This window comes from Rhinolophus sinicus, linkage group LG10 (genome assembly GCF_036562045.2).
Source record: "Rhinolophus sinicus isolate RSC01 linkage group LG10, ASM3656204v1, whole genome shotgun sequence".
Classification (NCBI taxonomy): Eukaryota; Metazoa; Chordata; class Mammalia; order Chiroptera; family Rhinolophidae; genus Rhinolophus; species Rhinolophus sinicus.
In genome coordinates, this window is record NC_133759.1 from 40,595,693 (window position 1) to 41,082,931 (window position 487,239).

The window sequence follows — 487,239 nt, forward strand, 5'->3', positions numbered from 1 at the left end:
TCTTCTATGCCAAGATAACAGAAATTGGTCACAATTCCTTACTTCTGCCTAAATTTTTAAGTGTGGTATAAATTACATGCAGTAAAGCACACGAATCTTAAGAATATCTGTCTACATACATGCTCACTGTGTAACTACCACCCAGATCAAGATACCAAACATTTCTAGCACCCAGGAAGGCTGCTGTGTACCCCTTCCCAGTCAATATGGTGGCCCCCAACCCCTCTTCTTGTGATCTATCTCTGTTATCATAGGTTAGTTTTGCCTGTCTTTGAACTTCCTGTAACGGAATCACATAGTATGTGGTCTTCTGTAACTGGTTTCTTTTTCACGCAAGATCATATTGCGGGTGCCTAATCTTTCATGTTGGCCCCAACACTCTTGATCTTCACGGTACTCCTGTAATAGCTAACATTTGTTAAGTGGCAAGCACTGGTCCTAGAGCTTATGTGTACATACAATTGACCCTTGAACAACACAGGTTTGAACTGCACAGATCCACTTATACGTGGATTTTTAAACATAAATATACAGTCGGCCCTCTGTATCTCAGGTTTCGCATCTATGGGTTCCCAACTGTGGATTGAAAATACTATTTTTGATCTGTGGTTTGTTGATTCCACGGATGTGGAGTGCCAGCTCTATGTATTGTTCTAGGCCATTTCATATAAGGAACTTGAGCATCCACGGATTTGGGTATCTGCTGGGGGTCCTGGGACCAATCCCCCTTGGATACCAAGGGGTGACTGTAAAGTGTTTGGGGAGTCAAAAGTTATACATGGATTTTCTTTTTTCTTTTTTTAATACATGGATTTTCTATTTCACAGGGGTCAGCACTTCAAACGCCCACGTTGTTCAAGGGTCAACTGTGTTTGTTTACTCTCACAGTGTACCTATGAGGTAAGTACAAATAAGGGAACTGGGGCACAGAGAGGTGAGGTAAGTTGCCCAAGACACAGGTCTGAAGTGGCAGAATTAGGACGAGAAGGCAGGCAATCCATCTGTAGCCCATGCTTTTATCTAAGAGGTAGAAGTGACAGAAGCTAACTAGGTAGATCTAGGTCTTTGGAAGCTCAAATGGGATAACGGAAGTTAAAGTGTGCTGAAAAGAATAAAGCGTTGTACAGATATAAGGCAGGGTCATGGTTCATTTAATATGAATATGAATTTATTCATTTATTAATCCAATAAACATTTACAGACACACCTCATTTTATTGCACTCCACAGATGTTGCACCATGGATCCTCCACCAGCAAAAACATTATGATTCGTTCTATTGTGGTGGTCTGGAACCAAACCGCGGTATCTCTGAGGTATATGCCAGTACCGATCACCCGAAGACACGTGGAGGCTCAGTGAGTTCAGAACGACAGAGACAAAGTCCTTGTACCATGACGCTCACAGTCTAGAGAGGAAAGCAGATGTTTAAGGGGGAAGTTACATGTATGTCGGGCTAAGAAAGGGAAACCTCAGGATGCTTTGAGTGTTTGATGGGAGAAGCTGACCTTATTTGTGGGGTCAGGGAAGGCCTCTCTGAGGAAATTGCATTTCAGCTGAGACAGAAAGGTCAGCTGTTGGTGAGGCAAGTGTACCAGGCACCAGAAATAGCAGAAGCAAAGGCCCTGAGGTGAGAGAGAGAAATTAGCACGATAACTGGAAATTCAAAGTCACTAGCATGTGACAGTTTGCTATACAACAATGACTTATCTTGCTTTCACGGAAATAAAATTCCCTATGACAGTTTCCATGCTTACTTGCTCCAGTATGTCCTGGTCGTTACATGACAGTCTTTATTTCTCACTCTATACCTTAACCAGTTTTTACTAAATTTTAATCCTGTGAAGCTACATTCTTTAATGTAGAATTCTACATTCTACATTCTTAACTACATTCTTATAATCTTTGTTAGCAAAGTTAAACATATACTGAGAGACATGAGGAAATACATTATTGCTGCAAAGATATTGCAATAATTCAACAGAAATTATGCTAGATTTTACCAAATAACTTAAGGTTTTTTAGTTCCTCTGCATTCATTTCCCATCAATATTACCACTAATATTCATTAGTCAATTTCAACTCTAAATTTTTAATAGTTGTTGCAGTTCGTGTTCATTGTAATTCTTCAAATGACGTATGTTATCTAGTCCATTGCTTTTCGAATTGTAATATGCATATGACTCAACTGTGAGTTGCGTTAAAATGAAGTCTTTGAATATGGTGCTCTGGAGCAGGGCTGAGATTTCCCATTTTTACGGTAATAAGCTCCCAGGTGATGCTGACGCTGCTGGTCCAGAGACCATGTTTTGAATAGTAAGGATGTAGATTAGACCGACAAAAATAATTATTTTCTTTCAGCATTATAAACTTCAATTCTAAAAATGAAATTGCAGTTTCCAATGTAGGATAGAAAATAACTTGATTTAAAATTTAGTTTTGGATCATAGATGGGTTGTGGGATTTGCAACTGAAATCTCATTTTTCTAGTATTTCCTATGTTGGAGAAATTGAAACCTATGTCAAGAAGCTCTCCAACTTATTTCATACATTAATTTCTTTTTATGAATTACAGTTGACGTGCAATATTATATTAGTTTCAGGGGTACAACATAGTGATTCAATATTTTTATACATTATAAAATGATCACCATGATAAATCTAGTTATATCTTGTCACACACAAATTTATTACACTATTATTGACTATATTCCCTATGCTGTACATTACATCCCTGTGACTTATTTATTTTACAACTGGAAGTTTGTACTTCTTAATCCTCTTCCCCTATTTTGCCTATTTCCCCAACCCCCTCTCCTCTGGTAACCATTAGATTGTTCTCTGTATCTAGGAGTGTTTCTGTTTTATTTTGTTTGTTCATTTGTTGTTTTTTAGATTCCACATATAAGTGAGATTATGCAGTATTTGTTTTTCTCTGTCTGACTTATTTCACTTAGCATGATACCCTCTATGTCCATCCATGTTGTTGCAAACGGCAAGATTTTATTCTTTTTTTATGGCTGAGTAATATTTCATTGTATATATATATATACACATATATATGTATATATGTGTATATATATATATTCCGCAACTTATTTCAAAAATCAATAATTTATTTTTCATAAGCATCATATAATTTTACTTCAAAGAATTTTTTAATCCCTTTGAGGTTTTTGAGCATTATGTATATCAAAATTTCTTTTGTACATTGAATTTTCTGTATCATTTTGTTTTGCTTAAGCCATTAATTTTATTCAAAGCATCATGCCAAGTCAGTACTAAGCTAATAAATTTAGACATGGATATGTTTGAAAGTATAACTTTGTCTGGTATTTTAGAGCCTATGTTCTTTATTAATATCATCATTAAAAAGATCATTGCAGGGGGCAGCTGGATGGCTCAGTTGGTTAGAACAGGAGCTCTGAGCAACAGGGTTGCTTGTTCAATTACTGCTTGGGGTGGTGGGCTGCGTCCCCTGCAACTAAGATTGAAAAACGGTGACTGGACTTGGAGCTGAGCTGCACCCTCCACAACTAGACTGAAGGACAATGACTTGGAGCTGATGGGCCTTGGAAAAACACACTGTTCCCCAATATTCCCTCCAAAAAAAATTAATTAATTAGAAAAAAAATCATTGCATACTCTTTGTAATTTAGTTTTTACTGGCATGATAGTACCAACTCAATTTTCCCATCACATATTTAACAGTGGTTTCAAATTTATATTCAGTTTTTCAATACACCCAGATGTTTAACTGAAGCCAAAAAGAACCCATATAGTTCTAGGAAGATATATCTTAAGTTAGATAATGCCAAAGGAGACTTTGACTGCCTTGTTCACTATGAAGTTTAAGGAATGCTTAAAGAAGAAATATAGAATGGTGGATAATTTTTTTAAAAAGATCTTCTATTGCCGTGTTAAAATTTCCACGTGTATTTACACCATTGTCATATTTCTGGCTTTTCAAATTATTTTTGTCAAATTCAATGTTTGTAAATATTTTATTAAAATTTTAAAAGTCTTTCTCCAGTGTACAAAAAAATTCCCCAAAATGTTCACATACAGAAGTATTTAAGTTTAGAAATCTACAAATCTAATTATAATTATTATCTGTACTACATATATATATATATATATATATTAGGTATTGAACCTAAATTAATGAATAATATTTAGTAGTTCTTCCTTTATACCAAAACATTTCTTTTATAGCACCTCCTAATATTTTAATAAGTGGGTTTTGTATTTAATCCCGAGTAATATGTAATAGTGGTTTTTTGGTGTTGATATTTGATTTCTGCATAAATATTCTGCCATGATGTTACCAAATTTTGCCAAATGAATAGTGTCCCAATTTTTATACTTTTTTTTTTTTTTTTTTTTTAGAAAACACTTTAAAAAAAATTTTATTGGGGAATATTGGGAAACAGTGTGTTTCTCCAGGGCCCATCAGCTCCAAGTTGTTGTCTTTCAATCTAGTTGTGGAGGGCGCAGCTCAGCTCCAAGTCCAGTCACCGTTTTCAATCTTTAGTTGCAGGGGGCACAGCCCATCATCCCATGTGGGAATTGAACCAGCAACCTTGTTATTGAGAGCTCGCGCGCTAACCAACTGAGCCATCCGGCTGCCCCCAATTTTTATACTCTTAAAATTAATTGGGTAAGTGTCTAAATGCTAGATACTGCCTCACCAAGAGTAAAATCATTTATATGATATTTTTAATAACTCACCAATATTGTTTCCCATTGTATATAGCCTCTGTTCTGCAGCACTATCTTTCACTGTGTCCCATGTATCTCTGATGCTCTTTTCTATGTTTTGAGTCTTTTTCTCTTTCTATGCTTTAATATGAATACTTTCTGCTGTCTGTCTTTCAGTTCACTAATCCTCTGTTTTGCTGTTTCTAATCTGCTATGAATCCTATCAAGTGAATTATTTTTTAACAACTTTACTAAGCTAGATAGACTGTATATTCAATAATAAATTGCGCCTATTTAAAGTATACAATTTGATAAGTTTTGAAGTACCTGTTTCCCCAAAAATAAGACCTAGCCAGACCATCAGTTCTAATGCGTCTTTTGGAGCAAAAATTAATATAAGACCCTGTATTATATTATTATATTGCACCTAGTATTATATTATGTTATATTATATTATACCCGGTCTTATAGTAAAATAAGACCGGATCTTATATTAATTTTTGCTCCAAAAGACGCATTAGAGCTGATGGTCTGGCTAGATCTTATTTTCGGAGAAACATGGTATGTATACACCCATGAAACCACCACCATAATCAAGATTCAGGTCATTCTCATCACCCTTAAAAGTTTCTTTGTACCTTTTTACCTCTCACCTCTTCTCCACATCTGGTCCCAGGCAACCACTGATCTGCTGTCACTAGAGATTGGTTCGGATTTTCTAGAATTTTGTGTAGACTTATAACAACATGTATTCTTCTCTTTCTAGCTTCTGTTGCTCAGTATAATTATTTTGAGATTCATCCAATGTTAAGTATATAGATAATTTGTTTCTTTTAATTGATGTGTAGTATTTCATTGTATGGATTTAACACATTTTGCTCAACTAGTCATCTGTTGATGACTGTTTGAGTTGTTTCCAATATTTTGATACTGTGAATAAAGCTGCTATAAATATTTTTTACAATGCTTGGTGTGGATGGATATATTTTACCATTTCTCTTGGGTAAACACTCATGTGATAGTCTTTTTTGAGGTGTCAACTTGGTTAGACTACAGTCCCCCGTTATTCTACAATATTCAACACTAATCTAAGTGTGGCTATGAAGGCACTTTTTATTTTATTTTATTTTTTTTTAGATATGATTAAAGTCCATAATCAGTTGACTTTAAGTAAGGGAGATTATCCTAGATAATCTGGTTGGGCCTAATTCAATCAGTGGAAAGTACTTAAAAGCAGAGTTGAGGCCCTCTTGAAGAAACTCTGCCTTGGGATGACAGCATCAGCCCTTGCCTGAGAGTTCCATTCTGCCCTTCCTACAGCCTGCCCTCTGGATTTCACTTTGCTTAACCAGTCTTCCTCCCCACCCCCAACTGCATAAATCAATTCCTGAAATAAATCTTTTACTATAGGAGGTGTGATCACAAAATACAATGAATGTTTAAATTTAAAAAATGTATTACAGTAAAGACATTTTAGGGGGATTGCCATTAATCCCCCTTAAAATACTTCCTCTAGCTTCAAACACACTTATCCCATGATTCTTGCCACTTTCTGAAGCAGTTCTGGAAGTCCTCTTTCATGAGTGTCTTTCTTTCATCCTCCATCATGACAACACTCCATGTCACATATTGCTTCTGGTATATGGCAATTTCTGTCAAATAAACACATTACGGTGTGTCCTCATCCACCTTATTCACTGGAATTGGTACCGTGTGACTCTGACTCTTCCCCTAAGTCAAAATGACCATGAAAGGTAAACATTTTGAATCGATTTAGGACATCAAGGCAGCCACGACAGTGCAATTAAAGACACTCAGGAAAGAGGACTTCTAGAACTTCTTCAGAAAGTGGCAAGAATGATGGAGTATGTGTTTTCAAAGCGAGGGGTAGTATATTATGGGGGATTAATGGTAATGTCTTTTACTGTGATAATTTTTTAAATTTAAATATTCACAGTATTTTGTCATCATATAGCTCCTACTGGTGCTGCTTCTCTGTTTGAACCCTGACTAATAACAGATTTTGGTACTGAAAGTGGTTCTAAAGGAACAGAATCTTAAGGATGTTTTTAAATTAGTTCTGGGTTTTCTTGAATTGGTTCTCTAACCTGGTTAGATTTAATGGCACTAATGACTCTATTTCCAGTGATAAAGAGGGCACTGGTCGTCCATGGCATGATGAGTCATTGGATACCCCTAATCAAATGCCTAATAGGAAGCGAGATGCTGAGTGACCACGTATTTGTTACTTTAGAACATTTTAGTCCAACTAAGGGCTATAGTGGGATTGGTTGGTTGCTCCTAAGTTCACTGAAGAAAGTGGGGAACGAAAAGGATGAGCTCAGGGCTTCAAATTCCCAGCTCAAGCTACGCATAAATGACCTGAAAGCTCCTATTTCTGTCTTGAAAGAAACTCTTAGGGCCAAGGTTTCTGAAAACCAAACCCAGAGCCTCATTCTGCCAGTGGCTGATAGAGATTCTGTTTCAAGTCTTTGGCAGGCTCCTATAGGTGAATCACAGTGTAGACACTTAAGATTTTGGAGCAAAGCCCTGCCAGCCTCTGCAGATAAGTACTGTCCTTTTGAGAAACAGCTTTTGGCTTGCTACTGAGCCTTAGTAGACACGTAGACACTGAACTCTTAACCATGGACCATCAAGTTACCATGTGAGCTACCCATCATGCACAGTGTGTTGTCTGATCCACTGAGCTATAAAGTTGTACACACGCAGCAACACTCCGTTATCAATGAAATGGTATATGTGAGATTGGGCTTGAATGGTGGGCTCTGAAGGCATAAGTAAATTGTATAAGGAAGTGGCCCAAATGCCCATGGCCTCTACTCCCGCTACATTATCTTCTCTCTCTCAGTCCACACTTACCATCTCGTGGGTCATTCCCTATGACCAGTTGACTGGGGAAAAGAAAATCCAGGTTTGGTTAACAGCCTGGTTTATGATGATTCTACACAATATGCGGGCATTTAATGAAAACGGACTGTGGCAGCACAATAGTCCCTTTCTGGGATATCCTTGAAGAAAAACAGTGAAGGAAGTCTTCCTGTTGGCAGAACTTCAAGCAGTACACCTGGTTGCTCATTTTGCCTGGAAGGAGAAGTGCTCAGAAGCTCTGCTGCTCTAGAGGTCTTAGTTCCAAGGGAAGAATGCTTCCACCAGGATACATAACAGTGTTTCTGCTGAACTGGAGATTGAAACTGTCAGCTGGTCACTCTGGGCATTTCATGCCTTTGAATGAACAGGCAAAGAAGGAAGTTCCTGTGCTGGCTGGGTTGACTGATCCTGATTACCAATGGTAAAATTTGATTGCCACTACACAACAGGGATGTATTAGTGATAGTTAACTTTATAGCACAGTGTTAAGTTACAGAATATCAAAAGCGGAAAGGAAACATCCAAGGACTTTGCATCTTATTTTGGGGAAAGTATTAAGCATTTTTGGTTGTGTGAAGGTTAGTTGTATCACGTTAGGTGGAAGTATGACTTTGTTATTGTCTATTTGGAGCTTAAGTATAGTTAAGGAGATGTCTAGGAATGGGATTACTGGGTCATCAGTCTTTTTAACTTCAGCTGTCCCAATGAGGGTGTAGTGGTATATCATTGTGGTTTTCATTTGCAAATCTTTGGATTACTACAATGTTGAACATCTTTTTGCAGCTTATTGACCATTTTTACATTTTATTTTTGGTGAGACATTTACTAAAACTTTTTGCCCGTTGTTTTATTGGGTTGTTTTCTTATTATTCTGTTACAATAGTTCTTTACATATTCTGGCTACAAGTCTTTTGTCAGATATATTATGTTGCAAATTCCCCCCTCCCATTTGCGCCTTGCCTTTTTATTTTCTTAATGGTGTCTTTCAAAGAACAAAAATTTTAAATTTTGATGAAGTTAAACTTAGAATCATTTATGCTTTTTTTAATTTTATTTTAAAATCAAAACATTTATTGTGCAACTAATCGTTGAAATCACTAAGAGGAACTGGATGCTGCAACAGCTGCCCTCTTGGGTTTAGGTGTTGTTCCTTCACGGAATCCATGCCTGAATCTGCGGTATACAATTTTTAGGTGCCTCATTCGACCAGTCCCAGTGGTATCTCGTCTTTTCGCCTTAGCACTCCAGTTATACTTTCTCTTCCGCTTGGCAGGGTAGCCACACTTGCCACAGGTGGACTTCTGAAGGTGGTAGGCCTTAGAGCCACAGCCGCGGCATAACGTGTGCGTCTTATTGCGACGCTTTCCGAACGATGACGTGCCCTTCGTCATCGCGCTTCTGCCACTGAGACCAAAAAGCCATTTATGCTTTTTGAGTCCTAAGAAATCTTTGTCTATCTCAAGGTCACAAAATTTTTTTTGTTTTCTTTTAGAAATTTACTTACAGTTTTAACTTTTAAGTTTATTATCCAGTTTTAGTTACTTTCCTCAGGGGCCTCCTTCAGTGTTCCTGAGATCTATAACTGCATCCCCCACCAACCTCAAATCTAAGAGTCAAATTTGCCACCTCCCTGGCCTTCACTCTTCATCGAATAGATTATCAAGTCTGGCCCATTTTACTCCCTAAAAAGTGCTCTTCTCTACCACCACCACCAGTTGACCTTGCCTTGACTGTGTAGTCTCAAAATCCTTACCTCAATTATTGCCGTTCTCTCCTCACTCCCACACTTTACTCCACATTCAGTGGTCTTCCAGTGTTCCATTCTGGTCCTGCTACTCTCTCACCCTTTGGACCTAGTTAATTCCTTCCAACTTAGCCTTTAGCTTCCAGCCTGAAAATACTTGACTAAATCAATCTCTGCGTCCCACCCCGCCTCCCATATAGGTTCTCTTAGCACCATGTACCTCTAAGAAGAGATTTTACTAATTGCAAATTTTAATTTTGTGTAACTCTCCCTTTAACGTTTTCCTTCTCCACCAGATCTACGTTCATGAGTCCAGGGACTCTGTATTACGTATCCCCACATTGTATTCCCATCAACTTGAACAGGGCCTAACACACGGGAGAAGCCTCAATAGATAAGTGATGAACAGATAAATGAATTAGGAAAAAAGGAATAATAAAGGGATTGGCACTTGGTTGCTTGTGATCCTTTCAGTGGTAATATCAGACGCGAAATAGTAATAGCCTCTGCCCTTTTCCCAACAGCCGACGAAAACCTGCTAGATCAGAGAAGGAAGGCCTTTCCATTCAAGGCAGGGAGAACAGGTGTGTGATCCAGAGCAGCGGCCAGAAATCCGCTTAAACCTGCATTGCTTCAGGTCCTCGCTCCCCAGAAAGAGGGGCCAGACTAAAGGAGCTCGGTTCCTACAGATTTCCCGGGAGGCGTCCACTTGCAGCAGCCCACCGCCACTTGCGTGGGGCAGCTCAGTTGCCCCGCGACCGCGTGGGTGGGCGGGCGGACCGGGGGCGGGGCTGGGCCTGCGCGTCCTGTTCCCGCCCCTTGCGGCGCGCGCGCGCCCGCCACCGCCTCGCGCGTACGCTGCCGGCCGGGGGCGGAGGTTGTGGGCGGTGGCGGCGGCGGGCGCACGCGCTTTTCAGTCCTCGAGCCGGTTCGCGCTCCCGCGCAGGGGCTTAGGTGGCCGTGGCGGCTGCAGCGGCGGCTGCAGCGGCTGAGGAGGCGCGGGGGCAGGGCCGGGAGGGGTGTGTGTGTGTGGGGGATGGACCGGGCGCGGCGGCCGCAGCGGCAGGAGCCGGCGCTTGAGCTCGAGCTACGGCGCTGGCGGAGACGCCGGCTGCTCCTTCCCTCCCCGCCGGTGAGTGAGTACCCCTGCCCCGGTCTCTGGCTGCGGCCCTTCACGGCTCCTCCACCCCGGGTGGGGAGAGTATTGAGGGGAGCGTAGCCCCGCGGCACCGCTGACTCGGGCCCGACCTTCCGCCCGCGGCCTGGCGCGGTTGGACCCCCGGTCGCACCCGGTCGGGGCTAAAGCCCCGGGCCTAGGACTCGACCCCCAGCATCCCACCGGGCCTTTTTCCTTCCTGGCTGGATCCGCTGTCATTTTGACCCTGGGGTTTCTCTCCCAAACTCCGTCCCCTCACCCCCTTCCCACGACCCATCTTTAGGACCGAGGGAAGGGAGTGCCGTGTGAGGAGTTGGGCCGAAGCCCGGAGGACTGTTTGGGAGCTGGCTCTGGTGGGGGTCTGAGGTCCTGTGATCCCTTGCTTGCCCTGGCGTCCCCAGAAGTTGGCCACTAGGGTTCACCCATTGCCACCTGAAACCAGTTTTGCACCTTTTGTTTTGATTTTCAACTTGTTTAAAGAGTGGAGGGAACCGGCTGTGCCGGAATCGGGGCGCTTAGGTGGTGTAAGGTGGGAGTCGAAGCTGTCTGGGTTAGGTCTCAGAGGTCCTTTTATTAGGCCTTCTAGGAAGGGAGAAAGGACGCACCTTCCCTAAAGGGCCAGAGATCCGTTTATATCTTGCAAATTTCCCTTTTTTTAGTACAAGCAGAGGTGTGTGTAGTATTAGTCCAGCGGTTGGTTGGGTTCATTTCCTCAACAACATTGATAGTGAGGATCCCCCAGGTGAATCTGCAGCAGAGTTTCTTAAAGCACTCACTTTAGCTGTTGGCCAATTTTCCCCCTTTGCTTTGGTGACACCTTACACGTTAGTCTTGGTAGATCTTAGCCCAATGCTTTTGCAGGCTGCCTTTTCAACCTTACTTGTCATAGAGGAAAGGAGGATGAACATATACACACTAATTCAAAATGGATGCTGTAAGTCTGACATACTCATCAGAAGCACCTGTACATAAGCATTTCTGTTAAAGGTCCGAATTCATAAATTAGCTAATTCTCGAAACAAAACAAGAAACAAAAAAAACTCGGGCATAAAAAGCTTTAAAGTAAAACAAAACTTTGTATGCCTTATGACCAGTGGCTTGACTTTTGGAAGTGATTGGTTAACTAAACCCTTGTCTTTGAAGTCACCTGTGTATAGAAATTATTGAAAAGCCTGGAGAAAAGAACCTTACGGAAATATTAATGTGTTAAGGACAAGATTCTTCCAGAAGGTAGATACATTTTTTTCCTCCACTTGTATATTAGAAGAGTGAGACTCCAATTGTGAGTAGGTGGTAGTTTTACTAACGTCATGTAACAAATGATGGTTATAGGTAGGATCTTAACTCAACAATATCTTGTCCTTTACCAACAGAGTTGGCTTGTATTTTTTTGAAATCACACACCCACTCTCTGGCTAGTATAGAAAGATTAAAAAGCTGCTTCTGGCCTGTGGGTGGTAACCTTTTAATTTCTAAAGAGTTTTCAGCTGCTTACAGAATAGATCGCTGATCAGCAGCATAGGAAAATTTTAGATACTAGAAAATTGATTAGCACATGATCTAGATCTGTTATGAGTATTAAGATTTGGCATGGTGCAGGTGCTGGGTACTATGTATAGGAAGAGAGATTTCTCAAGAGTACTTGCATCTTAAGATAAACAGAAGTACAGTCACCTGACAATGTTGTGACACCTTGCAGTAGTTGAGAATCTTTTATGAGTACAAAAATACCTGTACAGTTTGATGAAGAAAATCAATGATCTGGACTAGTCGGTGACAACCATTACTTTAAGCTGTTTACTCCGTTTCTCTAGTTGAATATTTCCCCTTTTCTGCAAGAGTTTTTATGCCTGTCTTATATGTACAAATCCTGTCACGGCTGAGGGTCTAAGTTTAAACTCCTCAGTGTGGCATTTATGAATCCCTCATTAATTATTCATCAAATATTTATTGAGCCTTTATTTTGTTCCAGGATTTTTTCTAAGTACTGGGCTACAGTGGGGGAACAAAACAGACAATGTCCCTGCCCTCATTGAGTTTTATTCTGTGTGTGAAAGAATGAGGATAACAAGCAAGCAAACAGACAAGGTAATTACAGGTAATGCTAAAAAATGAGCGATTAGCAAACTTTCTCAGTAAAGGACCAGAAAGTAAATATTTAAACTTTGAACACTGAAATTTGAATTTCATGTAATTTACCCATCACAAAATATTCTTTTTTTAATTAAATTTATTGGGACGACACTGATTAGTAAAATTATACAGGTTTCAAGTGTACATTTCTATAATACATCACCATATATTTGACCCCCCCCTTTCCCTCTTCTACCACCCCAAAAATATTCTTTTTGATAGTTTTTTCAACCATTTAAAAATGTAAAAACCGTTCTTAGCTCATAGTCTATACAGAAACATGGAGCAAGCCAGATTTGGACTGCAGGGTGTAGTCTGATCCTTTGTAGAAAAAGTTTGCTAAACTATGATATGAACTATGAAAAAAATAAAACTAGCTGATGTGACAAGTGAGTGACTGGTGGGGGTGGTGGGAAGTCCTCACTAAAGAGAAAATATTTGAGTCGTGGCCTAAAAGATGGAAGAGCTTTCCTGGCACATGAAACAGCATATGTGAGGATCAGTAGGTGGAAATGAGCTTCTATGTTCCCCAACATTGAACTTCCCCACATACCATGTCATTCTTGCCTTTGTGTCATTTTTCATTGTGTTGTTCTTAACTAGGTTGTCCTCCATCTGTTGGGTTTTAAAAGTGTACCCATTCTAGAATCTAAGACTTAGAAGAGAACTTCTTATCCAGTTGCTCTCCTAAAATGTTCTCAGAGATTGTTCGTCCTCTGTTTGAACACCTTTGATGACAGAAAATTCATTACTTTGAGGTAGCCTATGCCATTTTTAGATAGCTCTAATTGTTAGAATATTCTTCTTCATGTTGTAATAGGATTCAGCCTCTCCACCTTCTTTCTGTGATGCGGCCTCACAGTGCCCACAGAATACGCCTGCAGTGGGGTTGCACCTCATCCCCAGGAGTCGTTCTAAAGTTGGTACATGAGACAAAAATCACATTAAGATGATAACTGTACTTGAAAATCCCTTGAATTGCTTAAAAAGTATAGTGTACATGTTTTTGTATATATAATCATGCATAATTCTTATGCACTTAACTGAGAGCCACTGAGCTTAACTGAAGGAAGGAGCAAGAGGAAATAAATTATTATGTAGATATGTAGGTCTTCAAACAATTTTGTTTTTTAAAACAGCTGTCAAATTCCTATCAGACAGTGGGTGATGGGAGAGAGTTTTAATGTGTTCCTGCTTCCTGGCATTTATTTTTTTGTATTTTTACATTAAGCCTCTATTACATTAATAAATATTTATAGATGTGTTGTGAATATTAAATAAGATAATGTATATGGAAGCACCTGGCACACGATTAAGTGGTCAGTCAATGCAGGATTCAAATCTGAACTTTTACTTCATTGGGTTCACATGCACACTGTCCTTCGAAAAGTTGTAGAGAAGAACTAGGCCACCTGCTTCCTGTCTTTCCAAATTGCCATTTCCTGTTGGGGCTCGACTGAACAGCTGTCATTCTCTTTGTCCTTGAGTATTGGTCACATTTTACTAGAGGTCAGCTAGTGAGTTCAATGGGTATATGAGGTAACTCTTTTAGTTCTACCACGTAATCCTTCAAGTATTTGAACACTGCTGTTAGGTCTCCCATTTATGTCTTCACTTTTCAGGGCTAAATATTTTCATTTCTTTTAGTTTTTTCTTGTTTATTTACCCTTCTAGTTCTTGTAAGTGTACCAGTTTATCATTGTAGTTTTTTACTTTGGTACCCTGAAGTACATTTAAGGTTACACTAAAGTTTTATCTCCTTGATGAAGTCTTCCTTCAAAATTCTAGACCGTCTCTATATTTCTAATGTACTTTTATCTGTACTTCTCAATGTTTTCTTATTTTTGTGTTTTATATTTGTTTCATGAGCATTTGTCTTACCTCACAATGAGACAACAAACTTCTTGAGGGCCAAGACCATGTTTTAGGCAACTTTTGTGTCCCAGATACACTGAGTAAAATTTAGGTATGCACTAAATCATAAATATTTACAATTAAAAAAAAAACTTTTAGAATAAACTTTTCATTTTAGCACCGTTTAGATTTGCTGAATTATTGTGAAGACAGTACAGAGAGTTTCTGTCTGTCTCACAGCGCTTGCCCTTATTATTAACGTCTTCCGTTAGTGTGGTACGTTTGTCATAATTAGTGTTCCAATGTTGATATGTTATTACTAAGTCTATACTTGATAGACTTATCAGAGTTCCACAGGTTTTTCCTTAAAGTTCTTTTCTGTGTTCCAGGATCTCATTCAGGATGCCACATTGCATTTAATAGTCATTTCTCCTTAGCTCCTTTTGGTTATGACAATTTCTCAGACTTTTCCCTGTTTCTAATGATGGCGATTTTGAAAATAACTGATCGGGTGTTTTTGTAGTATGTCCTTCCTTCAATTGGGATTTGTCTGATGTTTTTCTAAGGATTAGACTGATGTAATGTGATTTTGGAAGGAAGACCACAGAGGTAAAGTGTCCTTCTCATCACATATCGAGAGTATGTATTATTGTTAGGACTTAGTGTTAATATTAACCCCGATCCCCTAGCTTGGGGTAGTATTTGTTTTTTTCACTGTAAAGTTACCCTTTTGTTCTTCCCTTTCTGTACTCTGGAAGAAAGTCACTATGTGTCACCCCCGTTTAACTATGCTCCACTTCCTTAAGGGTGGAGTGTCACATAAATTTCTTTGCTCAACTTGTTCCAGCTTTGGTCACTGGGAGCTCTTTCAGTTGGCTTCTGTATCCTTTCCCTTTGACATACTCCCATGATTATGTGTGTGTGCGCACTTTCTTTCTGACAACACAAAGTGCTTCAGACTCATCTTTAATATATCATGCTCCAGTCCTATAATTGGTCATTTTCCCTAGGAAAATGGGATTAGAAACTAAGATCTTAATGCTAAATGTGCTAGTTGCTACTAGAGTATTGCTGCTTACAGGCCCTCTAACTGAACAAGGAGTTATGTGTGTGTATATTGAGCTATTTGTATACACATCTATAAATATTTCTGTATGTAATCATTTGTCTCTATATTAAGCTAAACATGAATTTGTATTGATGTCTCCAACTGTAATTTCTTACCACATTGTTCATTCTAACCTCCTCCACTTCACCAGTCAGAAATCTGGCTTCTGTCCTCTGCCATCCATTTACTTAATTCTTTAATTCTAGTAAACATGGGCAGTGGTTTTAGAATGCTTAGTCTGTGACCTGTGGGAAAACGGTATCAACTAGAGCACAGTGCTCGTGGATGATTCCTTTGCCTTTAGTCTTACAGATTCCTCATTTCCACCATTACTTAAGTCAGCACCTTATTCCGTCTCGTTTGTGAGGTGGTTTCATATTTGTCATAGATATAAATTGTTTTGTCACATTCTGCATTCCATGCTGAGATCCCTTTATCTCCTAAATAATTATTTTAAAATTTGCATACATTGTTTATTCTTTGTGCTTTAAAGTTATGTGGGTTTTGACAAACTTTTAATATCTTATGTTCACCATGACGGTATTATATAGAATAGTTTCACTGCCCTAAAAAATTTGTGCCTCACCTATTTAACTCCCCCCACACCAGCCCCTGGCAACCACTGATCTGTTTACTGTCTCTACAGTTTTGCTTTTTCCAGAATATTAAATTTTAAAAAGTATTTTTGAATGATTTTTATGAACACAGCATTTTGTTAAGTAGTGAGAGATATGGGTGCTTGATAACTAAACTTTCTTTTTTTTTCTGTTGAGATAAAATTCATATAACACAAAATTCATTTTAACCATTTAAAATGTACAGATCAGAAGCTTTTAGAATATTCATAATGTTGTGCAACCACCCCCACTATCTAATTCCAGAATATTTTTATTACTCAAAAAAGAAGCCCCATATCCATTAAGCAGTTGTGCTCATCCTCTAGTCTGATTTTTGTCTGTATGGATTTGCCTGTTCTGGACATTTCATTCAAATGGAGCCATATAATATATGGCCTTTTGTTTCTGATTTTTTTTACTTCATGTTTTTAAGGTTCATCCATGTTGTAGCATGTTTCAATACTTAATGACTTTCTTATGACTGAATAAAAATGCACTATATGGCTGTACCACGTTTTGTTTATCCATCAATTGATGGTCATTTGAGTTGTTTTCACTTTTTGGCCATTATGAATAATGAACATTCATGTATAAGTTTTTGTTGAACCTATGTTTTAAATTCTCTTGAGTATATAAAGTATTTCTTTGATAAATTTTGTTTTCATATTAAAGGAAAGTTACCCAATGACTTACTTGAGGTAAAGTGCTGAAAGAATGCTACTTTCTCATGGCATGGTATTCATCAGTGAGTACTGAAATCCCATAATTTTCATTACAGAGTAAAGAATTTTGGTGCAGATGGGGTAACAGTAGGTACCCCAGAATTCTGTTAGAGGAACATGCTGAATTATACCATTTAGCTACCTTTCTGAGAACAGCAAGTAGTCTCTCACTGTGAGGTTGGATTGTAAGACCTGATTGTGGTCTTGAGGAGTCTCTGAGTGTGTGAATTGTGTTTAACATTATGTATTCAGAGGGATAGTAGGCAGGATTCCCATTCTGTAATCTATTTGGCATCAATGACATTACAGAGATTTTATTCTTACTAACCACATTCCCTCTGAGGTTTGGGCTATGATAGAGTGGCATTAAGTATTAGTGTTTTCTTTTTCCTGTTTGAGCACCCAACCCTGAAGCTTTGTTTTGCAGTTATTGCTTTGACACTTTTGCTTTGATAAATTCACTTTCCTCAGGAAGACTTGGTAAAAGTTTTCTTTTGCCAGATTGGGGTAACCTGACCCAATTCGTTGAAATCAGATGTTGTTTTTCAGACTTCTTGAAAGCAAGGAACGTTCTTTGCTGTCTTTGTAGCTTACTTCTAAGTAACTTCAGGGTTCCCTGAAGGCAATGGTAAATAGATAAATTATATATTAACCATCATACATTATCCCAAGTAACTTCACTGTAGGCAAACCCTTTAAAAGGGTTTGTGTAACAGAACACTGGTCTGGAACCAAGATTTTAATTTTACTTTTAAAGGATTCACTTTCTATTATTGGACAAATAGGTTATGCCTTGGGACTTCTTTTTGTAAGAAGATAATGTTGATTCTCTATAGGAATGTTGTGATGGGGATGAATTCTATTAAGATACTTTATTATTATTTTTCATAATACAGGTATTATGAAAATTCTTGTTAGTGCTCTTTTCCCTTATTTTAATAATGTAGATGAATCTGCTATCATAATAAAAGCCTTTGTCAAGTACCGTATGTGTATTCTATTTACCATTTCCAGCGCTCTTCATTTTTCTCTGTAGTTCCAGAATTCTACCTGGTACATTTTCCTTCTGAATGAAGGACTTTTAACGTTTCTTTTGGTGCAGATTTGCTGGTAATGAATACTTTGAGCTTTTGTATGTCTGAAGAACTCTTTAATTTACCTTGATTTATAGATGCCATTTTCACTGGTTGTTCAATTCTAAGTTGACGTCTTTTTTTCCCCAGTACTTGAAAGATGTTGCGTCACTGTCTTCTGGCCTGCATTGTTTCCAGTGAGAAGTTGGCACTCATCTTTATCCCCTGCATATAATGTGTGGTTGTTTCCTTCTGGCTGCCTTTTATTTTTCTTTCAATTTTTAAAAATTCAGATATACACACAACATAAAATTTACCATGTTAACCATTTTAAGTGTACTGTTCAGTGCTATTAAGTACATTCATATACTTAGAACTCTTCGTATTCATAGAACTGTTTTCATCTTGCAGAACTGAAACTCTATACCTGTTAAACAATAACTCAACATCCCACTTTTCACCAGCCTCTGGCTACCACTATTCTTTCTGTCTCTGAATTTGACTACTTTAAGTACCTCATATAACTGGAATCACACAATATTTGTCTTTTAGTGACTGGCTTATTTCACTTAGCATAATGTTGTCAAGGTTCATCCATGTTGTATCATATGTCAGAATTTCCTTCCTTTTCAAGGCCAAATAATATTCCATTGTAGGTATATATGACATTTTGTGTATCCGTTCATCTATTGATGGACACGTTGGGTATTTTTCATGTTTTAACTGTTGTGAATAATGCTGCTATGAACATAGCTGCACAAATATCTTTTCAATATTCTGCTTATACTGCTTTTGGCTGTATAACCAGAATTGCTGTATCATATGGTGATACTGTGTTTAAATTTTGAGGAACTACCATACTGTTTTCCACAGCAGCTGTACCGTTTTACATTCCTACCAGCAGTGCATAAGGGTTTCAGTTTTTCCACAGCCTTGCCAACATTGTTATTTTCTGTTATTCTTTATTTATTTATTTTTTAGTAGCCATCTTAATGAGTATGAGGTTGATATCTCTGGGTTTTGACGTGCATTTCCCTAATAGCTATATTGAGCATCTTCCACATGCTTTTTGGCCTTTCATAGGTCTTCTTTGGACAAATGTCTCCTCAAGTCTTTTGCACATTTTTGAATTGAGCTGTTCGTTTTTTTGTGGTTGAATTATAGGCACTCTTTCTATATTCTGGATATTAATTACTTATCAAATATATGATTTGCAAATATTTTCTCTCGCTCTGTATTCCGCTGGCTGCTTTTAAGATTTTTTTTAATCTCTGGTTTTAAGCAATTTGGTTTTGATTATTCCTTGGTGGAGTTTTAATTTTCTTCATGTTTCTTGTGCTTGGTGTTTGTTGAGCTTCTTGGATCCGTGGATTTATAGTTTTCATCAAATTTGGAAAAATTTTGGATATTATTTCTTCAGATCCTGCCCTCCCTTCCACCCTCCCCCCGACCCACTCCCCAAGATGCCAATTACACATATATTAGGTTCCTTGAGTTTGTCCCATAGCTTGCTGATGCTCTGCTCTTTTTTCTTGGTCTTGTAGCCCAGGTTTCATTTTGTATAGTTTCTATTGTGATGTCTTTACTTTCACTTTTTTCCTTGCATTATCTTACCTGCTGTTAATCCCATTCCTTGTATTTCATTTCAGCCTACTATATATTCTGTAATTTGTAATTTGACAGGTATTAAGAAATACTGCCTTAATTTGCTGTCAAAATAACAGATTCCTAATTCTGTAAGATATCTAACAAGGGTACACAAAACCACCGTATGTGTCAAATTAACTTTGATGTCACTCAGTGTCCACATTAACTATGTTTATCTGCCAGACCTACTTACATTTTTTTGCGTGATTATTCTATGTTTTCTGCTGACATAGACATCTTCATTAGTAGTTCTACAAAATTTGTTTTATAAGGTACCAGAGAGCTTGGTCTGTTTGCCACATTACCTAATATTATTTGTGTTTGGTTGTATGATATGACCATCATCTTGCTATAAAAAACATGAAATAGGTTTTTATATTTTGTTTATTATACTGCTTATTTATTATTAATCAGAGAGCTGGATCACCTGCTGAAGTCTATCTTTGATTGCTGCCGTCATTGATAACCCCAGTGTAAGTTGGGCTTGCCCACTTGTGTTACCTCCACTTGATCTTTTAATGTTCACTAATATCAACTTGAAAAATTTTGTGGACTGGTGACTGGTTTGCCAGCCAGTCATTTGCATTCAGTAGTATTTCTTTCTCCTTCTCTTGCTCCTCTGTCCCAGCAGGTATTACTCTCTCGAGAAGACACACCCACAATTAGCATTTTCTTCAGATGCTGACACTTGGTCAACAGCTGCTCTTGATCACAAGATTTAGAAGACAGTCTCCATCCTCCCAGATTGGATCTCTTTACACATGGATCTTCTATTTCTATGTCTTTTAAAAAAATAACTTTTTGGGAGACATTTTGGATTACAACTTTTCATTCTCATCTATGCAAAGAAAAGAAAGCTGTTGTGCTGGGATTTTGAGGAGGTATGTTCTTTTTCTTCTATTGCAAAATTCCATCACTTAGGCACTCAGAGCAGTATAAAATGATATAATCATGACTTTCCTCAGTAGAACTCAGTTCTCATTCATTCACTTCTTCCATCTTCTTTTATCCTATTCTCTTTTTTTCTAGAAGTTGTCATAACTCAATAAGAACTTTCTTGATGTGCAATGTAACAGCTAATTTCTTACATTCTTCCTAAATGTCATTGGACTCTGGGTTAGACTTATAAGTGATAGGAAGCAGTTTGAATTCTTATTCCTCATGTTGAGATTGTGACTTTATTGAACTGAGTTTGTTCCCATTCTGCACAGACATTGGATGGTTTGGGAACGCTTAGTATCTTTAGTATAACATATGGCTATATGCTTTTGTAATCTGTTGCAAGAAGAGGTGTGAAACAGAGTTTTGAACTCAAAATCAAGAGACTTCAGTCCCAGTTTTACATTATTACTGCCATGCTTTGAGAGATAAAGTATGTGTTTTCTCATCTCTAAAATGGGTGTATTATTATTATTACTTTTATTTATTTTTTAAGGAGGGCGCAGCTCACAGTGGCCCATACGGGGATCAAACCTGCAACCTTGGTGTTATTAGCACCACGCTTTCTCCAACTGAGCTAACCGGCCACCCCCATATCATTATTTGTTTTACACAAACCTCATGGGATTGTTGATGATCAGATGAGAAAAGCTGTGTGGAAGGCTATTTTGTTGATACAAAGGATTGTTACTGCATTGTGGAGGACTGTAGGCATCTGTCTTCTTTTCACTCAAAGACTCAGTTTTTTTATTTCTGCAAACTTTTTGATGATACAGTCCTATCATGAATCATGAATAAGATTTTTAAATCTCTATGCTTAATTATGGATAAACAGTAGTGTTTACAGTGCCTAATTACATTGTAGGGCTCAGTATATTTTAGAAGTGGATTTGTTGAATGTGATGCTGAGAAAACATTAGTTTGTGTGGTAAGGGACCATTTTATATGATTTATTGGATAGTGCTTTGTAACAAACCTTATTTGTTTATTCTGTGCATTTCAAATATTTATTGAATGCTTACTGTGTTCTGGGGAAGAAAATGTGACAAATATCTCTGCCTTCTTAGATCTTATTTTATACATTGTATGTAATAACAAAATAAATAAGATAAATAAAAATGCAGTTTTTTAACCTGTGGTGACAAGTTCTAATGAGTAAAGTAAAAGTGGGAAAGAGGAATAGGACATATTGAGGGGAAGGATTGAGTGTTCACAGCCTCACAAATAAGTTGACATTTGAGTAAAGGATTGAAAGAGGTGAGAGCATTTAAGAGCATTCCAGGTATAGCAAATGGCAAGTGCAAATATCCTGAGACAGAAGCTTGCCTGAGGAGTGGCAAGGATTGGGTAGGGTGGTGCTTATATCGTCGTACCTTATATAAGTGCTTTTCAGACTTCCATGTGCACATGAATTGTTAAAATTCAGGTTCCAGCTTTGCAGTTCTGAGGTGGGGCCCTTTCCTAATAAGCTCTCAGTTGCTGCTAGTCCCATTGTTCTTTGTAGGACTTTAGCTTTTACACTGAGTGAAATGAGCAGTGGTATGACATGATCTGATTTCCATTTTGACATTGTCATTCCTCTGGCTGGTTTGTTGGTAATATACTGATGGTGAGTTGGGCAAGGGCAAAAGCAGGAATACCATTTCAGAGGCTGTTGCTATAACCCAAGTGAGAGAAGATGCCAGTTTGCACTGGGGGTAGCGGTGAATATGGTGACACATAGTCTGATTCTGGATATTCTTTTCAAGTAAAGTCAACTAGCTTTGCCGATAGATTGGATGTGTCCTGAGAAAGAAAGGAAGAAGTTAAGGCTGACTCCAGGGTTTTTGCTCTGAGTTCTGGGAAGGATGGCATTGCCATTTATTGACATGAGGCCTGAAAGAGAAACAAGTTTGGAGGGGAAGAACGGAGCTCAGTTTTGGACATACGACACTACAGACGCCTGTTAGACTTAGTAGAGATGTTGACTAGGTAGTTGGGTTTGTGAATCTGAAATTCAGGAGCGAGATCTGCTGGAGGTGTACCGCTGGGTGTTGACAAATAGGTTGTATTGAGTCAGGAGCCTGTATGAGGTCACCAAGGGAGTGAGCAGCGACAGAAGAAAGACGAGGTTGAAGAACTTAGTTAACTCTGGAGTAGAACCGTTTAGAGGTCCTGGAGGAGGTGAGGAAAAACGATCAAAGGAGACTTGGTAACACCAGCCAGAAGAAAACCCGGTGGAGGGTGTCGTGAAGCCAAATGAAGAAAATGATTCAAGGAATAGGGAGTGATCAACTGTGTCAAATACTACAGTTAAGATGAAGGCTGAAAACCATTTGATTTAGCTGTGGTAGTTACTGGTAAACTCGGTAAGAATAGTTCGAAATGGAGGCCAACTGAGGCCTACGCTGCTCAGCCAATAAAGGAGTACACAGGAGTTGGGCTGTTAGAACAAGCGTTTATTATCAGAACACCGGTGGTCTGAGAAGGCAGGGGGTTAACACCTCCAAAAACTGCCTTAACATTCTCAGACCAGCTTGGGGTATTTAAGAGAAAATCTGGCCACTCCTCCAGAGGTGCCGGGGGTCTGCTGGAGCCTTTCCTCTGGCCATGTGATTCTCTGGTGGAGTCAGCAACCCAGGATGGGAGTAGCCTGGAAAGAATGCTAGATCATAGAGATTGTGATCAGTAAGCCTAAGGGTATTATAAGTTTCAAGGTAATTTTCTAAAACGGGGGAATTGGGTGGGACAAGGGACATTCCGAGCTCTAGCCACAGGGGGATGATCTATCCTTGAGCTATAGGTCAAGGAAAGGGGAGCCCAGCGGACTTTGTGAGGAGCCCTGCTTTAGTTTCAGTGGGTCAGCGGAGGTAAAAGTCTGTTTGGAGATGCTGCCTTTCCAATAGCAAAACATTTCTAAACGCTGATGAGATTGGGCACTTAGGTAACAATCTATAAGTCTAAGTAATGGCCCTGACAGGAGAAGATTTAAAATATTTAACTAATATTATTAGCAACTGGCTTGATTAATTGTTCATTTACAATAATATTGGAAAATATACTTTGAGATCTTTAGGGTATTCTAAACCACTGGTTCTTAGTTCCTAATTTTTTGTTTAATGCCTTCAGAGTTTTCAAATCATCCTTAGTAGTTATTATGAAAAAGAAGAAATATGGGGATTGTCTAGGAACCAATTGGCTGTCCGCTAGCTACTTTTCTTTCCTAGGTTATAGGGCTGTAAGACACATTAAATACTAATATTTGGGTTTTCAGAGGGGCTTGTGAGAATCTCCTCACACTCCTGTCCTTTTTTTAAAAAAAGAAAGAGAATAGATTCACTTTATTTACTTTTCAAATAAGTTTAAATCTTTGAGGAGTACAACATTACATGGATTCTGTGGCTTTAGCAGGAAGGTTGCTTCGGAATTTGGCACAAACCATGCCACTGTTTCCATGAGCATGAGTTCCCTTTCCCCAGATTACTCTGGTTTTGTTCGGTTTGCCACCAGGAGTCAACAGTATTGTTCTTTGCCTTGTACACGTAAGCACATCTCTTGCCTAGATAGAATTCAGTTTCTTCTCAAGCATAAACACCTTCAATTTTAAGAAGAGCTGTGTGCTCTCTTCGGTTCTGGAGACCCTGCATATAGCTAGCAAAAATGGCCTTGGACCACAGCCTTCCAGACATATTTGACGTTTTAGAAGTCCTGTTCCCACAGTCCTCCACAGGCCCCGAGATGGCCGAAAAAGGCAGGAGAGCCACTCCTATGTATTCTTTAGAAGAAGTATCCAGTCTACGGAGCATCCTCAGCCAGATGAACTTGTACAAATAACCAAAGTAGATAGGTTATGGTTAGATGTAACTTAGTCTTGGCATTTATGGAAGATCTCTTTTTCTTCATTGGTTTATTTAAAATATATTCATTGAGTACTTTCATATATGTTGTATGTTCTGGAGATACAATGGATGAAAGTTTCTGTCTGAATGGAGCATACGTTCTAGTGGAAGTGAAGTAGCAGATTGGGGCCAAAATTTGTTAGTGGTCTCAGACTACTTACTGATTGTCCTAACGTTGTGTGTGCACATGGAAAACCCAGAGAGGGCTATTGTGAGCTGCTTTCCTTTTGATGGTTAGGTCAGTGCTCAAATATTATAGAGAAGACAGAAAACAGAGTTAAGCAATTATCTGACCAACCTTGACTGTGAAGAGAGAGGTTCAAATATGTGAAGTTTAGTATTTTCTTTTTAGATTCTTAGACTCCGTAAGTGGCAGTGTCAGGGATAGATTCTATAGCAATTCATGTCGCAAATATTTGAGTACTGATTATAGGCCGGAGGGCACTGTGCCAGAAACGATTTTTAGGGATTTTGTAGAAATATCAGCTTTGACCAGTTTTCACATTATCTTTTGCATAATGTAAGTCTAAAAGCAATTTTTATTTTTATTTCAAACATTTTTTGAATAGAAATACACAAATTTGAAACAATTAAGAAGTGAAAAAATATCTCCCTTTTAATCTCTGATGTCCAGACCCACTTAGAATCAACAATTTTACCAGTTTTTTGTGTATCCTTCCAGAGATATTTTACATGCATATATGTGTACAGGTATTTATTTATATCCCACCTTTGAAAAACTCACTTGGAAGCCTACTATTCAAACAGTTCCTTTGAATACACCTTGCTTTTTTTCCTTATAAAATATATCACTACTTACAAACTTGTGTCATTTTTTTTAATAGCTGCATAGTATTACATTTTATGTATTTAACATAATTGTATTTCTTTGGGTTTCCCATATGCCCACACAGCATTAAGACAACCCAGTACATTTTATATAACATTTCTTACATTTTAGTGAGGGTCACCTTGCTGCCCCTGAGCCCAAGCTTGTCTGGGAGAGTGATCATTATCTGGCAAAGAGAATGTGATAACCATATTTGGCCTCAACCAATCATGAGAAATCTCTAGGGGTTAGGTACATTACTACCCTGAACAAAACATGAGTTCTGATTAATGAGGAAGAAGGGAGAAATGGCTGTTGGGTTTAAAACTGTCTAGCACTTTTGCTATTACAAATAATGCTTCATTGAATATCCATGCTCCAGAGAAAAGGTGGGTATAATTAAATTTTTTACAGTATTTCCAAATTGTGCTCTCAAGAGTTGGAATCAATTTACATTCCCATCAGCAATCTACGAGAGCGCTTATTTCCCCCACACTCCTTACAAATTAGATGTGTTATCAAACATTTTGATCTTTGCCACTTCGATATCTAAAATATGGTATCACATTTAGATTTAATTTACATTGCTCTTTATGAGTGTGGTTGAAGATCTTTTTATCTATATGAAAAGTCATTTATCTTTCCTTTTCAGTGAATTGGCTGTTCATGTTAGACTTTGGTTCTTTTTCACTGATTTTTCTTTTTTCCCCCTTATGAATGTGTAGGAGCCATTTATGTAATGAAATCAGCTTATTACTAGATGTGTTGCAAATACCTTTTCCCAATTTATTAGTGTTTTAAATTTGGTTTGCTTACTTGTTTTGTTATAAAGAACAGTGTGATTATAGGATTTGTGAGTTCTGCTTTTGCTAAGCTATATGGATCTAGATCTTGAATAATGGTATAATAATAGGCATGCTTACCCAAAATTTTGTAAATGATGCTAAAACTGGGAGGGTTGTCTAATATGTTACATCAAAGAAAATCAAGGTGATCTAAGACAGGATGAAGTATGAAAGTGGCAGGATAGGTGTGATAAAAATGTAAGGTCCTACTCTTTGGGCCAGAAATGATCTGGCCCAAAATAGTTTGTTTTTCATTTAAAAGCCACCATAACGTAAGGTAATTGTATGATGTGGCTTTGAGAAGAGACTAAAATTGATGAACATTTACAGTAGACAGTGCTAGATTAAGAGAATAGTCCCTTTGTTCTTGTACTGTCAGATTATATCTGCATTATTGTGTCCACTTAGGGATTTTACATTTCAGTGAGACAATGATCATCTAAATTGTCCGATGAATGTGACCAGAATACTGAGAGCTGTAACCACTATATCTAATGAAGAACAGTTGAAGAATTAGGAGCTGTTTTGGTATAGAAGATAATATTTAAAACTTAGCTATCTAACTGTATTTGAAGAGTTGTTTTAAGCAAGAGGGAGCAGACTCCACATCTGTATTGCTCCAGAGGACAGCAATAGGTAGAAGTTACCTCAGAAGTGAATTTCATCCCGGTAGGGGAGACCTTTTGCCCAGTAAGATTTGTCCAACCGTGGAATCAACTAATTTGTGAGGTCGCTGTCATTAGAGATAGCCTGGATGATTGTCTTCTGGAGATATTATAAAAGTGTCCCTGCAAGAGTTTGGACGACATGAGCTTTCTTGTCCTTTCCAACTCTTAAGATTTTCTGATTTCGAGTACCCTCTCTCCTTAGTGCTAATGTTGGGAACGATGAGAAAGTGATGAAGTCTTGTTGACTTTAGTTCCTTAATAACTGGGGAAGACAAAAATTAAATGTTTGCCAACCAGCAAGAGAATACAATCCTGAAAAGACAGTTTTTAAAAATGTATAAAGTAGAAAAATAGAATACTAGATCTATACATGGAATTTCATTTTTATTTTATTTATATTATTTTTTTCAGCAGAAGGCTTTCCATCTCTTAAGTCTTTCAAGGGCATAATTGGGGACATGTTATCCTCGAGGATTGTTAGATAGAGTTTATAATTTATACTACATAACAAGAAGTAAAGCTTGCTATAGTGTAGAAGAAGGCATTGATTTGTATGTTGAAAGTAGGTTTAGTCTTCAGCTCTGCCACTTGCCTTGTGCAGTGGGAAATTTAACGATGAGATTTAATTTTCTCATCTGCTACTGGGGGCAGTATCTACCTTTCAGAGTTGTGTACAATGGAAATAATTTATCCTAAGCTTAATGCCTGGCACAGTCATGGTACATAGATGGCATACAATTAATGCTAATTATTAGTAATAACTATTCTGACAACACTGCTTACATTTTTGGGTCTTCATATGTGGCAAGGTAAACTAGGAGAGATAATATTAACAAATCCATTTGTATTTCCAAGCTTTACAAATACAGACTAAGAATTAACTACTGGTATGTTTTTTCCCCCCACCACAACTAATTGCCTAGTTCTGTAACACCAACAGTGTCCAACAATTCATTTCAATTCTGACACTATCTACCTGTAGTTAGTGTCAGATCCTACAAATTAAAGGGCTCAGTTCCACAAGACTTGCCACCATCGTAGATGCCAGTTGCAAGTCCTGGGCCACCTATATTTTGCAACAAATTTGGGGGTTCTTAAGACCCCCCCCCATTTGAAAATTGGCTGGCATAACTCACAGAACTTGGGAAAAATACTTTAATTACACTTATAGGTGTGTGTTTTTTTTTAAATAAAAGATACAACTCAGAAACAGCCAAATAGAAGAGATGCATAGGGCAAGGTATGGGAAGTTTTCTTGTCCTCTCTGGGCCCAGCACCTTCCCAGTACCTCCATGTGTTCGTCATCCAGAAGCTCGCCAAACCTCTTTGTTTAGGGGTCTCTGTGGAGGTTCCATTACCTAGGAATGAATTGGTTAAATCATTGGCATTGGTTGGAGGCAGAGCATGAAATGTGTTTCAACCTTCTCATCACATGCTTGGCTCCTCTGGCAACCTGTTCCCATTCTGAAGCTGTCTGGAGCCCACCTCATTAGCATAAGCTCAGGTATGGTTGAAAGGAATTTGTTATGAATAGCAAAAGACACTCTTATCACTCAGGAAATTCTAAGGCTTTAGGAGCTCTGTGCCAGGGACAAATACCAAATATATATTTCCTATCATACCACACTGTTATTACATAAAACCGGATCTTGTTTTTAGAGCAGAGAGTTGAATTCAGAACATCAGTATTGAATTCCTTCTAGGTCATTGATATGTTTCTTTATTGGGTCACAGTGCCACTGCTTTGATTCTTGCTAATGTAAATAACATTTGTTTTGAGATCGTTAGATGAAACACGCCATTGAAACAGCTAAATGCCATATTCCTGAGGGGTGTTTATCAAATTTCAGTACTGTTTCTTTCTCTGCCTAGACTTCTGTGCTCAGATGGCTGTAGTTTAATCCTGTGACAGAGCTAATTCTTCAGTGTGATGTGACAAAAACAGATCATTTTTCCAACAGGATGGGCTCATTTTTCTTAAAGTATTGGGTCATGGGTAGAGATGCCTTTTGAAGGTCATAATCTTTTTAATGGTAAACAACAGCATGTGAATTTTCATAGCCAGGACAGGACGGGTAAATTGTTTGGAATTCCAAATTCTTTCCAACTTTAAAGCTTTTTTCTTTGCCTGCTTATTTTAACATGCTTGTTCAAGATGTGGACACTGTCTTGCCCTAATAACAGAAATTTCCTTGGAGAGAATGTAAGTTTTAAATTAATGTTTTAAATGTTTTTAAACATCTGTGGGAAGTATCTTGGTATACAAGAGGGGGCACTGGCCTAGCCGAGTTCTCCACACACATTAGGCTCTCAGTAAATGCCTGTTGCAGGAATTAGAAGCCTAGTTCTAGCCTTTGCTACCAACTACCTGTGTGACCTAATTAGAATCTAATTTCTCATCTTTAAAATCATTAGAGTCCCTTCTAGTTCTGATTCAGTGATTCAGTTCATTCTTAGCCTTATTTTTTAAAATTTTGTTTCAGTATGGCCTTGAAGTCAGCTTTTTGAAAACAGTCACCAAATAGGCTGAATTAGCAACTGTTGTGAAATAACCCACTCTCTGTGGCTTCAGTTATTTACTTGGCCCTGTGTTCTTTCTTTACTCTGATAGAGTAGATTTTCTGTTCACACTAGGTTGGGACTAGATACTTATCAACAAGTACATTTCTTAGCACTTATCCAAAGAGGATGGAGTGATATATAGATGATAGGAAATATATATTTGGTCTTCATGGAATGACTGGTCATTTTTCCGGCCATATATATATTCCTAAATGGTACCAGGTGCAGTATAGTTCAGGTTCTGAAAAATACTATTGAAGCTGTTTTATTTAAGAAAATAGTTTTGTTGAGATAGGTTTAGAAAATTCTGGTCAGTTGACCCAATTTTTCAACATTTTCATATATTTTCCTCATGTTTTAAGTATGTCATGCTTCGACAATGAATGTCAAGTGTACTGAAGAAGTGTGATATGACCGTCAAATTTCTAATCTGATTTTATTTAGGGTTTGCTTAGTTTCTTTGTGTAGCTAGAGAATTTGCATTACTTATTCAAGTATTCTGCAAGAACAATTGCCGTTTTCTCTTCTACTTTGCAAAAATAACTTTCTTTTCCAGTGTTTTAATAATTAGGCTTTTTTTTCTTATGGTCCTGACATGAGATGATAGATTTGGCCATGAATTTCAGTTTAAGACTGATGTCAGTGTTTACTGGCCCCCACATTAGCATTCTTCTAGATGGTCTAATATTTGCTAGTAAAATTAAAAACAAAATAATATTTTTTTCCCTGGTACATGACAATGTGGAGGCTAAGGAGGATCAGGAAGCCACAGGTCTAAGCTGCAGAGTTAGTGAGTGTTTGTTGGATGCCAGCTGTGTGCTCACTATTGTTAGGGACTTGGAATTTGATGTGACACCTTTCTTCTGGAAGCCTACTTTCCAACATGAGGAAACACAGTTTACTTTTGAAGGACACTCAATTTATATTATTGAAATTCAAATAAGGGAAAGACTAGGTGACTGAAGTGGTTAGAGGAGGATTTGATTTGAGGCCTCTATTTGGATAAATGTTGGAAAAAAGCGATAACATTGCAGGGATGAAAATAACATGAATGAAAGCATGAAGACAAATTAGTCTTACATTGTATGTTTCTGTATTTATGAGACTAGCCTACCCATTTGTTGACGTTTCAAGCTTAGTTTTAAGTAAGGTTCTTTTAAGATGCGAAGGATGAATATTGAGAGGTAGAGTTGAAACAAAGGAAATGGGGAGGTGTACCCCTTCCCCAATTCATAGGCAGAATGAATTGGAGGGGGAAGAGACTTGCATGGGTGAAGATAGTTGGAAGTGTGTTGTAATCCTGGAATAAGATGAAAAAAGAATCCAAAAAACCTTTTTTCTGTCTTCTTATGAGATAAACATCTGTAAAAAATATTGTCTACTGATAAAGAGTGCTCTCTCAAAGCATTTGTTTTATCAAGAGTATTTCAAGCTACAAACTGAAACTTTATGAAGTCAGTAGAATGGGACAAACCATTATTTTATGACAGTTTGCCAGTGAATAATATTAAATTAAACCAGTATATGAATTTTGTATGTTTATGATAAATAATACCAAGTGTATTGAATTTCTGATCTTCCCTGGATCTGTGAGCCCAGAATTGTCTGTAGCAAATAGTGAAAATATAAAATGCAGCTGTGGGGCCTTCGTATCCTATTAAAGCACATGAGAATGAATGACTCTAAATCATAAAGTGTATTTATTTCATAATCTCAGTTTAAACATTAGTGGGGTGAAGATCAGGTTAAGGTATCAGGGCACCAGAATAGTGGTTATATTCTATTTTGATCTGCATATCCTATTCTGCTATTGATGAAGAGCGGTAGAGTCCAGAAACTGTGGTGTGCGGTAGCTCTGATCTCTGGTATAAGCTTCATATGGGTGATTCTCAAATCTGTACCTTCAGCCTAAACTCCCTACTGGTTCCTGAAATTCAACATCTTCCACCAAATTCATTGGCATTTTGCTATGATCTATTTGCATTCCCATACAACTATACTTCCTCTAATTTTACTTATATTGATTAATGGCTTATGATTCACTTAGCCAACTAATCCATGAAACTTGTGGTTATCTTTGATTTCTTCATGTTCCTGGCCTTGATGTTGATCAAAGAGTGTATATTTTACTTTTGAAATGTTTTTTCTTCATTGAGCCTTTAGGATATTCATTTGTTCACTCATTCACTTACTTATTCTGACATGTTTATTGAGCACTTAATATGTGCTAGGCACTGTACAAAGTACTAGGGATATAGTGGTAAATAAGACAAACTGGTTTCCTGCCCTTACAGAGTTTATAATCCAAGCTTTCATCATTTCCCCTGCCTCCCCTTTGAGTTATTGTGATAGCCTTCTTATTTTTCCTGGTTATAATTATAATACTTACCGTGTTTCCCTGAAAATAAGACCTATCCGGACAATCAGCTCTAATGAGTCTTTTGGAGCAAAAAGTATTGGTATTGTATTATATTATACCTTGTCTTATGTTATATCAGACCCGGTCTTATTTTACTATAATAATTTTTGCTCCAAAAGATGCATTACAGCTGATTGGCTAGGCCTTATTTTCTGGGAAACATGGTATTTTAAGAAGTACAAGGATTATTGATATGTATAACACTGAAAGTGGGAGACACCCTATATTCTCATCCACCAGACATACCACTGATGAAAATTCGATATCATTTCTCTAGATTAAAAAAAAAAACAGCCAAAACTTTCTAACACATCACTTTGCCTCTAAGCCTTTTTCTATCTTTTACAAATGTTACCAGACGTATCCTGACTATTGAAATCTGTAGTCTTAGCGTTGTGAAACTTGTCCGCATTTAGAGAGGCAGCGGTGGTAGAGCAATAGGGAGATTTAAGTTCCAGCCCTTTCACTTGCTGTCTGTGTGACCTTCAGAATGTCACTTAAGAGCCTCATTTCCCTCATCTATAAAATGTGAGATAACAGCAAGGATCTCATAGGATTGTTCTGAGGATCAAATGAGATGATGTATTAAGAAGTACTTTGAAACTACAATATGCTGTACAAATGTGAGCTCTCTAAATCTATAACGAACAGTAGTTTCATATTAGTATTAGTTTTTGTCTTCAATTTACTGGCTCTTCCTGCTTCCTATAACTTTGTTTCTATTTAGGCTTGATTGGTAATTTTCTTACCAGACTGAGCAAAAAACTGAGTGGCAAGAACCTCCCACAAAGAAGTTAAGGTTGTACCTGGGTAATGAGAACCGCCTGCTGCAGCATACTGAGTGAGAACCCGAATGCTGCCACCAGTGTCTACATAGATGCCTGTCATTTCCTAAGGCTTTTCTTTCTTTCTTTTTTAAAGCTAATACTTATGTTGTGCTTATTGCATACCAGGTTCTAAGTGTTTTCTATTTAATCTTTACAATGACACTAAGCATAGATTCTATTATAACTCAAGGGAAATGAAGGTTAGCAAATTACTTTCATGGTGGTTGGTGCTGCAATGCTTTGAAGCCTTCTTCTGGGTAGAGCTCAGGCTTGTTATAGCTGCACTTCACACATTTGCTTTCTAACCACATATTTGCAAAAGATTACTTCTGTTTGCTTTCATCAATAGGTTATTGTAAATTTTATCTTGAAGGCACAATAGATTTTGGGATAAATAAAGGTCCAGGAGTAGTGTTTTGGTCCAACTTTGAGTTAGAAAAATTTGGAACAAATGATAGGTGTTGGTTAGGCACACTGGTAGTATTTCATAAATCCCTGATTTTGTCAATTCTAAGAGGAATGTTTTTTGTATTTTTATGTTTTGAAATTATGTTCATTTAATATGGTAGTATTTCCCCTCAAAAAGCTGTTATGCAAGTAAAGGTGTGTCTTTTAATCAATTGATGAGCTCTAGAATCAAGAAAATACAGTAATGTTTAGTCCATTTGACTGTAATATTTTTGAGCTAACACTCACTTGCAGTGTGCCATTCTTGGCCCCTGTACGTAGTCTGCATTTTCTGTACTGATAGTTAGATTCTCTTTTAGGCAGCTAAGATTGGAGTTGCTATGGGTTCTGAGACTCAACTTTGTACACTTACTCTACTTTTTAGAGCTCTTGTTAGAATATCTTTATGACTCAGAGACGGAAGTACCTCATCTGAATATTTTCCCTTACTAGCTAGCGACTATCAATTTAGTGAATTGCTAGCTGAGGGGGGAAGTTAGATAATTTCACTGGAGACAGGGCCAGAGTTAAAACTCAGAAGGGCAGTTAATGTTTATTGGATAAATTAAAAACATTGTTTTATTTTGGGAAACCACCTCCACCCCTGTCCTTGTCCCTGTTCCCTGGCAACCAGTAATCAGTTCTGCATCTCTAGTTTTGTCATTTTTGAGGATGCTACGTAAATAGAATCTTACATAACCTTGTGAGATTGGTTTATTTTCATTCACTAATAAATACAATGCTCTTGAGATCTATCCATATTGTTACATGTATCAGTATCAATAGTTCCTTCCCTTTTATTGCTGAGTAGTAGTCCGTGGTATGGATGTACCAGAATTTGTTCCAACATTCACCTATTGAGGGACATTTGTATTGTTTCCCATTTGGGGTATTACCAGTAATGCTGCCATAGACATCTGTGTACAAGTTTTTATGTGAATATATGTTTTCATTTCTTTGGGATAAATGCCAAGGAATGCGATCGCTGGGATGTATCGTAACTGTATGTTTAATTTTGTAAGAAACTGCCAAACTTTTCCATTTTGCTGTACCGTTTTGTATTCCTACCAGTGGTGTAATGAGACCACTAATATTATTTTCTTATTGCTTGTTTATTCTTTTTTTCTGTCATATAAGTGGTGGCAGATGCCAGAATTTTAAGAAAAATGTATGTGAGAAAAATTGTAAAATGAGAGGTTTATGTATTGATACAGTTATTTTAGGAGAATATAGATTTTCAAGAGAATAGAATTATAATTGTTATACATTGTTTGCTTTGGTAGGCTATTGTTGACCTTGTTTGAAGAGATTAATAACTTTGAAGAATGAGTTAGGTTTATTACTAAATTTTCATTCTAAGTCATTTGGCCATTTTGGAATCTGAAGAACCGCTGTTTCTCTTTAATTCTCATAATTTCTCAAGGAATGTTTATTTTTTTATAAATTGTTAATTTCTGATAATCTAGCCTCTATATAATAGGATGTTACATTTTTTTCAGTCATTTGTCTTTTTATTTTGTCATGAATTATAATACCCACTGTTTTTATGACTTAGAATTGTTGAAACACCATTCAGAACTGTTTGCTTACCGTCAAAATGGGCAATTCCTCTAAGTAACCATATCCATATCCAGGCTTTACTCAGTCACTGTGAAATAGTGTGGGTTTTTTTTTTTTAGGCCAAGGAAGCTATCCAAGAATTTTGTGAATAAGGCTGAGACTTGACCTTGCCAGAATTCATGAGGAAGATGTCTTTCTTCTTGTTTTGTATGGTGGAAGAGGGTTTTTCATCCAAACATTGCCCTGATTTCTTCTTTTCCCACTGAGCTCTTTTTTTTTTTTTTAATGTTTAGAGATTTTAACTTCTTTAAATGTTATTATTTGATAGACTTTTTTTTCAATAATTTACCTTGAGATAAGTTGAGTAACAGGTTCAGATTTCAAGATAAACCAGAGATTTGTCATTGTTTTAGCTTTGGGACTTGAAAATGAAAAGCAAAAAAAAAAAAAAAAAATACTAGTAATTTCATTATGAAAACTATAATCAAATAGATTTAGATTGCTTTATTTTCAAGTATTCGTTGGAGTTTGACTTTTTGATGGCTACCTTATATAATAGGAAGCCATCAGAACACAGCCTATGGGTGAATAAACTTCATTATCCCTGTTAAAGTAACCTTGCTAAAGGAAATTAAATATAGTAAGGATCATGATGATGGGAGCTTGACTTGGTATTGAACATTTTGTGTTTGCTGGCAACTGGACTTGTAGGCAGTCGGTGGCGGTATAAGAGATATTAGTGAAATTTGACCAGGTTAGAAAATGCATCCTAAAAAAAATGGTACTTATGATTTGAAGGAAGAGTAGGTGTTAACTTGGCAAAGAGGTGGGATGTCCAGGCAGAAGAAACAGCAGGTACAAAGGCCCCGTGTTAGAAGGGGAAAGGGTGAAATGAGAGACCTAATTATGGCTAATATGGCCTGGGAAGTGAGAGCTAGAGGGAGAAGGAACGAGGTTTGCGGTGGAGAGATAGGCCTGCCCTTTGCAGCTTTTTATAGGTCATGTTAAGAAGTTTTTGCCTTTATTCTAGGTGGAATGAGGAACCACCAGAGGATTGTAAGCAAGAAAGGGGAGGGTCAGATTTGCTTTCTTACTGTAAGGAGGAGAATGGATTGAAGGGGTATGGATTGAAGGGTTACCAGAGTGAATGCAGGGGTACTGGTTAGGAAGCTAGTTTAGTTCAGATGCTGGTGGCTTGCTTAGACTAAAGTGGTCTTGGTAGAGAGGAATGGAAAGGAATCAATTCAAGAATATTTAGGAGGCATAGTCAGCAGAATTTGGTGATGGGTGAAATAAGAAGAGGGAGAGAGGGAGGACTCCTAGGTTTCTGGCTTAAGCAACTTAGTGCGCCTCACTGAGAAAAGGAATATTGAAAGAAAAGTTTTTTGTTTTTTTGTGTGTGTTTTTTTTCAGGTGAAGATCATGAATTAGGTGTTAGATATATAAGACTTGAAGTACCTTCTGGTGATAGCCGAAAGGAGATGTCGGTGAAGGAGAAAACTTATTGCATAGATTTAGATATACCCTCTTGTATTTAGTTTAATATTATTTTATTCTTAATATTTAAATAAAAATACATGTGGGAATTGCTTTTCCATATGCTTATAGGTACTTTTCCTATTTTTTAGGTTTTTACATGTGTTGGTGTATACTGCAGTTTTAACCAAAGAGTAGGTATGGGGTAATACTTGCTAAATGAATGATTGAATCATTAATTTTAATGTTTTCCAGAAATACTGTTCTCCTGCTTATATTTCCTGTGTGTTGGAAATAATTAAGGCTGCATTGTTAATTGATATTTGCAATTAATTAATAGTATACTACCCCATCCAACAATCTATAAACCTTCCCCGTCCATAAACCTTCTATTCTTATTCTAGAATTTTTTAAAATGTTAAGACAAAAATGACTTCATTGTTCAGAAGCATGTTACCTAATAGAATCAGCATAGACAGAAAATTAAAAGTAGCCCTCTGCATGGTGCTGTTTGGCTTTGAGCCATATTGTTCTCTATTTATGCTAGCTGGTTTATAATGTGATGAAAGTTGCATATCTGAATAATTTCTTATTCTTTTGATCTTTAAAAACATTAAAATTTGTTGAATTTTGTTGTATTGTCTTTTATAACTAAGTTGCATTCATTTCTATTGAACAGATGTTTCTTTGAAGGGATTTATATGACAGTCTTTTTAAATTTACCCTGCTGGAAGTTTGATCCACTCAATCGAGAGCTTTATTTTTCTTTCCTCAAAAGCCAGAACTAGAACTACAGGAAGGAAAGGGACATATGCTGGAGCCAAAGGCTGGTGCTGTATAGGCGGTGGGGGTGCATATTCAGAAGCTTTGCAATTGGTTGGCCTGGATCTGTCAAAACATGTTTGGTTGGTTCTGGCTGTGCAATGGTTTATTTATGTGCTTCTGAGTAGTGATTCTGGGGATGAATATATTATGAATATAGTTTGGAAAATTGTTGTATAGATTACTTGGGGAGAGGAAAAAAACACCCCAAGAAGCCCCACTGTTGAACATTTCTTACTTAGGTCCACTGGTTTAATTTTCTGTGATTAAACCTTTGCTTCACCTCAGCAGCAAATGCCAGTACTTTGGATGCAGATTATTTCACGGGAGGTACTTTGTGTGATAGTATGACCAAATGTGAAATTATATGTCTACATCTTAACTCTGGCCTAAGTAGATATATATTTCCCCTAAGTAGATACTGTTAACAACAGTTTGTTAAGTATATGAGTAAAATAAGCTCGCCTGGTTTCAGGAAAGCATAGGGGGAAAAAAGCAGAATTCTTTTCTAATTTTTGTTGATCCAGCTAGGATATTACAATGTCTTGCATTTTGAAGGCATTTATTTAGTTGAATTGTGGGAAAGGATAGACAAAAGAATAGGACATTCCATATTTGAACAGTGGAAGTAGAAGAACATGAATTGATGAGGTAGTAGTATCCTTCCACAGTTTATTCTATCAGGATTTAGACTTCTCACTGATTTTACATCTATCTTTAAGAAAGGTATGAGGACATTTCCGTAAAGTACTAACAGTTTTCAAATAATGTCTAATCTGACATTAGATTAACTAGTGTTAATTAGAATAGAATTTACAATTTTGCATTAAATGTAATCCTTTCTAATGGATGCACATGAATGTTGTGTGGGTGTATATATATTAAATATAATCCTTCTAAATCTTAGTGTTAAATTTACTTCATGATCATTATGTGATGCATGTTTAACAGTAGTAAAAAAAGAATAGCAGCTAACACTTATTGAGTGTTTGCTTACTTTGTGCCAAGCACTATATAAAGTGGTTTCTATGCATTCATTGTCTCATTTATTCTTTACAGTAACCCTATGGGATGAGAAATATTTTTATCCACACTTGAGAGATCAAGTTAAGTGCAGTAAACTCTCAATGTCATGGATAGATTCTTGGAAACTGTAACTTTGACTTTAAGTGAAATTATGTATAGTGAAACCAATTTTATCATACACTAATTGATATAAATAAGAGTTAACTTCCTGTGGTATATTTCTGGTCACAAAAACGTGACCAAACTTAAATAAAGACTCAAAACACTTCTAATATTAAACATTGAAATAAATGTGAGCTATACATACATCTAAGAAAGCTGAATAAAAACAAGATGATTATTTTCCAAACCGCTCATTACAGTTCAGGTTCTTGAGTAGCCGGAGCCTATCCTGGGTGCAAGGCTGAAACCCACCCTGGACAGAATGCCCTTTTATCGCAGGATGCATTCACACACACCCACTCACTCTCAAATTGGGACAATTTAGACGTGCACATCTTTGGGATGTGGGAGGAAACCAGAGTACATGGGGAGAATGTGCAAATTCCACACACAATGCCCTTGGCTGGGAATTGATTTTTTTCCCCCCTCATCAATGGTATAGTGAATCAACGTTGGACAAAACCACGTTATTTGAGGACCTGCTGTAATTTGCTTAAAGGCCAACAATTAGTAGGCAAGTGAGCCGTAATAGCAAAATGTACTGCTATTTCATACACCATTTTGTTTCAGTTTTGAAGGAATTTATATCTTCAGGATTATTGAGAATCATCCAAAGTAAATTATTTAGAGTTACAGGAAATTTACTTTGTCTTATATAGTAATGTTTCATTTGTTCAATGTTGAAAGGGATTAGAGAGTTACAAGTGTTTCCAGATTAGTAAAGTTTACCTCTTGAAGAAGTAAAACTTTCAAAGAAATTAAGTACTTTAGAATAATATTTTTTCTGAAATGTGTGTTCGTTTTCAGCCTTGTAAGAAAAAAAAAATTTCACCCTTTTAAAGATAGTAAAGATAGTATTCCAAGTATAATGAAGTTTGTTCTTGATAATGTAAGAGTTTCAGTAGGACCATCAGTCAATTTATTCTACTATAATGTACTTTTTCCTTCTCCCTTGCTTTCCAAGTTCTTTTATTTGTATACACTGCTTCTTATAGTCTTCCCTTTGTTTAAATAATTAAACTTGTCACAGTTGTATGTAAATCAAGAATTAAGTAGGCCTCACCTATAAAGAAACATGCAGTCCACCAGATTTAGAAAAAGAGAGATATTATTATAGCTGTCATTAATTGTGTACTTCCTAAATGGCAGACGTATTTGTCATATATTATTTCTTTTAATCCTTACATCAGCCATATGAGGTATATATTATTATCCCATTGTTATAGAAAATGAGACTGAAGCTTAGAGAGCCAAAACTGCCTTTGCTAATAATTATTGAAACATATTCAAATTTAGGACTGTTTGATTCTTATCAGCAATTCTATACTGCTTTCCTTTTTTCCCCGTTTGTCTCACAGATTGTGGCTCAGTGTTGACTAGGTTTTAAAACTAATGTTCATTTCTTTATCACTTTATTAAATTTTTAAAAACAATTTTAATGAAGTATAATTAACATGCAATAAATATCACATATTTAAAGTGTTTAACTTAATGAGTTTTGACATAAATAAAGTCATCCGTCAGTATCCAAGGGAGGTTGGTTCCAGATCCCCCTGCGGGCACCAAAATCTGAGGATGCTCAAGTCCCTTATAGAAAATGATGTGGTATTTGCATATAACATATGTACATCCTCCTGTATATTTTAAATCAATTCTAGATTTACTTATGATGCCTAAAACAATGTAAATGCTCTGTAAATCGTTATACTGTATCATTTAGGGAATAACAACAAGAAAAAAGTCTGCATGTTCAGTACAAAAGCATCCATAGTAGGCCTAACTACATAGTACACATCAGCCACAGTGTAACATTTTCCAACCCCAATAATTTTGATCTGGTATTGGTTATATCTTTCCTTTCATGCTTTCAAATATAATGCTTATCACATAAATCATTTGTTGAGGACTAACATTTATTTTGTTCTTATTTATTACCATTGTTCTTTTCATGTTAGATTTTTCAGTTTCTTTAAGGGCAGATGCTATGTTTTATTGGATTTTATGAATCCTAGCAAAGTTGGTAAGAACTTGGTACTTTTTGGTGATGTTGAAACCTAATAGAATAAAAAGGCTGTACTTTAGTGATACCTATAGTCTTGGGCTAGAATTCTGACTTTTCTTTTTATATACTTACTTAATCTAAAGCAATAACGTTTTGAACATTTAGAATGTACTACACTCACCACTGAAAATGTTCCGGATTTGCCTGAATGTTCTTGAGTACTTGTTCTACATTTCACTGAATATGTAAATACTAGGTTTAGATTAAAAAGAGAATTGAATCACCTGAATTGAATTTTATCTGGTTAAGGTCTTAGTGAGAAGTAAAATGATACAAAAATTATGGGAATATAATTGGTGTGTCGTGGGTCAAAAACTTAAAATATTTAATTGGCTTGTAACTTTGGTTATCATATCTAGGTATTTCTAATGCACTTGGATAGTTTCCTATGGTTGGGTTGAGGGCAGAAAGAGGTGCTGGGGAGGGGGTGAGGGCAATCGAATTATTACTAAAAAGGGAGAGAGCTTAAATTGGTTCTGAGACCTAGTTTCAGTGTATGTGTGTGTGGGGTCCCACATCACACCAAGCAATTCTCAGACACCAGCAGGATGTCCAAGAATTCAGCTCAATTCTGACACTATACCCAGAGATAGCATCAGATTCCACAGGTTAAAGGCTCGGTCCTCCAAGACTGTCCCCTACTGCCCTTCAGACACCAGTTGCAAGCCCAGGTGATTTACCTGTGTGTCTGACAGACTGGATACAGATTGGAGGTTCCCCCCTCCTTGGGTTCCATTAATTTGCTAAAGCAGTTCGCAAAACTCACGAAACATTTTATGTACTAGATCACCAGTTTATTATAAAAGGATCTAACTTAACTCAGGGGCAGCCAGATGGAAGGGAGGCACAGGATAGGGTATGGGGAAAGGACATGGCGCTTCCATGCCCTCTCTAGGTTGCCAGCACCTCCGTGTGTTCACCAATCTGGGAGCTGTCTGAATGCTAATCTGTTTGGTTTTTATGGAGGCTTTATTACATAGGCATGATGCCTTAAATCTTTGGCTATTGGTGATTGACTCAACCTCTAGCTCCTCTCCCCTCCTGGGAGGTCTGGGAGTGGCACTGAAAGTTCCAAACTTCTAATCATGTTGTTGGCTCCGTTGGCAACCGGGCCCCCATCCTTAGGTGTTTTCCAAAAGTCACTCTATTAACCATAACAAAAGACACTGTTATCACTCTCAACACTTAGGAAATTCCAAGGGTTTTGGGAGCTGTGAACCAAGAACTGGACATCTGAGTGACCAAATATTGTGCAGCAACATGCTTTCATTTTCTCTTCTCTTTTTCCCTTCCAGTTACTATTACTAGATACCATTTAGGGAGACATTATTGGTTTCAGAAATAGAAAAATATGGTCTGTGCATTATCTTATTTAATTCTCACATCTTAGGAAGTAGGTCTCATTGCCATTCTATCAGTGAGGAAATTGTGACTTGATATATAAGACTTTACCCAAAGATACATAGATAAAAAGTGGCTTTAAAACACTGGCTCACTCCAAAGCCCAGGCTCTTAAATCACTGTGCTAAATTAAATTGTTTCTTTGTGAATTAGGTAGCCATCTCCAGGATTAAAAAAAAAAAAAAAAAGTCCTTCTGAATGTCCATTAGCCTTGGAGAATCAATTTTATAACATACAGACATACAAACACACCTGACCCCTTATTGGACAATTACTATATAACATTTTATTCTTTGTGAAGTATTCTTCGTTAGGAGAAACAATTGCTTAGAATTGGAAGTACTAGAGAACACAATAGATTTCTAAGCAGTTTTGTGAGCATATAACTTAGTTTTTTAGTCAGGCAGTAAATAGAACACTTAAATATAATACAACCTATGAAAGGATCCTGGAATTATTATCAACTACTTACCAGACAGTCTCACTTTGACTTAGTATTACACTGTGTCTTAGTATTTCAATATTCTCATACTTGAGAATATTAAATATTCAGAATATTCATCCATTCACAAAATTCATCCATTCACAATATTCACAAATATTGAGAATACTCATCCATTCACAAAACAGTTTTAGCCAAGGAGCCTTAGCTGCCTGTTCTTTGTGGTCACTGTGTTTTAGTAACATCTTCTTTCTTTGGCCATATTTAATGAGTAAACACAAGGAAGTTTGATAAAACTATTTGTGACTGAGGAGAGGACATGCTTCAAAGTAGTAAATGTCTACTGAACTTAATCATGTCTTTTGCATTTTGCTCTCAACTCTTGGGTTTGTGCATTTGGTCAGTGGTGTATAAAACGAGGTCGAGAAAGATTTGACTGTGAATGGGCTGGGAAAAGATGTTGCTAAATCATGAATTCCCTTAGGAGGTAGCTGGAAAAATGTTACCCTTTATAATATAGAAGCACGAGAAGAAATAATGACTTCGAGAATAGAACTGTTGAATAAAATTTCAGTGTAACAAAGCATAAAGTATGTGTGTTACCATTGAAACCATCTCAAATGACCTACAGTGAAGGAAAAAGCATAAATTGGTGACTTCTTTTAAAATCTGAAAAACATGGCCAAATTTTATTGGTAAACTTTGCATTCATCCATTTACTCCAGGGAGACCTAAGATTGGCTTTGGGACAGCTAAACAGGTTGTACAGCACAGGAAATACTGAGGTATGTATCAGTATTTGACGTGCTTGGAGAAGACTGCAAGTTTCCTTCTCTAGTCCTTTAGGGTAGAATTTGTGTTAATCTGGTAGAGGTTGGGCTGTGTTTGAAATTTATTATTGCTATGGTTATCAGAGTTGACATTTGTAGTTGCCATGGGAACCAGAGACTTCAAATTGCCCTAATGTTTCTTATCTCCCTGCCTGGCTTTGGGTTTTCCCTTTGCTGTTTCTCAGAGTGAATCTGTCTCTTGCAGCTGTATTCCACTGTGATTTTTGCTCAAAGCTTGTTAGCATGGTAATGGAGAATGAGGGAGTTCTATGATGATCTATTAAGCCTCAGATTTAGGCAGGTGCTAGAACCTGTGTCTTGGAAGTGAAGCCTTTACAAGACTTTCCACTCCACTTCCAGGGATGGAGCTTCTACCCTTTTTTCTTTTTCCCCATTTGTTGTGTCTAGCATACGTTTGTTTCAACCATCCCTTCCGTTTTTTAGCTAAGGTTTTTAAAGCCCTTGCCCCCTCTGCATAAAGGTTATTGTTACTTTAGAGAGTCAAGAGTGGGTATGTCAGTCTCCTTTACTTTCCTCCACAGGTACAGTGGAATTCAACCAGTGTTTTCAGGGTACAGGCCTTGATTAATTGTTCCTTGCATACAAAGTCTTTTGTTCCATAGGGAGCTAGGGGAAGTAAGTCTGGGTTGATTGGTATTGGCTGCTGGTTCCACTCTCCAAGCTCCACAGGGGTGAGTAAGGGCAAGGATGAGGAGCTTTCTTTGCATTCTCTCAGTTCCCCCCCCTGCTTTAGAAAGCCTTTTGAAGTTCCTGGAGGAAAAGTCTGTAATACAGGGTGGAAACTCTCCTGTGATTGCAGCCCCCAGGGTCTTAGAGACTTTACACTCTCATATTTAGTCTTCAGCAATTGGTCAAAATTTGTGGTTTAATCTTCATAACTGCTGTGGGGATTCATCCATGTTCTTGTGACTGTATTTCCTTTAGTCAGAGAGAAGGCTTTTCCTCCCTCAGGGTATTAGGTGCTTGAGGGTGGGAAGAGTGATTCCCTCCACCCTCTCTAAACTTTAGGAACCCACATTGTGGTCAGAGAATAACTTGTGAGACTTGATTTAGGACTCAGCGTATGATCAATTTTTGTAAATGATCTCTTTGTGCTTGATAAATTATTTATTCTGCGGTTATTGGGTGCTGTGTTATATAAATGTCTATTTAGCAGTTTGTTAATCATGCTATTCAGATCTGTCTTTTATCTTTTTACTCCTTTTTGTTCTATCAGCTACCAAGAGAGATGTTAAACATTTCCCCATTATGATTATGGGTATTTTTCACTTCTTATAGTTCTGCTAAGTTTTGCTTCATATATTTGGAGGCTGTGTTATTACATGCATACAAATTTTAATTTGTTACATCTTCCTGATGAATTATACATTTCATCCTATGAATTATATCTCTATTAATGTTTTTTGCACTAAAGTCTACTTTGAGTTCTATTAATATAGTTAGAACAACTTTCTTTTAGTTTATGTTTGTATCACCTTTTTCTCCCCCTTCATCCACCTCCCCCCCCCCCACTCTGGTTCAAGCCGTTGTTTCTCAGGCTAGTTGTGTAGGACACAGCTCCCTGGCCCGTGCTGGTATTATGAGCCTTGCGCTCCGCCCCGGCTGGGGCAGTTGGTCGTTTGTTGGCTGCTCACAGCAGCTCTCGTGGGCTGCTGGCCACTCATGGCAGCACACGGTAGCCCACTGCAGCTCACGTTGACCTCTGGCTGCTCACGGCTGCTCACGGCTGCTCACGGCTGCTCACGGCTGCTCACGGCAGCCCAGCTCCAGGGAGAGCTGTTGTTCACAATCTTAGCTGTAGAGGGCTCAGCTCACTGGCCCATATGGGAATTGAACCGGTGACCTCGGCGTTAGGAGCTCGGCACTCCAAACACCTGAGCCACTGGGCCGGCCCAGTATCACCTTTTCTATACTTTTTATTTTTAACTGTCCTTTTTATATTTTAGGTGTGATTCTTGTAAGCACCATAATAGTTGAATTTTGTTTTTTATTTAATAACAATTTTTGTCTTTTGATCCAGTTGCATTTAATGTAATTACTGGAATATTTAGATTTACATTTGGCATCTTACATTTTGCTTTTTGTATGTTCTCTTGTTTGTGATCTTGCTTTCCCTCTTTTTTTGCATTTATTTGGGTCTTTCAATTCTGTTTTTTCTTTCTATTAGCATAGTAGTTATAAACTCTGTTACTGTTTTTTAAATGTTTACCCTAGAGATTAAAACATGTATTTTCTGTTTTGAAATATGTTTATTTTTTTAATACATAATATAGTCATAAGGTACAAAATTCAAAAGATACAAAAGGTTATATGATAGAAAGTCCTCTCGTTGGGAGAGGGGAGTTATCACTTTGTGAGGGGTGTAAGTGTCTAACTTACATTGTTTTGTACACCTGAAACTAAAAAAAAAAAAAAAAAAAAGTCCTCTCTTACATCTGCCCACCAGCCACCCAGTTCTCCAGATGACTCAGAGATGTGTATCCACCAATACAGTCATCTGGCCTCTTTACTAGCCCCCAAATATGCTGTATTTACTGTTCTTTAAGCTGGAAGTCTTGGCTTATATCTTCCTGCTTATCCATCTACTCATACCTTAAAGCTCAGTTAAAGCCTCTTTCTCCTTCATGAAAATGTCCCAAACACATCTAACTGATCTTCCTGACTTCTGATGGTAATTGCAGTTTTCCTCACACATTTTAGCCTTTAATTATGTTGTTTTGTGCTATTTTCTTTAAGTTTTAAGTATATAAATCTTACTTTCTGTCTTAGATGGTGAGTTCCTTGAGGGCAGGATAATATGCTTTACTTGGTCTATATAATGCTGAGCATATAGCAGGTGCCCCCAAAATACTAGTCTAATTAAATTGCTTCTCTGATAATGGCTATCAGAAGCTAGTTTTCCAAGAAAATTTCAGTTTTGGTGCATCTTGATTCTCAATTGTACATGGTAGGTGTAGTTTTTAGAGTTGCTTTTGAATGCAAAATTACAGATACAGAATTGTAAGCTACTTGAAAAAACATTTTCTTATAAGATTGTGTGATTTTCATGTACTTGTTTTGCGTTTCATGTTACTTTAAGAGAAGAATTAATGAAATATACATTTCTAATTCCATATCATAGTGTAAAAATATTTATTGCTACTCATGATATGTACCACTTTCTTTTTTAAGTGCTGACAAGTTAACATTCTTTTTTCTAAAATACCTTCTTCCTTGATTACAATTTTTTAAATCACATTTTTGAAAATGCAGAAAATACTGAAAAATACTATTTCTACCAGTGAGAGATAACATTTTATATATATATATATATATATATATATATATATATATATATACTCAGTTTTTTCTTTGTATATAATAGATAAGTTATACCATATATATATGTGTGTATATATATATATATACACACATATATATATACACACACACACACACACACCCTCTTAAGTTTCTTACTTTGTATTTTTTATGTTTGCTTTTCAGCATTTCCTAAAAGGATTCCTGTGTACCTTAAAAGTGCTTGAGGAAGAGTGATACAGGCAAGTATCCAGCTCTTTGTAGTCACTGAAATAACTTGGTTCATAGCCAAACCAAAAATCTTTGATGACCATATCTATCAAAAAAAGCCAAAAAATTGGAAAGAAAAACTTAAAGGAAAAAAATAATAATTGTATATAATTTGGAATTTTTTTTAGCATATCCTTCTAAACATTTGACAGATTTTTAAAAACATAATTTTAAAACTTATTCTTGATATTAATTCAGAACTACTTATTTCTTGAATGTGAACTACCGTGTTTCCCTGAAAGTAAGACCTGGCCGGACAATCAGCTCTAATACGTCTTTTGGAGCAAAAATTAATATAAGACCCTGTTTTATATAAGATCCGGTATTGTATTGTATTGTATTGTATTGTATTGTATTGTATTGTATTGTATTATATTAAATTATATTAAAGACATGGTCTTATAGTATAATAAGACCGGGTCTTGTATTAATTTTTGCTCCAAAAGACACATTAGAGCTGATTGTCTGGCTAGGTCTTATTTTCGGGGAAACACGGTAACGGCATATTTTGTCTTTGGCAAAACTGTTGTATAAAAATTGTTAAAAATTCTGAGAATTTAACAAAATTAACTGAAATGCCTGGTCTGTAGGCGGCTATCTTTTCCTCATCTCTTTCCCACTTTTCACACCTTCTCTCTGCCCCCTTTCTGCCATGTCCTTCTGTTCCCTTTTTTCTTTCCCCACTTCCTCTGATTTACTTATAAGAACTTCACTTTTCAGAGAAGCTGAGTGAACAGAAGAGAAGCTAACATTTCCTTCTTACAAAAGCACACTTAGCTTTGCAGTTGAACTTGTTTGTGTTAAACCAGGGATCTTGATATATTTATTTGGGGAATTTTATAAACCGAGGAACAGTTATTATTTATTTGAATTTTACTGTCTTACAGAAGAAAATAGAGGAGTCCTAAAAAAACTTTGCCATTATTGAATTCCTTTAGTGCTTGCATTCTTACTGTCAGCAATTTTATAGAGTTAATTGTTATAGCATTACTGTCTTTGGTATTTTTGGCACAGGATTTTACCTGCCTTAATATTTGGCTTATATTGAATGGTGGTCTTAAAGATTTTCTAGCTAGCTTCAAAATTTTGACCATATTTCTTGTTTTTGTTGAAATCACAGCAGTAATGCAGATGATAGCTACAAGTGTAAGTACCAGATTAACGTATTTTGCAATGTTTAATGCGCTCCAGTATATAATGCATGTTTTTGGCCCAAACTTTCAGGGGGAAAAAATCTTTCATTTTAATTCAAATTTTTATTTGTTTACATATAGGTATTTGTTTTTTGTATTATAAAGAAATTTTAGCATTTATTTTTTCACATATTATGGTACAAGAAATTTTATGTAACAAATAATTATATAGCACAAGAACAGCTACAAGGTAGAAGAAATTTTATGTACCGGTAACAAATTTACGATATTTACGCATCATAGAAGGCCAGGAACTCTTCCTCGTTGCAAGTTTGTCGTAAGTTCAACAAAACTGATGATCGTATCCCAGAGCATTTTGCATACCGACATTGTTATTGATTTCTAGAGTTACACTTTTAACCCGTAAGCATAAATAAAAGAATTAAAAACATTTATATAGATAAGGAATTAATACTACCCATGTATAATGTGCATCTTTATTTTTCCCTCACAAATTTGGGCAAAAAAGCCACATTACACACGGCAAAATACAGTACATTTTATTGTTAATGCAATAGGTTGTTTTTAAAAATTCTTATCTTACCATTTGATGTTTAAAGCACGACTTAGGGTACTGTGTTAGATAAGCCTCTGCTAGTTAGTATGGTTATGTCTTGCCTTTAGAAATCGCAGAATTCATTACTGTTCTATTACGTAATCTTCGCAGCTGTGTGGATAGATAGCCTCTGCAAGCTTTGGCTTGGAAATTGACACCATTTCTAGGTTTTCTTAGGAATGCCAGCATTTCCTTGTAATCAATCGTCATTTCAAATTATATGAACATAAATGATGTCCAAATGTTAGTGAAATCTCAAATGAAGTTGCTGACATAAAATGTACCATATTTTTCATTTTAAAAATGAGAAGCAGATGGCCATTTGATTGATTTATGACACTGCCCAAAGAAACAGATTTGCTGAGTAATAAATTCTTAATATCTTTACATAAGAGACAAGTAGATCATTTGGTTTTCCAACTTACCTTAACACTGTTCCTTTATTCATGGTAGCTTTTACTCTCGTGGGAGAAACTTACTTTATATATTTTACTTCAAAAAACAAGAAAATCAGTTGTATTATTTAGGTAATGAAATATAAGTAAGGAAATAAGTAAATTACTTCCACATTATCAGACTGCTGCTTTCATATCCTCCCATCTTCTCAGGGTCTAAATAGCCCAGTGCAAGAGATTAGTTGATGTATTAGTTGGATTATTTTGGAAATTTTTCTCTGAGGAGCTCAGTGCTTTGCAGAGTGGGAATAATTCAATTAACTAATAGTCTGCCCTACAAGCTCATGAGGGAAGGTGAGGATAATTAAATACATATACTATGGCAACATTTTTGCCCACAAGGAGCTCCAGAAAACTCCAGTAGAGGCCAAGACAATCATTAACTAGTAAGAATTAAGAGTTTCTTTCTTGGCTTTCCCAAAGGGAAAAGGAAAAACAAAAGCAGTGCAGTCTGGAAAAGGGTAAGACGCCCCAATGGTGTGGCAAGATTTCATTGTGACCACAAAGAATTTGAGTGAAAGGCAGTGAAATTTCCTATTCTTAGGGCTGCTACTTTTTTGCCTAGTTTGGGAGCAAAGAATTTTGTGGTGTTTAGAAAGAGGAACGATAAATGTCTTTCACCCTGTCACACTGTGTATGCTTCTGACTCATGAAGAGGTCAGGAGATGGGGAAATATGCGTACACTTGAAAGAACATGGACAGCAGAGCCCTAATGACAGCGCCCATATACATGGTAAGAAGGTCTTCTGAAAGTAGTTACCAGGAAGAGAACTAGTGGGTTTGCATTCCTGTCCCTCTGAATTCTAGTGGCCTTGAGTTATCAAGAACTCTTACATCAGGCTAATTTATGCCTTCTAGATTGCTACTTGGCGGCAAGGAGTCCTCATTTCCGCAGAACAGGCCACCATAGTGTTTCATTGATAGTAACTTAGACTGTTCAGTGTACGTGCTAGGGTAGGGGGTTTTAAAGCCCTTTGAACAAAAAATAGAGGGAAAATAGGAAATAAAGAACTTCTTCCTACACCATATTTTGTCCTCTTTAGTAAGTTCTGTGCATTAATGCAATTTTGTTTTATATATTTGCAGAAACTCAATATAAAAATAAACACTTTCTATTATGAAAAAATCTCACGCCTACCATTTCCCCTCCTCTTTTTTTGCATGTGATTTCCATAACCATGGCGATTGTGCTGACCTTACATTTCTTAGTTTCAGCTGCCTTTTAATTTCCTGCATTTAATATTGGTGTGTGGTTGTTATTTGACCTTTCTTTTTCTTTCCTCTTTTATTATACACCAGTTACTGTGTTACTTTGCTTTTGAATTTGTGTGAATATATATGGGAAACTTCTGTCAGGGATGATACTATTCAGAGAAAGGGATTTCTTAGAATCTCTTTTCTTGATAACTGGTACTAAGCAACGCTCTAGTCTCTCTGAAGACAGACTCTGTCTGGATCATTCACTCATATGGTACCAGAAGGTCATTTGTGCTTCAGCAGAGAATTCAATTTACAAGATTTTTATTTCAATTTTCTTCTTAAAAAGCAAACTTGTTACCCCAGTTACCAGTGACCTTGATGAATATGAATGGTAACAAGAAATTCCTCTTTTCCATTAAAATCCACATATAGTTAGGTTAGGATGTCCACTTCTCATTACTGTTTGAGTTTACTGAGTTTCAGCATATGGATAACTAACTATGGTTATGAATGACAGGAATTAAATTGCCTCAGCAAGACTATACATATTGAATGGTCTATTCTTTTGATTTCCCAAGCAATGGCTATTTGTCAAGTATTATGGTTTCCATTCCAAGACGACCCCTTTAGTATTCAATTCTTCATATATTGAAACTTGTATGGGTTTTTTTTTAATTGCTGTTTTCATTTTCTGTGTACTTGGGTCTGAGCTTTTTCTCCTATTCTAGCAAATAATCATTACCCACTATCTAGAAAACTGTCTTTTAATCTTCTGATTAAAGATTGCTTAATGATAGTGCTTATTTGTTTGGCTAGTTGCATGTTTTTCTTTGTTTTTAACACTAGAGTTTCTGCATGGATTTATAATATGAGGTTCTTTTTTTTTTTCTTTCTTTTTTTTTAAACATTAGATAGGCATGGAGCCTCCGTCTCACTGCTGCATGTGTAGTTGCTATTGAAGCAAATGCCTACCTAACTTGACAGTGCTGGTGTGTTTAAAATTTTTTGAGTTTGCAAATAAGCATATTAAGTCTACTGATGGAGCCTTCGGGCAGTGAACAGTTATGTGAGGACCCTGATCCTGGAGGCAAATCCCAAGATGCAGAGGCCAGAAAGCAAACAGAATCAGAACAAAAGTTGTCTAAAATGACTCACAATGCTTTGGAGAACATTAATGTGATTGGCCAAGGCTTGAAGCATCTCTTCCAGCACCAGCGCAGGAGGTCATCAGTGTCTCCACACGATGTGCAACAAATTCAGGCAGATCCAGAACCTGACATGGATCTGGAAAGCCAGAATGCATGTGCTGAGATTGATGGTGTCCCCACCCACCCCACAGCTCTGAATCGTGTCCTGCAACAGATCCGAGTGCCACCCAAGATGAAGAGAGGGACGAGCTTGCATAGTAGGCGGGGCAAGCCAGAGGCCCCAAAGGGAAGTCCCCAAATCAACAGGAAATCTGGCCAGGAGATGGCAGCTGTTACGCAGTCTGGACGACCCAGGTCTTCATCCACTACTGATGCTCCTTCCAGCTCTGCTGTGATGGAAATAGCTTGTGCTGCTGCTGCTGCCGCCGCTGCATGTCTGCCAGGGGATGAGGCGCCTGCAGAGCGGGTAAGTCTGCTCGAGTTGTTGTTTCTGTTACTTCTTGTTCTTTGTATCTAGGATTTTCCAAACTTTTCTTTGGTAACTAAAAAGAGGTATCTCAGCAAGAGTTATCTCAAAGTTGTGGTAAAGATAGTTTCCGTTTACATTAAACAAAGGAGATGAATAATTACTGCAGCTAACGAATGCATGCTTATAATTCCTTTTTGCTGAAACCTTCAGTATTCTTGACGTATGTGCTCTTAATGTATTAAAAGTCTCAGTTTTATGGTAGAAGAACAAGGAGACTTTGTTTTAGCTTTGGTTTTGCACATGAATTGACTTTCTTACATTAAGGAAGATAATGAATAAAGTTCTAGAATCTGGATTTGTGCTTAGCGTGGAAATATACTAAATTGCTTAAAATTTTCGAATATACTGTGCCACATCAGCATTCAATATACGTTTTGCTTTCAGCAGTAGAGCATATGTTTTCTTATAATTTACTCTTAATAAACAGTTTTTTGGGGGTCTGCTGGATGGCAGAACTTTATTGACATATATTTACAATAAAACTCACCAATTTTAAATGTGCAATTTGATTCGTTTTAGAAAATGTATAGTCATGTAATAACAGTCATGATATAGAACATTTCCATCACCCCAGAATGATTTCTCATGACCCTTTGCTGCAGTCAGTCCTCTTTTCTCCAACCCTTGACCCCTGGCAACCACTTATCTGCTTTCTTAGCACTATTGTTTTACCTTTTCTAGAATTTAATATATTTATGGGATCATACGGTGTAGTCTTTTGTGTTTGGATTCTTACTTAGCATGATGCTTTGGAGATTCACTTGTGTTGTTGCACTGGTCCTTTTCATTGCTGAGTAGTGTTCTACTATGTAACTATTTGTTTATCCATTTGGTGGATGTTTGAATCATTTTTGTTTTCTGGCTATTATGAATTGAATTGCTATGAAGTTTTGTTTACAGGTATTACAGATATGTTTTCATTTCTGTGAATTATATGGTAAATGTATCTGCACTGTTTTTTACTCAGAATACTTTGGCATCAAATGTGTGTTTTTTCCCCACACTGACAGCCAGTTGTGACACCAGCTCAGTGTCCTATAATTCAATTCAGTTCTGACAATAACTCCTTGGGCATAACATAAACCTCATAGGTGAAGGACTCAGTCCTATAAGAGTGCCCCCACTTCAGACATCAGTTACAAGTTCCAGGTTGCCACATGTACTTCTGACTAACCAGCTATAAATCAGGTGTTCCCATGACTCCCTCCTCAGGTTCAGTAATTTGCTAGAATGGCTCACGCTCACAGAACCCAGGAACGCACTTTGCTTACATTTACTGGTTTATTATAAAGGATACAACTCAGGACAAATGGAAGAGATGCACAGGGCAAGGAATGGGCGGGGGGAGGTTTGGTGGTACAGAGCTTCCATGTGTTCTCTAGGTACCCCCCCCAGCCGTGTGTGCACTAACCTGGAAGCTCTCCCACCCCTGCCATTTAGTTTTTTTGTGGCAGCTTCATTATATAGGTATGGTTGATTAAATCATTGACCATTGGTGATGAACTCAAATCTCCAAAACTTCTCCCTTCCCAGAAGTTTGGGAGGTGGGGATGAAAGTTTCACCCCTTAATCATGCCTTGGTCTTTCTGGGGACTAGCACCTATCCTGAAGCTATCTAGAGGGTCACCAGTCATCTCATTAGCATATAAAAGATACTCTTATACTCCTGTGATTCCAAGGGTTTTAGGAGCTCTTTGTCAGGGGTCTGAACAAAGACCAAATATATATTATCACAGTATTATGTTTACCTTTCAAAGTGACTGTACCATTTTGCATTTCTACCAGGAGTGTATGAAAATTTCAGTTTCTTCGTATCCTCACCAGTATTTGGTGGTATCATTATTTTTAAACATAGCCATTCTAATGTGTGTGTAGTGGTATTATTGCATTGGGGTTTTTAATTTATGTTTCTCTAATGACATGAAAAAATTATTGGCAGCATTTTTTATAAAGTTTATAAAGATTGGCTAATGATTTTAAAAAGGTTATTTCTAAGTATTGAAGTGAATTCTTCTTAGACATTTAAGTGATATGACAGAGCGCTTCACAAGTAGAATAGTCATTCACCCAAAGTTTGTTTTTTGTTTAATTATATGAAATCTGAGTATGTGACTTCTTATATTTTAATAAATAATTTTTATTTATAATCACCTGTCTGGGAGATAAAGTTAGTTATTCATGTGTAAAATCAGAATGCAATAACATCAATTCTGATGTTATTGTCTAGAGATAGAAGGCACTAGGTTTTCGTTTGCTTTTTAGAAACATGTAGGTTATGTTCTCTTTGTTAGGTTAGGTTCATTTCTAGAACCTAAGAACTGTACTTCCCTTCTTAGCCAACATAATTGGGATCAGATAGTTTATCAATTAGTCAAAAAGTCAAAGTTTTTACTATCAAAATATTATCAAAAACTGAAACATACATACTTTGAATATTTTATTTAACTTAAAACCAAGGTCTTACATTTTAAGATATAAATATAAATCTACTGATTGGACTTCTGCTTCTTTCTTGTAATCATTGCATGAACTACAGTTTTCTAGTTTTACTTTTTATAAAGTGGAGTGATAATCTGATGATATTTGTGAAGCAGTTTAAAACAGAATCTTAGGTTTTAATAATCTCTTGATATGCCTTGACCACCTTAAATTTATTTTTTAAAAAGCAACCTGCCTTTATTGAGTCTTTCCAAAGCATGTCACAGTTTTCATAGAAATTCATATCTGATATTATTATATTTATTTAAACTAATTGTAATGAGTATAACTAACAAACTGATGTGGGAGCAATATGGATGTGGAAGTACTAGCCATGAACACTGAGTATCCTGTGGGCATGGAATCTGCGTGTCTTCAGAGAAAACTGAGCTTAAGAATAATATGGCAAGTTAAGTGGAGATGAGTCTGGAAAGCTTCTACTCTGCTGTTTCTTAACGTGTGAGATAGTTTCGGATTCTAAATATTGACTCCTTTGTTTTTATAGCTTTATTTTCTTTATTAACTCAAAGGTCTGAGGAATGAAAATATTTGAATACTGGTGATAAACATTTAAGTATGCTGATATTTCTGTCCTGTGTAAGTGAAATAGCATTCTTACAGACTTGAGTGAAACCATGCACACACACAACAGTAAGGCAAATGTGGAGTTGATGTTTTTTCAGTGTATCCATTGTGTTTGAAAGCCACCTGGTTCTGCGTTAGCCATCTGCCACATAACCAGTCTGGTTTTCAAAGTATGTTCTTGATCCTCAATTTAGATTCCATTTTTAAAGAAAATTCAAATTTGGCAAGTATTTATTTGTGCCTACTATATGCAAAGCATAGCTTTGACCTAATGATGGAAATGGAACCTGGTTGGAACAGTCATGACATGTTGAACTCAAAGGTTCTGTATTTCCTTCCTTTTCAGGTTTACTAATGTCAGTCTTTTTCCTGGGAAAATCTTATTGACACATCAGTCTGCTCCAGTACTTGTATTGAAATATTTTCATTTCTTATAGTAAATATATTTGTACTTATAAACAGATGCCATATGTATGTGGTTAAAATAACGTCATTTTAAGGATCATCTTTAAATGCACAAAGGCAGATTGATACAGTTATAAACAATTTTTTATATGGAAGTTAAAAGGTTAAATTTTTAAATTTGAAAGAATAAACATGCTCAGTGTAGAACACTTTAAAAATTCAGAAAAGCGAAAGAAGAAAAAATAGAAACTACTATTGCCAGTATTTTTCATTTTCTATTAAATATGCTACTTACGTATGAAAAAATATATGAAATAAAATTTAAATTTATTTTTATTAAGATTAATATTTTTAAATAAAACCAGAATCTTATTAAATGCACCATTTTGTATTCTTTTTTATTAAAATTCTATTATAAGCATTTTTAGATATCCATAAATATTCTTTACAGAATTTTACTGATTGCATAATATTACAACATATTTTATTGTAATACCATAATTTGTATTAACCATTTTTATATAATTGAGTTGGAGATGGAGAAATGAAAATATTTAAATTTCTAATGTAATTTCTTTTACATAAAATAATATATGAAATAATAACCAAGAAATATTTAGGAGTCCCTAGTTGGTAGTGATAATAATGATAGTTGCTATTCATTGTGTGCTTATTATATGTCAAGCAATGTGTTTAAACACATTATACATATATTTTTAATTCTAAAACTGCTCTATTTTTTCTATTTTCTTTTTTTTTTAACTGATGAAATAGCAGAGCCATAAAGAAGTTAAGTCTGCCCATGGTTTCCCAGCTGGCATGTTTCACAACTAGAGTGTTTCAGAACTGAAATAATAAATCTAGGCCACTTATATTTTGATTAGCTAGGTTTTAGTAACAATGGTGTGCTAGGCACTATCTGATTTAAAAACTGCTTTTACCTCCCATAGCAAAGTGTTTCTCCATTTTTATGTATTGGACATTGGTCTAAGTACTTGGGAGATACAAAGAATGTACAGGAAGTAGTATATGTTTTTCTTTCTGTACTTTAAAATGTTAGCAGTTTTATTTGTACGTATAATTTGATAGAAACAATCAGCTATTCACATTAATTCATGAAGATTCAGGTTAGCATTTCATATATAAGGTGGTCTTATTTCAGGGCCTTCTGTCAGATTTTTAAAAATGGCCACAGCGGCCGGCTGGTGGCTCAGGCGGTTAGAGCTCCGTGCTCCTAACTCTGAAGGTTGCCGGTTCGATTCCACATGGGCCAGTGGGTTCTCAACCATAAGGTTGCTGGTTCCATTCCTCGAGTCCCCCAAGGGATGGTGGGCAGCGCCCCCTGCAACTGAGATTGAACACGGCACCTTGAGCTAAGCTGCCGCTGAGCTCCCAGATGGCTCAGTTGGTTGGAGCGCGTCCTCTCAACCACAAGGTTGCCGGTTCAACTCCCGCAAGGGATGGTGGGCTGTCCCCCTGCAACTAGAAACGGCAACCAGAAACGGCAACTGGAGCTGAGCTGCACCCTCCACAAACTAAGACTGAAAGGACAACAACTTGAAGCTGAACAGCACTGTCCACAACTAAGATCGAAAGGACAACAACTTGACTTGGAAAAAAGGCCTGGAAGTGCACACTGTCCCCCAATAAAGTCCTGTTCCCCTTCCCCAATAAAATCTTAAAAAAAAAAAAAATGGCCACCGCGTAAGATTGTTTCTTTTATACCTACTATTTATTTTTAAAGTTCTCTAGAGTAGCTCTGAAAACTTTCTGATCCTACAGTTTAGTTAGTGATATAGCAAACAATACAAAACAGTATCTATATGATAAATGGTATGGACGAGTTGAGAAGAGAAAGATCGTTCTGGGTTGAAGTGAATAAAAAGCTAAGAGGAGGAGGTGGATGTTTTGATTTGGGTCTTGTAGGAGAAATAGGATTTAGATATGTGAGTACATGAGGATAGGAGAAAGGGTTATTTCAGAAAGGGAAATGATATGAGCAAGGAAAACAAAATTTATTGGTGGGATACTTAGTTAATTACAGTGGTCAAAGAAGCATGCATGTCAGTTGCTTCGGATCATTTTTGGAATGAGATAGGGTATAAATTTGTCTCTCTTTTTCATCTTATAGCTGTTCAACATATTTGATCAAACTTATCACTGCCTGCTATATGTAAGATATTCTGAAAAATGCTGTGCTGGACATATAGATGCATAACACTTGATCCTAGCTCTTAAGGATTTTTAAAACTAGCAAGAAAGATAAGATGTACATTGAGAAAGTAACTTGTGCATTTTAATAAAGCACTTTAACATGAATCATCTCACTTGATATTCTTAAAATTCTGTGAGATGGTAATGAAAGTTCCTATTGTCGTTATTTCACAAGCTAGAAAACAGAAGTGATTTTAAGGTCACAGTAAGGGGTGAAAATTCTGATTTCTGTAGGTTAGTTGTTTTTCTGCAGCTCCATGCTGCCTCCACAATATCATACAAGGTAGAATGTGATACGTGCCACAAGCAGTATAAAAAAACGTGTTTATGAAAGGAGTAATTAGTTCTGAGGAATCCTTGAAAGTTTTGAAGGAGGAGGGGCTTCAGGATGTTGATGGGTAATAGGGAGTAAGGATATCCTCTAAGTTAAAGACTTTTGAGAATAAAACTAGTTAGTGTTTTCTTAGTAAACTTAAAACTTTCAAAGTATACAATGGACTTGAATTTAAGGCCTTTGACATTTTCGCTGATACATTGAGAGGCCCTGAACTGTCTGCAGGGCTTGCAAGACAGGTGTCATGTATTAGCTTTGTATCCCTCCTAACACCTAGCAGGACTTTTTTCACATAAATACCTCATGCAAAATAGCATTTTAGAGTATTTATTGAATAATAAGCAATCTTAAGTGTTGTGTCCTTTAGAGTTTTAACCATAGCCTATACCACTCTGTTCACTCCCTTGTGAGCTTAAATGTTGTCATACTTTCAGTTTCCACCAAAGTTTGGTCTCCAGCCTGACCAGTCCTATAAGCTTCAGAATTGGTTATCTAACTGTCCGTTGTCTGCATAGGCAATTCAAACTCATCATTTCCAAATTTGAACTCATCATCATATCTCATAAAGCTTTTTATCTTCTAATACGTTTTCAAACAGATGTTTGCAGATGTTTTCAAACTTGAGTGAATACAGTAGAAATCATTTAGGACACTAGTTGAAAATAAGATTTCCATGCCCCACTCATAGAATTTCTGATTTAGAAGGTCTGGTATGGAGCCTAGAAATATGTATTTTTAATCAAGGCCTCAAATGACTCTAATGCAGTCAGCCCATGAGTTTGATAATCATTTGAATCTGACTTTCTGGAGCCATAAGTCACCCACGTTGGCAACCTTGGAGTTCTCTTCACTTTACAGTCACATGATCCTCAAGATTACCCCTATTCTCCATTTTTAAATCAGCGCCCTAGTTTGGGCCTTCATCCATCTCATTGCCATTTCAAATCCTTTTTCCATGCTACATGCACCTTGTGAGAACTATCTAAAATGCAAAACGAATTGTGTCATTTTCATGGCTTAAAAACCCTTCACTGGCTCCACCATTACCTGAGGGGTAAAGAAAGTTTTTTAAATGACATGCAAGGCCTTCCATGATTTAGCCTATGTGGACTTCTTTACCTTGTGCCACTCCCTGCCTCATAGCAACTAGCACTTCTTTCGCCCACTTTTTATTCTTCCTCTGAAGTTTTTAATATTTTCATATTTTGGTTTATGCTTTCATTCAGTCATTCATTCAGCAAGTATACCTTGAGTATCTGATAATGCTAGACCTGCTGATACCTGATGGACAAAACCAGATGTGATCCTTACTCTCATGGAGTTTATAATCAGATGGGGACACGTATTAAAGAAATAACCATTTGAACAAATCTAAAATTTCCAAATGTGACAAGTGCTACTAGAGCCTTTATAGGGACATTTGATCTCATTAAGGAAGTGACAGAAATCTAAAGGACAAGCTGCGGGAATTAGGTGATGGAAAGGGAACTGAGGTTCGAAGGCCCTGAGATGGGAGGAAGTTTCTTGCTTATGAGGGATAGAATGGCAGGTGTGCATGTTTGTGTGTGTGCACGGGAAAGTGCATGCTGGTAAAGCCTGGAGAGAGAGACAGGAAGCGTATCAGGTTTGCAGGCGATGGCAAGGAGTTTTGTCTACCTGTGAGGCATGAGTACCATCAAAGCATTTTAAGCAAGGTGGGCAATACCATCTTGTGATTAGAAAATATCACTTTACAGCATGGAGAAGGGATTGGAGTAGGTTCAGACTGAATGCAGGTAGTTGAGTAAGAAGGCTATCATAGCAGTCCAGGTGAGATGAAGTCCTAGTTTGGATCAAGGAAGTGATGGTGGAAATGCTGAAAAGAGTTGCCTGAGGGCAGGGGTTGTCTTATTGAATTCCTCATGCCCAATCTTCTGCCCTTGGTTTATTTGTTCAATGTATTAGTGAGTAGTAAATAGGCATAGGGAGCAAGAAAGGATGTGTAATCAGTGAGTTTGAGAATGTACATGGATACATTTTTGAAATGGAGTAGCATTCATTCAGTCATTCATCAATATTTATTAGATACTATGTACTAGGCAATGTTCTAGATAGTTAAGAGACATCAGAAAAAACAAAACAGACAAAAATTTCTGCTCTTAAGAAGCTTACTCTATTAAAGGAGATAGCGTACAATAGATAATAAATATGTTGGAAGATAAGCATTATGGAAAAAAAGGAAAAAATAGTGAGGTAAGAGAGATGAGGAATGTAAGTCTCATTGAGGTGACATTTGAGTGAAGACTTAAGATGAAAGAGTTAGTCATATGGCTGGCTCTCTGGGGGATACGTGTTTTTATGACAATAGGTTTGAGATAGGCCATGTTTTAAAGCAATGGTGAGATTCATAGTGGTCCAGAATTCAAGTATTTCATGGTGTTAATTGAGAGTATTTAAGTAAATGCTTTGAAATTTCAATGCAGTGTGTAAATACACAACAGTATTTGGATAGTGTTAATGTTTAAAAATAAAGTGATAACATCAAGGGGAGAAATGGACAGTGGAATTAGAAGAGAAAGGAGGCCTGTGAATTCAGAGTAGTTTTGGTTCCCTAAAGTTTTTGTGTTATTACAATTGTTGTTTTATGGTAAATCAAGTTTTTAATACTCAGATTACTTGTAACATTATGAAGTCAAATTTTATGCCTCATCTTCAAAGAGTGAAAAAGAATTGTTTTATTAAAATTTGCTTGATTATAATAGAAAAGAGTTTTTTGTTTTTTTTTTAAAGGCTTCTGTCCTGGATTTGCCATTTACTAGCTGAAAGATTTTAGGCAAGTCACTTAAGTACCTGATCTTTAGTGCTTCTGCCAACTTTGTTCTTTGAGTCTGTGATGTGGAATATGAAAAAAATTGTACAGACGAAAATGCGAACCTGGTGAAGTGTTCTGAAAGCTTTCATGGTGGTGTTTCCGTTTACATGATCTTGTTTTATCTTTTATAAAGCATCATAGGATCAGAAATGTTTTACCCCAGTGTTTGTTCACAGATTTGTTCAGTAATGTTTATTGAGTGTTTGACCTAGCATTGTTTTAGGTCAGGGATCTGCAAACCTTTTCTGTAAATACCGTGTTTCCCCGAAAATAAGACCTAACTGAACAATCAGCTCTAAATTAATATAAAATCCAGTCTTATTTTATTATAAGACCGGGTATAACAGGGTAGTAATAGTAAATATTTTCGGCCACGTGATCTCTCTTGCAACTTCTCAACTCTGCGTGGAAGCATGAAAGCAGCTACCCACAATGTGTAAATGATTTGGCATTCCTGAGTTTGGCTGTGGCGGACAGTATCTGGGCTGTGGCCTATACTTTGCCCACCTCCATTTTAGGTGAGAGCTACATATAAATCATGTTACAGTCTTATTCTTAAAGACTTTACAGTCTTGTAGGGGTGGCAAGATTTACATAAGTGGCAGTTAAAGAAGCAATGTGGTATAATCAAGCCCAGAAGCCAGGAGCCTGTGGCTTTAGATGCTAAGAATGTCTTATTTCTGTTATTAATTATCTGTGTGACCTTAAACAAATTAAATTCTCTAGGTTTCATCTCCTTCCATTTTAAGATGAGGTCATGGTACTAAATAATATTTAATGTTACTTCTAACATTAAATTTAATGTTACTTCTAATTTGAAAATGCCTCAAATTAAACTTGCTGTACTTCTACTCTTTTTCGTGGCTCACATAGAAAATTAAAATACCTGTACAGCACAGCAGGGTAAAGTGCTGAGATGTCCACAGTGAGGTATTTGATCCCATCACCCCAGGCCCTGCTGGACCACCTGGAGGGTTGAGGTGGTCAATACCTACAGCATATTTACAACCCATTCTTAGTAGTTTAAAGCTTTGATAGAGAACAACATATAATCAGATGTTACTGAAATTAAGGGCAGTAGAAGTTCAGGAAAAGGAGAGCTAAGTATAGGGTCAAGTTATTGACGGGCTTTTTAAAGACTGTGCTCCTTGGAGGATGTCTTAGGAGTGTGAGGCACAGTCAGTGTAGATCTCCACCCTAGGACAACACAATACATGCAAATTTCAAGGTTCAGAATAGCTGAGATTTGCATAGAAAAAGCCGGAGAAAAAAGAAAATCCCAATTGTGAGCTCCTGGAGAGCTAGGACCATGGTTAGTTTTCTTTATTAGGTTGGTACAAAAGTAATTGCAGTTTTTGCAATTGTTTTTAACCTTTTAAACCGCAATTACTTTTGCACCAATGTAGTATATCCCACATAGAACCCTGCAGCCTAACCCGTATGAGGACTAGTAAGACATTTGGAGGAACTAATGAGAGATAAGATTGGAGTAATGTATGATGATATATAGCTGATTTTTAAAATTTAAATTTAGGGGCGATGTCCTTGATTTAGCATTATGAATGTGAAACTGAATAATTTTGATAATGTGATTGGATGTAGGGAGCCCTCATTACAGATTTTTAGAAAGGATTTGCGTGTTGAGAATACCATATTTGATTTTTTTGGAATAGATTTATGTTCAAGATTGAATAAAATAGGAAGAATACAGCTAAGGTATTAGGGAGCTGAGCTAAGAAGTTACTGTCATGTAGTATAAGAATCCACGAACTTACAAAACAACATTCAATTGTTCGTTTCTATGGGACAAGCCGATTTGAATTTCAGTGTTAGAAATGGTTTGTAGATTCCCAGGCTAGCCCCCAGATTCCATTCCTCCAGAATCTAGATGAAATATTATACGCTATTTCACAATTACAGTGGTAACTAGTGAAATAATACCAATTAATACTATTTAAATATCCTTACATTATAAACATTAATAATGAATGAAATTTTTTTGCCGTAAATTCTTAATTAGAGAGAAATGAGAAGGTAGATGTAAACTTTGGAAGCTTAAGGGAAAGTTTGAGGTTAGTGATCCTGGTTCTCTGTTAAGGAAGGTTATTATCAACTCAAAGCTCACTACATCATTTTCCTGTTTATAGGTGAATTTAGAAAAAGCAATATACCTTTATTAGGCTGTAATTGGGGAAGTTGTGTGGGGTCACTTGCAGTATAGACAGAGGGAGTTTTTTGTAGTGCCCGGCGAAATCTGGAAATTAGAGGAAGGGTTGAGGTTGAGGCAGGCAGGTAGGGTGGAACGGGAGTAGGATTATTCTTCCTGGTAATTCCCATTCTTTGGTGGCTGAACCACACTTGACAGAATCATGGTTTCCAGGTCTACATATGGTTTTCCATGCAACAGAATTGGATAGCTGTGGGCAGGGAACGGAAAGGCACCAGCTGTCACCTTTCTCCTGCGCTGGAGGTCCCATGCGCCACTGCCTCAGCTGCTTTCTCTGCCTGCAGACTGGCTCCTCAGAAGTAGAAGGATCAGCAGGAACTTGAGACTGCTTTCCCGATGGCGCATATCTCCACAGAGTGGAATTGGGGCTGGGCTTACCTGGAAGGACTTCCCTACCAAGGCCAACATCAGAAAAGGCACACAGCTCAGTGCTGCTGCTGCTTGGAGTTCATGTTTGAAGTAGCTCTCAAAATCCATTTTTTCTATTCTTAAGCAGTAACAAAGAATTTGTTGTCTTTAGTTTGTGGATTACCAAGGGTTTATAGGTGAGGGACTCTGCCCTCCATGGTAAATCACAGCAAGATGATGTCCTGCTTTTTTCAAATGAAAGGGAGAGTTCTAAGATTGAATTGGTTGAACTGTGAGCAAAACCAGAAATCGCAGGTGTACTGTTCTCTCAAGGGGGGAGAAACAAGGTGTTGGAAAGGGTAGTTCCTGTTGCTGACCACAAGGTGGTGCCCCTAGGCCAGGATCAGTAGGGGGGAGTGAATTTGAGTGTCCTACTGACAGGATAAATAGGGGATTATAACTTGAGAAGTAACTAGTTCAGGAGATCATTAGGAGATAGAGTTGACTGCAGTGACTGATATAGTAGTAGATCCGCTTTGTAAATATTGAACTGAAATGATAACGATGGAAATGGAACAGACAATAAAAGAGTAGGTAGGATTTAACAACATTGGAATAAAAAATAAAGGTAACATTTAAAACCTAAACATTTGCTTAGGAGAGCTAGTAAGATAATGTCCATTTTCCCACAAAACGTTTGAAAAATTGTATTTTTCTGGTGAAAACTAATAGAGATCTTTAATTTCTGTATGTTTAGTGTCAGGTAGCTGACACTGTCAAAAGGAACATTTTATTCCGTCAAGGGACTAATACGGGACTGGAAAGGTGGGAATAAGTTAAATATGAGATGTATTTTGGCTTTTTAGTTACTCTCTATTAAAGAGTATTTGGCAACTTGGTTGCCAAAGCATGTAACTTACAGGTTTATTGACCCCACCTGAGGTTCAGAATGTGTTTCCTTTAATAGAGTATATTTATGTCATGGCCCAAAAGATATTATGATTATCCTTAATGATCTTATGTTGACATTTAATATGGTTGTCCTAACAGTGAAATTGGAGGTATAAATAGGGTGTTCTTGACCTTGGTAAAAGTGTCATGCAAAGTGTATCATCATAGGGATGGTTCTTAAAGTTTTGGGGTTGTTTTTTTTTAATCTGAGTTACATTCCTTCTGTTCCAAGCAGCAGCTTTTATGATGAAGGCTCAACGCAATACAAAGTCAAGTTCTCTCTTTAAGTGAAGTTTAACCTTCTTTTCCTTTATGTTGTAAAATAGATACAGATGTTAGAATAATTAGACTTCTAAAGAAATGTAGTGGGGCCAACCCAGTGACTCAGGTGGTTGGAGCGCTGAGCTCCTAAAGCTGAGGTCGCTGGTCCGATTCCCACATGGGCCAGTGAGCAGCGCCCTCTACAGCTATGATTGTGAACAGCAGCTCTCCCTGGAGCTGGGCTGCTGTGTGCTGTTGTGGGCTACCGTGTGCTGCCATGAGCCACCAGTGGCCAGTGTGAGTGGTCTGCAGCCATCGTGAGTGACTGGAGGCCGGCGAGAGCTGCCGTCATGACTGGCTACCGACTGCCTGAGCCCGGGGGAGCGCAAGGCTCGTAATACGAGCATGGGCCAGGGAGCTGTGTCCTACCCAACTAGACTGAGAAACAATGGCTTGAACTGGACGGATGGTGGGGGAGGTGGAAGAAGGGGGGGGGAAGAAATATAGTATGTGATCTAACTTCTGCTTTCCTCTTCTATTTACGAGAGATTTGGGTACTTTATCAGTAGCCTTGAATGTTAGGAGCGAGGAGGAAAATTTCGGCATCCAACGTCTACTATTTTGTTTATCCACAACACTGTCACAAGGTCTTGTCTTATGAGTGTTAGCTTCCAAAGACTCATAGGTAGGTAGATACACAGACAGACAGAAGGACAGACCAGGATCATATATTATATGAGGTAATCATTAGAACAGGCTGATTTTTCTTCAGAGATCATAGTACAGCATTTATCTCAGGAAAAGTGACTTTCGCCAAGTTAGCACAGTGTTGGACTTAGTATTTGTGAACAATTGACTTTTTTCGATGTTACATCATCATGACCTATGATCTGGTCAATCAATGGGAGCAGACTAGATTTCACTTTCAAGCTTTTATACTTCAAATGACTGTGTGTGTGTACATAGATGCATATATATTGTGCATTAATTTGTATCTCATTTTCTATATAGAGATTTTAAAATATATTTTATTAATAGAATCATTTTACATATATAAGAGATATTTGATGTTTAACTATTGTTATTATGACAAATCTCTTTGTGAAAAGAATTAAGAATTTGTTGGTTTATAGATTATAAAAATATAGTTCAGCAAAGAGCAAGTCAAATATGTATTAAGAACTGATAAGTACATTTTATCATAGTAACATCTTACTGGGATAAGGAGCCCTGACACAGATTTCAAAATTGTAATAATGAGGAAGCTTAGCATTAAGAAACCTTGGGTTACAAAATGAGTCCCTTGCAACACAAATGATTTTTAGCCAGTAGATCACCGGTTGTTGCCAAGTGATTAGCAAAGACTCATAGGGATAATCCTGATCAAAGTCCTCAGTTTACAGTTCCAAAGACGTTAAAACCTGCCTGAGGTTATACATCTAATTATGAGTGATACCACAGGTTTCTGGGTTACCTCTGATTTTGTGTTCAGTATTCTTGCCTCTTTACACCCTTGACTGTGTTAGAGAATCAAAGAACACCAGTTCTGTCAAGCAGGGGACAAGAACGGGATAAGATACTTTTTCCTTTTTTCAGATATTGGTAACTAGATCAGTTTTTTTGAATGAGGGCAGAAATCTAAGAGCAGTGACAAAGGCTCATTTCATCACTACTTGTTTGGTTTTTTTGTTTGTTTGTTTTTTGTTTATTACTTTTAAATAGTTTGTCATCTTTTTCAGATGAGTAGCAGTGGAAATAAAATACTATAATGATTCCCTAGATTTATTTTAATACTGTTCATTAAAACATAAGCAATGACATTCTGGATTCTCAGATATTGAAACAAAATAATAAGAAAAAAGAGTAATTGTTTACACAGTATGTAAGATAAGACCTCTTCTATTTAGTGAGATAGCCAGTTAAATAAACAGTTTCCATGGAGCTATTTCTGCATTGTGAGGTTGAGGGTAAGGTGGAAAAGAGAGCTCACATTAAAGCCTCACAATAACCACAACATAATGTTGCAGAATTACAGTTAAGAAAGGGGGATGAAGGTGAGACCCTCTGTCATCTTTCTTATTGCAATAAAACACCAAGAAACCTGCCCTGAGAATACTGAATTTTAATGACTCATTTGATAATTGAGAATCTTTTCCATGTAGTTGGTAGTAATCTTTGCAACAATGTTTTATGGAAATGAATTTCTTTTAATATCATTATATGGTATCATACTCAGTTTGTAGAATATATAATATATGCAAGACCTTTTCGTGTGTGTGTGTGTGTGTGTGTGTGTGTGTAGTGTAGTGTAGTGTAGTGTAATTTAAGTTACATGTCAGCTTTTTGAAGTAGGTCTGATCTCCATTTTTACAGATGAGGTAATTAGGGCTTAGGGAAATTTTTTAATTTGCCTAAAAGCAGAGAGCTAGTACACGGCTGTGTCTACGTTCTTTGCTCATTCTGCTACAGCTCAGATGCCTCAGTATTGTAAATTTTTATTATGTACTTAGTGTGAAAAGTGCAATATAAAAGTAGAGAGTGTAGAAGATCTTAGAAGGATCTGGACTGCCAAAAATTTGGTAGCCTGCCAACTAGTTGGAAGATACATCTAAATAGATTAATTTTCCTAAAACACCTAAGGAAAAAAATTAAACAATTTATCTTAACAATTAAAGCAAGATTTGAAGCCCAGTAACTAACTCTTGTAATAGAAATGAAGCTATTTTCAAGGGTAACAATATCATTTTATAATTAAAGAGAAATTTTTTTTTTATTGGGAATATTGGGGAACAATGTGTTTCTCTAGGGCCCATCAGCTCCAAGTCGTCCTTCAATGTAGTTGTGGAGGGCGCAGCTCAGCTCCAAGTTGAGTCACCATTTTAAATCTTTAGTTGCAGGGGGCACAGCCCACCATCCCATGCGGGAATTGAACCAGCAACCTTGTTGTTGAGAACTCGCGCTCTAACCAACTGAGCCATCCGGCTGCCTCTCCAGCAGCTCAGCAGCAGCTCATTGTCTTCAGTCTAGTTGTGGAGGGAGCAGCTCACTGGCCCATTTGGGAATCGAACCGGCAGCCCTGTTGTTCAGAGCTCGCGCTCCAATCAACTGAGCCATCCCACCGCCCCAACAATATCACATTAAATATTAATTGAAATACATTTGATATCTTCTTGGGATCACTTCCAGTGTTACTATTCTGAGGAATCCAGCTTATGCCTTTAAATGTAAATTCAATCAAATTAGAATTAAGTTTTAGAGTTAGGTTGGAGGGATAGTGAAAGATAGATATCCTCATTGGTCTTTGCCTCTGGGTGTGTGTGTGTGTGTGTGTGTGTGTGTGTGTGTGTGTGTACGCACAGTTGCATGCATATTGTAAGCTTGATGGAGAGTAGGATGATCCATTTCTCTGCCACTAGTTCTGTACTTTATTGGTGAGAAAATCACTTTATTATTTTGATGTTTTAAAAGATTATTTGGTCCCTTTAAGTTCTGATGCTAAATAATTATACATGGTTGATGGTACACTGATTATGAGTATTTAATATCTGTTGAAGATCCATAATTATATAGGTAGGCCCCCTATGACCTAATATTTCTTTAAAAAATAAAGGGCATTAACTATCTAGTATAGTGGCCTCCAAATAATTTTGCTTACCCACACCTTTTAGCATCTCTAACATTTTTATATTTAGTTATAAATTATACACATTTAATTGCTCGTATATATTATGTACATCATATAACAAAAAAAAATTTAAAAGGATGCAATACAAACTATAAGTGGAAGTGGTAATGTTTTCTTTCCACAACCTATTGGATTGTCTTGTATACACACTGGGGTGCATATATCCTGTATTTAGACCAAGATTAAACATTAGAGTAATTCCCCTCTAAAGAATTTTTGGACAGTATGAAAATCACTTATACTTGCCTTTGGAATGTGACAATAGAACAATATAAGATGATTTTACAATATAACTGTTCAGCTTTGAGGTAGTTTGTCTTGGGGTGATCAGGCAAAGGCTAGAAAACCGCGCATCATGCATTTGGTTGAAAATATCCATGGCTTCAGTCAAGAGTTGGACTAAATTTCCTCTGATATTCCTCCTAAGATTCTGTGACTTTTGCTAGGAATTCACAGTTTGAGCACTTAAATTTAAAACACTGCAGAAAAGTTAGGTTGTGGATGAAAAACTGGCTCAGTAATACACTGGGAGATTGTTCAACTTATTCATTCGAATCTTCTGCTCAGAACTTTTCCCGCGGTCTTCTTTAGAAATTTGATGGTTTCTGATTCTCAAGCCATCTCCACATAGGAAAAAATTTCAAGTCCTCTTTCCAAGTGTATAGCCTGATTATATGGGAGAGTAAATATTAAGCAGTAAAGAGTATCAACCGATGGACTGTATCTTACTCTGCTTCATTATACCAAAAAAAAGAGAGAACATGAAAATAAGTTTAGAAGGATGAACAATTATTTTAAAGTGTATAATATCACAGATGACTTAGTAAATATATTTTCAATTTGTTAAATTTCCTGTAACATATAAAATTATTTTAGTAAGAATAATTATTCTGCAGTAGAAATTGAACAGCTTCACCTTTTTAAGCTCAAAATTGTATCACCTTAAAAACAAAAAAACCTTAGCCTCCCCACCCCCTTCCTTTTTCTTTTTTCTTTTCGGTGAGGGAATAGTTGTTCAGTGAAATCCAGCTAGCAGAGATAAGTCGGCAATAAACTCAGAGCTTCTTCACATCCTTATCTTGGTTTGAGCATTGTGACTGGCTGCAGTGCTATAGAGTACGTGCTTAAGTTTCTGTTGTGGTGGTGGCTTTCTTCCCTGGTTTATGTAATACCCTGTTCTCTCTCATTGTTAACACAGAGGCAAAAGCCCTTCTGCACCAATGAATTTAAGAGTCTCAAATACTAGAATCACCAAAACTTGTGATTTGTTTTTTAAGGCTAATCCTGCATCTATTGAGAAGATTTCCATCTCAGCAGCACTTTTTAAAAAAAAAATATATACACAAAATGAATGGCCATAGAAGTGAAAGACGTTCAGCATTCTGATCTGTTTACTTCTGAGCATTTCTTTACAAGAAGCTTAACGCAGTAGTACATCAGAGGAAGTGGAGATCGGTGTAACCTCTCCCATATGGGTGCTCTGTGGAAAATGTTTTCTAGAATGTGAGTGAAATGGAAGCTTATTAGAACATAATCGTAGGGAGCATTCTCGTGGTTTATTAATAAAAGTCATGTTAAATATGTATGCAAATAGCCATTTAAATAACCACCTTAAAGTGTAGGACTAGAATATCTTAAATATTGTTTTCTGGCTTAAACTCACGAGAGGCTTTCCAACAATATTAGACTGTTTCTGATGATTATAGATTGTTCAGGGCACAACTATACGTTTTTCTGTGCAAAAGAACAGTGTCCAGGTTTTTTATTCTTTGGAACTGTTGTCTGCTACAAGGATGCAAAATAGCTGAAGAAAACAATCTACCCAATTTTGTCATTGTTAAGAGTGATTGTTTATGACTTGAAACATTTGTTTGATAAGCTGTCTTCCATTTTCCATATTCCTTGGGTGTCATATATTGTCTTTACATAATTTGTGATGAATTATACCAAAGAATCAAATGAAGTTTAAGGCAGATAAATATTTGTTAGTGTTCGGAATGTTTGTCTAGACAGCCTTAGGGTATAAGGTGAACTTTCTTAAGTTTCTCTGCATAAAGATGGAATTCAGGCTATTTCTGTTGTCAGACATTTAACTTTGAACAGGAATAAAGGCTTTATGATGCGATTGTAGCTCAGGAGAATTTAAATTGCAGTATAAATTACCTGCCGTGGGTCTATCTACATACTAGTTTGTGATATGTATCCTTTGTTTTTTGCTCATCGTTCTATGTCATCATCTTTTATGGATTACTGCAGAAATCAAGACTAGCTTGACTTTTACATCTTGTTTTCATCCTGGTGAGGATTTGTAGCTCTAGTGTTTTACTAAATAAAATCAATTGAATAAATAAATTGTCTCATTTAGATGAGTCATACTTTGGCGCACCTAGACTAACTTTACTGAGTAGTTATTTTTTACTCTTTTAGTGGGATTTATCTAAAAATGAGGTAAAATAAGAACTAGTTGCCATTGAAACTGGCAAAAAAAAAAATCTTCCTTAAAATGTATTGCAATTCTGATGCTATCTGAAGATAGTGTCAGGTCCCACCGTTTAAGGGCTCAGTCCCATAAGAGTGCCCCTCCCCCCCTTCGGCCAGCGGGACTTCAGCAAGTCCAGGTTGTCACCTGTGCTTCTGACCAACGAACTGGCCGGAGATCAGAGGTCCCCCCACAACCCACTCCTCGGGTTTGATTAATTTGCTAGTGTGGCTCACAGAGCTCCAGAAAATATTTTACTTACTAGATTACAGGTTTATTACAGAAGGATATAACTCAGGAACAGCCAGATGGAAGAGCTACACGGGCAGGTCTGTGGGAAGAGGTGCAAGCTTAACATGCTCTCTCCCAGGACATCCGTGTGTTCACTGACTTGGAAGCTCGCAGAACCCAGTAGTTCAGGGCTTTTTATGGAAGCTTCATTACATGGGCATGATTGAATCATTGGCCTAGGGTGATTTGAACGCAATCTCTAGTCTTTCTGTCCTTTCCTGGGAGTGGGACTAAAAGTTCCAACCCTCAAATCATCTGGTTGGTTCCTCTGGCAACCATCTCCCATTCTTAGGTGACTTAGGGTTTTCAAAAAGTCACCTCATTATTATAAATTCAGGTGTGGTTGAAAGGGGCTTGTTATGAATGAGACACCCATTTCACCTTTATGCTCTGAAGCTGTTTCAGGAACTGAGGGCAAAGACCAAATATTATAACAAAAGATGATCCCATTCCTCTTCCCGTTAGGAAATTCCCAGTCTTAGGACTATTTCATAGGAACCTGGACAGAAGACCAAAATATGTATATATTATAAATCATAATATCACATGTTCAGTGTGAAAAATATCAAAAGCCCTTCTTTTTTGGGTATAATTTGAGTGTTTTAAGTGTATGTTTTTCTGTAGATACTGTCTTTATCTTTCTCCTTAAAGATTTGTACCTTTGTGATTTTTTTTCCCTTCCTATTTGTATTGCTTGTCATTCACTGTCTGTGGCTTCACAATTCAATACAGAATTGTGTATTGTCCTAGTACCATTTTTGAAATCCCAGCTGGAAGCTCTGAAAAACATTCTGACAAAGGAAGACTGAATTGTGACTTAAGGCCAACAATAAGCTACAGGAAGAAAGAAGTTAAGAAATTAATATTATTTCAGATATATGTCTGTATCCTTAGTCCTTCAGAGAATTGTTGAAACCAAGAATTAAAAGTCATCTCTTTTCTTTTCAACACAATTAGAAGTGTAAAACATTCTACTTGCTTGTGATTCTATTATTTTAAATTTTTGTGTGAAATTTTCATAGACTTATTTACCACCTACCATCTTTCAGGTTCTCAGCTCTCACAAACAAGTATTTTCTTCAGCATATCTAACCCAAGGAAAATTTATTTTAATTTTTATGTTTATCACATAGTTTAAAACTTTTTTAAAAAAGCTTAAAGGGTTCTAATAACCTGAACTCTCTGTCTTATTTCCTACTTCCCTCAAGCAACCGTATTTAAACTTTTAACTTTTTATTCTGGAGTTTATCGAAATGTTTTCTAAATAAATCCCTTATGCTATTTTTAATGTTTTAAATATCTATTTATTTCTTACAATGAAGATGATGATTTAGGTGTCTTATCTCTCATGCTCACATCTTACTAAAATTTTAGTTAAATTTCAATAGACTGTTTACAGTATGCTGATGTAGATTCTTTACAAGTTATGATTTATAGTGTATTGTGATTACATTTCCCTTTTTTATACATTTTTTTCCTTTGTGTCTCTGGAGTTAATTGTTTCAATTTTTACTGTTCTTTATAACTACAGTTGAGTCATCTCCAAATTCTGAAAGAACTGTAAATCTTCTCTCAGTACTTTCAAAAACATCATGTACTCGTCTCGGTTTCATTTTTTTCTTAGTGGTGTGTCTTCTGGAACCCTCACTTTTCCTCTGGTCTGAATTGATTGCTCTGCAAGACTATTGCGCACCGTTTGTCTTGGGACTCCTTCATCTGTTAATAAATAACAGATCCCGTTTCCTTGATTTCATGTCATCTTTATTGGTTTATTCCTTTCTTTTCATGAAGCACATTCATTCTCCAGGAGCCTTAACAGTATAGTCTACAGACCCTCCTGCACAACGTAAGAGTTCGTTCTATAGCATTCTTGGAAACAATCCAGTAGGAGGAAAGGATGACACAAAGTGCCAGTGTCCTGCTAAGTAAGGAGGAGAGTTGACGCCCCTATTTAGTATAACCACTAGGTCCTAGAGCTGCATGAGGGTTCCTGGGATGTTTTAGAAGCTACACACTACTGAGGCTGTAGGCTGTCAATTCCGTGGACATACATGATGCCTGTGAATTTGGACACTAGTACACTGAGCACCGGGCTGCCAGGGTATGTACATCTGTGGAGGATTCCAGCAAATACCAGTTTAGCTGGAATAGTATTAGTTTTGTTTACTCTGTCTACAGAGTTACATTTTCATATGTATTTCCTTAGGTTAGTTAATAGTTGAGCTTTAAAATGATAATATGACTTCCCTGTGGTTTAAAACATTGTAGAAATGAAATATATAACAATAGAAAGAGGAAGTGGGGAGGGTTAATGGAGTTCACTTGTTAAGGTCTTGGTTTGTTTGGAATGTGGCTGAGGTAGACTGTAATAAGTTAACGATGTATATTATAATTTGCAGGGTAAGCACCAAAAGAATAACAGAAAAATGTATAACAAACTAATACAAGAGATAAAATGGAATATTAAAAATAGAAAAGAAACAAGAAAAGAATAAAGGAATAAAGAAAACATGGGACAAAAGAAACACATCTTCCAGCACAGCACTCAAGATGAAAGTAAAAACATTGGAAAAGATAATACCATGAAAATACTAACCAAAAGAAAGATGTAAAGCTATGTTAATATCACGATAAGGCAAGAAGTATTACTAAAGATAAAGAATGATATTTCATAATGCTAAATGGTTCTCTAAATAGGAAGGCATGACAATCCTAAATAACCCTCGCTTGTTGCTTGGTTTGCTAACCATTCATATGTGTGGTCTTTGCGTCTTTTCTTTTGACCAGTGTTATCATTTGATGTCATTTTTCACTGCCAGGGATATTTCTGTAGTCTGTGAGGAAAGAGTTGTTCCTTTGTCTCTCTGACTGGGCTAATGTTCATGTTCAACATACTCTGGGCATTGTAAACAATTGCATGGGGTACCACTCGAGAGAACAAAACCCCAGACTTACAATTATTTCATTTAGTGTTGTAGTTATTTTTAATGTAATTATTGTCCTTTTAAAAATGCCAAGTATGAGAAATAAAATTTAGATGAGGACTAAAGTTGATTATATTGTAAAGGATTATTTTTTGACATTGTGTTATTATGAGTAACAAGTTAGTGTGAAGAACAAATCAAAAAGGAGCAGCTAGTTGTTAATTTATAAGGATTCTTGGCACCAAGCCAAATTTTTTTGGTACTAGGTCTTGAAAGCTCTGCAGTGATGTGTCATTGTCAAAACTCTTCATTTCTATCTGGAGAGAATGTTCTATTATTTAGAGAATATTTCATCTTTCTGGAAAAAGGCATCTGTTGGTTGATCTCCATGCCTAAATGCAAGAAAAGGAAAGAGTGAGTTAAGGAAACAAAAGTGCCAAAGCAGGGGGCATACTTGGAAATAGAAATATGGTTAGTTTAATTTTTGTAAAAATTGTGGTAAAATACACATAACATAAAATTTACCGTTTAACCATATTTAAATGTACAAATTTATTGTTAAGTATATTCACTGTTGTGAAACAGATCTCCAGACTTTTTCATCTTGCAGATCTGAAATTCTGTACCCATTAAAAATCTTTCCTTTTCCCCGCTCCCTCCAGCCACTGGTAACCATCATTCTACTTGCTGTTTCCATGAGTTTGACTACCCTAGTTACCTCATATAAGTGGAATCTTACAGTATTTGTCTTTTTTCTGACTGGCATAATGTCCTCAAGATTCGTCCGTTTTGTAGCAAGGATTTCCTTCCTTTTTATGACTGAATAATATTCCCTTGTATGTTTGTATACCACATGTTGTTTATCCATTCATCTATTGATGGATACTGGGTTTGCTTCCACCTATTGTGAATAGTGCTGCTACGAATATGGGTGTGCAAATACCTCTTTGAGACCCTGCTTTCAATTCTTTTGGAAATAAACCTAAAGTGGGATTGCTGGATCATATGGTACTTCTATTTTTAATTTTAAGAAAAACTACCACACCATTTTCCCACAGCATTTGTACCATTTTGCAATCCCATCAACAGTATGCAAGGATTGCAACTTCTCCATATCCCTGCCAACACTTGTTTTCTGCGTTTTTAAAGTAGCCATCCTATTGGGTATGAGGTGATACCGCGTTGTGATTTTCATTTGCATTCCTCTCATGATTAGTGATGTCGAGCATCCTTCCCTATTGTTTGTTGATCATTTATACATCATCTTTGGAGAAATGTCTCTTTGAGTCCTTTGCCCGTTTTAAAAATGGTTGGTTTTTGTTGTTGAATTGTAGTTGCTCCATATATATTTTGGACATTAACCCCTTATCAGATACATGATTTGCAAATATTTTCTTCCATTAGGTTGCCTTGTTGGTCCTTTACCATACTGATCTGTGTAGTAAACTGTGTCCTTTGCCACACTGTTTTGATGACTGTAGCTATGTACTCATAATATATTTTGAAATCAGGAAGTGTGATTCCTCCAACTAGTTCTTTTTCAAAATTGTCTTGGCTACTTGGAGTCCCTTGAGATTCCATATGAATTTCAGGATGAATTTCTATTTTTGCAAAAAGTGCTGTTGGAATTTTAATAGGGAGTTTGTTGAATCTCTGGAATACTTTGAATGGTATGGACATGTTAATATTAAGTCCTCCAACCCATGAACACAGGATATCTTTCCTTTTACTTGTCTGTTCTTTAATTTCTTTCAGCAATGTTTTGTAGTTTTCAGTGTACAAGTATTTCTGCTTGGTTAGGTTTATCCTTAATATTTTATTGTTTTTGATGCTATTTTAAGTGGAATTATTTTCTTAATTTCCTTTTTGGGTAATTCATTGTTTTTAATCCACGCAAGTCTTTTGATTGAGGAATTAAATACATTTATATTTTTTAAAACATTTCTTTTTTAGAGCTATTTCAGGTTTACAGCAAATTTGAGAGGAAGGTACAGAGAATTCCCATATACTACCTGCCCCAACACATGTGTAGCCTCCCCCGTTATCATCATCCCCCACCAGAGTGCTGAATTTGTTTCAGTTGATGAACCTACGATGACACATCATAATCACCCAAAGTCCATTATTTACATTAGTGTTGTACATTCTGTGGGTTTAGACAAATGTATAATGACGTGTCCGCCATTGTAGTATCCTTCAGCGTGTTTCACTGCCCTAAGAATCCTGGATGCTCTGCTTATTCATCCCTCCCCCCTATACCCAGTCCGTGGCAACCACTGATCTTTTTACTGTCTTCATTGTTTTGCCTTTTCCAGAATGTCGTATGGTTAGAATTGTACAGTATTCAGCCTTTTCACATTGGCTTATTTTACTTAATAATGCGCATGTATGGTTCCTCCGTGTGTCTTCATAGCGTGATAGCTCATTTCATTTTAACGCTGAATAATATTTTATTGTTTGGATATCCACATTTTATCCATTATCCAAATGCTGTTCACTTACTGAACAACATTTTGGTTGCTTCCAAATTTTGGCAATTATGAATAAAGCTGTTGGATGCATCTGTATTCAGGTTTTTTTGTTAATTATTTCTGTATATCTTATAGCTTTTTTTGTTCCTCCTTTTTTTTCTCTCACTGCTTTCCTTTGTGTTTTCTTGATATTTTGGTAGTGCTATGTTTTGAAATACTTTTTACTTCCTTTACTGTATGAGGTTGGACAATTCAGTTTGCGAACTTGTTGCAATGCTGTTGCTAACCCTTTTTTTGATATCAGAGGGATTATTCATTATGAATTTGTACCAACTGGACAAACAGTTAGCCAAGTTTTATTATTTGGAAGTGCTGAAAAGGCTGTGTGAAAAAGTTAGACCTGAATTTTTTGGCAACAATTCATGGCTCTTGCATCATGACTATACACCAGCTCACACGGCACTGCCTGTGAGGGAGCTTTTAGCCAGTAAACAAATAACTGTGTTGGAACACCTTTCCTGCCCTCCTTATCTGGACCCAATGACTTCTTTCTTTACCCAAAAATAAAGGAAATATTGAAAAGAAGACATTTTGATGACATTCAGGACATCAAGGGTAATATGATGACAGCTCTGATGGCCATTCCAGAAAAAGAGTTCCAAAATTGCTTTGAAGGGTGGTCTCGGCACTGGCGTCGGTGCATAGCTTCCCAAGGGGAGTACTTGGACGGTGACCGTAGTGACATTCAGCAATGAGGTATGAGCACTTTTTGTAGGTCGAGTTCGCGAACTTAATTGTGTGACCTCATATAGTCTGTACTCTCTTTGTGGTTACTTCCCTGTCCACACTGGCCTCCCCCACTGCTGCAGCATGAGTGGGTGCACCAAAGTCACACAGTTTCCTGCTCCTTTCCCTGGAATGCGGTCTTGAGTTTACAGTGTCCCAGGTGCTGTAGCTTCTCAACTGTTCTGAGTTTTCACAGTGGTATTCTGGTCTAGATATTGTTGTTCACTCTGTCAACGTGGGAGAAGAATGGCCTGTATTTTCCTAATCTGCCATTTTACTGATGTCACTCTCCCTAGTATCCTTTCATAAGATGTAGGTAAAAGGGAATCATAGATGTAATACTGTTTTTAAATTTTTTTTAAAAAAGATTTTATTGGGGAAGGGGAACAGGACTTTATTGGGGAACAGTGTGTACCTCCAGGCCTTTTTTCCAAGTCAAGTTGTTGTCCTTTCAATCTTAGTTGTGGATGGTGCTGTTCAGCTTCAAGTTGTTGCCCTTTCAGTCTTGGTTGTGGAAGGTACAGCTCAGCTCCAGGTCCAGTTGCCGTTTTTAGTTGCAGGGGCGCTGCCCACCATCCCTTGTGGGACTCGAGGAATTGAACTGGCAACCTTGTGGTTGAGAGCCCACTGGCTCATGTGGGAATTGAACCGGCAGCCTTCGGAATTAGGAGCATGGAGCTCTAACCGCCTGAGCCACCGGGCCAGCCCTAGGTGTAATATTTTGAACTTCAGTGAGACATTTAGTTTTGTTCTTTGGTGAGGTTCATGTCTACAGAGAAAATGAAATCTAAAGTTGTGATAGCCCAATGTTAGAGTTTACGTAATATTTTATATTGGAATAAATAAATAAGGTAATAGAATAGTTACATATCAATCCTATCAGGTGAGACCATGTTTTCTTTTAAGGTTTTCGGGCATTTCTCAAATATTTATTAAATGTCTACTATGTGTAAGGTACTAGGCAATTGGGATACACAAAGTATAAGATGTAATCCTCCAAGGTACTCATTTATAATTTGATCAAAGACAACCTTAATGCATAAAAAACTGAAAAACAGTACAGGACCTAATAGCAAATGCAGAAGTATAAGACCTATCAGTATGAGTTAAACAGAAATAGAAATGACAGTGAACTGAAGTGGACGAGGCGGGCTTCTAAAATAAGTGAATTTGGGCTAGACCTTGAGTGGGCAGTAGGATCATATCTTAGTATCCTGAAAAAAAAAAATCACACATCCCAAAGTAGACATGTACAGATAGTATTGTTTGTACTAGCAAATATGTAGAAATAATCTTAATAGTCAGTAAGAAAATGGCAAAATCTGTTCTACCTATACCGTGGAATACTGTGCAACAATTAAATAGTGGAGATCCATATGTACTGACAAAATTTTCTAAACAAATTGTTGAAATTTTTAAAAAAGGGTATCTTAGTTTATTTGGGCTTCTACAACAAAATACCATAGCCTGGGTAGTTTATAAAGAGCAGAATTTATTTCTCACAGCTCTGGAGGCTGGAAGTCTGAGATCAGGGTGCCAGCGTGGTTGGGTGAGGGCTCTCCTTGGGGCTGGCTGTAGAGTTCTCCTTGTATCCTCACATGGAAAGAGATAGGGGGTTCTGTGGGTTCTCTTTAACCAAGAGCACTAATCCCATCACAGTGGGCTTTAGGATTTCAACATACAAATTTTGGGAGGACACAAACATTCAAACCATAACAAAAGTTTTAAATAATTTGTATATGAGTTGGGTTAGAAAGCAAAGCAAGCTAGCCTACAGATAATACTGCATACTTTTATAAGTAAATAATACATAAATCCTTGGTAAAGGAAGGATAAACTGGTAACAGGTGGTTACAGTAATTAAGCAGTCATAAATTACTTATATAATTAAAAATAAAAATCTCAAATGAAAATTTATCAAAACACTTGTAGTGGTTACTTCTGTATGGTGATGTTATTAACAAATTTTCTTATTTATATTTTACTGTATTTTCTAAGTTTTTATAGGAAATATTTTATTGGAAAATGTTAAGTTATAAGGAGTCATTTATAAATGGGAGATAAATAACTGACAAATAGTAAAATTAATTCCTTCAAAATGACATAGAAGAACAGGTAGAATTTAATTAGGTGGAAAGATCAAGGCGTTTTGGGGGATGGGAGATGGTTGAGGGAGAGAGAAGGAAATCCAAAATGTCTTAGGAACTTAAAGTTGTATAGAGCCATCAAGCCACTGCCTTATATTTTAAGTGATTCATTCAATAACGATTTAAGGGCCTCGTAAGTAGGTGCCAGAATACCACTATGGGCATATTAGGTCCCCGTCCTTAAGGAACGTATGTTTTGATGAGGGGGACGCAGACAAGGAAAAGCAATCCAGTACGGTAAGGAAGAGTCAGTTGGTACAGTGGAGAAAGGAATTGGTGAGGGTTGATAGAGAAGGTTTTCCTGAAGGAACAGAAGTCTAAGCTGAGATTTGGAGTTAAGTTGAAAGTAGTGTAAGAGGGAAAGCAGGGACCAGCACATGAAACACCTTGTCAATTATTTTAAGGACTTGATTTTCTAGTGTTTAAATATTTTGTATATTACATTAGTTGTTAGGCACTTAGTAGGCATGAAATAAACTCTGTCCCCATCTCTCTTCTCCCTTTTCTTCTCTCCCATGTATGTATTCACTGCAGGTGATGGATGGCATGCGTTTTTTTGGAGGAAATTAATTCAAACCCTAAAACATTGCTGGTATAAAAGGAGGCAACCTTAATTTAGCATATTTCAAAGAGTCATGTCCAGTTTACCAAAATAAAAATGTTATTTGACATAATTGGCTGCTGTTTAAATCAGCCATCACGATGAGTTAGTTATGGAATTGAATACGATCAAGTATTCAAATTATTTGATCATCAACAACTGTGAACTTCTTACTACTTAATAAATTATACTACTTTCAGGGTTATTTGTATTGACAGTGGCTTGGAGTTTTGTAAATAACTACACAAGTTACTTCATCTTAGGTAGATAAAATGTGGTATCTGTTGTGGGATTCCCAAAAGAAATTTGTTTCTGCAAGACAGAAATCTCATATCATTTAAGGGGCCTGAATTGCCACAGGGAATCCTGAAACTGGCAGCACTATTTACGAAACTTTTTGAAAATAGATTTCCTCCCTCTTTGTTTTGAAGGTAGACAAGAATGAAAAAAGAATCATAACTTCTGTAAAGAGAGAATTTATCACATTATTATTTATAAATGATGGGCTATTCCAATTTGGGCAGTTTAAAGAAAAATAGTTAACAAACAGGTGAAATTTAGAAAGGAGGAATGAATGAATTTTGTTACAATCTACATTCCCATTCCACAAGCAAAATAATATTCTGAACACTCCAGGCTTGTAAGATGTTGCCTTATAACATGCGTTAGCGTGGGAAAACAATTTTACTTACCACTTGATTCACACCTCTGTGTCTTTAATTTGTGTTTTTTTCCACTGCATGGAATGCCTTTCCCCTTTTTTTGTTCATTTGCAGTATTCCTATTCGACTTTAAAGACTCCAATTGTAAGACTTTTCTTCTACCCCAGAAAGTTCATCACTCCCTCCTTTGTGCCGCTGCTGTCCCCGCTATGATAGCACTTGCCACATTATATTATCACTGCTATTATAGCATTTGCCACATTTATGACAATTGTTTTAAGTTTTCTATTTCCTTACTAGATTGTGATGTCCTTACATAAGGGAAATGTATCATTCCATGTCAAGTGTCTGGTGTCATAAATGCTTGTTTAGCATGAATGAAAAGGGGCTTTCTGAAATGACATGGTATTGCATAATGAAAGCCTATTAAAGGTTAAAGGCTTGTAGTTTTGTGGATTGGTAGCTGGCACTGCGCAGTTATTTCTGGGTTATCACAGAAAGCTGGTTAAAACACACAGTGGTGTTTGAATAATAAGATTTATTTAATATAACTCTTAGAAGACTGGATATCACAGAGATAAAGGAGGAACTGTAAACATATTACTACTTCAGATGTGCCAGGCTGTAGGAAACTCACTCATAACTTAAAGTATAAAAGTTCATGTTTTTAAAATGGGATAATTACTCAGCTTACAGAAAAAATTGCTACCTGAGTATCTTAAGTAGTGTTCTTTTTTAGAGCATTTTAGATTATGAAAAATAGGAAGAAGCATGATGTAATAGAAAGAAAAAGCAATGTAGTGAAATCTGGGTATTTGGGGTTCTAGTCCTGACTCTAATACCAACTCTGTGATTTGGAGCAAGTTTGAAAACCTCTTTGAACTTTATTTTCTTCTCTGTAAAAATGTAGTTTGTGGTACATGATATTCAATAATATAAAACTTTAATATCAACTTATTTTAAAAATGTGTTTATAGAGAATTTTAAGAATGAAGCTGGTGCAAAGGGAGTTTTGAATATAGAAACCATCTAAATTGGGATGATTGTTTAAATTTTATAAGTATTCATCTAAGGTATTTGTGGTATATTTTTTTAGTGACAAAACAAACCAGAAAACAGATCAGAGTTTTGTAAAACAAACAAACATGTATATGTTTATACATGTTCAGGAAAACATACAGTAAGATAAAATATTACTGTTATCTCTAGTGTGGGGTTATATATGATGGGTAAAACAAAGAGAATAAAATAACATTTTCTTTTTTTTCCCCTACATGATGAAGAAAAACTTAAAAGACCATTTCATAAAGGCCCTTTGTGGCTTTGGAAATAGATTATTATTTTACATACAAGTAAAGAAAATGTGTTGGGGAATGGGGCCAACATGTCAAAGACAGGATTTTTTTTCTGATTCCCAGTTTTACTAAGAACTGTTAACCTATGGTGGAAACAAGACAAGACCGCTTAGTGATTGATGTTCAGCTCTTAGTTATAATAGGGGCACAGTTCTTAATGTGGGGTCTACGGATGAGCTTTAGGGGAATCCATGAATGGTCTGAAATTGTATAAAAAATACTGTGTATGTCTGTTCATTTCATGTATGTCACTCCAGTGACTGAGTCCATAGCTTTTAACAGATTCACGAAGAGTGCAAGAAAGGATTGAGAATTCCCTGGACAGTTTTTGTTTGTCTCCACATAGAGTATAAGATGTGGATTTTCAGTCACAGACTACTGAAAATGACATTGTTTATTTGGGTCCTAGAGTAATAAGGGAATGATTATAGAGCTGTTAATTTTTCTCTAGTTATGCGTTTCTATCTTTTCTGCTATTCTTTTGTAACCTTTGATTTTGATCTCCTATTTTCATCCAAAAATCTGTCAGACTCCTCAAAACAGAGTAAAGTGGATCATTTCAGTTTTTTAGTTTTTTATCAAGGAATGAATTTCAATCATGCACTCAGATGATTTTTAACAAGTTTTGTATCATTTAAACAATTAGAGTTTTATTTTTATTTTAATAGACAAAAATGAGTTCCATCCTTTTAAGTTCCATCCTTTTGATGACACTGTCCTTTTAATCCATGTCTTTTTTTATGAATATCTGGAACTTTGAAGATTTATGATTGATATTTAATGTGTACCCTGGTCTGTAGACGTGACATTTTTTTCTAATTCCTTTTATCATCCTCTCCTTTTTTGGGGGGTGATGTGGGATTAGAAGTAATTTTACAACAATGATCTGGGATTCTTGTTGCTTATATCAGAAATACCTCATGTTTATATTTAAAGACAGTATGTCTTTCTATAAGGAATTTCATTATTTCCACTGACATGTTGTCATTAATTCTTCCTGTATTCTCAGGAAAAGTTTTCTGAGTACTTGGTTTCATTCTGTGTAGGAGAAAACTGGAGGTATTGGTACTCTTACCATTTAAAAAACAAAGAAAGCACAGAATTCAGGTTCTCAGTCAACCTACTTTTCACCTGGAATTAAGTTTCGATCAGTTAATTTAAATATTAGGTTACATTGCATAGTCTGAACCTAGATTGAAGGAGTCTTCACTTTCAGTCATAGTTGTTGATCTAAAAGTTTTTTTAGCTTAAGAATTTCACAAAGAGTTCGATTAAATATGTTCAATCATTTTTCATTTAAGGTTTTTGGAATAAAAATTTTATATGTACATTTTGGTTAGAGTAATTTTTTACCTTGGCATTTTGTTGTTTATTTGAATTTGGTATATCTTTTCTACTCTTCCCTAAGGTAGTGTGAAGTGTGTGTGTGTGTGTGTGTGTGTGTCATTTTAAGTGAATTGTTAAAAATTGTACATCATATTTGGTGATAATTGAAAACCAGTAATATGTGATATTAGCATAGTTGAGAATAACCGTTGCATAAAGACCTATTTTTTTCTTTTTAAATTCCCTTTTCACTTTTCTTGCCTGGTAAAAAGAATTAGTAACACTATATGGTTCACTCATATTATGAGAGAAGATTCCTGCTTTACTTATCTGAACAGTTGGGCTATTAATACAGATTTCAGAGGGTTACTTGAGAAATCACTGGGATAATAGATGTGAAATGCTTAACACAGAGACTGCACATAGTAGGATCATCCCACCAAAGGCTGTATGCAGCGTAAAACGTGTAACCGTGCTTACATGGAATTGAGAATCACTGGAGCAGGGAAAGATTAATAAATGCCAACAAGTTCTGCCCTGGTCAGTTATTAAACTCATTCAGAAGTAGTGGACAATTCAGAGAGGAGCATGTAGAGTAGCAAGTTTCATTAAATGAAGCTTTGTCCTTATATTGGTTGTCTGGAAACAGAATCAAATAGATAGGAAGAAACTGGCAAATGATAGCAAAGTATTTTTTATCTTTGGAATTGCCCTCGTATTGCCATTTTTCATAACCTCTTTACCTGCATTAATTTACTCTAAGTTGTTCCTTTTGTTTTGTGTGTAGATTTTTAAAAATTACATTGTTCTAATGAGTGAGGGCGATCACCCCAGGAGGCAGCTTTAATTTGTCGAACTTCCTAACGAAGTTGAAGTCACCCTCAGAGCTCGCCTCTGCACCTGACATTCCTTCCCAGGGCGGGACCCCACCCTGTGAATAAGAGGAAAGGCTTGGCCAATGACGGGAGACAAAGCCGGACAGCTGCCGAGCTCGGTTGGGAGGAGTTTTTCCTTCTCTGAGCGGAGCTGGTACAGTCGGGGGCTTTTTGCCACGTCTCTTTATTCCCACCATCTCCCCCAGTGTGTTACCTGAGGTGGAGGTTGAGAAGGGGTGTTACAATTTGCAGGGGACCCTCTTCCCTGGGAGGAATTGTTGCGAGTGTCAGTTTTCTACCGGAGGCAGCAGCTTTCTGACCCCGGCGCGCCACCTCTCCTCCCACACAGACCAGAACATCAGGTTTGTCGTCCCAGAGTCTCAGGTGGCACCACCGCGGCATCCTGGGCTCATGGTGTGGTGGGAAGGGAAGGGGTGGTCCTTCTGTCTGGACCCCTCACGGCTGACTCACAGGAAGTGCTAGCAGCGCTTGGCACTGGGCGAAGCCGCTCCAGGATTCAGCCCCTCCCAGCCGCGGTCCACCCGCCCGCTCCAGCTTAGGCTTTGCAGTAGCTCCCGATAGAACAATGAAGTGGTTCCAAGTTGGCTAAGACTCCCCGGGAAATTCTTTGGACTTCTGTGACAGTCTTCAAAATGTTTTGCCACCGACTTTTCCAAGAGGCTGTTTTTTAAAAACCCTGCCCCTTCGTGGATTGCTTTGTCTGAAGATTACTCAGGGTGACCATGGTCCAGCGCTTTAGCCTGAGGAGGCAGCTATCCAAGGTGGGTAGCGTTGAGTAGCCCTGTGTGTGTGTTTAGGGAAAACTCTCCCTCGCCTTGGCATGGCTTCCTTTTTCTCTAGCACTGTTCTGTCAAGCCTGCCTTCCTCTAGCGCTAAGGAGGGGTTGGGGGAGGAAGCGCTGCCTTTTGTTCTTTTCTCTGACAGACACAAAGGTTTAAGGCTGACTGCCCTGGCAACCCCAGATTTTGTTCCCTTAAAACTAGAGCTGTCATCTGTGAATATGGAGAAAGTTGTAGTTTGCTTCTCAGATACAATTTCCAGAGGGTGTGCATGAAAGAGAGAATAGTGGGTAAAAAGTGCATATTTAATTAGCAGTTAATCTAGCAGCTTGTTGACCAAGATGAGAAAACCTTGTTGGTCTGTGGAATCAGTGCTTTCATACAAAATTTAGTATTAAACTGGAGAAAACTACCATAAAATAGTTCAATCAGCAAGACCCGCATGAAAATGTTAAAATGAGCGATCGTGTTAAGAAACTCGCATACTTAATGAAGGAGTGTGTAGAAAGCAGTAACCAGAGGCTCAAATAAATTTTTACAGAGTTCTGTTTGATAAACAGGTTTCCTGTGTATAGCTTTGGTGGGAAAGTTCTTTTAATCTAAGAAAATCATACATAAATTTCTTAAAAAAGAGCAAAGCCCCTTTTGAACAGGGGCTGCTGATTTTATGAATCAGTCCTGGCAGTGGCCAGCTTTCTCTTGACCACCCGGTCTTTGAGCTCTCTTTTTAGCAAGTGCAGAAACTAGTTTGGAAAGAGGTGTGCTGAGAATTGAGCTTGATTTCAAAAACCAGTTTGTTCTTTGAAAGCTCTTTTAAAAATATAGCAGTTGGTGGTTAAATTGTGTCACAGTTCATTCCCTGCAGACAGTAGCTTAAACAAATAGTAAATCAGTAGGCATTCTTCATTTCCTTGATTGTTAGAATTGTTAAATCTTAAAATGTGTTATTATCAGAAGGCCTTTATTTAGTTCCTCATAGGTGACCTCAGTGTAGAAAGTGTGTATTCAAGCAAAAATGAACAAAGCTCTTGCCTCCATCTCCATGTCAAATTTCATCTTTTATCTTGGGTCTCCAAGCTTAACAGGAACTTCTTAGGTGTATTCAAATAAAGCTCCCTTGCTTTCCTTCCTTTTCCAGGTGGGGAGGGAAGGTGATAGGAAGCCCCCAAATTTCTCCTAAACAATAAAAAATCATTTTTGTTTCTACTTCAACAACCTCTAGTTCATGTATTTTTAAATATGTAGTACATTTCAAAAGCAGAAGATGTGTGGCTTGTTAGGGCAGTGACATTTCTACACAAGATTATCTAAAACAGTTGAGAGCCAGGTGATAATTTTCTAAATAGAAAAGAACTGCATTCTAGGTATTTTGCTACCAATATTTCTCTCCCAATTATTTTTTTAACTTAAACTACTCTTCGCTACATGTATGACTTAAACTACATACATGCTTAGAAAGGCACATACATAGAAAAGGCACTTTGGGGGGACTTAGAAGCACATCTTCTCTATAACATAAAGAAATAAAAGGAACATTATAAAAACACTCAAAGACGTAACCTCTTTTAATTTCTAATGTCCTTCCTTCATTTTAACGTGGTTTCTGGGTACTATACGAGATGGTCAGGATCTAATCTAAGGAAATTTGTTTTCTATCAAATGCCCTTAATTTAGTATCTGTTTCAGTAATGAATTGAAAAAATAATATTCTTAATTGTTTCAGTCGGTATGGCCCTAAATATGGAGAAGCTGAATAGTTATGTCCGTAAGTTTTTTTTTTTTAATTGCATTGAATGCACGGTCTCTATTCTGTTCTTTTCAGCTAAATCCATGTTAACCTGAGAACAGAGGACCTGTGTCGTACCCTAATGTATGGTATTTCTGACACACGTTGAACACTTCAAGTGAAATGGGTATTTTGTAGGTCAAGAACAGTTGAGCAATGGCAGTTTTAAGTATTTAGTAACAAGTATTTTTGCAAATAAATAATCTTCCACAAGAGTGAGCTTGAGATCTCGTATTTCAAACAATTGCCTATTTTGACAAAAAGAAGTACTCGTGATCATCTTTAAATTCTGTTGGAAATTTTCTGAAACTATTTATAAGCGTTTCCAGTGATTTTAGACCTAGTATCTAATTTAGATGCTTTTTATCCTGAGTTTGATACAGTCATGTTTCCTTGCACTGGATATTTTCCTTAGAATATTCAAATGATTCTTCTAGGCTAATGGATGTTCACATTTGAACTAAGTGAAAAGGAGGAAGAAAATTAAGAAATAGATGAAGTAAAAATTTTCATTTTTTTAGAGAGAAACGCTTATTCTCTTTGACAAGATCCTAGTTACCTGACTCCCAGAGAAGTTCTCTGTTTTCCTTGCCATTTTAGATTATTTACTTCCTATATTTTCTCACGTGACTTCAGAAATATTAACTAAGGAAAGCTTTTTTTCCCTGCCCTAACTAAGTGCTCTGCATGAGCCAGCCAAAATAGTCTGAAACCTGACAATGTGGACATTTCATTTAATTTTCTTAATGATCCTTTAAGTTAGGTGGTATTGGCTTCATTTTGTCATTAAAGAAACTGGTTCAGAGGAGTTAAGTCTTTTGCCCAAGATCAGCAGGAGACTGATCTTTGGACCAAGAGTCAGGTCCAAACTTAGGTCTAACTCTAAATCCATTTTGTGTCCCCACACCAACTGCCTCTATAAACTTTTGATGTGTCAGTCATTCTACTATCATGGTCTCTGATATTGCTCCATATGTTTATCCATGCTTATAGAAAACAGTATAGTAAATAACTTTGGTAACTTCCTTTGAACAGCCCTTTACCAGAGAGCTGAAATTAGTATCTAATAGAGTTTAAATTTATCAGTAAAATTTAATGTTTCCCACAGTTAAAGTTGTTTTCTTTGGCCAGAGAATCATCAGTTGGAATAAGATGACTGATTTAATAAAGCCATATTACATTTAGTTGAAGATTAACTGCATGCATTTATATGAAACTTGAAACTGTACTGCCTTTTAAAATTTTTCTGTTAGGAGAAAAATTTATTCTTGAGTTTCTATAATAATTTTTAAGGGATGGAATACAATGAGTTAGACATTCAGAAAGTCTTGTCTTGACTCACTCCAGCTCTACCCGCACCACACACATTTTTTAAATGGGTAATAGGAAGTCCGTTTTTTCCTTCTTTTCCAGGAACTTTAGTTTTTTAGAAGGTATGATTAAAAACTGAGGAGTCTTTGAAAAATGGTTTTAAGATTGATTATTTCATTAAAATATTATACCCTTTTATTTTACTTTTGAATGGTAATCATTTCCATTGTTCAAAAATTAAAAATTACCGAACTGAAATCTTGCTTCCAACCATGTGTTTTCAGTTAGTTCATATCCTTCCCTCCGTAGGTAACCAGTTTCTTGTTTATCCTTCCATTGTTGGTTTACATATGTGTAAGAAAATGTGAACATATATTTTGACCTTTTTGAAACGAAAGATAAGTGCTATACAGGTTGCTCTCAGGAAATAGCTTGAACTTTAATTTTCCAGGTAGGAATCTGAATAGTATCTCAGTTTGGGGTTCACATTTTCATGGGAGGCTTACTTTCTTTAGGATAGCCACACAGAATCCAGTTTCTATAAAAGATAATTAACAGCAAATCAATGATGACTTGATTCTTTTTCAGTCATCCACATTTTCTTTCCTACTCAGTTTTGCTATATTAAAATGTTTCATATGGTGGAAAAAAATAATAGAAGATAAAAATCATGCCCATATGTCCTGGGTTGGCCTGTGAAGAGATTAATGTCTAAAAAATAGGAGTTGTGGTTTTTTTCCCCCAGTTCTGTTTATTTATTTAAATCATTTAATCCAGACTTGTAGAGCAGTTGAAAATATTTTTATCTAAAACTATTATTCTTGCATAACCTTTATACAATGTAAGGCAAGGCTGCTTCCGTCGCTTGGGTCAGCCCACCTCATGTCTTGGAGAGTACTCTCTTTTACTGGTAAACTTCTTCATGTCCTATGCTGCACACACACACGCACACACACACACACACACTATTCTTGCCCTTTCTATGTTTGATAGTGTCCTGTTATTTGGTAGCAGGTTGGTATCAGCTTAAGAAACTTGAGATTTAGAGAAGTGTTCATCATAATTTGAATTCTTAATATAAACTGTTATTTTTTCAAAAGTAGTTTCCTTTGAATTTCTACCTGATTTCTTTTGGATTTGTGACCTGTGATAATATACATGACCGATTTGATCTTTTTGTGAATATATTCATATTTGTAAGAGGAATAGGGATCTCTCATTTCCATCTTAAGTAAATTAAATAGGGTCTTTTTAAAGTGTTTTGATGGCTACAATGGTAAATTTTATGTATATTTTACCACAATTTTTAAAAAGCATTTTGAACCCTCTTAATGATAAGTATTATATGGGTACAGGGAAGTGCTACTCTACGTAATTAATTCAAATACATAGGCAAGGGAGTCAGTACTGGATGGATTCTTCTAAGTAATAAAAATGTATACATCTCTTTTTTCATGCTGTTTTTATTTCATTAATTTTCTCTAAGTTACCTCAGACATTGACTTGCTTCATATTTGGAAATGCAATGTTTTATATTTCTATTTTGCTAGCAGTTAAATGTTATATCTTCCAGTCAATCATTAACCCACTTTTAGGAGGCTTAAATCATGTAGTGGTGTCATCAGCATTATAGGATCATTGTGACGTGTCACATAACCAAAATAGGGAGACTGCCGATGCTCTGATGTTACATGAAATGAGACCCTGAGTAAGATCAAATTCCATACATTGTAGGTGTGGTGAGAATAGGTAAGGAAGGACTAGAGAATGGCATTCCTACTCAAATTTATTGGCAATAATAGGTTAAAATAGAGAAACTAATTTAGAAATATGTGTCTTACCACTGAAATATTTTTGTGATATGGATGCCAGCTTACATTTTAAAAATAGCAATATTGACTAGATCTGAGCGAGTGGAATGTGCTACTGAGAAGATATTTAAATCTCCTTGGAAGTGTGGTTGCCTTTTGGTTTTTGAAGTACACAACTATCATTTGTTTTGATTTGAGCATCATTTTCTTGAGAGAGATGATTTTATTAAATGATTCAATTAGATGATTCTTTGAAGTTGAAATATGTTTACCAAGGGCTGTTAGTTTTGAAGATTAATGAACTTACATATTTGAAAGTGCCTTGAACACTATAAAGCACTATATTAATTTAAGAATTTGAGGTGATGGTATTTTCATTATTCTGTCATTCTGTAAGTATTTTTGGAAAAAAAGTGATTGTGTTTTGAAACTGTACTTTGAAACACACACGTTCCCCCACCCCCCACCCCTTTTTTATATACATAGGCTACCTTTGCATAGGTAAAAGTGACTGCCTCTGGGAAGAGGACGTGGGAGACTTGGTGTGGGGGTGGGAGGGAGACTTGCGTTTGAAAACTATTTACCATGTATGTACACTTTCTTAAATAATAGCCCTCGTCAGATATGTTAAAGTTCACAGTGTAGAAGTAAATTTCAGGCTCATTATTCTTCGGTGGAAACTACTGCCAATAGTTGACTTAAAGGTTGATGATTGAAAGATGATATTCTTCTGAGCTTGGTATTTTAATCGCAGTCACCCTTGTTATTTACAGATTGAGGATAACCTTTTTGTGTAACACGTGAGTTTGTAGTGTAGAATTACCAACACTTTAAAAATTCTTTAAAATGAACCTCTTTGGAGCAAGCTAATAATACTACTTTGAAAGCACATTTTGGGAATGGTGTATAAAGGCAGGAACACATTTCACTTGTTATAGTTATACATGTAAGCTGCATGTAATACTTCATATGAAACATTCTGATTTACTTTTAATCATTTTGGCCTACATGAGGAAATGAAACTAATTTGCTCCTTTGGACACCCTAGGTTTAATTAGGACTTAACCTCTGCTGTATACTTGGACCTGTGACAGAATTCTGCAAAACATGTTGAGTAAGAAGAAAACAATGCAAATGGAACTTGCCTGTGGTAGCACAGGACATCTCCATTAAATCTCAATCTGTTCCATCAAATATTTTGTGAGAAGCAGATAATTTTGTCTATCTTTATTGGAAATTTAATGTTTGAGAAGAATCCATCTTAAAGCCAGCGATATCTAAAATCCAGAGGTAGTACATACAATAAACATTTATTTCATAGATTTCCTTTTCATTTAATAAAATTTATCTCAAAGGTGTATTGTCACTGAAGAAAGTAAGTAAACCATGCTGGCTGTGTGACTTTGGATAAGTAATTTGACCTCTCTGAAGCTTTCTCTGCATCTGAAAGGTGTTATCTAGGATCCCTTTGAAATGTAAAATTATGCAATGGTCTGTTTGGGTCCAGGTTATAGTACTAAGAAAAATTACTTTAGATAACAAAACACCAGAGAAAACTTCCCATTTTATACCCGGAGGGATCTCATTTTAAGCAGTGTTCTGAGCATAAGTAAATAAATATGTTCTAATGGATAGGCGTAGAGTTTGGTTCCTAGCCAGCTCTGGATATTTCAAATTTGAGAATAGCAAGTAAACTTAGTGAGTTAAGTCATACACTTACGCGTTAGAGTCCAGGCACTGAGAAGATAAACCTTTCTCTTACCTCCTCCTTTTCAGTAGAAAATTTGAAATTTCTTTATGAAAACACATTCCTCTCAATGGAAATTTATACACAACAAATTTTTCTTCATGTGATGGTGTATTGGAACTCAAGTCCATTTTCTTAGACAAAAAAAAAAAAACTAGAGGAAAAGTTCATCATAACTGGGGAGACAAGACATGTGAAAAACTAAAACTTTTCAGTTTTATGAAATTAATAATAAGTTATATGCATTTCGTAGAGGGAATTGACTCTTTTGAACCTGAGATAGACTTGAAAAGCCATGTAGAGAAGTGGGATTTTAGTGGGACCTAGAGGATTTGGATCAGTGGTTCTCAACTTTCCCTTCCCCTGATATCCCCAACATACTTCAAGAATGTGACTTAAGCTCAAGGTAGAAGTAATTTGGGGAGGTGATTTGAAAAATCCCTCACTAGTCTGCTACATACTCCTGGAGGAAACCCTTCCTTTGCAAATCATTGAGGTAGATGGAGGACAGGAGGAAAGTATTCAGGAAGGGGGCAGGATCACCAGATAGGATTTTGTTGAGAGGGAGAGAGAGGCATGGCACATTCAATATCTGTTATTTTCAGGGAATTCTAACATGAACATCCTTTCAAAAATCTAATGTAAGAGTTAGCTTATATTTTCTATGGGGAAATTTAACTGGGTAATTGGGTTCCCAAATTAAATTTCTTAGCTTCTGTGGAGTGAATAGAGGGGTAAATCCAGGAAATGTTCTTCTAGATAATATATGTGGATTGTTTTAATATTACTGTTTAGTATATGAAATTTTGACTGCAAGTCTTAACATACTCGTCTAACATTTTTTCTCTGTCTTCTAATTATTTGAAGGTAGACAATGAAATGATTCAAACAACACTTGAGTGTAACTGTCCATTCTCTTTTTGGAGTCGTATATGCTGAGACTTAGGTTGGTCTCAGTTACAAATTCTCTTTGGATACAATCGGAAATTTGACCCAGTGTAGTCTATTCAGTATCTAGTGGTGAATGATTATTTGAGTTTTGTATCTTATGAAATGATGTTGTCGATCACTTATTCAGATAACACCCAGCTATTGGGACTTCAGGATTTTTAGAGCATACGATATAAATTGTATGTATACTCTCACTTGGAGAGAAGTTGGAACATAGTGAATGTAGATAGTATTAGGTTGGTGTAAAAGTAATTGCAGTTTAAAAAATTCTTTTAAACTTTAAAACCGCAGTTACTTTTGCACCAACCTAATAGATTGTGTATAAAGATAGATACCTACTTCATTTCTTACTATTACCAATTGAGCTGTACCCCTTTCTTGCTGTTTTTCAAATGCACCACAGTTTTGCTCAGGTCTTTTGTACTTGTTCTTCCTTTTGCCCATAAGGCTTTTATTCCAAATATCTGCATGGAATGCTCTCATATATCCTTGAGGTCTCAGCTCAGAGGTCACCTTTTCATCAAGGCTTTGACTGACTGTTTTCTTTAAAATAGCGAAACCACTCACTGCACACACACACACACTTTCCCCCAGCATTCCTTATTTCCCTTCTCATTTCTTTTCTTTGTACCCTCCAGTATGTTTATCACCATCTAATACACTATATATTTTTCTTACTTTTTTGTCCCTCCCACCCACCCTGTGTAAACCTTATGATAAGAGTGTTTATCTGTTTTGTTAACTTCTATATCCAGGAACAGTGTCTGGTACCTGATAAGTGCTAAATAAATATTTGTTTCATGAATGAATTTGAGTATAAAGAATGATAAAAAATGGCTAGTCTCCTTTTCTACTTTCTTCCATCTGTTCCCATACTACTGCTACCATCCCCACCTCAGTCTGCTTCTATTCTAATCCAGCCTCCCTTCTGCTGCAGAGTAATTTCTTGTCCGATAAAACTTGCCACTCAATAGACAACAAATAAATATTTGTTTAATCTCTGCTAACATTATCTTCTGTGCCAGTTATCAGACAAGTCTGAAAATCAGAAATGACAATAAATCGGCAGCCTCATTCTGGTTCTTGAATTATAGGTATCCACATTTCTAAAATCATCTTTTTGATGTAATAAGAAAAGCCCAGAAGGAGAAACCCAGAGTTTTTCTAGTTCGTGTGATTTTAGACAAATATTCTCTCTGTGCTTCAGTTCCTGAATCTTAAAATGGCATAATGATATTTACCTTACTTATCTCATAGAAACAAGTAAACAATGAATGTGAATACATTTGGAATGGTATTTAAAACTCTTAAATATAAGGTAATGTCCCAGACCACATTTTACAACTATCAAGTACTTTTAAATAGTCAAGGCCACTAAAGTGATTTTCAGTCCTTTTTTTCCTGTTTGGATGCATATTGGAAAGTAGAGCTCCCACCCCAATAAATAAAGCTCTGTGTCAAGGGATGATAGCCTACCACCTTTAATGGTACTGTATTATGTGAAAACAATAATCACACAAAAAATGCGAGAGCTGTAGTAACTATTGGAGAGTTTTCTGTGTTCTGACTGTATTTTTTGTAGACTTTTTGAGATGTAGGAAATTGTTCCTCTATTGATTTTGTCATTTAGACTCCTACATAAATAAACATTATTACTTAGAAACATCTTAATGAAATTTCCTTTTTCTGTTATTCAGTGAGAAAATACATTTAGATATTTAGGGAATATGGAGACTCTTAGGGATCTAACATCTTTCAGAATCTTGCTAAACTGAGAAAAAGGACTCATACTTCATTCACCTGAAGAGAGTAGTGACACAGTACTGTCACCAGGTTTGACAAACATAACCTAGCTGTTAGGATAACAAAAACGCATTTGTGTTTGACTTGGTAAAGTTTTGAATATATATAGTGGCTTTAAGAGCCGCCTTGCCTATTTTTCAAGTTGAGGGAAAGCGCAAAAGGCTGCTATAAAAATAGCTTATCTTAAGGGACAGTCTCAATGGAATTCCCCATTCTGGTTTCTAAATTAGCTGCGTGTTTAAACAACTTTTTGTCTGCTACTATTTAAGTTGTTAGGATTTAAGTTGTTAGGAATAGTGCTTTAGCTGATAAATGGAAGCTGTTTCTACCACTAGCTTCCAAATATTTCCTGTGTCTACCCTCAAATAAAACAACAAAAAGGAAATAACATACCACAACTCATACGACAAACAAATGGTATTCAGCAACCACCTGAAAAGTCATGGAAGAGATAATGGCACACGTGCCCAAGAGATGCCCCTCTCCCTTTTTTCCAATTTCTTCTACTCCAGTAAAAGTAGTTCCCCTTAAAAGAAGTAAGCAGTGAGAGAGACTGTTACTCTTTGAGTACCACCACTCTAACTCTACAGCTTCGACGGCTTGAAAATATAGACCTTTGGTATTGTTGTTGCTAATTTCACCTGTGCTGCTCCCCTGCCTGTGCTTTGCCAAAGTCTCCAGTGTCCTCTATCGCTAAATCCAATGCTGAGTTGTTAGTTCTTGATTTTCAGCAACATTTGGCATGTTAGTCACTGTATCCTCAGTGAACACTTTCTGTACTTGCCTCTCAGGATACCACACTCAGGGGTTTCCCACCACTTCACTAGTCACTTAATCTTTCCTGATCTTTAATTAATATTGCAGTAGCCTAAGCTCAGTCCAATTTACTACTTTCTTGGTGATTTCATCCAGTCTTACGGTGTTAAATACCATCTATATGTTGACAGTTCTCAAATACATGTTCCCAGTCCTAATCTTTCTTTGAACTCTAGACCTGTATATTCTGCTGCCTATTTGATATCTCCGTTAGGCTGTCTAATAGACACTTCAAATCTCATAAGTCCAAAACTAAGTTTCTGATATCCTTTCTCCTCCCTGGTTCTCTAGGTGTTCCCCGCTCGGTTAAAGGGACTTCCATTCTTTGAGTCATCCTTGATGCCTCTTTCTACTCCCAATATACCAGCAGATCCTCTTGTCCACTTTTAAATATATCTGAAATTTGCCTGTTTCTGATCTCTGCTACCATCCTTGTTCACCTGGAATACTACATCACCCTCCTACCTAGTCTCCCAGCACCCACTCTTGCCCCACCAGAGTTTATGCTTATCACAAAACACAGAGTGATACTGTTGAAACTGAAACCAATGATGCCATTCCTATGATCAAACCTGGAGTCTTCCTTTTCTGCTCACTTTTACATGGGCTTTAGGGCTCTACACAATCTGTGTCTCCGTGAACTTTTCTGACCTCATATTCTGTTCTCCCCTTTGCTGATTGTCCTCCAGCCGTACTGGCTGCCTTGCTATTCCTGTAACATACCAAGCATATTCCTCCCTCAGAACCTTTGCCCTCTGCCTGGGCTGCTCTTCTTCCAAATGCTTCTTTCATTTGCTCATTGCTTTCAAGCCTTTGCTTAAATGTCATCTTCTCAGTGAGACCTTCGCTGTGCACTCTAAAATATAAAATTACAGTATGGTTTTATGATTTTTTATCCCCAGCATTTATTACCTTCTAATATCCTATAACTCTAATATACTATATAGTTTACTAATTTATTTTGTCTGTTGCTCCTTTCCCCCACCCCAAGAAAGTAAACCCTTGGAGAGTTTTTGTTTGTTTATTAATGTATCCCCAGAACCTAGAATACAGTGGATGCTTAGTTCCTGTTTATTGAATATGTGAATGAATCATTTATCTGAAAAAAAATGCAAGGAAGGAGTTATCCCGAATTAAGAACACAGTATTCCATGGAACATTGTATTTTGTTATCAAACAGGAAATTTAGTATTTAAGTATTTTGAAGTGCTTTCCTCGTTTCCCTTGTATGTAGTAATAACAACAACAAAACCGTAATCTTTTGCCCAGTTGTTATTGTTAGCTTTTTTATAAATAATAAATCCCTGGAGATTTCTTATTGCTATCAAGAAAAATCAAAGTTATTCACATCTCTCATTCAGTTGATCCTATAAAGTAGGACAAAGGTTATTGTCCCAGTTTGTAGAGATATAAAATAACATTCCAGTGTTTCTTATAACTCTTTGATTTTAGTTAAATTCAGTGGACATTAACACTGTTTTGATAGTAAATGCCCAATTCCTTAAGTAGCTTAAATTTCAGTTGGGAAGACAAAGCACAAAAGAAGCCAAAACTAAGTTCTATTTAATTGTGTCCAAATGTAGGCCATATGCTGGTGCTCAGAGAACTTGTAAGATAGATGGACAGAGAGCTAGTGAAGGGAGAGGAAACAAAGAATCAGTCCAAAACTGTTTGTGTCCTTTGCTGCAGTGTACCTGAAACCTGGAAGTGTCTCACACATTGTTTATCGAATGAATGAATGTAATAATGGGAGCATAGTGCGCTACGAGATCAGTGAAAGCAGCTTGGCCAACACGGTATGTGTTGTTGGCAAAGAAAATAGACGAAGTAGTTTGACGAAGCTAAGTCTGGAGGGTTTAGGTGCCAGGATAAAGATTCCGGACTGGCTTGGTTAAGTGTTTGCAATCCAGCCCATGTTCTTAAATAGAAGAAAACCCATGATGTAACATAGTGTGCTAAGAAGTTTTGTTGAAGATTACAAATGCTCCTTCCAGTAGAACTTTACGTGAGGATGGGAATGTATCTCTATCTGTGCTTTCCTGTATAATAATCACTAGCCACATGTGGCTGTTGAGCACTTCAACTGCAGCTAGTGTGACTGAGGAACTGAATTTTAGATTTTAATTTTAATTTGAATAGCCAGCCATCTGTGGTTAGTGGCTACTATATTGAACAGTACAAGAGAATATTGGATGGTTTGGAGAGTGAACAGACTAGGATTGAGAGAATAAGCAGTAAGTGGGCTGTGAGAGTAATCTAGCCATGAATGATGAAATTAAAAAAGTAAAAACATTTGTTATTTAGAAGGAGGGATCAACAGAATTTAATAAAAATAAGATGAAAGATTTGCATTTTAAACCAAGACTCTGGGTGATAAGGAATAAAATTGTTAAGGAAATAGAATTTGGGGGCAAGCAGAAGAGTGGTTAGTTGGTTTGGGTATAAGTTCAAGTTCATGTCTTTGGCGAAGATAGAATGGCAAAGTAGAGAGATTTTATATTTGGAAATAGAGAATTTGGGGTTAGGAAATAGTGGTGATAGTAGCTTAGAGAGAATACTTGAAGTCATGAGTAGAAGTTTTGAGCAAGTAGTAGAAGTGGTGATTAGTGTTAAATACAGAGAAATTAAAGATGAAGACTGAATTTAGTTTTACAGCTATAAATTTACCGTGTTTCCTCGAAAATAAGACCTAACCAGACAGTCAGTTCTAATGTGTCTTTTGGAGCAAAAATTAATGTAAGACCAGTCTTACTTTACTATAAGACCGGGTATAATATAATATAAAGCGGTCTTATATTAATTCTATGACCATTCTTACTTGATTTACTGCTGCTAGGTAGGCTGGATATTATGATGTAAAATGTTGTGCTTCTGTTGTAAGTCATTAAATTCCAAATGATTTGCCAAATCAAGATACAATTATTTAATGCTAGATTCTCAGAAGAAAACACCCACAAGTTACAAAACGAAACCCTGTTAGGATGGAGTTAGGCTGTTTAATAATTTTTTAAAAGGGAATATATTACCTTCAGAAAGTAGTATACTTCTTGCAATTACGCTGTTCTACAGAAAGATCAGATATTATGAAATTCAACCTATACCGAAGGCAGAAAGGGGAAAAGTATCTGTAGCCTTATTTCATCAACGAGTAAACAAAGGCACAACAAGCACGATTTCATAGTGATAAAATCATGATTAGGATATCTGTCTGTTAGTTTTCTATTTCATGTTCTTTTGGCCTTAAAATGAAATAAAAACGTCACTCCATGTTTAAATTTTGAATTAGTTTGTTTTCATTCCAGACCTCAGTCTATCCATATACTCTGCTAATAGACTATTTACCTGAGAATATTCAGAAACTTAATGCTGTAGTTTGCTTTTAGAATATTTCAGCTTAGAAGAATGTGTCTTGTTTACTTTTTGCTTGCTAAGCATGTACAACTGGCAGAGGCCTTTAGCCCTGCTGCCCACATGGTCTGGACAAAAGAACTAGCAGTCTGTTAGAGAAGAACAAAAGAAGCAAGAAAAATAATTTTCCTTTGGCCAGAAGATACCACTGGAGCCTTGATCACTGGAATTTAGGCAACGAGGAAAGTAAAGGGAAATCAATGCAAAGTAGTGTGTGCTGGTAGGAAGGAGACATTTTGGTTGGGGGTTGGATTGCATGGCATGCAAAATTCAGGTTCCTATTGGTTAATGGTATTTCAGCCTCCTGCTCCCAATTGGAATTTAAGTGAGAAAGATTCTGGCATTTTTCTCATTGAGTGTTTCTGAGAAATCGGTGTTCAGCTCATTTTATTTTTGTTCTTTATTTAAAAACAGACAAACCTCTTGACTCTCATGGAGATAACCAAAAATATCTGACAAAATAAAAGCACAAAAAATGAGATATAATTGGCCTGTGATAGTTCTTTTTCTTCTAATCTGTCTAGTTTTAGAAAAGTTGGGAAGTCTTGTTCTGGAATAAGATAAACCAAGGTGCTTGTGTTTTGAGGGGGAAGGCAGGTATGTGGTCTTCCCTGAGTTATCTCTGGGGGGTGGGTCACTAAATAAATAGCTGTGCACTGAAGTGAGTCTGTTGAGCTGCTTTTAAGTCAGTTAAATGCTGCTTCTGTGTCTGTGCTGAAACCAAACTGGAATCTTAGGAAAAAACCTTGAGATGACACCTCTCAGTAGTTTCTCCATAATGAATCTTGTCCCTTTGCTTGTGTTAGTAGTCTCAGAATAGATAGGGATTTAAAAAATCAGATTATTCCCATAGGAAGATTGCTATAAATTGCTATAGTGTGCTATTATTTTGGTACATTTTTTTCATCCGTGAGGGGAAGATCATTTTATACCGTGTTTCCCCGAAAATAAGACCTAGCCAGATAGTCAGCTCTAATGCATCTTTTGGAGCAAAATAGTGAAAAATAAGACTGGATCTTATATTAATTTAGAGCTGATTGTCCAGCTAGGTCTTATTTTCGGGGAAACACAGTAGTAGCTGTGATTTATTGGGTGCCTATTGTGTTAAAGATATTATACTCAGCACTTTATGAACAAGATCTCATTTAATCCTCTCAGCAGTTGTGACATTAAGATTCAGATTGAGGGCGGACAGGTGACTCAGTTGGTTAGTGCGCGAGTTCTGGGCAACAGGGCTGCCGGTTCGATTCCCAGATGGGCTAGTGAGTTGCGCCCTCCACCACTAGAATGAAGTCAAGGAGCTGCCGCTCAGTTCATGGGTAGCCAGCTGGCTCAGTTGGTTGGAGCGCAGGCTCTCAACCATAAGGCTGCCGGTTCCACTCCCGCAATCCAAGGGATGGTGGGCTCCGCCCCCAGCAACTAACAACGGCAACTGGACCTGGGGCTGAGCTGCACCTTCCCACAACTAAGACCGAAAGGACAACAACTTGACTTGGAAAAGTCCCGGAAGTACACACTGTTCCCCAATAAAGTCCTGTTCCAAGAAAAAAAGAAAAGAAAGATCCAGATTGAGACTTGCTCATAGCACACTTAGAGAAGATTGTACCCATCTTTGAACAGGCATTAAATAGTGATTAATCTGTTTTCTTATTTAATTTTTTTGTTCTAGTATAGTTCCTGGCACATGGTGGGTACTTTAAAAATGTTTGTTGACTATATATGTGACTTCTTTGACTATATACTTTTCCTTAATGCCAAGCTGCCTTTCTAGTAAAGAATGCTCTTCTACAGCATCCAGTACTTTGGGAATATTTTCTGGTTTTCCTCCTTTTTCTCTGGCCCTTCCTTTTTACTCCTTTTTGGGTGCCCCTCTTCTTCTGCTCGTTCTTTAAATGTTGAAGTTCCTCTGGGCTCTGTGTTAAGCTCTCTTTTATTTTCTCTCTATACCTCCCATGGGTAATATCTGTTTCCTTGGCATCATTTGTTATTCACGTGTGGAAGACGCCCAAATCAATATCTCCAGCTGAGATTTTCATTCTGAGCTGAGCTTCAGTTCCATTTATTTTATTCATTTACTTATTTGTTAATTCAGTAAACATTTATTGAAGATCAACTCTGTACCATCTACACAAAATATAGCAGTGAGAAAGATAAAGTTTCAATTCTCGTGGCGCTTATATTGTAGGGGATAAACAAGATTACGGATTCTAGTAAGTGCTATGAAGACGGTAAATCCAGGCAATACAATAAAAGTGGTTAGAAAGGATTCTCTGAGGTGATATTTGAGATGAGATATAAAGGCAAAGAACAGACTTGTATGTTGAGGGAGGATAAGGGAATAAAGGGAAGTGGGCAGTTCCCTAGTCCAAAAGTCCTAAAAGCAGGGGAGAACTTGGCCAAGGTAGGTAAGGATTAATGAATGAGAATGATTGATAAAGATGAAGAAGGGTGCATATCATGGAGGAATTTTTTGGCTATGATAAGGAGTTGGATTTAATTCTAAAATTCAATAGGTAGCCCCCTTTGAGGGTTAAAATAGGGAGCAACATGATCTGATACATATTTTTAAAAGATCAGTCAAGGGTTACAGTATGGAGACTAGGCAATTGAAGATACACGTACATGGAGACCATGGAGGAACACAATAATGGTAGTTTGCAATAGGGTGGTTAACAATGGAGATGAAGAGAGGGGCTGATTTGTGCTACCGTGTTTCCCCAAAAATAAGACCTAGCCAGACCATCGGCTCAAATGTGTCTTTCGCAGCAAAAATTAATATAAGACCAGGTATTATATTATATTATATTATATTATATTATATTATATTATATTATATTATATTAATTATATCTCATACCATATACCCGGTCTTATAGTAAAATAAGACCAGGTCTTATATTAATTTTTGCTCCAAAAGATGCATTAGAGCTGATTGTGCAGCTAGGTTTTATTTTTGGTGAAACACAGTATTTCCTACCATCTCCAACTTTGCCTTCCCCAAATCTGTTTTGCCTGTACACCACATAAATCTTTCTAAACTGTGTCTCTTACTCGTATGTCTTTCTCTTGCGGTACAGCCTTCAGTTGCTCCTTCTGTACTCAGAGTGAAATTCATATTCCTCAGCTTATTATTGGAGCCCGTTCATGACTTAGCACCAGTTGGCCTAACTTCATCATCCAGTGAGCCTAAGTTCAGCCAAATCAAAGTGTTCATTGTTTCCTATATAGGCTCCATTTTCGTTCACTCTGTTTTTCACTCAGGTTTTTCCTACAGCCTAGATCACTTTATCTTCCCCTTCCCAGCTCACTTCCAATTATCTTATCCAATCTTTAAGCCAAAATCAGATGCTTCCTTCCCATAATACCTCTCTTTTACTATTCCCATGATTCTCACTATGGTCAAGTTGATTTCTGAGAGTATTCTAGTTGGGGACCATTAGAATTAAGAAAGTATTAAGAGAGATGGCCATCGTAGATCCAGAGATTTTGATAAATTGTATTCTGACAGAAAAATAGCACACACATTTCTTAATTGATTCATCTGATCTCCCAAGGACAGTGCTATTTCTGCTGTCCACATCTCTTCATTTTTATTAAAGTGGTAATTATGACTGCTTAGGGGACAAGAAATTTAATTTTGGTTTTGACCTAATTATACTCTGTCTTTTTCTTCAAGTGTACGAATTGCATTTGCAAATTCAATTTTACTATAGTATCCCTGAACCCAAATTCAGAGTGTGTTTCCTATGGATGTGGGAAAATTTTCAGTTTAGATTCTCTATAAATTGGTGAGATTTTTAAATTAAAATCTGTAGCTTAGGAGTATTTTGGTTGTATTTTCAAATACAGATGACCCTTGAACACCATGGGTTTGAACTGCTTGGATCCACTTATAACCATATTTTTTTCAATAAATACTATAAAATGTATTTTCTCTTCCTTATGATTTTCTTAACAACATCTCCTTTTCTCTAGCTTACTTTATTGTAAGAATACAGTATATAATACATATAACATTTAAAAAAATGTGTGTTATCTCGACTCTTTATGTTATTAGTAAAGCTTCCAGTCAGCAATAAGCTGTTAGTAATTAAGTTTTTGGGGAGTCAAAAAGTTACATGTGGATTTTTATTTTTAAAGATTTATTTTATTGGGGAAGGGGAACAGGACTTTATTGGGGAACAGTGTGTACTTCCAGGACTTTTTTCCAAGTCAAGTTGTTGTCCTTTCAATCTTAGTTGTGGAGGGCGCAGCTCAGCTCCAGGTCCAGTTGCCATTGCTAGTTGCAGGGAGCGCAGCCCACCATCTCTTGCAGGACTTGAGGAGTTGAACCGGCAGCCTCGTGGTTGAGAGCCCACTGGCCCATGTGGGAATCGAACCGGCAGCCTTCGGAGTTAGGAGAACTGGCTGAGCCACTGGGCCGGCCCTACATGTGGATTTTTAACTTTATGGGGGTCCGTGTCCCTACTGTGTTGTTCAAGGGTCAACTGTATTGTATCAAACCTATGTTCTTAATGCCTCAAAAAATACATCTACAGTTTTATTTATTTATTTTTTTGCTCCTTCATTTAATTGGACCTGAGATAATTACAGAATTCTTTAGAGCCCCAAATAGTTATAACCTCAGACAAAAATGTGTGCTTGTCAATGACAGAATGTTCCTTTTTAATAATATAAGGGAAATAAAAGTTCCATTTGTACTAAAAATGCAATGCAGGGTAGACCCATTTGAATTTATGACAAACATAATAAAATGAGAAAGTAAAGAGTATGTTGGCTAAAATAACCCTTTGGTAATTATCACTTTAGAAAGACCTTTAATTGTTAAAGGAAAAGGTAGAAAAAAATATTCTTCATTGCTTCTGATCCAGGGAGAGTTTGTAATTAATAATGAAGAGCATTTTAAAAATAAATTTTACAGTTTTTACCTCCTTTTAAATCATTGTAGCTTATGTGCCATAAGAAGTGTGATTTAATTATTCTTGGTTCATTTTTACTCCTGGTCAAGAATAAAAATGTAGAACTATATATAATTTTCAGATGTTAATGTAAGAGCATAGCTGTATGAAGGCTAACCCAGATTGCTTTGTAAAATAATCTGGTTTGGCAGAGAGATGTGGACTTGGAAGAAGAAAGGACAAAATTCCCGGCTCTTACTCTCTTACCGTCCCTTGGCTCTGTATCTAAAACTCTGTCACGTCCATTACCATTCACGTGTCCTTCCTCCCCTACTAGATTGTGAACTCTGTGAGGTCAGAGCTGAGTCTGACATATTTCTATATCCCCAGTGAACGCAGGGATAAATCAGGAGTCTAACCCTAGCCACGCTGACAAGCTTCTCTGTTAGCCTCAGGCAAGTCATAGTACAGCTTTTTATGCCGGTTTTCAAAAGGATTAAAGAGTAAGTCATAGTCTCTTAAAGAGGGAGGAGACCTTAAAAATTACATAATACAACCCCTTATTTTACGGATGAAGAAACACTGCTTTCCTGGCTCTCCTAAATGTGAGACTAGAAATACTTTGAACTAAATAAATAGTAGTGTTATATTTTATCTTGATTTTCTCCTGTGGGATAGATTAATTTCACTTGGGACTGTGGTGTAAAGTATTAAACCAGATCTATGTTATTCTTTGCAATTTAGTTCTCAAATCTTATTCATGAGTTAGAAAAAGAATGGGTGGTGTAAGTTTCTCAGGGCAGATGACAATAGGAGGGGGGAAAGAAACATCTAATCAGTGGGATTTATCATAAATGGAAACAAAATACCTAGATCAAGTTGCTTAAATCATTTCTCGCTAAGCACTTCTCACTAAACTTGTTTTTGTTTTATAATAAACTGATGGACACATTAAAGTCCTTATGTCTAAATATGAAGGCATTTTTTAAAATGATTTTCAGAAGTTTTTTTTATTTGAGGACTTTTAAATTTTATTTTATAATAAAATATATTCAAACTGGTTTAGGAGGGAGAGCTGTGTCATGGCATCTATTATAACATACCTCAAGCAAATGGAAATACTTATTTTTAAAATTAGGGATACATCATTTGCTTTTTAAAAGACAGCCTCACTTTAAAAGAGCATTCAAATGAAGTAGTTATACATGCTACAACAAGAATGAACCTTAAAAGTATGTTAAATGAAAAAGCCAGTCACAAAAGACTTCATATTATATGATTCCATTTGTATAAAATATCTAGAATAGGCAAGTCTATAGAGGCAGAAAGTAGATTAGTGGTTACTTAGGTCCAGGAAGGACGAGGGAATAGGAGGGTGATGGCTGAGGAGTGCAGGGTTCCTGTTTGAGATGTTGAAAATGTTCTAAAATTGATTGTAGTGATGGTTACAACCATTTCTGTGAATATACTAAAAACCATTGAATTGCACACTTTAAAACTCTGTGATATGTGAACTATATCTCAATAAAGCTGTTTTTAAAAAGCATTTATCACAAGAATTGTTTAGTGAACATTGTTATATCATCTAAATTACTATTTAATTTTTTGGTAACAATGGCTAACATTTGTTGATTGCTTATTATGTGCCAAGTCTTTTCAAGCCTATATTTTCTCCCATTAGGCATTAGTTTCCATACAGCTTTTCAGCAACACAGTCAGCTTTGTATTCTACATGCATGCCAGCACAGAGTCTTACAAATGCCATAAACTCAAAATATGTAATGAATGACTGTGGATATGAATGTGTGAATGAATGAATAAATGAATGAATGAATGAATGAATGGCATTCTGGCATGGCATCCCACACATCAGGGCATTACTTTTTCCTTATCTTTGTGCCAGTCTACTCTCAGATCTACTGAACAGTTCTAGCTCACATAGGGATTAATGGTTGTATCAAGCAGCAGAATTTTTTTGACTTGGTTTTGGCACTTCCACAGAAGTAAGGAAAGAGTTCGAGGAAGTGGAAGGTGTTTATTGTATTGTCCACTTTCTCTTTGCTCCTTACTTATTTCAAATAGTCAGTAGCTCATCTTTAGCTTTCAGTCTTTATATTTACTCCTGGTAGAAGTGGTTTAATATTCCTGCAGGTCCTCTAAAGAGAACACTAACCCAACAAAATTGGCTTAGAGTAATAGTCACAATAGCCAAGTGGTAGAAGCAAACCAAGTGTCCATGATGGATGAATGGTAAACAAAACGTGATCTACAGATACAAGGGAATAATAATATTCAGCCTTTAAAAAGAAGGAAATTCTGACACACGTGACGACATAGATGAACCTTGAGGACATTATGTTAAGTGAAAAAGCCAGTCACAATAAGAAAAATACTGTATGATTCCACTTATATGAGGATCCTAGAGCAGTCAAATTCATAGAAACAGAAAGTAGAATGGTGGTTGCCAGGACCTGGTGGGGAGGGGAAAATGGGGAGTTTAATGGGTACAGAGTTTCAGTTTTGCAAGATGAAAAAGGTCTAGAGATCTATTGCACAACAATGTGAATATACTTAACCCTACTGAACTGTACACTTAGAAATGATTAAGAGGGCAATTTTTAAAAAATTTTTATGAGTTTATTTGAGCCAAACAAAGGACACGCCTGGAAGCACATCTCAACAGATTGAGAAAAATGTTCCCTAAGATGGTAAATTTTATGTTATGAGTTTTTACAATTTTCAAAAACTGGAAAAAACCTCACACAAACTTGTTCATTTGAAAGCACACGACATGAAATCATTTGGAAACTAATAGATGAACTCAGCTGAGTTAAAAACAATAGAATAAACTGTAAAAAGACTAATTACATTTCAAAGAGGCTAAGATAAAATAAGCCATTGTTTTTTTAGTGAGTCTAGTTTATAGCCATGATTTTATTCTAAAGGTACTGAGAAATCATTGTAGGTTTTTAAGAGAGGAAGAATTATGAAAATTACTGTTTGAAGATGTTTATTAGGGGTCAGTAAGAAGGAAGGATTAGAGAGAGTTCATAGGAATGAGAAGCACCCTGAGCTGGAGTCTGGGGAAGGCAGCTTTGGTAAGGAGGCATTTGTAGTGGTTCTGAAAAGACAGGTAGGACTTAGATGGAGATGAGGGGATTATATAGGTGGTTGGTGAGGAGCGACAGAGAGATAAGTGAGATACAGCTAGTTAAGGAAAAGTTTCAATGCCAAGATAAAAGGTTTAACTTTGATTTGGTAAGCCTGAGAGATTCAAAATAATCATAATGAACATTTACAGAATACTGTCATGTTCATTATCCCATGTGAGCCTCACAACCATGTGAGGAAAGCACCCCCCTTTAGAGATAAGGAACCTGAAGCTCTCAGGCCTAGACACCAGATCACATTATGCTCATAGAGCTGCTTGAGCAGTGGAATGAGGAACGTTCATTTTTAGTGGCTGTACGTAGGGTGGGTTGCAGGGAGAGAGGGGCTGGAAGCAGGGAGACCAGCTGGGCATCTGTTGCAGTTGTCTAGGTAGATCTAGAGCGGGGACTTCAAAAACAGAAACAAAATATTAGATTTGAACATTTACCAGAACCACAGGTATTGCACACTACAAGGCGTCTTCAAGGTCTTTTGATACAAGTTGCTAACCTCAGTCTGGGTACATTCTTGCTGATTTTATTTTATATAGGACACAACAGAAGGGCAGAGGTTAAGTGAATTGGTTAAAGTACTACCGTCGTCATCCTTGTGTTGCTCATAACTTTTAATATCTGTACTTCCTCTTGTAATTAGTTACAGCCTTGCTAACCTGAGAGGATCCTTCCCATTATAAGACACAAACAAAAAGTGCCCTATTACTCGACCACTTCTATACCTTACAAGTATTAGGCTAGGGCAAAAGTAATTGCGGTTTTCACAATTTTTTTAACCTTTTAAACCAAAATTACTTTTGCACCAGCCTAATACTATCCATTTTTCTTTCTATCACAAGTACCTAACACAGTTTTAAATTTTGATGAAATCTAATTTATCAAGTTTTTTCTTTAATGGATCGTGCTTTTGGTGCTGCATGTAAAACCTTACTGCCAAACCCATGGTCATGTACATTTTTTTCCTATATGTTTTTTAGAAATTTTATAGTATTACATTTAATATTTAGGCCTACACAGATAAGCCATTTGGAGTTAATTTTTATGTAAGATATAAAGTATGTGTTAAGGTTCTTTAAAAAAAATTTCCAGCACCATTTGTTTAAAAGACCATCCTTTCTCCATTGACTTCCTTTGCACCTTTGTAAAAATAGAGTTGACTATATTTGTGAGATCCTATTTTTAGCTCCTTCTTCTATCCCATTGATCTATGTGTCTATCCTTTTACCTGTACCATACTACCTTGATTATGGTAGTAAGTCTTAAAGTCAAGTAATCCTCAATTCTAGCTTCTTGTTTTTTCATATAAATTTTAGAATAAGCTTGATGATGTCTACAAAAAGCTGGCAGGGACTTTGATTGGGATTGTGTTCATCAAACTGGGGAGAATTGATATCTTAACAATATTGTCTTCCAATATGTGACATGGCATATCTCTCCATTTTCTTAACTCTTCTTTGCTTTATCAGTGTTTTGTAGTTTTTCACATAGAGATCCTGCACATACTTTGTTAGATTTATATCTAAGTACTTCTGGGGGTTTTTTGGTGTTATTGTAAGTGGTATTGTTTTTTTAACTTTGAGATTCCAGTTGCTCTTTGCTGGTACATAGGAATACAGCTAGCTTCTGTATGTTGACCTTGTATCCTGTGACCTTGCTAAACTTACTTACTTTTTAGTTCAAGGAGGTTGTATTATTTTTATTGTGTGCACTGGCTTTGTTGTTTGGGTTTTTGTTTTTTGTTTTGGTAGATATTTTGGGGTTTTCTAAATAGGCAGTCATGTCACTTATGAATAGAGACGGGTTTTTTTCCCAATCTGTATGCCTTTTATTTCTTTTTCTTGCCTTATTGCTAGCTGAGACTTTTAGTACAATGTTGAATAAGAGTTGTGAGAAAAGACGTCCTTATCCTGTTTCAGATCTTGGGGAGGGAAAGCATTTATTCTCTCACATTAAGTATGATGTCATCTATAGGTTTTTCATAGATACCCTTCTCTAGGGAAGTTCCCTTCTATTCTTAGTTTGCTGAGAGGTTTATCATTAATAGATGTTGAATTTTAATGAAGGCTTTTTCTGCATCTATTCATATAACATCTAGTTTTTTTATTTAGTCTATTGGTATGCTGAATTACATTGATTGATTTTCATACGTGGAACTAGCCTCGCATTCCTGGATGGAATCCCACTTGGTTGTAGTGTATTTATTATTTACTTTATACTGAGGTTGCCAAAAAAATGTATACAAGTGGACACTTTGGTCAATGTTGTTCAAATAATAGGTTGTTCAAGAAGTGTCTGGACACTGACGGTAACCACTTTGAGCACCTCTTGTAATTGCAGGAGTCAAATGTGACTTGTATTCATCTTTTGTTATCGGTATATATTGAGTATTACAATTTTAATAGTTTTCCTTTCTTAAAATGTGTATACATTTTTTTAGCACCTTCTGTATATATGTCACTAGATTTAATTTGCTAAGGACTTTTTCCATCTATATTGCTTTTTAAAAGTAAAAATTGACTTCCAGAATATCTCATTTTGATGTCAATTATGGAACATAAAATGTACCTTAGAGATAGTGATTTCTTTGTTTACTGCCTTTTTAAACTCTACTCTTTTAGTACATCTTATAATTTGGAAGTTTGGCTGTATATAGTTAGCACTTTAGATAAAAACCTGAGTCATTTGGAAGATCGTACATTTTTAGGTAATTATTTAACAAAATACGTTAGACTATGTCCCCTCTTTTAAGAGATGGTATTTGGCTACTTATTTTATAGTGTGTTTTAGGTACTTTTTTCTTTTAAATTGGTTTTTTTCTCATTTAGATGTTTGGGGCTTACTGTTTCAATGGACTAAATTAGCCTTATTAATATACCTTTTGAGCATTCATTGATGATTTTCAAATGGCTGTAGAATTGGGATACATCAATCCAGATTGGAAGCTTTAAAGACTGACCTCCCAAGAATATAACGTGTAGTTCTGGGATTGATTCTGGTGATGAATGACTGTATTGTTTTTTGTTTTTTCAAACCTCTACAGGGATCTATGTAATGAGCCACCAACAATTCTGTACTAGTGAATATGGGAATATTAATGTCATGAATGATGGGTTTCACAACCCAAATCCAAGTATGAGGGGAAGAGAGAAGGTTACACGGCTCAGAGAATGATGGAAAGCATTCCTGCTGATAGGATCATTTCTCCTTCCAGAATGGTACCTAGAGAACTGGCATAGTTTTACTGCTGACAGCTGGGTAATAGAGGATTGTTATATTGTGGGTCAGGATTCAGATGGTCCTTTTGTAATGTAAACATTCACTTCTGTCTAAATTTGTCCAAACTTTTATATTATGCATAAGTTAAATAAATATCTTATACTAACCCCTCCCATACGTGCAAAGGCAGTTAGGTTCCAGGAACAGGGGTTTTAAAGCCTCATTCTCCTAAGGGTAAGTGGAAGAAGGTGGGCAGGCAGCTTAGAGTCTTACAGAGAATTCAACTTGAAAATTGAAGATGGGAAAGACATCACAGTGGTTTGGATTTTTTTTTCTGTTTTTTATGTAAAATTTTAAAACATTTAGATCTGTTTCCATAGAAAGCTTCTAAAAAAGTAGACTCTCTGGTTCAAAGGGTATGAATATTTTGAAAGATTTTGAGACATGTGAAATGTTCTCCTTCTACCCAAAAGAAAACAATCTGACCTAGAGTAGGTATAGTTTCTTGGATGCGGCTACCTGATGAAGTTAAATAACAGTTTGGGTCCTGGGCTTCGTGGTATCCAAAGTAAAAAATTACATATGGGTATGTATTTTAATCTTGGGTCCATGGATTTCTTAGGATTATATGTCAGCCTGTGTGTGTGTACATTTTTTCCTAGAGAAAGAATGCATAGTTTGCATCAAATTTTCAAAGGGGTATGTGATTCAAAAAAGGTCGAGCCATTGTATTTATTTTTTAAAAGAAGGTGGGTAATTTATAGAGGGTGGGGGGCCTCTATGAATTCATTTTTAGGAATCGTTTTGCATCCTACATTAATGGAGGACGTGTTACAGAGTTAAATTTAGGTTTTAGATTCAAATATGTGGGGAAGTAACATTTATTGAATGCCTTTTATGTGCTTAGAAAAAAAGCTCTCATACATTAATTCATCTCATTCTCACATTTATACAAAGTAAATATTATTTCTGTTTTACTGGTTGAGGAACCTGAGACACAGATTGAAAAGCTTGCCCAAGGTTGCAAAGCTAATAAGAGGCCACGTAGGTGTTCTTCCTGCTGTTCCACGCTGTTATCTTCAACTGAATGCCTACTATGTACTGGGCATGCACAGCTGCTGGTGCTGTCACACTGAGCATAGCAGACCTGGCCCCATTCCCCTTTCGCTCTCAAAAGGAAGGTAAGGGGGGCAAGTGTACAGAATAATAAAACTGGTCTGATTTCCTTGAATTTTAAAACTAAAATTATTTCAGATATTCCCTATATTGGTCCGTTTTTCTCTTTTAAGAATGCTAGAAATGCTGTATTGAATTTCCTTAGCCTCCCAATATTCTTATGGAAAAACACCTATTATACAAATGCATAAAAGAAGCTGATTGGTTCATTATCATTGAGTCTGTTGGTGGAATGAATTTATTTAGGACCAGGTTTTCTAATACTTGATATTACACAATAGTTATCAGTCTGCATGTTATAAAAAATTAAATTAGTTTTAAAGCTATTTATTAAATCTTTTCTAAAAGTACTTAATTTCTTTTCCTTCCTTTCAGGGACTTAAAAAAAATAGACAAAAAGAAAAGAGATCCAGTCGTGTCTCTCTCCTTTCGTAGCAAGGACATGCTTTGTGCTGCTGAAATGGAGAGAGAGAGAGAGCAAAACCCTTAGGATGCAGAATGTCTGGCAGCGCTCCCCTAGAGGCTGTACACCCCAACTCTAAAGATACAGGGTTTCCCATCAGGGCATTTGCTCTGAAGGGGAGGATTCTTGTAGAAACAACTAGGCTTAGAGAAATGTGAAGCTGCTCTTGGCAGAGGTTGAGCTGTGCAGGAAAGCACTCTGCTTTTAGGACTGTGGCTGAGAAGCTGTTGGGAATAGGTTCTGACTATGGGAATCACAAAAGAAGGTAAGGAGTTGGTGCAGGACATGACAACAAAATGTTTTACAATTTCGTTATACAAGTCAAAGAGAAGAGTGAGTTTCAAATAATGTGGATGCATGTTTAAAATGTTCGGGGAAATATTTTCATTTTTTTGTTTTTGTACTCCTGAATAAAAAAACTTTCCTACTAGGTTGCAGTGCCTCCAGATTTCAGTGGTAGCTGGTACCTTAATTTGATTTATCACATGACAGTGATGTGCATGTTTTCTAAGAAATTTTATTCTCTTCATTATTGTGTGATAATGGGGGAAGTCTCTTGAAGAGTTTTGTTGCACTCTAAATGATTAACAAAAATAATCATAAAAGTAGTTAAAACCACAGATAAGCTTATAGGCTAAAAAACCTGGTTTCAAAACCCTTCTTTTATTAGCTTTCAGTTCTGTTCTCTTGAGCAAGTTTCATACTAATACACTAATAGTAATAACTTCCTCCTAAGGCTGTTATGAGGATTATATTGAGTATACGTAAAACTATATATAGTAATATACTAAGGTTACATATGTATGCTATTTTCACTTTCTTTAGAAAGTGGTGAAGATAAATGGGTTCTCTCAACTTAAGAATACTTGGTTTTCTAAAAACTCCCACAACAAACCAACCTCTATGCCACCCTCCTACATCTTCCTCTGAAATTGCTACAAGAGCTCTCTGACCTCTAGGCACCTAATTAGTACCAGTGTTAAAGTTATAAGGAGAAATTTAAGACTTAAATATCTTATCAATGTGAGCATCCATTTGTCATCTAACTTCATGCATAGAGCACAATGTTAGTCAAATTAACTAATCTAGAAATTTGGATAATTCCAAAGAAATTCTTTTAAAATCATACCCTTTGGTGTCACTAGAATTAAAGAGGCTTTTCACTATGTACAGTTTCATTAGATGCTGTTATGACTGTAATTGTTTTTTAAAACAAATGAAACCTACCAAGTCAAGATTTTTTTTTCTTTAGCAGCGCTGGGCATTTTACAGACAGATTAGCCTATTTGCCAGTTCTTATACACTGACTGAAATATACATACAATTAATTTACTTGGTCTGCAACATATAATAAAAGAGTAAATTTTTATAACTAACTCAAATGCCCATCAGGATATCTAGACCAGTGTAGGTATTTTATTATTTACTCATGAGATGCTATGAGAGTTGGGAATAGGAAGACATTTTACACAAAGGGAACTTCGAGAAAGCTTCAGTTGGGCAATGGCATTTGGGCCTCTAGATCACAGTGATCTTGGATCTGTAGAGAAGTAGAAGGGCATTCTAGGGTGAGAGAGCTGCAGGAGCCAAGGCCCAGAGGTGGTATGTGGATGTTATACATGTAGTGCACAAGCCACCCAATTCTGTTGAGCTGTCACAATGTGATTTTAAAGACATTGGAAGAAAATGAAGCTAGCAAGTTTCCTTTAAGATAAGTTGAATAAAATGAAGCATCTCCCTGGGGATTTGGTTTGCCACTTGAGGTAGGTCAAGCTATAAGAATATCAAAGATAGGTTGTATAGCGAAGGTAAGCAAAGTGCTGACCTTTTTTGAACCTTCATTTCCTCATCTTTAAAAACAAGTCAGTAGGAGCAGCCCGATGTCAGTAGGGGCGGCCTGATGACTCACTTGGTTAGAACACGAGCTCTTAACAACAGGGTTGCGGGTTTGATTCCCACATGGGCCAGTGAGCTGCACCCTCCACAACTAGATTGAAGACAACAAGCTGCCGGTGAGCGGCCGGATGGTTCAGTTGGTTAGAGCACCCGAGCTCTTAACAACAAGGTTGCTGGTTCAATTCCCGCATGGGATGGTGGGCTGTGCCCCCTGCAACTAGATTGAAAACGGCAACTAGATTGAAAACGGCGACTGGATTTGGAGCTGAGCTGTGTGCTCCAAAACTACCCTGTTTCCCCAAAAATAAGACCTAGCTGGACAATCAGCTCTAATGCGTCTTTTGGAGCAAAAATTAATGTAAGACCCGGTCTTATTTTACATTAGAGCTGATAGTCCGGCTAGGTCTTACTTTCGGGGAAACGGTAGATTGAAGGACAATGACTTAACTTGTAGCTGATGGGTCCTGGAAAAACACACCGTTCCCAAATATTCACCAATAAAAATTTTTTTAAAAAATGAAGTCAATAAATAACAAGATTGCAGGGTATTTTGGGGATTGAATGAAGTAATGTATATGACTTCATAAAAGATCACTATTCTTTTGGTGATTACTGATAGTAGTATTTGTAATGAAAATAATAATAATATTGTTTAAGATGAGGAGATGTTTTGTTATCCAAAAGAATCCATGGCGCATTGCAGCCTAACAGCTGTATAAGTATTTTTAATTCTGGTATCAATCTCTCATATTCTACAGTGCCATTTGTGTAATGTGACTACAACTTTTCTCATTTCATGATTGATTTTTTGGCTCTGAATATTTCACATAAACATATAGAGGAGTAGCTGCTTATTCCACAGATTCACCATGGCAGATACCATGAAGTACAGATGACACTTTTCTACAGAAGTCTTTTGATAGGAATGTTTAATTCCTTCCATATCCCTTATCCCAGCCCCCCTATATAAGTTCAAATTTGTACAAATTACAAGAAGATCTTTCTAAGAGAGTTGATTTAGACAAGAATTTTATCATAAGAGGCTTTAAAGATGAGGAAACTGGGGCTTGGTGAGACTTGTATCCACAGGTAGTTGGTGCCAAAACTAGAATTCAGTCTATGTTTTCTTCTCTCCTTGGCTAGGACCTTTCTTTAATATATACCATTCCGTCCCTTACCAAATACATCTGTGTAGTAAACCTATATTGGTCCTAAGAGTTGGGGTGGCTGAGGAGAGAACAATTTGTTAGAAATATTACATAGAGGAGTGATTTTTAAGTTTTAATAACTTCTTAACAAATTTAACAAGTTTTAACAGCTTCTTACAATATAATTCATACAGCATACAATTTACCCATTGAAATTATACAATTCTATGACTTCTACTGTATTCAGTTTTGCAACCATCACCACAATTGATTTTAGAACACTTTTATTACCCCCAAAAGAAACTCCACACATCTTAGCCATCACTGCCCAATCTCCCTGTTACTTCAGCCTTAGACAACAACTAATCTAGTTTCGGTCTTTCTTGATTTTGTACGTTCTGGATATTTTATGTAAATGGAATCATACAAGATTTGGTACTTGTGACTAGCTTCTTTTATTTAGCACACTGTTTTCAAGATTCATCTGTGTTGTCATATGTATCCGTATTTCCTTCTTATTGCCAAATAATATTCCATTGTGTGGATATGTCACATTTATCCATTCATCAGTTGATGGATATTTGAATTGTTTCCACTTTTTGATATTATGAATAAAGCTGTTGTGAATATCTATTTATCAGTTTTTGTGTGAACATATGTCTTCATTTCTCTTGGGTATGTACCTAGGTCATATGGTAACTCTATGTTTAATCATTTGAGGAACTGCCAGACTGTTTACCAAAGGGACTGTATCATTTTACATTCCACCAGCAGTCCAAGAAGTTTGCGTTTTTCTTCACATTCTCACCAACTCTTGTTATTATCTGTCTTTTTTATTGTGGGTATCCTAGTGGTTGTGAAATGGTATCTCATTCTGGTTTTGGTTTGCATTTCTGTAATGGCGAATGACATTGAGCATCCTCTCATGTGCTTACTGGCCATTTATACATCTTCTTTTGAGAAATGTCTATTCAGGTCCTTTACCCAATTTTAAATTGGGTTTTCTTTTTAATATTGAGTTGTAACACTTCTTTATACGTTCTTGATACAATCCCTTATAAGATAAATGATTTGCAATTTTTTTTTCTCATTCTGTGGGTTGTCTTTTCACTTTCTTAATGGTGTTCTTTGAAGTTTGCCTATTTTTTTGTTGTTGTTTATGCTGTTGGTGTCATATGTAGGAAACCATTGACTAAATCCAAGGTCACAAAGATTTAGCTTTTACATTTAGATCTTTGATTGATTTTGAGTTAATTTTTGTGTATGGTATGAGGTAGGGTCAGCTTTATTCTTTTGCATGTTAATAGCCACTTGTCTCAGTACCACTGTTGAAAAGACTGTCTTTTCTCCTCTGAGTTGTCTTGGCAAAGGAAATGATTCTTAACCCTTTTTTCAAAGGAGAGGTAAATGGCAGAAATGAAAGCATTGTAGGTAAATTATGTAAGGAGTGTGAGGTTGATATTTAGGTCAGAGAGTTCTTTGCCTAAAGCTGACATTTGGAAACCAGAAGTAATAGATGAGACATCTGCCAAGGAGAAGTTACAATATGGAATTAGAGAGTGAAGTTGTGCTGGTACAAGTCTATGGAATCTACAGTTAATCAGATGAGTGCATAGAGAAATTTTGAGAGAAGTTTAAGTATGCAAAAATTACTTCAAATTTATAAGATAAAGAAAGCCAATATAGAAAAAAAAAGTGGTTGAGATAGAGCATGAGAAATGTATGATTTTCATCCAGGTGTGTGAAGTGGGTGGGGATAGGGATAGCACCAATGAGATTTAACTTATTAGACGTGTAAGTTTAAGATATAATTGCAAAGGGTTGATGAGTCCTAAGATTGGTGATCTCAGAGGTGAGGTGGAACAGTGTCGGATGTTAAGGTCAAAGTGTATCCCATTTGATTAACTTGCAAGTCCCAGAAGAGCTAGATGTTATGAAGCACAGATCTATAAAGGTTTATCCATGTATCCAGTGGAATCTTGGAAATTTTTGTTCAGGGAACGGGGAAGACAGAATACGAGTGAAGTAATGAAGTCGCGATGGAAAGCAGAGGTAAGTGCAAAAGGCCAAAATAATGCTACAGCTTGTGGAGAAGAGTAGACTTTGCCTTGAATCATGAGGTGGTCACTTCTTAGAATTACTTCTCATGTTCATACCCTTTGAGGACCCTTCTCATCCCACCAGTAAGGGGCCTGCAGTTAATTCCTAAATGTCACGGAACTGAGCATCTCTTGAGTACTTCATAGTCCTGACCTCTCCGCTGCTTGCACACTTCTTATCCTTCCCGTGGTGGAGTTGATAAACATTATTTGGAATTATAAAACTAATAGACCAGGAAAAGAGTACATGAAAAGAATACAAGAAAAGAGCAGAACAGTTTTTATTCCTTGATTTATCCTGTGCCATTATCTTCTTGAGGACAAGTACAAAGTTCGAGCTTTAGTTGTTACCCTGCTGTCGCTATTCCATTATCAAGCAGTAGACATGCTTCTCTTTGATAGAGTTCAGCTGTTGGGGTTGTCGTCAGCTGGCACAGGGGAAGCAGAGAACTTTGAACTCTAACTCTGATTTGCAAACTTTCAATTTCTGCATAGAAATCTGTGATGATTGGTGTCTATGAGAACAGATCTGTGATGGAAATCGGTCTAGGAAAGGTAACTATTAGGTTGGTACAAAAGTAACTGCAAAAGTAACCGCAGTTACTTGTGCACCAAGCTAATAATGCACATTGAGCCCGTGCTGTATGTGAGGCAGTCTGAAGCGCTTGAAGATGAGGTAAGAGTCTCAGAGATCACAAAGGCCTGAGCCATTCTTGTTTATTGTTCTGCTTCTCAGAAATGACAGAACTGGGATTCAGAAGAAAGGGCAGTTGATTGAGAAACATTATTTGAGAGAAAGGTAATGCTGTGAGCTAATTTGGTGTGCACATGTGTGTACATACGTATTTAATAAATGATGGGTAGTAGGAAAAGGGAACCAAACGTATGATTTTTAAAACCTAGTTCACCCCTCTCCTATGTAGTGTTTAAAAGCAGGAAATCTGAAATTCAACTACCTAGGTTTCCAGCATCTTTCTTCCTTTCATATATGACCCCTTCCCACCAGGTCGTATTAGAGCTAGCAGAATAGGGTATAGAATGAGTTAAACTCCCGTTTCTGCTCTGGCCATGATACACCACTTGAGATCTACAGACTCTAGAGCAAGACTGCTGAGTTGAGTCTTATCCTTCTCAGATTTCTCACCCCTTGTGAACACAGGGCATTGAACCTGTTTGGTGTAAAGGGAAACTGGGATTGGGGGGAAAATTCTTAGGCTGTTACTACATGGAGATTATAAATTACCAGACCAATGACCTCAGCCTTGTACTGTATGCTGACCAACTTTTGTCAAAAACCCAGATTAGATCCGATATTTTGCAACAATATACTCAAGAAAATGCTACCCATCTGTTCCTTAGACTATCCCAGCTCTCTTCCAATTATCAAGTCAGATTTCCACTTGTCTCTTATAGAAACTCACTCACTGAACTGATTTTATAATAAGCCCTTGATTTTTGTTATAGATGGATATAAGCATTCCCCATAAAGAATGTTTTTACATCTTTTGTAGAAATCATTGTTAAAGATTTGAACTTGTAGTCAATTTTTGCTATATAAAAGTCCACATGCAAGATTTTTCTCCAGTTAAGTGTGCTGATAAATTCTTAAGCACTTTTTAAACAGCTAATGAAAAAATGCAGAGTATTTTCAGTTGTGCTTTGGTTCCAGAAAATTCAAAAGTATTCAATTGTAGTAACTAGCCTTAGTTTATGGTTCTGACTCAATTATCTGTCTTTCTGTCCCCCGATATATCTTTTGTTCTTTAATTATAATTTTCATTGAGTTTATAAATAATATGTAAATTTTGTAAGTTCTTTTTTGGAAGTTAGGTAGATTATTAATTGGTAAGTGGTATTACAACAGAATTGAGTAGTAATAGATCCATTCCAAGCCTCAGTATTTCTAATGAATTTAGCACCTGAGCAGAGATGCGCCTTTTGAAACGTATAATATTAGAACTGAGGAACCAGATGTGAAAATAAAAACTTTCTTTTGAGAAAAAAGTACAGTTCTGGAGTTTATATGTTATAGATAATATTTTTTTCTTGGTGTAAGATACATGAATCATAGACCTATGGTTTCAAGCCTATGGGCTTAGACGTTTGGTGACAGTGGACCTGTTGTCAGTAGTCCATATGTCCCATATGTATTTTTCAAAAAGGGTTTATTAAAACTATATTCTCTATAATTGGAAGTTTGTACATTTTTTAACCTTTTAATATCACTGGTTATTACATGGTATTAGGAAATTAAGGTAAATTTAGTAGGTGTGGTGATGGTATTGTAGTTATTTAGGAGAATGGTCTCAAATTTAGGAGATATGTGCTGAATATTTGGGTGTGGAGTATCATGTAATATACTTTAGTGGTGTAAGCGTTGTGTGTGTGAGTGTGTGTGCGTGTGTGTGTGTAGATGAAGCAAATACGTTAGAGGGCTAACAGTTTTTGGATCTATGGATCTAGGTGGTGGCTGTGTGATGTTTATTATAACATTCTGTTTTTTTCTGTATATTTGAAGTTTTTTATATTTGAAAGAAAAAAAGGTGCTCATACTTGAAAATAATTGTTATCAGTACTTAGTCCAACCTTCGTTTTTTTAAATGAGAAGTTTCGTCACAATGATTCAACTCCATAGACTTGTTTTTGCCTAACGCTATACTACTAGCGTAAGGGGATAACTAAAGTATCAGGCAACTGCGTGCTGCAATGACTGCGGCATCCTTTCTGCCCTGAGTGACTCTGTAGGCTACCTAGGCGATGCAGACTGTCCTGCCAGTTACAGATGTGGAGGAGTCAGTAGAATTGATGGTTTGGCATCCATGTTTGTAAGTACCACGTGAACTTGGTGATCCTGGAGCCCGTTACCTGCTCACTCTTCCTTGTAAGAGATCCACAGCCTCAATCGAGGTGACCTGCAGACTTCTGGGTCATTTATAAGGTTAGAAAGACAGATTCCCCACCCCCTTCCCACCAGGTCATATTAGAGCTAGCAGAATAGGGCATAGAATGAATTAAACCCCGGCTTCTGCTCTGGCCATAGTATACCACTTGAGGTCTACAGACTCTAGAGCAAGACTGCTGAGTTGAGTCTTATCCTTCTCAGAGGTTCCAAGAGCACTTCCACATGGTACACAGTTCGCACTGTTGAGTAGAATCACTGCCAGACTACATGTGCCAAATAACCTGCTGTACTGTCTTGTAGCAGATGATTTTGGGCAGAGCAGGGCTCACTGACAGCTACAGCCCTCCTTACTTAGGAGATCCTTACTTAGGATTTGACAGGAGCTAGCCTGCTCATCAGCTTTCTCACATGTGCTCACATTCACTCTCTCATGTGCATACTTTCGAAATGTACTTGAACCTTCACAACCCCTAGTTCTCCTTAAACAGTTTTTTTTTTTGTGTGTGTGTATATGTTTAGATAATACATCATCAGATTAGTGTTCTTTCATCTTTAACATTTGAGTGTTCACAGTGTAACTGATATTTATGTTCTCATAATTTTTCCTTTTTTTGTGTGTGTTATAAAATATTTTAAACAAACAGAAAAACACCCAAGACCATTACCAGGCTTTTTCAAACTTATTATTTTGAAGTATTTGCTTCAGATAGAGTTTATTTTTGTGTACCACTCCTCAATCCATTCCCCCTTCTTCAGAGATAACTGCTATTCTGAATTTAGTGCATTTCATCAACATATATGCTTATGTACTTGTATTGCATATGCATGTATCCATAAATAATATATAGTGTTGTTTTACATGGTTTTAAATGTTATGTAAATGGTTCTCTGTGTGTAATTTTTATAACTTCCTTTTTTCACTCAATATCTAGATTTTGAAATGTATTCACATTGATGCATATAATTCTGATTTATTTTAATTGTAATATTCTATTGTATGAATATATCACAATTTAGATAGATTCTCTTGTTAATGGATATAGAGGATGTTTTCAGTATTTTATTGCTTCATAAACAGTGCTTCAGTGAATATTCTTGAACATATCTTCTGCAGACATGAGTTTCTCCAGTATATACACCTGGGAATGGAATTACTGGGTTGTGCGGTATATTTACCTTCAATTTAAGAAGACATTGCCAGATTGCTTCCAGAGTGATTCCAAAAATTTAAACTCCCATCAACAGTGCCTGAAAGTTTCCATTGCTCCACAACCTCTAATCAGTGGCGCTTTGGTCCCAAAAAGGTGGAATGAACCCCAATTGCTTTTTTTTCTTTCTCCTTCATCTTTTTGGCAATGAAGTAAAAAGCCCCAGCTTCTGGCTAGATGACAGGAAAGGGGGACTCTAGAGAACTAGAAAATTCTAGGGAGATTATCAGAGGGAGGAGCGTGGGAAATAAACTCTTTAAATTTTACTGTGAACTTCTGGACTTACCCATGTGATGTGCATGCAGAAAGTGGACCGCACACACCATACCTACTCTTTGAAAAATGAAGTTTAGGTTAGATCACTGCCCACATACCAGACTGGCGCACATGTGGGACAGATCTAAATAACACTGCAAAGACTTTGAAAACTTAACTGAATTTCAGGAACCACAGTGCACCAAAGGCTGGTCAGAAATTATGGCCTGAAGAAAACTGGATTGATTGCCTGCTAAAAGAAAAATTCTCCATAGAATTTTAAAATTACCTACAACCTCATAACAGTGTTTAAAATGTCCAGGATACAATAAAAAATTACTTGGCATTTGGTAAAAAAAGAAAATCAAGCACATGGAAAAAAATCAGTCAAAAGATGCCAGTGCCAAGGAAACACAGACATAAGTATTCTATGACAAAGAATGTAAAGGAGCTATTATAAAAATGTTCCAACAATTAAAGGCAAACACTCTTGAAATGAAGAGAAAGATAGAAATTCTCTACAAAGGAATAAAAGAGATAACCAATGGGAATTTTAGATCTGAAAAATACAGTAACTGAAAAAGAATCCACTGAAAAGAATGATTGCAGAGATTTCCCCTCAGAAATCTTGGAGGACAGAAGGAAGTGGAATTACATTTTTAAAGTTCTGGGGGATGACAGGTGGGGGGAAGGCAGGATATCAACTTAGGTTTTATATCCAGCAAAAATATTCTTCATAGACAAGGATAAAATAAAGACATTCTCAGATGAAGGAGAACTAAAATAATTTGTGGCCAGTAGACCCTGCTGTAAATTTCTAAAGGAAGTTCTTAGGACAGAAGGAAACTACTTGGAGCATCAGCAGTGAAGGGAGAGCAACAGAAATGGTTAATATCTGAGTAAATGTTTATACTTCTCTTGAATTATTCAACTGACAGTTGAAAGCAAAACATTATAACATTGTGTGATAGGACATGTATGTATATAGATATAATACATAAGGAAGGAAGGTTAAAGAACCCTGATGATAAGGTTTGTACCTTCTCCTTGAAGTGGTAAAATATTGATTCTAAGTAGTCCATGAATATTGTGATCCGTAGAGCAACCACTTACAAAAAAAACTTTACCAAAAAATATAGTCAAAAGAACAATATTTTTTGTGTTATAAAATATTTTAAACAAACAGAAAAACACCCAAGACCATTACCAGGCTTTTTCAAACTTATTAGTTTGAAGTATTTGCTTCAGATAGAGTTTATTTTTGTGTACCACTCCTCAATCCATTCCCCCTTCTTCAGAGATAACTACTATTCTGAATTTAGTGCATTTCATCAACATATATGCTTATGTACATATATGCTTATGTATATTTTAAACAGAAAAACACCCAACACCCATTACTGTTAGTATTTTTAAGTGAAATACTTAAAAAATGTTCAAATAACCCAAAAGAAAGCAGCAAAGGAGAAAAGAATGGAATGAAAAACAGAACAAATAAAAAACAAATGAAACAGGAGATCTGAATCCAAACATATCAGTAATTTACGTTAAATGTAAATAGTGTAAACATGCCAATTAAATGACAGATTATCAGACTGGATTTTTATAGCACAATCTGATTATCTCCTGTTTATTAAAAAGACTCATTTCAAATATAAATGATATAAGTAAATTACAAGAAAAAGGATGGAAAAAGAATACCATGAAAAACATAAACCAAAAGAAGTCTAGAGTGGCTATGTATTAATATCAGACAAAACAGACTTTAAAGAAAATTACCAGGAATAAAGATAATGCATAAGGATTAAAAAAAAAATCAGTTTACTAAGAAAACAGTCCTAACATTGCTAAAATATGACAAATACTTTCTTAACAACAGAGCTTCAGGATACTGGAAGAAAAATGGACAGAACTATAATCCATGATTATAATTGGAGACTTCAGCACTCCTCTTTGTGATCTATAGAACCTAGTAGGCAGAAAATTAGGGAGGATGTAGAACTAAATAGTACTTTCCACCAATGGGATCTTTTGTCATGTATGGCACACTTCAGACAATAACAGAATTCATATTTTTTTCAGATCCAATGAAACATTCATCAAGATAAGCCATATCGTGGGTCATAAAATTAACCTGAAATAAATTTAGCTGCAGTTCACTTCATACTTAATGGTATAAGCTTGAATCTCTTCATTTTAAGATTGGGAAGAAGGAAATAATGTCATCCCAGTTCACTCCTTTTTAACATTGTACTTAAGTCCCAACCAGTACAATTAGGCAAGAAAAAGAAATAAAAGGTGTATAGATGAGAAAGGAAGAAATAAAATGGACCCTACTCACAACTACGTGACTATCTACATAGGAAATCCTGAGGAATCCACAAAAAATTCCTAGAAGTAATAAGTGAGTTTAGCAAGGTTGAAAGACCCAGTGTCAACCCACACAAACCAATTGAGCTTTTATGTACTTGCACTGAACAGTTGCAGGGGGTGGGGGAGGGTACTGTTTATAAAAGCAGCAAGAGAGAGAGACTTAAGTGTAATTTGAAAACCATATACAGGATCTCTGTGTTGAAATGCTGAAACATTGATGAAAGAAATTAAAGAAGACGCAAATACAGAGATATGTCATTCAGGGACTAGAAGACTCAGTAGAGTAAGATGTCATTTTTCTCCAGTTGACCCATAGATTTAATAAAATTCCAATAAAAAAATCTCAGCAAGATATTTTGTAATTATAGACAAGTTTATATGGAAAAGCAAAGGAACTAGAATACCAAACCAATCTTAGAAAAGAAGAATAAAGTTGAGTGAAGTATTCTACCCAGTTTTAAGACTTACTGTAAAGCTACAGTAATCAAGATGGTATCATATTGGCAAAAGGATAGATACATAGATTAATGGAACAGAATACAAAGTTCAGAAGTAGAACCATGTAAATATTTCCAATTCATTTTTGATAAAAATGCAGACAATTCAAGGGAGAAAGGATAGTGTTTTCCCAAAAAAGATGTTGGAAAAATTCAACATGCACATGCAAAAACATGAACCTCTACCTAGACCTCAAAAATTAACGCAAAGTAGACAATAAATCTATATGTAAAACATACAACTTTTAGAAGAGCACATAGAAAATCTTTGACCTTGGATTAGGTCAAAAGTTCTTAGGTATGACACCACAAGTGCGATTTATTAGAGAAAAATATGACAAACAGGAATTCAAAATTTAAAAAATTTTAATCAATGATAGACACTCTTAAGAGAATGAAAAGGCATGCTACAGCCTGGGAGAAACATTTGCAAATCACATACCTGACAAAGCTTGTATATTTAGAATATATACATATTTTTAAAAACTGTCAAAACTGACCAGTAAAGAAACAACCCAATTAAAAAATGGTCAAATTTTCTAAAAGAGGATGTACAGTGGCAAATAAATACATGAAAAGTTGTTAAGCATTATAAGCCATTAGGGAAATGCAAATTAAAACTATGATGAGATACCATTAGTCAAATGACTAAAATAAAAACTGACAATTCCAAATGCTGTCAAGAATACAGAGAATAACTGGAGCTCTCAAGCTTACTTATAGGAAAGGGAGAATGGTACAACTACTCTGGAAAACAGTTTGGTGATTTTGTTTTTAAGGTAAACATACATTGACCATGTGACCCAACATTGTGATCCCAAGTTTTTAACTTATAGAAATGAAAGCTTACATTTCCAGAAACCCTTTACACTAATGTTTAGAGCAGCTCTATTTACTCATAATTGCCCCCAAGTGGAAGCCATTCAGATGTCTTTCGGCCAGTGAATGAATAAACAAACCGGTACATCCATACAGTGAATTACTACTCAGCAATTAAAAGAAGTGAACCATTAATACATACAACATCCTGGCTACATCTCAGAGGAGGCATTGTGCTGAGTAAAAAAGAAAAAAATCATCTCAAAAAGTTATATACTGTATGATTCTGTTTATATCACATTCTCAAAATGACAAAACTGGTGAAAAGAATGGATTATGGATTAGCAGTGGCATTAGGTACAACTACACAAGGGATTCTTTTAGAGCAATAGAACTGCTCTGATTGCGCTGGTGGTTGTATGAATCTCTGCTTGTTTTCAAATTCATAGACCTGTGCACATTGCTAAGAAGTCATTTTTGTGGTGTTAATTTAAAACATTTTTTTTAACATAGTGGCATAAAATGACTATTATTTGTCATGGACTGACCAGATTGTTCTTCTGCTTTACATTGTGTTGGCTGGCCCGTTGGGATGTTGGGAAGGCCCAAATGGCCTCACTCACATGGCTAGCAGTTTATGTTAGCCCTTAACGCAGAGTTCAGCTGTGGCTCTTGGCCGAGGACCTTGATTCTCTTACTCTTAGTACTTGGTTGATTGGAGACTGTGCCACTGGGCCCCACAGGACAACTACTACATAAGGCCACTCTGCTAAGACTGGGAGGCATAGCAGCTTTACCTAATATATAAAAACAAAACACAGGGAGGCAGCCAAAATGTGCAAAGAAACATGTTCTAAATGAACAGAACAAAGCTCCAGAAAAAGAACTAAACAAAATGGAGACAAGCAATCTACCAGCCGCAGAGTTCCAAACACTGGTTATAAGGATGCTCAGTGATCTCAGGGAGAACTTAAAAAAAGAGATAGGAAACATAAAAATAGCAATAGAAACCATAAAAAAGAACGAGTCAGAAATAAAGAATAACTGAAATGAAGAATACATTAAAGGGAATCAGCATTAGATTAGCTGAAGCAGAGGATCCAGTCAGTGTTTAGTAGATAACTAAGCAGAAAACACCTAATCGGAACAGCAAAAAGAAAAAAGAATCCATCAAATATATGGTGATGGAAAGAGAACTGACTCTGGGTGATGAACACACAATATGATAATGTATAGATGATATATTACAGAATTGTGCACCTGAAATCTATGTAACTTTACTAACAATTGTCACCCCAATAAACTTTAATTAAAAAAAAAAAAGAATCCAAAATAATGAGGATAGTTTAATGGACCTCTGGGACAACATCAAGCAAGCCAACATTTGCATCATTGGGGTACCAGAAGGAAAAGAGAGAGCAAGGAATTGAAAATCTATTTGCAAAAATAATGACAGAAAGCTTCCCTAACCTGGTGAAGGAAATATACAAGTCCAGGAAGCACAAAGAGTACCAAACAAGATGAACCCAAACAGGCCTACACCAAGACACATCATACTAGGTTGGTGCAAAAGTAATTGTGGTTTAAAAGGTTTAAAAAAAAAAATTTGCAAAAACCGCAATTACTTTTGCACCAACCTAATAAAATGCCTAAGGTTCAAGACAAAGAATCTTAAAAGCAGGAAGAGAGAAGTAGTTAGTTACCTACAAGAGAGCTCCTATAAAACTGTCCACTGATTTCTCAACAGAAACTTTGCAGGCCAGAAGGGATTGGCAAGAAATATTCAAAGTGACAAACAGCAAAAACCTACAACCAAGATTAGTCTACCCAGCAAAACTATCATTTAGAATCGAAGGACAGATAAAGAGCTTCCCAAACAAGAAAAAACTAAAGAGTTCATCACCACCAAACCAGAATTACAAGGAATCTTAGAGGTACTTCTTTAAAATGAATGAATGAATGAATGAATAAAATGAATAATAAAATGGCAATTACTGTACATCAACAATTACTTTAAATGTAAATGCATTAAATGCTCCAATCAAAAGATAGCATGGCTGAATGGATAAGAAAACAAGATCCTTATATATGCTACCTACAAGAGAATCACTTCAGATTGAAAGATACACACAGGCTGGAAAGTAAAAGGATAGGAAAAAGATATTTCATGAAAATGGAAACAAAAAAATGAAAAAAGCTAGGGTAGCAATGCTTATACTAGACAAATTAGACTTTAAAACAAAGGCTATAACAAGACAAAGAAGGACCCAGTAATTCCACTTCTGGGTATTTATCCAAAGAAACCCAAACGCTACTTGGAGGGGATGTGTGCATCCATATGTTCATTGCAGCATTATTTGCAATACCAGAGATACAGAGGCAACCTGAGTGTCCATGAATAAATGAATGGATAAAGAGTAGGTGATACATACACACAGTGGAATATTTTCAGCCATGGAGGGGAATGGGTTCTTGCCATCTGTGGCAGCATTGAGGGACCTGGAGGGTATTGTGCTGAGTGAAGTATGCCAGAGAAAGACAGATGCAATGTGATTTCGCTTATATCAGAATCCAAAGAACAAAATATGTGAACAAAACAAAACAGAAACATACTCATAGATACAGAGAACATTTTGATGGTTGCCAGATGGGGTGTGGGTGAAAAAGAGGAAGGGATTAAAAAGTACAGTTGGTTATTACAAAGTAGTCATGGGGATGTAGGGTATATAGCATAAGGAATATAGTCAATAATATTATAATAACTATGTATGGTGTCAGATGGGTACTAGATTTATCAGCGTGATAGATGGAAGGGGTGTTGGGGGGCAGAGTGGAAAAGGTGAAGGCATTAAGAAGTACAAATTGGTAGTTACAAAATAGTCTTGGAGATGTAAAGTAAAGCATAGGGAATATAGTCAATAATGTGGTAATAACTGAACTATGTGTAGCACCGGGTGGGTAGTAGACTAGTCATGGGGATCACTTCTTAAATTATATGAATGTCCACCACTATACTGTACACCTGAAATTAATATAAAAGAATATTGAACGTCAACTGTAATTGAAAAATTCTAAAAGGAGGGGAGAAGGTGAAGGGGGAATAAGAGATTCAAATTTCCAGGTATAAAACAAATAATGTAATGTACAGCATAGGGAATATAGTCAGTAATACTATGATAGTGTGGTACAGTGTCAGATGGCTGCTGGACTTACTATCGCGGTGATCACTTCTTTAGGTATATAAATGTTGAGCAACTATGGTATACCCCTGAGACTGATATATTGTATGTTAGCTGTATTTTAATAAAAATCTTTAAAAGAAAGAAAACTTTTTTTAACTATGTGTGGTGATGTATGTTTACTAAACTTATTGTGGTAATAATTTCAAAATACATGTTGTATTCCTAAAACTACAGTGTTACACGTCAGTTATATCTCAATTAAAAAAAAAATACACAAAAGAGCTCATATAGCACTGCCGGCCCCCTCAGAATTAATTCTGGATCTGGAAAGGAATCTTGTTGATCATCTTGTCACACAGCATCCAAAGAAGTAATTTGTCCCCAAAAAGCCCCTCGCAGAGGATTTGTATAGTGGAGGTAGAAGGCAGAAATACCAAACCAGCAATATCCTACAAAATGAGTACATTGCAAAAATTGAGGATGTTTGTGGTTTTGTTTTTGTTTTTTGCTCATTTCTTTGTTCCTTTGTTTTTAACCAGTAGTAAGCAAGAGAAACCAAATTGCTGTAACATGAATAAATGAATGCATGAAGTGGGAAAAAAGATGTTTGATGGGCAACAGCATGGTGTAGTATAAAGAACACAAATGGAGAATCAGAAAACATGGATTCTAGACCGGATGTGGCCACAACTGCGTCATTCACTTCTCCTTTGAATGCCTTGAGTTTCACACTACAAAATGATGTGTTTGATCTGAATAGTACTTCTTAATATCCCTAGGAGGCTCTAGATATCAGAATCTCTGATGAGATGTATAATTGTAAAAAAAAAAAGTATAATTCTTATTTTCAAAATACAAACTACAGAAAGCAAAGCATAATAAAAGATTCCTGGCTGGTGAGAGTACATAGAATATAGAATAAGAATATACTGAAGAGGATGTGAGGTTTTTTTACATGTTGAGAAATAGTAGTCTAGAAAATACAGATAGTCTCTAAAATCAGTAGAGTGCAGGATCTATTTATGTTTTTTGTCCCTAAATGCCAAAAACAGTGCCTGGCACATATAACACTTATTTAATAAATTAATATAGGCTCCCTCCACTAGAAAATTTTATCTTGGACTTTGAAGAGAATAATTCAGAGGTGTAAAAATTTTATCCCTTTCCCTTATTGATGAGGTATGACTAACTCTTTTTGTCCCCTACTAATGCCTGTTCACTTTTGGCCTAAAGTCTGTAGCTATAGAGTGTTATATCTACCTGTGTAGGTTTATATAATTTACCAGATGCCCACTTTTGTTCCTATTGTGATTCATAGAAGAAAACATTACTTTGTCTCCTAGCTTTGGCACTGGACTAAAACTCATACACCAAAGGAATGTCTTACTTCTTCCCTCACAAATTTATCTTCTGTGATATTGTGTTAAGATTATAAGAAAGACTCTCAGAACTCAAAAATGTAATACAGTTAATTATTCCTTTTCGATGGATGATAATGACCTCTCTGGGCACTGTTCCCTGTGTATTTTAATACAGGAATCAAAATTTCTTTTGATAGTCTAGATACCAACATAAAATTTTGTGTTTAAAGTAAATTGTTTTTTCAGAGATCCTTATGAAATGACCCAAAGCAAAACTTACTAAACATAAGGGAGACTGCATATCCAATATTTAAAAACTACCTGTTTTGAAACTACTCTTTTTTTTTCTATTTGGTGATATTTTTATTTCCTAGAGTTAATAAATAAGATGCTGGATTGTATCTTTATTTAAGTAAGTTTCTTAAAGAATGGGAAAATAGTATTAGAAATTGTAAGATATTTGTCAGGTGTTTGGGTACAAATATAGATCCCAAAAAACTTGGAAATCTGTAAATAGTAAGAATATATATATCTCCTTTTTAAATGTGAGATTAGTGAACTAATATTTATAAAATTAAAGCTAGTGTATCTTGCAGTAAAATAAAAGCCTTTCTTTTTTTTCCTTTATTTGTTTCTTCCTTATCCCCCTCCCCACCCCACTTATGTATTAACAGACCTTTTTTTGCTCCCTCAATATGTCAGATATGTAACATGTACTATCTCAGGACCCGCGAACTTCACATCTCTCCCTGGAATAGCCTTCCCCAGATATCCACATGGTTTTATTCAGATCTCTGGTCAGATATCATTTTATCAGAGAGGTCCCATTATCGTTTATCCCCTTTATTTTGGTTTATTTTTCTTCATAGCATTTTATCACCAGTGAATATATTATGTATTTATTACATTTGTTTATTGGCTGTCTTCCCCAGCTAGAATATAGGCATAATCTGTTTGTTCTCTGACGTTTCTCCAGAGCCCAAACAGTGCCTCAAATATTTGAATGACTAGCTCAGCTCAAGTTCCGCCTGTAACTTTGAATCTTTTCTCCAGCACATAGTGATACACTTTCCTCGCTTCCTCTGAACATCCCTGTAGGTGCTCATGTTCTGCCTCCACTGATTCCTTAAAGATAGAGCTCTTATCGTAAACATAAACTGCATAGTAGGTGAGAACGTGGAGTCACAACTGTGTGATGTGGCTTTAAGTCCCAGCCCTGCCACTTAGCCCTGTAACCATGGGCAAGTAACTAACCTCTATTATTCCATTCTCTGCATGTAAAATGGCAATAATGACTGTTCAATAACGGGAGAGATGGAATGAGAACAGTGGGTGGGGACCTGATCGTCATGTTCTTTGTGTAACATACCTAAGTGTTTGGACTTTTTCCTATAAGTAACAGTGAGCTTTGACAGACTTTTTTTTTTTAAGTGATAGTATGACATAGGATAAAATTTCAATTTATTTAAAATTTCAACTTCATTCAATCTGTGCTAACACTAAACTATTGAAGAACTTCTAACAAATTGACCTTCCTGTTGGTGCTATCACGCAGTTTTTATTTCATCACCATACCCTGTGTTTACTACTGTTTCCTGGCTCCATTTTATTTGTGAAAAAGATTGGATCACTTTGGTCTATAGTAGAACTTCCATAATGTAAGGGAGACCACAGATGTCAAGGACTATGTCTGTTGCCCTATGTTTTCTCTTGACAGAAATTCTGTGTTCTGGCTCCTTTTCATATCTAAGACCTTTTTTAGTGTTTCCCTTATTTCTAACAGTGCACTTGTATACATTCTTGGTGTCCTGAAAAGAAACAAGAATGTGCGTTAGGTTTGTAGCAAAGTTTGCCTTTTGGGTAAATGTGAGAAATGAGGTTATTTACCATATCTTTGGTTGTGGCATACATCTGTTACCAGAAATATTTTTTCAGAATATCCTCCATGCTCCATTGTAAAGTCACGGAGAAAGTTTGGGGTTCTGCAGCTGGATCACACTGCTCAGCGCACGGTCTTGTCTCACATTAGAGTCCATATATTATTTGTGATAGAAATCAAATAACCAGTAGTTCTTCAATGTTTTATTTCCTGTGTGTTTCCTCCAGGCACAAAATAGGTTCAAGGAGAAAAGTTCTTTCCTACCTTTTAATATTTTGAGCTGCTTATGTTTGGGATTCAAAGTATTTTTGGTGCGTATTGCTTAACTGGGCTGAAAATTCTCTCATGTGACAGCAGAGATCTCTTGTTTTGGAATTGCCATTACTTTCTAGAACAGCCACTCTGTACAGCAGCCAACATGCCCTGGATCCTCCTGTTTCATATTACAGTGATACTGCTTTGTCAGGGTAGAATTCAGCCTCACAGGGCTGGAGTCAGTCTCTGCTGACCTCATGGCACAGTACAGCATGTTCAAATCTGGGAGAAACCCGAGGGTTATTCGGCATATTCCTCCACCTTCTCCCTCACAAGCATGGAACCCTCACTCTCCTCAGAAACCGTATGTTGTGTATGTGTGTGTATCTGTCTTTTTTTATTGAATTTTCTTCCTTAATTCTATAATTCTACAGCTTTAAGTGGGGGCTGGTTGAATAGACAGGCACAGGAAATGCTTTGAGCTGTTGAAACTTAGCATTTTTCAGCAATAGATTTCAGCCACGGGCATTTGCTATTTTTAAACTGACTCATGTGAGGTTGCAATAATCGAGAAACATGTTACGTGTTTCCTTAGTTGTACATTTTACCCTCAGCTATTTGGGCAGAATGCAGGGAGCTCTTTGGCCGTGTGGGCATGCTCAGAGCACACTGGAATGTTCTGACTCTCCTGTATGGTGGGCTGCTTCAGTGTAGAATCAGTGTCATCCTCACTCTCTTAGGCAAAATAGTTAGCAAAAGTAAGTGCGTCCTTCAGTGAACAAAAGAGTTTGGGTTGCCGTGGCAGCTTGGGAAAAGCTTGGGTTAAATTTGAAGATGCCAGGCGTTCATAACAAATAAGAATTTGGATTAGAGCCATTTGAAACATTTCTCACATTAAAAAAAAAGGTTCTTACCACTCAGCTACTTGTTTTCAGTGTGTTTTTCCCAAAGACTTGTTTTCTGAATTGTAAAGCAGTGAGCACATATCTCAGTGCTAAGTTCATATCTCCAGATAAGCAGAACAGGTCCCTGAGATGCAACTGGATCGGAAGATGATCTGCTTTATGCAACACAACCACCATTTTCACATTTCATCCATATTCTTACGTAGAAAATGGCCTAAAGTTTGATTTTTACCATACTTTTTGAGTTGGTTTTATAAATGATACAGACATTTTCTAAGAAATGCTAAAGCAAAGCAGATTCTTTATAGTTTTACCTGATTCTAAAGTTAATGTACATTATTAATAGTTTGCAGTTGAGCCATTGGATTTAAGATCTGAACAGATTTTTCACTCTGAAGTTTGATATTGAATTACTCTCTTATGCCTGTGGTTGATAATTTAAATGCCAACTTTGTCAACAGATTTGTGCATCTGGTCTGTACCCCTTTTTTCTGTTGTTTGTTCTGTATCTTGGATTTTAAAACCCTGGCACATCTCTGCTTATTCTAAGGTTACAAAAGGTCAGTTTACATATCTATGTTTTATGAAAAATGCTAGCCCAGGTTGAATGGGGTGGTCAGAAGGAAAGAATTTTAAGAGAGCCCTAAAAGGACAGAGGGTAGAGACCAATAGTAAAACAGAAGTTAACTACTTTTTCTCCATTATTGACAGTCTAGAGGAAGGAGAGAAATGTAGAACATTCTTTAAATATTCTTGATTTGATTTGATTTTCTCCATTGACTGCATTAATTCATGAGAAGAGAAAGTTTGCATACATATATAAAATACACACACACACACACACACACACTTAGTACCTGAGTAAATGATTGTAGATTAAACCGTTTCCTTCCTTATCTACCCACCTCTCTCTCTCACTTACTCATACTGTTCACCAACTCTGATGTACTAAAATACTCTTAATGAAACAAAGATTAAAATGTTCAGAAATGAGGTACTTGCTCCAGTATCTGGAATTTTTAATATGACTCTCTGGGTATACCAACCCAGATAGCAAGAACACAAACTACTGTGCTTTGTGAAGAGGTCATTCTAAACTGTAGAATGAACATTTTGAAGGAAGACTCAAGAGGGACAAATGTATCTGATTCTAAGAAATAAATGGAGAGTTTTAGAAAAGTGGGACATTATAAAACCCATTCTATAAATGTTGAACATATCTATATTTTAAATACATAAAATTATAATACTGTGGATGTTGACCAGTTCTAAAGATTAATAATTCTCTTTTCCTTTCTTAATAACCCTGCAACACTACACATCTGTATGTTTATGTTAAAAGCATATATGTAATGCAAACATTACAGACAATTCTTTGGCCTAAGGAATAGGCCAAGTTTATTGTACAAATGATATTGCCTAAGTTTATTGTTCAAATGCCCAGAATTTACAGTGGCAATTTAGAACATAATGTGTAATCACTTGGTCACATATAGATGCTGTACCTTTTAAACAAGTGTTATTTACATTGGGCTGTCGTTATATTAAACAGTGAACTTTTGAAAGAAAAAATAAAACTCCCCTCATATCTAAACCTTCATACTGCTTCTTGACCTCAATCTCATTATCCCATAGGGCTCAGTGCCACATAAAGGTCACATTCCAAGAGAATAATACAAAAGTCTGCCCACATTATTTGGCAATTGTAGGCTTTCTTTTTAATTGAATTCCATTAAAAAGAAATAGCTAGAGCAGTGATTTGATGAGAAGTATACAACACTGCACCAAAAGGAGATTGTTTCAAGTTGTGTTTCCCTATTCCCAGTGCTCAAAATACCTTCGTCTCTTTAAAATTAGTGAACTCATGTGAATGTATTATATCCCTTAAGACTACTGGAGGGAAAGAGGTCAAGAACTCTGACTTAAAGCTTAAAAACATTTGTCATAGATTATTTTAATTCATACCAGAAATGATTAAATGACACCTCCAGTATATCCCGTCTGGAACAGAGGGTGGTGTAAACAAATCATTTCTTCATTGAACAGTTATTGAGTCTATACATCAGGGTTTAGACTTTGAGATAGACTTGGGGTAACAGTGAAAAGTGCAGACAAATCCTTTGCCCTTATGCAGCTAACATTCTAGTTGGGGAAGACGACAATAAATATAAGCCTAATTAAACTGTAGAATATGTTAGAGAGGGATGGGCTATAAAAATAACAAAGTTGGGTAAGGAAGTTGGAAGTGCTAGGGATAGACTGCCATTTTTAATGGGATAGTAAGTAGAAGCCTCATTTAAAAAGAGACATTTGAGGAAGGGCTTGAAAGAGGTGAGTAGATTAGCCATACAACTGTCTGAGGAATGAGCATTCCCGGTAGAGGGTACAGGGAGAAAAAAGCCGGAGTGTTCTTGATGGGTACAAGGAATAGGAAAAAGGCTGGTATAACTAGAGAATGAGGGAGAGGATAGTAATAGCAATAGGGATATCAAAGATATAGTAGAATGTCTAAGTTATCTTTTGTTGTGTAACAAACTACCCCAAAGAGCTGGCAGGTCATTCACCTGCACTGTTGATAGTACTGTAAATTGTTGTCATTTCTGGAGGACAATTTGCTAATTGTTAGGCACGGCGGGAGGAATGGGTTGCGGGAGACCAAGATTGGTCTACGTATCAGAATTGATTTGGCGCATTTGAGCAGCAGGAGGTCAGGCGAGAGCAGAGGGAAAAGATCATAACCTCCCCGAGCAAAGAGGGGTGTGGAGTTTTATAGGAGGGGGTGAACGAGGCTGTTCCCCCTTCAACAACAAAGGGTTTCAGGCCATGACCAAGCCCACCAGCTCCATATCCTGGTCCCAGGTCGCCGTCCAGACCATTCAGGCGTGCTGATCACAGGCCCCTAGGAGATAACGGCAAGACAGGATCAAGACAAGATGGCTTTTGAGGCAGCCGGATGGTTCAGTGGGTTAGAGCGCAAGGTCTTAACAACAAGGTTACTGGTTCAATTCCCACATGGGATGGTGGGCTGCACCCCCTGCAACTAAGATTGAGATTGGCGACTGGACTTGGAGCTGAGCTGCGCCCTCCACAACTAGATTGAAGGACAATTACTTGACTTGGAGTTGATGGGCCCTGGAAAAATACACTGTTCCCCAATATTCCCCAATTAAAAAAAAAAAAAGTAGATAAATAGTTATAAAAACAAAAAAGGGCCAGATGGCTTTTAAGATAAGGTTTCTGCTCCTGGCTTAAATATGGCTTAACAGTAATCTCTGTCAAAGTGTAAAACATATGCTGTAATTTCTGGAGGACAATTTGGTAATCTCTGTCAAAGTGTAAAACCGTGTATACTTTCTGATACACTGCTAGGAATTTACATCATCAGTATATTCACAGACGTTCACAGAGATATATATAAATGTATTATAACATTGTTTGTAATTTAAAAACGAGAAGAATTTGTTTTGTTGCCCAGTTGAAGTTCAACGTTAAATATCTTTGGCATCCCCCTGTCCCCAAAGATAGTGCAACCTTCCTCCTTGTTGAGGAACTGGAGCCCATATTATCCTCTCTTATTGGTTATCAGGTGGGTTCACAGGAATTTTTTTAGGTTTCCTAGAGATAAAGGCTTTTCATTTATTCTGTTTATGGCTGTCCCTGGAGATGAGGTGTTCAGAATGAAAGCTCTAATACTCTAAGATGATACTCACGAAAGAGCAATTAGGAACAGAGTGGGCAACAGTAGGAAGTTGTTAATTTGAAAACAAATCTTTAAGAAGTAAAGACTACATGGGTTGGTATGTGAAAATGAAATAGGGGGGTGGGTAGTCTAGAGGAAGTTTACCAAAACTCTGCATTTTCAGGTAATTCTTTTCATTTCTAAAAGCTCCATTTTTATTTTGAAGCACAAAACTGCCAACCAGGTCACAAAATTTAAGAGAACAGCAGAGGAAGATGGAACTTTTATTACATACTTCTTCCTAAACTATGCTGCTTTTACATTCTACATCATTGCATTTAAATTTATCATACATTTTAATGCACATATTTTATCAAATAGAGGTTATTTTATGAAACGATCCAATTTTTGCCTCTTTATTTTATGTTGTATTAAATTGTGTGCATCATTTGACTCAGTCTTATTCTCTGCTGAATTAATTATATGCCAGATTATCTCTAAATTTTGGAGCTTGATAAGGAGAAATAGCAAGTAAAGCCAAGTGCAGGACATCCAGAGTCGCTGTTTATACCTCAAACAATGAGCAAAACCTAAAGAACTACATTCAATTAATTACTTCATTTGGGGCCTGAAAGCAGGATTAGAATAAGCACAAAGGTTATTGGTTCTCAGATGGCTGTGGTTCTCAGATGACTGATCAAAGTGAACATTTTCACCTTGGAGGGAGGCAAGGGCTCTAGACTGCTTTGCCACTAGGGCCTTAGTGGTCTCTAAAAGGGAGAGTAATACTCATGAGAGACTGAGGCTCAAGAGACCTGGTTTATCGCCCCAGCCCTATCACAACTAGGTAGGAACTTGGGGAATTCAGTTAACATGCCGGACCTTTGGTTTCTCATCTACTAAATAAGGCTGTTTCACAATATAACCTCTCAAGATCTTTAGATTTTAGGAGGCTCAGGTGAATATCATGTATATGAATATACATGAACAGACATGTATAGATTGGTTTTAAAAATAAAATACATTTTTCCAGGGGGGAATCACTTCATAAGTTATATAAATGTCTAACCACTATGCTGTACACCTGAAACTAATATAATATTGAATGTCAACTGTAATTGAAATTTTTTTTTAAGACTTTGGAAAAAAAAAAACAGATCGCAGAGTCACCTTAGAAAGTCTGATTTAGAAGGTTTGGGACGGCGCCTGTGCATTTCTCTCTTGGAAAGTCTCCTGCTCAGACAGCTTGAGGAATCACTGGTGTGCATGTCTCCGTCTTTCTTCACTTCTGAGCATTGCCTCCCTCTGTTCTCATGACTAACTGTACATCTGCTGCTCTCCTGGATTAGATAATGTGTAAGACACTTACTCACTTCTGAGCACCTCCCACTTCTAGCACTCAAGAAATGTGTGTTGACTTGGGTCCATCTTCAGAGACTTGATTTCCCCTGGAGATAGGATTTTGCAATCAATTCTCGAGGCTGATACCAATCAGTAGGGAACTCCTTCACTGCTCAACTTAAATGTTTTACTCTAGGTTAAGTCTGGCTCATTCATCCAGCATATGTTTATGAGCACCTATTAATGTGCTTAGGAATTTAAAAGTGAACTAAACAAAAAAAAATTCCCGCCCTTCGAATCTACATTTGATCATCCCATCCTGTCACCCACCATTCGGAAAGGCTCACTAAAGGTGTTGACCATTGTGCCTCAGATTTCTCCTCTCAAGGATAAGGCAATCTTATCCACCCTTTTCTTCTGGTCATCTTCTCGTCCACCCTGACCCCAGTCCACTTACCAGCCTATGGCTCTTCTCTGCATCCCCTTCTTCCTACCTGAGTGGATGGAGCTCAGAGGATGTTTAGGGAAGTGAACCTGCTCTGTATGATACATCCTATAATAGGGGATACATGTCATCATGCATTTGTCAAAACTGTAAACGCTGATGTAGCCTATGGACTTTGATGATAAGGAGTCAGGGTTGATTCATCAGTTATAACAAATGCACCCCCCTGGTGGGGAGGTTGACAGTGGCGGAGACTGCATGTGGCAGGTCAGGGAGTAATGGGAACTCTGTACTTTGTGCTCAGTTTTGTTGTGAACCTAAAACTGCTCTGAAAAAATAAAATACATTTTTCTAAGGCTCTCAGAAATGGGCAGAGACTCAGGTCTCAAACTTTGCATATATTCTGTTTCTTGTCAGTTTATTAGATTTAAAAAGCAATTTCTTAACTGATTACAATTCTTCAATTACAAACTATGTACAGAAAATAAACGAGGGATTTTACTTAAACTGGAATTACTAGTAGTGTGTAAGAAAATCTGGATTTAGACAGTCACAACTTTGGGTAGAGTGTGTTAAACAAAAGATTTTTAACTTCCATGCTAAGTCTTTTTAAAAGAAAGGAGGAAAAAGACCGGTCTTGGACATGAAGTCTAAACCACCAGCCCCATGGCTAGTTAGGAAAGATAACATGTTTGTGTAACTGGAGTTTTGCAAGCATTTTTATAAATCAAGTAGCGGGGAGAAAGATGTAAGCCTTTCTGAAAGGATTTACATTAGCTATAGACAAAGGGGATGGGAGAGGTGAAGCAGGGCTAGTTCTGGGATAGGCCCATCAGGCATCAGACTCCCCAAGGCAGAAGAGTCCACTCCTGTGGATTAGCTGTGGGTAGCAGACTGGAAAGTTTATGTGTAAATAAGAAGTGGAGGTCTGTGGAATTCTGTGGTGCCTGGCTATTCTCTCTTTGGGTAATCATGGAAATAGACACCTGGAAATTAATCCTAAATTCCAACAGATATACAAGAATGTGAGCAGTCTTTTGTCAGAGCTGGTTCACAGCTATTAACAGGCCAACTGTTCTGTCTCTGACTCTCACTCTCCAGCTGGTATAATTTTAATTGGAAACATCTCAGAATTGTTTTCTTGTCAGGTGATTATTTGCTTTCAAAAGAATTCATTCTAGAATTCCTTTAAGTAGCCGTTTTAAGTCCAGTGTCGTATCATTAAATATAATCAATATTATTCCACATGTAAAGCTTTAATTTACATATTATTTTGCAGGAACAAAACCTGCCTTAGGTGAGAGTAGCATATCTTAATTTACATGAGCTTAATCTCTATGGCCTACCAATTAATAAGTTGGAATTTGAAATCAGTAAAAAATGTACAGTGAAATGGGTATTGCTGTATGGTGTATAGGTGTACTTTTAACATTTACTCGATAGTCTAAAGTTTTAAAAACACTGAGTCTTAAGGTAAAACTGTAATGCTTGAGTTTTTTTATTGATGTTAAAATTAGGTATAAAAAGGTATTTTCTAGGTACTGTTAATTCTTTGGAAAATAGACACATTTTCAGTCTCACTAAATTGTTACCATTAAAGACCAGTTGTGTTGTGTTAGGAGTACATAAATAAGTGCTTTATAAAAGAAGCCCTAATTACTAAAGTATTAAACAGATTTTCTAAGTTATCCCAGACTAAACTCATTTCCTTTTTTAATAGGATTATACGAGTGGATGAGAGGTACTCTGAAGACATACGGTATCTAGATTTCAGCGACGCACTTAACAGTTTTTCATTATATCTTTGGGGGAAATTATAACTGATTATTCATAACTGAGTGAGTGAATGAATGAGTGAAAAGAGTACTAACTCAGATAAATATCAGCCTAGGAAAGGTCTCTCTCTGATGGTTTGCTGCAAGATACTTCCTGTCCTGTTCAACCTCTTCAATCAGAATTGAAGGTGTCAAACAGTAGAAAAGAGTAATTAAAATTTTGAGCCATAGAATTAGAATCCAGTGGTATTCTCAAATAAGAAGCAGAAGTCATCACATTATATGATTCAGCTATACTACATTTATGTGATTTATGGAAAGGGCAACTTCTTTTTTATTTTATTTTATTTTTCAATACAGTTGACATTCAACATTATATTAGTTTCAGGTATACAGCATAGTGATTAGACATTTATATAACTTACAAAATGATCCCTCCAATAAGTGTGGTACCCACCTGGCACCATACATAGTTATTACAGTATTATTGGCTATATTCCCTATGCTGTACTTTACATCCCTGTATCTATTTTGTAACTACCATTTGTACTTCTTAATCCCTTCACCTTTATCTCTGAATGCACCAACTCCCCTCCATTCTGCCAACCATCAGTTTGTTCTCTATGAGTCTATTTCTGTTTTGTTTGTTCAGTTGTTTTTTAGATTCCACATATAAGTAAAATAATGTGGTATTTGTGTTTCTCTGTTTGACTTCTTTTCACTTAGCATAATACCTTCTAGGTCCATCCATGTTGTAGCAAATGGTAGGATTTCATCCTTTTTAATGGCTGAGTAATATTCCATTGTATATATGTGCCACATTTTGTTTATCCAATCATCTATTGATGGACACTTAAGTTGCTTCCATATCTTGGCTATTGTAAATAATACTGCAGTGAATACAGGGGTGCATATATCTTTTCAAATTAGTGTTTTGGATTTCTTCAGATAAATACCCAGAGGAAGAATTACTGGGTCATATGGCAGCTCTGTTTTTAATTTTTTGAGGAACCTCCAAAACTGTTTTCCATAGTGGTTGTACCAATTTGATTTGCAATCACACCAACAGTGTATGAGGGTTCCCTTTTCTCCACATCCTCGCCAAAACTTGTTGTTTGTTGATTTATTGATGGTAGCCATTCTGGTAGGTGTGAGGTGATACCCTGTTTCCGTGAAAATATGATCTAGCCGGACAATCAGCTCTAATGCGTCTTTTGGAGCAAAAATTAGTAGAAGAACCGGTATTATATATTATATTATATTATATTATATTATATTATATTATATTATATTATATTATATTATATTATACCGGGTTTTCTATGAATTTTTGCTCCAAAAGACACATTAGAGTTGATTGTCTGGCTATGTCTTATTTTCGGGGAAACACAGTGTCTCATTGTGGTTTTAATTTGCATTTCTCTGATGGTGAGTGACATTGAACTTTTGTTCATGTGTCTATTGGCCATCTCTGTGTCCTCTTTGGAGAAATGTCTCTTCAGGTCCTCTGCCCATTTTTTAATTGGATTGTTTGGGGTGTTTTGGTGTTAAGTTGTATGAGTTCTTTATATATTTTGGATGTTATCCCTTTATCAAATATATCATTGGCGAATATATTCTCCCATTCGGTAGGTTTCCTTTTCGTTTTTTTGATGGTTTCTTTTGCTGTGCAAAACCTTTTAGTTTGACATAGTCCCATTTGTTCATTTTTTCTTTTATTTCCCTTGAATGGCAACTATCTTAACGCCATTTTTTTTTTTTTTGAAAGAGAAAGCAAACACAGGAGCTATAAATTAAATGCTGCTTAATTTGCGAGGTTCTCTAGCAAATTTCTAACTGTTAATAAAGTGATTTAGATAACTGCATTAAAAAGAGTTTGCCTAGTGGGGTCTTTTTAAACCTTTATCAGATATAGCTCTTGTTACATTGCAATACATTTTAAAAATTAGGGTGTCTTAGTCATTTTTTTATTTTAAAATTCTAGAAAGGAAGCATTACTAATATTACCTTAATATTAGTATATTATACCAGAAACAATGTAATTACAAGTTAAAACACCCTGAGAGAAAACGATTGTATAGTAATTGAAAAGAGTAAATGAAATGCCTAACAATATCCCTATCTCAATTTTGTTTACAAAGAGACACTGAAATAATATTTGTTATCATGAAAGAATATTTGTTATCAATTAATCATGGACAAATTTGTCTTATTAAACTTTTACCCTCAATGTGAAAGAGAAAGCATTAAGTTATTAGAAATTTTAATTGGGACTTCTGTTTTCCAACCCTCTAGCTTAGTGGTCTACAAATTGTCAATTTTAACTTTAAAATGTTTTGCAAATTAATTTTTATCAAGTCATAAGGACATAAAAATAATTTTGTCAGAACATGTTTGTGGGAAAATAGAAAATGTTTATTTCTTGAACAGCTGCTGAAGTCAGGAACAAATGAGAGTTTCGTAGGGATTTTGTAAATAATGGCTTGTAAACTGAGGTCTTTCGTATTTATTGCTTCTTAGTCCTAGTTTTAATTGTGATGATTTTTTTCCCTCAGACATTTCTAGTTTTACTGAATCATAGGGTACACTACACTTTAAGGTCTTTTGCAACTGTAATTTGGAATTCCGTGAAATTTTTTTTTCTAACTCTACTTTTTACGTGGCCGTAGAATCTCAGAAACTAACTCAATCCTTAGAGAATTAATATTAATTCATAAACAAACACTGTCTAGCAATCAGAGGTAGCCCTGTAAAACATGGAATCCAAAAAAATGGAAGGTTCCAATTCAGAACAACAACAACTAGCTATAGACTTAAACAAAATAAGCATATATTTGAGGAGATCCAATTTTGTTTTTATTTCTTAATAATTCATTCAACAGACATTCATTGAGCCTTCACTGTATACGTGGTTCTGGGAGCAGCAGTGAATGTAGGGCCCTCCATGTGTGTCTCTCCTCCCTCCCCTTTTTAAAATAATTATAATGAATTGGTCTTATATTACTTTTAGGGAGCTTTATTTTATGAGTGGTTTCACTAGGTCGACAGATTGTTGACCTGTGGCCATAGGTCCTTGTTTCACAGTTAAGAGTTTAAGCAATCGCCTGTGCTAATTTACCCATTTAAATACTGTGACAAGTCTGTATACTCTAGGGCAGGGGTGTCCCAACTTTTTTCAACGTTTTTCACCAAGGGCCATATGAGGTAAAATACACAAACAGCTGGGCCACTCACTCGAGGTGAAGTACATATTGCCTCACCTGGTTTATTTAAGTAAACTATATATATATTTGGAATTTGCTGCGGGCCAATTAAAAATGGATTGCAGGCCGCAGTTGTCCCGTGGGCCGCAGTTTGGACACCCCTGCTCTAGTGGAATACTGAAACCTCAGAACAATATTTCCCTCTCTCTTCTATTTTGGAACAAGTCATTTTATGTTAGACTTTTTAAAAAGTATTTTAAGTAGATTGAGCCTAAGAAAATCAGACCAGTGAACATGATGGCATCTATTACTGGATTCTGACAAGTGAAATCAAGATCGAAGGCCTAGAGATATTTAAAGAATACATCATGCTTTGTGAAAACTCTTAAATTGTAAAAATCGGATGTCCAGGAATTTATCAGCCTACCCACCTCCCACCTTCTAGTTTTTAATCTCTAACCTCAACCCTGCAATTTCCAGCCCTATTTCTTAGGTACTAAACATTGATTCATTTTAAGCTCCATAAATTACACAAGTCCCACGACCAAAGGGTGGCAAATCCATGTCCTCTGCTAGCAGCAGCCTTCCAGCCCCATCTTACTAACAGAATATGGCACATTGTCCAAGCATAATGATGTGAAACAATAGAAGACTGTAATATGATGGTATCTCAAAAGAAAGGGTAAAGGAATGAAAAACGGGCCGTTTGCTTGTTTTTTGATGGTAAATTTAAAGAAGTTTGGAAAGAGTTACATTTCTTTAAGTAGCCAGTTAATACCTATAGTATCAGTCTTCACTTTGCTTTTCTACTCTTTTTTGGTTGTATCTCTATATTGAGTCATATGGCTGTTCCTAAAGAATATTTGGAGCCATTAGGGCTCTATGCAGTTTAGTGGAAAATTAAATAGTAAAGAATAATAAAGCCAGGTTATTTTCAATTGTAATAGCTTCATATCTGTCCAGCCTGTCCCTCTTCCCCCACCCCACCTCCAAGACATTTATGGCTGGTAATGCTTTGGATAGAATAAATTGAGGTAAATCCTTTTTCTTCTCACATGGGCTTAAAATAGCCCACCGAATGTCATTTTTCTTCATTTTAGCAATTTTCATATTTTCTGGGATGTGGAAAATTGTGTTTATTTTTTATTCCTGAGAGCCTCAAGTATAGTAACAGAGCACTACCTATTAACCTCCAGGTGGTAGTTTTCCAGACATAGAATATGTTTGGGCATATTCTAATGATTTACTTTATACTTTCGAAATTTGAGTGTTTTAACATTGAAGGTGTGACATCACTTAGAAAATAAAACTTAAATCAACCTTGTCCACCAAAAACTCTTTATATTTTTTTTTCCTCATGAGCCTGCTATTTTGAAAATATTTGTTTACAAATACCATATATTATTTTCCTTAAAAAAAAAAAGTCGGGGGGCCGGCCCAGTGGCTCAAGCGGTTAGAGCTCCATGCTCCTAACTCCAAAGACTGCCGGTTCGATTCCCACATGGGCCAGTGGGCTCTCAACCACAAGGTGGCCAGTTCAATTCCTCGAGTCCCGCAAGGGATGGTGGGCAGCGCCTCCTGCCACTAAAATTGAACACGGGCACCTTGAGCTGAGCTGCCACTGAGCTCCCAGATGGTTCAGTTGGTTGGAGCGCATTCTCTCAACCACAAGGTTGCCAGTTCAACTCCCGCAAGGGATGGTGGGCTGTGCCCCCTGCAACTAGAAAATGGCAACTGGACCTGGAGCTGAGCTGCGCCCTCCACAACTAAGATGAAAGGACAACTTGAAGCTGAACAGCACCCTCCACAACTAAGATTGAAAGGACAACAACTTGACTTGGAATAAAGTCCTGGAAGTACACACTGTTCCCTGATAAAGTCCTGTTCCCCTTCCCCAGTACAATCTTAAAAAAAAAAAAAAAAAAAAAAACCACTCAGAACGAAGAGCCAGTCAGCATTTCTGAATAGCACTAATACAGCGGTACCATCTGGAGTAGTTTTAATTCCAGACAAAGTTAAATATTTGTCATTTTGATCTGCCCATACAACTTTATTGTGAGGAAATGTACAGTTTCCACTGGGCCTTTGGAAATCCTGAAAACAACTTGACCCTTTTGTGGACCTGATGTTGGAGACCACTATTCTATACTCTGCTTCATGACATCAAAAAGACTATTTTATTATATACCATTTCAATTTATGAAATAAATCATGGCTTTGTGGTACTTTGCAATTGTGAAACAGCCCCTGCAGCCCCTTTGAGCCCCTTAGGTGGTGGATGACATTGTGGGCATGATTCCTTTGAGGTAGGCAGAGCCTAAATAAGCGACCTTCGCTGCTTATTGCACTTCTTCAGGTAAGTGTCTCGGATAGCAGGACAGGCTGTTTAGCTCGTTTCTAAAGAAGGTCAGTGCCTACACTCTTCCTTCCTAAAACCTCCTAACTCTGATCTGGCACTAAGCAAAAGCCTGTGTTGCTCTCCTTCCTGAAAGAATTGGTTCTAAGCAGTAAAAAGAAAGTACTTGCCTTACTTAGAGGTTCATATGACCATACTAATCTCAAAAGATTTTAAACTCTTTCCAGTTCCTTGCTTTGTCATTTTTCTGCTCCCCCACCCACTGGCTGGTTATGGGGATTTGCTTATGCATAAAGAGAGCTGCTGAAGTCAAAACAAAACCTACCTCTTATTGAATCCCAGTGGGAGATTAATGTAGTTAGGGACTTTTTAGCTGAAGTGGTTTCAAGGTGGAGGAGAGCAGGAGAAGAGTTACTCCTTGAGGATGCCCAACCAACTGATACAACACTTTTTTTTTTTTTTTTTTTTTTGATACGACGTATTTTAATGTTAGTGCCTTCCTTGCAAATCTATTCTCTGTCATCTAGGACTGCAGATAGTAATTGATTTATTAGATTTATTATTGTTCGTCCTTGACTCTACTTTTCCCATCTTTTGCCATTTTGGGAAAAACTTATCCAGTCAGTCAGGAAGGTCACTCTATAGGAACAGAACAAGCTCCATTGTCTTCGGACATTTTCCCCCAGTGGATCCTTTATTAATGTAATATAATAAAGGATGGAAGAGAAGGAGAACATTAGGCATTTTATCCGAAAAATAAAGTGGTATTCATGAAGTCTGACAGCTGAAATAGGCTTTAATAATATGGGAAAGCCTCTGGAATTAGCCTTGGTTTTATAAAGAACATCTTTTGTCTGGGATTTGCTTCCAAATAATTGCAGGGAAGGGGGGGACGCGGGCCATGAGTTAATAATTAAAGCTGAATGAAGACTGCACAGAATTCATTATCTTCTCTGCTTTTATATATGTTAATAAGTTTTTAAAAGACATCTTTCCCCAGGAATTTTGGAAGGATAAAATCTATTTCCTTATGAAATTTTCAACATCCCCCATACTTGACAGTGTTGAACACAATGAAGAAACTATTGGTTCCCTCCGGTTTGTATTACTGAGGGAAAAAATACCTTCTTGTCAGAGATAATTCTGAACTTAGTAGGTCATTTTTTTGTGTTGCTGCCCAGATTATGTTGTATTTATTCAGCAATATATAAATTTATTTCATAAATTAGATTCTCACGAAACTTGTATTCAGTTTTGTTTCTGCCCAAGGGTATATTCAGTAAACTTTAATCAGTGTTGAGATGTCTAAAACATACTCAATGAAAGAATAGTATTAAACAGTTTCTTTATAAAGTAACAAACACTTAAATGGTTTTAGATTTTTTTTAAGGAAACCTTTTGTGTCATCAAATAAAGTATCTCTGATACATCTCTGGGTAGCTCCTTAATTCTGGGGTGCCTGTTTTCCCAGTCTGGGTCCTAACTGGACTTTCCTGATAAAATGCTGATTTAATCCTCAGTCTCTTCTATATTGTCAGGGTAATCACTCATATTAAGATTATCAATGCCAACTGAGATGCTAGAACTTTAAAGCAAGTATTGGCAAACTTTTTTTTTGTAAATGGCCTGATGATATTTTAGGCATTGAGGTCCACGTAGGATCTCTCATCCATAGTCTTCTTTGGTTTTTTGTTCTTTACAACTCTTTTAAAAATAGTTCTTAGCTCTTTTGTAAGAGCCTTTTAAAATAGGCAGAAGGCTACAGCTGGCTAACTCCACCTACAGAATTGCTTTTTAATTAGATGCTTTGAGAAATAAAAGGTAAGGATATAAATGTTAAAGGTTATTTTTAAAGGTAAAATTATGACTCATACAAAATGAACATGTGTCAAAGATTTTATTTAACTCACTAATTAACTAGTTATTGGGAACCAGTATGATGTTAAAATCAGTCCAAATGAGAATTGGACATAAGGAAATCTATATTCTCTACTAGACATAATTTATTTGCATTGCATCACCAACACTGTCCACAAGGTAATTTCCATCTCTACAGAGCTGCAAAATAACCTAGCCAAAGACAGATGCACACCTTTACACAATCAGATAACCCCCAGAGAATCCAGGAAAACACTGGGCATTCCCCTGAAAGGACACTTAAAACCTTCCATCATTTTAGTTTTTCACAATTTCTGCCGACAATCTCCCATCCTTCTAGTGATCATGAATACTTTCCGAAGATTATTCTCAGTCTCATTAGGTTTGACCTGATTATTTATGTAAGTGCAGTAAGAGTGCTATTCAGTCATATAGACATCCTTAAAATTTCTTTGCAAGTCCAGAGCCATACAGTTTTGGGCAACTACTAAGGCTATAATATTTGTTTCTATATGGAATTTTTCATAAAAAATCTTAGATTGGATTTTTAAAAACCTGTTATTATTCCAAGGTTAGAAAACCACACCTAAGAAACTCTCTCACTAGATTTCACCCTCAGTGCTGATAAATTTGGGTGAGTTAATCTCATCTTCAAGTCCACAATATTTGCTAAGGCTTACAAGGAAGCAAGTAAACGTCCTTACCACCTATAAACCAGGGACCTTGTAAATCAGGCATCAGTCAGTTTTCCTGGGAGGGCTTCTTTATAGGCATTGGCTCCATATATAAAGCCAATGTTGTTCTTTAAAGTGGTTCTCTTTTTGTTTCACACCCTTCAACAGAGACTACCAAATGGTCAACCATAAAAATCAAATTCTCAACCAGTGCTGCCATCAGTGAGCAGTAACTTATCAACTGTGCATAAATAGGGAACAAAAACAAAATCAGCAAGAGAAAAACAAATTTTTTTGAGAGAACCAGAAAGTCAGCAAAATTAAAGTTCTATTGCCATGTGAGATTTACTTTGGGAGCCAAGAAGAGCTGTACCTGGGCGAACGCAGCCAGTGAGGGGCACTTACCTGGCAACTCACGTAGATTCGCTGGCATCTCAGTGGAACCTCAAAAACTGTGTAAGGATCATTTTTTAAAAGTAAAATCATGACTCTCATACAAATATACAATGAACATTTCTCATACACAAGGTTTGCTTTAGACCCTGGCAACTCTTCAGGGCCTCTGTCTTCCATATGGTAGCTCATCCCATCAAGACAGTTTTGATTTTATGGCACCTTGTCTCAAGGTGCTTCATTGATCTCCATGGTAGGGACGAGGATAAAAGAGCCTCATAACAGTATCTAGTTTGCTTTTGTCTGAGCGGTGAGATTACATATAATTTTTGCTTTCTTTTATGCCCATTCATGTTTTCAAAGTTTTCTACAATGAGTATGATTATCTTAAAAGAAGATATATTAAAAATCCTAGTAAACAGAATTAAGCAAACGTCAGTATTTGATGCTAGTGGTGGAAGATTGGGTATTTTGCCATTGTTTTTGTAGAAACATATTTACCCTTTTGAAACCTTATAAGCTAATTTTTAAGCAAGGACAAAACTTGTATTACGTCATAAAATTCTTCATTAATTTGTTCTGGAGAGTTAATTTCAGAGTTCTGTCCCTCTAGAGATAGAAGAGAAATTTCTGGAGCCATGGTTTCAACTCAGAATTTTCTTCAAATTCATTCAAGGTGCTTTGGATTCAATTTAGAGGGCTTTATCTGATTTAAATGAAAAAATGCTATATGAAACTAGTGAATGCTGTTTGGAAAAACCTTTGCCCTCTTACTGCTGTGCTGGCCTGAGCTTCCAGCTCCATACTGTAAAAGAACAGAAATTATCACAGTTGTAGTTTCATAGAATGACTGCACTGCATTATATCAATCTGTCTTCATATCTGATTTCTTTCCATATTAACCGAAGAGGAATGTTACTAGGTATTATACATTGTACATGCTACACTGTATTTTATAATCATTAAAATTCTTCCTGAGTGCATTCCCCGACACTACTCTTACAAATGAAGAAATAAAGCTCAGATCTCATAGCTTGCCTAAATCCCCAAGTGACATTTTCAGAGCAGGAATAGTATCTTTAAGATGTTTTGTTCTTTAATGCAGTATCATGAGTATTCAGTAAGTAGTATATAATGGTCAAGGACTGAGCCTGGGCTTACAATTGTGGTGTTTTAATCTGTTGCTTAAACTTTGGAGAACTCCAGTGCCTTTCATTCAGACACGGTTTTTCTCTTTGTCCATAGTAAATAAGACTTTAACGTCTCATGCTCAATTTTCTTTTTCTTGCTCAATTTTCGTTTAAATGACTTTGTGAACCTCAAGTGAAAAATAAGAGAAGAAACATTAGGAAAGCATGGAAATCTGTTCTGGCAATCTTTTAGTCTTTTATCAAAACATGGGGAGATTGTTTTTTCTTCATATTTATTAATTAAACCAAGCTACCGAAACAGTGTTACTTTATTTAGAATGTTTTTAACCTTCTTTAAGCTATTCTCTAAACCTTACCTGGTTTTTAAATGAGAAGACAAATGTGAATATTGAATTAAGGCCCTGTAGCTTTAAATTCAACCAGTTGGATGCTTTTGTCTTCTGTAAAAAATGCTCACAGCTTGAGAAGAGAGGCAGAGACTGTCTGTGATCTCCATCCTCAGAGTCAAACTTCATTTGCATTAGCAGCTCTAGCAAACTACACACACACACACACACACACACACACACACACACACACACACACACACAGATGTTTGTTTGGCAGCAGCTTTCTGTTTATTCAGCGCAGAGTCCTCCCAGGCTCCCAGATGTAGAAAGGTCTACGAGTTGCTGCAGGAGACAGTGCCGGCACTGGATGCAGGCCGAGGTCGGCACTGCCACTGCGGAGGGCGGGCTGTGCAGGGATGTTGATGTGGTGCGGCTGTGCCTGCCTGCTCTGTGAAAGGCCCTTCTCTGAGGCTGTGAAGGTGAGAAGCCCAGGAATCCACTAGAAGCTTCATTTCAGCTGGCTCTTCGGGAGGGCCATGCATTCCCAGTGGTAGCTGTCCTCATTTACAGCGTTATTCTCGGAAACCAAGTATGTGCAGCCGTGACAGACTGTGCCACAGCTCCTCTGCAGCTTGGAAGCTGGGACAAATGGAAAGAGCTTACGGCCAAAAGAGGTTGTGATTTGTTTTCACAATCCAAGCTTGCTCTGGCCAATTTACAAATGAAGGATGAGCTTTGTGGCAAGCAAAATCAGCAGACTGCCTGACAGGGGGTTTTGGTAAGATAAATGTGTTGCTTGTGTTTGTTGGATTTGTTTTTTCTTGTGTGTTTTTTTGTTGTTTGTTTGTTTGTTTCTGTATCAGCTACATAGAACTGCCTCTTGGCAGTAACTAAAACATTTTGCAGATTCACATTTGATTGAAAGGGATGGCCAAGGGAGCCAGAAAGTAAAACATTATTTCTGGTCATTCAGTTGTGACCTTCAGAGATAATTATCAAGTTTTCTCAGATATCCATGAACAGGCAGAAGCCAAGAATTTACAGAGCCAAGGATGCTGTCTGACGGATATTCTTTCCCTTCTTTGAACAGTCATACTTACCTCCCTTTCCCCCCCCCAGCTTTTCCTATGGCCTCTGGTGGAGAAGAAAAAAAATAAAGGCTTTCTGCTCTGAATTGTTGCCACTGGAACAGTAATAGTAATAGGCTGAGAACATAACTATGGAGGTGGAGGAAGACGGGATGGAGGAATCTGCTCTTTTCATAGTTGTGCGTTGGTGGGTGTTTGTCTTGGATTCGTTATCACTGCTCTTCAATATCAAGTGGTTATTAGTGCTGTATTCTGCCTATTCTGTGATTTAATCTCTTTTATGTTCTATTTGTATATTTTCATTTGCCAGACCCCAGTTCTATCATTGTGAAGCCCTTTTCTGTTATTATTAATACATAGTAGCGTTTATTAGAGTAAAGATAGTTGTAGAAAATAGCCCTGAAATATTTATGGACCCCCAAGAAAGACAGACATTTTCCCTTTGAAATCTAGGTTTTGCTTTGAGCACATTTTAGAGTCTTGATTTTGGAATCTTTAATAAGCGTTTTATTATAAGTTAAAGAAATAGGTCACATTAGATCCATAGAATCTTACTGGAATCACCTTGCTCTAATTTGCTTTAAGTTAGACCCTCTTTTTTATGTTTTTCTAAGCATTAAGGTTTCCTTTTCCTTAGCTTAACTTAGGCAAGGATTGTTGGAAGATATGGTAACTGTTTTGTTTAGTCTCCCTCAGATCTTGTTCTTGGACCCCACTTCTCACCAGTAGAGAGAGCCAAGTTTCCTAGCTGCCTGTAGTGGGCACAGAAGAGACCCATTGACACCTGACATTTTGCTGACTCATTTGGTTATGTAAGCCGTATAAATACAGCTATCCATATACTCCGTTAGGTTACTGGGCAGGTAGGTACTGGTTACTGACCTTTTCCTCTCTCGCCATCCTTCTGGCCTTCCTTAAGCTTTTTTGGTAACACAACCAAAGGTCTCAACCTTTACCAAGTGAATTCTCAGAAGCAGTGAACAGATAAATCCTTTTTCTTTCATCTTTTTTTTTTGACTTGCCGTGTTAACTGTGTATTTTCATCTTGATGATGATAAAATTCCAAATTCTGTATTCTCTTGACTCATGTAACCTACAGTAATAATACTTTTCTTCATTCATGACCTGGCTAAAGTAACAACTTCCTTTTCTGTCTTCGAGAGCTCAGTTCAATTCCCCCTGTTCAAAAAATTCTTCTGTGACCTCCCAATCTAAAGTAGGTTTCCCTCCCTTACTTCATTCCTTTTATCACAGCACTTCGTTCTTTTTCTTCATACATCAGGAAAACAAATTGCAAGGATAATTGCAAAATAAATTGTAGTAAAAGTTTCGGTCTTTTCCACAACCTGCTTCTTAATATCATAGCACTAGAATGTCCTTCCCCCTCTGCTTCTAGTTTTCTGTAGGCTGCCCTACATTTTTACCCTGCAGATAACCTAGATACATAGTAGAAATGTTCTTCCTTTCATATGCAAAATCCCTGAAGTAGTCATTTTCATCATCTACCATTATTTTATTTGTAATTTATCCGAAAAATTGAAATCTTGCTGTTGCTCATCACATGTGAAAGAATTGGCCAAGATATTATGGACCTGCATCCATAGCCGGTCTTGTTCTCTGTGTCTCCTCTTTTGCCATTCTCTGGAATAATTCCAGAATCCATGAGGAGGTTGCTACTGGCATTTAAGACTGGATAATTGTTAAGACTGGATAAGACTGTGGATTGCAAGAGGAATGCCGCAAGTATTTTTTAGTGTTCCCTGATAGAATAGTACTGCCACTGCTGGAGCCTCTATTTTACCCCCACCACCCCCCCCCACAGCCGAGTACAGAAATGCAGAAACAAGTTGGGAAGGTTAGTTCCTTCTCATTTAAGTAATTTTTTCACAAAGGCTTAAGTATTCAGTTTGCCTTTTCAGAAGTCTGAATAGTTGAATTTCCTTCTTATTATCTCATGCAGTGGAGCCTGAATTTCAGTGATTTCTTAACCCCTTTTAAGGGTTATACTTCCACTTAAAAACCTGAGAAACAATTGGACTATCATCTCAAGTCCATACCAGTCACATATTTATGTCAATTATTCATAGATGTGTTTAGTTCTTTTTTAAGTCACAAGTTCTTCTGTTGTAACTTGGAAGTATAAACTAGATTATATTCTTCATGTTCTATTTAAGAAAGTTGGTTTATATATCATGGTTTGTCATCATAGATCCTGAATGGGAAAAATCTGAGCAATTCTAAATATTATGTTGCAAAAGAATGACTAGTTCTAACATTACTTGGCTACCTGCAACTGAATAAAAATTATTTTAAGAGAAATTTATGTAAACAGGAGACAGATCATTATTGTACTCTTCATAAACTCTTCTCAATAGATCAAGTTTCAGTTCATTAAAAAAAATACAAAACCTTTGACAAGTGCTACTCTGGGCTATTTTTTTCCTTAGAATCTGTAATTTTGAGAACATAGGTGCTTTTTTGTACAATAGAATAAAATAGATATACCTATAAAGTTAATGTAAATGCCTATGTATACGCTCTCTCTAATACCTGAAGAGTCTAAGTTTTTAAAGACCCTGGAAATGTTGAATGACTTTTTATCTATACTTCCCATTATATAAGCTGCTTTTGGACAGTGCCATACTGCTACCACCTTCACATCACCCGTAGTACCCCACTTCATGCTCCATATATACATATATGGACGGAGGGTGTAATCCTAAATACGAAATTCCCATCCAGAGTGTAACTCTGTAGAAATCATCAGTGCCTCCTTTTTCTGTTGGTCTCGGTGGTAGCGATCACGGCTGTTTTGAAAAGTATTGTAGTGAAGTAGTTAAGAGCAAGGGCTCTGAAGCCAAATCTTCTGAGTTTAAATCTTGGCCCTGCCACTTCCTGATTGTATGACTTGGGGCAATTCCCTTTATGTCTCCTGAATCAATTTCCTCAGCTGTACAATGGGGATTATAATAGTGTATTTCCGAAGGTTGTTTTGAGGATTAACTAAAAAATACAAGCAAAGCACTTACAGTAGTAGTACCAGGTATATGGTAAACACTCAATTACTGCTACTTTTGCTACTCCCAGCCTAATCAGCACCATCAGATTTACATATAAACCAGATTGAACTTTGAGCTTTCATAGCCTCAAAAGATGTCTGAGGAGTAAGCCTAGTGAGACAATCCTACAAGTATCCAAACAGTTCACATAGGAAAGTAATGATGTTGGGCATTTAACTCATGTTTTGAATAAAACAAGAGAGAGGATACTAACGTGTATTAGTGCGATGCATATAAAAGTGTAAACCAACTCTCTGCTTTTTTAAATTAAGAAATACCTGATTTTTGAGCCAAATGTTTTTAATGTGTGAAGGTACAATATTTAAAGGATCATTAGAAGTCAAGCTCTGATTTATTAAGATTCTGTGCTATGAAAGTATTTCCTATTCACTTACCTGTGAATATGTGCTATGCACGGTTTCAGGTATTAGAGAAATAGAAGTGGACAAAACAAAAATCAGTACCTTCATGGACCTCACATTCTAGTTTTTGGTGATAGATACGAGTACAAGAATATATGTCAGAAGATAATAAAAAGTTCTATGTGGAAAATAAAACCAGGAGAGAGAATAAGGAATTCATAATGGAAGTGGAGGTCGCAGTTTTAAATAGGGTATCAGAGAAATCCTCATTCTAAGGTGACTTTGGAACAAAGATTTAATGGAGATGATGGTGTAAACCATGACGTCAGGGAAAGAGCATTCCCGGCAGAAAGAACCCTAAGTGGAAAAGCCTTGAAATGGGGCATAGCTGGCACATGCCAGGAACAGCACGGAGGCCGTTGTAGCTGGTGGCAGTGGAATAAAGGGATGAGTAGTAGGAGATACAGTCAGGGAGGTAATGCATGTCATGCCGGTGCCAGATCATGGTCATTCAGGCCATTGAAAGGGCTTTGGCTTTTACTCTGCCTGAGATAGGGAGCCACTGGGAAGTTTTGGAGGTAAAAGACTTGTGGGGGCAGTTGGGTAGCCTAGTTGGTTAGAGCGCGAGCTCTAACAGCAAGGTTGCTGGTTCGATCCCCACATGGGCCACTGTGAGCTGCGCTCTCCACAACTAGATTGAAAGAACTACTTGACTTGGAGCTGATGGGTCCTGGAAAAATACACTTAAGTAAATTTTTTAAAGTTAAAAAAAAAAAAGGACTATTGTGATCTGACATATTTTAAAAGGACCACTCTGGCTGTTCTGCAGATAATTGACTATTAAAATATTATTGCAGTAATAGGAGACTATTGCAGTAGTCTAGGTGAGAGCTGGTAGTGGCTTAGACCAGGGTGGCAGCAGTGGAGATTCACTGAGAAGTGGTCAGATTCTGCTTTCTGTTTAGCAAGTAGAGCCCACAACATCTGCCACGGCAACATAGTGTGTGTACATAAGGGATAACAACGCAGACTTTGTAGCCAGACTGTCTGGGTTAAACCATTGTCTTTTTGCCACTTCTTTACTTTATGATTTTAACAATTTAATTCTTTATGCTTCAGTTTTCTTAGCTATAAAATAAATATGATAATAATACCCACTTTGTAGTGTCGTTGTAAGAATTAAACAAGTTAGTATACATACAAAGGATTTAGAACAGTGCCTGGCACACAGTAAGTACTACACTATATGTTTTAACAGCTACGGGTTAATATTGTTCTTAATTGGGTAGGTATGGGAGAGACAGAGGAGTCAAAGCTGACCGCAAGGCTTTGTATCTGAGCACGGGGGTTAGTGAAATAGCCATTAGCTGAAATGGGAAAGACCGCAGGAGCAGCAGGTTTGGGGATATCAGGAACTCGGTTCTGTACATAGTAAGTTTGAAATGGCTGTTAGACGTTCATGTAGCAATAGTGAGTAGATAATTGGACATACAAGTTTAGAGTTAAGGGAAGTGTGGGCTGGAGGTTTACATTTGGAAGTTGTTAGCAAATAAGTGGTATTTAAGACCATTTTGAGAGAAAGGATTAATTAGGCCCTAAAATGGGATGGGGCCGTATAGTTTGGACAGCCCCTCCTTAGAGCCTCTGCTCTTCCTAAACTACCTAACGAGCCCGACAATATCCAGGTCAGGGAGAGCCAGGTTATCACAGACTCCATGGAGCTTTCCAAATTCTTCCATTGCTTTAGAATTTTGTTTTATCAAAATTGCTTGAAATAAATAGGATTAAGTTGAGTCTTAGCAATCTTTTGTTTTAATGAGACTTGTCATAAAAGTATTTGTAAGGAATTAACTTGTAAAGGGGTACCCATTGGTGGCAGTTTCACAAATTGGCTTATCTGCATATGGATTTTGTATGTATTTTTAAATTCTCAGCAATGAAAACATTTTTCTGTGTCACCTCCTTTTACTGGTTAGCTCATGCTCAGAAAATAGAAACTAATTTTAGCATTAGCAGATTTGTGTGCTTCAAACTATCATTCTTCATTCTGAAGTCGGGTAAGAATGATTTTTAAATAATCCATAGCCGGAGTTGCTTTTTTTTTTTTTAACAGTTAAAATTTTAGAATTAGAAGGAAACTTGGATCATATGTTCTAACTGTCAATCAGTATATCTTCATATAACATTCTTAACATGCAGGTGTGAAGTCTCTGCTTGGATACTTTCAGTGGCATACAGAACCTCATCTCCTTATTTTCAGTATATGTCACTTATTTTTTTCTTTTAGGTATTGGGGAGAAATCTTTCTCTTAAAATCTGTTATTCATCTGTAAAATAAATTTTCTTAACTGGATGACCCTTTAGGTTCCTTCCTAGCTCAAAGACTCTGCTTATAAAAATAACACTTAACCATGACAAAGCAGCACGTTCTTGTCTGCTTAACACCATCACTACCAGGGTTAGAGGCTCCTGAAGAGCTTGCTTTTTTATTTTATTTTTTTTGTAGTACCTCCCATGCCTAACATAGGTTGTGTACATAAGAGGCATTTTGCAAAGTTCTGTTAAAAGAAGCATAAATCCTCTGGCCAGGCTCACATGAAATCCACACGTCAGGCCTGAAGTACATCTGGCAATGGTAATCCCCAAGGATGTCTTTCAGATAAACCAGGAAGTCAGTCTTCCCGTGTGACAGAGCAATTCTGAGCAGCAGATTGCGATCCCTTAATGGATATTTTGCAGTTGGGCTGGTGCAGGGTGGGCCAGATAGGATGTTAATAATCTAAACTGATATTCAACCCAGTCAGTAGTTTTTACTCAACAGCCTCGGAGGGATAAGGATCACCTATTGGAAGCTAGTTTCCTTACAAAAACTCTGGTGTTTGTTCCATTTATAGTAACATAGGCTCAGTCACTGCCTGGCATCTAAGATCCAGAAGGATCATGTTAGGGAGATGCTGGTGAGCGCGTATAATAAAGACATTCACTGGGTATTTTCTTTGTACAAGGCATGTGCTAGCATCTTGCGGTACAAAGATGAATGTGACATGATCCCTGCCCTCAGGAACTGTCAGGGGAGGCAAGACACCTCAACAGTCATTTCAACATAATGTGATGAGGTCAGTGATAGAAATGTGTGTATATAGCTATATGGGAATATGAAGGAAGAGCCACCAATCCACCTGGGAGAGGAGGTTGTCAGGAAAGATTTCCTGGAGGAGGTTGTACCTGAACTGGGTCTGGATGCATAGTAGTTAGCCAGACAAGGGAAGGAGAACATGCCCTGGACTGGTGGTCAAGATTATGAATCTCTACAGATTACCATTGTGTGGGATTTGGGGAGTGGTCTCCCCCACTAAGTGCACTTGAATTGCCTCCACTAAGTGCGCTTAAATTGAACTACGCACTCCAATTTTGGTTCAAAAACATGGTCACTATAGCTCTGAGATAAAATTTTAGCAGAACAATGGAACTGAGTATACAGGTGCCCCAGCATTAAGTTTACACAGGCCACTGCACAACCTGTTCTATGAAATTGGCCCTGGAAAAGACCCACTTTCAGAAAAACCAAAATAGTCAAACTTCTGTTTGTTTTCAGATTCATTATTGTACAAAGATTTCCCCACTCACCACCCACTTCTTCTTTTGCCCTAAAATGCCTTCTTCATTTTCTCAGAAATTATGTGGATTATTTAGTGTGCAGAATATGAAATTTCCCGAAAGAGATCCAGTACTCTATAAAGCATAGATAAGATGACTTCATGTTGTCTTGTACTGAAGATACCAGTGTCAGGTCTGGGATTTCTGAATCTTTTCTGGTTACAAATTTGGGTGTTGAGTAATGAACCATATTATAAGGAATAGGAAAAGGTAACTTCTTGAATGTACCATGTTTGGAGGAATAATCTGATTTAACATACATTTAACATGTTTTCATGTTTCATGAGAAAATGTTAATAACTTTATTGTGTAGATAAGAAAACTTGGGCTCAAAGAGAACAAGTATATGGCCCAAAACACGAAGCCAGTAAGGTAGCAAAGGCAGGTTTGAAGCCAGGTGCTTTTGCTCTTGTCCATGCCCTTTCCACCGTATTGCCTTTATACATCATCATTCTCAAAGCTGGGTACTGCCATGTCATGTTCTGACACTTTCATTCCCAAATGAAAATTGTAAACCATTATAAAGCTTATCAAATACTCTGCTCTAAATGGCTCTTATTTGCTCCTGATTAATTGGTGTTTTGAGGAATCTCTGCTTAAATGTTCTCTTGGGCTGTTTTCTGATCAATTAATTTAGATCAGTTAATAGATAATTTACGCCTGGCAAATGAATTCTTAACAGTACGAGACAAAATGCAAGCAAAGCAGTATAGTCTGCTGATTGTAGCCACAGTTAGATATGAGTCGCGGCTTTGAACACATCTCTAGCTTTGTAGCACATTGCCTAACCTATACGGAGTCAAAATACATTTGACCAATTTGTGGTCCTAGCATTTTTCTACACAAATAATTGTAACCTCAGCCATAAGTGGCTAGGATTTGCTATCCTGGTGGGTGTGATCAGACTGGTAGGTCCCTTCAGGATCTAGCACTGGGTGGCCCTGTTGAGTAGGCAATACGGCTGCTGTCAGCCTGCCTTATGAGGAGGTGGGAGGAGGCACCTCAGCTGGCAGGTCATTTGTAAATTAGTCATAACAATTTCTGCTGTAGATGGTTATTGTGAGGATGGGAGATGAGCTAGCCAGCTGCCCAGCCACAAGACCAACTCTCCAGAAAGGTGACTGTTACTATTTTACTGTAGTGTTGAATTACATTATTTCTTTGGTTCAAACTCTCTACGTGTCCCCTGTTTGTACCTGAAAAGTGAAAGATCTTGGAAGGAAGTATATTCTCTTAATAGTTGAATCTTCTAATATTGAATTTTTAAAAAGAACCAGTTACATGGTACAAAAATAATAGCCAGTAATAACCGCTTACTCTGTGCCTGGTATGTTTTGAGCACTTTTATGTTTATTGACTCATTTCTTCCTTACAGCCATCTTCTAAAGTGGACATTAGTATTACCTCCATTTTACAGTTGATAAAATGGATACAGAGTTTAAGTAACTTGCCCAAGGTCACATGGCTGGTAAGTGGCAAAGCCAGATTTGAACCCAAGCAGTTTATGCCAGAATCCACGCTTCACTACTACCCTAAATGTAGCCAGATTCAGTAATCTTGTTGTTCTGATCTGTGCCCTTTTGTGTATGTTTAAGAAAATCGTTCTCTATTTTCCAATACTGCCTTCTAAAAGGTTTAAAATTTGCTTTTCACATTTGCAATTTAGTTGTTTGGAGTGAGATAGGAATCTAATTTTTAATTGTTATATGTTGAAGGGCTTTGGTTCATAGCTAACCTGTAATTCTGTAGGTCAATGTATCTTCCTTTCTTCTATCTTTCCCTCCACTCCCCTGTTGGAATTTCTCCTCTTTCTTCTCTCCTTCCTTTTTGAGGACAGTGCCTGCCAAAATTGGGAGTAGTGACTGAGTAATCCAGTGACTCATGGTTTCAGATGTTAAACTACTCTCCCACTGAAGCTGTAGGTTAGTTTTCTTTGGAAGCTCAAGACAGTGGTTCTGTCAGCTGGATTCTTGCAGGGGAACCATGCATTGGAAGGACATAGCCCAGGTAGGAGAGAAGTCAGATTAAAGACAATATGGTTTATTTCTTTAGTTACTGTGTAGAGAAATAAGATCACATCAAACTGTGGTCATTTGTAAATAATTGTTATTGGTGGTTTTTTTTTTTCAATTTTAGAGATATAATCAAACCTTGATTCTAGTCTCAAAACCATCTTTTCACCAGTATGATCCATTTTTATCCTCCAAGAGTAATAATTAAATTTGATTTCCAGATCTATACTTCTTTAGACAACAGATTGCATGTAAGTTGATATTCAAATTAATAACAAAGAATCTAAGTAAACTAGACAATCCAGGCATATTTAAGCTTAAGCTGGCAATATTGGAGCTAATAGTATTTCACATCTCTTTCCTTTTATACTGTGGTAGATTTTGAGCTATTAAACATAAATAAACAGTCAGAGTCATGTTACATACTGTAGTTATGGCATCTGAAATCCCATTCAGAAAGAAAATCACATAGTGGGAACCCTGTACAACAAGAGAGTGAACGTAACGCACTGAAGAGAGTGGGTTTCCAGGAGCTCTTGTTACAACTCTTGGCAACTTGACTATCTGGAACTCTGACTCATCCTCCCTTTCTGCCTTCCTCGGGCCCTTGCACTGCTTGTTAACATGTACTTAAAGATGAATGGGGCAGATGGAGGATGTGATGCAAAAGAGTTGCTGTGCTAGTCCCTAACTATTCTGGATATTCTTTTGTATTAGTGGAGCATAATATCATCCTCTTACTCATTTTGGTTTTAAATTACCTTTTGATTTTACTTAAATGCACAATATTTCTTATGTGTTCATCTAGAAAGAAATATTGTTTTTATTCACATCAATAGTAATATATTGAATCCAATAATGAACTAAATGTGTTTTAGAGTTAGAGATCAGCATGATTTCTGCTCAGATGGAAAACTGAGGAGATACAACCAAGATGAAAATAAGAGAATGCATCTCTAGACTGACAAGTTAATTATTAGCATTTCATAAATATTTCAGAATTGGTGTATTACTGTCATCACAAAAATGTAATTCAACTTTTTTTAATATGAGGGTAACCTATATCTAGCAAATTGTTGCTGGTGACAGATTAGGGACTGTAAGCAAGGAAAAGAGTGTGCTCTTAACCGCCAGGATGGTAAGTGTGTGATTAGACATCCTTACTGGGAACTTTTATTACCCTGAGATGGTTATTTTATTATTTATTTCTGTTACTGCTCGACAGAGAGTTTCTAAAGCCTTTTGGCATAAGCCCTACTCTAATTTACCACCACGAGCCACCAGGGGCGCCTTCTTGAATGTTTTTTTTTCCCTCCTGAGTTAGGAAAACTAACCTCTTTCCAGCTTTGGCTAACGGCTTTGAAATGTAATACCCTGTTTGACTTAGCCGGACAGTCAGTTCTAATGCGTCTTTTGGAGCAAAAATTAATATAATAAAATTAATATATTATATAAGACCCGATCTTATGTAAGACCTGGTCTTATTTTAATATATTATATCATTATATTAATATATTATATTTATTATACTATACTATATTATATTATATATTATATAAGACCCAGTCTTATATCATAGTAAAATAAGACCCGGTCTTATATTAATTTTTGCTCCAAAAGACGCATTAGAGCTGATTGTCTGGCTAGGTCTTATTTTGGGGGAAACATGGTCGTTTAAGTTTTAAAATTTGAGCAGCTTGTCTTTTTCTTCAAGTCTTTTAAATCGTTGCTCACTCATATGAAAGGAAAAGTCATTGTCTATGTTTTAGAGTCCATTGCCTAATAAAAATTGTTTATTAGATAGAACTCACAAAATTTGAGCTCTAAAAGGCCTGAACTTTGTCACTGACTTGTTCTTACTGCCCCTTTCAAGTCTTCATGTTATCTTTCCCAAGTTTATCAGTTACTTGTGATGTGGGATTTTAACTCTCAAGAGTGTACCATGTTCATCCCTGTCCCTTTTAGCAGTGCCTTCCCATCTTACCTCCACCTGTCTCCAGCTACCAATGAGTGTCCCGGTTAGAATAGAAAGAATGATCCCATCACCCCTGACATGCTTTGGGAAAAAAACACTGATAAAAATTGAATTTTTTAACCTAGACAGTAAAATATCTATTCGTCCCTGCTTTTTCGGGTGACCATAATCTGGATTGGAATTACAGCGACGTCTTAATACTAAAATGATAATAATAATTAAATTGAAATGCAGATATACCTTGTTTTTCACAGATATGCTTCTAAACAAAAGTATGTGCGCAAAATGTGAATTCATGCTTTAAACCCACTAGAGGAGCTTTGTTATTTAAAGAAATACTATACTAAATCCTCTAGCAAAGGAAAACTACCCCACTTTACATTTTTGTGCAAATCTTTTCATATGTGTTTTGCTTAAAGCCAAGTATACTTCCTTAAATGAGGACAATATACAAGAGGGAGACAGGGCGTGGACAGGACAGAAGGAATTAGGTCAGCTCTCTGTACTAAGGTCTGAGTCGAGGTCAATTTTCAGTACGTTGTGGCCCATTGATTCTGGAGCAGTAGTCTCCTTGGGCTCCTTCTAACATCCACCTCTTGCTTTTGCGCTAGATCGAGCGGTTGGAAGTAAGCAGCCTCGCCCAGACATCCAGTGCAGTGGCCTCCAGCACCGATGGCAGCATCCACACAGACTCTGTGGATGGGACCCCAGACCCTCAGCGCACCAAGGCTGCTATTGCTCACCTGCAGCAGAAGATCCTGAAGCTCACAGAACAGATCAAGATTGCACAGACAGCCCGGGACGACAATGTTGCCGAGTACTTGAAGCTTGCCAACAGTGCAGACAAGCAGCAGGCCGCCCGCATCAAGCAGGTCTTTGAGAAGAAGAACCAGAAATCTGCCCAAACTATCCTCCAGCTACAGAAGAAACTTGAGCACTATCACAGGAAGCTTCGAGAGGTGGAGCAGAATGGGATCCCCCGGCAGCCAAAGGATGTCTTCAGGGACATGCACCAAGGTCTGAAGGACGTGGGAGCCAAGGTGACTGGCTTCAGTGAGGGCGTGGTGGACAGTGTCAAAGGGGGACTCTCCAGCTTCTCCCAGGCCACCCATTCAGCCGCAGGCGCCGTGGTCTCAAAGCCCAGAGAGATCGCCTCACTAATTCGGAATAAATTTGGCAGTGCAGACAACATACCTAACCTGAAGGACTCTTTAGAGGAAGGGCCCGTGGATGATGCAGGGAAGGCTTTGGGGGTGATTTCAAACTTTCAGTCAAGCCCAAAATATGGTAGCGAGGAAGATTGTTCCAGTGCCACTTCAGGCTCCGTGGGAGCCAACAGCACCACTGGAGGCATTGCTGTAGGAGCGTCCAGCTCCAAAACCAACACCCTGGACATGCAGAGCTCAGGATTTGATGCACTATTACACGAGATCCAAGAGATCCGGGAAACCCAGGCCCGACTAGAGGAATCTTTTGAGACCCTCAAGGAACATTATCAGAGGGACTATTCACTAATAATGCAGGCCTTACAGGAAGAGCGGTATAGGTAAGTCATGTGGAATTAAAATGCTAAATTATTTATGTTTGGGGTTCGCCTCCCTTTGGATATGGGGGAGTGGCTTTTAAAGATTTTGTAGAATGTCTTTCTCTGGAATGTCCAGAGCACTTGAGATATGTCATATGACATCTGCATGAGTTCCTATCATAGAGTGCAAAAGACAGGCCCAGCGAAGTTAAATGACTCCCAAGGTCACATACTAATGAAGTGTTGTAGTCACATAGCTCTCCAGTCTTCCATTCCAGTTTAGTACTTTAAAATGAAGCCCAAGCATTCTAAGCATTCCACCTATTTATTTGTAATCACAGATTCACAAGTCATTGCTACCTATAGCTATACTACATTGAATTCAAAAGATCTATTATAACCCTCTAAACTCTGTAGAAATCAAAGATACAGCCCAGCCAAAACGTAAGGAACCCTGTAGATATTTGGCCTTAAACACGCTATCTGGGCAGTTGATGTAGAAAGATTAGACTGGAAATAAATCCAGATAAACATGTCTATTACCTTTATTATGAATTGGCAACATTTGAATGGGAGTGGATTTAAATGTGACATGGTTATACAGTAGTTAGAGGATTCTCAAAAGGCTAAAGGCTTTGAGTGGTCATCTGTACTAAGGTAGAAGCTAATATCTTTTTTGTGTTTCATATACTCCATGTTCATATTAGACCACTCTCAGTTGATCTCCTTCTGTGTGTGTCTTTTCCCCTTGTTTCAGTCGCACACAGGGAGAGCTAGTATCTCCCGTGGAGTACTCATTGAGATCCAAACTGTGTTAGCCAGAGACAGGCTCCTCACTGGCACGGATTAAGGGCTAGTCTTATGGGAGCCAGAGGTCGGGTTAGGTCTTAAAAGGTGTGGGTTCTGGTCTGGTTCCAATTGCAATACTTCTATGATATCAATGGTTGAACAGACAGTCTTTTAAGGTCCCTTCCATCTCTTTTTTTAAAAAGTGATTCTTTTTTAGAGTTTGCTTTTGTGAGATAATCTCAGGGCCCAAAATAAATTATTCACGTATATCAATAAGCTCTGAGAGGAGTTACAGCAGCAAGCTCTTTTCATGTGGTGAAAATGCTAATCAGTAATTCCGCCCTGCCTCTGCATGCTTCTGTCCTTCAATTCTAACTTAAGACTTTCCAGGAGGAAAAAAGAAAAGTGAGTGTGGGAGAGAGAAGTGAAGTTCCAAAAGCAATTACATTACTATTCTTCTTTCAGTGTTTTATATATTCTTTAATATACTTCGAAGACAATATCTAATGCAGTGAACAATCTAACAAAGATTCAAATGGACTCCAAAAATAAAACACCTGGTCCTTTGTACCATCTTACACCTAACTCCCAAGTTCAAATTCTAGTTCTGCCACTTACTCATCTTGAAGTTCCTGAACTTCTCTAAATCTTGGTTCCCACATCTCTAACAGGAATAATAATAGTCCTTCCTAAGGTTACTGTGACATTTAAATGAAGTAATTTATGTAGAGCACAGAGCACATATGTGCCTGGCCCTCTAAGTGCTTGATTGATGTTAGATAGCAGCTGCTACTGTTGCTATTAAAATACACCCCTCTAAACACGGAGACCTGGGCGTTCCACAGTCAGTTGCTCAAAAAAACACAACTGCCTGCTTTGACCCCTAAATGGATAGCAAAACATCATATGAATTCTTCCAGAGTTTACAATTCATGTAGAGTTTATTATGTCTTCAAGTCAGATATAGATCAGTGTGAGACCATCAGAGGGAAAACAGGTCTCCCAAGGCCAACCTTTGTATCCACTTAAAATCATTCAGAGACTGGCCAGAACTGGCTCCTCCTTATCACCTCATTAGAAGAATCAAGTCCAAGCCACTTACAAGCTAATGAGAAGTGCATTTCTTTCGTTGTACTTTGGGTTCTCTGTAGTAGGTATGGAATGAAGAGAGAATAAAGAAAACCTTTGAATTTTCAAAAACAGAGATAAAACCTGGGGGGCAAGGGAAAACATAATATATAACATGTAATCTGTTTTTTGTTAAAACAGAATTTTGAAGAAAGAAAGCCTTTTTCCCCCTCAAGAAAGGCAGTGGGAAAGTCACAACTATTTTACTAAACTATTTTGTTGCACCAATATTTCCAAGTATAGAGCAGCTAGATTTCTCCTTTGTTACATATGTCTTTACATAGTAAATCTATTTAATTTTTGTTGGTCTTTGAACTGTTTCACATAAGTGAAAATTTCCCCACAGATTGAATCTTACTCTTTTAGGCACTAAAACTTTTTACGTTTTAAGAATTTTCGGAGGGTTTATCTTGTTTTAACAGAGTAGTACACTGAACCTAACTTGATTAGAAATAGTTTAAAACGGTAGTGTTCTAACTGAGAGTGATACTTTCAGGTCAGTGGGTATGTAAGGATACCCACGTACTTTACAGTAAATGATCCTAGACAGCTTGCTTTTTAAAGTTCTTTTGTCTGCTTTTTATGGCTCCTTTTTTTTCTCCTTTCCATATCTCCTTCACACTGTTAATAAGCTGCCTGCAGAAAGCCTCTCTTTACTAATTTCTGTATCTACTCTCTTTTAGGCTTGGCGTTTCGCGTAGGGAGGAAGTGGGCTAGGGTTGGACTTGAGGGACCCTTCTCTGACCAAGAACCAATTAGTGCGTACATGATGGCTGCTTTAGCTACAGTCCTGGTTATTTCCTCTGCGTTGGTTTAATTTAGTATTATCTCCGTTGACAGAGGGAGGCCCTCACTGTGTTTCGCTTGTTACTGAAATGATACGGAGGACACCACCACTCACAGCATTTACCAAACTCCTGTGATGTGCATAAAGCCGGGTGCCTTACATATATTTGCAAATCCTCACAGTAGCCTGGCAGGTAGATTATATTATCCTTACTTTACAGTTTAAGGAAATTAAGACCTAGTGGGTTCTAAAATTTGCCAAAGGTACCTCAGTAAGTGGTAAAGCCAGGAATCAAACCCAGTTTTATCTGACTCCAAAGCCAGTGTTCTTTTCATACCAGGACAGGTTTTTCTTCCCCAAGCTCAACCCTGAAATCTATGTGGTTGAAAGACTATATGACATCTCTAAGACGCCTTAACTGCATTGGCGGTGGGTGTCGGGCCTTTTCCAGGTCAAAGCATGTGTTTCACTAAAAGTTGAGTCACTATTTTTATAAACATATTTTATAAAATTCCGTGAATGCACAAGCTCTGGAAAGCTTTCTCAAGCAAGTACAACAGTGTATGTAAGCAATAGGGGAAAACTACTTAAGGAAACCCCCATTCCCATTTTTATTTCCCACTTTTCAGATTCCCTTCTCAATCATGAGAAGGGAATCCTTATCACCTCATTAGAAGGTCATGTCACCCCAGTTGAGTAACACGAGGTCAAGATTTTTGCCCAAGACCATCTCCTTACGCTGGAATAAGCAGAAGCATTCAGGAGCCTGTGGAGCGCACGCTCTCTTCACCACGTAATTGTGCCGGGACTGAATAGTACTTCTTCAGCTCCCATATGCACTTAGCTCCAAAGCCATGGTCGCAGAGCTGGGATCTGAGCTCCGCCCCAACGTTTGACTAGGAGTTTAGACTTTGCGCTTTACATTGAGCCTTCGGATATGAGTGAGATCGTATATTTTGGGAAAGTAGGAGGCAAGGTTCAGAATTTTTTTTAGTGATGAGATCTGTACTGACTTCAAATTCTTCTTGTCCTGCTCGTTTCTTCATCCCATTAAAGGATTATTGCAGCTTTGTTAGTGGCAATGGGGTTCGCTTAGTACTTCAGAGATAGAGGGGCCCCTTAGATACCTAGTTTAATCTTGTTCTACAAACAAGTACACTGAGGCCCAGAAAGACAAAGTAACTTTTGCCAGGTCACACAGTAAAATGATTTAACCTGTATTTAATTTGCTGCTTAAAAACTAGAAAATGACTCCTGTTCCCATAGTGAGTATAATGTATTCATGAGTTTCTGTAGGATAAAGTTCAGCCGTGCAAAATGCATTGAAATTAGGAGACAACTAGGAAAACAATTCATTGCCAGTATTGTAAGTTCCCTTTGTCATTTCCCCCTGGGTGGTCTGGCCCAGGGTCTGACTCAGCTACTGCCGTGGACAGCAGTGTCGTGTAGGGCCGGCTGGAAACCCGCCTGGTGCTGATGAGCAGTAGTGCCACTCGGAAAGCTTCTATTTTAAGGGCATTACTGTCCTTTGGAAATTGGCTTCTGAGATTGTATTAAGCCCTGACATATTTTAAATTGAACTGAGTCATAAGAGCAAAAATACAGAAGGAGGCAGTCGTCATGAGCAGTCATCACATGAAGTAGAACAGTCAGTAACAAGGTAACCCCTTAGCACAGGCCATTGGCATTCTAACTAAACAAACTGTTGTTTAAATATTTGACTGTCACTGGACGTAAGATAGATATATGGTCAGATATAGCTGTTTTAGCCCCTTTACCAGGTGTTAGCTCTGATTGTCATCTGTAAATTGATCAGAGAATCTCCAGTGGATATGTAGACTAAGTTTGGCAAACAAGATAGAAAAACAAATTGAAAATATTGGATCAGATTAGCTCTTTGTTTATGAGAGAAAAAAGCCCAATTAGAGAATCTCTTAGGAAGGGTAAGACCTTCCATAAAAGAGATTTTTCAGATGAGCTCCTCCCAGTTTAGCCACTGAAGAGGTAAGTAATGGAGGGAATATGAGAAGGAAGGAGAGAGGAAGCTTGGAGGGGGGAACAGAAGGAGAGAAAATAAATGACTTCATTCATGAATTGAGGTCAGACAAGCCTAATTTTGCTCGTCAGTTCTGACACTAGCTGTGTGACCTTACGTAACTCATCTGAGCCTCAGTTTCCTCTATAAAGACAAGGTAATGATTTCTGTTGTACAGGTTTGTTGTGATTATTAAATGAGGTAATGTTTGTGGAAGCACCTCCTGTGGTCTGGGGTGTGTCAGGACGTTAGAAAGCTGTCATTACCGAGTTCCCCAAAGCCCCTCCAGCTTTGATTTCATCCCTATCTGCTCTAGGCATCTGCTGCTCCTTGTCTTTAAGATAATGCACTGCCCTGAAGGTTTGGGGGACTGTACTTGTTCCTTTTCAACGGAAGGCTAGTTCAGTGTCCTGAGCGTCTTTTCGGGCTTCAACACAAATAAGGTAACAGAAGGTGAGGCAAACTCCACTTTCCCCAATTCAGCCAAGAATGTAGTCAAGCTGCCTCGCATGTCAGAGATCCCCCCACCCCACCTATGTCTCTCTATTCTGGCCAAATACTGGCAGAAGCTGCCTCAGGTCCCTGGCAAGCATTTGGGAAACAGTACAGTCGTCGGCTCCCATAGCTGCCTGTCTGTGTCAGCCCAGGGACCTCGTTCTTCCTGTTTCTCTCAGTACCTGCTCTACAAGATTCTTCAGCCATCCTGTCCTAGTGACCTATTGCCCAACTAGGGAGGCACAACTGGCTCTCAGAGATGACTCCAAGCTTTTGACCACACCCAAAGAGGGGTGCATGAGGTGAAGCATTCCCAGCCCGTACACTCACCCAGTTTCTCATTGGTCAGGAATTTGACCCAAAAGAGCCCTGACTTATCTTTGATCTAGGAAGGTGACTACTGTTTTGACTAATTCAGTGGATGAAACACTTTTCCAAAATCACTATTCGTTTATGAATTGTTCACCTACAACAAAATCTGGATGTGCTGTAGTACTTTGTAGGTAGAGCAGATTTTGCTCCCGGGGTTGGGGGAGGAAGTTCACCTGCCCAAATATGATGTCACCTCCTTTTTAAAAAAAAGGATCTTACAACGTTAAGGCTTTCTGTTTGCTAATAGTTATGCTCAAACCAAATTTAGGTGTCTATGTTCCCTTTGAGTTGTAATGATTTACAAAGGACCTTTGAGTCGAAAAGTCTCGGAATGAGATGATTAATCTCATGCTACTTTGTGTTCCAGATGGAGTCACATGAAAAGCATGTGCCAGTCAAAGTCATATATAGTATTATCCAGGACCCCCGTCCCCCCAGAGAGCTTTAATTAGTGTTAGATGAAGGGATTAAAAGTCCCTACAGGGCGTTCTTGGTTTTAAGGAATCCTATAAAAAAGACTGTATGAAATGACCTTCCCTTCCCCCCCAGTCTTTGGTTTGGTGTTAATATTTAATGACAAAACAGAGGTGTTCTGTCTGTGGATTCCCTAGGCATCTGGCTTCTCGCTTCAGGATTCAGACTGGAAGTAAACGCTAGCCAGTAAATTAAGCGAAAGAGATTACAATATTAATAATGGGAGTAGTGGGAAGTCAGTGGGAACTGGAGTATAGGTGTTTTCTTCCCTTTGTTCTCCAGTTTTTGCATTTGAATAGTACAGGAGAAAGGTTTTTTAAAAGACAACAACAAAAAATCTAAAAACAAGGTACAAACCAAGTGGTTCAGATCCTAACTACACTTCGCTAACTAACAGGAAAGTTACTGCATCTTCCTCAGCTTCCCATTTCTTAATTATAAATTGAAGGTACCTCCCAGGAAGGAAGGAGGTGAGAATTAATGTAGATATGTCCTCATGAATCTGAGTTCCTTCCTCGGAGGCAGACGCGACTCATAAAAATATGGGGGAGGGCACTTATAATTGTTCTTGTTATTAGTGGTGCTAGTGTTTTGATGCTTATGGTGATTAAGTAGATTAGCTTGAACCCTAAATTCCTCCCCTACATGCACTCCTCCACCCAAAATAACACCACATCATTTTTTACGGGGTTCTTTGTGGTAGCCTGTTTTTAGACCATAATTTCACATGTGTGTTAAGCCACTTAGAGGCTGATGGCACTGAAAAAATGTTTGGTGGAATTGCTAAGCGTGATCAGTTTGTGAGGTTGTGGAAAGAGCTGAGGAACAAACCTCCATAACCGGGGTAAACAGATTAAGAAAAGTGTTTTAATAATGACAGAGCAGTAACGTTCTTTCAAGGTACTGAGGCGACCCAGAAGATCTGCATTCCAAGACACCAGGGCATCTTGCCAACTTCTTTGTTCATCACATTTTGCAAAAGCCTCAAAGTTTATGGCTTTATCAGTTTCCTCCCTGATGTTTCCTGCAGATTGGTGGTGCTTACCAAACATAACTATTTGTGTAAGTGTAAGAGGATTTCAGTTACACAATAACAGCTGCAACTTTTGTTCTTTCAGAAAGTCATCATTCTCCAGGTAATTCTTATTACTTGAAGAGGTAAACAAATGCTCGTAGTTATTAATGAATTACTGGGGCTGTTGCAGCTGGACCCATTGTGGGTCTTGCTTCACCCCTGAGTTCTGCAGCTTATGAGCAGGAACTGGGACTCAAACCCAATGTTCCTGGCTATAACACCGATAGTCATTTTTTCCCTTTTTTTTTTTACTTTCAAACACACTGCAAACTTGAAAAAAATTGTACAGTGTATGCCCATATACTTACCTCTTAGATTCTACATTTTACTATGTTGTTTTATCACATATCTTTCCATCTACCCATCCCTATTCTGTTTCATTTTTTAATGCATTTCGAAGTAAATTGCAGACATCCCTAATCTTTTTGAACAGCTTTATTGAGACATAATTCATATGCAATACATTTCACCCATTTAAATCATACAAATCAGTGGTTTTTAGTATATTCACAGATATATGCAACCATCACCATATTCACTGTTAGGACATTTTCATCAACCTCCAATCTTCCCAGCCCTGTCCCAGCCCCTAGGCAACCATTTATCTTTCTGTCTCTGTAGATTTCCCTATTCTGAACATTTCATATATGTGGACTCATACAATTTGGGGTCCTTTCTGACTGGTATCTTTTACTAGCCGAGTATTTTCAAAGCTCAGCCATGTTATAGCATGTGTCATTCATGTCTTTTTCTTTCCAAATAATATTCCATTGTATGAACACACCGCATTTTGTTGATCCATTCATCAGTTGATGGGCATTGAGTTGTTTCCGCTCTTTTGCTGTTGTGAACATTCATGTACAAGTTTTTGTGTGGAAATAAGTTTTCATTTCTCTTTGGTGTATGGTAGGTAATTCTATGGTTAGCTTTTTGAGGAACTGCCAAACTGTTTTTCAAAGCAGTTGCACCATATTACGTGTCCACCAACAATACACCAAGGTTTGAATTTCCTCACATCTTTACCAACACTTGTTATTATCTCCTTTTTTATTGTAGGTCCATAATCTTTTTTTTTAATTAAATATTACTTAATAGTGGCTGGAACAATACCAGTATACCAGTGTGGCTAAGAATCTTTTTTTTTTTTTTTTAAGATTTTATTGGGGAAGGGAAACTGTGTTTCTCCAGGGCCCATCAACTCCAAGTCAAGTCGTGGTCCTTCAATCTAGCTGTGGAGGGCGCAGCTCAGCTCCAAGTCCAGTCACCATTTTCAATCTTTTGTTGCAGGGGGCGCACCCCTCCATCCCATGCGGGAGTCAAACCGGCAACCTTGTTGGTAAGAGCACGCCCTCTAACCAACTGAGCTATTCTGCCCCTCGGCAGCTCAGCTCAAGGTGCCATATTCAATCTTAGTTGCAGAGGGCGCAGCTCACTGGCCCATGTAGGAATTGAACCGGCAACCCTGTTGCCCAGAGCTTGCACTTTAACCAACTGAGCCATCGGCCGCCCCAGGTCCATAATCTTTTTATTACACGCCTCCTCCCACTGACTCTACCTTGACATCAAAATCTAAACCATCGTATCAGTGCAGTATTGTCCAACTCCCTTTGTAGTTAAGTGATTTGGATCAACTATAGATCTGACTCTTACGCATACAAGGAGTTAGCTTCTCTGGGCTTCTTGCGTAGTTTCAAAATGGTGTCACAGTGTAGAGATTAACAATTTGGGTTTTAAAGTCAAACAACCTAGATTCAGATTTTTGCTGTGTGCCTTGGGCAAGTCACTTTACCTCTCTGAGCTTCAGTTTCCTCATCTGTAAAGTGCAGACAATACCGACTACCTCCTTGCGGTTGTGGAAATGAATTTGCATGGTAGGCATTGAATAAATGGTAGCTCTGCTGCTGCTGCTGTTACTTTTTAATCTGTTCTAATTTGAGCCATGTTTAACATCAAATAAGATTCCCCAACAGTCCTGAAAGACTATACACTTTGTAGGCCAAGAGGTTGGGGCAGTAGCCTGTGGAAGCCAAAGATGTCACCTGGGTCTGCTGTCATTAGCATGCAGTCCGGTTGCGACCACCCTGCCACCAACATCAATCTTTAGCTTAGGAGAGTTCTTTGCTGCCAGACCCAGCCTTTCCCTTAACCCAAGGGACTGACATATTGGGACACATTCTTGAAAATGCCTCTCTAGTGAGGAGAGCGAATGATAAAAATCACCAAACACTAAAAGCACCACAAAACAGTGGACTTAAATTCATAAAAACACAATATATTACCATAATATTGAGGCATTTGGTAGAAAATCAATTCCAGAGGTGGCAGCTGTTTCCGAGCACATGCCCTGGGCAGCAGATGATTGAAAAGGTAGAATCACAGATAATATCTGCCTTAGTTACAGACAAAAGGAGGAAACACTTTCTGATCACTCTGTTCAGTCATTTTAGTAACAGTTTCATCACGAAAGAAAGCAGTACAGATTCCTATCAAAGATAAAGGAGAACGAAATTGGATTCAGTAACATAGTTAAAAGGATCAGACTGTGCCTTTTAAAAAGAAAATCCTTGTTTCTTAGAGAAGGAATGAAGTTTAAGGATCTAGTTATTTATCACATAATTATTGGAAGGGAGAATGTTGGTAATGCTGCAACATAAAAATTACCTTAAACTTCCATGTATTTCTTAAAAGTTTTGTGTACTATAGATGTTAAAAACAAGGGGAAGGGGAGGACAGTTTTAAATGTTTGAGTTCTAGCGTTTCTATTTTTTTTAATACAAAGCCCTCGGAGGCTCGTGTGCTAGCGTTAGGTGTGTGCTCGCCGAGTGGGGCTCTGGTTGCATCTTCTGTTGGGATGAGCCCTCTGTCTGACAGAGAGGCTTCCATTCTAGTCACCGTAAGGTGGGGACGTGTTTATTCTTTCCTTTCTAGTCTTTCTCCTACCTGTGTAGCTAGCTCTGCTTGACTCCTGGGTCTCCACACACAGCCTCTCCCGCTCTGCCCTCCTCACCTCTACCTGATAACCCATTTTCCTAACACTGTTCCTCATGTCACCCTCTCCCCTCAGCAGTCTGCTTTGAGCCCGTGTATTGTCTATTCCAGAACCTCCACTCCCCTGTCTACCTTTTAAGACCAGATTTCCTTTTTTCGCCCTCCAACCTAGAGCCACCATTTCACTTATCCTGTACATTCCTACCTCCTGCCCTTTACCCATGTTCTTTTCCACCTGGAATCTCTGATCTCATCCTTTAAACTTGTTCCAATCCTGATGGTCCTTAGATGCCCTGCCCAGGTTCCATCTTTATGTAAACTTTCTTATATGTAGTCCTAGGTGCGAGAGATACAAGGTAATTAAAATGAATTAAAATCCCTGCTCCCAGAGAATCTCATCTCCCTTCTTTTTCCCTCTTTTTTACTTAGTTACAGCCACACTGGCCTACTTTCTGTCCTTGAAACCTGCCAAGCTAGTTCCCATCTTGAGAACTTCGTGCTCGCTATTCCTTGTGCTCTGAGATGCCCCTCCATCTTCCCCAGGCTGGTTCATGTCATCCTTCAAGTTCCAGCTCTCTTTGTTGAAGAGCGTTGAACAGGGACGAGGCCTTACCTGACAATTCCAGCTTAACCAGCCTCCGGGCACTCTGCTGTACACCCCTAGGGGTCTTATTTGCTTTACTTACCCACATCTGCAGTCATCTTGTTTTTTCTGCCTCCTTCCTCCTCTCCCCCACCTCCCACTTTAGAACGTAAACTCCTGAGGACAAGGTTTTCCTGTTTATTTATCATAGTTTCCTAGTATTTTGAACATATCAGGCACACAGCAGGCTTTCAGTAAATATTTGTGGACTGAGATGTCCCAGACCCTGTGCTTCGCCATGGGAATGATGGGCTGTGATCATGAACACCCAGGTGAGTGACCTGTCCAGTGTCAGAATAAGCTACTGGTGACTGCTGGGTCACTTTCCATTTACATGCTGTTTATCTTTTGATGAGACCTGCTAAAGTATACTCCAGTTTTTGCCTCTCCCATATGCTACTCAGAACAGAGTAAGAACTGCCTCATTTATTATTCAGGTTTGCTCAAAGCTAACTGTGGCTGCTTGCATCACTGCAAATACTATGTGTTGAAAAGAGTGTGGAAGAGCCACGTTGCTGCTACGATATGGCCCTGTGATCAGCTCTCCATTCCAGAGACACGCTGTAGCCACCAGCATGCCCTCTTAGCCCCGGCCACTCCGTTTCTTTGTGCTTTTGTTTTCTTCCTTTGCAGAAGGAGTTTTGGGGATTGGATGTGAGTAATACCAGGAAAAATACAGAATGCCTACAATTTTAACTTTTCCCCCTTCTTAGATGTGAACGATTAGAAGAACAACTAAATGACCTAACAGAGCTCCATCAGAATGAAATCTTGAACTTGAAACAGGAATTGGCCAGCATGGAAGAGAAAATTGCATATCAGTCCTATGAACGGGCCCGGGACATCCAGGTTAGTATGAAGGATCGGGTGTAAAAACAAAATATTAACAGAAAATAGAATGGTGGTTGCCTGGGGCTGGGGAGTTGGGGGGATTATTGCTTAATGGATACAGTTTCAGTTTTACAAGAGGAAAAGAGCTATGAGACGGATGGTAGTGATGATTGCACAACAGTATGAATGTATTTCATACCACTGAACTGTACACTTAAAAATGGTTAAAATGATAAATTTTATGTTATGTATTTTACCACAATAAAGAAAAAGGAGGGCGGATGGGTAGCTCAGTTGGTTGGAATGCATCCTCTCAACCACAAGTTGCCGGTTCGACTCCGGCAAGGGATGGTGGGCAGCACCCCCTGCAACTAGCAATGGCAACTGGACCTGGAGCGGAGCTGCGCCCTCCACAACTAAGTCTGAAAGGACAAACAATTTGACTTGGAAAAAGTCCTGAAAGTCACACTGTTCCCCCAATAAAGTCCTGTTCCCCTTCCCCAATTAAAAAAAAAATCTTTAAAAGAGAAAAAGGAATGAAGTACTGATACATTCTATATAACATGTATGAATCTGGAAAACATGCTCAGTGAAAGAAACCACTCACAAAATGTCATATATTGTATGATTCCATTTATATGAAGTGTCTAGAATAAGCGAATCTATGGAGACAGAAAGTAGGTTGCCAGTGGGTGTGAGAAGAGGTAGTAGGGAGTAATAGCTAAGGGGTAGGGGGCTTCTTTTTCGGGTGACAAGAATGTTCTGGAATTTTGATAGTAGTGATGGTTGCACAACATTGTGAATTTACTAAATGTCACTGAATTGTACACTTTAAAATGGTAAGTTTTATGTTACGTGTATTTTACCACAATGAAAAGAAGTTTAGAAAAAGAAGATGGGAAGGATAGCGTATCAAAAGAAGTGAATACCAATTGTAATTCACCTGCTCTTCAAGTGAGGTGCATTTCTCAAATATCTATCCCATTTGGAGGCGGTATGTTTGCTTGCAATCTTGGGAAATGTTTGTCAGAATCACAGTGGTCTCAGTCTACGGAAAACCACATGCATCACCTCTGTTAGTTCCTGCTTCAAATCTGCTCTGACAAGTCTCATGGCTGTCTCGTCTATATCTTCTCCTTCTATAGCAAAGGGGGCTTTTGTCCTAGCTTCCAAATCCAAACCTTTTACAGGCATATTGCCAGGTAGCTTGTGAGAAATACAAGAGACAGTAATATTTAGAGGGCTGGTGGCCCTCTAGTTTGTTCTGTGGGAAAATAGAATATTTAACTTTTTCTCATTCCAATTGGGAGGTGTTTCTAAGGGAACAGTTGATGGTTTCATATGAAGGCATCTTGAAATTAGTCTTAGAGAAGGGAAGCAGTCCAGGAAAGCTGTATTACAGTAGCCTAAAAGAATCGAGAATGTCTACATCAGTTGCCCAGCTGCCATCTTCTCCAGGCCCCTGAATTCTGTTTTAGTTTTTTTTCCCCAAGATCATAGTGAGCTGAGAAGTATCCGTTGTCTGTCCATTCTCTAGCTAGCTTCAGTCTAAAGTTGCCTGTCCTTCACTTCAAATCCTAGGAAACCAGGACCCACTGAAACCAAGACAAGAAAAACCCAGGGCTTGAATTTTGGAGGGTATCTGGCCATAGCTAAGGAAATAGGTTATGGCCTCTGAGTGTTACAGTGAATTTCACACAAACTCACGGGTGAAGGTCATGGTCTTGAAGGGAGCCAATCACTTGTAATGTTTGGTTATATTTGGGCATAATGTCCTCTTTACAGAGATCAACCTTAAAAAGAGGAGCATGCTTAAAAAGAGAGCAGGGAGCCCTTTACACTGACGTGTCAGGGATTCACTCGCCTTGAAAAGCACCAGGCAGTGTGTGTGAGGATGTCCAAAGGATACTCACCTCTCCATTGTTACAGTGGAATAGTGGGAGCTGAATCTCTCCAGTGGGGAACTGGCTGACTAAACTGTGACATTCATACTATGATGATAGTGTGTAGCAGTTAAAAAGAATGAGGTGAATCTCTATGTATTGACATACATATACAGTTCCTATAGTGTGATACTATTTATATTAAAATAGACAGTCAAAAACAATTCCGTGCATTTCCCTAGGCACACATATGTGTACACTTACACACAGGTGAAAGGATGAGCACACACCACACTGACAGTATTACTTCAAGGGCAGGGACTAGAATTGAGGAAGATATCAAGAGAGATTATGTGTCCTATTTGAAATTTTTTTAATGTTGTGCAAGTATGTGTGTCCTGTGCAACTTAATAATTTTTAAATGAAAACGAGAAACAAAATAATATATTTGAGGTTTTGTCGTCAAAATGTTCAAGACCAAACCTAACTGAGACCGCTGCTTCCTCTGTGAACTGCCCCACAGGAATGCAATGGAGGGCAGTTGAGGTGAATAATAATTACTGGAATAGTGAGTTATGCATTTGGCCTCTCACAGTCAAGACTCTAGCTTACTTGCTTGCTTGTTTGTTTGTTTGTAACAAAAATTAGATTCTATTTGAAATCATGTATCACAGAGTAGATTACTGGCCTAAAGGTTACCACACCTTCAGAAAATATTTGCAGAAAAGACAGTGGTGTGACAATGCTGATCCATCTAAGCATTCATTTTATAAAAATTAAAATGTATTGGGGTAAAATGTATTGGTTAATAGCATTATATAAATTTCAGGTTATAAATTGCCTACAACATTATAATACATCATCTGTATAATCTTATTTTGTGTGCTCACCACCAGAAGTCTAGTCTCCTTCCCTCACCTTGTATTTTACCCCCGTTACCCTATTCTTCCTCCCCCACGCCCCCTACTTTGGACAACCACCCGTTGTCTGGATCTGTGAGTGTTTGCTTGTTTGTTATATTCATTTGTTGTTTTTTGTTTTGTGTCCCACATATGAATGAAATTATATGGTTCCTATCCTTTTGCATCTGACTTTCACTTAGCATAATACTCTCAAGATCCATCCATGTTGTCATAAATGGAAATAGTTCATATTTCTTATGGCTGAGTAATATTCCATTGTATGTAGGTATCACATCTTTATCCAATCATCCGTCAAAGGATACTTGGGTTGTTTGCATGTCTTTGGTATAATAATAATACTGCAACTAACATAGGGGTACATACAGCTTTACAAATAAGTGTTTTCAAAATTTTCAGGTACATATTCCAGAAGAGGGATTGTTGGGTCAGTCCCTTAATTTTTTGAGGCACCTTGATTTTTTTGAGTAACCTCCACACTATTTTCCATAGTGGCCGACCAGTTTACTCTCCCACCAGCTGTGTACGAGGGTTTCCTTTTCTCCACATCCTTCCCAGCACTTGTTATTTCTTGTCTTACTGATAATAGCCAATTCTAATGGGTGTGAGGTTGTTACCGCTTTGTAGTTTTGATTTGCATTTCTGTTATAGCTAGTGACACTGGGCATTTTTTCGTGTATCTGTTGGCCATCTGTATTCTTTCTTGGAAAAGTGCCTATTCAGGTCTTCTGCCCATTTTTTAATCAGGTAGTTTATTTTTTTCTTGTTGAGTTTTATGAGTTCTTTGGAGTCAAGTTCACAAGCACCCCTCTGATACCCAGGTCCCTAAGATTAGTGCCTATGTTTTCTTCTATATGTCTTATTGTTTCAGGTCTTATATTCAAGCTTTTTATCTATTTTGAGTTAATTTTATGTATGGTGTCAGATAGCTGTCTAGTTTCATTCATTTGCATGCGGCTTTTAGTTGTCCTAACACCATTTATTGATGACTTTCCTTTCTCCATTGTATGTATTTGTCTCCTTTGTTGAAAATTAGTTGCATACATATGTGTGGGTTTATCTCTGGGCTCTCAATTCTGTTCCATTGGTCTGTATGTCTGTTTCTCTGCCACTACCATAGTGTTTTGATAACTGTAGCTTTGTAGTATATTTGGAAGAGTGTTATATCTCCAGCTTTGTTCTTTTTTCTCAGGATTGCTTTGGCTATTTGGTGTCTTTTTGTGGTTCCATACAAATTTGAGGATTTTTTTGGTTCTATTTTTGTGAGACATAACTCGTGGGATTTTGGTAGGGATTGCATTAAGTCTATATATTTCTTTAGGTAATGTGTTTTTTTAACAATGTTAATTGTTCCAATCCATGAACACTGAATATCTTTCCATTTCTTTGTCTCCTTCAGTTTCTTTCAACAATGTCTTGTGGTTTTCAGTGTACAGGTCCTTCACCTCTTTTAAGTTTATTCCCAGGGATTTTATCCTTCTTGTTGCGAAAGTAAATGGAATTGTTTTCTTTATTTCTGTTTCTGATACTTCGTTGCTAGTATAAAGGAGTACAACAGATTTTTGTATGTTGATTTTGTATCCTGCACCTTTACTATATCTATTGTTTCCCGTAGTTTTTTCATGGAGTCTTTAGGGTTTTCTATACAGAGAATCTTGCCAGCTCTAAATAATGACAGTTTTACTTCTTCATTCTCAATTTGGATGCCTTTTATTCCTTCCTCTTACCTGACCGCTCTAGCCAGGACTTTGAATACTGTGTTGAACAGCAGTGGTGAGAGTGGGCGTCCTGGTCTTATTCCTTCCTGATCTTAGAGGAAAAGCTTTCAGTTTTTCACAATTGAGTATATTAGCTGAGGGTTTGTCATATATGGCCTTACGTGTTGAGGCACTTTCCTTCTGTACCCATTTTATTGAGTGTCTTTATCATAAGTGGGTGTTGTATCTTGTCAGATGCTTTTCTGTATCTATGATCATAGGATCTTTATTTTTTTGTTGTTAATGTGGTGTATTGATTGATTTGCATATGTTGAACCATCCTTGCATCCCTGCAATGAACCTCACTTGATCATGATGTGTATTTTTAATGTAGCGTATTCTATTTGGTAGTATTTTGTTTAGGATTTTTGCATTTATGTTTATCAGAGACATTGGTCTGTAATTTCCTTTTGTAGTGTGTTCTTGCCTGGTTTTGATAGCAGAGTAATGTTTCCTTTTAAAACGAGTTAAGTATTCCCTCCTTTGAATTTTTTGGAAGAGTTTGAGAATTACAGGTATTGAATCTTCTTTAAATATTTGGTAGAATTCACCAGTGAAGTCATCTGGTCTTAAGCTTTTGTGTTTGGAGGAGGCTTTTGATTGCTATTTCAATTTCCTTACTAGTTATCAGTCTATTTAGGTTTTCCAGTTTTTCATGTTTCAGTGTAGGAAGGTTATATATTTCTAAGAATTTGTCCATTTCTTCTAGGTTATTGAATTTGATGGCATATAGCCTTTCATAGTATTCTTGTATAATCCTTTGTATTTCTGTAGTGTCCATTGTAACTTCTCTTTCATTTCTGATTTTATTTATTTGAGTCTTGTCTCTTATTTCCTTAGTGAATCTTGCCAGAGGTTTGTCAATTTTATTTCCTTTCAAAGAACCAGCTCTTTATTTTATTAATTTTTTCTCCTATTTCCTTTATTTATAATAAAAGGGAAATTTTATTTCCTTCCTTCTACTGACTTTGGGCTTTGTTTGTTCTTCTTTTTCTAGTTCTTTAAGGTGTAATGTTAGATTATTTGAGGTTTTTCTTGTTTCTTGAGGTAGGCCTGTGATGCTGTAAACTTCCCTCTTAGTTCCACTTTTTGCTGCATACCAAAAATTTTGTTATATTTTCATTTGTTTCTGTGTATCTCTTGATCTCTTCTTTTATTTTTCTCCTTTGACCCAGTATTTTCAGTAGCATGTTGTTTAATCTCCACATATTCATGTTGTTTCCAGCTTTCTTCTTAATTTCCAGTTTAATACCGTTGTGATATACTTGGTATGATTTCATTCTACTTAAATTTACTGATACTAGTTTTATGCCCCAACACCTGGTCTGTCCTTGAGAATGTTCCATGTGTACTTGAGAAAAATGTCGTTTTGGAATGGAAAGTTCTATAAATATTAAATATATCCTTTGCTCTAATATGTCATTAAAGACTGATATTTCCTTGTTGACTTTCTGTTTGGATGATCTGTCCATTGCTGTCAATGGGATATTCAGGTCCCCTACTGTAATTGTGTTTTGTCAGTTTCTCCCTTTAAGTCTGCTAGTAATTGCTAAGTGTTGTGTTTTCTTGATGAATTGTCCCCTTTATCATTATAAAATGTCCATCTTTATCTTTTGTTACCTTTTTCATCTTGAAATCTATTTTATCTAAGAATGGCTACACCCACTTTTCTCTAGCTGCCATATGCTTGGACTGTCACCTTCCACTCCGTCACTTTGAGCCTATGTTTGTCATTGTAGCTGAGACGGGTCTCCTGAAGGCAACATATAGTTGGGTCTCGTTTTTCTAATCCATCCCGCTACTCTGTGCCTTTTGATTGGTAAGTTCCGTCCATTTACATTTAGGGTGATTATTGATATATGAGGACTTAACTACAGCCATTTTATCTTTTGTTTTCTGGTTGTCCTGTCTCTCCATTGTTTCTTTTCCCTTGTGTTTCTGTCTGCTATTTTAGTTTGGTAGTTTTCTATGATTTTTCTTCTGTTTCCTTTTTTCCCCCAAATATGTTATGTGTGTCACAGCTCTAGCTTTTTTTTGTGTGTAGTTACCATTAGGTTTATGTAAAAGAATAAATAAAGTTTCATACATACAGTAGTCGTTTTTCTTCTGATTGTATCTTATCTTCATTCACCTGTGCAAATTCAGTCCTTTTCCTCTTCCCCTTATATGTTTTTGTTGTCAGAAATTATCCCTTTTTATCCTGTGCATTCATTTTCAAATTGCAGAACTTATAGTCTTTTTTAAGTTAAGCTTTTTTTCTCCTTTAACCTTTATTCTATAATTGTTTAATACTCTATTCTTAAACAGAGTTGCAAATTCCTGCTTTTGTCTGTTTGTCATCTTACCCAAAGTTTTATGTACTTTGTCTTTTTGTTTCAGATAGAAGAGTTCCTTTCAACATTTCTCGTAATGCAAGTCTTATGGTAAAGTCCTTCAGCTTTTGTTTGTCTGGGAAAGCCTTTGTTTGTCTTTCATATCTAAAGGATACCTTTGCTGGATATTTTATTCTTGACTGGTGGCTTCTCTCTTTCAGTATTTTGAGTATTTCATTCCACTCTCTCCTAGCTTGAGGGTTTCTGAAAAAAGAAAAAAAAGAAAAAAAGTCTGATGGTAATCTAATGGAGTTTCCTTTGTAAGTTACAGTCTTTTTCCCCTGGCTGCCTTGCAAATCCTTTGTCTTTAAATTTTATTTTATTGGGGTGACAATTGTTAGTGAAATTACATAGATTTCAGGTGTACAATTCTGTATTACATCATTTATAAATCCCATTGTGTGTTCACCATCCAGAGTCAGTTCTCCTTCCATCACCATATATTTGTCATTAACTTTTGACAGCTTTAATATATTGTGTCTTGGAAACAATCTTTTTGAATTAAGATAATTAGGTGTTCTGTTAGCTTCTTGAATTTGAAAGTCCAACTATCTCCACAGGTTTGGGAAGTTCCCGATTATTTGTTTGAATAGACTTTCTGTTCCCTTCACCCTCTCTTCTCCTTCTGGCATGCCTATTATCCACGTGTTGCTCTTTCTAATGGAGTCAGATAATTCTCAAAGAATTCTTTCATTTTTAAAAAATTCTTAGTTCTCTCTCTTCTTCCTCCTGGGTCATTTCTAGGTTTAGGTTTCTGTCTGTGAGCTCGCTAATTCTTTCTTCCATCTGGTCTGCTCTGTTTCCAGTGCTCTCTAACACATTCTGCATCATTTATTGAGTTCTTCAGCTCCAGGAGTACTTTACTTAGGAGTACTTTTAAAGTATTCCTAAGTAAAGTACTCCTTTTGTTCATTAATTTTCTTCCTGAGTTTATTGAGCTACCTTTCTCAGTTCTCTTGTTGTCTTGTTGAGCTTCTTCATACCTGCAAACTTAAATTCTCTATCATTAAATCACAGTCTTCTGTGACTTTGAGTTTGGTTCCCAGTAGACTTTTCATTTCCTTTCTGTGCTCCCATGTTACGTTGGTTGTTCATGGAATTTGATGGATTATTTCTCTGTGCATTTGAGGTAATAGGCTCTTTTCTTGTTTAAATACTGTTTTGCTTTCAACAATTCAGGTTGGTAGGTAGGATACTTTCTTTTGTTTTCCAGTAGATGGTGTTACAGCACAAGTTTTTGTTTTCTCTTACTATTTGTGCCTCTGGGATCGCAGGTGAAGTGGCATCACTTCAGTTAATGAAAATGTTACATACCCACTGGGGTGGTGGGTGTCCCCTCTGTGACCGGCTTGCTTCGGTTACAGGGCACCACTGGTGGGGGGACATGTGGCAGGTGGTGGAAAACTGGTTTTGTGAGCTCCCAGAGCCACCTCCCTTTTACTAGTGATCGCTGGTCCCACTATTTTTGGAGGCATCTCCACTGCCTCTACCAGGCTCAGCGAGGATGGTTGGGGCGGGGGATGATTTCATAATTTTGTGGCCCCACTGTACTGTTTAAGATGTCTCAGTCTCCTCTTCCTGGCTTTGTCGGGTTGGTTGGGGACAAGGGAGGCAAGTTCATGATCTTGTAGCTCCTCTTCCCTGGCTGGTAGGTACCTCTCCTTTGCCCTGGGCTCAGCTTTCTTTGCTGGGCTCTTCAGATGTTCAAATGCATGCATCTTTCAGGTGTGTTTGTGTGTTGAGCAGGGGATCCTTTGTTGAGTTATAGTTGTCCAATTTATTGTAAATTTAAGGGGAGAAACAAAGGAGTCTTCTCACTCTGCTGTGATGCTGTCATCACACTCTAGCATATTTAAAATCGTTGTCATAGCTCAAGATGCCTCTGGCTTGCCCACAGGGCATGTCAGCCACTCAGAGCACTTGTGAGCAGAAGGCTTACCTGTTCCCTGTTCTGGCCCACAGGAGGCCCTCGAGGCGTGCCAGACCCGCATCTCCAAGATGGAGCTACAGCAGCAGCAGCAGCAGGTGGTGCAGCTGGAAGGGTTGGAGAATGCCACTGCCCGGAACCTTCTGGGGAAACTCATCAACATTCTTCTGGCCGTCATGGCAGTCCTTTTGGTCTTTGTCTCCACAGTAGCCAACTGCGTAGTTCCTCTCATGAAGACTCGCAACAGGACGTTCAGCACTTTATTCCTTGTGGTTTTCATTGCCTTTCTCTGGAAGCACTGGGATGCCCTCTTCAGCTATGTGGAGCGGTTCTTTTCCTCCCCCAGATGATGCTGGTAACAGAAGGCAGTGCTCCCCTACCCTCTGGCGAGTGCATGCAGTGAAGAATTAGACAGCAACTTACCTACTCTGACATTTTCTACAACAAAAGAGTTGAGTGAATCTGTTTACATTTAGAATAATGTTTTTTTCTTCAAGAGACGCAATTGCAATAGTATTTTTTAGATTTTTATCCAAGAAGTTTTTTGGGCAAAAATCTTGGATCATTTTTATGTAGCATGATTTTCCTTGGGATGCAAATCTGAAACAGTCCTTTAACATGAACCAATAATCTGGAGCATACTGAAGGGCATCTAAATTGTGGCTGGAAGGACTTCACTAAAACCCACTAAAAAGATGCGAAAACCTGATGAGGGAAACCAGTTAAACCTAACACCCTGCCTCGTCTGGGCTCACCACCTCTCCCCCTCCCAGACTAACTTTACTGTGAAATCCTACCACATTCCATGTCTGAATTTTTGGATTCAGGGTGGATTTTTCTTGTCCGTGGAAGAACACATGGATCTCCCTGGCTTTCTCATTCAAGTTGGCCACTCATGCTAACCCTGGAAGTGTGATCACTTTTGAACCTGGTCCCTTAACCTTTGCTAGAATACAGAAGTGAGAGTGGCGTAACGGGATCACTGCACAGTCCTACTGCAGTATTTTGAAGTAGCCCTCCAAATACTTAGTTTTAAGCAAAATCCCGCACTTTTAAGGTTTTTTAAAAAATACGTGTATAGTCACCAATTTAAAAAACAAAAAATCTGAACAGCATACTTGAAGAATGTAATACTCAATCTCTCAGTGCTTCCTTATGGTTTCTAATAGGATTTTTTATTGTTATTATTATTATTGGGTTTTTTTTGAAAAGGGTTGGGAGGGTCTTTTATTTTCTCCTTTGAAATAAAGAAGTGATGTTTTTAAATGAAGAAATGTGTGGATATTTAAGTGTGCTGTTCCCTCTTGTCTTGAAACAGTTTGAGTAAGGAAGACTTGCTGTAATTGCTGCCCTCTGACGCCCTTGTTTTGTGATTCAGCTTAAACTCCCTCCTCTGGCTGCTGCTGCTGCTGCTGCTTTTTGGTGTTTGCCGCCCCCACACCACCACTTTATGGGCTTGGCTTGGTTGGAGAGGAAAGGGGTGTGCAGGGAAGAGGGGGAGGCTGTTTCCACAAACCAGCAAGATAGGATAGGTTTTTTGCCCCAAGAAAACGTTCACCCAGTGACCTTGGGCTGGGGTTGTGTTCAGGAAAAATTGAGACTATATTATGAAAGTCATAAATAATTCTTTGTGTTTCCTTAATTTATTTTTAACACCCCCTAATTACTGAAACCAAAGTGATGTGGAATCTTCTGTCTGCATTTTGGCCCCAGCATCCTTAATTTCAAAGCTTTATTTTGTCTGCCTGTGAGAATCGACTATAGGTGATTCTCACTAAAGAGCAGAGAAGGAAATGTCAGGTTAGAAGGACCCAGATTTGGGGTATAAAATGTTGTCAGCTTCCTAGTCAGATAGACTGAACTATTAACATAACTATGCTCAGTGGACTTTTATAGACAATTTAGAAAAACGGACTGAGACTTCTTCCCCATCCTATAACCAACCAGTTCCACCATCCTGGTGAAACTTGGGTTTTTAGAGCTTATCTAGAAAGTTTGGCTAATCTTCATAGTCGTAGTATTGAATCACAAATGCTGTTTCCCTCTTGGCCTCAGCTCTGGGCAACCAAGTAATGAGCAAGGGGCACATAATGTGCCCCAAAAAGAGTAGCGGAGCATGCGTTGCCTGTTTCCCCCTTCCCGGGAAATTCCTTTGAAAGCAGAGTAGCGTTGCCTTGTCTGAGACCGTGGTTTACATGACAGCTCCAGCCTCCTTTGGCTTTGGCAGGCTGGCCTTCTCAGAGTTAGCATGCTGTTTCCATAATCATTTTGATATTTTAACTCAGGTACCCCACTCTCCACTCTGTCCCCCGATGATTGTAGTGCACCTATTAGCTCTGTTGATCTCTCAGAATTAGTGCCCAGAGCAGGGACCACAGGGGTGATTTTTCTTTTAAAAAGTAATTGGAACCAATTCACGTTCAGGCCAAAAACAAATTGTTCCCAAGCCTGTGTATTTAAAATGTTAACTTTGCCTAAAAATATTGCAGTGACTTGAGGCAGGAGTGCCAAAGGACATCGTGACCTTACCACACTAGCCTAGTGTCCCCTTCCTGCTTTAGCTTGATGGCTCAGAGAAGATAGCCACACGAAGTCACTGAAAAGGTACTCTAGCCACAGTCCTCCAGTTTTTCTAAGATGGAACCTTTGAGTCCCCTAAATTCAGTAGAGGCTACTAAGTTTTGTCAGCACTAGAAGTCACTATGATAGATGGATTGAAGTTATTCCATTTGCCTTGTGACAGTTTCTATCAAAGGAAAGTTTTCACCTCTGGAAAGCCCCCTGAGCTCCCAGCCAAACACGCCCTTGCTAACTTTCCATCCTCCTCTCTCAAACTGTCTTAGGAAGGACCTTCAGGCTAGCTCAGGCACAGTAATGGCCTCCCAGCTCTCTTCTCCCTTGATTGTTCACCAGGCCCAACAGTCGTCTACATTTAATGCTATCTGTAACCATGAGTCTGTTTTGATGCCTTTCCCCATTTTCTGCTGCCCATACCTGTTGCCTTTGAGTTTCTTTCGTGGCTGTTCTTGGACTCTCGTCTATTCAAAGCAAAGCTCCTCTATAACCTCGCTCTATGGTTTAACAATTGTTTGTGAGTGGAAACTTCCCTTACTTTAATGCTTCTTCTCTTTTAAAGACTACATGCATTCCCTTTCAAATGAAACATTCCTGGATAACTTGTTAGTGGATGCGTGAGGCTGGCTGTGGTAACCTGGGTGATTCTGTTCAGATTGTAGAATGACTAACATTTTACCATTTTTATAATTGAAGGGTACTTCTCTGTCTGCTCCAATTTCGATTCCTTGGCATATACTCAGTGCACCCTAGCAAGGAAGGCTTTCTTTTCCACTGGCTCCTTAAAAAGCAAAAGTAGGTTAAATTTTACATTTCAATGACTGGGGTCTTTTCTCCCCCTTGTAACCCCTCTACCCAGTTGAAAATCTGATACCAAGAAAAGCACTGGGATCAAGCCTTCCTTGCTAGCCACGTCCTGATGACGAGCATATTCTCATGTGGTTTTCACTGCATTTGGGTTTGTTTCTGATTTTATGAGGTACAGTCAGTTGGAACGCTGAATTCCGAGCGAGTTCCAATGAGGAGCTGCCTTTGAGCTTTGGAAAATATGCATCCAAAAGAAAACCAAATATTATCAACAAATTGACAAAGGCAAAATTAATGGTTCCCTCCCCCAAATGGAACTGGGGATTTTGAATGTGGCTCTAAGAGTTAACGTTTCTGTCTGTGTGTTGTGTATGCTAGGCGATAACCTCAAGTAGGATTGACTACTAGATTGTAAGTGTGTTTTATCAAAGTGTGTAAGAATAAAAACTCACTTGCACGAATTGAAAAGTACAGAAATGACACTTGTGAACGTGTGAACGTTAACACTGTAGTTGATAGATCTTAAGCTGCTAATTGTTGAGAGAGAATTACATTTATGTTTTGTCTGGTTGCTGCAGATTCTCAGCAGCACTTTTACTGTACATACAAATTGAAATAAAGACCTCAGCTATTAACGAGGTGGTTGGACTCGGGTTTGTTTTGCTCTCTATTTTTGCACATTCAGTTTCCAATGAAAAGTCTGTCAGTCTGAAAACTTTCCACTAGTTTGTGCATTAGAAACTGTGTGTTGCATGTGCGTGCGTGTGTGTGTGTCTAGCCTGTGTGTATGTGTGTGTGTGTGTGTCTTTAGCCAGTATCTTGAAACCGTAACTCATAACTGTGTGGCTGTCACTGTCTCCCTGGATTCTCTACACGTCATTTTAGACTGGCACTTCACCACAATTCCATTCGACTGGTAGGTAAGACTACATTTTAGTCCTTTGGAGGGAGTATTTTAGATGCAGGACCCCAAATTCAGTATCAGAAGACCCCCAACATGGGTATAATAATCCCTGTCCATTCTTACAAGGCTTTGTTAATAAATATTATAATAGGTGTATAAATATACTTTGTAAAATACTTAACATTTGACATTCTGTATATATGCAAGGGGTTATTATCTATGGTTTTGTTATCAAGGTAGAAATGTATTACAACTTTTCCTTGATGATCTCTGGGAGGCCTCTGGAAATCTAGAGGTTAATCTTGCCTTTGACAGGGTACCAAGCAGTGACCTGCTGACTTAGTCCTTCACAGCCCTGATCTATATGTTGAACTATTTGGGCCACACTTCTGGCTTACTAGTTCTGTGCCTCCTACCACATCTGTAAATTAGAGAGATCACACCCATCTTGATCCGACCTAGCAGATGTTGTGAACATAAGAGAGGCCTCTTGGGAAAGCTTTGAAATTGCTGTGAGAATGTCCTTAAGCTTCTAGAAACAGTAGTGCAGGTTGTACATTGCCCAGTCCCAAGGGGCCCTGTAAAAGCAACACTGTGAAGGATTCATTGTAGTGTTGGGTAGTGCATACTGAGCACGCACAGCTGCCCTGATTACAGGTGATACGTAATTTCAAAGCTTTATTTTCATCCATTAAAAACGGGAGAGTGGAAGGCTGGTAACAATCCTGAGAGGCCGTGGTGTAGAAAACGGATTGGGGAGGCAGAGGAGGGTATGGCCAGCTAGAAAATGTATGCCTCACCTAAATGATTCCAATGTGTTTTTGTTAAACTCTATGAGCTAAACTAAACACCTAGCCAACTTGTGACCCAAGTCTTAGGTAAAGAAGAGTAGTTAACATTTATTGAGTACTTACCGAATGCCAGGCATAATGTTTGGTACTTGACATTCAGTTCTCACGTAATTCTCCCACCGTCGTACACTGTGTCATTCTCATTGGCAGGTAAAGACACTGAAGCTTAAGTTAAATGGCTTGCTCAAAGTTACACTGGTAGGAAATGGTAAATTAATGTGATGGAAAATAGGTCTGTGCAACATATGTAACAAAAGATAGGTGTCCATAATGTGTCAGTATAAGAGTTAATAAAAACCAAGAAGAAAACTCAGTAGAAACTAGGCAAAAGTTATGAAGGAATAGTTCACATAAAAAGAAATAAATCACCAATAAAGCTTTCAAAAGGAAATGTTCGGTCTCGTGTAAATCAGTGCATGAAATGGGGAAAATCAGTTGTGGAATAGTATATTATCTCCTATTTATGTTGAAAATATTTTTGTATAAATACATGTATGTAAATGTATAGAAACTAAGCTGCACATTGGACTGTCCCCAGTAATTACTTCTGGGAAGGGGAGTTGGAGGAACGGTGGTAGAATAGGACTTCCATGCCTGACTCCTGTAAAATGTGAACTTCTTAATACGAATGTATTTGGGTATTTTTTAATTAAAAATATCAAAACTTTTTTAAAAAAAGTAATAGGTCCATTGACGAGAGATGAAAAAAGGGTTGATAGTGTCCCTAAAGCCAGATTGTAATAGGCCATCTTTTGCTTCAGGATTGTCTAACAGGGGGCTCTGGATCAAGTCTGGACCAACCCATTGGCCTCTCTTCCAGGCCTGGATTTCTAGGCTTGGTGGTCAAATGGACGTGCCACTGCCAGAGGGCACATGTGAGGAGGTTCTTGCAGCGCTGGTACAGCCTATGCGGTTCAGCCTTCATTCATCCAACAGCATTTGAGAGCCATTCTGTGGACAAGACTGTGCTAAACCAAGTAAAAAGGAACTTGGTAAGAGATACATGTAATGGAGTCAAGCCACATGTGGGAGTGAAGAGGAGGAAGCAGTTCTGACAGGGCAATTGGGAAAGGCTCCATGGAGGACAGAGGGGTATCTGGGCTGAAGATGATGGGTTTCACATGAGTGGAGATGAGAGAGGAGGGCGTTCCAAGTTAAAGGAACAGTATTAGCAAAATCACGGAAGTGAAAAAGGTCAAGGTGAGTGGTTGGAGCAATGGATGGGAGCCTGGATGTGAATCAGTAACACAGTTAAAAATGGTAGGTTGAAGGGGCCAGGATGCAAGAAATTTGAATGTGCTGCAAAGGTTTACCCTGTGGCTACAAGACAAGCCATTAAAGCTACTGGGAGGTGTAGTGACCCAGCCTTGTGTTTAAAGATAATTATAGTCCTTTCAAAAGGAAACTAGCTTCTTTTTCATGTCATTTGAGTCAGTTGGCTGGTTGAGAAATACTGTGCAAAGTATTTGGTCTTTTGCCTTTTGATCTATAATGGGAGCTTAAATTTTTTATTTGAGATCAGGGAAGTGAGGATATAGGAAGCTCAGAGTTCAATTCTTATTACAAAAAACAAAAAAATCCCTGTCACCTTTGGCATTAGAATCCTTAAATGCTACAGCAAGAGGACTTGACAAAATTCAAAATCATTTCAGGCTTCTGCCCTAAAGCTCAAGCTGTCCAAAGAAATATTCTTTCAGAAGACTTCATTTCAATCGTTATTGAGACTCCTAGTAAATGTACAGCAAACCATGATGAAAATGAATTCCAACCACTATACCTTAAAGAGAAAGTATTGAGGGTTAAATGAAATAATTGTACAGTGTCTTACTGACCTAGAGTAAGTGCTTCATAAATATTCTCAATTATTAGTAGTATTAGTAGACAGAGAATTCCTTGAAGACAGAGACCTGTCATATTCATCTGGATCTCTAGAATACATGATGTCTCCCATTCTTACCTGACAAAGGGCCAGTAGCCAGAATTTAGCCTGTCCCTGGTCACCCCTGGCTCCTGAGTTGGTTTGGGAAACCAGAAAATCAGTATGTGTCAAGAATACCCTGACCATAGAAACAACAAAAGAGAGCATTACAGCCATAGAGAACAAAAATTTGTGAATGGATGCACACACAATTTGCTAATGATAGATTTTACTGGTGATTTCTTATCACAGGCAAGGAGATCGTTCTGTTCCTGGCTGTGTCCTCAGTACCTGGAGTGGTGCCCGCCACCTAACAGGTGCTGTTTAAAAGGGGGAATTTAAAAATTGCTGTTTATTGAATCTCTATCCTGTGCCAGGCACAGTGCCACTTGTTTTACTTCTAATTCTTACAGCTGCTCTGAAGAGAGGCTTTTCACATTGCAGATGAAAATGGAAGCTCAGATAGGTGCTTAGATTTTGTCTTAAGAAGTCATTACACTAGTAAATGGCAAAGTCAGCTTTTGAACTCAGCTGACTTTGCCTTAAGGCCCATGCTACTTCTACTCTTCCGTTTTGCTGGACAAAGAATCAGGTTTGTGGATTTCGGACTTTGTGTGACCTTGAGAAGACAGATCACTTTTTCTGGGCCTCCCTGACCTTACTATAAAGTCACCTTAGTTCTCTTCCAGCACTAAAATGATATTCTTAGCACTTGGTTCCCATCTCATGATCTCCTTAGAAGCATAAGCCATAACCACTGAGAGGGTTAAATGTCAGAACAGGACAAAATGGGAATTTGTAGCTGAGGTCTAGGTATGACCAAAATGGGATTGGGGGTGGGGGGAGGGGGACGAGCTGGAAGCCAAGGGAGAGAGTTTGAAGTAAATATAACAAAATGTCTGCATGATGGTGGGTACATGGGTGTTCTGTTACTAAAAAAAAACAAGGTATCAAGGCAATGACAGCACATTAATGGGAGCATTGAAATGATGATAATTGGGCAAATCCCCCTCAATATGTTCTTCATGAAATCTGTGAGTTATGTTCATCTTGTCAGAATTCTTACAGAGCACGTCAGCACGCCTGTGGTATTTCAAAAACCAGTGTTCCAAAAAACACATAGTATCAGTTTTATCCCATTTAATTCCTCATTTGCTGTAATTATTAAAGGTTCATGGGTTATATGAAAAGTAGTTGCAAGCAGCTTAAAATTTTCTCATGTCCTTTAAAAAAATAAGTGTTATTTTTAATAGTTGATTTTTCAAGCACTAAAAAGAATTTCAAATACCAAGCCACAAAGTTTTTGTCCATTTTAAATGCCCTATCACATATTTTTCTTCATTTCAAGAACTCTTTGTTTGGTTCCCCAAATATACTGTGTTTCCCCGAAAATAAGACCTAGCTGGACCATCAGCTCTCATGCATCTTTTGGAGCAAAAATTAATATAAGACCCGGTCTTATTTTAATATAAGAGTGAGTCTCTAATATAATATGATATAATACCGGGTCTTATATTAATTTTTGCTTCAAAAGACTAATTAGAGCTGATGGTCCGGCTAGGTCTTATTTTCGGGGAAACATGTATATAAATTTTGAATTTCTTAATGTTTTCCTTAATAAAACTAAGGAGTAGGTGTAATTCCTGAACGTGAAAACTACCTCACAAGCGTTATAAGGGGACAGCTGGCTGAATCCCTGAAGTATCATTCTGCCTGCCCAGGTGGTCCTTCAGGACTTCCTTTTAATAGAGACCCTGAATCACTTTGCCTTAAGCACTGATGTAAGCATTTTTTTCCTCTTACTCATTTTCAGTAGGTTTCTTCCAAAACATATGATTCACTTCCTGCTGAAATTCATTTAATCATCATGACCAGGTTGTCAGCCCCAAGACGCTAACCTGGACGACTGGAAGGTAATGCTCTTCGCCCCTGCACTAAAACAACCCCGCCAACTGTGCTTTTATTCTTTTTTAAACATAGCTTAACTGGTATAATTCACATACCATACAATTCACCCATTTAAAGTGTTCTTATTCAGTGGCTTTTCATATACTTACAAGAGTTGTGCATCCAGCATCACTAATTCCAGAATATTTTCCCACCCCAAAAAGGAACCCTGCAGCCCTTATCTTTCACCCTGCTCTTTTCCCATCCCTCCCAGCCCCAAGAAACCACTCATCTTTCTGTCTATAGCTTTGCCTGTTCTGGACATTCGATATAAATGGAATCATATAACACGTGGTCCTTTGTGACTGGCTGCTTTTACTTAGAATGTTTTCAAGGTTCATTCATGTGGTAGCACGTTGCAGTATTTCACTCCTCTTTATTGCTGAGTAATACAGCATTGCATGGACAGACCACACCTTTATGCATTCATCCCATGGTGGATATTTGGGTTTTCACTTTTTTGGCTATTATGAATAGTGTTGCTGTGAACATTCATGTACAAATTTTTGAATGAATATGTTTCATTTCTCTTGGGTATATACCTAGGAGTGGAATTGCCAGGTCACATAGTAACTATGTTGAACATTTTGAGAAACTATCAGACTGTTTCCAACGTGGCTCACCCATGTTATATTCCCACCAGTATTCATCATTATCAAATTTCTTAATTATACCCATCCTCTGGATATGAAGTGCTATCTCCTTGTAATTTTGATTTGCATTTCCTTGATGATTATGTATTTTTACTCTAATCTCGCTTTTAATCAGCTTTCCTGTCTATGTCCTCCCAACCCCGTCTGTGGCTGTCACATTTCGTTATTGCCAATGTGATTACCTTACCTAAAAGTTTTTCATTTCCACTCTAAAAACTGCTTTACATTTTCTATGGGCTGGGATTCCATATAACCCAACTTGTCAGATTTATGTCCAAAGTCAGGTTAAATAGGCTCTGAATGAGGCGCCACCAATAAGTAAGATATGTGCTTGGACTTTGTGACTGCTGACCTAGCAGCTCTGAGACTTATTTCTGCTTAAAACCAAGATTTTATTAAAAAAGAAAAGAAAAGAAAAAGAATGAAAAAGGAAGGAAAGCAGAAAGGAAAGAAGGAAGAGAGACAGTGAGAAAGAGAAAGTGAGAAAGAGAGAAGGAAAGAAGGATGGAAGGAAGCAAGCAAGCAAGCAAGCTTGGCTTTTCACTAGTAGTGTGACCTTGGACTTGGTTGGCCCCAGTCTTCATTGCAGGTAGATGTCCCGTCTCTCCTTACTTCATTCATGCCTGGTACCACTTTACTCTCTTCACCTTTACATGTGCTGTTCCCTCTTCTTGCAATGGCCCCCCCACACACACACCCTATTTGTCTGCCTGGCAAGCTTTTAATTCATTCTTTTGTTTAACTCTTTTTAAAGGAATTTTTCAAACATAGGCAAAAAATAAATATAATGAACTCCAATCAACAGTTACCAGCTGGTGGTCAGTCTTGCTTCATCTATACCTGCCCTCTCTCCCCACTGCTCTCCATGCTGGATCCTTTTGAAGCAAATACTAGACAGCATACATTATTTGTCGTCTTTGAGTCTTTTATTTTTCTGGTCAAATATTATTTTTTATGAAATTCATATAACAAAATCAGTCACATTCACAATGTTGTGTAACCACTACTTCTATCTAGTTTGAAAAACAGTTTCATCACCCAAAAGGAAACCCATTATCTGTTAAGCAGTAGCTCCCCCTTCCCTCCTTCCACCACCCCGACCACCATTCTGGACTCTGACTTGATGGATTTACCTATTCGTGGTGTTTTATATAAATGGAAACATCTAATATGTGACCTTTTGTACCCGGCCACCCCTGGGAACCCAGTCCGCGTGGAGAACAGAACTTGCTAGGGGCCCGGTTTGCCCTGCAAAGCCCTGGCGGTCAGGGTAGAGAAGGATAATGGGGTCTCAGAGGAAATGTGTCTGTGAATCCCTCAGAGCGGTCAGAGCAGGAGTCCGGCCTTCTGCCCAAGTTTGATGCTTTGTGATCTCAGGCAAATCACTTCACCTCTTCACTGCCTCTTTCATTCGGCTGAAAAATGAAAATAACAATAGCACCAGCCTCATGGGATTCTTATGAGGGTTTCATGAGTGAATCCATGGAAAGTATCTAGGACAGTACCTGACACACAGTAAATGCTCAATTAGCATAAACTAGTGTCGCTATTATTTGGAAGCCCTGCTCCCATGTATGTCTTTTGCTACAGCTGGGACAAATGTCACCGTTTCCATGCTTACTGTCACCTCTGTACCTTTGCACATGCTGTTCCCACGGCCCCTCTGTTCCTCTGTCTACTTCGTAAATTTCTGTTCTTCCTTCAGAGACCCTGTCTTCTCAGAAGTCTTCCTGAACCAACCCTTCTCCCCTCAGACCAGCAAAGCAGCTCCACTCCCTTCTCTGAGTACGCATTCTAGCACCAGCTATGCTGGGCCTTTGTAACAACTGCACAGTGAGTTGTGGTGTAGCCCTGCTGGACCGTGATGGGAGCTCAGGGAGGGCCGGGTTCCTCTCAGGGACCCCACAGTCTCAATGGATAGGCAGTGGCTGGGGCCCTGGCACCCTCGGACAGTTGTCCCACAAGGGCACTTCAGGATGCTTTCAGCTTTGGAAAGGTAGATACCAAGTATGAAATAATCAGTGATTGAGGTAGAAATCTCCTGGTTTATGGGCCAAGTACCCAGAAGAAGCTGAGTCTGGAGGGTAGCCGCCAGCATGCGATGGGTTCTCACACTTCAGACCCAGCTCTCTGGTGCCACCCAGTGGAGAACTGCACACTTTTACTGGTAGTCCCCCCAAAAGAATTTGGGAGCACTGTGCACCCTCTCACACATTTTAAAATTGACACCCACAATGTGAAAGTTTAAATATATGTAAAGGATGTACTTTGCAGGATATTTTAAATATTGACATCATAAAGTTAAACTGTCTCACCACTCTGTAGTACATGTAGCAATTGGATACCTACCATCACCCATACGAAAAGTACACGAACACGGTCTTTCATGAGGTTTTACCTCATTGTTTTCTCTTTGAAACTTATGTTCAATTCTGTCCGCACAAAGTTTTAGCCTAATGTAATATGTTCTTATGCCTAAAAGACTCTTATTCAGCATACTGCCCTACTTGTCTGTAGCAAAAACTCGGGATATAAACTGAAATTTAAACTGTTTTCAGTTTTCTGTGACTAAGTCACTAAGTGTTTTAAAAAGGTTGTTCTGGAGATTTTTAACTACAAATATTAGTATGCAATTGATCAAAACAACATAAATATATTACAAATGTTGACAGATACTTAACCAAATATGATTAGAATACATTTTTCTTGATTTGATCTGCCCATTTTTGTGTGCCAGTGGATAAATATTTATTTCTATGATGAGTGTGTGACTTAATCTCTTCCTAGTTCTCATGTTTTACAGTCATATGTCACATAAATAAGCTATGGAAAAGAAAGGGGGGAGTATGGGGCCATGTCCCCCAAGTATTTTAACTTCCTTTTGAGTTTTATGCCAAAAATCAGTAGTAATCCATCATCAAGAATTTTGTTGTTGTTGCAACTGGGTGATAGGTAAATGAGGGTTATTAAACCAGTTCCTCTGCTTTTGTGTTTGTTTCCATTTTGCATAGTAAAGGTTAAAGAAATTAAGATTAATTTCTATTAGTTGGCAAGAGGATTGGGCCCTCCTACAATTTTGTTGCAAGCAAAAAATGGAAACTGCTTGGCTGGCAAATGGATTTATCTCCCAGGCTTTGGAGCCCTGAGAGCCTTTCTTCCTCTCCAGACCCAGAGCAGGACTTCCAACTGGCCTTTCTTTCATCCTCCTTTGGTCGGGGGTTTGCCTTTCTTTCCCAAAGCAAGAAGCTGCTTCCTCAAGGAGTTGTGCCCTATTTGAAGACTATGGTGGGTGACTGTGATGGACCTCTTGGCCAAGGGCCTGGGGCAATGGGACAGGCCAAGAAGGAACAAAAGACTCCATCTCAGAATGCGAGGGCACTCTCTGCCCCCTCTAGCCTCTCTCACGAGCCACCCAGAACCTGGTACCTCTTGGTGGAGAGGACCTGGAAACTGCCCAGAGTCATGCGGTTAAGAAGAGTGAAGCTGGAACTCTTTACATCCATCTTTTCCAAGTTACTTCAGCCCAGGAAAGCTTAGTGGGTAGATTTCAATTAAAATTAAAATGAACAACTAAATATGATCTGGAGTGGATCCTGGGATTTAGGGTGGGTGGGGTGGGGGTGGGAGAACACTATAAAAGACCTCCTTGGGACAATTGGCAATATTTGCATAAGGTTTTGCAGATTATGTAACATTATTGCATCATGATTAAATCACATGATCTTGAAAATTCTGCTGTGGTTGCCAGTAGAATGCCCTTGTTCTTGGGAAATATATACACTGAAGGGTTTAGGGTTCGAGGGACATCACGTCAGCAACTTACTCACCGATACTTGGAGGGGGACTTAAATATGCAAAGAGGGGGTCAAAATGCTAAAACTTGGTGAATCGCAGGTAAGAAGAGGGCACAAGAGTTCTCTACTATTCTCACAACTTTTCTGCAACTGAAATTATTTTATAACAAACTGACGCAGCAAACCTGGTCTTTGTCGCCGCCTAGTGGCTACTGCGCGGAGCGCATCCTCACTGTCCGAGACCTTTAAACTCCCTGCCTCGGGGAGTGGCTCCCGACTTTCCCTCTGTCCTGCCGAGGCTAGAGGACAGACTCCGCCCAGGGAGTCCCAAATTAATCTTGCTTTGAGAGATGTAAGAATTTCAGGGCTTCCAACCCAGATGCTTTCTACAACGAGGGGAAGTGAGGCCCAGAGAGGGCCAGTGCTCTAGCGACTAGAACCAATCTTCCTGCCTCCCTTTGTTTCTCACCAAGCTGCTAGTTGGAGACTCTCAAATCCGCGTCCTCCCAACGCCCCCAAGTCTGGGCCCCCACCCCAGGCCGCTCTCTGACCTCACCTTCCACTCTCCATACACCTGCACCCACCAGGCACATATCAGTCTCTGACGTCTTGCTCTGCTCCCTCTTCCTCTGTGGGAATGGGGCTCCTGTAGACAGGACCTGTCTGTCTGTCTGTCTGGTTTCCCGGGTGTCCACAGTGCCTGGGGGGGGGGGGAGGGGGGGGACTTTGGCAAGGGCGGGAATGTTTGTCCCTGCTTCCTTCATTCCCCAGGTTTGCACCCAGGCGATCACCCACGAGGGAGTGTCCCCCTCCCCGGGCATCAGTGGTTTCTGAGGGGCTCAAGGCCCCAAGGGGGGAAATGGGTATGTGTTGGGGTGCTCACGGTGGCCCTGCTCTCTGGGGACAGCGTGCTGAATGAGTCATACACCGCCAGAGAGAGAAGTGCGATCCTGCGGAGGCGCGCAGCGGGGCTGGCGGGGCGGGGGGGGGGGGGGGCGTCCTTACAACCCGGACGCCGAGGCGCGCAACGACCCCAGGCAGGAGGGCCCTGTCCACTGCGCTGGTCTCGCCCTTCCAAGCGAGAAGGGATGGCAGGGTCTGGACGCTCTCCGCTGCGCAACCTAGGGACCCTTTCCCCCACCTCCCTTCCTGCCCTAACAGGTGGACCCCGGCTCGGGCAGCGGGTCCCACCCTGGGGACAATAGAAGGGGAGGAGCTGGAGCGGACGTTGGAACAATGGCCTCCCACCTACCCTGCCCAACCCGCTTCCGGCCTTTCTCTGCTGGGGTAGTGGGGCGCTGGAGCGGCGCTAGAACGTGGAGGGGACCAGAGCCAGAGCCACCTAGAGGAGCCCAAGCCTCCCCTCTCCTGCGGCTCTCCTAGAGTCTAGGGGTCCACTCCTAGCCCACTCTGGCCACTGCGCTGCCCACCTTGAGGTCAGGCACAGGTGGCGTGGCAAGGGTAGTGGTTGCTTTTAAAAACTTTTTTTTAAATTGAGGTATACTTTACATGGAGGGAAATGGACAGATCGCAAATGTGAAGTTTGATGAGGTTTTACACGTTTACACCCTGCAACCAACTCCCCGAATAAGGCAAAACATCCCCAGCTCCCCAGAATTCCCTGGGGCCCCTTCCCACTCAATCCACGCCCCCAACCCCAGCTCCGACAACCACTGAACTCTTTTTTTTTTTTTTTTGTCCCTACAGTTTTGCCTTCTCCAGAACGTCAGTTAACTGGAATCATAAAGTATGGAGACTTCTGATTCTGGCTTTCAGAGCCATCCAAGTTGTATGTATCAATAGTTCATTCTTTTTTTATTCCATTGTATGGTTGTACCTCCATTTGTTTATCTATTCACCAGCTGTGCGGGTTGGGTTGTTTCCAGTTTAGGGCAACTATTAATAGAGCTACTGTAAACATATGTGTGTAGATATTTGTGTGGACATGTTTTCATTTCATTTCAATATTTAGGAGTGGGATTGCTGGGTTGCAAAAGTCTACATTTGACTTTTTAAGAAACTACTAAATGGTTTCCCAGAATGGCTGCACTATTTCATACACACAAACACCCCCCAACAGTGTATGAGAGTTCCCATGGCTTCACAACCTTGCTATTAAGTTGATGCAAAAGTAATTGTAGTTTTTGCATTGTTGAAATTTGCCTTTGATATTGGAATACATTCTTAAATAAATGTGGTTATGTTATACATCATCTTAATGTGCATTTCTCACTTTATGTTTTTTTGCTAATTACTTATTATTTGTGGTTCATTTTATATTTATTTTAGACAATGGAAATGATGTTAGCCAAAAAGCAAATTCAAGTGATTTTCTTATTCGAGTTCAAAAGGGGTCGTGAAGCAGCGGAGACAACTCGCAACATCAACAACACATTTGGCCCAGGAACTGCTAACAAACGTACAGGGCAGTGGTGGTTCAAGAAGTTTTGCAAAGGAGAGAAGAGCCTTGAAGACGAGGAGCGTAGTGGCCGGCCATCGGAAGTTGACAACGACCAAATGAGAGCAGTCATCGAGCTGATCCTCTTACAGCTACGCGAGAAGTTGCCGAAGAGCTCAACGTCGGCCATTCTACGGGCATGCAACATTTGAAGCAAACTGCAAAGGTGAAAAAACTCCTGGGTGCCTGATGAGCTGACTGAAAATAAAAAAAGTCGTTGTTGTGAAGTGTCATCTTCTCTTATTCTGCGCAACAATGAACCATTGCTCGATAGGATTGTGACTTGTGACGAAAAGTGGATTTTATATGACAACTGGCGGCAACCACCTGAGCAGTTGGACCCAGAAGAAGCTCCAAAGCACTTCCCAAAGCCAAACTTGCACCAAACAATAAGGTCATGGCCACTGTTTGGTGGCCTGCTGCCGGTCTGACCCACTACAGCTTTCTGAATCCTGGCGAAACCATGACATCTGAGAAGTGTGCTCAGCAAATGGATGAGATGCACCAAAAACTGCAATGCCTGCAGCCAGCATTGGAAAAGCGCACAGCAGAAAGGGCCCAATTCTCCCTGACAATGCCCAACCACTCACCGCACAACCAATGCTTCAAAAGTTGAACGAATTGGGCTACGAAGCTTTGCCTCATCCGCCATATTCACCTGAAGTCTTGCCAACCAATCACTACTTCCTCAAGCATCTTGACAACTTTTTGCAGGGAAAACGCTTCCACAATCAGCAGGATGCAGAAAATGCTTTCCAAGAGTTCGTCGAATCCTGAAGCACAGAGTTTTTACGCTACAGGAATAAATGAACTTATTTCTCGTTGGCAAAAATGTGTTGATTGTAATGGTTCCTATTTTGATTAATAAAGATGTGTTTGAACCTAGTTATAATGATTTAAAATTCACGGTCTGAAACCACAATTACGTTTGCATCAACCTAATAACACTTGGTGTTGTCAGTCTTTTAAATTTCAGCCAATCGAGTGGGTGTGAAGTTGTCTCAAGAGAATGTTTATTGACTAAACAAGTAAGTAAATGCTTACTGGGTCCCCACATCAAAAGTGATGGAGCTGGGGTTCAATTTGGGTCCTATCTGCTCTGTTGTGAAGGGCCTCTTTGAAGGGGTACATTTGAGCAAGAACTCAGGTGATGAGAAGGGGCAGCCCTGGAAAGAGGTGGGGAAAGGGCATAACAGGCAGAGGGCACAGCAAAGGCCTGGAGGTGGGAGCATGCCTAGTGCACACAGGCAGCAGTGAGGAAGCTCGAGTTGCTGCAGCAGAGAGCAAAGGAGCCAACGTTGGTGAGGTCATGGGGTCAGATGGTGTCTTAGTCAGCTTCGGCTCCCATAACAAAGTGCCACAGCTTAACCACAGACATTTCTTTCCTCACAGCTCTGGATGCCAGAAATCCAAAATCAAGGTGTCAGCAGGTTTGGTTTCTTCCGAGGTCTCTCTCCTTGGCCTGCAGATGGCTATCTTCTCGCTCTGTCCTCACATGTTCTTTCCCTCTGTGTGTATACATGTCTGTCGTAATCTTTTCTTATACGAACACTAGTCCTATTGGACTAGGGCCCGTCCATATGACTTCATTTAACTTAAATCACCTCTTTAGGGACCCTATCTCCAAATACAGTCAATTCTGACGGACTGGGGGGTTAGGAGTTCAATATATGAATTTGGGGGGAACACAGTTTGACCCAGAACAGATGGCTTTTGCTCTCAGGGAGGTAGGGCCTGGGGGAGTATTGAGCAAGAAGAGACAAGATCTGATTTGCATGGTAATAGGATCCCTCTGGTACCAAGGCTGGGAGAAGGCTAGACGCAGGGGGCAAGAGGGAGCCCAGTGAGGAACCTACTGCAATATCCAGGCTGGAAGCTGGTGGCTGGACCTGGGTAGTGAGTAGGTAGAGAGCAGGGAGCAGACTCTTACCATGTTTGGGACGTGGAGTCATCAGGTTTCCCCAAAGGAAGAATTGATGGAGGAGTGGGAAAAGGAAGAGGAAATGAGGGGAATTGGGGTTGGGGCTGAGGGAGGTGCCAGCTTCTCCTTCCTTTTGGCCTGATTCCTTATCCACTAAGTGCCTACTGTGTGCAGCTACCCTGTGGGTGAGGAAGGCGAGGCCTGGAGCAAGAATCCAGGCCACAAGGCATGCTGACTCGGGCCTTCTGCTCCTCCGGGCCTTCCTCCTTCCTCCTGGCGTTGGAGCCTGACCCCCTCTTGGACAAACATCTTGCGGCCGTTTCCGCCTCGCCTGCCCGGAGCCCCAGCCTGACCTGAACAAACACTCGGGACCTGTGCTTCCGGCCTCAGCTCTGGGAAAAGCCCAACCAGGGGCTGTTCAGGTCAACCCTGGAGGGGAGTGGGAAGGAGGGGGCACCCAGGCCTCTGCACAGGGGTCTGCCCAGCCTGCCCTGGGGGCCTCCTGCTGCTTCTGGAGCCATCAGTCCAGTGCTCAGGCTTCAGCTTCTCCATCCATAAAATGGACCTACTTATACCCACCTCAGAGGACTAGGGAAACGGGAAGCACTGCCCTGGCCTGGCACCATGAGGGGGTAATGCTGCCCTACAGGGCTGAGAGGCTTGGGGAAGTGAGGTCCTAAGGGACCCCCTTAAGGGACCCTAGTGCTAGAAGGGGCCAGATTTTACTTTCTCTCCGGTGGCCTCCCCATTCTTGTTCCCATTTTCTGATATGTCCTATGAGGTTGCACCTTCTGTCCTGTTCCTGTCAGTTCAGAGCCTCCAGTGTCCCTGTCAGAGGTTAGGAACCAGGCTGGGAGTGGCAGCAGAAGTGGACATTCCTGACGATGTGAAATATGTGAAAATCGTTGACTGTGAGCAGTGAGTTCCCTGTCCCTGGAAGTGTGAACAGAGGCAGCTGGATGTGTGGGAGGTGACCTCGCCAACATTTCCTCATTGACTGCTCGGACAGCCCTGTGAAGTGGGCAAGCTAGTGGGCTCTGGGGTCAGAAAGACCCAGGTTCAAATCCCAGTTCCTCTGTGTGACTAGGTGCTCAGTTCTATGACTGTGGAGGGGAAGTGGCTCCTTCCTCTGCTGGTTGGAGACTAAGTGAAGTGACGGTGGAAAAGCACCAGCACCCACAGCTCTCGGTCACTGTGAAACTATGTGGGGGTGCACAGAGGTATTTGCCCCCTCCATGGCCGAGAGAGACGGGGTTTCCTTTCTCCACCTTGCTGGGGGTTCTGGCTAATCCACCATGCAAGCCCCCTAACTGAAAATGTTGCCAGATAAAGCCTCCCCAGCTGGGGTTGGATTTTGTTTTTGTTTTTCAGGCAGGATCTGGGAGCGGAAAAAATGGAATATTTTTTCCTTCAGAGCAGTTTCTCCTCATCTGAGAGCTGTAGGGCTGGATTCCCACCTCGCCTTCCGGTCTTGGTGTTCCAAGGAGTGGCCAGGAGAGGATGGGCGTGGGTGGGAGAGGTCAGGGTGGGGCAATCTGGGAGCGGAGGGTGAAGGAAGGGCTAGCAGCAGGGAAAGACCTGCTGTGCTCCTTCCTACCTCTGGATTGTTGCTTGTACTGTTCCCCCCACCCCCACCCCACATCTGCCCCAGTTGTTAGTTCCTGTGTCTCTCTGAGATCAGGCATCACCTCCTCCAAGAAGCCCTCCTTGACCACCTCCACCAAGGTATCAGCACCTTCACGCTCTTATTAAGCTACAATCCATCTTCCACTGTGGGCTGGTTGTGTTGGTATAGGGTTCTCTCCTCTGCATGAGACTCTGAGCTCAGCACAGGGCCTAAAGATGGCCCTCAGTGGACACCAGCAGAGTAGAGCATGGAAACAGGGACCCAGTCTCTGCCCGGTTGTCCTGTCAGTTCAAAGATCTTGATCTGGGAAAGGAAAGCCAGGAGGGGAGAGTCAGATTCACAGAGGAGGGCCAGGGCATCGTGACTGGGGGTATAGGCACAGAGAGGGTGTGGATGGGACACCACACAAGGGTTGCACTCAACCACCCTGGGTGTGTGACTTTGGGCAGTGAGTTCTCCCTGGGTTTTCAGTTTCCTTCTCAGTAAAATGGGGATAACAGCACCCCCTGGCGAAACTAACTTGAAAGGCACCCGCACAAGGCCTAGGGGGTACCTTGCAGGCCCTTTAACCAGTTTAGCAAGGGCAGGACCTGGGGTTGGTGCCAAGGTGGTGGGGTCTCTTAGCTGGATAAGCCCAGGGCATGGAGGCAAAAATAGAGCCCTAGACCCATAAATTACCCGAGCCACTCAGCTACTAATGCTAAAATTAGTGCGACCACCCCCCTCCTGCCTTCTTCCAGCATCCTCTGCAAGGAGGCCAAGGGTCCTGCAAATGGAAGTGAATTATAGGCAGGGGGGACTCAAACCTGCTGTAAATCATGCTGTGGCTGCAGCATTTAAGAGCCTTTTCTGAGGCTCCTCACTTAACCTCTTGGCCCCTCACCAATCAGGCGGGGACCAGCATTGGGTGGGCACACGAGTCAAGGCTCCAGCTTAGGCTCCCCATGCCCAAGTCCCATTGGTGGCCTTGAGGGCTGTGAGGAGAGAGGGACTGGAACCAGGGAAGAGGAGGCAGAGGGAGGCACCTCCTGGACAAACACCTGCACCCTTCCGGCTGGGTAATACGTAGGAGGGCTTGCCTGCAGATACTAACACTAACCGGGTATCCCACCGTAGGCACATGGCAGGCAGCCCGTGTCCTTCAAATAGCAGCCCACGTTTACACAGTGCTCCTCGTGTGCCCGGCTCTGCCCCGAGTTAATGCTCCACGACAACCAGGAGAAACTGAGGCACCGAGCAGGGCAGTGACTTGTTGGGAAATTGCAGAGCTGGAGTTCCACCAATGCTGCCTTTCAAAGGAGGAGGGCCTGCAGTTCACCCAGGTGAGTCCAGCCATGGAAGTTGCGATGGGTGGGAGGGTCTGGGGTGGGTAACTCTTCTTGAGTGGGCGACCCTGGACAGGTAACCAGCTGCTCTGCGCCTCTGTCTCCCGTTAGCAGAATGGAGCTGTAGGGAGGCAAAAGGTTCTGGGCCGGGCAGCCAGCAGTCTGAGTGTCCTCATGAAAGCCCTTGGGCCCCACCACTTCCCCTGGCAGGTGCAGCTGTGAGCTAATTCCCTTTGGCCTCTTGATTCCCTATAAAAATCCACCAGAACTCACATCCCCTAACCCATGGCTTCTGTCCCATGTTTATTTTTAACACAAATAATATACATTATTTGAGGAAACTTAGAAAATTCAGACACAAAGAAAAACTTCAAACACCCCTCCCCACCCAGAAGTCATAACCTGGCAAGTCAAGGGATCGGGGGTGCATTTCTGCCTCATTCTGCCTCTCCTTGACCTCATGACCCAGGATGCACACCCTCGGTGGCCGGGTCTCACCCATCTGTAGCTGCATGGCCCATCCAAGCCCAGGACCTGGGGCTGGGGCTCAGGCCACCGAAGCCCTTGGTTCCTTTTGGAGCAGGGGGTGCCCAACGCTGCCCATGGACACCAAAGGGGAAGTAGGAATGGAGGGGCAGGGATGGGGTGACTCAGGTCCAGTAGAAGAAGTGAAAGTACCCCAAGTCCTCCCAGCTCTGACAGGCCTGCCTGCAGTGGGCCAACATGGCCCCTTGCTTGGGATAGAGGGTCCCAGGGTGCTACACTTACTACCCAGCCAATACCATCCTTGGGGTCCCCGGAGCCCCAGGCCGTGATACAGTAAGGAACGGGGTTCCCCAGCTCCCTGTCCGGGCCCCAACTTAGGAGCACCTTCTGAGTCTCAGACCCCTGGCTTTGCCCCCAGCCTGGCCAGCCGCACCTTTTGAGTGAGTTCAGGGATATTGAGGCCGGCGGGAGGGCACTAGATTGGCTCTGGTTTCACGTAGAGACTGACCTAGGATGAGGTCAGACAGGCCTGCTCCATCCAGGGCCTCAGACACCTCCCCCCAACTTTCTCGGTGGCTGCCTCTGGGCCAGCTGTGGAGTCTCCTGTATCCCCCGAGCGGTCTCCACGGTCACACAGAGCTGGGTTCAAGTACTGTGCTATCCTCTACGGACATGGCAAACTCCTGCTTCTTTTGGGCCTTCTGTAAAATGGGGCCAGTGAGACCCTGGGTTCGTGTGGGGAGTAAATGAAATAAGTGTAGGCCCAGCCTGGAGGGGCTCAGGATGGGTTGGGAGGTTTGGGCATGTGGCCAGCGACTCTTGCCCACTGGCCAGGCCCAGGTGTGGCCAATAATGGGCTGGGTGACCGAATCTGCTGACCTCATCGTCTTCCGCTGGGGCCCCACAGGCTGTCTGTCTTGCTGGGGAGAGGGTCTCCCCTCCTATCCTTTTCCTCCAGGCCTCCTTCCTGCTTCCCGGGGCTGAGGCTGGGCCCTTCCGTCCAGGCGCTCATCAATCGCACCCGAGGTGCCAAGCGTCCGGCCTGCCTTCTCAGGCCATGATTCACTTCCTGTTTCCTGGAGCTGGAAATAGCTTCCCCTGGATGCTGGGGGCTCCCCCCCACAGACAGCTGCTGCAAGCCCCCACCCAGGCCTGCACATGTACCATGGATTACCCAAGTCTGTGTTCTGCTGGACACTGAACCATCCCCAGAATCCACCTGTTGCTCATGTAAGGATGTAGGAGCACCTATTGGGGGTCTGGCCTTGGGGCCACAGCAGTGAACGAGAGGACCTGTCCTCAAGGCATCTGCAAATAATCACATTAACCAAATAATCACATCACTGGTGTGCCTGGTGCAAGGATGTCTGACCACAGAGCCGGGCCGGGAAGCAAGAGGGACAGCCAACAGGGGGGTGGGTCCAGCAGGAGTGCCTGTGTACCTGGAGTGGGGCCCCCCGCCACCCAGAGACTGTGGGAAAGGAAAAAGGAACGCGGCTTTATCCCAAGAGCTTGTGCAGGGTTTCAAGTTGGAGAAAAACAGCATAAACAGATTTGCGATTTGAAAATATTCCTGTCGGCTTCATGAATAAATGATTCAGGAGAGGCAGGAGGAAGGCAGCAGGAGAGGGAGCAGGAGGAGGTGTCCAGGCAGGAGGGGGTGGGGCTCAGACCTAAGCAGTAGTCTCAGGCTGATGGGGGGTGATTAGGGGGTGACTTCTGGATGGGTGGGAGGAAGGCACAGGGCACTCGGTGCCTCCCAGGTTCTGCCTTGAGCACACTGCAGTGGGGGCCTGGGGTTGAGTCCAGGCTGTGTCACTCATTCATTTGTGGCAGGTCACTTGACTTTACCATGCCTCACCTTGCCTTTCTGTGAAAAGGGTATAATAAAAGCACCCCCCTTCTCAGGTGGTTGCTGTGAGGGATAAATATAAAAATCCATGTGAAGCTCTCAGAAGGGTGCCCGCTCCTGGGACGCCTCAATAAACATTAGCTGCTTTTATTCCCAAAGTATTTTTCTACCTCAGGCCTTGACCTTCTATGTCTTGACCTTCTGCCACGTGCCACGGGCTGTGTAAAGACTGACGAGGTGCCAATGAGTTGGGGAGATGCAGCCTCACCCCCGTTTTGCACATGGGGAAACAGAGGCTGGGAGAGGCTCTATCCAAGGTTCCACAGTTGGGAAGTGGTGAAGCAGGATGTGAACCTGGGTCCCACTGGCCCCATAGTCTCTCATGCTGCAGGGCACCCAAAAGTACTCTTCCTGTGCCCTGGTCCTGACCTGGGGAAATAGAGGGGAGGCTGATATGGTGGCCCTGTAAATTTCAACCCAGCTAAACCATGTCCTCATAAGAAAACCTACATTTTAGGTGCATACACCTCCCCAGGCTAGGGCAGGGGGTGTTGACCTTCTCTGGCAGGTGGGGACATCTGTAGGAGGCAGGGGTGAGATGGAGGGGAAGAGGGTCAAGGCTTCCCTGAACTGTATAGAGAGGACAGCAGCCAAGAAAATGATGGAGAACATTCGCTCATCTCCTCTTTCATTCATTCATTCATTCATTCATTCACCCATCCTTGTAAGCCTGGTTTGAGTCTAACCTTCTACCTGGTGGTGCAGAGGATAGAGGTATGCCCTCAACAAAAGCCAGCTTCTGAGATGCCTCCTGGCTGGTGAGGGAGCCAGAGCAACAGACACATTGCCACCTGGTGTGGGTGCTCCGATGGCATTATGGGTGCCCTGGGAGTCCAGGGGAAGAGGTCTAACCCAGCATGGGAAGTCTGGGAAGGCTGCCTGGAAGAAGAGAAGCCAGAGCTGAGTCCTGGAGCCATCGCTAGGGGGACAGGGCAGGGAGGGAAGTTTGGGGTTGTAGTGGGACTTAGTCTGCACACCAGCGACTCAGGGGCTGCTGGGCCTTTGGGACTCAGATTCTAAGTAGGCCTGGGGAAGTCCCGGGAGAAGTACAGGCAAAGGAAGGCGCCTCGTCCTGTGGTCAGTGAAGACTGCTCTTGAGTAAGATGAGTGATGGCGTCACCCAAAAGTCCCTAAAGAACAAGTTCCTAGTTCCTCAATGGAGGGGACTTTGGCCAGGCTAAGTCATCACTGGGCTGGGCTGTCCAAGGCTAAAGCTGGACCATCCAAGGCCAGAGGTGGGACCATCCAAGGCCAGAGGTTAGCCACACGAGACCAGGCTGAACCCTACAAAGCAGAGAGAGGGATATTGAAGGTTGATCATAAAAATCATGGAATTTCATGAGGAAACCCACGACCAATGCTGGGGGCAGCAGGGTCAGGTCCGATGGCCTTGACAGAGAAGGTCTTGCTGGCCTTTAAGTGGCCGAATCCCCAGTGTGAACCACAGACTGTGGGCCCACAGCAGCCCTTGCGTATATCCCCTCACATCAGCCTGACACACGTGGAGACCTTTGCTTGTACACTCATCCTCCACATGTAACCGGATCCCCATCCATGTACACAAGTACCCTGACGTCACTCCACACACAGGAACAGTCACGCCTCTGCCCACACACACATCTCCTCACATCTGTGCCCATCTCTCCCTACCCCACCTGGCCCACATGCACACACCAGCAACAGCTCCCAGACGGGGTTCCTACAGGTTGGTGCTTTGGGGGAAGCTCATTACCAGGGCAGCCCCATGGGGCCCCCGATGACTCCTTCCTGGCAGCTGGCAGCTGGGCCAGCAGGCTTAGCCCCACCCTCGCTGGCAGCTGTCTGTGAGAAGGCCCTCCTTTAGGGCCCTCGGCCTGGGGTGTGCAAGCAGGATAGAGTCTATGGGGCAGAGTCTGCACACAGTGACCGTGGGGGCCCCTCAAACAACACCCACAAAATGAGTTCTGGTTCCCCTACCAACCTGCTTGTCCTCCAGGCCTCTGTGACTCAGAAAGAGGACCCCCCATGTTGGTGAAGCCCAAGACCTGGGAATTTCCCACCTGGAGACTCCCTCTCCTCACCCTCACCCCAACATCCCAACACCCCAGTTCTGGTGAGCCCACCTCCTAACTAGCCCTCGGCCCGTCTTCTTTCTCCTCTGCCTCTGCCACCACCTGACCAGGCCCCTGTCATTGCCTGGACGTCTACAGAAGCCTCCTCCCTGGCCTCCCTCAGTCTATTCTGATCCTGCCCCTTCCCTCTGAAAGCCATTTACAATATCCTGAGCTCACAGCGTGGTCAGAGGGCTCTCCCTGGCCCTGCCCTGCCCTCTAATTTCTCGCTACCCTGCAGATCTCAGCTCAAGGGTCACTGCCTCAGGGAAGCCCGTGCCGACCCCAAGATGGGTTCAAGTTCCCCTACAAGAAACTCATTGAACCACCTGGCATCGCCCCTTCATAGGACTGCTGGCCCTTTGCAGTTATGGAATTATTTATTTGGTTAAAGACTGTCTCCCCCATGAGGCTGGGCTAAGAACAGGGACCATGCTTGTGGGGACCCCATAATATCCCCAGTGTCTGGCACATAGTTGGTGCTTAGTCAATGGTTGTTGAGTGAATAAATGAATGACCCTGTTCTAGTGTTTTATTCCTCCCAGGGTTTTGTCTGGAGGGGGCAGGACCCTCAAAACAGCTCTAAGAATCAGGTGTGAGGGGTCACCTTGAGGGCCAGTGGGTCTCTCAAGCTGAAACAGAGCAGGATGGCCTGATGTGGCCTGGTCTTGTGAATGTGGACGGTCCGTGTGGCTTCATAGACAAAATGGGGATCAAGGCGGCAGCTTTGGCAGAGGCTGTCTGGCAATGCCATGGTAGGGGGTCTCTGGCAGCCAACATGACAATCCTGTCTGCTTGGCAGATATCCTGGGGTGGTGATACATCCATTCATCCCAACATTTATTGGTAGGGAATACTTGTCCCACCCTGGAAGATCTCCCAGTCCATTGGGGAAGACATGTCCTCATACTGTGTAATAAACAATTTGATGGGAGGAGCTTCTAATATTGTTTCAGGGCTCAAGGAAAACTTCTTAGAAGAAGGGCCATTTAGACTGGGCTTTGAAGTTTGCCTAGGAGTTTATTAGGCAGGAGGTGACATTTGGGCTGGATCCTGACGGCTGCATACAAGTTTACCAAGAAAACAAGGGAGGAAACATCTTCTCTGGACACTGTGTTTTCTTTAGGGACTTGTGTAGGCCATGGGCAAGTAAGGCCTGGGCCCTGCTCATCCATGCCAGCCTCTCCCATACGCCCTGGGTGCAACTGAATGGCAGGAACGTCTCAGTTGCCCTGAGGATTGACCCAATTCATGAGTGTGCTCAATACCTAGCAAGTACTCAGCCAGAGTCGGGGCAGTCTCAGCATCGCTTCAGTTTCAGGCTGTGCCTGGAGAAGGACTTCCCTCTTTTGGGCCTCCTGTTTGCATACCTCCGGTGATGGGCACTCACTCCCTTGCAGGGCAAGCCTTTCCCTTTTCTGACCCAGCAATGTTTTCAGAAGACAAGCATTCAGGTCAACCAAGTGGTGAGGTTTGGGGTCAGCTGGAAGGGAGAGGGGTCTGATGGGGTAACAGGCTCACCTGGATTTCAGCCCTTAGCTGCCTGTCCCTCAGCAGCTCTGATGCTTCCAGGAATGGTTTCATCCCCACCATGGTCTCCCAGGGCTCATCACAGGTGGGAACCAAGTTCTTAGAAGTTTATTGGGGCATAAAGGGGGTCAGGATTTTGCAAGGATTGGCTGGGGAGGGTCTAGGGCACAGTGGGTACTCAGCCTATATGACTCCCCATATTCCTCAGCTCTGGGTTTTCCGGCCTCCCTGTGGCTCACCTCATTGGGGACGCATTCATGGAGCACCTACGGTCTGCTTAGGGGTTGCCTGCCCCCAGCCCGCCCCAGGCGCTGTCCCCTGGAGATGGTGGCAGCCTGGGAATGTGGGTGGGGGCCCCTGGGGCGGTGGCTGCTGGACAGAAGCCTTAGTGTGGAGCTGCTGGGGTCCTTTCCCGGGCCCAGACCCATGACTGGATGTCTGAGAATGCTGCCCATTATCCGACTCACAGAGCACAAAGGGGCCACGCTGGGGCTCAGCAGGCCAGACGCCTGGGATGGGTGCACGGGGGCTCTGGGTCCCCACCACAGAGGGCAAGGACACACTGGAGTCGAAAGGGCTGCTCTCACACGCAGGAATGAGAACCATTTCCTCCAGCCCCACAGGAGACAAAGACAGAGAAAAACGACCAGGGGCTCATCCCCTCAGGCAAGGGCAGGCCACCCCTCCTGAGCCCAGAAACCAGACCTAGAAGGCCACGACGCCCTCCCCGCTGCCAGCAGTGGAGGGGATCCAACAGAGGTGGGGGGAACATTCTAGAACTCTGGAGGGGGGCAAAACCCCTAGCCTCCCGCAGCATCTTCAGTGGGGAAACGCCAACAGCCATGCCAGCAGCACCAACTGTCTGCAATTGAAACACATTAGCATGGTGGGTGCTGTCTCCTCAGTGCTGCCATTTGAGGGTCACCCTGGTTCCTCCTGGGCCACTCAGTGGGACACGGTGGCCATGACAGGAGATCTGGTGTGGAGGGAGTAGGGGTCATTTCAGGCTACTTATTTGCTGTGTAACCTCAGGCAGGCCTCTAGGCCTCTCTGAGCCTTGGTTTATGAGAAGAGGGGAGGGAGACCCAGTGGAGGGTTAATTAAATGAGGTGATCTTGTGCATCTGAGCCCTTAATGGGGCCGGCACCAACAATGCACCTCAGTGGCAGTTGCCATGAGGATTATACCATTATTGGGGTCTGGTGAGCTCTCCTGAGTGGGGTACAGTTGATTGGTTTGAGGATTCTGGGGGAAGGAGCCCCATGTTTCAGAGCTGGAAAGTCAGTGGATACCACACTTCCTGACATGCTGGGCGCTGTGACACTTGTATGTTTTTTCATCCTCATAGCAGCCTTGTGAGGTGGATTATATTCCCCTTTTACAGATAAGGAAACTGAGGTTCAAAGAGAGGTGGTGCCACCAACGCCACATAAGTGGCTAGGGGCAGAGCTGGGCCTGGAAATCAGGTCTCAACTTCAAGGCAAGAGTTAGAGGAACGCAGTAGTCAAGAGCAGGGTTTGGAGGCTGGCAAGCTGTGCCATGTAGGCAAGTGGTGACACCTCCCTGACCCTCAGTGTCCCATCTGTGAAATGGGGCTGATAAAACCCACCTCTCAGGCTGCTCCGGGAGGAAATGAGATGGATAAAGCCCGAGAGAAGCCTCAGTGATGGTTTCTGGCACTATCAAGACTCAGGCTGGGGGTGCTGAGCTGTACCAGAGGATTTTGTTTCCAGCACCTTTCTATCACCAAGGCAGTGCTCTGAGCAGTCAGTGTGTCAGGAGCATTTCCTGCAGGGAAAGTGTTCTCTGAGCCCAGGCCCAAGGGACAGGAGGGCAGGAGCCCCCCTCCTCCCAGTGCAGCCCTGGCCCCACTGTTATTTTTTCCAATTGTAGAAGACAAACATTTCCTCCTCACAGTTCTGCTCTGCGTAGCCAGAGAGCTGAGGATGGACAGGGCGGGCTGGGGAGTCCCCACCCAGGCCCGGCCTGCTGTCTCTGGGCCAGCCTGGCCACTGACCCCGAGGGTAAGGACCAGGCCAGGACCTGCCCCACCAGAGCCACCCTGTCCTCGTCTACAAAGGCGCTGGGTTACATCCACGTTTCCCAACTGTCAGGTGTTTTGTACCACCTGGATTATGACCTACTTCATATTTGTCTTTAAGTTAATTTACATTTTAAAAACTTCAATAAATGCATATACCAAGCAAGCTTTACATCATTATAGTACTTGGAAAACCAGTATCATTTGCCAAAACCTGAAAATATTACAAAGAAAACAAGGAGCTGTAAGTAAATTCTAGAATGCTGATGTCAACAGTGCTGAGCTTGAGACCTTCTCTGTATTAAAAATGGACAATGACAAATGTTAGAGAGGCATTAAAGACATTAGCTCCAAACAGAGAACTCTCCTTGATATAATCAGAAGGCTTGAACAAAAACTGTAAAGGGCCTGAATCACAATGATATGGGGTTAGCTAGTAGTTAATCCAGGGTTGGTTAATCTGAGTTCGTTAATTCAGAGTTAGCTCATGTTGGGTGCCACCTAACCCCATTTCCCAGGTAGTGTCCATCTCCCCTTGGTTCCCTCTTAAATCTCTTCTGAGAGGACACCCCACTGCATCTCAGCAAGGCCGGGGAAATGTGGGTTCATTCGGTCCTTCCTTCCTTCCTTCCTTCATTCATTCATCCAAGAGTTATCAGCACCTCCTCTGCCCAGCCAGGAGTATAGGGTGGCTGCCACCATGACCCATTTTGGCCTGAAGAAGTTCCCAGCTAATGGGCAGAAAGGAGAAAGCACAGGATCTGGAGACAGGTCTGAGTTTAAATCCTAACCTTCCTAATGCCCCTCAGTTTCTCCATCTGTGAAATGAGTTCAATGATCCCAGCTTTTGTCAGCTGGCTGTGAGGATGGCATGAGATCGTGCAGGGCAGTGCTGGACTCCACCAGCTGCTGTGGGACTCATGACAGGAAGTGAGGCGCTGATGGGCCATTGCTCAATGCAAGGAGAGAGAACTGGTGTTTGCCCAGTACCTGTGATTTGCCAGCACTGTGTTTTCTGGTATGTTATGTTCTTCACATCTCACAACCTCCCGGGAGCCAGTGTGCTATTATGATTGTCCTTGTTTTACAATGAGGAAACTGAGGCTCAGAGAAGGCAAGTGCCTTGCCCTGGGCCACACAGCATTTTGATTTCCAGCTTGTCAGGACACAGACCCTGGCCAAGCCCTCTGCAGTCTAAACTGGCCCTGCATTCCCCCAGCCCAGGGCAGCTCCTGCCCAGCACCCAGCTTGGCAGGTAGTTTTGTGTCCAAAGCGCCCAGAACCATCTTGCACTGTGCACCAGGTTGAGCAGCAAGAACAGAGCATTATCCTCAGGGCTCGGTGGGGGGAGCTGCAGGATGCAGCAAGATGAGCTGGAGACAGGAAGGAAGCTAGGAGGGGTAAGAGAGAGGGAGAGGGGTGGGGATAGGGAGGGAGACAGAGAGAGACAGACACAGAGAGAGACAGAGAGATACCACACAAAGAGACAGACAGTGTGGAAGGAGAGGGAGATGGGAAGAGACTGGGAGAGAGAGAGACAAAGAGAGAGAAAAACTGGGAGGAGCAAGAAGACAGAAACAGAGATGGCGTGGGGAAGGCTAGAGAAAAATAAGACTGAAGGGAGACAGACAGATGGACTGATGGGGGAGGGCTCCGCGGAGGGGTGGGGTGAGGTGCACTAGGGCAGGCAGCCTCCTGCACAACTGCTAGGCGCCCAGTCTGCTCTCCTGGGTGGCACAACACAAGCACTCCTTACCGGAGATGGAGGTGGGGTTATCATTCCTACAGGGCTGTCCCGAGTGGCCTCGAGCCCAGGAGGACGGAGTGCCAGAAGCAGAGCCTCCGATTTCCTGCAGCTGAACACTGCTGGTTATCAAAAGTGACCAGACCTGGGGATGGTGGGTGTGGGTTGGGGGGTGGGAGAGGCAGGCGTGCTGGGCAAATGCTGATGGCAGGAAGGCAGGGTGTTGGGCTAGGGAAGCGGGGGAAGGCTGTAGGCCTGGCTTTTCCTGCCTACCCTGTGGGGCACAGAGAAGCCCCCTGTCCTTCCTTCCTGGCCAGGTGGGAACAAGTGAGGGGAGGCCAGGCTACCCTCAGAGAAAGGGTCCGGGGGAACCATGTGACAGCCAGGAGTCTGATGGGAGTTCCCCCTCCAGTTCTGAGAGGCCAGAGTTGGCTTGGGGGGGGTGTGTTGGGGTGGTTTCACAGCCAACAGAGTCTGTCTTTCACACATTATAGTTCTGCTCCTTGTGAGCTGTGCCTCTCTGGCCAGACCCTTTTCTGCAGCCTCAGGTGCTACATCTATAAGGTGGGATCATAACAGTACCAGCCTCGAAGGGTGTCTGTGAGGAGGACGGGAGTCAACTCAGGTAGAGTGCTTGGCACAGAGCCTGGCACGCAAGCCCTGTTTGAGCACCCGCCATGGCCAGATGCGGTGGGGGCTCCTTACATGGGCTCTGTGACCTTGAGGTCATCACTGCTTGCCTCCCATCCCATTGCCTACCCACTCCTTCCAGGTGAAAGACTCAGCCCAGTGCCAGCTCATGTGGCTGATTTTCCACTAAATCTGAGAGGATGTTAGGTCCTTCCAGAGTCCCCACAAAGGGGAAGTGCCTCCTGGTGAACAGCGGTGACAGGAGAGCAGCAGCCTACAGGGCCCAGGCCTCACTCTGGGTGTGGCCAGCCCAGGCTGCCCCGCAGCCGCACATGCTCCAACATGGTTCTCTCTCCATTTTCCTGATTTATATGCCTGACCCTTGAGCTCTGTCCTTCTGTCCCACCACTTATAAAACTCCTTTTATGGGGCTGGGGTTTGGGGGGACAGATCATGCGGACTGAGGGGGTGGTGCCACCAGCCTTGCTGGCCCTGGGGGTGCCCAGGCCTGGGGCCTAAGGCCTGGACAGTGCCCCGCAAAAGGGAGTTAAAGGGGAGACAGTGTGAGATGGAGAGGGCAGTGGACCAGGAAAGCAGACAGGCAGCGAAGGGGGGACAGGCAGGGATGGAGGAGAGAGGGGTCCGAGGGAGGGGAGACAGGCAGGGGGTTCTAAGGGGAGGGGGCCGAGGAAGCCACGGAGAGTAAGCCAGAGACAGAAAAACAGAGAAGGGAGAGCGAATGCAAGGGGAGAAATAAGAAGGAGAACCAGAGACTGAGAAAAAGAGACAACACGTACGGGGAAGGGAGGAGGGGTGAGACAGAGACAGAGACCCGGAGACACGCAGAGACAGAATCAGGGGCGGGTGGGATAGAAAGAGAGGAAGAAAAACAGAAAACCAGCCCGAGAGAGACGGGCCGAGCGGCCAGGAGGGAGGAAGAGAGGAACAAGCGACGGAGGCGGAGGCTGCGCCGGGGAAGAGAGCCACACCGCGCGGTTGGGTCCTGGAGGGCGCGGGGCGGCCAGACCCACTGTCAGCGGAGCAGAGGCCCGTCGGCCGGAGGGCCGGGCGCGGCCAGCGGGCCCCCGGGGGAGCGGGACCGGGCTCTAGGGGAGGTGGGCGGGAGGCGGGAGGGGGTCCGGGGGCGGGGCGCGGCCGGGCGGGGCGCGGCGCGAGGGCGTGTCCGCAACGGAGCCGCCCCCGCCCCGCCCCCGGCTTGCGCGGCGCGGCTCAGCCGGGCCGGGGCGCCGGGGCCGGGGCGGCTGGCGCGGGCAGGAAGCGCCTCGCGGCCCGGGCCCGCCCCCCGCCTCCTGCCGCCTCCGGGCTCCGGGCTCCCGGCCTCGCCGCGCCCCATGCACTCGCCGTGCAGCGCAGCCCGCGCACGCCCGGATGGCTCGTCGCGCCGCGGGCGGCGCACCCCTTAGCGCCCCGGCCGCCGCGGCCAGCCCCCTGCCGCCGCGCCCGCCATTCCGGGCCCCACCGCCTTGCCCGCTGCTGCTGCTGCTGCTGCTCCTGGGGGCGGCGCGGGCGAGCGCCCTGGAGATCCAGCGCCGCTTCCCTTCGCCCACGCCCACCAACAACTTCGCCCTGGACGGCGCGGCAGGAACCGTGTACCTGGCGGCCGTCAACCGCCTCTACCAGCTGTCGGGCGCCAACTTGAGCCTGGAGGCCGAGGCGGCGGTGGGGCCGGTGGCCGACAGCCCGCTGTGTCACGCCCCGCAGCTACCGCAGACCTCGTGCGAACACCCGCGGCGCCTCACCGACAACTACAACAAGATCCTGCAACTGGACCCCGGCCAGGGCCTGGTGGTCGTGTGCGGTTCCATCTACCAGGGCTTCTGCCAGCTACGGCGCCGGGGCAACATCTCGGCGGTGGCCGTGCTCTTCCCGCCCGCCGCGCCGCCCGCCGAGCCCGTCACAGTGTTCCCCAGCATGCTGAACGTGGCGGCCAACCACCCGAACGCGTCCACCGTGGGGCTGGTGCTGCCTCCGGCCGCTGACGCGGGTGGCAGCCGCCTGCTGGTGGGCGCCACGTACACCGGCTACGGCAGCGCCTTCTTCCCGCGCAACCGCAGCCTGGAGGACCACCGCTTCGAGAACACGCCCGAGATCGCCATCCGCTCCCTGGATGCGCGCGGCGACTTGGCCAAGCTCTTCACCTTCGACCTCAACCCTTCCGACGACAACATTCTCAAAATCAAGCAGGGCGCCAAGGAGCAACACAAGCTGGGCTTCGTGCGCGCCTTCCTGCACCCGCCGGACCCGCCGCCGGGCGCCCGGTCCTACGCATACCTGGCACTCAACAGCGAGGCGCGCGCGGGTGACAAGGAGAGTCAGGCGCGGAGCCTGCTGGCACGCATCTGCCTGCCCCGCGGCGCCGGCGGCGACGCCAAGAAGCTCACTGAGTCCTACATCCAGCTGGGCTTGCAGTGCTCGGGCGGCGCGGGCCGCGGCGACCTCTATAGCCGCCTGGTGTCGGTCTTCCCCGCGCGTGAGCTGCTCTTTGCTGTCTTCGAGCGGCCCCAGGGGTCCCCCGCGACTCGCGCGGCTCCAGCCGCGCTCTGCGCCTTCCGCTTTGCGGACGTGCAAGCTGCCATCCGCGCCGCGCGCACCGCCTGCTTCGTGGAGCCCGCACCCGACGTGGTGGCTGTGCTCGACAGCGTGGTTCAGGGCACCGGGCCGGCCTGCGAGCGCAAGCGCAACATCCAGGTACGCCCAAGCAATGCGGGTGCGGGGGACCAACCGAGGGCTCCCGAGGGAGAGCGTGCGGGTAACTCGGCGGGTTGTGCGCTGAGCGGGTCACTGGTGCGAGCGTGCTGGGACCCACATGTGCGTGTGTGGGGACACAGGTGTGTACTCTGGGCCACAGGTGCATTTGCGGGGACCTAGGTGTACTTCCGAGGGTACATGTGTCAGCTGATGTGGGCGCTGGGGCGAATATGGTCCAAGTGTGCGCGTACTCAAGTGAGTGCTAGGTTACAGGTGGGCATACCTAGGTGTGTGGGAGGGGCCCAGGTTGCCGATGGGTACTCAGGTGAGAGCGCTGAAGACAGCCAAAGGTACATATACAGCTCAGGTGTGCATCTGGGGCCTCAAAGGCAGCAGCACAGAACGCACAGCAAGTGAGTGTGTGTCTGACCAAGGGCTAGGGTGGGCGGGTGCCCGGGCCAGGAGGGTGGAGGGAAGTGAACAGCTCTATGTGCAACATGGGTATGCACGGGGCAGGAGGGCAGTGGTCTCAGGAGGGAATGAGGAGGGGGGCCAGGTGTGAGGGCACACCAGCTGGGTGGCAAGGGGGCCCAGGTGCCCGCCTGGGTTGGGGAGTGTCAAGGAGTCAAGTTGGAGTAACTGTTTTGGCATTGTGGGTACATGACAAGGGTGCAGGAGGAAACTGTGGTTCCCTTTAAGGAAGCCCACCTGCAAACGGTCACTTCTCCAGGGGTCCTGGGAGGTGGAGCCCTGCGCCTTTTCCATACTCTACTTTCCTGGTCTGAGTATTCCATTTGAACCCCAGGCTTCGCCCTAGGAAGCCCCAGCCTCTCCTTCTGCAAATGCCAAACTCAGACCTCTCCTGGTGACTAGGGAAGCCCTGCCTTATCCCTTTTCGGTGGTCCTCAGGCTGTGGCAAGAATCTCATGAGCTTAATTATTCTCCTGTGGGTGTGCCCAACACTGGGGCTTTGAGAAAACCCAGATTCCTTCTCCTATAGTCGGGCTCCCACAGCTACCCACCACCCGGCTGGCTGGCTGCCCCGAAAATAAAGGTCACGGTGGGTGAGCAGAGCAGACTGTCCCAGGGAGCAGCTCTGCCACCCGCAGGGGCCAGCCAGGTCAGGGCAGGCTGCCCAGTGCTGTGGTTGGGACATCTACTATTCCCCTCACCAGAGCCATATCCCCCAATGGGCTGTGTTTGAGAGGGTGAGTTTTGTTTCAGGACTAAAGGAGGTGAGTGGGGAGTCAGCCCTCCTCTACGGAACTGTTGGAACTAGAGACTTCCTTGGCCTTTCCAGGCCCCGTGTGTCCATCCATACTGTCAGCGTGAGTCTGTCCTCTTGGGCGGCTGTAGTCTCCTCCTCCCCCTCTGGCAGGAGCCGTCCTGGTTCCCACGGTCCCTTATTCTCAGCCTGGCCTGGTGCAGTGACTCACTCTGCTGAAGGGGGCTGGGGCTTCCTTCTCCTTACTGGGACAGGGCCTCTCCAGGGACACAGCCCCAGGGACAGAGTGGCCAAGGGCCTCCTCCTGAACCCACGGCTGGGCAAATTCTCAGCCCTCCTCAGCCACTTTCCTGTGTTCCCCCCCTTTTCCTATACCCAGCTGTGGGCCCAGGTCGGTACCACTGGGCAGGATCTCCCAGATGTGTCCAAGCCCCCGGGATCTGAGCCTCCAGCACAGCTGAGGGTGGGGTGGGGAGGGTGGTCGTTATGCTTGCTCCAGGCTATTGCCAGCTCCCAGTTACAGGCTTGGACTTTGCACCCCAGGATCAAACCCTACTCTGTCACTTCCCAGCTGTGTGACCTTGGCAAGGGACTTAACCTCTTTGAGCCTCAGTTTCCTCATCTATAAAGTGGGAATAGTAAAAATAAATCTCTAAGGATTGTTTTAAGGACTAAATGGACTAATTGATATAAAGCCCTTTGTATCTGGCACATAGTAAGCACCTGATAGAGGTCTGCTGTTCTTGTTATTATTACAGGAGACATTATTAGCACAGGTATCTGGGTTTGGTCCTGAATAGCAAACAGTGACCTGTTTTGGCTTGTTCTGCAGCAGTGAAGACTCCACCATCTCCCACTTCTAGCCCCAGATAGAAGCCTCAATAAACATTTCCTAAGCCCCTACTGTGTGCCTACCCCTGTGCTGTGTACTGCAGACCAATGGTGATTCAGTCTCTGCTCTTGTGGACCCTGCAGGCAAGCAGAGGACAGACAGTCCTGACCAGTGGTCAGGCTGTTACAGCCCAGGGCAATGAGTACTGTAATGAGAGAACCTGGGCAGAGGGAGCCGGGAGAGGGCCAACAAGGCTTCCTGGGGAGTGCTATCAAAGTGGAGGTGGATCGATGGGCAGGAGTTGGCCACCTTAGGTCAGCAGGAGAAGATGAAAGGGTCCAGGCAGAGGAAACAGTCTGTGCAAAGGCCTGGAGGTAGGGTACAGCAAGACAGGCTAGAGCAACTGAACAATGGTCAGATTCAGCATGGCTGGGGGAGTGGGGAATGCATGAAAGAAAGGCTAGGGGAGGTGGATGGGGCCTGTGGGGTGTAGGCTGGCTGTATTGGGAATTGGGAATGTATCCTGGGGACATGGGGAGCCATGAAGGGTTTTAGCCAAAGGAGTGATATGATCTGAACAAGCACCTTCGTGCCCTCCTCTGTGGAATGGGGATGGTAATAAAATGCCTACCTCCCAGGACTGTTGTGGGGGTTCAGTGAGATAATACATTTGAAGCTCTTGGTAGTGTGCCCGGCGCACTTGTTTGCAATTACTATGATTATTTTTAATATAATTATTTTAGAAAGTCCCTAGGTGGCTAGTAAGAAGGAAAGATGAGAGGCAGGGAGAGTAGTTGGGAGGCTGGTGCCATCTCCAAGGCAGGAGATTCACTCATTCATTCAAAAATATTTCTTGAGCATTTAGTGTGTGCCAGGCCCACAGGGTGCTGGGTGCAGCGGTGGAGGCAGCAGGCCAGGTCTTGTTCTTGGGACACGATGGCCCATGGGGGGGGGCATGAAGGGAAGCAGGGGGCTTGGGACAGATGTGGCTGCCTGAACGTAGCTCCAGATTCAGACAGGACGGAGGGGAGGGACGCTGCCCAGTCTGGCCTGGCATGTTAGTGCCATTGGGCTAAGGGACAGCACCCCATTCTTCCCTGTGTTCTCCAGGGACATCTGACCTCCAAGATGAGGTGGCTTGGCCAGACCTCTGGAAACTCCGAGGATGGCTTTCAGGGTCTCTCCAGCCCATAGCTCCAGCGCCTTGGTTGGGTGATTTAGTCATCCCAGCTTCTCACTTGGCAGGCGTTGTCCTCTGCTCTCCACCCTTAAGGCAATGCAGCCTCTGCTGCCACCTTCCATTTGGGAATCTGTAGAGAAGGGATGAGCTGCTAAAGTGTGAGGTCAAAGGTAGGGAACCTTGGTTTTCCCCAGCCTTTGAGGGCTCCAATTGTGTCCCTGATGACTTTTGGCATATTTGGGGCTGTTGGACTATTTTGAGAGAAAAAGTAAGTGAGGAAATTAGTCTCCATTGTGTGTAGCATGGATCCCTTTCCTCACCTCATGTTTGAGGTGAAAGCAAGTTGGGAAGTTGCCACAGCTATTGAGGAGGAAAACTGCGATACAGGGTCACCCAGCAAGACAAGGGCAGGCTGTCTTACTCTCTTCACCCCAGCCTTTGAATGACCATAATATTTGTGTTTTTAAATAAAAAAGAAAACCAACAGGGATATGTCAGTGCCACATTTTCAAGGTGTCTTTTTATAGTAAAGGTGGAAAAAAACCCTCAGGCGGTTTTAAACTGGCATGTGGTGGGTGGGTGCTCGTCGTCAAGAAGGCGTTTTCTGAACCAATTTAGGGGCTGAAATACTGGGTGGAGGTGGAGGGAGACAGAGCTTCCAAGATGGGCTTTATATTTGGAATGGGGCTGGGGGCTGGGAGTGAGCTCCCCATGGCCAAGGGTACAAGTAGAGATACTTGGCAGGACTTAGGAGAAGGGGTTCCCATAAGGTTGGCCAGGATGACCTTCTAACCTAGAGAAAGACAGGGCTTGGACCAGAAGACTGTTAATATCCCTCCCCACTTAGGCAACGTCATCTGTGTGGACTGCGAGGTACCTAAGGGTAAAGCTGATGTTGAGTCCCGCTCTCCTGCCTGTATGTTGTGTGACCCAGGGTAAGTTATTTACCCTCTCTGGGCCTCATACTTGCTCATTATAAAATAGGTCAGTGTCTTCTTCTGAGGATGTGGGCAGGTTCAAATCTCACATGCAGTGCCCAGGAAATGGCAGATAGAGGTATTAGTACCAGGAGGGAAAAAATACATCTGAGAAAAGTGTGTTCAGTGTGTGGAACAGCCATGGGGCACGGAGCGCTCAGAGGAGGGGAGGATTCTATAGAGGATCAAACCAGGCCCTGAAGGTGAGCAGGGGTGGGCGAGACACAGATGAGGCGAGTGTGTGTCTGGTGCTTTTGGGGCCCCAGCGAACTCAGAGGCAGGAGCATAGGCTGCGAAGGGGAGAGTGGGCCTGTTGTCACTGCTGTTGATGGGGCAGAGGCGGAGTTTCTGGTGGTCGTGAGGGGTGTGCAGAGAGGGTAGGTGCTGGCTCAGCTCTGTGGGGCCGAATAATAACCAACGCTGAGCCCCCAGTTCTGAGCAGGGACACTGTGCCAACCCTTCACAAACACCAGTGCCTTTTATCTCATACCCGTCCTCCCCTTGAGGCAGGAAGTGCTGTTATCCCCAGTTTACACATAGGGAAACTGAGACCCAGGGTCACACAACTGGTTAGCAGGGATCTGCAGACTGGTTGTCTCGTTCCAGAGTCCACTCTGGGTGATGGCTGGTGTTAACTGTGAGCTCTCTGCTGGGGGTTCTCCAGTTACTTCCTCCCCCTCCCCACCTCCCTAAGATTTGGGTGGAGCCCTTTGTACAAGATCCCCTTCTGTGATAGTAGCTTCAAGCGGGCCCAAGATGGAGCTGATGCTACAGTGAGTCAGAGCCAGAGTGGGGTGAGGCTGGCTGGGGCATCTGCAGAGGCCGGGCCCCAAGTTGGGGGCTGGGGCTGATGGGGCCTCCTGTGGAAGTTGGAGAGGCAGGGCAGCACCTGGTTGCATTCATCTCAGAAAACGGGATCGTTTGGACTCTGGAAGGAGTGAATCCCCTGGCCCTTTGGGGGTGTGAATAAGTGATATGGTCAGTTTGAATGAGGACTTGACATATCCCTTTAACACTGACCTCAGCCCTCTGGGGTACAGACCGTACTGGGGTGGGGGGCTCGGCAGGCTTCCCCCTCCCGTCCTCGGCAGCACCGCACTGTCTGGCATTTGCTAGGAGGGTGAATGGAGGATCTGTCACAGCCCTGGCCAGGCCTACAGGTGAAACTTGCCCAGAGTGGTGGGTGAGTGTCGGACCCTGACTCCAACATCCTGGTTTCCAACCCTGGCTCTGCACTTTCCTTGCTGTGGTCTTGGGCAAGTCACTAACTTTCTCTGGGCCTCCATTTCTCCATCTGTAAAGAGGGAGTGGCGTAGGGAAGAACACAGAGGCCATGTGTGAGTTGGCTTCAGGCCCTGCAGAAATACCCTCTCTAAGAGTTCATTTTGCCCGCCCACAGCTGCTGGTTTTCATGGAGGTTAAGGAAACAGGATGGTTCTGTGTTGTTGCTGCAGGGAGAACAGACGCCGTGGTGATGGAAGGAGCATGAGGGCCTGAGTCCCCCGGGATGAGGGAGTCCCTTCCCCTTTCTGGGCTTCAGCTTCCTGATCTGAGTTGGGCCATGATAGCAAGGAAATCCTCACTTTGTCACCAGAATTGCTCCTATCAGCTCAGCGTCATTATTGTTGCTATTGTTGTTTCTTGGCAACTTATTCTGTGTTGGGCACTTTGTAAGGTGGTTACACATGATATATCTTTTAATACCCCCAGAAGCAGAATAGATGAGTGTTATCCCCAATCTACAGAGTCCCAGAGAGGCTAAGTGACTTGCCTGAGGTCACACAGCAGGTAAAAGGGGGGGCAGGTGTCTGGCTGCAGAACCTGTATGTGTTCATCACCTTTATTTCCTCCTCTGAAAACACCAAAGAGGTACAAGCCAAAGGGGCCCTGAGGTCACAGTGGGAAGGGGTGAATGGGTCCATTTTTAAAGATGAAAACATGGAGGCCCAGGGAAGTTCTGCCCCTGCTGGGGCTGCTGTGGGAAGTAGTGAGAGCTCCTCAGTGAGGACTGAGAGCTGCTGAGCCCAGAGCCCAGCACGGCCCCAGGACTGCAGCTGTCTCCTCCTTTGCTCACCAGAGCCCAGCACCTCCTGGGCAACATCTCCTGCCTGTCTGGGCTCCTGGTGGAGAGTGCTCTGAAGTGTGGCAGTACAGGAGGGGGCTCAGCTTTGTTACATGGCCGCCCCCCATAGGGATGAATCAGACCCTATCCCTACCCCCCAGTCAGGATGGAGATCATGACAGAAGACGTGCTGTAGTGAGCCGCACACTGACCCAGCCTCATCTGAGAGAATCAAGGAAGGGTTCCTGGAAGAGGGGGACATTAGAGCAGGACTTTGACAGATGTGGCAGGGGAAGGCATTCCAGGCAGAGGACACAGCAGGACAGAGGCCTAGAGATGTGGTAGAACATGGCTTGGGCAGAAGACAGAGACGAAGCTGAGAGTGTGTGGGGTCTGGGGTACAGGCCAAGGATTTGAATGCTGTTCTGCGGGCGGTGGGGAGCCAGCAGGGCTTTGGGGGAAGAGTGAGACCTAGTTAATCTGGTTCTAGAAGGGACCCGTGGCTGCTGGCCCCACATTAGTCCTGCCAGGTGCTGGTGGAAGCAGGAGGCGCTCTCCCAGAGCCCCCACAGTGGCTGGACCAGGTGACTCCCCAAGGTCTCTCTAGCTCTGACAACAGTGTGGGTATTGCCATGGAAACCGGCAGGTCCCTACTTGGGGACAGGCCTGGAAAGTCTCTTGGCACCAGCCACATGGATTTGGATCCTGGCTACCCCCAGAGTACAGCCGTTTTCTTCCTTCCAAAGCCTGTGTTTGGGCCAGGACCGAACTCTACAGGCCGCCAGGACGGGCCCTGCGCTGCCCGCTCTGCCGCTGATACCCGATGCCACCAGGATCTGCCCGTCTCCCGGCCAGCTTGGCTCACCCCGCCCAGTCCACTGTCCTTTACCCTGAAACACGATAAATCACGTGCTGGAGGAGGGAGGAAGCTCTAAGCTCCATTACGAGTTCCAGCGAGGCCCCAGTGGGGCATTAATCATGGAGCGCTTTCTGCTCTGATCGGTAAATAATGGGGGGGAGGCAGTGGCAGAGGCCTTAAAGTGGAGGCCAGGCCCAGGAAAGGAGCTAAATGGAGATCCATGTCCACCCCTGCCCCCGTGCCCCTCTCAGGGCATGTCCACCATCTGAGTTTGAGGTGATTGAGCTCTCTAACAGTGGCCATTACCTTGATGGGCCTCAGTTTCCCCAGCTTGCAACCCAGGGCCTTTCTAGCTCCAGGGGTCCACTCTCCCAGCAGCTGTTGGCAATGCCTGACAGAGCAGCAGGTGGGCTGTGGTGAAAGGTGAGGACTCTGGAGCCAGCCTGCCTAGGTTTGAGGCTACCATCTGAATGTAGTGGCTGTGTGACCCTGGGCAAGTCACTTCACCTCTCTGTGCCCCACATATTTGCTATAAAGGACCATCAACTTGTTAGGGTGTGGTGAGGGTAAATGAGGTTATACAGGCAGAGATCGCTGCACAAAGTAAACAGCTGCTTATTATTGTTGTGTTGTTGATTATACTGTATTGTTATTATTATGAAGTTGTCACTTCCCAACTTGGGGTGGTCTCTGAACTGGGATGTGGACAGCTAGAGTGAGGGGCCCACATGTCATCTTCATGTCCTCAGCACATGGGACCTGGCCCAGAAATGTTTGCTGGGGGCCCCAAGCCAGCCCTGTTCCCTCCATTGCACCCACAAGCAGTTGTATGACAACTCTGGGACGGAGGCCAGCACCCCCAGAGGATGGGGAGGAGGGTGTGAGTTCCAGTCTTCAGGGCCCCTCAGCCCCAGGAGGAGAAAGGCCGCCTGTGCCCGGGAGAGGCAGCTGCGGCTCTCAGCTTCTCCTGGCCTGCATCTCCTTCAGGGAAGAAGCTGGGACAGAAACTTCTCTGGGGGAGGAGGGGCTGGAGCTGCAGCACTCTGTCCCCCCCGCCCCCCAGTGGAGCTGGTAGGAGGGAGTGACTTTTCACTCGGGCCAGGGAAGAGTCGCTGGCTGCCCATCCCACACTGTGCTCCTCTGGGACCCAGGGGGAGGGCTGGAAATGGGGCCAGGCTGAGCCGGAATGAGAAACAGCTTCAAGAAGGGGGAGCTGTGTATCTGGGGGGCCGCGTCCAGCTAACAAAACAATGGCTGCTTGAGTCAGCGACTGTGGCCGTAGTTCCCAGGCAGGCCCTGAGTGGAGCAGGCCTCGGCCTAGCTCCCAACATCCTGTTCTGGGGGAGGGCAGCGCTGTGGATCCAACCTCAGAGGCTCGACTCTGGGAAGCAATAGAGTGGCTTGTTCATCCAGGGGGCTCCCCTGGCCTCAGGCACCCCTGAGCTTCTGCTCAGTGGCCTGCAGAGTTAATTGGGAGCATTTGTTATAGGGGTTGCTGTTACCGTCCCCATTTTACGGATGAGAAGACTGAGGCTCAGAGAGGATGGGGCAACCTACCTTGAGTGCAGAGCCAGGAGACTTGGCACATCAGAAGCCTCAGCTTCTGTCTGTAAAATGGGGACACAACAAGAGTGTATGTGCCCCTGGATGGCTGTGAGGTAACTGCTTGGTGCCTACACAGCAGGTCTTCCGTCGAGCCAGGCCTCTGACCTCAGCCTGGGGGCTGTCCCTTTAATCTGTGTCCAGCTTGGCGGCACGGCCAGGAGTGTTCATTGTGGGTGAGCAGACATCTTGTGCTCAGGGCTGTTTCACACGGCCCTTCCAGATGGTGCCCAGCTGGCCTGGATGGCATCAGTGTCCTAGGGCTGAGTGACCCACCTCCTCCATGAGAGGGTCAGGGAAACCAAGGCAGGCGTCTCTGAAGCTCTGGAAGTGTCCACCTGAAGCGCTGCACCCATTGCCATTTGCCGGTTCATCCTGCCAGACTCAGGCAGCCTGGGGCCAGGTGGGGAATTACTGCTCTGTGTGTCCTGGGAAAGCATCTGCCCTTCTCTGTGCATTGGTGCATCTGCTTTTCTCCTCCAGCTCAGGGCGAGACCTCCTGACTGTTGTTTTCTGTCCCGTTGGCCATCCTCTCTCGCCCGGCCCCTCCAGGAAGTAAGCTTGATTATCCACAAGGAGGTACTGATATTTCCTCTCTCAGTAGCAGGCGGCTTCCTCCTTGTTGTTGGGCCATTGGCCAGAGGCCACCCACCCAGAATCAAGCCCAACCTGACCCCTCCCGGGGCCGGCACACAGCAGGCCCATGGTTCTTTGCATGCCTCAGTTTACCCTCAGTGGAGGTGCCAGCTCAGTGGACCCAGAGCCCACTAGCTGTGGTGTTCCAAGAGGCCACACAGGCTGAACTGGGAAGGTGGAATTTGGGTTTAGGAGTCACAGGTTTGCCCTTGGGTGACCTTGAGAACATTCCCCCTTTAACCCAGAGCTTCTGAAGAAGTGTGTGTGAGGGGCAGAGTTCTCAATTGGGGTTTTCAGGAAGCAGCAATTCAGAAGAGTTTGGTGGCCTTTTTGTCTAGGCCTCCTGCCTGTCAGACGCCAATTACATTGTACCCTGCCTAGTCCCAGCTTGCTCCCTCTTCTTTAGTCCTGTCTTTGGGGCATCTCCTTGCCCCTCTTCAGCTATACAAGCTAAGGGAGCAACAGTTGGGCCAGACAGGGATTGAAGGAAGCCACAGCGGGGCAGGCTAGATCGGGCAGGGCCTTGAGGGCCCAAGAGCAAAGTCTGGGTTTATATTGAGGGCACTGGGGACCCATTGAAGGCCGTTGAGCTGATACCATCTGCTTTGTATGTTTTTTTTAAATAAACTTTTATTTTGGAATAATTTTAGATTTACAGGAAAGTTACAAAGATAGTTGCTGCATACCCATGGGACATTTGTCTAAACTAAGAAACCAACATTGATACTTTACTTTCAACTCCAGACTTTACTCCATGAACGTCCTTTTACTTCAATAGAGTCTCCCTTTGCATTTAGTGTTTCGAAGTTTTAAAAGCTCGCTTTGGCTACTGTGGAGGGTGAGTGGGAAGGGGCCCTTCCAGCCCCCGGTCTGGGAGTAGTAAGCGTCGGGCTGCTTGTAGTCGGCCACTTAATTAACCAAAAGTGTGCTTACCACTCCTGGCAGTGAAACCTCACTTGCCTGGGATCATGGTTCAATAACAATAAAAAACTTGAGGCAGGAAAATGCACAAGGCCCCAATAGCCGGTGTAGTCTCTACCTGGGACCGAACCACAGAGTTCTGCAACCTGCCACGGGCCCACCATCGACGCCTCATCCTCCTCGCAGAGCCACCTGTGGTGGGACTAAGGTTTGGTGGGCTCTGTGGGCAGGATGTGGAAGGCCTGAGAAGGTCTTTTGATGCTCTTGCCCCATCTGACTTCCTGGGGAGAGAAAGTCAACACAATTACGGCTGGTAGTGAAATCAATATGTCAGAGTTTTAATGGGAGAGTGGGCAGAGCTGAGCTTTGGCCCTAGGAGGCAGCCAGCTGGAGTGGGCAAGGGGTGTCCTCTCAGAAAGAGTTGAGGCCAGAGGCTATTGCTCATCCCTTTATAAGAGGGATAAACTGAACTTCTTAGAGGAACCAAAACTAGCAGCCAGGTGTTGTCCAGACCTGAACCCCTGCCTCCCCTGTGTTGCCACACGTAGAGTAGGCATCCAGCTGACCCATACTTTTCCCTTAGTTCTCTAGCACCCAGCATGGCAGTGTTGCTCTCAGTCCCTTGGCTTGAAAAGGAAGCCACCGAATACAGTCATTCACACTGTAGTCAAAATTAGTTTTCTTTCTTTAGTAAACACTCACCCCGAGCACAGGGTCTGCCCTGGAGAAGCTCATGCGTGTGCTGTCAGGATACATGGAGGTGGTGACTGCACGGTGCCCTCACAGAAAAGGGGAGATTTTTTTTTTTTGAGCCACGCCTTGAAGGCTGGCTAAAAACATGCCACCCTGGCAAAGGGAACACCATGGGGTAAGGCAAGGGGACGGAAGGCTTAGAAGTGTGGGACGGGCACCAGCTGCTGAGGAAGCAACATTATGAAGATCCAGGAGCCCTGGCGGGAAAGTGGCCACACTTGAGGAACTGCAGAGATTGGTGGGGTCGGAGCAGAGAGGGGGACAGAGGAAAGAAGTGAGGTTGAGGCCTGCCCAGTTGGCAGGAGTCAGATCGCAAAGGCCTTGAATGCCAGGCTTGATCCTGAGGAGAGCTGGCACAGGGAGCCAGAGAAAAACTTTAGTGGGGGGGCTCACTGGTTTTGTGCTTGGAAAGGCGGCTCTCGTGGACTAGAGGGGACTGTGTGGAAGTCCAGCCCTCCTCGTGCTCTCCGGGGAATTTGTGTTTTTGAAAGACCTACGCTGACTGAGACTTGAAGACAGGCCAGTGCTAATGGAGGAATTTCAAGCGGTGTCATTCGGTCAGGGTAGTATTTTGGGCCTGTGGAGCTGTGACTGCCCCAGGAGACTAAGTTCGGCTGAGGCCACTCTCCAGGACCTGACAGCTGCCTGGTCCCCAAGCCCACGGTCCCCCTTCCTGGGGCCTCCAAGCCCCTCCCCCAACAGGGGAGGCATTTCCCGAGCCTGCCAGCTTCCATTTTTTGAGCCAGTCCGAAGCCTTGTGATTTCCCTTGGTGGTTGGGGAGTCAGCTTCCCCCTCAGAGCACAGATCATTCGGAGCAGACGACGGGTTACTTCTCCTTTAGAAAAATTTTTTTTAATTTTATTTTTAGGATAAGAAAAAAAGTTGGAGGAAAGTCTTTTTAGAAAATTCCTTTGGTGTAGAATTAATGACTTGTGAACGTCAGGGCGTGCAGGCGAGAGATGGATTCTCCGCGTGCTTCCCCTTCATCCTCTCTGCTGCCCTGGCCAACAGATCACCCAGAGCTGGGTGCCTGTCTGGCTTTTCCCAGGACCCGCCACCCTGGCTGGCTGGCACCCCGCATCGCAGGGCCCATGGCAGAAAACCCCCAAAGGTGTCATGGGGCTTCCCAGGTCTCCCTTCCTTCCCACGCTTCCTAGAGCTCAGGGAGGAAAGTCATGTCCCCTGGGCAAGGTTTACAATTTTAATTTTAAAACAACTTATTGTTTACTGACACAAGTAATCCATATTCAGTGAAGAAGAATTATATAACCCCTAGGAAAAGCGTCTCCCCCACCCCAGGAAAGGCGGGACTTGGGCCTGACACATGAGGTTGTGTCCCCGTCTACTCTTCTAAACTATGCTTGTCTCTGCATCCTTGTGGATTTGCCCAATTGTCTTCTCAAAGGCACTCCCTGGAGGTCTGTTTTTAATTTTTGTGCAAATTGCAGAAGGAAATTTTGATCAGTAAGGCCCCGAGAAATGTGGGAAAGGTGGGAGCAAGTCCAGGAAGTGCCTGGGGACTAGGGTCACCAGGCACAGTTGCCCTGCTTCTCTGAGGTGGGGCTGATTTGCCACCAGAGATGGCACTGGGCTAATGTGGATGGTGGGACTATGCATTTGGACACACCTAGCCTTGCTTTGTCCACCTGTAACATGGGTAGATGAGGAGATGTGTGTTGGGGGAAGGCCTCAGTTTAGGAAGTCCTTAACCTGAAGTCGGGGGAGCTGCTGGAAATTTGGGGGTGGTAGTGCTGGGGTCAAAGCAGGGGGTCTGGGAGGAGAAAGCCCTATGCTTGCTGTGGAGACATAGCTGTGGCAGGAAGGACACCCCTTGGGTGTCAGCAGGTAAGTTGAAGCAGAGGATGGCCTCTGGTGGTCTGGCGTGGGCTCCTCTGCTTTGCCTGACTGTGACCAGCCAGGAGGGGCAGCTCTAAGGGTGTGAGGGTGTGTAGGCCTCACCCTGTCCTGAGCTCCCTGACCCCCTGCACACTTAACTGTATTCCTTCGCCAACCCTTCTGACCCCACCCCCCTGCCCCAGCTCCTCCTCTATGGTTCCCAGGTACCTGAAATGTCGTCTTGGGGCAGCTCTGAGGCTAAAGCCAAGGTCAAAGGTCAGTGTGGGGTTGGGGATGGGACCCTGCTTGTGTTTGGGTCTCAGCCCAGAGCTGGGCGTATAAAGCAGGAGCAAGATTTTAAAGCTCTGATGCTGAGGACTGAGATCCGTACAGTGTGGCCAGGGAGCGGAAGAAGGTTCTGGAGCTGAGGTCTGATGTCCTGTTTCTCTTCCAGCTGCAGCCGGAGCAGTTGGACTGCGGGGCTGCCCACCTACAGCACCCACTGTCCATCCTGCAGCCCCTGAAGGCCACGCCCGTGTTCCGAGCCCCGGGCCTCTCCTCTGTGGCCGTGGCCAGTGTCAGCAACTACACGGTGGTCTTCCTGGGCACAGTCAGCGGGCGGCTGCTCAAGGTAGGGCTTGGGCAGGAGGCTGAAGGGGTTGGGGGATGAAGCAGCAGGCCCACCCCAGGCCAGAGCCTCTGCAGGTCCAGTATTACCCTTTATTTTATCCTATTTGCCTAGCACTTTACAGTTTACAAAGCTTTCTCACATCTGTTTCTTCCCCTCTTGCTCATAACAATAAGTGCCTCATCATGCTGAGAAAGGAACCAGCAGCTGAGGGCTGGCTCTTCTCTCAGGGTCTCTGGGGTTAGGGCTTTGAGGCAGATGGGTCTGAGTTCAAGTGTCTGGGCTCTGCCACTTGCAGGCTATTTGACCTTGGGCAACGCACTTTCTCTTTCTGGGCCTCAGTTTTCCCATCTGTGAAGGGCTGTATGCCCTGCCTTTCGAGACTATTGTGGGGCTTTGATGGGGGAAGGCCACAGCCTGAAAATGGGGGCTGTCATCCCATCTCCTCCTCCACCCCACCTGCCACCCTCTGAAAAAGCCCACCTCCCCTAATCAAGGTGACTGGTTTCTGGAGATAATAATACCTGGCCCAGGATTCTTGGAGCTGGGAAGGATGAGAGGAATCCAGTTGCCACTATGGAGCAGAGTGGACTTGGCAGGTCCTGTATTGGGCCCCCAGGTGAGGGCCTGGGCCTGCCCCCCAGCCACCTCCCACTCCTTGCCTGCTGGGAAAGTCAGCTGCTTGGCACGGCTCCAGTGTGCACCAGACCCTGGCCTAATTGACTCAGATCTGATAATCCGATTCTCTCAGCTGCCCAGGCAGACGCCATGGGCCAGGGCTGTGGTGAGGGTCCGAGCCTGGCCCCAGGGCCCTTGCTGAACCATGAGTGGCTGTGGCAGAAATACCAGGCCGGGGGTCGGGGAGAAGGGCGGGGGCGCATCCTCCTCAACCTTCCACGTCCCCATTGAAGGTCCTTAGACAGTGGGATTTGAATCCTGGCTCCACTGCTCACAGCTGTGTGACCTGTGGGTGGTTGTGTCTCACCCTGAATGAGCCTCAGTTTCCTTGTCTGTCATGGGGAAAATGAGCTGGACTGTCCAGGACTGTGGTCAGAGTTTACTGTGACGATGCCTGTGCATGTGGAAAGCAAGGAGTTTCCCCGCCCCTCACACATGAAGCTGTCGTAATGGGACACCCAGTGTCTACCCAGCCTCAAAGGCACATCATGAGCGTCATCTCATTTAATTCTTACACCCCTGCAAGGGAGGCAGAACTGTGATTCCTATTTCACAGATCGGGACACTGAGACTCTGGGAGGGAAAACAACACAGTCACACAGCGAGAGCTATGGTTGACTTCAGCTGCAGCTGACCCCAGCTGGCCCAAAGTTCACACTATCCCTAAACCCAACCTTTTCACTTGCCATCCTGCTCTGTGCAGACTTTTATCTCCTGCCAACTCTTCACCTGCTCAGGGATGAGAGCACAACACCCAGCCCTGGCCCTGGAGCACAGTAGATGCTCAACACACATTTGAAGGAGGGTAGAAATGAATTGAGTGTCTTCTGGATGCATGGGGCTGGGGCTGAGGGCAGCAGACGGAACCTGGACCGCTTGGGACAGAATCTGCCGAGACGTCTCCTGGGATCAGGAGTGTCTCATGGGCTGGGACAGCCTGTGGGAGCCTGGAGAGAAATTTCAATTTAGTGTGTGGAGGACACGTGGGAAGCTTTTTTGAAGGAGACGTTGGGAGGACAGAGCTTGGCCTTGTTTGCATATGGGGCGAAAGGGGAGGAGGAGAGATATTCCACAAGGAAGAACCAGGGCAAAGGCCTGGAGGTGGAATCGGTGAGTTGAGTTGAGTGGGTGGAGATGAGGCTGGCAGAGTAAGTTGGGGTCAGATCATCAGGGCCTTGAATGCCAGCACAGGTTTATTACATGAGCAGGAGGAAGCCACTAAAGGTTTGGGAGCCCATAGAGGAGGGCTGGGAAGTAGGTGGCTCCAGGGAAGCATTGACCACTGGTCCCAGCTCAGAGCCTGGTGGGGCCTTGACAAAGCAGCATGTTGAGAATGTGTGAGGCCAGTCGAAAAAGCAGTTTGATGGGACTCTGAAGGGCACTGTTGGTTCTCAGGAGAACATGCAGAGGGGCCATCAGAGCCAGAGAAACTTCCAGACACCAGCTAGCCCTGGCTCTCCTCCTTCCTGGACGTTGGACCCCAAATCTCAGCTGTGCCTTGGACTCTGGGATTACACAGGCCAAGGCTTATATTGTGACCCTGAGTGTCTTCATTTTATGACTCTTGCCAAGTCTCTCAGCCTCAGTTTCCGCATCTGTGAAATGGATGTGAGAGGGGAGGCATGAGAAATGTGGCTCCATCAGCACTTTGCGTTCACCTTCTCATTAGTCCTCGTTCCCCACAGTCCTGCAGGGCAGGTACCATCAGGAGTCCTCTTAAACTCAGGAAACTGAGGTTCAGTGAGGGGAAGTGCCTTGGACAACTTACTTGTCCTTTTGTACAGCTTGCAAAGGTCAAAGCCAGAATTCAGAATTCAAACCCAAGCCCCTGCTCTTAGGCATGATGCCAAACAGCCTCCCAGAGAATGTTTGTAAACTGTAAAGCCTGTATGTATTCACAGGGTAGGGTGTGCTGGTGGGAGCACAGCAGAGGCTAAGCATAGAGGCTGGATCCACTGCCCCTATATGTCTGTGATTTCCCACCAGCCCTGGAAGGGCCCAAGAGAGGATGGGGAGGCTGAGCTCTCAAGCCTGAGTCAGCCTCCCACTCCTTCCGGGGGCAGCTCCCCAGTGTTTGGCCCTCCCCTGCCATGGGCACCCTCCCAGTGCACCATCACCCTGACAGCCACCCCCCCACCCCCACAGATCAACCTGAATGAGAGCATGCAGGTGGTCAGCAGGCGGGTGGTGACAGTGGCCTACGGGGAGCCTGTGCACCACGTCATGCAGTTTGACCCAGCAGACCCTGGTTACCTTTATCTGATGACGTCCCACCAGGTAAGGCCAGAGCCCGGGCCTGACAAGGTCCCAGGATGACCCGAGCTCTCTTGCTTGCCTGGCCTTTGCACATGGTGTTCCTTCCGCCCGGAGCATGCTGTTTCCCTACCTGCTTGGCCTGCTCCCCCTTCACCTCTCAGTACAGATGTCACCTGTGCAGAAAAGCCTTGTTTCCATGTTTCCCCCTTTATAGTACCAAGCCTGTTTCCCCAGCCTCTCATGGCTCTTGCCAGCCAGGCTGGGTCCCTGGGGGAGGGGCCGGCAGCTTCACTGAGCTGCGCCCCTGCCTCTGCCTTCAGATGGCCAGGGTGAAAGTCGCTGCGTGCTCCGCGCACACTACCTGTGAGGAGTGCGTGGGGGCGGCCGACGCCTACTGTGGCTGGTGCGCCCTGGAGACACGGTGAGGCCCCCAGCAGGGGCAGGGCTGGGAGGCTGCGGCGGGGAGAGCCCCCCTGGGTCCTGACCTGTGTCTCGCCACTCCAGGTGCACCCTGCAGCAGGACTGCACCAACTCTAGCCAGCAGCACTTCTGGACCAGCGCCAGTGAGGGCCCCGGCCGCTGTCCCACCATGACTGTCCTGCCTGCTGAGATTGATGTGCGCCAGGAGTACCCAGTGAGTTGCGGGGCCAGGATCCAGCTTGGGGGATACCGGGTGGGGCTCTTCACCTAGCCCACAGAGGTGGGGGCTCCTGTCCATAGTGTCCCAGGGACCTGCAGACAAAAACAGTAATACAGTGGGAATGACTGGGCTTTCCTGAGCATTTACCAAGTGCCAGAACATGCTGTGTGCATGATGTTCACCTCCATCAGGCCTCAGATAACTTTAAAGTGGATGCTCTTAGCATCCCCATTTTATAGATGAGGAAACTGAGGCACAGAGAGGTAAACTGACTTGTTCCAGGTCATTGAGCTAGGGTGTAGCAGAGATGGGATTTGAACTCAAGGGGGCAGGCTCCAGAGTCCCAGGAAGGAAGAACCCCCCACCCACATCTGACCTTCCTGCCTTTTCCCAACCCCAGAACAAGGGAGGGAGGGGATGGAGGGGCCACCAAGTACCAGGCTGCTGTTTCTCTTTCTCAGAAACAGATGAATCTGCAGCGTGGGGGCAAGTGGCTCCCCCCCTTGCTTGTGACCAGGAGGGCCTAGAGCTGCCACTGCCCCCTCCCCACCCATAGCAGGCGGCATCAGGGCAGGGATGTTTCTGCCAAGTGGCTAGACTGAGGGACAGGCGGCCTGGGGCTCACCCAGCCCTGCCCTCAGTGACTGCTCTGAGGCTGGGTGTCCTCATCTATCACCTGTGGGGCAATGATGGTTCTGATAGGCCAGGTGGGGCCTGCGCCTCCTCTGTGCCCCCTCCCCATTATTACATATCACAGAGTCCTTCACACACCTGATGTCAGCAAGCAGGGCGTAGGTTTATCCATCCATCCATCCATTCATCTAGTATGTTGTTGAGTACTTTGTGCCAAGAGCAGTTCTAGACTTGGGGTACATCAGTGAACAAGACAGACAAACCCTTGGCCCTTGAGGGGCTGACGTGCTCCGGAGGGAGAGAGAATAAGCAAGATAAAATGTCAAGATGGTGATAAGTACAATGGAGAAAAAGAAAGCAGAACCGAGAGGGGTGGGAATCGAGTGGGGGTGTTTTGACATTTTAGACCGGGTCAGCATGGGAGGCTCACTGCAAAGGTGGCATTTGAGCAAAGATATGAAGTGCGTGAGCCAAATTGAGTATCTGGGCAGAGGGTACTGCCAGTGCAAAGGCCCTGAGGTGAGAACAAAATTGGTAGATTTGAGAGCGTCTTAGGGGTTGGGGTCAGAGAGGTCACGGGCCAGATCACGCAGCACCTCCTTGGCTCCTATAAGATCAGTTTCATTTTGCAGATGGGGAAACTGAGGCCCGGGGGGGGTCACATGTAGGCTGCAGTCCGGAATCCTAGCCACCTGTTCTCCCGGGGTTGCTAGGCTGGGGGCAGGGCTGTGAGGGAAGGGCCGGCCCCCAGCTAAGGGTCCCTTGCCTCTAGGGCATGATCCTCCAGATTTCCGGCAGCCTGCCCAGCCTCAGTGGCATGGAGATGGCCTGTGACTATGGCAACAACATCCGCACTGTGGCCCGGGTGCCAGGCCCTGCCTTTGGCCACCAGATCGCCTACTGCAACCTCCTGCCGAAGGACCAGTTCCCACCCTTCCCACCCCACCAAGGTAGGCTCTCCACGCAATGGGCTGTGGGGACAGCCATGTGGGGGCCCTCAGATGCCCGGCCCTGACGGGGTATAATGGTGGATCTCAGGCCTCCTATGTCAGTGGAGATCCCCTGCCCCCTCATCTTTCTTTCCCTGGCTCCCCTCATCCATTGCAGACCATGTAACCGTGGAGATGTCCGTGAGGGTCAACAGGCAGAACATTGTCAAGGCCAATTTCACCATCTACGACTGCAGCCGCGTCGGCCAAGTGTACCCCCACACAGCGTGAGTGGGTCGGGGGCCTTGCTTCCGGGTGGTGGGAGGAGGTCTTCGCTCCTGGGGAGGCCTTTGGGAGAAAGATGATAGTGTCCTAGGAGCAGACAAGACCCGCAGTTGTTCACTCGCCAACTCATGTATTTAGGCAGCAAACTCTTCATCACTTAAGTGCCTGTCCTCTGTGAGCACCTAGGCTGGTAGGGGCAGAGAGAAGTGCTTTCATTGTACTTAATTTAGTATCCTAAAGGCCCCACTTGCCTGTTTCCTCCTTGCATACCTCTTGCAGTGTGGAGCTCACTACCCTACAAAGTGCCCAACCCCTCCTGTCAGCTCTGATAATGAGAAAGACTTTCTTCCCCAGTGCTAGGGTCTGCCCCCTGGGTTGCAGTTACTGGGGGCAGGGATGAAGTGGGAGGTAGGGAGCTGAGTATCTGAGGGGCCTCCTGTCTTCCAGGTGCACCAGCTGCCTGTCGGCACAGTGGTCCTGTTTTTGGTGCATCCAGCAGCACACCTGTGTCTCCAATCAGTCTCGCTGTGCGGCCTCACCAAATCCCACGGTAAGCCGGGCCTGGGGAATGCCCTCTGCTTCCACTGTTTCATTACCTTTTTTTTTTCCCATTTAATATGTTGAGAACATTTCCATGTCATTTAATTTTCTTTTTTGGCACCAGATTTCAAAGCTGTGCTGGGCTCATCACATAATAGTGCATTTCACTAATTCCCTGTTATTGGACGTAGTGATCACTTCCTATTTCTTTTTTGTGTTCTAGTGCAGCCAGGGCACTATGCACAGCCTTGGTTATTCGCCGGAGACCAATTCTTAGAAATGGCATTTTGGGGTGATAGTGTGGCCAATTTATTTTTTGCGCCTTTAGCTCAGCTGTGCTCCAGGCAGCCCGAGTCAGTTTGTACTTCCACCTTTGCACTCACCAGGACAATGCTGGCTAGGTTTCAATTTTACCTTCAACATCTTCAGCAGCCCTGGGGGGTCAGGAAGTATCAGGCTTGGGCCTTGAATCCAAGCCTCTCTATTTGGACCACATGTTCTCCCCTTTTCCCAAAATCAGGAGCTGGGCTGAAAAGGCCCCTCTTGGCACTGGGGACCCTGGGGCAGGGAACGCCGGGCTCTCCTTGTGTGAAGAGGGCAAGCTAGTCTCAGGAACCACACGTTCCCAGATCCTTTTGCTCATTCTAGGCCTTAGGCTCCACAGGGTGATTCTGCACTGGCTGGGGGCGGCCCTCCCTAGTGCTCCGGGATGACTGGATTTAAGCAATTACACCAGGTGCAGTGAGGTGAGAGAGGAGGGAATAGGAAGAAAAACACAAATGGAAATACCACATACCTTACTGCTGGTTGTTTCTAGGATGTGTGTTCTTGCAGGGTGGCCCCTCGCCTTTGCCCAAAGAGCCTCTAAACCCAGCCTAGCCTTGTGTCAGGGATGACCAAACAGGATTCGTAAGACTTTGCCTGGGGTGGTAATGTCCAACCAGGTGGGATGGCTAGACCGGGGCGGGTGCTAGGATCCTGCTGAGCTCCTCCCCTGTCAGCTGGCTGCTGGGCTGTCTAGCTCGTAGCAGGGCTGCGAGGCGTCAGGTCAGGTACTGAGTTCCTGCCTTCAGCTCATCTCTCTAGGAAAGGGATGTTCCCACCCATTTTCCAGATAGCACAACTGAGGGAGTCAATATGACCCAGGTGCCCTGGCTCCCAGCAGAAGGAGGTCACTGGGGCCCCACTCTGCACATGCATCCCAGGAAGCAGCCCCAGCCTCTTGGCACTGGGCTTAAGAGAACCTAGTCAGGAATGTTTGAAGCCTTGTCTCCCCACGGCAGGTACCATGTCATGGCCTGCACCTGGAGTCCTCCGGTCTCAGGCTCTCCTGTTTGAGCCTCAGAAGTGCTTTGAGAATGGGGAATTTAGCAGGATCAATGTTTAACTCAAAGCAGTGAGGCAATAAATGTGGGTTTCTTCACTGGGAAAGAGGCCCAGTGGAGGCTCTGTGGCCAAACCACAGAGGAGGCTCCAAGCCTTTGTGCTGAACGCTGGGATTTCCAGTCTGGGCCAACCAGGTCTCATGCTCTTGTCCTGAGTCCTGTCCTGGGTCCACATCTTCTAGCCCCCAGCCCAACGTTGTGAGCTGGTAGGGACTCAATGAATGTCAGCGGGAAGCATTTGCGCTGGCAGTCTGCCTCCTGCACTCTAAGCTAGAAGGGTGGCAGGGCAAGGGGGACCCAGCCTCAACACAGTGTGTTCACCATTTATTGAGTACCTGTTGTATGCCTGAATCTGTACTGGGCACTGGGAAAAAACCCAGTTAGACATAGTTCTGTCCTTCCCATCATGAGCCAAGACCTGAGGTGTGACTTGTGGCTGTATGATCCTGGGTAAGCTACTAAACTTCCCTGCCTGTTTCCCCATCTGTAAAATGGGGCCTATTTCAAAGGCTGTGGTGGGGATCTGGAATTAGACCTGTAAGGCACTGACTTCATACTTGGCACATAGTAGGTGCTCATTAAAGTTTATGTAGGACAGAGAGAATTTCTCTGGGGGAGGGGACCTTTGTGCCTGGTTCTGACAGGCATAGCTTACCAGCCTGGAGGTATTGCTTTGGCTGTGCTCCCATAACCTGCTCCCCTCTAGGTCTGTGGTTCTGTGGGTCAAGAGTTGGGGTGGGGGCACAGAAAGGGCCTGTCTTAGAGGATTATGGTGCTCTAGAAGGAGAAGAGGCAACCCCCTCCCTAGGCCTTTGCAAGACTCAGAACTGATGCTTAATTTGCCATTTAATTTGCCTCTGGTCAGACAGCAGGCAGCGGGTCTGTACCTCCTCCTGGACCCCTCAAAAGCTGGGAGGAGGTGATGGGCTTGGGCTCGGCCCAAGGACTGTCCCTGGGAAGGCAGGACCTAGGGCCTGAGTCTTGCGTCACTTCCCTATTTCCTTGTGGGCCCCAGAGGAAGGAAGTGAGGGCATAGAGGATATTGGGAGCAGGGTTCCAGCTTTCCTGAGGAGGCAAGGGGAGTGAGGAAGCTGGCCACATCCTCCACTTTCAGTTGTGCAAGTGTGGTGTGGCCTCCCCAGTGGTGGCTTCCCTAAGGAGTATGACTTTAGGCCTTAGAAGTGGGAGGGTTTGGCAGGTGGGAAGGCGGGCTCCCTTGTTGGGGAGCCTGGCATGGACACCTCCATGAAGCTCAGCTTCATTAGGAGCCAGTGTGGAGAGTGGTTTTGTAGGAACGTGGGGGCAGTTTAGGGGGGCTGGGGGGTGTGGGAAGTAGGAAGGGAACAGGTCAGGTGGGATCACGTTCCCATTGGATGGGAACACCAGTTCTTGAGCGTTGAACTTAGTAGAAAATGTGGGAGAGTCTGTGAGTTCCAGTGTGGGACAGGTGAGGCCCTCGGAACTGGCACGTGCTGGGCTCACATTCGGGTTTGTTGTGGCTCCCGGCATTGCTGCCCTCACGTCTGTCGCCACTCCTGGTTCCCTGAGCCTGAAGGCTGTGCTCCAGCAAAGGGAGAAGCTACTCAGCCTCTTTTTGAGGCATTGATGGCTTGGCTTGGAATAGGACAGGGAGGCCTTCATCCTTTGGTAGCAAGTAGGGAAGCCCTAGTTCAGACTGGCTCGGTCCTAACAGAATTCATTGGCTCAGATGAGTGAAAAAATCTTGGGGGTTGGCATCATCTTCAGGCACAGCTGGATCCAGGGGTTCCAACAATGTGGTTAGGGACCTCCCTACCCCTTTGGGGGGGTTCGATGCTCAGTCAGGCCCTCCCTCCTGGTAGCAAGATGGGCCCAGCCAATCCAGGCCATTCCTGATCCCCCGGCAGCCCTGGGAAACAGCAAGAGCTTCTTCTCATTGGTTCTGCAGAAGTCCCATAGTTAAGTCTCACTGGCTGAACTGCGGTCACATACACTCCCAGAACCAATTGCTGAGGCCAGAGTGTCTGGGGCACCCACCCATCCCTGGGTCTAAGGAATAAGGTCTTCCCAAACCACAGTCCTAGGGGTGGGAGAGGTTCCCCAAAGGACAAACCAGGCTTGGAGGCAGATACACCAGCTGTCCCTATGGAGAGGCATCAGAGGGCAAAGCTGTGCCAGCACTCTAGCCTTGGTTCCACTCTGTAAAATGGGTACAAGTATCCAAGTGGCCATGGGGTATAAGGATCAGAGGGGAGTCACGGGGCCTTCAGAGATGGTCTCCCATCATTCCTTCTGGGGGCCTCTTGTGGGAGCTCCCCCTCCCTTGACCTTCACCCCCAGCCCCTCCTGTTGGCTACATACCCACAGGTGGAGAGGAGTTGGGGGGACAGAGCCACTGGCTCTCCAGCCAGCTGCAAAGCAGAACTGGCAGCAACCGTGAAACCTGATTGAAAACCTGTGGGTTCCATTTTCTGAAATTCCATGGGGTGTACAGATGAGGCAGCACAGGACAGCAGCTCAGAGAGGAACAGCAACACCGGGGGGCTGGAACCAGCTCCTACCTCCCAGCCCCACCATGTAGTCAGCTCCCCAGGCCTGGCATGTCGCTTCTTCTGCCAAAGCCCCCATGCTCTGCAGGCACTGCTCCCAGGGAAACACCTGTCTGGGCAGTATTTCTGGACTGGTGGTCAGCAAGTGGTCTGGACAACTAGAGCCCTCTTGTGTTGTCTATCCCATCTTAGGCAAACTACTTGGCTTCTCTTTGCCTCAATTTCCTACTCTGTAAACTGGGTGTAATGATAGTACCTATCTCATAGGGTTGCTTGGAGGAAGATTTGGTGAATTGATACAGGGCCAAGTGCTAAGAACCGTCCAGGTATAGTGAGGGCCGTGTGTCAAGCAGCTGCCACTGTCATCAGCATGACCATTAGTTATTGGCATTGATGTCCCTTTAAGGTCTGGTTTGATGCTGGGCCCTTGAGCTTCTCCTTAAGGAGCTCCCTGCCTGACTGACAGTAAGGAGAAGAGACCCCCGGAAGGAAGGCCTCTAAATTCCATGCCTACAGGCCTTTGGCCCTGGCTGGTGACCTCAAAGTGACAGACACATGGATCATCCCCGACCCAATTTGGGCAGCAGGAGAGCAGAGCAGGAAGCTCCTAGGCTGGAGGGTGCTGGCCCCTTGGTAAGGCTGTGGCTGCTCCAGGGTCCCCAATATGCCCCTCTCTCGGTCCCAGTACGTCTGGCTCTTGGGGTGTGAGGAAGCAGGACAGAGCCCACTGGGAACTCAGGGCAAGATGGGGGCTCCAAACTTCCTAGCTCAGGCCACCTGGTCCCTGCCCCTGGTCTCTGCCCCTCACCCTGGCCGGGGAGTCAGACAGATGGGAGCTCAAAAACCAGCTCTGCCCTCTGACCTCAGGCAGCCTCCACCTCTCTGAACCTCAGGTTACCGCCCTCCCTCTCTCCCTTCCTTTTTTGAAGTAGTCCATGCGCCACAGCCTCAGTGGCTCCACCTTTGCCGTGGGACTCTGGGAGCTGGCCCCTCTGCCCAGGGGCTGTGACTTGTGTCCAGGCGGTGGGAAGGGCTGTCCACTGGAGCCTGGTGGCACCAAGGCCCTCACAGCCCATTTTTCATGGGCCATTCAGAAGTCGGGGTTTCTTTTTTCTAAATCATTTTACATGCGTCATCTGAAAACCGGCATTCCAGAGCTGGATGGCGTCTCGGAGAGTGCAGCCCCCCATTTTACAGTTGAGAAAGGTGGGGCCCAGAGATGGGGTGTGGGGCCAGCCCTCTACCTCAGCTTCCTGGCTTCCTCTGAGAGGCATGCAGTTGAACAGCCACAGAGGGATCTGGTTCCATCACTGGGCAGGTTATTTAATCTCTCTGTGCCTCAGTTTCCTCATCTGTAAAATGGAGCCAGTAGACCCTCCTGCCCATGGGTCACCACGAGGATCAAATAAGATGGTGTGTGGGAGGCGCTGACATGTTGCTTGGTGCTGGTGGCTCTTATGATTTTGTTACTAGTGTTTTCTCATAACACCGTCTAACTGGCGCCTCCCCAGGGAGGCAAAATTGCATGGGCAGGCTGGGGTGGCCATGAAGCTTATCTTTTCTGAAATGCCCTGGTCACCCCCATCCCTGTGTGTTTTGACTGCAGAGCCCTCAGGACTGCCCCCAGATCCTGCCTTCACCCCTGGCACCTATGCCCACGGGTGGCTCCCAGACCATCCCAGTGCGTCTGGCCAACGCTGCGTTCTTCCAGGTAAGTGGAGGCCAGGCCCTGGTGGGGGAGGGGCTGGGAGAGTGCAGTCCCACGTGGGGCCCCCTGCTCTGGACCCACCACCCATGCTTGGTTTCCTTACTCTGAATTTCCATGTTCTGTTGGAGAAAGCCCCGCTCTAGTTGCATGGGGCTAAGGGAAAGGGAAGTGGGTGGTGAGGGCCAGGCCAAGGGGACAGACAGCAGGGCACCAGCAGCCTGAGGGAAACCCTGGCCAGGACCCACTGGGTTTCAAAACGCTTTGTCCAGGATCCCCAGACTCCCCTACCCGCTGAAATTCCCTTGGCAGAGCCGGGCCCCAGCCCATGGTAGTCACTGCCCATGCTATCCCCCACCCCACCCCCAGGCTGAACTGTGACCCCTGGACACATGTCTCCATTTTCCCTGGAGAATGGCCAGAGAACCCCTTTGCCAACCCATGCCCCACTGTCCAGATGGGGAAAATGAAGCCCAGAAAGGGGAAGTTGATGCCCCTGGGCCACATGACATTGGACTAGACTTGCAGCCTAGCCCTGGACTCCCAATTGAGTGCTCTTCCCTGCAGCCAGCCTTCCCTTCCCCCACTGCCCATCTGGGCTGGGGGAGGGGATGCCGCCCCTTTCTGGGTCCCTCCTGGAGGAGTATCCTGGGTGGGAAGCGTTGATGAGTCCTGGAAGCATGCCAGCCACCCCCCTCCCCAGCTCCTGGGGACTCGCCATCTGTCACTTCCACAGGGAAGCGGGGGCCTGCTGTCACACGTGGAGGCCACGTGCCGGGCATCTGGGACGTGTCGGGCAGCCTTGTGGTTGGGCTGGAGCTCTGTGAGGGGCAGGCAGGGACTGCCCTTGGCCCTCAAGCTCTGCCCTGCAGTGGTTAGGGCCGAGCCTCCAGGGGTCTTGGGATGTTTTGGGGGGTAGTGCTGCTCCCCTGGACTATAGGAACCTGGCATGGGGAGGCCCAACCCCTGGGTTTGGCTCCTGGCTACTTCTTTTGGGGGGCACATGTCTATCCTCACTGGGCCTCAGTGATCCCTGCCCTCCTGTCCCTGGGTCTGCTTCTAGAACACTGAGGACAGCCGGCAGGGGAAGAGCCCCCTGTATGCACTCTGCAGCAGCCCTGTTTGCTGAGCCTACACCCTGGGGGTCCCCAGGACAGGCTGGCCCTACAGTCCCTACGGTGGCCGTGTCCTGAGCTCAGGGACTCAGAGGACAGACCAACCTGCCAGGACAAATGAGCTTTGAGCCCTGTCAACAGCCACTTTCCTGTGTTAGCTTCAGAGCAAAGGGGGAGAGGGGGCAGGGTAGGGGGGAGGTTACTGAATCTGCTTTCTCCTCGGAGTGTCACATCGCCAATGACAGGGACATAAACAGGAAGTCCTGCCACGTGGCTGGCCTAACACTCATGAAACCTGAGTTTGTTCACTCAGCAAAAATTTACTGATATTACTCCCTGGAAGCTCTGTGCTGGGCCAAGGACAAGATGAGACTGGAGAATTGGACCCTGTTTATTCGCTCAAGAAACATTTATTGAGCACCTCCTGCATGCTAATAACAACATATATTAGGCACCCACAGTATGCCACCCACTAAAGATACGCGAGCTCCAGTTTTCTCAGCAACCCTGCGGAGTAGGGAAGCCTATTTCATTGCAGTTTAGAAAACCAAGGCTCAGAGAGGAGGACCACATGCACAGGGTTGCACAGCTAGGAAGCAGCAGAGATGGGATTCGAACGCGGGCCTGTATGAAGTAGAACCTGAGCTTTTTTTTTTTTTTTTAATTAAATTTAAATTTATTGAGGTGACAATTGTTAGTAAAATTACATAGATTTCAGGTGTACAATTCTGGGGGTGGGGGGTGGGAGATGAGGGTAAGGGGGATCGAATATATGGTGATGGAAGGAGAACTGACTCTGGGTGATGAACACACAATGAGAACCTGAGCTTTTTAAACTGCCATCTGCTGTCCTTGGAGGTGTCAGAGGGGCTAAGACCCAGCCCCAAACCTCACCAGTGGGTGAGGGGACAGGTGGAAACAGAGCCTGGGCAGCGGGATAAGGGTAGTTCTTGACATACGGGGGGTGGGGGACAGGCTTTAGGAGCTTAATAGCGCCCCCAGCACACACCCAAATATTTATTGCTAAATGAGTGATTGGGTGAACGATCAAATGAGGAGTGCTGGATCTGAGGGGCACCTGGGAAAACTTTGAATGTGGGATATTTGAGCAGGATTTTGAAGGTTGTGTGGAGTTTCGCTCGGTGACAAAAGGGGAGGCAAGCCTTTCAGGTGAAGAACAGACTTGGTGCAAGGCCTGAGGGCAGAATAGTCTGCCATGTCCAGGAGTGTCCTGGTGTGGCCGGAGTATGGACCTTGAGGACCACAGGTGGGGGGGGGCTGTTAGGTTCAAGGAGTGGGTGGGATCACTGGGATGAACCTTGAATGTTGGTCTTGCTAAGGAGTTAGCACTTTATGAGCTGAGTAAGACCCTTGGGTTGGCCATTAAGGGATGTTGGAGAGGCTTTTAGTGGCGTGGAGAGCACAAAGCCAAAGTTCTCCTTGCATCCCTCAAACATTGGACATGGAGGCCAGGAAGGACATTCTGGAGGAGGGTACAGCCCTGGAATAGGCCTGATAGTAGGATGGAGCCCACTCTTCAGGGCAGCAGTTCACGATGTCATGATGGAGGTGGAGGGCAGTGGGCACTGACCCAACTCCCCCCACGCCACCCCCTTGTTTCCCACAGAGTGCAGCTCTTGAATGTAGTTTTGGGCAGGAGGAGATCTTTGAAGCTGTGTGGGTGAATGAATCAGCTGTACGCTGCAACCAAGTGGTGGTGAGTGGTGTGGCCTCAGAGGGGGCAGGAGAAGACCTGCACAAGTCCAGATACTGCACTGCCTTCTTCCCATCTTCCCTCTTTCCTCCTTTTGGTTCCCGCATTCCCAGTAGCCCTGTCCTCATCTGTCTCCATGACATCCCCTCCCCAGCAGAGACTTGGACACCATCCACACCCCTCATACTTTTTCCCGTCCTTTTTGCAGCTACACACGACCCAGAAGAGCCAGGTGTTTCCACTCAGCCTACAACTAAAGGGACAGTCAGCCAGATTCCTGGACAGCCCTGACCCCATGACAGGTTGGAGCCCCCATCCACCCCGTATGGCCACCAGGAACTCAGCCGCAATGGGTGGGGCTAAGCCTGGGAGTGCTCACTGCATAGATGCCCCACATCGCCACCCCCCAACACGCATGGACACTCAGATCCCAGCCCTGCCATTCAGTGTCTGGTCACTCAGTACTTACTGATGGAGCAGCTGCTCTGGGCCAGGCATCATGCCCTCGGTGCATCTCTATGCCAGTGGCTATGCAACCTTGGGCATATACTTACCCTTCCCTTTCTGAGCCTCATTGTCCCCATGTGAAAGGAGGGCACAGGCCCTTTGGCAGAGGGCTTGGTGAGGATTTGCTAATATGATGCTCTCAAAGCCTTATAAGTGTGTCTGGGGCGGCCAGCACCCCGAAGTGGTGGTGGTTGTCCTTACTGTAATCATATGTTTGAGTCAACTCTCCAAGGGCTGTCTGTTCATGAGGAGACTCAGACATCTCCCTCCGTGCCCACATGAAGGCCTTAGAACCGGCCTGCACACTGGGTTTCTGGAGAGTGTGCCCCACGTGCCTCCTTGGATCACTCAAGTGTCTGCGGCCTGTAGAGCCCACATTGCTCAGTGTTCCTCAGCGTCCTGGAGCGTTGCTGTGGGGTAAAGACACCCACTGACACATACTCAGGCCTGGGTATGAATCCCAGCTCTGCCACGCACAGGCTGTGTGACCTTGGGCACGTCACTTTACCTCTCTGAGCCTCATCTCTTATCTGTCAAATAGGGCTAATAAACAGCTCCCATCTAATAGAATCACAGCGAGCATGAATGATATTAATGAGGCTGTAGCTGCACTGTGCTTAGCACAGGCCCTGAGGGTGTGGGGGGCGTGTTGGAGAAAGTACTAAGAACCTCACTGGGTCCTGACCCTCAGAACCAGGACCTGCCTCTGGGTGGACCCACAGTGCGAGGTGGAGGGGAGAGCAGTAATGGGGGTGCTGGCCCATGTTGCCTCTGTGTCTTTCCCAGTGGAGGTCTATAACTGCGCCATGGGCAGCCCCGACTGTTCCCAGTGCCTGGGCCGGGAGGACCTAGGCCACCTGTGTGTGTGGAGTGATGGCTGCCGCCTTCGGGGGCCCCTGCAGCCCCTGCCTGGCACCTGTCCTGCCCCTGAGATCCGAACGGTAAGCACACTCCCCCAACCATGGAAGCCTGTGGTACATACATCCCTGTACGTGTACCTGCACCACCGCCCCACCTGGGCTCATGGACCCCTAACACATGTGCTTATTCATGCCTAGGCACACGCATGCAGTGTTACCTATTGAACACCTGCTGGGTGCCAGGCCCCTGCTCAGTGCTGGAGACATAGCAGTGAACAAAAGAAAATACTTTCCCTCATGGAGCTAATGTTTTTGTTGTGGGTAGGCAGGGGGCACAGGCAATAATGCATAAGGAAATCATTTATGTATACAAGTTGGTAACTGCTAGGAAGAAAAATAGCAGGACAGGGCATTGGGAGTTGGGTGGAGGAGATACTGGGCTGAGTGTGTGTAGTTTTATAGCCAGGGCAGGAAAACCTTGCTAATATGGTGATAATTGAGATTGCCAATTACTCCCAAGCCTCTGTTTTAAATATGAAAAGTCTCAGGGAAGGATTCTGATTGGCTTAGCCTGGATCAGGTGCCCTCCCAGGCTCAGTCAGCTCTGGCTGGAATGCAGGATTGTGTGGTCAGATGTGACCACTGGGAGTGGACCTCGGTGTCCTCAGGAGACCCCACTCCCCCAGGTAGCATTGACTCTGTCCGCACGTTCTGTGTCCCCAGACCCTAGTGGGCTCAGTAACACACACACATACTCATTGGCAGCCTCAGTGACCTCCCAAGTGATGGTAGCCCCAGTGCTCTCCCCTAAGTGGTGGGTCTGTAGGGCCCGGCCTTCCCCTGGGTGCCTGCGACAGTGGCGAAGAAGCCTCCAGCATCCCTACCTCAGGTCCCCATTTGCCCCTCTCTCTGGTCACCTGGCAGATTGAACCCCTGAGTGGCCCCTTGGACGGCGGGACCTTGCTGACCATCCGTGGCAGGAACCTGGGCCGGCGGCTCAGCGACGTGGCCCATGGAGTGTGGATTGGCAGTGTGGCCTGTGAGCCACTGGCCGACAGATACACGGTGTCAGAGGAGTAAGGAGTGGGCAACCCCTGGGGCCGTTCACGTGACCTCCAGGCCCTACCCAACCTGGCAGTGCCAACCATCTCTCTGTCCCCAGAAGTAGCTCCTCCTAGGTCTCTTGGATTTTGCTCAAGCCATTCCCACCTTTCTGCTCAGGACACTACTCCTTATCCTTCAAGTGCCTGCTCCTTTGGGAAGCCCTCCCGTGTTCGCTTTGACCAGCCCAACTTCCACAGAAGCCTTGCTCTGGTGGAAAAAACGCAGTTGAGAAAGTATGGGGGCTGCTGGTGGCGTGCAAAGATCTGGGCCTGCAGCTGTGGGGCCTGGCCCAGGGGGCTCTAGGAAACAGGAGTGGAGAGTGAATAAATTGGATTTCCTTTCGGGAGCCCATAAGTCAGGCGTCCATCCAGAAAATGTCCTCATGGTCAGAGAATTTTCAAGTGTCCTAAGAGACCATCTTGTCTAACCCCTTGTCTTATAGTTGCAGAATTGTGGGAAAGTTGTAAGGTAGGGGGTGGTCCCCAGAAAGAGCCAGGGTGAAACTTAGGAGACTCAGTGGCTGTTTTCCAACTGATAGGGAACCAAGGGGGTAATGCCCTTGGGTGTGTACCAGCTGAATGCCAACCTTAGCTGTGCGTGGGAGGAGTGGGTGGCTGAGTGCAAGCATGGGGAACTCACACACCCTGGGGTACAGTAGGGGGCATTGTTCAAAGGAAAAATAGGGCAGTGCCTGCCTGGCCCCCGGGATCTGCTGGCTGCTCCCCTGACCAAAGATGCCTCCCCCAGGATTGTGTGCGCCACAGGGCCAGCCCCAGGGGCATTCTCCGACGTGGTGACGGTGAACGCCTCCAAGGAGGGCAAGTCACGGGAGCGCTTCTCCTATGTGGTAAGGGAGGCGTCTGCCCACCGTCCCGCCCACCCCACCAGGTGCACGCCTAAGGGGTTGGCCCGAGGCCTGACCACCTACCTTCCCCTCCACAGCTGCCCCTGGTCCACTCCCTGGAGCCTGCCATGGGCCCCAAGGCCGGGGGCACCAGGGTCACCATCCACGGGAGCGACCTCCACGTGGGCTCCGAGCTCCAGGTTCTGCTGAATGACACAGAGCCCTGCACAGAGCTTGTGTAAGCCCCTTGAGCCCAGCCATCCTCCTCCAGCCCATAGAAACCAGGGGGCTGGAGGGGTGGGGGTGATATCCCAGCACTACCCCTTGGCCAAGGCGTTTCTGCTCTCCGAGCCTCAAGTTTTCTCACTTGGTAAGACCAGTACCAGTGAGTCGTGGGAAGTCCTCTGTGCCCAGCAAATAGTAGTCGGTGCCCCTTCAGTGACCACTGCAGTGAAAATGGTGATGATTGTGCATACTCTGAGAGCCTCGGCTCTTGGTGAAGTAGCTCTGTCTATATTATGCACTTACTGTGTACCAGGCCCCACCGATGGACATTTCTGGGGACACCAAGATGAACCCAACACATCTCAGCCCTCAGCATAGCAGATACTCCCACCGGAAATAAGAATTCCACTGGGCTTGGGATTGGGAGAAAAGTCTGGGCTTTCAAGGCCTCGGACAGGGTCCTTACCAGGGGCACCAGTTGGGACAGGCGCTCTGGGAAGGCTTCTTGGAGGAGGTGGGACTGGGCAATTGGGAAGAACAGGCAGGGTCAGAGAGAAGGGGTGTTCGCAGTGGGGAGGACAGCCCCTGCAAAGTGTGGCAGTGGGAATACAGAAACAACAGACTTACGTACAAGGGGGCAGAAGACCAGGTGGAGGCCGATTGAAAAGGCCTTAAACCCAGGCCGAGTGCACAGGCCTGTGCCCCTGGGTGATAGGGGGGCAAGTAGTGAGAGGTGGGGACCCTGATGATCATGTCTGCTGCCCTCCCACAGGCGCACGGACACCAGCATTGCCTGCACGGTGCCTGGGGGTGTGCTGCCAGCCCCAGTGCCCGTGTGTGTGCGTTTTGAGCACCGGGGCTGCGTGCGTGGCAACCTCACCTTCTGGTACATGCAGAACCCAGTCATCACAGCCATCAGTCCCCGCCGCAGCCCTGTCAGGTGAGACCCAGCCCCCAGCCCCCAGGTGGGTCTCGCTCTCTGGGGCTGCAGCTGGGCTGATGGGACTTGCTGTCCCCACAGCGGTGGCAGGACCATCACGGTGGCTGGTGAGCGTTTCCACATGGTGCAGAATGTATCCATGGCTGTGCACCACATTGGCCGGCAGCCCACGGTGAGGGGGGCAAGGCACTGAGGCAGGCGGGGGAGTGGGGGTGGCCCGCAGCCCGGACTGACCAGGCCTCACGCTGCTGTGTCTCCCCGTCTCTGTCTCTCCTTATTTCTTTGCCTCTCTGTCTGTCTCTGTCTCCTGTCTGTCTCCCCATCCCTTCTTATCTTTCCGTCTCTCCCTGTCTCCATCTCTCCCTCTCTGTCTCTCTGTGTCTCCTTAAACATCAATCTCTCCCCATTTCTCCATGTCTGTCTGTCCATCACCTGGCCTATGACCCTCTCCCACCAGCTCTGCAAGGTTCTCAACTCCACCCTCATCACCTGCCCATCCCCTGGGGCCCTGAGCAATGCCTCGGCACCAGTGGACTTTTTCATCAATGGGCGGGCCTACGCCGATGAGGTGGCAGTGGCTGAGGAGCTGCTAGACCCCGAGGAGACCCAGCGTGGCAGCCGGTTCCGCCTGGACTACCTCCCCGACCCACAGTTCTCCACGGCCAAGAGGGAGAAGTGGATCAAGCACCACCCTGGGGAGCCCCTCACCCTGGTCATCCATGTGAGTGCCAGCAGGTGCCAGGTAGGAGGAGTAAGAGGGACAGGCTCAGCCACGGGCCTCAGTGAGCACCCACCTCCTTTCCCGCAGAAGGAGCAGGACAGCCTAGGGCTCGAGAGCCACGAGTACCGTGTCAAGATAGGCCAAGTGGCCTGCGACATCCAGATCATCTCAGAGAGAGTCATCCATTGCTCGGTCAACGAGTCCCTAGGCACAGCCGAGGGGCAGCTGCCCATCACGGTGAGTGGACGGGGCACTGGAGGCAGAAGTGGACCTGAACCCCAGCCCCATCTACCCGAGCAGCTGCCCCTCGCCCCCGCACATGGGAGCGGAACATTTTCATACTCAGTAGCTCAGGCAAATAGAACAAAGCAGCTTTACAACCTCACTTGACAGATGAGGAAACTGAGGGGCAAGAATTTAGTGACCTGCTCAAGGTCAGTGATCAGCCCCAGCGAGGCATGATGGGGCTGGACCCTGAGAGGCCATAAGTGGACCCCTGTTCCACTAGGTGCTCCACCCTGAGTCTGGGCTGCTGGCCACCACACAGAGTCACAGAGGGGAGGGAAGCAGGAGTGGAGAGAGAACCCAGAAAGTGGGATCTTTTCTGCACTGTACCTGCTTGCATGCCAGCTGAGATGGGGAGGTCATTTCCTCATGGGGAGTACTTGCCACCCCAGGACAGCTTGATTGGGAAAGCTCCCTTTCACCCACACCCCAGCTCCAATTCTGCCCTTTGAGTCCTCAGACACCACCTGCTCTCCTGGTCCCAGAACAAACCAACAGATACTTGGGGACAGCAGCCAGGCCCTGTGAACTGCCCTGCCTCTGGCTCCTCTGCTGCTCCTCCCAGGCTATAATAATAGTCACAGCCCCCTGTACTCAGTTTCCCTTCTGTGCCAGGCCCAGGACTAAGGGATGACAAGCATCATCTCATTTAGCCCTCACAGTATCCCCAGGCGCTGGGTGTGGTTATCTCTGTATTATAGATGTGGCATCTGAGGCCCAGAGAAGTTAGGTGACTTGCCCCAGGCCACACAGCTAATGAGGAGAAGAGCCAAGGCATAAGCCCAGGGAAGCTATAACGCCTTCCCCCAACCTTTGTGCAGATCCAGGTAGGGAACTTCAACCAGACCATTGCTACACTACAGCTGGGTGGCAGTGAGACCGCCATCATCGTGTCCATCGTCATCTGCAGCGTCCTGCTGCTGCTTTCTGTAGTCGGTAAGGAGCCCACCCTTGTGACACCTTGGATGGAGGACCTGCCTCTGAAGATGGGCAGAGAAAGGCATAATGGGCGGGCGTCCAGCTTGAGCAAGGCCTGGGGGTGGAAGTAAGTCCCACACCCAGAGGTGGGGGGAGAGGTGTGCTTGGCTGTAGCCCACATGGGTGGAAGATGATGGATGTTGGGAGGATGTGCTGGGCCGAGGGCTCGAGTGCCAGGCAGAAGAGCTTCGAACCTTGCTTTCCAGTCAGTAGGGAGCTACTGAAGGTATTCAAGAGAAGGTTGTTCAGGGCAGTTAACCTAGGCTATACCACTATTAAAACAATGGTTATAAATGTAATACATTCAACGTAGCAGAGAAATTGAAACGCTCGTACACTGGTGGTGGGTTGGAAAACGGTGCAGCCGCTTTGGAAAATACTTGGGCAGTTCCTTAAAATGTTAAAGAGCTGTCATGTGACCCAGCAGTTCCACTCTCTACCTAAGAGACGTGAAAACACGTTCACACAAAAACTTGTACATGAAAATGCTTAGCAGCACTGGTCATAACAGTCAAAAAGCAGAATAATCCAGTGTCCATCAACTGATGAATGAACAGAATGCAGTATATCCATACAACGGAATATTATTCAGGCACAAAAAGGAATGAAGTACTGGCTCATGCTACAGCGTGGATGAACCGTAACAACATGTGAAATGAAAGAAGCCAGTCACAAAAGACCACATATTCTAGGATTCCATTTATATGAAATATCCAGAATAGGTAAATCCGTAGAGATAGGAAGCGGATTATTGGTTGCCAGAGTCTGGGAAAGGAGGGGTAGGGAGCGACTGCTAGTGGTTATGAGTCTTGAGGCAGTAACAAATGTTCTAAAAGTAGGTGCTGGTGGATGCATAACCCTGCGAATATACTAAAAGCCATTGACTTGTATACTTTAAATGGATGGTTATATGGCATGTGCGTTGTTATCTTTACGAAGCTGTTTTTAAAAAGTAAATATTCAATATAGAAATTTTTAGAGAAAACTGGATAAAGCTAAAAGGAAAAAAAATACCCGTCATTAACACCCTATATATGTTGGTATGTTTCCTACTAGTCTCTTTTCTTAAAAATTTATATATGTGTGTAGTATATATGAATGTATATTATGTATAAAAATATGAAATATTTCAATATTATATATAGTCCCTTCCCCACCCCAGAAAGTGATTATAATATACTGCTTTGTAATCTGCTTTTAAATATTTCTTAATTCACAAATAGCATCTGGTTATTGTAGAAAGAATTGAAAATGCTAAAAAAAACAGAGAACAGCAATCACCCATAATTCTCTCACCTAGGGAAAGCCACTAAAAATAGTTTATCACTACCTCTCTCTCTCTCTCTCTCTCTCTCTCTCTCTCTCTCTCTCTCTCTCTCTGTCTCTCTCTCGCTCTGCTTTTTATAAGAATGGGACATTGAGCTTTATTTTACTGGCTGTTCCCCAAGCCCTTTGCCCCAGAAGAGTTTGTCAGCCCCCTCAGGAGTGGAGGACTGAGCGCCACCTTCCCACACCCTCCCCAGAGGAGGTGGAGCTGAGACCCCAGGCAGGACCTCTCCCTCCAGGCCCAGGCTCTGTACATAGCAGGTGCCAAAAAATGCTGTCCAAAGGGCTTTCAAGGCCTGACTCCCCTCTGCTGCCCACAGCCCTGTTCGTCTTCTGCACCAAGAGCCGCCGTGCCGAGCGCTACTGGCAGAAGACGCTGCTGCAGATGGAGGAGATGGAATCTCAGATCCGAGAGGAAATCCGTAAAGGTAGCCGGTGGGGACCATGCAGGAGTGTGGGCCTCGGCTTTCCCAACTGGGGAATGAATTTGAGATCCACTCACTGCCCCCTGCCTGTCGCCAGGCTTTGCTGAGCTGCAGACGGACATGACGGATCTGACCAAGGAGCTGAACCGCAGCCAGGGCATTCCTTTCCTGGAATATAAGCACTTTGTGACCCGCACCTTCTTCCCTAAGGTCAGCCTGTGCCCTCACCAGCCACCGCAGCGGCTCCTGGGCCTGTCGAGGCTGTGCAGCTCTGGAGGGCACTTATGCATCTGGGAAAACTTGGCTAGTGCAGTGTGGGCTCCTTAAGCGATGCAAACCCTCCACGCCCACTCACAGGGCCTGTCAGGGGAGGCCCTTTCTCCCCCACTTTCCTTCTCTACTCACTTGATGTTTAACTGTCCGTATGGAAGCCAGCTGCCAGCCTCACTGCTCCTAGGCTGCCAAGCCTACCTCTCCCCTCACTGAGGGGGCAGTAGAGGCAGCCCAGGTGCTCCCAGGCCCCATGTGCCCTGCCAGCATCTCATCTCTGGGTCCTTTCCTAGCCGGGCTTCCTTGGTCTACATGTCCCCTCTTCCCGCTGGACTCTGCTCCATCCTTTCCATGCCTCTTTCTGTTCCAGGGGCTGCGGCCCTGTCCCCACCTTCCCTGACCTGTCCAGAGCATTTGTGTCAGTGGCCAGTGCCCTCTTGCACTGTCCACACTGTTCTCCATACAGCAGCCAAACAAGCCCATGTCGTGGTTCCTTTCTGCCAGCCTCTCTGCCTCAGTTTCCCTTAATCTACACTGCGCTACTTTTGCTTCCTTTTAAGCCTTGTGCCCTCTTGTATTAGCACACCTTGGCTCCGCTGGTTCTACGCCTCCTTTTCCTCCAGGAAGCCCCCTGGGACACCCCTCCCCACTCCTCTGGAATCCTGTGGCTCCCTGGGCACGGCCCACTGTCTCTTCTTCCTTTATAAGATGTCCCTTTGCCTTTGTTGAGTGGCCCTTGCATGCCAGTCAAGAGAGTCTGCAGCCCCACTGAGATGCTGGGGGGTCTGCCTCCACAGTGTTCCTCCCTCTACGAAGAGCGTTACATACTGCCCTCCCAGACCCTCAACTCCCAGGGCAGCTCCCCAGTGCAGGAGACCCACCCGCTGCTGGGAGAGTGGAAGGTAAGTACCCACAACTCCCCGTGCACGTGCACACTGGGCTGCCTCAGGGCCACCCTGCCCCTTTCTGGCCCCACTGCTCCATTGATCCCAATCACTGGGGGCTGGGAGACACCTGCCATGGGATAGTAGTGAGCCCTCCATCCCAGGAGGCATTGAAGCAGCCCTTCAGGGTGTTATTATAAATGCTGACCCCCAGGCCAGGTAGAGAGGGGAGAGGATTGGGCCTCCCTGGACATCCCACTCTACCTGCGGCTTAGAGCCTAGAAGGTGAGACAGTCCCACACATGGGGACACTAGGTTAACTCCAGGCATCCTTGCTCTTCTCTGTGCCCCACTTTTCAATTCAACTGAGCCATTGTTCCAATCACAGGGAATTAGGAAGCATCCACTATTAAAAGGTAGTGAGCTCCCCATCCCTGGAATCATTCAAGGAGCCATTCATGGCATTATAAGTGCTAACTCCTAGACCAGGTAGAGGCACTGGGCCCCTGAGCCCCTGTGAAAACTGCATCACCAGTCGCGTCCACAGATCCCTGAGAGCTGCCGGCCCAACATGGAAGAGGGGATCGGCCTGTTTTCCTCGCTTCTGAACAACAAGCACTTCCTCATTGTCTTCGTCCACGCACTGGAGCAGCAGAAAGACTTCGCTGTACGCGACAGGTCAGGCTGCCAGGCTCTGGGAGCGGGACAGGGGCCCATCTGAGGCCACAACGCCGGTCCTGGCTGGGGCAGTTTACAAATCATCACATTCTCTGGGCAGTTGTCTGGCCCCCAACCTCAGGTCCTGGGGGTCCACCACTTCCTGGGCTGGGGTTCCTCCTGCACAGGCACACCAGTGACGTAGTGGCCCCAGGGCCCCACTTTGTGGTCCCCACATCCCAAAGCCATGAGAAACGGCAGGAGCTGACGCCCCGTGACCACCCACAGGTGCAGCCTGGCCTCCCTGCTGACCATCGCGCTCCATAGCAAGCTCGAGTATTACACGAGCATCATGAAGGAGCTGCTGGTGGACCTCATCGACGCCTCGGCCGCCAAGAACCCTAAGCTCATGCTGCGGCGCACGGAGTCCGTGGTCGAGAAGATGCTCACCAACTGGATGTCCATCTGCATGTACAGCTGTCTGCGGGTGAGGCGGGTGCAGCGGTGCACCCATACTGCAGGGGCCACCCCCTCTGAGCCTTCCTGTAATAGGTCGGACTTTGTTTTATCCTCCCACTAGCATTTCCAGGAGGTTTATCATGTCCTTTGTGCAGATGTGGACAGAGGGACTCTGAGGAGGGTGGGTACAGGCCCAGAGGATCCATTATACAGATGAGGAACTGAGGCTCAGAGGAGGCTGGCTTCCTGCAAGGGCCCAGAGCCAGCTCAGGGAGGAACAGAGGCCATGCCAGGGCCTTGTTATGGAAGATTGTTTTCTCAGTCATCAAACCTTCCCTGGTGTGGCTTTGGGCCGCCGCTCCTGGTGTGGGAGTATTAGACCTGGGCCTGGCCCTTCAGGCTCTTCCAGCATTAGGGGAGATAGACGTGGAAACAAATTAAAATACTGCGAAGCTCAGCCATTGAGGCCTCAGACCCGACTGGAGGGTTCAAGGTGGCTTCCTGGAGTGGGTGACTCCAAACGGAGGCCTGAGGGCTTAGTGGAATGAGCCAGGTAAGAAGTTGGGTGGGGAGGGTGTTCTAATGACAGCATGGACAAAGGCCAGGAGAAAGGGTTGTTTATAAAAGGAACTGAAGGAAGTCTGGCGACTTTCTGATGAGACATGAGGCTAGAAAGGCCAGTGGGGCTATATAGTCAAGGCCTTCTGCACTCTGCCAAAGGGACCCGATTAGGGCTTTTCTGCAGAACAAGTTGCTCAGCCCCTGGTCCTGTCCCAGTGTCCAGCTGCCCTGCAGTGGTAGAGGCCAGGGAGTCATCTGGGATCGTGCAAGAAAGGCACAGGCCTGGGTGGAGCCCAGAACCAGGGCCTCAGATGTCCTGGGTTTGAGTCCTGTCTTTGGCATAAACCAGCTGTGTGACCCTGAACAAGGCATTGCTTTTCTGGACCTTGGTTTCTGTCTGTCAGGTGGGGCCTCTGTCCCTGGCCTTGGGGCTTATTAGGGCCAGGTAGTCTAGAGGAGCCCTGTGGGTCCTCTCGGGGTGAGTGGGGGAGTGGGATGGAATAGGGGAGGCTGGTCCTAGGGAGGGATCACCAGGACGCCCCAGTATTGGTCTCCACTGTCTGCCTTCTGAGTCATCAGCAAAGACCCAGCTGCAACAGGAACCAGAGGGGTGACAGTGGACTCTGGACCCAGCTCCCTTGGCCTCTTTGTGTGGCCTCAGCCAGGTCTTCCCTCTGAGCCTCTGTTTCCTCCAGAAAATGGGGCATCACGGCTCCCCCCTGCCCCCAGAACTGGAGAACTAGATCAGGAATAAGATCTGGCATGTTGCCTTAATAATCTTTGCCAAATTTGCCTAATACTATTATATGCTTATTTTTTCCCTTAAATCAGCCTTCTGTGTTTACCTAAATATCCACTATCAATGGAACACGTGGGTCACTTGCTATAAAGTGACCATGAAAGTCAGCTCATGGCTATGGATGGCAGCAGAGTCCCTTTCTGGCTGTGTGCACTTTATGAAAGGGAAATTGTCGAGGGCTGGGGTATCTGAGGCCCCAGTCAAGTCCAAGACTCTCCATGCTCACCAGGCTGTGATTTGGACTATTGGAGGCCGTGTCTGTGTTCTGGTTCCACTTGAACTCACCTTGTGAGGCTTAGCCGAAAGAGTCATAGGCTTGGGAGTGAGCTGATCCAGGATTTGAGTCCAGCGCTGCCACTTCCCAGCTGGGCGACCCTAGGCTGGTGGCTTGCCTCTCTGAGCCTCGGCAGTATGTGGAAGGGTTGTTGGGAAGATGAAATGAATGTGCCCAGCCACAGTTGGCAGTGTTAGACCTTAGAGTCCATGGAGACACCCAGGGAATTGGGACGACGATGGCACCAGATCCAAAAGGAGGATATTAGACAGCAATGGAGGCATTGGTGGAAAGGGGTAGTGAAAGTGTTCCAGGTGGGGGCTGCAGCATGGCCACAGGCTTGGGCGTTAAAATATGGAGGGTGAGCAGGGAGGTGGTAAGGGCTGGGATGGGCAGGTGGGGCCTCAGCCCCTGACAGCCTGTGTCCACCCCAGGAGACCGTGGGGGAGCCATTCTTCCTGCTCCTGTGCGCCATCAAGCAGCAGATCAACAAGGGCTCTATAGACGCCATCACGGGCAAGGCCCGCTACACACTCAACGAGGAGTGGCTGCTGCGGGAGAACATTGAGGCCAAGCCCCGGGTGAGCTGGGTGGGGCGAGGGCAGCTGGGCAGCAAGGTGGCACCATCTCCTGGGCTGGCTGGGAGGGGGTCCTCGCATGCCTGGAGGCTCCCACCTTGCCCCGGCCTCCCCAAGCAGGTTGTCACCCCACCTGGGCCCCAGGTAGTGATGTGGGGACTTGCTGACCCTTCGCCCCCTCTCGTGCAGAACCTGAACGTGTCCTTCCAGGGCTGTGGCATGGACTCGCTGAGCGTGCGGGCCATGGACACTGACACGCTGACGCAGGTGAAGGAGAAGATCCTGGAGGCCTTCTGCAAGAATGTGCCCTACTCCCAGTGGCCTCGCGCCGAGGACGTCGACCTCGGTGGGCAGGGGTGGGGTGGCACAACTTGGCATGGGGCTGCTTTGATGGAACCAGCCCCCATCTTGGTCATACACTCTTTTTGTTCAGCAAATGTGCATTCATTTTGGCACCGGGGACACGGCTGGTCAGACAAGGTGCCCATCGGCAAGGAGCTCCTCTCTAGTAGAGAGTCAGGCCCTGCAGCGTAAGCAGGCACGGGCAACAGCAAGCAGTGCTCAGGAAAGGCTTTTCCAAGAAGGGGATGTTGGAGTGAGGTTTGAAGGGTGCACAGGATTCTGGTTTGGTCAAGAAGCGAGGGCCGTTCACCTTATGATCACCGGCCTTTCCTGAGTGCTTGGTCTGTGCCAGGCCTCATTGTAAGCACGAGGCTACGATGGTGAACAGGCTGGCACAGCGACTGTCCATTCAGAGCAGGGAACTTCAGGTGGCTCTCCAGGGCTGGCATGCAGGAGAGAGTGGGCTGTGAGAGGAGGCTGGGCAGGCACTCAGTCACCCCGATCCTGGAAGGGCAGAGTTGGCCCTTGTGCTTTACGTGGAGGACAGCGGGGAGCCCCTTAAGAGGTGTGAGCCTTTCACAGGTGGCACCTTTTCTTTAATCAGCAATAGTAACAGAGCCCCGAGGACGAGGACATTTCCAGAACTCCTGCTCTGTGCTTACGACTGGGACACCCTGTTCCCCAGTTATCTCTCCATCTCCTTTTATAGAGGCTCAGGGAGAGGCGTGGCATTCCCCAGGTTCCACAGAGGTAGCAAGTGGCCTCTCCCTGTGTGGCCAGGCTGGTGCTGCCCCCCGGGCTGGCTCCCTTCCCCTGGCCCTGACACCCTGCTCCCTGTCTCCAGAATGGTTCGCTTCGAGCACACAGAGCTACATCCTCCGGGACCTGGATGACACCTCCGTGATGGAGGATGGCCGCAAGAAACTCAACACTCTGGCCCACTACAAGGTGGGGTCCCCAGCCCCACCAAACCCCATTCCCAGCCTCCCTAACCTGACCTCTGACCTCAGCTTCTCCCCTCCTATCAGATCCCTGAAGGTGCCTCCCTGGCCATGAGCCTCACAGACAAGAAGGACAACACATTGGGCCGAGGTAGTGCCGGTGGACGTGGGGAGGGTGTCTAGGGCCCCTTTTGAGCAATCCTAGTGGGGAAACTGAGGCTTCAAGAGGCAAGGCTGGGCTGGGCTATGGCCTCCTTGGTGGGGGCAGGGGCCAGGCCAGGCCCCTCTGCCCCAATACTGCTTGGGCAGAGCCTTTGGGCTGGCCCTGTGGCCAGGCTTCAGGCTGATTTCCTTCGGGCAGCAGCCCCAGGAGGGCGGGATGTGGTTCCAGTAGGTTTGGGCAGCTGCCAGGGCAGAGGGGAAGGCTGGCATGCCCATCTAGGATTTGGGGCTGTGCCCCTGCCTCAAGTCCCACGATCCACACCCTCAGATGCCCCAGGCCTGGCTGGCTAACTGCCAGGCCTGGGGTCCTTGGCTCCTGTGGGTTTCAGGGTCCCCTCCTGAGGTCAGGAGCAGGATCTTGGGTCTCTCCCAGCAGCTTGTGAGGTCGGGGTTGGCAGAGGCTCTGGCTGGAGGGTAGGGTGAGTGAGGACAGCCACCCCGGGGGCCTTTCCCATCTCCATGTGTGACCATCTCTGTTTCTCCATCACTCTCCCCATTTCTCTTAAAACCTTGTGTATCTTTCTGTCTCTCAATGCCTCTACCTTTATCTTTGTCTCATTTTCTGTGTCTCTCTGGGTCTCTCTCTCTTATCTCTGTATTTTTCTCTTTGCTTCTCTCTCTATCTCCTTTTCTCCATGTGTCTCTTTGGAACTCTATTTCTATTGGTTTCTCTTTCTCTTCCCACCTCCTCTCTGTTTATTTATTGTGTGTGTTTTTCCTCTCTCAGTAAAAGACTTGGACACCGAGAAGTATTTCCATTTGGTGAGTGCCCAGCCTCCAGCCCTGGGGGTTCCCGCCCATCACGGGGTGTGGACTTGGCTTCCTATCACACTGGGCCTCTGGGGACACTCCCAGTCCCTGGGAAAGACTAGGGGTGGGGGAGCGGGGATGGGACCCAGAATCAGAGGGAGCCTGGGCATCTGTACACACAAAGTGTATGCAGACCCAGTGCCTGTAGGAAAAGGACAGGACTGCCCCCAGGACGGCCAGGGATGGTGCCCGGTGCTGGCACTGACCACCACCCCCGTCTCCCAGGTACTGCCCACGGACGAGCTGGCAGAGCCCAAGAAGTCCCATCGGCAGAGCCACCGCAAGAAGGTGCTACCAGAGATCTACTTGACTCGCCTGCTGTCCACCAAGGTAGGCCGGGCCTCATCTCCACATCTTGGGAGGGTCAGCTGTGTACACTCACCTGGGTAGGGGTGAGAGCTCTTCCTCTGTGGGGCCAGATGGGCTCCCAGGGCAAGCGGTGAGGGCTTAGGGTCCTGCCCAAGGGGGGTTTTGCTCACAACCATGAAAGGTGCTGGACAGACGACTTCTATGTTACCCAGTGTAACCGAGAGGGCAGCAGAAGCCCCAGAGGAGTCAGTGATGTCCCCAAGGTCACACGGTTCAGGTGGCAATTGGCACCTTAAAGACCACACCCTGGCCCCACCAATTTCCCCCTCTCTGCCCTAGTCCTTTCAACACCCCTGTAAGATAGGTTTCACTAACCCGTTGCACAGATGGAAAAACAGGCTCAGAGAGGTTAGGAGACCAGTCTCATGCCACATGGCTTCCACATTCACCAGCCCCAGCACTGTGGGCTCCTTGGAGCCACCAGAGGTGCCCACTTACCCTCTATACACGGTCTGGACTGACAGCAGCCACCCTGCTCCCCTGTAGGGCACGCTGCAGAAATTTCTGGATGACCTGTTCAAGGCCATTCTGAGTATCCGTGAAGACAAGCCCCCGCTGGCCGTCAAGTACTTCTTTGACTTCCTGGAGGAGCAGGCTGAGAAGAGGGGGATCTCGGATCCCGACACCCTTCACATCTGGAAGACCAACAGGTGGGTGGTGCATAGGTGGGGAGGGCTGTGCAGCTTCCATGTATCATTAGGGGCAGCAGTAGTGTGGGGGTTCAGAGCTCAGTCTCTCAGTCCACCTGCCTGGATTCAGTCCCTACTCTGCTGTGTGATCATAGGTAAGTAACTTAACCTCTCTGTGCTTTAAGTGTCCCACAGCTGTACAATCAGAGCAATAAAAGTAATCCAAAGTATAAGAATTAACTAGAATACATCCATGCCATCTGGGGTGGCAGAGCGGCTAGAAGCCAGGTTTTCTGCGTGGAGTGGGGCAGGAATGTTGCTCTACCATCATTCTCCCTCCACCCTCCTCAGGAAGCCACTGTCAGCTTCATGTTACAAATGAGAAAACTGAGGCTCACAGAGAAGCGCCTGCTCGAGGTCACGCAGCCCTCGCAATGGCAGAGCCAGGCTCAAAGCCGTGTGGTCTGATTTTCATACCCAGTTTGTAGCCTTCCTTTGAGGCATGTCTTAGTTTTTTGGGGTCATAGATTCCAACAAGACGTTGTTGAAAACCTCAGCCTGACCCTCAGAAACAATACCACGGGTCCAGAAGTTTCTGTGCAGTTACAAGGGCTTCTCCGGACTCTGAGGGTTCCATAAGCTCTGGGCTGCTGAGTCACTGGAAGGCCGCAGAGTGGGGTTGTTACCAACCCTCTGGCCTCCTGAAGCCAACGCTTAGGATCCAGACCCCACCCTCCTTGCCGACTCAGTAGTCCAGCTAATGGCAGACTTCCTGCTGCCGTGCAAAGCTGAGGGAGGATCTGTGGACTGCCAGGCGGGGTGGGGGTGCTTCTAATGAGAACCAGGACCTGGCTTGAGGCTCCTGCAAGAGGCTCTGTCTGTGAGGGGTGAGGGTAGGGATGGGCAGTGAGGATGGACTCAGGTCCCCATGCCCCCGCTAGGCCTGCAACTCTGCCTCCACCTTCTGCCCTTCTCTACACAGGAAACCTTGCTCCTAGCCGCTCTGCCACCCTGGTCAGCAGGGGTGGTTATCAGCCCCATTTATGGAGGAGCAAACAGGTTTCCAGAGGTTCCATCTCATGACAAGATTCAACTGGCCTCGAAGGGTAAAGCCAGCCTGTCTTCTGGTCCTGGCCACCCCACCTTTGAGCTGGGCTCAGTTTCTCTGTTGCCTCCATCCCACAGCCTTCCTCTTCGGTTTTGGGTGAACATCCTGAAAAACCCCCAGTTTGTCTTTGACATCGACAAGACGGACCATATCGACGCCTGCCTGTCGGTCATCGCACAGGCCTTCATTGACGCCTGCTCCATCTCTGACCTTCAGCTAGGCAAGGTCAGCTGCTCTCGGGGCCAGGCTGCCAGTGGTGGCACTGAGATCTTTCTGGGAGGGGAACTGCAAGAGCTCAGGGCTGGGGGACGTGGGATGAGTGGGGACATTCTGACAAGGAGAGAGACTCACACGCTGGCCCCTATAGTCAGAAACTCTGCATCACTGCAGATAAGCTGCACCTGTCTCAGGAGTGCCCAGCACCAGCTCAGGACATTTAGGTCATAGCGCCAGGCCCGAGAAGCCAGTGTGAGTGTGGATAACCTGCTGGTGAGGCATCGTGTCATCCGAGAGTCAGCCAGGCTCCAAGCAGCATTCCTGATGGTCAAGAGCCATCTGAGTGGGCTCTGAGTGAAGAAGGGGTGGGCAGAGGGCCGACCAAGACCTCTGAGATAGACCCAGGAGGGAGCTCTCCGAAGCATCTTTCTGCAGGGAGAGGAGCCAGCAGGCTTCAGAGGGTCGAGAGGAGAGAGAGCGCTGGTTGCTGTGAGCATTGAGATGGCAGGGCAGGATGGTGGGTACAGGGCCCTGCATTTAGCCCATGACTTTCAGCGACAGGCCACGAGAGGTAGAGAATGCCCACCCTTTTCCTCACTATCTCAGAAGGCAGGATGCCTGTGACAAAGAATTGGGAGTGTACTTGGCATGTTTCACTTTTGGGCGTTGGAAACATGGGGTGGGAAATATTCCACTGAGCCAGCAATCAGGCTTCCAGAAATCTTCGCCACCAAGACCCATAACCCTAAGCAAGGATGTAAACAAAACAGCCTGCGTGTGACAAAGAGCTGGCACAAAGCCCATGCACTTTTCCCCCTAAGAGAAGTAGGTCCCCTTTCAGGTCATCACCGTGACAGTGCCATAGAAAACAGGACAGGGGTGAGGGGGTGAGGAGCCCCTGGTCACTGATGGGACCATTAGTGTGGCAGTAGGGACCAGGGCTTATCCAGGAAAAGACTTATTCCCTCACTCCTCTCTCCCCAGGATTCGCCAACCAACAAGCTCCTCTACGCCAAGGAGATCCCTGAGTACCGGAAAATCGTGCAGCGTTACTACAAGCAGATCCATGACATGACTCCACTCAGCGAGCAGGAGATGAACGCGCACCTGGCTGAGGAGTCGCGGGTGCGGCCGGGTGCAGGGAGGCCGGGACCACCTGTGACGGGCGGGGCCCAAGTCTGATCGTGGGATTAACCACTGCTCCCCACTCCTTCCTTCTCTGTCCTTGTAGAAATACCAGAACGAGTTCAATACCAATGTGGCCATGGCAGAGATTTATAAATATGCCAAGAGGTATCGCCCGCAGGTGGGTACCCCTGGTGTGAGGCACCCCCATTTCAGCCCTGCTCACCTCCACTCTGCTCAGGAAAACCCAGGAAGAGGTTTCTGCTTCAGTATTCACATCCCAGGACGTTTTTACTTTAGCGGCAGGTTGCCAGTGGTGGAAACCCAGGCAGGGTGTTCTCCCCAAGATCTGTGGGGGGAACCCACTGGGGCCCAGGGCTGTGATGAAACTGCTCGTCTGCTTCACCCTCAGATTATGACTGCCCTGGAGGCAAACCCCACAGCCCGGAGGACCCAGCTGCAGCACAAGTTCGAGCAGGTGGTGGCTCTGATGGAGGACAATATCTACGAGTGCTACAGCGAGGCCTGAGCCTGCGGACGCGGTGCTGGGGCGCAACAGGGCGCCCGGCCCCTCAGCTTCATTTGGTCCCCAGTGCCTGTCACCCCGGCTGGGTAATGACTAAGCAAAGTCAGCTTTGGAAGGGGGAACGAGGGGCCTCTCTGAGCCAGGCAGAGGAACCCTGGCCCCTTGGCATTCTGTCCCCTCCCGCCGGCCCCTAGACCCAGCCTCTGGGACAGAGACTTGAATGGCACAGCCAGTCTCTGGTAAGGCTCCCAGCGTCCACCAGCGCGGCCTGGATGGTGCCCCCACTCGCTCTGTCACAGCCCGCTGCTGAGAGCCCGGCCCAATGCGGCCCACCAAACGAAGAAAGAGGCCGCCTGGCTGCAGCCGGAAACACTACCTCATCCATTCTGACAGAGGGGACGCCTCCTTGAACCAGCCCTTGATTGGGTTCTGCTTCAACCACCAAAACATTGTCTCCATTTCCCCTCACCCAGAGAGGACCCTGGGCACACAACAGTCAAGCAGTGTCAGAGTTTTGTTGCTTAAGCAGCTAGTGGTGGAGTGGGCAGCGCCCACGGCCCGTGGGAGTCTCCGTGGGCTTTGGCCAGAGCCAGGGAGGAGGGTGGAGACAGGGACACGGGGACAGGTATGGGCCGTCCTGGTCTTGAGGCGGGGAGAGGGGTAAATTGCACCAAGGCTGTAGCTGGGCTACTTGATCTTGCTGGAAGTGTTCCTAACGATAGCACCACTTTTTGTTTTTTTAAGAAAGCTTTTATATATTAAACTTATCACACGCCAACTGTGAATAGCTGCCGCTTGTGCAGAGGACCTGGGGAGGGGAACCGAGGGGCTCCCAACACAACACTGGAAATGACTGTTCCAGAGGACAGCCAGACCTGGCAGAGACCCCCCCTCCAACCCCCTGAGAAAATCACCCATTCTGTTCCCGTCACAAGCGCCCCTCTGGCTGACCTGGCCCCCTGCAGCAGACCTAGCCAGCGCAGGGCCTGGCTCGGAGCCTCAGGGGCTGGAAGGGGGTGGCCGGGATGCTCTGGAATCTTCTTTATAATAAAAGCCTGATGGGAAAACCTGCTGTGGGCTCCAGCCTTTATTCTGAGATGGACAAGGAGGAAAAGAAGTGCTGTAGCAGGAGGCAGGGGAGCCTAGCTCAGAACCTGCCTCAGCCTTCAGAGGCTATCGGCGATGGGAGGGTTTAAAGGGACAACGCAGCTGCCTGCTGGCCGTGAGCCTGGCTTACACCTGCCATTCTCAGGGCTCTGAGGGCACCCATGTGACCTCCAGGAAGAAATCATATCTCCCAACCCACTTACCTTTATTTAACAAGCCTGTGCGGAACATAATACTGTCCCCATTTTACAGATGTAGAAATAGCAGCAGGAGGAATTTCCCCGGGTCACAGCCAGGAAACGGCAGAGTGGGGGCATAAACCAGGTTGTGTGGGCCTTCATTGCTGTTTCCTGCTTCCTCCAGGCCAGAGCCTCCACAGCAGCCCCCAAAGTGTGTGGAGAAGTCAAAGATAACCACCCTGGAAAGAGAGATTACATTTACACACCCTGAATTTTTTACCTCAAAAAATATGTATCATTAACCCCATTTTTCAGATGAGGAAACGGGCAGTTTCCCCAAGGTCAGTGTAACCCTGAACTATTTCTAGTAAGGCAGGCTGTTCCCCACTACAGCCCATGAAGGTGGTTAACCTAACCTGACGTCAGCAAATGCCCAGAGACCCCCAGCCCTCCCAGTAGACTCTGGGCCTGAGCTGGAGGTAAAGTGCATCCCCGACGCTCCAGAAAAGGTCATTAGTAAGCAAAGCCACATCCAAATTAGTAGCAACTCAGGTTAGTTTTGTCCCTTTATGAAGGAAAAACAAGCACACACATTTATCAAGGGTAAGAACTAGGACAGAAAAATTCATACAATTTAAACAAAATCCCACAAATGCCAGTTTTAGAATTGATGAGAACAGAAAAGTGAGAAAAGTAAACAATATTTAACTTTAAAAATAGCCTTTTGCTGTAGTGGCTTCTGGGTGGAAAAATTCATCTTCAAATTTTCTATTCTGAGCACTGGTTCCTGCTTATTAAGCAGCAGATTTTCTAATTTAAGTTATTGACACGTTTGATAGGGATATTTTTTTTTTTTTTTTGGTGTGATTCTAGATTGAATACGTTTCCTGCAGAAATGTCAGGAAGTACAAGAAGCATAAAGAAAATAAAAGCTACCCTAACGTACCTATGGCTAGTATCTCAGAGAATGCTATTCCAAATCCTGTGCTTGCCTGGTCTGGGGGCTAAGGAGTCAAATCAGGACCAGGGTCTACACACCATTTTGTAACCTGCCTTTTCCCTCATATAACAATCTGTGAGGAACATCTTTCTATGTCGTTAAATATTCCACAGCCTGTTTTAATGCCTGATTAACATGCAGTTCCTTCTTGAAGTTTAGAAATGCTTTGCCAATGGAGGAAATCTCTAGTTTCTGGGGTCATTTCTCAGCACAGACGTGGCCAACCTCTGTGAACCACCCCCAGTCTTTGTCTGAGGCCCTGAAGACTTGCCTTGCAGTTATGGGTGTTTCTTCATTCTGTGAGGGTCACGGGAAGTGGGGGCCTTTGGCAAAGTGTCCTCACACAGCAGAGGAGACTTGCCCGAGTCTTATGGGTGCCAGATGCGGTCCAGTCTCTGCCAGACCAGGGATCCTGGACTGCCCCCATCTCCTGGAGGTGAGATGCTCAGTGATGCCATCCCAGACCCAGCCTGGGTGCCTCCCACAGTCCCTGGCCAAGTCCTGAAAGGAGCAGACACTGAACCAGACACCGCCCCCGACCCGGGGAAGAACCAGCCCATCTCCTGGTGTCTGCTCACAGTGCCCCTTGGAACCCTGCTGGCAGCCACGTTACAGACACGCCAAGGAAGCTGTTGGCACAGCTCGACAAAGCCTCAGGTGGGATTCGGGGAGAAGAGGGTGGGGTAGAGGGAGCAGGGGAAGGAATGGAACAGTCTGATGCCCCGTGCTGGGCTGCCTCAGTTGCCCTTTGTGCCCTGTCAGCTTCCTTCTTAAGTCCCGTACAGTTTATCTCTGACTTCCTTCAAATTCACCCTGTCCTCTGCCCCATCTGGCTTAGTCATCACCCTCATCTGGACCATCTCTTGGCAGCTTCCTGACCAAGCTGAGTCTTCACCCTGGGAAATGGTTGCCGTGCAGTCACCTATCTGTGAAGACCTCAAACATGTGGATTCATCATTCTACATCCAGCCCTTCAGCAATTTCATCTACCCTGCTTCAACAGCTACCCAGATTCCACTACTTCTAACCCCTTGCCCCACAGTCACCCTCCTGCATTGAGGACAACCGTTGCAGGGGCCTCCTCGCTGGCCTGCTGCGGCCCTGCACTCACTCTGCCAAGCACTGTCATCTGGTGGCTTCTTATCACAATTCAAACAAAACCCAAAGTTCTTACCCTGGCTCCTCGGGCCCTTCAGGATGTAGCCCTTGTCTGCCCTGCAGCCCTTGTTATGGTTGTCTACTGCTGCGTACCAAACCACCCCAATACTCAGTGGCTTAAAACAACAGCAATTATTTATGTGGCTCATGCACCTGTGAGTGAGATAGGGCTTGGCAGGGAAGGCTTGTCCCTGTTCCACAGGGTTGTCAACTGGGGCAGCTCATCTAGAGCTAGAAGATCCAAGTCTAAGATGGTGTGCTCCCATGGTTGGTAATTTGGTGCTGGCTGGTCAGGGAGCAGAGCAGGGGCTGAAAACTGGGGTGCCTTGGTTTCTCTCCACCAGCTGTTTAGGCCTCACCACAGCATGGTAGCTGAATTCTAAGAGCAAGTATAAAAACATCTCACTCATTCAAGGAGGTCCAAGATGTCAGCGCCATAAGAGGATGCTGAACTCATCCCTTCCCCTGAGCAAACTCTAATATACATGTATTAACATAGAACAGTTACACCTGTGAGACAACTGAATGAACAGCATCTAAACAACAAGAGAAGGCTGGGAAGCGGGGGAGCCGTCCAGGAGCTGCGGGAACGCTCCAGGTGGGATGAGCTGGGGAGCACCATTGTTTACATTCTTCTCCACTTCCACAGATAGGGCGTGGGAGCTCTGTTTGGGCGCTTTGCCCTCCTGCTGGATCACCACAGTGAGTTCCTGGCTACATTGCCTGGAGCCTTTTGCTTCTGAACAAAGACAGCAAGCAGGAACAACAAGGCAGTACCATGCACCCCTAGCCTCCCTGCCAGGAGCCACTGAGCCCGCATCATAGGAACTATAAGCATACCTTGCTTCCCCAAACTTCCTGACCCATTAAGCCCACACAGAGGTTGCTTCTCCACAAGACCATTTTCTGTACAACAAACAAAGAGAGAGACTGTATAGAGGTGTCTGGGGAGCCACAGGAGCTTTCTGGGGACTGCAGGATTTCTGGGGTTTGAGATGCTGGTGAGTGCCCCTGTGTACATCCCATTCTACCTCCATAGGGCCTGTGGGAGCTCTAGGTGCTCTGGCCTACCTGCAACATTGCTGCAGCACATTCCTGGACACATCATCCAAGTCCATTTCAGCCTCGAACAAAAGGAGCGAGCAGTAGTGTGTTTCCCCGAAAATAAGACCTAGCCGGACAATCAGCTCTAATGCATCTTTTGGAGCAAAAATTAATATAAGACACGGTATTATATTATTCTATTCTATATATTATATTATATTATATTATATTATATTATATTATATTATATTATAATTATACTGGGTCTTATTTTAATATAAGACCAGATCTTACATTAATTTTTGCTCCAAAAGACACATTAGAGCTGATTGTCCGGCTAGGTCTTATTTTTGGGGAAACACGGTATCAACAGTGCTTCACTACACACACCTAGCGTCCCTACTACAGCTGCTCCAGCTGGGTAGACCAGTGCCCTGGATGCCTTTGGCACCTGCGTGACTCATACCGGCCTGCCCAACCACCCGGCACACTGAGCACACACAGCTTATGCAGAGGCTACTTCTACATAGGGCCACTTTTTCAAGACTAGGAGAGATGGCTATTTTGTCTAATGCATATAAACAAACACAGAAAGTCAAACAAAATGAAAAGACAGAAGAATATCTCTTAAATGAAGGAACAAGAAAAATCTCCGTTTTTTTTTTTTTTTTTTGGGGGGGACCCTAAGGAAATGGAGGTAAGTAATTAGCCTGATAAAGAGCTCAAAGAAACAGTCATAAAGATGTTCACCTAACTTGAAAGTAGAATAGAGGAACTTAGGGAAAACTTCAACAAAGAATTAGAAAGTATAATAAAAAACCAAGCAGGGGCTGGCCCGGGTGGCTCAGGCAGTTAGAGCTCCAGAGCTCCATGCTCCTAACTGCAAAGGCTGCCAGTTCGATTCCCACATGGGCCAGTGGGCTCTCAACCACAAGGTTGTCAGTTCAATTCCTCAAGTCCTGCAAGGGATGGTGGGCAGCGCCCCCTGCAACTAAGATTGAACATGGCACCTTGAGCTGAGCTGCCACTGAGGTCCCGGATGGCTCAGTTGGTTGGAGCGCGTCCTCTCAACCACAAGGTTTCCGGTTCAACTCCCACAAGGGATGGTGGGCTGCGCCCCCTGCAACTAGTAATGGCAACTGGAACTGGAGCTGAGCTGCGCCCTTCACAACTCAGATTGAAAGGACAACAACTTGACTTTGAAAAAAGTCCTGGAAGTATGTATACGCTGTTCCCCAATAAAGTCCTGTTCCCCTTCCCCAATAAAATCTTTTAAAAACAAACAAACAAAAAAAAACCAAGCGGACTGAAGACTACAATCATTAAAATGAAAAATACATTAGAAGGAATCAATATTAGATTGGCTGATACAGAAGAAGAGATCAGTGACCTGGAAAACAGGCTAATGGAAATCAACCAATCAAAACCGCAGAAAGACAAGAATTTTTTTAAATGAGAATTGTTTAAGGTACCTCTGTGATAACTTCAAATGCTCAAACATTCACATTATAAGGATCCCAGAAGGAGAAGAGAGAAAGGAACAGAAACTTTATTTAAGAAAATAATGGCTGAAAACTTCCCTAACCCAGGAATAGAAACACAGTCAAGGACTGTGCTTCCAGTCAAGGAAGCACAGAGAGTTCCAAACAAGATGAACCCAAAGAGACCACCAAGATATACTGTACTTAAAATGGCAAAAGGGACAATCTTGAAGGAAACAAAGAGAAAATAACAAATTACTTACAAAGAAAACCCCATATGGCTATCAGCTGATTTTTCAGCAGCAACTTTACAGTCTAGAAGGGAATAGCAGGACATCTTTGAAGTATGAAAAGAAAGGAACCTACAACCTAGAATAATTTACCTATCAAGGTTATCATTCAGAATTGAAGATAGTTTCCCAGCCACCAAAAACTAAAGTAATTATCACCATTAAACCAACTTTACAAGAAATGTGAAAAGGTCTTCTTTAAGCAGAAAAGGAAAGCCATAACCAGAAATAAAATAATATGAGAAAGGAAAAATATCCCATAGGAAAAGCCAAATATTTAATAAATACAGCAAATCAGATGTTTAAAAAGCTACTGCAAAGGCCAAAGGAAAAAAAAATTCAAGCTCAAAATTCAATAAGCAGGAGACACAACACCAAAAAGCTAAAACATGACATCAATAACATAAAGCGTGGAAAGGGGGAGTAAAAATGTAGTCCTTATAGAATATATTTGAATTTAAACGCCTATCAGCTTAAAATAGACGGCTATAGATACAGAATGATATACATAAGCCTCACGGTAACCAGAAACCAAAAATCTACAAAAGATGTACAAAGAATAAAGAGAAAGGAACCCAAAGAAAACAAGCAAAGCACAAGGGAAGAGAGAAGAAAGGAACAAAAGAGAACTATAAAAACAACCAAAAACCAATTAAAATGGCAATAAGTACATACTTATAAATAATTACTTTAAGTATAAATGGATTAAAATCTCTAATAAAAAGACACAGGGTGGCTGAATGGATAAAAACCATAACCCATCTATATGCTGCTTACAAGAGACTCACTTTAAATTGAGAAACACAGAGAAATTGAAAGTAAAGGGATGGAAAACGATATTGCATGCTATAGAAATGAAAAGAAAGCTGGGGTAACAATACTCATATCAGACAAAATAGACTTTAAAACAAAAAATGTAAAAAAAAAAAGACAAAGGACATTGCATAATCATAAAGGGATCAATCCAAGAGGATATAACAATCATAAATATCTACACCCAGTATAGGAACTCCCAAATATATAAAACAATATTTTAATGAACATAAAGGGAGAAATCCACAGTAACATAATAATAGCAGAGGATTTTAATACCCACTCACATCAATGGATAGATCATGCAGACAGAAAATTAACAAGGAAATAATGGTCTTAAATGTCACATTAGACCAGACCCACTTAATAGACATTTATAGACCATTTCATCCAAAAACTGCAGGATACATATTTTTTCAAGTGCACATGGAACATTCTCCAGGATAGATAACACATTAGGTCACAAAACAAGCTTCAATAAATTCAAGAAGATTGAAATCATATCAAGCATCTTTTCTGACCACAATGGCATGAAATTAGAAATCAACTACAGGAAAAAAAAAAAAAAAAACTGGGAAAAACATGTGGAGACTAAATAACATGCTACTAAATAACCAATAGATCAAAGAAGGAACCAAACAAGAAATCAAAAGCTGTCTTGAAACAAATGAAAATGAAAACACAACTTTTCAAAATGTATGGGATGCAGCAAAAGCAATTCTAAGAGGGAAGTTCTTAGAAGAAGCTATACAGGCCTACCTCAAGAACCAAGAAAAATCCTAAATTAACAATCTAACTTTATACCTAAAAGAACTAGAAAAAGAAGAAAAAGAACAACAAAACACCCCAAAGTACACAGTAGGAAAGAAATAGTTAAGCTCAGAGTAGAAATAAACAAAATAGAAATTAAGAAAATAGAAAAGATCAATAAAATTAAGAGCTGGTTCTTTGAGAAGATAAATAAAAGTGACATACCTTTAGTCAAACTCATCAAGAAAAAAAGATAGAGAACCCAAATAAATAAAGTCCTAAATGAAGAGGAGAAGTTACAACCAACACCACAGAAATACAAAGAATCGTTAAAGAACACTACAAACAATTCTATGCCAACAAATTCAACAATCTAGAAGAAATGGATAAATTTCTAGAAGTATACAACCTTCCAAGACTGAACTCAGAAGAAATAAAAATCTAAACAGACTGATTACTAGCAATAAAATTGAAGCAGTAAAACAAAACAAAACAAAACTCCCAACAAATAAAAGTCTAGGACTAGGTGGTTTCACAGGAGAATTCTAACAAACATTCAAAGAAGATGAAACCTATCCTTCTTAAACTATTGAAAAAATTGAAGAGGAAGGAATACTTCCAAATTCATTTTAATAAAGCCAGCATTACCCTGATACCAAAACCAGACAAAGACATTACAAAAAAAGAAAATAATGGGCCAATATCCTTGAAAAACATAGATGCTAAAATTCTCAACAAAATGTTAGCAAACCAGGGGTGGCCGGTTGACTCAGTTGATTAGAGTGCAGTGCTCATAACACCAAGGTCACAGGTTTGATTCCCACATGGCCAGTGAGCTGCGCCCTCCACAACTAGAGTGAAAACATCGGCTTGACTTGTAGCTGAGCTGCCGGTGGGTGGCCAGTTGGTTCAGTTGGTTAGAGAACTGTGCTCATAACACCAAGGTCGCCAGTTCAAGCTGCGCCCTCCACAACTGGATTGAAAACAACAACTTGACTTGGAGCTGATGGGTCCTGGAAAAACACACTGTTCCCCAATTAAAAAATATATATATTACCAAACCAGATTCAACAACATATTAAAAGGATTATATACCATGACCAAGTAGGATTCATCTCAAGCGTGCAAGGATAGCTCAACATCAGTAAATCAATCAATGTGATACACATTAAGAAAATAAAGGATCAAAAACCATATAATCATCTCAGATGCAGAAAAAGTATTGGACAAAATTCAACATCCTTTTATGATAAAAACTCTCAGCAAAGTTGCAATAGAATGAACATATCTCAACATAATAAAAGCTATATATGACAAACCCATAGCTAATATCATACTCAACGGTGAAAAACCTGAAAGCTTTTCCTCTAAGAAAAGGAAAAAGACAGGGGGCCCACTATTACCTTTTCCTATTAACACAGTGTTGGAAGGCCTACTCATAGCAATCAGACAAGAAAAAGAAATAAAAGGCATTCAAATCAGAAAGGAAGAAGTAAAACTGTCATTATTTGCAGATGACATGATACTATATATAGAAAACCCTAAAGACTCCACCAAAAAACTGTTAGAACTAATAAATGAATTCAGTAAAGTTGCAGGATCAGAATCAATATACAGAATCTGTTGTGTATATTCCTATACACCAATAATGAACGATCAGAAAGAGAAGTTAATAAAACAATCTGATTTACAGTTGCATCAAAAAGCATAAAATACCTAGGAATAAACTTAAGCAAAGAAGTGAAAGACCTGTACTGTGAAAGCTATAAGACATTGAGAAAGAAATTGAAGAAGATACAAATAAATGGAAGGATATACCTTGCTCATAGATTGGAAGGATTAATATTGTTAAAATATCCATACTACCTAAAACAAAATATATAGGTTCAATGCAATCTCTATTAAACTACCACTGGCATTCTTCTCAGAATTAGAACAACTAATCCTAAAATTTATATGGAATCACAAAAGACCCCAAATAGATAAAGAAATCTTGAGAAAGAACAAAGTGGGAGGTATCACATTCCCTGATATCAAACTATACTACAAAGCTACAATAATCAAAACAGCAAGGTACTGGTATAAAAAGAGACATATAGATCAATGGAACAGAGAGCCCAGAAATAAATCCTCGCTTATATGGTCAGTTAATCTATGACAAAGGAGGCAAGGACATACAATGGAGTAGAGTCTCTTTGATATTTGGTATTGGGAAAACTGGACAGATACATGCAAAAAACTGAAATTTCACCATTTTCTTATGCTATATACAGACATAAACTCAAAATAAATTAAAGGTTTAAATATAAGCCCAGGAGCTATAAAACTCCTAGAAGAAAACACAGGAAGCAAACTCTTTGACATCACTCTTAGGAATATCTCTTTGGAACTGTCTCCTTGGGCAAGGGTAACAATAGAAAAAATAAACAAATAGGATTACATCAAACGAAAAAGATTTTATGCAGAAAAGGAAACCATCGACAAAGTGAAAAGACAACATTTTGGGAGAAGATATTTGTAAATGATACATCCAATAAGGCATTATATCCAAAATATATAAAGAGCTCATACAACTTAACCTCAAAAAACAACCCAATTAAAAAATGGGCAGAGGACCTGAATATCTCCAAAGAGGCCAACAGACATATGAAAAGAAGTTCACCATCACTAGTCATCAGGAAAATGCAAATTAAAACCATGAGATATCACCTCACACGTGTCAAAGTGGTTATCATCAATAAAGCAACAAATAACAAGTGTTGGTGAGGATGTGGAGAAAAGCAAAACCTCACGCACTGTTGGTGGGGTTGAAAATTGGTATAGCCACTATGGAAAACAGTATAGAGGTCCCTCAAAAAATTAAAACTAGACCTGCCATATAATCCAGTAATTCCTCTTCTGGGTGTTTATCTGAAGAAAACAAAACCATTAACTCAAAAAGATATATGCACCCCTATGTTCATAGCAGCATTATTTACAATAGCCAAGATATGGAAGCAACCTAGTTGTTCATCCATAGACGAATGGATAAAAAAAGACGTCGTACACATATACAAGGGAATATTACTCAGCAATAATAAAGGATGAAATTTTGCCATTGTGACAACATGGATGGACCTAGAGGATATGACAAGTGAAATAAGTCAGAGAAAGACAAATACTATATGATTCCACTTATATGTGAATCTAAAACAAAACAAAATAAATGAAAAAGCAAAACAGAAACAGACCTATAGATATAGAGAATAAGTTGATAGTTGCTAAAAGGGGAAAGGGTTGGGAGATAGGAATTAAAAACATATACATACACACACGAAGTCAAGGCTGCCAGTCTCATAAGGTCTGGGCCTATTTACTGTCATGTATTTTCACTGTATTTTATTGCTCAAGCAATCATAGAGCCCAGATTCAAAGTGCAGGGACGCAGATGCTACTCCTCCACGGGAAGAGTGTCACAGACGTTTTAAAGCACCCCAGGTTTCACATCCCATTAGTCCTCCCTCACTGGGCTGTAACCACACGGGCCTCCCTGCAGCTCCTTGAGCCTGCCAAGCATGTTCTCACCTCAGGGCCTTCGAACTGTCTCTTCCTTCTGTTGATGAGAGCAGGGCCCACAATCATGCTCAGGAACTAATTGTTGAAAGGTCTCTGACTCCTCTCAGCTCCTCTGATCTCTCTTCTCCACAGTCAAAGGGCTCTTCCTAAACACACATCAGTCTCCCCTGCCTATAACCCTCCCTGGCTCCCCACTGCCCCTAAGAGAAAGTCTACCTTCCCCAGTCTGCCTCTCCACACCTTCCTGCACCTTCCCCCATTGCCCCGTGGCTCATGCCACCCCTCCCCCCATGCTTCTGTCAAAACCACAAATCCCCCTTTCGCCACCATACCTCATGCTGGGCCCTCTGCCAGCAATGCCCTTCCCCTCATCTGTCTGGCAATTCTTGTTCATCCTTTATGACCAAAAGCTGCCTCCTCCAGGAGTCAGTCCCTGAGCTCAGGCTGTGTTAAACTCCTCTCCGGTGCCCTTTGCACTGTACAGTCTACCTCCCCCCAGGGTGGGAGTTCCTATCTGGGCCCTGGCAACGTTGGCCAAATCCTTGGACTTCAGCCTCCACCCACACCAATTTGTGAGAAGAAAAAATCTTTATTGATAAATAGTTTACAGTGAAATAAATAGTGTGATGATTTTTTGGGGAATAAAAACTCCAGTGGGATCTTAGTCTCTCTCCACCCCCCACCCCACCCCCTAGCTCTTGGGTTCTGCCTTCTTACTGGCCCCTTTGGATGACGAGGCCTTGGTGGGCACGCCAGGCCTTTTTGGGCCCTTGGGGACCTCTGTCTTCCTGGTCAGTGGTACAGGCACCGTCTTGGACCCACTGCCCTTAGGAGCAGCAGCAGCCTTGGCTTTCGGCCCTTTCCCGGCCCCCTGGGCGGCAGTCTCTTTAGGGACCTTGTTCTTCTTCTTTTTGGCTTGGGAAGCAGCACCACTCTTGCTCTATAACAAAGCAAACCAAGGAGCAAGGCAATGGAGCTGGGCAGACTAGAGCACACAGCTTGGAGCCCATTGAGCAAATGGTTGAAATCCTAGCTGTGGGTGTCTTTGGAGAAGTGACCTCACCTCTTTAAGCCTCAGTCTGTTATCTGTAAGATAGGGACGGTGACCCTCAGGGTGCTGGCGGGCCGGAGAGGAGGAGAAACTGAATTGTACTTTCTAGGAAAATAAACGACCCCCTTCCCCGGCTGACCCTTCCAGTGGCTGGGTGGGGGACCCCTAAACTGTGGCCCGTGCAGGGTAGAGACCCAGACCAGGGAAGGCAAGCAGGTACCTACCTTGGTGTCTGGGGGTTTTGAAATCTGACTCCCAGCTTTGGTTTTCCTGTGGGTCTTGGCATCTGTTGGAAGGTGGGAGAGGGCATGTGGGAAGGACCCCTTTCAGGAGGAGCTGCTGGTGAGCAGGAAGGTCAGGGGCTCCAGGATCCCCATCCTGCTCGGGCCCCAGGCCTCACTCTGACACATACAGGCTATGTGATCTGGGGCAAATTGTTTAGCTTATGAATCCGGGTGCCCTAGTCTGCAAACTGGGGTTAACAGTATCTCCATCACAGGATGGCTGGAGAACCAACCGGATCCTGAATGACCATCCCTCACTCCAAGCCAAGCACCGGGGTAGACCCCCTGCTCTGCGCCCACCCACAACAAAGGCTCCTAACAGGTTTATCAGCCTCTCGTCTTTACCACATCTTCTACACGGTGGCTGGATACATTTAAAAAAATATCTCAGACCCTAGCTGCTCCCTGTTCAGAGTCCTTCCAAGATTCCTCATTGTCGTCCAGATAAAGTCCAGACTCCAGGCTGCCCTTCACGGCTGCCACTTCCCCTTCCCACACTGCACACACAGAACTATTTGTACTTCCTCTGAAGTTCCACCTTCTTCATGCCTCCAGACCTTTGCACAGGCTGCTCGCCTTCATTGGACACCTCCTCCAGGAAGCCTTCCCTGACCCCTCTAAGAAATGAACTAGTCTCCTCCTCCCCACCCCCCAAGCTACCATGAGTTCTGTCTCTCCAGAATAAGTCTAATGCTCAGGGCACATTTACCAGATGAGGAAATCTCCCTCCCCCAGAGCCAGCCCCTCCACCCCACCTCACATCCAGTGACTGCCATGCCCTCCTCTCACCTCCCACACACCTACCTGGGCTGCTGCTTCTGCCTTTGACCTTTGACTTCCCACGGGGCCCACTGGCACCAGGAGGGGCGTTTGTGGCCTTGTCTTGCTGTTGGAGGGCTTTCCTGGCTTTGCTCACTCCTGCCTCTCTGTCCTTGGTCTGACCACCTTTCTTGGGGGCCTCCTCCTTGGCCTCGCCAGGTTTCCTGGGGGCGGTCACAGTGGATGTCTTCCTGGGCTGGATCTGTTTTTTGTGCTTGGGAACTAACTGGCAGAGGAGAAAATAGGGTGGGATTGAGAGCCAAAGTTCTGGGTATTTCAAGCTCCTACACCCTACGTAAGGCTCAGAGAAGAAGGCCCCATTCAGAAAGGAGGAGGACGAAGGAGGTGGTCAAGGGCGGGCAGAGGTGGGGAGAAGACACACGACCATCTCCCAAATGCCTGCCCCCAGTGACGCAGTCAATCCTTTCATTGCACTCCAAGGGAGAGCTGTTGCCATTTAGGAGCTAGGGAACCTGAGTCCCACAGACCCCCCAAGATGCTCTTCCTGCTTCATGAGGGCACAGGCACATCCCCCCACCCCTGTATTTGGAAGCCTCAGAGCCAGGCTTCTGGGAGCAAAGGTACACACTGTGAGCCCTGACCTCGTCTTCTGAGAGGCTAAGCTATGAACCTCCTTTGGCATCCTCCCCACCCACACTTTCTCATGGACTATGGCTCTGACTCGTCCTCCCTCTCTCCAGTAAAGCCCACCTCACCTCACATCTGCAGCTCTCCAGCCTCCCAGCCTCACCTTTTATACCCACTGGTGGAACATGGACTTCAAGGCCAGATAGCTCAGAGTTCACAGCTTAACAACCCTCCCCATCTGTGCAACTCGGCCAAGTCTTCTCTGTCCCCACTGGCCTTAGTCTTCCCATCTTTACAATGGGGCCATCAGGGAAGATGTGAGTATCAGGGGGATGTGAGGGCCCCTGGGAAACAGGTGGTCCCTGCCCTTCTGGAGCCCACTCCTGATGATGTTGCTCCCCTGCTCCCGAGTTCTCAGGACTCCCCAATTTCCACCCAGACCAGAAATCACCCTCACTCCCAGCACACATGCATGCCTAACTCCATGGTACTTTGGGGCCCTTTCCATGCCTCCCATCCCCTCAGTCCACTTTCCTGACTGGCTCCCAGACCCTGCAGCCTAATCCAGCCACACACCCTCCAGCACCTCTCTTGGTCTCCTGCACTCCACTCAGGGCCTTGCCATGGCTTGTGTCCAAGATTTGACCCATGCCCAGGAGTTCTATGAGGGTGGGACTTCCCGTGCTCAGCCACTGGTTACCAGTGTTCCATTACGACTGTCAAAGCAACTGCTACTTGCTGGGGTACAGCAGTGACAAGAAAACCCCATGTCTGGATCCCTGAGATTTCCCTGGTGGCAGCTGACAGTCACAATGCTGGACTGGGACCCTCCCCCTTTGAAAGAGGAGGATGGAGGATGTGGTGGCTCAGGGAAATGCTAGCTCTGGTTTAGAGCCAGAGAGCATGGGGAGAAAACCCCAACTGTGAGCTGTCAGAGCCCAAGTGGGGGCTGCCTCGTCTGTGGTTAGGAAGGGGTGTCTGCAGAAGGGAGCACAGCTGAGATGGTCCCTGGTCACTGAACACACCCAACAAGGATGAAGGTGGACACAGCAGGGTGACCAGAGCCATGTGGGGACTCGGGCAGGGCACACACACCCCGGCCTTCCAGGAGGAGACGGTCTCTGAGAAGACTCAGGAAGAACCAGAAGAGAAGAAGGGGGGAAAGGCCTTCCAGCAGAATAGCACACAGAGGCCAGGAAGAGAGAGCTGGAACTGAAGTTCAAACCCTGGGGCAGAGTCGCTCTCTCCCTTCCCCTCGCTCCCCCCACTTCCCAGCAGGCTCACTTTGAAGCTGCCCGTGGCCCCCTTGGCCTTGGAGTTGGTCGGCCTGACAAGGAGGCCGCGTTGCATGCCAGTGTCCAGGGCCCGCTTCAGCAGATACTTGAGCCGGATGGCATCCACCGTAGGGTACTTTCGTAGGATGTAAACCTTGATGGCCACCACCGAGGTGCTCTGGCGCTGCTCTCCCGCCTGCAGTGCCTCCAATACCATGCGGAGCACAGGTGGGTGGCGGCGTGGCACTCGGACGCCGCTATGGCCCGGGCCTGTGGATGGACAGCAGGACATCACCCAGAGCCCAGTTACCCTCAGGCCCAGCTGACAACAAACATGGTAGGTGAAGAATGCACCAGGCACCAGCCAGGCCCCACGGCAAGGGGCCTGGGGGAATCAAATAAACCCCATTGGTGCCTCTGACCACTGGCCTGCAAGCAGCCCAAGGGCAGGGCATGCTGCTTGGCTGGCCACTGTCTCCCCGAGCCTGGTGTGGGGCTGGGCACACGCCAGGCACTCCACGAAGGCTCACTGAAAGACTTAAATATTTTTTAAAAACCACCCTAAATCAGGTCAGTTGTCTGATCTAACTACCAGTTTACAGGGAATCCAGAACCTCTGTGAAAGGGCCATGGGGATGTAATCAGCAAAACCCAGACTGGAAGGACCTCTCCAGGACACACAATCCTTGTTCTTCTATAAATAAATAAGGAGGAAAAGAAAAAGTGGGAGGGGTCCCCAGAGATAAAAGTTTCTGGAGACACCTTTCAACCAAATACAAAGTGGGGTCCTTGCTCAGACTTGGAACATGATTTGAATGAGCCAACTGGAAAAAAAGGCAACTAGATAATTGTGAACACAGGAAATATTTGATCATAATATTGATTATATTGTTTCAGATATGCTAATAGTATTGCAATTATTTTGTAAGATGTTCTTATTTTTTAAAGATAAATCCTGGACTATTTATAGATGAAATGATAGCACTGGCACTTGCTTTGGAATAGCCCAGTACATGAAATAAGAGGAGCCATAAGCTGATAACTGTTGAAGTTAGATGAGGGGTGGAGTGGCATCATTGAACCGCTCTGTGTACTTTTGTATCCGTTTGAAAGTTTTCATAATACAATTACAAAAGAAATCCACTGCTAAGTATATGCCCAAAAGAAAATATATGTCCACATAAACATCTGTACACAAATGTTCAGCCCCATTACAGTCAAAAAGTAGAAAGAACCCAAATGTCCATAAACTAATGAATGGATAAAAAAATATATCTAGTATAGCCATAAAAGGGAATATCATCCAGTCAAAAGAAGGAATAAAGTGCTTCCTTGAAAACACTACACTAAGTGAAAGAAGTCGGTCACAAAAAGTCATATATTGTATGATTTCATTTATATGAACGGTCCCAACTGGGCAAATCATAGAGACAGAAAGTAGGTTAGTGTTTGCCAGGAACTGGGTGTGGGGGGGCTGGGGCTGGGGAGTGACTGCTAGTGGGTACACATTCTCTTTTTGAGGTGATGAAAATATTCTAAAATCAACTGTGGAAACAGATACACAACTGTGAATATACTAAAAGCCATTGTACACTTTAAATGGGTGAATTGTATCATATGTGATTTATTGAGGTAGCTCAATAAACTGTTGTAAAAAAAAGTTACGAAAGAGAATAGAATCAAGGGGTGAGCGGGAGATGTCAGTCACCACAAGGTGCATAAAAATGGTTTAAATATGAAACCTGATTTAAAGGTGGTGATTAGAAATGTTGATTTCTGATCAACTTGCAAAAATTAAAGACTAATAAACAGAAATCAATTGGCTAAAATATGTTTTAAAAAACGCATTTTAAAGAAGACAAACACACCCCAAAACTCTAGATCTTGAGCAAAATTGTAAAGAGACTTAATCCAATTCGACCTCTGCTGCCTCCAGGCCAGGAGGAGCCCAGTGTTTGGGAATATTCATTTTGGGGCCAAAGCCAGTGAATCGGTGCAGCCCTGGGTTAGTCACCCCATGGACCTCAGGAATTTGCCCTCCTCTCTGGGCTCGGTCTTCTCATCTGTACAGTGGGGATGGGGGATTCCAAAGAGGTCTGAGCCCTCCCAGCTGCAGTGTTAAAGTGTTTCCAGAGGGGTCTTTGGGCCTGGCCTGGGGTGACAGCTCTAACCACTGTCGTGCCTCCCCCAAACCATGCTCTGTCCCAGGGAGCCCCTCCCCCCCCAAGTCTCCTCCCTCCTGAGGCACTCCAGCTGGATTCAGCACCTTATTTGGCAGTTATTCAATGCCTGCAGCATTTCCAGATGTCAGGACCAAAACTCACACCTCCCCCACACCTGTCCTCCATCTTCTCCCTCCCAGGAATGGCACCTCCCCCCATCTCTGTCCAGACACCCAAGCCAGCACCCACGGGACACCTCCCCTCCTCTTCACCACCACACCCACTCTGTCCTTTCCTCTAGGCATCTCTCCCTTCATTCTGGCCTCTCCTCTCCATCCCCAGGGTCCCAGATTCCTAGCTGCTACCTCTGTTCCCTTCCAATCCATTCTCATCACTGCATCTCACATCCCTCACCTCCTGGCTGCCTTCAGTATAAGAATGGACACACCTGACCAAGGCCTGGGAGGCCCAGTCTGATTGGCCCTTGCCCCCCTCTCACCACTGTTCTCTCCAACTCTGCCCCTCGCTAGAAAGACTTGCAACTCCCCACATGCTCCCTCAGCATTCCCACCTCTGGCTCTTTGCCCACGCTCTTCCCTCGGAGCGCTTTCTCCTCCATGCTCACCCAGGCAGCTTTCACTCAATGTTCAAGGCTCAAACAGCACCGTGATTTAAACACCTGCCCTGACTTCCCAAGCCAGAGCTAGCAGCTCTTCCCGGTGCTTCTGAGACCCCTGGAACCCACGCCCTCCTCCTCTGAAGGAGCCTTTACAAATACTCAGACCCTTCCCCTGCTCGACCGCCCTCTTTCCCCAGGGTGAGGCTAATCCCTCCTTCAGGGGTCACCTGCTCTAGGAAGTCTTCCTTGACCTCCCAGAGTGGGTCAGGGGAATTCTCTGGGCTCCTACAGCCCTCTGGGTTCCCACCATTAAAGCACAGGCCACATCATCAAATGGCATCCATTAATGAGTCAGGCTTGTCCACCAGACTGGGAGTTCCTGTAGGTAAACAGGGTCTGTTTACCTCAGTGGATCCCATATCCAGAGAAACCACAAGACATTGTTTGTTGATTGAAAATTGGGATGCAGCCCTAAATCCAAAGTCCAGTCCTGTAGGAAACACTTCTCACTCTGGAACCTCCAAGTAGCTGCCCTGCAGCAGCAGCTGGGCTACCAGCCCTCCCCCCAACAGGAAATGGGTTCCAGCTGGGGAGGCCAGTGCTGCCTCTTACCCTGAGCTGGGCCAGCCTCAGCCTCAGGCTTACCTGGCCCCGGCCTCTGGCATCAGCTCTTAGGTCAAATAGGTAATTGAGCCCAACAGCCTCTAGGATGAGTGCTGGGAGAGGAGAAGTAGGGTGGGAGAAGGAAGGGTCCCAGACACCCAGGGAATGGACTTACAGGGATGAGAGAAGAACTGTGTCCCCCTGCTCACCTGGCTTTTCAGTCCCAGACAACCCTGATGTGGAGACTGTGGAGACTGAGGAAGCCAAGGAGGTCGAGGAGGTTGAGCTGTCATTGGAGGCCACACTCCCAGGAGCCATTGCACAGGCAGAGGCAGACGCAGACGCAGACGTGAGGCTGCCAGGCCTGCCTGCTGGTCTTATATACCAGTAGCCTGGCCCCACAACTCCAATTAGCCGCTGATTGGGCTGGGAGACTGAGCTACTGATTGGGGCAGGACGCCTGGGATGGGGCCTGAAGCCCTACCTTGTGTGCTGGTGCCTCAGCTCAGCCACCCACTCCTGTGTGACCTTGGATGAGTTGCTTGACTTCTCTGGGTCTCAGCCCCTGTGGTGAAATGATGGGGGCTGGGACGCGTGGTCCCTCCTGCACCCTCTGCTCACCAGGGACTAGAGACGCTGATGGGGAATTGGGCACAGCTGGGTTGTGCGCAGCCACTGAGGCCCTCCAGCTCCACAGCCCCAGCGCCTTCTCCTTTTCCCTCGCCACTGCTGGCCTCAGTTTCTCAAAAAGTGGCACCTGGAGGCTGGCCAGTGGGGTTTGATTGGAGGAGAGATCTCTAGGTCAAACTGTAGCTGTCCTTTCATTTTTAAAGAAAGAAATCTTTAAGGGGAAAAAAGCGGAATTTTGAAATAAAATTGATTAGCAAAAATCTCCACAATGTTCATTGGGGAAATAGACAAAAAGTACAAATGGGCAATTCAACCAAAATATTATAAACACAGAAAAATATTCTCTACCTTCTTGGCATTCAGGAAAAGTCAAATTGAAACAATGATGAGATACTATATTCCCATCAAAATGACAAAAATTGAAGACAAAGGGTTGGCAAGGATGCAGGGAGATGGATGCAGGGGCCCTAGCTGCCTCTGCCAGGGTGTAAATCGGGGTGCAGTCTGCTTTGGAAAGGTTTTTCCTTGAGCCCAGCAACTTCTCTGTCCTAGAAGTGCAATAGTTGGAAAAGAAAAGAAAATAGAACTAACTTCAAAGTGAATTACTTGGGTCTGGCTAAATTCCTGCTTTATTGTAGAACACTCTGCAGCCATTTCAAATGACGCAGTGGATTGCAGCAAGGATGAGGTTGTATTTCACACCCAGTAGAATGACAAATATTTAAATGTCTATCAGTGCTGAGTGCCCAGGACGTGTAGAAATGCATAACTGCTAGGAGGGTCAGTTGGTAGCCACTTTAGTAACAATTCAGTAACATCTAACACAACTAAAGATACTCATGCCACATCCCACCCATGTTACTCTAGGAAGATTCTCACAGAAATTCTAATGCTGACATACAAGGATGCCCACTGTAATCTTAGCAAAATTTCAAAACAACCTAAATGCCCATCAGGAGGGGAGTAGACAAATGAATTGTGGTCTATTCACATGGTGGAACAGTATATAGCAGTGAAAATGAAGGAGCCAGAATATACTTGAGGAATATGCCCCCCACTTCTGAGAAGACAGAAATCGTGTGTGTGTGTGTGTGTGTGTGTGTGTGCGTAGTGAAGGCACAGATCTGAAAAGGATTCATACCAAGGTAGTAGCAGGGGTTACCTCTGAGCAAGACATAGGATTTCGAGGAGATGGGTTTAAAACAGATTTGCATTTTTCTCTCTGTAGTCTCTTTGTTTTCAGAATTTTCCCAGGGGACTCTCCATCTCCAGAGGTCTGGATTGAGGGAGGCAGTGGCCATCAAAGTGTTTTAAAGTGCAATCAGATATCATTTCCTTGCCTAGTACCCTGTATAGTTCACCACTGGCCAGGGGTGAAAGTTTGACCTCTTTAGTCTGGCTTTTGGAGGCTCCTTGACCCTGAACACCCCCAGACCCACATAGTTGTTCTTGGAATGGGCTAGGTGCTGAGGCTTTACCCATTGTGTTTCCTCTGGGTGTGTGTTTGATATAAAAAATGGTCCCAATTTTTTTTACCCATGCCCATTTGCAATGTAACTTTGTAGCTCCTCCCACACTCCTTAAAGCTGTGTTGGCCTTATGACTTGCTTTGACCAATGGAACATGGTAGAAATGATGTTATGCTAATCCCATGACCACAAGCCCTGGCTAGCCTGCTGGATGCCGAGAGGCCCATGGCCCAGTTACCTATTACTCAGCCAACAGCTGACTAACCAGCCAACCCTCCAGTGAACCACACATACTTGAATCAGACCAGTGGAGATCAACCAAGCTTGGTCTGGATCAGCAGAACTGCCTGGCTGACCCACAAAGTTGTGAGCAATAATACATGCTGTGGTTTTTTGTGTGTTTTTTTCCAACTTTTATTTATTTTAAGTGTGTTTTTCCAGAACCCATCAGCTCCAAGTCAAGTAGTTGTTTCAATCTAGTTGTGGAGGGCGCAGCTCACAGTGGCTCATGCGGGGATTGAACTGGTAACCTTATTGTTAAGAGCACCACTGCTCTATCCAACTGAGCTAACCGGCCACCCCCATGCTGTGTTGTTTTAAGCCATAAGATTATTGGAGCTGTTTGTCATGCAGCATACACTAACCGATACACTTTGCCCAGAAGACCCTTCTTTACCCCCACTTACCTTCTCTGGATTGTTTCTCACTCATCCTTTTGGTCACAGTGTAGACATCACTTCCTCAGAAAAGCCCTCCCTGACTCCCTAGGAGGTTATGGGCCCCTCCTCTGATTGCCAGCAGCCGCCAGAATTGCTATCTGGGAGCCTCCAGCACCCCAAGGTACAACTGTCTTACTGTCTCTTGCACTAGCCCTTGAGCTCTGGTGTGGGGAGGGTGTGGGGGGAAGGGTGAGGGTGAGCAGGGCTGTATCTGTCTTGTTCCTGGTGGAATCCTTGGTGTCCAGCACAGCACCTGGCACCCAGTAGCACTCATTTCTGTGGAAGCCCCAGTGTTAGAGCCCAGCTTGGCTGAGTGCGGGGAGGCCTGAAAACCATCTGTGGGAACCATGTGAGAGCAGGAGACGAGATGAAGCAAAAAGGCACATGGAAGCTGGAGCAAACGGGGGCAGCAGTTTTGATCACATGGTGGGGCATTTCCAAGAATTGAGAAATAGAAAAAGACTCAGCAATACAAACATTCCCACGAGCTTCATCTGAAATCCTGCTCCTGGGCTGTGCCAGGATAGAGGTTTGCATTTGGAGGGAAGACGTTCTAAAATGTGCTGTGTGATCTAAAAATTCTTCCAGAGAATTGGCTTTTTACAGGGAAATGAGAATTGTGAGGATCAGCCTGCTGGAGAGAGGACAGGAGGCTTGGTGTACTTATGTGACTGTTTTACTGAGGCCTGAGTGGAATTTACGTCCTGCCGAAGACTTTTTTTACCACCTTGGAACATTGAACGGGGGCCTCCTGCATGAGAACTTTCTGAGAGTTCTGAAGGTTGCACTTCTCAACTTTCTGAAGCAGTGATTGGGTGTCCGTTTTGTGTAACTCTAGCCCCTGTCGCATCAGGATATTTGTGACTTTAGATCAACAACACAGGCACAGAGGGCAGGGTAGAAATAGTAATAGCTGCCATGTTCAACATCCATGTACGTATTTTACATTCACTGTTTTTATTTACACATGAAGAAGCTCAAGTTCAGAGAGGACCTGTGCTAGATCTTCCTGAGTCCAGACACCAGGCCACAACCTGTGAGTTAAGAAACCAGCTATAACTCCGAAATAGCAGTGGCTTAAACAAGAAACCCAGAGACCATTCACTCATGAAACTCTTTAAGGATAAATTGTGCAGGGCTGGTAAGGAAGCATGGGAGATTCAAGCTCCTCATTTCTTGATGCCCACAGATTCTACCTCATGATCCAAAATAGCTGCTGCAGCTCTGATCATCATGACCACATTCCAGCCATTAGGAAGGAAAGAATTCATTGGCTAGAACCTAATATCCTGTCACTGCAGGTGTAAGGGATGTGGTAGATGCAGTACTGGTACTCGGTGGTGAGGTGCCAGTGATGGCTTGGGGTGATATTACTAAAAGAAAGAAAAGGAATCCATATTGGGGCAGTTGACACTTGCCTCCCCCTTTCCTGAGACCCCTCTATCATTTTAATCTCTTTAATGTCTATCTCCCACCTCAGCAGGGGCTGCTCCTTTGAACTTGGTTTACCTCTCTGAGAAGGGAACTCATATTTATTGAATGCACTGCATCTTTTATATCAATAAACTCTTTAGTCCCTTCAGACAATTCTACCAACTCGGATGATTCTCCCCTTTAAAGCTAAGGGGCCTGAGGACTAGTGAGGTTCAGAAACTAGGTCCAAGGTTGCACAGCTGGGAAAGGCACCCATTGTATCCCTGGGGGTATCTTGGGGTGTCAGGAGTGCATGTCTCTACTGAGGGGCAGGGTTGCAGGGGTGGCAGGCTGCCATCAGACCCTGTGCCTCAGGGGTGGGGTGGAGTTCACAGTCTCTCCTCCAAGAGGCAGGATCAGGGGTGAGAGAGCTCTGTGGCCCTGAGTCTGGCCAGGTCACAGCCTAGAGACTTGTTCCCTCCAATTCATCTCTGGAGCCCCCAGCACGCCCTGGCCTGGGATCTGCTTCCTTAGATTGGGTTGAGTGGAGATACGATTGTATACAACAGGGGTTCCACAAATCTGTTGGCTGCCTGGAGATGAGGTGAGTAATACCCTGTCCCCAGCTTAAGTCAGCAGCTTTTTGCCTCTATATATGGCAAGTGCCCCATATGTGGATGGCAAATCAATTGTCATCCACATATGGGGCACTTGCCATATGGTGAAGAGGTGAAGAGGCTTTTCTCTCTACCAGAAAAAACAGAATGTTCTGATTTTAGAGTCAACTTTTTCCTCTGTTTATGAGGCTGAGACAAACACACCACTCCTCAGAATTAATGGACTGGGGACAGGGCTGCCTGCAAGGCAGGGCAGCTGAAATGCCGCTGTCTCCTCCACTGCCATGCCTGACCCAAAACAGCATCTGAAATGAAGAGTGAGACCTGCGACACCAACCATGGGAACCTTCTTCCTTGCGTCCCCGATGGGGGAGAAAGGCCTGATCTAGCGGACATCACTGACTTAGAGTCTGTCCTCTTTGGACTGCTGATGCTTCTGCCCACCTTGCCTTCCACCCCCCTCCTTCTGGTAACAACACCCTTGGGTTTCCTTTGGGCTCCTTTCTATCTCCACTCTCAGACCGTTTGGTTTACGTGTGGTAAATCTTGGGCTGCAGGAGTGATCAGGTGACCCATACCTGGCCAATCAGAGGATGAATCCCCATCCAAGCCTGGTGATAGGCTTAGGGGCAATCAGGTGACCCAAGTCTAGCCAATGAGAGCCCTACTTGAGACCTTCACTGGAAATGGAAAGAGAAGCCCACTTTCTGCAGGGCTTGCTGAGCCTGGAGCAGCTGCTGGACATTTCTGCCACTTCACAGAAACAGTTAGCCTGTGCATGAAGCCAACACAGAGGAAAATATAGCTAGAAGGGGAGACACAGAAGCCTGAAATAACATCATTTGAGCACCTGCATCCAGCTGTGCCTGAAGCTCTGGGCTTTTTGTTTCTGGGAGCCAATAATTTTTCCCTTTTGTTTCATCCCTAATGAGTTGGATTTCCTGTCACTTGCAGCCAAGGAATCCTGACTGATATCACTAAGGGAGACAGAGTAAAGAGGGACAACTTTAGAGATCTCAGCTATTACCTGCCCAGCCCCACCATGGCACTAAGAACCTTTCATCTCAGGCTCCTGCCAGGCTTTCCCAAATTGGAGGGTGAGGGTAGCTCTTGGGAGGTATATCTCCACCCTGTTCTCCTTGCAGATGGGGTGTCCAGCAAGGCCAGCTCTGAGCTGAGGCCCCAGTAATGCCAAAAGTCTCCCACTGTCTGCTATGTGCCAGGAAGTGGGCTGGCCACATAGTCTGCAATCTCATCTAATCCCCTCAAGGTCCCTTTTAAGATTCCCTTTTGCAGATACAGTAAAGAGGCTCAGAGAGGTGACAAAATTTGCTTGCAATTTCATAGGTCACCTGGGTCTCTGTGATTCCAGAGTTGGGGCTTCTCCCATTCCCAGGATGGCTCCCTCTACCCTGCACCCTGAGAAGGCTCTGCTGATTGTCCAATCCAGGCATCCCAGGGTCAGGGACCAGTTTCAATCCATTCTGCAGATAAAGAGCTTGAGAATGACAAAAATCACCACCATTGAGACCAAATATAGGAGCTGAGCTTTTAATGCCCCAATTTGCCTTAGTCTCCAAGCAGAGCTGGGGAGAGCTAGAGCTTCCGGCTTTGCTTATGTGAAGAAGGAGGGGGCAGTTACTGAGGCAGCTCACCTCCCCAGGTTCCAGCCAGCTTCACAGCAAGGACTCTCCAGAATGGAGAATGGACTGGAGCTGCTGAAGACGGGCTCACCCAGCAAAGGAGCTAGAATCTGGGACCTGTGAACATCCCCTGGGAAGGTGGGCCCGGCTGAATTTTCCACTCTTTGTTTCTAAGCTCTTTGAGACCAGGGTGACATTGGAGACTCAGCTCTTTATTAAATGTGGGCAGATGAGCATGGCTTTAAGAAGCTCCATACTGGCCCAAAAATGCTGTGGCCTGAGTGCTAGGCAGGAGATCATGTGGTTTCTGGAAGCTGAGAGAAAGGCCTGTCTCTTCACAGGCCTTTGAGAAGGGGAGCCACTGGGCCCAGGGCATGGCCAGAGGTAAAATCTCGGGCTGTGTCCCCAGACCCCACTCCCCCAATGTTTTTTCACGTCTGATGACTATTTTCTGCATTTCCTCAACTGTCCCTCCATGTGGCCCAACACCTAGGCCTGGTCTGGCTTCAATGCCGGACTAATTTTAAAAAACTTGCTGAGGCTGGATACCTGGGGCCTTGTCCAACATACAAATGGTCATTATCAAGAAGAGATGATCATAAGAATTAATCAATTACATTAATTGATATTATTCATAACATTAACTACAATCTGTACAGCTCCTTACTCTCTCTCTTACACACACATACACACATGCACACACACACATCTCATTTGATCTTCACAGCAGCCCTGTATGGCAGGGACAGGGATTTGGGATTCCCAGTTTATGGGGAAAGAAAATGAGGCTCATGGCAGAATACAACTGCTCAAGGTCATCAGCCAAGGGGCTGCTGCTGCTGCTAAGGTGGTATATATAAGCTTTCCCTGCCCATTCATCCTGTCATTCATTTCTCCTTTCATTCCTTCCTCCCTCCATCTAGCATTTATTAAGCACCTACTGTGTGCCCCACTCTGTGCTAGACACTTATCCCTAAGCTGGGACACTTTTCCAGACAGCAAGAGTGCTTGCGTTCCTGAGAGATGAGTTGGGGGAGGGAGGGGTACAGATTCCACCAGCCCCTGGGAACTCAGGACTACAGCTCAGGCCGTTCTCATTGAGTGGGAAGCCTCATTTTTCTCTCATTAATTTCTTTCTTTAACTCACGGAGCCTGTGAGACCTGATTCCAACAGGCATGGCTCCTGGTAGGGCAGCTGTCCCTGGGGGTGGGTGTGGGGGACGGGACACTCCTACAGTCGGACACAGAGTCCTTGGCAGGGCTTAGGCCGGCGCCACCTGGCTGGTCTCCGTCTTGGAGGCAGTGGTGGAGGCCTCATCGTCACCCAGTGGGTTCTTGCCACAGCAGAGGGTGGTGAGCATGCAGTTCCGGAACTGGAAGAAAAGGGGCACGAGTCAGGATCAGGGTCCACCCAAAGTGTGGATAGCAAACTGGCATGGTTGAGGAGATTTGCTTCCAACCCCCTTCCACTCTAGCCCTCAGCCTCTACTCCCGTCTCAAATCTGGCTCTCTGGAAGGAAGTTACTAAACATACCAGAGATACCAGGGACCAAATCTAAGGGGGTTTTGTCACTAATGACATCCCATAATTCCCTCTGTGTGACAAAGGCTATCTGTAAATCAAGAGTTTAAGATTTCACCCTTTCTGAAGAAACTGAATCCCTGACAGGGAAGTGACTTGCCCAAGGTCACACAGCTAGAAAATAACAGAGCTGAGATTTGAATCCAATAGGCCTGACTCCAGAGACCACATTTTCTGCACTGGATCATGGATTCTACAGAGAAATCACTGGTCTATGTGAAAGGATGGCTTTATCCCTTTATCCCTCAGAACAAAACTTTTTAGCTCCTTGATGGAAACTGACACCATCCCATTCCCAGGCTTGGGACTCTGACCCCTTCACCTTTAAAGCAGGCTTCCAGAACCACGTGGACTAGCACTTCTCATGCTTGAGTTAGCCTCAGTCATCTGGAAGGCTTGTTAGAAATGCAGGTTGCTGGGGCCCACCCTGAACTGCTGAATCAGCAGCTCAACAACCCTGAATCAGCAGGTCAGGGTGGGCCCCAGAAATCTTCATTTCTCCCAGACGATTCTGATGCCCTGAGGGAGATCGATTCTGCTGCCCAATTTTGCAGATGGGAAGACTGAGGCCTAGTCAAGGATGGAGCTTGTCCTCTGTGGGCAGTGCCTGAGGTTTGGGGGACCTGGACCCTCCCACCCCGCCACCTGGCACCTGCTTGTTCATCATGATATAGATGACGGGGTTGTAGATGGAGGCGGACTTGGCGAAGAATGCCGGCAGGGTCATGAAGATGGGGCCAAAGTTGGAGCCCTGGTGGGTGAAGATGTAGAATGCCACACTAGCGTAGGGCAGCCAACATATGAGGAAAGCAATGACCATGATGATGACCATGCGAGTGACTTCCTTCTCAGCTTTCTGGGTGGTGGCTGACTCCTGCTGCTGGGCGGCCGCCTGCAGGGACACAAGGCCTGGTGTCTGGACTGTGGCAACTCTGGGCCAGGGGCTGGGCTCGACCCCTTCAATGTGCATGTCCCCCAGCGTGGGACCTTACCTCCTTGACTGTGAAGACCAGCTGCCCATAGCAGAAGAATATGACAATCATGGGGATGGTGAAGTGGACCACAAACATGTAGATGACAAAGGACTCATTATTGACCTCTGGCTTGAGCGTGTAGTAGTCGATCCCGCATGAGCACTGCAAGCCCTCCGGGATGTACCTGAGGACCAGTGAAGGATGGGACAGGAGGGGACATAAGAGACCCACATGTGAGGGACTTGGGAACAGGCCCCAGCTGACAAAAGTGACCTGCTATGTGGCTGGCCTTGTTCTGGGCTTCAGTTTCCCTCTCTGTAAAATGGGGATAAAAAAATGTCCACTTGGCTGTGTGACTGTGAGGATCAAATCAACTGAGAGAAGGGATTCAAACGCACATTGTGAAAACAGCATTCTTTCATTGCTTGTTGGGCAGCCGTGTTATACTGATACCATCCAGTGCCTTGCCCAGCCTCTCACCTGGCAGCCCCTGCACACCACTGACCTGCCCAGGATTTCACCAGATCCACTGCCCAACAGTGGCTGGAGGCCAGGCCTCGAGCTATGCAGGACAGAGGCTTGGTGGGAAGAAGGGAAAAGCTCCCAAATTCTGTATTTGAGGCAGTTTGTACAAACCGAGGTCTTACTAACAACAAGGTAAGAATATCTTCTAGCCCAAAGATGGGCACACAGGGTAACTAAGAAATCTTTGCACAGTTTCTGGAAATAAGAGGCCTCTGGGCATGTGGTTAGGAAGTTTCAATGAGTTTAGAGGATGGTGATATTGGACCGACCTCAGAAAACACGGCGTATCCATGGGTTGGCTGTGCCTACAAGGATGTAACTGGACCAGACTAGAGAAGACAGGGAAAGAGGCTGGAGGGGGTGGGCTTCAATTCAGCAAGGGGCAAAAAAATAACCCCAGGAATACCGAGGAGGCAAGGGAAAAGAGAACGAGAATGTTCTGGAAGGAGAGGGACATGAGGTCTCTGGGAACCCGTAGAGTCACCAGTCCAGTTTCCCAAACCAGTCCTCTCTTTCCCCATCACTCATCTCAACCCCACTTGAAGACAACGGCCTGCACACTGGACAGGACCCAGGTCCCAGGGTCTACAACGTCACCACCTACACTGGGAAGCTCAGCAGCCCCAGGTGCTAAGGCCCAAGGTCAAAGGGAGCTGCCCATGGGGCACTGGACCAAAGAGGATTGGAATCTGGCCCTGGCTTAGGAGAGGATTAGGGGCACAGCCAAGGTGAAGGGTTGGGTGTCTTAGATTCTCCTTGACATGGGGACTCAGGAGGTGGGACCAACCCTTATAGCAACATTAGGGCCTGATCCTTTCTTCCCCTGCCCTAAACCCCGACCCCAGAAGAATTGCCAACTCGGTGCCTGGAACCAGACAGCCCCGGGTTTGAGTCCTGGCTGGGGGCCCCTAACAAGACCCCCCGAGACTCCTCCTTTCTGCTCAGGGCCATTACCTGGACCAGCCGGCTAGCGGGGGCACGGCACAGGCCAGTGCCATGACCCAGGTGGAGGCGAGGCCCATGATGGCGTGGTTCTCCCCGAAGCGGAAGTTGCTCATGGGTTTGCATACCACCACGTACCGCTCGATGGCCAGGACCACCAAGGACCACAGGGCAACTTCACCTGCAAGGCAGTGAGCTGTTGGTCAGCACGCCACCTGCCCGGACCCCGTTGTCCTTCTAAGGAGGCAGCACTCATCCTGTATGGGAGAGGCCAACTGGGAAGGCATCCTGGGACAGCCCAGGTGAGGCCTCAGGGTAGATGGGGCTTAGACACTGAGAACAGGAAGGAAGGGGCTGCAGGGCAGAGGGACCAGTATGTCGGCGGTGGGGGTGAGTAACTTCCAGGACGTTTAGTTCACTTAGAACTTTGGGTTCATAAGGGACACGGAAATCAGATCAGAGGTCATGATTGGACTGGGAGCCCTGGGGAGTTTTTACAGGAGAATCTGCCTTTCAGGGGCAACAGGCAGTGTCCCTGTTGAAAGGCATTGCAGAAACAGGGAGTTGGAAGTCTTTCCTTCCCTCTGGAGCAGTGGCCTCTCCCCTCTAGGGAAATAAAATAACCTGGGTATATGAGAGGGACCCTCTCCTAGGAGCCAGGAAAATGGATGATCTTTGGCTCAGAGGAAGAAGGAGGAAATAATGATGGAATTCAGACATCTGTGCTACACATCACCCCTGAAACTCAGGAGGGAGGGTGGTTATAGAATTTATCAACCAAACTGTGACATTTCTGAACACGAAAGAGAACACTAGTAATTATGCCAGGACAGTAGTGGTAAACTGGGACTGACCCTGCAGAGAAGTGTCTGCCTATATATGGCACCCCTATCTCGCCCCTACCTTCTGGCCTGAGGCTGAACAGTCTGTGGTCACTGAAGGTGACAGCCAGAGATTCCCTGGGAATGGGGCAGAGGTAACAACCTGGACCCATGAGGTAGAGAGAAGAAAGGCAGCAGAGCAGTCCTTGGAGCTGGTGCTAGGCTCTTCCCATCATCCTGGCTTTATGTCTCCTACATACCTGAAAGGCTGTGTGTTCTGGGAGAAAGTTCCCAGATCTGAGCCAGGAGACCTAGGCCCTGCCATATTCTTAATGAGTCTTCCCCACTCCATGCCTCAGTTATCTCATCTGCTAAATGGGATCTATTATTTCGGTAGCTCTCCCATCAGATTTCCAGTCAAAGAAATATTTGAAAGCATCTTTCAAAGCAACAGATCACCACACAGGTCTAATGCCTCTCTATGGAAGGGGTTTCTTTGAAGGGATGAGCTCCTCAACACAAACAGCATTCATGCACGGCAGAGAGGATGGAGGTGGGCTGGAAGGGAGTCAGATAGAATCTGGGTGGGGAGGGACTGAGCCCATGGCCCAGCACAGGCAAAGTCCAGTGGCTGGGCGACTGAGAATCTGCGTCCTGCTCTGAGCTGGGAGCCCTGAGAACAGGGAACTCTGTGGTTCAGCTCTCTGCTCAGTGCCCAGCCTGGGTCTGCCCCAGCACAGCTGCTCTGAGGGAAACTGAAAATGGCCTGAGGGGCCACATAGATGGGGGCTCAGAGCTCAGCTCTGACCCTGCCACACGTGACCCCAGCAAAGCCCTTGACTTCTCTCATCCTCAGGTTCCTTGCTGTAAAGCAAGGCAATGGCCCCACTCCAAGTGACATAAACAGTGCTCAGTGCCTGCCCTCCCCAACAGCAGCCTAGCTCATCATTACCAAAGTGTTTGCTGATTGAGGGCTTTGGATGATGCCCGCGACTGCAGAGAACGCCTGTCAGCCCCCACCCACAAGCCTGGGGCTGTCCCCAGATGCCTCCATGCCCCCTGGCTCCTGTGCCCCTGCCCACCCACACCCCAGCTCGTACCGCCCAGGGTGGCAAAGAAGCCCTCCAGATTGCATCCTGTGGGCCCAAAGATGAAGAATCCATGCAGAGAGGTGTAGAGGGTGGTGGTGAAGCCGCCAAAGACCATGAAGAGGTCAGCCACAGCCAGGTTGAGAAGGATGTAGTTGAGAGGCGTGCGTAGCTTCTTGTGCTGGACCGTGACGTAGAGCGTGAGGAAGTTGATGGGGAAGCCGAGCACGATCAGCAGAAACATGTAGGCGGCCAGCATGGAGAATTGCCACGGCTCGGCCAGGTAGTACTGCGGGTACTCGAAGGGGCTACGCACCACACCAGTCTTGTTGGAGAAGGGGACGTAGAAGTTGGGGCCCTCCGTGCCATTCATGGTTGAGGACCTTGCGGCTGCACCACAGGTGGCTCTGACCCAAGAATGCTGCTGGGGCCTGAGCTCAGCCACGCAGGGCTCCGGCGGGACGGCTCTGGGCTCCGATCGCCCCCCCAAGCCCTTATAAAGTGACCTCCCCTCCCTAAGCTCTTGGCTGAATCAGCACCTGGGCGATTGGGGTGTTATTAATCATATTAATTCCCAGTGCTGCAACTGGGGGCCTAATTGGCTTCCCAAGAGGGCCCAAGGTGACTCCAGGTAGAAGCCTGGGGTTGGGGAGGGAAGGTGCTAGGGACCCTGGGAAAGGCAAGGTTGCCCACCCCCACGCTTCTGTCCTCCAGGAATCTCTGCCCATCTCAGCCTGGTGGCCTTGGCTGGCACTGGGACCTCCAACTCCAGGCCTGTTTCCCTCTGGCTTTATATGAGCTGACTTCATCTTCCTCCTGACCGGACCATGAACTCCCTGAGGGCGGAGGGTCTGGTTATTCTCAGCCTCTCGTCCCTTCACTCAACCCTTTACCTGTTTCTTCTCCATCTAAGTCACCTCCTGGCTCATCCACTTGCTGGACACACACTAGCCCATCTCGCCAGATTATGAGCTTCATGAGGCAGGGGCCACATCCTGCGAGCTTTGGCATTCCCCAAACACAGAGCCCAGGATAGCTCAGGAGCTCAGTAAGTATTCTTGCATCCAATGGGCATTCACTAACTCCCTCGTTCATCAAACATTCATGTGCAAACCACTGGGGTTACAAAGAGTGAAAAAGGAGGAGCCTACAGGCTCAGAGGGATTCTGAGGTGGGAAGAAGAGATCCTGGCCCAGGGAGGGGAGGCTGCCTGCCTGCGGAAGTGCCAGGGAGGTGACGTTTGGGTCTCTGAGGGAGGGGAGCACTTTGGCAGGTGGCCTAGTGGGGGCCAACTGAAGACAAAGGCTGGGCAGAGGCTTGAGGCCGTCTGGGGTGTGGCTGCACATGGGCTGGGGACGGCTCTGATGGGTCTTGATGCCAAGCTGAGGAACTTGGCTTTATCTGAAGGGCAGTGGGTAGTGGTTTGAAATCTCAGGGACAGAAAGGTGGCTCAAATGCCCCCAAAGATAGATTGGAGAAAATGAGGATGGAGGAAGGGGACTAGAGAAGGGGGTGACCGAAGCAGGGAGAGGACAGAGGTTCTCAGGGATCCTGAAGTAAGGTCTTGTATCCAGGGGGCGGACTGTATGCCAAGCCCTGCGCTGGGCACCAGATCGCTGCGCTGAGCAAGGCAGTTAAGGTCCCAGCCTCCTGGGGACTCCAGTGAGAAGGGGAGGCAGACCCTGGGAAGAGGCCTGGCTGGACGCTGTGGCACACAGGGCACGCCTGGCGATGTCTGGTCAGGCTGGACTGGGACGGTGGGGCTTGGATGCTGTGTGACATGTAACCCCAGGAAGGTGGGTCCCAGGCAGCGGGAAGAGCTTTGGGGGCAAATAAGAGGCCCGACGCTGACAGGCTTCCCTCATCTGTAACAGGAGAGCGAAGACACCTCCCAGGAATGAAGTAGGGTAGCTGGAGTGGCTGGTGTGTGGGGTGCTTGATGACCACCATTCAGCCACAAGTCGCTCTTGGGGACACAGTGGACAAGAAGGACCAAGTCCCTGCCCTTAGGAAGTATCATTGTGTGAGGGTGGGGAGGGCCCCACAAATAAGTAATGAAACAATAGGAAAAGTTCAGATCATGACCCACTCCCAATATAGTTATCTAGAGCAGCCCAAGAAGGCCTCTCTGAGAAGGTGAAATTTGAACTGAGAACTCAGTGATGGAAGGAGCCAGCCCTGCTAAGATCTGGTGGGGGTCGGGGTGGAGATATCCAGGCAGAGGGAACAGCAAGTGCAAAGGCCCTGAGGCTGGGAATTCAAGGCCAGCAGGGAAGTATCCCTGTCTCCCAGACTTCCATCCCTTAAGCTCTTTGTCGACAAGTCTCCTTCCAACCTGGGGCTGTCTGCTCAGAAAAGTGCCCCCCTTCCCTCCAGGCCACCTGGGACTCCAGACCACTGCCTGTCCCAGGTGCTGTCTGGGTGTGCACACGGAGGGCTGCTGAAATGTGTATTGGTGGAATGAGCGCAGAGGGTGGCGTGGCCGGGTGGGTGGCATGTGACCTATTGCAGTTTAAGGCACTTGGCCCAGAAATTAGGCCCAATGTTAATGAGGTCAAGGTGGAGGGTTTGATTTTGACACAGCCCAGCCCCTGGCAGCCAGATGGAGGGAGGAGCACTGCAACCCCGAGTCAAAAGTGGTCCCCACACACCCCATCCTGGTTTGGCTGAGTCCTCGACCCTTGACCTCAGTGCCATGCTGTTAACCTCCTTTTGCTTATTACAGCCTGGAAGCTTTTAATTCATGTTCCGTTCATGGGTTTTTGGTCCATAGCCCGGGCTGTCATGTGAGCCCGTGAGGCCCCGTAGAGCCCAGCTCGGTGCCTGTAGCAGGAGCAGTGTGAATCACTTCCCCTGTACTAGAAAGAGATGGGGTTTCTGTCTGTTTTGTTCCCTGATGTATCCCCAGGGCCTGGCACAGAGTCAGTGTTCAATAAATATTTGTGCAATGAGTGAATGGATCTAGGTTACCTCAGGAAGTACAGTGGTACCTCGGTTATCGAAAGTAATCTGTTCTGGAAGACCCTTCTAGTTCTGAAACGTTCGGAAACCGAGGCACCGTTTCCCTACAGAAAGTAATGCAAAATGGATTAATCCGTTCCAGACCTTTAAAATCAACCCCTAAAGCTGCAAATGTAGCATGAATTTTACTATCAAATGACACCATAGATCCATAAAACTTACGGCGTTGGTAAACCGAAATGTTCGTCAACGGAGACGTTCGAAAACCGAGGTACCATTGTAGTAGGTTACCTCTCAAAGTCTCCTCCTCTGTAAGAGAGCTTAATAATGCCACCCTCACAGGGTGGGGTGATGGGGAGCTAAAGGCCATTACTGGGGAGACGGTGCTCTGGATTCCGTAAGGCATGACAAAGAATTAAAAAAAAAAAAATGCTCTTTGTTCAGAGCAACAGGCTCAGGGAGTGAGCTGGAAGGTCATTGGAAGTCACCTACTCTCACCCTTCCTGCTGCATTTTGCATGTGGGGAGACTGAGGCCCACCGTCAGCAGTGAGTTGCCCAGGTCACGTGACAAATCAGTGACAGCCCCAGCTATAACCTGCCTGGTCTCACCCCCCTCCAGCACCAAAGACAGCTCTCAGGGAAGATCTGCCAGTCCTTCAGACTGAGGTATAACTGACAAAAAAGAAGGGGGTACTGGGTAGTGAAAAAGGACCTGGACTGAGTCACACAGGCCTGGCGCAGCAGTGCTGGCCCCGAGGACAGGGGATGGCACTGGGCCTGAGCCTGCGGCTCTATGTCACCATGAGAGCCCAAGAAGCCCCACTTTTCCCCTCTCTGGGCCTCAGTTTGCTGGGCCTAGGAAACCTCAGGGGATAGACCTTCAGACCTCACAATTTAGGTTTCGTGGTTCTCCCGTGGTGGGCATGGGCATGTATACCTACCCTTCTGTGCAGACTGAGGCTCTGCAGCCACAGCCGGGGTGCAGCCCAGCCTCCTGTCTTTCCTGTGCCTCAGTTTCCTGCTGTGGTGCCTGTTAGTGATCAGTGAGTCTTGCTAAATGTGTGGTCCGCTTCTGATTCTCGTTCAGGTATCGGCTCACAGCTCATGTCCTTGGAGGGCCCCCACACCCAGACCTCTACAAACGAGAGCTCCTACCCCCAGTTCATTTTCTACTATTTAATCACTATCAGCAACAGTCTTATTTGTCTCCTCAGTGGGGCTGCCCATCTCTTTCTAACAAGTAGGGCTGGCCCAGCCTGTTCTTTGCTGCATTTGAGCTCACAGTCCAGAGTAAGTGCCTGATAAATATATGTCAGATAAATGAACAAGTGCTCTTGGCCCCTGTGGAGAGGTCTCCCTTTCCTCTGAACAATAAGGAAACAGGCTCAGAAGGTTGAGGTTCCTGAGGAGAGCTGGAATTGATGGCCCCCAGGCCATCTGACTTCTCAGCCAGAGGAGCCAGTGGCCAGGCCAGTGGCCAAGCCTGAGCGTGGGTGACTTTCTGAGCCCTTGCCACCTCAGCCTCTCTCTTGGCCAGGCTGAGAACAAGCTGTGATGAGCTGTGAATGCTGGGGACCCAGGTGGGGTGGGGGTTATGTTGTCTGTCTCTGAAGATCGACGTGGCCACCTCAGCGCTTCCCCAGCCCAGCCCCTCTGGGAGCCCAGCTGTAGGGCTCTGACTCGCCAGGAAGGATTAGGCCTTAGCAGCAGTGCACAAATCGCTGTAAGCCTCTGCACGGAGGTGCTGCTTGGTCAGCAGCTGCCTCCTCCCCCTCCTTCCTCTTCCCACCTCCTCACTGGCTTCGCCCCACCTGGCTGTGTCACCAGGCTGTGAGGCCTTAGCCTGAGCCAAGAATGTCAATGGGGAAGATGGAAACGGGGACAGACTGACTTTCCTCCCCTTCCTTCTTCTCCTCCTGCCTCCCTTTCCTTCTTCCTCCTTTCTTTCCTCCCTCCCTCCCTCTTTCTGTCCTACCCAGTGTTTGCCAAACACCTCTATGCACCAGGCCCTGGGCTGGGTGCTGGGGACACTGAGATGAATCCTACCCAGTCCCTGCCCTCAAGGAGCTCCTGGTCTCAGGGGGCAGCAGGGGAAAACGAATAACCATGAGAGGTGGGAATTTGCTCCCAGCACCAGCGCTGTGGGGACCCAGCGGAGCAAGATGTGGACCAGGAGGGAACGTGGGAGACCCCCAGCTTCAGCAGGCGCTAACAGAGCCACGGCCCAGGGAGGGAGGGGCCAGCTGGTATGGAGGCACTGGAGGCGCTGGGGACCTGGGATGGCGTGGCTGGGAGGGACAGAGGGAGGACTAGGAGTCGGTCTCTGCCTGGCTGGCAGTCGGGGGCACTGATGGTTACAAGCAAGGCTGGAGCATCACCAGGTTCGCAGTTTAGGAAGCTATTCTGGAGTCTGGGTGGGGGAATGTCATGGAGTAAGCGCCTGCCCAGGTGAGAGCCCTGTGCAGTGGCGGCCTCTTTGCTGGGGCTCCTGCCTGCCCTGAGGGCAGGGCTGGGACAATTGGAAGGTCACGTGGTATCTTCAGTGGGCAGCAACCTTGGAGAGGGGTCACCTGCCCACTGAGAGTCCCAAGAGGCTGCTGGCTTTGGTAGCCTTGCTGGGGATAGGTGGGGACATTCAGCTGGCTGAGAGCCAGGCCCACCTAAGGTCTGGCTTGGGGTTCTTTCTGGGCTACCCAGTCCCCATCCCCCGCTTCCTTGCTTTCTCCGTAAGAATGTGGGAACAATGTTGAGGAACTGGAGACAAGAGGTCAGGATCAAGTGCAGCCTGAATCACTTCCAAGTTGTGTGGCGTCTGGTAGCCACTCCTCTCTCTGGGCCTCAGTCTTCTCTTAGTGAAATGGGTACCTCAACATCCCTGTGGGGCCTTCCTCATAGTGTGCAGGGGTTGTCAGATCATCGGACAAAGACTGAACCTCAGTGTCAGAGACCTGAACCAGTGTCAGAGCTGGAGGGGACTCTTTTGTATGCACCAGGAAACTGAGCCTTGGAGAGAGGACTGGACATGGTCAAGACCCCCTCCAGGTCGGGACAGGAGAGCAGAACATAGGCTTATGTGCACCTGGGTGCTGTACCCAGGCTGTACCTGGCTGTGAGTTCTGTCTTGGCTCAATAAATATTTGTTGAATAAAAGAAAAGAGTGCATAGCTAAGCCTCAGTTTCATCATCTGTATAATGGGCATCCTTGGAGGCCGCTGAGGATGAAATAAGATGATACATGGAAAGTGCTTAGCACAGGGTCTGGCACTCAGCAAGCACTTGACTTAATGGGAACTACGGTCATTGTTTTTCTCAAGACTCAGGCCTCCAGAGCTCAGCTTCCCTACGGCAGCAGAACCTGGCACGGAATACCCTCATTTTTGTGTTATTCGGCTGAAAGGATGCCTGCTGGAGTCTCATCTGGGCCCCCTCTCGCCTCCCCCCGCCTCTAGCCGTAGACCATCTGATCTGTCACTGTGATTGACGCCTGCCTGTTGGGTGGCTGGGACTGTTTTCTCTCTCTCCCCCCCTTTTCCTCAGCCATATGCAAATGATTTCGGTTCAAGTAATGCGCTAATGGAAATCCTAACACATTAATAAATGTTTAGCAAGAGAGAGCATGCATGATCGTAAGTAATTAGACACTCAACGGAGGAGTTCTGTTGGCACAACTGTCTGGCTCCCTTTCTCCATCATCTCCAAAGAGAGATGCAGATGGAGGCAGGGAGATGGGGTGGGGCATGGGTTCAGCTCTGACACTCACCACTGGCTGGCCTCTGCACCCGCTCCCCTCTTCACCCCTCCAATGAGGACCTTGGTTGCGATCTGCCCACTTCACAGGTGCCCTGTAAGGTACCACTAATCACGAAGGTGGTTTTCTACACCGTCTCTGACAGCCCATTTCTCTTGCTTCAAGACTTTGAATACAGCAGTTGCTTGCTCCCTCCTGGGCAGGTCGAGTGCAGGGTAAAGGAAGGGGCCTCAGGGATGGACAGATGAGGGGCTTCCCACCCAGAGCCAGGTGAGCTCCCTGGGCCCCAGCACCTCCACCTACCCCCGTGGCTGTAGAACAGAAATCAACCCTTCCTCACAGGGCTGGTGGGAGAACTGGGACAACATGAGATGCCCTCTCCCTCCCCAGCTCCTATTTGCTACCCATCCATGGCCTTGAGCTCCAAATCACTGTTCATGCTCAGGGGAAGGGACCGTAGTGGAACCTCAATTGGAACCCACTCGCTTTAGGAGCTGGAGGGAAGGAGAAAGCCTCAGGTTGGGTTTAGGCCTCTTTGCAGCTGGGAAAGGTGGTGGAGGCGGGGCCCTGGCCCAGGTGGGAAGTGGAGGACAGGCATGGACTCCAGACCCTCTGGGGAGGGGCCATCCTTGCCATCTTCTTTGGAGCCAGGTATCTTATTTCTTGTCAAGAAGGAGCCCCGTTAAACCAAAATATGTAAGTAAATAGACCCCATACCCCTACTCGCTCCCATATTGCCATTTCGATTAGATTAAATTTTAAGAGAATGCAAACGTAATGTTCCGCTCAGATCAAATTAGAAACAGGTGCACTTTTGCATAAGGAAATTAAGTTGCAGACAATATGAAGATTTGCTAAAATGTGGACACTGATGAAAATAAGTAGCCCTTTTATTTGTAATTATTGAGGCAATCTGTTCCCAAAGTGTACATGTTAATGGTCTGACAGATCTGTGGACTCCAGCAGGCTGCCATGAACAACTCAGAGCCGTTCTGAAAGTACCAGATTTTTTTTCTTAGAAAATATATGTACATTCTCTTCTCCATCTCCTGGTGCTATTTACAAGGTACGAAATGCCATAAATAGGAATTCTGTGGATACACACGTCCCCTCCCTAAAATACAAGCTCCATTTGGGCAGAAGACACATTCTGACAGTTGAACTCTCTTCCTTCTACGCTGCCTACAAGGTGGCCCCGAGGGAGAAGGTGGTCCCTGCGGTGTCAGTCAGGGGCTGGGGTCGTCCACGCGCCTGCGGCAGTAGGGACAGCAGGTGTGCTGAAGCACCAGCAGCTCGTAGTCCTCCGAGTGGAACATCTGAGGAAAGAGCCGTGAGCGGGGGCTGCAGGCCTGTGGGCATCGGCCCCGAGCCTCCTGGACTGCTGCCCTTCCAAGCAGAGGTGGCTGGCTTCACAGTGAGTCAGGGCTAGCACACCAGATCCAGGACTCCTTTGTCCAAGGACTGGGAGTGGTGGGGGAGAAAGGTCTGAAGCCCTGTTTTCTAAATGAAGTTCAAAGGTGAATCACACTTGTCCAGCCCTCCAGGATTAAGGTCAGGTACAGAGAGCCCAGGGTCAGGGGCAAGTCTGCTCCAGACAGCACATGGGATGCAAGCGAGAGGAGGGAGGGCCTAAAGAAAGCTAAGCCTCTTCTCCCTGAACAGCCAAGGCCAAGGCTGCCCAGGGATCACTTGTGCTCCTCCCAGATGCCCAGCCTCCCCAAGGGGACATTCGGGAAATGGAAAAGCAGAAAGAAGAAACCAGGAGCCTTGCATGAGCTGCAGGCAGTGGGTAGGGTACCTGGAAGCAGGAGGGGCACATGGTGATGGAGGCGTCGGGCAGGAGTGAACGGAAGTACTGCCACTGCAGGGGCGGGGGCCAGCGCTTGATGAGGACGTCCCGACGGCTCATGGAGCGCAGCACCGACCGGCTCACCACCACAGGCACGAACTCCGAGCCGCCCTGCTGCAGGGCAGGCGGGCGGGTGGGAAGCACAGGGCACCAGAGCCCTCCCTCAGCCACAGCGACAGGTTCATTTGGCTCACGATCCCAGAATTTGGGCGAGTGGCCAGGGTAGATCCCAGAGCTTCCCCTGGCAGAGCATGTAGCCCGTTGGCCATCTCTGGTCACAACAAGCCCCCCACCGGGAAGCAAGTTCCTCCTCACACCAAGGAGCGTGTACAGAAGGGACCTGACACCGCCCTCCCAACAGACTCTGCTGGCCTCAGCAGCCCCTCACTCACGGGGGCACCCTTACCTCAAAACTCAGCTTTGCTGTGAATGGGTCATCTCCCATGGAGTCCATGGTCTCGTCCAGTCTCAGAGTCTGAGAATCTGGAGGGGTCTGGTCAAGGATAGAACCTGAGGCCACGCAGGAAAGAAGACTCGCCCTCCACCCAATGTGCTGACTCACAGGCACTCCATCCGGGCCTTGTGTGTCTCCCTATGGCTCTGGGGAAGGGTGGCAGGGTCCACAGGACAGGTCTCCAGATGGAGCAATTGAGGGAACACAGGCCAGGGAGCAGACAGCCCTGATCACAGAGGGTGGGGCCAAGCCCCAGTGCACAGGTGGGGAAGGAGGGAAAATAGCTCTGATGGGCTCTCCGCTGCCCCACACGGACCACTCTATGGTTCTCGTGGGCCTCCCATGTGTGGGAATAGAAATGATGGGCCAGTAAATTGGCAATTCCTGGGGAAACACCTGGGAGTTGCCAGGTGGTTTGCAGGCACTTGAGATGGCCTCACAGGTCATAGCTCATGGAGACGGGGGTGAGAGTTCCTGCAGATCCTGAGGCCAGCCAGGTTAGGCTGACAGTCCCTAAGGAGCTGCCACCTCTGCCAGACAGTGGTGGAAGAGCTGATGTGAGGGCAAGGCCGTGGGACTCCCATGAGGAAGGCCCCCCGACCCCCGGGGACTGGAGGCTGCTGGGATGGGGTCAGGTACAGGACGTGGCTCCAGATGGCAGCAACAATCCAGCCTAAGCATCTGTGTGTGTGTGTCTGTGTGCGTGCGTGCAGAGGACTGGCGTGTGGACATGTTTTCTGTCTCCCTTCTTCAGCTCCCTGGGTTTTCCTCTCCCTCTGCTCCTCAAAATGTGGTCTATGGGCCAATGGCATCGGCATTACCTGGAAGCTGGTAGAAACGCAGGTTCCCAGCCCACCCAGACCTGCTGACCCAGCTGCATGTGCTAACAGGAGGGAGCGTGCAGAAGCCCTCCTCCCGTGTCCAGCAGGACAATCAATGAACACGGTCCTGGCCACAGCAAGAAGCTGAGGTGTGGCCTTTGGCCCAAGTTGTTCCAGCAAGGATGTGCCTGGGGGTTTTGGCTGACATGCTGTGAGGAGTGTCAACCCTTTCCGAGGGGTCACAAGGCTGATGGCATGCAGTGTCTGCACAGCTGATGGGGAGGGGTGGGTGCTGCCCAAGAATGACACCACCCAGAAGACAGCAGAGCCAAAAGGACAAGGCAGCCTCCTGCCAGTGCCAAGTGAGCACGTGGATCTGGCTAAGGGTCCACCTACGGCTCGGCTGCTTCACACTCTTTTGCTTGCTCAGCCTCTTTAGTCGTGCTCTCTGTGCCTTGTACATTAAAGGGACCTGACTAGAAGAGTTGGGGCCATGAATACAGAGGTCACATGCTATGTTAGTTGCCCCTCAGCTCTGTGTGGCCAGAAGCATGGACAGCGCCTTTTATGAGCCAGGGATGGGTGGGGGGCCCTCTGGGGAATGAAGCACAGGTAAAGGCCAAGGTCCCGTCTCCTCATCCATGTGCCACTTCTGGACCTGTAGGCACGCGCTGTCCCATCCTGCACCTTTCACTCTGGCCAGCTTTGCCTATGTCTGGCCTGTGCCCCTGCCACCATGTGGGCCTCTCCAATTGCTCAGCGACTGCCTGCCGTGCCCTTGCCCCAGCTGGCCCAACCATCCTATCAGGCGTCCCGCCTCCTCCTCGCACCCAAGCCCTGTGCTCGGCTGGCACACACGCAGCCCCAGCCCGGTGCCAGGGTACTGTTGCTGGTGATCTCTTGCCATTTGTTCTCGTGCTTGTGTCTTGGCGCCTCCAGGTCAATGAGGGAGACGGCTTCTTCGTCAGTGATCCCCTCCTCCAGGTAGAACTCCACCAGGTGCAGCACCTCTGGAGGGCACAGGGTACGGGGATGGCAACCCGGTGGCAGCTAGGGGCTGCTTGCTCTTGCCGGGCAGCATGAGAGAAGGTGGGGGGATCACAGAGTCCTCCCCCCTCAGAAACAGGCTTTACTGAAAGCAACCACACGCAGCAGGGCCCCCTCCTGCCTGCACCATGTCTGGGGGCAGCGGGGAGTGGGGTGGGGGTGTGCATGTGTGTGGGGGGGTGAGAACTGGGAGCCTTAGCCCCTCCTTCTTCCCCCTAATAGCTGGATGGGCTCTCTCCAAGGGAAGAGGCAAGGCCTCTGCCCAACTACAGGAAGGGGCTTCTGACCCTATATCAACGTAGAAGGAGCTGGGACTTGAGAACACATCTCAGTCTCCCAGACCAAATGCCCACCCAGCGGCCTCTATTCCTGGAGCATTTACGTCATGCAGGAGCATTTACGTCATGCAAAGCCCCACACCAGCTTCTGAGGAGTGGATGCTTCCGGTTTGGGCAGCACTGTGGGTCCTGTCTCTGGGAACGCTGAATGACTGTGTGTCAGGCATGGTGGGTGTCACACTGCCCCCATTTTACAAATCAGGACACATGTGTCCAATAAGCAGTGGAGTGAGCCCAGCCATCCAATGGTGCCCATCCATACGTGCCGGACTCACCGTAGGAAGAGGCGGAGAAGACGAAGGGCTGGCGGCAGTTGATGCAAACGTTGCCCAGGTTGTTTAGCAACGGGTTGTTGGTGGAACAGCGGTAGCACAAAGGCACCAGCTCCTGCAGAAAACACAAGCACCAGACTGGGCCTGGGTGCCCAGAGGAAAGGCCACCTGGGTGCGTGGGGAGGGGGCACTGGGCCTGGGGCTCTGTGCTCTGTGAAGCAGAGTAAGGTCCTACAGAGACGCTGGAGGCGTGTTACTTGGGGCTCGCTGTCACAGGCAGGGCTCAGCAGCACTGTTCTGGCAGGAATGACAATAACCATGGCCACATTTACTGGCCACTCACCATGCTCCAGGTGCTGTGCTGAGCACGTTACCTGCGCTGGCTCACACATCCTCACAGCCACCTGTGGGGAAGCTTTTATTTTGCACATCCCCATTTGACAGAGGAGAAAACCGAGGCTCAGAAGGACTGAGACACAGCCAGGAAAGGTGGAGCTGGGACCTGAAGTCATGTGTGTCTGATGCCAAATCTCTGCTCAGAGCTTGAAGAAGGGGACTGTGAAAGATAGTAGCTGGTTGTGTTAGAGGAAAGAAGGCTGGGGCACAGGCTGGGCTGCAGATACATGGGTTGGATTTACTGGACAGCAATAACCTGGTTCCAGAAAGAAGGTGGGCTAGGGCAGGGGCTCCTAGGATGAGGTGAAGGCAGAGCTACCTGGACATGGAGCTGTGGAGAGAGGCTAGGGCCAGAGCAGTGTGGGCTGGCCACAGCATGCACGGAGCCGTGGGAGGGCTAGGAAGCAAGGGAGGGCAGGGCTGTGGCACTCAGGGGGGCTGGGGGCTGCAGCCGGACCCCTAAGGGAGTTTCTGAGGGGTGCTGAGTAAAGACCAAAGGAGGCGGAGAGGGGAGAGTGGAAGGAGTTGGCAAATCACGGCTTAGGGAGGGGAGGGGGCACAGAGCCCTGAAAGCACAGCAGTCATCTTTCAAATGGAACTCAGGCCGGGCAAGAAAGCATCAGATGTCCAAAGAGGAGGTCGGAGAGAAGGAGAAGCCTCTAGCCCAAGGGGGCCATGCCCTCACCTCGCTGTCATGGAAGGGCTTGGAGCGGATGGTCAGGCTGCCCAGCTCGATGGACTTCTGGAACCTGGCGGGGATCTGCAGGCCCTGTAGCTTGTCATAGGCGTGCCGGGCCAGCTTGTAGGCACCCAGGGCCTTGCTTTGCTTGGCTAGAGTGAAGAGTGTGTTCCTGCCGATGACAGGGTTAAGGACAGCAAAGGCCACACGGGGCCCGAGAGCTGGCAATGCCCACCCTTGGCGTGAGCCTGTGCTGGAACACAGCCCAGGCGGGGGCCAGGAGGGCACGGGCAGGAGCCTGAGGACTGCTTTGTTCATTTGTGGGATGTGACTGTGTTTCTCGGATATCAATGCTCGGGGATTTTTTTCAGAGATAAAGACAATGCAGTTTCCATTAATATTTTAACCTTGTCTAGGTTGTCTAGGCCTGCTGATGGCTCATCTTGTACCCTGACCAGGACAAAATGACTCTCCCCACCTAGCCCAGCCTGCCAGCTAGGCCCTAGAATGCCCGGCACAAGTGCCCTCCTGCTCCAGCTCTGTCAGATAGAGCCTGGTCCCAGACTGCCTGGGGAGCCGCCCTGAGGTCTGGCTCCCAGAGCACATCTCTCTGCCTGCACTTCCCCAAGAGTCACAGCAAATTCTAAGTGTCAGCCTCGTCTGCTGAGGCCTTCCTCGGAGCTCCTCCGTCTGAGGCTCACAAGCCTTTGTGTTCAATCTCAGGTCACCTCAAATGCTGGCTGTGCCCAGGCCCGGCCTGCCCTTCCTCCCCACCCCACCTGTGAATGCCCTTCTCCACTTCCCCCTGGCAAGCCTCAGCTAACCACTGAGGCCCAAGTCCCATGCCTCCACCCCATTTTCCTGCCCGAGGTTCCTGCTCCCCACACCCCCAGTGGGGAGGTGAGTTTCCTTGTCTGTATCTCCACTCTGACTCCTCAAAGTCAAGGACTGTGTCAGGAGCCATTTCCAGGTCCCCAGCAGACAGCATAGGGTGAAGTTCAGTACAGGGGTTCAATCAAATTCTGCTGACTTGAATGGAACTTGCTGGAAAGGTTAGGTGCAGGTGCTAAGACCCCAGCAGGTGTGGTCAATGAAGGCATGGCTTGATTTGGGGGTTTCCCCTGAAATGTAAATGATGGGCCTGGAAAAAGAAAATGGCCTGGGACCTTTTTCCTTACTGAAAGAAGGTCGGGATGGGGCTGGGAAGGGGCTGAGTGAATATTGAGATTTAGAAGAGAACGGGATAATTATGACCTGTATGATTTGGGGGACCTTAAAGATTTGTCATTTCCTGGTAGTTTCTGGCAGCACACGCCCGCAGCCCCTTCTCAGCTGACAGTCCCTCTGTGGCCTTCACCAACAAGAGAAGGAGAGGCCACTGTCCATCCAGGCTAGCTGCCTAGGGCAGGCTTCATCTCCTCCCGCATACCATATTCACTTCACCTCCGTGCCCTCCCATGAGCTGGGTACGTTGCTGGAATATCTACTCTACCATCTTCCTGGTTACCTCAGCCTGCAGGATGGCTGCCAGCACGTCAAGGCACCCTTCTCGGCCATGGCCCCAGCCTTAGCTGCATCCCGCCCTTGAACACAGCACACATCCCACTGAACCCAGCCCTGATACTTGTCACCTCCCCCCTCAAACGGCAGCTTTGTCACCTACTGCCTGGCCAGGTGCTTGGGCAGAAAAAATGCCCCCAACCCGCCTCTCCAGGGACGATTCCAAGCCCAAAGGCCTGGTGCTTCCTCCATTTCAGTCACGCCCCCATTTGTGGGTTCCGGGAGAGCTTGGGCAGTGTGTTGGCCGGGGACCCAGTGCTGGGTCTAGCCCAGAGAGCCCTGAAAACCAATCTTCTCTTGGCACTAGCCCCTTGGCCTTCCTGGCTGGGCCTCTTCTACAGCAAACAGCAGCAGCGGGTAAGCTCTCTCTCTTCCCTGAGGGCTGCTGGAGAAAGGGAAGGTTCTGCCAGCAAAGTGCTCTGGAAAGAACTTCTCGGGGCCATTAGACAGAGGGGTGGGACAGAGAGCGGGGGTAAGAGAGAGGATACACTTTAGAGATGCCCAAGGGGGTGTCCTTGGTCAGGCTGTGCAGCAGGAACCTGGAGATGTTGAAGAGGGTTTCGGGAAGATGGAAACTGAACGGCTCCTCCTGCAGCGAGAAAAGCAAACAGGAACTGAATTCTTCAACTGAGCCGCAGCCGGGCCAGCCCGGAAGGCAGACACCAATAATTCCAAGATACTTCAGTAAAGGAGCAGATCTGCTTAATGAGCACCTACTGTACACAGGGTGCTTGATAGCCACTGTCTCACGTGGTCTTTAACACAGTCCTATGAGGGATACATTTTCATCCTCACTGTCCTGATGGGCAAACACATCATCTGCCCAAATCATGCGGCTGGAAAGAGGCAGAGCTGGGACTCAAACCCAGGTCCGGTTCCAAAGCCCAAGCATGTCTGTCTTCTGAGTGGCACTGCTTTTGGGGTTCGTAATGATTCCATTTCCATGAGCTCAAGTCGTCCCCAATTAGCTCTAAAAGAGAAGTCCTCTGTGCAATTTAGGACATGACCACATTATAAATGTGTGTTTAATGGGAGGCAGTTAACCCTTCAGAGCATGAAATCGCACACCTCTTCTCTGCTCTCCAACTGCAGCTTGCCCATTCGATGCCCACCAAACAAGCACATGCAGTGGAGCCCCTCAGCGCTCATCCCTGTGCCCAGCCCCTGGCACAGGCCCTAATTGCACAGGCGCTCAACATGTGTTAGCAGAATGAATAGGTCTTCTGTACCTCGAGGCTGCCAGAAGATCCGCACAGCAGACCACAGGGAATTTTCTATCTGAAAGGGTCCATTAAAGGTTAAGAATACTGTTTTGAAGTAATCCGGCACAATGTGTGCAAACTGAGACTGCTTTAGATGACAATGCTTAAATCAGGCCAGCTACACCCCCCCCCCCCCCCCAAGCACTTACATGGTAATAAACTGACATTTCCTGAAAGGTCTTACTAGACCAATCCTCCTCACCGAGCCACCAGGACCTAGGCCTTAACTGGTCTAAATTCACTAGGACTCGCTTTACATTACACTTCAGTTCAGAGCCCAGCATTCTCTCTTTAGTTCTCACTTATATGTCTATAGCCTCTGTTAGTTCCAAGAACCCAAGAAAACCTGAGACTGTATCCTTTTCTGGGTGACAGCCAGAGAGAAGCCTACCTCTGGTTACACTGTACTAGCTGTGGAAGCTAAGAAATGTCCCAGAAAGAACAGGGCGGGGGGAGGAGGTTGAACACCTCAGGATGAACACCTGTCCTCTGGGAAAGAAGCCATGCTCTCAGGAAAACTCGGCTGCTTTCCATTCTAGTCTAATCTGAATCCTAGCTGCTCTGCTGGGCCCTGAGGCCAAACCCTAAAATACCACCCACCTGCAGGCCTTTGCACATGATGTGACCTCTGTCAGGAATGTCCTTCCTTCTCCTCTTCACTTGCCCCATTCTTACTTACCTCCATGCTCTTGGCTTACGGGTCACCTCCTCCAGGAAGTCTTCTTAGGCCTCTAAGCTTTTCTTTGAGGGAACTGTACTGCAACTGCTTGTTATTAGACTAGGAACTCCTCAGGGGCAGGGACAATGTCTTGTTCACCACTGTGTCCTGTCACACAGCAGGAATTTGTTGAATAAAGGAATGGCCCAAAGAATCCTTTCTAGAATGAACAGCCATGGCTACCACGTAGTGTGAAGCTGTCACAAGCTCAACAGTTGCACGTAGGTCCTGGAGCAGAGCTCAGGTGTTACAGAGAGGAGACCCACCCACAAAGCCCACATCCCCAGGTGTAAAGGAGAAAGAATGAGGAGAGAAAGAGCTGGGCTCCAGTGTGACTCAGGCAAGTCGAGAGTGAGCTGGGGCCGACTTTCAAGACTAAGTTGAGTTTGGGGTCTTTTTTGGGGGGTGGCTTCTTTCCAGGTGAGCTAAGGGGCCCTGAAAGGACTGTAAGGGAAGATGAGGTCCCTTGAGACCACTGACCCTAGTGTGGGTGAGAGATGAGACGCAGGCTTGATGGGTGGCTCAGGCAGAGCCTATCAGAGGAGTCTTTCTTGCCAGACTTTCCCCAGAGATGAACAATGTGCTGAGAGTTCAGCACAAATGAGGGGCAAAGAGGTGCCCAGGTGGAAGGCCGGGCCTTCGAGATGGTCCAAGAACTGTAAATTGCTCAACCTGGGAGAGCAGACCAATGGAAACCTCTTTTGGAGCCTCTGTACCGGGCAGTAGGAGAAGCTGACGTTCACCTAGGGTCACTCTGTGCCAGGCACTCTTTCAAGTGCTTTTCTAATATTAACTCATTTAGTCCTCACAACGACCCCATAAAGTAGGCACTGTTATTACCCCCAATTTTATAGAGAAGGAAGCAGCAGCACAGAGGAAAGTAAACGACTTGCCGAAGGTCACACAGTGGGGCTGGGTGTTAGGCCAGGTAGGAACCTTCTCAAAGTTAGAGGGGAGCGGCAGAGCGAGACTAAAAGCACAGGCTATGGAGCCAGGCTGTCTGGGTTCAAGTCCTGGCTCTCCTACTTACTAGCTGTGGGCTGTCTCTGTCCAGCACCTCAGTTTCCTCATCTCTAAAATGGGGATGATACTATGTACTTCACAGTGTGGCTGAAAAGCTTTGATTTAGTTAATACAATGAAGCCCTCAGCACGTTGCCTCGTATGTAGTAAGTGTTCACTAAAGGTTGGTTATTGATATTATCCTCCAGGCTGATCAGCACAGGATAAGCTCACATTGTAGAAGCTTAATCAACACTTAGAAGCTTAATCAATATTTGTTAAGTGACTGAGGATACACAAAATGAGGAAGCTGATGACGATCTGTCACCTATCCCCCACAGGAAGGAGGTAGATTTAAAATGGCTTAATCAAAAGAATCAAGGAGTAACTAAAAAGAACTATTTGGGCCTCCGGAGATCAAGCCAACACTCCTGTTTTATAGAGAAGGAAACTAAGGGCCAGAGAGAGGAAGTAAATTGCTCAACGTCACACAGCAAGCCAGTGGCAGGGCCAGGGAGGGACCTCAGGTCTTTGCTTACAGCTGGGACTTTACCCATCTAGGAGAGAGAGCCCCACAGAATGTCCTGATCATTTCAGAGGCAGCCCTTTGTCTGACTAACCCAGAGTCGGCCTGAGTCCCCCAAACCGGAAACAAGCAACTAGAAAGACCCACCCATTCTAGCTCTGACTTGCTAATTCAGAAGCTCACAGCTTGCTACATGTCAAACAAGTAGCTAATCAAAGAAAATCAAATTTTGTCTCCCAGGAGGAGAGCAGGATTTCTCGGCAGGTCACCCTGCCCAGTGGGTTTACTTTCCATCCAGAGGTCTGCTTGCTGCTCTTTAACATGTCAGTGCGCCTAGTTTGGTAAGCGGCTCCCCCGCCAGGCAGCCGTCTCCTGGCCACCTTACCGTGCACCGCTGGATGGCATGGTAGCCGTGGTACAGCTCCGCCAAGTGCTGGAAGTGGTGGAACTTGCTAAGCATCACATCCTTCTGGGCAGGATCTGTGGTGTGCAGTGGGAAGGCAGGAGGGCAGGAGGGAGAAGACAAGTCAAACTGTGTCTAGAAGGAAGGGCTAGGGAACGGCACTCTTGCTGGTGCCAGTTCTCCCTCTACACCAGACCTACGCTGGGGAGAGTGGCAAAGGGGTGCAGTGAATGGCAAAGGTGCTGTGTTTAGGAGCTGGGGCCGTCCCAAGACAAGCAAAGTCTCAGCTTGGCAGAAAACATGGTCCGGGAAAGTCTGAGGATATTTCCTGCAGGTTCTCCCAGACCCCACACTACACCCTACAAGGTCATTCCACTGGGAGAACACCAGCTGGGGCAAGAAGGTGACCACTGGGACCCAGGGCTACCAGAGAAGCCTGGCGGGGAGTGTGGGCAGGCGTTGACTTTATTCATGCTCACCTCAAGCCTCTTTCTGCTGTGCTATTCCTTATCAAAAGCAGACCATTGGCCAAAACAAAAATGCCATCCTACACCTGGACTTGACATTTATCAAACTATAACCATGGCTTCTGTGAGGCTCACAGCATACTTAGGAAGGAAGCAGGGTAAGATTAACCCCCCCCCCCCCCATGCTACAGACAGGGACGTAGAGTTTGGGAAGGAACTGTGACTTGTTCCAAGTCACCTAGCTGCCTCCAATTCCAGTGTTTTCCCATTCCTGCACGTTGGCCTTGGTTAAATAAGGACATCCCCTGTCCCCGCCACCTCTTCCAGAACTCCCTCAGAGCATCATGGGAAGTCTTGTGAAAGAAAGCAACTTTGAAACTATTTTCCTCCTGGAATGAGTGAGAATCTGGAGTGTGTTATTTGTAAAGTGATCTCTTTTTCATCTCTTCATTACATATATTTTTTTAAAACCAGAGCTCACTCAGGTCCAGTTATGGGCTCCCAGGTAGCAGGGGATCGGTATGTTCTGAATTAGCAACACAGGGCAGGACTTCCCATCTGCAATCCCAGGAGGGCCCTCATCCCATCCTGTAGCTTACGGGCAAACGGGCAAACGGGAAAAAGATGACACACCAGATTACGCCTCTTCAAGGCAGGGTTTCGGACAATACACCCCATAAACAAGCCCAGGGCTTTAATTAAAACGTCCCAGCTTTCTCGATGTTTATCTTGGTGCCAGAGAGGGCCTGGCTGGTGTTTACTTACCTTGAGCGATATCGAGGCACTGCATGGACAGCATCCAGTAATAACAGGCAGCATCATTAAATCTGCTCTCGACCACGGCGTTGTGTGTGAGCTGCTCCAGCACCCTGACCGCTTCCCCCTGCCGCCCAGCCTTGTGGAACGCTGGGGGGGCACAAAAGCACACGCAGTTGGGGGAGTTGGAGGGACTCCTGCGGGGCTCGCAAGGGGCTGCTTGCTGGAGACGTAGGACACTCGTCAGACCATCTGTGGCAGTTCGTTGCTGGGATGCGCCTCTCAGGCCGAAGGCTATAAATAACTGAGGCTATGTCCTGAAAAAACTACAGTGAGATATGCTCCTTTTTGGCTGGGAAAAGGCAACCGACTTTGGAAAGGCACGGCAGCCAGGAAAACCTGAGGGACCAAACTGCAGGGCAAAGTCTGAGGACGAAACTGTTGCTCTTTATCAGTGAGGTTTTGCCCCTGCCCCACTCCAGGGCAAAGCCTTGTGACTTCTGAGGTGACATGACACGATCTGACTTTTTAAGTTGTGCTCTGCGAGGTGGAGGTAAAGTGGCATGCCCGAGGTCACAGAACTGAGCCCAACTCAAGTCCTCAATCGGTCAACTGAGTTATTTTGATGACAATCTTGAAAAAATTTTGGCTTCGCTCTAGCAACCAAACATTTGTGAAAACAAGCAAAGAAATAATCTCTCAATCATTCCTACACCCATTTAAGAGAAATTTCCTATACCTACTATGTGCCAGACCCTTGGGTCATTGGGAGCTGCCAGGGAAGCACTTCCAGCTGTGACATTTGCCCACATGTGATCATCCAGCTTAGATCCAAATCTTCAGCTTTAGAGAAGGAAAAGGTCTGGCCTTTGTTCCACTCTCATCTCCAATCTCTTGTCTGAGTACCAAGTTACTATGGCGATAGATTCTTGGAAGGGCAGACACAGACAGATGGATAGGTTGATATGTTTTGCCCAAACATGCAGCTACTTCAACAACTGGGTGCTCTGGAAATGCTGAAGCAGTAGAGAACACGCTGTCCTTCAAAGGGGGCTTTTAGCTGAGGAACTCCGACAGGGAGACGTTTGTTCCAAAATGTGTCTGGAGTGGCAACCGCTACCATACCACATGTAAATGAGATGCTATGGAATATGACGCACCCAACTTCAATTAGAAGAATTCCTAAAGAGGTAGCAAAACCTAGCAGAAGAGTCAGGTTCCCTAGCCAGACACATCCTGGTCCAATTCGGGCTGTGTCACTCTCTGGCTTTGTGTCTCTGCAGGGCTGCTGCAGAGATTTAAGATTAACTACACACAGATAAGGGCCCAGCCAGTGCCTGACACAGAGAAGGCAGTCACATTTTGAAATTATTATTACCAGTTAAAGCTCTATACTCCCTTTCACTCCTCTTTCAGAAACTGCCAAACCTGGTGAGCGGCCCACTTTACCAGGGGAAATGCCAAGGAGCAGAGGACACCCCATTTATCTGAGCCAGAAAGAGAATCCAAGTTTCTATTCGTGGTAGAGGAAAGTGGCAGGTGAGACAGCGCTAGACTCTGTAGGAGTCCTCTCATTTTGTCCTCACCCCGCCTTGGCTCAAATTCCCTCTCTGCCACTTCCTTGCTGTGGGACTTCAGGCAAATCCCTTTTCCTCTTCCAACGTCAGTGTTCTCATCTACAAAATGGTACCTCCATCACAGGGCTGTTGTGAGGATTAAATGGAAAGACAGATTCGTGTGCATGGTACTTTGCTCAGAGAGGAGATAGGACCTGCCTGAGGTCCTGAGGCAGGTGAGTCATGGACCCAGGTGTGTCCGACTCCAAAGCCTACGTTCTTTCCACTACGTTCCTTCCCAGGTTTCACTGCTAAACACATCGCGTCCCCAGATAAAGTCATGCTTCTTAGGGCCTACAATGGGAGGGGCTCGGCAGCCTTCCTGGAATGTGTATCTGGGCAGGCCCTTCAGCGTGGTGCCAGTCTGCGTGGCCTACCTTTCTGGGCTTCCTCAAAACGATCGTTCTCGGCTAGCCACTGAGCGTAGGGCACGTAGATGTCATCCTTAAACTCGGGATGCTTCTCGCCCAGAGCAAAGGCCTGGAGGAAGGAGCAAATGCATTCGTAATAAAGCAGCCCCCGTAGCCCCCATGAAAACACGGCACTTGGCTGAATCCATTAGGGATGTCATATTTTGCCAGCCTGACAACTCAGAGGGGGAGAGTGCCTCCCCTCCACCACCCCCAGAAACGCAAAAACAAATCAGCTCTTTGAAAACAAAAGGCAATTAACAGCAATATGCAAGCAACTGGATTCACTACACAACACAGTCTGTTTCTGGACCATAGAAGCGGCACAGAATCGGAAACATTTTATTTTGAGGGTTTGCGTGGGCTCCTGTGGCGCTGCAAACAGATTTCTTTTAATTGCAGGCGACACCTAAGGAAACAGAACTGACATTATCATCATCCTGTGTATTAGCTGTCAAAGATGACGGTGGATTGGTGCTGTATGGGACCCAGCGACTGCTTATCTAAGCCCCAGAACCACCTGTCAGGCCAGGAGAATCGGAAATGAGTCACGGGGGACAGTATGTGGCAACGGGAGAAAGTTTGCCTGACATATAGCCAGGACTGAGTGGTTCCAAGATGTTCCAATTTATGCTGCTTCAGAAATCTCCTGATAAATTCATCTTGAGAAGTGATTATTGCCTCTGTCCCTAGCCCCACCTTTTCTCATCCGTGACCTTGTCACCTAACCAAATGGAGCAGCTCAGAGGGCAGACAGGAGTCAGACACATCACACCTAGAAAAGGTCTCGCTCTGGCTCTATAAACTAGACCATGCTGGGCAGGTGAGGCGGGGTAAGGACTTAGGGCGCAACCTCTAATGCTCTCGGGGATGAATTTCAATCCAGGGCACAGGTAGCCAGTGAGTTGGAAGGTGCGTTCCAGCCACAGAAAGGGCAGCACATAGCTGCTTCTACAGCCTCACCTCAGCCATCTTTCCTGCTGACCTGGCTAATTATTCTCATCTGTCCCTCAGGCCAGAGGAGCCTAGATCAGGAGTGGGAGTGGCAGGTAGGCAAGAAGGAGGAGGAGGAGCCTGACCCCTGAAATTGCTCTGGCAGCCTGCACCTGGAATGTGTGGGTGACATTTTCTGCCAAAATGCCGCCCAGAATGTTTTAAATGTCACATAGGTGTGTCTCCACGTCAGAGAGGCATTAGCCTGTGATGCTGGCCAGAGGCAGCTCAGACCAACAGCAGGTACTGGGTGCTGTCACATTAATTCTCACATCCCTGGTCTCTATCACAGGCCTGGAACAGAGCCATCAGTCCATAAAGCTTTTCTGAATGAATGAATGAATGAATGAATGAATGAACAAATGGAAAGCTAGTACCAAAGGCCCTCTAAGATAATCTAGCTCAGAGAATTCACAGTTAAGTCTCCTGACTGTAATGAGGTTAAGTCTCCTGACTGCAATTCATTCCCACAATGAGGGCATCTGCTCTCCATCCAAACCCCCAAAAGCCCCCTGTGGCCAAGGGCTTAGGCGGGGCCCCCTAACCCATGAGGCATGCTCTATCCTCACCTCATCCCAGCGCTGGGTCTCCACGTGCAGCTGAATCAAGGACTTCAGGTCACCAATCTTCAGGTAGGTCTCCGCAGCATAGCCAGGGTTATCCAGCTTCTTAAAGTAGTGAGCGCACATTAGCAGGGGCTCCCGCTCGGCCTTGTCCAGCTTACGGGCAATGTCGATTAACCTGCAGAGGCAAGCACAGAGGGAGGAGATGGCCTCCTGTGGAAGGAAGCGGCATGGGCTCCTGGGGTCTTCTCCAGGGCGGGCTCTGTATTGATTCACGCTGATGTTCCCAGGGCTCAGTATGGTGTCACAGTCCCTGGTGCTCGAGGGGGGTTATTAAATGAGTGAATACACATTCCAAAAACAGTCCTAGTGACTGGGAGAGGTTGCCTGCTAAAGGACACCATCCCCCGCCTCCCCCTCACGTGCCTTCCATAGGAGTTACTAATCGATGCAGCAGGATCTGGGGAGTGACATGAACATCTACTGATCACCTACTGCACCAAGCAGAGCACCATGAGTTTTCACATGGGAGATCTCATTGAATCTCCACCACCCTACGAGGTGGTGCTGTTATTCCCATCTTACAAATGAAAAGACTAAAGACTAGGGTGGAAGGTGAAGCAACCTGCCCAAGACTGCAGCCAGGAAGTGGCAAAGTGCTCTTTCCACCATGGTTTGGGGAATTCTCATGAGAAAGTAGAGGCAGAGGCATGACAATTCTTCAGTGAGGTGACCTCTACAGGAAGCGGCATGTGTGGGGCCTGCTCTGGGCTCTGGAAGGAAGGCCTACAGGAAATCCTGGCTGTGCCAACTCTCCTGGCCAAGGTGCTAACCACGGGGGAGGGGCCACAGGGACTGCTGGCTCACCACTTCTCCCCAATGGTGACCGGCTCTCCCACTGCTTGTGGGGACATGGGGGCTGAATGGAACATGTTTGTTCCCCCTGGTCAGGCCAGGGTTTGGAGTAAAACCAGCTCTCCCAGGAGAAAGGGGTCCTACCCAGCTTGCTTTTTGTGAGAAAGGAAAGGGAAGCAGCTGTAACAGATCCCTGTCTCAGAGACAGGCAAGCTCAGGGAGGCCTGTCAATCTGTACTTAGAATAATAATGGCATCTAAAAATAACACTTCTCAGCAGAGAAGCGACACATTTTTAGGGAAAGATGGCACAGGCAACCCCTTAGAACCCCCTCAGCCCCACCCATCAAATCAAATATCCCTGAAGAAGAGACACTTTTACAGCCTGGAAAGGGCAAAACATGCTGAATGTCTCTTTCCTGAACTAGTTAAGTCTCTCCTCAAGGTAACCTGATACGTATCAGTTGCAAAAGAAAGAGAAGTGAAGAACTAGAGGAGAGAGCGGACTTAAATCTGCCTGGCTCTCTCCTGTACCATCCCTTTTGTGGAAAGAATAAATTGGGGGGCAAAATCTGTGTCTCTTTCTTGAAGAAACTTTATTCTTGGACACACACGCCGACCACATGGTGGGGTTCACAGGGGTGACTTAGTTATTAACCAGCCCTTTTCCCTCCCCAGGTCCTGTCTGGGCCACCACTCCCTGTGGACCACAGGACAGGCAACAGCCCTTCGGGCTCAGACTGAGCCCACCTCAGGAGCCGCTCCCTCACTTGCTCTCTAACAGCTATGGCAGCGTGCACACATATACTACGCACACGTTCCCCCCCTCACACACACATACGTGCACACACACATACACATACATGTACGAGCATGAAGCCCACTTTCCCTGACTTCCCCCTGGAGATCTGATACTCTAAGGGTCCCAACACTGAATCCATCCTCTGTCCGGCAGCCCCACCCAAGCCTGCTCTCTCCTCTGTTCTCTACCTTGGCGAGTGGCATTCCCACTACCAGGCCCAGAGCTCAGAACCAGCCTGCAACCCCCTCGCCTGGCCCCACCCCGACGACCCCATTCTGTCAGTTCTGCCTCCTCCCTGCCTCGCTCATTCCCTCAGCCACCATATTTCTCCCTGGTCTGCTGCACTGCCACTCATCTGGTCTCCCTTCCTGTAGTTTTCACCTCCATTCTACACCCACTGCCTAAGTGGGCTTCCGACAGCACAGCCCTGACAAGGGATCCTTGCTACTTACTGACAAATCTAAATGCCTGTTTGGCACCCGAGACCCTCCCAGACACCCTGCCCACAGTCAGCTGTCCTTCACACCTACACCTTTTATTCCAACCACAGCCAACCTGTTCGTTTTCTGCTGCTCTTCTGGCCTACATGTCCTGCCCCTTCCTACCAGCTCTGCCTCTTAAAATGCATCAAGGCCTTTCACGTGACTACCTTCTAGAATACATCTATGGTTCCTCCCGTGAGAATTCACATCTCCTTTCCTGATGTGCCAGCAATTTTTCTTGTTCTTTTCCAGTTCCTACCATTACCGGTGTTATGGGCCTTGACGTTGGCCAGGTCAGTTTGAAGCTCAGCTTCACGACATGCCAGCTATTTTGCTTTGTGTGATCACTGGTCCTTCAGCCTTGGTTTCCTCATGTGGAAGATGGGCATGGAAACACCCACACTTAGGGTGCAGAGGGGGGAGGAGGGGAGAACCAGATGCCTGCAAGGTACCGCAGTGCCTGGCTGGTAGGGAGGGCTCAGGGAATGGCAATGCCAACACCTGGGTGTCTCCCCCTCTCACTCCCTCCCACCCTTTCCCTGAGGAATTCGCTAAGCTCCTCAAAGGCAGCAAATGCCTCATTCAATCTCTGTCTCTCCCAACACCCTAGTTACTACCACATTCGGATTAGATATTTAGAGAAACACTATTTTTTTTCCTTGTCAGTCAAAATGAAGAGCTGACATGACATGATATGCCGCCAAATGCTTCTTGGGGCAGGGACTGAAAACCTACGTGTCAACCCAGCCATGGTCACCGCTGATCTCGATGGCCTTGACGTGCTCTCCCGCCGACATGTACATCTCCACAGCGGCTTTGGGCTCGTTGATATTTCTAGCCCAGTCAGCCTGTTTGGTGATTAGCATCTTTGTTTCTTTGGGGTCTCCAGATCCAAGGAAATCCTGAGGAAGCACAACAAACAAAAACACTCCGAATTAGAACTTCCTGCTGCCAGCATTACGTCAGGCTGCCGAAAGCTGGAGCAAGCAAAGGCTCCACTTGGCTGAAGCAGGCGATCAGGATGCAAGTGTGGGCTCATCCCTGCATGGCTGACTGGGGGCGTCCCAGGTGTCAGGGAGGGGTGCTCACAGGCCGCCCCATAGGGGTCCCTGGGGGTACCGGGACAGCGTCAAGGACGAGGGGCCTCAGCACTTCCTGCCCTTCCAACTAAGGGACATTTGTTCTTCAGCTAGACAGCACTTTCCAGACTCTTTGCAGTACTGTACACAAACTGCAGTGTGGAGGGTTACTTTCTCTTCTCTCTCTCTCTCTCTCTCTCTCTCTCTCTTTCTCTCTCATATAGTTTGATGTATATGTGACTATTGCTATATAGTGACTCTACAATCTGGTTGTACAATTTTGAATACTCAGACCTACAATATTTATTCAGGTAAACAGGGATCATACCACATGCCTCAGAGTGAAGCTGAGCACGTGGTCCCTTCAACTTAGACAAAACGATTCACCGAGTCTAGGAAGGCCTCTTTGCCCCCTCCCCTCCATCACCACCACACTGGAAGTACTATTTCTATCAGTTTTCTGAATCAGGTCTGTTGCCTGAACTTAGAGCATCATCCCATTGGTTTTTCCCCCAGCTATTTGCCTAGGGCAGATAAAGAGCACAAATGTTTTTGGTTAATTACTTCTCCACTGGATAGTATCACACTGTCTGGACATCAGGTCTGCAGGAGTGGGGACAGCAGGAGGACACTGGGGATCTGAGGTGCGGAAAGGGGCCTGGAGAGAAGCTCTGAAGGAAGAGAGGCCTATGGATCTGGAGGCAAAGAGGTCAAAGCATGAGGGCCCATGTTCCTTCCACCACAACAAGGGGTCTCTGAAGGGCCAGGCCCAGCTTCCCAGGATTGGCCCTAGAATGCGTGAGAAACAGCCTCAGAAAATCACCTCTTTTCAGGATAGTTTCCCAAAATATATACGTGGGAGTTCATCATAGTTGAGGCAGCTTTGGTGCTGACATTTTTAAAGGTGGGGCTTTTCAAAAAGGGAAATTAAGAGCACTGAGAGCCCAGATCTGCATTACTGGTAAGAAGCGGTTTGTCTTAGGAATAATGTACCCTGCAGAGAGTGCGCTGTGTCAACCTCACAAAGTACAAAAAAAGCACTGCTTTCCCCATGATTAGCACTCATCTGTCAGGAAAGTGCAGTCAAGGTATGCTAAAAACCTACTTGAACAATTAGCGCTCTCTCTCTCTCTTTTTTTTTTTTTTCCATTTGCTTTCAGGGTAATTGTGTAGCCCCTAAAATAATATATTAGATTGGCCTAAGGCAACCAACTATTTTAAGGGGTGGAAAGAACATCATCTACCCAGATGCTGGCGAGCCAATAAAAGACAGGCCCACCTCGCTGGCCTTCGGTCCCTCTGGAGTTCACCCAGGGGAAAGGAAAGGAGCTTGGAAAACAGCCACTAACTCTCTGAAGATGGCTAGTTTGGGCCATTACAGATACAGTCTTTCTTCTCAGCAGCTACTACAATGTGTATTCTATGCCAACGCAAAGCTGGAAGCTCTGCTAACCTGGTTGGTTAGATGAGGTTAACAGCTGGGGAAAACAGGCATCGTATGAGATCAGAAATGCCCTTCCAAGTGGACTTGCTGCGACCATAGGGAGAAGGGTCAGAGACCAAAAGTGAGCCATAAATTTGGGTCGTCAATGAGGAGACCAGCCAGGCACACAGTTCACAGGCTTGAGGGAGCCTCCTTCAGCCCAACAGTCCCGTTCCAGGAGCTCTGACCTAATTGAAGCTGAGTCTAAATGGTTCCTTCAAGGCTCAACAAACTGGGTTTTCAAAGGTTCTTTGGTTCCATGAAGCTAATTTACACATTATCTGGGGGCATGGCAAAGACTTTGCCCTAAAGTAGACAGAAAGAGGTTGTGCTGAGTGATGAATGAGACTAAACAGTGTTCTCATGCTTGGTGATTTTGATAAGGACATACTACATAAGAGTTAAGAGCATTATAATTCCCTTTATCACCATATAAACATGTCACTTATCCAGAAAGCATACAATTTATTTGTACGTGGGAATGTAATTTAAAAATTTTCTGAAAACCAGATTGAACCTTGGGAAGCAAGTTTCAAATAAACAAAAACATGCCATGTTAATAAGTACTATATCCCTCCACCCCCGACATAATGTGCATGTACACATTTTCTCAAACTATTGGGGGGAGGGAATTGAAAGGGAACCAACCTACTTGGAATTGTGATTTTAAAAAAAAAGAAAGAAAAAAGCAAAAAACTACAACTGAAAACAACCCCCAGGTATTTGCCTTCATAGAGAGGCAGACCAGATGGAGTGTGTAAATGGGCTGCATCTCTGGGCGGGAGAGTGTGGGAGCACAAAGCCCACCCAAAGCGTGAGGAGGGGCCTCCGTGTGGGGGCAGGAGTGAGGCTGACCAGGGAGAGGTCTGAAGAACAGCCACTCTGTGGTCATGCTTGGCTGCTCTCATTTTCCTAACCTTTCTACAGCTTGGCCTTTGTAAAGCTTGGGCTTTTTCATACATTATTTTGTGCAATTCTCAGAACTAAGCTGAGCTGCAGTTATGTCACTCTGCAAGAAGGAAATGGAGGCTTAGCAAAGTCAAGAGGCTTTCCCCAGTCACCCATCGGAAGGACCAGGACTCACATAGGCTCTCTGGGTGCCAAGGTGAGATGCGGTCTACTGCACCACAGATGCCTACTGGAGGTTTCCGAGGCTCCAAAGAACAACCACAGCCAGCTCTCCTAATGCCTAAATTCTACCCCTAGGATTCAGTTCTTTAGCTTAAGTTTTGGCCTCGGTTTAAAGGAAATCCCCAGAAAGAGATGCACTCATTTAGGTGTTCTCAGAATGACTGCAGTGTTAAACTGTATATGTGTGTGTTGGGAGTGTAAGGGGGTGTAAAAAATTTGAAGAGGGCAAAGTGGGGGAACCTGAAGTACCCAGATCTGAGGGACGGAGTGAAGGAACCACCAAGGTGAAGAGACAGGCTGCGGACCAGGCTCGTCCAGGTACTGATGACCACAAAGCCCTGGAACACATCACAGTGACCCAGACACAACCTTCCGCCCCCTTCTCATAGATGGTGGAAGATAAAAGAGCACAGCCACCTTCAGGAATAGAAGAGCAGGAAAAAAATGGGGAGGATTTTCCACCTTGAACTTGTGAGCTAGATAACTGACATTAATAGCCACTAATTGGTTGTGGTTGATGACTCATTTAGTAACATTCTGAAGCCTCTTCTGACACTACCGGGAAAGGCAGGCTAACAAAAGCACCTCAGCGGAAGGAAGAGCCTGGTTCCTCGATGGGGCCAAGGCTCTTTTCACCTCGCGTTAGGCTAAACTGCAAGTGTCCCGGGATCGGGGTTCCTCAGTGGGACTCATGCTCACACAAGCCCTCAGCCTGCTCCAGGAAGCTCTCCTTCATGCACCCATACCTGCTGGGGCCCTCCAAATGCAAGGGGAGATCTCCACCATCACCCCCGCTGATGGGTGGGAGCCATGCTGCACCCGTCCGGGTGCCAGGACGCACACTGTGCGAGCGCCAGAGGGCAGGGGGATCATAGCGTCTCCAAGGCCCAGTGTGAAGGCCAGTGCCACTCAGAGCAGATGCTTAGGAAACCTTGGCCAGAGTGAAGCACACTGTCCTGTATGAGGCTGGCAGAACTGCTCGGGCCTGAGGACACTGATGTTCGGTGGCTTCTAACAAGGATTTGAGAGAATTTGTGAGAGACAATCCTAACGCCCTAACTCTGAACACTTAACGAAGGGACTCTGCTGGTTCACACTCAGAGTCCAGCCAGTTCTGTCATGACAAAGGTCTGAACTGTCATATTCTGTCCCTTTGATGTCACCCTGGAGGGTCAGTTTTAGGTCAGCTTCAACCAGTGGTCATTGATGGTTCCTTTGCCGACCAGTTTGCCCTCCATTGCTGTTTTCTGCCTGTACCACCTCTTGGGGTAAACAACTCGGACACCACACTGTCAGAAGGCTGGTGGCTTCCGGGCAGCTCCAGCCGGGATGCGGGGCATTACCTTGGCATACTCAAACATGCGGAGGTCAGTGTACATGTCCAGTGCGAGGTTCTCGTGCCCGCTCCTCTTGTACAGTTTGGCGGCCTCGTGGAACTTCCCCTGGTAGGAAAACACATCTGCCAGAAACAGGTCATTGTTGGGCTCTCCCCGCTTCTTCCTCTCCTGGAAAAATTAGAAGCACAGGAAATGGCCTCTGCAGCCATGGCAGGAAGCAGCCTTTACAAAGGTTAGATGTTGCTATTTCAAGTTAAGCCCCTGGGCCTTCCTACTGGAACCTACACTTGGCTCCTGGGCTGTTGTGTCTCTCACCTAGGTTTCTGGTGGGAATGCTTAACAACAAAAGCAGGTTTTTTTTCCAGAGGAGGGACGATCAAAAGAGATACAAACTTTTGTTTGTTTAATGGAAATTCCTCAGGGCTGCTTTCTTGCATATTCTTCTAAGGAAACAACTGCATACTTAGGATGGTGTGTACTGCCCACTCCTTGGAGCTCCCAAGATCTCTCAAGGCCCCAGGCCTGGTTTGGCTGGGTCGTGACTCACAATGATGGCAGACAAGGAGAAAGTGCAGGGTTCTTCCAGAGAAGAAGAACAACAAAATAAGATAACGAGCCTGACTGTGTCCTGTCTCTAAAGTGGAGGTGAGTGATGCCACATGCCGAGCACCCACTAGGCACTGGTACACACTTCCCACATGGACCCAAGGGGGGTTGTACCACCGAGGCACCCTGCTGAGGGCAGCTGAGACTCAGAAGAGGAGCAGGCGGCGGTCACACAGAGCTGGCATTTGGGTTCAGTCCGAGTCCAGATGCCCTTTGCACCACATCCCACCACCTTGGGTTTAAGTGATGTTCCCCCAACACAGCTGAGCTGTGTGTGCACACACACGCACATGTGCACACACACAGACACATCCAAGCAGAGCTGAGGAGGAAGGGAAATGACTGGCATACTCCTTCCTCCTGTGTTAGGGAACACTCATTAGTCTACAGCTCAAGTATTTGTAAACACTCAATAGCACCCAATCTCTCATTCCCAGCAGTTTCCTTTTGCTTGTTTTCTAGAAAGTGTATCACAGTGGAGGAAGATGAGATGTTGAATCAAACTCCCAGACAAGCTGGTGAAAGTTTTAACAGCTGGAGGCAACATGCTTCCCCACTGACAGAAATAATTTAAAAAACCAAAAAGAAACTACACATAGTTTAGGCTAATCAGCCAAATGAACAATTCCTAATTGGAGGAAATGAATTAAAATTTTGCAGTGAAATAAAGAAATAGGTTTCACTAGGCATGGAATTTAGGCCATAATCCGCTCTAGGCCACAGAATAGCACCATGATCAAGAAAAATGATTTACGCATATTCAGAATGCGTGAAGCCATCTGGGCGGACAGTCTTTCTCGTTACTAGTACAGTTACTGCTCACCTGTCAAAGGAGCCTAGGAAGGAAACTCAGTTCTTCGGAATAATACCGAGTGCCTAGAAACAAGCAACTAAGGCCTCAGAGCAGCCCAAATGTGTCCTCACTCGAAGGCCCTTTACTCTTTTTCAAGAGACAATTCTTACAAGTTTACTTTAACCGACCGCCAGCTCATAGCACAGAAGAGGCAGCAATAAGACAGGAACTCGGTAAGAGCTGGTAAATCATGAAAGGCGGCCCTCACAGAGGTCAGTTACCTGTGCATAGAGAAAATTTATGTTCTATGGCTTCAGATTAAGACCTCTAGATAGAGACCAGACAATTCACAAATGCCACCCCTGATCATAAGTAAAACTGGGCATTACGGGTAGATGGCTCTGAGCAAAGCATCATGCAGGTAAGTAAGCAACAGAAGACACAGACACTCCTTATGATGTTGCCGGGGGAGGGGAAGAGAGAGTGTGGGTTGCACCAGAAGCAACTTCTTAGCGGCAGCACGGCCTAGAGTAGACAGCATGAGCCTGAGAGAGAGAATTGGCTTTGAACTGGAACCAAGCTTTAGCCTGTGGAGCCTTGGGGACATGACCTAGCCTTTCTGAGCCTCCGTGTCCTTGTTTATCCAAGAGGGAAAGGAACAATATCTGCCTCATTAAGTCGTCGTGAGGATTTCAAGTCGTGTACACATCGATCACGCATGGGGGCAGCGCAGGCACTCAGCAAATGGCAACCATTAGGCTGCGCAGGCTGTGAGCTCCTGCAGGCCTCTCCCACTCAGCTCTCCACCCACTGGGCTCAGCACCAGGCCTGGCCCACAACACGTGTTTATTATGCTGAACTGAATCGAAGGGACAAGACATTCGCTGATTTCCTCACTGCTTCCATATGGGAATTCAAATGTATCTCACATTCCCAAAGCCTCACAATAAATCTGTTCAGGAGAAAAAATATGTATGCCTTTTTACAGACAGTCAGACAGCACTGAGATACACAGGAATTAAGAACATGTCTACCACCATCCAGCAAACGGTGCTCGTAGAAGCGCTTCTTTAGCTGCCCCCCACCCCTCACCATCAGGGTTTGGCTGATGAGGCTGCTATTCTCAGCCGGGAATGGTGGGCTCGGGGGAGGGCTCCAGAGCTCCCAGGTGCCCAGTGCTGACTTCTGTCCCTAAGCCCCATTGCTATGGGTGGGGCATAGATCATGTGCACTTGGGAAATGTCTCCTACACTGGCACGTGATTGAAGCCCTAACGGATGGTAACCAGATAATAACCAGTTGCTAAGGACCTATTTAATCCTCCCAGCAACATGCGAGGTAGGTCTCATCCCATTTCACGGAAAAAAACCTAAAGCTCAGAGAGATTAGGAACCCACCTGCCTCCCCCAGCTACCAAGTGACAGACTGCACTCCTCGCTCCCATGTGCTATCTCCCCCACATGGCATTCTGCCGCCCGCCCCAGGCAAGGCTGTGGCCCTGATACCCAGACACCAGTGGGTTCTCTTCATGTGTCCTCAAAGCTCTTGCCTGCTTGAAGAGCTGCCTGTACACCACTGACAGCAAATCTGTGCTTTCCTGAGAAGGAAGAATACTTCATCTTTACCTCAATGCTGTTGATGAGCTCTAAATATCGGAGGTCTTGTACTCTGGTGAAGGCCTACAGGGAAAGAAATAAAAGAAGAAAATCAGCTGCTTTCTGGGCTTCAAAAGTGGGTGATTGGCTGGGGGTGGGAAGTCAAGCTTTAGAAAGTGAGCCAGTGAAGAGGGAAAAGAAGCAAGCATTGATTAATCATCCTGTGTGTTCAGGAAGGTTATACCACCCAGTGAGGCACGGCTTTATCCCTGGGATTAGCCCATACAAAGAAGAGCAAAGAAACCCTGGGTGCATCAATCACTTTGGGATTAGGTAAAACAAGACTAGGATAGTGCAGTCTGTAGTGGTGCCTGCTTAGAGGAATCTCTATGCAAAAGGGAAGAACAAGGCAGTGTGACACTGAGGTGGTGGCATCGGAGCGGGAGTGGGGAAGATGTACAGACTGAGGAGAGACTACGTACATCTTGGTGACTTGGATGGAAAGCAGGAGACAGCTCTGCTTACCAACAGTGCACAAACATAGGGCACCCAGAGCCCAAAGAACAGCCACGGAGGGAGAGGAGGAGGGGGAAAGCTGAGAAAGAATAAAGATGGTTTCTGGAAGGAAGGGGGAGGCAGGGAATGAATCACACAAGTCCCTGGAAGGCAAACTGTTGCGTAAATCCTAAAAGGGCAGCTCTTGCCTTGGACTCACAGTAAAGCCAGAAACTTTAACCCACGGGCTACTAGAAGTTTTTAGGCACCCCTCTTCAGGAAGATGGATGTTAGCTAAGCCTCTTCTGTTGTTTTCAGATTCTGCAAGGGGTTTAGAGGAGCATAACCCACCACGTCAGGCTGATCTTCATGTGGCTTTGCTGCCAACATTTCTACCCAGCTGTGCTTCTGTACGCTGCCCCATTTGAAATGAGCTGACACACACCTAGAGGAGACAGCAGGTCCTGAAGTCCCTAGAATATGAAATGCAGAACAACCCTGGCCACTTGCCTCTACTTAGCTGCACGACATTGCCTGTCCTAAAAAGACTTGGGGAAATGAGCAAGCCACCAGCCTCTGGCTGCCTCACAGATGACCACAATGTGACTTCACCTTTTCAGCCCATAGGACCAGACATCCTGTCAGGCTGGGGATCCAGAGAGGAGTATGACTTGGCTCCTGTCCCCCTCCCCAATTCAGGGGCCCATATTCTAAAAGGGGAGGCAGGCAGATTAAACAGATCATTAAATCTCCCTGAGCTAAGAGCTATGCAAGTATGAACTAGATGCCCTGGAGAACAGATTCCCTGGGCACGGCGAGTGAAGGGAGGCAGGATTAAGTAAAGCATCAGAGTGGGGACCTGGAAAATGGGTATTCCTAGAGAGGAATTCCTTGAAAGGGTAAGGCAGGTATCACATGAGCAAAGGGATGGAGGGACAAGAACACCTGTGTTCTTCGGTGGAGGTCTTATAAGCTATCTTCTAGGTCTGGGCTTCCTTAAGGCAACTTGAGAGGGAAACCTGGAATGTCTGGCAAATGTCTGGCAGAGAGGAAAGGAGCATTCTAGGTCTTAGTCCTAGGTCTCCTTCTAGTTGGGGGGCCCTGGACCAACTTCTTCCCTGCCACAGTGAGAAATCTGTTTTTGAGTTCCTTCAGCCCTGACACATTCTGCAGAGTCAGGGGTGCCCTGGTCGAGTGGTCAGTCACAAGGCCCATGAATAACCTCAGGGAAGGAAATATGGGAACAGAGAAACATAGCTCCCAGGCGCTAATCAGCTCTCCACTGCCATCTAGTGGGGACAGCAGTCTATCGCCAGGAACCACTCTACCTCCATGTGTGCCTGAGTGACTTGGCAAAGCAGAAAAAGAAAGGCTGGGGACTAGGGATTTGGATAAAATGACCGAATTCTAGTCAATGGTCAAAATCTTGTGGATTTAATACAATAACTTCTATTCTCAGGGAATGTTTGGGGGTGGGGGATAGAGAATTGGGGGCAGGTGTTAAGCAAATGGAAGGTCAGTTTTCATCCATTCAAACATTTGCTAAGCATCTAACACTGGGCTAGGCACTGCTGGCGGATTTCATCCCAGGCTTAAAAAAAAACAAAACATAGTCTAGGAATCCTCTGCTATTCTTCACACCTCCTGGCATTTCAGAGTGGGGCAGGAGAGGGAAGCTCCCTCCATGGAAATGTCTCTTCCCTCTTCTGAATTCTTAAAGCCCTTTCCTGACACAGTAGATATAAAAATACAGTGTAATCATTATATAATTATAATTGTACTTGTTTGAATAACAGCTAGCACTGTACAACCATTGCTACTTTTAGAATCCCTTTTACAATGTGACGGCTAAGCCTGAGGGCACTGTGTCTTCACCACTATAGAAATGGGAGGACTGAGGGGTCATCCAGCCTATAATGGCAGAGCTGAGTCTCACCCACGCTTCTGGATCCTAGTCTGCTCTCGGGCCACTCTCTTTTCACGCCCAGCACGGGGCTGGCACCACAGGCCTCTGCAACGCCTCCCCTCCCCTCCCAGAGCAGTAGTTATGGGCAGGACGAGTAGCTCATTGATTGGCAGTGGGAAGATGCAGATGGAAGGCAGGAGTAGGGGAGAGGGGGTTGGAGGTCATTCCTTTTCCTTACACTTCAGGTTCCAGAGAGAAACCCAACTCAGAGACAGAGCTGGGCTTTTTCTAATGTGTGGAAAGGGGTCAACTGTTTTCAGCCACTTCTGTCGTTTTGATAGACCGAGCCCGGAAATGACACCACGGCATTACTGCCAGCGTCAGAGAGCTAGGCCATCTCTTCCACCATACTTAGCAGCTGCCAAGAGAAGCAGCATTGTGTAATAAATGGCCTGATACCAATAAGTGCTTATACCAATAACAAAAGCTACCATTTATGGAGTGCCTATTATGTGCCAGGCTTTTAGCTAGGTGCTTTACATAAATGATAGCTAATAAGAGTGACAGCTAGAATCTATGAGATGCTTCTCCTGTGACAAGCTTTACAGGCATTATCGCATTAGATGCTTATAACTTTGTGACGATGGGGCCTATTGTCACCCTCATTTTCCAAATGAGCAAGCTCAGAAAGGCTTATATTTAGGAGGTGGCTGAGCTGAGATCCAAACCCGGGTCAGTCTAACTCCAGAGCCCACTGTAGTATGCATCTGCCTCTCCATATGCCACCTGGACCCCTTTCTGCTTCTTCAAGGGACCCTCCAAGGACCAGGTTCCAGCTCCTGCTGACTAGATGCTTACCTTCTTTGCTGTTTCAAACTCTAATCCTTCTAAAGCTTCCATGGCCAGCTCACGCCAATCAGTGTCTGTCACCCCCAAACAAGCAATCTGGTAGGCTTCTTTGAACAGTTTCCTATCCAGGTACTGGTACATCGGAGCAGACTGCAAGATTTCATGAAAAGGAAAGAAGATTGTTTTCAGAGCGATGGCCAGAGTCAGATTCATACAAAGCCTGACCCCAGAGGTGTGTACCTACTCAATAACAAATGCCTGCAGAGCAACGCTACAGTGGTTAAGCAGTACCCTCAGCCATACCGCGGTCCACTTCGTGTGCCTTCCACTCGGCTGCCCCCCAAACCTCTTGCCCAGCCTCCCCTCCACCACCAGCTTTCCCCACCTCCAGGCCGGCCTCACAACAGATGTCACCCTCATCTGGAATGCTTTCGCCCCTCCTCTCCCTCTGGAAAGTACCTATTTGGCTTTCCAGGCCCTGTTAAAATGTCACCTCTTCTGGAAAGTCTTCATGGACTCCTCAAAGAAAGGAGTCTGAGCTTCCTCTGTCCTTTATCCCGATGTCTGGTTGTGTTGTAATTATAAGCCTGTGTCCCCCACAAGGCCAGGCACAACCTGAGGGCAACTGCAAGGCTGTGCTTACCTGGCAGGCCCGCAGTCTACATGTGCTGGAGGAACGAACAATGTTACTGTGAGGAGTGATCCGGATGGCCTCTCCCAAAGAAGGCCAAGGAACCTTCTTACCCTGAGAAAGGGATCTGCTTCTGGTTACCCAGTAAGGCTCTAGATCAGGGGTGTCCAAACTTTTTTCAACGGTTTTCACCAAGTGCAATATGCGGTAAAATACACAAACAGCTGGCCACTCACTTGAGGTGAAGTATGTATTGCCTCACCTTGTTTATTTAAGTAAACTAAATATATTTTTGGAATTTGCTGTGGGCCAATTAACAACGGATTGCAGGCCGCAGTTGGCCCGCGGGCCGCAGTTTGGACACCCCCGCTCTAGACACACGTCTCCTAGTTCCGTGTTGCTGGGAACCTCCCTCCTTCCAGGTGGGGGCTGTCTTGCTGTGATACCTGTGAATAGTTCCTACCACCTTCTCTTCTAGGTTTACACAGTGCTCTTCGATCGGTCCCAACAGCCTGTGTCACAGATATTATCACTCCCTGATTACGGCCCAGGAGACTTGTCTGAGGACACAGAAGAGGAAGATCTGAGGCTGGATCCTGGGGGGGCCTGACTCCAGGTTCTTGGCTCCTTCCTGCCCCTTGGGTGGGGTGTGTGTGTGTGTGTGTGTGTGTGTGTGTGTGTGTACAAGGGAACAAATCCGAGCCGGGCCTGGGTGTCTTTCATAACGAAAGGCCCTGCCCTTGTTTTCGGCCTGTCAGTGTGCTAAAGGGAACTACATCGCTCCTTCTGGATTCCCAGGCTGTGGAGATCAATCAGCCAGTACCTCTGTGCTAATGGTTCCCAAATGTAGAGCTGGAAGTGCTGTTTTCTCCATTTGGGGGCCTTTATCTTTGAAATTTCCTCTCATTTTTCCGCTTCAGAATGAAGAAAAATTGTTTTCTTTTTAAGCCGTTCTGCCCTCTAACAGCAAGATGTGCCTGCCTCGGAGTGCTCGTCCTTCCTCCCGTGCCATCTCACCCACCTCCCCTCCCTTCAAGGGCAGCAGGGGGTGGATGGGGGAGCAGCGGAGCTAGGCCTGCTCGGCCACATCCTAGCTGTGTGAATTTTTTTGAGTAAAATTAACTTCTGCTGAGATGCCCTGTCCAGCTCACAGGCTGCCTCGGGCAAACAAGAGAAGTGCTTTCAAAACGATGAAGTGCTGGGCAAAAAGTGAGCGAGTGCATTACGTCCATGGTATCTTCTCAGCACCAGCTCCTCACCGTCGCCCCAGCTCTCCAGACTTGTTCCCACCCCCGCCTTTCCCTCTGTTTGAAATGCCCTTGCTGCACCCCTCTGCCTTTGCAGACCTTTTAGGGTTCCAATCAAGTGTCACCACCTCCTAGAAGCTTTCTCAAACTCCCCATGCACAATGAGCTTTCCTTTCTAAACTCATTTAGTGAGCACCCTCTGTTCCAATTTAGTTGTTTTATAGTGTTCACTATTTTAAGATTGTTAATAATAATAATTAATAATACTAGGAATTGGCCCAGACAAAAATCTGAAAGATGTGTATATTTAACCCCACTGCACAGAAGTGAGGCCCCAAAGAGTGCAAGGAGTTGCTCAAGGTCATAGACGGTTTAGATGGCAGAGTCAGAACTCAAAGCCAGTGCTTCTTCCTCCAAACTGCAACTTCCCGCCATGCTGAATGCCCCATGAGAGTGGGACAAGACTCGAGCAGGCCCATCAGAATTGAGCATATGACAAATGGTTAACATTTGGGCTTGCCTGGGAGGCACAATATGAGAGTGGGAGGTTTAAAAATACCCTAACTGAACAAATGCCCTCTGAGCTCTATTTTATCTCGCTGGTGCATTCCAAGCATGAAGTCACCACCCGCCCTGAGAAGCCTGACCAGGGTTTGCCGCCCTACTTGGCAGCCTTGACAAACAGTTCTTGCACAAGATGATGTAAATTTCGAAAGGAAACCAGAAATCCCCAGAGTGGGTCTGATGCTTTCTCCCCCTTCTGTAGGCCAAAACCACAGGATGGCTGGAGGCAGAGGCGACAGATAAATAGCCTTTGTCTTGAGGCTGCCTTTCCTAACCCTTGGCAGTTCTGACCTGCTGCATCAGCAGGATGGCCTTGGTGCAGCCATGGGGGTGTGGGGGGGACTCTGGCTTCTGAATCTTAAGAGCTTGGCGGAGGAAGCCCTGGACCGCCCCTTCGGCTCCTCTTGGACGGCCAAAGTCAGGGAGCAGCACACTGCATTTATCTTTGAGGTTAGGATGGCAGTCTTGGGAGAAAAACTTTCAATCAGCATGGCCTGTTTGGCATGATTGGGGAAGATTGGGTTTCTGGTGGATGTGGTGCCTGGATTTGGAATGGGCAGCAGATGTGGACTGCAAGGAAATACGCGTAGACCACAGGGGCTCTTCTTGCCCCTCCTCCTGCGGCCACTTCCACCCACCTCTCTCCCTTCTTTCTCTGGCTTTCTATTTTGCTGTTTCCTTTTACTCAGGTCTGAATTCCACTGACATTTATTGAATAACTGCTCTGTGTCAGGCACTAATAGTTCCTGAAGCAATGAGTAACGAGGGCATCATCAGCTTAGAGGAAGAAATGGACTCCAGTCCCACCCTTTACAAGAAGCCAAGCCAGGGAGAATGAGAGGTGAGATGTGTGCAGGGAACGTAGATCTGACGTAGCCTAGCTGAAAGGTAATCAGGAAACGTCTAAAAACCTTTCATATGCAGCCTAAACAGCCTTTGGCCCAGCGATTTCACTTCTAGGAATTTATACCAAGGAGCTACGATGAGATAAGAACAAAGACTTAGCTCGAAAGATGTTCACCAACTACGATAGCAAAAAAGCTGCAAAGAGCATAAATGTCTAACAATAGGTACTGGTTGAGTAAGTTGTGGAAGATCCATAAGACAGGACAAAAAGCAGTCATTAAAAACCATTCAGCGTGTGGGGGAGGCAGCAGGGAGGGCGGTGTGGTTATAATAAGAGTGACCCAACACCGAGGATCTCATGGGGTGGCGGTGGTGACGATACAAACCTATACAGGTGATAAATCTGAACTGCAGCTTTGCAAACTGGTACCAGTGGGGACACTGGGCAGGTTGTACAGGGATCTCTGTATGAGATCTTACAATTGTATGTGAGTCTAGAATCATCTTAGGATTTGAAACTGCTAGAAAAGTACATTTATTGATATGGAGCCATGTTTCCAGTAGACGGCTGAGTGAAAAAGCTAGATTGCTAGTTCATAGCCAATAATCCATACAAAGTGATAAGTCTGCAATATGTAAATGTTAGGTTAAATTAGAAGATGGAAATAAAGGAAGGTGATTAAAAGTGTCTCTTATTTATGGTCCACATTCAGTAAATTAAGTACAGTAAGTCTGAGGTTTCATCTATATGACCAATACTTACAGACAAAAGTCACAAAATAATATTTATAGTACTATTCTGCTTTTGTTTAAAAATGTTTATATGATATACTCATAACTGTATATCATGTATATGTTACATAAACATATAGAAAAGGACTGGGTTTAAAAATACCCTAACTGAACAAATGCCCTCTGAGCTCTATTTTATCTCGCTGTTGCATTCCAAGCATGAAGTCACCATGGGGATATATTCCAAATGTTTAAAAGTGATTCTCTCTTGAGGATTGGATTCTGAGGGCTAATGTCCCCCTCCTTGGTGCTTCTCTCTATTTTACAGCAGTTCTACAGTGGGCACGGTTTATTTGGGAGGCAGACAGGCAGCTGGGATGGCTGTGATTGGCCAGCCCTGCCTCAGGTTGTTGGTCTCTGCCCTCTTAGCTGTGTTTCTGCCCTCTTTCGTTCTATGGCTCCAGATTGCAGCCTCCCATTTCTGTTCTGGTCTCCTTCTAGTTTGAGGGACTTGTGCAGATAGTCCCATGCCCCCCTTCTGACTCACAGAGCTCAGCCCCCACACCCGATCCCACCCATATTCTCTTCACACATACCACCCCACTTCATGCGCCTGTGTATATACCCTGCGGGACTCTCAGCTTTGCTGGTTTGCTCTACTCTGCCCCATGCACAGCTCTCAGTGAAACACACTCTGTCTGCTGACAGACAACCCTCCATAGCCCTCCCCGTCCCTACCAGAAAGAGGGAATCAAAAAGAACGAGGCTCAGTGAGGTTGAGCTGTTTGCCCAAAGACATGGGTTGCATAGGGTGGTAACGGGATTTCAGGTTCAAGTCCAGAATGCCTTCCATGACATCACAGCTGTCATTCTTCTCTCTCTTCCCTCTCTCCTCACCATCCCCTCCCCAAATCACCAGTGAGGGGCCTGGCTTTCCTGGTCTTGTCTCTCCTGCCACTGCTGAGAGGTGACAGGCGCGCCCCGGGTTACCTGTGGCACCTCCACAGCTGACATGGAGAAGACATGGAGGCAGAAGATCTTGGAGCCATTGTAGCCGACCACAAAGCCCTGCAGCTTCTGCTGGTGCACGGGGAAGGTGCTGGCTTTGATGTTGAGGTAGCCTCCTCCCGAGAAGCACAGCATGTCCTCACACTGGGTGTTCCAGGCCACGCTGTTGGCATTTGGTTCCTGACGGGCAGAAATGGTGGGGATCCTGTGACTACCACCCTGGGCTTTGGCACCATTCCTACATTCAGTCAGGTTCTCTTTTTATAGCCTGAATCACACTGAATTGCTAACAGTGGGATAGAAGGAAAGGGAGGAAAAGTGATCCAACGAAATAGATAGAAGAGAGGGGCAAGATCCTGTATGCACTTTTGTATGTTGGAATTTTTAAATAAGCAAGCATTACTTTTGAAAAAAATTATCCCCAAATATTAATCATTACATAATAAGTGAAAAATATCGGCAACAGAAGGATTTTACTTCTGTTAAAGAATGAGTATACAGGGGCGGCCAGGTGGCTCAGTTGGTTAGAGCGCGAGCTCTGAACAACAGGGTTGCCAGTTCGATTCCCACATGGGCCAGTGAGCTGTGCCCTCCACAACTAGATTGAAGACAACGAGCTGCCGCTGAGCTTCTGGAGGGGTGGCTGGATGGCTCAGTTGGTTGGAGTATGGGCTCTCAACAACAAGGTTGCCAATTCAATTCCCGCATGCAACGGTGGGCTGTGCCCCCTGCAACTAAAGATTGAAAACGGCGACTGGACTTGGAGCTGAGCTGCGCCCTCCACAACTAGATTGAAGGACAATGACTTGGAGCTGATGGGCCCTGGAGAAACACACTGTTCCCTAATATTCCCCAATAAAATGTATTAAAAAAAGAAAAAAGAATGAGTATACATAGCTATGCGTAGAAGGTTTAAAGGGGTGTATCCCAAAGAATTAACAGGAATTGTTCTTCAGTGGGTAGAATTGTGGGTGCTTTTCATTTTGTTTTTCCTTTGCCTGAAATTTTCTTTTAGTCATGAACATCTATTTTTTTAAGTAATAAACAAAAGAACAGTGAGCTATTTTTAAGATTAAAAAGCAATATACTTGTCTCTACATTTATAATTTGCACACTGTAAAAATATGGTCACCCTGGGAGGCACTCCCTCTCCTTAACTCCTCTCAGCTTCTTGCTCAGCTCTAGAGCCCTAGGGACCAGCACATGTTCATACCTTTCTGCCTAGAATCTCTCACAATGTCTAAATCTTTTATAATGAGCATGGATTACTTTTATAATGAGGGGAAAAAAAACAACATAGCTGTTTTCTGCAGGGGCAGGGACAGTGAAGAGGGAAAAAAAGATAGCTGGGAATGTTTGTCTCCTGGCAAGGGCTGAGAATTACCTTCCCCAACCTACTACAGAACCCTCAGTGGGGACGGGGAGAGACACACACCCTCCTCCTCCTACATGGTTCTTGCTCAGATTCACAATGGGAGCCTGCTAACCAACCTACAGGGGGTAGTGTGGAGACTGAGGAGAAGTGGCACTGAGGGCCCTACTTTGTGCCAGGCCCTGAGCTCGGCACTATGGTATCTTGTTTAGTCCTGTAGCAATTCTGTGAGGGGGTAATTATTAGTTCCATTTTAGAGGTGAGGAGAAATCGAGACTTAAAGAGGTTCACTAACTTACTTGAGATCACACAGTAAGTGATGCAGGCAGGACTGGAGCCCAGGTCTATCTGAAGGCAAAGCCTTCTTTCCCCTCAACCACGCGGCCTCCCCAGGGATGTGAGCGAGTTGTTATCCCTTAGGGGTTACGGGGGACTGGTGGTAGCCAGGTGGCCCCTTCCAGCCGACTGAGGCAGCTTCCTACTCCAGCACCCCCCCCCGCCCTGCTGGTTCTACTGCTGAAGACAAGGAAGAGCCCTGACAAAAAGACCTCAATCTGCCCATAACACTGGCAAACCGATCGTGGCTGATGAAGCCAATCAGGGAAGGTTTTAGCTTTGGGGGAACTTGCTTCAGGCAAATGGGCCCTGACCACTTACAAATCCCTGACGAGGCAAAGAGCAGTGCTACGCCCAGCAGAAGGCCAGCCAGGCACTGGGCATGGGGCTTTTAGGCTGTCTTCTCCAGTGACACACTTCCTCCAGCCACAAAACTGAGTGACGTGTAAACAACGCCTATCCCCCAAACAGTTCAGTTTGCTGGCTCTTATAGCATCCTTGTAAAATAAGTAGAAGGGAGGGTTTCCTCCATCGCTCCCCTTCTTTCAGATGACAAAACTAGTCCTGTTTCCTCACTGTGTCTTAGGTCACTCATAGATGCAGGCAGCCTCCAGTAGGTGAGCAGACTTTTTTAATAGAATCATCATCACATTAACTGTGCACTGACAGCCTACAACATGCCCTGATTAGATTTATTATTATTCATTTACTGCTCACAGTAACCTTGTAAGAAAGATGTTTTGCTCATCTTACTTGCAAGGAAACCAAAATTCAAAGAGGCGTGCCCAGCTCCTAGAGCCCGTGTGTGGGAGGGGTGGGCTGTGTCGTGGGGCCTCTCAGGCTCTGCTCCCCTGCACGGCCCCTACACCCCGACACCTCGCTGCTCCTCCCAGAGACCCACCTGGGAGCCAGAGTGTGAGCACCTCCTGTAAGGACTGGGAAGCTAGAGGAGGGTCTCTAATCAAAGGACCACATCCGGGGCACTCCCTGGGATGTCACCTGAAAAAGCAGCTCCTTGGTGTAGATGTCATACACCAGGCACGTGTCGTTTTCATCGACCACGGCCAGCTTGTTGCGGGAGGCACTCATGTCCAGGCAGCGCACGGCTGTGGCCTGTTTCAGCAGGACAATGGCAAAGAGATTGTCCACGAAGATCTTTAGGATCTGGCAAAATTTCAGAGAAAAAGTGTCAGTCACTATGGCAACAAGCCCCTGGAACACCGCCAGGCTGCTGGCATCCCATGTGTTCTACAAGAGCAACTCCCACTAACTTCACCAGAGGCTCTGTGCAGAGAAAAGGATTCATCCAAAGAAAGGGAGCAGGGCTCATCCTTAGAAGACCAGAGCACGGTTCACGAGGGGTCACCAAAGTGATGACAGGCCCCAGGACACGACACACTTACTTGAATATCTTCTTGACTGGGAATTTGTTAATGATATTACCCAAACTGCAGGATTAGCAGATATCATGTAGTGAGATCTGAGTCACTCACACAGGAAGAGGCCACGATAAATACTGATAAGACCTCTGGTTTAATCACAGCAAAATAATTATGATCATGAGCGGTGACAGCAACCAGTTATCGACTGCTTTTGACAGCTTACAAAACGCGATCCTCATTTGTAAAACCTGAGTCTCAGAGAGGTGAAGTGACCTGCACAGGGTCACACAGCTGGTGAGGAGCTAAGCACAAGCATGACCCCAGGTCGACCTGCCCCCAAAGTCTATGTTCTCAGGCCTCACACTGCAAGTGACTGCTGACTGTGACAGAGAAGCAGGCTTTCCTCTCCTTTGGTATTGCTATTCTATGGTCCTTGCTAACTCATACTCCATGACTGCTGTCCCCAGGAAAGGCCTGACAAGCCTCCGCCACAAGCCATCTGCTAGACAGCTTGGCTCTCAAGCTAATGCAGTTATATTTTCACTTTCAAATTTCCATTTAGCCCACTTAGAACTTTTCTTATTTTGAGCAAAGAACACACAGAAAACTGTTTAACTTGGTGTAACCTAGATTTTCCACATTTATTTGAGCAAAGGGTCCGTTTTTCTAATAACATGTAGTAATAGCCTGTGGACCAGCACCCTCTAGGACACGAGCTAGAAGACACTGCCTTCATGCATTCACTGCCCTAATAGGGATCTGACCTAAGGAACGATCTCTGCCTCCCTCTCTAATAAGCCACTGAAACCACGTCTCTAACAAATCTCCCACCTTCTGGGTGACTCTAGCCCATTCATCCACTCAATGTGCAGCCCAGAGGCGGCAGTGCCAACTCTGCCAGAATGGGGCATGCTATGAGTCTGAAGGCCATTGAGTCTTTGGCCTGAAGCTATTCTCATAAAAGGAAACTAACGTGCCCATGGCGGGGAGAAGCCTTTTCCTGCCCTGGAAACCCATCTCAGGGTCATAGCTTGACTGGTTGCCTGTGTCTGCATGCAGATAATGTGTCTGATGGGAGACATGGAGGAGTACTCACCTGTCCATTCTTCAGGCCCACTAACAGACCTTCCCTGCCTGGAGGACCACCAATCACCTTGATGTAGCGAATGAGGGACTCCATCTGCCACTCCCGCTCCTTCACTCCGCTGAAGGACAGGCATTGCAGCCGTTTCTCCTAGAAAGCAAACCCAGCTCTGCATGGATATTCAACACAATAAGTATTACCCAGCCCTCTCAAGGAGGTCTTCCTGCCCCTAAGAGATGAAAAATACCTACACGTTCAGAATCTATCTAACCCCACCTGGTCCCCATGACTGAGATCATTAATCCTTCACACAGGTCCTCCCATGGGGCCCAGCTTAGCCTCAGCACACCTATTTGCCACTTCTATCCAATAACCTGTGGCACCCCTAAACTGCTTGAAGTTCCAGACTTTTAGAGAGATTTTAATAGTATTTTACATCCAGTGATTCCTAAAGGATTTCTTCCATTTCATCATTTCCAATAGGCCTAGTTTCATGAAATCAAATTCACCTCTACTTCCAAGAAAGATGCTGGGTTGGCATTCTCTCAGAGTCTTTCCAAACTTCTCTTGGCATTGACCTAGACATTTTCTAGAAAGCTCTAAGTTGAGAAAAATTTTTTCTGTGAAAAAAATCTATCAGAAAGTAAAACTCCCTTTACTATTTTTGACTTGATACAAATTTTTGTTGTTTAACTGAAGAATATCATAAATTTGTATGTGTATATGTTTACCAAAAAAAAGAAAAAGGAAAAAAAAGAAAATCAATCTTCATTTTGTAGGCTATCAATTTAGGCTTTAAGTCATTCAAGTATATTTAACCCCAGTAGAACAAAGTGCTTATGGCCCATGACTTTCTAGACGTCAATAAAATGAAAGCAATGACCAATTCCCAGTGTCCAAAAACCCTGACCCCAAAACCCAAAGATTGGGTACCCTATCCTTGGAGGAAGCATGAAGCAGATTCAGGCCCACCTGCGGCTGCTCACCTGGCAGAGGATGATGTGATCGGCGCACACCACCAAGAGGTTGCATTCAAACTTCCTGACAATCTTCTCCTTCACCCGGTAATGCATGTCTGACGAGTCATCTGAATACAACTCATAGATGAGGATTTTCTCTGGCAGTTGGATAGCTAATCGATGTTTGTAGATGGCAATTTTCTTGACAAGCTCTTTGCATTTAATACGAACTGTCAAAGAAAAAAAAATTCAGCTCTAGCAAGAGGTTGTTAAGTAAGATAGAAGTCAGAGAAATTAAAAGCTATCATTTACTTAATGCTACTGGCAATTAAAGGTGACACTCTCATCAAAAAATCTTTATAGTATCTAATAAGGACAATCAACTCTGCTCAACACTGGTATCCAAAGTCATATATAATCTTTGTGGTCCAAAGCTTACAAATGAGTATGGAAAATGAAATTCTTCGTGCTACCATCACTTGCTGAACATAAATATAAACTGCTCTGCACAGCACTAATGGCCCCTGATGATGGGGAGCCCACCTAAGTGACTGCCCACACCTCTGGCCATTCCCCAAACACCACGCTTAACAACAGGGAACCATGTGTAGTTTCTGGTACACACTCGGCTCTCACACTCTCACTACAGACCAGGTGGAGAAACTGTCTCCAGAAGGGATGTTGCGGAGCTGCCCAAGTGGCTACACCCTCACCATCACAGGTGGAATCTTTAAACAGAGGTCCTCCCAGATGGGGACCAAAGGATGCCATCTGAGTCTGCAGGAAACCCTCAACCAGGATCGCTACACGCATGCACACCAGCACGTCTGCATAGACATACACTTGAAATGAATGGATGCTTAGCCCATTTAACCAGCCCAGCATTTGGGTGGACAGAGGAGAAGACTGAGTTTGCACTGACTGCACTAGGCCTGGAACCCTGATCTTCTGACCGAGCCTGTGGGAACCCCACTGTTCCGGCTTATCTCTGGGAGAAGGACATGCCAGGAAGCAAGAAGAGATGAAGCCAAGGGGGAGAAGTAACCCAGGAGTGCCTGTGACCAGAGGGGATTCAGGTTCACAGAGACCCAAGCAGGTCAGCCACCTTGGCTCTGGCTTGTTATACATTACCTTCCCTTAATTAGGGAGTCCATATACCCCCTGGAATTATCTACAAAATTTTTCTGAGTCTGTGCATTATTTTTGGGAGAGGGATTTTTGCTTTTACTAGATTCAGAAAGACATGTACATCCTTCCCTCGCCCCCTGCTCTACAAAAAGAAGCAAGAACCAGTAGTCCAACGTGTTTCCAAAAGACCAAGGATAAACACTTCCTATCATTTCACTTGCCCTGCCAGCAGCGCTCTCAACCTACCCCTCTTCCCCAAGTCTGAAGGGCCGAGGGGCCATACCTGCCATTTACCTTTCTGGTCAGTGATCAGGTGCTGCACGATGACGTCAGTCATGCTATCCCTGTACGCATACCGGTCCTTATAGAGCCCATGGACAGTGCTGAAAATCAGCTGGTAGAAGGAAATGGTGCCATCCTGGCAGCCCACCACCTGCAGGGAAAGGAAGTTGTCAATTCCCAGCTCTCTGTGGAGAACACGTCTATCCTCCCATTTGTGAGGAGCAAACATCAATGATCTGACTGGCTAAATATGCCTGGTGTTCAGTGCCTACTCAGGCAATGGCCCGACACAATAAATTCCCGCTTCTTACCACGTAGTTGGAATCGGGTTTCACTTTACACGTCCACACCCAGGAGTTCTGCTCCCCAACAGTCCCAAGGCGCACTCCATCCTTGGTGAAAAGGGATACTTGCTTGTCTGATCCCCCCAGCAAAATGTACTCCCCTTTAGTAAAGTAGCTGACGCAGCAGGGGTCAAAGTTCAGTGACCGATCCTTCCCAATCTGAGGAAAGAGCACACACACCAAGGGGAGAACCCCGTCTGAATCCTTAATGATTGCAACACAATTAAGGGCTTTTCTCATTGACTTTAATGGGGACAAGTGGGAAGAGAGGAGAACTGGCCAGCCTCACTCTCTGTGTGATTCCATCAGGACACAGGCCAGCCTCCTTGGGAGCACTCACTCCTTCCCTCCATACGCCCAGTCCTTGACCGGCACCAGCAGTGGTGTCTCCCCCAGTCCCAGTGTGTCTCAGCTCCTCAGCCAACCTGGACCTGGGATGGTCTTTCTCCAACAAGTTTTCCTCTGTACATAGTACTTGCCAGGGTTCATGGCTCCCCTCAGCTTCTTTGTTCTTTCTTTTTTTCAGTATTTCACAAACCTAATTTACTCAATTTAAAAAACTGTCCTTTGTTTTGAAACAATACCCATCCTACTTCTCTTTATAACGACCATATTGAGATATAATTTGCATACCATACAATTCACCCATTTAAAGTGTACAGTTCATTGGCTTTTAATATATTCAGAGTTGTTCAACCATCATCACTAATTCCAGAACATTTCCATTGCCCCGAAAAGAACCCCCATACCTGTTAGCAGTTGATCCCAATTTCCTCCCCCAGCTTTCCATCCCCTGACAACCACTAAGATACTTCCTGTGTCTATAGATATGCCTATGTTGGACATTTCATATACATGAAATCATACAATATATGACTTTTTACGATTGGCTCATCTGTGTTGTAGCATATATCAGTCCTTCATTCCTTTTCACTGCTGAATAGTATTCTATCCCATGGATATACTACATGTGATTTATCGTTGCATCAGTTAAGGGCCATTTCCACTTTTTGGTTATTAAGAATAATGCTACTAGGAATGTTGTGCACAAGTTTTTGTGTGGACATGTTTTCGTCTCTCTTGGATGTATATACCAAGGAGTAGAATTGCTGTATGTTTAACCTTTTGAGGAACTGCCAGACTTTTTCAAAGTGACGTACCATTTTATATTCTTACCAGTAGTGTTTAAGGGTCCTAATTTCTCCATCCTAGTGGGTGTGAAGTGGTATCTCATTGTGATTTTGATTTGCATTTCCCTGGTAGCTAATGATGTTGAGCATCTTTTCATTTGCATATTAGCCACATGTATATCTTGTTTGGAGATATGTCTATACAGAGTCTTTTTCCATTTTTTTAATTGGGTTCTCTTTTTATTATTGAGTCGTAGGGGTTCTTTATATATTTGAGACACAAGTCCCGTATCAGATACATGATTTGTAAAATTTTTCTCCCATTCTGTGAGTTGCCTTTTCATTTTGGATGACGTCCCCTCAGCTTTTAGGATGAAAGTCAAGCTCCTGAGCTTAGATCCCAAGATTCTTCCCTCAACCAAACTGAACTTCTTAGTTTCCCAAGAGAATCAGGCTCTTTCAGGCCTCCACGTCCTCACAGGGGCTATTTTCCATACCATCCCAGTCCTGGCCAGCAGTGCCCTTTCTCTCTCCTCCTCTGCCAGTTGTCATCTCCCCCAGGAAACACCCCCCAATCTCCCTGTCTCAACAACGCTTGATTTAGACCCACCTTCCCTGTGTCCCCATGGCCCCTGTACTTTCTTCTCTAAAGCCTAAGCTCCTTATTGTCACTTAAGTTTTTTGCTGCCCCTAAGGGTACGTTTTATAAATAAAAAGACTGTTTATGATTACCATTATTAAATTATTAGTCAGTTTGTTAAAGAAATAATTCTAAAAACCTGGTTTTTCCTTAAGTTTTTACATTCAATTTGCAAATGTTTTCCTATTTATGTCTAGTAAAATTAAATACCCAATTGAAATTAATGCTTACTGAATTCAATTTTCAACAGACTATAAAATCCCTTACTCAGCCTCATTTACAACTTAATAAATTCCCTTAAACTAATTTAAACTGCAATTATTACTTTAATATATTAAATTTTCCCTGAAAGAATTTCAAATACCTAACAACCAAAACTTTCCCCAATGCTTATTTATATAATGACAATAAATCTAATAAGAAAACTAAAAAATGAGTCATGACATAGAAGTCTTGAAGTTTCTTGTAATGGCTCACTAGTTCCTATTGGACCAACTCTCCTGCAGGTAACAAGTATAAACTCTGGACCAACTATAAATTACAACCACCCGAAGGTATGGAGAACAACCAAAAGCAGAGAGAAACTGAAGTATGTGCATTTGGAAGAAGGTAGAGGTCTTAGGTGAGTTTCTCTCTCTTTTTTTTTTTTTTAAATGGCTTTTTAGCTCAGGGCAGGCCCCATCAGCGCCCTGCTGGGTAAGCACAAAACTTGGAGTGACACAGCAGCTTGAAAGTGAGGTAGGAAATACAAAGAAAGAGATACAGAGGGGTAGCCTAAATTCTGCACACACCCTGCTGAATATCTAGAGCCACCTGAAATATGTACATGTGGGACAGATGCCAAGAAGCCTCTCAAAGGCTAAAGAACTAAACAGAAACTTCAGCTATTGCCATCATTGGAAAGACGGAGTGTGAATGTTGAGTGGCCAAGTTAACTACCTGCTTAAAAAAGAAAAAGAAAAAGAAAAAAAACACACGCAATAATCTTCAGAAAAACATGATACAAATGAGTCTCTGTAACAGATCATTCATAATGTCCAGGATACAATCCAAAATTCCAAAAAGCAGGAAAATGTGAACCATAGTCAAGAGAAAAGATAATCAATAGAAACTGGCCCCAAGATGATCCAGATATTGGAATTAGCAGATGCTATGGTCAATAACACAAAGGAAAATATAATTGTAGTGAATGAATAGGAAAAAAGAACCAAATGGAAATTCTAGAACTGAAAAATGCAACAACTGAAACAAAAATTCACTGGATGGGCTTAACAGAAATATTACAGATGACAGGAGATTCAGTGAAGTTGAAGATTGAGCCAATAGAAATCCTCCAACTGAAGACAAGAGGTGAAAAGAAAAAGATGAAAACAATGAACAGGGCCTCATGATATGCAAAAGGTCTTACATATAATTGGAATTTCAGAAGGAAAGAATGGGGAAGAAAAATTATATAAAGAAATTAATAACCAAAATTTTTCCCAATTTAGTAAAAGACATAAAGACATAAATGTAGATTCAAGAAGCTCAGTGACACCCCACTTCCTGCCGCCCCAAGCCAGAAAATATTATGAGTCTCTTTACCATTCCAATATTGCCTATGTACTTAATAAAAATTTCTTATATCTTTCAATTTGAAATCAGAAGTATAAAGTTGATTACTCAATTACAACTTTTAAATGGTTATCACAAGACAAATCTGATTAATATTCTAATATGGATTCTACAACCAGTCTCTGGGTTCCAACCCAGGCTTGGCCACGAACCAAACTGTGTGGCTTCGGGCCGTTCTTGATCCTCTCTGTGCCTCAATTTTCTTACATGTAAAGTGGTGATAATAACACCCACCTCGCAGAATGCTTATAAGGAATAAAAGAATTAGCCTTGTAAAGAATTTATATAATGCCTGAAACTCAATAACTGTTAGCTATTATTATTAAGCCAGATCCCTTTAAACATCACAAACACTTAAAATGCCAAAAATAACAAATTATGCCTACGTCTAACACAAAAGCGTAGGTTTGATTTACTTCATCATACTGTATTTAATTTTAAAATTTCCCAGAGTTAAAAGACATTTACACACTAAAACAACAATTTCACTGTCCCAAATAAGCTGGGGTTACCTTCTCAGCCAAATGAGGTTGTTTATTAGTCATAAACTCTGGGCCAGAACATGAGCTCTGGGGCTGGATACATGCAAGATATTTCCCATGTCCTGGACTACCATGTTGAGCCCCCTTTTTTTATTGTCACTATAGCAACAAGACCCAATTCCCTCCCAGTGTAGTGTGGTTATTTGTTCCAGGAAGCTTCCAATACCCACACTCAGTCAGTGTCTATTACGTAGTGAATGAATAGATCGGGCTGGGGAAAATAGATGCCAGATAATTAAAGTAAGGGTTTTGGGAAATCAGCCATAGCAAACTGAGAAAATGCTTTATTATCCACAACCTTTACCTTTTATTTACTTAATTACAAAAGAAATGACCAACGGTCTGATGAGGTAGGCTACACAGACCTGAAACCCCCACTTCTAGCATAATACGTTATGACAAATAAGGAAGCTGTGAAACAAAAGGCTCCACGGAACATGCTGCAGTTCTCATCTGATTGGTTGTGGTACGTACGCCATCCCTACCACCTTCACTCTAATTCTTGCTGTCTGCTGTCTATTAACAGGTTTCCTACTACTGGGCTTTCTCTATTTAAATCCACCCTCCACAGAATCAAGGAATTCTTCTGAAATAGGAATCTGACCAAGTCACTTCCTACCTGAATCTATAGTTCCTGAATACTTATAACATATGAAGTTCAAACTCCTTATTCACACTACAGTCATGTCCCCATCTTCCTTTCTAGCTCCATCTTCTCTACACAAATTCTGGGTTCCAGTCACCCTGAACAACTCACTCACTGTTCCCTGAGTTGTCATGTCTTTGCATTTCTCCCTGCCTTTGCAGATGCTATTTCCTCCGCCTGACACACCATTCCCAGTGTCTCCTGCCTACCAAACCCCTGCTTATCTTACTCAAAGTCGCCTCTACAAAATCTCATCTCCACAAGCAGTTGATGTCACCCTCTTTTGTGTCCCTACACTAGCCATCTGTACAGCTCTCTATCATGCCACGAATCACACAGCACTGGGACTGCTGGCTATTGAGTCTGTCCCCACCAGCCTGTGAGCTCTGGCGGAGCAGAAACACAGCTTGATGTCAGCAGCAACTAACACAGCTGGCCTACGTGGGTGCTTATAAATGTGTGTAGGATGCATAAAGCAAATACAGGAAAGGAGGGTCATAACTAAGACCAACGCTTCATAGTTAGACCAGTTTGGGTTTCAATCCCAGCTGTCACTGTTTACTAGCAGTGCGGGAACTTGGACATAATATTTATTTCACTGCTCTGAGTCTTGTCTACTCATTTCTAAAAAGTTGATAATCCAAGTACCTACTTCACAGGGTTTTGTTAGAATTAAATGAGATAAAGTATGCATAGCCCAGAGTACAGTACCTGGTATCACAGCAAATGCTCAATAAACAGGACTTATTAACAATAATTTATAATTACTCATAATACAATCTCAGAAAGTGAAAATAGACTGTGACAGGCATGACTGTAACTGTATCTCCCACTGGATCTGTGTAGAGCTACATACCTGTTTTCCACTCAGTTGGTAGAAGGAAAGTTTCTGCCCCCAATCAGCTACAGCCAGGATGTCATTATGTTCCTCTCTAATCAACAGAAGACAAAAGAGGTTATGTGGGGCCATGGTCTGCTGATGAGTTATCCCGAAGGCTTTAACAAACAACAGGAAAAAGAAAGCCCTGGCCAGGCTGTCAGATTGCCAAATGTACAACAGTACTGAGACCAAAAGTTGTAACGTGGGCCAACCCATCAATCAGCCCAATAGAATGAGGCAAGATGAGGTTCGGCCCTCCTGGGATTTCTGATTTCATGGAATGCCCTACCATGTGTTTGTGCGGTGGGACACTGCCACAGTGAGGAGGCTAAACCCCTCATTTCAAAACTTCCTGGGGAGCAATGCTAAGAAAGAGCAAGGTTGCAGATCCAAGAGTGCTTTACTTTTATGTACTATAAAACATAGGGAGATGGCAGAGAAACATGTCTTTTGCAGTGGAAAGGCATGGATTGTCTGACTTTTTTAATGGACAGAGGAAACCTTGCTCTTCTTGAAGAGGGAAAACTAACACCTACGCTAGGTTCTCTCACAGTTGGGGTGAAATGGTTTCTGACTGGATCTAATAAAAAGGAGTGACAGGCTCTCTGCAGATCAACGACTATCTCTGAAACAGTCCCTGTCAGGATCAGTGCTCGGGACCAGGGCTGTCGGACGAGCACGCAGCAGACACCGCCTCAGCCCCAGCTGGGGATCAGGGCACTTTGCAATCTAGTAAGAGAGGAGAGATGTTCTTTGTCCTTGAAGCCTGGTCTTAACCCACCTCACTTTGCCTCCACTTTGTTTATTAAGTCCAGCTTTTCTGAACCCAGGGCCTTGTGGTCATCTGGCAGCACCATTAGCTATGCAGGCAAGACATGGTGCAGCCTTATCTGCAAAACCCAGCCAAGAGTGGCAAAGTGGCAAATACCACAGGCACTAATTCACAACTAAGGGGAAAAAAGACACAGATCAAGAACAATGTTACCAGGAAGGGGCCTGCAGGTGAACTGTGTGTGACCGGCACTGACGTCCAAACACAAGCTGGGAGCCCAGGCTGCAGTGAGCCCTCTTGGGGACGCCATAGATGGCTGTGGACTAGTTTCAGTCCCCATGAGCTGGACTGGTGGTTTGCAACCTCCTTTTTCCCCCCTGGCAGTGGGACTCTTTACCAAAGCAAAACTCATGTCAAGCAGTAAAAGGGGCTACTCTATTTGAAACATAGATAGGGCCCTGAAGCCTACCCCTTCCTCCTTTCCTTGCCCCCTACCGCCCACCGCCTTCTTTCAAGGTACCACAGAACACAATTTGGCAAGTCCCAAGCTAGACCACTTTCGCCCAATCGGAATATCCTGGCTCCCTGAGCTTTCCTATTCCAGAAAGAATGAATGCCTGGATGGCCAGGATTTAGGGGGTGAGGATTGTGGGTAAAGTGAGGGCTTCTCTGATATGTGTCCTAGCAAATGCAAGGTAAGGTACAGAGTAGGAACAGGCTAAGAGAGGTGTCCAGTAATACAGGATGTGTTAAATGAATTATAGAGCGTCCACACAGGGCATACGATATAGTCATTCGAAATCATGTTTTTCAAAGGACTTCTAATGTTACTGGAAAGAGTTCACTCTCTAACGTTAAGTGGAAAAAAGAAAGCAGGATATGATTTAGTTAATTATATGAACACACTAAAAGACGGAGGGGGAAATATGATGAAACGCTAATAGTGGTTTCCTCAGAGGATGGGGGTTTTATAGAAGAGCTGAACTTTTTTTCTCCTTTAGACTTTTCAGTATTTCCTGAAGTTTCTCAGGAAATCACCCCCTGACCAGTTTTAAAGGGCGCGTTTCCCCCTTGTTGGAGGAGCTTTCACCAACAACTCACCAGCCCCTCTTAGAAAGGAGCTCAGAGCAGCATCTGCCCCAGCAGGTCTGCACTGGGGTTTGGACCCTTGCAAGGAGGGTTCTCGCTCCTCAGGACACACTCACGAATTGTCGTCCCTGAGACTGTCGTCTTCTTCCGGCTCTTCCTCCTCTGCCTCACTACCCTGACTACTGTACACTGCTGACTTCAGAGTGGAGGGGATTTCCTGAAAATATCTGTTGACAATGACTTCCTCAGCATCCTCGTTCTCTCTGTTCATCCAGAATCTCTCCCACCGGCTGTAGATAGTAAATGGTTGTTCACAATCACGACGCCTAGAACTACACTAAGGCTATAATTTCAAAACCTGTCAAGGAGCCCCGGAGCCCTGCCCGGAAGAGGACAGCAACCAGGTACACCGGGCATCCTGCTTCTCATGAATTAAAAATGGTACCCTGAAGCCACAAAGTCATCTGTGGCCACAAAAATCAGACAGCAGGAACTCTGGGGTAGGCTAATGGCCTTTGAAGGCATTAGACATGCGTGGTACAGCCCTGCGCTAGATAAAATTATACAGGAAGAAGCACAATAATCTGGTGTAGGAAAGGCAGTGGAATTAAACAACCTTCTAAATCAAGCAGGCACCACCTGTAAAGTGACATTGGGCTGGTAAACAATTAAGTCCTTTAATTTACCTTCACAGGACTCTGTGGGAGATACTGATGGTTTAATATTACAGGATTATACTAATAGCAGATAAAGCTATTAGTCCACCCTCCAAGTCACATCGGCATAGAAAGGAAAGTGTGTGTAAGGTTGGAGAAGGTGGATGCCAATTGTTTGTGGAACTACAGGATTTGGGGACATTTGAGACTTAATTTAGACTTTTGGCAAGGGCAGCAAAAAAGGCTCATGAAAAAGCTATTTATTATTGGTTGGACACATGTGCTGCCCAACTTGGAGGGAAGAACTGAAAAAGGGAAAGACCAAAATAAAGCCACCGCAAAGAGGTGAGCTATTAATTCATAAGGAAATTGTCCTTCTATGTCGCACGTGCACACACACACACACACACACACACACACACATTTTGAGCTGGCCTAGATAACTCATCTGCTTAGCTAAATCTCTGGGATTCATTCCAAAATACAAGATGGGCTCTTAAAAAATTCCATTCCAATGGAATAGGTTCCAAAACAAATCAGTCAAGTGGGGTGAGAAGCCTCTGAATGCGTGAGGACCTCAGGGGGAGAGAAAGAACTCAGCTTGCTGAGCAAGGAAGGCCTTTTCTGTAGTAGTGTTTGCCCTAGAAGGAGGACAGCTGTAAGAGCACCTTGAAGGGTTCCAGCAGATGGACCATATGGGGGAGAGGGAGCCCCCTGGCCGCTCAATCTTCACTTTCTCCTCGCCGTTTTTGTTCCGTATGCTGATGACACCATTGAACATCCCCAGAGCCAGGTACTGACCATCATTTGTCCAGCTGTTCACACACCCAGCAAAGGGCACGGGGAGAGAGAAAGGAACACACAGAAGGTCAAACCGTGAACATGATGCCTTGGTTGATTATAGAGTCTGATGCGGCAGCAATGGCTTGGCCCATGTTGGTCCTGATGTGAAAAATCAGAGGACCAAACTTAAAATCCCATGTATTTCTGGGATCAACAGGTAGATGTGAAGGCAGTAGCACCTTTTTCTGAGCTCCCGCAGCTCTCTGCACAGACCTCCCCAACAACCCTTAGCTTGTACCTGCATTGCTGCTGGGCCAGCCTCTATTCCCCACTTGCCATTTCCACCTCCTCCCACTTCAGCAGCACCTTAAGAACAAAATCTGTGTCATGGTGTATTCCCAGCACCTAGAACAGGTGCTCAGCATATGATGAATGAAAGAAAGGTTACGCTCAGAAGCTGAACAGCAAGAATAGCTGTGCTGCATGCTTTACACTCATTAGTTTGTGTGCATTTCTCAACAGCCCTATCAAGTCAGTATTTTTATCCAGTATTGTCAGATGAGGAGGCTCCAGCTCAGAGAGATTTTATAAATTTCCTAAGGTCACAGAGCCTGTCAGGATTTGAATCCAGGATTTGAATCCAGGTCTAGCATCAAAGCCCGGGCTTTCTCCAGGACACATGCTGCCTGGAAGGGACAACCTCGCATCTCCAGAGAGGACAGCTGCAGGCTGAGGAGGTTTGTAGCTAGATAACTGCATGAAAGCGCTTTATAGTTCTCTTTTGCTTGATGATCGAATGCAGGCACAAATCCCTCTCACTGAGGAGACCAGAGAAGAAGAAGAGAGGAAACATGGGGGCCCAAACCAACGAGTTCACACAAGACCTTCTCTACTGTGTGAATGAACTGCATTTTGAGAGAATGTGTAGAAGAGGAGGAACACAGAGCCCACCTTCAGAGCTGCCCCTCACTCACCTGCAGCAGGTGATCTTGCTGCTGGATTTGTGCTTGGAGACAGACTTCTGTTCTGGAGACCACAAGCCTTCAACGCAAAATAATATTAAAAAAAGACAGATTGGTTGGAATACTACTCAGCAATAAAAGGGAACAAACTATTGACACGCAGAGGGTCTCCAGGGCTTTACGGCTGAGTGAAAAAGGCCAGTCTCGAAAGGTCACATACTGTAGGATTCCATTTTATAAATTCTTAAAATGACAAAATTAGATAGAAATGGAGAACAGATTAATGGTTACCAGGTACCAGGCATTAGGGATAACAGGAGGGGGACGTGAAGATAAGGAGTATCTCTGTAGTGATGGTAATCAACATAGGTGAGGAAAGGACAGAACTATACACACAGAATGTGCCAGACCAGCTTCCGGATTTTGTTTGGGTTTTCTGTTTTGTTTTTTTTTTTGAGGATTTTTGTAAGAGTTTATTTGAGCCAAACTGCCACAGATGCTAGGGAGCAGATCTCAAATGCTCCCCCCAGTATTGATATTATTCAATAGTTATACATGATGTATCCATGGGGAAAACTGGAGGAGGGGTGCACGAAACCCCTCTAGTATCTTTGCAACTTTCTGTGCATCGATAATTTTTTCAAAAGAAAAAGAAAAAAAAAAAAAGGAAGCCAGATTGGTGAATTTCAAGCCAATTTTTCAGGGGTTTTACTCAAAAAAATGGCAGTTTCACTGTAAACAGCTATTACATGGCAACCAGAGCACAACTTAGCATTCAAAGTACTGTATGATACTTTCTGGAAGTCCAGTTTCCTCTCCCAGGCCTCACCAACAGCACGTGACCTCATCTAGGCTGGGCCTTGTCCATGGCACACTGGTCACCTTTGGCTGGCTCCCTCCTGCCCCCAGAGGTGCTGGCTCAGAGCCCCACAACAGGTGTACGTCCAGGCAATATAAGCAAATTCTACTCTTTGCCTGAGCCATGAAGCATGATAAAGAAGGTAAACACAGTGCAAAAATATATTTATACAGCAAGGTACAACATCAAATTATTTCCCCCCTTCTCCCTGGTCCAGAATGCCTCCCCCAAACCTCTCCACCTGTGCACATATTATCTATGCTCCACGGAGCCTGCCCGAGCCTCTAGCTGGAAGAAAACCCTCCCTCCTGGGCCTCCCTCAGCAGTGCTTACCAGCAGGTTCAACATGCAGTCGTGTGGCCCCGGTTCCACTACTTATTCGCTAGCTGACCTCCAGCAAGTCACTGAACCGCTCACTCTAAGCCCCAGTTCTTTTTCATCAGTGGAGTGAGACTGAGAATAATATCCTGACCTCAGGGGTTGTCATAGAGCTCACACAGGAATTAATTTTTAACGCTTAGCCCAGAGCCTAGCACACTGCGAACATTTAACAACTATTACTATTACTTAATATTGTATTTTTACAAATTCTACCTCCCCTGCCCTCGACCACAAGCTCTTTGAGGGCAGGGATTCTATTTAGTCATGTAAGCCCAAAAGCATCATATAGACTCACATGGAAAAAATGCAATGACTGACCGTCCCTTCCCCTTTCATTTGAACAATGTACTCTCAAATACATTCTCCCTTTTGAACCTGAGAACTCTATCAATGAGACAGATGGGTGGGAACGTGTTCATCTACACAAGGAAACTGACATTAACAGGGATTAGGTCTCTGACGCCTTGATAATGGCTGTTGTACCCACCATCTCTTAGCAAGGAAAACAGAACTGATGAGCTGAAAACCAGAATTGACCTTGAACGGAGATAACCTACAAACCTCTGCCCACTCTCCCTCCCTGCCTTGACGGACATTACACTGACCCCTCCTCTGTGCCAGGACCATGCCAGTGCCATGTGTGGGGCCAGGGTGAATGCCTCAGGGCATTCAACCCCTCAGGGAGGAAGCCACAGCCCCACACCAGGAGTAATGGGGACACACTGCACAAAAAGCACAGGGGAAATGGTGAAGAATTTCACACATATACAGATGCTGAGGGGTATGAAGTGTCCCAACTGAACTGTCCCTGCCAGGGTGAGGCGGGAAAGGCTTCCCAGAGGTGGCAACACTTATGCCTGTGCTCTCCCATCCTTCTTGCCACTTCCCTTCCTGGGGGCCTTTCTTGCTGTCTCCCAGATTCCTTACCAGACTCAACGTCATCATTCACTCTCTTTGTTTCTACACAGTTTAAAGAATAACTGTCAGCTTCCCGCCTCCCTCAGCCATTGAAGAGAGAGAAGTAGCATTAACTCTCTCAGGATGAAACCACCACATTCTGGATGGATTTCAGCATACATTGCCCAGATTTGCAGTTCTTCCAGGACAAGACATCAGGAATCGGAACCTACCAAAGTCATTGGAGGAACAAGATGCAAGCTGGTGGGTAACAGGGTTGTAGGAGACACACTGGATCGAATCATTGTGCCTGGGAAGTAAACAATTGTAGATTATTGTGCAGCAAACCACAAACGTTTCGGTGGCTACGACTGGAGATTTTAATGATAAGCCCACAGCCTCTCTGACTACACACCACAGGCTCTTATGTAAGTGACCAGCAAAAAGCACAGGGATTAATTATCTTTCCCCTGGATTGTCCCTCACCCATCACTTTCATCTCTTAAACTTGACCCACCCATCCGCCTGGCCTAGCTTAAGAGCCACGCCTCCAAGACGAGTGTGCCGAATGCCTCTGGTTTGGGAGATAATAATGATGTAAAGCGCTTAGTCTAGTGCCAGCTGCATAGGAAATGCTTTATTTAATGGCTGTTACTCTTATTGTTTTGTGGAGGCCTGGCAATACAGGATGGAGGTGCAATGAAGATACTACAGTCAAGATCTGAAAACAGGGCAAATCCCTAGACAACAACGAACGCTGAGTGAGTCATATACCACACATGGCATCTCAGCCTCAGTTTTACTCCTTCACTTCTGGGTAACACCTTACTAACAACTTCATCCATCTATTCATTCATTCATTCATTCATTCATTCATTCAAAAGTTGTTTGTTCATTTGTATACTCATGTTCATAACAGCATTATTCTAAATAGCCAAAAGGCAACCCAAGTGTCCACTGAAGACAGACAAATGGATAAAGAAAACGTGGTCTACACATACACTAGAATATTATTCAGCTTAAAAAAAAAAGAAAATTCTGACACATGCTATAACATGAAGGAACTGGGAGGACATTATGGTAAGTAAAATAAACCAGTCACAAAAGGACAAAACCTGTATGATTCCACTTATATGAGTATGAGATCTCTAGAGAAGTCAAATCCATAGGGACAGAAAGTAGGATGGTGGTTGTCAGGGGCTGGGGGAGGGGGAATGGGAGTTGTTGTTCAACGGGTATGGAGTGTTAGTTTTGCAGGATGAAAAGAGTCCTGGAGATTGGTCGTGCAACAATATGAATACACTTAACACTACTGAACTGTACACTTAAAAATGGTGAAGATGGTATATTTTATGTGATGTGTATTTTACCACAATTAAAAAGAAAAGAAAATCATTCGCTGAGTACCAACTACGGGCCAGGCATTGTACCAGGGACACAGGGTGAGCAAAAACAGGGGCAGTGTCCGCCCTCCTGGAGCTTACAGGATCATGGGAGACATCAATCACCAGAATAAAGGTAAAACTGTAACTATGAGAAATGCCATTGAGGAGACCTGCTTAGGTCCAGAGGGGCAGGAAAGGCGGCACAGAAACATGTGAGCCCGCGAGCTGCAGGGTGAAGAGGATTAACTAAGGAGGAGGACCAGGGAGGACCAGGGAAGAACATGAGCAGAACCTGTGCAGTGAGAGAAGCCTGGGGCACACCACGCCTAAGTTTCCAGCCGTTGCCAATGGAGAGACGTGAGGCCGTTCCCTGAGATGGGGACAGTGGGTAGAATCTGCGGTGTCAGAGTCACTACACTGGGTGACAGGAAAACGCCTCGCCCAGTGCTGGCCAAGCTAGTCGTGCTCAAGGAATGCTCCTTCCCTTATTCATTGCCCACCCGTCCTATACCCGCCACAGCCCCTCAGAACTTAATGGCAAGTTCAATCGCAGAGAAAAAAGTTCTTCCTTGTATCTTTACTAAGGGGGCTTTTGCTACAGTCGTTCAATAAGATATGCACCAAACCAATAATATTGTACACCTAAATGGTTACTTACGTGTACTTCAGAATGCCTTCCAATTTTGACGTCCAAATAATAACGCTTTTGTCAGCTGATCCAGAAGCAAAGCGCTTGCCTAAAAGTATTTTTAAAAAGAAAATTTTCACATTTGTTTTAAACCAGCATTTTCCAGAGTTCTTATCAGTACTGGGAAGCAGTACTTTAGAGTCAGGAAGTTCGGGTTCAAATCCTGGTCTGTCTGGCATTGAGTGAACAAAGATGTATTGAGTGCTTACTATCTGCTAGGAATCATGTTCTGTGCTAAGGATCAAATAGTGATTAAAGCACACATAATCCCTACCTTCATAGAGTTTAGTGTAATGGGAAAAGTTGAGTGTTAAATTAATCCAATACAAATACAATATGGTAATAAAAGAAGTGGGGCCTATGAAAGAGAATAACTGATGGTCCTAATTTAAATGAGGCAAGGCTTCTCTGAGGATGAGATCCTTCAGTCGAGACCTAAAGGTTGAGCAAAGCTTATCAAACCTGAGGTGCGAAGAGAGGAGAGTCATCCACATGGATAGAACACATGTGCAAAGGCCCTGAGGCAGGAAAAGCCTGGAATGTCTAAGGGGCGGATAGGCAGTCATGGGACACCAAGAACAAGAGGTGAGGTGGGTGGGGGAGGGATCTCTAGGGGTCTCAGGGCCATAGTTGAGATCTTGTTCTTTATCCCCAAAAAAGGCTTTAAGCAAAAGAGTGACAGATGAGATTTCATTTTCACAGCTACTTGAGCTTAGGAAAGAATGGAGAGAGGCAACGTATAAGGAGAAATTACTTACTAATTACATGATTACAAGTTTGCAAGTGCTTAGAAGTGGAGCAAGGTATCATGGCAGCAAACAGGGAGCCTTCACCTACTCCAGTAAGAGATGATGATTAATTAGTAAGCACAGGATAGATTCTGTACACTTTATGTTAAAGATTTTTAGACTTTATTCTTAAGGCAAGTGGAAGTTGACCTTGGGCAAGTCACTGTTCTCTGAGCCTCAATGTCTTCACCTGAAACATAAACGGATAATAATACCTTCCTTAAAGACTCTTTGTGGGGGTCAACTCAGATAATATCTGTAACACACCTTGAACAGTGGCTGAAACAGTAGACACTAGGGTGATAGCCGTATGACATTGCTGCAAATACTAAATCAATAGAAGCTGCTTTCATAGGTTATTATGTGTCACTCCTCTCCCATCCTGGCAGGCAGCAGGTGATGAAGAGTGTGGGCCATGGGCTCAGCCTGAGCTGGAATTCCCAATGATGTCACTTACCAGCTGCAGGACCCTGAACAAGCTACTGAATGTCTCTGTTTCATTTCCTCATTTGACAAAATGGATATAACAATAGTATTTACCTCATAGTTGTTGTGAAGATGAAATGAGATTAAAGGGTTTAGGGAAGTGCCTGGATGAGAATCAATTCTAAAAATAATTAGCTATTATTATTACTATTATTTCTTCATATTATCCTGTATTGTTTTTCTTGAACAACAACAAAAAAAAAAAAACAGTTCTTACATACCTTTGTACCATGGCTACTCATTAAATACTTATTAAAACTTAAGAGAAAAATCAGAAACAAGCAGAATTAAAGAGCGAAACTGGGATTCAGTGTATCTCCATTTCCAGAGCCAAGGGGAAAAGGCCAGCTGAGAGGAATTATAAGACTTCTTAACCACTATATAAGTGTCATGAAGAAGCAGCATGATACACTAGAAAGAACAAGGGCTCTGTGGTCGGAAGACCTAGGTTGGGCCCAGCTCTGACCTCAGTCACCTGTAATTGCTCCAAGCCTGTTTTCTCATCTGTGAGAGGAGCTGAGAATCCTTTTCCTGTCTGCTTCACAGTGCTATTGGGAAGATCAGATGAGATGATGTGTGCGACAGGATCCTGCAAATTGCAGACAAATGCCACTAGTGGCAGGTCACACCCTGATATCCTCAAGGGCCTTAATGGTGTTCCAGGCCAAAGAGCCCCAATGCTTATAAATTCCAGAGGTCTACCGGTCTCCCCACAGCATTACTCTGAACTTGAACTCAAACACACATATGAAAAAACCAACAAACAACCCCAAGACTGTGGCATAGCACACCTGACTATGAGGCAAGAAATTAGTGCTGTCTTTGCCACTAACTTGCTCCATGGCCTTAGCCAGTCATTTGACTTTTCTATGTCTTTATGTAGGTCTAAAATGAAGACACTGGGCTAGATCAGACTAAAACTTGTGCGTATACATGAAGTATGTGTATTTTTCTAGAAAGTGGTCCATAGCTTTCATCAGATCCACAGAGAGGTCCATCATCCAAAAGAAGTTAAAAACCTGGAGGCTGAATAATTTCCAAGGTTCGTTTAAGCACTATAACACTCTGATTCTGTGACATCTCAGCAGTGCTCACAGAATGTTATCTTTAATATTAACCACCTCAAACTCACAGAGCTTTTGGGGTTGGAACTTGGATCCATCTCATTCCAAAGCCTGTGTTCTTCCCACCAATCCCACGCTGTGGGTAACATGGGTTTATATTTAACTCTCAATATCAACTTCATCACCTATTGTCTGACCACTACCTCCCCTCTTTCTCACCCGACCTGATGCCCCAACTCCAATAATCCTTCAACCCCACCAGAACCTACCACCTGTCCACTCCCCCCTCAGTCCTCAGCTGACAGTTCAAGATCAGTGTATACAATCACTCCTGTGCATACATCCTCTGTGCCCTTGCCCTCTTACTTCATCTTCAGAGGTGCCTGCAAATGCACCACTCCGGTTAAATCCAACTCTCCATCTCCTCCACTCTTGCATCTATGCAGCTCAAAGTGGTGGAGAAAAAGACACAACCACATGAGCTGATCTCACTTTTAATTCATGATCACCAGCTTCAAGTGGGCCCTTCGTGTCACTGGCGATCTCACCATCCCTCCCGGGTCCATTCACTCAGCCACACTCTCCTAAGCGGTGATTTTACAGTTTTTCCTTTCTCAACTCTCTTACGTCTCCTTCCCATCCTCACTCTCAGTTGATGTTGCTTCCTATTTCATTGAAAGAATGGAAGAGAATTTCCATTAAATTCCTACCACCACATGCCCCTACCTGCCAGCACCTGCAGTGACATCCTCTACCTTCCCACTATGCCCCACCCATGCCCTAGATCCCATCTCTTCTTGCCCACTTGACAACTCTGTTCTGGCAGTTCTCTCCCCTCTTACAGCGTCAACTTATCTCAAATTCAACATGTCCAGACTTGAATTCCTGATCTCCTGCTTTAAGTTTGTCAACCGTCAGCCTTCCCCATCTCAGTGGAGGGCAACTCCGTCCTCGCAGTCTCTCACATCCAAAACCTTGGAGTCACCTGACTCCTTTCTTCATAGCCCCACATCCAACATGTCAAGCAATCCTACTGGCTCCACCTTCAAACTGTACCTAGAATCTGAGCAATTCTCACCACTTCCTCTGCTCCCAGAGGTCTGAGCCCCCATCACCAGTGTTATAAAACTTGCCTGGATAGGACTTCCTCACTCATCTCCCTGCCCCAATCCTCTCTCCTTGCAAGCTGTTTCCAACACAGCTAGAGGGAGCATTTAAAAATACAACTCAAATCAGATCTCTCCTCTGCTCAGAACTCTTCAGTGGTTCCCCATTTCACTGAAAATCAAAGCCAAAGTCCATCTGACGGCCAACATGATCTGGCCACCCCATGCCTGTTACCTCTCCACCCTCATCCCCTACTGCTCCCCGATTCTCTGCCCCAGCCCCGGGAAGGCACACTCCCTCCTGAGAGCCTTTGCCATGGCCCCTCCCTCTGCAAGGAGCGCTCTTCCTCCAGAAGCCCACCATCGGAATCTCGCTGCCTCCCCAACTTCAAGTCTTTGCTCACCGTCTCTAGCTCAATAAGCCACCCTCACTACCCTATTCAATACTGTAACACAATGCCCTGCCCCACCCAACACACTCAATCCCCCTTATTCTACCCTAGTTTTTCTTCCTCCTTAACGTTTATAATCCTCCAGTATATTGTTTTATTTATTTATTTACTGTGTTTATTGTATATCATTCCTCATATTCTCTCCTCCCCTCTCCCACCCATAAGGGCAGGGACCTTTGTCTGTTTTGTTCTCTAAAGCATCTGAAGCAGCTAGAACAGTGCTTGACACATAGATGGCCCTCAGTAAAAACTTGTTGAATTGAATGATTGAAGTCCAAGAGACTTAATTATCTTCTGAACCCGTAAATTGTACTTTAGCTTACTAAAAACAATTAAAGAGTGCCTAAGGAGAAAAACGAAAATCTCTGAGGCCAGCCATGACAGAGACTGTAAACCCAGAGCAGCCTCTTACCGTCCTTCGCATATGCCACACAATACACGGTGTCTTTGTGTCCCTTTAGGGGCTGAAGTAAGGTGCCATCAGAGGTGTCATAAACCTGGCAAAAAAAAGGGGCAAAAGTACAGATTATCCACATGGCATTCATTAGTTAGAATTCCTACAGGTTATTGATGCTATTTTTGTTTTAATAACAAAACATTTGTCAGTATTCTAAATGTGTATCAAATGAAAACTACACTAAGAAACCAGAAAGAATGTGACTTAAAAGTTGGGAAACCCAAGAAATAGAGGTCCCAATGCTATGCATTTTATAACCAGGAACATACCATTAATCCTTGAGAAACGAAAGTTCACTCTGTGGAACTTCTCTACAAATGTCCCTTATTCTTATGTGAACTTGGATCTATTACCAAATCAGCCAGGCCCTCCCAAGTAAAGCCAGCACATAGAAAGAGCCATCTACAACATGGTTACATTTTAGAACTAGCTCTGCCCCTAATACCAGCATCACAGAGGCTGTTTCATATTTGCTACCAAGAGTTAGAAAGTCACAAACCTGAACTCTGGGTTTGCAAATCGAAAGGAGTGTCATAAAACCCAGCTGTAATGTGGATTTAGGATATTTTACAGCTGTGTAATACCTGTAAATATGCGGAGATTTAAAAAAAAACACCATCTGAGAAATCAAGGCAAACCCCTCCAAAAACGGTTAGTGTTGGAGAGAATAACCTATGGGAGAAAAAAATACTAAAAGGATTTGGACTGTTTACCCTGGAGAGAAGAGTCTGCAGAACAATTTAACCATGGCTTTAAGACTATGTAGTTACCATACAGAGAATGGAGATCAGTCAATCTGCATATCTAGAGGCAACAGAGCAAGAGGAAGTTGACTTAAGCAGGAGGAAGGAGAGATCATACAAAGGTTTTTAGGTCACACATAAAGAGTTCTCTGAAAAATTACTTTTATACACTGGGATAGGTTCCAAACGGAGCTTACAGTCTTTGAAAATATGAAAAATAGGACAGCATCCATATGGAATTGTTTAGGTAGGCCAGTGCCTAAAAGTTGGGGTCAGGCTATCTGGCTTCTCATGGAGGGAGCCCCATTCAATCCTATTGCTTGAATTTTCCAGGAGGAAAAATATGTGAACTGACACCAGCCCAGTTTCAAAGGCATTTTGATGAATTGTTTTCAACCTTTTATGGGTGTCTCAAAGTAAAAAGGGAAAGATTAATGACTCCAAAGGAGGTATTGTTCACAGGTTCCTATCTGATAGACAGTTTACTTACCTGTTTTAAATAGCCCATTTCCTTCCCTATTAAAAAGTAATGACTGGTTTTTCCGCCCTTGCCTTTTTTATCTCAAAAAAAGGGTCAAATTTCAGAGTACTTACATGAGGGAGAGGGGAAAAAAAGCACTTAAAAAGGAAACTCAGACAAAATCCTACCAGTAATCTGTTTCCTGCAGCCAAAATCAGTTGGGTTCCATCAGGCTTAAAAGCGAGGTCATATATACTAAACAGGAGACAAGACAAGACAAAAGGACAATTAGGAACCAAAATGATGAAGTCTGCTAATGGCCAGAAAAACAAACTTTACTTCCATTATAAAACGCTGCTTGTGTATGAGAGGGAAAAATAATGGCTAAGAATTGCATTTGATTGCAAACTCCATTCAACCACCACACCTTGGCAGCCCATTCAATTACGATCCACTGGGCAGTTAGCTCCATGTCCCAGTTTCCACTTGTCTAGAAGCCAGATGCCAGATATGATTCAAAGGGTCAAGAGTGGAGGGCACTTATTCTTCTAATAATACCGCAAAGGTTAGACAACCTGAGAGAATTTGCATAAACTTGTATTATCTCATTTGATCTTACGATAACATAAAGCAGTAAGCAAGCCAGGCACTACGGGCCCATTTTTATCAATGAAGAAACTAAAGTACAGAGGAAGGTCATGTGTCTGCTGTCACACAGCTGGTTGATGGAGAAGCTGGAACAAGGGTGACGGTTAACACCCTTTCCAGTTGGGCATCCCACTTGATAGAAGTAAACACAGACCTTGAGTTCCTCAGTTTCCTCACTGTTATGTGGGACCAGACCTGGCCTTCCTGCTTCTCAGGCTTTCTTTCTCTGAGTCTGGGGGAAATGTGTGTGGTCTATTTCATACTTTGAGGAGAAGTGGGGAGATGGGGCCAGAATAGCTGACCTCCCTGACTGAGCTTTCGTCCTCACCTACAAAACAAGGATAGAGAACTGTGACACCCGTGGGTTGTACGACATTATATTTTGGAGGGGATCTGCGCCTGTCTTCTATAGTCATCCTTAGACTATGTGGCTCCGTTCCTGCCTTGTATATACCTGAGCTCATCAAAGTGGGTCCTGTGTGGCCTCTTCTTCATAATGATCATTTTGGGTTGAATTATCAGAAAATCATTTCTGAGTGTTTCATTTGGGCCAAGCCGTAAACTGTCTTTCTCTCAGATGTGAAAATTCATTTTCTCTGAAGTTCTTGAAATTTGCCTTTCTGAAGTATAACATAATGTCTGATTTACCCCAAGCTAAATTCTTATTGTACTTAAAACCTGTACAATTCAATTTAGCTCTGAATTGTATAATCTTCTATATTTTACACTGTTTCAGATACTATCTTGTGCCTTTAATAATAGTCATACGTAATTTAAGGGCAATGACTCGGTTTTAGACAGCTGTGGGCCCACATGCATGGCCCTGCCCTAGAAACATAATGAATAGTCAACAAATGGGCAAATTGTATCTTGAACCCCTCAGACTTTAATTACATCATGAGATCACAGAAACTCAGAAATGGAAAAACCCTAAACCTTGTCATATAGTCTTAATTCCCCCACCAGGGCGGGAATTCCTTATAGATAGCCACCCAGCCTCTGCCTGAACACTGGCTGGAGAGCTCACCCACCTACAGGAGTCTATTGTGCTGTAGGATGGCTCTCTCTCCCACCCTGCTCCCTTTTATGAAAAAGATACATCATCAAATGCCACTGCGGAGAGGCAGAGGATGAGCCCTGCAAACTGTCCTCTGCCAACCCTATGCCCACCCCATTGTAAACTGAAGTCCCAAGGTGCCTCTCTAAACCCTGCACAATCTGACCCAGCCCCATTTACTTGCTTTGGTATCTTAGGCAAATTATGCCATTTTGGTAAATCTCAGTTTCTTCATCTGTTAAAGAGGTAATAATTCCAACCTCATAGATTACTGTGGAGGTTAAACAAGGTAACACATGTAAACACAGTCTGGCCTGCAGCAAGCACTCAGTCAATGCTAGCGGGTGTGAATAGAGGGTTATAGCAGATCATGGTCTGAGTGGAGTAAGGTGGGCTAGCCAAAGAAGGCATCATGGTAAAGAACCTGGAGCAGTGCTTTTAAGGGGGAAAATGAGGGAGTTCAGAGAATTAAGAGCATTTGGGGAGGGCCTCTGGCTATGAAAATGGAGTTTTCAGCTGAACTGAAAAGCATAAATCTAAACATTAGCAATAGGGGGTGGAGGTAAGTAGGACTAACTAGTTAAGTTCACAATTTGATGGGGAAGATAACTGGGAGTCACTCTAGGTTTATGAGAAGTAGAGTAACGGATCACAGCAGCAGGACTCAAAAAGAGAATCCTGCTGGCTGGGAAGGTCAGACTAGAAGCAGAAGACCAGACTGGCTGGTTTGGTTGTAGAGCAGAAATCTTTGATATTTGGAATTTTTTTTAGTTCTACTATCTATTTCTTAGATTTTTTTGTTTTGTTTTGTTTTGTCTCATTCTGAGCTATCAGCTGGCATGTATGGTTGCCATCAGGATTGCTGGTCTACAGAACCCCTACTGCCCCTATTCGAATAGGTTGTTTCAAACCTACAATGGGCCCCAAACTAAATAACCAATCTTCATTCATCATTCATTCACCAATCAATTCATTATATCTATCCATCTATCTATTCATCAAATCACAACAACCATTGATTTGACTAGGCACTGGTATAATCTGGAAATCAATAAAACACAGCCATTGCCTTTAAGGGGTTTATAGACTTCTGGGATAAACAGATTCAAAAATAACTCTTACACTAGACAGATTCTAAATACCACAAGGGAGGGATGAACAAAATTCTATGCTAGGGGTTGAAAACTGGGAGCAAATCAGTCTGTATTTGGCCAGCAAATGCTTTGTTTGACCCACATGGTGTTTTATTTTATTTTAAGATTAGGTTTCAACATTTAAAAATTAGGACATTTCACATAAAAACCCAGTTTCCTAGTGACTGGTGAAAATAGGAAGTTCTGAACACACTCAACCAAATTCCTGCAGGGTGGTAATTGGCAGGATCTGAGCCGCCGCTGCCCTTTTAGGCAAAGCATGAGCTCTCTAGTTTGCCACACTCTTTGCCACTCCTTTTACTCCCTGATATCAAAGCCAAATGTTTGGATGCCAGTTATCATCAGCTTGTGCTGTGGGGGTACTTTAATACTAGCGTTAAAAGAAAAGTAAAAAGGAATTTTTAAAAACTTCAACCTCTATTTAAAGTATAAGTGATACGCTATGTGTTTCAAGAAAAGTGGGGTGCAGAATAAAAGAATACTCCTACGGAAAACAGACAATTCCTTGTGTTCAAGATGCAAATAAACATTTCCCATTTATGTTGCCTGCCTGACTCCTGCAGGCATTTGAGTTTGCAGCCTCTGTAATACACAGAAAAATTAATGTAGTGGCTAAAAGCATGAGCTTTGGAGTGAGAAAGACCTGAGCTTGAAAGTTGGCTTTGAGCCAGCACTGACTCACTGTGTGACCTTGGCAAATTACTTACCCTCTCTGTGCCTTAGTTTCCTCATATATAAAATAGAGGTAATTATCGTACCTACCTCAGAGGGCTGTTGCAAGATGACAATAAAAGATATAAAGTTCTTAGCCAATGCCTGGCACATAGTGCTAGTTATTACTAGTGCAGAGCACAAAGGAGTGAGTAGCCATCTCCAACGGGAGCCTTACAGGATGTTTAGGATTTCAATGTGAGGAGATGAGGAAAGAAGGCATACTTTCTTTACACAGAAAGGTCTAAGAAAAACAGAGAGGGAATGGCAAATATCCTGTTCCAAAACAGAGGCTTCACAATGAAGCTGAAAAGATCACCTAGGAAGATTTTGAAAGTCAGGCTGAGGAGAACTATCCATTAAGTCAGTGTTTTCCCAAATGTATCGTCGTGTGATGGATTTAGGTGATAAAAATGGAATAGGACATTAAATAACATTGAATCATAAGGGGAGAAACCTTCTAGTTAAGTATGGGAGAACATCTCAGTTTGATCTATTCGTCCCAAGCACCTCTCTGACCTACTTGCTAAATCTCCAGTTCCAGAGACAGCAGACCTCAAGCTAGCAACAGTATCTAGCTACAACTTACTAACACTGTTTTGTTTCTCCTTGCTTTAAATTTTACAGTTATCTTATTATAGCAAGTGATATTGATTTTTAAATATGGAGCGATACTTTCCTTGTAAAATCATATGTAAGCAAAAATAAGGAAGACGGTTTAGAGAAAAACGTCAAGTAAATAAGAGTATGGGTAATATGTGGATGTGGTGAAAATTGTGAAGTTGGAGAAACATTGCTGCGAGTGTAAAATGAGCCCAGGATGGATTATAAGGAAGTGACAAGACCAGATTGTGATTATGTGTAAAACCGCCTCGCCAGGCCACTACCTCACGAATGGTACATCCCTTTGCTCCCTCTCCAAGCATCAGTTTCTCCAGCCGCAAAGGGGTGGGAGGGCGACCTTGCAGTAGCCCAGACCCAGGGTTCAGTGCCCTCAGCCTAGGCCGCAGGCCCGTTGCCCTTGGCAACCACAGGAGTTCAAGCAATGGCTCCCGCCATCCCCGCCGGAGCTCTGCCTCCCGCTCCTCCCGAACCGCCCGCTCCTCACCACTGCTCGGCTTTATCTCTCCACGTCAACACGACCCTCATCGCGGCTTCCCTCACGCTTCGGGCCCCTCCTTCCCGTCTCAGCGGCAGAGCCCTCTCGGTGAGCCACTTTGGCTACCTCCGCTACCCCTGGCAACGCACATGCGCAGTGAGCTAGCGCCAGGCAGAGTTTCGAGTGCGCATGTCTAAAAGCGAGAGCTAGTAAAGGAGCAAAAAGCGAAGATGGAACGGGAGCCTAGAAGGCGTCTACGAAACTGGGGCTTGCGCGATTGGTCGGAACGGGCGGGGGACGGTGCGTATTCCTCAACAAATGACTTGATTGGCTGAGCTGTGGCTGAATGGGCGGCCGGAAGCAGCTGTGGAGTCTGGCCGACTTTCACTGCCCTCGGTTTTGGGTATCGGCCTGGCCCTCTGAAAAAAAGTTTTCCCATTTTACTCTGTTCCCCACCCAGGGCGTTGCACCCTGTCGGCCCTTTGGTGCAGGCGGAGCCCGCTTGAGGAGCACGCCTGGGATGGAGAGTCCGAGCCGGGGGAACTGTGGAGCCTCCCCCTTGGTCACCTTCAGTGAACGCCTAATCCCAGACCAGCCATGTGACCGCCGGCAAGTTATCCCTTTTCGGGCCTCACTTGCACCACTTGTAAAATGGGAGCGGGGGAATAGAAGGAGGGTGGGCCTTTCTAACCTAGGGTCGACAGAGATCTCGAGGCTCAAGGGTTAGTTACTACCGTAGGAGTTAAGGCTTGAGCTCAGGTACTATTCCGGTGAGGTCAGACCTGGGTGCTCCCGACTTCCTTACCCTAAATGACGAAGGAGCTGGGAGGTGGTGCAAGGAGAGGTCTGCTTGGATTGGAGAATTTTAGGAAGACCTTGGAGGAGCTGTCATGTTTCGCAGCCAGGGGCGTCCCCAAAATGGGTCCCATAAGTATAACAGGAAGCTACAGTCATGTACTGAGTACTTCTATATGTGCGATCTGGGGCTAAAATGAGTTACTTTTCTTCCAAGATGTAATCCACAGATCTACGTTAAAAAAGGTATTACCTCCTTTCTACAGATGAAGAAAGGAGACTTGGAGAGGTTAAGTAACTTGCTCTTGGACACATAGCGAGTAAATAACAGAGCTGGGATTGAACCAAATCTGTAGACTGTAAAGCTGGTGATGTTTTCAGCAGGTTTCAGTTTCCTTATCTCTAAAATTGTGAACTATATAATTTCTCAAGATCCACTGAGCTCCACAAAATTCTTTAACCCCAAATTACATCAGAAGACCTTGATTCTAATTCTAGTTAGTCACTAATTCTTAATTCGTTTCCTATTTGTAGAAAAGAAGTTGGGTTGGACATCTTTATAGGCCCATCCAAGTTTTCAAATGTGTGATTTAGTGATTAGCACACACTCTACTGAAGTTTTTAAATGATAGCACAGGGGGAGAAGTATTAGACCAAGATGTAGTAGACGTGGGTTCTGCTATCAGCTCTGCAAGTAACTTAATCTTCCGGTCACTCAATTTTATCAATAAAATTGGAGTAATCTTTCTCTTAACCATGAGGATCACAAAGGAAAGAGATTTGAAAATTCTGTGTCAGAAATTATTTACCTTTTGGAGGGTAACAACATTTGATGAAAGTGATGGACATTCTCCCCCAGAAAAATGCACACGTATATAAAATTTTGACCTCACTTATTTGGGGAAGAGGAGGATACCTCACTGACTCCTTTAAGCCGTTCTGTTGATTCCCAGGTTAAGAGTTCATATTTTTAAACTTATGCCAAGTGTCTCGAGAAATCTTTATGCTAGCCCTATCCAGTAATTAATTTTAAAAAAGTTTTCTAGCAAATAGCTTGAGCTTTTCATTGTGCAAAGATTTCCAACTCTTTTCAACCCATGTTGGAGGACAGGAAGATATTGGAGGGCAGGAAGATACTCCCATAACATAAGACTGGTCCATAGTGATTTTAATCTCTCCCATAATCGAAATAGTCCATGTGGTTCCTGCTCTGTCATGGGTTAAAATTGAATTAGCAGAAGAAAACCAAATTTAAATGAGCTAATCACCTGAACTTTGTTTTTTCAGTGAGGAAGTTGCTACTCTGGGATCAGAAAGAGCAGAAGATGAGAAACAAATGGTGATAAAAAGCAGCAGCGAGTGTAATCCCCTGCTACAAGAACCCATTGCTTCTGCTCAGTTTGGCGAAATGACAGAATGCCATAAGTCTGTCCCATGTGGATGGGAAAGAGTTGTGAAGCAAAGATTATCTGGAAAAACAGCAGGAAAATATGAAGTATATTTTATCAGGTGAGCACGCGAGGTGGTAAAGATAGTGCAGCCAAATAATTTTGTCTAGACAGATAATGGAAAAGCATAGCAGGTATCTGACGTTTTTATATTTTTACCATAAAACAATTATTGATTTATTCCTTCTGTGTCCCTGGTTAGTTTTATTAAGTGATTTAGGGACAACGACGTACATTTTCTCCTGTGAATGGTTAATGTAAGGTTGCTCTTAAGTTATATTTGTAAAATTATTTTATACTAGAATATTCTTCCTCATAAAGGAAACTATTTAAAAGTACCATTTTATTGCTGTTTTTATTTTGAATGACAAATGCCATTGGCGACATTTCGAAATTATTAATTTAAAATCTGAAATGTGGTCCAGTTCTTTTTAAAAATCACTTTTATTTACTAGCAATAATTTTCCTTTAATATTATTTTCTAGCCCACAAGGACTGAAATTCAGATCCAAAAGTTCACTTGCTAATTATCTTCACAAAAATGAAGAGACTTCTCTTAAGCCAGAAGATTTTGATTTTACTGTACTTTCTAAAAGGGGCATCAAGTCAAGATATAAAGACTGTAGCATGGCAGCTGTGACATCCCAACTGCAAAACGAAAGTAGCATTTCAAACCGGACAAGAAGCAAATGTAAAAAAGATGTGTTTCCTCTGGCAAGTGGAAGTTTGGAATTGCAAGGTAGTAGAGGACTATCTAACTTTACTTCCATTCATTTGCTTTTGAAAGAAGGTGAGAGTGTTAATAATGCTGACTCCAGAAATACAAGAAAGTCCAAAGGAAAGAAGACTATTTTGAAAGGAATTCAAATTAAGAAAAATAAAACTGAGTGCCAGAAAAGTCTTCCAGATTCTGCTCGAAGTACTAGGAAAAGAGCATCTGTGTATAATAAGGCAGATACTGAAAGTGAACCTGTTGCACAAGAAAGTCAGCTTGATAAAACTGTCTGTGTTTCTGATGCCAAAGCAAGCAACAAGACCAGTGAAGAAAAGAGACTTACAAAAGAAAAATCATTGAGTTCAGGATCAAATTTTAACTTTGCACAAATAACTTCTGGCTTCACAAACAAATTACATTCGACCAAAGAAGCAGAACACAACAAGTCTGAGGATAACTTTTTAGAATCTGAGGAAATAACAAAAGTAGAAGTTGGGGAAAGGAAGGAACATTTGCATACTGACAGTTTAAAATGTGGCTCTGAAGTGGAAAACAACTGCTCACAAACTGAAAAAGACTCTACTTCTGTGAACATATGTCAAGGTATTCAGTGCAATTAAAATGCTATTAAACATGTGATTAGGAGTTTATACTCCCAGATACTATATTACATATCTGTACTTGGTTAGGATGTGGGAGTAGAACGAAGAAATACGGCCAAATGTCGGATACATTCTGCCACAGCTGGGGTAGTATCTTGTCTAACCGATCTTCAAGTCCCTTCCTGTGGCAGAGAAGACATCAGCTGGCTACTGCCTTAATGCCCCCAGCAAAGGAGAATTGTGCCATTAACAGCTGCTACCATCTTTCCCTGGTGTAGCAGCCAGGACTCTTCCTCAGCAGTGCTTTCCCTTCTTCCCATCTTCTTTTCAACCAATAATCTTATAACTAGGAAAAATGAAAAGGCTTCCCTTGTGAAAAGGTTTGGGGAAGACTCCTTTTATACATAAACTGGTTGAGAATTGTCAGTGTCTTTTCTCTGCACCCCTCTTGTTACTTATTACTGATGTGCAACTTCCCATTTGATTTTGTATATATCACAGTCAATTTTATATTCTGTTATAATAATGTGATGCTTCTCTAAACTGCTTTAGAGCTCTAAATAATTCAAAACTGTACTCACATAGTTCATCTATTATTTGTAATATGCTCTTAATACAGAATTCAGAGCTGAGCAGTTTTGCCTTTATAATACCGCAGTGAATAAGAGATAAAAAGGAGACCTGAGCAGCTTGGTATTAGTTATTCATCATGCCATTATGATATAATGAATATAACTCCTTGAAAGAACAATATTAATTTTATTTAAAGTCCTGTGGGGAGATAGCCTGGACAAATTGGTGGAGCAGGAGTTAGACTTGATTCCTGCCCTCAATCCCACTCATGATTTTTTCTTTTCTGTACCTGGAATTTCTCCACCTTTAACAGAAGGTGGCCATATATACCTAGGAACTGTGTAAGGATTCAAGTCTGTCTTCTAAAGACTTTGAGTTTCTTAAAGCTTTCAGGCTTATGTAGATTTATTGCTAGTATAATAGGCAAATTAAATATTAAAAACATCCTTTTGCAACTACAATGGACATATCTATTCATCCTATACCTAAAAGAAGTCAAGTTCTCAACATAAAATGAAGTATCCTTAGGTTAATAGATATCCAATGGAATAGGAAAGACTCCCATTGGCTTAAGTAGAAATCACCAAGTAAATTGAGCTTCAGCCTCCCAGTAATAAAGGTGGCTAGTGAGTAATTATTTATAGGAACCCACAGAAAAAATTATCAGCGCAGTTTCTGTTGTTCTAACTTTTTTTACTTTCTACTAGGCTGTACCTATTCAATCTAGAATAGCAAAAAATGCTACACTAATTATCTGGAGACCGGGATACTTGTCCCAGACTGCACTCACCCACTATTGAGTTGGGATGGTTGCTTAATTTCTAAACCTTAGTTTGTTCATTGATAAAATAGAGGTAATAACCCTCACTAGTGCTGTTTTTCATATCAAGTATATTGTAAAATAAAATGAGAAGTGAAAAAGATGGCTTCACGCTATGCAAATGTAAGGTATTAACTGACGTTCAAGTTTAAAGGGTGTGGCTAGAGTGTCTAATATGATGATTTGGGGAAGCCTGATAATTCTGGTCAGTCTGTGAAATTAACTGAGCTTCCCAGGCGATAGTGGTCTCAGGCGTTCCAAGTTCCAAATCTTACAGTTTTCTGCAGGTTCTGTTTTGTCTATATCCCTTTTTTTTTTTTTTTTTGGTAAGTATAAAAATGTTCATTGCATAAATTTTGGAAAATATAGAAAATTAAGAAAAGAAAAAATTACCATTCAGCAACAACCATTATGCCATTTCAGTTTATTTTATTCTAATCTCTGTATTTTATATATATATATTTTTTCCTTTTTTTATTAAATTAGGATCATATGTAGAATATTGCTTTTTTCTTTTCCTTTTTTATTTTTTTTTTTGTTTATTTTATTTTTTTTAAAGAATTTTATTGGTGAAAGGGAACAGGACTTTCTTGGGGAACAGTGTGTACTTCCAGGACTTTTTTCCAAGTCAAGTTGTTGTCCTTTCAATCTTAGTTGTGGAGGGTGCCGTTCAGCTTCAAGTTGTTGTCCTTTCAGTCTTAGTTGTGGAGGGCGCAGCTCAGCTCCAGGTCCAGTTGCCATTCTAGTTGCAGGGGGCACAGCCCACCATCCCTTGCGGGACTTGAGGAGTTGAACCGGCAACCTTGTGGCTGAGAGCCCACTGGCCCATGTGGGAATCGAACCGGCAGCCTTCGGAGTTAGCAGCACAGAGCTCCAACCTCCTGAGCCACCGGGCCGCCTGAATATTGCTTTTTTCACCTGGACGTTAGTGATATGGGAAAATCTTCATGATATAGTCTCAAAAATATTTTAATGACAACACTGTACAAATGTGTCATAATTTAAAATATTCCATTTTTCCAATTTTTCAATACTATGAACTCTGAACATAAATCATAAAGAACTAGAGTAACAGAGTGGTTAAATGCCTGGACTCAGTCAGGAGCCAGACTACCTGGATTTGAATTTCAGCTCTGATACTTACCTAGCCTTGGGTAGGTACCATAGCCTTTCCATTCCTCAATTTCCTTATCTGTAAAGTGGGGTAAAATAGTACTTAGGTCATTTGTGGGATTAAATTGGTTAATTTTGATAAAGTGCTTAGCATAGTGCCTGGTACATACTAAATGCTTTGTAATAGTAATATTATTATTATTATTAGCATCCTTGAATATTTCTTTAGGCTAAACCATAGATTCTATAAACAATGTTCACTCTTCCTTTTCAGAAGACACCATTCCACGAACACAAATAGAAAAAAGGAAAACAAGCCTATATTTTTCCAGCAAATACAACAAAGAAGGTATCCCTGTCCCAATCAGAAAATCAGATTTTAAATCTATTTCAGAAGTCCAACTCTGATGCAGTATGTTTGTTTAGCTCTTAGCCCCCCACGACGCAAAGCCTTTAAGAAGTGGACACCTCCTCGGTCACCTTTTAATCTTGTCCAAGAAACACTTTTTCATGATCCTTGGAAGCTCCTCATCGCGACTATATTTCTCAATCGGACCGCAGGTTTGTGGATTATTTTAATTGTTGCCTTAGTAGAGACAGTGTGATTAGGAGAAAGAGCATTGAGTTAATTAGGAAGCCTGGTTCGAGTTTTCTTTTCAGTGTGTGGCTCAGGTAAAGGCTTCCCCTTGGCCCCTTTCAGCCTTCACACTCTTCACCCATGAGAAAGTTAAACTAGATGACATTTAATAGCCTTTGTAGCACTAAGGAGCAGATTTTCATTTATTTTCTACTTCCAAATTAGTTTTGGTCATCAATAAAAATCAGTTACATAACATCCCTCCATCCTCAGTCATATATAAAATCGTTTTTTCATTAAATGCTTTTTTTAATGTCATTCCACCTTGTCTTCTGTATGCTTTTACATTAGTTGTTCGATGACCTGATTATTTAAAAACTAATATGCAGGGCCAGGTTTCAGCATTATCTGGACTGTTAACCAAATAGGTTAATGGTGTTGGATTTTTGCTCAGAAAGTGGTTGTTGGTTCAGGTAATGGCTTCTTATCAGTGGTTTTAAAAGGGAAAAAAAAAAAAGCTCTGTAAGACATTTCTAGATGAGGATGTACCTGAACCTAAATCAGCCCATGTAGAGGCTTATCATCACATAGTTATCTTTACTTCCCAGGCAAAATGGCAATCCCTGTGCTTTGGGAGTTTCTGGAGAAGTATCCTTCAGCTGAGGTAGCAAGAACTGCAGACTGGAGAGATGTGTCAGAACTTCTTAAACCTCTTGGTCTCTACGAACTTCGAGCGAAAACCATTATCAGGTTCTCAGGTACTTTCCCATATACCCAAAGGACAAACTATAAATATAAATGGTACCTATTGAAGATAGCCACACCTTAAACTTTAATGTCCTTGGATGCTATATTAATAGAGGTCATTCAGCTCAAGCACCGAAGGCAGTTATAAACAGTCCACTTGCCCCAAACCATAGTCTCCCATCGACCCAGGCAGTAAATCTGCCCAGCACTGGATCAGGCCATGTGGGCATAATTAGAGGAAGAAGTCAGTGAAGCAGAAAGCCCAGTCAACCTCAGCATATTACCTCCGTCTAGTTAGCACAAAACAATGTCAGTAAGTGGCAGATGAGAAGTTCAGACAGAGGTGCCTCAGGAATTCAGAAGAAAGAGCAATCACAAGTGGGGTTGTTAGGAAAGATTCTTTCCTGTCCCTTCTGGCTGTTCTCTCCATCCAGCTTCCCATCACCACACATTTGGGGAAAGTGTCTTCCTAGAGGCTGGCCTAACGTGGGCTGTTGTATTTTCAGATGAATATCTGACGAAGCAGTGGAAATATCCAATTGAGCTTCACGGGATTGGCAAATATGGCAATGACTCCTACCGAATTTTTTGCATCAATGAGTGGAAGCAGGTGAGGACCACTTGCAGCCACAACATCTCCAGCACATTTTGGCTCTGAGAAAGAATAAGTCCACTGTTATGACTAGAACTATTTCTTGGACACATGTGCTACTATAGTCACAGACAATTTTGTTCCAAGCTGTCAGGACAGCGGGTGGCATGGGGTTATTGGCAGCAGGGAAAGGATCCATGAACACTCCCAAGTCCATAAAGATTCTTTGATGGGACCTCTGACCTTCAGCAGTTGTCAATTGGCCCTGTCATTCCCATTCATGTGCTGCCTCTAAGTCTGATGTGGTTTCTTCCTGTCACAATCTTACTAGTTTTCAAAAGTGTACCACTGAAGGAAAGCAGGCAAGTTTGAGCTTGGAATGCATACTTGTTGGGTATCTCCTCGTGGTCTCAGACTATTTTTGTGGTAACTAGGTCCTACTTCAGCTTTCAGCCCCCTATTCTACTGAATTTGCCCAGCACACAGGCATCTGGGTGGTAGCCTGGCAGCTGGTGGGCACTGCCAGGTAGCCTGGTCCACTGCCTTCTTAGTCTGTGACTGCCCTAAAACATTTAGCTAGTAGATCTGGCCAAGCCCGTCCCTGTTCCACCATTTATTGTGACCTGAACAATACATTGAACTCTCAGGGTCTATAATCTCCTACTGGAAAATGGCATATATATTAATACTTAATCATGTTATCACCAGTTAATGCCCGGGTTCTAGTGAAGATCAGTAATAAATTGGAAAGTACTTTATAAACTATAAAGGATTACCTTAATGTATGGTATAATTTTAAACATTTCTGAATCCCATTAGGTTAAAGGTTATAATTTCCAGGTATATTATAATAATATACTATTCTCTTACCATCTTTTTTAAAAGCCAATTTAAAAAATGTATTTCTGACTAACTTACATAAGGCCTCTGTCTCCTTATTTCTTCCAGGTACACCCTGAAGACCATAAGTTAAATAAATATCATGACTGGCTTTGGGAAAATCACGAAAAATTAAGTCTGTCTTAAAACTCTGAAGTTTCCAAACTTGTTTTTTATATATAGCTTTGCACTTTGATTCTTCAGATCTCCATTTAAGCCAACCAACTACTTTTCCAATTGTACAGATTTTAATCAGCCCTACTAGAAACCTAATTACGTTTTCTTAATGCGTGTGCTACTAGTAGATCTTTGCTGCTGAACATTCTATAACATGTTCTGAGATTTTTAAAACAAAATAGTATTTGACAACAATCCTAAAACTGCATATGAATTTTCTAGTAGTGAAATGTGATTTGAAGGTGAAAAAAACTTTTCTAAACTATCAGCAATACAAAGCAAATTTCTGTCAACCTTGTTTGAGGAAAGATTAGACTTTCTGTTCTCTTTCTATAAAAATGGTATACAATTGTTATATAGAGAAGCAATCAAAGAGTTTGCAGCCAAACATGTAAAAATATATTACAGTGGTATTAGGCTGTTAATTAAAAAAATATGTTTACTAAAAAGAGCTAACCCTCGAAGAAAGATATCTTTTGTCATCATGTATTGGCTTTTAGTAATTGGAGATTCGTATCCATTTGATAACTTAATGTGAATACCTGCCTGCAGCTCTGTTTCAGAGTATCGGCATCTGGCTCGTGCATGTTACTTTGATTCCTTTATGAAAATTCAAGCATTTACCCATCTCTCATCTTCCAGCTGGAGGACAGGGCCTTTTAAGTGTTATAGCATTTTTAATACAGACTTATAATGTTACAGCTCAAATACTGAAACATTTGCTGTAGAAAAAACTCACCAAACCAAAAAAATCCTAATTAAGTCTCGAAGACCGAGCCCCATTTTAAGGTATATAAGTTGAAAATTAAATGGATTGAATAAATGAAAAATAAAGAATTTGTTAGGGAAACTACCTTTGTGGTCGGGTGGTGTGTGAACAGAATCAGAATGCAGTGTGCTGCACGTTAGTTGGTTGTTTCCATTTTAGTGAGCAAGTTTGTTTTTAGAGAGGGATGGATATTGACCAGAGAACGGGAAACTAGCCACACATACCACCAAGGCAAACATCTACTTTATAACTTCCCATCACATTTTTATTTAGCAAACATCAAAGTAGCATTCACTAAGTGCAAAGCTCGGTGCTGGGGGAGTGGCACAAAGATAAAAGGCTCTGTAGAGACCCTCACGGGGTCTAAAAGAATAAAGGCCTCTGAAGCACTGGGCCACAGCTGGGGTTAGAGGGTAGTGCAAACTCACCAAGCTTAGGGCATGGAGTGTCACTGGGTGGCGGGCCTGCTATCAAATCGCCTCCCCCAGCATCTCCATCAGGGGTGCCACAGCCAGGCCTGGCTTTTCCCCTTTGCTGCAGGTGAGGTTGCCTGACTTCTGTACCTGCTTCCTCATCTCATTAGAGTGGGATAGTGGTGCCTACCTTGCAGGGTATTATGATTATTAAGTTAATACAGGTAAGTGCTTAAATGTAGCCTTACTTACAGAAGTGCTACATTAGTGTGGCCCTTTTGGATGGTCTGAGTGTCTACCTCAGGTTGTGGAGAGGGTCACAAAGATAATGTATTTCAGTAAAGGTGGTACCTTACACAGAGTAAGCACTCAAGTGTTTGGGGTTTTTTAAAACATTGAGATAAAATTCATAACCATTTTTAAAGTATACAATTCATTGGTTTTTAGCACATTCATTATATTATGCAACCATCCTCATTCCAAAACATTTCCATGTCCCCCCAAAACAAACCCTGTACCTGTTAGTTGTCAAACCCAATGGTCCCACCACTACCCCCAAACCCCCTCCAGCTTTGGCAACCACTAATCTGCTTTCTGTGTCTGTAGATTTGCCTATTCTGGGCATTTCTTATAAATGGAATCATATAACATGTGGCCCTTTGTGTGTGATTTCTTTCACCTAGCACAATTTTTTCAAGGTTCATCCATGTTGCAGCATAAATCTATACTACATTCCTTTTTATGACCAAACAATATTCCATTGTATGGATAGGCCACATTTTGTTTATCCATGCATTAGTTGATGGACATTTCAAATGTTTATTAACACTCCACTTATAACATTCTGTAGTTCCAAACTGTGGCATGCTGTTTTACATGGGCAAAGCACAAGGGAAACACTTCCTCTGTATGGCCGGGACTCACTTGGGTACCTATAACCCCTCTAGAGGACGCAGGGCCTGTTCTTTGGATGAGAACACTGAGATGGCAAACTAGAGACGTGCTGAAGATCCCAGTTTACTGGAAAACCAGGTATTTCTTACTCCAGATTCAGAGGCCACTGGGTTAAGAAATGCTGCCATTACGCCAAGCCAGGAACTCGGCGTCGCTACGGTTTCCTTAAGCCCCTCCCAGGACGGGTGAAAGGAATCTAATCCGCAGGCGCTCAGTCCGGGGCAAACCCGGTCCCCGCTGGCCTCCCACACGTGGCGGCGCTCAGCCAATCAGCACGGGGTGTCCGTAGTCCTGGTAACAGGCTATTTCTACACTCTGCGAATGTCAACTCTCTCGCAAAGCTTAGAATACTGTTTTTCAGATATCTCCACACACCCCTGCCAGCAAGCAAGAAGACACGGGCGCGCACACGGCACACACGCACACACACACACCAGTGCCACGACCATGGATTATTCCTATGAAACGTGCGAGGCTCTGTACCTGTCACTGCTTGGTAAGCTCCCAGGAAACAGCACCACCTCCAGGAAGCCCTCTGCCCCATGTAGACGCTTGCAAGTGGGATGAGAGCAGGGATTCGGGCAGATAGCTCATTGTGAGGTCTCCCCTCTGGGTGAGGGGTTGCCGGGGAGTCGGGGGCGGGTCGTGCACAGTTTTCAGATTTCCACGTGCGGACTGGAGGAGCAGCCCAAGTTGCCTTGGCTTGGAACCAGATGCCCCACCCGTGTGCCTGAGAAAGGGATCCAGGCCCTCTGGCTCGCCAAATTTCTCCACCGGACATTAATGTCAGTACTGAAGAAGAGGCATGGAGAAGACCACCAGTCTTCAAACTTTTGGTAATAGCCTGCTGTGGGACAAGTCCTTGGCAAAGCACTGCAACACCAGAGGTGAAGGACAGACAGATAAATGGATAATTACAGAGTAAGGCGTGAATACTGGGTTCAGGGGTGACATCCAGGAGTAAGAGGTCTGCTACATACAGAAGATGGGGAGGAACAGTTCCGAGGTCCTGGAAGAGAGCTTTACATTGGGGCTTAAATTAAGAATACAAGTAGTTCTCCAAGCCAATGCTTTTCTCGGAGGAAAGGCATTCCAGGCCGAGAGAACAGCATGCACAGAGACATGGTGTCTTCAGGAAACCGCTACCCGTAGTAGTTTGCATGTTGCTGGAGATGACAGGCGACGGGGGCCAGAAGGGATAAGATCATGAAAGATCTTTTGAGCCAGGAGATGGAGAAGTCCCCGGGAATGACAGGATTGGATTGGGAGCATCAGCAAATGCAGACTGAATTGACAGACTGTTGGGAGTGGGAGATACTGGGGGTGAGGTAGAGGTGTCAGGCTAGAGGGGACTGACTGCAGGGACTTGGGGGCTGATCAGATGGGGAACATGCACGGAGCAATAAAAGATAATGTTCAGGTTGTTAGGGTGACCAGGTAGGTGGAGGTGCCTTTCACAGACATAGAGAACTGACCGGGAGGACCAGAGTAGGTGGGGACAGGGTCATAGAGACAAGTTTAGTCTTAGTTAGGTGAGTTGGGGATCCTTGTAGGCCATCCAAGTGGAGATGTGTTAGGAGCAACTGTGCAGAAAATTGCAACTAATTCCAAGTTACAAATATTGGTATGGGTGTCCTCAGCACATGGAGGGCCTAGAAACATGAGAGTGGAGGAGACTGAAAGAAAGAAGAGAGCCCAGGTGTAAGCCTGGGGGGCACCAACCTTTAAGGTACACCAGGGGGGCCCAAGAACAAGAGGCCAGAGAGGTGAGATGGAATTTAGGGAGAGATTTAAAACAGAGCCAAAGGAAAAGGGGATCAGATGGAGCACATGGGAGGAGTTGGGAAGGCTACAGGGCACGGGGATGCCTGAGCTGAGTCTGGAAGGATCAGTACGGAATAATCAGGTGACGCAGGGGCGAGAGAAAAGCATTCCAGAGGGAAGAAACAGCATGGTTTGTGGGGCGCAGGGAGGGAGGACAGAGGAACCACAGTCAGATACAGTTTGGGGACAAATACAAGGTGAGGCGGAGCGAACAAGAGAAGGAGAAACCAGAGGGGCTGACAGGGCTGGATGGGACAGGTGGGGTCAGGTTCAGGACTTTATTCTGCAGGCAGTTGGCAGCAAAATGAAAGGGTTTTTAAACAGGGGAGTTTTGTTTTTAGAAGGAAAATGATGGTGACAATATTTTTAATAATGATGGTGTATCCCTTCTGAATTTTAGAAACACCCCCATATATGTTATTCATTTGATCTTCGTAACAGCATCAGCTAGAGCAGAGTTTGTATCATTTTAGATATGAAAGAATTGAGATTCAGCAGGATTTGGTGACGGCCTGGATAATGGCTACGAGCAGAGCGCCGGGGCCAGGCAAACCAGAGTTCAGGTCCCAGCACAGCTACCAATCAACCATGAGACCTTGGGCCTCCCTGGGCCTTAGTGTCCTTATCTATAAAATGGATATAATTCCAGAGCCACCTGTTAGGTCTGTTCATCTGTCATTCATTCATTTACCAGATACTTACTGAGCTCCCACCATATGTCAGCACTGTGGAGGTGCGGCGGCTCCAGCAGAGAACGAGAGAGATGAGGTCTCGGTTCACAGTCTATTGAAAACAATAAACGTCAACCAAGTAATTACTCCAGGGGTTTCAAATACAAATGTCTGCCTGAACCAGGCACTTAATGAATGAACTGAGCTGCATGTGAGACAACAGGGAATGGTGGGGAAGGTGGCAAGCTGGAGAGGGCATGCCCCAGCCTAAAGTAACTCAAACTGGAAATTTTTAAGCAACATGTCAAACAAAACAGGACCCCAAGCCTCATTCAGCCTGTGGGCTGCCAGTTTGCAACCCTTCATTGACATACTTGGGATAAGTGGTCTGAAGGAAAAGTATATTCATAGGTTGTGTTATGCAAAGAGAACATGAGGATATAACAGAACCTGGGAGCTGGAGAGGTAACAGTTAGTCTGAGCTCTAGAGGATGAGGAGCGAGGAAGGGATGGGTGCGGAGGGGAGCCTTTCTGGCAGAGCAAGCAGCATGTGCGATAAGGACGGGGCTTGGATCATTCGGGGACCATTCAGAGAGATCAAGGCCTCTGGGACATAGTAAAGGAAGTCAGGCAAGTGATGAGGTGGGAAAGGTTGGCAGAGGGGGGTCACGGGGCTTTATTTTGAGGGCTATCAAGAGTGATGGAAGGGTTTAAAGATAGGTGGAAGGTGAGTATACATAAAAAAAAAATAACGGCACACTTACTATGAACAAAGCAACTCTAAAATGGACTGCTTCTAGACATCTCCACCACTCAGTAAGGTGGGTGCCACCATTATCCCTGTTTTACACATGAATAAACGGAGACACAGAGAACGTAAGTGACTTGCCCAGGATCGTGCAGCCAGCAAGCGGGAGGGCCAGGACCCAGACTGGAGCACCTGACTCCAAAGCCTGCGCTCTGAACAGCGCTTTGCTGCCTCAGGTGATCGGAGCAGATCAAAATGGCATTTTTAAAAGATCACTCATCACCAGTAAGGAGTACTGGGGGCGTGGGGGGCGGGGGTGGGGGGTGATAGGTACAGTGCGAGGAGAATCTGAGATGAAATGAGAGAAAACACATAAAGCCTGCAGCGTAGAGTGGGAGGGCCCAGTCACGTTACATGCCATTATCTGCATCATCACAGGGAGGTAGTGACCACGTCTGGCCTAGAACCCAGGTGCCCAGATACCCAGCCTGCTGCCTAAGCCTTTTTCCTTCCTGACGCCTTTCGTCTCTTGCTGAAAGAAACTCACCATTTAGCCCCCTCCCCCCAAGGGCTCTGCCAGGCGAAGACTTCAGATGACAGTGAAAATGGCAGCAGGGACCCCGTCTTCAATCCCGAACTGGTCATCGCCCACTGCTTCAAGCAGTTCAAGCAGGACTTCCACCTGCCTCGAAGCCGTCGGAGGATCATCACCTTGCCTCAAAAGGCGGATCCGGAGCGCGTCAGGCCCACGCCCCAACCCCAGGCTCCCCCACAGCCCAGCCCCAGCTGCAAAGGCCTGGCAGCCGGGGACATCCACGAGCAGCCAGAGGACACGAGGACCTGGCTGAGCCGGAGGTTGAAGTTTCGGCAGGACCTGGAGTCATTTGGCAACACAGAGAGGTGGCTGCAGAACAAGTCCAGCCTCACGCCTTCAGAGGCCAAGATCTTACACAGGATCCACGCGGAGCGTGCGGCCCAGGTGGTGGCCCACCTGCCTGCGACCAGACCAACCAAAGTGAGCAGCTCCATTTGCCAGATGAAGACACTGAGGGGGGTAGCGGCAGGGTGGGGCCTGTTCACCCCATTTCACAGAGGAGCAAACAGAAGTTCCGAAAGGGAGGTATATTAGTTACCTATTGCTGGGTAACCAGTACCCCAAAATAACTTAAGGCAGCAAGCCTTACTATCTCACTGTTTCTGAGAGTCAGGAATCTGGGAGGAGCTTAGCTGGGTGGCTCTGGCTCAGGGTCTTACATCTTTAAGATGTGGCCCAGGCCACAGACATCTAAAGGTTTGACTGAAGCTATATCAAGGTAAGGGAGTGTTAATTCTAAATATTCCCATTCACCTGGAATTGGAGGAGTAGGAATTGGACAGGTAGAGAAAGAAGGAAAGGTGTTCAGGCAGAAGGCCCAGCAGGAGCAAAGGCTGGGAGGTGGGAGGAGTGGGGAGCCGTGTCTGGCTCCAGGCAGGGCGTGTAATTTGGTGCACTGAGAGCCCAGTGGGATTATAATACTGACTCGTTTGACAGGAGAGGTGTGGATAAGGAGGAAATTGTAGGTCTCCTATTGTCCAACCCTCTTGTTTCTGATGGGAAACGGAGGCTCAGAGAAGCAGTCTCCCAGGCGTTCTGTGGCAGAATACAGTTGCCCCGCGGTTGCCTGAATCCAATGTTCTTTGCACTCCATCTTGTTGTCTGTTTAGAGCTGCTTAGCCGCTCACTCCCATTTCTCTCTAACTCTGGGGGTCACATGCCATTGGCTTGTCTCCCCTGAACTCGCCACTCTGCCCCGCTCTGTTGCCTCTTTTAGAAGAAAAACCTTCGACCCTCCCGCCGACTGGTGCCCCAGCTCCGACTGCCCAAGCCCTCTGCCCTGTCAGCCTTGTACTCCTACTTGTGCAGCCACAAGATCAAGGTCCTGGAGATATTTAACAAGGCCAACCTGGGTGAGAACCATAGGATGTCCAGGGAGGAGTTCATTATGGCTCTGAGGGGGGTAAGTGCCTCCCTACTCCCCAAGGCTGGCCTGAGGGGGGAGGGTGTCTAGGCACCCTCTGCTGTGGCCCCCACCTGAGGTCCTGGACCAACTGAAAAGGAGGCTCGGGGATCTCAAAGTATCAGCTTTATCACTTGTAAAGCCAGATTGGAAAATGTGCCTTAACCTGTGGCCACATCAGACCCCTAAAACCTCCCCTGCACCAGTCTGATCTTGAAAGTCCCTTCCTGAGTGGAACATCTGCAGAGCTACCCCTATAACTAGCCAGCTGCCTAGGGAATCACTAACTGTCTTGCCCATCAGACCCCAGAACTGAGCACAGAGATGGCTGGGCCTTCAGTCCTGCCTCTGGTACCTTCTAGAGCTGCAGCTGTCACTGGCATATGAATCACATAGAGGTCTTGTGAAAATGCAGCTCAGTCCTTCTGGGCAGGGCCCAAAATGCTGTGTTCTAACCAGCTCCATGGTACTGGTCCACGGACCACCCTTTCACTGGCTATTCTAAATGTAAATTAATTATAAATAAAAAAAATAAAAAATCCAGTTCCTTTGTCACACCAGCCACATTTCGAGTCCTCCCTCAGTAGTCACACGTGATGAGTAGTTCCTTTATTGGACCACACAGATGGAGAACATTTCCATCATTGCAAAAGTTCTATTGGTCTTGCAAGAGTCTGCTAACTAAGGCCCAGGAGCCAAATCCAGCCTGCTTTTGTAAAGTCTTATTGGACCACAGCCACACTCATTCATTTGTGGGTTGTCATGGCTGCTTTCATGCTACAACGGCAGAGTTGAATAGTTATGACAGAGACCATATGGCTCATGGAGCCAAAAACATTTACTATGTGGCCCTTTATAGAAAAAGTTTGCTGACCTGTGGTCTGAACGAATTAAGCTTTTATATACTTTGAATATAAGATACCTTATAAAATAACTCTAGGAAGCTGACTGTCACACCTCTTATGGTTTTAAATCATCACCAGTTTTCACACCATCGTTTTATGATATGTACTTCTCTGAACAACGTATCAAAGCATTAAAAACAACAAAAAGATAAATGGTCTTCAATCATCATAACCAAGAAGATAAAACATTAAATCCTCTCACACCTGGAGAGGTCTGATCTTCTTTAAGAAAAGCTCAGTAACAATGACTGCAGTCTAAAGAAGCTGAAGAACAAAATTATATTTCCTTTAAAACTTTTCTTCTTGAATATTCGATATTACTGGCAAGCATTTCGAGATCTCCTTCAAAGTTGCTCAGTCCTTAAAAGAGTAACAAGTATCATATTTCTAATCCTATTTTCCTTCAGTTAAGGAAAGCTTATGTGTCCCTCGTGGGTAAGGATGACAGAAATGTGAAATCCCTCTTCATAGCCAATATGGGAAAGCTGGCATTAGGATTGGTATGAAGTGGGGTGGGAGCCCAGAGAAAGAGGTAACAGACTCGGCAAAGATGGTGGCATATCTAGACAGAGTTTTGAAGGAGGGATAGGAGTTTCTCAGGCGTAGAATGGGAAACATCTGAGCAAAGGCAGAGGGTGAGAAAGTGCAGGATGTACTTAGGGCCCAAGAAAGGGTTCTGAGCTCCTGTGGCAGGGACCTTGGGTGTGAGCTGGGAGTGGCTGTGGATAAAACCAGACTGGGAGGTGGGGCTAGGCTGGCAGGCCTTGGTTGTCCTGGCAGGATGTTTGGATTGGAGCCTGCCTGCCTTGGGGGCTGTTCTTCTCTCCTCAGGTAGGAGTCCCTCTGGGGAACCAGGAAGTAGAGGACATTGTGATTTATCTCAGCTCTCTGGGGAAGTACAATAGCATCACCATGGATAACCTGGCCAGCACCTACAAGCAATGGTCTTTGGCCCAGCAGAAAAGGCTACTACCAACTACAAGAGAGTGTACGTATCTGTGCCCACCCCCATGCCTCCACTTCCCCTTCCTCAGAGCAAGTGTGGTACAGGCAGCCTTGGCTCGCTTCCTGAGTGTGTTCTCCAACTTTGGCTTACTGTAGGTGGGCCAAGCCTCTGGAATTTCCAGGCCCAGAGATTAATAAGGAGTAGATATCCTCTTGAGTACCCAGCTATCGTGTCCATTCAAAGATGGATGAGGCCTAGCTCTTATCCTTAAAGGAGGATTCTCAAAGGGTGGTTTCAGCCCACCAGAGCCCACCTGATAAGCTGAGCACTGGCCCAAATGCCAAGCCTTTCCATTTGTATGTGAGTTCAAGGCCTTCTTACGATTAATCTATACCTTACTGATGAAAAAATTAACTAAAATTCAGAAACCAGCATTAGCACATGTTTAGAGTTTCCTGGAAAGTCTACTTTGGTATGCTACTATCGGGTATTAGCAGGGCTGCTGTGAACAGTTGTACAGGTTGCACAGAGGTCAAGTTCCATTTGCTAAGCGGTGGTGCTTCGGTAGCCACATATGTCCTGATGAAGCACAGAGACAAATTAGAAATGTGCTCGCCATAGCTCTGGATCTGAATTTACTCTTCAATACAAGGGTGCATCATGATTCTTTATAGTTTAGTTGTTGTGAAAAAAAAAAAAAAAGTATTGAACAACTGCAGATAACATTAAAGCCCTCCTTTAACTACCACCCACCATTCCAAAGCCCTCCCCAAATGCAACCACATCTTCCTTTTTCTAAATGAAGCAAATCTTGCTTTGCTTGGCAGGAATTTAAGTTCCAGCATCCTTGGGGGTGAGGCGCTCCTCGTCCTCCCTGGGGTCCTGTAAGAACCCTGGAGGGTAGAGGAAGGGTTTCCTTACACAGGCAAACATCTGGGGCGTGGCCTCTGGAGTTCCCAGCGCACAGAGTTGGGTACTCAGCGGCCTCACTCGTGGGCTCTTTTAAAAGGAGGCAGCGGGCAGCTCCCTTAGGGCATCCACTCCTCAGTTCCCCCAGCTTCACTCACAGCCGCAGGCAGATTTCCGACCTCTGGTCTCCACAGCCGCCGGGCAGAGGCAGCCTCACTCCCAGGCAGGGCCTCCAGGGGGCCCGAGCGCCCCCTCAGTCTCCGCCGGCATGTCACCACCCCCACAGTAGTAATCTCCCGCACGACCAGCACATCCTCGGGGGAGCCTTTTTGGGGGCCCTTTCATTGTAAGTTACCGAAGCTCATGGTGATCCATGTAGTTGGCTGTAAGTCATTTCCAGAATGACCACAGTGCACTGCGATGCTTATTTGCAGCAAAGGTATTTGGGGCCTATTGTTTCCCAATAAACAGACTTGAAGCCAAGCAGCAGATATTTGTTTGAGCACAGCGGGTAGGGTAGGTGGACTCAGGAGTCTCTTATTTTGCCTAAAGGGGCAGCAGCATCAATAGTCTGGGCAACCAGCTCACAAGAGAGAAAGCAGTAGCATTTGGGGGCGCCAAATGTGGGAGCTGGGTAGCTTTACCCACAGCATTAGCTCAGTTTATCCTTCAAGTCCCCGGACGTCAGGGCTGCTAGTCGTGCTTTTCCATGAGGAAGCTGAAGCTCAGAGAGGATGACCACTTATTCACTCTCTCAAAACTATGGCTGGGCACCCTCTCAGACCCTCCTTCCTTTGTCTCTTCCCTCCAAAACCAGAAGGTGGTAGGGCCTGGATTTCATTTCAGCCAGGGACAATGAAAGCCTGCACCAAGGCAGGAGCAATAGGATGATCTCATTCATTCGGATCTTTGTTGAACACCTACTATGTGCCAGGCACTTCTAGAAACTGGGAACTGGAAACACAGCAGTAAAAAAGCCAACACCCTTGCCTCCAATGAGTTTCCATGGAAAACATTAACCAAGATGATCTCCAGTAGTGATTAATGCTTTGAAAACAGTAGGACAGAGTGAGGAGGAGGGGTGGTCAGGGAAGGCCTCTCCGGAAAGCATCCATTGGAGATGCCACTTGAGTGACTGATGAGGAGCCAGTCTGGGGAAGGGCATCCGAGGCAGATGGAACTGCAAAGGCCAAGGCCCTGAGGCAGGAAAGTCTTCAGGGGACAGAAAGAAATTAGGGTGGCTGGGTGGAGTGAGTGAGGAGTGAGCACTAGGAGGTGGGTCAGGTGGACGGTTGGGTTGGGTGGAAACAGGATGCTAGAGGATGAGAACGGCAACAGGAGGGCTGGGGCCACGTTGCTGGTGAGTAGGAGTGGCCCGCACTAGGGGGGCCAGAGTGGAGACGGAGCAAAGGGGCACCTTCCAGGTGCGTCTCAGATGTCACTGACCAGACACATGCTAAGCGAGCAGAGGGGTGGCTCAGTGCCTGCTTGGTGACATTGGTTAAACACTTGACAGATTCTGTGGCTGGGCACCCTCTCAGTCCCTCCTTTGTCTCTTTCCTCCCGCCCTAGATTATAGATCTCCCAAGCACAGAGTTTCCCCACAGCATCCGTCCAAGAAGCAGTCGGTGAATTTAACCCCACAGCCTCCCAAGATGGACCTGCTCACCGTGCCTGTGGTTGACACCCAGGAGGCAAGACCCATGACCCTGGAGGAGATGGAGGACATCGGCAAGCGGTACCGAGAAAGGAAGCGGCAGTGCAAGGTACCCTCACCACCGGGGAGGGCCTGGGGCACGTCCGCTGCGCCTGCACCACCTTCTAGCTGCGTGAACTCTTGGGAGTGGGCTGTCTACCTCTCTGTTCCCTCATCTATGTAATAAGAACAATACCTACCTCACAGATTTCTGTGAAGATAAATGAGATCATGTTTCTGGAAGTATCCGGTTCCCCTCCTCCCATTCTTTAATTATGACTTTGCATCCTGAGACCAGGGCTGTGTCTCCATCACAGTGGGGACCCAAGAGCCTGGCACAGGGCATGGCACCAGTAAAGGAGGGAAGAATTGATTGTCTGAATGAATTCATCTACTAAATATTTACTGAGAGCCTGTGATATACCAGGCAGTTTTGTAGGTGCTGCCAACAACAAAACAGCCCCTATCCTCAAGAAGCTGCCAGTCCAGAGAGTCCAGTCAGGGAGGCACACTATTTTAATATAATACTATATATACATACATATTGTTGTTATAAATATAATAAAATGTTAGGTGTTGGTAAGTGCTATACCAACTAAGATCTGATTCAGTTGCATGAAATGTTAGAGCAGCAAGCAGCAAATTTCCCTGTAAAGGGCCAAATAATGTTTTAGGCTTTTGGGGCCCTGTCCTTTCTGTTGCAACTAGTCGGCTCTGTCATTGGAGCACAAGAGCAGCCACAGAAAATACATAAACACATGAGTGCAGCCATGTTTCAATAAAACTTTATTTATAAAAACAGGTGGTGGGCCAGATTTGGCCTATGAGCTGTACTTTGCCGATTCTGGCATTAGAAACTTTAAAAAGATAGATTCTTCTTCCCTCGTACATAAATAAATAAGAAGGCCAAAAGTGGCTACACACTCCCCAAGCCTCTTCTATTCCTCACTCTGCCATCTGTATCATGTGGCTCCCACCTCAAAGTCACGGATAGCTGTACCAAATTTAAATTCCCGAGCCGCCAAACCCTCGAATGTCACGTTTCAGTAGGACGCCCTGGGGCATCTGCACTGTACGCTACTGTATATATCACACAATCACGTGTGCACATCCCTGTACAGGGCTGTGTACACAGAACTGCATGTGCTGACCATTCAATGGCTCTTCAGCACTTGACAATATGATTTTTCTCCTGCATCACTGACTTCAGAACCTGAACTTGGGTTCCAACATGCATTCTTTGCATTGCCCCTCCTGGGGGGCCTCGTGGGGAGAGGGAGCTTGTCAGCCTTCAGGCCAGGAGGGAAGAGGCAAGGCGAAGGGCAGTGTGTGCTGACGGCAGTTCTCTTTGCAGCTCACCATCCCTTCCATCCAGTACACGGAGCAGTGCCGCCTGGTGCGCAGCGGGAACCAGCACTTTGACGAGCACTGCCTCCCGTCCACCGTCAGCGGGGAGATGAATGAGCTCATCAACACGTTCCGCAGGGACACCTTTCTGGTCTACCTGCAGTGCCAGAAGCTCTGTGATGACTACGGCCTCCCGCTGACGGAGGACATCCTCGTGAAAGGTAAGGGCCTTGGTGGCTGGTCCCGGGAAGATGCCTCGTGTGTCCCCCTGAGGTTTGTCCTTCCACAGCCGACAGGCACCCTGCCAAGTCGCTGTGGCCTGGGGTGGGGACATTGGGAAGAAGGAGGGAGAAGAAAGGACGAACAGCTCAGCCTGTACTGCTGCTCAGTGGGATTTCTAGAATCCTGGAGGTCCACAATTTCCACAGGCCTGGAGGTCTGGGTTCCCCGACTGAGCTTGATGAACTAGCTTTCTAGTACAGGAAGCTCCTTTGGGGAAGCCCTGAAGTGGAGCATAAAGGAACAATCCCAGTTTCAAAGAGGGAGATTTGATAGAAGTGACAAACTCAACGCTGTGCTGGGCATTTCCAAAACCAGTTCCCAGGCCCATATTTTGGTTCTTCTGTAACACTGAGGTAGGAGTACACAGGAGTCAGGCTCTGCTGAGGCGCTTTGCTCTTTGATCCGACCGCAGGACTCAACGTTGAGATTTCCCTACTGTTTGTACCCTCTGCTTGAGGAAAAATTTTTATATATCCAAGCAGACCGGAGCCTGGGTCTCTGGGTAGAGTGTGTGAGATGGGGACAGGGAGTGCCCCCATATCCCTGCAATGATGGCAGAGCAATACTGGCACCCCAAATTTATTAATTTATCAATTTAATGGGCAGGTCCCTCTCTATGCTTTAAAAACATGAACAGCGAGCTGCATGAGGGCAGAGGTTTTCCCATAGGAACTTTGTAGGAACTGTGGCCACATTGGGAAATGAGGCTTTCTGAGAAAGAACACACAGAGTGTGGTGTGACTTACCTGAGAACAAGACTTAACAGTCACAATTGATTGTTTCCATCTTTTTCCCAAGAGGGAGGGAAACAAGTGCTAAGTGTGTAGGGCCTTCGGTCTTGTATTAGAGCTGCCGTAACAAATACCACCGACTGGGTGGCGTAACCAACAGAAATGTATTTCCTCACAGTTCTGGAGGCTGGAAGTCCAAGGTCAAGGTGCCAGGGAGTCGGTTTCCTCTGAGGACTCAGTCATGTGTTTACAGATGGCTGCCCTCTTGTTGCCTCTTCACAGGGTCTTCTCTCTGTGCACACGTACCCCCGTGTTTCTCTGTGTGCCCACATTTCCTCTTATAGGGACGCCCGTCAGATGGGATTCGGGTTTACCGTAACTTCATTTCAGCTTCATCACCTCTGGAAAGGCCCTATCTCCAAATACAAATTCTGAGGTCCTGGGAGTTAGGGCTTCAACATGCGAATTTTGAGGGGATACAATTTAGGCCGTAACAGGCCTATACAGGGGGACATGGCCAAGGGCCTTCAGGAACACGGGAAACCGACCCAAAGGGTCACTGTCTCCTGCGTGTGCTGCACTCCATCGCGTGAGCAGCCCGCCTGGGGTGAGAGCGCTGAGCCAGGAGATCCTGCAGCTCTGGGCACTGACGTTTCAACAGATCATCCTTCCTTCCTGCTTCCTCAGGGAGCTCGTCTTCCCTGATCGTTTACATCAGCTCCTCTTACTTAGTGTTGGGGCTACAGCTGTCTGTCTTCTGAAATGTGGGCAGGCTTGCCACACACTCTGGACTGCTCTTGAGGGTCAGGTCTTTCCTCTGGATGTGCTTCCTTTGTCCCCTCCAGAACATGGATCCACAACTGATTCTCTCCACTGTTGGCTTTTGCCAGTTCCTGGGCCTGTGAGCTTCCCATGTCTGCAGGATCTCAAGTTGATGGGCATACAGGAGTGTGCATGGGTGGGCTTCCTTTTGCTTCTAACTGATCTAGATGGAAAAAACTAGTCCATTTCTGACCTCTGTCCTGGCCTCTGTCTACTGGTTGTCTTTATGACAGAGGCCTGCTCTCTGCTGTGGACAAAGAAGCACAAACATGGGGACATGGGGACTTCCAGGTCTGTTCTAGACTAGAGCTTGGTGGGCTCAGACTCAGGCCTTAAGCTCATGGCCAAGATTTCCAGAACAGAGGCATTTACCCTCTCCCCAGTGAATATAGCTTTATTGTTTTTCTCCCCCCAGTTTTATAGATAATACTTGCTCACTTAAATTTTTTGAAAACAAAAATAACCTCCCCCCAGCCTGAGCTGACCACCATTAATATTTTGGTGACTGTCCTTTCATGAGCCTTTTTCTTTTTCACTTACACAATTACGCATGTAAGTCATTTTTAAAAAGTCATGTATATATACATATATTTTTAAATGTAGTTTTAAAAAATCCTATATATCTTTTAAAATGTTGATGCTGCATATCCCCTTCTCTCTACTCCCCTCTCACCTGCACAATCCCAGCCCTATCTCTAAATAACCAACATTAATAATGTAACTTTCCACCACTTTTTCTAGAAAATGAGCTCTTCGTGTGTTAACAAGCACTGCTCCACAGTTGCAAGAAGATGGAGACCCGGGGCCGGTGTTTTTTATTTTCTGTACTTCTTAGAAAAGTATCTTAAGGTTACCTAGGAGACTAATTCTAGGCAAGGAGAAAACTGCCATCACTACCAGGTCTAAGTTAACCTAATGAAATCTTGGGTGAATCTTCCCCTCCTCCTCCTGGGACTCCTGACCAGGAGGAGTGGGGTGTGGGCCCTCATGCTCTGTAGTAACTGCACCCAGCCCCCCAAGCCATTGCTGATCTGATTATAAATAAGCTCCTTTGTCTGTAGTTAACAGTATTGTACCAACTCCATTTCCTGATTGTGCACTACAGTTACAGGCATACCTTGGAGATATTGTGGGTTCAGTTCCAGACCAGCATGAGTTGTAATCTTTTCACTGGTGGAGCGTTTTGCCTTCCATTTGTAAAAAAATGCACCACCTGCCACCTGTGAAGCGTAAGAAAGCAAAGTGCAATAAAACGATGTATGCCTATATATGCATTGTGACCCTTAGGGGAAGCTGGGGGAAGGGTCTAAGGGATCCTCTGCACTATTTTTGCAACTTGCTGTGAATCTACATTTAAAAATTGTAATAGTTTTAAAATGTATACAAGAAAAAAATACATATATACAAGAAAAAATATTTTTAAACAAAAATGTGAATATATTTTTTAAAAAGCCCTCCTCTGCCCTCTGCCCCAAAGGCTCAAGGCAGGGAGGGGTCTTGGGCTGACAGGCCACATTTCTCTTGCTGCTCGCAGCCCTGCTATACCCGGGGGACAAGATCATTTTCCAGAAGGACCAGGTGCGCCCGATCCGGCAGCCAGGAGGTTACTACTCGGACTGTAAGGTCTTCAGTCCAACTCTAGTCCTGCCCAGTTCCCTTGCCTTCGAAGAGCTGGTGGCTAAGAAGACTGACAAGCTGAGTGTCAGGTCCCCTTCCCCCTTCCATTTGCCTCCTGCCCTACTGCTGTCACACTGGGGGTATCCCATTGTACCAGTGTCTCTGACTGAACCCGGCATGTCCAACTGGGTCACCATGGCCTGGCACATGTCTCAGGGCCACAGCCTCCTTGCCTCATTCCCACACAGCTGCCCTCCTGACCACATTCTACATGATCTCAGGCTCCCTGGGAAAGATTATAAAGAGGGCCTTCTTAAAGAATCGGGAGGCCCCTTCACCAATCATGGGCTGGGTGTCAGGGGCCCTGCAGAGGCCAGCGGTGGCAGCCTCTTCCCCTGCCCTGCCTTCTCTGGCAAGAAGGGGGCTTGCAGCCCCTGGGAGGAGAAAAGAACTCTACACTGGGTACTGTCCGTGACCCTCAGGTCAACCTGAGTGCTCTCTAAGAAAGAGTTAAAACAGGGACAGGAATGAGCCAGCATCCATGGTGACTGCGGATTGGAAAACAAGAGGCATCCTGCAGAGGATGGGGCCAGCGTGGGAGGAGAAGGGGACAGCTGAGTGGATACTATGAAAGAGGAGCAGTCCAGGACCTGCCCCTACTCTGGATCCCTGCTAGCTGCCCACTGGGTTGGTATAGCCAGAATGGCTGGGGTGGGATGCAGCAGAGCCAAGTAGAAATCAGACAGGTCTACAGATTAAATGGATAAATTACTCCATTCTCTGAGCCTCAGTATCTTCATCTATAAAATGGACATAACAACTCCTACCATACACGGTGAAGACAAGAGAAGAAATGCATGTAAACTCCTTAGCACAATGTTTGGCAGATAGTTGGCACTCAAGCAATGATTGTTGTTGTTTGACCCTACCCCATCAGGATGTTCCCAAGTGCACAAGTGGCCTAGGCCTGCAGGTGGGAAGAGCTAAGCATGAGCCAAGCAGGTGGTGGCCTAGAGGGCCCTTTCTGATCACTTAATGACCGCCTTTCAGCCCCTGAGTAGCTGGCACCATTCCTGAACCATCAACCTAGGAAGTGGGCATGAACCTGAGAAAGGGACTTTTGTCCATGCTTAGGTAGGCCACAGGTATAAAGGATAAAGAGAGGTCACCTAGGACAGGGATGGACATTGGTTTCATCTTACTACTTAGACTGTGTTGTGAAAGATTCCGAGGTCAGGTGCAGGCTTACTGGGAAAGAGTGCTGTGGTTGATTAGTGATGTCTGCCAGGCCCAAAGTTTGGGGAGTTAGTTTTCACCATCCTTATCTCCAGGCTATATTCAACCTGCCAGGGAAAGTGGGAGCCAAGGGCCCCAAAATGATTCAGATTATTGAGCACCTCTCCTAACTACTCTGAGAGCTCTCTGTTCTAGGAAATGAGAAACCTGAGGCTCTGAAAGGGGAAGTGACTTGCCCATAGTCACCCAGCCAGCCAAGTTACGAGCCCAGGTCTGGCTGACCCAAGCCCGCCGCATGTTCCACTGGAACACCGGGTGGCGGGGTTGGGGAGACAGAGACAGGGCCCCACCCCAAATGGAAGAAATTCTCCTTTCAAAGCTCTGGTTTGGACTCAGAGATGCGCCCACCCCCGTGGCCCCCAATCTACTCCCTGAGGCTGCATTAACCTGGATTTCCCCTCTCCTGACAACACAACTCTCTCTTATCCACTAGGAAACTGCCAAAGAAAATCAAGAAAATACACTTTAAGGAGTTTGAGGAATTCACCAGGTCTGTAGCAATCATCTAACTCTGGAAGGGGGTTGGGTGGGAGAAGAGCTAGCCTCACTTTGGAGGAGGTGCCTGGGACTCTGCACGTTCCATGCTGCTCCTAGCACAGCATCTGGGGCTCAGTGCCCAGGAGCTGAGAGGCAGTAAAACTTAGAGTGCCAGGCAGACAGTTTTCTATGTGTTAACTCATTTAAATCCTTTTAACGACCCTATGGCATTTCTCTTCACATACCCAATTTACAGAAGAAAAAACTGAGCACAGAAAAGTCAATGATCTTGCTTCAAGTCACACATCTATGAAAGTGGCAGAGCAGGGATTTGAATCAAGTTATGTTGGCTCCACAGACTGTACTCTGAACACCACATTAAAATACCTCTGGAGAATAGATGGTGTACACTTAAGAGTTTGGGTTTTAGAGGCGGCCGATTGGGAGTCAAGCCTGCGCTCTGCCACTTGGTCACTGTGTAACCTTGGGGACATGGTACCAGAACCTACCACGTGGAACTGTAGTGAAGACTGAGATACTGAAGCCCTTAGCACAATGCTACCTCTACGATGGTCACAGTTGCTTTGCTCTGCTGAGGAGTGCCAGCCCTGGCCTGTCCACCATGATAACTTCCTCTGTGTCTTCTCATTTTCCAGGAAGCTGAAGGTGATGAGGCCCAGTCGTCGGCAGCAAACCCACCCCAGTTTCTTCTGGCCGGGTCACCTCCTGGACAAGCTGCGACTCTACCTGCCCACTGTGGCTGTGGATCGGAGCCTGGCGCTCTTCAGTTGTGTCCAACACCAGCCCCTTGCCTACTCGGCTACCTACCACCCCACCCGCAGGTGGCCCGTTAGGAACACGAACAACGTGACCTGCGCCCATTACAGTGCTCCTAAAGTCTACTACATCTACTAGAGTGGCCTAGATATTGTCAGACCCAGCCATGCTGGAGCTGGGGGCCAGTGCAGCCAGCCGCCCAGAGCCATAGACACGGGGAGTGTCAAAGAGCCAGACGAAAGAAATCGTTTCAGGGGGAGGGCCTAGGCCCAGCTCTCTGAAGAGCAAAACTGTCTAGGGTCTCAGAGGCAGATGTGTCCAGAGAAAGAGGTGCAGTTTTTGAGTGTTTCCCTGCCCTTTTGAAATAAACCAGGTTGGAGTTTTTCTCACGTCACCTATGATCCAGCTGATGCGATTTCTTGCTCGGAAGCGGTGGCCAGAAGGTTGTTTGGAAAGCTGGGGTCCTGAGCCTAGGGGATTACACCAGGCACATTCCCTGGGATCTCAGTGCTCATGGGGAAGCAGCAGGCATTGTGGGGAGCCCTGTGCCCTCCTCTGTGAAACATATCCCTCATCCCCCCGCACACTGGGCCATTGGGATCACGATTTCCAAAGCTCTTGGGTCTTTTTGCAATTGGAAGCACGCTCTTGGTTCATAAGCCCTTTGCCTGATTAACCCCTCTGACCCTGTCAAGACTTTTTCTTTCCTGATCCGTCTCAGGTGGGCAGCTATTAACACAGCGCTCCCACGCTCGCATCTGACTTCCCACAGCCCGCAGAATAAGCAGGATTCACGAGGTGTGGTGCAGACGCCATGGCGTTTTGGTCTCACCTCCACTTCTTGCCAGCTGTGTGACCTGGGACAAGGCATTTCACATTTCAGGTCTCTGGTCTCCTCAAACTCCCCTTGCGTCACACAGTCAAAATCTCCAGAAGGAGTTGTCAACACTCTTCTCGCTTCTCATTCAGTTAACACCACAGATCCAGTTTAGCTTCTGTCTTCCGCTGACCCCTGGAATTACTCCTATCAAGATCACTGATGACATCAGTACGGCGGAATCCAGGGGAATTGTTTTCCCTCTTGAAATTGGATTTTCGCCCTAATCTTAAAAGCAAAAGCTAAACAAAACAAACCAAGAACAACAATGAAAAACCAGGCAGTGTTGCCTAATGGTTAGAAGTGTGGATTATAGAGTCAAATCTCCAAACTTCACTTTCTACATATGTAAAATGAGGAAAAATAAGAGACCTACCTCAGAATTGTGGGAGGAAAGTAAATCCCATTGAATGAGAGCTGTTATACGTAGTCTCATTGCCATTTATAAATTCACGGGCGGGAGCAGGAAGCCTCTGTTTTGTTTCCTTCTGGCCACTAAGAGGCGCGCTTTGGAGCAGAAGAAACGCCGGCGGAAAAAATCTAAAAGCTGACGGAGAAGCGGCTTCAACTTCTGGCGGAAGTGGCTGCGCCCCCACCAGGTCTTAGAAGCTCAGAAATAATTGCAAATATTCTACGTTATCCCAAAACAGGTATGAACAGTTTTCAGTTCTACCCCTAGATATTAATGTCTAGGAAAACACAGGTATCCCTCGACTTTTTTTTAGTGTTATTTCTCTGAAGTTTATTTTCTTTGAACGACCAAGAGCCGGAAGTTCTCGCCTTTTCACTGAGGTTATGTCCCATCAGCCCTCGCGCGCCCCCTTCCCCTCTCTTCCTCTGCGCTGCCTACGGAGGTGGCGTTCATCTTTTACCCGGTGAGTCTTAATCGTTGGTCATCCGCGTCTCTGCGGTCTCCACCAAGTCCCATCGCCCCCCTGGGGAGGAGGCCTGTCCTCCGAGCGGTCATCTCGGTGGATATTGTCCTTGTCGCCTGCCTGGAGCGCGTACAGGAACAGAACTAAATGACCCAGCCGGTGATGGAAGTTCGCTTAGGAGGGCCGCTTGCACTCATACGGAGGCCGCCTGGAATCAGTCTGAACTGCGGACAGCTTGTTTGAGCCCCGGGGGCACAGGGCCCCGGTTGGGGCCAGACTAAGGGGGCTCCTGGGGGGGAGGGAACCATCCGGGGGTATAGCTGCCTGAACGGCCTGGGCTCGAGTCATCGGATCACTTAGCTCAGCGATATCTGCCCACGTGTATTCTTAATACATCTGTTGCCCGACGGTCCCTTCCCTGCAGTTTCTGGTCCTGGGGTTACCACTGCAGCGGGACGGTCAAAACAACCAAAACCCCACGAGCTGCGAGTCGATTCGTTCAATTACCAGGAATTCTGATAGTGGATCAGGATCTCTGGAAATAAGAAACGGCGTCCGTGTCTAGGAGGAAATCATGGTGCTAGTGGGGGGGGAAAGTCGTTCGTTTATTGAACAAAATGTTCATTGCGAACTCGCTACAGTAGAAAAAACGAGGGTAGCAGAGGACACCTCAAAGGTAATTTTTGAGTTGATCTCCAGGTAGAATGGTAGTTCAAAGATTCAGAGGCGTTTTAGGCCCAAGTCCCGTGTGCTTTTGTATATCTTGAGCGTATTGCAGTCTAGCCGCATCCTAGGGGAATTACAGGTTTCTCTTTACCGGACATCTGTTTTGGCCTGGGCATTGCAAGCATTCAGTGTGCAATGTAATCTCCATTTTACAGATGAGAAAACAGTGCGGTTCATGTAGTTTGCCCAAGGCCTGTGTAACCAAAAGGAAATTGTACCATCTATGGGTTACGATACTATGGAGTGGGAATTGCTGCTCCTTGCAAGCTGAGACCGTTTGGGGGTCAGTTTGTTTTAGGTTAGTTGTTGGCATTCTTTGGCCTTGCGTGGGTGAGGTGACTACCTCCCAGGATCGCATCTGGAGAGTGGCTAATATTCTGCCAGCTTCGGAGTCGGGAGGGAAAACAAGCCTGGCAGAGGTACCCATTCCATTCCCTGCTTGTTCAGTAGCTGGTGATTGGAAGACACTCTGCAACAAAGCTTGAGTCCTGGGTAGGAAAGCCTCCTTCCAGGACTCTGTCTCACCGTCTCTCCCTCTTTCTTGAAGGTATCATGGCTGCCCTCAGACCACTTGTGAAGCCCAAGATTGTCAAAAAGAGGACCAAGAAGTTTATCCGGCACCAGTCAGACCGATATGTCAAAATTAAGGTATATAATCCTGGGATGGAAGTATGTGGTCGCGTGAGGGGTTTCTAAATAGGCTGTTGGATTTCTGACATCACCCAGTCGGAAGATAATCTTTGGCAGATGGACCAGTCTGTGGTTGGTAGAAGAGCTCAATATAGAAACCCAAGGCTCTGTGCCTTACTGGTACTGTCGCTTGGTGTGTAAATTGAAATTTAAATGACATGGATGGGACACTTTGCTGTTTTGAGGTGTCTAGAGGCTTATATTTGTATCATATTTCAGGTGGCCTTATGGTAGAAGAGGTAGATTATCCTAATTTTATAGATGAGAAAATCCAGGTCTTGAGTGCCATGTTGAAACCCATGCTGTTCGTCTTACTCTGTACACAATCCCCTCACATTTCCTTGGTGTCTAGCCTGCTTTTCATTTGCTTAGGAGTGAGGATGTGGGTCTTTCCTGGTGGTCAAATGCAGGAGCCCCTATTTTTTTTCACACAAAAATATTACAAAGGAGTTGTGAAATCCTGTTACCCAGAGACAACTGTTTGGCATATTTCCTTTTCATTTGAGCCCCCTTTTTCCTCCAAAAGGAAGAGTTGGCAGTCTGCACAGACACTAACCCCCCATCTATGCGTGTTCTTTCAGCGTAACTGGCGGAAACCCAGAGGCATTGACAACAGAGTGCGCAGAAGATTCAAGGGCCAGATCTTGATGCCCAACATTGGTTATGGGAGTAACAAGAAAACAAAGCACATGCTGCCCAGTGGCTTTCGGAAGTTCCTGGTCCACAACGTCAAGGAGCTGGAAGTGCTGCTGATGTGCAACAAGTGAGTGGAATCCCTCCTCTGGGTTCAGGTGTCAGGAGTCTGTCTGTGAACAGTTTTGGTAGGGACTCGACCTTTTAGAATGCAATTGGAGGAGTTACCTGTTCTCTCAGGAGCTTACCAGATGCTTGTTGGGGACTGCAACATGTTTCCTCTCTAAGGGTGTGGGACGGGGATGACGACTTCTGAAAAGTGTAGAAACTCAAGACCTGGAAAGGGGAGGACTTTGCTTGACACTACCAACACTGCAGCGTCGTTTTCAGAACATTGCTTTATGTGGGAGCTCAAATGCAGCCTCAGACCTAAGGGGCCCTCAAACCATGGGTATCTTCAGACTGCTTCAGGAACAGAGGAGTTGCCTGATTTAGAACTCGGTGTGATATGAAGTAGAGAAAAGGAGGAAGATCGCAGGCAAAGCGGGGGCTTAAAGTGGTACAGATGCAGGAGCTACGTGGAGGGGTCACAGCATTACTTTCTCATTGTTTTGCGAAAGACACTTGGTGAGCTCTGTGGAAGACTTTGGTCTGCTAGGCCAGAAGGAGGGCAGTGGGTTGAGAAAAGATTCCTTGTGAGAAATGATTTAGACACTTGAATCTGGATGGGAGGGAATGGTATATTTTGGTTAAGCAGAGGATAGTTTATTTTCTTTCCTGTTAAGCTAAAACCTTGCATTTTTCCTAAATTAGATAGAATGTGGAGAGAGGGTGACTAACTTGTCACATCTGTATGTGTGCATATTTACAAAGATTTTTTTAGCTATAGTGATTGTAGACACAGTAATAAAAGTGAAAGAAACCATTTTTGGTTGAGTTTCTAGGTTGGATTTCTAATAGGCATTGAAATGGTAGAAATTTTCTTTAGAAAAGGATAAGCCTAGGAATTATGTGGATGCCCAAAGTGCACTAAGCAGGTGGATAGAGAATAGAAACATGTAATTTAATACCTGCTGTGTAGGGAGAAAAATGATTGTGGTGTAAATGTTGCTGGTTGTCTCGAAGATACTTTTTAAAAGCAGTTTGGGTTTGTATCAAAAGCCATAGGAACACTCTGAATCTGAATTGCTGACTTGTGGATACAAGTTCCATTTCTGGGCATTTATCCTCTCATAATTAAAAAGCAGGGAAACTATAAGGTGATCATTGCAGCAGTAACTGAACAATTGTAAATATAATTGGTGAATGGTGGGAGTACAGCACTGAGTGGAATGTTACGCGTACACAAAAAATCGTCATCTATGGAAAATGCCCAAGCAGAGGGGAAAGTATAATGTGTACGGTGTGATTATGGTTATTACATACATATGGATAAGAACCTGAGGAGTTTTAGAAGAATGGAGAAAAAAAAGACGAAAAGTGCAATACAACTTAAGTCTTCTTGAAAGCAAAGACTATGGAAACATTTTAAAATAAAGCTTTGAGCTTGAGTGGATTCCTTTATATAAAACAAAATTCTTTGTGTGGATTTGCTTGTTTTGGTGTTAAGCTATTTTCCTATAAAGTTCTTGAAAAGAACTACATATACACCCACTGCCTTAGTTAACCACTCCTTGACAGTCTTCTCTGTTTGCTGTAATTCCTCTAGGAGTAGATTGTCTTAATCCACCATTGATAGCTTCATAAATGCCCTCCTTACTGAAATGTGTACATTAGCCCCATTTGTTATCAGATTAGGGCACAGTGAGACTGTGAGGAATGGATGGGAACAGTTCCTGGAAATGTCAGGTGTTGCTACTCACGGGGTGACTTGAAGCGGTGATGCTTTCAACCTGAATTGTACCCATAGCAGTCGAACAAGTAACGTTTGTGGTCTGGGCTAGGAGCCCTGGGCTTAATCAGACTGTCGGAGTATGCTCTGCTACTTTGCGGAGTTCCAAAACTTTGCAGGAACAAGTCCAAGCTCCCTGAGATTGCCCTGAGTTGGGCAGATTGGCCAGAAAGACTGAGGGAGAACCTCTGAACTTGGAGTGGAGTGCTGAGCCATACTGGCCCTGTCCATTACTGAATGTATGATTTGGGAATTCACTTCCACGTCTGTGGGCCTTCACTTCCTTGTCTGTAAAATGGAAGTGATGCCTGGATTACAAGGCTGCTGTGAGGATTAAATGAGGGAACAGTGACAGCGTTTTGTGTCACTGCCAGGAAACACTTATAAGAGCCTTGCTAGTACCATGAAATTTGGGGGATTGGTATTTGGGGGCGTGCAGGTGTCATTCAGCAGCCTCTTTTCTCAGTGCTTTGGCTCTGGAGGCGAAGTGACCAAAGCCATTGTCTTCCAGTGGAACGGACAAGTGTATGTTCCAGGCTGGCTTGCTCCTTACCCACTTACGGATTCTCTTCCAGATCTTACTGTGCTGAAATTGCTCACAACGTCTCCTCAAAGAACCGCAAAGCCATTGTGGAAAGAGCAGCCCAGCTGGCCATCAGAGTCACCAATCCCAATGCCCGGCTGCGCAGTGAAGAAAATGAATAGACAGCTTGTGTGCAAACTGTGTTTTAATAAAACCATAAAATTCTTCCATCTGGCTTTTCTGCCCTGGATTTTACTCTTCAGTTTATTTTGACAGCTTGTCACAGATATTGTTCTTTTGCCTGTTATGCTCTGGAATCTTCCATTTGGAAGGGGTTTGTAAAGGACACGATGTTTCTCAGGGCACGGGCTTCTCAGGTGCCCAGACCAGCCTTGGGCAACTCCCAGTTAGGGCTGGGGAAGACGTGGTCCTCAGACTAAGGTAGGTTCCGAGACCCTCAACTGAAGGACCATGCAGCTCAGAGCAAGGAGTAGTTCTTAGCCTCACTTTTGTAAGGTTGGGGAAGATAGTTACCCTTTGTAGTTCTTGTGAAGATTAAGAAAATGCGTGAAAGGATCCAGATGAGTTTTTTATTCCCTTAAATTGTTGCTCTTATTGAAATAGCACCCCATAGCTTCTGTCCAAAAATACACAATAGGATGACACATTCCTCTACTATATGTGATCAGCCTTGAACGTTTGAAGATCATTTTCAATCTCTCTTATATAACCTCCCCCAGCTTTGCTTCAGGCATAATTTAGTAGCAGTTTCCAAGAGTGTAGGATCCTTAACTGGTGATAGTGGGGCCTCTTGGGACTCAGAATTTAACACTCAAACTCCTTTTCAACTACAACCTTAAACCTTAGGCAACAAGGGCTAGAATTTAGCTGTTTTTAATTCTAACGTTATGATACGCCAAGAAATGGTATGAAGTGGCAGTATAGGTCACATGGGATATGGCATGTACTCTAGTGCAAACCATGTTTATAGGGTTGGGCCCCCCACCCCCACCCCAGTCCTGGTCAACCAAGCAGAAATACTACACTGATTATAATTTTCTTGGTGTGCTAGCCATGATCAGAATTAAGGCCCTTAGTGCCAGTAGATAAATGTCTTAGGGTGACTGCCACCTGTGCAAAACCTAGTCTGAAACATTTGTTGAATAAATGTATGGTCATTTTCCTGCTTTTAAATTGACTTGGTACGTAGCACTGATAGTGTGTGACTACTGAGAGGAAGTGTGCAGAGAATATAGTTATAATGTAGGATCTCTCCTTTATTAACCTGGGATAGCAAAAAGTTCTTTGGCCTGTTGCTTAATTCTGTGTCCTCGATACTAAAAACCACATGTTCAAAGCCCTCAGGTCACAAGCCAACTGGTATGCTTGGGGGGGGCGGGGGATGACATGAAAGATGGTTGGTACTTGACTGCTTTCCTGTTTCCCAGGTTGCCAAGTTATTTTTGAAATTAGAAAAACTCATTAGCTCTAGTTCCCTACCCACCCTGCTCCCCCTGCAAGAAAACACTGATTCATCACTGCCAATTAGAAATAAAGCAGTTTTGAATTCTAAAATGTGAATAACTCAAAATATCTTGAAGTTTTAAGATGCCCAGCCATATCTAAGGTTAAGTGAACTGAAAAAATGGGAGTGGTGTGAGTGACAAATCTGGGACACGGGAAGGAAGGCCAGTCTGCTGCCTACTAACCTCTCAGCTGTGAGCACAAGAATATATCTAAATACTAAGTACTTTGTGAGGCAGGGACACCCCAGCTTGAAGGAACCAGACCAGTGCGAAGTCACATCAATCTGCGTGGAAGACTTGGAAAATTAGACAATGTTGTTTTGAATGACTGTACTGAGTTAAAGGGCTCAACTGTTGGCAGCCTTGCAGCTTCAGCTTGGGGCGTTTTGAGTTGGGGTCCCTAGAGAAGGCACTGGACGCCCTGAACAGGAGCAAGAAGGCCCCCAGCGATAAGAAGAAAGGTTAGAAGTAAAGGTTGTGGCCTCTGGCTTGGGTGGGCCCCGTTCTCTTGAATAAGGGCCCATCTGGGGGCTGCAGGACTAGCTCAGCTCCATTGAGTCTGTGCTGGGGGCTGAAGCAGAATCCTGGATGCTTTCAAAGAGGGCGGCAAGTTCAGGGTTGGATCTGATTTGGGAAGAGAAGTCGGCCATGATGGGGCTTTTCCCCACTTCTGGGATGGTCAGCAAGGCGGCCACTGCCCTCATGGCAGAGCGCTTCAGTTCATCTTGCTTCTCAAACTCCTGCTTCACGGAACCAGCTTTGACCTAAAGGGAAAGAATGAGCCATCCTTGATGGAGCCCAACCTGGCATCACAGCTTCCCCACTGGCCGGCCTCTCCACTACCTGTATCTTCTAAGCCTAAATAGGGCTGCACACTCTCCTGCTTCACAGTCTGGTTCTGGCCTCCTGATGGCTTCTTCCACCTCGAGGCTTTTACACTGGCTGGTTTTCTAAGAGGGTGGTTCTTTGTCATTCAAATTAGTTTCAAAGTTACCTAAAAGGCCTCTGACCAGACAATATAAATTATTTTTGGTAATAATTTGGTGACAATTACTGTGAAGTGTTCACTTAAATTCCTTCCCCTGACAAAACGTATTGATCTATCTATCTCTTTACTGTGCTTAAATCGGGCTCTTGTTACCATAGAACTTAACTGAATGAATAGATTACTGTGACAGTCTTCTAGTTGGTCATCTGCAGTCCATTCTGCAGATGCAACCGGAGAGTAAACATCGCAAACTGCCTTGTCTGCTTTCTGTTTCCTCACCCCAACCGTCTCCCACTTACTCAGAGAATCTCTGGAATTCCCCCCACTGCTTATAGAATAAAGACCCTCCGTGACAACCCAGACAACACAGACTCTTCCCCCTAAAGAATCTGTGGTGGTTAAGAAGTCGGTATTGGGGTTGGACAGTCCTGGGTTTAAATGGCTCTGCCCCGTGAGCGCTGACTTCAGGTAGTCACCTTTTTGCCTCTCACTTCCCCACCTACCAGTAAGAGCTTCCTTCAGAGGGCTGCTGTGAGGATTAAATGACAACAGAAGTCCACACCCCCTTCTCTGAAACCCTTAGGGCCAGATACGCTTTTGGAATTCAGGATTTTGGGGGTTTTAGAAAGATGGTCATGTGCAGATAACATGGTTCTGGTACAATACCCTGTAATCAAATATACTAATATTTCCCCCACTAAATTTATAGAAAAATGTAAGAATATGAATGAATATCAGACTCATGCCAGTTCAAGTTAAGTTTTGCTGCCAAAGAAGTTACTAAAAAGCTTTTAGTTTCCAGAGCTTTATAGGTTTCAGAATTGCAGGTCAGGGACTGTGGCCGTGCATGTGACAAGCTCTCATCACAGTGCCCAACAAACAGTATCTTCTGAGCAGCCAGACTGAGTGGCTTTGGTGCAGGTCTCGGATCAAAGTGAGTTGAAGGGTGTCCTGATGCTGCAACACCATTTGCAGCTCTTCCCTGTGAATTAGGAATTTTCTCCATGCCATATGGTCCAAAGAAAACTAGAAATGATTTAGCCACTGAGACTGTCAAAAGAGTTCAATGGCCCACCAGAACCACTGTTTGACTTCATGCTAAGCATATGTTAAAAATAGAAACTTACAAGACAGGTTTCTATTAGTTACCAATTTTATCTTTTATCCACATAAGATTTCATTTTGGGGGGAAAAGGTTTTGCTACTTAAAAATTACTCTTCTACAGGTCTCTCTCCTCTTGAAGCTCCAATCTGAAATACTCTGCTCTCTTTTTGACCTTTCCAAAACCTAAATTAGTTCTTTCATTCAACAGGTATTTACTGGGTACCCCCTGGATGTGCCAGGCTCTGTTCCCAACACTACAATTTTCCCTGAGGCCTTCTGCCCCAGATCCCTCTTCCGGACCCTTGAGGCACCCCAGTCTAGCAGCAACTGCACCCCATATCAATCAGTCAATGATTTCTATCTAAGAGTCTGACTCAGTTTCCCAATTAGAATGTGAGAGGAGGGAGCCCATCATGTTCAATGTTGTATCCCTAGTACCTTGTGTAAGGCCTAGCACCCAAGAAATATTAATGAATGACAGAGGTGAGTTTGAATCCCAGCCCTGCAATTTACTAGCTGTGTAGCCTTGATCAACAACTTCACTTCCGTCTCTGTTCCCCTGTGTACACGATAGTAAGAATAAGAAGCAATAAGACATACGTTACAGGATGATGATGATGATGATTAAAGGAAGCACGTCCCACACCACCTGTACCACAGGAAATTCTTAGTAAATGGTAACTACGAACCATCTGCAGAGGCCCTGGCAGGTATGCAGAGGGCTGGGCAAGGGGCTTACCTTGGCAGTGCAGGTGGCCCTGAGGGGCTCAATGAGCCGGTCTACCCTCTGCAGGACCGGTGCAGGACACAGGGTAGCCAATCGTGCGAGCATGATGAAGGTCAGCATCTGCCCAGGAGGAAGGAGACAGTTCTTGGTGAAATGGCCCAGGACCGAAAGGAGCAGGCTCTGAGGAAGAGCAGAGGCTCTGGATCCAACACCTGGAGCTCAAGTCCAAACTCGAGCACTAATTCCCGCCTGGGTTCCTGCCAGAGTCTCTCCCTCTCTGGGCCTCAGTTTCCTCATCTGTAGAATGAATGGTAACGTCGACTATGCCAACTACACTTGGAGAATCAGAAGAGACACCAGGGAGGCAGTAGTTCTCCAGCTTAGATGCCATTTGGTATGAGGGGGGCATGGGTCTGGTAGGGGGCTCCTCGTACCCGGATATCGTAGTGGTCCTTCAGGCCATCCTCCACATGGTTCAGGAACTCACAGATGTCCAGCTGGCCCAGGCAGCTCTCAAGCAGTGAGTACATGCACTCAAAGGCCGCCTTCCGCACGTCCAGCCCATCATCCACTGTGTGCTTAAAGGGCCCCATCTCCACCTGCAGGACAGGACGACAAAAGTTTAGGGGATGGGACCTCAGAGTGTAAGAACACCTCCCCTAGTTCCTGCTGCACACCCCATACCTCTGTTGTTCAGTATGTGTCTTGTCCCCAAATCATGCTCTCAAGTCTCCATGACTTTGCTCAGCCTGCAATGCCCTTTGATAATGGTAACAATAATTATCATTATTATAATCTACTGAGCAGTTATGATGTGCCAGGCTCTGTGCTGAATGCTTGAGAGATGACAATTTACTCAAGCATCACATAGCCCTAGGAAGCCAGTGTTACTATTAACACCATTTAACATATGAAGAAACTAAGGCTCAGTGAGGTTAATTAACTTGCCCAAGGACACACACAGCTAATAAGTGGCTGAACCAGAATTAAAAACCCAGGTCTCTCTGAAGCTTTTAACCATGAGGCTCTGCTCTTAATGGTAAACTTTTCACTCCTCCACGCTCAGCTCAAATGAACCCTATTGTGGGAAACTTTCCTAACCCCTCTAAACAGTCACTTCCTCCTCAGTGATGCCAAGTGGTTCAGACCTTTTTATCACATTATGTGATAACTTAGCTGTTAAGTCACCTTTAATCTTTGCCCTAAGCTTAAAGCCTAACTTCTCCAATCGGGCTATAAATAAGTCAAATACTCAGCAGAGTGGGTATCTCTCTCTTTCAGGAGGCCATGAGCTCCCTGGAACAGAAACCATGTCTGGTCCATCTCTGAGTCCTCGCACTCAGGCGTAGGGCTGGCACTCCACAAACACGTTCTCAATGTTGAGTGATAACAAGAGTCATCAATATTCACTGAGTGCTAACCAGGTGCCAGGAGCAGTTCTGAGCAGCTGCAGGACTTACCTCATGGTATCCTCTCAACAGCCCTATGATGCAGACATGATTATTTTGCTCATTTTGCCTGTGAGGACAAACTGAGGCTCAGCATGGGTTAGGTTGCCCTGACAAGGTCACATAGCTGGGAAATCAAGGGGCAGGACTTGACCCAGACCATAGGGCCTGGTCATCTGATGAGCTCGATCCTAAGTCTCAGCACAGCTCCCCCAGACAGGCCCAAGGGCTCCCGCTTAGTCCTCCCCAGGCCTTACCTCTCGGATGAGGTCCCGGCGGACCTTTGTCTCCTGGTAGAGGAGAGGCAGGATGTCATCCAGCAGGTCCCGGACCAACGAGGGCTTGTTGTGCACGGCTGAGTTGAAAAAAGCCAGAGTGGCCCGGCGCACGTTAAGGTCTGGATCCTGCAAACTATCCATGAACTCTCCTGGCAGAAAGATGAGAGGGGGTGTGAGGGACAACACAGCTAAGACACAAACCACCTCCACCCCCTCCTTGGTTATTTGGTTCATGAGGGTTGCGCAGACCTGGCTGAATGGGGACGAGCATGTTCTGAGCATCTACTTTGTACCATGCACAAGAAGCCTTCAAAGTCCAGATAAGAATGTGCACTTGAGCCTGGCCTGGCTTCAAATCCAGAGTCTACCACTTCCTAAGGGGACTTTGGAGAGCCTCAATGTCTTCATCTGTAAAATGGGGGTAATAGCAGTACCTATACTGTAGAGCTGTGTTTATGATTAAAAATGTGGTCATGTATATAAAGCACATAGCAGAGGGCCTGGCACAGAGCAAAGATCCTCTGTGCCAGGCCCTCTGCTATGTGCTTTAGCAAAAATGTTAACTTGATATTATTACAGATGAGGCTCCTGAAGATCAGAGAGGTGAAGAAAATTACAGTCACACAGCACTTCTCTGAGTATACCTTTTTTTGTAGTTTAGACTTATTAATAACTATGCTGATGTTTTATATATTCAAAAAATAAATAAAATCAAGAATGGGGGGAATCCCTAAAAAAGAAAACCTAACTGTATTTCAAATAATTAACATAACCACCCCGGGTTATGATAGAGAAAACAACTCACCTAACTAACTTCCAAACAAAGAATTTTGATTACATGCCCTCAGGCTAAAGACAAAAGAACTATAAACAAATATTGACTTGTCACAGAGACAAAAGTTAGCAATTCTCAGACTATTTTCTGTGTATTCCAAAATTAAGAGAACAAATATCTTGTAGATATAACAATAGGAGCTGGGTTTCTCCCTGTAAGAGAAGGGTATATGGAAAGAGAGAACGCTAGAATGAACCCTGTGGTGCTGGACTAGAACAGGAAGTAACACATGGATACACGTGTACCCATCTGTGTATATACATTCATACATACATACATTTCCTAGTATGTACTGTCTGCTGAAAGGGCCTAGAAGCAATGGAACTCCAGTAGCAATGAGCACACTTAGTGTCCAGATTTTGGATTCTAAATACCATTCTCCATCAAAAGGAATCAGAGCTCCTGGGAGAAATGGCTGATTCCAGGGCTGGGGCAGGAAAGATGAGACTGGAGCATCTCATTGAGCCAAAAACTAAAGATATGCTCAAAGAATGATGAAAACATATCAATGAACATAGGAACCAGTTTGAAGGGCTCCCACGTGCTAAATCTGAGACAATCTTGAGAATCAAAATAAATAAAGACACTAACAGATTATAGCCCACTGAATGAAATAGGAGTCCATGAGTCTATAATGATATGAATAAATGGGGGAGAAGGCAAAGTCCTTCCTTAGAATGCAAACTAATAAATATGGAAGGGATGCTGGAATTAGAAAGTTGCCATTTGGCAACTGTCAGTAATCACTGATTCAGGCAAGAAATCACAATGGATGCAAAACATAGTGGGTAAAAATTTGATGAGGAAGAGTCTATCTATATTTAGGCTATCTATATTTTGATAGACTAAAAAATACTTATTCATTCCAAAGGAAAAGGAGTAACTTTAGAGTGAAGAAACCTGGAAGGCTCTACCTTAATCAGGTGATCAGAGTTACCATCACCAGACACGGGACAAACTGCCATTACGTGCCTCCTGATGTGATACACTGGGAAGAACAATCTCTCAGCAGAGTGGGATTCCAACCCAGGGCTGGCAGTCTCTGGGCCCTTCCACTGTACCATGCTGGCTCCTAGGTTCCCCACTCTCTGTGAGAACACAACTGTGGGGAACCAACAAGACCTGAGTTCAAATCTACTCTCTGAGCCTTAGTTTCCTCATCTGTAAAATAGGGCCAGCCCTACATTCCACGCAGGGGACTGTGAGAATTAATTGTGATGAGGTATATTAAAATGCCTAGCATGGGACCTGATACACAGTGAGAGCTCAAAACTGGTTCAAACATACAACAAAAACCAAACATCCAAGTGGAGGCCCTGGGGGGGCCAGCCATGGGCAGCTAAGGCAAGATGGAGGAAATCAGAAATCAGGGCTAGGGCAGCGTGCGTCTGCTGGGTCAGGACACAGGATAAAGTTGCTGCTGATGATATTGCTGTAGCTTCTGGGCATGTTCTCCAATTCAGAGTGCAGTCACATCTGCTGACTCCTTAGTTTCACACAATGGTGCCCCAGCAGGTGGAGATCAGCACCCCCATTTTATGGAGGATGAGATGATCCATCCATGCTCACACAGCCAGGGAATGGCAGAGCCAGGATTTGAACTCAAGGTTGGGAGACTCCAAAACCTCTCCACAGTCCACTAGGCTGCCCTGCCTGGATGAGGAGGGCCAGACTCCTGTGTGGTCCAGTTAAAGGCCCACAGGCTTGGAGTTCTGAAGAAGTAAGCCTGGTCCTGTAGAGCCCCAAAGGGAGGAGGGCTCAGCCTCCTCCCAATGAAGGCTGCTTGGGCTCCTCAGGCCAGAAAGCCCCAGGGACAGAGGACAAGTTAGGGAGCCACTCTCCCTGTCCCAGTGCAGCCCTGTCCAACCAATGTATGTGAGAGGTTGGTGACTTCACACTTCTAAGAACCTGTGTGTTCATGGAGCACTTTCCCCCTCAATAACCCATGGGGGTTTCCAAAACAACCTTAGAACTGCAGATAAGGATTTCTTGTCCCCATTTTACAGATGAGGAAACTGAGACTCAGAGGTGAAAAGGGGCTTGCTGGGCTCACCCAGCAACTCAGTGCCAATACAAGGATTTGAACCCAGGGCCTGCTGCTATTGGGGGAGTGAGATGGCCTCCTGGGTCTTCAACTCCCCTCAGCTAATGTGCAAGTAAAATCAGCCCAAGCTCAAGGGCTATGGAGGAGACTGAACGGGGCTGTGGGCAGAGGGGATGCTCTGCTCACCAATGAAGCTCTTCAGCAGGGGGTCGATGGGATGGGGCTGGTCCGAGATAAGGAACTTGACAGCTGTGATGACAGTGCTCCGGGTGTGCGGCTGACCTGCGGGACAAGAGGCAGTGGCTTGGTGAGGGGCAGGGCCAATCCTAGATACCCACAGGTCGGAAGGTGCCAAGACGCCTCTGCCTCCATGGGAGACAGAACTGTACCCCCTCCTCACGTGAAAACCCCTCCCCCAATCTTTGAGGAAGTGGATGCTGCCATTTCCCTTGGTAGCCTAGAATCTCCCCTGAATTCTTCCTGCTGCAGCCGAGAGCGTAAAACTGGTCAGTTCTCAGGTAACCACATAGCAGGATACAAACTGAGAACCAAGAACCCAAGACAGTGGTCAACCCAAAGAAAGATCTTTGCTCAGGCCTTGGGACGGCATTCTATTTTTCAACACATTATATCAATTAATCTTCAGGATGGTCCTATTAATTGGTTGATAATAATAAAGACTATAGAATTAAAATAATTAATAAAATTATCAATCTCTATTCTATGGATGAGGGAAGAGAGACCCAGGAAAGTTAAGTTCAGGTCTAAGGTCACACAGCAAACAGACCCAGAATTCAAAAGCTGATTCTGAGCCTTACTGAGCCCTACTCCTCAGCCCTGCATTCTCTAAGCAGGGGGCACTTGTACTTCAAGTAGGCTGAAGGCCAAGGGGATTCCAATAGAATTCAGAGAATCTCCAAAGCCTGAGAATAAAGAACTCACTTAATTTTGCTTTCTGCTTGCTTTCTGAGTAGAGAAGCTAAAGAAAGGGAAGGAAATACATGTCTCACTGGGTGAAAGAATCAGCAGCTGTCCCACATGCTTCTCAATTCCTTTCTAAACTACTCACATTAAAATGACATTTTTTACAGAAACAGAAAAATGCAATCCTAAAGTTTGTATGAAACCATAGAAGATCCCAAACATTGCAAAACCATCCTGAGAAAGAACAAAGCAGGAGGCATCTGATTTCAAACTATATTATAAAGCTATAGTCATCAAAACACTATGGTACTGGCATAAAAACAGGCACATAGGACATTGGAACAGAATCAAAAGCCCAGATATAAACCCAAGCATATATGGGCAACTAATATTTGACAAAAAACCCAAGAATGCTTAGTGGGGAAAAGACAGTCTCTTCAACATATGGTACTGGGAAAATTGGATATTCACATACAAAACTGAAACTGGACCCCTATCTTACACCACTAACAAAACTGAACTCAAAATGGAATAAAGACTTACGAGCTCTGACAATTAAGTTTGTGAATTTGTTTCAATGATCTTGCTAACCTTTTTTTTTTTTTTTTTTTTTTTTCTTTTTTTTTCTTTTTTTGAGATGAGAGGGATTATTCATTGTGAATTTGTACCAACTGGACAGTTAACCAAGGTTACTATTTGGAAGTGCTGAAAAGGCTGCGTGAAAAAGTTAGACGACCTGAACTTTTCGCCAACGATTCATGGCTCTTGCATCATGACAACACAGCACTGTCTGTGAGGGAGTTTCCAGTCAGTAAACAAATAACTGTATTGGAACACCCTCCCTACTCACCTGATCTGGCCCCCAATGACTTCTTTCTTTACCTGAAGATAAAGGAAATATTGAAAGGAAGACATTTTGATGACATTCGGGACATCAAGGATAATACGATGACAGCTCTGATGGTCATACCAGAAAGAGAGTTCTAAATTGCTTTGAAGGGTGGACTAAGTGCTGGAGTCAGTGCATAGCTTTCCAAGGGGGGGTACTTCAAAGGTGACTTTAGTGATATTCAGCAATGAGGTATGTAGCACTTTTTCTAGGATGAGTTCGCGAACTTAATTGTCTGACCTCACAAATGTAAGACCTGAAACCATGCAACTCCTAGATAAAAAACGGGAATAAAGCTCCTTGACATAGGTCTTGGTAATAATTTTTTGGATATGGCACCTAAAACACAAGCAACAAAAGCAAAAATAAACAAGTAGGACTACATCAAATTAAAAAGCTCTGCACAGCAAAAGAAACTATCAACTAAGTGAAAAAACAAGCAATGGAATTGGAAAAAGATGTTTGCAAACTATGATAAGGGGTTCATATCCAAAATATACAAAAGAAACCATATAACTCAATAGGAAAACAAATAATCCAATTAAAAATGGGCAAAGGACCTGGATAGACATTTTTTTCAAAGAAGATACTCAAAAGGTCAACAGATACATGCTCAATATCACTAATCATCAGGGAAATGCAAATCAAACCTACAGTGTGATATCATCTCACGTGTGTTAGAATGGCTGTCCTCAGAAAGGCAAAAAATAAATGTTGGTGAGGGCGTGGACAAAAGGGTACCCTTGTGTACTCTTGATGGGAATGTAAATTGGTGCAGACGCTATGCAAAACAATATGGAGGTTCCTCAAAAAATTAAAAATTGAACTACCATATGACCCAGCAATCCCACTTCTGGACATATATCTGAAGGAAATGAAATTACTATCTCAAAGAGACAGATATACTCTCATGTTCACTGCAGCATTATTTACAATAACCAAGACATGTAAACAACCTAAGTGTTCATCAATGGGTGAATGGATAAAGAAAATGTGACACTGACACACACACACAATGGAATATTATTCAGCCACAAAAAGGAAGAAAATCCTGCCATTTGCTACAACATGGATGGATCTTGCAGACATTATACTATGTGAAATAAGTCAGACAAAGAAAAAAAATACTCTATGATCTCACTTATATGTGGAATCTGAAAAACCCAAACTCAGGAACAGAGCTCAAACCTTATCAGGGCATCATCTGACCAGCTCGAGGCCTGGAGGCCTTTCGTTCTCAGGTGCCCAAATATCTCCACAGGTACACCTGCCTGCTTTCTTCTTCCCTGAGCTGTAGAACACCCTGACATGCCCTGATCTAACCACATAAAACCTGTCCCCTGGTTCCTGCCCAGGCCTCCAACCCTAGTCTACATTTCCACTTGCTCCTGGCTCCAACTACCTCCAGAGAGCTGCACTCTGCAGACTGCAGTTTCTGGTCCCTTAGAGAACTGCTTTTATTAACCTTTGCCTGGAGCATAAGACTGCTGTCCGCCCAAGGATTACAAAAGTGGCATCGTGAAAAGTTTATTTGTTGAAGGGACATATCAAGGATTCTGTCTGCTCCATCCCAGAGGGTCCCACAGGAGGAGGCCTGTAAGCCTCAGGAAATAGTTTTTAATGGCTCCTCTGCCTTTATCTTATACAGACCATGACTCTCAGACCCCATCACTTAAACTAGATCACTTTGTGTGGACCACTCTGACACTTAGGGACACATTGCCCACCTCTGATCTGGGCCACCTCTGCCCATACCAGTGCCCCTACCTGCAGCAAGTTGCTTCTGGAATCGGGGCAGAAGGAATGGAGGGTTCACGAGGACCAGCTTCCCGAGGCATTCAGCCACCACCCCCCGGGTGCCCTCCTCGGCACCCTCACAGCACTGGAACAGCAGGGTCCAGATGTCCTCAGCATAGGGCTTCAGGCTGTCGGGCGGGGCGGCCCCCAGGGCTTCCCTGAGCGAGTGTAGCAGCAGGTACTGCCGCCGGGGCTCGGCCTTGATTTGCCCCAGCAGGAAGGGCAGGAAGTCGGGTAGGTTCCCAGCGCCCACGCGGCCCAGCGCGTAGGAGGCAGCCGTTCTGACGTCCTCACTGGGTGACCCCAAGGCTTCCAGGAGCACTGCCTTCAGCTCCCGCTGGGGGCCCGGCCCAGCCACCTGGCCCACCTCGGCCAGTGACAAGAATGCCAGGACCTTAACCCCTGTGCTGGAGTGGGGTGACCTGGCATCGCAGACCAGGCGGTCTGCCGTGCCTGCTGCCTCCTGGGGACAGGCAGCTGCGAGGGCTGCCACACACCGAGCCAGAGAGTGGTACACCTGCTTGTGGAGGACTGGCCCGCCATCCGCAGCCTGGTTGTAAACAGGTGAAGTGAGCAGGCTGATGAGCTTGGCATAGTCCACACAGGGGGGCCGGGTCCCCACCAGAGCCTGCAGAAAGCCTTCGGTGGCCACCAGCACACCTGCTGGCAGCAGGGGCGAACGTAGCAACCTCAGCAGCTCTGAGAGCACGGGGCCACTGACCTTGGCCAAGGAGGCTGGCTGGACCTGGGTCACAGTGGCGAGAAAGTCCACAGCCAGCTGGGCCACGTGCATGTCGCTCTCGCTGACCAGAGCAGGCAGTTCGGCCAGCACAGCCTGCACAGCAGATGGAGGGAGGCTGAGCCCCTGGCTATGAGCCAGGGCATCCAGGGCAGCCAGTGTGGCCAGCCGCAGCGCCCGTTGGTTCTTGCGCAGGAACGAGGCCAGAATGGGCAGTGCCTCGGCCAGGATGGGCTGTAGGTCAAGCCGCAGCGGGGACGCAGCTATCAGTGTCAGTGCCTTGACAGCAGGCAGCCGGGTGATCTCATTCCGTAGGCGATCCAAGAGCAGCAGTAATGACGGCTCCAGGTCATCCCCCAGCCTGTCACCCAGGTGGCCCACGAGGTGGCCCATGCAAGAAATGGCCCGCTCTTTCACTTCCTGGTCCAGGTCGGTGGCACGGAGGCGAGCCAGGGTGGCCACAGACATCTCTCCAACGTACGGCTCTGGGTCCAACATCCGAGGCCTGTCCAGGGGCCACAGGGCCCGTACCAGCTCTTGTAGCACCAGCAGGGCCTCAGCCGCAACCTTGTAGAAAGAGTCTGACACACAGGTCAGCACAGGTGGCAGGAGGGTGGGCAAGTGTGGATGGAAGGCCTTGGCCGGCTCCGTGCCCAGCAGCCCCTGCAGGAAGGCTAGGGCATCCATGCGAATGGTGGAGGAGCTGGAACGGTCTGCCAGTGAGAAGACGATGCCTGCGGGGTGGGTGCAAAGATTACAGGCCATAGACCCTGACTTAACACAGCCCTCCCTGGGTGTGGGGGTGGAACATGCACAGGCACCTGAGCTGGATCCAGGCACCTGGGCTCTTAGGCAGCAGATTCTAAGAGCTCAGGGATTGGCCAGGACCAGAGTTGAGAGACACAAGGCCAGGGAACCCATCTGAAACCAGGATGTAGGGCCTGTACCCTAGCCTTGTTCTCATAGCTGGTAAAGGACAGCCACCATATGTCGCTGAACAGGGACACCCTTGAAGGTTGGGAAAGGCCCAGGACAGCAGATACCAGGTTGCAATCCTTCCTACCTGCTACCAGCACGGGCATGTGCTCTGCCAGGCTGCCAGGGAGGACGCCCGCCAGCTCGGTGAGGAGACTGAAGCAGCCCTGGCGAGTCCTGATGCTCCGATCTTTAAGCTGCCGCTGCAGGGCCTTAATCACAAGGGGCACCTGTGGGCAGGTGGAGGAGGTTAGTGACCACCCAGGGAACCTCTACACCGCACCTACTCCTGGGGCGCTTTACCCAGGCATGTGCCCATGGAGGACCTCAGCATGGAGAGGATGGCTCTATGCCAAGCTTTCCATCATTCGCTCTTTATCAGGCACCTAATTCTATACTCAGACCCTCTGAGGTAGGGACTACTCCTGGGCCCATTTTACAGATGGGGAAACAGGTACAGAGATATGAAGTAACTTGCTCAAAATTACACAAGACCAGGGAAGCCAGAGGCAGCTTGGTTCTCACCTAACACCCCGAGGTGGGAAGCACTAGGCCCCTTCCCTTTCCCAGCTGGGTTCTCTCCAGATGAGCCCATCCACTCCCCCAAGCTTCAGGTGCCAGCACCGGAATGACTCCTGACCTGCATCGCCAATACCAGACTCGAGTGACGACTGCCCACCTGATGTCTCCACTCAGACATCCAAGGACCTCGAACAGAAATGTCCAGAACAGAACTCCAAACGTCACCCTCGCCACACTCTGCCACCTCGGGGAACTGCACTCTATGCTGCAGCCAGGGCCTGGAACTCACTTGACACCTCCCTGTTCCTCCCTCCACATCCAATCCATAGCAAGACCCCAAAACTGTGTGGTTCAGGAGCAAGGCCTTCATCGGTCTTGTTCCCCACTGTGCCCTAGCACCTGATACACAGGGCTGTGCATATAGTACCGTGTTTCCCCGAAAATAAGACCTAGCCAGACAATCAGCTCTAATGTGTCTTTTGGAGCAAAAGTTAATACAAGACCTGGTATGATATGATATATATGATATGATATGATATGATATGATATGATATGATATGATATGATATGATATGATATGATATGATATATAAGATCCGATCTTATATTATAGTAAAATAAGACCGGGTCTTGTATTCATTTTTGCTCCAAAAGACCCATGAGAGCTGATTGTCCAGCTAGGTCTTATTTTCGGGGAAACACGGTAGGTGCTCAATACTCACACTTCAGTGGATGGATAGATGGTGGGACGGGTGGACGGGTGGGAAGATGGACAGATGGAAGGGCTGAGAGTAGGAGGGAAGGTGAGTTGTGAGTGGGGGCTGGAGAGAGCGAAAGGTGAAGGCGTGCCCACCTGTCCTCGCAGCATATGGAGGCTGCTACCGGTCTGAGTGGGCTCCTCGACGGCCTCCAGCCATCCCTTTGGGGGCCGTGTTTGCCGCAGCAGCACGATGTAAGCCCCGAAGACATCAGTTTTGACATTCTCCTCACGTTCCTTGAAGCGGCGGATGAGCGCGGGTGCCAAGGTGCAGTGGAATTCGGGCAGTAGGTCAGGCCGGGAGCTGATCAAAGCCGCCATGCATTTAGCCGCTGCCCGGCGCACCTTCCAACTCATGTCATCGTCATCACTGTATTCGTCCTCACTCTCTGGGGCAGGAACGAGACACCCATGGAGCCCTGCACTCTGTACCAGATGAACAGAGAGCCACCTGCCCCATCCAGGTGGTCTCTCTCTCTCAGAACAGAGATGTGAGGGGTCAGGGAGGAAGGAGCTGAGCCTGTGCTTTACCTTTCTGGTAATCATTATTTACACCCTATCAGGAATGTTACCTACCATTTAATGAACACCTACTGTGTGCTGGGGATGGCACCAGGCACTTCAAATCCACACCTCATTTTAGCCTCATAACGACCTTGTGAGACGGGGATTACTTCCCCACTGTAGAGATGAAGAAACTGAGGCTCAGAGGGCATGACTGACCCCAAGTTACATGAACAGGGAAATAGTTGGAATTAAACCAGCGTCCTCCCTCTGCCTCCAAACCCTTTGTTGTTTTGACTACACCAGGGAAAAAATTGATTTCTAAGTCTTTAGTGCGGACCTTGAGAATCCATGTGGGGCATAAAACCCATCCTTTGGTTTCAGGACTGGCTGTGTGATGTTTCATTTACTGGGATTCCAGAAAGGCGAGGCAATAGGGCCTCCCTTTGGCATTGCCCCCTGCTCCTCCACCCCAAATCCCAGCCTCTCAAGGGTCCAATTCCAGTTTCCAAGCCGGAAATGTTGTGTTTGTGGGGCTTCCTACTCTCCAAACCACCCCCAGAGGCACAAGCTCACAAAGTGCCTTGATCCCCATTTTACTGGTGACTAGAATAAGGCTCAGAGATGGTAAGAAACTCTCCAGAGGTCACACAATTAGGGAACAGTTAGGACCTATGGGGCCTACCCATATCACCTGGGGAGACACATGAGGCTCAGAGGGGGATGGTCCTAACGAGTGACATGACAAGCACAGGCTCAGAGGCCAGTGTGTTCCTACCCACACCATTCTGCTGATGACTCAGACTCACAGAGCTGGGCAAGCCACAGCGAGCCATACAGATTGTCCCATGGATGGTCAGCTTAGTAAATGTTCCATCTGATGGACTATTATTTGTTACCTCTACTCTATGCCACCCACAAAGAAACCTCCATAGCTCCGTTACTGACAAGAAAATGCCCAATCTCCCTGGTGTGGCATTTGAGGCTCCAATATGCCTGTCCAATCTCGTCTCCTACCATCCCATCTCATTCCAGCTTCCCCATCAGACCCTAAGTCCCTTGCCTCCATCAATGTCCTGCTTTCATTATCCAGGGGCATCTATCTGAGTGACGGACAGGACCACAGGCACAGAAGGAAGCCACTGAATCCATTCCCCATCAGAAATCTCCCGTCAGTGCCTATCATTCCACCATTAGAGTTTCACTCTGCTGGGTTAAAGCATTGTGTCTTGGAAGCCATGACTAAAAGGGTACAGAGATGGCAGCATAGAGGTAGGGGAGTCTGACAGACATGGCTCTACGTCCCAGCTATGCTACTTCCTAGCTGTGTAATCTCAGGCACATCACTTCTCTAAGTCTCAGTTTCCTTGTCTGAAATATGGGGATAATAATAAATACCTGGTTTTCTAGGGTTACTGTAAGGAACATGAAATAAGAGAGTGCTTAGGACACCAGTAGATGCTCAATAAATGTCCGTGATTACTTCTATTGTTACTGTGCAGTCAGAAAGGATGGGAACATTGGGGAACTCAGGTTATGGAAGGCAGGGCTGGAGACTGAGGAACAGTTGGGATGAGGATAAAGGAACAAAATGTGGCCCCTATCTTTGGCTGGGGGGTTAGGGGATCCCAGTAAGGCTGCAGCCATTTCTGTGCTCCAGCCCCAATGACAAGCTGGCCACCCACCTTGCTCACTGAATTCACTATCCTCTGTCTCCATCTGCTCCTCATCCCCGTCACTGTCGTAGTTATAGTTGGGGTCATGCTTCATGTACTGGAGGCACAGGCTGGTCACCTTGGACACGTGAGGGCCCATCTCCTTGGGGCACCTGTGGGGTGGGATGAGGCAGCTCTGGTGGACCCGGGCAGGACAGTGTAGGGAACAGGGCCCAGTGGGGAGTCCTGAGATCTTACTGCTCTGAGGCCAGCATACTGCCCCCAACCCCATCCCCACCAGCTTCCCAAAGAAATTCTGGGCCCCGCCCCATCTTCCAGCAAGCCGCAGCACCTACTTCTTCAGGAAGGCCTCAAAGGCCTGGAGGCAGGACTCCCGGAGCTCATCGTCATCCAGTTTGCAGAACTCCTCCACCAGGGGCACCAAGCGGTCCAGGTGGGCCCCTGCAGGGCCGGGTGGATCACTAAGGACAACCCTCTCCCAGGCTCCCCTCACCCACAATGCTTAGTCTTTCCCTGCACCCACAGCCCTGACCACTGCAAATTCAACACAGAGGCTTCAAAGTCAAGCAGATGTGGGTTCTACAGCAGCTCTGACTCTGCTACCTATGAGCGCTGGGGTCTTGGGCAGGTCACAACACTTCTCTGACTTCAGTCCACTCATCTTCACAGTGGGGATAACAATGCCTACCCGTCAGAGATTCTGTGATGAATGATATGATGCAGAGAAAGAGCTACGCCCAGGCCCTGACGCAGAGTAGGCACTCAATAAGCAGCATTGTGGCTGAAACTATTACTCATGTCTTTGCCGTATTTCCTGGACTAGGTTGTAGCCCTGGATGGAAAAAGGGGAGAAGCAGGTACTACCCGTATAGACCAGGCAAAAATGGCGCCTGCCTCATCCCTGGGCTTCAGAGGGTTCTGCCTTGGCCTCCCTCCAGCCACACCCTTCCCCACTTTCTTGCCCAATTGACCCTAAACCTTCGTCTGGTTCCTGTACAGGCCTCTTTCCTGGGTCCATGCTCCCAAGAATGGCCAAAGGGTGGCTGCTGTGTGGCGTTTGTGTGTTGGGGGGAGTAGACAGAGTGTGGACTGCAGGCTGGGGTCCCCATGTGTACTTGTAAGGTTCCTCGCAGTGAGAGAGACAGAGGGAAGGGAGGGGCAGCCCATGGCCAACTCTACCCACTCTGTCCTGTTCGAGCCTGGAACTCCAAGGTGTTTGAGAATAAGTTCAAACCAGACTGCAGGATTCCATTTCTGTAAAATTAATCTATGGTCAAAGAAAGCAGATCATTGGTTCCCTGGGGTGGGGCAGAGGGAGGGATGGACTACAAACGGGCACAAGGAAACTTTTGGGAGTGATGGAAATGTTCTACATCTTGATTGTGGTAGTTTCATGGGTGTACGCAAAGGCCAATACACACTGAATTGTACACTTGAAACAGTGCGGTTTACTGAACCTACATTATCTCCCAATAAAAACTTTAAAAAACGCAAACCCGGCTTACAGGTTGTTGTTATTAAGGTATACTTGTCAAAGTAGGAGAACAGAACACATTTTATCTAAGTTTGATGGAATGATTTGTAATTATCCGAGAGCCTGGAGTAAGGCTCAGCAGATGGCGCTGCGGACCCGCCCTGCTGCCTCTCAAGCCCCGCCCTGCCCTTTCATGTACTTACACCCCGCCCCCTTACCTAGCGGTGGCCGGCACCCCAGGAGCCCCGGGCCCCGGAACCTTCCCCCAGCACATCTTCGCTTCGGCCCTGCAGCCTTGCCCAGGGGGCCCTGCTCCCTTACCCAGGCGGTGGCCCGCCTGACGGCCGACGCTGCCCAAACACTGAATCAGGGTGCGGATGGTGGCGGGGCTGGCGGGTGCACGCGGGCCGGGCAGCCGGTCCAGCAGGTGGTCGGCGAGCTCCACGAAGAGGTCAGTGCTGCAGGCGGCCGCCAGGTGGCCGAGCGCCCCAACTGCTCGCTTGCGCACGGCCAGGCGCGGGCTGCTCAGCTGCGGCAGGAGACAGTGCAGGAGGCTCGCATGGAAGGCAGCCAGTGGGGCGCCCAGCCTGGGGAGTCGGAGGGGGCGTCAGGTGGGCCTACCGGGCAGGCACTGGGCCAGGCACCTCCCCTCCCCCATCTTCTCCTGGCCTCCTCGCTGGAATTATGACACCCCCATGGCCCTTGGTACACAAAAAGGAGCCCCACAACTGCACAGCGTGCTTATTATTACACGAAAGAAAGTGGAGAGGGGAAGGGGCCTTCTTAAGGCCACCTGGCCTAGAAATGCAAGGCCAGAACTTGAACCCAGGTGTCCAGGCTTCCAGCCTGGGGAGAAGTCCCAACAGCAATGTGTCCAGGGGGCTACACTGAGGCGGTCCTGATTTCCTGGGAGTCTGGGCCTTGCTTCAGTGTCCACCTCCCCTACCTCCCACTGAGTCCTGAGTGGTCTAAACTCTACTTCCGATCTGGTCATTCCTCTGCTTAACTCCTTCAATCTCCAGTGCTCTTTAGATAAACTGAGCTCTGGCCTTAAGGCAAGAGGCAACACAAGAGAATGGTTTTTGCACAGGTAGAAGGCAGCCCCTGACTGACTACCTCAGCAGCTTCTGTCCTCACCTTCAGACCAGACTGGTGCATTTCCTGTCCAACACATGTCCTAAGACTTTTTCTTCTTTCTCCTGCACACAAACACATTGACCTGACCCTCCCCTATCTCGCTGTCTAGCTCAGACATCTCTTCTGGGTTCCTTTTATATGTGTTTACCTACTGCGTGACAGGGAGTAAGCTGGGAGCTTGAGTGAGCAAGGTAGACTCTGGCCTTAGAACCTACCCTCACGGAATTTTCAGTTGCGATCCCAGGCATCTCAAATTCAACATGCCCCAAGCTGAATCCATTGCCTTTCTCCCCAGACTTGCTCCCACTCTCAGAGGGCACCCCACCACAGTAATGGCCCTATGTCTGTGCCCCTGGGTATCGCCCTTGAATCTCTGCCTCTGTCACCCACTCCAAGCCCTGCGGAGTCTAAATCCAAAATACAACCGGAATTCACCTGCCTGCAGAAGCCTCCAAACTAATCTCCCTGCCTGTTCCACCCCCTCCCATCTACCATGCACACTGCAGGTAGGAAAATCGGCCTAAAACGCACAAATATCTACACAGCACTCTTCAGCCCCTGCCAAATACCCCTCCACAGGCTCTTCACACCCTCAGTATAATTGTTAGTCACCCACCCTGGGCTCCTGTCCAGCCCTTGGACCTCATCTCGCCACACGGGCCCCTCTACAGTAGACCCCAGTCCACAACTGACTTGCAGACTCCCTGGGACCCCATGTCTTTTCCTGCCTCTACTAGCTGGGCCGAAGGCGTCTCCTCTTTCAGTGTCCCCCTTATGCCTGCCCACGCCTGGCCAAGTCCTGTCCATCGTTGAAGGTTTAGCTAGCAGGTACCTCTCTAGGAAAGCTCCCCACCTACCAGCTGGGTTAGGGGCTCCTCCTCTGAGCTGCAGGCCCTGCTCTTATCCTCACTGTTGTCCTTCTCCAGTCACAGTTGGTGTGTCTGTGAGCTCCTCCCTAGCTGCGATCAAGACTGAGCCAGTTCACATTCCCAGCACTAGTCCAGCATCTGACATTACTCTGGCCCCAAAGTAGGGGCTCAAATCTTGGGAGATTGAATGAATGAATGAATACTTACAAAATGTGCAGGGCAATGTAAAACAATGGCCCAGCTGTATTAGCTCAAAAGAAGAAAGAAAAAGAAGGGGGTGAAGGGAGAGGATGAACACACCTGGGCTTCTGTTGTAGAGAGACCTGAGTTCAAATCCTAGGTTATGCCATTTATTGACAGTGTGGCTTCAGGCAAGCCACATCACCTCTCACAGCCTATAAAATTGTGACAAAAAGTTCTCCTTTGCAGGGCTGCTGGGACAATTAAGGAGCCCTGAGCATAGGGCCTGGTGTGCAATAGGTGCTGACTCTGTGGATTTAAGTCCTTCCCTGTCCCCTTTGCTCCCCCTCCCGCCGGGGTCCTCCTTGCGCGAGGTGACCTCCCGCACCTGCTCAGCATGTCAGAGAGGATGTCCAGGGCTTCCAGCTGCACGGCCACATCCTCCTGCTGGGCGATGGCATTGGTGAGCTGGCCAGTGATCTTCCGGCACACGTTGGTGGCCAGTCCGGAGCCTGCACAAAGCACAAGATGGGCAAGGTAAGGCACAGGGCTGGCCTCCACCTCTGGTCAGCCCTTGCTCTGGTTGTATTTCTGAACCCAGGTCCCTGAGAAACCTGTTAAACCAGGGAAGCCAGGGCTCAACTGGTCCCAGCTCTGACCCAGAGGCCCGACCAAACTAAAGGAAACAGCTCGGGGAGCTGAAAAACTGATAGCTGATCTGCTGGCCAGCTCACCCCACACCTGACCCCTCCCTTCCTTCTGCCATCCATTAGGGAGGTGGGAAAAGCACTTCCTTTCCTGGACTCCCTTGCTCCTAGGAGGGACCAGGTCATGCTGTTCTGCCCTGTGAGTTATAGGTCAAAGTCTTCTGGAGAAACACATGCTTTTCTTATAAAAGGTAAGAGTCCAGGGCAGAGACTCAACCGTGTCCTAACTGAGCTGCTAAGTGAATTGCTGCAAAAATGGAGAGGCTGATCCCTCCAGAATTATGTGAGAAAAGCAATACCCTACTTCTTCAAGCTGCCATGAGTTAGGCTTTGTTACTTGCAGCTAAAAGCATTCCTGACATTGAGCCATGAACTTAAGTAGATCTGGGTCTGAGTTCTCTGCCACTGACCAGCTGGTAGACCTTAGGTAAACCCTTTCACCTCTCTAAGCTTCAGTTTCTTTAACCATAAAGTAGGACAAATAATAGCACTTAGTCCCTGGGACCTGGGTACCTGTGGATGCAGGGGGGAGCTCCGACAGGACGGTCTTGAGGCCGATGCCAGCAATGTCTCTGAGCTGCTCCTTCTCTGACCGCATGTTGGCACAGAGAGCATCCACGATGGTCTCCACCTGGTACTCCTTCACTTTGCCCACCAGAGGACCCAGGCTGAGCAGGGAAGAAGGGAGGGGGTTCCAAAAGCCCCAGACTCAGTCTGAATTAGGCTGCCCCTTGTCCCCTCATGCCCGTGGGGCCGCATGTGCTGAGGAAAAGGCCCAGATAAACAAGGGACTCCCTGTTTTACCAGGAGAGGCACCCTCTGCATATACCAATGTCGCTCCTGGAACCTCCCAAACCTGCATCATCTCTTGAGTTTTGCGTCTCAGTATATGACCAAACCACCGAACCCTATTACCTGGACACCAAGGAGTACCCAAGAGCAGTGGTTCTCAAACTGGACCGTGTATCAGAATCCCTTGGGGGACTTGTTAGAACACAGATCGCTCGGCCCTCCCCCAGATTTTCAGGTTCAGGAAGTCTGGGTGGTGCCTGAGATTTTGTATTTCTAGCAAGTTCTCAACAGATGCTGACTCCAGTGGTCCAGGGACCACACTTGGAGAACCTCTGCCTCAGCGCCTTGCTTCTCCAAGTGTGGTCATGGACCAGCAACATCAGCATCATCTCCAACTTGTCAGAAACGCAGACTCTCAGGTCCTACCCTTCAGCTACTGAACCAAAATGTGCATTTCAGCAAAGTCCCCTCTGCTTCCAATGTACATTAATGTGCCCTTTGTCTCAGCCTTCACTGTGCATTGCCATCGCCTGGGGCCTTTAAAAAACTGCTACCGGGGTGCCAGCCCCAGTCTGAGTTAACTGGTTTCTGGTGTGGCCTGGACGATTGGTGTTTAAATTCCGCAGGTGATTGTAACATACAGTCAAACACTGACTTACATGAGTGGTTCTCTGACTCAGGGTACATTAGAATGCAAGTTCTCACCGCCAGCCGCAGCCCCCTCCCTCTACCTGGCCCCCTCCTGAATCTGAATCCCGGGGTGGGGCCTACATAGTTTTAACAAGAGTCCCAGGTGACCCCAGTGCATGCCAGTTTGCAAACTTTGGCTCTCCTGACTGCTTTCTCCAGCACCTCCTCCAGCTAAGTAATCATAGGGCCCTCCCACTCTACCTCCTACAGCACTAGTTCACAATTGGGGTGATAACGGCCCCGGAGGTGTTTTGGAAATTTATGGAGGGCCTTTTTTTGTCATCATAATTAATGAGATGGCACTTCTGACTTTTATTGAGGGGGGAAGGGAGGTAGCCAGAAACGGTAGAAAGACAAGATTGCAAAACAAAGCACATTCCAGGTTCTGCTGGAGTTTCTAACATCCCTCTGGGCATTCCTATAGAAAAGTCTTTCTAGAATCGTGAGTCCAGAACCTAATTTCATTTTACATATAAACCCCAAGTACATTTGACACTATTTCAATATACCCTAAATTTTCCGATAATGTAATTATCAGGTAAATTGAAGGAAGGCTATACTTTGTTTTCTGAGAAACTGTACAAGGAGATGGTCACCATTTCAGAAAATCTCATTGCTAAGAGCAATGCCACTCGTGGCATCTGAGTGCCCAACATCCACACCTGTCCCCAGGTGAGTGCACTGCCGTGGCACTCACACTGAGTCTACACTGAGGTGCAGGCTTCTCGTGACTTCACTGTCACTCTGCTGTCAACAAGCCCAAGCTCTGACACACTGAAACACATGACCCATGAACCGTGTTCCTTCTGTTTCTTCTGTATGTTTCAGTTTGTAATTGTGTAGAGGCAGGTTATATTATGCATAAATTTCATTTCATGAGAGGAAAAGGGTATTTCAGACTACACGTTGTAAAAAGTGGATATTGGTTGTGCTAGTGGGAAACCACAGTCCACCATATCTCTACTCCACGGCCACAGGCTTGCTCCCAGACCACACACCTGACCACGTCACCTTCCTGCATAAAACTCTTTACTCAATTCCCTTTGCTCTTAGGATCAAGTTGAAATTCATTAACAGGGCCCAGAATGCCTGAGCGTGGCTCACAGAATACTGTTAGAAAGGCAGGGCCCCAGTTCTCTGTTAACTACTGACCCCTGCCATTCACCCGACCACACACACACAGGCCCTAGCGTACCCCATCTTGCTTTTTCAGCTCCAGAGGTAAGTAGCCAAGGTGTCAGGACCACAACCTTATGATGCCTATGGCACAGGCTTTTATTCCCGCCTCCTGCCCATTGCTTCAGCCCTCACCACTCTGGTACCTGCCAGCCTGACCTTCCAGATGCCAGCACCTGCATCTGTGCCTGAGGGCTCACCCTCCACCCCACTGCAGAAGCAGCCTTCAGCCAAGGACTGACAGAGCAGGCAGGTGGGAACACTCGGGGGCATCTCACGCTGTCCCAGAGTAGGGTTAAGCTTTGCTCTCCCACAGCAGTAACTTGCTTGATAATGCAGCCTTTATTGGCTTTTCTTCCTTCCCTGCCTCACTTCCCTATTCCTGTACTGGAGTTTCCTGGGAACACTTCCCAAATAAACTTACAACTGAATCGTTATTGCCAGGTCTACTTGTGGGGAAACCCAGACCAACGTACTATTCAACTCCACTGGGGCTCCGAGAGCTGCTCAGCAATTCTCTCAGAGGCTGTATCCAAAGGGGCAGGGACCCCCGGGGAGCTCCCACCTGTCCCCACCATGGCTGACACTTACCACTTGACCGCCAGGTTTTGTACTTCACCGTTCTTGTCCTCCAGGAGTCTAAGCAGCATCTTGACCACCTTGCGCTCACTGTCCTCATCCAGCTGGATGGAGTCCTTCTGCAGCTCTGACATCAGGTCACTGGTGGCCATGAACCTGGGTGGGGAGGGCAGAGGAAGGTTGCTGAGGAGCTCCTGCGTTCTGGTGATTTGGCAGTATCTTGTGGCTCCCCCAGAAGCAGACCTTGGTACACAGATTCAAGGGCAAGTAGATTATCTGGGCTGTGGGCACAGTCTGGCTACCACCTGTGTGTGAAAGACACCAACTGCCACATCGTGGCCAACTAGGAGTGGCACAGCAAACTAGCTAAATACTTAAGTCTTCAGAGTTGGTGGCTCTTGCTTCTGCCATTTACGCAAATGTGAACTTGGGAAAGTCAATTTACATCGCTGAAACTTAGTTTACCTGTCTGAAAAGGGGGATGAGATTAGTACCTGCCTCATGGGGTTGTATGGAAGATAAAATGCATGTGATGTACTTAGCACACCGTGAACAGACAGTAAATAAACAATCAGTGAGTGGCACTGCCGTTATTGTAATTGCACGGTACATCATTCACATCTCATTCACGTTAGAAGGTTGAACAGACACCTTACAACCAAGTCAGGTGTCAGCAAGTAGAGGGGCCCTGCTCTGCCCACTTCCACTTCAGAGAATAGACTCAGCCCCTGCCCTTTGACCAGTGGTTCTCAAACTGTAGCCAGCATGACAGTGAACTGCAGGGCTTGTTAAACACTGCTGGACCCCACCCCAGAGTTTCTGAATCAATAGGTCTGAGCTGGGGCATTTCTAACTAGTTCCTGTTTGATGCTGACGGGCAGAGACCACACTCTGAGAACCATTGCCCTAGGCCATGCTGATGGGCCGAGGGCATATCTTAGACGCATCAACGGCTGACCAGTCTCCAGCTATGGCTCCCTGACCAAGGGTGGGAATCAGAGTCAAGGACTACCCACCCCAGGTGGGCAGATCTGTGTGGCCTGATGCCCTGTCCTGGGCATTTGAAAGTGCAGTGGCTAGAAGGCCAGGGAGAGCTGGTGCTGCAGGGTCATTGTGGAGCACCATTCCTGCCAAGACTCAGAGGGGAGAGCAGAGTCTTAAACTGACAGCCCTCAGCTTGGTCCACCTTGCAAACGTGTTTTGATAATTTGGATTAGTTATCAATATTTGAAAATTAGGAGAGTTGACATAAATGTATTGATTTCCAGATTCTCTTGGAAATATAATATTTGGATACAACTGGGCCTATAGGCCCTGGTGACAATAACTGGCTCTAGTCAAGTTGTGGCTGCCCTCTTCAGGTGGGACACACACTCCCCAGGTCACCAGGTTCCCACCAGATCCACTCCACCTGTTCACTGGCCCTTGAGAGTGGAGACTCCAGGAGAAGGCCAGACAGAGTAACAAGGAGAGATGCCGTGGAGTTGGGACCAAAGAGTGGCAGCCCTAGGAAGCCTCCAGCGTTTGCTGATCCAGCAGGCCACCCGCCTTCTCACAATAGCCTTGCTTTCTGGCTCGAGCCAGTCAACCAAGAGCCATACTTCCAAGCCTGTGCCAAAATCGGTCACAGCTGGCCTCATCTTTGCAGGCTCAGACCTGCTGGAATTCATGGCAGCCCACAGCACCCTGTTACTAGGAGGACATTTGTCGATGTCATAGCTGTTTATTTTTAACAGCTGGGATAAGCCTCAAGCTGCCGAGAGAGGATGGAGGCTGGGCTGGAGGTGAGGAGGGAGTGGCAGGGCTGACGGTGCCCACCTCTGGGCCTGGCCATCACATGGAAAGCAGCGGAGGGAAGGTGAAGGAAAGTTTGGATCTGAGCCAGGCCAAGGTCTGAGGTAGGCACAGCACTCCTAGGTCTGTCCAGCCGATGGGACATTCTGAGAAGGCAGGCAGGGTCTCTAAGCTGCACTTCTGCTGCAGTTCATGGAGACCCTGCTTAGCCTGGCAACCCAAGGGATGTGCTCCTTTGCCCAAAATGTCCCACTCTTTCAACAGGTAGAAAACCTGGTGAACACCTCTTCATCTGTCAAGGGCCCAGCTCAAATGTCCCAGCCTCAGGGATGACTCCTCTGACCACCCTGCCTTATCCCCCACCCACACCCCTCTCAGCACACTTGGTTCCTCTGGACAGAACCCTCTCAGAGCACTCTGCACCCTTCATCATAGCACTTCTCACACAAGCTTGGTCACCACTGTGTCTCCCCCATTAAACTGTGAACTCACGGTGTTAGTTTCATCTCTGGGACTCCAGGCCTCAAGAAGGAACAGGTCAAAATAGGGTCTGGGGGACAGGGTAAGGGCAGGAAGGGATAGCCTCTAACAGGGCTCAGAGCCCAGAGCCAAACAGTTATGTGAAAACCTGAACTCAGAAACAAACCCTTCTGAAATATGCCCAGCATTTTAGACACCCCCAAATTCCTGCAAACACTCAGCTCTCCGAGAAAGAAAGCCTTATTGTATATATGCATATGGTGGTGGTGGCGGGGTGGGGAGAGGGAGAGCGAGGCAGGGTGTACAGGAAAATGTATAATTTGGTAGCTAAGAGCTTGAGCACCAAAGTTTGGCCTTAAGTAAATATATTGGTCTTGCCACTTATTAACTGAGTGACCTTAAGCAATTGACTCCTTTCTGAGTCTCACTTTTTCCATCTATAAAATGGGAATTTTCTTTGCCCCATCCTTGGGCGATTTTAATAGAACAATGAGTTCTTAGCACTAGGCAGATGGGGAAACTAGGCTCAGAGAGGTTGCAGGAACTGCCCAGGGTCAGACAGCAAGTTGGGAGGAGAATCAGCCCACTAGTCAGGTCTCCTGGCTACTCAACCAATACTACTGTGTTTTCAAAAAATGATGTGGGAATTCCTCAGACCCCCCAGTTTACCCATTTCACTGTTGAAGTCTGAGTAGGAATAGAGCAGCCTCCTGCCCATGGAGTGGGGGCCCAGGAATAACAGGGATCAAAGGACCCCTGCCTCGGACCTCCATTTGCAGTCACTGCTTACCTTCAGGTGCCAGAGGACACAGTCTCAGTTTCATTCCAGAGAAACCTTAGAGGCGACTCAATTGAAACACTCGGCCACATGGGTGCCTGAACAGCTGGTCAGCAGGACCCAGCAGCCCTGGTATTTGGACTTTAAAAATAGACACCATCCTCACAGGCTTGGGTGGTTTTAAGTGTTCCCAGGGCCACTGGCTGAGCAGGCTGCAAGGGGCAGTGGCAAGGCCAACTCCCTCAAGTTCTAGGTGGCAGGGCAAACTCCCTCTTCTTGAGAATAGACCTAAGACCCTAGAGACAGTGGTGCAAATCCCCTTTGCCACTGGCCAGCTATGTGACCTTGGGCAAGTCACTTCACCTCTCCAAGCCTTTGGAGAACAGGAAGAACAATCACTATCACGCAGGCAGACAGGTGGACTGAATGAGATTACACTGGACAGCACATCAGGGACCTTGGCACATAGAAAACATTCATTGAGCACCTACTGTGTGTAACTAGAACAGGCTCTGGGACACAAAAAGGAAGCACACAGTCTGGTGGTACAGGAGCCCTAGGTCTCCCACGGCTAAGAAGTGACACAGCAGAGATGGGCAGGAGAGGTGTGGCAGCTCAGGGGAGGTGTCTAAACCTGCCTGGGTATCAGGAGGCATCCCACACAGGTGACAACTAAGTAGGAGCTAGCCAAGTAAAGGGGGAAATGAGGGGGGCGGGGAGCACAGAGCTTCTGGGGAGGGGGCATGGAAGATTTCTGATTACATAGAATCATAATAGTGCCCATTTATTAAGTGCTTCCCTGGTGGCAGCCACTAATCTAAACATTCCACAGGTATTAACTCATTTCATCCTTACATCAATCCTCTGAGGTGGGTTCTGTTATCATCCCCACCTTATAGAAACAGAGCTGAAGCTCATGAGAGGTTAAGCAGTCTGTCCATGGTCACACAGCCTGTAAGTGGTTGGGGTCAGGATCTGAACCCAGGACTGTGGCTCAAAGGCTCTACTCATGCTGTTCTGGAGGCTTTTGAGGGGTGTTGAGGAATGGGTTTCAGGAGGACACAGAGAGGTCAGTCTCCTCACCTGTGAGGGCTGGAATCAGATGGCCTTGCTAAGATTTCAGCCTTTGTGTTACACTGACCTGGATTTGGACACAAAGTCCTCCACTTCCTAGCTCTTCTGCATCTAGGCCCTTCATGCCTCTGGGCATCGGTTTTCTTTTCTGTAAAATGGGGATAAACTGATAGAATGCTCAATGAATGTGTGCAGCTATGTTGGCCTCTACCGTCTCTTTTCAGCTCAGAGGGTCCAGAACTTGCTATGTGACCATGGGCCAATCCCTTCACCTCCCTGGTCCTCCGTTTCCCCCTGAGAATAAGGGGGTTGGCCCAGAGGGTTCCTCCATTCTTTTCAGCGTTGTTTCTGTGTGATTCAGTAATGCTGGGGGTAGGGGGAAGAAGGGGAGTGGCACACAAAACCTAGAACTCCCCACCCCAACCATCACCTACCTGTGACTGCAAACCCTCCTTCAGGCTGTGTCAAAACAAACCGGGGAGGGGAGGGCATGGGAGAGGGTGCCCTGATGTGCAGGGAGGAGGCCTGGGGTGATTTTGAGAAGATTGCAGAGGGGAGGGTGCTGAGGACATCAGTGAAAAAGTCAACTCGGGGTTGTGGCCCCCCAGATGGGGCCGGGTTTCAATGTGGGGAAGAACAGGCAGCTCTGGAGTCCCTCATCAAATGCGGGGCAAGACAAGGGCTGGTCATAAATGAAGAGAGAAGAGACAGAGGAAGGGTGCAGAGGGATGGAGCTGGGGCTTTGAAGGGGGGACAAGAGGCAAGGGCTGAAGTTTGCACGGCAGGAGACGAAGCAGGGATTAGAGTCACTGAGAGAGAAGGACTGCAATCTGGGGAGAAGCGGGGCCAAAGCTCCCTTGGGGGCGTTGAGGCGGGGAGGAGTGGGGGGGGGGGGAGGTGCGGAGAGAAGGCGGTGCTTAACGCGGGGAGAAGAGGCTGCGGCTGCAGGGTCCTGGGGTTGGGCCGGCTCCACAGGAGGGGAAGAAGGTTGGGGGTTTCGATGGAGGCGGAAAGGTGGGCCGGGCAGCGGGTCGCACCTGAAGTCCTTGTCGCTGGAGGTCATCTTCTCCAGGAGACTGGAGATGTGGAAGGCGGCGGTGCTCATGGTGGCTGCGCGCCGCGGACCGGACAGCGGGAGGGAATATGGCGGCGCGGGCGCCCCCTGCCCCGCCTCGCCAAGCGGGCTGCGCTCACCCGACAGAAATAGCAGCCCCCGCCCCGCCCAGCCGGCGCCGGGCTCCAGCCTAGGCCGCCGCCAACGCGGGAGGCCGAAGGGGGCCCGCGAGGGGCTCCGCGGTCTTGGCCCAGTGTCTGCACCTGCCCGTGGACGGCCCGGCACCCACTTGCACACCCACAGAGACGGGGAGCTCACCACTTCTCACCTGACAACTCTTCCTTATGATGCCCGTGGGTCCACAGCTCTGCCCTCTGTCCCGTTGGACCCTGCTTGCATGGCATGGGCATGGTATCAGTCTTAGGTTGAATCCTAACTCCAGCAGTTCCCCTGCTGTGTAGCCTTGGCCAAGTTACTTTATCTCTCTGAGCCTGTTTTCTCTTCTTGTAGGCATTCAAGACACACGAGCTGCTATTGTAGGTCAAGCCAACCAAAGCACTTCCACCTTTACCCCACTCCTCTTGCTGGCCTGCCCCAGATCGAGACAGGATCTGAAGTGTGTACCTAGTAACACTAGGCCCTTACCTGCCATCCCCAATCCTCAGGCCATCAGGGTCAGTTTATTCATTTTTAAAATTATTATTTTATATTAGTTTCAGGTGTACAGCATAGTGGTTAGACATTTATATCATTTAAGAAGTGATCCCCCTGTCTAGTACCCACCTGGAACTATACATAGTTATTACCATATTATTGACTATATTCCCTATGCTTTACATCCCCATGACTATTTTGTAACTATCAATTTGTACTTCTTAATCCCTTCACCTTTTTCACCCTGACCCCCAATCCTCCTCCCATATATAATCCCGATAAATCTACCATGTTTCCCCGAAAAAAAGACAGAGCCAGACCATTAGCTCTAATGCGTCTTTTGGAGCAAAAATTAATATAAGACCCGGTATTATTTTACTATATAAGACCCGGTATAATATAATATAATACCATCTTATATTAGTTTTTGCTCCAAAAGACGCGTTAGAGCTGATGGTCCGGCTAAGTCTTATTTTCGGGCAAACATAGTAGTACCCATCTGACACCATACATAGTTATTACAATATTATCGACTATATTCCTTATGCTGTACCCTACATCCCCATGACTATGGTGTAACAACCAATTTATACTTCTTAATCCTTTTCCCTTTTCACCCACCCCCAAACCCCCTTCCATCAGGTAACCATAAAAATATCCCCTGTATCTATGAGTTTGTGTGTTTTGTTTGTTTATTTTGTTCTTTAGAGTCCACATATAAGTCAAATCTGCGTTTCTCTGTTTGACATACTCCATTCAGCACAGTACCTTCCAGATCCACCCATGCTGCTGCAGATGGCAAGAACCCATTCCCTTCTATGGCTGAGCAATATTCCATTGTGTATACCACCTTCTCTTTATCCATTCTTCCACTGACAGACACCCAGACTGCCTCCACATCTCGGCCATTGTAAACAATGCTGCAATGAACATACGGATGGATGCACATGTCCCCTCAAAGCAATGTTTTGGGTTTCTTTGGATAAATACCCAGAAGTGAGATTACTGGGTCCTTCTTTGTCTCTTGTTATAGCCTTTATTTTAAAGTCTATTTTATCTGGTATAAGTATTGCTACCCCAGCTTTTTTTGTTTCCATTTTCATGAAATATCTTTTCCCCATCCCTTTACTGTCAGTCTGTGTGTGTCTTTCGATCTGAAGTGAGTCTCTTGTAGGCAGGGTCTTGTTTCCTTATCCATTCAGCCCTCTGTCTTTTGATTGGAGCACTTAATCCATTTACATTTAAAGTAATTGTTGATGATAGATATTAGTTATTGCCATTTTATTATTCATATTTATTATTATTATTTTGTTTCATCTTAAGAAAGTCCCTCTAAGATTCCTTGCAACACTGATTTGGTGGTGATGAACTCCTTTAGTTTTTTCTCATCTAGGAAGCTCTTTATCTGTCTTTCGATTTTAAATGATAACTTTGCTGGGTAGAATAGTCTTGGTTTTAGGTCCTTGCTTTTCATCACTTTGAATATTTCATGCCAATCCCTTCTGGCCTGCAAAGTTTCTGTTGCGAAATCAGCTGACAGTCGTATAGGAGTTCCCTTATAGGTAACTAACTGCTTTTCTCTTGCTGCTTTTAAGATTCTTTCTTTGTCTTTACACTTTAGTGTTTTAATTATGATGTGTCTTGGGGTGGGTCTCTTTGGGTTCATCTTGTTTGGGACTCTTTGCACTTCCTGGGCTTGAATATCTATTTCCTTCACTAGGTTAGGGAAGTTTTCCCTCATTATATCTTCAATTCCTTGCTTTCTCTGTTCTCCTTCTGGTACCCCATGTGATGAGAATGTTGGTAGACTTGATGTCCTAGAGGTCCCTTAATCAGTTTCTTCATTTTATAGTGATGTAGCTGAGGCCCAGAGAGGCAAAGAGACTTGCTAAGGGTCACAAAGCCAATGAATCTGGCATGGAATCAGGACTGACCCCAGAACTCTTAATGCCTTGGGCAATAATCCTTCCAGGAAGCATTTCACAGTTTCTCCACAGTTAGGTACAAGCTCAGGGTGGGAGGATCTATAGTAGGACAAAGAGAACTGTGTGCCTCTCTAAACAGCCAGAAGGCTGCTGGCTCTTGGGAAAAGGAGTAGCATATGCTTCGAAGCAAGACAATCCTGGGTTCAAATCCATGCTAGGCTGCTTCCTGGCTGAGTGGCTTTGGGATAATGACACAACCTCTCTGGCCTATGTTTTTCTTACCCATTAGATGGGGATAAAATAAATCTTTATTTTATAACACACTTGTTAGGTACCTGTTTATTATGGGTACCTGGGTCCTAGAGCAATACTGTCCAACAGAACTTTCTGCAGTGTTGGAAAATTTCTACATCTACACTGTCCCACATGGTAGCCACTAGCCACATGTGGTTATTGAGCACTTGAATTCTAAATACTACCTACTTTTAATTAATTTAAATTTAAATAGCCACCTCTGGCTATTGGCTACCATAGTGGACAGTGCAGTTCTGGATAGTAGGGACATAGCAGGGGACTAGATATACACACCCCCTGCCCCTTGAGGACCTGACATTCTAGTGGAGGACATCAGCATTAAGGAAGTAAGTGATTAAATAAGGAAAATGAGATCTATACAGAAGTTAAAAGAAGGTGAGGGGAATAGAGAGTACCTGGGTGTGAAGGGGCAACTTTAGCCAAGGTGGTCAGGGAAGGCTTTTTTCGAGGAAGAGACATTTGGGCTAAGGCCCAAACAGATGAAAAGGAGGCAGCTGGGCAAAGACTTGAGGGAAGAGCTTCCCAGACAGAGGAAACAGCAAGTGCAAAGGTACTGAGGTGGGAACAAGCCTGATGTATTTAAGAAAAGGCAATGGCTGGAATGTGGTCAGTCCCTTAAGGGAGGAGATGAGGTCAGAGAGATGGGTAGGAACCAGATCATTCACCACCTTTCAGGCCAAGATGAGAAGTTAGGATTTTACGTCAGAGCACTAGAGGGCCACTGGAGGGCATTAAGCAAGGAGGTAATTGATTGTTTTATTTTTTAGACATATCCTCCTGGCTGCTGAGCAGTCAAGAATGATGGTGGTTTGCTTTAGGGGAATGGTGGTGAAGATGGGAAGAAATGGACAGATTCTGGATATAATGTAGAAATAGAATACAACAGCTTTGCTGAAGGATTGGATATAAAGGTGAGGGAAAATGAGGAATTATAGGTTTTTAGCTGGAGTGGCTAAGTAGCTAGTGGTGCTCTTGTTATGGGCAGGAGGAAGTCAGGGAAAGGAACCCTTTGAGAGGAAACAGAACTTGAGAGCTCTGCATTGAGTTGTTATCTTGGAGATAAAGGCAAGACATCAAAGAGAAATGTCATATTGACAATTGGATACACTAATTGCATCAGGGGAGAGCCCTGCATTGGAGATAAAGATGGAGGGAAGGTCTTCACACAGAGGTGGAGTATACAAGGATGGACGATGTTAAATGTTACTGAGGATATGGAACAAATATAACTCTTCTGTGGTGCTGGTGGGAGCTTTAAATCGACACAACTGCACTGGAAAACTGCTTGGCAATATTTACAAAAGTTAAGCATATACCTACCTACCTTGACCTGTTCAGATAAGCAGTTCCACTTTCAGGCATGTATTGAAGATATATGAATGCTTACTCGTATGTGTTCAACAAAAGACTGTTCAGAGCAGCTTTATTTAGAATAGCCAAAAATAAGAGACAACCCAAGTGTTCATTGACAAGTGAGTGGATAAACAAATGATGGTATATTCATGAAATCAATACTACATAGCAATGAAAACAAATGAACTACTGCTACACAAAATAACATGAATGAACCTTAGAGATATTATGCTGAATAAAAGAAGCCTGACTCAGGAATGCATACTGTATGGTTACTTTCGTGTGAAGTTCAAAACCAAGCAAAACTAGGCTAAAGGTGATAAAAGTCAGAACAGTAGTTACCATTGAGGAGTACTAATTGGGAAGGGGCACAAGGAAGCCATCTTTGTGTGCTGTAAATATTGTCTATCTTGACTGGGGTGGTGATTATGGGTATATACATAGGTAAAAATGTATCGAGCTGTTCTTTGCTACATGGAAATGTTCCTCAATGAAAAGGAGGGAAATGAAATAAATACACAGTTTAACAATTTTTTATGTTGAACAATATTTTGTAATAATAATACAAGGCAGTGAATATATTTTTAAAAGTAAAAAACAATTAAATAAATAATGATTCGGTCACTTTGGAAAATAGTTTGGCAGTTTCTCATAACGTATATTTATCATATGACCCAGCAATTACTCTTTTAGTTATTTACCCAAGAAATGCAAACCTATATTCACACTAACACTTGTGCATGAAATGTTCATAGCATAACTCAAATGTCCATCAACTGGTGAATGGAGAAACAAATTGTGACACATCCATATAATGGAATTTTTACCTAGCAATAGAAAGGAGCGAATTACTGACACGCACAACAAAATGGACAAATCTCAAGAACATTATGCTTGGGTGGCTGGTTAGTTCAGTTGGTTAGAGCGCGGTGCTCTTAACAACACAGTTGCTGGTTTGATCCCCACATAGGCCACTGTGAGCTGCGCCCTCCACAACTAGACTGAAACAACTACTTGACTCGGAGCTGATGGGTCCTGGAAAAACACACTTAAAATAAATAAAAAGTTAAAAAAAAAAAAAAAAGAACATTATGATAAGTGAAAGGAGCCAGACACAAAAGTTTATGTATTATTTGATTCCATTTATGTGGAATGTCCAGAAAAGGCAATACTATAAGAGAAATCAGATCAGTGGTTGCCAGGGGAGATAGAGTGCAAAGGGGCCTGAGGGAACTGTTTGGGGTGATGGAAATGTTTTGCATCTTTATTACAATGGTGATTACATGAATATATACTGGCTACTGGCTAAACTTGTCAAAACTTATCAAGCTGTACTCTTAAGAAAGCTGGACTTACTATATGTAAATTACTCTTCAATAAAGAAGAGGAGTCATGGGCACTCAAGCAAAAAAAAAAAAAAAGGAGTCAATGAGATTGGGTACATAAAGGACTCACATTAAAAAATAACTGTTACTGGGGGCGGCCGGATGGCTCAGTTGGTTAGAGCATGAGCTCTCAACAACAAGCTTGCCGGTTCAATTCCCGCATGGGATGGTGGGTGCACCCCCTGCAACTAAAGAATGAAAATGGCGACTGGACTTGGAGCTGAGCTGCACCCTCCACAGCTAGATTGAAGGACAATGACTTGGAGCTGATGGGCCCTGGAAAAACACACTGTTCCCCAATATTCCCCAATAAAAAAAAACAAAAACTGTTACTAAAAATATATAATAACTGTTACTCACAGTTATTAAAAATAATAGCTGGCTATTAAAAAAAACAGAAAATAAGTGTTGGAAGGTTGTAGAGAAATTGGCACCCTTGTGCACTGTTGGTGGGAATGTAAAATGGTACAACCACTGTAGAAACAGTTGGCAGTTCCTCAAATAATTAAAAATAGAATTACTATGTGATTTAGCTGAAAGCAGGGTCTCGAAGAGATATTTGTATCACCATGTTCATAGCAACATTATTCTACAATAGCTAAAACGTGGAAGCAACCCAAGTGTCCATTGACAGATGAATGGATAAGCAAAATGTAGTATATACATATAAGGGAATATTATTTAGCCTTAAAAAGAAAGGAAATTCTGACACATGCTACAACATAGATGAAACTTGAGGACTTCATGCCAAGTGAAAGAACCCAGTCACAAAAAGACAAATACTGTATGATTCCACTTATATAAGGTACTTAGAGTAGTCAAACTCATAAAGACAGGAAGTAGAATCGTGGTTGCCTTGGCTGGAGTGTGTGGGTAGAGAGAATGGGGAGTTAGTGTTCAATGGGTTGATTTTAGTTTTGCAAGATGAAGAGTTATGGAGATGGATGGTGGTGATGGTTGCACATCATTATGAATGGATTTAATACCAGTGAACTGTACACTTAAAAATGGTTAAGATGGTAAAATTTATGTTATGTATATTTTATCACAATAAAAAAATTGGGGGGAAAATAACTTATTATCGAAGGTGGGGGTGGGAGATTCTTGTCCAGAGTGAAGCTGATGTTTTAGGATAAAGGTGAAGCTGCTGTGACAAACAGCCCACAACCATCATGTGCTTTCAAAAGCTAAATGAATTTCTCTCTCATAACAGTTCTGAGGCCAGGAGTGCAGCTTTGCTTCCTTTATGTATTCAGGAGCTCAGGCTCCCTCCAGTTTATTGTTCTGTCATCCCCTAGGACATTGTCCTCAACTGCTTGATTGAAGCTGGATCAGTGGCACATCTGGGTTCCAGCCAGCAGAAGGGGCAATAGTGTGTAAGAGCCCATTCCCAGTGTCTCCAGTCCCAGACATTGCTTCCAGTCTCCCACCATTGGTTAGACTCAGTCACATGGTCATGTCTAATTGCAAAGGAGTCTGGGAAATTAGGTCTACCTGGACACTATGTTCCAGAGAAGGAACACAGCAAACACTTAATGCAGAGCCTAAAACCTTGGAATAGGTACTTAATAAATGACAGGGAAACCAAAAATTGAATTGTTTTTGCAACACTTGGCTGAGAGATATTTCACTTCTTGTGGCAAAAACCCAAGGATGCTGCTGTTCCAATCTATAGAATACCAGTTCTTCAGAATTTGTTGGGCCTGCCTTATGACCTATTAGATGGTCAATTTTTATAAATATCCACATGTGCTTAAAAGAACATGTATTTTCTAAGTGCTAGGTGGGGTTTTATGTTTGTGTATTATACCAATCTTCTAAATTGGTATCAGTATCCCTAATGATTTTTGTTTGTTTAATCTATCCCTTACTGAGAAAGCTGTGTTAAAAATTCTCACTTTGGTAGTTGATTTGTCAATTTATTCTAAATAATTCATTTTTGCTTACATATTTTCATATTGCTAGATGATACATTATTACTAGATAAACACATATCCTGGTGAAGTATTCCCTTTATTATTATGTAGTGATCATCTTTTTCCAAAATAACATTTCTTGCTTTGAAGCAATTTCTGTCACAAATATAGTGACACCTGTTTTCTCATTGTTAGAAGTTACCTGCCCCCCCCTTTTTATATACTTTTAGTTTAAATCTTTCAGGATAATGTTTTTGGTGGATCTCCTGTAAACTTTTTATTTTGAAATAATTTTAGACTTACCAAAAAATTGCAAAATAGAATGGAGAGTTTCCTTATACCCTTCACCCAGCTTCCCCTAATGTTAGCATTTTACAAGTATATTATCATGTAACAATGATCAAAACCAGGAAATTAATATTGGTACAACACATTACTTACCCAACCATAAACCTTATTTGGATTTCACCAATTTTTCCTACAATATCCTTTTTCTGTCCCAGGATCCAATTCAGGGCCCCACATTACATTTAGTTGTCACTTCCTCTTTGGTCTCTGATTTTTCCTCCTTCTTTCCTTTTTTTTTTTTTTTAAATTACCTTGACAGCTTCAAAGAGAACTAGGTAGTCAGTTTTTTTATGGACTGTCCCTCAGTTTGGGTTTGTCTAAAGCTTTTTCATGATTAGATTGAGGTTCTGCATTTTTTCGCGACAATACGACCAAAGTCGTGTTAGGATCTTTTTCAGTGCATCATATCAGGGCCTTCATGATGTCAATAAATCTTGTGACTGGTGATGTTAACTTTGGTCATTTAGCTAAACTATGTCTTGGTTAAGCTGGTTTTTCTCCACTATAAAGTTCCTATGTTTCTCTTTGTAATTAATATATTTATAATTTTGTAAATTTGCATTTAAATTTTATTCTATTTGTTTAAATATCTACAAGTCTTAATATTTGTTGAAACCCTAATCCCAAAGATGATAATATCAGGAGATGGGGGCCTTTAGGAGGTCACGAAGTCATGAGAGTGGAGCCCTCATGAATGAGATTAATGCCCTTATAAAAGACACTCCAGAGAGATCCCTCACCCCTTCTGCCATGTGAGGACACAGTGAAAAGGTGGCTGCCCTTGAACCAAGAATCAGGCCTTCACCAGACATTGAAGCTGCTGGTGCCTTGATCTTGGACTTCCCAGCTTCCAGAACTGTGAGAAATAAATTTCCATTGTTTATAACCCACTCAGCGGATGGTATTTTGTTATAGCAACCCTAACAGACTAAGATGCTGCATCTATAATAAAAACCACAAGTTCATACTAATACCTCTGATTTTAATCCAACACCACAGGGTTCATTTTAGCCTTCCCCCTTTCCTTATTTGTAATTTCTTTCTTTAACAAGGGTAAATGTTGCTCTCATTATCTACAAAATATTTACTTATCCGTTCAATCCTAGTATTCTGTGTTGAGAGTTTCTCTATTCACTAGCTTCTGATACCAAATGTGTGGTGTGTTTTTTTTCACACCAAGCAATTCTGACGCTAATTACCCATAGTTAGCACAGACCCCAAGGTTAAGGGCTTATCTCCATCACACTGCCTCCACTTCAGACCCTAATTGCAAGTCTAGGCCTCACATATTTCTGACTGACCGGCTGTAAATTGAGGGTTCCCACGACCTATTCCTCAGGTTCAATCATCAGCTAGAATGGCTCACGAAATTAGGAAAATGTTTACTTATGTTTACCGGTTTATTATAGAGATATAAAGGGTGTAGGTGAACAGCCAGAGGAAGAAGTACAAGGGGTGAGGTCTGGAAGGGCCCCAAGCGTAGGAGCTTCTGTCCCCATGGAGGTGGGGTACGCCACCTTCCTGGCATATGGATGTGTTCACCAACCTGGAAGTTCTCTAAACCCCACAGCTTAGGAATTTTTATGGAAGCTTCATCACGTAGGCATGATCAAATAGTAACTCCATCTCCATGCTCTCTCCCCTCCTCGGAGGCTGAAAGTTTCAAGCTTCTAATCATGACTTGGTCTTTCTGGTGACCAGCCTCCGTCCTGGAGCTATGTATCTAAGAGCTCTCCAAGAGTTGCCTTATTAAACCAAAAGATGTTTCTATCACTCAGAAAATGTCAGGGGATTTAGGAGCTCTGTGTGAGGTGATCCTATAACCTCCAGCAACTAAGGAAATTACAAGGGTTTTAGGAACTCTTTTTCAGGAACTGGGTGCTCATAGTGGGTGCACATTGTTTTCCCACTATACCTATTGGGCATGATTCTCAGACCTAAGAAGTCCTTGGGGAGTTCCCATCAGCATGAGGTGTCCCCTGGCCACAGCACAGAAATGTTAAGGCATAGTGTGGGCTGCCTGTCCAGGCAATGCTCTGAGAACTTTATACAAATAATCTCACCATGGACAGGGGCTGCCTTCATCCCATTCTTATGGTTGTGGAGACTGAGGCTGAGCTGTCTGTTGTCCCCAGAGTGCACGTGCCTGCTGAGTCAGGTGGGCCCCCGGCTGGTAGTTCTGGAATGCAGGAAAGCCAGATGCCACGCTCAGCTGCTGAGCTGGCTCCCCAGGGCTGTCAGCTGTGTCCACAGGACAGAGGAAGGTTGTCTCATGAATCACCATTACACATAGGTAGTGAGGTCATCTCAGGATGGAGCTGAGCTGGGGCCTCCCTTACGCCTCTGGCAGCTCTGTCATGGCCCTGGAGATGTGCCCATGGCAGAGAGATAGGAAATACCCTGAGGTTGTGCCTCCATCCTGTGCCAAGTTCACATACAACCAGGTGGTACAGGAGGTAAACTCTTCATTTGCTCAGAGAGGGGAAGTACCTTAACCTGAGACTAGAAGGCAAACAGAAGGTCGTGGCTGGTTATTTTTTGAGCACCTACTATGTGCCAGTCATTGAAACCTTAAATAGTAGGAAGTATTATTTAGTCCAGTGGTTCTTAAACTTGAGGAGGTATCACCTCAGGTGCCGAACTACAGGTCCCACTGCCAGAGTTTCTGATTCAATAGGACTGGGATGGGACCTGAGAGTTTGCATTTCTAAAAGGTGATGGTGACACTGCTGGTCCAGAGACCACATTTTGAGAATAACTAATTTGTTCAACTTCCTTTCCCCTGATTAATGGTGGTCTTCAAGTTCCTTCTTACATGCTTCCAGGACAGAGGTTGCCTATCCTGTCAACCTATTTCTAGATAGTTTTTTTTTTTTTTTTTTTATTTTATTTTATTAAATTTATGGGGTGACAATTGTTAGTAAAATTACATAGATTTCAGGTGTACAATTCTGTATTACATCATCTATAAATCCCATTGTGTGTTCATCACCCAGAGTCAGTTCTCCTTCTATCACCATATATTCGATCCTAGATAGTTCTTATGGTGAAGATTTTAATTTTTTATGTGCGCTTGTGTGGAGATGAAAACTAACTCTTCCGGCTTTCCCACATGGCCCCTTCTTTCTGCCTCTGGACCACATGCTTTCATCACAAAGGAGCAACTGAAGGGTACTTGCTATTAGAACGAGGATCTCCCTCAGCCCCACAGTCCATTGACCACCAAGCCCTGTCCATTCTACCCTCTAAATCAGTGCTGTCCAATAGAAATATACTGTGAGCTCTATGTACCTACGAAAAAATTTAATTTCCCAGTAGCTATGTTAGAAATAGCAGAAAGAAGCAGGTGAAACTAATTTAAATAAATTGTATTTAACCCAATATATCCAAAATATCTTTTACACAGGTAATCAATGTAAAAATTTTTAATGAACTATGGTATATTCTTTTCTTTTTCTATACTAAATCTTGAAAATTCATTGTGTAGTTTACATTTGCAGCACATCTCAATTCTGACCAGCTACATGTCAAGGGCTCCATAACCACATGTGGCTGGTGGCTATTGTTTTGGACAGTGCAGTGATCCTACCCTAGTCTTTCTCTCCCCTGCCGTAGCTGTGCTCCCTGGATGCCCCACCAATCCACAAGATGGCAGCCAAATTATTGTCAAATGTAAATTTGATTGTGTCCCATCAATCTCAGGATAATGTCGGCCTCCTTGATCTGGCTTCTGAGGCTCTGCCTCTCTAGGTTTTTCTTCTCCCTTCCTCCAGTCCCCAAGGCCCCCACTCTCACACTGTATGAATTATTCACAGATCCTCAACACAGTAGTGCCTCTTACCTCTAAGTCTTTGCACACACAATTCCCTCTGCTTAGAATGCCGTTGGTATGCTTCTTGGGCTACCCTTTCAGTCCACTTATTCGTTCCACAAAATTTATTGAGCACCCACTATGTGACAGGCACTGTTCTGGATCCTGGAGCAGAGAACTACATAACAAGGAAATATGCATAACAAGAAAAGATCCAGTATGCTAGATGGTGAACAATAAGGCAGGATAAAAGGGAAAGGTGGTGCTGGAGGTTACTACTTTATACAGGGTGGTCAGGAAAGGCCTCTTGGAGAAGGTGACATTTGAGTAGAGACCTGAAGAAGTGAGGAAAGGAGCCAGGTGGCTGTCTGGGGAAAAGCATTCTAGGTAGAGGGAGCAGCCAGTCCTAAGGCCCTGAGAGGGGACCCTGACTGTATATTTGGGGCACATTCCAGTGTGACTGGGGCACAGTGAGAGAGAAAGTCGTAGGAATTAAGATCAGAGAGAGCAAGAGGTGGGTGGCAGATTGTGCAGGGCTGTGTTAAGAACTTGAGTTTTATCTTGAGTGAGGTGGGAGCCCTGGGAGGGTGCTGAGTGGAGGAGGGACATGAGCTGAACTGGGATTAACTGGATCCTTCTGGTTGCTGTGATGACAGTAGATGGTGGTCTGAGGAAAGGAGCAGAGAGACTAGTGATTGTGTTGTCTGGACCAGGGTGGTTGCCATGGACGTGGAAAGAAGGGGCCAAATTCAGGATATGTTGAAGGTGGGTCACGTACAGAGTATGAAAGAGCAGAGTCAAGGATTGCTCTAAGACTTTGGCCTGAACTTAGGATATAAATGACGCCTCTTTCAGGAAACCCTTCTGGGAACCCACAGCTCCCAGGGCCTTGCCCTTATGAAGCGTGTCATGGCCTGTCTCCCTCTGGCCTGGTACTCCCCAGGGTGCGGTAGGATTTGCTTACTGTCAGGCTTCAAGAGTATTCGATAAGTGAATGAGAGGCAGAGACAGACTGAGCTGGTGTTACTCCTGGCCTCAGCTGTGAGAGGTCAGTCTCTACCCCTCTCACTTGTGTTTTACCATCTGCACAAGGCAGTGGATGTTCTAGCTTTTACCCAATGTCTTCACCAGGAGAGGGCACCGCCAGTTTGCTCACAAGAGTCCTCCAGCCCCTTGTGTCCCCCACTCCATCCCAACCGGGTCCTCTCCCGCTCTCTGCCCAATTCATCCTTCCCAGTAGCATCAAATTGGCCCACATGGCTTGGCTGAGTCAGCCTTACCCATTCACGTGGAGGGGGGGCCTTGGGACACAAGCCACCTCCACTCTGCCCAGAGCTCTGCACAGCCGAAGGTGGTGCAACTGATCCCCGCATCACTTCCCCCTGGAGACAGAGGGCGTGGCTGTGGCCCAGGGGGTGGGTTTGGGGGTGCAGCTTCCCCATATGCCACTCCTGAGGTGTTATAGGGAAGAGTCAAGTCAGACAGGAAGGCCTGGGGCTGATAGCACTGGCAGGAAGGAATGCAACTCGGATGAGTATGAGCAAGTGGGGCCCAGGGACTAGTCACGCCCCGCCCCTTCCCGTCATGAAGGTGTGGCCAGGCCTTCCCCACAGCCCTCTCTTCCCCTGCCCAGCAGTGGCCTCGGCACAGTCCACACACAGCTCGCCTTGCAACTGACAGGCCTCGGGACCACAGGTAATGGGACATGGGACAGGCTGAGTGAGGGGTTAAACTTTTTAAGAGAATCGGCTCTTCAACAGGTCTGACGCTTTGTGGTTCCTAGGTGGACCTGGATTTGAATCCCAACTTTTTGTCTTCCCAGCTGAGTAAGCACCTCAGTCTCCATCTCTGGAAAAATCAGGGGAAGATGACAAATATTCACCCCCTGGGGTTGTTTTGCGGCTTCAGCCAGGCACAGCTGGTGGCCAACTCCCGATTCTGTCACTAACTTGCTGTGGGACCTTCAGAAAACCTCTTGACCTCTCTGAACCTCAGTTTCCCCATTTGTGAAACGAAGGGTCCGAAGAGATCTCGCTGAAGGCTTCTCCCACTCTGCACTTGTGGGGAGGGGAGTTTTGAAGGGTGAGGATGTGTCCCCTCAAAACCTCCTAGCCTCTGTACTTTGACCAGCAAGTGAAGGCAGGCACCCTCCTGTCCTCACTTGGAAGCCGCCCTGGACCCTGAACCAGGCCTGTTACATATGGGAAGACAGGCCAGTTGTCTCCTCTGTTTCAGGCTCAAAGGTACCTTTGGGCCAAAAATGTTGAACCGAGAGAGCTGGGCCTTGGGGGAAGTTACCCTGCTGCCTATAAGAGGCTCATCCAGGTGGCTGGCCTGTAGGGGAGATCGCCCTTTCCCCACCTCCCAGTCTAAGCCCCGCCCTGTCTGCCAACCCCTGGCTGTCATCCTAAATCAGGGGAGCCACCTCTGCTCGGAGCTTCCCAGCCCCTCTCCTCAGAGGTGGCCTTTGGGTCTCGAGCCCATTCATTTTCCTTTTAAGGGGGATAAGAAAGATTATACATGGTCATGTACCTATTATTTTATTCTGTTTTGTTTACAAACTGCCAGAAAATTTGAGTCAGGAGTGTGTGTTAGAGGAGTTGTATTGAGTGAGGTGTAGGGTGTCTTGTTTGGGGTCCAAAATAAGCAGATCTATAAATAATAAAGGAGACTCCTTTCTGGCTCTGAAATTCCTAGAATTCGGACCAGTGTAGCCCTCTAAAACACTGTACCCCGCAACCCTTGAAAAGACACTATACTGACTATGTTCCAGGGCCCATGATGGGCATTGCTCTGCCAGAGGCCCTATTTTACTATCATAACAATCCTGTGTGAGAAGTCCTCTTTTTTAAAAAAATTTTTACTAAATTTATTGGGGTGATATTAGTTAGTAAAATTATATAAGTTTTAAGTGTACATTTCTATAATATGTCATCTATATATTGCATTGTGTGTTCACCACCTAGACTCTGTTCTCCTTCCATCTGAGATAGCATTCACATGCCATAAAATTTACCCCTTTAAAGTGTACAATTCCGTGGTTTTTCGTATATTCAAAGAGTAGTTCAACCATCATTACTATCTAATTTAGAAAATTTTTATCTTCTCAAAATAAACCTTGTACCCCTTAGCAGACATTCCCCATTTTCCCTTCCCCTGGCAAACACTAATCTGCTTTCTGTCTCTATGGATTGCTTATTCTAGATATTTCATATAAATGGAATCATATAATAGATGATCTTTTCTGACTGGCTTCTTTCACTGAACATAATGTTTTCAACGCTTATACATGTTGTAGCATGCGTCAGCACTTTTTCCTCTTTATGGCTGAATAATATCGTATTGTAGAATTATATCACATTTTGTTTATCCATTCCTCAGTTGATATACACTTGGGTTGTTCCCACCTTTTGGTTATTATGAATAATGCTTCTGTGAATATTCATGTATAAGTCCTTGTGTGGACATAAGTTTTCAATTCTCTTGGGTGTTCTAGGAGTGGGGTTGCTGGGTCATATGATAAGTCTACATTTAACATTTCAAGGAACTGTCAAACTGTTTTCCAAAGTGGCTGTACCATTTTACAATCCCACCAACTATGTGTGAAGGCTCCAATTTTCCACATCATCACCAACATTTGTTGTTGTCTGTATTTCTTATTTTAGTCACCTTATTTTTCTCTGCACAAAAACCATTCTGGTTTTTGTCGTTGCCAATTGCAAATGTGCATATGAGAGAGAGAAAGAGAGATAGAGAGAGAGAGAGAGGGAGAACAGGAGGACAGAGACACTCAGATGAGAGGATAAGAAAGAGGAGACTGGACTGGCTGTTTAAATAGTCACACACCTGGGAGAGTCAGAACCAGGGAAAACCTTTTAAGAGTTTTTTGTTTCTTCCCATTAATTTTCAAACATTTTGGGGGCCTCAAAAAAGTTTATTGGGGGACACACTCCTGCCTAGTTTTTCTTGGTCCCTAAGTCTGGAGCAGTGGTTGTCACACTTTTTGACTGTGCACCCTTCTCCAGAAAAATGCTTTAGGCACCCCCCAACATAAACATATTTATAGATTTATTATATACACGTTATATACAAGTACTATGACCATTAGCTCATGTCTCAAGGCCCAATACACATCTGAGTGAATTTCCTTATCAATGATCGTGGATGGAAGTCCACTCTTCAAGTAGTTTTCTTATTATTTCAGTAGGCAAGTGTGTGTGTGTGAGATCCCATTCACTGTTGTTTTCAACATGGTAACGAGGATAATGAAGAACTTGAACTAGCAGCAGGGGCAGATATATGTCTCCCATATTTCCTGCTGCTTGCTTGTATTTTCTAGATTAGAGTTATTGCGATCTGTGGTTCCTTTGCAGGAACTCTTTGAAGCCACTTGTCTGTCCACGCTATGGGCCTGATTCAATGAAAGCGGTATTGTTTGATTCTCAAATCCACCTAAGCCAGCACCAGTTCACCACAATATGTTGCAATAGGCTGAAGGTAGAAATTGGAAAATGTGGCTGCAGCAGACCTGTCTGTATTGTTGGGCTCCCCACTGGCCTCTGGGGACCCCACTTAGTGGACATGACATTTGTTGTCTGACATCTGGCCAAAGGTGCACTTCAGAATTGAACTATATGCTATTAACCAAAAAGGTTAAATAGAAATAGGTGAACTAACATTTTCCTCCTGCACTTTAGAGATTATTGTTTGAGAGACTAATAGGTTCTGAGCTAAGGACATCTAAGCCAACCCCTGCCATACCTCAGCTGGCCACCTCTCATGGTAGGGTGCTCATGACCACCCCCATATAGCTGTCACTTTAAGAAAATTCTTTCATATACTGAGCTGGCCTCTGTCCTGGTGGCTCCCCAAGGTCCTGACCCCTCCCTGTGTGTTTACAGCCCCACGTGTCCCCTGCCCTGGAGGGGTCCTGTAGAGACTCGAGGAGAGTGACCAGCTCTGTCCCGGCACTGCTCATCCCTAGGCTGAGCACGCTTCTCCACCAAGCCCTTCTCTTGGATGTGGTCTCTGTACTCCACATCCTCTGGATTCTCTTGGTTTGTCTAAAGCCTATTCTGTGCAGGACCCAGGACTGAACCCAGGATGAGGGATGGTGGGATGTGGGTCACCTTCCTTACTGTAGACTCTGTGCTTCTATTAATATGACCTAAGGCTGTGTTAGCTTTGCTTTATAGCTCTATCACCTTGTTGGCTTCTATTGCACTTTAACAAACATTGATTGGGTACCTGCTATGTACTAGACACTAAGTTAGATATTTGTGTTGACGTTTACTTACTTTTCAGAGTGTCTTTCAATAATCCTAGGTCTTTCTGTATGAACAGCCTCCAGGCTGGGCCCACCCATCCTCTTTCTGCACAAACTTGATTTTGTCCCTTTGCACCGTCTCGTTTCAGCCTAGGTGTCATCCTGTACTCCTCAGGGGCGACCCCAGGCCCTGGCTACATCCTGGGGTATGCTGTGGTCACAAGGTTCACCCAGATTCAACTCATACTGCTCAGCCAGCTGACCACACCCAGATTCCCTTTAGTCTGTAGTCAGCTGGCTGGGCAGTATGGGTTGTTATCCCACCGTCCAACTGTCTGGACAGACTTGGGACAAAAAGGCAGAGGAGGTGGAAACTGTGGTGTCTTCCTTCTGTCCCTCATGCTTGGACTCAGCCTCAGATCTGAGTTTATATTCAGACTCCTTGCTGTGTGGCCTTGGGCAAGTCTCTTTCTCTTTCTTGGGCTCAGGTTTGATCTCCTGGCTGCAACTCTGTGGAATTCTAGCTTGGGGAAAGGGAGAGACCGCCAAACCCAGGAAGCCGGTGTGGTGAGAGGGGGTAAGGTGAGCCTGGAGCAGGAAGGAGGAGGGTGCTGAAGAAGGAGAAGGGGTGTGAACACGCACAAGATCTTCTAAAGGGAAGAGGGAGATGCTGAAAATACTTTGCTGGCCTCACATTATTTCTCCAAGATCTTAAATTCAACACTATGACTTCTTTTTATGAAGCACCTTTGTATAAGCCAGGGGCTAGAATATCACAGAAAGTAAGAAAACATGATTCCTATTTCCAGGGAGCTCAGAATTTAAGTGCTTTTGACCTGAATCCTCACAGCAACCTGGCAAGATAGTGACACTATTTTACAGACAAAGAAACTGAGACTCAGAGAGGTGAAGCGGTATGCCAAAAGTCACAGAGCTGGGAGGTAAAGTGAGAAGCATGGCTTGCAGTGGGCTCTGTCAGACCCCATGGCTGGAGCAACTTAGTCAAGAAACTTCTCAGTACAGCATCCTGGCTCAGAGCATAATTTTACTACATACTTTCCTATCCACGACCCCATATGAGCACCAATGTGGCCAGGAGCTGAAACAAGAGGACAGCCTCTTCAGGGCTCTGCCTCAGGGCCAACCAGTGCCAGGGTTGATTTAGGCTTTTGTATCCCACATGTCACAAGTCTGATTCCTGGGAGGGAGAGACTGATGGTCTAAACAGAATTTTCACATCAGAGGAACATGGGGAGGGGGTGCAATCAGTTTGGGGATGCCTGCCCTGGAGCTGCATCTGCCTGACCAGGATATGTTTGAGATTAGGGCGCATGATTGTCTGGGGGCCGTAGGAAGCTGGGGGAGATTATTGAGGGCTCTAACTTGATCCCGTGGTGTAATTGCCAGAAACAGCAAGTGCCCACCCTGTTGCCTCTGTTGCCCTCCCAGCTGCTGTTTCTGCTTCCAATATCCCACCCCCCTACTTCCTGACCTGGGTTTGTTGAACTGAGCTGGCCTTGCGTTCATGGCCCCTAGGAACGTTCCTCACAGTCCACCTGCAGGAAAAGTTCACCATTATTAGCCTGGCATTCAAGGCCCAGGATAATGTCCCCAACTTCACGGGGCTCCTACCCTTTCAACGGCCCACTGCCACCCACCCTCTCCACTAAAATTTTATTCCACTCTGCTTTTTGCCACCTGTTGAAATCCAACTCAATCTTAGTTGCCTCAGCCTCCTCCTCCAGCGTGGGATTCCCGGGAAAGATAAGCAGCCCTGAGTCAAGAGACAGGGTTCTGGAGCCAGCCTTTCCCCTGAGTTGCTACGTGATCTTAGGCAAATTCCTCTGTTTCCAGGCCTCAGTTTCCCCATCTGTAAAACAGGACAATAATCCACCCTGCCTCCTTCCTAGATAATGTGAGGATCAAGAGAGCTGTGTGGGGAAAACGCTATGAGGCTGTGATGGCTCAGTGTCTCTTCATATCCCTCCCACCCTGGGCCCAGGCCCATGTGACAGCAGGAGCTTAGGAAATCTGGGCTGAACTGAAGAGGGAATCAAGTTTAGCAAGACCTGTGGGTACAGAGGCCCTGGCCTCACCAGTGACTCAGCAAGGCTGGGCTTTTTGGAGAAAAGTGCTAGAAAGTCAGGCATTCCATTTCTTGGTAGGATCAGCTTCAGATGTGGGGCCATCTGACAGAGGAGGCCCGAGAGCCCTCTAACCAGGGCTGGGGAATGGGGGCTCTCTATTGAGGCAGGGGTCAGATTTGAATCTAATCTGTAACCTGGGAGACGTTGGACAAGTCACTTCATCTATAAAACTGAACCACAGTTTTATTCCATGTAAATTAAGACTTGTTATGAATGAAATAAGATCGCAGGGAACATGCCATGTTCCTTTTCCTCTTCCCACTTTCTTCTTTCTGTCAACTCCCCATGGTCCATCGTGGCTCAAAGTCACAGGCGCTGAACTTGAGCCTTTAGAGGCCCCTCTCAGCAGGGCTCTGCTGGAGTCTGATGTTCCACCACTGGAGTGTTATCCTTTGTGTTAAGCCTTACCTTTCTCAGTGATCCTTGAGTTTAAAATTTTTAAAGTTCTATTTATCCTTTCTCATAGCAGAAATATGGGTGGAGGAAGGATGGGGCAAGGACACTGAAAGGTAAAACAGGGCTACTGCAGGTGCTACCGTTTCCCCTCTCCCGATGATCAGTGTGCTGAAGAACTGCCTGAGGAAGTGCCCTTGATTCTGAGGACACTTGCTCAGGGCTCCACCAGCCGCTAAACATAAGCCAAGCCAGCATCATTTGCATAACATTCCCATGACTGTTAGTGGCTTCGTGCCTGGTACAAATGACGAGACTGGGAAAAGGTGTCAGCATCAGTCCATCCCTCAGTGTGGACTGAGCAAGTACCCTTGCTCAACCACTTACTAGCTCTGTGGCCCTGACAAGTTTCTTAGCCTCTCTGTGCCTTAGTGTTCTTACCTATAAAATGGGCACAACCACAGTGTGGCCTCATAGCGTTGTGGTAAGGAATACATGAGTTAATAGGTGTAATGTGCTTAGATCATTGCCTGGCAGAGAGTAAGCACTTATTTGTTATTGTCTGCTTTCTGCCAGGTCCTGTGCAGGGTTCGGGTAGCACATAAATGAACCAGCCTCAGTAGATGAACCCTGGCTAGATTCATAATCTCGTGGAGGAGACATGCCCTGTGTGTGTCAGACACTCTGCTGAGTCCTGGGCACAGGTCTGAAGATGAATAGGAACAGTGGCCCCTGGAGTTAGGCAACAAGGTGCCCTACCTTGAAGAAAGAGTCTGGAACAAGGCCCAGGAGAGCAATGTGCCAGGGGACAGGGTGGGGGTGTTCTCTGGGCCAGCCTCTCCTCAATCTCATTCTTCTTTAAAGCTGCTTCTTGTCAACTGTTTCCCATGTGGGCCACAGCCCCTTGCCTGGGTGCCTTTGCGCATTGTTCCCTCTGGCCCTTCCAGACTCACCCCCAGCATCCCCTCCGTCAGGAACTTTCCCTGACTGACCCTGGTCTGATTAGGCCCCTGGCATCCCAGAGCCCCCTGGTCTACTTTGAAATTCCTTGAGGATAGGGTTGTTCACCATGGTAGCCCCATGCTAGCACACAGTGGGTGCTCAATAAATGCAGGGATGTAAGAGAGGGAATGTGCACCAGTGAGAATTGTGTTCAGCTACAAATGCCAAAAATCCTAACTATAGAGGCTTAACCAAAATAAGGTTTATTTTTCTCAAATAACAAGAAAGCGAGCAGTTGCTGGCAAGGGCTCAGCAGCTCAACATCATCTCTGCCTTTGTTTTGGCTTTTCCTCAAGGTGGCCACTCTAGCTCCTGCTATCACATTCATGTTGGAGGAAGGAAGGAGAGGCAAGACACAGCGCTAGCTCTGTTGGCCTCTTTTGTCAGGAGAAGCAAAACGATTCCTGAACCCCGGCTGACTTCTGCTCACTTTTTATTAGCCAAAACTGGGTCACACGGCCACACCCAGCCACAACAAAGCCTGGGAAAACAAGTATCTAACTAGAGCTGGAAAAACAAAATTGCAGTTCTGTTAGCAAGGAAGAAGTCCAGGGTGGTGGGGGGAGGAGGGGTCAGGAGGAAGGGTTTGGTGAGGCAACTGGCATAGGGCTTCATGAAGGAGGTGATATTTGAGCTGTGCCTAGAAGGTCAGATACAATTTTGGCAATAGGAAAAAACGGTCTAGGTGGAATTCTGGAGGCCTGAAAATGCTGTGTAACCAGGGACTGCCAAGTGGCCGAGACAGCTAGAGCGGGAAAAAGATAAGACCAGCTTGGTGAGCTTTTGGTGTTTGGCATCAGCCAGAGGCTCTTTCCCCCAGACGACTCTAAATCTCTTCCTCCACTCCATCTGAAATTCCACCATTAGAGATCATCTTAGCCAATGAACGCATACTGGACACCTGCTATGTAAAAAGAGTCCTTTTCAAAATATAGATATGCCCTAGAGGCTTATGGTTGTCAGTCATTCATAGCTGAATATTAGTTTTATTAGCTAGTTACTTCCTAATGCTTAGCTGAACTCTACCCTGAGAAATGGGAATTTTTATTCTAGAAAGGAGCTAATAGAACCTAGGGGCCTTGGAGATAGGGGATGAGCGGCAGGGCGGGACACCAAATAGGAGGCCAGTAGAAGAGAGAACTCACATTTTCTGAGCCCTCTAAGGGCAGGCACTGGTCATCTTTCCTCCCTAAAGCTCTGCCATCGCCAGTTCACAACTGAGGTAACTAGAGCTTAGAGAAAGGGACAACCCTGCCCAAGGTCATCCCTTGCACAGGTGACAGAAGTGGGGTTGGACTCTGGTCAGTCTGACCCCAAAGCACATGTTCTTGCCACTACACAAATACTGTCTCCCGCTCCCACCCCCGTGTCATAATAATGGTCATCATTTCAGCTGGCATTTATTTATTCAATACTTGCTCTGTACCAAGCATTGTTCTAAGTGCTTCGGGTGTTTTAACCCATGCCATTCTCACAACAATACTATGAGGTAAGCACTATTATTGTCCCTGTTTTACAGATGAGGAATCTGAGGCATGGCAAGAGGTTCAGTAACACGCCCAGCTCCCACAGCTGGAAGTGTCACATAGGATTCAAACCCAGCTGGTCCGGCTCCGCGACACAGGGAAAGATATTGCCTTGCCAAGGTTTTGTGGTGGATGAAGAGTAGATTCTCTACTAAAAAAACAAACAACTGGAACTCAGAGATACAGAGAGCAGACAGGTGGTGGTAGTCAGAGGTGGGCATCGGGGGTGGGCAAAATGGATGAAGGGGTCAAAAGGTACTAACTTCCAGTTACAAAATAAATAAGTCCTGGGGATGTAATGTCCAGTATGGTGAATATCGTTAATAATACTGTATTGTGTATTTGAAGGTTGCTAACAGAGTAGCTCTTAAAAGTTCTCATCACAAGAAAAAACGATGTTTTGAAGCCATGTATGGTGATGGATGTTAACTAGACTTATTGTGGTGATCCTTTTGCAATGTATATAAAGATCGAATCACTATGCTGCATATCTGAAAATAATATAATGTTATATGCCAATTATATCTCAATTAAAAAAATTTTTTAACACACACACACACACACACACACACGCATGCGCGCATTTATTATCTTAGAACAGTTCTGGGGATCGAAGTCCAAAATCAGGACTGAGCTCCCTCCAATGCCTCTAGAAGAGAATCTGTTTCCTTCTTCATCTTCTAGAGCAACATTCCTTGCATTCTTTGGCTCCTGGCCTTTTCCTCCACCTTCAAAGCCAGCAGGGTGGCATCTTAGTTCAATCATATTGCCTACTCTTCTGTCTGTCAAAAAAAAATTTTTTTTTAAATAAATTAAACATTTTTTTAAAGAGTCAATTGTCTAGATCACTCAAGTGGGAGTGATTTTTGTCCCCAGGGGACACTCAGCATTTCATTCCAGGGGAGCTTGACTCCGTGGTGGCCTTTGAGCAGTTTTGTGCTACAGACCAACATTTTGGAGTGCATTAAATAGAATATGGGTTCTGGAGTCACAACTTATACAAGTCACTTCATCTCTTTGAGCGTCAGTTTCCTCCTCTGTAAAATGGGAATAATAAAACTTTCAGGGTTATTGTAAGTCTCAAATGAGACAATCTTTTGGGAAGTTTAATTGTCTAGAAATTACAATTCAAATGTGAGGAGTAATTAATCCCATTTCCCACCTGACTGTTTGTGATCAGGCTTACATGAATTATACAAATAACCCTTTGTAATACCATTAAGTACTATACTTATATCAGGAAGCATGTTACATTTTTCAGTGATGAAAAATAATTGATTACTTTATCATAACAAAAGCAATACTGTTAAAAATTTAGAAAATGCAAAATAAAAATAAGAAACTAAAACTACCCATAATACCACCACCCAGAGAGACCCACTATTTATATTTTGATATAGCTCCAACAACTATTAATTGATGTCACGTTTGTTTATTTGGACCCCCACCTATGCCTTCCAACTCCCCAACAAGATTATTTTGAAGCAAGTCCCAGACATCATATAATTTTATCATAAATATTTTAGTATTTAGCTCTACCTTTAAGGATACTTAAAGTAAACATAACCTCAATTTAAGTATGACACCTAAAAAAAAAAACATTCTGCTGGAAGGTGTCCATAGTGTGGGAAGCTATGCATGTTTGGGTGTAGGAGGTATACGGGAAATCTCTGTACCGTCCACTCAGTTTTGCTGGGTACCTGCTCTAAAAATTAAAGTCTATTTTTTTAAAATAAATAAGTTCTTAATATTGTTAAAGGATGATCATTATTCAAATTTCCCTAGTTGTGTATTTCTTTTTATGTAAATTTTTCTTCTTATATTTTTAAGAATTGGGTGTTTTTCCTTTTTTATTTATGTGCCAAGGTCTTTATATAGTAAAGCTATTAAGTAAGGTGATACCAATTACTTACTATTGTTGTCCCTCCAGGCAAGGCCATGGAGACTTCAGGATTCTCCTCCCAGACTCAAGACCACAGTCGAGTCCACAGAGAAACAGAAGATCTAGACAGTATGTTTGCCTTCTCTGACCCTCTGGGCAAAGCCACATGGGAAGTGGAGTCCAGCAGTGGGGAGATCCTGCTTAGCTCGTGCGGTACAATGGCTCAAGTGACACTTGGAACCTCTAGAAAAGTAGTGATTTTACATGCTCGCACACATATGTATGTATGGGCTTGGTCCAGGCTGTTCCCCCAGCACTTTCTTGCTATGGGGACCCTCAGTTGCTCCCCAAATCTCCAGGATGCTCTGGGGGCTTGGGCTGGCACTAAGGAGGGTCCCCAGAAGGGAAAGGTTCTGCATGGCTCTAGAACGCGGAATAGGAAGGGCTAGGGCTTGATCAGATCCCACCTGCCCTGCACTTTACAGAGAATCCAAGATTGGCAACTACTCACAGTCTAGTGGTCTCTGAGCAGGACAAGGTCCTTAGAAGCCCCTCTCTGGGCTCCATATTCAGGGAAATTTTTGTCTTGGGACTTCCTAGAGCCCCTGGGGCCTCTGAGAGCCCTGAACGTCTGCCCCTTCCATTGGCCCTAGGGGTTTGGGAAGAGCATCCCAGAGAAACCAGCCCCTTCTGACTCCCCAAGTACAGGTAGACCCCTGGGGAGGCCTTGGTGGTCTCTGGGGTGGGAAGGGTGGGAAATGCTCATCCTTGCCTATGTGTGCCTCCCAGATGGAGAGACGGATTTCCACAAGCAAGACAGGGAGGCTGGACTTTCTTCTCAAGACCAACATGAGAAAGACAAGTCTTCTTCTTCCTCCTCCTCTTCTTCTTCCTCCTCCTCTTCTTCCTCCTCTTCTTCCTCCTCTTCCTCAGGTACAGCAAAGATTTAAAATGTATACATATATATATATTCTTATACAATCATTTAAGAAAAGCGTGTATATGGGAAAACCATCCCCCATACTCTCCCACCTTGACACTTCAGTTCTGTTTTCCCACAGTCCCTTCCAGAGCCTGTCAGTCTGTACAACATGGCTAGTACACAGCTATAACTGATCGTATAGATAATTTTGTCCTCAGTTTAAATTTTGTTTTTGCTGTCTTCTTCCATACATTTTGCCATGTTATTCTGTAAGATCTTTGCAGCTGTTCTTCATGCCTCTCGAATAACCCCCCTCAAGTGGCTGCATCTCATGTAAAGTAACAGTGGTTTCCTAAGACACTCATGCGGGAATCGGTGCCTCTGTCCATTCAAACAGGCTGCCTGGGTTCAAATGCTTTCTTTGCCACCAACTAGCTGTGTGTCCTTGGGTAAATTGTTTAACCCTGTATGCCTTGGGATCCTCTCTAAGATGGGGATGATAACAAAAGTTATTACCTCATAGGATCCTTGGGAGGATAACATTCTTTACACATGTAAAGTCTTAGCACCCAGCACATAGTAAAAAGCTCAAAAAAGACCTGTTATTGTTAAGCTCGGTCCCTGTCCCCCCCACCCCACCAGTTTATTACACTCAGGAAGCATCCTTGCTCAAAAGCTTTTGCTTTTTGAATTGTTCATATAGATCATGTCCTAAGTATCCTTTTCCCAAAAGTACTTTAGTGGGTTTAGAGGGATGAGTGTCTCTAACTGGGTCTGGATTATAGATTGCCACATTAGTCTCACTTTTATTCATTTGATTCAAAATATAAGGCTGAATTTATAGCAGCAGCAGCAGTAACGCCATAGAATTGGGTATTTTTCCCAATGCCATAGCTAGCATTTATTGAGCGCTTACCAGCTACTGTCCTGAGCACTATAATAACCCAGTTAATTCTCGTAGCAACTCATTGAGGAAGGTACTATTATTACTCCATTTTACAGGTGAGGAAACTGAGGCACTGAGAGGCTAACTGACCTGCTGTAAGAGGGCTCAGTAACTAACCTAGGATTCCCTGGAGTTCTTTCTGGGACTGGGGAACCTAAGAGTCGGCTCTGGTTTACTCCTTCACATCAAGACCTCCTGAACTATGAGCATTTTACATAGTGGGCCAAGGCCTGAGATTTTATTTGATGAAAGCAATCTCAGGCTAAAATTTTTTTAAATGCTTGTAAAGCCCTGGCACTGGTGGCCTCATGTCCTCATGTTGCAAATAATGAGACTGAGGCTCAAAGCCACAAAATCCATGCTAGGGAGAGTAGTTAGTGGCTCCAATGGCTTTGTATGTAGCTAGTGTCCAAATGGGACTAGAAAGGAAGCCACCATCCTTATTAAAAAGTATACAAACCCACCCGCTATGAGGTTTAGCTCCGGAAGAAGGGCTTCCAGGTGTAGTGGAACTCTTGCCGGGGTCCCTTTGTTTCTCCCTCCTGGTGGGAGGGAACATTGTCTTTTGATTCTAGTTGACCCTTAGGGGGCGCTGCTCCCCAACAAATGTTCTCCCTAAAGTGGGGCCATAAGCCACTTCCCTCCTGTCTCCGCAGTACACATGGGACTGGCTGTAGTGAGTGGGCCTAAACTCTAAGAGAAAGCAACAGGAAAATAAACGCAGAAGCAGAGACAGACTGATATTCAGGATCCTGGCCTCAGATCCACAATGGCTGGCCTGATGCTAGAACTCAGACCGTGCCCTTTCTTCAGGCTCAGATAGTGACCACAGGATCCCAAGCCTGGGTGCCTCACTGCAGCCTCCAACCTTCCCCTACATGCAGGACCCTAACTTACAGTCTGTCATCCAGCACTGCTTTCCCTGCATCTTTTTGTTCTTAATATATCCTGTTATTTTTTTGATTAAAACTTTTTTTGTTGTGAAAGATTACACATAGGCGCATTGTAGAAAATGTGGAACCTATAAAGTAGAAAGGAGAACAAATAAATCATCCTTTGCCCTGTCAGCCAGAGATAACCACTAAACACATAGTAGTGTATTTCCTTACATTTATTCAATAAATGTTTGCTGAGTATTAGGCTCTGGAATGGATACTGGGGATACTAGCAACCAATTGTGGTTCCTGCCAGGGTGAATTTTTTAAATAATTGCATTGGAGAGCACTTACAAAAATTGTCCTCATTTTACAGAGCACATAAGTCTATATAATACCTTTTATAAAAAATTATATATTATGAAAAATTATATATTATGAACATATCATAGAGAAAGCTAAAATAATGTTCATTGCATATTGATACAGGTTGTCTCTGGCTAAGAGTATTTGGAGTAAATTTTGCTTTCATTACTTTCTGTATTATTTGATTTTTTTGTGAAATTCAATGAAAAAGCCTTTTTTTTTTTTGGCATGGATTAATATTTGTAAAATATGGAAAAGAAGAAAATAGAAGCCACCCCAAATCCTATCTCCTGAGATAAATTCCACTGTTATTATCTTGATGTACTTCCTGATACGTCTTTCTCTGTATCTAGCTGAGATCACATATACACTGATTTTTAAGCACAATTAACCTGGTTTCCTGGAATTTTAAAATTTATTCATGGGGCAGGAGGTCTCCAAACATGTGGAGGGATATCAGCTTTGCTGGCGCCATCTTGGTCGTCTTGAGGAAATGGAGTCCTCCAGACCCAGGGCCAGAAACTCCTAGGCCGGAATTCCTGGAATGCTGACTGGTCCAAGGGTACAAACGATGCAATCATTCTTTAAGTCTTGATCAGGATCCTGCTCCAGGTTGGACACCCTTGGGAGAGTGAGGGCCCAGGCCTTGTCCTTTGGGAGCTCGGGATGGAGAGACAAGCACCACACCACTGACCCTCATACCCGCTATGTCAAGCAGATAGTAGGTGCTATAGAAACCCCAGAGGAGGGAAGGCAAGATGAGTGAGGTGAAGCAGTTGGAAAAGCCTTTCTACAGGAAATAGGACATCAGCTTACCATTCAGGATAAGGGATACAGATGGGAAGAGCATTCCAGGTGGGAGACAGCATGAGCAAACACAGAGTCAGCATGGCTTTGTGGAGATACCGAGATGACAGCCCAGCATGAGGTGGGAGGGAAACCACCTCAATAATATACCTCCTACAATTTGTCTTATCATGAAGAAAGCCTTAGGAAAGCAGCAACAGGAATATTAAGTGATTTGTCCAAGGTCACATAGAAAGTTTGTGGCAGATCTCCGATTCCCCAACCCCCTAAATAGATCTCTTCCCACCCCTCCCCACCACATAAATGAAATTCTGAGAATGAACACCAGAATGAACATTTTCCAGGCTTGTTCCAGGCTGAGGTTCTCCTATAGCTTGTGTTCATTCCCTGCAGAAAGCAGTGATGAGGACCAGAACCCCAGAGAAACCAGAAAACGTCGGCAGAGCCAGGGGGCTGGACACCACCACAGGGGCAGCTCACCCGGTAGGCAATAGGCCTTACCATTTCTCCTTTGCCCATTAGGCTCACTGTTGATTTTCTCGGTGGGACTAAGCATGTCTGTGTGAAGATGTTCCTTGCAGTGTTGTTTATAGTAGGGCAACAGTGGGAAACAACCCTAATGTCCGACAACAGTAAAATAGATCAATGATGCTACACCCTGTTCTGGTTAGAGCGCTGTTCTTTGTATCTCTCTGAAGTGAAAAAGAAAGATGTCAAATCATGTAACTGTCTGAGCTCATATACATTATGTAAATATTCACACATATATGGCTATAAACAAGACTGGAAGGAAAAACATCCAAATGTTACTAGTGGTTATCTCTGAATAGTTAAATTATGGGTGGATTTTCTCTGTTTTGAACTATCCTGTAGTATAAATATGTTACAATGAGCATGTTTTATTTTTATAATCAGAAGAATATTTTTGCAAAAACAAGACAAACAAACAAAAGAAAAATTTCAGCCCAAATGGATCATAGGAAAAATAGCATAGGGGAAAGAGCCTGGATTAATGCCTAGTACAGATAGTGACACATGTGAGGGGCTTAATAAATGGTACCCTTAAAGTTGGAGTTGAGCTTCTGGGTTCTATTTCTGGAGATAAAAATGATTAGGATTGAAGGCTTTGGCGGCAGACCTGGGTTTGAACCCTGGAGTTGACCTTCAGGGAATAATTGAACTTTGTGAGCTTCAGTTTCCTTATCTGTAAAATGGGGAAGGGAGATGTACTAATACTTTCTTCATAGGATTTCCATGAGGATCAAATGAAATATTAAATATATATATTACTTCATAGTGTTAGCATGTATTAAGTACTCAATAAATGGCGACTATTGTTATTGACTTTGAATCAAGTCCTCAGGCCCCTGATTCTTTCTTAGTAAACTGAACATGGTCTTTTGTGGGTGTGCTGGGGATGGGGGGAATCCGACAGAGTAAAGGGAAGCACTTGTAAGGCTGTCTTGCCTCTTTAAGACCGCCCAGCTCACCCCCAGCACAAGAACTGTGTGACTTTTTAAGGCTTAGGGAGGTGAGAGATGGAAGCTGCCTTGGGGTACTGTGCCTGTGGAGAGCTGACTAATGGGGTTTGTTTCCACCCAGGTGCTGAGCATGGGCAGCCTGACATTTTGAAAAATGAGCTTCAACTCTATGGAGGTAATTGTTTGTCCAGTGCTTTGGAAAAAAACAGAATTAGACAAAGGGCATGAGGGCCTAAGGGTTTGTTGGGCAGAAATGAGATCATAAGTGTATTCCATGAGCTAAAAAGTCATGGGAAAATATAGGCGATGTGGCAAGGAGAGTGCTTACAACATTGGCAGATAGGAATGAGGGCAAGCATTTTGCACCATGGTGAGACTGTCCTGGGTTCTCCTCTGAACCGTAACCTTGATTTGCAGGGTGACCTTGACCAGTCACCCAACGTTTCTGGGCCTCATCTTCCCAACCAGCAAAATGGGACTTGATCAATAACCATTCTCTTGGAATACTGTGCTGTTTAAGCCTGTAACAGAAAATTAAGGATCTGACTCTGTAAAACGCATATTATGGAATAATTGTCTCCAAGCATCGTGATTTTTATACCATGGAGATCTAAACATTATGGTCCTTTGCTTTGTAGCACTCTGATGAAATGGGGGAATTTGCAGGAATAAACCCAGTTTCCCAAAAAGCCTGACCAATGCACATGGCCAGATAAGAAAACCTATTTAACTTTGCTTAATCCAATATTTCCATAATCGACTTTGTCTCCTAACTTCTGATCATAAACCAAGAAAAACAACAGGAACACACAAGTGTGTATACTTCTGAAGAAAAGTAAATGAAATATTTTGATGTTGTGCATCAGGAAATTACCAGTAGCTGCCTCTGGGTGATAGCATCATGAGTAATCTTTATTTTGTTTTATTTGCTTATCTGAATTTTCTGATTGTCTCTCTTTCTTTCTGTCTCTTTTTATTTTTACAAAAACAAGTATTACTTTGTTTAGAAAATGCTTTTAATTACTTAAGTATGAAAGAAAGCTTTCACTGGGTGTAAAATGTTTACATATATTTAAAAATATTTTTCTCATCATAAACGTAATTTATATTTACTGTAGAAAATGTAGATATTTCTAATATATGGTGATGGAAAGAGAACTGACTCTGGATGGTGAACACATAATGTGAGGTATAGATAATGTATTATAGAATTGTACACCTGAAATCTATGTAACTTTACTAACAATTGTCACCGCAATAATCTTTAATTTAAAAAAAAAAAAGAAAGAAAAAGAGAAAATGTAGGTATTGTCACACATTTGTGAATTACTTTCTCCCCTACCCCACACCCAAGGCACTGGAGATGCTTGGTGAATTACACAGCTGGAGTTTCATTTCAGGCCATTCTTGGAATATGCTCCTACCTCAGTACTGGTCACTCTTTGGTCACTAGTCACTTCCTATTTGCATATTAGCTCTAAAGGCAGTTGAATGTGCTAAATGTTTACTGTCATGTGCTGAGTGTCCCGGGGCTGACCTAAAGAAAAGGAAGTGTACAGGAGTGGGGGCTCCTGGTGGTGGGGGCTGGTTACAAGGTGTCCTGCTTGCCCTTGAGGGGAAGGAGTTGACAGGCTAGAAAAGAGGTCACCAGGACCTAGAATAGACACCAAGAACCAGAAGGTAAATGGGACAAGGGGCCACCCCAGACCAGATTACTGGGAATACTGCCGCTCAGAGCAGGTTTATAGGGCTCAACTCACCCAGACCAGGGCCTTGACACTCAGTGTGGGGGGCTGGAGGGTTCCCATGTATAACACATCTTGGCTCCCAGGAGCTCAGGGCCTGGTGGGGTTGGGGCTAGGTGTCATCCCCTGGATCTGGATGTGCATGAACAGGCACAGGTTGCAAACTGCTGGCCTACGTATGTGCACATGTGTTTTATCTGGCTCACAGTGTGTTTTTAAAAACTATGATTCATATATTTCATCATTTCTACAACCCACACTTTTTCACATTTGGACATATCTGAAATCAGGATGCATCTTAAAATCACTGGTAACTTGCAATGATAATTGGCAGTGATTTTCCTTACATAGTAAAATAAAATCATGTCATGTCTCACAAACTCTTTGATTCACTGGAATACAAGAGTTGCCACCTTTTTTTATAATCAAGAATTTTATGTAAAGACCTGGATTTCTGGCTTCCTGTGGGAAATTGGAAGACCTGTGACCCTGGGCAGACATTCCTACAGCAGCTTTAGCGGCTGGTGGGTGGTGCCTGGCGCTGTAGATGGAATAGGAACCCTCCAGCTTGCTCCAGGCACCGTTCAGCCTAACTCAGATCAAATGGAAACTCTCTGAGTGACATCCACCATCCTCGCAGTGTAATTTCTCCCCACCCCAGAGGATAATGGATCTGTGATCACCGATTTTCCTTCTGTGCAGGTGCCTCTGGGGAAGTGATGCTCTCTGGAGAATCAGGTGACTGTCCAGTTGGGGAGAGGGGTTATCGGTGCTGGTGTTCAGGGACGTCTGGGCATTGTCTTTCCTCCAAGACTGCCAGCTGCTATCAGGGTTCGTGGCTGTGAGACATGGACTCCAAGTCCACTTGGGGGCCTGGGGCTCTTGACCTGGGCTCAGCAAGCAGGCACGACTGGCTGCGGCACAAGGCAGGGAGCCGGTGGATATTAGAAAGGAGGTTTGGGCAAGAGGCAAAGGGATCACAACAAACAATGCAATGGATGGATAGAAAGAGCCCTTGGGGCCTGGAGTTGATGGAGGGCATTTTCATAGGCCACCTATGGCCTCCCCCAGAGTGGAAGCAGCTGTTAAGGACCCAAGCTGGCCTGGGCACTAATGTTTAGTTTCTAATTTCAAGGACTCCGAAGGAGAGACTCAGACCTAGCAAGTGGTAAGTACGCAAACTCCAAGAGGAGAGTGGGAGGAGGCCTGGATTCCAGGGGTGTAAGATGGGACCGCAGCCAGCCTGGAAGGGTGGGTCTGAACAGTAGGGATGCCATCGCCAGCCAGTGTCACCATGATTCAGGAAAGGAATCTCCAAGCTCAGGGGAAATGGAACAGAATGCAGACTCAGGCGTGTGAAGGGAGGAGGGAGTCAGTGGGGGGTCCTAAGGACAGCCACCCCCTCCTTCACAGCTATGCCCTGACCAGTCCTGCTGGGAGTGCCCTCTGACCCAGGAAAAAGAACTCAGGAGAGCCATTCTCAGAGGCAGGGAAGAGTAAAACTCCACCTGCTGTCCCACATCAAAGTTAAACACTCGTCTGTCTCTTGTTCCTAAGGAGAAGTGGAGGCCTCTCAGTTAAGAAGACTGAATATAAAGAAAGATGGTAAGGAAATTGGTGTCTCAAAGCTGCTTTCACCTGTCAGGTCCAGATTTCTATGAGTAGAAAGTCAGCCGGTGGCTGAGAACAACAGTAATCATAACCCATCTCTGTCCTGTGCCCTGCAGTTTACAAACTTCTCAGCTTAGAATCACCTCGAGAAGGTTGTACAATGACTCCCATTTTGCAGATATGGAAACTGAGACTCAAGGATGGGGAATGGTCTTACAGATAGCAAGTGGCACTACCTGGGCTTGAATCCTGGTTTTATCCTCTTTCTGCTATATGTGGAGTCACTAGGATGATAAATGCCCTCCAGGCCTATGGCCAGGATGGAGAGCTGGAAATGGCCAGGTTGAGAAAGCGGTGAGGTTAGCTTAGACGAGACTCTAGAGGAGGAGCGATGAGGCTCAGAGGGACCCCCTCCACTCCAGCCTGGAATCCATGGGGTCTTCGTGGAGGTGGGAAGGGAGACCATGATTTTTGATTAAACAAATGGCAGTTCTAGAAACATTTTGAGTGCCCAACTTCAAAGAGCAGAGACCTGAGTCTGAGCCCCTGGCTCTGCCTCTGTCCAGCTAGATGACCAGGACACACTATTCAACTTTCCTGGGCTAGAAAGTGAGCCTTATCAAACTAAAACTGAGGCTCCCAGAGTGCAGATCATGTCCAACTTGCTTCAGGACAAAGCGTTATCCCCCAAAGTGAGAAGGTGAGTCCCCTTTCCACTCTCTTAGAGCGTGGTCTCGGTTCAGAGCCCTCATGCTTTTAATGCCACCCTGACCCTTGTTCATTGCCCTTCAGACAGAGCAAGAATTTCCCTGTGAGCAGGCAGTGGGGCTGTCTAGAACTTCACCATCTTGCTTTGTATGCCTTGTGTTTATTTTTATTTTTTCTACATTCTTAGCAAAATCTGGCAATTGGGGCAAAGGACTACTGTTTTACAAAATAAAGTATTACCATTTACCTTATGCTTATTTTTGATGAAATAATAACTGTAGTTCTTATGAATGAAAAATACTGCTGTTTTGCTCTTTTCTTTAGAGGAGCAGAGCTTTATATTTGTTTAATTTTATAATAAGATGCCTCTGACTCTCTGAATGAAATTTAGGTGTTCAATTTTTTTTTAGGTTGAGATATAATTGACATACATTATATTAGTTTCAAGTGTACAACATAATGATCTGATTTTTGTCTACATTGTGAACAATAAGCCTAGTGAACATCCGTCACTATACATCGTTACAGAATTTCTTTTTCTTGTCATGAGAACTTTTCATGAAGACAGGTTTTCCATTAAGATCCTGGTTTTCCATTTACTTTTGTGACATAGTTTCCTTTTAATGTAAATCTATTTAAGGAAAAAAGGAACCTGTTTAAAGAAAACTCTTAAGTAAATATTAGTACAGATGGTCCTTGGATTAGCATGAGATTGTGAAGACAGTAAGCAGTGGTACATTGAAATGGCAAAAACCACAAAGGTGGTGTGTGGAAATCAGAAAAATCAGACAAGAATGATCCTCTAGGTCCCTTCGGGCTCAAACGTAACCTTGGAGCCCTTATCCTGCCTTGATCTCTTTAGCCTCCAAATCTTCTAGTTCCCAACAGGACCTCTACTCACCTGGTTGAACCAACCCTTCACTTTACTCGGTCTGTGCCTTGGTCCCACCTCCTTCCCTTGTCTCATGCTGTGCCTCCCAAGTAGCGCGCGTACACACACACACATTCTCTTCTCTCTCCTTCAAGTCCTACTGCCTTGACTGTCGTTAAGGCCCAGCTCAAACTCTTATTCTTCCGCGAAGCCAGCCATGAAGACTCCTAAATGTTTATATCTTAACAACTGCATGAAATTCCACAGTATGGGTACATTATGAGGTGGTCACGATTCATCACTGGATAGGCATTTAGGTTGTTTCTGATATCTTTTCATTTTTCAAACTAAGCCCTCTTACCCTTCCAGTCCTCTGTTTGATCTTGCATTTTGTTAATGTCCCCCAAATCGCTCAAACACTTGTATTTTCTAAATATTTACTTGTAAGAAAACTGAAAATAAGATGCACGGAGAACTTCTCTGTTAGGAACTCATTTTATATTTCTGAAAGATTGGGTGAGGAAGAGGGAAGGAAAGAGTTCTCTAGTCTACCTCACCCCTAGGTTTTCACGTCTCTGGAGACACCTAAGCCTGACGCTTTCTTAAACATTAAGTCCATTTCTGCATAATGTCCACTTTTTCCTAAAGGGTAAACTGACTTCAGAGCCAATGTTTTAGAAATACTCATTTTAGTTTTTTCACAGAGATACCCTCCTTACCTTTCACTCCTTTGCCTTTGAAAGTCCCTCGACAGAAGTGATATGCAGTATCACGCTGCCTTTTACCATTTACAGAGTACTTTCCCGTCCAAGACCCCCATCCATCCTCTCAGTGGTATAAATGTTGTTCTCCATTTATTGGTGAGAACACTGAGACTCAGAGGGGTCAGGACACTTGTCCAAAGCTTCACAGCACATCAGTGCCTGAACTGGACTAAACTACGACATTCCAGGCAGCTTCAACACCCACTCAGGAAACCTGCCTCATTCCAGGGAACCACCCCGGAATTGTCTTCTCTTTGTTCTTTTTCTTTCTTTCTTCTTAAAACCTTTCTTGGCATCTCTTCTAATCACAGTCCCTTGCCTGGGTCGAGGCCCTGTGTTCTCCCCGTACAGTGCCTGACAAAGTACGGGGGGCCTCTTTCACAGAACTCCCCCTGCCAAATTCCTGCCCAAGACACAGGTCCTGTCTCTCAGCTCTTCTATCTCTGTTAACTATAATACATTCTGTTAATATAATAACATTCCAAGCCTGCAATTCCATTTCTGGGCATTTGGCCCACAGAAATACCTGCACATATGCACAGAGGTTCATGTGTAGTGATGTTTGGTGCAGCATTGGTGGTAACAACAAATATCTGACACCAACAGGTTCATTGGCAGGAGACTGGTTAAATAAACTAGGGTAACTTTATACCATAGAATACTATACAGCCATGAAAAAGAACATGAGATGGAAAGATTGCCCCAATCTATCAACGAGAGGGAAAAATCAAATTATAGAGCAGCAGGTGTACAAATGGATCCTGCTTTTGTTTTTGTTATTATTATTATTTTTTATTGGGGAATATTGGGGAACAGTGTATTTTTCCAGGGGCCATCAGCTCCAAGTCATTGTTCTTTCAATTGAGTTGTGGAGGGCACCGCTCAGCTCCAAGTCTAATCGTCGTTTTCCATCTTAGTCACCGGGGACGCAAGCCACCATCCCATGCGGGACTTGAACCATCAAGTTTCTTGTTGAGAGCTCCCACTCTAACCAACTGAGCCATCCAGCCACTCCCCTGCTTTTGTTTTTAAAAATATGGAAAGGTTTTGCCAATTATCACTTGATTTTAAAGAGTGAGATTAGGAAGAGAGAATGGGGCAATGTGAAACTTTTAAACTTGACACGTTTGTATTTTTTGCAATTGTGTGTAACATTCATTCCACAAAAAAAGTATACGGCACTTCTTTAGTTGCCGGGCAAAATCCCCACCCACACCATCCTCCTGAGGGGGACAGAGAATAAACACAGAAATGAAAATATAACCAGTTGAATGGTGATAAGTGTTGGAAAAATACTAAAGTGAGATAAAGACTGGAAAGGGATGGGGCTTGGGGTGCTATTGTAGTTGGGCTGGTCAGAAGCAGCATCTCTGACATTTCAGCAGAGATGGGAATCCTTTTAGTAATTAAAAAAGAGGGAGAAAGAAGCAAACAGCAAATCCCCCACTTCCTCTGCCCTTACAGATGAGTTTTTCCACTTCGTCCTCCTCTGCTTTGCCATTGGGGCCTTGCTGGTGTGTTATCACTATTATGCAGGTGAGTGGGGGGCTGTGGGAACAGGGGGTGGGGGGAGGGGTCCAGACCTGCAGGCTAACCAGTTTCTCTCCCTGGCTGCCCTTGCAGACTGGTTCATGTCCCTTGGGGTCGGCCTGCTCACCTTTGCCTCCCTAGAGACCGTCGGCATCTACTTTGGTTTGGGTAAGTCACCCGCCCCAACTCTTGGAGGGCAGTGGCTGGATGGACTACAGATGCTTGCCAAGGGCCAGAAAGCCACAACCTAAATACTTTTTAAAGATTTCTTTATGCTCCTGTTTTCTTCCTAACCGCTCTGAAGGTCACTGTGAGGTTTCTGGCAAAACCCTGTGGAAAAAAATGGGCAGCTCCATAAAAATGCAACAAAAACAGCTGAAAGTGGCAAACAAACAGAATTAGGCAGATATCGAAAACAAGTTAGTTAATGGGGTTGGGTACTGCATTTGCCTTTTCCTGGCACTGTTATTGCTATTCGTGGCTGTTGTTTTTAATAATAACTCTAGCTCTATTATTTAAGCTTAGGCCGCTGCTTGAAATTCCACCATTAGAGCCTTGTTTGTGTGAGTTAGGCCTTGGTCCAAGGGTGGGCGGGAGGATGTCTGAACCCGGGTCCCTGAGGAGGCACACAGTTCAGTCACCTTTCCTTTTGTCTCTGAGCAGTGTACCGGATTCACAGCGTCCTGCATGGCTTCATCCCCCTTTTCCAGAAGTTCAGGCTGATGGGTAACTTTTACATCCTTCCTATGTTCACTTTTTCTCTCCCCATAAGGGTCTTCTGTTGCCAACAGGCTTAGCCTATAGGAAAGAGCACAGGGCCTGGAGTTGGGGCCTGGGTTCAAGTCTTACCTCTTCCGATTTACCATCCCTGGGGCCCTGGAGCCTCTTTTAGTCTCAGTTTCCTCAACTGAAAAATTAGTGTAATAATATCTACTACACAACGGTGTTGTGAAAATCATGTGAGGAATGAATGCAGAAGTCCTTACGTGTGAAATCCTGTGAAGGGAGTCGGGTATTCTGTCATAGAATTTTACATTTCCCCAAACGCTATCTTCTCCGTGATTTTATTTGCCTAATAGCAACTGGGGGTGAAGATGGGCTTTACTTATCTTGCACTGATCTGATGAAACTGAGATTCAGAGAGGTGGAGTGACTTGCCCAGGGTCACACAGCTAAAGTGTCTGAGCTGAACTAAAGGAGATCCTCTTTCATAACAGCAGCTCTGTGCCTACTCAACTGAGAGGCCAGAGGGTTGTGTGTCTCTGTGCTGGGGATTTCTGTCTCCTTTAACTCATTTAATTCATAAAGGGGAAATTAGTTGCAATGGCTGTGGGTCATGGAAATTGTGGCTTCCGGGGTAACTCCATTATCTCAGCTATGAGGAGTATTTAGGCATATGGGGTGATGGTGGGGATGAGGCCTGACTGCTTTCAGAACCCCATGCCATCCTGTGGTCTTTCCCTTCCAGGTTTCAGGAAGACTGACTGAGGCCAGTGCCAGGCAGACAGCCAAGCCAGGCCCCAGTGTGATTACCACTACATCTTCCGAGCACAGAGCAATGTTCTGGAAGATCCACAGGCAGGCCAGGCTCGGGCAAAAAAGAGAGCACTTTTCCTTCTACGTGATCTGAACATTGGCGCCCGTGCAGGCTGAGGTATCATTCAGGCAGCACTGGCATGCAATCCAGCTGCCAGGGTGGAAGGCAGAGGGAGGGTGCAGGGTCTGAGCCCTTCGTGATACCTGGATTGGCAGGAAGATTCTGGGACATCACCACTCTCAGGAGATAGTAGGAGACCCCTGGGCCCTGCAAGCTGTAATATATCTGGGCTCCTGGTTTGTCTCAAATCCCCACTCTGTCCTGGTGGGCTCTCAGTTCCTACAGAGCCATCCCAGGACAGACAGACAGTCCATTGCCGAGAGGCAGGGAGCCATCATGTCGAGCCCCTGGGGTGAACTTGATGCTGGTGAGATGTTGGGGACAAAAGCCCAGCATTTGGGCACCATCCCCTAGTGCCAGCATGCAGCCCTGTACTCTATTAAGATCCAAATAAACATTTTCTTCCCTGGACTAAAAAGAGTCAGTACAATATTCCTTTAGGTTTCTTGAGTGTGAGAATACCTTTGGAGGCTTTCTTTGACTTCATCTAGTCAGGGAGGGCTCCTTGTCCTATATAATAAAGTATAAAAGGGAATCAATATAAAGCCTCTCATTTTAGGTCCAAGACTTCAATTGCACAGGTTTGGAATGGGAGACAGGGCTTTGCAAACATTTTTGTGAAAAAGATCTGGGGCTATTAGGTACTCTCAGCTCAGCCAATACCATAGGGGTGAGAAAAGGGCACAAAGCAAAATCCATTATAAATTTGGGTAGAAGTAATGGAGGTACAGAGTCTGGATTGAAGGAGATGGTAGTAGGTTTGCTATACATGGCCAGGCCACACCAATAACATGGTCAGTTTTAGACTCACGTATTAAGAACAATAGTGACAAACTGAGAACACACAGAAGAGATCTGAGTGGGAATATAGAGAACAATTGAAGAAACAAGAACTCTTCAACTTGCAGAAGAGAAAAGTGGGGGCCTTTCCTGAGCTCACAGACTCTGGAAGACACTTTCTCAAGCAGTTGTGATGGTCCAGGTAGTCACATATGTGGTCTGGCTTAATTCTCGCAGCAGCCTTGAGATGTGTGAATCGTCCTCATTTCAGATGGAGAAACAGATTCAAAGAGGTTTACTAATGTGCTCAAGTTTCCACAGCAAACAAGTGGCAGAGCTGTGAGTTTTCCCCAGTGTCTCCCAGAGTTTGCGATTCTCAGAGTTATAGAATATTTTTTAAAAGTGAGAAAGGAAGGGCTACCAACTCTACCTTGCCAACTGAGGACAATAAAAACAACAACAAAAATCAAGTATCAGCATCATTTCATAAAAGAAAGGACAGTTTTACATCAAAAAATCAGGGAAATGATCATCAGAAACAAAATGAGGTTCAAAATGAATAAACTAAGCCTAATGAAAATATTACTGTCTGTCCTTTTTCCTCAACTCACTGTTGTCTGGTGAAAAAATTGTCTTTTGGAAACCCTAAGACTAGAGCATTTACATTCTCTTGTTTTGGGGGTTTTCCAACTCAGCTCCCACACCTCACGTGCTGAAAGCCTCACTACCTCCCAAAGCAACTCCTACTGTAGGAGATTTTTACTCATACTCTAAGATATTTGTGTCAATGAAGCTTAGGGCATTCTTTCAGAAGAATAGTCACCTACAAGTAGGGAATATTCTTAACAGCCTCAACACTCAGCTCTTAGTTCAGCCCTGACATTCGTGCCTGTGGCCCAGTCCTCCAATTGTGTGCGCTTTTTTCAGGATTGTTTTGGTTGTTCTGGGTCCCTTGCATTTCCATACACATTGTAGGATCAGCTTGTCAATTTCTGTAAAGAAGCCAATGGGAATGTTGATAGGATTGCATTTTTTACATTTTCATTAGAAAAGAAATTATGCCAAATCCCAGCACCCCAAATCAACTGCAGTTAATATTTTGGTGTGTTTCCTGTGAACCTTTTTTTTTTTTTTTTTTTTTTATAATTTTCAGATTTTTTTTTCCAATTGGGTAATATTAGGGAACAGTGTGTTTCTCCAGGGCCCGTCAACTCCAAGTCGTTGTCCTTTAATCTAGTCGTGGGGGCACAGCTCATTGGCCCATGTGGGAATCCAACTGGCAACCCTGTTGTTCAGAGCTCGCACTCTAACCAACTGAGCCATCTGGCCGCCCCTCCTGTGAGTCTTTTTAGTGTGTGAGTTCATTAATTTTTATTTTGGGCCCTGTTTTTTTCACATATAATAAGCATTTTCCCATTACTACATACGCTCCATAAGCATCATTTCCAGCTACTGTGTATTTCATGCTTTGCATAATAATCCTTCTATATTTAGGTAATAAGGGAATCGCTAACATTTGATTAGTGTTTCTTATGAGCTGGATGTGGAGCTAAGCACTTTGCGCACATTCTGTCATTTAATCCTCATCGAAACCCTGTGAGGTAGTATCTGCGATTTTACAGAGGAGAAAACTGAGACAGGGAATGCTAATTTCTGAGGTTTTGATTTCAAGCACTTGTCTATAACTTATTAACACTTTCTTCTAAAGGGAGCCTGGAGTGCATGGATCAGATATTTATCAAACGTATAAATAGAACGCAAGTGTTCATGATAGAAATATGAAACTTGCTGACTTAAGGACAGTGTGGTTAGCCTTCCCTGTCTTGGCCTCAGTTTCTTCATCTATACAATGGGGATAACAGCAGTGCCTCCTCACAGTGGAGAAGAGTACATGAGATAATTATATCAAGTCTTATACACAGTCTCTGGCACATAGTAGGTGCTCAGTAAGCAGGAGTTACATGATCAGAGCAGGGGCATACATCAGATACCTTACACTCAGGTAGGCAAAGTCAGCCAGATGTAAAATAATGGGGAGTGGGAGAGAGGGGACCAAGAGAGCCAATACCTGACCAAAGGAGGCAGCTTCTGTCCAATGTCGCCAGGCAGAGCCAACCAGGAAAACAGAGCTACACCAGAGCCAGCCAGGAAAACAGAGCCAGACCAGGTATTTTAGCAGAGAGAAGCAATTACCACCAAGGGCTGGGAGAACAAAGGAAAGAAGTTTAGGACCAGGAAGCTTGGGAGAGTGTCCTACAGAGCTGGGACCCTGACCTCTGAGGCAGAGGCATTGTCTGTTGGCGCTGGTGTCTCTGAGGGGGGCCTGATGAGGCTGGTGCTAGGAGAGCAGGACCAGTGGTCTCAGTCCTCCAATTTCTCAACAGAGGCACGAAACCCAGATTTTTTTTAATGTTGGCAACTAATTTTTTTTAATTTCAAATTCTGCTGTAGAAACAGTATAGTGGTTCCTCAAAAACTTAAAAATAGAATTACCGTATAATCAAGCAAGTCTGCCTCTGGATATAGACCCAAAAGAATTGAAAGCACGGACTCAAAGAAATGTTTGCACACCTCTATTCATAGCAGCTTGATTCACAACAGCCAAAAGGTGGCAGCAACCCAGGTGTCCTTCGACAGATAACTGGATTAACAAAACGTGGTGTATACATACAATTGAATATTATTCTGCCTTAGAAAGGAAGAAAATTCTGCCACGTGCTACCATATGGATGAACCTTAAGGACATTATGCTAAGTGAAATGAACCAGTCATAAAAGGACACATATTATATAATTATACTTATATGAGGTCCCTAGAGTAGTCAGATTTATAGAGACAGAGTGTAGAATGGTGGTTGCCAGCAGTTGGGGGGAGAGGGAAATGGGGAGTAAGTGTTTAACAGGTACAGAATTTTAGCTGGGAAGATGAAAAAGTTCTGGAGACAAATGGTGGTGATGGTTGCACAACAGTTCGAAAGTACTTCATACCACTGAACTGGACACTTAAAAATGATTAAGATGGTAAATTTTATATTATGTGTGTTTTACCAAAATTAAAAAATATTTCAAATTATTTGTGTTAAAACCAAACTGGATCTGGCCTGCAGGCCTTCGGCTTACAGTGTTTGCACTGGGGGCTCTCCGTAGTGTAAAGCCGGAGACGGGAGCTGACGAAGATACACATAGAATGGGAGAGAAAGCCAGACCAAGAACAAGGACACAACCTTTTCTGTTCCACTTTCCAATTTTTGGCAGCCTGACTGCATTGTGAAAACATGAGTTCAATCCCAGTTCTGCTGTTGCTAACCTTGGCCTCTCTGGGCCCCAGTTGTCAAGAATGGGTTTAGGAAGGCCAGGTTGTCGGAGCCCCTCATTCCCTGGAAGAAATCCCCATACTCTCCAGATTTCAGCAGAAGTTCTGTGTGCCCTAGTGTGCTGCCTCCGTGGGGCCCTTAGCACTGACCATGGACCCTCTCGCCGCTCCTCTGCCCAACTAGAGCTCAACGCCAGTGCCAGCCTGGGGTCTGGTTACACCTCAGATGTCAGGCGGATTACTAGAGCCCCAGTCAGTCCAACAAGTGGTCTAAAAATAAAGTGTTGAGTCCAGAGTCCAGGAAGGCATGGTTGCAAAATGGAGGGGGTAGGTGGAAAGTGCTGAGAGTGGGTGCGGGGTGGGGCTCTATCTCTGACTTCCCCAGACTCTGTGAACTGGATTTCTGCTGTAATCACAGCGGAGGGAGGACGGGGTATGAGAGTATTTTGAGGCCATAAAAGCCAGCTTGCACTGGAAGGAAAGGTGAGAAGCCCAAGAGGACTGACTCTAGCAGTTGTTTGTCCTGTTCTCCTGACACGGCCCCAGGAATCCTCTGTCTACTCCAGACGACCTGGGTCTGGACCAGAGATAGAGCCAGGGGATGCTGCTGACTGAACCTGGGAAGCTGGTGAAAGCACTTGACTTTGATCTAGGCTTTGACGGGGGAGATGTAGGGAAGGGCTTTCCAGGCAAAGGGCACCGTGTGGGCAAAGGCATGGAGGAAAGAAAAAGGATACGTGTATAGGGAACACCGGGTAGTCAGCCCAGTGTGACTGAGGCACATAAACTGTGAGTAGGAGTGAGGGTTAATGGGCAATGGAGCACACAAGGTGAATTGTCCTTTTTCGCCCAGCAGGTCCTTGAGAGCTGGGATAAGAAGTTGGGACTTTGTTTAGCCTGGGACACTGGGGAGCCATGGAAGGCGTTTGAGCAGAGGAACAGCATAGTGAGATTGCATTTTAGAAAGGTCACTCTGGTAGCCTGGTGGGGGCTGTTGGGATCATGAAAATGAGACTCGTAGACCTTCAACTACAAGGGATTGTAATTGACCGAGAGCTGCTGTGCTCAGTGTTTGCACCGAGGCCATACTTCCCGGGGGATGCTCCCAGTTGGTGACTTAGCTACAAGAAGAACACTAAGGCAGGCCCATTCCTGGGAGACACAGGATCCCCAACACCTGCCACACCTTCCTTAGACAACCTGGCCGACTAGATCCTTCCACCCACCTTCTCTGTCTTCTTCAGCTGGGGCTAAATTTACACCACAGCCTGATGACTCTTCCAGCCTTCTGCTCCCTTCCGATGTTCTCTCCCACAGGTGTTTTTCCTAATGAAGTCCTTCTACACTTCATCCCATCCTGGCATCAGCTTCTCAGAGGGCTCAGACTCATGGGGGTGAGACTAGAGACGGGGGTACCAGTGGGCATAACAGCAGAGAGGAAAGGTGAATTTGAAGACGTTTTAGATATGTAATCCACAGTATGACTTGAAGTGTATGCCTACCCACAGACTCCTGGGCTTTCCCCATGGTTGGAGCTCTTAACACCCAGCATGGGAATCCATATTGGTCTCCTCTTCTAGATTCTGAGTTTGTTCAATAAATAAATGAATGAGTTAATGAGTGAGTGAACAAATGAAGTTAAAGGGTAAGGGGAGCCTGGGATGATCTGAGAGCTCCAGTTTTGGCCGCTTGGCAAATGGTTGTAGTCAATATTTGTTATTTGCCCTCTGGGTGTTTTTTTGCCACTCCAATCTTCCTACACTCGTTTGTGCATAAACCTGCACTCTTGTGCACCAAAGGACACTATCAAGAGAGTGAAAAGACAACACACAGAATAGGAGAAAATATTTGCAAATCATGTATCTGATAAGGATTGAATATCCAGAATATATAAAGAACTACCACAACTCCACAATAATAAAGCAAACAACCCAATTCAAAAATGGGAGGAAAACAAGTCAAAGGAATTAAATAGACATTTCTCCAAAGAAGATATATTAAAATGGTCAATAAGCACAAAAGATGCTCAGTTCTCATTAGTCGTTAGGGAAATGAAAATGAATATTATGTCATACCCATTAGAAAGGCTATTATTTAAAAAAATGGAAAATAGCAAGTATTAGTGAGGATGTGGAGAAACTGGAACCCTCATGCATTCCCAGTGGGAAGGTAAAAATGGGGCAGCTACTGTGAAAAATAATTTGGCAGTTTCTCAAAAGTTAAACATGAAGCCCATCAATTCCACTCCTAGATATATACAAAAAAGAATTGAAAACAGGGACTGAAACCAGTACTTGTATGCCTATGTTCATAGCAGCGTTATTCACAATAGCTGAAATGTGGAAGCAACCCAAGTGTCCATTGATGGATGAATGAATGGGTAAACAAAATATGCTCTAAACTCACAATGGAATAGTATTCAGCCACAAAAAGGAACAAGATTCTGACACCTGCTACAACATGGATGAACCTTAAGAACATTATGCTAAGTGAAATAAACCAGTCGTAAAGGAACACATATTGTATAATTTCATTTATGTGAGATACTAGAATATCAAATTCACAGACAGAAGGTATAATAGAAGTTACCAGGGGCTGAGGGGAGGGTGAGATGGAGTGTTATTGCTTACTTAATGGGTACAGAGTTTATGTTTGGAGTGATGAGAAAGTTCTGGAAATGAATAATGGTGATAGAAGACATTGTGAATTTACATAATGAACTATACACTTAAAATGGTTAAATGGTAAATTTTATGTTATGTATATTTTACCACAATAAAAAGAAGTTAAATTAAAGGAAAAATTCTACACCCAATAGATTTTGGGAGGGTTGACCCCATCTCTAGCTCTAGGGATGGGTTCCGGCGGGCATTCAGCATATTCCAGTCACTGATTCAGGGAGGGGCCTGTGACAGAGACATAAGTTACCCCCAGCATCTATTCTTTCTTTTCCCCTTTTTGGTCTCTCAGCAGAAGTCTGTAAACCAACTAATCCAGGGTCAGAACTCAACAGAACCCATGGTCACCAGGTGACTAGTGTCCACAGATTGACCCCAACCATCTCTCCCCTCCTTGTATGCATGTGCTATTTCTGCCATCAAGGGGTGGAATCTATTTCCTTGCCCCCTGAATCTTAGATGGAACTGTGACTTGCCTTGACCAATGGAAATAGAATTTAGCAGAAGTGACATGTGACTGTCCCAGGCCTAGCTTTTAAGATGCCTGGCAGCTTTCGCTTTTCCTCCAGGAATTCAGCCTCCATGTAAGAAATCTGACTATCCTAAGCCATCCATGCTGTGAAAAAGCCCAAGCTAGGGAAAGCTAGGTAGAGAGAGGTCTGGTCAGCCCCAAGTGTTTCAGCCATCCCAGCTGAGGCTTCACACGTGTGAATGAACAAGCATCTTGGACTTGCGAGCTCCTGCAGACACCATATGAAGCAGAAGATCCACCCCGCTGAACTCAGACCATATTGAAGGATGATGAAAACCAATAAATTTAAGCCATCAAGATTTGCAATGGTGTGCGTCTGGTTAGCTCAGTTGGTTAGAGTGTAGTGCTATTGACACCAAGGTTGCTGGTTCGATCCCCGCATGGGCCACTTTGAGCTGCGCCCTCCTTAAAGAAAAAAAAAAATTGCGATGGTTTTTTACACTGCAACAGATCATTAAACAGAGATCTTTGCTGGGTGTATTAGTCAGGGTTCTTCAGAGAAACAGAACCAATAAGAGATATAGAAAGCTATTTATTATAAGAAATTGGCTCATGTAATTGTGGAGGTCTGCGGTTGGCAAGCTGAAGACCCAAGAGAGCTGGTGGTGTAGTTCCAGCCTGAATCTGAAGGCCTGAGAACCAGGAGAATGGATGATGTGAAGTTTCAGTCCAAGAACAAGAGAAGACTGATATCCAGCTCAAGGAGTCAGGCAGAGAGAGTAAATTCTCCCTTTCTCCACCTTTTTGTTCTGTTCAGGCCTTCAGTGCATTGGATAAGGCTCACTCACATTGGGGAGGGCAACCTGCATTATTCAGTCCTGATTCAAATGTTAATGTTATTCAGAAACACTTTCATGGACACACTCAGAATAATGTTTAACCAAATATCTGGCACCCATGGCCCGGCCAAGTTGAAATATAAAATGAACCACTGTGCTGGGGCTTCTGAGAGAAGTACCTTCTCTTCTGTTGTATTTCATAATGTGAGGGTGTGAACTTAGCCCCCTTGCTACCACCAGCGTCAGTCTGAGAATGAAGTCCACACAGGGAATAGAGTGGAACCAAAAGAGTCTACGAAACCAAGCCCGGACGATAGTGTTCTACAACATGGATCAATCTGCCCTTCAAGCTAGTCCTGTTTTATGAGGCAATAAACTCCCCTCTTTTTTTTCACCCAGTTTGAGTTGGAGTTTCTGTCCCTTGCATCCAAAAGGCCTAAGTGATGTAATAAAATGACAGTAGATTCTTCTGGACATTAGTCTTAGCAATGTTTTTGTGAGCTTGACACCAACAGCAAGGAAACAAAAACAGAAATAAACAAGCCGGACTACATCAAACTAGAAAGCTCCTATACAACACCAGCCTGCTGCTGTCCAGTCTTTTGCCTCCTCCCATTCCTGCAGCAGTTCAGGGCTCCTCATGTCCTCCTGACCAATACCCTCCATCTCCCTGCCTTGGTTTTCTCTCCTCCAGGCTTCCTCCAGCCTGTCCCCACTTTGCAGTCAGAAGGACCTCCCCCAAACTCAGAGCTGATTATTGCATGCCCCTCCCACAATTCCCTTCCATAGCTCCCCACTGCCATCAGGAATAAGCCCCAGCTCCTGGGCTCCTTTACCATCTGGCCCCGCCCACCTGGACTAGTGTGCTTCCTGCCACTCTCTGCCTGCCCCTGACCTCTGACCTCTTCAGAAGTACCCACTGTACCCTCACAGGCTTCTCATACAAAGGTTAACCAAGAGCTCAACAAAGGTTAAAAATGAACCTTGCTTTCCTCACCCATCCCTTTTTACTTAACCTAGAGCTCAGAGGTGAGAACAAAGGCCCTCGAGGAGCGGATGGTGGACCCCGTGCACCTGGGACTGCAGTGTCTGTGCAGTTTAAGAGGGAAACTAGCCTTGAGGTCCGGAGAGTCTTCTAATAAGGAGGGTGGCCTCTGGAGTGGAAGGGGAGCAAGGAGAGAACAGAGTGGTTAAGAGTCATGTGGGGAGCAGTCCCACCTGCCCCCCACTCCCACCCCTTTTTACAAAGGGCAGAAGCCAATTCTAGCATAGGAGGGGCTAAGGAGGGAGGAGGGGGAGACCCGCCTTGCCCCAGCCACCTGGCTGGTCACCATTCTCAGCATTAGTAAATCAAATGGGAGTAAAACAGGGAGGCCCAGGTTCCAGGAGGTGAATTTTTAAGGTTTCAAAAAGCAAAGTAAATGCTGGTTTGGAATAATTGTGTGTATCTGTAACTTGCTCGTTCTGACTGCCGCACAGCAGTGGTTCTCTAAGTGTGGTTGGGGAACCATCACCATCATCTTCTTCTGGGATCTTGTTTGAAAGGAAAAGCCTTGGGCCCCACCCTGAGACCCACTAAATCAGAAACTCCGTGGGGTGCAGCTCAAAATCTGCATGTGTGATTTTTAACAGCTTTATTGAGATATCATTCACACCATACATTCATCCATTTGAAGTATATAATTCAACGGTTTTTAGTGTTTCAGAGTTGAGCAACAATGATTACAATCTAATAAGGAACATTTCCATCACCCCAAAAAGAAAGCCCTAGTAGCAGTTAGTCCCCATTTCTCTTTCCCTCAGCCCCTGGCAACTGCTAATCTACTTTCTATCTCTATGAATTTGCCTTTTCTGAACATTTCACATAAATGAAAGCATATATGTGACCTTTCGTGTCTGGTTTCTCTCACTTAACATAATGTTTTTAAGGTTCATCCATGTGTTAGCCTGAGTCAGTACTTCATTCCTGTTTATGGCAGAATAACACCCACTGTATAGACAGACCATATTTTGCCCATTTGTCTGCTGATGGACACTGGTTTGTTCCCACTTTTTGGCTATAGTGAATAATGCTGTCATAAAGATTCATGTAAAAGTTTTGTGTGGACACAAAGCCCCCAAGGTGATTTTGAAGCATGCTTAAATTTAAGAAGCACTGTTGTAGAGTATAATTGGGCAAATATATCACAATTTATTTATCCCTTTTCTCACTGATAAACACTTTGGTTGTTTCCCGTGTTCGGTTATTATGACAATGATGCTATGAACATTGTATGTGTGGTGTAGGAGTTTCACTGAAGTCGCGGAATCGCTGGATCAGAGAGTGTGCATATCTTGAGCTTTTTTAGTTTAAAGCAAAACTCTTTTTCAAAGTAGTTGATTAACTAAATTCTAGCGCATCCAATAGCACTTGGTATTGAAGGACTTTCATTTGGGCCAATATGTTAAGCATATAATGTTATCTTGTTGTGTTTTAATTTGTATTTCCCTGTTTATTAATCAGGTTGAGCACATTTTTACATCTTTAATATCCATTTGAATTTCCTCTCTTAGGAAGAGCTGGATGAAGTCTTTAGCCTATTTTTTCCCTATTGGGTTATCTGCCTTTTTTCTATTGATTTGTAAGAATTCTTGATGTATTTTTGAGACTATCCTCAATTTAATATTTAATGTTTAATATGTATGTTTTATCAACTGGCAAAAACAATTCTCCAGATAAATACACAAGAAAAAATGGTTTATTCAGGGAAAAAAAAAAGGAAAAAGAAACAAAAACCACCACCTCAGTGTGGGGAGCGCACACCTCCCACCCAGGGTTCCAACCAGCTCCCACTTGAAAAAGGAAAATAAGGGCCTTGGTCCAAGATGGCTCTTCTGTTTATTAGCATCCCTCCCCCCAGAAGTTACCACAAAGTTTAACAGGAAGTCAGGTCCAGAGAGTCAACGGGGCCCAGCTCCACCCACAGTCCTCCCAGCTCCATGGTTAAGCATCCCAAGATATCAGTTTACTTTTATCATTCCCCGCTCTTGATCAAGATCTTTTCTCTAAAAGATCAATTTCAATGATCTTCTCTCACTCTGTGACTCGTCCTTTCACTTTTTATGATGCTATAATCCCTAATATTATGCTCAACAATCTCTTGCCTCTGGAAAAATAAAAGAACTATGCATTAGATTGATTTTAGGATTATAATAATGCTTTGGAACACAACATCATTCTGAGATATTCTTGTCTAAATTCATAAGCTGAATCTGATCATGAAGAAATAGCTGACAAACCCAGATAGAGGGACACTTTACAATACAACTAATCCATACTCTTCAAAAGTGTCAATGCCATGCAAAACAAAGAGGAGTTCTCACAGATTAATGGAGGCAAAAGAGATATCATAAGTGAATGCAGACATGATCTTGAATTTTCTTCAGTTATGGATGACATGATTGGGACACCTGGCAAAATCTGAATAAGGTCTACAGATAAAATATTTATATGTCATTATGAAGACACCATTAATGTATCAATGTTAGTTTCTTGGTTTTGATAATTGTACTATGGCTACTGAGTAAGGGAATGACCTTGTTTTCAGTAAACATATACCGAAAGATTTATGGTAAAAGGCACCATGTCTGCAACTTGCGTTCAAACTCAGAAAGTAAAAGTACTTACAGAGAAAAGGAGAAAAGAAACATGGTAATATGTTAACATTTGGGATTCTGGTGAGAGGGATATAGATTTATTTTGGTTGGTTCTATTCTAGCAACTTTTCTATAAGTCTGAAATTATGTTAAAATAAAAGGTAAAAAAAAAAAACTGCTCACAGTAATAGCTACTGAAATCAGACAGTAGCCAAGAGCAGGAACTAGGGGATTCTGCTACAAACACAAACAACCCAAAAGAAAATGGATAAACATTTTAAAATATACACTCGACTACGAGGAAATCCAACTGGCCAGGAAACATATAAAAATCTGCTTGATCTCATTAATTATGAAGAAACAAAAATTAAAATAACAACGAGATACCACTACACACCCACCAAATTGGCAAAAATTAGTGTCTCACAATACCAACTGTAGCCCCAAGGAGCAGTGAGAATAAACATCCAAAGCTGGATGGGAAAGTATACTTATTTGTTCAACCACTTCAGACAGTTGTTTGGCATTATCTAGTAGTCAGAGATGCACATTCTGTGGCCCAGTACTTTTATCCTTAGATATATAACCCGGAGAAATGCATGCAAAGACACAGCAAAACACATGTACGAGAAGGTTCCTAGCAGCGCTGTTCAAAATAGTCCCAAGTTGGAAACAGCCCAAATGTCCATCAACAGGAAAATGGATAAACTGTACTAAAATCATATAGTGGAATGTTATACACAATGAAAATGGATACACTACATCTTTGTGCAGCAACATAAATGAACCTTACAAACGTGATATTTAGTAAAACCATATAGTTTTATTTATGGGAAGTTCCCAAACAGACAAAACCAAAGATATATTATTTAAGGATACATATACAAGTAATAAAACTGTGAAGGAAAGCGATAAAGGGATACTCTAAGCGTTGGAAGAATATTTATCTGTAGAATAGAGGAAGGAGTGTGATGTTGGGTGGTGGATATCTGAGGTGCTGGCGGGGCTATGTTTCTTTACCTGGGTGGTGGTTACACGAGGGGTTATTTTATAACTAATTTTCAAGATATAGGTATATCTTGGATGCTTTTTCTGTATATTATATTCCAGAATAAAAATGATTAAAACCAAGTATTAAAACAAAAAGTAATTTTTGCTTTTCGCTCTACTGAAGGTGCTATTACAGGGCATGGACACAAGAGGGGGCTCTAACCAGTGAGCCTCGGAGAAGCGAGGTCTCCTAGCAACGAAAAAAACAGCGAGGAGGAAACTTCCTGAGAGTGATTAACTGATGCATTCTGGCTCCTGCACCTGCCAGGTCAGTCTGAGGTCAGTTTCTGGCACCTGGAGCATTTCTGTTGGGTCTTAGAGCGTCCTTGACCTTTCCTGATGAGAGGGGCTATTCTTTCAAACGCAAGGTCCAGTCAACAGAGGCAGAGAGGCTGCACTTGGCTGAGCTTGCCTTTCCTGCTAGTGTCGGGTAATGACACCCTCAGGCTTTGATGGAGGCCCTTCTCCTTAAAACTCCAAACACGTCAGTAATGTTTCCCCTCAAACAACAGAGGAAATTAAGAAGGGACTTTGCTTTTCTAAGGCTCCAGGTTACAAAAAAAATAAGGCTTTCACGAGTTGGGATGTGATGGAAGTTTTCTGGATTGTTGACAAAACAGAATGTGTATAATTTCTAAATAGGTATATTTGAGGCTAAGTGGGGTGGGTAATAATAATGAATATATAGAGAATCCAGCTTTCACAGGTTTGTATCACTTGTTTCACAATCATTCTAGTATCACTCCATTTTGTAGATGAAGAAACTGAGACATTAAATGGTGAGAAGTTGAGAGCTTTCCTCCCAATCTAATCTACCAAAGAATAAATATTAGGGTGTCCGGATGGCTCAGTTGGATAGAGCGGGAGCTCTTAACAGCAAGGTTGCTGGTTCAATTCCCACATGGGATGGTGGGCTGTGCCCCCTGCAACTAAAGTTTGAAGACAGTGACTGGACGTGGAGCTGAGCTGCGCCCTCCACAACTAGATTGAAGTCCAAAGACTTGGAGCTGATGGGCCGTGGAGAAACACACTGTTCCCCAATATTCCCCAATAAAATAAAATAAAAAAAGAATAAATACTAACTAGTAGCTTATTTTTTAAAGGGGAGAAGCTGTTAATTGTCTCTAATAAAGAAGTGAAAATTAAAACAATAGGGAGATAACTTATTTTCTCCATTAAATTAGCAAAATTGTTTAAAATCATAATACCTCACACTAGGGAAGCTGTTTGGAAACTGGCAGTCTTATACAATTCTAATAGCAGTGGAAACTGGTAGCAGCTCTTTGGGAAAACAGTCGGCAACAACTAGTAGGAGCCATAAAAATGTTTCTATCCTTTGATCAGCGACCTGATTTCTGAGAACCTATCTGAAGGACATAATTTGAAATTTGAGAAAAGGTGTATGTACAAATATTGGTGTATGTGCAAATAAGAAAAAACATTATTTATGATGGCAAAAAAATTGAAAACGTGAACAGTGAGGTGACTAAGGGAACAACTATATTTAGTAACATTAATGTCTCCATTTTAAAAATTATGATGCTGAAGCCTGTGGCATCATGGGATATGCTGCTGTGTAATGTTAAATGAAAAACAAAAGCAGCTACAAAATGGCCTGGACATTAATCAAGCTTGTAAATACATAACATCCCATTGGTGTGGGGGGTAGAAGTAAAGTGGGGAAAAGAAGAAAACATTAGGGAAGTAGAAATGGTTTTTTTTTATGTTTTGTTTTTTTTATAATGTTTTTCTCCCCTTTCACTTACACTGAGTTTACTTTTCCTTCTTTTCCATTTTTTTCTATTATTGGGTATTTTTCTTATATCAGTTGGCAATGTAATGCTCACTCCAGGTAAGTCAGAAAATATAAGAACATTAAAATACTTCCACTCACAAAGAAAACACTCTAGTAATACCTCAGAGCAGTGGTTCTTAAACTTTAACATTCATCTGTGCCACCTGGAGGGCTTGTTAAAACCAAGTTTGCTGGATCCCACCCCAGAATTTCTGATTCAGTAATGGTGTGGTGGGGCTCAAGAATTTGCATTTTTAATAAGTTCCCGGGTGATGCCGATCCACAGATCACATTATTTATCGTGGCAAAATTTGAAAACACAGGGCAACAGTTAGGTGACCAAGGGAACAAGGACCACGGCCTTAGCGTAGCCTTATAAAGTCTTTCTAAATTGAAAAATAAGTTTAAAAAATAAAGTGAGGATAAGAGTGAAAAAATAATAAAAGAGAGCAAAATCTCAGCTCTGCTACTAGTTATCTGTGTGATCGTGGGCAAATTACCTTTCCTCTCTACGCCTATTACCTCATCTGAAAAATGGGAATATTAGTGCTTGCCACAAAAGATGTTTGAAGACCAAAAGACACAGTAAATTCTCAGTGCTTATTAGCTCTCAGAAAAAAGGGAATTGCATGACTTTTGGCACCCTTTTAGAATCCTTATGATGTCTGAATAGTGATTTTATTTTCTCTTGATATCGAATCTATATCAAAATTAAAATATGGTGTTTCCTTAATAAAAAGTCTATGTGTCACACACACAGATTCCTCACCAAAAAATGGTGGACATTTAGGCTGTTTTTCCAGGAGCATTCTTGTAGGTAAATTTTTGGTGCATTTTAAATTATTAATTATCTGAATAATTAAGATTGTCAATTATTAATTCATTAACTTAATTATTAAAGTTATTAGGATTAAGTTTCCAAGTCCAGAAATGGAATTGTTGTGTCAAAAGAACTGTGTGTTTTTTAAGCTTTTAATATATATTGTCAAATTGCCACTACAGAATCTAATATTTGCCACATGCAGTACAAATATGTCATCTCATTTAATCTTCAAAATTCATTCATTTATTTAGTATATGTTCACTGAATGCTCCTTTGTGCCAGCTATTTTAGGGACTCAGAGATAAACAAGTGTCATGCAGGGTGTCATGCGGGGTCTCTGGGCCCGCTCCCCACATAAGAACGCAGGACATGGTGAGGCCACGGAGCCTTAGATAGGGGAGTCACACCACTATAGTCTCACTTGCAGCTGGGTTGGAGACACAGGAAGCAGGAGCCTCACTATCTGCAACCTGCCGTCCACTTCTCTCTCTGCCAACCAACCTCACTTGCTAGCTGCAATCCGACGTGCTAACTGCAATCCGCTCTTGCTAGCTCAGCAACCATTTTCTTGCTAGCTCCCATTTTCTGCTAGTGTAGCCGCAGCAGTTATATTAGTGGCCAATGGCTCACTGGTTACAGCTGATGGCCAATTAGCCACAGCTGATGGCCATCCAATCACAGTTGATGGCCATTTACTACCTGAGCCAGCACCTTTCCATGTGACAGCGAGAGCCTGGAAACTGCACTCCTGGCTCTGTCCCCACAACAAGGCACAACAATCCTGTAAGGTAGATACTATTTTTAATTCCATTGCATGGATGAGGAAACAGAGACCCATGAGATGGCTTGCCTATGACGACACAGAGACTGCAGCCGTACCTTAGGGACTGCTGCTGCATTTGCACAAGAAATTCACTATCAGCTCTAGGGGGGCCTCATGCTGCATTGTTCCATATGGAAGGGAATATTTTAATTTTGGGTGGCGACTCTTTTTCCTTTTTTTTTCCATCACGATCCTGGAAAACTCAAATGAGGAAACATCCTGGCATATAGCTTAGGAAATAAAGCTCATCCAAATG

General features: G+C 44.3%; 9 protein-coding genes, 2 long non-coding RNA genes, 1 other non-coding gene and 1 pseudogene across 39 annotated transcripts; 7 read left to right on the forward strand and 6 right to left on the reverse strand.

Annotated features, from left to right (window-relative positions):
* Window positions 1–8,628: 8,628 nt before the first annotated feature.
* LOC141567108 (large ribosomal subunit protein eL37 pseudogene) lies at window positions 8,629–9,002 on the reverse strand (annotated as a pseudogene).
* A 1,207-nt stretch (window positions 9,003–10,209) lies between these two features.
* Window positions 10,210–187,308, forward strand: TMCC1 (transmembrane and coiled-coil domain family 1). 19 transcript variants are annotated; one of them, XM_074312955.1, is made up of 10 exons: window positions 10,210–10,465; window positions 12,462–12,577; window positions 20,275–20,524; window positions 46,346–46,401; window positions 47,550–47,575; window positions 50,746–51,448; window positions 161,885–162,819; window positions 174,298–174,433; window positions 181,355–181,398; window positions 183,310–187,308. In XM_074312955.1, the coding sequence occupies exons 6-10, from the start codon at window positions 50,873–50,875 to the stop codon at window positions 183,482–183,484; spliced, it is 1,866 nt and encodes a 621-aa protein (XP_074169056.1). In that variant the 5' UTR covers window positions 10,210–10,465; window positions 12,462–12,577; window positions 20,275–20,524; window positions 46,346–46,401; window positions 47,550–47,575; window positions 50,746–50,872; the 3' UTR covers window positions 183,485–187,308. The 19 variants fall into 19 exon arrangements, with proteins under 19 accessions (XP_074169056.1, XP_074169052.1, XP_074169051.1 ...); XM_074312951.1 differs by lacking the exon at window positions 181,355–181,398 and having other exon boundaries at window positions 10,212–10,465; window positions 12,462–12,587; XM_074312950.1 differs by lacking the exon at window positions 181,355–181,398 and having other exon boundaries at window positions 10,212–10,465; window positions 20,272–20,524.
* Window positions 187,309–196,533: 9,225 nt separating this feature from the next.
* Window positions 196,534–200,041, forward strand: LOC141567222 (uncharacterized). The gene is made up of 3 exons (XR_012489691.1): window positions 196,534–196,822; window positions 198,430–198,511; window positions 199,012–200,041. It is a non-coding gene; the product is annotated as an uncharacterized LOC141567222 (long non-coding RNA).
* Window positions 200,042–215,719: 15,678 nt separating this feature from the next.
* PLXND1 (plexin D1) lies at window positions 215,720–265,172 on the forward strand. The gene is made up of 36 exons (XM_019746786.2): window positions 215,720–217,195; window positions 230,534–230,710; window positions 233,531–233,662; window positions 233,962–234,062; window positions 234,146–234,275; window positions 235,687–235,864; window positions 236,022–236,130; window positions 236,576–236,678; window positions 242,188–242,292; window positions 245,029–245,118; window positions 245,324–245,417; window positions 246,409–246,563; window positions 247,407–247,558; window positions 248,334–248,433; window positions 248,529–248,668; window positions 249,428–249,595; window positions 249,677–249,767; window positions 250,053–250,316; window positions 250,404–250,553; window positions 251,423–251,537; window positions 253,226–253,333; window positions 253,428–253,540; window positions 254,398–254,502; window positions 255,032–255,162; window positions 255,430–255,628; window positions 257,669–257,815; window positions 258,002–258,158; window positions 258,999–259,102; window positions 259,183–259,246; window positions 260,045–260,079; window positions 260,353–260,457; window positions 260,983–261,146; window positions 262,311–262,458; window positions 263,434–263,574; window positions 263,681–263,755; window positions 263,987–265,172. Exons 1-36 carry the CDS (start codon window positions 215,876–215,878, stop codon window positions 264,101–264,103), a joined length of 5,787 nt encoding a protein of 1,928 aa, XP_019602345.2. The 5' UTR covers window positions 215,720–215,875; the 3' UTR covers window positions 264,104–265,172.
* Window positions 265,173–276,168: 10,996 nt separating this feature from the next.
* Window positions 276,169–283,195, reverse strand: H1-8 (H1.8 linker histone). The gene is made up of 6 exons (XM_074312183.1): window positions 283,087–283,195; window positions 279,504–279,763; window positions 277,617–277,857; window positions 277,370–277,380; window positions 276,753–276,806; window positions 276,169–276,417 (listed from the first exon to the last, which is right to left on the reverse strand). The coding sequence occupies exons 1-6, from the start codon at window positions 283,193–283,195 to the stop codon at window positions 276,169–276,171; spliced, it is 924 nt and encodes a 307-aa protein (XP_074168284.1).
* Window positions 283,196–290,630: 7,435 nt separating this feature from the next.
* On the reverse strand, window positions 290,631–295,673 carry RHO (rhodopsin). Its single transcript, XM_019746544.2, has 5 exons — window positions 295,313–295,673; window positions 293,404–293,572; window positions 291,943–292,108; window positions 291,603–291,842; window positions 290,631–290,741 (listed from the first exon to the last, which is right to left on the reverse strand). The coding sequence occupies exons 1-5, from the start codon at window positions 295,671–295,673 to the stop codon at window positions 290,631–290,633; spliced, it is 1,047 nt and encodes a 348-aa protein (XP_019602103.1).
* A 7,209-nt stretch (window positions 295,674–302,882) lies between these two features.
* On the reverse strand, window positions 302,883–367,808 carry IFT122 (intraflagellar transport 122). Of its 4 annotated transcripts, none has more exons than XM_019746766.2 (30): window positions 367,627–367,807; window positions 363,137–363,203; window positions 361,701–361,785; window positions 357,363–357,441; window positions 355,553–355,629; window positions 353,195–353,261; window positions 352,106–352,252; window positions 350,898–351,071; window positions 348,897–348,972; window positions 343,436–343,627; window positions 343,137–343,275; window positions 341,742–341,944; window positions 340,768–340,905; window positions 339,289–339,453; window positions 336,564–336,761; window positions 331,563–331,703; window positions 328,334–328,387; window positions 325,316–325,477; window positions 321,015–321,181; window positions 318,148–318,319; window positions 316,553–316,655; window positions 314,569–314,709; window positions 313,319–313,413; window positions 309,915–310,015; window positions 307,873–308,038; window positions 306,795–306,906; window positions 306,019–306,144; window positions 304,266–304,342; window positions 303,809–303,970; window positions 302,883–303,326 (listed from the first exon to the last, which is right to left on the reverse strand). In XM_019746766.2, exons 1-30 carry the CDS (start codon window positions 367,665–367,667, stop codon window positions 303,237–303,239), a joined length of 3,717 nt encoding a protein of 1,238 aa, XP_019602325.2. In that variant the 5' UTR covers window positions 367,668–367,807; the 3' UTR covers window positions 302,883–303,236. The 4 variants fall into 4 exon arrangements, with proteins under 4 accessions (XP_019602325.2, XP_019602316.2, XP_019602333.2 ...); XM_019746757.2 differs by having other exon boundaries at window positions 303,809–303,973; window positions 367,627–367,806; XM_019746774.2 differs by lacking the exon at window positions 350,898–351,071 and having other exon boundaries at window positions 303,809–303,973; window positions 367,627–367,803.
* A 140-nt stretch (window positions 367,809–367,948) lies between these two features.
* Window positions 367,949–396,237, forward strand: MBD4 (methyl-CpG binding domain 4, DNA glycosylase). Of its 4 annotated transcripts, none has more exons than XM_019746712.2 (10): window positions 375,515–375,617; window positions 379,153–379,287; window positions 382,604–383,049; window positions 383,846–384,031; window positions 385,768–385,924; window positions 388,364–388,557; window positions 389,842–390,055; window positions 393,204–393,363; window positions 395,016–395,072; window positions 395,716–396,237. In XM_019746712.2, the coding sequence occupies exons 2-10, from the start codon at window positions 379,239–379,241 to the stop codon at window positions 395,972–395,974; spliced, it is 1,722 nt and encodes a 573-aa protein (XP_019602271.2). In that variant the 5' UTR covers window positions 375,515–375,617; window positions 379,153–379,238; the 3' UTR covers window positions 395,975–396,237. The 4 variants fall into 4 exon arrangements, with proteins under 4 accessions (XP_019602298.2, XP_019602271.2, XP_074169061.1 ...); XM_074312960.1 differs by lacking the exon at window positions 375,515–375,617 and adding an exon at window positions 376,622–378,869; XM_019746703.2 differs by lacking the exons at window positions 375,515–375,617; window positions 379,153–379,287 and adding an exon at window positions 379,381–379,627.
* On the reverse strand, window positions 392,580–397,308 carry LOC141567223 (uncharacterized). The gene is made up of 3 exons (XR_012489692.1): window positions 397,090–397,308; window positions 396,669–396,955; window positions 392,580–392,889 (listed from the first exon to the last, which is right to left on the reverse strand). It is a non-coding gene; the product is annotated as an uncharacterized LOC141567223 (long non-coding RNA).
* A 151-nt stretch (window positions 397,309–397,459) lies between these two features.
* On the forward strand, window positions 397,460–402,281 carry RPL32 (ribosomal protein L32). Its single transcript, XM_019746679.2, has 4 exons — window positions 397,460–397,588; window positions 398,862–398,962; window positions 399,586–399,767; window positions 402,104–402,281. The coding sequence occupies exons 2-4, from the start codon at window positions 398,867–398,869 to the stop codon at window positions 402,231–402,233; spliced, it is 408 nt and encodes a 135-aa protein (XP_019602238.1). The 5' UTR covers window positions 397,460–397,588; window positions 398,862–398,866; the 3' UTR covers window positions 402,234–402,281.
* LOC141567368 (small nucleolar RNA SNORA7) lies at window positions 398,655–398,794 on the forward strand. Its single transcript, XR_012489963.1, has one exon. It is a non-coding gene; the product is annotated as a small nucleolar RNA SNORA7 (small nucleolar RNA).
* Window positions 402,239–432,734, reverse strand: CAND2 (cullin associated and neddylation dissociated 2 (putative)). The gene is made up of 15 exons (XM_019746669.2): window positions 432,553–432,734; window positions 427,402–427,545; window positions 424,666–424,820; window positions 423,834–423,957; window positions 421,581–421,846; window positions 420,121–420,226; window positions 419,795–419,937; window positions 417,702–417,994; window positions 416,415–416,556; window positions 414,583–416,085; window positions 411,189–411,284; window positions 408,103–408,272; window positions 406,832–406,996; window positions 406,410–406,517; window positions 402,239–404,341 (listed from the first exon to the last, which is right to left on the reverse strand). The coding sequence occupies exons 1-15, from the start codon at window positions 432,618–432,620 to the stop codon at window positions 404,117–404,119; spliced, it is 3,708 nt and encodes a 1,235-aa protein (XP_019602228.1). The 5' UTR covers window positions 432,621–432,734; the 3' UTR covers window positions 402,239–404,116.
* Window positions 432,735–445,740: 13,006 nt separating this feature from the next.
* Window positions 445,741–472,118, forward strand: TMEM40 (transmembrane protein 40). 4 transcript variants are annotated; one of them, XM_074312961.1, is made up of 13 exons: window positions 445,741–445,971; window positions 454,604–454,823; window positions 456,541–456,621; window positions 457,282–457,425; window positions 460,802–460,891; window positions 462,011–462,064; window positions 464,337–464,372; window positions 464,770–464,802; window positions 465,192–465,239; window positions 469,053–469,124; window positions 469,212–469,286; window positions 469,782–469,844; window positions 470,587–472,118. In XM_074312961.1, exons 3-13 carry the CDS (start codon window positions 456,549–456,551, stop codon window positions 470,604–470,606), a joined length of 708 nt encoding a protein of 235 aa, XP_074169062.1. In that variant the 5' UTR covers window positions 445,741–445,971; window positions 454,604–454,823; window positions 456,541–456,548; the 3' UTR covers window positions 470,607–472,118. The 4 variants fall into 4 exon arrangements, with proteins under 4 accessions (XP_074169062.1, XP_019602080.1, XP_074169063.1 ...); XM_019746521.2 differs by lacking the exon at window positions 454,604–454,823; XM_074312962.1 differs by lacking the exons at window positions 454,604–454,823; window positions 460,802–460,891.
* Window positions 472,119–487,239: the final 15,121 nt, after the last annotated feature.

Coding starts and splice junctions, on each gene's coding strand:
- TMCC1 (XM_074312951.1), top strand. CDS start 50,873: ATGGAGCCTTCGGGCAGTGAACAGTTATGTGAGGACCCTGATCCTGGA. Junction 51,449..161,884: donor ATGAGGCGCCTGCAGAGCGG/GTAAGTCTGCTC, acceptor CTTTTGCGCTAG/ATCGAGCGGTTGGAAGTAAG. Junction 174,434..183,309: donor AACGGGCCCGGGACATCCAG/GTTAGTATGAAG, acceptor TCTGGCCCACAG/GAGGCCCTCGAGGCGTGCCA.
- PLXND1 (XM_019746786.2), top strand. CDS start 215,876: ATGGCTCGTCGCGCCGCGGGCGGCGCACCCCTTAGCGCCCCGGCCGCC. Junction 255,629..257,668: donor GCATGTACAGCTGTCTGCGG/GTGAGGCGGGTG, acceptor TGTCCACCCCAG/GAGACCGTGGGGGAGCCATT. Junction 261,147..262,310: donor CACATCTGGAAGACCAACAG/GTGGGTGGTGCA, acceptor TCCATCCCACAG/CCTTCCTCTTCGGTTTTGGG.
- H1-8 (XM_074312183.1), bottom strand. CDS start 283,195: ATGGCTCCTGGGAGTGTGGCCTCCAATGACAGCTCAACCTCCTCGACC. Junction 279,764..283,086: donor GTCTGGGACTGAAAAGCCAG/GTGAGCAGGGGG, acceptor GTCCATCCACAG/GCCCGGGCCATAGCGGCGTC. Junction 277,858..279,503: donor GGGCCACGGGCAGCTTCAAA/GTGAGCCTGCTG, acceptor CTCCTCTGCCAG/TTAGTTCCCAAGCACAAAAA.
- RHO (XM_019746544.2), bottom strand. CDS start 295,673: ATGAATGGCACGGAGGGCCCCAACTTCTACGTCCCCTTCTCCAACAAG. Junction 292,109..293,403: donor CCGCTAGCCGGCTGGTCCAG/GTAATGGCCCTG, acceptor ACTGGTCCTCAG/GTACATCCCGGAGGGCTTGC. Junction 291,843..291,942: donor TGGTCTTCACAGTCAAGGAG/GTAAGGTCCCAC, acceptor GTGTCCCTGCAG/GCGGCCGCCCAGCAGCAGGA.
- IFT122 (XM_019746757.2), bottom strand. CDS start 367,667: ATGAGGGTCGTGTTGACGTGGAGAGATAAAGCCGAGCAGTG. Junction 340,906..341,741: donor ATCACATCATCCTCTGCCAG/GTGAGCAGCCGC, acceptor TTTGCTTTCTAG/GAGAAACGGCTGCAATGCCT. Junction 328,388..331,562: donor AGTTTGAAACAGCAAAGAAG/GTAAGCATCTAG, acceptor CTTTCCCTGTAG/GCCTTCACCAGAGTACAAGA.
- MBD4 (XM_019746739.2), top strand. CDS start 367,964: ATGGGCGGCCGGAAGCAGCTGTGGAGTCTGGCCGACTTTCACTGCCCT. Junction 371,179..373,957: donor TTCTGTGAACATATGTCAAG/GTATTCAGTGCA, acceptor CTTCCTTTTCAG/AAGACACCATTCCACGAACA. Junction 374,245..374,868: donor ATTTCTCAATCGGACCGCAG/GTTTGTGGATTA, acceptor TTTACTTCCCAG/GCAAAATGGCAATCCCTGTG.
- RPL32 (XM_019746679.2), top strand. CDS start 398,867: ATGGCTGCCCTCAGACCACTTGTGAAGCCCAAGATTGTCAAAAAGAGG. Junction 398,963..399,585: donor ACCGATATGTCAAAATTAAG/GTATATAATCCT, acceptor GTGTTCTTTCAG/CGTAACTGGCGGAAACCCAG. Junction 399,768..402,103: donor GTGCTGCTGATGTGCAACAA/GTGAGTGGAATC, acceptor ATTCTCTTCCAG/ATCTTACTGTGCTGAAATTG.
- CAND2 (XM_019746669.2), bottom strand. CDS start 432,620: ATGAGCACCGCCGCCTTCCACATCTCCAGTCTCCTGGAGAAGATGACC. Junction 423,958..424,665: donor GCTCCCCCCTGCATCCACAG/GTACCCAGGTCC, acceptor TGCTTTGTGCAG/GCTCCGGACTGGCCACCAAC. Junction 421,847..423,833: donor CTCTCTGACATGCTGAGCAG/GTGCGGGAGGTC, acceptor CCGACTCCCCAG/GCTGGGCGCCCCACTGGCTG.
- TMEM40 (XM_074312961.1), top strand. CDS start 456,549: ATGGAGACTTCAGGATTCTCCTCCCAGACTCAAGACCACAGTCGAGTC. Junction 456,622..457,281: donor AGAAACAGAAGATCTAGACA/GTATGTTTGCCT, acceptor TGTGCCTCCCAG/ATGGAGAGACGGATTTCCAC. Junction 464,803..465,191: donor AGACTCAGACCTAGCAAGTG/GTAAGTACGCAA, acceptor CTTGTTCCTAAG/GAGAAGTGGAGGCCTCTCAG.